At 44.5% G+C, this 536229-nt stretch overlaps 4 protein-coding genes across 5 annotated transcripts; 2 read left to right on the forward strand and 2 right to left on the reverse strand.

The window, feature by feature from the left end:
• The first annotated feature begins 21394 nt into the window (after nucleotides 1–21394).
• On the forward strand, nucleotides 21395–211512 carry DNAH6 (dynein axonemal heavy chain 6). Its single transcript, XM_043514942.1, has 77 exons — nucleotides 21395–21464; nucleotides 24478–24729; nucleotides 25934–26110; nucleotides 27003–27262; nucleotides 29401–29668; nucleotides 29917–30051; nucleotides 30140–30263; nucleotides 32272–32416; nucleotides 36983–37151; nucleotides 38236–38352; nucleotides 40414–40614; nucleotides 41098–41218; nucleotides 42230–42381; nucleotides 43006–43158; nucleotides 45867–46118; nucleotides 47501–47629; nucleotides 50041–50154; nucleotides 53489–53632; nucleotides 54210–54422; nucleotides 55346–55438; nucleotides 56246–56365; nucleotides 58474–58654; nucleotides 62972–63068; nucleotides 63299–63494; nucleotides 64086–64250; nucleotides 65575–65688; nucleotides 66927–67052; nucleotides 67156–67311; nucleotides 68098–68259; nucleotides 70453–70590; nucleotides 76564–76731; nucleotides 77505–77653; nucleotides 78429–78536; nucleotides 81441–81996; nucleotides 84526–84648; nucleotides 85180–85362; nucleotides 86015–86158; nucleotides 92162–92383; nucleotides 94841–94988; nucleotides 97970–98127; nucleotides 102302–102433; nucleotides 103879–104050; nucleotides 107419–107565; nucleotides 107656–107729; nucleotides 109754–109908; nucleotides 115818–116049; nucleotides 120183–120335; nucleotides 120872–121012; nucleotides 121966–122208; nucleotides 123062–123229; nucleotides 123896–124131; nucleotides 126166–126427; nucleotides 128547–128670; nucleotides 129276–129472; nucleotides 129902–130105; nucleotides 131631–131756; nucleotides 143962–144126; nucleotides 146554–146621; nucleotides 154730–154910; nucleotides 156490–156669; nucleotides 157753–157986; nucleotides 158504–158639; nucleotides 159677–159852; nucleotides 160652–160842; nucleotides 161607–161767; nucleotides 163672–163760; nucleotides 172141–172287; nucleotides 180438–180576; nucleotides 186691–186810; nucleotides 187774–187895; nucleotides 194137–194266; nucleotides 197526–197653; nucleotides 199067–199252; nucleotides 200966–201038; nucleotides 204687–204838; nucleotides 205956–206178; nucleotides 208899–211512. The coding sequence occupies exons 2-77, from the start codon at nucleotides 24484–24486 to the stop codon at nucleotides 209000–209002; spliced, it is 12498 nt and encodes a 4165-aa protein (XP_043370877.1). The 5' UTR covers nucleotides 21395–21464; nucleotides 24478–24483; the 3' UTR covers nucleotides 209003–211512.
• A 1016-nt stretch (nucleotides 211513–212528) lies between these two features.
• LOC119855826 (neuronal acetylcholine receptor subunit alpha-7-like) lies at nucleotides 212529–356305 on the reverse strand. Its single transcript, XM_038402610.2, is given in 13 exon segments — nucleotides 212529–214120; nucleotides 231085–231194; nucleotides 279177–279229; nucleotides 279231–279261; nucleotides 280812–280834; nucleotides 280836–281004; nucleotides 286006–286044; nucleotides 286047–286172; nucleotides 290148–290227; nucleotides 292969–293078; nucleotides 294744–294788; nucleotides 336931–337070; nucleotides 355623–356305. Coding segments are annotated over 13 exon segments (1527 nt in total). The 5' UTR covers nucleotides 355702–356305; the 3' UTR covers nucleotides 212529–213598.
• Nucleotides 356306–371157: 14852 nt separating this feature from the next.
• Nucleotides 371158–455566, forward strand: CHRNA6 (cholinergic receptor nicotinic alpha 6 subunit). Of its 2 annotated transcripts, XM_043514864.1 has the most exons (6): nucleotides 371158–371312; nucleotides 445711–445850; nucleotides 446835–446879; nucleotides 448570–448679; nucleotides 448785–449763; nucleotides 453778–455566. In XM_043514864.1, exons 3-6 carry the CDS (start codon nucleotides 446853–446855, stop codon nucleotides 453898–453900), a joined length of 1239 nt encoding a protein of 412 aa, XP_043370799.1. In that variant the 5' UTR covers nucleotides 371158–371312; nucleotides 445711–445850; nucleotides 446835–446852; the 3' UTR covers nucleotides 453901–455566. The 2 variants fall into 2 exon arrangements, with proteins under 2 accessions (XP_043370799.1, XP_043370800.1); XM_043514865.1 differs by lacking the exons at nucleotides 371158–371312; nucleotides 445711–445850; nucleotides 446835–446879 and adding an exon at nucleotides 447561–447691.
• A 14205-nt stretch (nucleotides 455567–469771) lies between these two features.
• CHRNB3 (cholinergic receptor nicotinic beta 3 subunit) lies at nucleotides 469772–480618 on the reverse strand. The gene is made up of 3 exons (XM_038402532.2): nucleotides 479647–480618; nucleotides 475006–475888; nucleotides 469772–471102 (listed from the first exon to the last, which is right to left on the reverse strand). Exons 1-3 carry the CDS (start codon nucleotides 479820–479822, stop codon nucleotides 470968–470970), a joined length of 1194 nt encoding a protein of 397 aa, XP_038258460.2. The 5' UTR covers nucleotides 479823–480618; the 3' UTR covers nucleotides 469772–470967.
• Nucleotides 480619–536229: the final 55611 nt, after the last annotated feature.

Consider the following 536229-nt stretch of genomic DNA (forward strand, 5'->3'; position numbering starts at 1 on the left):
CACGAAAGAGGGAGGACCCCGCTCTGCAAAGACTCGGCCCAGACGGTGACTAGGTCTGGGCCCAGGACGTCCCAGTACACGCGCTACAACTCCACGGTCAGCCCGTCCATGCCCGGAGATTTATTGGTGGGCATGCGACGGAGGGCTTTCGAGAACTCGGCCAGAGTGAGAGGCAGCTCTAGCTGGTTTCGGTCGCCCACGCTGACCGTCGGGAGCTCCTCCCAAAGCACTCTGCAAGCGTTAGGATCGGTGGGATCCGGGGAGAATAGGCTTGCGTAGAAGGCTCTCGCCCTCTTGCACATCTCCACCGGATCCGTGAGGGGGGTGCCATCTTCTGCCAGTAGGCAGATGATATGTTTCTTAGCCCCCCTCTTTGTTTCCAGAGTGTAGAAGAAGCGGGAGCCGCAATCCATCTCCCGAAGGAGACGGATGCGGGATCGAACAAAGGCACCCCGGGCCCTATGGTCCTCGTGGGTCCGGAGCTCCTCCCGCTTCTCCCGGCACGCTCCGCAGAGGGGTGGGTCCTCGGGGCTGGCGGCCAGACGCCTCCCCACCCCCCCCCGTCCCCACTCCAACCCTCTGGGGCTGCAGTTGGAGCAATAGCAGCACCTGAAATTGGGGGGGTCCAGCAACCAGGTAGCAGAGAATGGGGGGGGGGAGGGTGTCTGGCCCAGCCAGGGGAGCAGTTGGAGCAGCAGGGACAGCTTAGGGCCTCGCAGCAGGAGTAACAGCTTCCCATCTCCCTCCAAGATAGAAGGCCATGGAAGAGTCGTGGGAGAGAGAGAGATTTGCTCCAGGCTAAACCAATCCCTGGTACCAGGTTAAGTGAAATGGCAGCTGCTCCAGGTCAATTAAGACACCTTGGTCCAATTAAGAACTTTCCAGAAGGCAGGGAGAAGGCTAGGTTGATTGGGACACCTGAAGCTAATCGTGGTGGCTGAAACTAGTTAAAAGCCTCCCAGTTAGTCAGGTGGGTGTGCATGTCAGGAGCTGTGGGAGGAAGTTGTGCTGTTGGAGAGACTGAGTAGCACACACCATATCAGGCACAAGGAAGGAGGCCCTGAGGTAAGGGTGAGGTGGAGCTTGAGGAAGTGAGGGCTGCTGTGGGGGAAGTAGCCCAGGGAATTGTACATGTCATGTTTCTAAAAGGTCAGCTACCATAGCTGATACTATTAGGGTCCGTGGCCTGGAGCCTGGAGTAGAGGGTGGGCCTGGGGTCCCCCCCCCCACCTTTGCCCCCTGTTTAATCATTGAGACTGGGAGACAACAGAGACTGTGCAAGGAAGGATAACTTCTCCTCACCTCCCTCACTGGCTTATGATGAAAATGGCTCAGTAGACTGTGACCCTTGGCTCTAGAGAAAGAAGGGTTATGTGGAGGGTCACAGTGAGCCTCTGAGGTTTGCGAAACGCAGGATCCACGGAGGCAAGGACAGAGCTTTGTCACATAGTATACAACTTTTCTTGGTGACTGAGTTTGTTTACCTGTAGACTAACAATAATTGAACATTCTGAATAATAAAGACTTAATTCGTATGGCTCCTTTTTAACACCTGGAATAAATAGCCACAGGTGCATTTTGCTTTTACTTTCTTAGAATCATAGAATATCAGGGTTGGAAGGGACCTCAGGAGGTCATCTAGTCCAACCCCCGCTCAAAGCAGGATCAATCCCCAACTAAATCATCCAAGCCTGACCTTAAAAACTTCTAAGGAAGGAGATTCCACCATCTCCGTAGGTAATGCATTCCAGTGTTTCACCTCCCTCCTAGTGAAAAAGTTTTTCCTAATATCCAACCTAAACCTCCCACACTGCAACTTGAGACCATTACTCCTCGTTCTGTCATCAGCGACTACTGAGAACAGTCTAGATCCATCCTCTTTGGAACCCCTTTCAGGTAGTTGAAAGCAGCTATCAAATACCCCCTCATTCTTCTCTTCCGCAGACTAAACAATCCCAGTTCCCTCAGCCCCTCCTCATAAGTCGCGTGTTCCAGTCCCCTAATCATTTTTGTTGCCCTCTGTTGGACTCTTTCCAATTTTTCCACATCCTTCTTGTAGTGTGGGGCCCAAAACTGGACACAGTACTCCAGATGAGGCCTCACCAATGTCAAATAGAGGGGAACAATCACGTCCCTCCATCTGCTGGCAATGCCCCTACTTATACTTCCGAAAATGACATTGGCCTTCTTGACAACAATGGCACACTGTTGACTCATATCCAGCTTTTCGTCCACTGTAATCCCTAGGTCCTTTTCTGAAGAACTGCTGCCTAGCCATTCGGTCCCTAGTCTATAGTGGTGCATGGGATTCTTCCATCCTAAGTGCAGGACTCTGCACTTGTCCTTGTTGAACCTCATCAGATTTCTTTTGGCCCAATCCTCTAATTTGTCTAGGGTCCTCTGTATCCTATCCCTACCCTTCAGCGTATCTACCTCCCAGTTTAGTGTCATCTGCAAACTTGCTGAGGGTGCAATCCACGCCATCCTCCAGATCATTAATGAAGATAGTGAACAAAAACGGCCCCAAAACCGTCCCTTGGGGCACTCCATTTGATACCAGCTGTCAACTAGACATGGAGCCATTGATCACTACTCATTGAGCCAGACAATCTAGCCAGCTTTCTATCCACCTTATAGTCCATTCATCCAGCCCATGCTTCTTTAACTTACTAGCAAGAACACTGTGGGAGACCGTGTCAAAAGCTTTGCGATACTGCTTTCCCCTCATCCACAGAGCCAGTTATCTCATCATAGAAGGCAATTAGATTAGTCAGGCATGACTTGCCCGTGGTGGATCCATGCTGACTGTTCCTGATCACTTTCTTCTCCTCTAAGTGCTTCAGAATTGTTTCCTTGAGGACCTGCTCCATGATTTTTCTATGATTCTTTTTTAATTGCTTTCTTTTACTTTTTAATCAACTTTTACAAGTTTTTATGGCGAAAGAAAAGTAACATTTCATTTTCCTTTCAATCTGCATTCTCTCCCTAAAAAGGTGCTGCTTAGGGCACATTCTTGGTATCTCTACAGTCCAGTCTATTTTGAGGTATTGAGAGTTTTGCATGTATGCAGGAGTGGTTTTTAAGTTCTGAAAATTGCAGCAAGTTACATTTTAAAAAAGAATAGAGTGCCCAAGTGACTTAGGGCTCAGATCCTCAAAGGTATTTAGCACCTCACACCCAGTGACTTAAGAACTGAGCCTAGAACGATTGGGAAAGTAGAATTCTTTATAAAATTTAGAAAACGCCATTAATTGCACTGTTATAAAACATAAAGCCCCCAGACCCTCTCTACTACATAACATGAAAGGCAAAGCCTAAGTTTCTTAAAGCCCTCACTTCATTAATTAAAAGAATAGTACTTAGCTTTGATCAGACTTAAAGTGCCACGTTCCTCCACGTTCTGAGCTCCACTTGCACTGACTCGAATAGGAAATGCGGGGGACTCAGCACCTCAGAAAATTGGATGCTAATATTCTCACTAACTTAAAATGAGAAACAAAAAAATGCATCACCAACACCGCTATAGGCTACATTAAACATTCCTGTTGCCAATGCTTGCTTGATTATGTATTGTGCACAGTTGGTGCATGGCTTTTGAAAATGTGCCAGGTAATACATTTTGTAGTATGGCTCGTTTTAACAGACTGGAATTTTTTAACAAAAGTGAAAACTTACTGACCTTCCCCCATGTTCTCTTGTGCCTCAAGATATTCTCTGACATGTCCAGAGGGCCCAAGACCTACAGTTTACTCTGAAGGCATAAGTGAGACTGAAGTGGTGCATAGGCCTTGTCCTGAACGTCTGCATTGAGGTGAATTTCACTCCTTGTATTTAATTATTTGAAAATGTAGCCCATAGGATTAACTTGCCCTAGTAGATCAAGGTGCTAATGGCTATAAAAGGAATTAGAGCAGGAATGTTACAAGAAATCCCTCTGCTGAGCTTGAAGTGCATCTATGAAAGGGACTAGGTGGGACAGATCTTTGAACCAGAACAGACCTCCAGTTGGGGCAGTATAGCAATCCTAATGCAAAGAACTCTGAAATTCAGGCTTCTGAGCTACAAAAAGATCCCAGAGAATCTGTAATGTCCTTGGAGGACTCAATTAACCATCTCTCTACAGTAGGCCCTCATTTTCAAAGTTATCGATGTAGCAATGTATCAATGCAATGTACAATGTAACATTTAGCCCTGGTGTACACTAGGTGTTGAGGTCGAATTTAGCAGCGTTAAATTGATGTAACCCTGGACCTGTCCACATGACGAAGCCCTTTTTTTTGACTTAAAGGGCTCTTAAAATCGATTTCCTTACTCCACCCCCGACAAGGGGATTTAGCACTGAAATCGGTTTTGCTGGGTCGAATTTGGGGTACTGTGGACGCAATTAGATGGTATTGGCCTCCGGGAGCTATCTTGGGAGAAGACGGTGCAGTATGACTGCTGGCCATCGTCTTCTGCTGGCTTCAAATTAAAAGACAGTGCACTGCCGGTAGGACTCAATCGCCATGAGACGAAACAAGGGAAATGACCTGGCTGAGTCACTCCCATGTTTGCCCAGGCACCTGGTTAAAAGAGCACCCAGGACTACGTCGACGATGGCTACCAGTCGCACTGCACTGTTTGCTGCCAAAAGGCAATAAACTGCTGCTATGTAGCAATGCAGTACCATGTCCCCCAGCACCAGGAGACATACGGTGACAGTTAGCTGAGCGAGCTCCATGCTTGTCGTGGTATGGTGTCTACACAGGTAACTCAAGAAAAAAGGTGCAAAATGATTGTCTGCCCTTGCTTTTACGGAGGGAGGGAGGGAACGGGGGCCTGACGATATGTACCCAGAACCACCCGCGACAATGTTTTAGCTCCATCAGGCACTGGGATTTCTACCCAGAATTCAAATGGGCGGTGGAGACTGCGGGAACTGTGGGATAGCTACCCATAGTGCAAAGCTCCGGAAGTCGACTGTTGCCTCGGTACTGTGGACACAGTCCGCCGACTACATGCACTTAGAGCATTTGTGTGGGGACACACACACTCGACTGTATAAAAACACTTTCTACAAAACCGACTTCTATAAATTTGACCTAATTTCATAGTGTAGACATACCCTTAGTTACATATTCCCACCTTGTTCTCACAAACACCTAGAGAGTGTGCAAATAAAGTATCTGTACTCACATGATTGGTTAGGCAGCTAATTAGCTGATGTGCATGCACAGTCTACTGATTTACGTGTGTGCATTGTCTGTCTTCACTTCTGTGTTAGGCTTACGCACATGTATTTGTGCATGGTTATAAACTGTTCAGGAAGGACAGGCAGGGCAGAAAAGGTGGGGGAGTAGCACTGTATGTAAGGGAGCAGTATGACTGCTCAGAGCTCCGGTATGAAACTGTGGAAAAACCTGAGTGTCTCTGGATTAAGTTTAGAAGTGTGTGCAACAAGAGTGATGTCATGGTGGGAGTCTGCTATAGACCACCGGACCAGGGGGATGAGGTGGATGAGGCTTTCTTCCGGCAACTCACGGAAGCTACTAGATCGCATGCCCTGATTCTCATGGGTGACTTTAATTTTCCTGATATCTGCTGGGAGAGCAATACAGCGGTGCATAGACAATCCAGGAAGTTTTTGGAAAACGTAGGGGACAATTTCCTGGTGCAAGTGCTAGGGGAGCCAACTAGGGGGAGCGCTTTTCTTGACCTGCTGCTCACAAACCAGGTAGAATTAGTGGGGGAAGCAAAAGTGGATGGGAATCTGGGAGGCAGTGACCATGAGTTGGTTGAGTTCAGGATCCTGACGCAGGGAAGAAAGGTAAGCAGCAGGATACGGACCCTGGACTTCAGGAAAGCAGACTTTGACTCCCTCAGGGAACAGATGGCCAGGATCCCCTGGGGGACTAACATGAAAGGGAAGGGAGTCCAGGAGAGCTGGCTGTATTTCAAGGAATCCCTGTTGAGGTTACAGGGACAAACCATCCCGATGAGTCGAAAGAATAGTAAATATGGCAGGCGACCAGCTTGGCTTAATGGTGAAATCCTAGCGGATCTTAAACATAAAAAAGAAGCTTACAAGAAGTGGAAGGTTGGACATATGACCAGGGAAGAGTATAAAAATATTGCTCGGGCATGTAGGAAAGATATCAGGAGGGCCAAATCGCACCTGGAGCTGCAGCTAGCAAGAGATGTCAAGAGTAACAAGAAGGGTTTCTTCAGGTATGTTGGCAACAAGAAGAAAGCCAAGGAAAGTGTGGGCCCCTTACTGAATGAGGGAGGCAAGCTAGTGACAGAGGATGTGGAAAAAGCTAATGTACTCAATGCTTTTTTTGCCTCTGTTTTCACTAACAAGGTCAGCTCCCAGACTGCTGTGCTGGGCAACACAAAATGGGGAAGAGATGGCCAGCCCTCTGTAGAGATAGAGGTGGTTAGGGACTATTTAGAAAAGCTGGACGTGCACAAGTCCATGGGGCCGGACGAATTGCATCCGAGAGTGCTGAAGGAATTGGCGGCTGTGATTGCAGAGCCCTTGGCCATTATCTTTGAAAACTCGTGGCGAACGGGGGAAGTCCCGGATGACTGGAAAAAGGCTAATGTAGTGCCCATCTTTAAAAAAGGGAAGAAGGAGGATCCTGGGAACTACAGGCCGGTCAGCCTCACCTCAGTCCCTGGAAAAATCATGGAGCAGGTCCTCAAAGAATCAATCCTGAAGCACTTAGAGGAGAGGAAAGTGATCAGGAACAGTCAGCATGGATTCACCAAGGGAAGGTCATGCCTGACTAATCTAATCGCCTTTTATGATGAGATTACTGGTTCTGTGGATGAAGGGAAAGCAGTGGATGTATTGTTTCTTGACTTTAGCAAAGCTTTTGACACGGTCTCCCACAGCATTCTTGTCAGCAAGTTAAGGAAGTATGGGCTGGATGAATGCACTATAAGGTGGGTAGAAAGCTGGCTAGATTGTCGGGCTCAACGGGTAGTGATCAATGGCTCCATGTCTAGTTGGCAGCCGGTGTCAAGTGGAGTGCCCCAGGGGTCGGTCCTGGGGCCCGTTTTGTTCAATATCTTCATAAATGATCTGGAGGATGGTGTGGATTGCACTCTCAGCAAATTTGCGGATGATACTAAACTGGGAGGAGTGGTAGATACGCTGGAGGGGAGGGATAGGATACAGAAGGACCTAGACAAATTGGAGGATTGGGCCAAAAGAAATCTAATGAGGTTCAATAAGGATAAGTGCAGGGTCCTGCACTTAGGATGGAAGAATCCAATGCACCGCTACAGACTAGGGACCGAATGGCTCGGCAGCAGTTCTGCGGAAAAGGACCTAGGGGTGACAGTGGACGAGAAGCTGGATATGAGTCAGCAGTGTGCCCTTGTTGCCAAGAAGGCCAATGGCATTTTGGGATGTATAAGTAGGGGCATAGCGAGCAGATCGAGGGACGTGATCGTTCCCCTCTATTCGACACTGGTGAGGCCTCATCTGGAGTACTGTGTCCAGTTTTGGGCCCCACACTACAGGAAGGATGTGGATAAATTGGAAAGAGTACAACGAAGGGCAACGAAAATGATTAGGGGTCTAGAGCACATGACTTATGAGGAGAGGCTGAGGGAGCTGGGATTGTTTAGTCTGCAGAAGAGAAGAATGAGGGGGGATTTGATAGCTGCTTTCAACTACCTGAAAGGGGGTTTCAAAGAGGATGGCTCTAGACTGTTCTCAATGGTAGCAGATGACAGAACGAGGAGTAATGGTCTCAAGTTGCAATGGGGGAGGTTTAGATTGGATATTAGGAAAAACTTTTTCACTAAGAGGGTGGTGAAACACTGGAATGCGTTACCTAGGGAGGTGGTAGAATCTCCTTCCTTAGAGGTTTTTAAGGTCAGGCTTGACAAAGCCCTGGCTGGGATGATTTAACTGGGACTTGGTCCTGCTTTGAGCAGGGGGTTGGACTAGATGACCTTCTGGGGTCCCTTCCAACCCTGATATTCTATGATTCTATGATTCTATGATTCTATCTCTGAAACCTGGTCCCTTAGATGCCCAATTAGCTGTGTCATGCTTGCTTTTCTTTCTCTGCATTTTGGTGGGGGTGGGGTGGATGAATCTGCTTTTCCTTTTAAAAAAGAAAAGGAGTACTTGTGGCACCTTAGAGACTAACAAATTTATTAGAGCATAAGCTTTCGTGAGCTACAGCTCACTTCATCGGATGCATTTGGTGGAAAAAACAGAGTAGAGATTTATATACACACACACAGAGAACATGAAACAATGGGTTTATCATACACACTGTAAGGAGAGTGATCACTTAAGATAAGCCATCACCAACAGCAGGGGGGGGAAGGAGGAAAACCTTTCATGGTGACAAGCAGGTAGGCTAATTCCAGCAGTTAACAAGAATATCAGAGGAACAGTGGGGGGTGGGGTGGGAGGGAGAAATACCATGGGGAAATAGTTTTACTTTGTGTAATGACTCATCCATTCCCAGTCTCTATTCAAGCCTAAGTTAATTGTATCCAGTTTGCAAATTAATTCCAATTCAGCAGTCTCTCGTTGGAGTCTGTTTTTGAAGCTTTTTTGTTGAAGTATAGCCACTCTTAGGTCTGTGATCGAGTGACCAGAGAGATTGAAGTGTTCTCCAACTGGTTTTTGAATGTTATAATTCTTGACATCTGATTTGTGTCCATTCATTCTTTTACGTAGAGACTGTCCAGTTTGGCCAATGTACATGGCAGAGGGGCATTGCTGGCACATGATGGCATATATCACATTGGTAGATGCGCAGGTGAAGGAGCCTCTGATAGTGTGGCTGATGTGATTAGGCCCTATGATGGTATCCCCTGAATAGATATGTGGACAGAGTTGGCAACGGGCTTTGTTGCAAGGATAGGTTCCTGGGTTAGTGGTTCTGTTGTGTGGTGTGTGGTTGCTGGTGAGTATTTGCTTCAGATTGGGGGGCTGTCTGTAAGCAAGGACTGGTCTGTCTCCCAAGATCTGAGAGAGCGATGGCTCGTCCTTCAGGATAGGTTGTAGATCCTTGATGATGCGTTGGAGGGGTTTTAGTTGGGGGCTGAAGGTGATGGCTAGTGGCGTTCTGTTGTTTTCTTTGTTGGGCCTGTCCTGTAGTAGGTGACTTCTGGGTACTCTTCTGGCTCTGTCAATCTGTTTCTTCACTTCAGCAGGTGGGTACTGTAGTTGTAGGAATGCATGATAGAGATCTTGTAGGTGTTTGTCTCTGTCTGAGGGGTTGGAGCAAATGCGGTTATATCGTAGCGCTTGGCTGTAGACAATGGATCGAGTGGTATGATCTGGATGAAAGCTAGAGGCATGTAGGTAGGAATAGCGGTCAGTAGGTTTCCGATATAGGGTGGTGTTTATGTGACCATCGCTTATTAGCACCGTAGTGTCCAGGAAGTGGATCTCTTGTGTGGACTGGTCCAGGCTGAGGTTGATGGTGGGATGGAAATTGTTGAAATCATGGTGGAATTCCTCAAGAGCTTCTTTTCCATGGGTCCAGATGATGAAGATGTCATCAATGTAGCGCAAGTAGAGTAGGGGCATTAGGGAACGAGAGCTGAGGAAGCGTTGTTCTAAGTCAGCCATAAAAATGTTGGCATACTGTGGGGCCATGCGGGTACCCATCGCAGTGCCGCTGATTTGAAGGTATACATTGTCACCAAATGTGAAATAGTTATGGGTCAGGACAAAGTCACAAAGTTCTGCCACCAGGTTAGCCGTGACAGTATCGGGGATACTGTTCCTGACGGCTTGTAGTCCATCTTTGTGTGGAATGTTGGTGTAGAGGGCTTCTACATCCATAGTGGCTAGGATGGTGTTTTAGGAAGATCACCAATGGACTGTAGTTTCCTCAGGAAATCGGTGGTGTCTCGAAGATAGCTGGGAGTGCTGGTAACGAAGGGCCTGAGGAGGGAGTCTACATAGCCAGACAATCCTGCTGTCAGGGTGCCAATGCCTGAGATGATGGGGCGTCCAGGATTTCCAGGTTTATGGATCTTGGGTAGCAGATAGAATACCCCAGGTCCTGGCTCCAGGGGTGTGTCTGTGCGGATTTGTTCTTGTGCTTTTTCAGGGAGTTTCTTGAGCAAATGCTGTAGTTTCTTTTGGTAACTCTCAGTGGGATCAGAGGGTAATGGCTTGTAGAAAGTGGTGTTGGAGAGCTGCCTAGTAGCCTCTTGTTCATACTCTGACCTATTCATGATGACGACAGCACCTCCTTTGTCAGCCTTTTTGATTATGATGTCAGAGTTGTTTCTGAGGCTGTGGATGGCACTGTGTTCTGCATGGCTGAGGTTATGGGGTAAGCGATGCTGCTTTTCCACAATTTCAGCTCGTGCACGTCGGCGGAAGCAGTCTATGTAGAAATCCAGGCTGCTGTTTCGACCTTCAGGAGGAGTCCACCTAGAATCCTTCTTTTTGTAGTGTTGGCAGGAAGGTCTCTGTGGATTAATATGTTGGTCAGAGGTGTGTTGGAAATATTCCTTGAGTCTGAGACGTCGAAAATAGGATTCTAGGTCACCACAGAACTGTATCATGTTCGTGGGGGTGGAGGGGCAAAAGGAGAGGCCCCGAGATAGGACAGAATCTTCCGCTGGGCTAAGAGTATAGTTGGATAGATTAACAATATTGCTGGGTGGGTTACGGGAACCATTGTTGTGGCCCCTTGTGGCATATAGTAGTTTAGATAGCTTAGTGTCCTTTTTCTTTTGTAGAGAATCAAAGTGTGTTTTGTAAATGGCTTGTTTAGTTTTTGTAAAGTCCAGCCACGAGGAAGTTTGTGTGGAAGGTTGGTTCTTTATGAGAGTATCCAGTTTTGAGAGCTCATTCTTAATCTTTCCCTGTTTGCTGTAGAGGATGTTGATCAGGTGGTTCCGCAGTTTCCTTGAGAGTGTGTGGCACAAGCTGTCAGCATAGTCTGTGTGGTATGTAGATTGTAATGGATTTTTTACCTTCAGTCCTTTCGGTATGATGTCCATCTGTTTGCATTTGGAGAGGAAGATGATGTCTGTCTGTATCTGTGCGAGTTTTTTCATGAAGTTGACAGATTTCCACTCTATACGGCTAAATTCAGTGCCTTGCATAATCACAGGTTTCAGAGTAGCAGCCGTGTTAGTCTGTATTCTCAAAAAGAAAAGGAGTACTTGTGGCACCTTAGAGACTAACAAATTATTAGAGCATAAGCTTTCGTGAGCTACAGCTCACTTCATCGGATGCATTTGGTGGAAAAAACAGAGTAGAGATTTATATACACACACACAGAGAACATGAAACAATGGGTTTATCATACACACTGTAAGGAGAGTGATCACTTAAGATAAGCCATCACCAACAGCAGGGGGGGGAAGGAGGAAAACCTTTCATGGTGACAAGCAGGTAGGCTAATTCCAGCAGTTAACAAGAATATCAGAGGAACAGTGGGGGGTGGGGTGGGAGGGAGAAATACCATGGGGAAATAGTTTTACTTTGTGTAATGACTCATCCATTCCCAGTCTCTATTCAAGCCTAAGTTAATTGTATCCAGTTTGCAAATTAATTCCAATTCAGCAGTCTCTCGTTGGAGTCTGTTTTTGAAGCTTTTTTGTTGAAGTATAGCCACTCTTAGGTCTGTGATCGAGTGACCAGAGAGATTGAAGTGTTCTCCAACTGGTTTTTGAATGTTATAATTCTTGACATCTGATTTGTGTCCATTCATTCTTTTACGTAGAGACTGTCCAGTTTGGCCAATGTACATGGCAGAGGGGCATTGCTGGCACATGATGGCATATATCACATTGGTAGATGCGCAGGTGAAGGAGCCTCTGATAGTGTGGCTGATGTGATTAGGCCCTATGATGGTATCCCCTGAATAGATATGTGGACAGAGTTGGCAACGGGCTTTGTTGCAAGGATAGGTTCCTGGGTTAGTGGTTCTGTTGTGTGGTGTGTGGTTGCTGGTGAGTATTTGCTTCAGATTGCGGGGCTGTCTGTAAGCAAGGACTGGTCTGTCTCCCAAGATCTGAGAGAGCGATGGCTCGTCCTTCAGGATAGGTTGTAGATCCTTGATGATGCGTTGGAGGGGTTTTAGTTGGGGGCTGAAGGTGATGGCTAGTGGCGTTCTGTTGTTTTCTTTGTTGGGCCTGTCCTGTAGTAGGTGACCTCTGGGTACTCTTCTGGCTCTGTCAATCTGTTTCTTCACTTCAGCAGGTGGGTACTGTAGTTGTAGGAATGCATGATAGAGATCTTGTAGGTGTTTGTCTCTGTCTGAGGGGTTGGAGCAAATGCGGTTATATCGTAGCGCTTGGCTGTAGACAATGGATCGAGTGGTATGATCTGGATGAAAGCTAGAGGCATGTAGGTAGGAATAGCGGTCAGTAGGTTTCCGATATAGGGTGGTGTTTATGTGACCATCGCTTATTAGCACCGTAGTGTCCAGGAAGTGGATCTCTTGTGTGGACTGGTCCAGGCTGAGGTTGATGGTGGGATGGAAATTGTTGAAATCATGGTGGAATTCCTCAAGAGCTTCTTTTCCATGGGTCCAGATGATGAAGATGTCATCAATGTAGCGCAAGTAGAGTAGGGGCATTAGGGAACGAGAGCTGAGGAAGCGTTGTTCTAAGTCAGCCATAAAAATGTTGGCATACTGTGGGGCCATGCGGGTACCCATCGCAGTGCCGCTGATTTGAAGGTATACATTGTCACCAAATGTGAAATAGTTATGGGTCAGGACAAAGTCACAAAGTTCTGCCACCAGGTTAGCCGTGACAGTATCGGGGATACTGTTCCTGACGGCTTGTAGTCCATCTTTGTGTGGAATGTTGGTGTAGAGGGCTTCTACATCCATAGTGGCTAGGATGGTGTTTTTAGGAAGATCACCAATGGACTGTAGTTTCCTCAGGAAATCGGTGGTGTCTCGAAGATAGCTGGGAGTGCTGGTAACGAAGGGCCTGAGGAGGGAGTCTACATAGCCAGACAATCCTGCTGTCAGGGTGCCAATGCCTGAGATGATGGGGCGTCCAGGATTTCCAGGTTTATGGATCTTGGGTAGCAGATAGAATACCCCAGGTCCTGGCTCCAGGGGTGTGTCTGTGCGGATTTGTTCTTGTGCTTTTTCAGGGAGTTTCTTGAGCAAATGCTGTAGTTTCTTTTGGTAACTCTCAGTGGGATCAGAGGGTAATGGCTTGTAGAAAGTGGTGTTGGAGAGCTGCCTAGTAGCCTCTTGTTCATACTCTGACCTATTCATGATGACGACAGCACCTCCTTTGTCAGCCTTTTTGATTATGATGTCAGAGTTGTTTCTGAGGCTGTGGATGGCACTGTGTTCTGCATGGCTGAGGTTATGGGGTAAGCGATGCTGCTTTTCCACAATTTCAGCTCGTGCACGTCGGCGGAAGCAGTCTATGTAGAAATCCAGGCTGCTGTTTCGACCTTCAGGAGGAGTCCACCTAGAATCCTTCTTTTTGTAGTGTTGGCAGGAAGGTCTCTGTGGATTAATATGTTGGTCAGAGGTGTGTTGGAAATATTCCTTGAGTCTGAGACGTCGAAAATAGGATTCTAGGTCACCACAGAACTGTATCATGTTCGTGGGGGTGGAGGGGCAAAAGGAGAGGCCCCGAGATAGGACAGAATCTTCCGCTGGGCTAAGAGTATAGTTGGATAGATTAACAATATTGCTGGGTGGGTTACGGGAACCATTGTTGTGGCCCCTTGTGGCATATAGTAGTTTAGATAGCTTAGTGTCCTTTTTCTTTTGTAGAGAATCAAAGTGTGTTTTGTAAATGGCTTGTTTAGTTTTTGTAAAGTCCAGCCACGAGGAAGTTTGTGTGGAAGGTTGGTTCTTTATGAGAGTATCCAGTTTTGAGAGCTCATTCTTAATCTTTCCCTGTTTGCTGTAGAGGATGTTGATCAGGTGGTTCCGCAGTTTCCTTGAGAGTGTGTGGCACAAGCTGTCAGCATAGTCTGTGTGGTATGTAGATTGTAATGGATTTTTTACCTTCAGTCCTTTCGGTATGATGTCCATCTGTTTGCATTTGGAGAGGAAGATGATGTCTGTCTGTATCTGTGCGAGTTTTTTCATGAAGTTGACAGATTTCCACTCTATACGGCTAAATTCAGTGCCTTGCATAATCACAGGTTTCAGAGTAGCAGCCGTGTTAGTCTGTATTCTCAAAAAGAAAAGGAGTACTTGTGGCACCTTAGAGACTAACAAATTTATTAGAGCATAAGCTTTCGTGAGCTACAGCTCACTTCATCGGATGCATTTGGTGGAAAAAACAGAGTAGAGATTTATATACACACACACAGAGAACATGAAACAATGGGTTTATCATACACACTGTAAGGAGAGTGATCACTTAAGATAAGCCATCACCAACAGCAGGGGGGGGAAGGAGGAAAACCTTTCATGGTGACAAGCAGGTAGGCTAATTCCAGCAGTTAACAAGAATATCAGAGGAACAGTGGGGGGTGGGGTGGGAGGGAGAAATACCATGGGGAAGTGAGCTGTAGCTCATGAAAGCTTATGCTCTAATAAATTTGTTAGTCTCTAAGGTGCCACAAGTACTCCTTTTCTTTTTGAGAATACAGACTAACACGGCTGCTACTCTGAAACCTTTTCCTTTTACTTTCACTATTCCCCAAATACTGGGTATGACTCTCATGGGGGGTGGGCGGGGGGGAGGGGGAAAAGATCTGACACATGATTTCTGAATGGTTGAGGTTGGCAATACCTGAGACTATTTTTGTTCTTCAAGGAAGCGAACAACCAGCTACAAAGGAATATTCAGCTTCGAAGTACTTGTTTGCTCTTTGGGTGAAAACACACAATGGGCAACAGCTTTAGAGGCATGAACAGCTCATTGGGGAACCCCCCTCTCCTACAGTGCACAAACAGTGCAGTGTCCTTTGGGGCCTGCGATAGACCCCCGTGATTCTTGGGATCTGGAAGAGTCAGGGATATATTCAGAGTGGATTATGGAGCAGCATAGTTAAGGCTCCAGCTAAATTTCTGTTTAAGGTTGAATTTTGCATCCTCTGAAATCCATAAAAATGGTCAGATCAGTTTATACATTGGTAGGAAGGGGTCTGGGGTACAGTTTATGGGGAAAATCTGAAGTCTGTTGAGACAGAGCATCGTAAAAATGATGCATTTTCACAGTTGTAAATGTTTTTTAATTACGACTGTCAAATGATTAAAAAAATTAATCACGATTAAACAATAAATACCATTTATTTAAATATTTTTGGATGTTTTCTACATTTTCAAATATTGATATCAATTACTACACAGAATAAAAAGTGTATAGTGCTCACTTTATATTTCTTTTGATTGCAAGTATTTGCACTGTATAAAAACAAAAGAAATTGTACTTTTTCAAGTCACCAAATACAAGTACTGTAGTGCAGTCTCTTTATCATGAAAGTTGAACTTACAAATGTAGAATTATGTACAAAAATACCTGCATTCAAAAATAAAACAATGTAAAATTTTAGATCCTGCAAGTCCTACTTCTTCTTCAGCCAATCGCTCAGACAAACAAGCTTGTTTACATTAGGAGAAGATAATACTGCCTGCTTCTTCTTTACAATGTCACCTGAAAGTGGGACCAGGTGTTCTCATGGCATTGTTGTAGCTGGTGTTGCAAGACATTTATGTGCCAGATGTGCTAAAGATTCATATGTCCCTTCATGCCTCAATCACCATTCCAAAGGACGTGTGTCCGTGCATGATGGGTTCTGCTCAATAACAGTCCAAAGCAGTGTGGACCAACGCATGTTCATTTTCATTATCTGAGTCAGACACCACCAGCAGAAGGTTGATTTTCTTTTTTGGTGGTTTGGGCTCTGTAGTTTCTGCATCAGAGTGTTGCTCTTTTCAGATTTCCGAAAGCATGCTCCACACCCCGTCCCTCTCAGATTTTGGAAGACACTTCAGATTCTTAAACCTTGGGTTGAGTGCTGTTGCTATCTTTAGAAATCTCACATTGGTACCTTCTTTGTGTTTTGTCAAATCTGCAGTGAAAGTGTTCTTAAATCGAACAACATGTGCTGGGTCATCATCTGAGACTGCTATAACATGAAATATATGGTAGAATGTGTGAGTAAAACAGAGCAGGAGGCATACAATTCTACCCCAAGGAGTTCAGTCACAAATTTAATTAACACTTTTTTTTTTAACGAGCGTCATCAGCATGAAAGCATGTCATCTGGAATGGTGTCCGAAGCATGAAGGGGCCTATGAATGTTTAGCTTATCTGGCTTGTAAATACCTTGCAATGCTGTCTACAAAAGTGCCATGTAAATGCCTGTTCTTGCTTTCAGGTGACACGGTAAATAAGAAGTGGGTAGCATTATCTCCCATCCATGTAAACAAATTTGTTTGTCTTAGCGATTGGCTGAACAAGATGTAGGACTGAGTTGACTTGTAGGCTCTGAAGTTTTACATTGTTTTGTTTTTGAGTGCAGTTATGTAACAAAAAATCTACATTTGTAAGTTGCACTTTCAGGACAAAAAGAAAAGGAGTACTTGTGGCACCTTAGAGACTAACAAATTTATTAGAGTATAAGCTTTCGTGAGCTACAGCTCACTTCAGATTGCACTATAGTACTTGTATGAACTGAATTGAAAAATACTATTTCCTTTATCATTTTTACAGTGCAAATATTTGTAATAAAAATAATATTCACTGATTTCAGTTACAAAACAGAATACTATGTGAAAATGTAAAAAAAATCCAAAATATTTAGTAAATTTTAATTGGTATTCTATTGTTCAACAGTGCGATTAAAACTGTCGTTAATCATGATTAATTTTTTTAATTGCGACTAATGTTTTTGATTTAATTGTGTGAGTTAACTGTGATTAATCAACAGCCCTATTTTTAATTATTTGTGTGTGTGTGTGCAAAACTAAAGCCTGTGGCAGGAGACACGACATTTATGCAACCAGACTTCTTTTGCTGGGAGCTAGTGCCTGGCATGAAAAACAAGGTCTAAAATTTGAAATATGAAAAGTTATCTGACCTTCAGTTTGGAACTACAGAGTTGGCTGCCCTAGTGCAGGTGATCCAGTCATGTACTGTCAGTATCACGCACACAGAGTGCTTAGCTGATCTGAACTCCTGACACAGCTGTAGCTACCAGCACTTCCCATTGAGTCTAACTGGTAGCATGGAGTGATAGGGAATGGGGAACTGGTGCTGGTGTCTCAGGATCTCAGCTAAAAACTGGACTCCCTCTGCAACTGCTCCAGACAGCAACCAGCTGCAGTTCACTGTCTGAGGGCTGTTAGTGTAACTCCTGAGGCAGCTTCAGGGACAGGTCTCCCTTGGGGGGCAGTGAAAGAGGGCATTGGATCCCTGAGCCTTTCACAAGAGTGCCTCATACAGCTGTGGATCACCAGCAGAGGGAGTGCTGGGCTGGCGATCCACGGGCATCTCCTCAGACAAGCGCTGTCTGGGACATTTCTTAATGGAGGCCCGCACTGGGATCATGGTTGATATGGGGGCAGGGAGACATTACCCTCTGGGACCCCTCCATGCTGTGGTGGGGGTCCCTCATCTGTACAAGCCCTAGAGCGCTGAAACTGCCGTGTTTCACAGGGCAAATTCTTCAGTACTGGAGCTGCCCTCTGGTGTCGCCACCTGCTGCTTCCCCTCCTTGTCCACCACCCAACCTGCAGCTCTAGGGCATCCACACATTGGGAGATTCCCCACGCTAGCAGCTTGAGGGGCATCTATCCATAGCCCCATGCTCCCCCCTCAATCTACCTTCCCTGCTGACATCCCCAGCATCCCTATACAGTCCCTGCTCCCTGATGTCCCTTCAGGATGCCATCCCTGCCTGCCCAGTATGCCGCTGGCCTGGAGGGAAGTGATTCCTCGCCTCTTCATCAGCACCTGTCTGAGCAGCCTCCTGTTGCTCCTTAGAATCCATTCCCTTGCTGGCAAATTTGGTAGGTAGCTACTAGAAACTGCCTCCATTGGTTTGCATTGTGCACCTCCAGGGAAATGGGAAAAATAAACAGGCAGCAGAAGCGGTAAGTAGGACAAACAGGCCCCCACTATTGGTGTTTACTAATCTAAGGTGGTGTCAGGGATATGGTTAAGGCACTGTTTGTGGTTGGAGAGCTTTCCAAGTTGACACTGTCCCTTTAAATCACGTTCCAGCTATAGCTAATCAGCTTTCTGTAGCTAAACCTGAACTTGTACATGGCTACTACAACAAATAATCAGTAGTAAATTAGGGGAAAGAGGCAACAAATGGAGAGACAGCAGCAGCATACCTACACTGTGCCTCTTGAGATAAGACCTTGATTGAGCTCTCTGATATCACCTGAAAATTCAGGGGGGGGGGAGGAAGAGGGGAGAATAATTTGATAAAAACTCTTTTATGGTCACTGATAATAACTGAGTGATTCAAAACATTATGTACAACTAAACAATGTTTAACTTGGAGATAATGCATGGATCTTTCCAAGTATGCAGTGTCCCTACATTGACACTAGGTGTTGCCCATGTGCTTTAGAAGCAGAAAGCACATGACACTAGAAGAGTACCAGGCACATAGCATGCTGGCAAGAGTTTGGGGACTACCTGTATAAAAGGTATGTGGATGAGCTAGCACTCTCTCTTTTAGAAACATTCCAAGAAGCATTTCCAAAAGGCACCTTTCCTGACTCACTTTATTCGACACCTGTTTTTCTTATACTTGGCAGACTAAACTAACTCCTTCAGAAATGTAAAAAAGAAAAGGAGGGCTTGTAGCACCTTAGAGACTAACAAATTTATTTGAGCATAAGCTTTCGTGAGCTACAGCTCACTTCATCGGATGCATTCGGTAGAAAATCCATTTCAGAAATGTGAATCTTATATACAGAGAGCACTTCTAAATTGTCATCTGAAAATATTTGCTAAATTCCTTGCTATATATATTGAAAGTAATCAGGGTGAGTTACATTAAAAATCAAACTAATATGACAAACGCAAGCAAACAGAAACGTAAGAACTCAAATAGGCATTCAAGTCTCTAAACAACCCACTTAAGCCTTGCCCTTATCCTTCTTTGGGGTGTCATGATTTATTTAAGCCATAAACTCTTTAGAGCAGGGAGAAAGTTTGTAGTTATGGCATTGAAAATGGACACAGAACTAGATACAGTTCCTGGCTCTGGCACTGACTTCTTGTATGACTTTGGTCAAGTCACTTTCTCACTTTGTGTTTCAGTTTCCCTTCTTTAAAAAGGAGTTAATATTGCTTAAAGGTGTTCAGATACTAAGTTGATAGCAACCACATAAGTACCTAGATTGTGCTTAGCATATTTTAGCAGTTAAATAATAGATAAAAACCATCTGTATTTATGACAGGAAATTTCACTTAAGGTATTCAGTACTCTACTATATGCAATGGACTCAAAAGAAAATTAATTACTAATGTGCAATATTTGGCCATTGATTTCTGTTGAATGCAGGCTAGACCACTTCCCCAGATCTTGTGAGTGACATCTATACATTCCATTTATCTGCTAAAAATTCCACACATTTTCCCGCACTTCCATTTTGAAGAGAATGAAACCACATGTGCGCTAGATTCCATCCTGACCAGCAGCAGGAGTCAGGCTGGCTGTTTCCCCATGAGACTGACTTAAAGAGACCCCTGGCTTCCCACTCCCAACATGACAAGAAGATCCTTCCACTCTAATCCCTCACCACCCTATCACAGTCCTATTGATTTCTGATAAACTAAGATGTTTACAAAGGTGGCTATTTGTTTTGTTTTATATTGAGTGGTACAGGAATGCATATCAAATGGAATCACACTGTATTTATGAATCTGCATGGTGCCAAACACAGCCTGTCTGAGAACTCAAAAAGAAAAGGAGAATTTGTGGCACCTTAGAGACTAACAAATTTATTTGAGCATAAGCTTTTGTGAGCTACAGCTCACTTCATCGGATGCATTCACTGGAAAATCAATATCCCATGCATCCGATGAAGTGAGCTGTAGCTCATGAAAGCTTATGCTCAAATAAATTTGTTAGTCTCTAAGGTACCACAAATCCTCCTTTTCTTTTTGTGGATACAAACACGGCTGCTACTCTGAAACCTGTCTGAGAACTGTAATTCTATAATTACACCTATCAGGGATGCTCCAGTTCTCCTATCTTGTATTCTATAATACATGAATTTCTGCAACTAGCAGGCAAAACATCTCTAATCTCTGCTCCCTCCCACCCAGCAGCAAATTGAGGCAGAGATGTGGGGTCCATGTCTCTTGGCCTATGTTATTACCTCCTCACTATTGGTTTGGATCTCAGTTAGGAAGCCATCTGGAGGTTGGATGTCTTTTGGCCTCCTGATGCTGCAGGGCTAAAATCATCCTTTCCTTCGCAGAGCAAATGGGAAGGAATGTGATGTCTAGTCCCACTCAGGCCAGCTCCTGAATAACACAAACCTTCAGCCAAATCCCTCCCCATTAGACCGAAGAAAAAAGGAGAATGGGAAGTTTCTTTTGGGATTCTTTTGCTAAATTAATCTATTTAATGTTGACAAATCAGAATTTAAAAAAAAAACACCTTCACAAATGGCTTCACTGTGTTCATTTGGATTGGGTGAACTTCTTGGGGAGGGGGGGAAGAAATAGCTCAGTGGTTTGAGCATTGGCCTGCAAAACCCAAGGTTGTAAATTAAATCCTTGAGGTAGCCATTTAGGGATCTGGTGCAAAAATTGAGGATTGGTCTTGCTTTGAGCAGGGGGTTGGACTAGATGACCTCCTGAGGTCCCTTCCAACCCTGATATGTGAGGTTGCTTTCTTTCTTGTAGCCAGCAAAATCTCTCCCAGAAAAGCACAGGTTTTTCCTTTACAACCACATACTCTGCGCAGGCCAGGCGTTTGGGAAGAGATTAGGCTCCAGGGTCCATGCTTAGGTGCAGGGCCAGGGTTTGCAAAGCATCCAGGCACCTCCAGGGGCAGCTAGGAGCCCACAACAGCCGCTAGGCAGGTTGGGCAGCGACCTCACTCAGGCACGTCTGCAAATCCTACTGGCCTCCTGGCTCCAACTTTAAACCTTTCAAAGCTGGCCCGGCCCGGCCTGCTCCAGCAGCCCCCATGTGCTGGGGGCCGGTGAGAACTGCTGGGGGCCGGGCCCAGGGCTGCAGAGACCCCGCTGCCTGGAGCGGCCCCTGCTAGCGGTGGGGTGAGCCGGGAGCCCCAGCCTGTATGCAAATGATCTACCCGATACATGCAAATATCGCCCCGCGTTCTGCCAATACACGCCTCGGTTAGGTCAAGGAGCGGCTCGGGGGGCGGGGCGCGCGGTGGGCAGGTGGTTTGACGCGCGGCCCCCATTGGTTAAGCCGAGCGGGCTTCCGTTACCATGGAGATCATTCGCCCCGGCCTGCGCGGGGGCAGCTGGGACTAAAGCGTCGGGGCTGTTGCCAGGCGACAGGGCGCTCGCTGGGCCGGGAGCTGAGAGTCTGGGGAGAGAGAGAGTGAGTGAAATGCCGCCTCCCGGCGCGACCGGCTGGGCCCCCCCGGGGAGCCCCCCTACATCCCCCCTCGGCCGGGAAGCCCTGGGGACCCCCTGCCTCCCTCGGGGACCCCCCTACATCCCCCCGGCCGGGACCCCCCGGGCCCCCCATCCCCCCGGCCGGGACGCCCTGCCTCCCCCGGGGACCCCCCTACATCCCCCCGGCCGGGACCCTCTGCCTCCCCCGGGAATCCCCCCACATTCCCCCGGCCGGGACCCTCTGCCTCCCCCGGGAACCCCCCACATCCCTCCGGCCGGGACCCTCTGCCTCCCCCGGGGACCCCCCACATCCCCCCGGCCGGGACCCCCTGCCTCCCCTGGGGACCCCCCTACATCCCCCCGGCTGGGATCCCTTGGGGACCTCCCCGCCTCCCCCAGCCAGGACTCCCTGGGGACCCCCCCTACATCCCCCAGGCCAGGATCCCCTGGGGACCCCCCCGCCTTCCCCGGCCGGGATCCCCTGGGGACCCCCCCTACATCCCCCAGGCCGGGACCCTCTTGCATCCCTCTGGCCCCCTGCTAGGGACTCTCCCTGCAATCCCCAGAACCCTCCTTGCATTCCCTGGTGGGACCTCCCCCTGCAACCCCCACCCAGCTGGGACCTCTCGGGGACACTCCTGCATCCCCCTGGCCCCCAACCGGGACCTCCCGGGACACCCCCTGCATCCCCTGGCCGGGATCCCCAGCTGGGACCCCACCTGCATCCACCCACCCCCTGGCCAGTCCCCTCCCTCTATCCCCCCACCCGAGACCCCCCTGCATTCCCCGGGCCAAGTAGCTAAACAATATTTGGGGTCTTGCTGGGTTGTTTCCGAGAGGAGGAGAAATTGATTATCTGAAGCAGATATTGCTTAGGTGCAAACCTGTGTATTTACAAAGAATGTACATGAAGTCCAAGTTTTCTGATCACAGTAGGAAAAAACAATAGCCAGGAGTTTCCTTGCTCACAATTTCCAAGCCTGCCTCTCTAGCAAGTCCTGTGCCCCCAGGAGCTCTGTCCCTAGGCTTCCTCTGAGGGTTTCTCTCACAGCTGCTTTTCTCATTGTCTGCTGGCTTTCTGCCCCTCTCATGCACGCAGCTTGTCAAACAATCAACGTGCCTCTGTGGATTCATCATTCCCAGGGAAACCGCTCAGACCATGCAGCTTAGCCTTACTCAGCTTCTCCATGCAGCTCCTTGGGCAGTAGCTCCTATTGACTCTGGCTATTTTACACTATAAATGGGTTTAATTGCTTCTCCCATTTAGCATGAAAGGAGAATGGTTAGTACACCCATCAATTTTAACCACATCTGTGATTCATGGAAGCCATTAACACCTTCCAGCATAGCATCATTATTATTACTGTATAATGCTACAGGTGTGCATGGTGCTTCATTCTGTATAATCCCAATACCAGCTTGGTAGTAAATCCTGCTTTTCAACAGGATCATACCTTCCCTCTTCCTCCTCTGCTCTATCTGAACAAAGGGGAGAAGTTTCCAGTACTTGCAGAAGAGAAAGGTAAGGCGGAATTCCTGGATTCTGGTTTTGCTGCAGCTATTTCCAGCAGGAAATGAACAGCTGCCACTCTTAATACAGTTCTCTTTAATGAGCGCTAATATATTGGGGATGGCAGGGGAGTAAAAAAAACTTCTCACCACTACTAGAGGGGAAGAATTTGAAATTTTGCCAAGATAGGATATCTCTTGTTATAATGAAACTGATTTATAAATTGCTATGTATTTCTCTTGAAGGGTAATAGTGCAGAATTGAAATCTGACTCTTCTTCTCCCTTAGTTTTAACTTTTAAAATAAATCTGTAGAGTTGCCAGTTCTTGTGCTGTCTCCACTCTGGTAAAATCCATGGGAAACAGAACAATTTGAATTGGCGTAGTACTGGGGTTCTTAACTGTGTTACATGTGCAGTTCCAAAATCATAGACACTTTTTTTCTTTTTCCACCTCATTTCTTTTGTGTCCATATTTCAGATCTCTTGAAGCTGGTTAGGTGGAGTGCTGGAAGTGGGACAAAGGATGCAGTCTGAAGGAGTGGGAAAAAAATGCTGTTTGCTTTATGCTGTCCTCCTCACATCTCTATGGAACTGATGGGTGGGGAGGAGGGTACACCAAAAACAGTGCCCCCGAATGCATAGAGCCCTGCAAATCTGCGGATATCTGCTTTATACCTGCGGGCAATGTTTGCGGATCGCAGATCAGATTTTGTATCTGCACAGGGCTCTATGAATGCATTCCAGCTCTATTCAGTTCCCTCCGGGTCTTGGCAGCCACAGCTCCTGCCGCAAGGGAGTTTGAGTGAGTTAATACCAGTTAGTTGCCGGTGATGACTCATTAATTTATTTATGTAATCCCTGTTGAGGTTTGCGTAGGAGAGAAAGATCATGTTGCCATGTCCTTAATCTTGTTCCTCCTCTCGTCCAACACCTCCCCACCATCAGATCCTAATATCTGTGGACCTGCCGAAGGTGGTCTTCTGGTGAACCAGGAGATAAATAATGTAGGAGTGGCTGTCTGCCCTTCAACCCCCCTGCCCTTGATTTTCTTGAGGAAGAAAGGGGAGGCTCTTAATAGTTACATCATTTAATTAGAATAATTCCAAGAGTCCTATACAAGTGTATCTGACTGATAAAGAAGAGGAAAGATTTGGAGAGGAAGAAAATTGTAAATTAGAGATACATGTAGCCTCTCCACTTTCTAACAACTCTCCCTTTTCCTCCTGAAACTACTGGATATGTCTTTCAGCTAAACACATTCTAAAAATGCTTTGATGCTCACTCACTGCTGTTGTATGTTATGTAACAATCAGGTTAGTATCTGCCCTATTATTTTAATATAGTTTGTTGCAGTAATTTTTCTTTTTTCTTTCAGATAGTTGGTTAATATCTGGGCATTTTAAATTCTACAACAAAATGGATCTAGATTTGTAATACCCTCTTTTGTTTTACTTTAAAAATTAGGTTTGTTTAATTTTTAGGTAACTATGTCTAAGAAGCTGTCATTGCCTTCTTTAACTACATCATCATCCACTGTAAATGGCAGAAACAATGAATGTACAAGTGCAGAACTTCCTGCTTCAATCACTAATACTAGTAAACTGAGGGAGAGACTAGTTTGTATGGCTTCAAAACAGATAGCAGTAAATCCTCAAGGTCTTAAATTCATACACAGCACAAAATCACAAGAAAGAACAAGAAAGAGACAGCAAGCCATAAAACTGGAACCTTTGGTATGTTTAAGAGAAATATGATTTTTAAACTGATCTGTAAATGGGAGCTGTTATATTTACAGTATAATATAATTTTGTCCCACAGTCATTAACTGTAGTAAGAGGTATATGCCAATTCTTCTAAAAAACTAGAAATGCAGGGCCAGATTCTCAGCTGATGCAAACTGTTGTAGCTTAACTGAAGTCTCTGGCACTGTAGTGATTTACACCAGCTGAGGCTCTGGCCTGCAGTTTTTCATATATGTAATATTAAGTAATACATTAAATCTTTCTTTAGTCCTTTTTTTAAAAGAATATCTTCAACTAATTAAAATGCTGATTAGCAAAGGTGTTTTCAGTCCTAGTTTATATACTGAGAGGAAGAACCAGAACACCTGAAAAACCTGATTTCCACACAGTCCCCATTTGGTGTTGCAGGCAGAGGAACATTGTGATGTCATAGGTAACTCTGCCAGTTATCACTCACTCACTCCAGTTCAATTGCATACTTTAACCCCATTGTTTGAGTCAGCAAATAAAACTGCAGGTCAGGACTGGGGTGCTTGGACTGAGTTGGTGTGCACAGGGGGCTCAGGATTGGAATAGCGGGTCTGCTTCCAGTCAGGAGCTCTATAGGTTGAATAGGTATGAGGCTGCAGATTTGTTTCATGGCTCCCGCCACACTATACCTGGCTCAGGCAAGATAATTTACGTTTGCCCAGTCAACAGTTCTAGTTCATCTAAACTGTGCCCATTTGGGGTTGCAGTGAAACTCTTCTGCCTACAGCAGAAAACGGGCAGTCAAGGGGAGAGATGACCAAGACAAGCAGCAGTTTTAGGGTTAGGGTTTAAAGTTACAGTTAGGGATATTGGAGGATATGAATGCTGACTGGCTAAGTCACAGTGGTACTTCTCAGGCTCCTCTGCCTCCAGCACCAAATTGATACCATCAAGGGGAAGTTGTTATTGATATGAAGTTGATAAAACAATGAAGAGGAGGAGTGGTTTAGCCGAATTAACAATAAATTTTAGCTTTAGTGTCAGTATCCTGTAACATTGCACGTCCAGGGATAGAAACTATATTCCTGCCATTCCTACCACCTGCCAGCTCAGGAGCGAAGCATGCAACTCTCTGATATAAGACTATGCAATTTTACTTTTGTATTCCTTTCCTTCAAAGTAATCATTAACTTCCTCTATTTTTATATTTTTTTCCTCCCCCAAGCCTGTGCTAAAGGTATATCAACATCAGAAACAGCCTGAATACATATATCAAAAGAACAGAGAGCGTTTATTAGCTTGTGGATTACTACAGCCTTCTCCCTCAGCAGATAAAAGAAAATGGTCTGCTTCCATGGAACCGATGGCATCCTGTTCTCCTTTAGTTGAGCTTCCAGAGCATGTAAGAGAAAAGCAGATATTGAATAGCGACCCTAATCATTAGCTGTTATGGACCCTCATTCCTGTACTTCTCATTCTGTTGAAATCAGTGGAGTTTCTGTGTAAGGAAGGAATGCAGCCTTTTAACATGAGATAATTACATTGGTCCAGATTGATCCTTTCAGAGATATGTGTGGGAGATAGCCTCAGGGACGCTAGTTTTCCTTTGAAGAAGCTGAGACCCTGTGGAGTTTGAAAAGGTGAGGGCTACCAACCCCACAGGTCTGCAGGGAAGACACCTTTGCTCTTCCCTCCCCCATCCCACTTCCAGAACCTGCAAAAATAGGAGCTGCCTGCCTTTAGCCAGGGAAATCTGTCTGACCCACAAGGAGCAGTGTCATGGAGCTTGGCCAGTCCCATGTTATGATTCCACTGCCCTTCATTGTACTCCCAGAATTCCATGGAGTCCCAGTGATCTTTTAGGTTTTGATATTTCTTGAAAGCTCAAGAAAGGGTGATCACTTCTGGCCAGTCTTTATCAGGATGAAAAGAACTGGTATATAGAACAGTGCTAGTAAGGTAGAGGCAGCAAACTCTGAAGAAGGCTTTAACAATGAGGAAAAAATACTTGTATTTCTTCTGTTCATGGCTTTGCCCTTACAAGCATCTTTATTGAGAGCTATATCTGACAATAGCCTGTATATTCCTTTTCTTAATGGATTGCTTCCTTCTTTTCTTTCCCCCCAAATTCATTTCCCTGGGCTCTGATTTTATATTTAAATATTAATTTTGCAATTGCTAATATCCTTGAATTAAGAAAATTATAAAAGGGCATTGTCATGACATAAGGATATTTTGCCATGTCTGTTGTATTTTTTCTGTAAACTGTTATCTAATTTTGCTTTTATTTTAAGGTACAGCAACAATGCCCCAGTAAGGTACTAACTCCTAGTCCTCCCAAACAGCTACGTACTGCTCTAAAGCCAAGTGCCTGTAAATCTTCCGCCTCTCCACCTTCTTATGGTTTTAATGAAACAGAAGATGTAATTAAAGCTAACATTACAGATCCTCTGAAAATTATTAAAATAATATGTGAAAACAAAAATCTTGGATTCCTGTACATGACTCCAGCAGTTCCTAAGTCATCCATTAAATACGATACTTTTAATTTGAAGTGAGTTATTTTTTTCAAGCTGTTTATTCAGATTATGCATTGACACTTATTGTTAAAGTTTATAACGAGCAGTGTTTATGTATTATACATCTACTTAGTTATTATAGTTAAGTTTATGTATTATAGTTGTGTATATATAGTACATATAGTAATATATGTATTATGTGTTTATAGTTATGTTTATGTTTTATACATCTACTTAGTTATTATAGTTATAACTGTAATTGTCTGGCTACTTGTCTTGTGCTTAATTTTCCCCTTTATATTTTACCATTTAATTCTTTAGAAATAGTTGATATTGGAACTGTTACTTTTTAAGAAAGTTGCTTTATATTTTTAAAATAACTATAATTGGATATAAAGAGAAAGTAGAACTACATGCTATATCGATAATCTATAAAGAATAAAGTGTATTATCAGATAAAGAGATGAGCACCTGTTTCAGGAGTGTTGTCAAGCACAAGGCCAAGAAGTGCATATCTTAATGATCACCTGGCTGCGGAGTATGATGGATGTATTGGTCCAGATCCTCAGCTGCTGTAAATTGGTATATATCTGCTGAGGATCTAGTCCTTTATCTGGTACCAGTAATATGGTAGATACAAGGAAACCATTAAGGATGAGAACAGCCATCTTGCCACAAATAGTGTCTTCTGTTAATCACAGAGAGGGTACTTCCTCCAGTAAAGCTAATAAAGACCCCATGAGTTGGAAGAAATTTCAGGAGATGCCAGATCATCTGACCAAAGGCAGAAAGATTGAGACAAAAAGGCAAAAACAGAGACAGAAGGAGATAGATAAAACAATAGAGGAGAAAGTCAGGACAAACCACTGTTCTAATGGTAATATTTAATTTCTGGATTCTTTGGCTCCTTGTGCTAATGTTACTATGGACGCAGCCCGCTGAACCTCAGGTGTGATGGGAGAGCTTTGTATTACTCTGCAGAAATCCTTCTGGCTGATTTTAAAGAATGCTATTGAAAACCTTGGAAAAGGAGTCATGTGCAGTTCTTCTCAGTAGGATGGTGGCTGTGATGCTGAATCTGAACTGAAACATTGATGAATTGTCTTTTAATACGCTGGTCTGAAACTAAAAGATGCTGCAACCTCCCTAACCTCTCACCAGAAGTTGGGAATTAAAAAACCAAAGAACTCACTAACCTGTGTGCTGCCTAGAGAATTGATGCTAATTTAAGCAAACATTCTAATTCCAGTTTCAGATCACTGAATCCACAGAATTCTGAGCATGTAAGAATGTACTGAACACAATCTCCATGTGACAAAATCATCTTGGGGCCATATCAAAACATGTCCAGACCAATTGGCAACATTTGTGTAACTCTTTTGATGCCATACTCTCTGCTGGCCTAGGTCTTGGGCCATCCATCCCATAAATAAATGCATTGTGGGTCTGCATTGAACATATGGTGTTACTGTGGCATTCACAGTGTTGTTGACGCCTTTCTGTGAGGAAATGAGTGTCTCTTGAGTAATGAGTGAATGATGTTGCACTGTTAGTGGCTAAATGGTCATTGGGCTTGGGAAGAGATGAGTTAAAGCCGGAGACTACAGAGCTTGCTATACAGCCAAGCCTCTAGGGCATAATTCATCTCCCACTGCACAAGTGGGATTGTGAAGGATGAAATCAGCCTCTGTTGTCAGTCTGAAGGCGGGGTACAAGGCTGAAAACTAGACGATCTGTGGCTACTTTTCCAGGACTCAGTCCTGCAAGGTGTTGAGCATGCTTTTCCAATCCAGAAAAGCACTTTAATATATGTTTATGTTAAGCATGTGCATAGCCCCATTAAAGTAAAAGGGACTATTCATTTGATCAAAGTTAAGCACGCATGCTGATTAGTGATGTCATAAATGCTGCAGCTTAGCTGCTGCTCTCTCTTTGCCTCTTGGAGAGTTACCCCAGTTTTAAAGTGATGTTACTATGGAGAATCAGGCCCTAAAAGTGGGAGCTGAAAAGACAACTGAGAACAGATTTTTGGCTCCTGCTGCAGCTTGTGACACAATGCAGTCACAAAGCCATCTTAATGGGCCTACCTCCTTAGGTTTTTTTTAATAGATTTTACTGGAGATCAGTGAATTCACATGTATCATATTAAAATCAACTTTACATTTATTTTTAGAATTGTAAGCTATGACTGCATCAACAAAAATGACTACTACACCATTAGCCAGAAAGCAGTTATCCACACATGTGATGGAGAAGTTGAATTCATGCAGCTAGATCGCTGGGAGCAGGAATATCTGTATCACAAAACATTTACTAAGATTGCCATATTTGCTATCTTTTGCAAACTGAAGTCATTTACAGAGTGGAGGAAAAATGTCCGTGCCAAGAAAATCAGTGCGTGCCGTAAAGCTTTGCAGGAGAACTTGTTCATCGTTAATACTGTACGTATATGCTAATGATGATATTTCTGAAGGAAGTAGAAAGCTAATGTCATTGCTAAAATATGGATGCATCCTCTCAAATGGAGTTCTGGCCTAACGTATTTTCAACTAGTAGGAATCCTGTACTGTGTTACCAAACATAAAATCAGATGATGATGTCATGATTTCCAAAAAATCGTAAATCTAAGCCTTTGTTTGGATTTTAATTTGTAAATATCTCTTGATAAACTATTCTTATTATTTGGCAGTCCTTGCGGCCTGCAGTGCTTAATGTTCAAGAAATGTGTTACCAAATCAGTGACTTGGGGCTTTGTCGTCTTGAGAAAGGTTACATGTACACGCTGGAGGAATTTAGAAGCACTCAGTTCAAACAACTGGATGAGGTGAACTGTTTTCATTGGTTCCAAGTTCCTTACATGTTCTTTCAGAGATTAGGTTTACATGGTTCTTTATGTGTACTATCATTTTCAGGTGGCAAGCCGTCTAGCAGAGTTCAGAGAGCTAGCGAAAGAAGTTGTTAGAAGTGCTTGTCGAACTGCCCTGCTTGAATCTGGATTCACTCCTGATGATTATTTTTGTGGATCAGGCAGTACAGGTATGAAAAGAAACTAAACATTTAGTAACTGACTGCAGGACATGTGGATCTTTACTGTGCATTTTGTCATATATATCAGGCCACTGAACTGTTTCTTGAAAGAGTCTAGTATTTTTCCCTTAATCTGGTAGGCAGGGTGTTACAAATTTGCACATGTATTGTATTGTATTGTGGAAAAGGTTCATCTTCCATGTCAATTTATAGTCCATTGGATAATAAATAATGTCTAACAATTCCCATAAGAGGCCACCTCAAAAATTATAATGTTAGCATCCAGCTTTGACTGTTTCGGTTAGGCCTCCATAAAGAATTGAACTTGTGTTCTGCTCAAAATGAGGAGAAACACTGGCTCAGTCTGACTTCCAGTGACAAGAAGTTCGTTAGCTGAACTTTAACCCCATGAGCCCGAGTCGGCTGACTTTGGCCAGCCACGGCCGTGCCACGGGTCTTTTATTCCAGTGTAGAAATACCCTGAGTGTGCTATACCACTAAAATATGTGCTTAATTGTAACACGAGTAGTCCCATTGAAGTCATTGGGGCTATGGACATGCTTAAATACTTTACTGGATTGGGGCCTAAATCAAGAAGAGAACCTTAAAAATCAGTCATATACATAATTTCAAACGTGGCTTCCATTAGATCCACAAAGAGTGAATATAAACTGGTAAATGTGCACTCAGATTTAAAACTTATGAGTACTAATAGGCTCGTAAGTTTTAAACCCAAATGTGGGTAATTTTTTTAAAAAGCAAAAACTATTTTAAAAGGACTACTTGGTTAAATGCTATGCATATTGGGCCAGAACCTCAGCCGATGCAAATCAGTGTCGCTCCATTGGCTTCCACAGCATTGTACTGGTTTACACGAGTTAAGGATCTTGCCCATACTGTAAAATATTTTTTGTAGAAAATATTTGTTTACGTGTCTATAATTTATATATTTTAAATTATTTAATTAGAAAAGAATAAGAAGTCTGAAGTATTTGTTGAAATGCTCTGTTTGCTGCTGCTGACATTGCTACTTCAGTATGTTTAAAGGATGTTCTTTGGCTTGTCACTGTAAGGTTTTTAATTTAGTGGTGGGGTATGGCAGTTGATTGGATCGCCTTGCTATCTTCTGCTCCTCATTACTTCTGCAGCTGCTTGGGCCCAGTTGTCATAGAGCTACCTGGAAATCTGCAGTGTACATTTAAATATGTATGTTCGCTTTACCTTGTTTGTGTTACCTAAACTAACAGGGAACGGGGTAGGGTGGGGGGGGAATATAGGTTTTCAGAAGCCAGTGTAGATGTCTTTGGCCTCTAAAGGGTTGCTTGAGATCCATGTGGATATTTGAGGATCTACAGCAGGGGGTTCTCAACCTCTTTCTTTCTGAGCTCCTCCCCGCAACATGCTATGAAGACTCCATGGCCCACCTGTACCACAACAACTGATTTTCTGCATATAAAAGCCAGGGCCAGGGCCCTTGATAAGGGGTAGCAAGCAGGGTAGTTGCCCAGGGCTCCACACCACAGGGGGCACCGCAAAGCTAAGTTGCTCAGGCTTCTTCTTCTGTCCAAGGTGGAAGGGCTCAGGGCTCCGGGCTTCAGCCCCATGCGGTGTGGCTTCAGCTTTCTGCCCTGGGCCCGAGCAAGTCTAACGCTGGTCCTACTTGGCGGCCCCCCTGAAACCTGCTCGTAGCCCCCCAGATGGTCCTGGACCCGTGGGTGAGAACCACTGATCTACAGGGTTTGGGAACTGAGCTCTCTACTTTCTCTGCAGGGGTTGAGAAGAAGGGGGAATTTCCTCTGAACCCTTCCAACAGGGAATTTCTGCGCAGTTTCCAGGTGGAGTTTCTTGGGTACTGTGCTGTATTTTTCCTTTAGCCCCCACGAAAATGCTCTTTGCTTTTGACACAACTCAAACTGAATTGTTAAATGATAGTTTTATGTAACTGTAGAATTTTCAGTTACACACACTGTAGTACTTGCAATATTTTCATTAACATGTTTGCATATCTTCCATACAGAACAGGTCACTATGGCAACTGGATTAGCTGCTTCAAGTCTCTTTCTTGCTCCTCATAACGAAAGAGAACTTTATGGAGAAACAGCTGACAAAATGACCTACACAGAACAGGCCAACAAAAGGTCTCATTGTAGAAGGTTAACATGGTTAGTGTCTGGTGTTTGTAGCAAAAGTTGTTCTTATGCTTTCTCCTCACATAATCTCACAGTAGTTAAAATTATATAGTGCAGTGTTCCTTACAAACAATACATTAGTATATGTTGAACTGATCATAAGCAAATAATAACTGCATACCAGATCAGTTCATCTAATCTTAGGAAGGGCCAAGTATCAAATGCTTCAGTGCATGTTGTTGATGCTTAATAAATAACATATCAAATAATATAATCATAAGAGCCAGGTTAAAAAAAAAAAGGCAAAAAACCTCACAAGGCATCCAGCCAATATTGCAGTGCGGTAAATAGGTTTGGGAGGTGGAAATCTGCCCTGATCCCTACAGGCAATCAGCTTAGGTTTCGAAGCATAAAATCTTTTAATATTATTTTAGCTGGTGGCTACATAGTTATAAAGATTGCTTTGCTTTAGTGAATTACGTTGTGTTATGTTGTTCTATGAAACATCCTGATAGTGTATTTTATATTACATGTACAAATGTTCTCCACAACTACATTAGCTGGAATTTCCATTTTATCTAGCTGGATGAGATAATTGTATATACTTACGGTAGTATGTCTGCACATAATTATGGTATATGTGCTGAGGGTTTAATCAACTAATATGTTTCAAGGTGGACTTGCAGGATTGGTCAGCATGATCCCCTGCAGAGAACCATGAGTGGATTTTGTGCTGCAGACCTCATAGCCCTGGAATGGGATTATGGCGGCTTCAAACCATCATTGTGCCTTCCTCATCCTGGGCTCTTCTAGGGACTGTAATTGAGATATCTTTGAGGTCCTGTCTAAGTTACAGCACCTCTGTACGCAGTCCTATGGGCTTATCTTGCCAGGAGCACATTTCCCTGGCTTAGACATGTTGGAGGATGGCCATAAAGTTATCTCCCTAGGACCCTGAGATTTTATGCTTCGAAACCTAAGCTGATTGCCTGTAGGGATCAGGGCAGATTTCCACCTCCCAACCCTATTTACCGCACTGCAATATTGGCTGGATGCCTTGTGAGGTTTTTTGCCTTTTTTTTAACCTGGCTCTTATGATTATATTATTTGATATGTTATTTATTAAGCACCAACAACATGCACTGAAGCATTTGATACATGTCCCTTTGGTGGAACTTGCAACAGGGTCCTAGGGAGATAACTTTATGGCCATCCTCCAACATGCCTAAGCCAGGGAAATGTGCTCCTGGCAAGATATGGGCTTTTAGGTTCCCCCTTTACACAGTGTAAAAGAACCAGAGCAGAAGTGAGGGTCTCACCTCATATCTATCTTTCATGAGTTCTGAGATCTTAAACAAGCAGATTCAAGAGATGGAGAGGAAACTGGCTAGCCTCTAAATGTCTAAATCTAGCTGCCTAGCACTGGAGTCTCTTCTGTGATCCCACCATCTCACCACCATATCCTTTCTCCTATAGGCCCTGTAACTGACCCTCCTTCCCTTCCTCTCTCCCTTCAAGATGGCACACAGATCATGGCCCCTTCCCACTCCTTCTGGTGATGTCTTCTTTGGGGTGAGGCCTGTTAGCCCCTTCTGGGGACTGCTCTCTAGCTCAGAGTCATAATCTTCCTGGTCTGCTTGTGGGGCAGTGCAGCCATACACTACCCCATATGCAAGGTTTGATACCATACCACAATTTAGCCCTTAGTTTGTAAGTTTTTTGAGGTAGGGGACCATGGGTGAAATTCGTACTGTATTGAAGTCAACAGAAGTTTTGCCATTCACTTCAATGGTCCAGTATTGCATCACTTGTCTTTTTATCTGTCTATAAAGTATCTTGCAAATCAAATCACTACAAATGATAATAATAAATGTAATCATTTTAATTTAAACATATTTGTGTCAAAAGATTTTAGCTGGCAAGTTGATGAGTCATGATTGGCAGTAAATAGTGGAAAAACAATGATTTCTGTTATGCCTGTAAAGTCCTCTGTAGTAAAACAGCATTGACTTGGGGATCTTTGCAGAACTGGAAAAATATCCAGACTTGTGTATCAGAACATTCAGATTCTCAGGGCCACAGGGCATCAATGTGCTCTCTTCTGTCTTGCTTAAAATTAAGTGACTCTGCAGAGACTGATCTTTGAAACTTTGAAAAAAATGGTGGAAAAAACAGTTGGGCAAGTCTTTGCTGCTCTCAAGTTTCTGGGTGCATGAAGTCTGTATTTTCACAGGGATTTGGTGCAGACATATTGTCTCTAAGCCATGAAAATTATTTAGGGTGCCTGGAATATTTGAGCAACTTTGATGCTTTCGGTGTAGAGCACCTAGCAAAATTTGGTTCTTGTATAGTACTTTATGACAAATTCATAAAAATTCACACTAACTCATTAGAAAGTATAATTGGTCATTTTCAGAGTTAAAAGCTATTACCACAGTACAATGTGGCAGATCTTAATGGTCTTCTTCCCCTTGCCAGTGAAGATTAATTTACCAAGAAAGTTGATTTCAGTGATGATATCAACATGTTTTCTTGGGGGGGGGGTGGTATGGAAAACACACCAAGGAAGAGGTCCATATAGTCAGTTTAAGCCAGTAGAAAGATGTGTAGAGTGTTTCCATCTGCTCAGAAAAAGCAACACAAGGTAGGATGTTTGGAAGGGCTTGGGTGTGGCTGTATTTTAAAAAGAATAAGTTATGGAGGCTAAAATAGAGATATATAATATAAGCTTGTTTTAGCCTTAACTGTGCAGCGGCAATTGCCTGGCTATATAGTAAGGACTTGTCTACACGATGCGTTAATGTAAGCCAGTTGGGGTATAAATTCTAGTGTGCACCAGCATGTTGCGCACTAACTGGCTTGTGTGGACTCTGCTGATGCACGCTAAAAGGTCCCTAGTGTGCACTAACATAATACTGTTTGAAATGGGACTATGTAACAATGCTACATTAAGTTGCTACATTTGAGAGCCATATTAAACCAAAGGAGCTATGTCACAGGTTGCCCTCAGGGGACTACAGGATAATCATGAAGAGAGAGAGCATGCACTTCCATAGAAGAGATTTGTAAGACAGACAAGTGATTGAATACCTTTCAGTGGCATCATATGATTGATCCTTTTAGATTTCTTCTGACACCCTTCGGGTACTAGGTTCTGCACACTAATAGAGTTGGGGGGTTTTTAGATTATTTTTAATTAACATTTTCGTCCCACCCTCAGTTTTGCTCATTTTGGCCACTTTCCATTCTATTAAAATAGATGATTATGTGTTGTAAGAGAGAGAATATTAATGCTATCTTCTCATTTCTTTTATACTAGATAACATGTCCAGCAATCCATTAAAATTTCTGCCTAGGAGAGAATTATCACTATTTCAGAAAAAAATTATATGATTGACAATCTCATTTTATTGGAGAAAGTTGAGCAACTGCATTTTATGTTTTCATGCATTCATGTTGATACATGTTTATATAAATAAGTCCAGTTTTGTGTTAATTTTGCAACCTCACTAACTTAATTGGTTTCAGGGTTTCAGCTATTAAAAAAAAAAAAGGAGCAAACCAAACTATGATCTTTTAAAATATAAATAAAATGAATAAACAAACTTTTTGTTTGGCACAGTGACCAACCTGTGCAATTAGGAAGTTTAAAAAAGAAGCAATGAAATGAAATAATTAAGAACTAAAATAATCTAACACACTGAACATCAATATACTTACTGTATGGTAATTAATAATTAGTACTGTAATTTCACTTTTACAATCAAATTATATAATTGTTTGACAAAACTATCAATTTTTGTAAATGCCACTTTTAGCATTTATGTCAGTGCTACTCTGTGACTCATCTAATAAGAGGTAATCCTTAGTAAAAAGTTCAGATATCTTAAGAAGTTAATAAAAAAGCCCAGTTATACTGCCTGACTTTGAGAGATTCCTATTTCTTATTATGGCAGAACATCTCTACAGTTGAGGCTCTGCTGCTGAATTCACATAATAAAATTTGTTTCTTGAAGGAACATTCCATTTTTCTAGATGAAACCAAGTTATCACTTATGTAAATATTGCTGGACCAGATTTGCCAGTACATTCCATCAGCTTTGCACTAGTGTGGTGATACGAAACCTAAACCCAGAGCAGCACAAAGCAGCTCCAATGCACTGGTGAATCTGGCTCACCCATCTTTGTCATAAGCTGTTTCGAGTTTAATATGAAATGCGAAGTAATGCAGAGTTTGTTCTATTATTTGTTCTGTAAGTCTATCATAAAACCATCTCTCAAAGTTATTTTCTTCTGTATATGTATGCATTCTGTACATATTAGAGTAAAGGTATTTTTCTGCTTTCTGTTGGGGAATTGTTGGCCCAAATCCTGAAATCCTTACTCATTTTTTACTCTGTCTTTACACAGGCAAAAGTTCCAGTAAGGTTAATAGGAATTTTGCCTGAGTAAGGAATGAGTGAAGACTTCAGGAATCAGTCCTTTGAAAGTATAATACACAGTATACCTTTCCATAAAAATCAAACGCTCTTATCACAGAGACTTGTGGTATTCACATAAAGTGACAAAGTATTGCGCTTCCTTCTTCCGTCCCTCAAGCTTTATCCGTCTTGCTGACTACCTAATAGTGAACACTATGCATGTTCTGGCAGTAAAATCAGTCACTACTCTTTTGAGCTACCTTTCTGATAAGTTGAAAAGGACACCTGCTGCAGATGTCATACAGAAGTGGAATACAGAGGAAAAAATTGAAGTCTCTGAAAAAAAGGTAATTTTGTTTCAATGAAAACTAAGGCCAAGTTTTTAAAAAATGAGTGCATAAAATCCCTATAGTCCATAATGAGGCATATAAATAAGTGCTGTGATTTCAAAAGTTCTGAGTACTCAGCATGGCCAATGATTGCAATCTTAGCCTACATGTAGCATATTTTTCTGTTTATAGGTTGGTTTCAAAACAAAGATTAGAGGAAATTTTTGTTAGGAAAGTTTAAATTCTTGCATTAATCTCATTAATAGATGAATCTATGCCGATTATCATTTTCTTAGAAGGAGCTTCAACTTGCATTGTCTTGCAAAAGTTTCTGTTTATAATGTAGTGCACTGTTACATGTAATCTATGGCTGCTATAGTATTTACAGCACAATTAAAGAAACAAAAATTACACATTTGTAATCCTACTTTCCCTCCCATTTGCAAGCAATATGTGCCAAATGGGCCTTTGCAAATAAACTTATATTTAAATCCCTAGAACTGGAAAAATTCCTGTATAACTGAATTGAGATCTCAGACTTTATATGGGATTTCTCTTCTTCCAGACTTTTTCTTTGGTGCCCCTTTTACCCTTTAATATATTCACAAATTCTCGGCCTTTGATATGGTGCCAAGGAGCAAAAGCATGCATTTACATGCATATATGGAAGCAAATTTCTGATCTGTAGCAAGGGGTACAAAAATTGCTGCTATTTGACAACGAACTGTTCTAAGGGCTTGATTCTGATCTTACTTACCACAGTTTTACACTGATGTAATTCTATTGACTTTGACAGAGTTAATCTTTATTATACCCAATTTAATTGAGATCAGAAGAATCTGTCTTTGCAAGTTTGCTAACAAAGAGTTTAGGGCTTGGTTTGGCTCCCGTTGAAGTAACAGAAATTTTGCCATTGATTTCAGTGAATCCAGGATTGACCCCTGGCATTTATTTGTTTTATCAAACTTTTTCATTCTTCTTTTTTCTGCTTAAAAGAAATGTGCAGCATCATAGAGAAAAAGTGATGTTTATTTTTCACCCAAGATTTTTAAAAATTTCCTGATCTTTTGAAATTTGTATTGTTTTGGTTTCATTGTTTCAGGCTGTGTCAGGGACTGCAGGGCAGGATGAAGAAGAATCATTTCTGCCCATGTTTCTTACAGAGTTAATTTTGGAGATCCATGCATTGTTGTTTGCACCATCTTTGGATGACTTCCAGGTCTGTTGTAAGAAAGTATTGATTTATCTTTTAGTTGCATGTTTTAATCAGTTTCACCGAACAGAAATGTCAGGATCGTGGGCCAGATTCACTGGTATGCCCTGCTTGTTTTTATGGAGTCCAGAGACACAAAGCAGCTGCAAATCTTGTTTCGCTGCCTGGTCACTAGAGTGGTACAAAATAGCCATAGCATCCTACTGATCCCTGTATGTTTGGTAGTGATCAATGGCTCCGTGTCTAGTTGGCAGCCGGTATCAAGTTGCGTACCCCAAGGGTTGGTCCTCGGGCCAGTTTTGTTCAATATCTTCCTTAATGATCTGGAGGATGGTGTGGATTGCACCCTCAGCAAGTTTGCAGATGACACTAAACTGGGAGAAGGGGTAGATACGCTGGAAGGTAGGGATAGGATACAGAGGGCCCTAGACAAATTAGAGGATTTGGCCAAAAGAAATCTGATGAGGTTCAACAAGGACAAGTGCAGAGTCCTGCACCTAGGACGGAAGAATCCCATGCACCACTACAGACTAGGGACCAAATGGCTAGGCAGCAGTTCTTCAGAAAAGGACCTAGGGATTACAGTGGACAAAAAGCTGGATATGAGTCAACAGTGTGCCCTTATTGCCAAGAAGGTCAATGGCATTTTGGGATGTATAAATAGGGGCATTGCCAGCAGATGGAGGGACGTGATCGTTCCCCTCTATTTGACATTGGTGAGGCCTCATCTGGAGTACTGTGTCCAGTTTTGGGCCCCACACCACAAGAAGGATGTGGAAAAATTGGAAAACGTCCAGTGGAGGGCAACAAAAATGATTAGGGGACTGGAACACATGACTTATGAGGAGAAGCTGAGGGAACTGGGATTGTTTAGTCTGCGGAAGAGAAGAGTGAGGGGGGATTTGATATCTGCTTTCAACTACCTGAAAGGGTTGGATCTAGCCTGTTCTCAGTAGTCGCAGATGACTGAATGAGGAGTAATGGTCTCAAGTTGCAGTGGGCGAGGTTTAGGTTGGATATTAGGAAAAACGTTTTCACTAGGAGGATGGTGAAACACTGGCATGCGTTACCTAGGGAGGTGGTGGAATCTCCTTCCTTAGAAGTTTTTAAGGTCAGGCTTGACAAAGCCCTGGCTGGGATGATTTAGATGGGGATTGGTCCTGCTTTGAGTAGGGGGTTGGACTAGATGACCTCCTGAGGTCCCTTCCAACGCTGATATTCTATGATTTTATGGTGCTCTCACTATAAAAATGGAACTGATTATGTGCTTTGGATCTCAAAGATACTTGTATGCATTAGGGATTCACCCCACACTCTCAGGTGACATCTCACATTTATACATACCCTTTACCTGATTGTCTCCCACTGCTGCCCTTTGGAATACAGACTGTTGCCTAATACAGTAACCACTCAGGATATGTCTACACTGCAGCTGGGAGCGAGCCTCCCAGCCCAGGTAGACAGACTTGGGCTTGTGGAGCTTACAATAGCGCACTAAAAAGGAGCTGTATGAACACTGCAGCAATGGCAGAGGCTTGGACCCTGTGGGTAGGATAGGCTTGAACTTGGGTGGCTAGCCCGAGTCTCTGCAAGTGCCTCAACCTGTGCATAGCTATTTTTAAAGCAATAGCACAAGCTGGCTACTGCATCTTCTTGGGCTAACTGAGTCTGCATAGCTTTCTTCAGCTCTTCTTCCACATCCAATGGTGCAACAGTGATATTCTGCATCAGTTGTCGGTGGGAACAAGCTCTTCTCTACAAGCAGAGTGCATTCTGGCTACTACTGTATTTTTTGTTGTGGGGAGTGATGGGTTTCTCTGGGTTCTCCCTGTTTGCTCTCCGTCTGAGGCTCCATCTAGTATCTTATCTGGCAAGAGCAGTGCTTAGCATGTTGCCTCTCCACTACTCTCCATTCCTGCTGGTCTGGAAGTGAGACATATTGATAGTCTGCTGTTGACCTTTGCATACATACAAATGCACTATATTTTGGAAATGTTTCACACCTAATTTGTTTCACAATTCAGAAGGATTCAAAGGGTGTTAATGATGTTTTCTGTTGTCTAACAGGAAGGTATTGCAGATATTATTAATCAGTTTCAGGCAACTGTGTTGTCTGTTGCTAACCTTGTACCTGATCAATACTTTGATGCCTTTACTCGTCCTATTATTAATAACAAAATTGAAGAAAAGACTTGTGGTGAAGGACCAAGTTTATCAACCATGTTTAAAGATGATAAGCATTTGCAAGCTATCATCCAGCAAATAAAGGTACCAAACAGTTTCAATTTTAGATTTGATTTTTTTGTTAAACATTAATTAATCAATGCCCCTGTGTGCCAAGTCACTTCTGAAGGTACTGCCCGTAGGGATGTCTAAGGGTGATACAACACAGTAAAGTTTGCATGCCTATCCAATCTTGGATGAGACTGGGCTAATAGACGCCAGTTATGTTCATGTGCACCTGTCCACAAGGAAGTTGACTGATACTACCAAATATTTTCAACCACCAAACTGACCTTAGATGGCAATGAGTATGATTCACCATTGATCTGAGTTAGATGCAGATTGGCGACAGAGATAAAAGACCTCTATTCCATTAACAATCTACTGAACCTTACAGTTTCTCCAGAAATTTTCTTTTAAAGTACCAAAAAGAGAAGTCAATGTATCATGTAGAATTGTTTCGATTTCTTCTATTTGTTTGTGCCAAGCAAATTCTTATGTACAATGGCTTTTTTGTGTAACATTTAGGAAACTGTGTATTCAGCATTTGAGGCAGCCAGCTTATATGCAGACACTTTTGAACAGTTTCGGTTATTTTTCAAAGAAAATGAAAGTCTTGACTTGGAAGCTCTGAAGCAACAGGAACATGGTGAGTTGTCTTTTTCTCTAATTTTTAACTAAGATTCTTTGTTTGTTTTCTGTGTTATTGCAGCAAATATCTGCAGTATTTACTCTTGATTTGGTTATAAATGTTCTCTAAACCAGTTTCCAGGAGAGGAGTACATTTAGTCATGGGTTCAAACATTTATTTACTCTCCCACACAAAATAATCTGTGACAGCGTGCACACAAGATAACAATGGAATGAACTCCATTTGTATCTGCAATAGTGGAATAAGCTGTATTTAAGCCTTGATCCTGCAACTGGATCTGCATAGGTGGCACCTGTGGAATCCTTTTAAAGTCGGTGCTGTTCCATGCAGGGGTCTGTGCTCATCTGATTGTGGGATCTGAGGCTTAGTTTGCACCTTTTGACTTCTTATCTGCTTATGCCCAAATAAATCTGTTAGTCTTTAAGGCCTCATTGTTTTAAGTATTTCAGTGTTTCTCCGGTGTACTAGGCAGATATTGATGTTTACCTGCACCATGCAAGGGCCACTGCCTCCAGCAGCAGTGCACGTTTGTCCCTCCAGCAGATGATTTCTTCCCTCGGCCCTGGCACAACCTCTCCCTACCCACTGCCCTTTCATAAGCTAGAGTAGGTCCCCATTCCCTTTATGTTTATTTACTCAGTGAGGACAAGTGTCATGCCTTTAAAAAGAAAAAGCTAATCAAACTTTATAGAACTTAATTTTAAAAGGCTTGGTTTTAGCTTTGGGCAAAGGTTCAGGTTGTTTTATCCAAATTGAATGTCTGTACCTATCTCTTAAAGCTGAACCTTAGTGTTGAAAGACTGACGCATAGCTCTGTCTGTAGTTTCAGTACATGGTTCAGTTGAATAGATGTTTGCATTTGTTTCTGTTTTAGATAATCAAAGTTTTAAATACGTTTTGTTCTGTTTACAACTATCTGATACAATTGTTCATACATTTTTGATAAATCGTTTTCACACAAAGTGTCAGTTATTATTTTTAGTTTGACACTGTCATTATAACACACAGGTGTTGATTTCTTTGCGGAACGACTGGAGAAATATCACGGAGAACACAAAGATGCTTTGGCTATAAAGCAGAAAAGAAATTTAGGCTTGTTGCTTATAGATGCTAGAAAACTGAAAGAAAAATTAATACCATCACCAAAGCGCTGCTTGGAGGTAAATCTACAGGCAATATAGCAAGAATTTATTCCATTTCAATTTTACTAAGATCAATGACTGCCCAGTGGTCAACAAGCTGGCCAGTTTGTTTTGTTTGAAGTCCTACCATTATTTATATTCTGGTACAAAAAATGTTATGACATCTCCAGCAATATCATGGGTTCCTCTCGTTTTTAAACTCAGTTCATATGCTAATTTCACAGGTACTTTGCAACATCCTTTAAGATGTACTGCAAAATATTACAATGCGGCATCTTGGTTGTAAAGTGGAGTATCTTACCATGAGCACACAGTAACAGTGCTTTGGGATTGTACTGGCTGCCTGTTTGTTATAGGTTCAAGTTTAAAATGATCTGCTCTGAAAAAGGCCTAATTGGCCTTGAATCTCCCTAACTGAGAACATTCATCTCTCCCTATGACATCAGTTGAGATCAGCGGAGGCTCTCGAGCTGGAGCTCCCTTGGTTAAAAAGAAAGGAGCTGCCAGCAGAGCATTCTACACTAGGGCTCTTCATCTTTAGAACTCACTCTCATCCAGGCCAAAATAGCATGAATTTAGTGACCTTTCACCTCTAGCTTTAAGAATATTTTACACAATCTACTATTTCCCTTTGCTTTCTAGGTTATTAACGATATGCTTCCAGTTATCGGGAAGAAAAAAGTGACTGCCATTATAGCTGAGGCACAAGATGCCAAATTTAAACTTGAGTTTCTCCCATCCACAACTACAGAATATGTTAATAGCCTGATATTCCTTGATGAAATTCAGGAACGAGTAAGTACATTCCATCTTTCAGGAGATGGGGGTGAGGGGCCACTGCATATATGTATACATATTTTATATATGTCGTTTATTGAAAAAGATGGGTAAGGAAGACCATGTATTCACATGCTGCAGACTCCCACAAAAGTAAAAAACAAAGTTTGTACATTATCATTTCTTAATGGAGCATCACTAGAAATTATAAGACTGGATCAGAGTTAATATCAAACTTGTGTTATATTTTTTTGCTTATACACAGCCAGTTCATTAATCAGGAATGGACTATTGAGCTGACGACCTCCATCGCAGAGATGTGTCTCATCACATCTCAGAGACAGCACAGTGGTGAGGAGTTTTGGTGTCACATTTCTATATAAAACTGGGAACTGTGTCTCAAGCCCACTATTCTGCCTTTACTGGTAGAAGCAGCTCAAGAAGGGAAGAACTCTCTCTGCTTAGTTTGCTGTTGAAAGGCTTTTTTCACGGCTATGTCTGGAGTTCTTTTCCCTCCTCCTCACTCCTCTCCTGGCAGGCTTCTGATGCACAGAGCTCAGTGGAGGACGTGACTAGAGAAAACAAGCATAGCAGGGCCACTATCTATGAGTATCCTTCTCTTCTAGCAGTGGGGTACTATCTAGCAGCCCCTCCAGCTTCTGAGACTGATGATTTTCTGTGCTGATACTGCATAGTGGTAACACTTACATGAAGAGCCTTTTCAGATGCTCCTCTTGTCAATGGCCAAGGTCCTTGGACAACTAGTTCACCTTCCCAGGTTCAGTCCTTCTGCCTTTAAAAAGGTGGTGCAAGATCAGAAATCTGACACAGGAAAGGTCTCTAACAGAGGTCCTAGTTAGTAGGATCAAGTTGATATGCCTCCCTCTTAGGCTAGGATGCACAAATGGAATTTCACTTGTGCCATGGGAAGTATTCGTACACGGTACAGGAAGAGGAACCTAATGATATCAGCTGCTTCTGTGCAGGGTATGATCAATGGCCAGGCCAATTGGCTGAGTCATCAGACACTCTCCCCATGACAGTGGGGGGATTGAACAGCAAGTGCTTCAGTCTTCCTGGAGTGGGGGAATCCACAGATTGACTCAAATGGCAACAAAAATGGTATCTGTTCTGCTCCAGGGAATGAGAAAGCAAGGCATGGAAGATAGACGCCTTCTCATTTAGTCTGTCCTTGTTAGTGTTTATGGTCATAAATACCATAAAAGACCTCCTGGTGCCAGGATTACGTGTGCTACCATGACCAAGGCATAGTTTAATTGACAGCTTAAAACTTGGAAGAATGAATTGTGAATTTGGCCATCCCAACTAGCTGGAGAAGTTGGGATCTTCAGAACCTGATGTATTATATGCAACATGGTCTCAGTGCTAAATCAGTTTCAGGCAAGACCTATATTTGGTTTTTGTTCAATCAATACATTAAGAATCCAAGTGGCTATATTAGGAGCTCTTATGATTCCTTCAGAAAAGAGACTCTAACTTCTCATCCTCCTGTGCTCAGATTTACTCATGCGGTGACAAAAATCTGTCCTTCTATCCAAACACCCATTGGCAGTCAGAAGTTGTTCCTGGATTAGCTGATGCAGCAGTCATTTGAACTGTGGGCTACAACCCCAGTGTTTTTTTCCTCTTCATTTTAAGTAGCTTATACCAGTCACCTCTGTGAGAAGGAACAGTATTTTGAACGTCTGATTAGTCATGGCAATGTGGTCCTACAGACAATCTTGGAATTCCTTTCTAAAGTTGTCCCTTATCAACTGCACCAGGAGATTTTTTTCATCCTTTTTGTACAAATCTTTCTTACCTCAGTGAGATAAGATGGCAGCTTCTGGACATGTTAGCTGTTTCAGGGTCAGAAGCATTGGAAGTTGTCTGCTGGGCTTGTGATGCAGTTTACCAAGCATATGTAGGGGGAAGCTGTGATATCAGAAATCCTTGGCAGTGAGCTGCCACTGCATGCTCATGGGTGGTGTGGCCAAACCAATAGTCCATTCCAGACTAGAGGATTTCCTGTTATGAGGAGACAGCTTTTACAGGTAAGGACAACGCTACTTGTTTTCATTTTTAAAATGTTTCTAATTATTGCCAGCTGAAAAATGTGTACTTATTGCATTCACAGGTGGTGAATGCTGTGCTAAACATTAAACTACATTTTCAAGTTTTAACCTCCCTTTTTCAGCTGCTAATAATTTTTTCAGATTGAAATCTCACACTTTTAGTAGCAGCAAAATCCATCGTCTCCAAGTGGGAACCAGAACATCCAGAAATAGACTTACTTGCAACCAGCAAAATAAAGCAAACTGAGAGAGTAACTGTGTGTCACTGCCTAATATTTTGGTATCAAAACTCTCTATAATGGAATAAAATGGTAACATAGCATACTGTATGCTAAGGGAGGGTACATTGAAGAAGATGCCACAAGTCCAGCCAAACATTTCTGTATTCTCCAGCAGCCGGGACATACTCTATTTTCAAACAGTAGTGATATAAGAAACTAAAAAATTCAGGGACAAGATTAACCTGTTAATTTTAGTCACATAAAAAAATAATCTTTGGCTAGGATTTGTTTTCTTCTCCTTTATTAAAATTATTTTCTATAATAACCATATTTTGATACTGTCAGCAATGTAACTAAGATTAAATAATGGTAAGGATTACTTAAGAAAACATGGTTGATTCACAGTAGTTGAAGATGACTGTTTTTGCAGATTGAAAGCCTTGAAGAAGAAGGAAATGTGGTAACTCAGATGTATCAGCTTATTGAACAGTACCAAGTACCAACACCTCCTGAAGATTTTGCTCTTTTTGCAACTCTGAAACCATCCATTGTTGCGGTTCGCAATGCAATTGACAAATCAGTGGGTGAAAGAGATTCCAGCATTACCAAATTTTGTCAACATTTAGACCAAGATGTTGTAGAGCTAAGTGAGGAAGTGAAAGAAGTTAAACAGCAAGCCCAGGTTTGCAAAGAGCAGTTTACATTATTTTTATACTGTACATAATTTCTGCAATTGTGTTTTATTATAACAAGACAACTGAGCAGTAATAAGGACTATAAAGTTATCAACAGTCTATTCAACAATGTGAAGTAAGGTTTGATCTGTAATCCGATGCAAATGCTCACATTTTAAATTGTGCTGTATGAGATGAAGAGTTGCACATTATTTCTGAGGTCAGGATTTGGCCTTATGGATCTAAATATATAGGACCAAATTGTATCTTCTGCACCAAAACAGAGCTGATCTTTTCACAGTGGGTCTCTCAGGGACTGGACTTCTCCCCAACCTGTCTCAGAGCTTCAGCAATGTCCCACATACTTACTGCCTCTTCGTGTGATGGGGTTCATCTGCTTGGCACTTGCTCCTTCACCTTCCTGCCCTCACCCCAAGGTCCCTGAGCAGCAGGGTACAGTGAGTCACCATGAAGCTGGTCTCTGTGCCTTCTCAGGGGCTGTGGACCCCACATGGAGTCCCAAAATCCTCATCTTCCTACCACTAGCAAGGGAACCACACCAGTTCTATTGTAACCAGGGTGTTGTGGATAGAGGGGTAGGATTTGATCTGTAATGCTTAGACATATTTTGAAACTTACATGTTTTTAAAAGTGAGAAGCAATTCTTCTGCTGTACTCTGTGCTGATTAGGCCTCAACTGGAGTATTGTGTCCAGTTCTGGGTGCCACATTTCAGGAAAGATGTGGACAAATTGGAGTAAGTCCAGAGAAAAGCAACAAAAATTAATTCCCTTTCAGTCCTGTGATTCTATGATTCCATGAAAAGAAAAGGAGTACTTGTGGCAAGTACTCCTTTTCTTTTTGCGAATACAGAGTAACACGGCTGCTACTCTGAAACCTATGATTCCATGGTTATGGATATAAAAGGGATCATGACTTGCCCAACTGCAGGTTTTCCTCACAGATGTTGTCATAAGCAATCAGGTCCTGGAAAGATGCCCTTAATGTGTGGCTCTAACCATGGCATAGTGAGGTTCCATGATCTATTCAGTTACGGAGCTAACCTTCACCAACTGACGACAAATTGAAGATGGCGGGGGGAGAATATATTTTTCATTTATAAAGAGAAGAGATTTGATCTAGAATCTTTGAGACTTGATAACTTTTCCATACCTATTTACATTGGTCATTTAAAATAGATTAAATCTCATCACACGTATAAATATTAATAAATTTTAATATTGAAACATTGATCATATATATCACTGAGTTTAAAACTTATTTCTATTAGCCTGGAATATAGAATGTTTATAGGAATATAGGAGGTTTATCTCAACCTGAACTAAAAGCTAAATTTAACAAAGTAACAAAAAGTTGTTTTTGCTAAACAGGACCCACAGATTTTGGATATTGCAGCTAACCAAGCCAAAGTAAAACAAATTCTGACAGAATTGCAAACCATTCTGGATGAGCTACAGAAACGGGCATTCCAGTATAAATCCTACCAGAAGAATTTTAAGGTAATTTTTCCCCTCAGCTCTTTGCTGGACTTTTATGAAGCCTGAATTGAGCTGTATTTTTTTGCAGTATTAAACAAATGTTTCTGAATAGCAGAACTTTGTAAAGCCAATGCCCTGGCTAGTGTCTTTTTGGAAATAGGTATTTCTTGCCCAAACCTGCTCATGCACAAGCAAAGGCTGGATTGAGTCTCCTATGAAAAATTGTTTGTGTGATGTCCTAATTAAACCAATGGATTTTGTAATTTTTGTAAGCATTTTAAAGAGACTTTATGAAAATCACAATCCCCATCAGCTACGTATGCGGGGGGGGGGTGGGAGTTCAAGGGACTAACAAAGACCCAGCTAGAAGTCTTGGGATTGTTTGTGGCTCACTTCCGATAAGGCCCAGGTAGGCCCATGTCCTATTGCACGTTTACTGGTATATCGTTTCCTAATCAAACAGGCTCATGAGGGAGTCCAGATGTCCGCGCACTCTACCTTCTTTGATGTGTCTGCATTGAAGGAGCTAATGCACTGAAGGAAGTACCTTGATTTTATTAGAATTTTCAGATAATACATGGAACAGCCTGTGGCAGTCACCTGGACTTCCCCATTGGCCTCTTCAGCTAGGGAAAAAAATGCACAAGAAATGTGCAGTAGGGAGCAATCCTCCATTGGCAGGGAGTTGGGCTATGTCTTTTAATAGGTCTTTTTCCTCTTTAGACTGTGAATCCGTTGGGCTTTGAGATTCCTTATAGGCTTGGAAACCAGAGTTCTTCTGGAGCATAATCCTTGTAAGAGCTACATTAAAGAAATAAAAATGACAAACACTGACTTCATTTGTAATATCTATGAATCATCTGTTGTTCGAGGGCCTCATGAGCATTAGATGAGAGCTTTGCCACCACGCCTGGATGTTTGTGTGGCTAAAATTTAATGCTGATGAGAACTGCTGATGACAGGGAGTTTGTAAGCTTTGTAAGCACTCACCTTACAACTTACTTGCCTCTCAGAGGGTACCTACATTGCTGGAATGGCCACTAGAGCTCGTAACTTCAGCTGGTACAATATCTGACAGTACAACAGCTGAGACATCTTTCAAAGGTCCCACTTCTCATAGTTGAAAGCACTGGGTTACACAACTGTATGTCATAACTTCTAAGAACTATATTGGAGGAGGCTGTAATTTCCTTGGGGTTGGAAATGTGCTTTAAGTGGATACATATGTACAGCTGTATCAGTAGGTTTAGAGGGGTAAGTAGCACCAGCATGCCGCTGGAAAGAACAGACTTTTTTGGAAGATGTCCGTTTGCTGGTTACTAACCTAATGCCATCTTTGGGTAGCACCTGGATCCTAATAATATTTAGGTGGTCACAATACCATCTGAAAACATGGGCAGTTGAGTTATCATAAATTTGCTTTGGTTATGGGTGATAAATAGAATTATTGCAATCCGTTAGCGTGAGAGAACTCCTCTACCTGTAGTTAAAGGGAATGTCACTGATGCGTCTCAGGACTGGGTATACTATGGAAATCAAATAGAGCTTTTCCAGCTTCTTAAAGCATATCTTTGTTTAGTGATGAATATTCAGCACAGATGGAGAGAGCTATTTTAATGCAATGTTTGTGCCTTGGCAGTTTTTCACAGAACTGACTAAAAATTAACAGTAGACTGCAATATTTACTGACTGCTGTAAATAAAAGGAGTCAAGACAACTGAATGGAGTTCACAATAATTTTGTATCTTTTGCACAAAAATATTTAAGAAGAAATGTGGTTTAGAACAGATTATTTGCTCCTAAAGAAATATGATAAATTGATATCCCTACTCTTCCCCAATGTTAACTGTAGAATTTGTGAAATGTGAAGTGGGTATTTTAAAAAATACACATTAGATCAGAGGTGGGCAAACTACGGCCCGTGGGCCACATCTGGCCCATGGGACCGTCCTGCCCAGCCCTTGAGCTCCTGGCCAGGGAGGCTGCCTCTGGCCCCTCTCCTGATGCTCCTCCCCCCCACTGCAGTGATGCCGCTCGTAAGGGGGCAGGGAGCGGGGGCGGGGGTTGGATAAGGGGCAGGGAGTCCCGGGGGGCAGTCAGGGGACAGGGAACAGGGGACAGTTGGATGGGTCGGAGGTTGGATAAGGAGCAGGGGGTCCTGGGGGCCTCTCAGGGGGCGGGGTGTGGATAAGGGACAGGGAATGGGGGGGGTTGGATGTGTCGGGAGTTCTGAGAGGGGCGGGAAGTGGGAGGGAGCAGATAGGAGGTGGGGGGGCCAGGCTGTTTGGGGGACACAGCCTTTCCTACCCAGCCCTCCATATAGTTTTGCACCCCCATGTGGCCCTCGGGCCAAAAAGTTTGTCCATCCCTGCATTAGATTGTTTGTTTGTTTTATAAGTTTTAAAAATGACATTTTAAATTTCTCATTTGAGGTGGAAATTTCAAAATTTGATGCTTTGGAGGAAGTTAGTGCAGAACTGAAACTCAAACAACTGCTTTGGGATTCTTGTTCTGAATGGGAAATACTCCAAACAGAATGGATGGAGGTAAAATAAATGCTCTGATTCCTAAATGACCAAGTATAAAAATGATGTATAATACAGTTTATGATATAAAATTCTAGTTTATAATATGTAGAAAAAATACTTCCTTTTATTTTTCCAAAATGGCATTATAGATTTTTGAATTACAGAGCTATAAAAGATTACTATGCAGCTAATCTTTTTGTAAGTTATTCCAGGGGTTATGCTTCTTGAATTGCTCTATACTATCTTGTGAGTTTTGTGAAGCAAATTGTAAAGCTTGAATAACATGGCAGGAATTTTGTAGATAAGTAAGTTTTAGTCTAACCATTTAGAACAAACATTTGGGTTATGAAGGCTACTTAATCTTTGTGTCACTATGGATATCTGCAGTTACTAAGGCTACTAAAGTGGAAGAAGAAGAAAAAGAAAAAAGGATAAAAATAGTCTGCCCTTAGATAAAGTTTCACTTTCCTTCATTTGGCTTTCTTCAGGCTTCTCTTCAAAATATGCATGAGTTACTCCTGTGGGGAATTCTGTGCCACTGCACATGTGCAGAATTTATGTCCCTCACAGGCTTGTTTGCTTCCCCGCAGAAAAATCACTTTCTGATGGGGAAGCAAAGGGAAGCCACAAGAGCCGTCATGCGACCCTCCCCAGCAGTATGTTTCAGGTGTCCAGGGCAGCGAGCAGAGAGGTAAATGATTGTGGGGCAGGTGGCGGGACTGGGGAAGACCTGGCTGGTGTCTCCTACCCTGTGCCAGGCTCAGCTATTAGTCCCAGATGGGCTGGGGAGGATCCCGTGGCATCCGGGGCCGTGTCAGACACACCCCCAGATTTCTCCCCCAGCTGTAGGAAACGCCAGAACCCGCCCCCCACATTCACACACTTCCTGCATCCAATGCTCTTGAGCTGCAGGAGGACGGATCGCTGTACAGGGAGCTGCTTCCCCATCCAAGGACACCCAGCACCCAGACCTCCATATTCCCTCATACCCAGACCCTCCCACCAAGCCTCTGGCCCCTGCACCCAGAACCCCGCCCCGATGAGCCTCACTCCCCCTGCAACTGGACCATCCCAATGAGCCACCTGCACCTGGATCCCCACCCCCCTGAGCTCCACTCCCCCACCATCTGGACCCCTCCCCTGAAGCCCCCCACACCCAGACCCCCCCTGAGCTCTATCCACCACACCCACACCCCCCATGCTGCACCCCAACTACCTTCACCTGGACCCAATCTTCAGGGTCCCATTACCATTGCACCCAGAACCCTCCAGCAAGCCCCTGTGCATCCAGATCCCCCCCCACATCCGGATCCCCCACTGAACTGCCCACACCCAGATTGCTCCACACAGAACCCTCTCAACCCATACCTGGATCCCCCCATGCTAATCCCCTCCACACTTGGATCTTGCCGTGCTGAGCCTGCTTGCCTGCACCTGGCAAGGAGGGGCAGGCCCAGTCCTTGTGCTGTGTCAGGGTTGGGTGCAGCCTTTCTGCTGAGTCTGTGTCCCAGGTGGGAGCTCCACAGTGATTGTTCACCTCTGTGTAGCCAGTGGCCTGTGCTCCCCAATGCCATGCTAGAGCCTCCACATTTATTTGACAAATAAAATTTGCGTAGTTTTACAGAATTTTAATATATATTATGCAAAATTTTTAATTTTTTGGTGCAGAATGCTGCCAGGAGTAGTGAGTTGGATCCTGCAGTGGTCAGATGACACCCCAAAGCATGAGTTTTGGCTACTCATGTCTTGGCCAACAAAACAGCTAATATTCTTCTGGGTTGTAAAATTCTTTCACCGCCTCTTCACATCCAGCTGTAGTTTTGACATTCTGACCGCCTGCAGTAGTAATTTCCAGCATGATTTGTGAAGAAGTTTTTGTTTTATATATACCTGCCATTAACTTTACACATATCACTGATACCTTCTGTTTTCTAACCACCGATTATCTTTATAATAATATCCATAGATTGGAAGCTGTTTATGGCCAGGGCCATCTTTTCCTTACATGATGTACAGAGCCTAACACAATGGAGTCCTGAACGATGGCTCTAGCTGCTCCTTCAGTACATATAAATCCATAAATATTATTATGAGACCGCATATAACTCCTCAGTCATTATAGTAATGGCCTGTTCTTGTGTGTGGGTTCCCAGTGCTGTACTGGTGGGAACTGCCATGACTTCAGAAGTTTAGGGCGGCCAGCACCTCCCCTCCTACAGATGGGATGTTCTCTCCCTGTTGAGGAGATGGACTAGCCCTTAGTGCCTCTAACTGTCAGTTCCTGTTTCGCTGCTTACTGGAAGAGGGGCTCCCTATCACTGCTGCTGCAGCTGCATTAGTCAGAAAAATCAACATTTTATCTGCTTTGTGCTGATTTTTGTGAGTGTTTGCTCAAGGTGTAGAGTAATGTATACAACTATCTTAGATTCTGTCAGTGAAAACGAACTAACTAAATGGAGAAGGAAGGTTGATTTTTTTTGTGCTGTGCGAGGTGTCTCCTACTTCTCAATACTAGTGTTTCATAATTTTCTTCCTCCCCCACTGCTTTTAGTCTTTCCTGTTCGTTTAGATCAAATTTGGCTCCATTTGTGCCCTCCTATAAAATACTGAGGTGTGTTTCCTATTGTGTATCAGGCTGCCATACACCCTAAGTGGGAGCCTTCTTCCACCAGAGCATAGAGGGATTCCTCATCTGAAAGGTATATGGTACATCTCACCCTACCTCTTGTCATGGTATGGTAGTTGGCGTCATGGTGTATTTACTTACTGTATATTAATTACCTACTAGATGTCTGTGTGTGCTGTATAGAGATTTAGACAAGGCTTGGTCCCTGGTGAAAACAAGGCAGACAATGCTGGGACTTGAGTTGTGTGGAAACCTGTTTGTGTTTGTACTTTGTTGTTGTCCAGTTTTTTAAGAAAGACTGTGTTCATTCCATATATTGTGGCAGTGGAAGACTGCAAGCATCAAAAGTGCCAGCTTTGCCTATTATCAAACCACAGTATAGCCTTTCCTTTTTAATTTGCAAAATTCACTGAGTCTCCCTATCATTAGTGTTCTATTGTAGTACCTTTCTTTTACCTGTGTTTATTGGATTAGGTGTATATAATGCTTTGCTTTAGAATATACGGTCTTTTGAAGCCTTTGAGTGCCCAAGGATTGCAGGATCTTACCATATACTGTAACTCTTGTATGCACTGTGTGTCAGATTTTGCTACCCTTACTTATGTTGAGTAGTATCTTTCTGTATGAGTAGTGCCATTGATTGCAGTGATTTCTTTGTGGAGTAAGGTACTATACAAAATGAATGTGACCATTAATTAATATATTTTCTATGTTTGATTTCCACAGTGTAAATTTGATAGCTTGGATCCAGAATACCTGAATTCTCAGGTTTCCAAGTACGCCAAATTTGTGAATCAGTTGGAAAAAGGTTTGCCACCCAATAATATAGTGCCCCGGCTCAAGGGGAATGTGGAGAAGATGAGAGAAAAGGTAAAATGGCAACTTGAAATTCACTTTCCAAAAAGCTTTTTAGAAAAGGAGGGATAGCTCAGTGGTTTGAGGGTTGGCCTGCTAAACCAAGGGTTGTGAGTTTAATCCTCAAGGGGGCCATTTAGGGATCTGGGCCAAAAATTGAGGATTGGTCCTGCTTTGAGCAGGGGGTTGGACTAGATGACCTTCTGAGGTCTCTTCCAACCATGATATTCTATGATTCTATGAAAAACATGAAGTTAAAATGTGCTACTTAATTTTCAATAAACTTCAAAGATTCCCTCATTTTATATAACTCGTCCAGAGGCAAAATGGAAAAGGAGTGAAAAACAAAAAATTGAAAACTTCAGTTTTTGAAAACCAAACGATTTTGGTTTTTGCCAAAAATTTCAAACAAAAAGAAACTGTGGGGAAAAGGATCTTTCGTTTGTAAAAATAATTAAATAAAATGTTTGATCAAAAGTCTTTTACAAGTTCTATTTACAAGCTTTATTTAAAAGATGGTGCTTTGAGAGAGATCTAGCAATGTAAAATACATTAATGAAAAATAAATATATTGTTCGTTTTACTTTTCCAGCTTCCAGTTATCACAGACCTAAGAAACCCCTTTTTGAAACCCAGGCACTGGGCAGTTTTGGAGCAAATAGTTAATGCACACCTGGTGGATGTGGAATACCCGTTATCTTTGGCTCGACTTGTTGAGCTCAGTGCTTTTGACTTTTCTCAAGAAATTCAGGATGTTTCTGGACAAGCCTCTGGAGAAGCTTCCCTAGAGACCATTCTCAAAAAGGTAAGTTTTACAAACAAACATTTTGTCTTTGTTTTTTACAATGGGCTGAAAATCTTGATCTTTTTATGGATGATTAAGAAAGAATGTGTCTCTCAATTATGGTTCACAATATATAAGTCCCACATTAATGGTAAGTAGAATTTTTATATGAGTGAAATATAAAGCAGAAATACAGTTTGTGTCATAATTCATAGATATTAAGGTCAGAAGGGTTATGATCATCTAGTCTGACCTCCTGCACAATGCAGGCTACAGAATCTCACCCACCCGCTCCTGCAATAAACCTCTCACCCTTAATAATAGACCTCTGCCCTTCCAAGGAGCATGTTCAAGGGGGCTTACAAAGGCAGAGACTGATGCTGCAGATGCACTGCCCACAGAATTCTCCTTGGCAGAGAATGTTGAGCCCACAGAATGTTCTGTGCCTTTTCGACTGCCTCTACAGTAGCACATACCTCCTGTTGTCAGCAAGTCTGTGCTGAAGTCATGTTTTGGCTTAAAAAGTCTCTATGCAAGTTGACATTATTGTAAACAGACAAAAACCACGCTTTGTTTATTATAGTTTTATGCAAAATAAGAAAAAGGTCGATGTGTGTTAAATGGAAAAGGACAAAGTCAACAGAGATTTTTTCCCTTTTTCTTCTGAGAAGAGAGAACAAACACCGCAAAGTAAAACAATAATTTGACAGTGTCTATTTAGCCCCATGCATCTGAAGAAGTGGGTTTTTTACCCATGAAAGTTTATGCCCAAATAAATCCATTAGTCTTTAAGGTGTCACCGGCCTCCTCGTTGGGTTTTTTTAGGTGAAAGGGCAGTTTTTTCATTAGTTGGAATGAGACTGTCTACATTTTATTTACTTTGTAAAACCTAAATATTTTAGTGTTGTAAGTAGATTTACAAGGTTTATAATTTTCTCAACCAGGTGGAGGATTCTTGGAAAACAACTGAATTCATTGTTCTTCCTCATCGTGATTCTAAAGATGTTTTTATCCTTGGTGGTACAGATGACATTCAGGTAAGTCGCTGCTTGTACTTAATAGGCAGCTGAGAAAAGTTCAAATGAAGCTAGCAAAAATTCAGATGAAACTAGCAGTGGCAGATTGCATTTATAAAATTCTGGCAATGACCTGGTAATGGTCTATGTTGATGGAACATTTTATATTATTTTAAACAATGTATAAACAAAATATAAATTCACATTCCTTTTGCTTATCCATTTAATAACAAAATCTTTTCTCAAGAGTTTTTAATTTTTCATCAACATTCAGTTCTCCAAGTTAACAATTGCAGTATCTATTACAATATGTAATTATCTTAATAAATTGTAGATACTTTGGTTAATATCAAACATTAGAACTAGAAGAAGTAATATCAGCTGGATGACTGCATAAAACCTGTCTAGAGCCCCTCTCCTGCAACTGTCTTCATGCGGTGTACCCTTTTTGCAGGCGCTTGGGTCTATCTGTGCAGAGCCATTTGCAGGATCAGGGCCTAATTTCTGTGATTTAGAAAATATGTTATGAAATTATAGCATACACTTAATTTAGCCAAAGTTTGATTCAACTAAAACTTTAGGCAACAAACCATTTGTATTATAATTAGGGTGACCAGATGTCCCGATTTTATAGGGACAGTCCTGATTTTGGGGTCTTTTTCATATATTGGCTCCTATTATCTTCCACCTGCGTCCCGATTTTTCACACTTTGCTGTCTGGTCACCCTAATTGTAGTGAAATAACTTCATCCATTTTATTTTGATCATTGCTAGTGGAGAATCAGGTCCCTAGACAGTAACTGATAGACTGTGTACTTCTTATTTAAGGGTCTTCTTGATGACAGCACTATTAATGTATCCACTATAGCCTCCTCACGATATGTGGGCCCTCTCAAAGCACGTGTTGATGAATGGCAAAAGCAGCTCTCCTTATTTAGTCAAACACTGGTGAGTAGCAAACAACAAAACAGCTTCTTAGGACTTAGCTTGAGTCTCAAATAAAGCGCAAAGTGGTGGAGTTCTAGTTTATTTTAAAATACTGACTATGTTGAAATTGCTGAAAGAAGATTTTTTTTTTAACCTAATTTTATAAGGTGATGTCACAAAGTCCCCATTGACCTTATATTTGTTGGGAAACCATCATTCAGAAGGCGTGAGCGACTTACACAGTTCAAATAATGAGCTTATATTTGTTTAACTTTCACCCTGGGAATGCTATCTAACTGGCAAGTGAATGGCTTCTGCAAATTGGAAGGATGTGTTGGCTGCAAGCAGAGAAAAGTTAGGGTGCATAGTAAGAGCTTTCAGTAGTGGTGGTATCATATCTCTCCAGGTCTTGGTGTGGGTGGAGGGTGGGTCCAGCAGACTATGGAAGGCAAGGTCCAAGCCTCTTGCGAAGTGGGGTAGCTGGTGCCTTGCTGCTGGAGTGGGGATGACAAGGTCAGCTCTGAGTTCTTGACGTGAGGCACTTCTTGCAGAAAGTGTGATAGCTCGGAATGATTCTGGGTTGGGTACATGTAATTGAGGAAAAATAGTGGGCCAGTTCATCAACTGTGGGGTAGACAGGGCTAATGTTATGGGCAGATTAAGGGTTCTGCACTGAAATACTGCAGATGATCAATTGAGGATCAATATACAAGGCTCTGTTGGCCTAAATAACACTTGAAACATGTGGACCTAAATTGAAATGGGAAATTATTCAAAATATTAAAACTAAAGAAAATGTGTGTATGTGATTTTAAAATTTAGCAACAGTAAAACATTAATATTAGAAAGAGAAGCACCACTGGGCAGCTTTCTTCCTCTGACGTGGCACTGGGAGAGGCTCACACAGCGCCGGTGAGAGCTGGGGGAGTTTTTTGCAACAGGAGACAATAAGAGGTCCTAAGCATGTTCATGTACAGGCAAGGTAGCAGGGTCCCAGAGGTCGGGCTGCAGCCTGAGTCTGAATGTCTACACTGCAATTCAACAGCCCCTTAACCCGAGCACTGCGATCCCAAGTCAGCTTGGACGAGCCAACCACAGGGTCTAATTGCAGTGCAGACATATCTCCAGAGGCCAGCATCACCTGGAAGTGGGATTGTGCCTATCCTATGTCTCCTTTGAGTCAGCCTAGCTGGTGCAAAGAGGCTGGGTTAACAATGAACGGAGTCTGAGGCTTGTTTCTCTATAATTTCTCACTGTTGCTACCACCATTGCAACTCCACTGACAGCAGCAGCAGTGTAGACGTGGCACCAATAGCTACTGGTGCTGTGTAGACCTACCCTGAGCAGGGTTGGGGACATGGTGCTAAAAATGCTGGCAGCCTGGAGTTCTGTTTACACGAGCACTTCTAATGTTGCTACCTCCAGTGGAGCTGCCAGAGTAGTAGCCACAGTAGGAAGATTAGGGCAAAAAAGCCTTGTGTAGATACCACCCCATAGTATGACATCTTTGTGCTGCTGGAAAACCTGACTGGCCTGCCATATCCATCACCATCTTGTTAATCCTCATGCAAGGGAAGAAGGCAGCAGACCTGCAGTTAACCCTTTGTTTGGTGGTGGCCAAGTCAGTCTCTTGCAGTCTGTTCCATGTCGTCATAAAATAAAAGTTCTTCTCAAGCAGCATATATTTTATCCTTTATTTCCCCCTTTAAAAAAAATCACAGTTTAAGAGCGAATCTGACAAACAAATATCCAAGAAAATTTGTTAGATTTTTCAAAGCAGCCTAGCGTGTTATCAAATAGAGTTTACTTGGTGAGTACATTGGAAATGTACGTTCTTCATGACCATACAATTTGCCATGTAGAAAATTATCTTAGGAGATTTTTGGAGGGATTGGCAAAGTGCACACTGTCTCATCAAATGTCTGATAGTTGAGCCAAAGGGCTAAAATTGTGTCATGAATATTGAAGTTTTGACAGTCTAAGGGTGGATATCTGAAATATTGTGGAGGATTCATGTTTAATATTTGTGGATTTTCTTCTGCTTCCCAATTTGAAAATTCAGACTGCATTTCAATAATTCTCCTTTGTAAGGATGGGGACTAATTGGTCAAGTTTTCCTTTTTTTCTAGGAAGAATGGTTGACATGTCAGAGAAACTGGCTTTACTTAGAAAGTATTTTTAGTGCTCCTGATATACAGAGGCAGCTACCTGGAGAGGCAAAGATGTTCTTACAGGTGGATAAGTGCTGGAAGGAAATAATGAGAAAAGTTAATCGTCTGCCAAATGCTCTTCGTGCTGCTACTCAGCCCGGTATAAAATAATGGTGTATTATCCCAATCAATGTATAAGCCATTGTAGGTGATGTTAATCCTTATTCAGCACTTACTAGCCTAACATTTATGTCTGTTGGTAGGATGAAAAATACCTGTACTGCTCCACTCCTAGGCCCCTCCCTGTGCAGCATAAAGTAATAAGGAATAAGACAGTAAAGGAATAAGACAGTTGTGTCCTGTTTACTATGTACTGCATTTAATTGCATTATGTTGTCAATCAACTTTCTGTTTAATATATATTCAAAATGTAACTTTGCTATAGTTCATTTGCTCTCTTTATGCATTCTCTCCCTAGTTTCACTGTGCTTTCTATTCTCTTCCCACTCATAATGTATATTTTCCATTATTGTTTTCAGTGTCCTGTCTCCTTTTTACTTTCTCTCCTTGCAACTTTTCTCTATATTATGTTCTCTCCCTATTCCCCTATATTTTGTGTCTTTCTATCAATCAGTTTCCCTCATTGTCATCAAGTGGCCTTTCCACCTCCCAGCCACACCCTGATGGCTTCAAGGAAGCTCTGCACACAGCCGATTGCCTCAGTTTCCCCTTTCAGAGGGCTCCTTAACTAAACTCCATACAAGCTTTTTTGTCCAATAATGCTCCTGCATCCAAGTCTAGTTTATTGATATAAAACAGAAAGGAAAAAATCAGTCCGGAGGCTTCTCTCCTTCCCCAAGTCTGTTCTTTGCAGCTCTTCTCTGCCTTGGCAGGCCACTTTCAATCATACCTGGCTGGATTCTTTTCTTACTCTTGTAGAGTCTCTCTTTCCATCCAGTACTACCCTCCTTGGGATCTGGTTTTACCCACAGGTTTCATCATGCATTCCTACAACTACAATACCCACCTGCTGAAGTGAAGAAACAGATTGACAGAGCCAGAAGAGTACCCAGAAGTCACCTACTACAGGACAGGCCCAACAAAGAAAATAACAGAACGCCACTAGCCATCACCTTCAGCCCCCAACTAAAACCTCTCCAACGCATCATCGAGGATCTACAACCTATCCTGAAGGACGACCCATCACTCTCACAGATCTTGGGAGACAGGCCAGTCCTTGCTTACAGACAGCCCCCCAATCTGAAGCAAATACTCTCCAGCAACCACACACCACACAACGGAACCACTAACCCAGGAACCTATCCTTGCAACAAAGCCTGTTGCCAACTCTGTCCACATATCTATTCAGGGGATACCATCATAGGGCCTAATCACATCAGCCACACTATCAGAGGCTCGTTCACTTGCGCATCTACCAATGTGATATATGCCATCATGTGCCAGCAATGCCCCTCTGCCATGTACATTGGCCAAACTGGACAGTCTCTACGTAAAAGAATGAATGGACACAAATCAGACGTCAAGAATTATAACATTCAAAAACCAGTTGGAGAACACTTCAATCTCTCTGGTCACTCGATTACAGACCTAAGAGTGGCTATCCTTCAACAAAAAAGCTTCAAAAACAGACTCCAATGAAAGACTGCTGAATTGGAATTAATTTGCAAACTGGATACAATTAACTTAGGCTTGAATAGAGACTGGGAATGGATGAGTCATTACACAAAGTAAAACTATTTCCCCATGGTATTTCTCCCTCCCACCCCACCCCCCACTGTTCCTCTGATATTCTTGTTAACTGCTGGAATTAGCCTACCTTGCTTGTCACCATGAAAGGTTTTCCTCCTTTCCCCTCCCCTGCTGCTGGTGATGGCTTATCTTAAGTGATCACTCTCCTTACAGTGTGTATGATAAACCCATTGTTTCATGTTCTCTGTGTGAGTCTATATAAATCTCTCCTCTGTTTTTTCCACCAAATGCATCCGATGAAGTGAGCTGTAGCTCACGAAAGCTTATGCTCTAATAAATTTGTTAGTCTCTAAGGTGCCACAAGTACTCCTTTTCTTTTTGGTTTTACCCACAAAACAGTTCAAAATAAAATTGCCTCAATTCCATGCATTTAACCTCTTATTAGGGTCCTCCCAGTCCTTTCCTGCCTATAGTCTCAGGCATGATCACCACTAGACAATTAAGTTGGCTTAACTGTGTTGCTCAGGGATGTGAAAAATCCACACCCATGAGTGGTGTAGCTAAGCCGACCTAACCCCTGATGTAGATAGCACTGTCTTCTGTCAATCTAGCTACTGCTTCTCAGGGAGGTGGATTGCCTACTCCCATTGGCATAGGTAGTGACTACACTGAAGCATTACAGCAGCGCAGCTGCAGCGGTCCAGCTGTGCCACGGTAGCATTTTAAGTGTAGAGATACTGTGAGTCCCAAGTCTTTCTGTTAGAGTCCAGTGACTCCCAGCAGCCTCTGATCTCCGAGCATCCTTCACTCAGCTTCCTGTTGCTCTTTATAGCAGAACCAGGTGATCCTTGTCGCAAGCCACCATGTTACACTCATCTTTCCATCTCTCCCCTACTTCACTAATCTAACTTGTAAACCCTTCCTGAAGGGCTTGATCCTGCAAATGCACACAGGAGTGAAGTGCACAGTGGGTGAAATCATTACCATTCTGATTATATACTATTTAAAACTCACTTTGAATTGGTGTCAATGACTTCAGAAGGTGCAGGGCAATGGAAAATCAGATTCAAGGTTTTCCATATTAAGTATTAAGGTACTAAGTGGCACCGGACACTAACTCTTTCATTTGCCAGGGTAAGAGAGTTCATTTTGGATTACAGTAAAATTTGCAGCCATCAAAACATTCAGCTTTCTGCTGCTGCATTCCTTTAGAATCCACTTTATCTGTAGAATGTTAGGACCTTTTTACTGGGTTTTAGACTTCTTTGGTTGTTTGAATCACTTTCTGTCCGTTGAAATTCTTCATAGTCTACAGCATGTACAATATTTTAAGAAACAAAATGGACACTTGCTGGATTTTATGAAGTATTTTCCTGCACAAGTTATCCAAGCCACAGGTGGGGGATCTCTCGTATTCACCACTGAGTACTGCTCTATCTTGGCTTTTTCCAGGGTGGCACAGAAGGATGAGGGGCAAGGCGCACTGGAGCCATAAAATGGCACACATCCCTGGGCCTGGGCAGCTCATAGCCACTATTACAGGCCAGTGGTTGGAGTAGCGGCCAAGGAGCAGCTGATGGCTGTCCAGTGCCCTGACTGCGTTTGTGAAGGATGAGTTCTTCCACCTCTAACCCTTGGGCAGTGTCAAGGTTCCTTCCCCACTCTGAACTCTAGGGTACAGATGTGGGGACCTGCATGAAAACCTCCTAAACTTACTTTTACCAGCTTAGGTTAAAACTTCCCCAAGGTACAAACTATTTTACCTTTTGCCCTTGGACTTCCACTGCCACCACTAAACGTCCGGGTTTATTTTTTTGAGAAAGAGTTGTTTGGAAACGTCTTTCCCCCAAAAATCCTCCCCAAAACCTTGCACCCCCCTGCCTGGGGAAGGCTTGATAAAAATCCTCACCAATTTGCATAGGTGACCACAGACCCAAACCCTTGGATCTTAAGAACAATGAAAAAAGCATTCAGTTTCTTACAAGAAAAATTTTAATCTAAGAAAAGGTAAAAAGAATCACCTCTGTAAAATCAGGATGGTAAATACCTTACAGGGTAATTAGATTCAAAACATAGAGAATCCCTCTAGGCAAAATCTTAAATTACAAGAAGGACACAAAGACAAGAATATTCATTCTATTCAGCACAATCTAATTTCTCAGCCATTTAAAGAAATCCTAATCTAACGCATATCTAGCTAGATTACTTACTAAATTCTAAGACTCCATTCCTGATCTGTCCCTGGCAAAAGCATCACACAGACAGACACAGACCCTTTGTTTCTCCCTCCCTCCAGCTTTGAAAGTATCTTGTCTCCTCATTGGTCATTGTGGTCAGGTGCCAGTGAGGTTATCCTAGCTTCTTAACCCTTTACAGGTGAAAGGATTTTTCCTCTGGCCAGGAGGGATTTTAAAGATGTTTACCCTTCGCTTTATATTTATGACAGGCAGGACCCTCTGTTTGTTTACTCAGGCTTCTTGTGAGGGATAGGAATTTTGCCCATGTAGGATTAAATTAAAACGAGTTCAGTGGGTGAAGCAGTAATTGAATATGTGCTCTGGTTTCATAGGTGAATTCTTTGCAAGCCCTAAAATGTGCACTGAAGTTATTAACACATAACAATATTTAGTTTTATCTGGTGAAAGGGTTTCAGCCATAGCTTATTAAAAAGTGGAGTTTTTCCTTGCATTTTTAATCACAGTGTTTTTCTTTTGTTTTTTTATTCTCACTACACTGTTTTCTCAACTAATCTTTTTTCTCTTAATAGGCCTCTTAGAGACTTTTCAGAATAACAATGGGCTACTTGATCAAATTCAAAAATGCCTAGAGGCTTATTTGGAGTCCAAGCGAGTTATTTTCCCCAGGTTAGTAAAAAGTCATTGCAAACAATCCGTGCAGTCTGCTGATTGACATCAATCGAAGGCATATATTTGATTTAATGTTATACTGTGTGCTACTAATACAAAAGGCAAGAATCTTTAAAATTAAATATAAAATTCTTCCAGATTGTACTGGTTTTAGCTAACATGAGAATGTTTTTTTAAATTTTTCTGTAAAATATATTGCATCTAAAGTACTTTTGTTTATCAAACAGGTTTTACTTTTTATCGAACGATGAACTCCTGGAAATCTTGGCCCAGACTCGCAATCCTCAAGCAGTTCAGCCTCATTTAAGAAAATGCTTTGATTCAATTGCTAAACTAGAGTTTGCCATGATGAGTCCATCTGAGGGAGAAGAAAAAGTTTTTACTAATGATATTTTAGCAATGTTGTCACCCGAGGGAGAGAGGGTAAGTAAATATTTTTATTACTCTTTCACTCTGTTTCCAGTAAATATACATTTTCCATATATACTGTACTTGAAAGGAAAAAGTTAGAAACACAACTTTTATAGATGAATAAAATACAGAATAGGCCAGATCCATCACTGCATTACTTCAGGTTTATAAGGCTACAGCTCCTTAGATTTTAGTGGTGTTACACTGGCATAAAAATGATAGAATCACAGGATTGGAAGGGACCTCGAGAGGTCATCTAGTCCAGTCCCCTGCACTCATGACAGGACTAAGTATTATCTAGACCATCCCTGACAGGTGTTTGCTAACCTGCTCTTAAAAATCTCCAATGATGGAGATTCCACAACCTTCCTAGGCAATGTATTCCAGTGCTTAGCCACCCTGACAGTTTTCTAATGTCCAACCTTAGCCACCCTTGCTGCAATTTAAGCCTTTGGCTTCCTGTCCTGTGGAGTAATACTCTGGTGAATCGGGCCTAGTATTTTTTTTTCTGTGCCATCAATGACCCTAGAAAACACCTGCAGTATGAACTTATAAACTCAGAGAAAATAGTATCTCCATGGTTAATACAGCTTTTGATTGTAGGTTGGCTTAGGGAAAGGACTTAAGGCCAGAGGAAATGTAGAAGACTGGCTTAGTAAAGTAGAAGAAGCCATGTTCGCTTCTCTTAGACGCCTGACTAAAGCTGCTATTGCTGATTATCAAACCAGAGTGAGAATGGAATGGGTTGTTGCTGGACACCCATCTCAGGTAAGCCACACTAATTTTTGTGTGATCTTTCTTGCCTACTGTGATAGAATACACCCCTGTGTTCACACCCTACACACTGTTGCAATAATGTTTGTACAAGGTGTGCCTTATGAGGAACCATTTGAAGACTTATAACTTGCTGATCAGTAATAGCATGATAAAATGTGTCTGGCAGCTTTATGCCTAAAGTTATAAGTTTCCCTGTTTGACGTTAAAAACCCATGTTCAGAGTCACGAAGCACCAAACTGGTCAAACATACCTGACTTGAAAAAGGAGAATATGCTTGTCTTAATTTGCGTTTAAGCAATAAACAGAGTCATCAAGCAGAAAGGGGGAAGGGAGAAAATAAGGAAAGCGTGCACAGGTGAAAAAGCCACACAGGGAACATCCTTCCTCTTGTAAATTGCCCGTCTCTTGGTTCTCAGCTGGAAATGATTTTCAAAGAGGGACTAAAAAAACTATAAAAAGGAAGGGCAAACACCCCAAGACAAGCTTTTCTGTCTCCCTGCCCACCTCTTTCTCTGCATCTGAGAAGACAAAGGAAACAGCCATTGGACTCTTTGGGAGGGGTCCTGACTCCATGAGTTTTGTCAGTATTGTTACTAGAAGCATGTGTTGAGAAATTTTGTTTAAATCTAATATAGTTCATTAAATTAGGCACTAGAAAGTGTTTTATCTTTTTCTTGTAACCATTTTTTATTTTTATGCCTCTTTATTTCTACTTACTTAAAATCTCTTTGTAGTTAATAAACTTGTTTTATTATTTTGTCTAATCCAGTGTGTTTAACTTAAAGTGTCTGGGCAACTCTAAAGTAATAAGCAGTTGTGTATTTCTTCCCTTAAAGGAATAATGGACTTAATATGTTTGGACTGTCCTTGGGGAAAATCCAGGACTGGGAGCATGTTGGGGTCACCCTGCAGTATAACCCAGGCTGGTAAAAGCCAGAGCATAACCCTAGTTACACACAGACACTCTGGGTGTGGCTTGCTTGCTGGATGGCTGTTTGTGAGTGGTCCAGGAGGGAGCTACTTCAGCAAGGCATTGTAAGGCACCCAAGGTTGCAGGGCAGGGGTGACACAGTCATCCACTGGTCTGCATAGCATCCTGATATGTCACACCTATCCACTTTTTGGGCTTGATCCAGCAAACATCTAAACATATGCTTAGTTTTAAGCCCATGATTTGTCCAATTTAAGCCCGTGCATGCTTGCAGGATCACGGCAGTGCTTATTTATGTGACCCCATCATTATTGTATCTGAGTTCCTACTCTGCCAACTTCTCTAAGACATATCGATGGTATTTTTATGTTTCTTTTCTACAGGTTGTCCTGACTGTTTCTCAGCTCATGTGGTGCTGTGATCTGACTCAGTGCTTAGAAGGAGAAGATCATGATCACTTACAAGCTTTAAATGACTTTGAAAAAATAAATTTTGATGTGAGTTTTGGCATCAAATGAATTTAACGTTTTGTTGTGCCATGCTTGAAAATTAGTTTTGAATTAATTTTTAAAAAGAAAGTAAAATTCTGCTAAATGGCTAAGTCTGTGTATCCAGTCATGTTGTGAACCAGCTGATGTTCACATGCCTTAGCCACCTCAGGGCTTACTCCACCAGGGGACTAGTAGTTTTAAGGTCAAGTATAGAGATTGTGGCTTCGGCTGAAATTGGTTGGGCTTGCTGCATGGAAGTTTGTTCATGTCTTCACAAGTCACAAGTTTGCTCAACATGACATCAAGAGCAGATGCTGGTTTTAGAAATGCTGTACTGCAGTCACTGTTAAACTTGCCAGGTTCCTCACACCAGTGTCACGGGGAGGTCAGTACTAGCTAGCGTCCTGCAATAGAGCTTTACAGAAGCAAGATCATGAAGGAGAATCTTTTGTAAACAGTAACTTGTTCTCCAACTGCATTGCCTCCATCGAGCCTCACTGACCCTTCATCCTTAACTTTGCTTTGGAGCCCATCTCCAAACAAGGCTTCTGGAGGCAGAAGAACTGAGGGATGGCTTAAGGGAATGGGCATTTATACCCTGCTTCTATGAAACGATGGCTTTGAGGGAATTGTGAGTGCTCATCTCTGCCAACGTTGCTCAAAAATGGTCTTTTGGCCATGTGAGTGGGGCTCAGCGTATGATTCGGGGGCTTTGCATAGGGTTTTTTCTGTGAGGGTTAGCCACAGTGGGTAGAGGTTTCAGTGTATAGTGGTCAAATGCTAAATGTCAATACTTTCAAGTTGGTGTTTGATAATATTTGGCTCCCCAATGGAGCTGATATTTAGGAAATATGGTAGTCAGCTTCCATGTCACCAGTCTGTTTGTTTGATTTTCTGTTATATCTTAAATAATTTTATATACTTTATTTGGTCTTAGAGTTGCTAAGTTTATATATATTTTTTCTTATCTGTATTGAGAACTGTTTGAAAGCAGTCAAAAATGGGAAAAAATGAATGCAAGCTTTTTTTAATGACCCTCAGATGTAAAACAACTATATTCTAAATAAGCACAATATCTCCAGAAGTGTGCAATTTTATTTCTTAAACTTTCATATATTAGTTAGAGACATAGCCTAGAGCTGTGCTAATTTGAACCTGCTGAAGACCCGACCACCTATTTTTAAAGTTCTGATATTTTCAGTGCATTGAGAAAATACTTTAACACTTTATTTATTTATTTATAGAGGTTAAATTCACTGGCTGGATTAGTCCATGGTATTCTTCCGAAATTACACAGAAATATTATAACAGCATTGATAACTATTGATGTACATGCAAGAGATATTGTTAGTGAACTTGTGGCAGAAAAGGTAAAGCAATTGTTTTTTCCAAAATAGCATTTTGTACAAAAATATCCAAGTACACTGCTTTGAATCACATTATTCAAAAATGCATTGTGTATTATCTCTGTAGGTGGACACTGTTGACAATTTTGAATGGCAAAGACAACTACGTTATTATTGGGATCTTGATCTGGATAACTGTGTTGCTAGGATGGCTTTATCCCAGTATACTTATGGCTATGAATACCTAGGAGCATGTCCAAGATTGGTGATAACCCCACTGACTGTATGTATTTACTTATACTCTTTATCATTATTTAGCTAGAGGTTTGTTGCGTTAGAAGTATTAGTAGTGAATAACCAATAGATAGGTAGTTGATATTTAGAAATCTTTTAGTATGGGATTAACGTGTAGCACTGTACAAAACAGAGGCTTATGCTCCTTCATAGTGTTACCTCTTTGCAGCAAGATGCAACTAAAGTGCACTGGAAGGTAACAGCCTGTTACTATTACCAGTTACACCTTTGGTGAAAAGACAAAATGTTCATCTATACCTATGCAAAGGTGTCCAATTCAGCCAATATTCAACATATCAGGGCATTTTCTATTACATGGAAAATTCAGGAATATTTATGGACAGGCTTTGAACTGAGGTTTTTGGCTGCAGTGAACTATCCAAATTGACATATTGGAAAATCAGGCTCATGTGCAATAAGGAATGTAATAAAGTTGGGCAATGGAAGTTTTACCAGAATGAGGACTTCAGAATTTAGCCCACTGTATGCTAATATACTGAGCTATACTTTTTAATGGTGCATGTTGGACAGTTTGTGCTGATTTAAATATATTAGAGCAGATCTTCAGATGGTGTAAATTGTCATAGCTCCATGGGAAACTCCAAGTAAGGATCTGCTCCATACTATTTGCTATCACCTTATACATAGAGTGTTTGTAAATATGTCAGCAGGCTTATGAAGTGTTTTAAAACAAATCAGAAAAAGTGAAAAGTAGCAGAAGCTTTGGCAAATACCTACTCTTCCATATGTAACAATACTGTATGAATCTCATCAGGATCGCTGCTACCTTTGCCTTATGGGAGCTTTGCAGCTTGACCTAGGTGGAGCTCCTGCTGGACCTGCTGGAACTGGTAAAACAGAGACTACTAAAGACCTTGCCAAAGCACTTGCCATCCAGTGTGTTGTGTTTAACTGCTCTGATGGTTTGGATTACAAGGTATGAGAAGTAAATGTATTAATATGAGCAATCTCAATGCAGTCAGTGGGATTGCACAGACAAAACTCAATGCTCCATTTGTCCCTGTGAAGTTACTTTTCTGCAGTCACATAGGAAATGAACAGTAGAGCTGGGAGCAGAAACCAGAGCTCTTGGATTTGTAGTCATGTGTCTTAATCACTAAGCCAGTCTTCCTTTTGTTTAGCTATACTACAGTATAAAGAGGATCAATGTGCCCAGCCTTTATAGAATCTCCCCATAGAAATGGTGCTGTAATTTTGCCCTACCACAGAATTTTCTCTTTGCGTTATGAGAAAGGAGAGGGGAGAGTGATGAAAAGAAAAAAAGAAATGACACATTAAAATTAATAAAAAAATCTTAATTATCATTAGGAAAGAGTGAGGAAGTCAGGGAAGTTTTTAAGAAACTAGAATTATATAGATACAGAAACACATCGGCTGCAAGCATTTTGGATGTTTAAAAAGGCAAGTTTTTGGAAGATGTGTCCATAATAACAAGTTTCCCTATTCTTTTGAACTGCATTTAAAAATCTTATCTTGAGCTAGATTCTCTTTTTTGCCAAGATGCACTCAGTTTGTAGGGGCTGGTGGTATCATACTGCCCCAGCCCTGGTCCTGACATAAACCTGTTCTAACATGTTCCTTAAGGGACCATTCACTAACTGACACTTGCCATAGGGGAGTGGATTCCATTCCATCCCCTCCCTACCCATTTGCCTTATCACACCCACTGCCTCCCCTCACAAGCCCCTGTGCCAGTTTGACTAGGCTCGTGTAGGAGCTGGCTCCACCAGTTTTATACCCCTTTGGAATTGCTTTCTGCTGTGACAGGTTTCAGAGTAGCAGCCGTGTTAGTCTATATGGGCAAAAAGAAAAGGAGGACTTGTGGCACCTTAGAGACTAACAAATTTATTTGAGCATAAGCTTTCGTGAGCTACAGCTCACTTCATTGGATGCATTCAGTGGAAAATACAGTGGGGAGATTTATATACACAGAAAACATGAAACAATGGGTATTACCATACACACTGTAACGAGAGTGATCAGGTTAGGTGAGCTATTGTATGGTAACACCCATTGTTTCATGTTCTCTGTGTATATAAATCTCCCCACTGTATTTTCCACTGAATGCATCCGATGAAGTGAGCTGTAGCTCACGAAAGCTTATGCTCAAATAAATTTGTTAGTCTCTAAATTGCGACAAGTCCTCCTTTTCTTTCTGCTGTGGAAATTCTCAGCAGTGGCCAGATCATGTTTCCTTGTACCTACTGAGCAGTGTAAAGGGATGGAACTGGGACTGCAAATCTGGGCACTTTTACTGAGAATTTTGTAGGTCAGCATTTAAATTCTCAATTATGAGCTGATTTGATTGTACTAATTTTATAAGAAAACAGTGTAGAACAGAGTTCAGGGAAGGTTTTGGATTTCACAAATCATGTGACATCTTTTTAGAGACATGGACTTTTTTCATACTATTAATTGTAATAAAGACATTTTTCTAAGAAAGCATTTTAATATACAACATGTTGCAATAAAATAGTTTTTTAAGAGATTCTATTTTCTTTTCCCATGGGTGTATAATTCTCCTGTGGTGAGATCTGGTGTAGATACTCTCTGATGTCAGCTTTCCCTTGACATTTATTTCTATTTTCAAAGCCCAATTTTCTTTTTCTCTTCTATTTAAAGGATTGAGAACCCTTGTTTTAGTGCCTCTCTCTCTCTCTCTCTCTTTGCTCCTTAATCGTCTTTATTTTTTTTAGTTCAAAATTAGCCCACATGATGAAAGTATCTTGAAGTGATTTACTACATAAAGCTGATCAAAAGCAAGTATGCATAAAAATATGGCTTACAAGTTGATTGGAATCATTCTGGGGGTTTTACTATAAACATTCTATTCTGCGCCTTGTGCGTATGCATCTTTAATTACAGAATAACATGCTGTTTGTTCCCAGGACCCCTGCCTCATTCAGTGGTCAGGATGCATGTTCCAGTCAGAATGGGGGCCCCTATGGTGCTGTACACTGTATAAATAAGCCAGTTTTTCTTTCTTCCACAAAGTGACATTTCTTCTTCCTCTCCATTTCTCTCAAACTGGATTAACTAGCTTCATAGCTTTTGAAGAACTTGAGACATGTCAGTGCAGTGTTAAGCTAAGACTGTGCTATGATTTCAGATGATGGGACGATTCTTCAGTGGTTTGGCCCAGTCTGGAGCATGGTGCTGCTTTGATGAATTTAACCGAATTGATATTGAAGTTCTGTCTGTGATTGCTCAGCAGCTGATTACTATTAGGAATGCTAAAGCTGCAAAGGTAATATCTTTTTTTTTAATAGATATTAAAACAGACATAGTGTTTTATGTACATTTTTAATGAATGTCCTGCTAGTGAAGAGTTCTACACTGACAACACTGAGATCTTAAATCCTTTATTTAAAGACAGTATAGGTACAGCACGGACTGCAGCAATATAAGCTTCTCCAAAAATGTGTCATAACCCTGACCTAGTGAGGTCACTTGTAAGGGTCCGAAGGTAGTTGAGTCTCCATTCTCCACGTCCAGTCAGTCCTTATCCTTTATTATGAGATTTCCAGCACGGGTGCTAAACAATGCCAACTATGGGCCTGACCGAGCAAAGACTTGTTACTGTGCATATCTTTACTCTTGCATGTAGACCCATTGAAGTCAGTGGGATTACATACTGGAGAAAAGATACACAATAGTCACTGTTTACAGAATTGGGTCTGCGATGGCATATTTCATGATGTTGAATTAAAATCACCAACTCATATGACAACAGGAGTGGTCCTCCATTATCAATTTTATTTAATGTTCGGATATTAAACTTTTAGATTCTTCAGATTCTTATTTTTCAGGAAAATGTATTTAAATCTTTATTTTTTAGTGTTTATTAAAGTGGATTATTGTTCAAAAGCTTTTCCCAGCACAACTCTGTGGATGTTAATTAATTCTGACCTGTAACACTTACGCTATTTTCACTTAATTTCAGTGCCCAATAGAGACCATCAGATTAATTTCAGTTGAATTCTATAAAACAAATCCATCTAATTTCTTGCCTAATTTAGTGTTTGTAAGTACTTTTCTTTCATGCACACTTCTTAATCACAGAATATTAAACATTCTTGCCTTCTGCCATTTTTAAGCTCCTCTCTAAATCATAGAATCATAGAATCATAGAATATCAGGGTTGGAAGGGACCCCAGAAGGTCATCTAGTCCAACCCCCTGCTCAAAGCAGGACCAAGTCCCAGTTAAATCATCCCAGCCAGGGCTTTGTCAAGCCTGACCTTAAAAACCTCTAAGGAAGGAGATTCTACCACCTCCCTAGGTAACGCATTCCAGTGTTTCACCACCCTCTTAGTGAAAAAGTTTTTCCTAATATCCAATCTAAACCTCCCCCATTGCAACTTGAGACCATTACTCCTCGTTCTGTCATCTGCTACCATTGAGAACAGTCTAGAGCCATCCTCTTTGAAACCCCCTTTCAGGTAGTTGAAAGCAGCTATCAAATCCCCCCTCATTCTTCTCTTCTGCAGACTAAACAATCCCAGCTCCCTCAGCCTCTCCTCATAAGTCATGTGCTCTAGACCCCTAATCATTTTTGTTGCCCTTCGCTGTACTCTTTCCAATTTATCCACATCCTTCCTGTAGTGTGGGGCCCAAAACTGGACACAGTACTCCAGATGAGGCCTCACCAGTGTCGAATAGAGGGGAACGATCACGTCCCTCGATCTGCTCGCTATGCCCCTACTTATACATCCCAAAATGCCATTGGCCTTCTTGGCAACAAGGGCACACTGCTGACTCATATCCAGCTTCTCGTCCACTGTCACCCCTAGGTCCTTTTCCGCAGAACTGCTGCCGAGCCATTCGGTCCCTAGTCTGTAGCGGTGCATTGGATTCTTCCATCCTAAGTGCAGGACCCTGCACTTATCCTTATTGAACCTCATTAGATTTCTTTTGGCCCAATCCTCCAATTTGTCTAGGTCCTTCTGTATCCTATCCCTCCCCTCCAGCGTATCTACCACTCCTCCCAGTTTAGTATCATCCGCAAATTTGCTGAGAGTGCAATCCACACCATCCTCCAGGTCATTTATGAAGATATTGAACAAAACGGGCCCCAGGACCGACCCCTGGGGCACTCCACTTGACACCGGCTGCCAACTAGACATGGAGCCATTGATCACTACCCGTTGAGCCCGACAATCTAGCCAGCTTTCTACCCACCTTATAGTGCATTCATCCAGCCCATACTTCCTTAACTTGCTGACAAGAATGCTGTGGGAGACCGTGTCAAAAGCTTTGCTAAAGTCAAGAAACAATACATCCACTGCTTTCCCTTCATCCACAGAACCAGTAATCTCATCATAAAAGGCGATTAGATTAGTCAGGCATGACCTTCCCTTGGTGAATCCATGCTGACTGTTCCTGATCACTTTCCTCTCCTCTAAGTGCTTCAGGATTGATTCTTTGAGGACCTGCTCCATGATTTTTCCAGGGACTGAGGTGAGGCTGACCGGCCTGTAGTTCCCAGGATCCTCCTTCTTCCCTTTTTTAAAGATGGGCACTACATTAGCCTTTTTCCAGTCATCCGGGACTTCCCCCGTTCGCCACGAGTTTTCAAAGATAATGGCCAAGGGCTCTGCAATCACAGCCGCCAATTCCTTCAGCACTCTCGGATGCAATTCGTCCGGCCCCATGGACTTGTGCACGTCCAGCTTTTCTAAATAGTCCCTAACCACCTCTATCTCTACAGAGGGCTGGCCATCTCTTCCCCGTTTTGTGTTGCCCAGCACAGCAGTCTGGGAGCTGACCTTGTTAGTGAAAACAGAGGCAAAAAAAGCATTGAGTACATTAGCTTTTTCCACATCCTCTGTCACTAGCTTGCCTCCCTCATTCAGTAAGGGGCCCACACTTTCCTTGGCTTTCTTCTTGTTGCCAACATACCTGAAGAAACCCTTCTTGTTACTCTTGACATCTCTTGCTAGCTGCAGCTCCAGGTGCGATTTGGCCCTCCTGATATCTTTCCTACATGCCCGAGCAATATTTTTATACTCTTCCCTGGTCATATGTCCAACCTTCCACTTCTTGTAAGCTTCTTTTTTATGTTTAAGATCCGCTAGGATTTCACCATTAAGCCAAGCTGGTCGCCTGCCATATTTACTATTCTTTCGACTCATCGGGATGGTTTGTCCCTGTAACCTCAACAGGGATTCCTTGAAATACAGCCAGCTCTCCTGGACTCCCTTCCCTTTCATGTTAGTCCCCCAGGGGATCCTGGCCATCTGTTCCCTGAGGGAGTCAAAGTCTGCTTTCCTGAAGTCCAGGGTCCGTATCCTGCTGCTTACCTTTCTTCCCTGCGTCAGGATCCTGAACTCAACCAACTCATGGTCACTGCCTCCCAGATTCCCATCCACTTTTGCTTCCCCCACTAATTCTACCCGGTTTGTGAGCAGCAGGTCAAGAAAAGCGCTCCCCCTAGTTGGCTCCCCTAGCACTTGCACCAGGAAATTGTCCCCTACGCTTTCCAAAAACTTCCTGGATTGTCTATGCACCGCTGTATTGCTCTCCCAGCAGATATCAGGAAAATTAAAGTCACCCATGAGAATCAGGGCATGCGATCTAGTAGCTTCCGTGAGTTGCCGGAAGAAAGCCTCATCCACCTCATCCCCCTGGTCCGGTGGTCTATAGCAGACTCCCACCATGACATCACTCTTGTTGCACACACTTCTAAACTTAATCCAGAGACACTCAGGTTTTTCCACAGTTTCGTACCGGAGCTCTGAGCAGTCATACTGCTCCCTTACAGACAGTGCTACTCCCCCACCTTTTCTGCCCTGCCTGTCCTTCCTGAACAGTTTATAACCATCCATGACTGTACTCCAGTCATGTGAGTTATCCCACCAAGTCTCTGTTATTCCAATCACGTCATAATTCCTTGACATCACCAGGACCTCCAGTTCTCCCTGCTTGTTTCCAAGGCTTTGTGCATTTGTATATAAGCACTTGAGATAACCTGTTGATCGCCCCTCATTCCCAGTCTGAGGCAGGAGCCCTCCCCTCACAGACCTTCCTGCCTGTGCTTCCTCCTGGTATCCCGCTTTCCCACTTACCTCAGGGCTTTGGTCTCCTTCCCCCGGTGAACCTAGTTTAAAGCCCTCCTCACTAGGTAGAGTCTGATAAATTATTACTTAATTTAATTCCATTCCCGAACATTCCAGTCTGTGTCCCTCCGTGTATCATCATACCAAATGAAGGATATGTATGTACACAGCAACTAAGATAATGCCTGGCTCCATTCTGAATTATGTAAAAGTATTAGGGGAGTTGGATTTATTCACAGTGGAAAAGCGTAGATCTTGAGGTGACCTACCATTAATGGAAATTTCGAAATTCCAGAGAAATTAGCAAAATTGGGAGAGATCAATTGTTCACATTGGTGATGGATTCCAATACTAGGAGTCTGCTACACATTTGGAAACTTAATCACGACTGTTGTTGAAAGATATAATGGCTAATAACATCTTACATATCTACAGGCCTAAATCTTCTGGCTCAAACAAGAGCTGTGCACCCAGCATGATTTGATGTGTGGGGTGGGGCAGAGTACAGAGACCACACCTTCACAGTGGCCCCCACAGCAGGCCTGCAGATGAGAGAATATGGGGAAGAGGCTGTTGAATTTCATCTACCTGAATCCATTGTTGTAACCCCACTGTGTTGGGGCTGCATAGCAGATCATGGATGATATTGCAGCCCTGAAGCTGATGGATGTGATGGGGGTCTTTGTGGCTTTCCTTGCATCTTACCCCCAATTAGAAAGGCCTCCAACCCTTCACTGTTTAACTTCCCTACCTAGAGCTAAGGAAAAGACCAGGTAAATGGGCTGTAGGTTTGGCCCATCGGGCTTTTCATTTAGAGAGATCACAAAGCACTTTATTGTACCTCTCCCTGGATCCTGTCCTACACAGAAAGCATCCAATGGCATTATTACTCCACTTCCCAGGAAGCAGGAAGATAAACGCGATCCACCTCTGCTTCATCTCAGCTCTCCTAATTGAGGGCTGGCTTTTATCTTTTATTCTTATTCAGCCTTCCTCCACAGAGTGCAGATCTTCAGTTCTTAGGGTCAGGTTCACTATGCACTGAAGACTTTCAGAAACCTGATTTCGCAACAGGTCGTCCTGATTCAGATGGACAATCAGGTCACTGTGTTCTAAAGCAACAAGCAGTGAGGCAATATGCCCCCAATGTCTTGGAATTCTTAGTAGAGAAGGAGGGGGCTCTGTCTTACAAAATGTTCCTGGTCACCACTTACCTGACGGCAGAGGACTAGGAATCTCACCAGACTAATGCAACCTCTTAAAAAACTCAGTGCCTCTGTCAGCATTTTCAGTTGGTTAGAAATTGTTAGAAATTCTAGCTTTGTTTATTTTATGTATGGAAGCTGTTTCTTTTATTCATTTTTATTAGTTCCAACACCTCAGTGTGGGCTCATGGATCCTACGATGGATCCAAAGGGGAAGAGGTGAAGATTTAAGAGATGTGTCTCTTGCTCTGCTGAATTCCCCTCTTCAGATGCCCATAGGTGGTGTCTGGCTTAGCTGGGGAAAGAACACTCTCCTTCATGGTGCATGAGCAGCAGCAACTTCACCCCAGGAGCTCTCAAGGAGATCAGAGCCAGCTTCAAGTCTTGCTAATTCAGCAGGCTCTGGGGACAAACCTCTGGTTCCATAACTGCTGGTTCAGTGAGAACTGAGAGGCCTGCATTGGTCATTAGTCCCTCAGGAAATAAAAAGCAGCCTCAGATCCCACTGAAGGTACCGTCCTCAGTGTCTGAACTGAAAACAAAATGTCCAATACTGAAGGATCCTAAACCAGCAAATCCTAATTCTAGACATGTGGAACCTCAGAGGTGTCTTCCTCTGTTAGCAGAGCCAACGGTTTGTGGAAAAGCCTTGCTTTATAACCAGAAATTCCACAAAGCTTTCTGCTGTACTCATGAGAATTTCATATTTATTTCTGATTGTTTCACATTTAAAACCAGGTGTGAAGCCAGTAGTTACATTTTGGTTTTTCAAAAGCTTAGAAAGAAAAATGCATTATCCAAGTGTATTCATACTCAGATATAAATGCAAATCACAATTCACTATCTGTAATCTGTCCCTTCAAAAAAAAGTCCTAATTTTTTAAAAAAGAATGTGTGATTTTATATTTTGTAGAAATTTAGTATAAAGTATATTGATATTTCACTTTCTTTTAAACAGCTCTCTCGATTTATGTTTGAGGGACGTGAAATAAAGTTGGTTATGACCTGTGTGGCATTCATCACAATGAATCCTGGCTATGCTGGACGAACAGAGCTACCTGACAATCTAAAAGCTCTCTTCAGACCCTTTGCAATGATGGTTCCAAATTATGCCTTGATTGCTGAGGTACCTGTAAATATAGGGATTGTCATTTGACCTCTGGTATGCAGGATGTCAGACCAGATAATCACAATGATCCCTTTTGTCCTTAATCTATTAATCTATAATATATATGATAAACATGTTGCAAGTGTTTATTTGAGGGCAGTGTTACTGTTTAATAGTAATGAACCACAATATTATCATGAGTGTCTGTCTATTCTCGATCTCCCTGGAGTCTTCTCAAATATGCCATTAATGAAGGTATGCTTGTGCATAGATCTCTTTGTAAACTATTTCCTGGAAAGTTGGAGTTCCTTCATAAATCCACTTAGTTAATCCCGCACAGCATTCTTCTGTTTGGACATGAAATATATTATGTCCGTAATTTAAAATATTTGCTATACTTTATTACATAGTCTTAAGTGTGAGTCTTTTGATCCTTTAGGGCTAGACTATGCAACCCTTCCCTACACTGGTGAGTATTTACTCACACAAGTATTCCCATTAAAGTAAATGGATCTATTAGTAAATTGTCACCACTGTAAGGCTTGCAGAGCTAGCCCTTAATATTTTCCCAAAGTAAATTGATTTAATGCTTTATTTCCTGTAGACAGGAGAAGATTGCATACCCGAGAGTGTTTGTAAAAAAACTATAGTTAAAATAAATTAATGCAAAATTATATTAATATACATACATTCAGTGCCAGTTGAAGACAATGTGAGAGCAGCACCGAGTCCCTAGAAATAAAAAATTCCAGTATTTAATAAAAAATGTAGACGTATCTTGTTTACATTAGGTGATTCTGTATTCTGAAGGATTTCAATCTAGTAAAATTCTTGCAAGGAAGATGACTCAAATGTACAAACTTTGTAGCGAGCAGCTTTCTCAACAAGACCATTATGACTTTGGAATGAGAGCAGTCAAATCTGTATTAGTCATGGCTGGGTAAGTATCCTCATACTGTGTGAGCTATAACAATAGTATGAATATAATTTACTTAGAAATATTAACTGTTTTATGTTTTAAATCATGTTTGTGTTGAGAAAAATTCCTTCTGTAATTACCACTATTGTAAATGAAATGTGGATGATCACTGCATGATTTTTACACAATACGTTTATACATTAGTGTAATACATGAAAATAGAGAAATTATTTGGTTATAGGGACAATGTAGCCTGGGAGCATAAGGCAGTATATGTATTATTGCATACATTCTGACTATCTTCATCAGAAATATCTGAAAATAGCTTATTAAACATACGAATTTCAAAAGCTCTACACTTTTTTCTACATTCTAAAAGGAAGACACATTTAGAGGTCCAAAAAAACCCCCCAAAACCAAACCCTATTAGTAACCTCTGAAGATAAGTAATAAGCTTGCATGGAACTCGCTGTAGTCTTTCTGGATACACTTATTTCTGTTGGTGATGTGATTGGCTAAGATTTTTTCCAGACTCCAGTATTACTGAATACTGAGGAATAAATAATAGAAACATGGTGAGTAGTCAAAAGTTGGAGTTCAGATATAATAAGTGGATTTTTGAATTAACACAAAATTTTATCTGGACAGTGTAAGTGAAATGTACTAGAATTCTTAGGGAGTCCTTTTGTGAGAGATTATTTACACAAGTTCACCTACAGTATCCATGAATAATAGTCGGTATAAAAATAGATTGAGTGAAACTGTGACATCTTGTTTGCTTTTTATTAAAATTCAGGTCACTAAAAAGAGAGAACCCAGATCTGAATGAGGAAGTGGTATTAATAAGGGCTTTACGAGATTCTAACCTACCGAAATTTCTTGCAGATGATGCTCTTCTGTTCAGGTAATTTTCAATAATACTAGTTTGTTTTCTTCATCTAATCATATCACATTTATGTTGCCATAGTGAAACAGAAGACCCAACTTTCTAAGTGTAGTTTAATTTGTATTTTAGGTGGAGACTGTTGCACTTAATGTCTAACACAGTGGTTCTCAACCTAGTACTATTGTGTTATGTGGGCCGCATCCACACAAGATCTACCAAAAAAAAGGCTTAGTATTTGTTATAGGACAGCAATATGATTCAAATCAGTACAGTACCTTTCATTTCAACACTGGCAAACGTCTACCAAGTGCATTTTTAATTAGCAAAATAAGTCAAAACATTAACTGTTAAAATTAATTAATTTACTGTAAGGGTGGCATGGAATGGTGTATTGCCACCCTCACTTCCATACTGCTGCTGGCAGCGCAGTTGAGCACCTGGAGAGCACAGCTCTGGAGCCTGCCTGCACAGATAACGAGCCCTGCCTGGTGCGGGGCACCCCTCCCAGCCAGGGACTGCCTGCCATACACCCAATCCCCACCCAGGGACTGTTCCCCATGCACCCAACCCCCGTGGGACTGTCTACCCCAGCATCCAGACCCCCGCTCCTCCAACACTGAGCTGGCACACATGCCTGCCCTGCAGAGATAGGGTGGCCTGTCCAGGGCAGAATGCCACCCCCAGGGATTACCCCCTTCAGCATCCAGTCCCTCACCCAGGGACTGCCCTCCATATACTCAGCCCTCCCAAGGACTGCCCCACAACATCAACCTCCCCATCCAGGGACTGTGCCCCAGTATCTAGCCCCACATCCAGGGACTGCCCCCAGCTACCAGTCCCCTCACTTAGAATCTGTCCCCCATGTACTGGATGCAGCTCCCTCCCTAGCCCCCTGCACTCCTCTCCATGCCCCCTGTGGCACTAGGCCCCTGCACCCCCTTCCCCATGCCTGCTGGTCTCCTACTTCAGCTGCATGGAGCTAAGACATGCAGCCCACCCTGCCCACCTGCCACTGCGGTCCTAGTGCCAGAAGCCTACTTCAGCCGGGGTCACTGAACCCATGATCCTACGAGGTGGGGGTGGGGGCTGACGCTGGATCCGATCCTGTGCTACCCCATTTTTTCACACACACCCACCTGCTGGGTGTTTAAAGTTAAGCACCTAAATCCCTATATTGGCACCTCAATAAAGCCCCAATTCAGGAAAGCACTTAAGCATGTGCCTAAGTGCTTTGCCTAAGAGAGGCCTGGTTTGTTTGTTGGTTGGTTTGTTTGTTTGTTTGTTTAAGTGCTGAGCACCTGTAGCTTCCATTGACACCAGTGGGGGCTGCAGGTTTGCATTGACATCAGTGGGGGCTGCAGGTTCTCAGCACCTCTGAAAATTGGGTCACTAGTTCAGGTACCTAAATATAGGTTTAAGTTCTTAACTGTAGGTACCCACATTTGAAAATGTTGGTTTAGGCCCTGGATTAGTCATTGTAGCACATTAGGTGATAGCTATATACAAGAGCTGCCCAAGTGAAAACAACAACAAACTAGAATGGATATGGAGGGGAGGGATAGCTCAGTGGTTTGAGCATTGGCCTGTTAAACCCAGGGTTGTGAGTTCTCTGAGGGGGCCATTTAGGGATCTGGGGCAAAAAATTGGGGATTGGTCCTGCTTTGAGCAGGGGTTTGAACTAGATGACCTCCTGAGGTCCCTTCCAACCCTGATATTCTAGGATTCATATGGAGTACTTCAGTAAGAAAATTTGAGCAGGGGTTTGAACTAGATGACCTCCTGAGGTCCCTTCCAACCCTGATATTCTAGGATTCATATGGAGTACTTCAGTAAGAAAATGGATGTTTCTAAATATATAATCCATATAATTTTTGGTTAGTTTAATGTAATTAACAAAAATAAAAAGTGACTTTTTTTTCTTTTTGTCTCTGAGCTAAGACATGCAGCCCACCCTGCCCACCTGCCACTGCGGTCCTAGTGCCAGAAGCCTACTTCAGCCGGGGTCTATTTGAAGCTAGTATGGTTCATAAAGTCATACACCTCTATGAAACCATGTTAGTATCATATGGAGTACTTCAGTAAGAAAATGGATGTTTCTAAATATATAATCCATATAATTTTTGGTTAGTTTAATGTAGGATTCATATGGAGTACTTCAGTAAGAAAATTTGAGCAGGGGTTTGAACTAGATGGCTTGCAAAAGGATTGCAGCCTGAAGCTAGTATGGTTCATAAAGTCATACACCTCTATGAAACCATGTTAGTAAGGCATGGTGTTATGCTTGTTGGGGTTGGAAGGGACCTCAGGAGGTCATCTAGTTCAAACCCCTGCTCAAATTTTCTTACTGAAGTAAACTGTAGTTTTTCCACCTCCTGTTGGCCCAACAAGCATAACACCATGCCTTACTAACATGGTTTCATAGAGGTGTAACTCCATATGAATCCTAGAATATCAGGGTTGGAAGGGACCTCAGGAGGTCATCTAGTTCAAACCCCTGCTCAAATTTTCTTACTGAAGTACTCCATATGAATCCTAGAATATCAGGGTTTAACACCATGCCTTACTAACATGGTTTCATAGAGGTGTATGACTTTATGAACCATACTAGCTTCAGGCTGCAATCCTTTTGCAAGCATGACATCTATAATTGTTGATTGTAGTATCCCATAGTTTGTTGTGAGTTCTCTGAGGGGGCCATTTAGGGATCTGGGGCAAAAAATTGGGGATTGGTCCTGCTTTGAGCAGGGGTTTGAACTAGATGACCTCCTGAGGTCCCTTCCAACCCTGATATTCTAGGATTCATATGGAGTACTTCAGTAAGAAAATGGATGTTTCTAAATATATAATCCATATAATTTTTGGTTAGTTTAATGTAATTAACAAAAATAAAAAGTGACTTTTTTTTCTTTTTGTCTCTGACAGTGGGATTATTTCTGATCTTTTCCCAGGAGTCATAATCCCAGAACATGACTATGGGATACTACAATCAACAATTATAGATGTCATGCTTGCAAAAGGATTGCAGCCTGAAGCTAGTATGGTTCATAAAGTCATACACCTCTATGAAACCATGTTAGTAAGGCATGGTGTTATGCTTGTTGGGCCAACAGGAGGTGGAAAAACTACAGTTTACCAAATTTTGGCACAGTCTTTAGGAGTTTTACATGGGGCTGGTGAGGAAAACCCTTTTTACCAGCCTGTTAAAACCTATATTCTGAACCCCAAATCAATTACCATGGGTGAATTGTATGGTGAAGTTAATAATTTAACTCTGGAGTGGAAAGATGGCTTGATGGGTCTTAGTGTTCGAGCAGCTGTTAATGACACAACTGAAGACCACAAGTGGATCATCAGTGACGGGCCAGTGGATGCACTGTGGATTGAAAACTTGAACACTGTTTTGGATGATAACAAGATGCTTTGCTTGGCAAACAGTGAAAGAATCAAACTCACACCCTCTATCCATATGGTGTTTGAGGTACTATAATTTCTTAGAATTTAATATTCATTGTGATATTCCTGGTTTGCTTCACTTAATTTAGGGACTATATTGATCTGCAGCTGAATTTATCATAGAATATTAGGGTTGGAAGAAACCTCAGGAGGTCGTCTAGTCCAATCCCCTGCTCAAAGCAGGACCAACACCAACTAAATCATCCCAGCCAGGGCTTTGTCAAGCTGGGCCTTAAAAACCTCTAAGGATGGAGATTCCACCACCTCCCTAGGTAACCCATTCCAGTGCTTCACCACCCTCCTAGTGAAATAGTTTTTCCTAATATCCAACCTAGACCTCCTCACTGCAACTTGCTCCTTGTTCTGTCATCTGCCACCACTGAGAACAGCCTAGCTCCATCCTCTTTGGAACCCCCCTTCAGGTAATTGAAGGGTGCTATCAAATCCCCCCTCACTCTTCTCTTCTGCAGACTAAACAAGCCCAGTTCCCTCAGCCTCTACCAATAAGTCATGTGCCCCAGCCCCTAATTGTTTTCGTTGCCCTCTGCTGGACTCTCTCTCCAATTTGTCCACATCCTTTTTGTAGTGGGGGCCCCCAAAATTGGATGCAATACTCCAGATGTGGCCTCACCAGTGCCGAATAGAGGGGAATAATCATTTCCCTCGATCTGCTGGCAATGCTCCTACTAATGCAGCCCAATATGCCATTAGCTTTCTTAGCAACAAGGGCACACTGCTGACTCAGATCCAGCTTCTCATCCACTGTAATCCCCAGGTCCTTTTCTGCAGAACTGCTGCTTAGCCAGTCGGTTCCTAGCCTATAGCAGTGCATGGGATTCTTCCTTCCTAAGTGCAGGACTCTGCACTTATCCTTGTTGAACCTCATCAGATTTCTTTTGGTCCAGTCCTCCAATTTGTCTAGGTCACTCTGAACCCTATCCCTACCCTCCAGCATATCTACCTCTCCACCCAGCTTAGTGTCATCCGTGAACTTGCTGAGGGTGCAATCCATCCCATGATCCAGATCATTAATGAAGATGTTGAACAAAACCAGCCCCAGGACTGACTTCTGGGCACTCCGCTTGATACTGGCTGCCAACTAGACATGGAGCCGTTGATCACTACCTATTGACCCCGACAGTCTAGCCATATCTGTTTGTTTGTAATTTTTTTCCTGGCCTTTCTCTACTTTTCTCTGTATGGAGGATGAGAATGGGGATTTCTCCAGAATGACTTCTCTTTCACATGTTAGCAATTTAGAGTCAAAGCCAAGGAGTCTTTGCCATCAGGTAGTTACCTAGAAGCTAATATTAGACTTGAGTAACTCTTGTTATCTCATTGTATCTCTCTTGCTCACCTGATCACACAATCTTATTTTTACCCAGAAACTGAGCTGCCTTTCTGAGATTATAATATCATTCATAGATCATAAAAAAGAGAGCTAGAAAGATTCCTAGCAGATTTCACTGTTTGAAATTTTCTTCTGATATCCAGTCAGGATTAAGTTTCGCCTCATTACCTGCCACTCTAAGCAATTCTTTTCCCTCCTTTATGTTTAAACCCTCTGGTTCTTACATCCCACTTAGATATCATTTAGCCAGTCTAGATATTTTAGGCCAAATTAATCCCTACTGTACTCCATTGGAATCAGTATTTAGTTGGATGATAAGTATGCTGCTGCAGCTATTCAGACAGCCATGAAAACAACTAACCAAAGTTAATCAAATTGAAAAGCCTCATTACTGTTGAAAGTGCATGCATTCTGGTTGTTGAATATGATCACTGACATGATTATCTGGCTGATGTAACTGGGAAAATAATACATATTATTAATTATGAGTATTGCATTGGGAGCCTAGCATCAAAGTGTTCAAGAACTCTTACAGCTATGATTAAATAGAAATAACATCCGCTAAAGTTCTGGAAACAGTGAATTCTCCAAGCCAAGAGTGACCTGCACATACTCAAGAAATTGTGCATTAGCTTTCTCTCCAGAGTGGCCAAGGATTTGTGAGGTGTTCACGTTTCTAACTGTTCTAGAAAAACTCTCTTGTGTAAAGAATAAATTGAAAGGCAGTTATGAGCACTCTCATGATTTGTCATGTCAAAAACCTGATTTAGTTGCTATATTAAATTGTTGACACAGTTTTTCCATGGTTTCCAAACCACTTCACTAGCAGACCTATTTATTGATGCTTAACTAATCTGGTTTTTGGTGTAACTGGTAAATAAAGCTGTTCCCTATGTGAATATGATCATAATTTACTCTCTGGTGGATAGTGATGAATCAGTATGCCAAAAAAGAGAAATTCCTTTACCAGTTATGCATTTTTGTCTTCTGATCGGAATGAGGAAATTGCATATGGAGGGTGGAGATCAAGAAGCTAATGGGGAATAAAAATGACCACACAATAAGGTGGTAGATTGCAGTTTGTACTTGAATGCCTGTCCACAAGTTAACTCAGGGTGAAGGGAATTGGAAATATACCTTCTCTGTTACATGCATTTGAAATATACAGTATAATGTTTTACATGCAATATCCATATACTTCAGGTACAAGATCTGAGGGTTGCCTCGCCTGCAACAGTTAGCCGATGTGGAATGGTATACATTGACCCCGAGGAGCTGAAGTGGATCCCATATGTACAGACTTGGATGGCAGGTCTTGCAAATAAAGTAGGTGTCAGAAAAGTTAGTTTTATGTACTGATGTAACACTTCCAAATCTCCCCCTGAAAGAACTTGTTAGCAATAGATATTTAATAAATATCAAGGATTTACACTTTTATTTATTTATTTTAATTAATTAAATAAAATTATTAAGAGGAACATTTTAATAAACCAATAATTATAATTAACTGTAATAAAGTAGGAATCTAAATGTACAAAATATATAAAAATATGCAGAACATGCATCTAAGTGTTTTTCCACTTCATGAAACATTCCAGTTCATTATTTGTCTTCAGTGGAATAAATCATGAGAAGAAGGATTACTCACATGAGTCAGGGTTGCAGGAACACGCCTGTCAGCATAATCCTTCATTTGTATATCTATAATATATAAAAATGTGTTGAGTGTGCATGTATACAAAATGTATCAGTATATTCTGGATGTCAAGGATGCTGTACAGCTTGTTATTATGATGTGTGCTTTGTTTAAAACAATTTTTTGAAAATTGATTCATAAAAATATTGTTTTCATTTTAGTTAAATGAGGAAGCAAAACAGCATTTGTTTGATCTGTTTTGTCGCTATGTTGATGATGGTCTAAAGTTTGTCAATAAAAAATGCTCACAAGCTATTCCACAAGTGGACATCAGTAAAGTTACTACGCTTTGTTGTTTACTGGAGTCTTTGCTGTTTGGAAAAGGAGGCCCTGATCTTAAAATGGTATAAGTATTTAACATACTTGAATATAATACATTCAAGATATGCAGATAACACTTACTTACAATTCTGATATAAAATTTAAATGTGGAATAATCACATTTTATGTTAAATAACTTTTGTTTTGTAGCTTGTGTTGTTTGATTTGAAATCATGAAATCTATTAATGATCTGTACTGACTGATACTCAGAAATGATAGTTTCTTTGTTTAGACGGGAACTGGTACCTTTCTGTTTAGTGGGACGTTAGCTTTTAGACCAATGTTGAAAACTAGTTTTAACTTGAGTAAATTGGAATTTGCATTTAAAAGTACATTTTAAAATAAAATACTATCAAAATACCTCCCTCTCTGTGGCCCTAGCCCCCTGTATCCCCTTCCCCATGCCTGCTGGTCTCCTACCTCAGCTGCATGGAGCTCAGTTTGTAGACTTGTGAAGTGTATTATTCAGAATGACCAGGTGAGCTCATAAATTGAACATTTTTCATTTTTAAACTCTGTGGGCCCTTGGATTGAGAACATGCAGAGCTTACTCTCCATGAGTATTGTTATTACTGAATACTAATTCAGCTTTCATGACAGCAGGGCTTTTTTAAAGACACTGATGTAATTAAAAGTAATTTACAAAATCTATGAACTATCTTTCTTCTTTATAGGACCAATCAAAATTAAAAACCATAGTCTGCCAGACTTTTGTTTTCTGCTATTTATGGTCACTGGGTGGAAATTTAATGGAAAACTACTGGGATGTTTTTGATACATTTGTGAGACAACAGTTTGAGGACAATCCTGAAGCCAAGGTAAAGAAACAAGTTGACTCACGGCATTTATAGTAGCTTCTATACATAGGGAGGTAGGGGGATAATGTAACAAGCAGAGGTAGTAGAAAGGATCTTTCCTTCTTAAACCTAAGTTCTAACCATTTGTGGTCATTAAAGATGCTGTGGTACTTTTTTTTTAAAGACCCAGGTCCTGATTCTTCATTGCTTTGTACTTTGTGTAGTCATTTACACTGATGCAAAGTGAGGACAAAGTGCTACCAAATTAGAAAGGTAGCATTTCACACCTGCTTTGCACTCACACTATACAGGTGTAAATCATGACAGGAGGGGCTAGATTGACAAAGAAATGTAGGCGTGGTGATGTTGGGTGTCACCCTGGTAACTGGGATTCACAAAGCCTGAGTTCGGCACCTAGGCTCCCTATACAATGAATGGGAAGAGAGAGGTGCCTCTCCACGGGATTCACTGAAGCCAGCAAGCTAGGTGGCTCTTTGCCTAAACCAGCCAATGGAAGAGGCCAAGCTGAGATGTGTGTGCTAAACCCCGCCACTTTCTCGGAGATAGGTGCTTATGTCCATGTTGCAGGGAGGTGCCTCACTGTTGGGGATTCTTGGCTACCAACTCTCTTGGCGTGAGGGTCTCTGTGGTTTTTGCAAGAAGCTGGTGGTGAGGGAGAAAAGGAGGGGGAGGATTCTTTCATTGTTTTTCCACAGTGGAGCAGCTTGAACAAGAGAGACTGAGGGAGCCCCATCTCAGAGAATCCAATAGGGTACTCACCTGAAAGTTGGCAGAGCCCCATTCAAATCCCTTCTCCCTTCAGGCAGAATGGGGGTCACACATTCCAGATGAGTACCTAACCTCTGGGCTAAGGGTTATATGGGAGGTCATCCTCCTTCCCACTCCCACCCCCCGCCTTGTGTATGCTTCCTGATAGGAGCCTGATCTGGTAGGTAAAGTCTGAGCACACTTACTGGATTGGGCCATGCAGGCAAATTAGGCAGAGGAACACCAATCTTGCCCTGTTTCTTGCTCTGGGGACTTAGGTGTCTGGATGCCTGGCATGGGGTTGCAGTGCGTATGCTCATAAGAACGGCCACACTGGGTCAGACCAATGGTTCATTGAGCCCAGTATCGTGTCATCGAACAGAGGGAATGAACAGAACAGGTTATCCTAAAGTGATCCATCCCCTGTCGCCCATTCCCAGCTTCTGACAAACAGGGTAGGGACACCATCCCTGCCCATCCTGGCTAATAGCCATTGATGGACCTATCTTCCATGAACTTATCTAGTTCTTTTTTGAACTCTCTTATACTCTTGGCCTTCACAACATCCTCTGGCAAAGAGTTCCTCCGGTTGACTGTGTGTTGTGTGAAGAAATACTTCCTTTTGTTTTTTTTAAACTTGCTACCTATTAATTTCATTTGATGACCCCTAGTTCTTGTGTTTTGAGAAGAAGTAAATAACACTTCCTTATTTACTTTCTCCACACCAGTCATGATTTTATAGACCTCTATCATATCCCCCCTTGGTCATCTCTTTTCCAAGCTGAAAAGTCCAAATCTTATTAATATCTCCTCATACAGAAGCTGTTCCATACCCCTAATAATTTTTGTTGCCCTTTTCTGAACCTTTTCCAATTCCAGTATATCTTTTTTGAGATGGGGTGACCACAGGAACAGAAACATAGGTGCCTAGGGAACTTTTACTGCAAAAATTTAGGTTCTGGAGGGTTCAGGGGCAGCTGAGCAAGGGCTTTGTGAATCCCACTCGGGCCTGATTCTGGCATTTAGTCACTTAAAGTGGCAGCTAGGTGCCTAAGTTCTTTTGTGAATGGAGCCCAAGATGCATGGCTATGGAGAATCATTAATCATGTCCTAAATTCCTCCTGCAGCTTCATTTTTCTTATTTCTGTTTTGTTAGACAGCTTCCCCCTTCCACCCTAGCAGTGGTGACATCCATGATATACAGTGTATTTTTCTGGATCCTGATCTCTCCCCTAATACAAGACACTTGGGGTTGTACCTCTTCTCCAGGATATGCAGGAAGCAATTTAGGGCTTGTCTGTCTGGGGATATTAAGGAAAGTTAAGGCGAATCAACTAAAGATGTGAAGTGAATGTGCATAAATTCAAGTGTGTTAACCTCCAGATGGAGGCTCTTATTCAGGAGTAAAGTGGTTTAGTTTACTCTAACTTAATTCTCCCAACTAAGGCCATTTTGCTTCTGAAAGAGAGCAACCATACAGGAAGAGAGGTTAACATGTTTTAACTTATATGCATTGACTCCACAGCTTTAGTCGATTTGCCTTAACTTTTCTGAATGTCTCTATGTTGACATGCCTATAGACTTCTCCATGAAGTCTCCAGGGTTTGGCCATCCCCCAAGCAATCCCTTTCCAAATAATTTCGAAGCCACTTTGGGGTCATTATTGAGCAGTTCCCTTCTCATTCTGTCCATGGAGGACATTTGAAAACAAACAAAACTCAGGATTTTTCTGGGAATAGGCCTACTGGGCTGGCTCCTTGCCTGTATTTCAACTCTACCCCAAATGGTGGAGCTGGGGAAGCAGGCCAAGCAGATAGTGAGATGGTGCTTCAGCTGTAAGGAGATCTTCTCAGGAGCCACAGAAGAGGAGCTTTGCCAGATTGATACCAGTTCATGGAGCTTTACTCTGCTGAAGGAAGGGGTTCAGAGTGTTGGTGGTTTGCTGGCCTCTCTGCAGCACCCCCATCAGCTGACACTCCTCCACAGATATCTTCACAAAGGTGGGGCAGTCCTCAATGCCAGCGATCCAGCAAGCAAGGCTGCCTTTAATACTTAGAAAAAAGAAAAGGAGGACTTGTGGCACCTTAGAGACTAAAAAATTTATTTGAGCATAAGCTTTTGTGAGCTACAGCTCACTTCATCGGATGCATACAGTGGAAAATACAGTGGGGAGATTTATATACGCCGAGAACATGAAACAATGGGTGTTACCATACACACTGTAATGACAGTGATCAGGTAAGTTGAGCTATTACCAGCAGGAGAGGGGGGGGGAAACCTTTTCTGGTGATAATCAAGGTGGGCCGTTTCCAGCAGTTGACAAGAATGTCTGAGGAACAGCGGGGGGGGGGGAGGTGGGAGTGGTGGAATAAAAATGGGGAAATAGTTTTACTTTGTGTAATGACCCATCCACTCCCAGTCTTTATTCAAGCCTCAGTTAATTGTATCCAGTTTGCAAATTAATTCCAATTCAGCAGTCTCTCGTTGGAGTCTGTTTTTGAAGTTTTTTTGTTGAAGAATTGCAACTTTTAGGTCTGTAATCGAGTGACCAAAGAGATTGAAGTGTTCGCCAACTGGTTTTTGAATGTTATAATTCTGGACGTCTGATTTGTGTCCATATATTCTTTTACGTAGAGACTGTCCAGTTTGGCCAATGTACATGGCAGAGGAGCATTACTGGCACATGATGGCATATATCACATTGGTAGATGCGCAGGTGAATAAGCCTCTGATAGTGTGGCTGATGTGATTAGGCCCTATGATGGTGTCCCCTGAATAGATATGTGGACACAGTTGACAACGGGCTTTGTGGATCCTTGTGGCATGTAGTAGTTTAGATAGTTTAATGTCCTTTTTCTTTTGTAGCGAAGCAAAGTGTGTGTTGTAAATGGCTTGTCTAGTTTTTGTAAAGTCCAGCCATGAGGAAGTTTGTGTGGAAGGTTGGGTGTTTTTTTATGCAAAACTCCCTGAAAAAGCACAAGAACAAATGCACACAGACACACCCCTAGAACCCTGAACAGAGGTATTCTATCTGCTACCCAAGATCCATAAACCTGGAAATCCTGGACGCCCCATAATCTCAGACATTGGCATCCTGACAGCAGGATTGTCTGGCTATGTAGACTCCCTCCTCAGGCACTATGCTACCAGCACTCCCAGCTATCTTCGAGACACCACTGACTTCCTGAGGAAACTACAGTCCATTGGTGATCTTCCTAAAAACACCATCCTAGCCACTATGGATGTAGAAGCCCTCTACACCAACATTCCACACAAAGATGGACTACAAGCCGTCAGGAACAGTATCCCCAATAATGTCACGGCAAACCTGGTGGCTGAATTTTGTGACTTTGTCCTCACCCATAACTATTTCACAGTTGGGGACAATGTATACCTTCAAATCAGTGCACTGCTATGGATACCCGCATGACCCCACAGTATGCCAACATTTTTATGGCTGACTTAGAACAACGCTTCCTCAGCTCTTGTCCCCTAATGCCCCTATTCTATGCTACATTGATGACATCTTCATCATCTGAACCCATGGAAAAGAAGCCCTTGAGGAATTCCACCATGATTTCAACAATTTCCATCCCACCATCAACCTCAGCCTGGACCAGTCCACACAAAAGATCCACTTCCTGGACACTACAGTGCTAATAAGCGATGGTCACATAAACACCACCCTATACTGGAAACCTACTGACCGCTATGCCTACCTACATGCCTCCAGTTTTCATCCAGACCACACCACATGATCCATTGTTTACAGCCAAGCTCTACGATACAATCACATTTGCTCCAACCCCTCAGATAGAGACAAACAGCTACAAGATCTATATCAAGCATTCTAACAACTACAATACACATCTGCTGAAGTGAAGAAATAGATTGACAGAGCCAGAAGAGTACCCAGAAGTTACCTACTACAGGACAGGCCCAACAAAGAAAATAACAGAACACCACTAGCCAACACCTTCAGCCCCCAACTAAAACTTCTCCAACGCATCATCAAGAATCTACCACCTATCCTGAAGGACGACCCATCACTCTCACAGACCTTGGGAGACAGGCCAGTCCTTGCTTACAGATAGCCCCCCAACCTGAAGCAAATACTCACCAGCACACACACCACACAACAGAACCACTAACCCAGGAACCTATCCTTGCAACAAAGCCCGTTGTCAACTGTGTCCACATATCTATTCAGGGGACACCATAATAGGGCCTAATCAGCCACACTATCAGAGGCTCGTTCACTTGCGCATCTACCAATGTGATATATGCCATCATGTGCCAGCAATGCCCCTCTGCCATGTACATTGGCCAAACTGGACAGTCTCTACGTAAAAGAATATATGGACACAAATCAGACGTCCAGAATTATAACATTCAAAAACCAGTTGGCGAACACTTCAATCTCTTTGGTCACTCGATTACAGACCTAAAAGTTGCAATTCTTCAACAAAAAAACTTCAAAAACAGACTCCAACGAGAGACTGCTGAATTGGAATTAATTTGCAAACTGGATACAATTAACTTAGGCTTGAATAAAGACTGGGAGTGGATGGGTCATTACATAAAGTAAAACTTTTTCCCCATGTTTATTTCCTGCCCCCCCCACCCCCGTTGTTCCTCAGACGTTCTTGTCAACTGCTGGAAACGGCCCACCTTGATTATCACCAGAAAAGGTTTTTTCCCCCCTCACTTTCCTGCTGGTAATAGCTCACCTTACCTGATCACTATCATTACAGTGTGTATGGTAACACGCATTGTTTCATGTTCTCTGTGTATATAAATCTCCCCACTGTATTTTCCACCGTATGCATCCGATGAAGTGAGCTGTAGCTCACGAAAGCTTATGCTTAAATAAATTTGTTAGTCTCTAAGGTGCCACAAGTCCTCCTTTTCTTTTTGCGGATACAGACTAACATGGCTGCTACTCTGAAACCTTTAATACTTAGTCATTTGATCAATCAAATACTCTTCAGTTTGGTGCCATTTTTGTATGGAACCAGATGGGAATGGTGCCTGCATGCTATTCATGATAAAATATCACTAAAATATGTAAATATAAGATTCTGCAATCAGTCTGGCAATAACGGAATAGAGAACGGCATGGAAAAGATGGAAATTCAGTTACCGGTTTACTACATGTCACTGGAGAATGCAGAGAAGTAAAGGCATTTGAATTTTAAGATATAATATTTTTATTATTATTATGAAATACTGTTTAGGATTATTTTGTCCTTCTAGCTTCCAACCTCTGGAGATCTGTGGAGTGTTTACATGGATTTTGATAGTAGACGACTGGAACTCTGGGAGAGGATTATACCTACTTTCAAGTACAGCAGTCAAGTGCCATTTTTTGAAATGCTTGTTCCAACCACAGACACTGTGCGTTATGGCTACCTAATGGAAAAGTTGTTAGCCGTCAGACATTCCGTATTGCTCACAGGAATTACTGGGGTCGGCAAGGTAAGAATCCTTTGGATAGCAATAGGGTCACTTGATTAACACTGGAGGGTCACACACTTGGTTGCTTATGTAGGCTGACCTGTACACCCTGCCAGACCCTCACCCCCACTACAGCTGGATACCTCAACTCCCTCCCCCCACCCCCAACTCTGGTCAGAGACCACTGATTTGGATGAAAATTGGAAAATTTTGATGTCCACTTAAATCAAACTTTTCCAGTTTTCAGGTTGTCAGATTATCTTCCAAATCAATAGGGGTCTGACCAGAGTGGGGGTGGGGTGCAAGAGGCCGGGTTGGAGAAAGAGGTCCGGCTGGGTGGTGAGGGTGGGGAGAGGAATCTGTCCTGACTCTCACCCTAATCTTTGAAGTCACTGCCTCACCCCTGTATCCAGAGTGACACTGCTCCTTTCCCACAGGCCTCTGTAAGATCACTACCTGCATCCCTGTCCAGAGTGACTCTGCTCCCATTCTACAGGCCTCTCTGAGGTCACTGCCTGAGCCCTATATCCTGATGGGCCAAATGGTGATTTTAGTGGAAATCAGGCTTTTCACCAAAATCAATAGGGTCTTGCCTGTTGATGCCTAGAATATTCCCTGAAGTTTTAAAATTGATCTGATGTGGTTTTCAAAAGTTGTGGCATTACAGAGAGACAGAGAAAGGGCACCAAGTTGAGTGAAGGGCCTACCTTCACTCAGCCAATCAAAGGAATTACATTTAGTATTAATTAAAACAGGGCTGTTAGGGGAGTGCATTTGGGATGTGGGCAGGGGAACTTCTGAGGGAAAGGGGCAACTGGGATACAGGTTTGGGGATTTCTGAGGGAGGGGGAAAGGAGAGGTGGTTGGGCAGCTGGTTGGTGGGTGGATTCCTAAGATGCAGAAGCTAAACGATTGCTTTACTATCGGTGTTCACCACAGAAGATGTTGGGGAGATACCAAGCCCAGAACTACTCTTTTCCGGTAACACTGACAATGCGCTAATAAAGATTAAGACATCTAAAGAAAAGGGGCTGGAACAAACAGATAAATTTAAAAAGCAAAAAGTCACCTGGTCCAAGGGGTTTTAAGCCAAGAGTTCTGAAGGAATTTAAGAAAAAACTGGCTGAGCAGCTAGCTAAAATATGAAATGTCCTATTAAAATCTGCTGCTGTGCTGGATGATTGGAGGGTAGCGAATGTTGTATCTATATTCTTTAAAAGGTGCTTGGGATGATCCAAGGAACTGCAGACCAGTAACCTTTACTTTTATATCTGGTACATTATTTAAAACAACAATTACAAACAGAATTATGACATTTAGGAAATCATAATATGATAGTATCTAATCAGCAAGGCTTCTGCAAAGGAAAATTGAGCCTCACTGATCTGCTAGAATTCTTCAAAAGTGCCAAAAAACAGTGGATAAAGGAGAACTAATTGACATAATTTATTTGGTCTTTGACAAAGTAAGTCCCACAAAAGAAGTTGCTAAAGAAAATAAGGTTTAAGAGTCAAAGTATTGTCATGTATCAGAAACTTGCTAAGAGACAGAAACCAAAGAGTGGAAATAAATGGGCAATTTTTGTTATAGTAAAGGGTTAACATCAGGATGCTTCAGGGTTCCATATTAGGTCCTATGTTGTTTAATACCTGGTGAAAAGTTAGGTGTCCAACTTTGCAGATGAAGCAGAATTATTTAGACTAGTCAGAACTAGAGAAAACTAAGGAACTTCATGGGACCTGACCCAGCTCAGTGAATAGGCCACATGTTGGCAAATGAAATTCAGTGTTGACAAATGCAAAGTAGTGCTCAGTGGAGGGAATAATTTGAACTACCTTGTGGGCTTCTAAATTAACAAACAGTTTAGGTTAGGGGCCTTGGCATCATTGCATACAGCTCAATGAAGAGCTCTGCTCAGTGTGCAGTAGCAGTCAGAAAAGCAAACACGATGTTAGGATCCACAAGAAGGGAAAATGGAAACTAATAAAAATAAAAACTAGAGGGAAACTTTACCTACAGGCAAGTTATCCTGTAACTGCATACTGCAGCACATACTTTCTCTGAAGCAGCTAGTACTGACCACCATCAGAGATGGGATACTAAACTAGATGGATGATGGAGCCTGGTTTGATCTAGTATGGTGATTCCTTTGTTCCTAAGCAACAGCCAGGAAACAGTGCAGGAAACAGCAATGGCTCCTGTACTCCTATAGCTGGAGGACAGATTTCAGGAGTACTCACTCTGCTCCTATGGAGCTAGAGAGGATCATCAAGGGAGAGGCTGAGAGTGGAAGTAAGATCTGGCCCACTGTTCTACTCATTTGATTAATTTCATTATATTATTTGTTGTAGGACTGTGCAATTTACCAAAGTGATTGCATAATAGAACCATAAAGAGAGAGTGTATATGTGTGTGCGTGCATGCGTGCAACTTTCTGTATAATGCAGTTGTTATTACTTATTTTTTTTGTAATTAAAGTCTGTAGTTGCAAGGGGATTGCTAAACCGAATACAAGAAGAAGCAGGCTATGTTCCTGTTTACCTAAACTTCTCTGCTCAGACATCATCTGCTAGGACACAAGAGATTATCGAATCCAAATTAGAAAAGAAAAGAAGAAATATTTTAGGTAATGATTTTTAATTATCTATTTGCTTATCTTAATTGCAGTAGTATAAAAATTTGTGTCTGGTATTTTAGTTCAAAGTATAATATTTCTGAGGGCTAACTTCCAGGAAAATTTATTGTTAAATTGGAATACAAGAAGTGAAGCTTCATTTCTATTAAATGATGTAGTTCTTGCAGTTTTACACTTGAGGGCAGTATTGAAGTACAAAAGCTTTAAAATCTGTTAACAGCTATTATAATATTGAGTAGTGTGAAAAATTGCCATATACAATGATTTACAAGGGGATTCTTGAATGATATATTTACATTTTCCACGCTAAAAACATCCTTATCTTGAGTTAAGTTTGCTCAAGTATATTTCTTACAACACAATTACTAAAAGTAAAATAAATCAACAACATCCACACACACCTCAGTTCACACCTTTTCCAACCTCAATTCACAATAACTAAACACAATTATAGACTCTTCCACCTCTTCCACTCCACAGCAAATTCCCTTTCAGTTTTAAGATGTAACCACCACAGTGCAAACACCCCCTTCTTTGTAATTATACTCAAATGCACAACCTGAACTCTGACTGCAGATAAATTAAGATACGTATGTTTAGTGCCAACTCTGCAATGTATTATTTGTACATGAACACGAAAAAGTATGTGGTCAGATATCAGGTTGTGTGTTTGAGTGTGATTATGGGAAATATGATGTGTACATTGTGGATTCTTAAACTTAACTAAAATACATGAATATTAAAATTATTTCAGTGTAGAATAGAGTTAGAGGAGTAGGGGATGGAAGGAGGCCAGGGAACTAGGGAGCTGGGCAGAATGTTGGAAGCCATGGAACAGGTCTAGATAGAGAAGTTGGGGTGAGTGTGCAGAAGAGGCTGGGGAGTCAACTAGGAGCACCAGCCTCCCTGCAATAAACAAAAATTCATGGAGCCCATGATCTGTGTGTGACTTTACTAAAAATAACCAGGGGACAGGGCTAGGTAGAGGGGAGGAATGGAATCCCATGGAGAGACGGGGACAGACTGACAGGCTGATCCCCCTGCCATGGCAGGGGGCACAGCCCTGGTTCCAGCGGCCTCAGCGTGGGGCAGAGCCATTGGAGGTGCACATCCCCCACTCTGGAGCTGACCTCAGCTGCAGGACAGGGGTGCGCAGCCCCAGCTGCAGCAGGGGGGAGGGGGGTGTATGGTTCTGGGACGCATGGCCCCTGCTGCAGCCCCTGGCGGAAGCCACAGGACTGAGGCTTGAAGGGGCGGCGCAGCCCCAGGGTGGGGGGGGCCATAGCCCCCACTCTGGAGCTGGCCACAGCTGCAGGACGGGTGCGCAGCCATGGCCACAGCCGGTGGGGAGGACTGTGCAAGGCCCTGGGAAGCTGCGAGGGAGGCACATGGCTCCTGTTGCAGCCCAGGCCACGGGGCAGGGGCTGCAGGGTCCTGGTTCGAGCCCCAGTTGCAGGGCAGGGATGCACAGTGCTGCCTCCAGCCCTGGCTTCAATCCCTGACAGCCAAAGAAGACAGAGAGGTCCAGTAAAGTCACAGAATCTGAGACTGCCATGACCTCTGTGACTAAATTGTAATGATAATCCTTGGCTGTTGGAATGTCTGTCTGATAGATTCCCCCCAGCTAACTGCAAAAGGTTTTTCAGAGAGATGAGCTGGCTCCCTAGTGGAGCTGCAGGTTCTACTTCTCAAGCAACTTTCTTGGTAGTTCTCTCCCTTTCCCTACCCCCATGATGTTCATTTATGTGTAATATGGGTTAAGACATGGTGGCAGTAGACAAGGAGGGTGGGAGTCATGTAGCCAATGCTGTCTCAAAAGCAGAGCTTGTAGCTCCACTACAAAGGCAGATTCTCTGTCTGGCCAGTTTCCTGTGGATCACCAGACTGTAGACCTGGTCTAATGGATCTAGTTTGGTATGTCAGCCTGTGACTTCCAGTGTGGAATGTTTTCAAGTTCAAGACAGTGTAGGGCATGGATGGCACAGTGGCATCTAGGGTGAGGAGCTACCAAGGGATGAAGCCTTGGAACCAGAGAAAACACGGCAGAGAGATGTGGAGGCAATGTGTGGAAAAATAAATCCTCCATGGAGATGCAATGCTTCATTGGTCTTCATGGCAAAATATTAAACAGGTTTGTGATGAAGAAGCCCAATAACTGTGTTTTGAGTTTTCCCAATAAATTACCCTGTGTTGGGCTTTTTTGTAGGCTGAAGTCCTGTTCGAAATTTGGTATTTTTGATATTGCTACATTAGGGATCCCCAAAAATCATTAAGGTCTCTGGAAAAATTACCAACAGGAGTGATTTAATGTCTTGCAAAGTTCTACAAAGAAGGCTTTAAAGAGTGTGACAAGTACGTAGAAAAATGAAAATGTGTTCTCCTTCTTGAAATAGACCATGTTTAAAAATGATTTCTGTGCACAGTTTAAGAATTGCACAAAACAATTCAAGTGGGAAACTCAATGCAATCTTAACTGTGGAGCTGCTAAGGCACCTCCATAATGTCTTCTCAGCATTTTGGAGCAAGCCTCCCAGCCCAGATCGACAGACTTGGGCTGGTGGGGCTCAAGCTAGTGCTTTAAAAGTAGCTGTGGAGTTGGCACTTTGAAGTTGTGGCTGCTACAGCTGTGCTGCCATAGTACTTACTGAAGACTCAACTTATGCCAATGGGAGAGCTTCTCTCATTGGCAAAGGTATTCCACCTCAGAGAGAGGCGGTAGCTGTGTCGAGGGGAGAAGCCCTTCCAGCAACATAGCCCTGTCTGTCAACACCATGCATAGGTCAGTATACACATAGATCAGTATAACTAAGTCAGGGATGTGAGTGACATAGTTACACTGCCATAAATTTGTAGTGTAGACCAGGGCTCAGTGTAAATAGCCTAAGGCTTTATTTTTTGTACCTGGAATTTTTATTTCATAAATGGAAATTACCAGCACTGATTTGTCTGCCTTTTATATTTTTATTTCTTAGGAGCACCAGGAAAAAAAAGAGTTGTTATGTTTGTGGATGATCTAAACATGCCTAAATTGGATCGGTATGGTTCTCAGCCTCCAATTGAGCTACTTCGGCAGTACCAAGATTTTGGAGGATTCTATGACAGAGAGAAACTATTTTGGAAAGAAATACAGGTCATCCCAGCTTTTAGATTATCTAACTATCCTGTGAATTTAATAAAGTTAATTGTATTCTTTGTGTATGGTTAATATGCTCTAACTCTGCATTGCTTCTAAACATCACTTGGATTTTTTTAAATGTACCTTTGTATTCACACTCCAAAGCTTTGTGTGAGCTTTGTGTGTGTGTGAGATCCTCCAGAACACTTCCATTTTCATCCCTCTGCACTGCCTACCCTTTAGCCCCATTTAGCTTTGACACCCCTTCTGTTCAAGGAGGACACATTTCCCTCTGAAGCCTGTTATCGCTGCTCCTTTAGGCAATAACATGAGAACAGTGTGAAGTACATGCTGACCCTGTAGCTTTCAAGCTTCTATCAGTCCAGGGAATGAGGGTCTGAGATTTTCTTCTAACAATCCTTGAAGGTGTTGGCGTAGATGTCAGTTTCTGGATTTAGTCCCTCTCTCTGAATAATGACACTGATATTAGCCAGTAAGTCTTTCTTCTTTCCTCCCTTGCAAAATAGCGTACGTTCCTCTGCCTTCAGCCACAAGCCAAGAATTTGATGAGAGAGAATTCCATTCCTCAGCTGCCAGAAGTTGACGGTTGGACCTAGGGTTGTTTTTGCAATTGTGGCTAAGTCTTTTGATATGCCTAAACTCCAAATAAACTGAAGAAGGGATTGTCAAAAAGCAGTATTAAAACAGATGTTATTTTAACTTTTTGTTTCAAACACTATTTTCAAAAGATGAAGAGGCAGATTGCTGAGCTGAGAAGGTACTAAGGAGTCTGCAGCTTCCTGATTCTAGGGCCTTGTCTATAATGGCTGTGGTTCAGGTATAGAGTGAAGTAGTCTCAGGGCTGCTGTACTGTATTCTGATTGGCTTTTGCCTCAAGGGACTGTCCACCATAGAAGTGCTCTATGGCCATACCTCCTATACCTGGAATGTCCCTACATGGTGTGTAGTATAGAACTGGCTAGACTGGCTCTACACTTCCTGGATTCCCCCCAAGACACAGAGGATCCTTGGCTGTCAGGGCAGGTATTTAGCACCTTACTGATGCTTCAGCAGTGCAAAGGGTACATATCATAGGCTATAGGAACATGTTATAAGTAGAGCTGTGCAAAGCACAACTGTTTTGATTTGCACAGTGCTTGGCAAATCTTATCAGCAAATTTAGTTTGCAAGGATTTTCTCCTGATGTTCGCAAAAAGAAAAGGAATACCCGTGGCACCTTAGAGACTAACAAATTTATTAGAGTATAAGCTTTCGTGAGCTACAGCTCACTTATTTGTTAGTCTCCTGATGTTGTATGTTTTCCTGTGTTACGGGAGCAGAGATCAAGTTGTATGGGCGACCTTAATCTTAACTGCCTTTTGAATGCTTTCACTTTGTAAGTTTAATGATTTATTTTTCTGTTTTGGAATATAATATACTATACTCTTCTGTAGAGCATTTTATTCAAAGATCTCATAGCATTTTACAAGTGAAATGAATTAATTAAGCCTCACAATACATCTGTTGATAAATACTGTTATTGCCACTTTTGACAAGGAAAACAGGAACTCAGAGGTTGTGATTTCCCTCTTGCTCCACAGTGAGTTAAGGGCAAGGCTGGAATTAAAATGTAGAAGTCCTGATTTCCAGCTGTCCACCTTAACCATAAAACTATGTTATATGTCTAATGAAGGAGTGAAGTTTGAAATTCATTTTGAGAAAGGGAGAACCTTATAATTCTTCAAGTGACTAATCAGGCATCTCTGTTGTTCTCCCCTCCTCATCTCTTGTTTGTCTCTACCTGTGCAGCTACCCGCTTGTAGAGTTCTACTCTTAGTTTAGTAACTGAGTTGTCATTTGAAACCCAGTGTTTGTGCAGATTATCAAAGCATTTCAGAGCAAAGATTGTACTGTTAAGAAAAATCAGCCAAGACTTTTATGCCATTTTTGACCAGTATATAGACTGAAGTCAAGTGTACAGTTTGATGATTGACTGAGTTCCTTCTGATGTCCCAGTCCTAGCACCCAACCTATGTACTGTTCATAGGAGAAGGTTAGGTTGCACAGAGTGATTTTGAAATTGGGCAACCTCTTACTATCATTCAGAAAGAAATTTTTCCTTTCTTCTCACAATGTGTAGCTCCCACCAAAGGATTTCAAGTTTAAGCTGTAGTAATGTGGTAGATGTACATACTATATAGGGGTAAACGATGGTATTTAGCCACAAGGCCCCTCCCCATGTTGAATAGTGTTCCCAGGTGTCCGGTTTTCAACCAGAATGCCTGGTCAAAAAGGGACCCTGGTGTCTCCGGTCAGCACTGCTGTTAAAAGTCTGGTTGGCAGTGCAGTGGGGCTAAGGCAGGCTCCTTGGAGCTCTCGGAAGCAGTGACATGTCCTGCCTCCGACGCCGAGGCATAGGGACAGCCAGGGGGCTCCGTGTGCTGCCCAAGCACCAGCTCCGTAGCTTCCATTGTTCGGGAACTGTGGCCAATGGGAGCTGTGGAGATGGTGCCTGTGGACAGGGCAGTGTGCAGAGCTGCCTGGCCATGCCTCCACGTAGGAGCTGGAGGGGGGGACATGCTGCTGCTTCCGGGAGCTGCCTGAGGTAAGTGCTGCCAGGAGCCTGCATCCCAACCCGCTCCGACGCCCCATCCCCTTGCCCCAGCCCTGATACCCCCTTAGTCCCAGCCTGGAGCCCCCTCCCACATCCCAAACCCCTCATCCCCAGCCCCACCACAGAGCCCACACCTCCAGCTTGAGCACTCACCACCCCATGCTCCAGCGCCTTTTCCCAGCCCTGATCCCCTTCCTGCCCTCCGAACCCCTCAGTCCCAGTCCAGAGCCCCCTCCTGCACCCCAAATCCATCATCCCCAGTCCCAAACCAGAGCCTGCACCCCCAGCTGGAGCCCTCACCCCCCCTGCACTTCAACTCCTTGCCCCAGCCCAGAGCCCCGTTCCACATCCTGAACCCCTCATTTCTGGCTCCATCCTGGAACCCACATTCCCAGCCCAGAGCCCATATCCCCTCCCACACCCCAATCCCCTGCCTCAGCCTGGAACCCCCTCCCAGACTCCAAACCCTTCAGCCTCACCTCCGAGCCTGGAGCCCCCTCATGCACCGCAAACCCCTCATCCCCGCCCCACCCCAGAGCCAGCAACGTGCCCCCACCACATCCCACCCACTGCCTCAGCCCGGAGCCCCCTCCTTCACCCTGAACTCCTCATATCTGGCCCCACACCCCCAGCCGGAGCCCTCCCCTCCACCCGACTCCTACCCTAACCCCCTCCCTTTGAGCCAGCCTGGAGAAAATGAGCAAGTGAGTGAGAGTGGGGACAGCGAGTAACCGAGGGAGAGGGGGATGGAGTGAGTCGGGGGTGAGGACTCGAAGAAGGGGCAGGACCTTGGAGGAGGGATGGGGCAGGGCAAGGGTGTTTGGTTTTGTGCAAGTAGAAAGTTGACAACCATAGTTAAGTTAGTGTGGATCTGTGACACCGTGAGGGAGCATCAGGAAATATTCTGCCACAGAATGCCTCCCAAAGCTCTTTGGATATGCTGTGGGGAGCATGGTCTACTGTAGCCTTTAAGTGGCTCCAGCATACCTCACTTTGCTGCCAGCCATAGCTCTGTCTACTCTCCAGCCTTCTCCACCCCTTTTTCAGCTCATTGCTCCCAGGAGAGCAACACAGTAGCAACCCCTGTGCTCTCCTGAGTGAAGGAGCTGCAATTTTGCATGGGCCTCATATGGGCCATGCTACAGGAAGGGAGGTTCCTTATTTTCCCCTGCCCTGTGACTGTGTGGTCAGTTGGGGGCAATCAAAATGTAGCTCACAGTGAGAACGCTATAGGATGGGGGACTCCACTACTCTAGTTAATGTCTCTCTTATATGTGACTGTGTGAGACAAAATATGGGGACTGGGAAGAGTAGGGAAAGAGGAGTAATGAGTTGACCAGCCCTGACCATGTCTCTTCTGGGACATGCTATTGTGTTTGAAGGATGTGTTTCATAAATGAATTATTTTGAATACCAGTTTAAAAAAAGGGGGGGATGGGGGAAAATCACATTTGCTTTACCAGTAGCTTGCTAAAGATATGGGTACTAAATGTATAAGTAACAGTGTTTGCATAATTAAACAAATTACTGCGTATTCTGTTTGGTGCAAATTGTGCCTGAATTTCCCCTCTGTAGGATGTAACAATTGCATCAGCTTGTGCACCCCCAGGCGGTGGTCGTAATCCAGTAACTCCGCGTTTCATAAGACACTTTGCCATGTTGTGCCTTCCAACACCCTCGGAGCACAGCCTTAAACAAATTTTTCAGGTCAGTAGCAACTTCTGTATGGCCCTAAGGAATCGAAAACATATTCATCTGTGTACTGTCATACTGCAATGTGGTCCTATAGTTAAGAGTTTAGGAATATGTGTCACATTGGAACTTTTGCAAATTCTTAAGGTGAATTGAAATTTGATTTTGGAGACTGAGGCTAGATGCACAAAGAGCCTGATCCAAAGCCCTTTGAAGTCAAGAGTCATCTTTCCACTGGCTTCAGTAGACTTTGGATCAAGCCCATAGAGCCAGGAAGAAGCATATATTTAAAAGTATTAGTCATTAACCTTCTAAGGTATTTTTATTTCAGTTGTGTTCAGTGTCTTTTTCTTTATTTAAATATAACCTTAAATATTTCCTTCTTCTCTCCAGTTTCTATAAACATTTTACTTTAATTGGCTAAAAATTGTCTAACATTTGTGCATTATTCAATAGCTGCCATGCATAATTGAACATAAGGATGGATAAATATTGATATTTATTATAGTACCATGCTTCTAGGTTATTGGGAACACTCTCATAACTTAATATTTTTTTAGGAGTTTTCCTTTTTATGGGTCCAATCCTGCCACCTCTGTGCCCAAGGACAGTGGGTCTCTATGTATTCACTGGTTTCCAGTAATTCAGTCAACAGCTTTTTGACAAACAAGTGTCACTTCTCTGTTTATTTTGATAGATCAGATGTTTTTCCTTATATGTTTTTTCATGTACTTGAAGTTTGTTTTTTTGATTCACCAAAATATTTTCTTAAAAGTCACATTTGTTTGGGGTGGTTGATTTAGTTTTCCCTCAGTGCACTTCTTTTTTTATCCTCCACACTTGTTTTAACCCATCACTCAATATCCTATTTTGCATCTCTGTCCTCTGGCCAAAGAGATCCTTGGGCCAGCTTCCAAGCTGTGCCTCATAAAAGGACTCTGCAGGTGCAGTAAGAGTCGCTTTCAGCTGCCCTTGCTTCTCCCTAATTCCGGTCTGTTCTTGGGTTTGGCATGGACACCAGCATAAATTAGCATTGTACCTGGGACTGCTCCAATTTATCGCACCCTTGTGTGGCTCCAGTATGCTACCCTGCAGCCCGGAAGAGCCATAGTGCAAAGCACTCTAGCTACTCCTCTTGGCACCCCAACTAAGCCCACAATACTTGATTGACGGCCTCTGGGTGCGCTGCACTTTTGTAAATTCAGCCACTTATTAAGGTGTCTAAACATGGATTTAGGAGTCTAATTTTTGGTTACCCATTGTTTAAAGTCTTGATCAAATTAATATAGTATCTTAACTTTTCAAATTAAATACCTTGAAATTATTACAGGTTGGAATCACAGCTCATTTCAATAAAAACCAAACTTTTCAGCATTTTATGACTGCAAAGAAAATGAAAATGTCCCTTATGTTTAGTTCTAAAGTGTCTCTTATGTTTTGTGTTGTTGTTCTGGATATAGGCAATCTTAAAGGGCTTTTTGGCTGAATTCTCTCCAGCAGTAAAGCAGACTGCAACAAATATAGTGGATGCTGCTGTTGAAATATATCAAAGAATGAGCATTGATCTTCTCCCAACACCTGCAAAAGCCCATTATGTATTTAATTTACGTGATTTGTCAAAGTGTGTGCAAGGTAAAACGTGTTTGGTTTTGACATGGTATTTTTTCTAGTTTCTCTAGTGTATTTTCAGGTGTCTGTGGTCTTTCTGTCCAGTGAGGAGATTCTAAGCAGTTCACATTCTCTATTTCAGTATTATATCTTCTGAAATTTGTTATTTATTAGAGCAAAGGATATAATTTGCAATGAATAATTTCTTTGTTCAGTCTTTTTTTTCTGCTTGCAATATATCTAAGAGGAGATCATGATTTCTTCCAATTTCTACATTATGTAGAAAGAGGCAAACCTTGCCCTTGTTCAAAAGGTAGGAGAAATTACTCAGGAGCGGTGTAAGTGCCCACAAAGCCTAACTGATTTGATTCTAAGAAAGGTGGCTGAATGAGTGTATGAACTGGGTAAGTTCAGACTGCGTATTTTGCATCCACTAGCCCTAAGCAAAATATGCTCGTCTGCTGTTGGTGAAAGTGGGAGAAAGGGTCCCTGAGTCATTGTAAGTTAGAATAGTTCCTCCTCCTTATGCCCTAAGATACACAACAGCGAATGGAAAGTCCTTGTAAAACGCTCACCAGTGTATTACATAAAAACTCCTGCTGTTGGTGCTACAATGGTACAGTGGGAGATCATCCTAAAAGGTCTGTCCCCAGTGATGATGGCACAGACATCCACTTTACCTTATTTTCCTTTGAGAGAGGAGACTGTTTGGGGAACTCATAGAGTCAGTTCTGTCTCCTCATAGGAAGGCTAACGTGATTCCTAACTCAGCCGCTACCTCTTTCGTATGGCAGTGTTTTAACCAGACAGTCTACAAGGAAATGACAATAAGCCTCACGATGTCTCTTGCTATCAGGCTGAAGCTGCATATGCCTTATAACATTTGCACAACTTTAAAATTAAGTTATGCGTGCTTGTCTTCTGAGCCATGTCCCCAACCTGCCTCAGTTGAGCAAGCCCCGATTTTAGGCAAGCACATGCTTTGTTTGTGCCTAAACACATTTCTCACCGTTATGTGCACCGCCGCCTCCTGTTTGTTCACTTTCTTGTTTACATGCACATCTGTACTTGCACTTCTCAAGTCTTCAAACATTTACTCCTTCACATGCAGACTTTGATGATGGTGTGTGCATCTGGTGGCTGCTTAGAGAAGATAAATAGTGTTCTCATTTCCCTATTTGTTTCTGCCCTCCCTTTGCTTTTTCATGTAGTTGTGTTTCTGTGTTTTATTTCCCCCATAGTTGATTGTGCTGTCTCTAAAGATAAAGAGTAGAAAATGAAACAGCTCAGAGGAAGGCACCAACAACTGTGTCAAGGTTCCTTCCCCATTCTGAACTCTAGGGTTCAGATGTGGAGACCCGCAGGAAAGACCCCCTAAGATTATTTCTACCAGCTTAGGTTAAAACTTCCCCAAGGCACAGATTTCTTTCTTGCCTTGGGAACCAGCTTAGGTTAAAAATCTGGTATGCTGCCACCACCAAGCAATTTAAACTAAGAACAGGGAAAGAGCCTACTTGGAGACGTCTTCCCCCACAATATCCCCCCCAAGCCGTACACCCCCTTTCCTGGGGAAGGCTTGATAAAAATCCTCACCAGTTGGTACAGGTGAACACAGACCCAAACCTTTGGATCTTAAGAGCAATGAAAAATCAATCAGGTTCTTAAAAGAAGAATTTTATTTAAAGAAAAGGTAAAAGAAACACCTCTGTAAAATCAGGATGGTAAATACCTTACAGGGTAATCAGATTCAAAACATAGAGAATCCCTCTAGGCAAAACTTTAAGTTACAAAAAGACACAAAAACAGGAATATACATTCCCTCCAGCACAGCGAATTTACAAGCCCAAAAACAAAGAAAACCTAATGCATTTTCTAGCTAGATTACTTACTAACTTTGCAGGAGTTGGAGAGCTTGTATCCTTGATCTGTTCCTGGCAAAGGTATCACACAGACAGACAGACAAAAGCCTTCTTCCCCCCTCCCCAGATTTGAAAGTATCTTGTCCCCTCATTGGTCATTTTGGGTCAGGTGCCAGCCAGGTTAGCTGAGCTCCTTAACCCTTTACAGGTAACAGGATGTTGCCTCCGGCCAGGAGGGATTTTATAGCACTGTATACAGAAAGGTGGTTACCCTTCCCTTTATATTTATGACAGACTGCAAGAAATATGTTTGGATTTACACACTGCACAAGAGATTGTGAGGACTAGGATTATTCTAAATGAGAAAAGTTAGAGGAAGTTTAATAGACTGTTCACAATTATGAAAGACATAATAAAAGAGGAGTTGCTCTTCCTTTGTTACCTGTCCCAAAATAAAAAAAAAGAGTGGACATTTAAAGTCCCTAAAGAAATTGAAGGGTAATAAAACTCATAAGACTTAATTCAGCATATGGCCAACCTGTGAAGTTCATCGTTGTAGGACTTCTTCACTTCGGGTAGACTGCTATGGCAGGACGGTTTTATTACTTATTAGGTTATCAAAGCTAACCGAATAAGATTATCAAATCTTATGCTTCAAGGCATAAAATGGTTGATTGCTAGAGTCAAGAAGGAATTTTTTCCCTCAATGTATGATACTACACAATGGGCTTGGTGTATTTTTAAGGGGAAGTCTTAGTCTTCCTCTAAGCATCTGACACTTGTCAATACTGGAGGCAAAATACTCAATTAGATGTCTGATCCATAAAACCAATTTTATGTTCCTAGTATTTTAATCTCTGTTTGTTTCACGTCAGTGCTTGTGTGCAATATATATTCTTATAAATATTATAAGAACATTATAAATAGTTTTATGATGTTTTGTGAGAGATAGATGATGTTGGTAGATAGTGTATATGTACAATGTTATTAGAATTAATAACAATCATAATAAATTCAATATGCCCTCCACTTTTACTCTGCTGATCTCTCCTATATAGGCCATATCCTCTATTAACTTCCCAGTCGTGATTTTTTTGCCACCATCTCTGTAAAGCTAGTCAGCTCTTAGCTCTGTTTCTGTATACATAATAATAGGAGCTTGATTGCTTCATTCCTGTTCTTGTACTTTTGCTGTATTTACATAGAGATATCTTGCAATTTAATTACCTCCTTCTTTCCTTCCTGCCACAACCACCTCATCTTGTGTAAACATTCTCTCCAGATGTTCATGTGTACTTCAATTTTCAGTGTAACACGCCCCTTTTCTTCAATATGTTTCTTTCTAATTAGCATCTGATCCTGTTGAGGTCCCCAGCTGCCGCTAAGGCCTTTGCAACTGATCCAGGAAATTCTCTTCACAATCATAAATTATCTTTCCAGTGTTTTTAAATTGTTTGTTTCAACAGTGTTTAGAAAGTGAAGATCAGAATTTGTTATGTTAGTGAAAGTGTTATTCGTGTACTGTACACACAGGCATTCTCCAATGTGATCCTGGGGCAGTCAGAGACCAAACGCAGATCTTCAGACTCTTTTGCCATGAGTGTCAGAGAGTATTCCATGACCGCCTCATCAACAGTGAAGATAAACAGTATTTTCATTCTATGTTATCTGAAATGGCCAGTAAGGAAATCAATTTACTCCATTTGTATTACATTAGACATGTAAATATATGTTACACAAACCTATCTAATCTAGAATTTTAATTTGTAGGCAAACATTTTGCAGTCCCAGTTGACCCAGATTACTTTGTAAGAAAACCAATCATCTTTGGGGACTTCCTTAAAGTGAGTTTATCAGAAGCCTAAATTTTCATAGAATACTGTTTACTTTCTGTTTGCTGAGTTTGTTTAATGTAACTGCAAGGTTTATAAAGTGTAGAGGCAAAATATAAACACTATGCTTTCAGCATAAACTAATCCTAAATTCTATGGGCTTGATTCACTGACGCAATAAGCAGGAACATCTCCATGGAAGTGAATAGCATTTTGCCTGTTATACCAAAAGTGACTATGGCCCTTTATGTTATATTTAGAAGAGAAGTAGTCCTTTTGCATCTTGATAAAATGTCTGCATTAGCAAAAATGAGATTTCACACAGTTCTTCTGACTGCAGACCACTTTTCAGGGAACTAGCATACTAAAACTAAGCTGCATACAGATAGTCTGAGAACTGGCCCCCCTATATTAGGAAGAGGTGAATAGCCTGCTGCCTAAAAGTCAGACATAGTAGCTAATGTACTTTCACTGGAGGAAGTTGTTAATGTTTTCACAGCCTCTGTTACTAGTGACCAAAGAGAATCATTCAAACTGAGGAATGGCAAAATTAAGTGATCCTAATTGTAAAATAGGTGGCTGAAATAAGTCTGGTTCTCCTTCATAAAGTTGCTTCACCCCCCAAGATACGTGGGGACAAGAGGAAGTGATTTCACCAGGTACTTTCCATTACAGAGTGCACTAAGAAATGGCGATAAGGGATAGCAAATAGTCTTTCGAAACAATATGGTATTCCAGGGACAGAAGTAGATTCCAGGTAGATATTTAATCTTTGGATCCTTATGGGAATGGATAGGAAAGGAATCCATCAGTGGTACAATTTATGACTCATGGCAAGGACAAGCTAAATCTTTAAAGGATATTTTTAAAAAGCTAGAGGCAGGTATAAGTATGCAAGTAAGAGTCAGGCTAGGGATAACAAGGTTAATTCAATCAGGGAGCATGAGACCCTCTTCTAACAGTTGAGGTGTGAACACCTCCGTTGGTGTTCACATCTCAACTGCTAGAATAGGGCTTCATCCTCCCTGATTGAACTAACCTCGTTATCCCTAGCCTTATTCTTGCTTGCAAATTTATACCTGCCTCTGGAAATTTCCACTACATGCATCCGACGAAGTGGGTATTCACCCACAAAAGCTTATGCTCCAATACATCTGTTAGTCTATAAGATGCCACAGAACTCTCTGCCACTTTTACAGATCCAGACTACACGGCTACCCTTCTGATATTTAAAAAAACTAGTGGCATTTAACAAAGATTATACTAGGAAAGGATTTAAGTTCCACCATAAGCACTCAACTAGATAGATCAGATAGCAAATTGGGGGCAGTTTAAGGGACAAATGTGCATATTAGCAAATATATCCAAGACAAAGACCTCAGGGACCTGCGGAGAGAAATTATTTCTCTCACAGAGTTTACATGTTCAATTTTCATTCTTTTTCTCTCTATGCAAGGACAGCTTTTAAATTACTTTGACTCACTTCTGCAAGCAGTAACTGCTGCCTTGTGAGGAAATCTTTTGCAATTAGCCCCAGCTGAGATCTCATTATGACATTTACTGGGTAGGGAAGGATTCATGTGGAATGCAGGTTACAACTGAGTAAAAGAGGCTAGTAAGTGAGAGAAAAACACAACAGCTGAATTCTTTGAACTAAACGCTAGGGATGATTTGGTAAAAAAATGAGGCCTGGAGCATAGCTAAAGGTGTGATTAGAGGTCAGTTCCAAACTTTAGTCACAGGTATGAAAGAAGTGGAGAAGTGAGACTGCTCTTAACAGATTGCAAAGCTAAAATGAAAATGGATTTAATCCCTGAATTGTTTTTCTTAATTTCCCCAGTGAACACATTGAAGTCAATGGGAACCGCTGGGAGTTCAGTACTTAGGGTGTCATTCAAATGCCTAACTACGGATTTAGGAGCCTACCTCTAGGACCCAAGTATTGAAAATCTTGACTAATAATTTGTGGAGATTTTAAGCACTATAATTTCTGTCCATTCATTTTCTCTTATTTTCCTCAAATAATTTCCTTTCAGGTCGGTGCAGAAAAAGCTGATCGAATATATGAGGATCTGACTGATATGGAGAAGATTATATCCGTTTTACAAGACTATCTGGATGACTACAATATAACAAACTCTAAGGAGACAAAGCTGGTGTTCTTCCAGGATGCCATTGAGCATGTTTCAAGGTACAGGACTGTTTAGTTAATACCTAGGCGGTAACATTGTTTTAAGGTAAAAATCAGATCAGTGTAAACAAGTGAATTTAAGTCATTTTGAGAAGAATTTAAATTGTGTGACTAATCACAGGTTTACACAGTGAAAGGATGCATTAAAATATATAGAGAATTAACCATGGAGTCCCTAATAAGCAAACATATTAAATTCATCTTGCCTTCAAATGTAAACCGATGGTCAACCTGAGATGGAAGGAGGTAATTGTCAATCCATGAAAATGGTATAATCCCATGCTGAACCCTGAATCAAGAGTTTCAGAGTAGCAGCCGTGTTAGTCTGTATTCGCAAAAAGAAAAGGAGGACTTGTGGCACCTTAGAGACTAACAAATTTATTAGAGCATAAGCTTTCGTGAGCTACAGCTTACTTCATCGGATGCATTTGGTGGAAAAAACAGAGGAGAGATTTATATACACACACACACAGAGAACATGAAACAATGGGTTTATCATACACACTGTAAGGAGAGTGATCACTTAAGATAAGCCATCACCAACAGCAGGGGGGGGAAGGAGGAAAACCTTTCATGGTGACAAGCAGGTAGGCTAATTCCAGCAGTTAACAAGAATATCAGAGGAACAGTGGGGGGTGGGGTGGGAGGGAGAAATACCATGGGGAAATAGTTTTACTTTGTGTAATGACTCATCCATTCCCAGTCTCTATTCAAGCCTAAGTTAATTGTATCCAGTTTGCAAATTAATTCCAATTCAGCAGTCTCTCGTTGGAGTCTGTTTTTGAAGCTTTTTTGTTGAAGTATAGCCACTCTTAGGTCTGTGATCGAGTGACCAGAGAGATTGAAGTGTTCTCCAACTGGTTTTTGAATGTTATAATTCTTGACGTCTGATTTGTGTCCATTCATTCTTTTACGTAGAGACTGTCCAGTTTGGCCAATGTACATGGCAGAGGGGCATTGCTGGCACATGATGGCATATATCACATTGGTAGATGCGCAGGTGAACGAGCCTCTGATAGTGTGGCTGATGTGATTAGGCCCTATGATGGTATCCCCTGAATAGATATGTGGACAGAGTTGGCACCTATCCTTGCAACAAAGCCCGTTGCCTTTCCAGTTTTTTCACATTCTTCTTGTAGTGTGGGGCCAAAAACTGGACACAGTACTCCAGATGAGGCCTCACCAATGTCCAATAGAGGGGAACGATCACGTCCCTTGATCTACTGGCAATGCCCCTGCTTATACTGCCCAAAATGCCATTTGCCTTCTTGGCAACAAGGGCACACTGTTGACTCATGTCCAACTTCTCATCCACTGTAACCTCTAGGTCCTTTTCTGCAGAACTGCTGCCTAGCCATTCGGTCCCTAGTCTGTAGCGGTGCATGGGATTCTTCCGTCCTAAGTGCAGGACTCTGCACTTGTCCTTGTTGAACCTCATCAGATTTCTTTTGGCCCAATCCTCTAATCTGTCTAGGTCCCTCTGTATCCTATTCCTACCCTCCAGCATATCTACCTCTCCTCCCAGTCTAGTGTCAAATGCAAACTTGCTGAGGGTGCCATCCATGCCATCCTCCAGATCATTAATGAAGTTATTGAATAAAACCGGCCCCAGGACCGACCCTTGGGGCACTCCGCTTGATACCGGCTGCCAACTAGACATGGAGCCATTGATCACTACCTGTTGAGCCCATCAATCTAGCCAGCTTTCTATCCACCTTATAGTCCATTCATCCAGTCCATATTTCTTTAACTTGCTGGCAAGAATACTGTGGGAGACTGTGTCAAAAGTTTTGCTAAAGTCAAGGAATAACACGTCCACTTCTTTCCCCTCATCCACAGAGCCAGTTATCTCATCATAGAAGGCAATTAGATTAGTCAGGCATGACTTGCCCTTGGTGAATTCATGCTGACTGTTCTTGACCACTTTCTTCTCCTCTGAGTGCTTCAGAATTGATTCCTTGAGGACCTGCTCCATGATTTTTCCAGGGACTGAGAAGAGGCTGACGGGCCTGTAGTTTCCAGGATCCTCCTCCTTCCCTTTTTTAAAGAGGGGCACTACATTAGCCTTTTTCCAGTCATCTGGGACCTCCCCCGATCACCATGACTTTTCAAAGATAATGGCCAAGGGCTCTGCAATCACAGCCGCCAATTCCTTCAGCACTCTCGGATGCAATTCGTCCGGCCCCATGGACTTGTGCACGTCCAGCTTTTCTAAATAGTCCCTAACCACCTCTATCTCTACAGAGGGCTGGCCATCTCTTCCCCGTTTTGTGTTGCCCAGCACAGCAGTCTGGGAGCTGACCTTGTTAGTGAAAACAGAGGCAAAAAAAGCATTGAGTACATTAGCTTTTTCCACATCCTCTGTCACTAGGTTGCCTCACTCATTCAGTAAGGGGCCCACACTTTCCTTCACCTTTCTTTTTGTTGCTAACATACCTGAAGAAACCCTTCTTGTTACTCTTAACATCTCTTGCTAACTGCAACTCCAGGTGTGATTTGGCCTTCCTGATTTCACTTGCTCAAGCAATATTTTTATACTCCTCCCTGGTCATTTGTCCAGTCTTTCACTTCTTGTAAGCTTCTTTTTTGTGTTTAAGATCAGCAAGGATTTCACTGTAAGCCAAGCTGGTCGCCTGCCATAATTGCTATTCTTTCTACACATCAGGATGGTTTGTCCCTGTAACCTCAATAAGGATTCTTTAAAATACAGCCAGCTCTCTGGACTCTTTTCCCCCTCATGTTGTTCTTCCAGGGAATCCTGCCCATCAGTTCCCTGAGGGAGTCAAAGTCTGCTTTTCTGAAGTCCCGGGTCCATATTCTGCTGCTCTCCTTTCTTCCATATGTCAGGATCCTGAACTCGACCATCTCATGGTCACTCCCTTCCAGGTTCCCATTCACTTTTGCTTCCCCTACTAATTCTTCACAGTTTGTGAGCAGCAGGTCAAGAAGAGCTCTGCCCCTAGTTGGTTCCTCCAGCACTTGCACCTGGAAATTGTCCCCTACACTTCCTGGATTTTCTGTGCACCGCTGTATTGATTTCCCAGCAGATATCAGGGTGATTGAAGTCTCCCATAAGAACCAGGGCCTGCGACCTAGTAACTTCTGTTCGTTGCCGGAAGAAAGCCTCGTCCACCTCACCCCCCTGGTCCGGTGGTCTATAGCAGACTCCCACCACGAAATCACCCTTGTTGCTCACACTTCTAAACTTAATCCAGAGACTCTTAGGTTTTTCTGCAGTTTCATACCTGAGCTCTGAGCAGTCATACTGCTCTCTCACATACAATGCAACTCTCCCACCTTTTCTCCCCCACCTGTCCTTCCTGAACAGTTTATATCCATCCATGACAGTAATTCAGTCATGTGAGTTATCCCACCAAGTTTCTGTTATTCCAATCACATCATAATTCCTTGACTGTGCCAGGAATTCCAGTTCTCCCTGCTTGTTTCCCAGGCTTCTTGCATTTGTATATAGGCACTTAAGATAATCGGTGATTGTCCCTCTTTGTCAGTATGAGGCAGGAGCCCTCCCCTCTCGCACTTTCCTGCTCGTGCTTCCTCCCGGTATCCCACTTCCCCACTTACCTGAGGGCCTTGGTCTCCTTCCCCCGGTAAACCTAGTTTAAAGCCCTCCTCACTAGGTTAGCCAGCCTACTTGCGAAGATGATCTTCCCTCTCTTCGTTAGGTGGAGCCCGTCTCTGCTGAGCACTCCTCCTTCTTGGAACACCATCTCATGGTCAAAGAATCCAAAGCCTTCTCTCTGACACCACCTGCGTAGCCATTTGTTGACTTCCACGATTTGACAGTCTCTACCCAGGCCTTTTCTTTCCACGGGGAGGATGGACGAGAACACCACTTGTGCCTCAAACTCCTTTATCCTTCTTCCCAGAGACACATAATCTGCAGTGATCCACTCAAGGTCATTCTTGGCAGTATCATTGGTGCCCACGTGGAGAAGCAGGAAGAGGTAGCGATCTGAGGGCTTGATGAGTCTCGGCAGTCTCTCCGTCACATTGTGAATCCTAGCTCCTGGCAAGCAGCAGACTTCTCCGTTTCCCGGTCGGGGTAGCAGATAGATGACTCAATCCCCCTGAGGAGAGAGTCCCCGACCACCACCACCACCACCCACCTCCGTCTCTTGGGAGCGGTGGTCATGGAACCCCCATCTCTAGGACAGTACATCTCATGCCTTCCAATCAGCGGAGTCTCCTTCTGTTCCCTTCCCTCAGATGTATCATCTAGTCCACTCTCCGCATTAGTACCTGTGGAGGGAACATGAAAACAGTTGTTTCCTGTATCTGCGTTGCTGGTACATGGACGCTCCCCTTTCTTCTTCTGGAGGTCACATGCTGCCAAATTTTTTCACCGTCCTTCTGTCCCTGCTGCACAACCTCCTCTGAATCTTCAGAATGTTATGTCCGTAGAAGCATATCCTGACGTCTGTCCAGGAAATCTTCAGTTTCTCTTATGCAACGCAGGGTCGATACTTGTTTCTCCAGAGCTTGAACCTTCTTTTCCAATATGGAGACCAGCTTATGCAGTCAAACCGAACCAAATTAAGTGCAAATCTTTTGGCATGTATAAATTCTGTCATTTTAAAAGTACACAAAAATTGTGTGCTAATAGTGTGAACATGCATAAATAGAGGCCAGATTGAAGAGCCTTCTTTGAAAATTTGGCCAACAAATTAATTTGTAATGATGTGGCACAATTGGTAAAGGATTTAATCTAAAAGGGAGGTTTAATGTTCATGAGAGAAAGCTTCTAGAAAGCTGAAGTCCTTCCAAAATGGAAATCAACGATGGGGTTCATCAATATGAAACTTGGTTAAGTGGCATGTTCTTAAAGACTACGGAACGTATCTTGAAGTCCCTGTTCAGTCCAAACTCAACCTGTGCTGTTTATTTTCTCTACCCAGGTATACAATTATATATTTATGTATTAATATAATTCATAAATATTTAATAAATATATGGCACATATTTACACTAAGACTCACTTAAACCTCTCTACAATACAGAGCAACTTGAAGTAAGAGTAAATATAATTTATGCCCACTTTGTGTCCCGTTTATGCTTCCAGAGCAGTGTAAATGAGAATAATGCCCTGAATGTGCTTGGTAAAGTAAGCAATTAAAAAGAGAATTTTCCCAGCAGCCTGTCCTGTAAATTCCTCCTGCAAAAAGCCAAACAGGATTCTCCAGAAGTGTTTTTCTTGGAAATTATCCATAGTAACCAACTTACTGAAGTCAGAATGTGTCAAAAGCGATTTTGAGTTAAAGATTCCCTCTGTTTGATAGCCTGGCTGGGATGGGGGATCCAGAGTACGCTGAGTGGGTTTTGATTGCGGTGTGGGGATCCCAAAAGGAGATTGAGTTTTGGGTGGGGTGAATTTATCCTGAATTAATGCAGCTAGGTCAGTCTCTGAAATGTCCCTCTGAGCTTAGCTTGTGTGAGTCTGCATAGTATCTATGAATCTATGTGTTCTGCCTAAGCCCCTGGGCAGAGCAGGTAATGTTCTTTTCCATTGGGACCCTGGCATTGTGCAGGGGAGGCTTCCATTGTTTGGATTGCAGAATTATAGGATTTTCACTGTGGTATCATGCCTGGGTGATGCTCCTGTGCCATAATGAGATAATGTGCCATAATGAGACTCCAAGAAAAGTTGGAAAATTCTGTCATTTTTACTACACCTCTACCCCGTTATAACACTGTCCTTGGGAGCCAAAAAATCTTACCACGTTATAGGTGAAACCACGTTATATCGAACTTGCTTTGATCCACCAGAGCACACAGCCACGCCCCCCCCAGAGAGCTGCTTTACCACGTTATATCCGAATTCATGTTATATTGGGTCATGTTATTATTGGGGTAGAGGTGTACTTTAAATTCTATGCTTGATTTTCCTATAGAATTGCTCGGATGATCCGTCAGGAAAGAGGAAATGCCCTGCTTGTTGGAGTAGGAGGTACTGGCAAACAGTCTCTTACTAGACTTGCCTCTCATATTTGTGGGTACAAATGCTTTCAGATAGAACTTAGCCGTGGTTATAATTACGACAGTTTTCATGACGATCTGAGGAAGCTGTATAAGATGGCTGGAGTAGAAGACAAAGATATGGTTTTCCTCTTCACAGACACGCAGGTATGTTTAAATGGGTCAACCAGAAAAGCAGTTGGCTTTATCATTAAAATGTTGTGGCATACACAATAAAAAGTTATTTATTTTTATATGGTGTTGTTGTTTATATGGAGTAAGAAAATGCTTTAGAGTGAGGATCATAAGCTTTAAATCAATAAATACAATCTTATAGTAATATATAAAAGGAGGAAGTGACTCAGAGGAAGGAAGAGGAGAGTTCTTGGTAACTGAGGTAGTGTACATAAAAGAGCTACCTTCAGCTTTAGAAAATTATGAGAAAGGGGCACAGGAAGAAGGAAGAGCAGGCTTGAGACTGCAGGTGAATATGGTGTCTGACAAGAAGAGTGGGCCAAGATCTTGACAGGACCAAGGACAGAGTTTCAATCTTGTGCAGTGGAAAGGATGAGTGGAAGGTAAAAATCTTCCCCCAGCAGTGAAAAATGAGGTCAGTAGAGCTGTTTTGATTTACACCAGTTGAGGATCTACCCCATTGACTTCTTGTTCAAGGCACTCAAGAAGTATAAAATGATTGATATTAGTGAAAACCAACAATGTGATCAAGTAGGATGAAAAAAGGACAGGTCATGATCAGAAGCCAGAAGTAAATAATTAACTATACAAAGGAAGGTATTCTTAGTACCGAAAAAAGATACAATATTAATAATGTATGTAAGCTGTTGTATCTGTTTACTTACCATAGAAAAGTGTTATACTTTTCATACTGGAAAAAGATCAGGGCATCTAAAAAATACATCTGAATCTTATGATTTATTCCCAGAGCTCAGACAATATCATTTCTATGAATAAGCTGTGATCTGGAAGAGTGTGCTAGGTAGTGACTCACAAAATACACATTGCAAATATTCCTACCTTCACAGTTTCTGTATCCTAGAATGTATCTGATTCCAGGTATCCCTGCTGTGTTTTCATTAACTTCTGAGAATTGAATATGCTTTTCCACATTACAGCTAATTTACAGGCATGTTTTTGTGTGAGCTCTGCTATGAAACAAGCAAAATTGCTTCAAGATTCTATCATTCTTTTGGATACACTAATTTCTTCTGTGTATACTTTCAAAACCATAATTGCAAAAGGAGTTTTTCACATTTAGCCTTCAGAAGATTATTTTGCTTGGCTCATGTTTGTTAATAGGAACTGCTTCAACTTTGTGCTATAAAGCTTAGAAGTAGCCTCCTCTGAAGTTGTGATCAGTTCAGCTATTGTAAACAGCTTTTGATCTTTCTTTGGGAGCTGAAGGCCAGATTGTGAACATTTTACTTCCATTAAGGAGCAGGTAATGATAAGTATTCCCAGTAATGGTAGTGGAACGCCTCGAGTGAGTAACTGCTCACCAATGAGAGTGAGGGGTTCACTTTCTGGCCCTGAGAAACTGTTCTTTGATTAGTGCTGTAACAACTACAAATCAATTACTTAGGGCCAGGTTGGGGCTAGTCTCTGCACAAAAGAGAGGGAAGAGTTAAATTTACTGCTGTGCTCTCATTCAGTACCCACAAGGTGGGCTGAGCAGCACAGGCCCTGTTCCTAGCTAGCATCTCCACAAGCTGTTTGAATGGGGTTGGGGAGAGGGCAGGGTTGTACCCAACTCGCACCTGCAACCAGTGTTGGCTGTGCATAGCATGGTACATATATTGTACCCTCTCCAACAGTGGCAGAGCCTACTGCTTTGGCGAGTGATTCCCAGGAACCCCCTGGAGGAATTCTGGCTAAGAGGGACACCAGCTGCAGCAGAGCTCGCTGGACATGCTCCCATGTGCTTCTGTCTGCTGAAGGCAGAGCCTAGCCCTTATCTGAATGAACAATTCCCTGAATTCCCTGAACTACATCAGGCAGCTTACTACTTGCTGGAAACTTTTCATTTCCTGTCTATTAAACCTGTATAGAATTTATTTGACTGACTGTATGCTTTTCTTGACTCTTAAGATGAATAATAGAAAATAATTTTAATATATTGATTTACTTTTAAGGCTTGTAGTTTTCACAAGTATATTAATATTAACTTGTACACTGCATGAAAGCTTGTTATATTTGTGTGAATGAAGTCTCTCACAAGTCCTTAGCATAATCAATAGCTCTGTTTGACAAGGGGAGAAAATAGGTTGCACATAGAGAAACACAAAAAAACTACCACAAAGTTAGACAGCATTTGAAGAAGTGGATGGCGTACAACAAAATGAACTGCACAGGATTACTACTAGTGTAGGGAAAGCCAAACTAAATGAAGAACCAAGATTCTGTACTATTCTCAAAATGCAATAGAATTCAGTGAAAATGAAGGCATACAATGTGAAAACCTTGAATCTACTGCAAAGAGAGATTTTGTTTCTGTGGAAAAAGAGAAAAACCTCTGTTGCTCTTTACTGATTTCACAGGAGTTTAGCTTCTGAACAGAGATTCTATTGCCATTATAACCTGTTGACATGATTGATAGTTTATTTTTAAGTAATAGCAATAAAGTCTCAATGGCTGGATGAAAATTAGAAAAATGACAGAAAATTTTAGGGATATGTTGCAAACTGACTGATTCCACACTCTGTAGAGATATGAAATTTCATCTACCTGTTGTTATGCTGTCTGCATGAGAGATCAGAGTATACACAAAACCAGCAATAGTGGCAATCAGAGAGACCTGAACATGTTAGGTTCCTGATATGTGCACCATATAAAAACTAGAAACCTGATTAAGAAGTAGAGTTTGCACAGGGTTTCTGGGTTTCTGGTAATTACCTGAATATTTCCAATAATTATTAAAAGTCTCTCTTAGTTAATTTGAAAAGTGGCAGGTTAACAACATCCAATTGTCATAACATGATACACAGACGTAGCAAGGTTCGGCCTTTGTGCTGGTTACTCCAGTGTTTAATTATGCTCAGTGTTAAAAATTTGTACCTTATTTCCAATTTGAACTTTGCTAGCTTCATCTTCCAGACATTGAAAGTTATTATGTCATTGTCTGCTAGATTACAGAGCTCTGAACCATCAATAGCAGCTGGAAGCACCATTAATGCCTGCTCCTCCTTCCTGCTCTGCTCCAGCTCCAGCTCCTCCTCCTCGGTGCTGTGTGGAGCTTGCCCAGAGCAGGGAGTAAATTTGCCAGATGGGAGGTGGTTCTTGGCCACCGGGATGCCACGGGTCATTCCTCCCCCAGCTGCACTGAGCCGGGAGCCCTGCCATTACTCCTCTCTGCAGGGCAGCTGCTTGTTCCTCACTCTGATCTCTGGCTCTTGTTCCCAGGCCCTACCCCCACCCTCCCGAGGTCTGCGAGTGCAGAAACACCCAGTCTGCATGCTGTTAATTCAGTTAATTCCTCCTGTGGCAGTAGCTCTGGCTCCAGCTCCTTATTGCAGAAAAGTTTGGGGGCTGACTCGGACTCGGTGGCCTCAGAGTGCACGGAGTCTGGGTGCTCATGCATATGCAGCCTGAGGGAAGGCAAGGGGGTCCTGGGAACAAGGGACAGAGAACAGAGTGGGGACCAAGCAGCTTCCCCCATTGAGGGCTGTCCTTTAGGAGGTAGGCCATGTCCGGAGATCAGGCTGCGGGTGAGAAGAAAGAAGTAGGAGCACTGATTAACCGTAAAACAGGAAGGGCTGTGTTGTGAGGTACAGAGGGAGAAAAAGGCTATTTACATGTTCAGAAGCAGCTTCTTCTGGTGGTTGGGTTGGCAGATGAAAATATTGGCCCTCAGTTTGAAGAGTTAACACAAAACTGACTAATATCAAAGTGACCATGAGCACAATAAACTTGACCAAATGACAAGATCCTACAGATAATATCGGGAACTTTGAAAGACTGCCATCAATGATCACACTGAACAGTGTGTGTGAATCAGATTAGAGGCCACACATTTGTAAAAACTTCTGGACATAGGGGAGAAAACGAATGGGGAAGACCTGTTTTGTTTTCCTAGGTAATATTTTAATGGTATCTTTTGAAAACCTTACCTTTTAAATATTTGAAATACATTTTTCAGTTAAAAACAGTTTTTTCTTACAATTTTTATAGCTTATGAATACAGCACTGTTATTTTTATTTTCCTGATTGTTTTCTTCATACTTGCACTTACAGAGGTCACACATTAATTCATTTGACATCTAATATTTATAAAATCTTATCTGTAGATTGTTGTGGAGGAGTTCTTAGAAGACATCAACAATATTCTCAATTCTGGGGAAGTACCTAATTTATTTGAAAAAGATGAATTGGAACAGGTTCTGGCATCTACAAGACCCAAAGCTAAAGAGGCAGGCATAGCAGAGGGGAACAGAGATGAGGTAGGAGAAGTATTGCAAATATTAGTTTATTGTATCAGATAACATTGTAAATAGATGTTACTAAAATTCTTATTTTCAAAGAATTAAGTATAGACATGCTAACACATGCCTTTTATCTGTCTCTTATTTATCTAATGTATCTAATGTGAAAAGAGGAGAACATTACATTTTGTTTACACTCAGGAAGATCAATTTCCAGGACTTTTAATAAGTACTTCTGCTCTGTCACGTGTGGACAAAATATTCATATTCCACCCTTGGAGAAAAGAATTCAGCTGTTCATAGAGAATTTCTGAGACTAGCTATAGAGGTTAGAGATGGAAATGGCCCGTTAGATCATTCAGCGAAAGCAGGATTGTTCCCTGGAGTACATGACTGTACTAAGAAAAGGAGTACTTGTGGCACCTTAGAGACTAACAAATTTATTTGAGCATAAGCTTTCGTGAGCTACAGCTCACTTCGTCCGATGCCTTGGAGTAAACAGCCTCATTGTCATCTCCTTTATTTTTCCTGTACGCTGTGTTCTTTTTAAACAGGTATTTCAATACTTCATTAACCGAGTTCGTCAGAAGCTGCATATCGTTCTCTGTATGAGTCCTGTAGGTGAAGCTTTCCGAGCGCGATGTCGGATGTTTCCATCCCTTGTGAATTGCTGTACTACTGATTGGTTTGTGCAGGTCGTACTAACTAAGATCAACAGAGTAATAACTTTGAGATGTCTCAGTAATAAACATTGCTATTATATATTCTATGTTATAAAAAATCAAGTAAAAATCTAGCCTCCTGAATTTCATCTGGGATTATGTAGCCTTTGTGTTATTTTTCAATGATAGGTAATTCCAAGATTCTTATTAACTAGAATATCTCGAATAATTGATTGTGGTTTCTACTCAGCTGATGATAACATATTGGATCCTGGCCTCTCCTTCAGTGTGAGACATTTGACAAAACCAGAGGCAGCTCAGACTTGTCCACAGGCTCCAAGAATTGACATCCTTTCGTTCGTTGACCAGATTCTCTGCCTCCAGTGATGCAGACAAAGCAGTTCAGCAATCCTGCTTTATTCTTTGCAGTCCTCACTTTAAAAGCAGATATGGGAGCAGAAGCCAACAATCACCCTCCGCCCCCCCGACTCTTTATTGTCCTTTAGGGGACTCAGATTTCCAGGGCTTTGCTCCCTAAACGAGACAAGATGCTGATCTCAGTTTGGTCCCCTCTCCTCAGTCCTGGTGCAGCAGGCCAAACAGAGAAAGCTGAGGATCTAGGTGACCTTCTGAGGAGACACACAAGAGGATCACTGACATGATTTCTGTCAGCTTGCAGACCTTTGCTTTGCCATGTGATGGGGTTCAACATCTACATGGCTTGTAGGAACCATTAAATCCACCCTAGCCCCCAAGTCTTATCCAGAAACGTCTCATCAAGGGCTGGACAGTTTCAATAGCAGTGGGCTTGTGGAATTCATAAGGCCATTTGATAAGGTTTTTTAACTATAATGTACTCTTTCTGCAATGGTCCAGAGAAAACATCTAGTTTGTATTGAGAATTTACCATATTTCACCACAAATGTTGACTTTGACCGTGATGAAGTGAATGACTGTTGTTCAGATAATCTTTTTCCCTTTTGCAGTGGCCCAGAGAAGCACTTCTTTCTGTATCAAGGACATTTTTCTTGAATGTTGATCTTGGAAGTGACGAGTTGAAAGAGAAAGTTTCAGTAATGTGTGTAGATATCCATATGAGTGCGACTGAAATGGCAGATCGATATTATGCTGAGCTGCGGCGACGATATTACACAACACCCACTTCGTATTTAGAATTAATCAATCTCTACTTGTCCATGCTGGGGGAAAAAAGGAAGCAGTTCGTTTCAGTAGGTTTAATTTTATTAAACAAAAATCTCTGCTTATTGTGTCTGAGAAGTTTCAGAGTAGCAGCCATGTTAGTCTGTATTCGCAAAAAGAAAAGGAGTACTTAAAAGTGTGTCTTCCTTCCCTTCAGATTTTTGTATTGCTTTTCCTTCATAGTGCAGCAGCTTCAGGTTTTACCATATGTCAAATGGCTTGTAATTCTTTTGTAGTAAACCAGTCCAATTTTCCTTTTCCAAGTACTGAGTATTAAAACAAGGAATTTTTAAAGTCCAATTTACTTTGTACTGTTGGTGCTTTTTGTTACCATTTTGCACTTCATTCACATGGATAATGAAAAAATATGAGTCATTTCACTTCCCCCATCTCTTGTCCTAAGACAAGACACTTGGGGTACAAACATTGCAGCACAATGATTAAAGCAAAACCAAAGAAAAACAAACATTGCATCAAAAGGTTGCAATAATATTCAGATTTTTAAAATGTTTTATTTAACAAAAATCAATGTTGAGCCTAAATATCTGGCAGCTTCTGTTTGATAAGCCTTATCATGTATGCCAATTTAGATGGTTTTTCTTTTATATCTGTATAAATATTATTACATCCATAATAACATAAATTTTTTATTACAGCCACCCTTAAAATAAATGTATTATACAAATTATTTATAACATAATTTACAACTGGTATAAAACTTACATTACAGCGTGTTAAAATATATTTGTGCATAAGTTTATATTTTTATCATGTTAGAACTTTTTGGAAGTACAGTGTTTGGAAAAAGTACAGTTGTACTTTTTGGAGTCAGAGTTTGGGAAAAAGTAATTAGATATGTGAAATGTTTTTATTATGCTTCAGGCTCGGGATCGCGTGAAGAATGGCTTATCCAAACTATTAGAGACGAACCTGCTTGTAGATAAAATGAAATTAGATCTCTCCGCTTTAGAGCCTGTCCTTGTAGAGAAATCGGTGGATGTTGAGGCTTTGATGGAAAAATTAGCAGTGGATCAAGAAAATGCTGATCAGGTACAAAGAATTATCTTGTAATATTTATGAGATAACGTGTTACTGCTCAATAATTCATAGATGAAGTGATGGGCTCTATGCTCTCCTCCTTTATGTGACATACTGGGGAGCACAAGGGCCTAAAAGCGCAGAACTGAGCCTTGACAGGGATTGCCAGAAGATAAAGGCAGTTAGACTGTGTCCTGCTTTTCTATAGTGTAGTTTCTACCAGTACAAACGTTTCCTCTGTGGATGCAGCAGAGTTTATGCAGACATTTTCCACTTTAGTTAATGCTGCTCCAAGAAGCGTTAACATCGCTTGTGCACTCTGTGACACACATTTTAGGGGTTACAGCTGCTGAGGTGAGGCCAATAGTGTAGCCAGCTACGCTGCCAGTGATAGGACAGAGCCTGAGGCCTACAGGATTTGATCTGTCCTTGCAGATCCTTGGCCATTGCTCTTCAAAAGTGAAGGGATTTTAGTATCTTTCACCAATTAATAACTTTCTGTGTGTGTCAGGACTGGTGAAGCTCCTCTATAATTCTATTTTGCATACTTTATGTATAAAACCAAAAATGCAGACGTGAGTGTTAAGCAAACCCCTTAAAGAAATAAGACAGAACAAGTTAACCCATTTAAATCTCTGTTGTGTTTTGAAAATATTTCACTGCATGTTTAATTTTGAGGTTCGCCGTGTTGTTCAAGAAGATGAAGCTATTGCAAAAGTGAAAGCGGAAGAGACTCAGGCAATTGCGGATGATGCTCAGCGGGATCTGAATGAAGCTCTCCCAGCTTTAGAGGCTGCAAACAAAGCTCTTGACTCTTTGGATAAAGCAGATATATCTGAAATTAGAGTTTTTACCAAGCCTCCGGATCTTGTCATGACTGTAATGGAAGCTATCTCCATTCTTTTAAATGCAAAGTAAGCCATTCAGAGCTATATAGTATTTTGTTTTAATTTATTTTAATCCATTATTTGTTCATCTTTTTCTTTGTTTTTTCTTTTATTCTCCCCCATTCCCCCCCAGCTCTTCATTAGTGAAATGTTTTGTATAATGATACCTACTTCTACAGTAAATTCACATTTTAATAGGAAGAGTACACTAATGTGGAGAATATCTTTGGTTGAATCAAACTGTCTCTTTGACAGCTGTAGTCACAACTGCTTAGCTTTGCTTTGTGGGTCTCTCACGCAAAACACCTTCTACGCTTTTCTCAGAAAAATGGTATCATCGTCCACCATGATGTGGTGATAATATAATAAAAATACCCCTGAACTTTGAGGAAGTTCACATCTACATTGGCATCTGTAGTTCATAACTGGTCTCATTCTCTATAGTGGGCTGGACTAAAACCGCATGTCAAACTTCTTGAACTTTTTCAAAGTTTCAGAAGCCGTTCCAGATGTTGTGTCTTAGGTCCATCGCTAATTTATAGTAACAGACTACTTATATTCTCTGAAACCAGTTCTTAATGAGGGGAAGAAAGGAAGACTAAATTATAGGATTACATTTAATTTTGCATGACATACTTTGTGTCTTTGATAAATGCAATTATTTTGAGTTTCCAAAATCCCTAATGATAAAACTTGTCAGCTTTGATGTGCTTAGGTCAAATTCTATTTTCTTGAAGCATAAAGTTGTGGTATGCTTCAAGCAATGGAGCAATTAACATCCAAAGAGGATGTAGAGATTTATTACATCAATAAGATATAACAAAACAAAACAATGAAAAGCCATATTTTAGATAATGATGCTAAAATATCTGTTATGGTAAACAAGCAACATTTTAAGAACTGAACATTCCACAAGTCAAATTCTCCCTTTTTACAGAATATTGGAGTATTTTTTACTTAAAGCATAAGTACCATTGAGTTTTTTACTCTCAACTATATGGATTTTTAAATTTTGACTATAAATGAAGTAGTTTTTCTTTAAATAAACCAAATGTGTTGTTTAATTTGAGATTGAGTTACTTTTTACTAAGCCTCCTCTCACTTCTACTTTGAGAATTTCTCACTGAGCTCTTGGAGGCTGCTTTTTTTAACCATTAAGAGACTGGTCTTCTTATCATCTTTTGCTGATGAGTGTTTCCTAACGGATATATTAGTACAAAAGTCTCTTGGCCAGATCTTCAGTTGGTGTAAATTGGCATAGGTCCAGTGACCTCAAAGAAGCTACATTGATTCTCACCAGCTGAGGATCTGGTTCTCTGAACTCCAAGTTGGTTGTGGATTCTCCATAAGGACCACATCCAAAATTTTTGACTAAGGTAGCTTTGGATTTTCATGTGAGCCAATCCAGTTTTTTACAAGCTTGTGTACCAGAGAAGACTAGCTTCCATGATTTCAATGTGAAAACAGTTTATTACTTTGACAGGACTAAACCATATAGGAAATTCACATAGTTGCTGGAGAGAGAACAAAGGCCCAACTCTTTGGTTAAAAGATTGTCTCAGGAGATTAAAGTACAGATTCATACCTGTTGTGACTTGGCTGGAATTTCAGAGTCAGAAAGCCTAATAGGGCCCATTCTACTTGAAAAGTAGCAGGTTTAGCAGCCTATCTTTGTCTCTGGATTATTTGAAATCCACAGAGGTGCTACCTGTAGTTCAATTCACACTTTCACAAAGCATTAGTCTCTCAAGTGCCAATTTGGAGGAGCAGAGCTATAGTCTACTTGTAATAGCACTTCTTAGCCTTCATTCGGAGGCCTAGCCCTTTGCTTAGATGTGTCCTACAGAGGAGATCTAGTCTATAGCACTTTTATATTAATTACATGTGATATAGAAATGTAAATGCTGTTGCTATGTTTTTATTAAGCACTGGTTTTGGTCAAGCTCTTCAAAACACTGTATAAAGCAAGAGAAAGTGGTCTGAAAAGTGCAAATTTGTTATTTAAGATCATGTTCTCAGGGCATGTCTGTCTCAAATTCTGTTACTGTTATTTTCTTTCAGGCCTGACTGGGCAGCAGCAAAACAGCTCCTTGGAGATTCCAATTTCCTCAAAAAACTTTTGGAATATGATAAAGAAAATATAAAGCCTCAAATATTGTTAAAGCTTCAGAAATATATAAATAACCCAGATTTTGTGCCTGAAAAAGTAGAGAAGGTGTCCAGGGCCTGTAGGTCTATGTGCATGTGGGTTAGAGCCATGGATTTATATTCTAGAGTCGTCAAAGAAGTTGAGCCAAAGAGGCAAAAGTTAAATGCTGCACAGGTGTGTGTTTATGTCTCTAATGTCTTTTATTTGTTAGAATGGTAACTTTGATGATATTGTTAATTTTTTTTTTACCATGGTAACACCTAGAAGTCCCAGTCATGGATCAGGACCCACAGTGCTGGGTGTTGTACACAGACGAAAAATCAGTTCCTGCTTCAAGAAGCTTCTGATCTAAGTAATAGAATTTTTTTCATCCAGAATTGTTCTTTTAATTCTTTGGGTCAAATCCAGCAGAAAGTAGCCTCCTGGGCTGCTGTCCTGCCCTGCTACAGAAGCTACTTCTAGTTCCAAGGATGACGTATCCTCTCCCTAATCATAGAATCATAGAATATCAGGGTTGGAAGGGACCTCAGGAGGTCATCTAGTCCAATCCACTGCTCAAAGCAGGACCTAATCCCCAACTAAATCTTTTTCAAGCCTGACCTTAAAAACTTCAAAGGAAGGAGATTGTACCATCTCCCTAGGTAACACATTCCAGTGCTTCACCACCCTCCTAGTGAAAATTTTTTTCCTAATATCCAACCTAAACCTTTCCCACTGCAACTTGAGACCATCACTCCTCGTTCTGTCATCTGCTACCACTGAGAACAGTCTAGATCCATCCTCTTTGGAACCCCCTTTCAGGTAGTTGAAAGCAGTTATCAAATCTCCCCTCATTCTTCTTTTCCGCAGACTAAACAATCCCAGTTCCTCAGCCTCTCCTCATAAGTCATGAGCTCCAGTCTCCTAATCATTTTTGTTGCCCTCTGCTGGATACTTTCCAATTTTTCCACATCCTTCTTGTAGTGTGGGGCCCAAAACTGGACACAGTACTCCAGATGAGGCCTCACCAACGTCGAATAGAGGGGAACAATCACGTCCCTCGATCTGCTGGCAATGCCCCTACTTATACATCCCAAAATGCCATTGGCCTTCTTGGCAACAACGGCACACTGTTGACTCATATCCAACTTCTCGTCCACTGTAACCCCTAGGTCCTTTTCTACAGAACTGCTGCCTAGCTATTAGGTCCCTAGTCTGTAGCAGTGCATGGGATTCTTCCGTCCTAAGTGCAGGACTCTGCACTTGTCCTTGTTGAACCTCATCAGATTTCTTTTGGCCCAATCCTCTAATTCGTCTAGGTCCCTCTGTATCTTATCCCTACCCTCCAGCTTATCTGCCTCTCCTCCCAGTTTAGTGTCATCTGCAGACTTGCAGACATCCTCCAGATCATTAATGAAGATATTGAACAAAACCAGCCTGAGGACCGACCCTTGGGGCACTCCACTTGATACCGGCTGCCAATGTCTAAAGTGCTGAATTAAGCATCATATGGGCACTCCATTTGTGGGTTAGAATCAGCACATGGGGCAATCAGGTATTGTACATCAGTGGTTCTCAAAGCCGGTCCGCTGCTTGTTCAGGGAAAGTCCCTGGCAGGCCGGACCGATTTGTTTACCTGCAGCCTCCGCAGGTTCCGCCGATCGCGGCTCTGACTGGCCGCGGTTCACCTCCCCAGGCCAATGGGGGCTTCAGGAAGCAGCACGGGCCAAGGGACATGCTGGCCACCCTTCCCGCAGCCCCCATTGGCCTGGAGCAGCGAACCGCGGCCAGTGGGACTCGTGATCGGCCGAACCTGCAGACATGGCAGGTAAATAAACTGGTCCGGCCCGCCAGGGGCTTTCCCTGAACAAGCGGCTGACCAGCTTTGAGAACCACTGTTGTACATGACATTCTCACCTAGTTCTTCCAAGACTGACTAAACCCAAGTCATCTAGGGATGAATTTTCAAAGAGCTGTGGCCCAAAGGAGACTTTCCCCAGCCATTGGTCCTGTGTCAATGTTCAGCCAAGCTGGTTACAGCAGAGACTAGAGTGTCTGACGGTTTCATACCCTACTCCCTAGAAAAATGATGGAGGCACTCATTATGAAAATGCCATTTTATTAATAGGACAAAAATGTTCTGGTTTAAAGCTACTTTTTCAAAAAAACTCCTTATTCATATGTAGGCACCTGAATAAATGAACTGATTTTTCTCAAGTCCCCTGTACCTGCTACTTCCATTGGCTTCAGCTCTTCTAAAAATCAGGCTACCAGGTTTGAAAGCCATGGCCTAAATGTTTCCTCACATTCTTAGGCTGAGCTTGATGCTACTATGATTACCCTACGCGACAAGCAAAGGAAATTAAAACAGGTGGAGGATCAGATACAGGCATTACAAGACCAGTATGAAAGAAGCCTTGAAGAAAAAGAGAGCCTTGGTAAGTGATTTCTCTTGAAGTCGTTAAACAGTTAAATTAGTCTTTCACTTTCATTCCTGCATTATACAGCTAGCTGGACCAGGGAAAACTAGCTAAACCTGACCCAGTCAGTCTCATACTATATACAATATAAACACAGTGGTATGCAAATTAATATGCACATCGGTAGGACTCCATTGAAGGGGTCAAACACATGATTTAGCAGCACTCTGTCTCCCCAGTGCTTCTTTGGTCACACAGTACTGTGGTAAGGAGACGCTACATCTGCTGACAACAGTTAGGCTTGTGACTATTCCTTCAGGCAGCTTCAACTGGAGCAACCGGATTCCAATAGTAGGTGATGATGATATCACAGCAGGATGATTTGAAGAGGGTGTGCTGGGAGTTTAGTGAGGTCAGGACATGTTTTTCATGGACCATAGTCTGTCCTGAAGTACCCAATCAATAGGCCAAAAAGAAGTTTGCTCAGAAGCCGCTGTGGAAGTTAAGGCTAGAAGAAAGGGTAGGGGCAGAGGGAGACTAAAATAGAAAGTAAGGGAAAAGATTATTAGGAAAAATTTACTTTTTAATACTAATCACAGTCCAATAATTTTATAACTGTTTAGCAAAGACCATGGCACTTACCCAAGCTCGCCTCACTAGAGCTGGAAAGCTGACAGCTGCATTAGGAGATGAACAAGTTCGGTGGGAAGAGAGCATCAGGAATTTTGAAGATGAGATTTCAAACATCATAGGGAATGTTTTCATAGCAGCTGCCTGTGTTGCCTATTATGGGGCTTTTACAGCACTTTATAGGCAACTGGTGAGTAAAAATAATCTCCCTTTTCTTTTTTTCCTCCATAATGTGGTGCTTGTGAAAAATACCAAACTGGCATCACTGTAGAATTGCTTTAGCCTCTGAACAGGTACAATATTGACAGTGTCATCTAAGCATTCCCCCACAACTGCATTAATGATCCTCAGGCTTGCTGTCCAGAGTTCAGTTTTAATACATATTCAGCCATTAGTGAGAATTGTGAAGGGTGTAGGATTATTATTAGTACAAGACTAGGACCCCTGTGTATTTGAAATGAACTAAAGACTCTCACTTGTCACCTCCTAAGCAATCAAGCAGCCATCCAATGATGATAACTTTTAATTACTACCAACTAGTGTCCAACAGTTACAATTCCCATTAAGTAATATAATCTCCTATGAATCTCTTTTTACAACTAATCTCTCTCTATCCCAGCTGATAGATTGCTGGATCAAGAAATGTCAGAATCTAGAGATTCCTATCAATCCAGACTTCAGTCTTATAAACATTTTGGGAGATCCCTATGAAATTCGCCAGTGGAACACAGATGGGTTACCACGTGACTATGTGTCTACCGAGAATGGGATTCTTGTGACTCGAGGGCGACGCTGGCCACTGATGATTGACCCTCAGGATCAGGTGAGCACTGATTGTAAACTGTACTGATGCCGCTCCCTTTCCAAAAATTCAGCTCCTCCGTAAGTTTTTGTACCAGACATTTCTAACACTGACACCTTTTTCTTTGTTGGCTTGGGGCCAGATCCTCATATTGTGCAAATCAACATACTTCAGTAGTGGTATGGTGACTAATGCCAGCTGAGGATCTGGCCCATACATTTTCAATGAGACCTGTGATGAAAAATAAAAAACACAATAGTGTTTCAGGTATTGCATGGATTCTAGTTTAACATTCTCATTCCAATCAAAATTGGAATAGGTTTAAAATAATGAATAGAGGTTTCTAACTATAAATAACTTGGAAATGATTGTGAAAAATGTGTGATATAAAAACCCTCCACAATACGAAAACTATAAACTGTATTGATAACAAAGGAAAAAAAGGATTATGTCCAGTTTTCCTTAAAGCCCAGGGATGACTCTCAAAGATGGTTAAAGCTATGAAAGGAGTTTTGTAAAATGAAAGACTGTGAAGACTATTATTATTATTTAACTTAAAAAAGAGGAAAGAAAAACTGCATATATCTGCCTCACAACTGGTGTTTATTTTGTGCTATAACTTTCACCACACATTTTTGTGGTTTTCTGAATCCCCTTAATTGACCTAGTGCTAAATGACCACTGAACAACAGCCAATTTTGTTAGAACAATTCCCTGCATTGTTCACTCCTTTTCCCTAAAGTGTGATTATTGGAAGAGGTAGGTGAACACAATGAAAGAATTTAGAATGAAAAAACTTTTTCAATTTAATTTTTTACATTTAAACCATTACAAGTATAAATCTACTATTAATTATTTTAGGGTCCAATTATGTCTGTGTGGGTATTCCTTCCTTCTTCACTCAACCCTGCACTCAATCCTTTCTTCTTCCCAAGACGACATACAGGTCTCTCTTCATGGTTTGGTATCCTTGTTGGAGGAGAGGGGCAGCTGACTGAATGGGCCAGGAGAAGTATGGGTGGGTCAGATGAGCACAAGAATTGCTCCTTCCTAGTGCACAACTCATCCTAAAGGGGATGAATGGGAGGCCAAACCCCTTCTTCACACCAGCCTTGGGTGCACCAGGAAGAGTAATCTGCACCACACAGTGTGTATAATCCCACTGGAAGCTGGCCCTCTGATATACAGTCGCTCTTAGAGTTTCTCTTGGTGTGGTGCTGCCTTATACTACTCCCCAAAATGATTCTATGCCTTGAATGGCACAATCTGGACCTATAAAGGCCAATAAAATACTAGCAGTACCAGCATAGTTGAATATCACACTGTGCAGTGTAAAAGCCATAGATATTACAGAGACAAGCAAAAACCTTATTTTCTGGTGATGCTTCTCAGGAATAAAGAGTTAGTACAATTAATTTACTTTTCCTGATCAAAGCAGTGGTATTAAGAATTGCACTTCTGAATATTGAGGGAAATGTGCTAATTAACCTTTTGGTCAAATATGAAATGTAGCCAACCTTAGTGATTACTCTGATTTCCTATACAGGCAAATCGGTGGATAAGAAACAAAGAAACAAAATCTGGTTTAAAGATAATTAAGCTTACAGACTTTGGTTTCTTGCGTACTCTTGAGAATGCTATTAGATTGGGTTTACCTGTTCTTCTAGAAGAGGTATGTATCTTTTATCGATAAACTTAAATTACTAACATTGTATTTCTATCTCTTTACATATGTTGGAATTAGTAGGAACATCGTAATCAAAATTTTTGTCTACGAACTTCAGTTTTTTCTGGCGACAAAATCCCAGAACATTTCCTACATTTTAGGTATATTATTTTTTCCAGAGAAATGTTAGCTAAAATAAAGATATAAAGGCCTGTTCAGTAAATATGGTTATTCATAAAGCAAAACAAAAGCTCTCTTTAATTAACAAAAAAGCTCCAGGAGAAATTCATTCTATAATCTAAAATATACATTATAGAGTCACAGGTTTTTGCTTTGTTTTTTTTCTTGAGAAACCTGCCTCCCGTTTGAATTTTCATGTGGGTGGTACGTAGCCAGAGGAGACTTTTTAATCGGACAATATGTTTTTGAAACATTTGAAAAAAGTGTTCTTACTTTCTGAAAAATCTACTAACACTTTTTGTAATTTCGTATTTCTAAATGGCTTGGTGTACAAACATCACATCAATGAAACAGACCAATGGCATTTTGGGCTGTATAAGTAGGGGCATTGCCAGTAGATCGAGGGACATAATCGTTCCCCTCTATTCGACATTGGTGAGGCCTCATCTGGAGTACTGTGTCCAGTTTTGGGCCCCACACTACAAGAAGGATGTGAAAAAACTGGAAAGCATCCAGCGGAGGGCAACAAAAATGATTAGGGGACTGGAACGCATGACTTATGAGGAGAGGCTGAGGGAACTGGGATTGTTTAGTCCGTGGAAGAGAAGAATGTGGGGGGATTTGATAGCTGCTTTCAACTACCTGAAAGTGGGTTCCAAAGAGGATGGATCTAGACTGTTCTCAGTGGTAGCAGATGACAGAACGAGGAGTAATGGTCTCAAGTTGCAGTGGGGGAAGTTTAGGTTGGATATTAGGAAAACCTTTTTCACTAGGAGGATGGTGAAGCACTGGAATGCGTTACCTAGGGAGGTGGTGGAATCTCCTTCCTTAGAAGTTTTTAAGGTCAGGCTTGACAAAGCTCTGGCTGGGATGATTTAATTGGGGATTGATCCTGCTTTGAGCAGGGGGTTGGACTAGATGACCTCCTGAGGTCCCTTCCAATGCTGATATTCTATGATTCTATGTTATTTGTTATCCCTGGAAGAGAGAGAGAGGGCCAGATTTTCCATCCTATTGTGCTCTTGCAGTGCAAAGCAGTCTTAAATTTGGCCTAAGAGAAATGGTCTGAAGTAAATAGGATAAAATTCAATGAGGACAAATGCAAAGTACTCCACTTAAGAAGGAAGAATCAGTTGCACACATACAAAATGGGAAATGACTGCCTAGGAAGGAGTACTGCAGAAAGGGATCTGGGGGTCATAGTGGACCACAAGCTAAATATGAGTCAACACTGTAACACCGTTGCAAAAAAAAAAGCAAACATCCTTCTGGGATGTATTAGCAGGAGTGTTGTAAGCAAGAAGTAATTCTTTTGCTCTACTTCATCCTGATTAGGCCTCAACTGGAGTATTGTGACCAGTTCTGAGTGCCACATTTCAGGAAGGGTGTGGAGAAATTGGAGAAAGTCCAGAGAAGAGCGACAAAAATGATGAGAGGTCTAGAAAACATGACCGATGAGGGAAGATTGAAAAAATTGAGTTTGCTTAGTCTAGAAAAGAGAAGACTGAGAGGGGACATAACAGTTTTCAAGCACATAAAAGGTTGTTACAAGGAGAAGGGAGAAAAAAATGTTCTTCTTAACCTCTGAGGACAGGACAAGAAGCAATGGGCTTAAATTGCAGCAAGGGAAGTTTAGGTTGGACATTAGGCAAAATTTCCTAACTGTCAGGGTGGTTAAGCACTGGAATAAGTTGCATAGGGAGATTGTGGAATCTCCATCATTGGAGATTTTTAAGAGCAGGTTAGACAAACACCTGTCAGGGATGGTCTAGATAATACTTAGTCCTGCCATGAGGCAGGGGACTGGACTAGATGACCTCTCAAGGGCCCTTCCAGTCCTATGATTCTAAGTGGCCAAATTGGGATTCCCTTGGCAGAGGGGAATTCCTGAGGTTGCTTTAATATATGTTTGGGGTGAGCACAGTAGTTCCTGGGGTCATGGGATCCCCAGAGTTTCACACAACTCCTTTTTCTAGGGTTCTGTGTAGCTGAGCCAGGCTTCAGGATTATGGATGTAGTACAAGTCTGTTGTTCAATAGGCTGAATGCAAAATTTTTAAGTCATTCCCTATGGAAATTTGAATCTGAGGGTTTTAAGGAGAAATTTGAAGGAGGATAAATGAGGTGGCTCTATGGATATTTAAGGGGAACTCCTCCCAAGGCATCATGAGAGAAAGCATGAAGGTGCTTTTTTAAGAATTTAACAAGTGGGCAATGGAGGCTGGTAACATGAGCCAATCGGAGGTGTGAGTCAACATCTTGACAGAGAATGAGTGATAAGTCAGGTGGGGATAGGCTGTAAAGGCCCTCGAAAGTGAAAGCAAACAGCTTGTGTTTGATGTGATAGAGAGAGAAGCCAGTGGAGGAATACAAAGAGTGGGGTGACATAGGCAAAGTGACACGCTAGGAAAATGATATTTGTGGCATCCTTCTGAATAGATATGAGCAGGACAAGATTTGCATTTGTCAAGGCCAAAGAAAAGGATGTTGCAGTAATCAAGATGTGAGATGATGAGAGCCTGAATGAGGGTCTTAGTTGTATGGATGCATAGGAAAGGCCATATCTTAGAGATGTGCTGCAGAAAGAATCTGAAAGATTGAAATATAACCTGTATATATAACCTGTATATGATGACATAGAGAGAGGACCATTTGAAGATGGCGGCCAGGTTATGGGCCTGAGTGACAGGAGGATGGTGTTGCCCACAGTGAACAAAAAAGGAGATAGGGCAGAGGGCTTGTGGAAAAAGATTCAGAAAGATGGTTTTAGCCACCATGTTGAGCTTGACTTGATGGTTAGACAGACATGAGATGTCAGAAACACACTTCTTCGAGTGATGGTCCCTATATGCATGGATACATGTGTGCCCCATGCACCTGAGTTTGTAATTTTTTAGTCAGCAGAGTCCGTTGATCCTCACATGCGCCATAACTGTCCTCATGCTCCGAACTGAGTGTGTAAGGGATGGTGTGGACCAACACCTCTCCAGTTCTTTCTTATCACCACATGGTATAAGTCAGAGTTCATACAGGTGGTCATATGGCACAAGGCAACTGGACCCTTTGGTAGTCCAGAATGCATATCAATTTACTAGATCTGAGGGTAGTCCATCACGTCTGTAATGCATTCCTTCCACTCATCCAATCCCAATGTTGAAATAATATCAACATAACTATAAGGACAACATAACAACTGTCTTCTGTATAAACAAGTAGTGGGGAATGAGATCCCTTCCTTTTTGTATAGCGTCAGTTAACATCTGTAACTGGTGCAACCACCATCACATAACCCTTTCAGCAGCATGTTTACTAGGGGTGCAGAACTCCCTAGTGGACAGTTTCAGCAGATTTTTCCATGGACCACAAATGGGAGATTCACAATTCAGTTCTAAACAAGGTCTACACCCAATGGGCAATGCTGTCCTGGGACCTTTTTGCCTCACATGTGAACAAGAAACTTCCTCTATACTGCCTCAGAGCAGCCATAGGCAATGGCTCAAAGGGAGATACACTCCAGCTATCACAGAAGGATCACCTGAGGTATGCTTTCCCTCCCATTCCATTAATACTACAGGCCCCATGGAAAATCCATTAAGACAGAGCTCAAGTCATCCTCATTGTGCCTAACTGGCCAAGACAGTTAAGGTTTACAGATCATAGAATCATAGAATATCAGGGTTGGAAGGGATCTCAGGAGGTCGTCATCTAGTCCAACCCCCTGCTCAAAGTAGGACCAATCCCCAACTAAATCATCCCAGCCAGGGCTTAGTCAAGCCTGACCTTAAAAACCTCAACGGAAGGAGATTCTACCACCTCCCTAGGTAACACATTCCAGTGCTTCTCCACCCTCATAGTGAAAAAGATTTTCCTAATATCCAACCTAAACCTTCCCCACTACAACTTGAGACCATTACTCCTTGTTCTGTCAAAAGATCTACTGAAGCTCTCAGCTCAGCTGCCCATAAATGTCTGCCCATTTCTGGACCTTCTAACACAACATAAGGGCACTTTCAAGCACGCAATCTGGAACCACTGCAGCCTGGTATTTGGATGGTCACTGGATGTAAGAGCGCTTGTGTTCCAGGAGTGATGCAATCCATCCTTAACCACAGAAGGAAAGACTCTACTAGGATATGTTATTCAGCTAAAAGGAGGTGTTTCTCCTCTTGGGCTCAACAATGCGTTATCGCCAGAATCTGCTGGGTTCTCTGCTATCCTGAAATATTTACCCATAAGTCTTTGGATGTCTCATTTAGTTCTCTTCAGGTTCATTTAGCAACAATCAGCGCTTTTCATCCTCCTGTTGATAACCACACGATCTTCATTCATCCTGTCAAACTAGATTTTTGAAGGGGCTTTCTTAGACCGTTTCCACCACTGGTGAAGTTTGCACCCCAGTGGGACCTCAGTTTTGTTCTTTCATCTCTCAGCAGACCTCCCTTTGAACCTCAAGCCACATGCTCTGTGGCCCATCTGACTATGAAAGTGGCCTTTCTAGCTGAAAGCATGCATGGTGGACCCAAGTTCCATAAGAGTCAAAGCATCCATTTACTGGTATTGTTTCCAAAACCACATGCCTCAGATGAAGAGACAAGACCGCATTCTCTGGATGTCTGAAGGGCACTGGCCACTTGATCTTTATTTCATCCTTCTGTGAAAGTGGCCTTCTCAGTGGCAATAACATCAGCCAGGAGAGCTGTTGAATTACAAGCATTGTTAGCCAAACCACCTTATACTGTCTTTCATAAGGATAAAATTTCTATGAAATCTCAACCTAAGTTTTTACCAAAGGTGGCTCCAGAATTTCAATTAAATCTATTCACATTGCTGTTGTTTTCCCTAAGCCACATGCAGAGCATGTAAAGCAGAGCAAAAGCTGCATTCATTGGATGTAAACAGAGTTCTTTGTTCTATCTTGACAGAAATGCGCACTTCAGAAAGTCTCCTAAACTGTTTGTAGCATATAGAGAAAAGGAGCAAAGGTGAAGCTGTCTCAGCACAAACAGTCTTTAACTGGATTTCCACATGTATCAAACTTTGTTATCAAGTGATTGGAAAGACTCTAACTGACAAAATAATGGTTCATTTGATGAGAGCTTGGTCCACTGTGATGGCCGCTCTCAGGACATTTGTAAGGCAGCAGCCTGGTCCTTCATCCACACGTTCACTGAGCAGTACACAATTGTACAGACTTTCAGACACCATGCAAAATTTGGCAGAATTGCGCTGCAATCACACGACTCCTGGTACCCACCTCCAGCAAGGGTCACTGCTTGTGGAGGGTGGGGGGAAGGTCATCAGCAATAAAATATATGTATACAGCTCATCATTAGAAGTAGAAATGGTTACTTGCCTGCACAGTAACTGGTGTTATTCCAGATGTGTTGTCTGTATACATATTCTATGACCCAACCCCCACCCCCGCTACTCAGAGTCTTTGACATCCGGCTCTGTAAGTGGCAAAAGAACTGGTTTTTGGTTGAGGTAGCCCCCCCCACACACACACACACTTTATGCCCTCAGTTGCTAGTGTGAGGATGCGCAGTGGATGTGCTCACACCAACAGTGGAATATGTATGCAAACGACACATCTTGAAGAACACCATTTACTATATAAGTAAGTAACTAGGGCTATCAATCGCAGTTAACTCACGCTCAAAAAAATTAATCTCAATTAAAAAAATTAATCGCACTTATAACAAAAGAATACCAATTGAAATTTATTAAATATTTTTCGATATTTTTCTACATTTTCAATATTGATTTCAATTACAATGCAGAACACAGTGCACAGTGCTCACTTTTATATTATTATTTTTATTACAAATATATGTACTGTAAAAACAATAAAAGAAATACACCTCTTCCCCAATATAACACGGTCTTACCCCAATATAATGCGGGTAGGGAAGGCAGTGCCTCCCAAAACAGCCTGGCCCCGCCCCCATCCGATCCCCACCTATTTCCTGCCCCCTGACTGACCCTTCAGAACCCCCGACCCATCCAACCCCCCTGCTCCCTGTCCCCTGACTGCACCCCAAGACCCTCTGCCCCTTATCCAATCCCCCAAACCCATCCCGTCCCCCTTAACACACCACTCAGAGCAGTGTGTCAGAGCCAGACATGCTGCCACCATAGGCGCCTACTCTGTGGGTGCTCTGGGGCTGGAGCAACCTCGGAGAAAAATTGGTGGGTGGCAGAGCACCCAGTGCAGCTCCCCGCCCAGCCCCCCTGTCCCAGCTCACCTCCACTCTGCCTCTTCCCCTGAGTGTACCACCGCCGCTCCGCTTCTTTTCCCCCCGCCCCCCAAGTCTTGCGGCGAATTAGCTGTTTGGCACGGCAAGCCTGGGAGGGATGTGTGAGAAGCGGAGCGGCGGCGTGCTCGGGGGAGGAGGCAGAGTGGAGGTGAGCTGAGGCAGGGATCGGTTCCTCTGCACCCCCCTCCCCACCCCGGTTACTTGCTGCGGCCCTCCCCACGCTCCCCACCCAGCTCACCTCCGCTCCACCTCCTCCCCTGAGCACACCGCCGCTCCGCTTCTCCCCCCTCCCTCCCAGGCTTGCGCAAGCCTGGGAGGGAGGGGGGAGGAGGGGAAATGCTTTACTGTATTATATCCGAATTCGCGTTATATCAGATCGCATTATAGCGGGGTAGAGGTGTCGTATTTTTCAGTTCATCTCATACAAGTACTGAAGTGCAATCTCTTTATCATGAAAGCGTAACTTACAAATGCAGATTTTTTTGGTTACATAACTCCACTTAAAAACAAAACAGCATAAAACTTTAGAGCCTACAAGTCCAATCGCTAAGACAAATGAGTTTGTTTGCATTGATGGGAGATACTGCTGCCTGCTTCTTATTTACAGTTTTCAGAGTAGCAGCCATTAGTCTGTATTCGCAAAAAAGAAAAGGAGTACTTGTGGCACCTTAGAGACTAACAAATTTATTTGAACATAAGCTTTCATAAGCTACAGCTCACTTCATCGGATGCATCTGAGAATCTTACTACTTGCCACATTCCTGAGTAAAGGTCCAGTATACATGTTAGGATGCAGGATGGGAAAATTGTTACCTTTTAAAATTATTTTCCTTGATTAACATCTTCACTAGCCTGTCACACAACAAAAAATACATACGTAACTGAATGGCATGTTTTATCTGGGTGCATGTTTCAAAATTCATTCAGACCTAAGTGAAGTTGAAGTTAGAATTTTACTGCCAATTAACCTTGTTTGAGAAATTATTTGTATAGATTTGGGAGTACATGACCGGGGCATGACCGAGTGAATAGGTTGCTAGGCAATGAGCTCAGCTGCCTAAGGTGCCATTGCAGAGGGATTAGTACTGAATAAAGGACTAATGGAAATTATTAATAACAGAAAGGAAATGATCATATAATACTGCCATTCTGCCCACTCAGAGTTGATTATGCCCTAGCAGGATTCAGTGAGTTTAAACTCAGAACTTTTTGAGTAAAATATCCCTCCCGTAAGTGTAAGATTTTATTGTGCTTGAATAATTCAATACTGAGTTAATTTTTAAACTTCAGACTTGCTATAGATTTGTTACTAGGCCTGGCTCAAACACACTTTTTTTCCCCCTTTCACAAGCACTGAAATCACCCATGACAAAGTGTCTGTGGCGATAGCCCATGTATCATGACAGTGGTGTCACAGAACTGTAGTTTATTTAGCAAGAATAACTGTCCAATTTGTGAGTTACCCAGCAATTTCTTTGAAAGTGACAGCAGCACATACAATTATTGTTCATGGATATATTAAGCCTCAAGTATCAAGGGGTAGCCGTGTTCGTCTGTATCCACAAAAACAACAAGGAGTCCAGTGGTCCAAATTAATCATGTTAAATTTGCAAATTAATTTTAGTTCTGCAGTTTCTCTTTGAAGTCTGTTTCTGAAGTTTTTTTGTTCAAGTATAGCTACGTTTAAATCTGGTATAGAATGTCCAGGAAGATTGAAGTGTTCTCCCACTGGCTTTTGTATGTTACCATTCCTGATGTCTGATTTGTGTCCATTTATTCTTTTACGTAGAGAATAAAAGAATAACTAAAATAAAAGAACTAAAATTCATTTGCAAATTTAACACCCTTAATTTGGGCTTGAATAGGGACTGGGAGTGGCTGGCTGACTACAAAAGCAATTTTGCCTCTCCTGGAATTGACACCTCCTCATCAATTATTAGGAGTGGACTCCATCCACCCTGACTGAATTGGCCCTGTCAACACTGGTTCTCCACTTATAGATTCATAGATACTAAGATCAGAAGGGAACATTCTGATCATCTAGTCCGACTTCCTGCACAACGCAGGCCACAGAATCTCACCCACCCACTCCTACGAAGAACCTCACCTATGTCTGAGCTATTGAAGTCCTCAAATCATGGTTTAAAGACTTCAGGGAGCAGAGAATCCTCCCTCAAGTGACCCATGCCCCATGCTACAGAGGAAGGCGAAAAACCTCCAGGGTCTCTTCCAATCTGCCCTGGAGGAAAATTCCTTCCTGACCCCAAATATGGCGATCAGCTAAACCCTGAGCATATGGGCAAGATTCACCAGCCAGATACTACAGAAAATTCTTTCCTGGGTAACTCAGATCCCATCCATCTAATATCCCATCTCAGGAGATTCGGCCTATTTACCCTGAATATTTAAAGATCAATTACTTACCAAAATCCCATTATCCCATCATACCATCTCCTCCATAAACTTATTGAGTAGAATCTTAAAGCCAGATAGATCTTTTGCCCCCACTGCTTCCCTTGGAAGGCTATTCCAAAACTTCACTCCTCTGATGGTTAGAAACCTTCGTGTAATTTCAAGTCTAAACTTCCTGGTGGCCAGTTTATACCCATTTGTTCTTGTGTCCACATTGGTGCTGAGCTTAAATAAATCCTCTTCATCTCCGGTATTTATCCCTCTGATATATTTATAGAGAGCCATCATATCTCCCCTCAACCTTCTTTTAGTTAGGCTAAACAAGCCAAGCTCCTTAAGTCTCCTTTCATAAGACAAGTTTTCCATTCCTCGGATCATCCTAGTACATTCTCTGTACCTGCTCCAGTTTGAATTCATCCTTTTTAAACATGAGAGACCAGAACTGCACACGGTATTCCAGGTGAGGTCTCACCAGTGCCTTGTATAAATGGTACTAAAACCTCCTTATCCCTACTGGAAATACCTCTCCTGATGCATCCCAAAACCGCATTAGCTTTTTTCACAGCCGTATCACATTGGCAGCTAATAGTCATCCTATGATCAACCAATACTCCAAGGTCCTTCTCCTCTTCTGTTACTTCTAATTGATGCGTCCCCAGCTTATAACTAAAATTCTTGTTATTAATCCTTAAATGCATAACCTTGCACTTCTCACTATTCAATTTCATCCTATTACTATTACTCCAGTTTACAAGGTCATCCAGATCCTCATGTATAACCTCCCGATCCTTCTCTAAATTAGCAATTCCTCCCAGCTTTGTATCATCCGCAAATTTTATTAGCACACTCCCACTTTTGGTGCCAAGGTCAGTAATAAAAAGATTCAATAAGATTGGTCCCAAAACTGATCCCTGAGGAAGTCCACTGGTAACCTCCCTCCAACCTGACAGTTTGCCTTTCAGTAGGACCCGTTGTAGTCTCCCCTTTAACCAATTCCTTATCCATCTTTTGATGTTCATATTGATCCCCAACTTTTCCAATTTAACTAATAATTCCTCATGGGACACGGTATCAAACGCTTGTAAGGTAACTCCCTTCTCTTCATGTGTCAGTATTTTTATGCCTGCATCTGTAATCGTCACTCCATGCATCTGAAGTGAGGTTTTTACCCACGAAAGCTTATGCCCAAATAAATCTGTTAGTCTTTAAGGTGCCATCAGACTTCATGTTATATTAAGCCTCAGTTATAATATTTTCATTTGGCCCACAGACAGATATTTCTTGAATCCCATAGGCATGTCCAAGAAGCTATTCCTAGTTCCTCTGGCCCAAAGCTGTGACTTTAAGCAGTCAGTACACGTTGACTCGAGACCAAGGTTCTGATTTGAGTAGCCATCAGGATCAGTAACTGCAGGAAAGAAAAAGATATGCATACGTGAATTTCCACCAGTGTATTGTACGTTTGTCAGTTTTCAATAGCTGAGGTAAAAATTCAATGTTGTATTCATTGGCATGATATATATGGCACTAGGATCTGATGTTTCATGACTCACTCGAAAATTCAAATGTATTTCTTTATTTTGATTTATTTTCTTACTTTTTATAAATGTGCCTCTTAAAAATCTGTATGCTCGTTTTAAAAAAAAAAAAAAAAAAAAAAAAAAAGAATCAGCAACACCATAATATGTCCAGTAGCTAATGGATAATAGAAAACATGGCTTTGTTTGCATATAAACAAATGTAAACAAAAAGTCCCATACCCAATCCAAGAATTCCCGAGATACACTCAACCATTCCTTTCAGAAAAGTGCAAGGTGAACACATAGGCGCCCTGCACCTTGCTCTGAAAGTCAGCAGATCTGGAAGTGACAAAGGCGTGAATAAATGTACTGAGATCCATGTCCAAAAAAAAAAGTCTTATTCTTCTCAGTGAGTCTACATGAAAAAAGCACTCTTGCCCATCCTTGCTATCTGATCATCCAGAAACAAACACTGATCCAATGGAACCCCCATATCTTCATGTCAACTACGAAAAAATAGTCATATCCTCTAAATTAAGGGACAGATGTCATCCTTGCATTTTCCTGTGACTGAATGCTATATGCATCTCAGCAGAGAATTTGATTATGTGCTTAACTATTTTGCTAAATAGAATAGTAAGCACACTTTGAAGTCTTCTGTTGAATTAGGACAATAATTCTGCCCAGTTTACTGTTTCTGGTTCCCATAGTATGATGATTTTCTGTCTTGACTGTAACCACTCAGAGATATAGGAAGAATGGGGCACCTGGGCCCATAATACAGATAATAAAGGGTAGTGAGAGTTGGCAAGAGAATCCAATTATTGGACACAACCCTGTCAGGTGCTGAGCACTCTCCAGCAAAACACTTAAAGCATGTGCCTACAGTTAAACTTAAGTGTAATACAGGATTGGTTTAGAGTGCTCAGCATTCTCCAGGATTGAGCCCATTAAGTCTTAGGAAGCGGGGGTATATGGGTCCTTCCCATATTTTGATCAAGTTTTGAAAATAATGTTTTCATTACCATTCTGTTTCTAAAGAGACATGACTATTTTTTAAATGTCTCGTGCTTTTTTTTTTCCTAATGTACCATAATGAAACGTGGTGAACATATGCAAATTATGTACAGTGAGTTTGGAATTTTGCGACCCGAAAAAAAAATTAGGCCCAAATCCTACAGAGACCTTCACATGTACATAACTGTATGTACCTGAGTAGCCCATTGACTTCAGTGTGACTATTCATGTGCATGAAGTTATGCATGTGTTTAAATCGTGGTAGGATCAGGGCCTACTTTTGTACTTTCAGTTCTCATGTAAGTAAAGAATATTTTCTTCTATCTCTGTGTGTTTGCTTTAACACTGTCTAAATTCTGTTACATCACTGATTTGTGCTCTTAGATAGTTCTGCAGTAAAACATGTAGGCTTTCTCTGGTTTAAAAAACAACACATAATTTGAAGTGTGTTTAATATCCATGGGATTTGGGCACATAACTCTGTTAGGCTCCTTTGAAAATCCAGCCATATCTTATAACAAAAACTAGGAAGGCAGAGAGTAATAAGTGAACAGAAGAATATCATTGGGACCATCTTTTTGTTCAGCACCTATCACAATGGAGTCCTGGTCCAACTATGCTCCTAGCCACTACAAAAACAATGAGGCATCCTTGAGGCACCTCAGAGACTAACAAATTTATTTAGCCAATACAGTAATACAAATAATTAATTATTCTTCTCCTTGCATAGAGTGGAGAGTGTTAATTTAATTTTGCATTTTAGTAATGAAGTATTTCAGTTACCAGTTACATGTACAAAATACCTTAATCTGTTTTTTTTCTAAAGCTGAAGGAAATCTTGGACCCTGCACTGGAGCCTGTTCTTTTGAAGCAGACCTTTGTTTCTGGTGGAAGAATGCTTATTCGCCTTGGAGATTCTGACATTGATTATGACAGAAACTTTAGGTTGTACATGACAACTAAACTACCAAATCCACACTACCTTCCAGAGGTATGATGCAGCATTCTAAATTCACGTTATACAAAACATAATCAATATTACTAGAAGGACATTATCAAATTCTGTTGGCCCACATTATTACAGACCTTCCCAACTCTCAGCTGGTATCTTTTATAATTAAAGTATTAAAACAGGTGAAAAGAAATAAAACCCATGTCCTTTCATTCCATGAGTGAATGTAGCACAGTAGAGTCCAACATGGCCATGCTACTGTATGTGAAAACATTCATGGACTTATCGACGGTTCTGACAAAGAGAGGTTGGCTCCTGCTGCACAGCATCACCAGGACTGAGTCATGCCTCAGGGCTCAACCATTTTGTTGTGTCCCATATTGGAGGTTCAGAATACCAAAGAAGCTAAAGAAAAGACAGCATTCTCCACCCCGGATGGGCTATTCCAGTACACCGTCCTCCCTTTTGGGCTACATGGGGCCCCAGCCACATTCCAGCGCCTCATGGATAAGCTGCTGTGCCCCCATACTAGTTATGCAGCTGCATACCTAGATGATGTCGTCATCCATATGCCAGACTGGGGAACGCACTTGGAGGAAGTTGAGGCAGTACTGCGCACCTTAAGGCGGGCTGGCCTCACTGCTAATCCCGCTAAATGCGCCATAGGGCTAGCAGAGGCTAAGTACCTATAGGATATATTGTGGGAAGGGGCATAGTGAAGCCCCAAACGAATAAGCTAGAGGCAATTCAAAACTGGCCCCGGCTGACCCGAAAGAAGCAGGTCCGTGCGTTCCTAGGCATGGTAGGCTACTACCGACGGTTTATTCCCCACTTTGCCACTAGGGCAAGTCCCCTAACGGACCTGGTGAAGGCCCGAGATCCAGACATGGTAAAGTGGACAGACGCAGCAGGGGAGGCATTTACAGACCTTCGGTCGGCCCTCTGTAATGAGCCCGTACTCATAGCCCCGGACTTCAACAGGGAATTTGTTTTACAAACAGACGCTTCCAAGGTGGGGTTTGGAACAGTTCTGTCGCAAATAGTGGGAGAAGAGGAACACCCAGTCCTCTACCTAAGCAGAAAGCTTTTCCCAAGAGAACAGAAATATGCAGTAGTCAAGAGAGAATGCCTTGCTGTCAAATGGGCTATGGAGATACTGCGTTATTACCTCTTAGGCCGGCGATTTACTCTTATGACGGACCATGCACCTCTCCAGTGGATGCAGCGGAATAAGGAAAAGAATGCAAGGGTCACCAGGTGGTTCTTATCCCTCCAACCATTCCAGTTGTGCATACGGCACGGATGGATGCCACTATGGCTACGCTGATGGTCTGTCACGAATATACTGTCTGGCGTCCCAAGTTACCCAACTCTATGGTGTTGAGCAGAGGGGGCGGATATGTGACGCGGCAAGGCCAGATGGCTATGGAAGAGTAGTGGGAGATAGATATATTAGCTCCAGGCTAAACAAATCCCTGGTACCAGGATAAGTGAAATGGCAGCTGCTCCAGGTCAATTAAGACACCTGGGGCCAATTAAGAACTTTCCAGAAGGCAGGGAGAAGGCTAGGTTGATTGGGACACCTGAAGCCAATCGGGGTGGCTGAAACTAGTTAAAAGCCTCCCAGTTAGTCAGGTGGGTGTGCATGTCAGGAGCTGTGGGAGGAAGTTGCACTGTTGGAGAGGCTGAGTCGTAAACACCGTATCAGGCACAAGGAAGGAGTCCCTGAGGTAAGGGTGAAGTGGAGCTTGAGGAAGTGAGGGCTACTGTGGGGGAAGTAGCCCAGGGAATTGTACATGTCATGTTTCTAAAAGATCAGCTACCATAGCTGATACTATTAGGGTCCCTGGGCTGGAGCCCAGAGTAGAGGGAAGGCCCGGGCCCCCCCTCCACCTTTGCCCCCTGTTTAATCACTGAGACTGGGAGACAACAGAGACTGTGCAAGGAAGGATAACTTCTCCTCACCTCCCTTGCTGGCTTATGATGAAAATGGCTCAGTAGACTGTGACCCTTGTCTCTAGAGAAAGAAGGGTTACGTGGAAGGTCACAGTGAGGCTACCAAAATCTGCCAGGAAACGCGGGACCCACGGAGGCAAGCTTTGTCGAGCTTTGTCACAATAGTTTCAGCCTTTTGTGAGTTATGCCACTGGAAATAATTATAAGAACAGTTATTGTGCAAAGTGAAAAACATACTTTTATTTCATCCTCTCATCCCTCCAAAAGTATGATCAAATTCCCCAAAAATCACTTTTAGACATAAACCAACCATGTGAAAATTTCAGCCCAAATGGAAATTTTTGAGTAAGTTGTGAACAGCTGTAAATTAAAGTTTAGATTGGAAAAGACTTCTCAGCCATACCTCTACCTTCACTGTGGGTGCCATTATTATTCTTAACGAAACCCCTGATTTTATTGTCTTAACCTACGTAGAAATAATTTTTGTCATTTGTTGTGTTTATTCTACAGGTGTGTATTAAAGTTACTATAATCAATTTCACTGTAACCAGATCTGGCCTGGAGGATCAGTTGCTAAGGTTTATAACTTTTATTCCCATTATTTATTTCACAGTAGTTGCTTTTAAATGTTTAAGGTGACATCAGGATAAAATGAATGAGGGAAAACAATAAAGAAAATGTTTTTCCACATAGTTATATAAAGTATCAAGTCACAATCACCAATAACTTAAGGACAACCTATTTCTTGCCTTAGTATGCATGTTTTCTAAAGTGTCTTATGCTGGGATAGTTATATCTAATTTTTGAAGTATTGTAATAGGAATCAGCTATTTGTTACTCAGGATACATAATTACTTATATTTTTCTAATACTGTGTCTAATAGGCTAGATTTAAAAATCATGACCCACTATTTGACTTTAGGGAGAGCTGAATCAAGCCCTATAATGAGCATGGAACATGCAGATGTGACATATTTGATATTGTTTATATTAATACCAAATGAAAATATCCTAAATATACTCTGGGTTACAAGACAAGATCAGACCTACATTGATTTTTCAAGTGAGAAATATACCCAGAACAAGGGGTTCTTCTTTGAGTGGGTGAAGACATGTATTTCATTCAAGCCCAGTACACTGAAACCAGAGAACTTTGCTTAGGAGTACCCATTGGAGCAGCGCTCATGCCCTCTTTCCCTTGTAGCCCCTTCCCAAGCTATATAAGGGCGATGCTGCCCTGACCCCCGTCAGTTCCTTCTCGCCACCTGTGGCTTGAGTCAGAGTGGTATCTCACTTCATGTTCTTCATCACAGTGTTCCTCTATTTTTTTCTGTAAATACTTAGTTAAGTTAGGGGACAATTTCCTGGTGCAAGTACTAGGGGAGCCAACTAGGGGGAGCGCTTTTCTCGACCTGCTGCTCACAAACCGGGTAGAATTAGTGGGGGAAGCAAAAGTGGATGGGAATCTGGGAGGCAGTGACCATGAGTTGGTTGAGTTCAGGATCCTGACGCAGGGAAGAAAGGTAAGCAGCAGGATACGGACCCTGGACTTCAGGAAAGCAGACTTTGACTCCCTCAGGGAACAGATGGCCAGGATCCCCTGGGGGACTAACATGAAAGGGAAGGGAGTCCAGGAGAGCTGGCTGTATTTCAAGGAATCCCTGTTGAGGTTACAGGGACAAACCATCCCGATGAGTCGAAAGAATAGTAAATATGGCAGGCGACCAGCTTGGCTTAATGGTGAAATCCTAGCGGATCTTAAACATAAAAAAGAAGCTTACAAGAAGTGGAAGGTTGGACATATGACCAGGGAAGAGTATAAAAATATTGCTCGGGCATGTAGGAAAGATATCAGGAGGGCCAAATCGCACCTGGAGCTGCAGCTAGCAAGAGATGTCAAGAGTAACAAGAAGGGTTTCTTCAGGTATGTTGGCAACAAGAAGAAAGCCAAGGAAAGTGTGGGCCCCTTACTGAATGAGGGAGGCAAGCTAGTGACAGAGGATGTGGAAAAAGCTAATGTACTCAATGCTTTTTTTGCCTCTGTTTTCACTAACAAGGTCAGCTCCCAGACTGCTGTGCTGGGCAACACAAAACGGGGAAGAGATGGCCAGCCCTCTGTAGAGATAGAGGTGGTTAGGGACTATTTAGAAAAGCTGGACGTGCACAAGTCCATGGGGCCGGACGAATTGCATCCGAGAGTGCTGAAGGAATTGGCGGCTGTGATTGCAGAGCCCTTGGCCATTATCTTTGAAAACTCGTGGCGAACGGGGGAAGTCCCGGATGACTGGAAAAAGGCTAATGTAGTGCCCATCTTTAAAAAAGGGAAGAAGGAGGATCCTGGGAACTACAGGCCGGTCAGCCTCACCTCAGTCCCTGGAAAAATCATGGAGCAGGTCCTCAAAGAATCAATCCTGAAGCACTTAGAGGAGAGGAAAGTGATCAGGAACAGTCAGCATGGATTCACCAAGGGAAGGTCATGCCTGACTAATCTAATCGCCTTTTATGATGAGATTACTGGTTCTGTGGATGAAGGGAAAGCAGTGGATGTATTGTTTCTTGACTTTAGCAAAGCTTTTGACACGGTCTCCCACAGCATTCTTGTCAGCAAGTTAAGGAAGTATGGGCTGGATGAATGCACTATAAGGTGGGTAGAAAGCTGGCTAGATTGTCGGGCTCAACGGGTAGTGATCAATGGCTCCATGTCTAGTTGGCAGCCGGTGTCAAGTGGAGTGCCCCAGGGGTCGGTCCTGGGGCCCGTTTTGTTCAATATCTTCATAAATGATCTGGAGGATGGTGTGGATTGCACTCTCAGCAAATTTGCGGATGATACTAAACTGGGAGGAGTGGTAGATACGCTGGAGGGGAGGGATAGGATACAGAAGGACCTAGACAAATTGGAGGATTGGGCCAAAAGAAATCTAATGAGGTTCAATAAGGATAAGTGCAGGGTCCTGCACTTAGGATGGAAGAATCCAATGCACCGCTACAGACTAGGGACCGAATGGCTCGGCAGCAGTTCTGCGGAAAAGGACCTAGGGGTGACAGTGGACGAGAAGCTGGATATGAGTCAGCAGTGTGCCCTTGTTGCCAAGAAGGCCAATGGCATTTTGGGATGTATAAGTAGGGGCATAGCGAGCAGATCGAGGGACGTGATCGTTCCCCTCTATTCGACACTGGTGAGGCCTCATCTGGAGTACTGTGTCCAGTTTTGGGCCCCACACTACAGGAAGGATGTGGATAAATTGGAAAGAGTACAACGAAGGGCAACGAAAATGATTAGGGGTCTAGAGCACATGACTTATGAGGAGAGGCTGAGGGAGCTGGGATTGTTTAGTCTGCAGAAGAGAAGAATGAGGGGGGATTTGATAGCTGCTTTCAACTACCTGAAAGGGGGTTTCAAAGAGGATGGCTCTAGACTGTTCTCAATGGTAGCAGATGACAGAACGAGGAGTAATGGTCTCAAGTTGCAATGGGGGAGGTTTAGATTGGATATTAGGAAAAACTTTTTCACTAAGAGGGTGGTGAAACACTGGAATGCGTTACCTAGGGAGGTGGTAGAATCTCCTTCCTTAGAGGTTTTTAAGGTCAGGCTTGACGAAGCCCTGGCTGGGATGATTTAACTGGGACTTGGTCCTGCTTTGAGCAGGGGGTTGGACTAGATGACCTTCTGGGGTCCCTTCCAACCCTGATATTCTATGATTCTATGATTCTATAAGTTTAGTAGTACCTTAGAATTTAGTTTAGCTTAGTGTAGTTAGTAGAGTTTTTTAACCCAGGGTGCTGCCTCCTCCAGGTTTTAAACATTGTCCCTCACGTGGCGTTGCTATCCCTAGTCATGACCCCCACACACCCAGTGTGGTTTGTTCCTTGTGCAAAGGCCCATTAAGAAAGGACGCTCCATCAGTAAGTCATTTAAGAGAACGCAGGTGGCAAGGGACTTGTGTTTGAAGCAGCACATAATGAGGCCTGCTGCGAAGCCGCGGACTGCTGCATACCATCAGGCCTCCCCCCCCCCCCCCCGAGAGCTCCTGAGCTGTTACAGATGGGGCTGCACCTACGGACTTGGATTCTTTTCCCAGAAGGAAGAGGGACCATTCTTTTCCTCTGGGGACCAGAAGAAGGAGAACCCAAAAAACGGACCTTGTCCACTCCAGAGTTCGGAGAAATTTCTCCTCCCTATCTAGGAGTGCAGACCAGCAGCGTTAGTCTTTTGGTACGTGGGACAGAGCTGGGCTGTCAACCCTCTGTCCAGTACCAATGCCTGATTTATTAGACTCCACACTGTCAACTCCGGTACCATCCAGGGGAGGGGATTGTCCATTAAGTCCAGTACTGATGACAGTGGTGTCTGCACAGACAGTCTCCACAACACCAATGTATCAGGCAGCAGTGGAATTGCTGTGCCTGTCTGTTCCTGATTTGCCACTTAGTCTAGAAAATTCGACGGCTGTGGCTTCATCTTGGGTGTCCTCAGCACCTCCTGGATTGGTGGCCAACTTAGTGTTATTGCCAGCACAGTCATCTGCAGTGCCTCATACACAGGACTCTGGGTTACAGGGGCCTGGACCCTGTTTGGTACCGAGGGCAGATGCTATCTTCAGTACCGACAACAATTCTGGCGCAGTCTACATCGTTTTTTTGTTTTGTACTGATGCCTGCTTTGGTACTGCATGTGTGTGTGATACATTTACCGCTACTCAAAGTGCCTTTGACTGTACTATCATCAATGCCAATTAGGCCAGTGTGTTGGACTGCAGATGATTTGGGATGTTTATTGGCTCCCTCTGGAGTGGCTCCTCCATTACTGGCAGACGGCTTGGAAGGAACTTCAGGATCGAGTGCAGAAATGCCTTCCTCTCCTTTGCCTTTGCAGTACCACTCAGAGATTTTCAAGACCTCCTGGGATCACCATTGGTACTGGGATTTGTTCCACTCCTACAGTAGGGACAAAGCTTCCAGGCCTATCTCCTACTGGTCACTAATGTTGTATCCCTATCTACTGTAGCCTCTTAGGAATCTGTGGGTGGTTCTTCATTCAGTGAGGTCCTGATCATGTGCTCAGTCCAGGGCTAGATCACTTGTTCCTCAGATGGTCTCTCCAGGTGAGCCACCTGTGCTACAGCCACAGACTAAGGAGGCTTCCTCTGACCTGGTGCAACCTGATCCATTGATACAGTCAAATGTGTTACCACAAGAGATTCCAGTGATTCCATTTCTCTCTTCACCAGATGATTCTACAGTGCCTGAGTCCTCATCTCCAGAACTGGAAGATTTTAAATCTTATCAAGAGCTCCTGAGATGAACGACATCATCATTGGGTATTCAGGCTCATCATTGTTCAGGAAAACTCTCATAAGTTAGTGGATATTCTTCAATCCTCAGCTCCTGAATGAAGTGATATTGGAGCTTGCCAATCTCTGTGGAATACCTCAGCATCTATAACACCCATGACTAAGCATACCGATGGGAGATATTGTGTCGCCATGCAAGGTTTCAAGTATTTTTTCTCTCATCCACCTCCTAATTCCCTGGTTGTGACAGAGGCAAATGAGAGGGTACAGGAGGGGAGATGTAAATTTACACCTAAATACAAAGAGTCTAAAAGGTTAGATTTGATGCGGAGAAAAGTGTTTTCAACTTCCTTATTGCAAATGTGAATTGCCAGCCAGCAAGCGTGATTGTCTAAATATGACTTTGCAGATTGGGATGCCAAGTTACCAGAATTCTCCATGGAAGAGTTTAAGGCATTTATTGCAGAGGGCTGTTTGGTGGCCAAGACGTCTTCACAGTCAGCACTGGATGTAGCAGATATTCCGTGCAGATATGTGACTTCAGCTATGATGATGAGGATGGCCTCATGGCTACAGATCTCTGGTCTAGCTCCTAAAGCTCAACAGACCATAGAGGACTTACCATTTGATGGTCTGTTTTTGTTTTCTGAGAGAACTGATGAGACTTTACATTATTTTAAGAACTTTTGAGCTACTTTATAGTCTTCTGGGGGTTTCTAGCTACACCACAAAGGAATGTCATTTTGTAGGTCAGCAATAACACTTGCAATGTTGTGCTGAGTGATACATTCACCAGTCATCCTACTCTGCTAGGCTGCAAGACTTCCCCAGAAAAGGACATCACAGAAGAGAAGATCTTCTGAATCTAGTTTTAGCCAACCAGCCTATCCTCCTTCACCTTCAGGGAGGCAGCCTATTTGAGTTTAAGATCAAGAGCAGCATACAAGTTGTGGACCTCCCACATTTCTTCATCTGCTTCCTGACCTGCTGACTCGGCACCATGGTCAGGTTGTTCATCCAGTGCTGAAAAGTCTACACTTCATGGCATAGATGGTACATGGCTAGATGTGTAGGTAGGGCAATGCTTGGAAGCAGTTCAGAGGATCCTGCTTAATAGTAGAAAACCATCTACTTAGTTGGCTTGGTCAAGATCTAAGGGAATTCAATCCATGTGAGCTTGTGTTCAGGACGTTTTGGACTACCTCTTATATTTGAAGTCCTTGGGTCTAGGTCTTAGCTCATTGAGGGTTCATTTGTTGGCGATCTCAACATTCCATCCTCTGATCCAAGGAAAGTCAATTTCCTGAAAGATATTTTCCATCTGTTTCCACTTATGAAGGAAATCGTCCCATTCTGGGACATTAATACTATGCTGGCTGCCCTCGTGGGTCCTCTGTTTGAGCCGATAGCAACCTGCTTGTTGTCTCTCCTCTTGTGGCTATAACATCCACAATAAGAGTCAGAGAATTACAAGCCTTACTGGCATAACGTCCATATACTGAACTCTTCAGAAACAAAGTTTCCTTAAGATCAGAGCCAAAGATTTTGTCCATGGTGGTTTCAGTTTTACCTTAACCAGGTTATTTACTTGCCATATTCTTTCCGAAGCCACACTCAAATGCAAATGAGCAGCATATCCAGATGTTAAATGTGAGGCTGAGTTTGGCGTTCTATTTGGAAAGAACTAAACTATTTCATTCAACACCTTGACTTTTTGTCAGATGAAAGGTCAGCTGGTCTCTGCACAGAGGATGTCCAGGTGTGTAACTTACTGGCTCACTCAATGAGAGCCCAACGGACATCTATCTCATTTCTCAACGATGTTTCAGTATTGTACATTTGCAGGGCTGCTACATAATCTTCCATGCATATTTTTTATCAAATATTGTGTTATTACCATGGCATCTAAGTCAGATGCAAACTTTGGGCTGGCAGTTCTGCAGTCGCTGTTTAAGTAGACGCTGAGTCCCTTGTCTCACAAGTACTGCTTGTGAGTCACCTGAATGGAATACACATCTGTAACCACTTAAAGAAGAAAAGATGGTTTCTTACCTGCATTGTACTTGTTGTCTTTGAGATGTGGGTGAAGACGTATATTGCACCACCTATTCTCCAACCCCACTGCATCGGAGTCTCCAGTCTGGGATTTGAGGAACTGAGCCCAGTCGGGGTGATGCTGCTGTTAGATAGCCTGGGCAGGGGTTACTTGGGTCAGAAGGTGTGAGCACTGCACGTACAGGTACTGCTAAGCAAAGTTCTCTGGCTTCAGTGCGCTGGGCACGCACACACGAGTGGAATACATATCTGCACTCACATCTCAAAGAACAAGAGTAATAATACAGGTAAGTAACTGTCTTGTTTGGGTCGATGGGGTCAGATATATTTTGCTGTTCTGAATAACTGATTAACAGTTATGTTTAAAATAATTATTACTATTTAATATTCTATCAGTTATATCTAGTTTCTTTACATATAGCTGTAAGTAAATGCATTTTTAAATTATAAAGAGTGATTTACATAAATATTTATCTTGTGGATGTTTTCTATAAAGTCCCATTTCATCACATATCTTAAGCTTGTGCTTAACTGTAAGCATGTGAATACAGTAATTCCTTTAAAGACTATGGAATTACTTGTGCACTTAGATTTAAGCACATGTTTAAGTGCTTTGCTGGTTGTGGGCCTCAATTTCTGTTCTGTTCAGATCCTTAAACAGTGCCTATCACCTTGTACCAATAATTACTTTACAGAGCTAGTCAAGATGACAACAGTTTACCATGTTTTTAGAATAGGAAGTACCTGTGGTGACCCTGCAGTCAGACTTAGCAAATACAGCAGTGACTTTTTAACGTCTTCTGCAGTATTTTCCTATACAGTCAGTTAAAGAAGGTTATTGATCTTACACCTTGGCTAGGCAGTAACTTTGTGTTCCCCTGGGAACTTCATGGAGCTGCATATTCCATGGCAGAGGGCCAAATCCCCTAACTTACACTGCTGGACTTAGGGTGGGAGGGAAGCTTCTGCTCCCTCCCTGATCCTCAGCTTGGCCAGGAGCTGAATGGCCCTGATGTAATTTAGAGTAGCCTAAGAACTGCTGGAAGTTACGTTGGCTCGTTTGACTTGGACTGCCAGAGGACATTACACTCTGGTTTCACTTCTAGACTGCTTAGTAACATCCCCTATGCCATATGGGGATTCCCCCTATGTTGGGGGAATCCATAATTGTTCTGCATTCCCATTATGCCACTGGAGAAGCACAGAAGGGATGGAGTAAGGGACCAGGAGTGTTTTGGAAAATTTGTTGGAATGAACTGGATCACTAAACAAAAAGGCAGTGAGGGCAAGAGAGAACAGATGATAAAGCTATTAACCAGATATTCAAACTTCTTTTCTAGTGATGTTGTGCGACTGGAGAAACCTGAGCTTGAGGAACAAAGAACCCAGCTCATTGTGAGAATCAATGCTGATAAAAATCAGTTGAAAGCTATTGAAGACAAAATTCTAAAAATGTTGTTTACTTCTGAAGGAAACATCCTAGACAAAGAAGAACTCATCAACACACTCCAGGAATCAAAGGCAGGAGACTCACTTTTACAATACCTTGTTTTAATTAGAAATAAGTGATCGATCTAGGGCTGTATGAAATGTTACACAGGGAAAGAATTCTCAGATTTGTTTCTCCTTTATAAATTTAATCTTACAGATCCACAGTCCTAAAATAATAGGCTAAGCTTTCAAAACCCAGACCCATGTAATGCAGTTAGTCTGACTTAGGGGTCATGTGTCCCAATATAAAACCATTTTAAAAATCTAAATGAATTATATCCAGTATTTTCCTATCTGTTGTTTCGTTAATATTTTAATATTGTAGATTAGAATTTTAATATTGTAGATTAGCTAGGCAATATTTAACTCTACAAAATTCATGCTTGTTTGTTACTATCATAAAAATATTCTGCTAATGTGGTTGCCATTAAAAAGTCAGCATTTGATAATAGTTACCACACTATGTATGAGATACCACAATCTCCCTTTACACTTACAATAGGGAATAGCTGTTAACTGTGTGGAATCTGTTGGCAAATGCTAACTTGATTGGTTGTCACTCTAAGTATATTTGACTCGAGATTTTTTCTTTATGAAAAGATAGTTTTCTTATTTAAAGAATTCATGTGAGATAATTATGCAGTGGTTTCACTTTGCTTATCAAGGCTAGGTTCAGCTACACTTGTTCATATTGAATTGTATCTTACTCCACAAGTAATCCCACTTAAGTAAATGGGACTCTGCCTAATTGCTCCCAAATGTGAATAAGGACTATACAGTCTTACCAAATGGGACTGTTTGCAAAGTAAGATTCTACTCAGTGTGAAAGCCGTAGTAAAGATCTAGCTGTGAATTGTATAATTCCTGAGATTGGCCTAGTTCTTAATGGACAAAAGTCTGCATTTCAAAAAACACAGTCCCCGTTGGTCAAAGCTGGCCATCTAATTGATGGTCTCATGTATTGAACAAGTCATGAAGAATGAACTACCATTTCACTCTGAAAAGTGGTCTTTTCAGGTCAGGCCTGAGACCCACCAGATGGGTAGTGTGGGGAAGCTCACATTACTGTTACCTTGTAGTATCAGTACAGTGCATAATTTGCGTTAGGGAAAATGTAACCTATCATTCTAAACTCTTTCTGGCTGATTTTGGCCCATAACATTCATATTCTCAAAAGAGTAATACATTAAACTAATACCATGGCAAGCTGGAAAATCAGACCCATCCATTATACATTTATTTGCAGGTAGAGTTTTGGTGTAGTCATCTACATGTAGGGGCAGAGCTTCAGATGGAGTAAATTGGCATCGCTTCATTGAGGCTTAGGAGCTGGCCCGTAATTTCCAGCAGAGCTGGCCCGTAATATCCAGCAGAGATAACCAAACCTGAATCTTGAGTTTCTGGCTTGTGACAGCCAAAAGTTCTCTGTAGATCTTGGAATAGAATAATTCCTCCCTCAGTATGAGATGGCGCTTACATGTCTTTGGCGAGTGATGCATAAAATTACACCAGTGCCATCAACATCAAATGAAGAGCTTGCTCCTCGTGCTCCGAGCTCTGTCTATCATGAAATGTTTTCTAAAATGCTACTAAAACTAGTTTCTTTTAGGTTACATCTGGTGCCATTAAAACAAGGCTAAAAGAAGCAGAATCTACTGAAGAGAAGATAAACGCTGCTCGTGAAAAGTACCGCCCTGTTGCTACTCGAGGGTCTGTCATGTACTTCGTAATTGCAAGTCTGTCAGAAATTGATCCTATGTATCAGTTTTCCTTAAAATATTTTAAGCAGGTTAGTTTCATTTTTCTTTGAAGTAAATAGCATTTAGTATAATGAAGATATGAATAGAAATAGTTTTATAAATATAAAAATAAATAAAAAACAGGCAACAAAATTTAAGCCTTTAAGAAGTGTTTTTTCATTACATCAAAAAGAATTCATTCTGTTTCTAATTTTATGATACATTTTGGAAAATTAGTAATGTTATAAAACTTCCAAGTATGATTCCAAGTACTGTTTCCAAATTTAGACATACATTTAGGTGTCTGGAGATAAGTTGTCTGGTTTTCAAAACTGCAGAATGCCCAGAGACTCTACTAAAGTCAAGTTTCAGAATAGCAGCTGTGTTAGTTTATATTCGCAAAAAGAAAAGGAGTACTTGTGGCACCTTAGAGACTAACAAATTTATTTGAGCATAAGCTGTAGCTCACGAAAGCTTATGCTCAAATAAATTTGTTAGTCTCTAAGGTGCCACAAGTACTCCTTTTCTTTTTACTAAAGTCAAGAAATTTAACATGATGGTCAGCACCTCTTAAAATCACTCTTGTTTAGGTGCCTGAATTTAAATAACTGAGTTTTATAATATTTAATGTAAGCAATTTTTCCAGCAGCTCACAAGAAGTCTGCACCCTGAAGAGTACTTGACTCTTCAAAGTTAGCTTATTTTTCTAGTTCAGTGGTTCTGAAATTTTGGTCCATGGAACAGTGATGCTTGTTAGAGCATTTCCCTGTAGTCCACAGAGCTTTCTGTGTCAAAATGGTGAATAATCTCTATCAAACAAAACGAGAGGATTTAAGACACACCCATCATATTAAACAAGTTTATTTTATCATCTTATCTTCTTAGTTTTCTCTTAATATTACTTCTTCAAAATTCCATGCACTATAGTGATTGCAGAAAAAAATGGAAATCATTACTGAGAGGTTGGGAGGAGACATGCTCTGTGTATGAGAGGATCTCTCGCTTAAGAAGTGTTGTACAATATGACATAGTTTGAGAATCATTGTTCTAGTCCAGTGAATTAATCTAGAAGTATGCTATTATTAACAATTAGAAATAAACTCATCAAAACTATGTTTGTTTTTTTCTTGCAGTTATTTAATACAACTATTGAGACTTCTGAAAAGAATAATAATCTGCAGCAGCGCCTGGCAATACTTCTTAGTCAGACTCTCTATGCAACTTATACCAATGTTTCCCGCGGTCTTTTTGAACAACACAAACTCATCTACAGTTTTATGCTGTGTATTGAGATCATGCGGCAGAGAGAAGAACTTACAGATACAGAATGGAATTTTTTCCTCCGTGGTTCTGCTGGCTTAGATAAGGTGCACTTGGAGTAGATTGATGACAAACAAAATAGTAAATGATTATATATATTTTTGGTTTTGCAAAGCGATTTGTAGATAGTGAAATGAGGTTGGTGTCTAAATTTGTCTTTACAGTAGAGACTTTGGTGACTTCTAATTATGATTTTCCATCAAGTGATATTATACATTTTGAGGCCTGAAACATTTGAACAGTTATTTTAGATATTTGTAACTTATTGGTTCCAATCAAATAAAGCATCATTATTCAGGACAGCATTTAAATACATACTTAATTTTAAGTGTAATGGGACTTAAACACATACTTAAAGTTGAGCATGTGCTTAAGTGACGTTCTGAATAAGAATGAATTTAAGATCATGCTTAAATGCTTTTCTGAATTGGGGCCACTATTAATAAACTTGTTTCTTGTGCAACTTTCACATTTTGACTATTAAAAATAGTCATATATTTGTTGAGCTTTTATTTACCTTCTTCTTCTTTCATATTTTCACTGATTCTTTCATCTTTCCAACAGCAACGTCCTGCTAAGCCTGATGTTCCATGGCTTGAAGACACCACATGGTTTATGTGTTGTGACTTGGAGGAAACTCTCCCGAGTTTTCAAGGAATTCAGAATGAAATACTGTCCACACACATTTTCATTAAATTAGGTAACATGATAAATAAGGAAGTGGATTGGAAAAGCCATTTTGCTTCTACCAAACCTCTGCTTCAAGGGGGTTTTTCTACACTGATTCTACTTATATTTGATCAAACCTATTTTTGAATAGCTTCAGAAACAGTAACTCAGCCAATGCAGCAGGCAGTTTATTCAAAGCCTTAAGACATTCGTTATGAGTATGATGCACTTTTCTATTTTCCCTTTGACATAATGATGCCTTTTCCTTTTACTCTCATTTATACTCTCTGCTGGGGGACTTGGCAGCGATCTTCTATCAACAGTCTGGAGCTATCTCTGCCAAGGCCTCAAAGTGGCAGCAGGAGCTCCCTTCTCTGCCCCACGAAGGGCTCCCCCTGACTACCTGGGAAAAGCAGGGCAACAGTGTGATCTTTTCTCTCAGAACCAACAATGCCCCCCTCTTTCTCCCTGTGTTGCAGAGGTAATAGCCAGGAGGTCCCCCAGTACTCTACCGCAATAGCTGAAATGCATCTGTTATATTGGAAGAGTGGACTGGGCTGGCTGCACTACTCTCCTGCTGCACACACAATCTTCTGCAGCAGTGATGTTGACAGGGGCCCCCAAATCAGTGATACTGCAGGCAACGCCTGATTAAGATGAATGGGCAGCTTACCCCTCTCAGAGCTATTGTTTTAGGCTCTGTGCAAGTTCTGGCAGACATATTAGTTATACCTGGGTCACCTTTTCAAGCTTTTCTTTGAAACCATGAGAGATAGAAAGCCACTTAAAAAAATTGAAGCTCAGATTCTGACATAATTATGTGACAGCAGAAGCCTATCGTGCCTATGCCTTAATCCAACATTGTCTGTCCCCAAGATACAATCTTATAGCTGGTCACACAGTCACCATGATTGCATGCAAAGAGCCAGTTAGACCTCTAACTCATGTACAGAAGAGAGCCTTTGCCGTATTGAAAATGTGATCTTAAATATCACCTTACCATTGTGAATGATTTCTGCTTTGCAAATTCTAACTTTAAGACACTGCTAATGCCAATGTCATTTGTAGGGTGCCTTGAAATTCGTGTCAACCCAGAAACTTCGGAAACATATGATTCTGAACCCTCCCCTTCTGCAGAGCAAACCGAAGAATTAAAAAAGGAAGGCCCATTGAAAGCTTCCTGGGACACAAGACTAAGCATGTTTCAGAAATTAATTATTGTGAAAAGTTTTATGGAAGAAAAGGTAAAATCCAATTGTACAGAAATTTGCATCCACATCAAAACTACAAGAAGTTGCAAAATTGTTTGCTTTGGGCCATATTGTGTCATTTGAATGTTGGCTTGAGAAGGGGATGATGCAAAGATGGACCTTCCCAATGGAAGCTTGGATCTCTATGGAGAAGAGGACTAGACCCTTTCTCTATCTTCTTTGGGACTATGTGAATCTGCTGCAGGAGTGGTCCCTGTACTCTTACAAGCAGAGGGACTGAGATTTATGACTGGCCCATGGGTGGCAGGATGGAGAGAGGGTCCTTGTACCAGTCACAATCTCTCCCTTTTTAATTAGTTTATATTTACTCTGGGTCTGCTGCAAAGTCTGTGAATTTTAGAGTGCAGTGGGAAGTTAGATTTCATAGAGGCTACTCACATGCCTTTGTGGACCATGGTCAGTTCTAGTTTGCCAATTCTTATGATATTATCCAAACTTTTTGGATGTTGAATCAAACTTTTTGAAATGCTCCTAGTACTAACTGTGGCGTGTTTTAGTTAATACAATGCAGTGAATGTTTTCTGTTTATGGGTTTCAGGAGGTGGTTGGTTGAAGGGATCGTAATGATTTTGAACTTGGAAGATTGATGATTTTCACCACTGATTAATTAGTCTTTATTATTTGTATTTGCCCCAGTGAGGACTGGGTCTTATGGTGCTCTACAAAGACATACAAAGATACAGACCTGGCCTGAAAGGGTATACAGTCAAATGTTAATACTGTTCTCTGTGCCTCTTTCTGTTTGTAAATTGGTATGTTTTCATATCTTCAGGTCGTCTCTGCACTTACTGAGTTTGTAATAGAGAACCTTGGAAAACAATTCATAGAGAATCCCCCAGTTGACTTGGGGACTCTTTATCAAGACATGTCCTCTTCAACTCCTCTGGTGTTTATCCTAAGCACAGGCTCTGACCCCATGGGAGCTTTCCAGAGGTTCGCAAAAGAACGAGGATATTCAGAAAGGTACAAATTACTTCGTTTTATTAGACATGGTATTCAGCTGGGATGTTCAAAGGATCCTATGGAGTTTAAGGAAACTGGTATCGGGTATCAAAGAACCCTAGGGATTTTAAGGGAACTGGGTACCTAATTCATCTAGTCTTCTTTGAAAATCCCACCCTCTTATACTTGTACATTTATTCCATTGAGTTATACTGTAACATGTACTGTCTGTGGGTGAAATGCTGGCCCCACTGACTTTTACCATTGACTTTAATGGGTCAGGATTTCACCCTCTCTATACATTAATGTATGTTAAAATAATTTTTTTAGTTCTCCTCCAAACTATATACTATAGCTATGCTTCAGAGCTCTCTATATTTGTAATAATAGCCAAAGCTGTCAAATCAGACTCTTAAAACCATATTGGGCACCTAAATATCATTGGTACAGTTTTCAGAGATTATGAGCACTTTCAGCTCCCATAGACTTCAGTGGATTTGTAGGTGCCCAGCATCTCTGAAAATTTAGAGTCTAAATATGGATTGAGGCGCCTAAATTTCAGCACCCAAGTTAGGAAATATTGGCCACTATCTTTAAAAGCTACAAATCCTAAAAAAACCTACCATTTCAAAAGTCACTGTATGTTCAGGTTTCAGAGTAGCAGCCGTGTTAGTCTGTATTCGCAAAAAGAAAAGGAGTACTTGTGGCATCTTAGAGACTAACAAATTTATGTATGTTCAGATATTTGCATCATGAACATTGACAAAATTTTATTTCTGTTTCAGATTACGGTCAATTTCACTAGGGCAAGGGCAAGGACCTATTGCAGAAAAGCTGATAAAGGATGCAATGAAAACAGGAAATTGGGTTTTTCTGCAAAACTGTCACCTAGCAGTTTCATGGATGTTAGCTATGGAAGAGCTTATAAAAAGCCTTACCGAGCCAAGTATGTAGTTTTCCTTCTACGATACAATATACTTCCCTAAAGGTAGTGCCAAATCAGAAGTGTGCTTTTCCACTTTTTGCTTGTCTTGCTGATGAGATGGGAAAGAGCCAAAGAAATGGTCATCTGTAGGATTAAGAAGTTGCTCATCCTATTAGAGAGTATTACCTGTATTCTACGTGCTATAGTGCTCATTTATGTATTATTTTCATTTGCTTGTTTATAGGCTTTCACCATTGTATCTGTTCACCTCATGTATATTAAAGAATGTATTTGCATTAATGAATTTATCCTCACAATGCCAACACTCTGTGAGACAGAGATATATTATTCCTATCCATAGATTGGGAACTGAAGCACAGAGCGATATACATATGATTCATCACAGTCCTCACTGATCTACTCCACCCAACACACCAAACTACTTTGCCAAATGTCCACTACTAATGGTGTTTGGAAGCAGGTAGTTTGGTAAAAGGGGATATGCAGACAGGAAGGCTGTGAAGGGGCAGAGTTCAAGTTGTGGTCTGTTGTAGTGACCAGTTGTGTGCTTGTAGGTGACTTCCTGTGTGTTAGATGGCTTACGCTGAAATTTCCTTGCTTTTAGTGGTTTTGTTCCATGTATGTAATGTCAGTCACAACTTTAACAGCTTCACAGTGAAGTTTTTTGTACATTATAAAAATTAAAGTCTGGGTTGCTTCAGCCAACTCCAATGGGAAAACTCCAGCCACTAACCAGAGGCTCTTATTTCTTGCTAGGCCTTTTCCAAGTACATTCACAAACTCTCAGAGAGCTGAAATCTTCTCTTTGAGAGCTTCCTTCTCCCCAGCAGCCTCAAGTCCTCTGAAAACCAATCCTTCTATAGCAGCAGCTGCAATTGAACCCAGCTGGTCTGCTTTTTGCCTCTCTTTGAGTCCCTGTTAATCCTTTCTCTACCATCATAATGCACAGTTTGTTTATTCTCCTTCACTGTCCCTGTAACTTAGTGCTTAGCCAAACTATGCATATTGGGGTTGATTTTGAAGCCATAAAGATTATTTAGAAATTCAACTCCCATTGAAGGTCAATGGAAGTTGGCCACCTGATTTCTTTAGACTCCTTTGAAAATTCCAGCCATTTAGTTCTTTTACTATTCTTCATATGTCAGCACTTCCATTCCCTTAATTATTGTGTTGCTTTTCTCTGTACTCCATTCAATTTTTCTGTAACTTTCTATTACTTAGGTGCCTAGAATGGAACACAGTATTCCAGGTTTGGTAGCAATATAGTCATGTACCGAGGGAGTGTTATTTACGACATGATACTTCTGCATATACAGCTCAAAATTATTTCTTGCTGCCATATCCCATTGCAATCTCATATCTAGCTGTCTGCTATCATCCTTCAATCTCTTTCAGCATTATTGCTTTTCAGGTTTTTCTTTCTGAGTAATATCTGTATTTCTTATTATTTTTCTCCATATGCAATTTCTTGAGTCTCGCTTTATCTCCTGACTCCCCTCTAGTCCTTACTCTCCAAACTCTCCATGTTTCTTTTTACTAACTGTTTATGTCCACTGGGGTTTGAAACACTTCCCAAATTATCCCCTGTAATTTAAATATAATGCTGTTTACTCCCTCTTCCAGATCATAAATGAACATTAGATAGTATATGTAGTTCCAGGTTTCAGAGTAGCAGCCGTGTTAGTCTGTATTCGCAAAAAGAAAAGGAGTACTTGTGGCACCTTAGAGACTAACAAATAATGTTAGTCTCTAAGGTGCCACAAGTACTCCTTTTATATGTAGTTCCAGTACTCCAGTCATTGGAAAGATAGATCTTATAGCAAATTGTTTAAGATTTGTGTATGAATTTTAACTAAACTCTTTCATAGGAGTGTAGTGAATGTACTCATTATTTTGATTTTCAGATGTTTCTATTCAGGAGAGCTTTCGACTTTATTTAAGTTCCATGCCCAGTGAAACCTTTCCTGTCACTGTCCTTCAGAACTCTGTCAAGGTAATATATCTGGAAATAACCCTAAGCAAAATGAACAATTCAAGGACGAAATAAATTATTTACGGCGTATCTCAAATCAAATGTCTAATGTGTATTTTCTAATGAATCAAAATCCAAAAAGCATATTCTACAAGTTGGAATGTTTGTATCTTTTGCTCTTATGTTTAGGATGGCCAGACACATCATTTTCTTTAAAAACACTGGTTTCGGAGTAGCAGCCATGTTAGTCTGTATTCGCAAAAAGAAAAGGAGTACTTGTGACACCTTAGAGACTAAGAAATTTATTTGAGCATAAGCTTTTGTAAGCTACAGCTCACTTCATCGGATGTAGCTCACGAAAGCTTATGCTCAAATAAATTTGTTAGTCTCTAAGGTGCCACAAGTACTCCTTTTTTAAAAAAAAACACTAAATGGGATCAGATGACAATCAGCAATCCTGCCAGTACAAACTCAAGGTGTCCAAAGTTCTGACGAGCCAAAATGAGTCCAAAATCCATAGTCTCTTCTCCATTGTGGTACCTGTAAATATAACATATTTATATTCAGCAACCACCATCACCAAAACCATGTCATCAGAGGGAGCATGACATTTCAAGAGAATGCAGAATGAATCAGGAAAGGACCCACCTCTGCCCTACAGAGCTCTTTATAGACAAAGGTGCCACAAGTACTCCTTTTCTTTTTGCAAATACAGACTAACACGGCTGCTACTCTGAAACCTGAAATTTATAGACAATGTTGATCCTGCATGCACCAATCCTGTTGCCAAGTGGCTTCTTTCTTTATCAGCTCTTTTAACTAAGTCCTGTGTCCTCACCCCAATTTTGTGGCTCAAGAGGTCTCCCAATCTGTCTATTAACCCACCTGTATATTACTCAGCTTCATTTACATCCAGGGAAGTCATGCTCCATGCCTTAGACATCCAGAGGGCCTGAAGTTATTATCTATATAGGACCTTATTTATCTCCAAGTCCTTCAAACTTTTTGTGGCATATGGGGATTAGGCCTGGGATCAGTCCATTTCAGTTTACAGGCTGTCCAAATGGATCATAGTATATATACATGACTTTATGACCTGACAGGTGTTCAGACACCTGGGAATATCAGAGCACACTCAACTAGGTCCAGAACAGCTTCTAAAGCATCTTTTTGCATGGTCTTCACCATCAAAATATAAAAGGCTTCTCCTTGGAGTTCTAAATGGACTTTTCACAGCATTACTTCCTCAACTTGATCTCTAGAACAAATTTGGCGATAACTTTTATCTCCTTTGACCGCCTGCTGGACAATTACTGCTGCTGGCTAATCTACCAAGAGAGGGGAGCTATCTATTCTTTTTCAAGTGCTTCCTCATGTCCATTCCATGTTAGCGTGTGTGCTCACCACATGTACTGGTGCTGGAAGTTTTTCCCTTAGTGGTATCTGTAGGGGACCGGCTCTGGCACCCTCTGGAGTGGCGCACACATGCCGTGGTATAAGGTGCACCGCTGCCTCCTCCCCCAAAGTTCCTTCTCATTGCCAGTGATGGTGCTGGAATGTTCCTGTGCTTCGGCAAACTTTTCCTTCTCTAGAACTGTTTGTTGCAAACTTTCTTTTGTAAATAGTTATAACAATTAGTGTTTAAGTTAGTTTATAGTTGTCCCAGATGGGACTTAGTCTCGGGATGGGGCATGCCCCGGCCTTTAAGAACTGCAACTGCTGTAGGAAGCCTAAGCCAGTCAGTGACCCCCACACCCAGTTGTTTAAGTTTTTGGGGAATCTCACTTCAGCGACAGGTGTCGCATCTGCAGGAGGTTTAAGCCTCGCACTAAGAAAGAGCAAGACATCCAACTTAAAGTGTTCCTTATGGAGTTGGCGCTGAGCAGGTAAGATTGGACTCCATAGCTTTGGTGCAGAGCAATCTGCTGGTGCTGTCGTCAGACAGGCGAAATTCCACTTCCACATCTTGTTCCTCCTGGGGCCGTCCACACTGGTGACAGCAGCTCCCAAATGTAGGGGTCAGCCTGCCTTTAGACCATTCCTTCGGTACCTGTCAGTGCAGCTTTGCTCACCGCCTCAGGGAGCGTCCCGCCAGTGCTCACCCACACAGAGCCACTGCACCGTGGACATAGGGCTGCCTACCAGTCAGAGCCCTTGGCACCAGTCTCCGGATTCTGGTCCTTGTTTTGCGGGCTCGAAGCGTTGGTCACCGGTAGTATGGCGTAGACCTACTGAGGCACACTCAACCCCACGACCCCAGTACTGGGAGGGTTGTAGCCACTCCCCTTCAGTTAGATGCCACTCCAGCAAAAGCCTCCATCAAGACTCTCAGTACCAGTCACTGGCCGACCAACATAGGTTGCTGTACCAGCATCGATGCTCAACATCGCAGCATCAGTCACGCTCTTGCTCCTGCTCCATGGATCAGCACCTGTCAGGAAGCGTTCGGCAAAGATCACAGGGGTACCATTTCAGATCTGCCAGACATCGGAATCTCGGTGTGGTGAGTCATTGCCCGCGTACAGATCCCACTCGAAGCATGGCAATGGACACTGCTGGGACCGCAACACCTGGTCAACCTCAATACGGTCCTGGTATCCAGAGCAGGGCCCTTCATCCTAGAGCTTGGAATCGGACCAAGAGCCCCTGCAGGTGGGTCAAGGTCCTCCATTGGCGGCACTGGTCCTTCCCGCCGCACCGACAGGACTATCATGGCCTCAGGGTCAATGGCCCATGCCAAGGCACCCTTGGAACCCGTGGGCATCAGTTGGTGTCGGGAGTCTCCAAAAAGCCCTCTGCCATGGTCTCCCGCCTGTGTGAGATGGAGGCCATGCTGCTTGGGACCCCCCATGTACAACAGATGGGGGAAGAAGGTCCTGCTGAGCAGGTCATAGAGGTGGCGGCACCTGCTGCAGCCACATCCTCTTCCTCATCCCCTGATGAGGCCAACATGGGGCCCCCACCTGCGGTCTCCCTGGACGATGCCAAAGCTCATCAGGAACTTTTGAGGAGAGTAGCCTCGAACTTGGGGCTAGAAACTGAGAGCTGGAGGAGCTCTCTGACACCCTCTTCGACATCCTCAGGTCGGCAGCTCCCTCTAGAGTCATGCTGCCAGTTCATGAGGGGGTGGCCAAAATTACCAAAGCCCTTTGGCAGACCCCTCATTGCTACCCCCAATTTCCAAGCAGGCGGAGCACAAGTACTATGTGCCTGCAAGAGGGTATGAGTACTTGTAAACCCACTCTGCCCTGAACTCGTTAGTAATGCATGCAGTCAACGAGCAGGAAAGTCAGGGACAACCTGGGGCTACTCTCAAAAATAAAGAGGTGAAGAAGCTGGACTCTTTTGGGAGAAAGGTTTATTTGTCATCAAGCCTACAGCTGAGAGTGGTGAACCATCAGGCCCTATTGGACTGTTATGATTTTAGTGTTTGGCAGTCGATGGCCAAATTTGTTGACTCCCTCCCAGAGGACCCCAGGAAAGGGTTCCAGGCCATCCTGGAAGAGGGGCAGGGAGTGGTGAGGGTGGCACTTCAGGCAGCTTCACACGCGGCTGATTCTGCAGCGCGGACCGTGGCCTCAGCCATAGTAATGAGGAGAGTGGCTTGGCTGCAGTCCTTGGGCTTGTCGGTTGAGGTCCAACAGTTCATCCAAGACCTCTCATTTGATGGCCAGGCCCTGTTTGCAGAGAAAACAGACAATAAGCTGCACTAACTAAAGGACTCGCGCACCACACTCAAGACCTTGGGCCTGTACACCCCAGGGCAGCAAAGAAACAGACTTAAGCTGCAGCCTCCCCATCAGTAGCACAGCCAGCCTAGACAGGAGCCCTTCCATAGGAAGGGCAAGGGTTACAAGTGCTGTCAGGGCCAGCAGCCATCTGCCTTGACACAGGCTGGCTTTTCCCGCTCCCAGCAGGGATCAAAGTAGACATTTTGAGGGTGTACCCGAGGGTGACATTCCAGCCACTGTCCTGAATCCTGCCCCCCTCCATTTCTCCAGCCGCCTTTCTTTTTTCCTCCCAGCCTGGGCGTCTATAACTTCAGACCGTTGGGTCCTCAATTCTGTGGTGCAGGGCTATACCCTCCATTTTGTTTCAAACCCCACATCCCACTCTCTCTCCCCATTCCTCTTCAGGGACCCCTCTCATAAGAGTCTACTGCATCAGGAAGTACAAGGCCTGCTGCCGGCAGGGGTTGTGGAAGAAGTCCTCCTAGACCTCTGGGGCAAGGGGTTCTACTCCCATTACTTTCTGATCCCAAAGGCTTATGGGGGCCTAAGGCCCATCCTGGACCTGCGACTCCTCAACAAGTTTCTCAAGAGGGTGAAGTTCCGCATGGTCTCCCTAGCCTCCATCATCACCTCCCTGGATCCAGGAGACTAATACGCCGCCCTTGACTTGAAGAATGCGTACTTTCATATAGCGATCTCTCAAGGACACAGTCGCTTCCTCCGCTTCCAGGTGGGATCTGCATACAACCAGTTTGCAGTGCTCCCCTTCGACCTGGCAATGGCACCAAGGGTGTTCACAAAGTGCATGCTGGTGGTGGCGGCTCACCTCAGGTGTCAGGGTATCCTGATCTACCCGTACCTTGATGACTGGCTGGTCAAGGGTCACTCCAGGTCCAGGACACCATCGCAATGCTGCTGACAACGTGCAGGAGGCTAGGCCTGTGGATAAATGAGGAAAAATCAATGTTTGTCCCTGTACAAAGGATAGAGTTTATCAGGGCGGTCCTCGACTCCACCAGGGAAAAGGCATTTCAGCTGCATGACAGGTTCCAGATGATGGGGGACCTCATCACTGGAGTCTCCGCATTTCCTTTCACAACAGCTAGGGTCTGTCTGCGGCCCCTGGGCCACATGGCAGTGTGCACATACATAGTCCACCATGCGAAGCTCCAGATGCGACCCCTCCAGCAGTGGTTGGCTACGGTCTATGTCCCATCCACGGATCACCTTGACAAGGTAGTCACCATCCTACCAAAGGTACTCACCATGTTGCAGTGGTGGACTGACCGTGGAACTGTCCTCGTCGGGGTCCCGTTCGACAGTCCACTACCTTTGGTGTAGCTGATATCGGATGCCTTGCCCCTTGGCTGGGGAGTGCACCTCGGTGTGACTTGGATGCAAAGTACATGGTCCGCAGAGGAGATGACGTTGCATATAAACATCAAAGTACTCAGGGTGGTTCGCCTAGCCTGAGGGGTTTTCCTCCTGCAGTTATCCGGCTGAGTGGTTCGAGTGCTTACGGAAAACACAGCCTTGATGTTTTACATCAACAGGCAAGGGGGAGCGTGCTCATCGGCACTCTGTCAAGAAGCTCCCCGCCTAAGGGATTTCTGCATCCAGCATGCAATCCATCTGGAGGCCTGTCACCTTCCCTGTGTCAAGAACATTCTGGCAGATCGCCTCAGCAGGTCCTTCTTTTCTGACCACCAGTGGTCGCACCACTCAGAAGCGGTCCAGATGCTCTTCCAGAGGTGGGGAACTCCCCAAGTAGACCTGTTCACTACCAGACAGAACAGGAAATGTCATCAGTTTTGCTCCTTGTAAGGCCTCGGCAAGGCTCTCTGACACATTTCCCCTGTCCTGGTCGGGAGATCTGATGTATGCATTCCCACCCATCCCACTCGTCAGCAGACTCCCGTCAAAAATCAAGAGTGATAAGGCTTGAGTCTTTATGATTGCCCTGGCGTGGCTGTGCCAGCATTGCTTTTGCATGCTGTTGGATCTGGCAGTAGCCCTGCCATGGCCATTGCCCGACCTCCCAGACCTTCTCTCGCAAGACCACGGTCGCCTCCTGCATCCCAACCTCACCTCCCTCTACCTCATGGCATGAATGCTACAAGATTGAACACGGAGAGCAAGCCTGCCCCAGGGAGGTGAAGCAGGTCTTTTTGGGAAGTAGAAAACCCTCCACTAAAGCGACTTACCTGGCCAAGTAGACAAGGTTCTCCCACTGGGCATTTGAGTGTAGCATCTCCCCAACACATTCTTCCCTGCAGTCAATCTTGGAATACCTGCTTCTCTCAAAGAATCAGGGCCTGGCCCTCTCTTCTATCAAGGTTCATCTAGCTGCCATCTTGGCTTTTCATCCACCAATCTGGTGTTCTCACACAAGATGTCCATCAGGTTCCTGAAAGGCCTTGAAAGGCTCTTCCTGCCCGTTAGGGATCCTGTCCCACAATGGGACGTCAATCTGGTTCTCTCCAGACTCACGGGTATGCCCTTTGAACTCTTCGGCTCTTGTTTCCTTTCCCACCTATTGTGGAAGGTCGCCTTCCTTGTGGCAGTGACGTCGACTAGGTGAGTGTCAAAGATTAAAGCCCTGACCTTGGAACCACCATATACGGTCTTCAACAAAGATAAAGTACAGTTGCTACCACATCCGGCCTTCCTGCCGAAGGTGGTGTCTTCCTTCCATATCAACCAGGACATCTTTCTCCCAGTGTTCTGTCCTAAGCTGCACAAGATCAATGAGGAGAGGCAGCTGCACGCCTTGGACATGCAACCTGCCTTGGTGTTTTACCTGGATCGTACCAAGCCCTTTCACAGGTCGACACAGCTCTTCATTGCAACAGTGAACAGGATGAAGGGTCTTCCACTGACCTCTCAGAGGATCTCCAACTGGATCACTTCCTGGATCACAGACCTGTTATGAGCTGGCGCAGGTCCAACCACCGCCTCTGGTGAAGCCCGTCCAACAAGAGTGCAGGTGTCCTCGGCAGCCTTCCTGGCACACGTCCCCATCCAGGACATTTGCAGAGTCGCGACGTGGTCCTCGGTTCACATGTTCACAGCACACTAGGCCATCACACAACAGGCCAGAGACAATGCTGGATTCAGCAGAGCTGTGTTACAAGCTACACGTCCGTGAACTTCTACCCGCCTCCATTGGTATTGCTTGGGGGTCAGCAAACATGGAATGGATATGAACAAGCACTCGAATAAGAAAAGACAGTTACCTTTTTCTATAACTGGTGTTCTTCAAGATGTGTTGCTCATGTACATTCCATGACCCACTCTCCTTCCCCACTGTTGGAGTTCCAGCAAGAAGGAACTAAGAGTGGGGGGGACCGACGGTGCCCCTTATACCGCGGCATACACACGCTGCTCCAGAGATAACTGTCTTTTCTGTTCTTAAAGAAGGAAAAAATGGTTACTTTCTGTGGTTCTCCAGGATGACTGCCTACACAACGTCCATACTTCTGCCAAGTCTTGAGTTAAAGATTCCTGAATTAATGGCAGAACTGAAAGGAGTTATGGGGAACCCTTCAGATGGTAGGAGGGGTGAGTGTACCCATCTGACACCGTTTTCTTCAAGGCTACAAGTTTCTATGCCAGGGCATAGACAGTGTGGTCCCTATGAGTTGTCATCTCAGAGAACCGCTGTTGAAACCAACAGTTTTATACATCCCTTGTGTATACCAGGTGGTTGTTCTCTCCCTCTGCTTTCTTGTTTATTTTTTAGCTTGGTATAACTTTACTAGTTAACTCGGTTAAGCATTATGGGATATATTATATGTGAAAGATATTATAGAAAATGTAGTTGTAACATATTGTGCTCATTAGAATGTGGGAGGCACATGCCCTTCCCTTTAATAAAACTCCAGGAATGTTCTACCTTCCCCAGTGGAACATACGTTGAGAAAAAACGGAAAAATCAGAAAGGTTCCCCACTCACACCTTCTTTGTTGAAGCCAACACATTGATTCTATCATAGTCTAGTCCATTCGATTCTGTTCTATATAGGTTCTTGTACTATACTCATCACCACAGGATCTGAGCACTTTCCAGTAGTTCCGTAAGTAACTTTCACTCTAATCCAGACACTCAAGATCTAGCTCCTTACAAAGGTAGCCTGGGACAGTAGCAAATGGAATACTCTGCTGAATGAAAGAGCTTACCCTGGCATGAACTCTGCTGTCCCTCCTGATCTTTGTAACCCTAATCCATTTAAATCAAGATACTGACTACTGCTGGCTGGACAGTCTTTCTGCCCAGTAGGACAGCCTTCTGCTAAACCAAGATCTGGAAGCTGGAAGCTGTTGTCTAAATAAAGCAGATAAATTGCAATAGTGTGTACTTGAATCACCCTTTTTGCGATTTTTATTTATTTATTCTAATTTGTGCCTACACATTTTTTTTCCAATTTCTTTCTGCTCCAATTTTCCTTATTTTCATAACATAGCTTTTCATTTCCATATATTCTCTAGGGGAAATAGTCAATGTGTTCATTTGGTTAAAACCTAAAGCTTAATGTAGATGAGTCTCCTCAATGTAAAAAATACAATTTACATGCAGATAGCCATTCAAGTGATAACTTGACAGCTCTGCAGTAAAAAAATGGAGAGCAGACTTGTGTATAAAACAAGAATTGGTTATTTTTCCCAATTCAGGTAACCAATGAGCCTCCAAAAGGACTTCGTGCAAACATCAGGCGAGCATTCACAGAGATGACGACTACGTTTTTTGAAGACAATATCCTTGGCGTAAATTGGAGGAGAATGATTTTTGGCATTTGCTTCTTCCATGCTATCATTCAGGTATACCTGATGCTGTTAATTCAGATAGCAGAGGTACTAAGATGCCATTACAAAATTAGTTCAATAAATCTGATATATTCAGAATACATCTGATGTAATCATAACTGAAATAGCAGTATATAGAATGTAGCAGAATACAAAGTGCACAGTGCTCACTTTATATTATTTTTTTTACAAATATATGCATGGTAGAAATGATAAAAGAAATAGTATTTTTCAGTTCACCTCATACAAGTACTGAAGTGCAATCTCTTTATCATGAAAGTGTAACTTGCAAATGCAGATTTTTTGGTTACATAACTGCACTCAAAAACAAAACAATGTAAAACTTTAGAGCCTACAAGTCCACTCAGTCTTACTTCTTTTTCTGCCAATTGCTAAGACAAACAAGTTTGTTTACATTAACGGGAGATACTGCTGCCTGCTTCTTATTTACAATGTCACCTGAAAGTGAGAACAGGCATTCGTATGACACTTTTGTAGCTGGCATTGCAAGGTATTTACATGCCAGATCTGCTGAACATTCATATGCCCCTTCATTCTTTGGCCACCATTCCAGAGGACATGCTTCCATGCTGATGATGCTCATTAAAAACATAATACATCAATTAAATTTGTGACTGTACTCCTTGGGGTAAGAATTGTATGTCTTCTGCTCTGTTTTACCCGCATTCTGCATATATTTCATGTTATAGCAGTCTCGGATGATGACCAAGCACATGTTCATTTTAATAACACTTTCACAGCAGATTTGACAAAACGCAAAGAGATACTGATGTGAGATTTCTAAAAATAGCTACAAGCACTCGACCCAAGATTTAAAAATCTGACGTGCCATCCAAAAGCTGAGAGGGACAAGGCGTGGAGCATGCTTTTAGAAGTCTTAAAAGAGCAACACTCTGATGCGGAAACTATAGAACCGAAACCACCAAAAAGAAGATCTACTTTCTGCTGGTGGCATCTGACTCAGATGATGAAAATGAACATGCATCAGTCCACACTGTTTTGGATCGTTATCAAGCAGAACCCGTCATCAGAATGGAGGCATTTGCTCTAGAATGGTGGTTGAAGCATGAAGGGACATGTGAATCGTTAGCGCATCTGGCACGTAAATATATTGCAACGCCAGCTACAACAGTGCCATGCAAACATCTGTTCTCACTTTCAGGTGACAGTGCAAACAAGAAGCAGGTTGCAGTATCTCCTGCAAATTGTAACCAACCTTGTTTGTCTGAATGAATGGCTGACCAAGAAATAGGACTGCTTGGACTTGTAGGCTCTAAAGTTTTACACTGTTTTATTTTTGAATGCAGTTTTTTTTACATAATTCTACATTTGTAAGTTCAACTTTCATGATAAAGATATGACACTACAGTACTTGTATGAGGTGAATTGAAATATAATTTTTTTGTTTTTTACAGTGCAAATATTTGTAGTAAAAAATAAATATAAAGTGAGCACTGTTTAAAATAAATGGTATTCTATTGTTGTTTAACAGCACAATTAATCGTGATTAATTTTTTTAATTGCGCAATTAATCACAATTTATTCTTTTAATCTCTTGATAGCCTATTACTAATGCAAAGCATCTCTCATCAGCTAAGCTAATTATAATTTAAGAGGAAAGGTCCATACAAAGCACAAGACTTCTTTTCTCCTAAAAGATTACATTTAAATCCTGTGCCATATTAATTATATCAAATGTAAGTATGTCTCCTGAGATTTCTTATGGGTAAATATGATCAAACATTTCATTTAAGGGAAACTGTAGTTCCTCTTTACTGTGTTAGCAAACAATCCATCAAAACAATTCTGCATGTTTTAAATTAAATGAACTCCTAGATTACAGGGGGACACATGGCAGTAAGAGGAAGGGAACATGCTGCTTTAATTATTCTGTTTTCATGATGGTTATTGAAATACTAGACAATCCTTTGTTTAAATAGGTAGAGAACCAGTCCTTACTCAGTTTTCAATCAGTCCTTACTTGAGCACATTTCCATTAAAGTCAATAGATGTTTGCTTGAGAAAGGACTGATGAAAGCCTGAGTAAGGACTTCAGGGTTTGTCCCATAATGACAGGAATTTCTGATTGGATTAAACTCATAACTGAAACATTAGATTTCTTTATAGTTAATCCACTAGCTACCTGCAATTGAATTGGAGGTGGGAAGACAGAAAATGGAAATTCGCAAAATTTAGATACAGCTTAAATTTTGTTCCTCTTCCTAAACAGTTCAGTGTGTTTTTACTCACTCTCTACTAAAACCTCTTGGAAGCATGAAGTGAAATCTGTTTACATAGAATCATAGAATATCAGGGTTGGAAGGGACCTCAGGAGGTCATCTAGTCCAATCCCCTGCTCAAAGCAGAACCAATCCCCAACAAAATCATCCCAGCCAGGGCTTTATCAAGCCTGACCTTAAAAACTTCAAAGGAAGGAGATTCCACCACCTCTCTAGGTAACCCATTCCATTGCTTCACCACCCTCCTAGTGAAAAAGTTTTTCCTAATATCCAACCTAAACCTCCCCCACTGACACTTGAGACCATTACTCCTTGTTCTGTCATCTGCTACCACTGAGAACAGTCTAGGTTCATCCTCTTTGGAACCCGCTTTCAGGTAGCTGAAAGCAGCTATCAAATCCCCCCTCATTCTTCTTTTCCGCAGACTAAACAATCCCAGTTCCCTCAGCCTCTCCCCATAAGTCATGTGTTCCAGTCCCCTAATCATTTTTGTTGCCCTCTGCTGGACGTTTTCCAATTTTTCCACATCCTTCTTGTAGTGTGGGGCCCAAAACTAGACACAGTAGTCCAGATGAGGCATCACCAATGTCGAATAGAGGGGAACGATCACGTCCCTTGATCTGCTGGCAATGCCCCTACTTGTACAGCACAAAATGCCATTTGCCTTCTTGGCAACAAGGGCACACTGTTGACTCATATCCAGCTTCTCATCCACTGTAACCCCTAGGTCCTTTTCTGAAGAACTGCTGCCTAGCCATTTGGTCACTAGTCTGTAGCGGTGCATGGGATTCTTCCGTCCTAAGTGCAGGACTCTGCACTTGTCCTTGTTGAACCACATCGGATTTCTTTTGGCCCAATCCTCCAATTTGTCTAGGTCACTCTGGACCCTATCCCTACCCTCCAGCGTATCTACCTCTCCCCTCGGTTTAGTGTCATCTGTGAAGTTGCTGAGGGTGCAATCCACGCCATCCTCCAGATTATTAATGAAGATATTGAACAAAACTCACCCCAGGACAGACCCCTGGGACACTCTGCTTGATACCGGCTGCGAACTAGACATGGAGCCATTGATCACTACCCATTGAGCCCAACGATCTAACCAGCTTTCTATCCACCTTATAGTCCATTCATCCAGCTCATACTACTTTAACTTACTGGCAAGAATACTGTGGGAGACCGTGTCAAAAGCTTTGCTAAAGTCAAGGAACAACATGTCCACTGCTTTCCCCTCATCCACAGAGCCAGTTATCTCATCACAGAAGGCAGTTAGATTAGTCAGGCATAACTTGTCCTTGGTGAATCCATGCTGACTGTTCCTGATCACTTTCCTCTCCTTTAAGTGCTTCAGAATTGATTCCTTGAGGACCTGCTTCATGATTTTTCCAGGTACTGAGGTAAGGCTGACTGGCCTGTAGTTTCCAGGATCCTCCTTCTTCCCTTTTTTAAAGATGGGCACTACATTAGCCTTTTTCCAGTCGTCCGGGACCTCCCCCGATCACCGTGAGTTTTCAAAGATAATGGCCAATGGCTCTGCAATCCCATCCGCCAACTCCTTTAGCACTCTCGGATGCAGCACATCTGGCCCCATGGACTTGTGCTCATCCAGCTTTTCTAAATTGTCCCAAACCACTTCTTTCTTCACAGAGGGCTGGTCACCTCCTCCCCATGCTGTGCTGCCCAGTGAGTAGTCTGGGAGCTGACCTTGTTCATGAAGACAGAGGCAAAAAAGCATTGAGTACATTTCTGTATTCTTCCCTAGTCATTTGTCCAATCTTCCACTTCTTGTAAGCTTCTTTTTTTTTTGTTTAAGGTCAGCAAGGATTTCACTGTAAGCCAAGCTGGTCGCCTGCCATATTTACTATTCTTTCTACACATCGGGATGGTTTGTCCCTGTAACTTCAATAAGGGTTCTTTAAAATACAGCCAGCTCTCCTGGACTCCTTTCCCCCTCATGTTATTCTCCCAGGGGATCCTGCGCATCAGTTCTCTGAGGTTGTCAAAGTCTGCTTTTCTGAAGTCCAGGGTCCGTATTGTGCTGCTCTCCTTTCTTCCATGTGTCAAGATCCTGAACTCAACCATCTCATGGTCTCTGCCTCCCAGGTTCCCATCCACTTTTGCTTCCCCTACTAATTCTTCCCAGTTTGTGAGCAGCAGATCAAGAAGAGCTCTACCCCTAGTTGGTTCCTCCAGCACTTGCACCAGGAAATTGTCCCCTACACTTTCCAAAAACTTCCTGGATTGTCTGTTCACCGCTGTATTGCTCTTCCAGCAGATATCAGGGTGATTGAAGTCTTCCATAAGAACCAGGGCCTGCGACCTAGTAACTTCTGTTCGTTGCCGGAAGAAAGCCTCGTCCACCTCACCCCCCTGGTCCGGTGGTCTATAGCAGACTCCCAGCACGACATCACCCGTGTTGCTCACGCTTCTAAACTTAATCCAGAGACACTCGGGTTTTTCTGCAGTTTCATACCGGAGCTCTGAGCAGTCATACTGCTCTCTTACATACCATGCAACTCACCCACCTTTTCTGCCATGCCTGTCCTTCCTGAACAGTTTATATCCATCCATGAGAGTACTCCAGTCATGTGAGTTATCTCACCAAGTCTCTGTTATTCCAATCACATCATAATTCCTTGACTGTGCCAGGACTTCCAGTTCTCCCTGCTTGTTTCCCAGGCTTCTTGCATTTGTGTATAGGCGCTTAAGGTAACTTGCTGTTTGTCCTGCTTTCTTAGTATGAGGCAGGAGCCCTCCCCTTTCACGCTCTCCTTCTCGTGCTTCCTCCCGGTATTCCACATCCCCACTTATCTCAGGGCTTTGGTCTCCTTCCCCCGGTGAACCTAGTTTAAAGCCCTCCTCACTAGGTTAGCCAGCCTACTTATGAAGATGCTCTTCCTTCTCTTCGTTAGGTGGAGCCTGTCTCTGCCTAGCACTCCTCCTTCTTGGTACACAGTCCCATGGTCAAAGATTCCAAAGCCTTCTCTCCTACACCACCTGCGTAGCCATTCGACAGTCTCTACCCAGGCCTTTTCCTTCCACAGGGAGGATGGACGAGAACACCACTTGTGCCTCAAACTCCTTTATCCTTCTTCCCCGAGAAACGTAGTCTGCAGTGATCCACTCAAGGTCATTCTTGGCAGTATCATTGGTGCCCACATGGAGAAGCCGGAAGGGGTAGCGATCCGAGGGTTTGATGAGTCTCGGCAGTCTCTCCGTCACATCGTGAATCCTAGCTCCTGGCTAGCAGCAGACTTCTCGGGGTGGCATATAGATGACTCAATCCCCCTGAGGAGACAGTCCCCGACCAGCACCACCCGCCTCCTTCTCTTGGGAGCGGTGGTCATGGAACCCCCATCTCTAGGACAGTACATCTCATGCCTTCCAATCAGCGGAGTCTCCTTCTGTTCCCTTCCCTCAGATGTATCATCTAGTCCACTCTCCGCATTAGTACCTGTGGAGAGAACATGAAAACGGTTGCTTACCTGTATCTGCATTTCTGGTACATGGACGCTCCCCTTTCTTCTTCTGGAGGTCACATGCTGCCAAATTTCTTCACCGTCCTCCTGTCCCCGCTGCACAGCCTGCTCTGAATCTTCAGAACATTGTGTCCATAGAAGCATATCCTGACGTCTGTCCAGGAAATCTTCAGTTTCTCTTATGCAACGCAGGGTCGATACTTGTTTCTCCAGAGCTTGAATCTTCTCTTCCAGTATGGACATCAGCTTGCACTTTGTACAGACAAAGTCGCTTCTGTCCTGTGGAAGAAAGACAAACATGGCACATCCAGTGCAGGTCACAACAGCTGAACGTTCACCATCCATATTACCTTCCTTCTATGAGCTTCCTCAGAGTTGTAGTGACTACTCAGAGAAGTCAGCAAGATGTAAGCCTCAGTGGGCCCTCCCCAGGTGAACTCCCTCTGTTGGCCTCTCTGCTGTTCATCGCTCAACTGGTTCGCAGCTGACTGGCTTTTTATAACAGGTCCACTCAAGGCTCTCCTGGAACAAAGCACTCCCAATTCACACTTTTCATACAACCAATCAAGCACACGGTCAAACTGTCCCCACAACAGACACTCAGATACTCACCAACACAGCCTCCTTAATGCAGCCCTTAGCATACCTCCTCTCAGGCAGATCCCAGGCAAACTCCCTCTGTTAGCTTCTCTGCTGTTCGCCGCTCAGTTGGTTCGCAATGTTATCCTTGCTTAGCGTACTAGGTTGCTGTTGTCAGATTATTCATGAATGTTGCATCATTTGCATTCATCTCACTTCAAGAAAAAATCACAGAATTATTTATTTTGAAAAATAATGCAATATTTCAAATTAAATGAATTAGGCAGATGGAGAGCTGTAAGATTAGACATGTAAGATTAGAAAATAGGTTGAATTCTGAAACAACCTTTCCCATCTGTAATAGGGAGATTTATCTCCTAAGTGACCAAAAGCTAATACTTTGCTTTTAATCGTACAGTAAGGGTTGGGGAATAGATAGAACTAAAGTTCAGCTGATCCGTTGCTGGGGGGGTTGCAATGTGCTCATGGCATAAGACAACTGGAAATTACTACCCTCTCCTGTCCCAAGAGCCAGGAGGAAAATATGACTTGGGGGGAGCGTCCCTGAGGACCAGTGCCTTCAGGTGCTATTCATGGGTAAGGCTGCGATTTAGTCACGGAGGTCACGGAAGTCACAGAATCTGTGACTTCCAAAGATCTCTGTGACTTCAGCCAGCGCCGGCTGGGAGCTGCAGGGTCCCCGACTGCCGCGGGAGGTAGGGAGGACCCCCGCAGCTCAGAGCTGTCAGCAGAAGGGGGCCCTGGAGTTCCGAGACCCCCTGGGTGGTGCGGGCCCCTGAAGTTCCCAGCCCACCGGCAGCTACCCAGGCTCCCCATTTTGTCAGGGATATTTTTAATAAAAATCAGGGGTAGGTCACGGGTTTCTGTGAATTTTTCATTGTTGCCTGTTACCTGTCTGTGACTTTTACTAAAAATATCCTTGACCAAATCTTAGCCTTAGTCATGGAGCAAAAAGCTTACACATTGCCCCTTTCTAAGGTCTGTGCTAATCTATCACTTTATCATTTCTCTTACAAAATTTGAAATTGCTATCAAAAGACAACCCCACATTAAGATATGATTGCTCTCTATAAATATATCAGAGGGATAAATAACAGAGAGGGAGAGGAATTATTTAAGATCAGTACCAATGTGGACACAAGAACAAGTGGATATAAACTGGTCATTGGGAAGTTTAGACTTTAAATTAGATGAAGGTTTCTAACCATCAGAGGAGTAAAGTTTTGGAATAGCCTTCCAAGGGAAGCAGTGGGGGCAAAAGACCTATCTGGCTTTAAGATTAGACTCGATAAGTTTATGTAGGAGATGGTATGATGGGATAACATGATTTTGGCAATTAATTGATCTTTAAATATTCATGGTAAATAGGCCCAATGGCCTGTGATGGGATGTTAGATGGGGTGGGATCTGAGTTATTACAGAAAATTCTTTCCTGGGTATCTGGCTGGTGAATCTTACCCATATGCTCAGGGCTGATTGCCATATTTGGGGTCGGGGAAGGAATTTTCCTTCAGGACAGATTGGAAGAGGCCCTGGATGTTTTTCGCCTTCCTCTGTAGCATGGGGCACGGGTCACTTGATGGAGGATTCTCTGCTCCTTGAAGTCTTTAAACCATGATTTGAGGACTTCAATAGCTCAGACATAGGTGAGAGATTTTTCGCAGGAGTGGGTGCTTGAGATTCTGTGGCCTGCGTTGTGCAGGAGGTCGGACTAGATGATCATAATGGTCCCTTTTGACCTTAATATCTATGAATTAACAGTACAATTGTTCTGAGTATCCTGAACAAACTAATCTTACTCAGTTTTGCTTTTAATTTAATATTCAAGGAGAGGAAAAAGTTTGGACCTCTTGGGTGGAATATCTGCTATGAATTTAATGACAGCGATAGAGAATGTGCTTTACTGAACCTAAATCTTTACTGCCAAGAAGGAAAGATACCCTGGGATGCCCTAACTTACATAACAGGTACAGTGCTCAGATATTTTATTTTAACTGCTCCGGTATTAGTAGTTATCTACTTCTAGCATTCCTCAATAAACACAAGATATTACTAAGCTATATAGCTACGTGCAACAACTTAGCAGGTCTAAGTTGATTATTTGTATAGGGTCATATTATGCTTTTACTTATAACTGTGGAATCCTACTGAAATCAATACAATTATATGGGTTCTGTAATCAATCTTCACCTTTTGTGGCATTTTAAAGTTGGAGTCAGGGTAAGGAAGTAGCTAAGTGCATGTCTACACTGGAATGGGTGGTGTAATTTCTGTCTTGGGTGGTCATAGCCACGCTAACTCTGATTGAGTTAGTGCACTAAAAATAGAAGTGTAGACACAACAGTGTGAGCAGTGGCATAGGCTAGCTGTCCTGCATATGGTCTAGTCTAAAATCCTAGGTACCCTCGCCCATCCCACTGCTTGTTCTGCTACATCCACACTTCTATTTTTAGCATACCAGCTCGATCAGCATGGGTATGTCTCCCTGAGGTGGAAATTACACCTCCAGCTCCAGGTTAGACATACCCATTCAAATGCTATCTAACACACTGGCATCAAGGGCATGGGCCAAACAGCAAAGACCTGTATGGTTTTGAAAAGTCCTAAACTATGTCCATCCTGCAAAGTTTCTGTTTGGAAGGATCTCCTGACGGGAGAAAATTAGCAACCTTCTAACTTGATGACCCGAGCATATAAGTCTCAGCATTCAGAGCTATTGTGGACACGTAGGAGCATCAAGTTATGACCCCTGCAATGGAAACCTGCTATCAAAGAGGCAATATCCAAACAGCTGCTTCATTACCAATAGCAACAAGATAATCATCCTGCAGATTATATCTAGTTTACTCCTTGGGCAAGAAGAAAAGAAAAGCTCTCACTTTACAGAGTCAAATACAAGTGATTTAAAAATTCTTCAGCAACTGTGGAGAGACTGATAAATCTAATCTAACCATTAGTAATCACGATTGTATAGGATAGCAAACCAAAGCCTTTGTTCAAAAGCAGTTTTTTATACTTTAATAAATCTTTTCAGGAACACACAGGGGCCTGATTCATCACAGTGTAACTCCAGCTTTTGAGTGTAACTACATTGATTTCAGTGCAGTAACAACAGTGTAAAACTGGAGTAAAATAGTAATGGGTAGGCACTTCCTTCTGAAAGTAAAACAGCTTGGAACGCCGAGCTCATTGCATTCTGTACTGGTACCATGCAGTCAGCACTGACCCAAGAATAGAGATTATTATAATTTCTGGGTTTTGACAGCAAGAATTTAAGGTAATTTTTCTTCACAATTTCAGTAATGTTCCTCTTTGCTTTGCTGCTTAGCTGTGCTAAGTAGATTTTAGTTTGCATAATTAGTTAGTCAGGAAACAAAAATGGGAGTTTTATGATAAAAGTAATTAAAGTGACTTATGAAGGAATAAAAACCATCTTCCAAAGAGTACAGTAAAAGAAATAGAAACACATTCACAGTGGTTTAGGCAAAACGTATCTGATCCCTTATTCTAAGATGTCCTTCTAAATTATCCCTGAAATGTGAAAATGCTTTTCACATATCTATTTCATGGTGGTTTATAATTTTTTACTTAATATTGCCTTTATCACAAACCCTGTAATTCGGTTATAGTATTCCACAGTGTTAGAATTGCTTTTATAGTAGTTACTTCACAAGATAGGTATGTGAATATAACAGTTAAGCGTCTCTCTTTGCCTAGTTTCAGAGTGGTAGCCATGTTAGTCTGTATCAGCAAAAACAACGAGGAGTCCTTGTGGAACCTTAGAGACTAACAAATTTATTTCGGTTTAACCCATGAAAGCTTATGCCCAAATAAATTTGTTAGTCTGTAAAGTACCACAAGGACTCCTTGTTCTCTTTTCCTAGTTTTACATTTTTCCCATTAGTTACCTGTACTATACAGCAAAAAATCCTTTTCCAATGTAAATGAAAAATAGGCCCCATTATTCTGTTCTGTGTTTTGTCAAACTGAAGATTAAAACTACTATAAATTCTCTAAAAATGAAAAGGAGTACTTGTGGCACCTTAGAGATTAACAAATTTATTTGAGCATAAGCTTTCATGGGCTACAGATCTCTTCATCCACTAAATGATCATCATAACGAAAGCTTATGCTCAAATAGTTTTGCTACAGTCTCTAAGGTGCCACAAGTACTCCTTTTCTTTTTGCAAATACAGACTAACACAGCTGCTACTCTGAAACCTGTAAATTCTCTGAGATGAATACAAGAGCTTTCAAGCTTGCCTGCTAAGTGAAGCCCTTTCTGTGGCACAAATTGCATCTGAAAGTATTCTATCAGTTTGCGTTGTAAAGATTTGTTCATTCATCCTTGTATATTAAATGCTTGTTTACAGCTAATTGATTTTACTTCAGCATCAGCCTCATTGACGTTACTTCAAAGTTGTATTGGACCCAATTCCCATTATCTTAAAATTACCTTTGGTTCAGTTTGTGAACATTTATTTAGTATGTTTTTAAGGAGGATATATGCAGTGTAGTTGTAGCTGTGTCAGTCCCAGGATATTAGAGGGACAAGGTAGGTTAGGTAATATCGTTTATTGGACCAACTTCTGTTTAAGGAGGATGGATATTTGAACTCTGGTTCTTCTGTTTTTTGTTTGTTTGTTTCCTTGTTTCCTGCATGAAGAATGAAATGCTGCCGGAGTTCAAGTTTCAGACCTATGAGTAAAGTCTCTCCTACTCCATTTCTCCTCCCCCTTACTCTGCCCCTTCCTTTTTCTTTTTTTTTTATCAAGCATAACTTAACTTTAAATGGCCAGGTTTCCTAGTACTTCTGTGTTATTTTTTTTTTAAAGCCCGTCTCCTAAAACGCCTGAAGAAAAAGCATGGTACATGCTGTTAAATGTCTGAAGAGCTGTTCAGATTTGTTTTAGGAGAACTGATCAATTCAGAAACACATCATCCCTCTTTATCTCCCTTCACCATAACTGTCTGGTTCTGGAAGCCTCAAATTCAACTATTGCTAGGGGAATCAAATGAATTGCCAGTGCATATACAGCTGTGGATAACTGACTGCACAAGGTATTCTGAGCAGAAAAGGCCTAGGACACTGAAAATAAAGTCTGCAAAGCTGCCTCTTGCTCATTCATCAACACCCCTATAAAGCTCTCCATGCTTGGTCTTCATTCCTTTGCAGCACAGTCCTTCAGCAGGAAGCTGCTCCAAGCACTGCTCCTAAAATAGATTAATTCTATCAAATTTCTGAAAGGGGAACCTTCTTTTTGTCCTCCTTATCTCTTCCTCCCTGAGAACTTTTCCTTATTTCTTGCTGTGTCTCCAGTGTCTCAATTTAAGGTAAAGGCCAGGTTGCAGGATGGAATATTGTTTACAGTGCCAATGCAAGCCCATACGGGGCCATAAGCAGGAATATTTTCGTGGGCCCTTCACCCATGCTCAACACATACTAATAATTAATAGGAGCTGCTCAGGGCCCTAAGCAATTGCTTAGTCTGCTTATGCCTAGCGCCAGCTCTGCCTGATGACTCCTCCCCTAATTTGCCCCACAACATGAAAGTTCTTCCGATCTCCCTATGATGGCCTCTTTTCAGATCCCTGTATGTAGTTAGATCCTGTTGAATATATTATTCTTATGAGATTATATATAGAAGGCAGTGTTTATGTATAGCTTTGAAAGTACTAAGATGGTGTGAGTGTAGTGTCCCAGCTGTCTAGCTCCATGGACAAGTCTGAGCTGCCATTCAAATGTCTGAGATTAGGGCAGAAGTCAGTCCCAGAAAGGAGATCGTCAGACAACACATTTTCTGTTACCACATTAAGGGCCAGAGTTTCCTGGTTCAAAATGGATCATGAAAATTGTGACAGGTTTCATAGTAGCAGCTGTGTTAGTCTGTATTCGCAAAAAGAAAAGGAGTACTTGTGGCACCTTAGAGACTAACAAATTTATTTGAGCATAAGCTTTCGTGAGCTACATCCAGGCATCCGATGAAGTGAGCTGTAGCTCACGAAAGCTTATGCTCATGAAAATTGTGTGTACCATTGTATGTGTATTTTGCATATGTAGTTACTCCAGTTACACAGCAAATTGAGTGACTATGCATGCAGATGGCATTAGGCACATGAGATGCAGCTACCCAGTTTACATAGAATCATAGAACTAGAAGGGACCTCAAGAGGTCATCTCATGGCAGGATTAAGTATTATCTAGACCATTCCTGACAGGTGTTTGTCTAACCTGCTCTTAAAAATCTCCAGTTATGGAGATTCTACAACCTCCCTAGGCAATTTATTCCAGTGCTTAACCACCCTGACAGTTAGGAAGTTTTTCCTAATGTCCAACCTAAGTCTCCCTTGCTGCAATTAAAGCACATTTGCTTCTTGTCCTATCCTCAGAGGTTAAGAAAAATAATTTTTCTTCCTCCTCCTTGTAACAACCTTTTACATACCTGAAAACTGTTTTCATGACCCCTTCAGTCTTCTCCTTTTCAGACTAAACAAACCCAACTTTTTTAATCTTCCCTCATAGGTCATGTTTTCCAAACCTTTAATCATTTTTGTCGCTTTTTTCTGGACTCTCTGCAATTTGTCAACATCCTTCCTGAAATATGATGCCCAGAACTGGTCACAATTTTCCAGTTGAGTCCAAATCAGTTCGGAGTAGAGAGGAAGAATTACTTCTCATGTCTTGCTTACAACACTCCTGCTAATACATCTCAGAAGGATGTTTGCTTTTTTTGCAACAGCATTATTGTTGACTCTTATTAGCTTGTGGTCCACTATGACCCCCAGATCCCTTTCCGCAGTATTCCTTCCTAGGCAGTCATTTCCCATTTTGTATGTGTGCAACTGATTGTTCCTTCCTAAATGGAGTACTTTGCATTTGTCGTTATTGAATTTCATCCTGTATACTTAAGACCATTTCTCCAGTTTTTCCAGATCATTTTCATTGTAATCCTATCCTCCAAAGCACTTGCAACCCCTCCCAGCTTGGTATTGTCTGCAAACTTTGTAAGTGTACTCTCTATGCCATTATCTAAATCATTGATGAAGATATTGAGCAGAACTGATCCCTGCAGGACCCCATTCATTATGCCCTTCCAGCATGACTGTGAACCACAGATAACTACTCTCTGGGAATGGTTTTCCAACCAGTTTTTCACCCACCTTATAGTAGCTGCATCTAGGTTGCATTTCCCTAGTTTGTTTATGAGATGATCATGAGAGACAGTATCAAAAGCTTTACTAAAGTCAAGATATACCACGTCTACTGCTTCCCCCCATCCACAAGGCTTGTTACCCTGTCAAAGAAAGCTATCAGATTGGTTTGACATGATTTATTCTTGACAAACCCATGTTGACTGTTACTTATCACCTTATTATCTTCTAGATGTTTGCAAATTGATTGCTTAATTATTTGCTCCATTATCTTTCTGGGTACAGAAGCTAAGCTGACTGGTCTGGCTCAGATATCTCAGATATCTCCTCAGTCAGGTCCTTTAGTATTCTAGGATGCATTTCATCAGGCCCTGGTGACTTGAAGACATCTAATTTTTCCAAGTAATTTTTAACTTGTTCTTTCCCTATTTTAGTCTCTTCTGATCCTAAGTCATTTTCACTGGCATTCACTGTGTTAGACGTCCAATCACCACCAACCTTCTTGGTGAAAACCGAAACAAAGAAGTCATTATGCACCTTTCCGATGTCCACATTTTCTGTTGTTATTCCCCTTCCCCCCCAATTGAGTAACGGGCCTACCCTGTCCTTGGTCTTCCTCTTGCTTCTAATGTATTTGTAGAATGTTTTCTTGTTACCCTTTATATCTCTCGCTAGTTTACATATACAGCTGCAGTAATTACATGCTCAAATTAGGCACATAATTGTGTGTGCAACTTGTTTGAAAATCTGATTTTTTTTATTAGTTGACTTAGATGTATTGCAGTGTCAGATTTTATCAGTTATCACTTTAATGAGTAAAAAAAAATGAAGAAAAGAAGATGAAAGTTAAAATTTTAAAAAGTAAAAGCTTTTTTATATGTGAATTGTTATATGAAATTGGAATCTGTAAAAATCAAACACTGTTTCAGGTGAAATTACTTACGGAGGGCGAGTTACAGACACCTGGGATCAGAGATGCCTGCGTACAGTCTTAAAGAGGTTTTTTTCTCCTGAAACATTAGAATATGATTACAAATATTCCGAATCAGGTAAATACAATTAGAATTGTAGAGGATTTACATTTAGGTTAATTCAAACTGTTTGTCTATCACATTTTTTATGATTTTGTATATTTAATTCTGTATTTGTGTTGTAGAAAAACTCTGGTCTTTCTGTGATGGATCTTGCATCAGTCAATGGGGTCTGGTTCACTCTGTGTGTCTAAGAACTGGATAACAAGCTTAGTCAAAGTCTCCCTAGTTTTTTATTGGTTTCAGAGTAGCAGCCGTGTTAGTCTGTATTCGCAAACAGAAAAGGAGTACTTGTGGCACCTTAGAGACTAACAAATTTATTAGAGCATAAGCTTTCGTGAGCGACAGCTCACTTCATCAGATGCATTTGGTGGAAAAAACAGAGGGGCGATTTATATACACACACAGAGAACATGAAACAATGGGTTTATCATACACACTGTAAGGAGAGTGATCACTTAAGATAAGCCATCACCAGCAGCAGGGGGGGGAAAGGAGGAAAATCTTTCATGGTGACAAGCAAGGTAGGCTAATTCCAGCAGTTAACAAGAATATCTGAGGAACAGTGGGGGGTGGGGTGGGGGGGAGAAATAACAAGGTCTCTGTGTGTGTCTATATAAATCTCTCCTCTGTTTTTTCCACCAAATGTATCCGATGAAGTGAGCTGTATCTCACGAAAGCTTATGCTCTAATAAATTTGTTAGTCTCTAAGGTGCCACCAGTACTCCTTTTCTTTTTGATATATTCCTGTCACTCATCATTAAAAATGTTACCATCCAAATGTATTTTAAAGCATATTCATATAGATGTTTTGTTGCTTACGTGGTGAATTCCTTTACTTCTTTGAATGTGCTTTCAATAATTTAAGTTTTTCACTAATAATATACAATATATACATTTTGACATTTCCATATATTTTTGTTCATTTATTTCACAATAAAACATTTTAACGTGGAGTCTGTATGTGCATTTCTGTAACAGGTATATATTTTGCCCCTATGGCTGATAGTTTGCAAGATTATAAAGACTATATTGAAAATTTTCCATTGATTGACGACCCAGAAATATTTGGAATGCATGAGAACGCCAATTTGGCTTTCGAGGTTTGTAGGCTTTTCTTAAATACATGTTCTAAATTAATGATATTAAATGAATTATACTATGTAGCTTAAAGGGAGAATTTGATTTAATAATTATAGTTTGTTAAGCAGAAATAACAAGTAGGAATTGCTAGGCAATCCACCCTAATCATTAGATTTATTTTTTCCCATATGTAACTCCCGAATGTTTTCTTTAACCTGTTTCCTGTCAAGCTGCGTTTTAATGAAGTGCACCATGATTTATGCTGGACAGTTGTTTATTGACATTGATTCTATCCTTAGTTTTACACAAATCAGCCTCTTCTCATGGGACATTTTAATTCCCGATTAGACTGATGAGAAATGTGAAGGAATACTGACAACCTGTTCAGAACACACACATTTATATTTATTAAAATGTATGCATTTTCCCTGGAGGGACCCAAACAATCTTCCAGAATCCTTAAATACCACCCTCATAGTAGTCTAGGAAAAACAGCATTACACACATACAAACACTCATTTAAAAATAGCTAGATAATGTGGTTGAGATTTTGAAAGCAGACTAGGGGGTTTAGACACAGATGGGTGGGACTCAAGTGATCTGGGTTCAGTTTCTGGCTCCACCAAAGAATTGGTGGCTTTAGCAAGTCACTTAAACTCCGTGTGTCTTTGTTCCCTATCTGTAAAATGGGGATAGTGATACTTCCTTTCTCCCACCCTTAGAATTATCTATTTAATTTAAGAGCTGTCCAGGAGAGAGACTGTCTCTTACGATACCTTAGAGACTAACAAATTTATTAGCGCATAAGCTTTCGTGAGCTACAGCTCACTTCATCGGATGCATTTGGTGGAAAAAACAGAGGAGAGATTTATATACACACACACAGAGAACATGAAACAATGGGTTTATCATACACACTGTAAGGAGAGTGATCACTTAAGATAAGTCATCACCAACAGCGGGGGGGGGGGAAGGAGGAAAACCTTTCATGGTGACAAGCAGGTAGGCTAATTCCAGCAGTTAACAAGAATATCAGAGGAACAGTGGGGGGTGGGGTGGGAGGGAGAAATACCATGGGGAAATAGTTTTACTTTGTGTAATGACTCATCCATTCCCAGTCTCTATTCAAGCCTAAGTTAATTGTATCCAGTTTGCAAATTAATTCCAATTCAGCAGTCTCTCGTTGGAGTCTGTTTTTGAAGCTTTTTTGTTGAAGTATAGCCACTCTTAGGTCTGTGATCGAGTGACCAGAGAGATTGAAGTGTTCTCCAACTGGTTTTTGAATGTTATAATTCTTGACGTCTCATTTGTGTCCATTCATTCTTTTACGTAGAGACTGTCCAGTTTGGCCAATGTACATGGCAGAGGGGCATTGCTGGCACATGATGGCATGTATCACATTGGTAGATGCGCAGGTGAACGAGCCTCTGATAGTGTGGCTGATGTGATTAGGCCCTATGATGGTATCCCCTGAATAGATGTGTGGACAGAGTTGGCAACGGGCTTTGTTGCAAGGATAGGTTCCTGGGTTAGTGGTTCTGTTGTGTGGTGTGTGGTTGCTGGTGAGTATTTGCTTCAGATTGGGGGGCTGTCTGTAAGCAAGGACTGGTCTGTCTCCCAAGATCTGAGAGAGCGATGGCTCGTCCTTCAGGATAGGTTGTAGATCCTTGATGATGCGTTGGAGAGGTTTTAGTTGGGGGCTGAAGGTGATGGCTAGTGGCGTTCTGTTGTTTTCTTTGTTGGGCCTGTCCTGTAGTAGGTGACTTCTGGGTACTCTTCTGGCTCTGTCAATCTGTTTCTTCACTTCAGCAGGTGGGTATTGTAGTTGTAGGAATGCATGATAGAGATCTTGTAGGTGTTTGTCTCTGTCTGAGGGGTTGGAGCAAATGCGGTTATATCGTAGCGCTTGGCTGTAGACAATGGATCGAGTGGTATGATCTGGATGAAAGCTAGAGGCATGTAGGTAGGAATAGCGGTCAGTAGGTTTCCGATATAGGGTGGTGTTTATGTGACCATCGCTTATTAGCACTGTAGTGTCCAGGAAGTGGATCTCTTGTGTGGACTGGTCCAGGCTGAGGTTGATGGTGGGATGGAAATTGTTGAAATCATGGTGGAATTCCTCAAGAGCTTCTTTTCCATGGGTCCAGATGATGAAGATGTCATCAATGTAGCGCAAGTAGAGTAGGGGCATTAGGGGACGAGAGCTGAGGAAGCGTTGTTCTAAGTCAGCCATAAAAATGTTGGCATACTGTGGGGCCATGCGGGTACCCATCGCAGTGCCGCTGATTTGAAGGTATACATTGTCACCAAATGTGAAATAGTTATGGGTCAGGACAAAGTCACAAAGTTCTGCCACCAGGTTAGCCGTGACAGTAATCGGGGATACTGTTCCTGACGGCTTGTAGTCCATCTTTGTGTGGAATGTTGGTGTAGAGGGCTTCTACATCCATAGTGGCTAGGATGGTGTTTTTAGGAAGATCACCAATGGACTGTAGTTTCCTCAGGAAATCGGTGGTGTCTCGAAGATAGCTGGGAGTGCTGGTAACGAAGGGCCTGAGGAGGGAGTCTACATAGCCAGACAATCCTGCTGTCAGGGTGCCAATGCCTGAGATGATGGGGCGTCCAGGATTTCCAGGTTTATGGATCTTGGGTAGCAGATAGATACAATGGTTCCCGTTACCCACCCAGCAATATTGTTAATCTATCCAACTATACTGTTAGCCCAGTGGAAGAATCTGTCCTATCTCGGGGCCTCTCCTTTTGCCCCTCCACCCCCACGAACATGATATAGTTCTGTGGTGACCTAGAATCCTATTTTCGACGTCTCAGACTCAAGGAATATTTCCAACACACCTCTGACCAACATATTAACCCACAGAGACCTTCCTGCCAACACTACAAAAAGAAGGATTCTGGGTGGACTCCTCCTGAAGGTCGAAACAGCAGCCTGGATTTCTAGATAGACTGCTTCCGCCGACGTGCACGAGCTGAAATTGTGGAAAAGCAGCATCGCTTACCCCATAACCTCAGCCATGCAGAACACAGTGCCATCCACAGCCTCAGAAACAACTCTGACATCATAATCAAAAAGGCTGACAAAGGAGATGCTATCGTCATCATGAATAGGTCGGAGTATGAACAAGAGGCTACTAGGCAGCTCTCCAACACCACTTTCTACAAGCCATTACCCTCTGATCCCACTGAGAGTTACCAAAAGAAACTACAGCATTTGCTCAAGAAACTCCCTGAAAAAGCACAAGAACAAATCCGCACAGACACACCCCTGGAGCCCCGACCTGGGGTATTCTATCTGCTACCCAAGATCCATAAACCTGGAAATCCTGGACGCCCCATCATCTCAGGCATTGGCACCCTGACAGCAGGATTGTCTGGCTATGTAGACTCCCTCCTCAGGCCCTTCGTTACCAGCACTCCCAGCTATCTTCGAGACACCACCGATTTCCTGAGGAAACTACAGTCCATTGGTGATCTTCCTAAAAACACCATCCTAGCCACTATGGATGTAGAAGCCCTCTACACCAACATTCCACACAAAGATGGACTACAAGCCGTCAGGAACAGTATCCCCGATTACTGTCACGGCTAACCTGGTGGCAGAACTTTGTGACTTTGTCCTGACCCATAACTATTTCACATTTGGTGACAATGTATACCTTCAAATCAGCGGCACTGCGATGGGTACCCGCATGGCCCCACAGTATGCCAACATTTTTATGGCTGACTTAGAACAACGCTTCCTCAGCTCTCGTCCCCTAATGCCCCTACTCTACTTGCGCTACATTGATGACATCTTCATCATCTGGACCCATGGAAAAGAAGCTCTTGAGGAATTCCACCATGATTTCAACAATTTCCATCCCACCATCAACCTCAGCCTGGACCAGTCCACACAAGAGATCCACTTCCTGGACACTACAGTGCTAATAAGCGATGGTCACATAAACACCACCCTATATCGGAAACCTACTGACCGCTATTCCTACCTACATGCCTCTAGCTTTCATCCAGATCATACCACTCGATCCATTGTCTACAGCCAAGCGCTACGATATAACCGCATTTGCTCCAACCCCTCAGACAGAGACAAACACCTACAAGATCTCTATCATGCATTCCTACAACTACAATACCCACCTGCTGAAGTGAAGAAACAGATTGACAGAGCCAGAAGAGTACCCAGAAGTCACCTACTACAGGACAGGCCCAACAAAGAAAACAACAGAACGCCACTAGCCATCACCTTCAGCCCCCAACTAAAACCTCTCCAACGCATCATCAAGGATCTACAACCTATCCTGAAGGACGAGCCATCGCTCTCTCAGATCTTGGGAGACAGACCAGTCCTTGCTTACAGACAGCCCCCCAATCTGAAGCAAATACTCACCAGCAACCACACACCACACAACAGAACCACTAACCCAGGAACCTATCCTTGCAACAAAGCCCGTTGCCAACTCTGTCCACACATCTATTCAGGGGATACCATCATAGGGCCTAATCACATCAGCCACACTATCAGAGGCTCGTTCACCTGCGCATCTACCAATGTGATATATGCCATCATGTGCCAGCAATGCCCCTCTGCCATGTACATTGGCCAAACTGGACAGTCTCTACGTAAAAGAATGAATGGACACAAATCAGACGTCAAGAATTATAACATTCAAAAACCAGTTGGAGAACACTTCAATCTCTCTGGTCACTCGATCACAGACCTAAGAGTGGCTATACTTCAACAAAAAAGCTTCAAAAACAGACTCCAACGAGAGACTGCTGAATTGGAATTAATTTGCAAACTGGATACAATTAACTTAGGCTTGAATAGAGACTGGGAATGGATGAGTCATTACACAAAGTAAAACTATTTCCCCATGGTATTTCTCCCTCCCACCCCACCCCCCACTGTTCCTCTGATATTCTTGTTAACTGCTGGAATTAGCCTACCTGCTTGTCACCATGAAAGGTTTTCCTCCTTCCCCCCCCCCCCCCCCCCCCGCTGTTGGTGATGACTTATCTTAAGTGATCACTCTCCTTACAGTGTGTATGATAAACCCATTGTTTCATGTTCTCTGTGTGTGTGTATATAAATCTCTCCTCTGTTTTTTCCACCAAATGCATCCGATGAAGTGAGCTGTAGCTCACGAAAGCTTATGCTCTAATAAATTTGTTAGTCTCTAAGGTGCCACAAGTACTCCTTTTCTTTTTGCAAATGCAGACTAACACGGCTGCTACTCTGAAACCTGTCTCTTACGATGTGTATGTACAGCACCTACCACAATAGGGCTTTGATCTTGATGGGTAACTTCAAGATGCTACTATAACATAATGATCTTTCATTAATTTAGTGGAAGTTAAGTGTCTAAGTCCCCTAGACTGCTTTGAAAATCTCAACTATGCACTCTCTCTTCCACACACAATACACCATTGAAAAGCAATATCTTTTGTCTGTCATAAGCACTGAATTAGAAAAACATCCACTTTTGCTTGTAGTATAATATTAATTCTAAAAACTAGACTAATGTACGACCCAGCACCATAAAAGCAAAAGACTGTCATACCACCTAAAAAACCAGAAGATAAACTGCACATTATCTAATAAACTTTGGTCCTAGGGGTTTGAAGCAGGGATTTTAAAACTTCCAATACTAAGTTAATTAAAAACATTAAAATTTTAACTCAACTCCCTTAACTTTATAGTCTCGTTCAGTATATACTGCAGTAAGTTTAATGAACTAAGTTAGAAACGTACTGAGAAAAAAATGCCCATTTCACACTTTTCTGTAGAAAGCAGCAAAAATTAATGTTACTTTTAGATAAGTCAGTGGGGAAAATATTAACCAATCTTTTTTATCTAATTTTAAATGTTTATACTGAATTCCAGCAGCATCAAGGGTCTGGAATTCAGTGCAGTGGAATGGATGCATTTTATAAGAGAGAGGTTGAGAAAAATGATACCCATTATGATAAATATATAACACACTCAATGATCATGGGGACTTATTCCTTATGGTAACAATAGCTGGTCAAAAAAGCCACCTAAAAACAGAGCAAGGTTCAATTACTTTTTCAAGTAAATTCAAGAATGAAAATATCATGAACAAATTTATAAAATTTTCCTTGGAAGTAATTGGTTCTGAATATAAACACCTAAAAAAAGAGAGAGAGATTAAAATATTTAAATAATAACTTGTGATGGCAAACTTTTAAAGGTACACGGCTTTTTTGTTTTTCTCTTTGCAGCGTAAAGAGACTAGCACTTTAATCACAACAATACTTGAAGTTCAGCCAAGATCAACTGCACAAGGATCAGGAAAAAGCAATGATGAAATTGTTCAAGAGCTTGCTAGCACTATCTTGACAAAACTGTCTGGTAGGATAGTGTTGTTAATGTGTTTTTGTCAATATTACTGCATATATATATATATATATATATATAATGGTATTTGGGAAAAATGTTTGTTTGTTGATGAAGAACCTTTCACTTAATTCCTTATCTAGGAAAAGTGTTATCACTGGAGGTATATGGTGGTATCAGACATGAATGTATCTCCACACTGAAACAATAAACATACATGTAACTACATGTAAACAGAACTTGTTAAAATGAATCAAAAATATACTGTACTTTAAATGATAAAAGGGGAAAAAACCAACAATTCATAATTAACCTATAGCACTTGCTTCATGTGGGGGAGATTTTCACAGGGTCAAGGCATGGTTAGGCACCTAATAATCATTTGTGCCTTTGAAAATCGTGCCCCAAAGTGTTTACTGAGACAGAAAACATACTAGAATTCAAAACATTTTGTATGGATAATCAAAATATCCAGATTTACACTAGCTAGAATATACATTTATAGAGGATAACTTTTATGCTTCAGAATGTAAAACGATCAACAGCTGTGTGGGGTTAAGACTACACTGTCATCATAGCTATGTTATTGCACAGTGATAATGGTTTATGCCTTCCTTTAAAGCATCTGATACTATCCATTATTGGAGACAGGATATTTGACTAGATAGATCAGATGAGAGAGACCAGTGGTCTGATCCAGTATGGCATAACCTGCTAGTTGTGTGTGGCATATAGACACAGTGGGGAAGACATCCCCAGAGAAGGGTGGTGATTCAGGTGCTTAAATCCTGTAAAAGTCAATGGAATTTAAGTACGTGCTTTAAAGTAAAGCACACGCTTACTTTTTTTCCTGATTTTTCTTAGTCAAAAAGATCTCTTCCTTAATGTCTATTTGTGAGTGTGAGAGGGCGGCCTATAAAATGAGAACAGAAACAGAAAATATTCTCAGCTTGGGGCTAAACCCAGTGCTGTATGGCCTGGCTGTGGAGACCTGCCTTCCCAAAGGCATTCTCCCTTTTCCATCTTCTAAACAGCCACTCTTAAATGTTTTCCCTCCGGCACCTATTCAAGAAGAGGGGCAAGCTTAACTGGCGCTAACAACCTGTGCAGTGGAGAACAAAGGGGAGCCTTTGCACATTGGGACAGGAAGTTTTAAGATGTGCAACTAAAGGCACCAGTCCAGCAATCAAACCTGCACAGGGAGTCATCATTTACCCTCACAGAAAATCCTGCGCAAGTCAATGGGAGTCCATGCTGCCAGGCTCTTATGCATACACAGAACCCCATTAACTGCAGTGGGATTCCAAGCAGGCAGAAGGGTCCACCCATGTGGTTCTGACTGCAGTGTTAGGGCATAAATTATGTTGTGAAATTTAGCTATTTCATATAAATGCAGTGTTAAGAGATCCTTCCATAAAATAATGTGCCTAAGAGCTGGGGAAATGTGTCATTAAAACTGTTCACCAGAAAACAATGAAGATTCCTGTAGCAGAACAAAGGCTGAATCTTGTTGCTATGATATCCTGTTAGACCAATTAGTTTGTCAGAACATAAGATTTTCTAAACAGTTGTGACTGTTAAATCCTTGTACAATAATTACAGTTTTTTTAAATTATGCACCACTGTGCTGTTAATATGCAAACACGTCAGGTGCAATTATCTGCATGTTGTGTTTTTTTCTAAACTCTTGCCCCAGCTAGCAAAATATCACTGAAATTCTCTGCTCCGTAATCATTATGAAGATGTTTAATTTGTTCCCATTTTAAAAAAAATGTGTTTCAAGATGTTTTTAATGTCAAATGGTTTAATGGTTTCTCTTTGGAGAGAGGTGGAACTTCTTGATTTTCAAACATACATTTTGGAAATTTTTCTCACTAAAGTGTACATTTTATTTTCAAGGGAAAATTTTGTTTGTAGACTATGTATTTGGTGAACTGTTTTCATGCTCACAGTTCTGCATGTTAAACAGCAGCACCATGAGAAGAATCAAATTTAATCTAACAACAAGAGGCCAGATCTTCAACTGGGGGAAACTGGCACCACTCCATTGACTTCAGTTCAGCTGATTTGTACCAGCTGAGTCTCTGGGCTTTCTTGTCCAAATATGTATATCGTTAGGGACAAATTCTGCCCCTCCTGTGAGGGTACAGAGGACACTGGGTCCTGCTGCCTCTCTGCTACATGGAAGATTTTGCATCCCTGTGGGACACAGATCATAGCTCTACCCAGGCTTCCCTGCACATCGTTACCCAGAAGGGATTCAGAAGAGGAGTGGGACTGGTGGGTGCACCACTCAATGATCCATCACTAAGGCTAAGATTTTGTCCTGGATATTTTTAGTAAAAGTCATGGACAGATCACGTGCAATAAAGAAAAATTCACAGAAGCCCGTGACCTGTCCCTGACTTTTACTAAAAATACCCATGACAAAGTGGATGGGACTGGGCAGCTACGGGGTGGCTGGGAGCTCTGGGGACCCCACCACCTGTGGGACCTCAGAGCTCCAGGGTCCCCCTGCCCCCTCACCAGTGGCGGGGAGCACTGTGGGAATCCCCCTGCCACCACCACAATGGGGAGCTGCCGGGGTCCCCCTGCCCCGCAGCAGCGGCCGGGGAGCTGTGGGGTTCCCCCTTCCCTGCGGCAGCAGTGGGGAGCAACAGGGGTCCCCCATCCTGTGGCGGTGGCTGGGGACCTGCGGGGCTCCCCCTGCCCTGTGGCAGTAGCAGGGACCTGTGGGGATCCCCCGTCCCACTGCAGCAGCCGGGAGCTGCAGGGTACCCCCTCTGTCTGCAGCAGCTGGGAGCTGCGGGATATCTCCACTGCCCATGGCCGTTGAGAGCTTGGGGGCCCACTGCCTCAGGCAGCGGGGGTACCTTACAGCTCCCTGCCGCTCCAGGGCTGAAGTCACGGGGGTCTTTGGAAGTCATGGATTCCGTATCTTCCGCGACCTCCATGAGAAAACCACAGCCTTATCCATTGCTCAGTCTCCCTGTGTGGGGGAAGGTGGGCATGGTGGAGGCGATTCCAGATCCGAGGCTGCTGTAGCAAACACAGAGCAATTCTGCAGCTACTCCAAAAATTGGGTGGGAGCAAGCAGGGGGGTTATTTCCCACCAGTCCCTGAGGAGCTCCCCAGCAAAAGTGAACTTGGAGATAGCTCATCAGGAAGGAAACTGGCAGTTTTCTGATCGAAGGATAACATTGTTCCTCTCCTTCTTCCCTCGCTGTAGTGACACCAGATCTTCCTGAGTGATAAACAAGGGTTTCTATTGCAGGAAAACTGGAGATAGACACTGCTTCAGAAAGCCTTTTTGTCAAGGATGACAAAGGATGTGTGGACTCTTTAACTACTGTACTTGGACAAGAAGTGGATCGGTTCAACAATCTGCTTGACTTGTTAAGAGTATGACACTCAATTGAATCATTTTACATTGGGTGGCAGTGTTACTGGAAGATCTATAGCTAGATTGTACTCCTGCCCTGTGCTCTGTGGGGATGTAAGGGCTCCCTCCCCTTCATGGTGCAGTGCCTCTAAGGGTTACCCACAATCACAACTCCTGCAGGGGCTCTTCCTGAGATGTTCTTCCCATGGCAGATGAAGGAGCAGACAAAGCTGGCTGTCTGCAAGAGGGCAAGTATTCTACACCCCTTAAAGAGGAGTAGTAAATTACTCCCTTCCTCCCTAGTGAAACTGACTAGACGTCGCTGGATATAGAGTCATAGTGTTTAAGGCCAGAGGGAACCACTAGCTCATCACGGGCCACCAGCAACTGAAATGAGACCAAAGCATGTCAGCCCACAGGAGACTAGGCTGTTATGTGCCACAGGCAGAGAAGAGGAGGGACCAAGGTGTGTGTAATGAATAATCTAGCCCTAAATAGCTGTTTCAGTTATGGTGTGGGATCACTTGTTTAAATGTTTGCAACCATTGCATACTTCTCCACATTGTAGTTTTGCTAGGTGGATTTCATCATTAGCATCTGGAGAAATTATTTAAACTCCTTACCTAAGAAGGGCTGCACAGATTGTTATGGGTGCAAGGAATTATGCTTACTCTTGCTGTCAAAATGTTGTAGAAGAGAGTATGCTTTCAACAGTACTAATGTTGGGTGGAAAAACATTTGACCAGAATACAAGGAAAATAAAAGGCTCAGGCTAGTGGTTTGTGACCGTAAATCATATGAAAATCCACAATCTGATTATGTGAGTAGGGAAGCGTACAGTGCGAAAAGTCACTGTATACATTATTTTAATCAAAATATCCTTTATTTTTGCAGTAAAACCTATCTAAAATTATTTAAAAATATTCCAGCCAGTTAAAATAACCATTGCTTCCATTCCTCAGCAGCCAGAGTTCAGGAAGGTGGGTTGAGGAGAGAGATACTGTCTCTTCTTCTGCACTGCTTTCCTGTCTCTGACAGTTCTGTAAACTCAGTGATCCCAGAGAAAACACAGAATCTGAGACCCACCCACAAGGGTCATGTGACAGGCCACTATATCCAATGAGGAGACTTCCTGTTCTCTCAATGGCCAACTCTGACTGGGACTTGAGAATGTTCATGGCTATGCAGGAGGTGGTCATGATCAGGCACTTAGCTTCTCATGCAGCCCCAGATTTTAACTTGGCCGTTCTCAGTGTTCCGTGAAATTGGTTCAAATGTTTATTATCGTGTCCACACAGCTGCATTTAAAAGCCGTGAGTGTTATTTTAGATGAAGTTCATGAGATCCACAACTCCTGTAACAGCCATTGCAAAAATGCAGCTTCAGTAAAGGTGTTTATGGTTTGGTACACTATAACATTTTTTATTTTTCAGAGCTCTTTAGAAACCCTCACTAAAGCTATTGCTGGTTTTGTGGTGATGTCAGAAGAGATGGAGAAAGTATACAACAGTTTTCTTAACAACCAAGTTCCCACACTCTGGGCCAATGCAGCATACCCTTCTCTGAAGCCATTAGGAGGATGGGTAAAAGACCTTGTACTAAGGACAACCTTTGTAGATGTAAGTAAATTGCCTTATGATGAGGTAGTGTGCTAGGTCCTTGCTCAAGGACTGAATTTGGTCATGCCAGAAGCTTGAAAGAGGTGCTCGGCCCAAACCCAACGTACCCAAACTTCCCACCTAATCCTCTCCCCAGAATTTTAAAATGAAACCTGTACAACATGTAGCCCTCTCGGAAATCCTGGATAAAGGGGCAAGAGTAACCCAGATCCAAATACTGGCCTTATCCATTTCTGGAGACATGGTTTCAATCTGCCTTCGGTCACAAATGCCATTGTGCTTCATAGGAAAGGCATAATGCCATCGGGGCACTGGGAGGAGTGAACTGGGGAGCTGCTCTTGCTATTCTCTTGAAAAGGAGCTACTTGCACTCCCCACAACTCAGCTATCTCCGCATTTTCCTGTGTGCCACGGTGGGTGAGATCATGCCCCATCTGGGACTGGTAGCCATGCCAGTCATGGTAGGTTTTCCTTTTTCCTTCCCCTTCAGTAAGACACGTACTGATATTTATTAATGGTTTCCGGATCTCCACCATAAGTTTGTTGCTGTTACTAGTACCAGCATGGACTCACTGGTACTGTAGGCATTACCAGTGCCTGTAGGTTCATAGAATATCAGGGTTGGAATGGACCTCAGGAGGTCATATAGTCCAACCCCTGCTCAAAGCAGCACCAATCCCCAATTTTTGTCCCAGATCCCTAGATGGCCCCCTCAAGGATTGAACCACAGCCCTGGGTTTAGCAGGCCAGTGCTCAAACCACTGAACTATCCCTCCCCCCTCACAGCCCTTAGCTTTCCCTTCCCACAACTCCTTCCACCTTCAAACATCCCATTTTCAAAGTCTCTTTGGGGTGATCAGTGGGCCGTGAGAGGATTACATGATGGATTTTCAAAAGGTTTGGCTAGGAACTGGACAAGCATTTGAGATTGTGGTTGCTTCGCAGACCTAACCTCCGGAGTTTTTCCTTTTGAGATGTGCCCCTCCCTGCCATTAATGTAGAAATATCACTTTTTCCACTTTAGTGTTCACCATGCTCATTGTAGTGTGCCCACGCCCACTAGAATGTAGCATGCCTATTGGCCGTGTTCTGTATGGCTGCCTAGCATTCTGTAATTACCACTTTGGGAGCTTTGAGATCTGAATCCAAATGTTTTGGCTTAGGCTTATCTCTGATTCGACTGCAAAGTCAAGGGGTGTTAGGATCAGGGGACTTGGGGCAACCTGCTATGGAGATACATTGGTCACTGTCCATTTTGCCCTAGATAAACAGATGTGGTTAACTCAGTGTTTGCAGTGTTCCCTGTATTTCTCTCTGTTTGCCACAGGGAATATCTAAGGAACAGTACAAATACTATGATACATTATTTCTTAAGGCAGTTTGACAAGATTTTAATGATAACCTGGATAGCCAGCTGTAGCATGCGTACTTTATAAATGTAAAGTACTGGTAAAATGGACGTGTCTGTTATATAAGATCCTTTTTTCTATACTACAATGAAGTATAAAATCAACCGTACATGACTTGAATTTTGAGTGGGGTTTCGATCTTGGGACTAAACTCAGCTCTCCTGTATGTGGGTGCAGTTGAAGTCAGTGAGGTTGTGCCAATTTACAGCAAGTTGAATATGGCCCTTAATTTAATGAGACTATGCAGTAAAATAGGAAATGTGAAACTTCATAAATAACATCCACTAAAATGTTCTGGTTTTAGTCCTGGCTCAGAAGGGGTCAACCGAAGTCGTTCTGGATCTCTGGTTTCTTTTTTCCACAAGGATTTCTGACAGGTAAAAAAAAGTCAATAAAAATAATCATAGAATATCAGGGTTGGAAGGGACCCCAGAAGGTCATCTAGTCCAACCCCCTGCTCAAAGCAGGACCAAGTCCCAGTTAAATCATCAGTTAAATGTACATGCATAAAAGCTTGTCTTTCCTGTTGCCTGCTCTACAAAACAAAATGTCCTGGGACACAAAGTTGCCAGGTCCATGGGGCTCTGAAGCCCTGCATATGTTTTCCACGACTTTTGGGGCTTTCTTCTTTGCACATAGCTGAAAATGGCCTGGGTTTTGAGCAAACAGTAGCTCTTTTTGGCTGCCATCTGCTGAGCTCTAATCAGGATTGCCAGTCCTTGTAGTACACCCTCCCTAGTGAGACATGCAGAGTGTCCTGTTTTGCCCCATCCCACCAAAGAAGAAGAGAAATAGAGAGAATTTCCTACAGCCCAGTAACTCCCACTAAAGGCAAGTAGAGCCTTTGTATGAAAAATAGAAGCAGAAGAGTGTGCAGCCCTCTCTGGTTCTGTCCTTTCACTTCTACACCTATACGGAGAAACTGGAGGGGATGGTCTTTCCAAGCCTTAGCCCTGCAAGAAAAGTATGTATAGGAGGAAAGCCTTTGCTAATTCTCTCCTCGCTGAAGCAGAAACCAAAGGTTGGAGACAGCATCACTCAACCTGATTCTTTTCCTCTCCTGAAAGAGAGAGGTCTCATAGCGCTGTCTCCAGCCGAATCCCAGAAAGCTGAAAGACTAGTATTTCATCAGAATACAAGTAAAGAAAGAACATGTAAATGAACACAGTTTGATTTGTTGTAGATAGACTGTATTCAAGTAGGCAGAAAAGCATCCAGATCGTTGTCACATACTATAAATAGTTATTACTGAGTGCTCTGCTTCCTTGATTGCAGAGTAGAGTTAATAATTGCAATACTTAGATTATAAAACTCCCACTTGTCTGTTACTAAGATATAGGGTTCCATGTGTCTGTGTGCAAGTTTGTATGTTTCCAACATTTTTCATGCATTAGTCATAGCTTGAGGAATGTTCTCTTAGCTTGCAGTTTTCCAGTTCAGGTGCAGAGTAGAGCCGAGTAAAAATCGGAATTTCCATCCCAGGGGAAATTCAGATGTTTCAACATTTGTTTTCATCACAAATCAGGATGAAAAGTTAAAATATCATTGTCACAGAACAAGGTGTTCCAAAAACTTTCTATGCAGCTATGGCAAAACATTCTGATATTTCCAAATGCAAATGTTTCGTTTTGATTTCTTGCATGCTCAAAACATTTGGTCTTGGGTCAGTTCAACATTAAATTACGTCTCCTTATGCTAGGTTTCATAGAAGCAGCCGTGTTAGTCTGTATTCGCAAAAAGAAAAAAGAAAAGAAGTACTTGTGGCACCTTAGAGACTAACAAATTTGTTTGAGCATAAGCTTGTGAGCTACAGATCACTTCATCGGATGCATGCAGTGGAAAATACAGTGGGGAGATTTTATATACACAGAGAACATGAAACAATGGGCGTTACCATACACACTGTAACGAGTGATCAGGTAAGATGAGCTATTACCAGCAGGAAAGAAAAAAAAAACACCTTTTGTAGTGATAATCAAGGTAGGCCATTTCCAGCAGTTGACAAGAACCAGTGAGGAAATGGGGGGGAAATAAACATGGGGAAATTGTTTTACTTTGTGTAATGACACATCCACTCCCAGTCTTTATTCAAGCCTAATGTAATGGTGTCCGGTTTGCAAATTAATTCCAATTCAGCAGTCTCTCGTTGGAGTCCGTTTCTGAAGTTTTTTTGTTGAAGGATTGTGACTTTTAGGTCTGTAATCGAGTGACCAGAGAAATTGAAGTGTTCTCCGACTAGTTTTTGAATGTTATAATTCTTGACATCGGATTTGGGTCCTTTTATTCTTTTACGTAGAGACTGTAGAGACTGTGCAGTTTGGCCAATCATGGTGGAATTGTTGAAATTATGGTGGAATTTCAACAATTTCCATCCCACCATCAACCTCAGCCTGGACCAGTCCACACAAGAGATCCACTTCCTGGACACTACAGTGCTAATAAGCGATGGTCACATAAACACAACCCTATACTGGAAACCTGCCAACCACTATGCCTACCTACATGCCTCCAGCTTTTATCCAGACCACACCACACGATCCACTGTCTACAGCCAAGCTATATGATAGAACTGCATTTGCTCCAACCCCTCAGACAGAGGCAAACACCTACAAGATCTCTATCAAGCATTCTTACAACTTCAATACCCACCTGCTGAAGTGAAAAAACAGATTGACAGAGCCAGAAGAGTACCCAGAAGTCACCTACTACAGGACAGACCCAACAAAGAAAATAGCAGAACGCCACTAGCCATCACCTTCAGCCCCCAACTAAAACCTCTCCAGCGCATCATCAAGGATCTACAACCTATCCTGAAGGACGACCAGTCACTCTCACAGATCTTGGGAGACAGGCCAGTCCTTGCTTACAGACAGCCCCCCAATCTGAAGCAAATACTCACCAGCAACCACACCACACAACAAAAATACTAACCCAGGAACCTATCCTTGCAACAAAGCCCATTACCAACTGTGTCCGCATATCTATTCAGGGGACACCATCATAGGGCCTAATCACATCAGCCACACTATCAGAGGCTCATTCACCTGCGCATCATGTGCCAGCAATGCCCCTCTGCCATGTACATTGGCCAAACTGGACAGTCTCTATGTAAAAAAATAAATGGACACAAATCAGATGTCAAGAATTATAACATTCAAAAACCAGTCGGAGAACACTTCAATCTCTCTGGTCACTTGATTAGACCTAAAAGTGGCAATTCTTCAACAAAAAAACTTCAAAAACAGACTCCAATGAGAGACTGCTGAATTGGAATTAATTTGCAAACTGGACACCATTACATTAGGCTTGAATAAAGACTGGGAGTGGATGGGTCATTACACAAAGTAAAACTATTTCCCCATGTTTATTCCCTCCTCTACAGTTCCTCACACATTCTTGTCAACTGCTGGAAATGGCCCACCTTGATTATCACTACAAAAGGGTTTTTTTTTTCCTTTTTTCTTTTTTTTTTTTCCTATCCTGCTGGTAATAGCTCACCTGACCTGATCACTCTCATTACAGTGTGTATGGGAACATCCATTGTTTCATGTTCTCTGTGTATATAAATCTCCCCACTGTACTTTCCACTGCATGCATCCGATGAAGTGATCTTAGCTCACGAAAGCTTACGCTCAAATGAATTTGTTAGTCTCTAAGGTGCCACGAGTACTCCTTTTCTTTTTGCGGATACAGACCAACACGGCCGCTACTCTGAAACCTATCTTTTGTTTAGATTTTCCAAATGAAAATTTGAAAAGTTTCAGCAAAATAAAAATATTCCTACAAAACATTTCAGTTTTGCAGAAACTACATTTTCCACCAAAGAGTGATTTTGATTGAAAATTCCCAATCATTTCTAATGGATATCAAGATAGTAGCTTTTAGCATTTTTATTCTCAGTAATAAACGTGCAGGCAGCTCTGCTGCATGGGTGAAATGTCTTGTTCCCATTTACAGTAGGTCAAGTGAGCAACTGACCCCTCTCCCAATTTTATTTAAAAAATACTTTTTTTTCAATTTGCCAGGCACTCTTCAAAATCATGCTCGTAAATATAATTTACCAATAGATGAGCTTAGTTTCAGCTATAATGTCATCCCTGTTTATCGAGATCAAGCACAAGTTACAGAAGCATTAAAAGTGTGCCAATTTGGACAAGAATTACCTATGGATATGCAGGTATTTTGGATGTTTATTATCAGTACCGAAGTAAAAATAAAAATCCTTCCTATCATCTCTTTTGAGCAAAAATCGACATTGACTCTGCATAATCTAAGATTAATACTGTTGTTCAATAACACATAAAGCTTTGAACGTCAGGACTTTATGTTGTGTTTTCCTTGTGTTTTGTCACAAAAAAATTTCATCCAAAATTTGAAAATTAGATAATTTTCAGGCAGCTGTAGTGGTAGAGGTTTCTAGGTACTGTGACAAAGCTCTGTCCTTGTCTCCATGGGTCCTGCATTTCCTGGCGGATTTCGCTAACCTCAGAGGCTTACTGTGACCCTCCATGTAACTCTTCTCTCTCTAGAGCCAAGGGTCACAGTCTACTGAGCCATTTTCATCATAAGCCAGCGAGGGAGGTGAGGAGAAGTTATCCTTCCTTGCACAGTCTCTGTTGTCTCCCGGTCTCAGTGATTAATCAGGGGGCAAAGGTGTGGGGGGGGAGCCCGGGCCCACCCTCTACTCCGGGCTCCTGCCCAGGGACCCTAATAGTATCAACTATGGTAGCTGACCTTTTAGAAACATGACATGTACAATTCCCTGGGCTACTTCCCCCACAGCAGCCCTCACTTCCTCAAGCTCCACTTCACCCTTACCTCAGGGCCTCCTTCCTTGTGCCTGATATGGTGTGTACTACTCAGTCTCTCCAACAGCGCAACTTCCTCCCGCAGCTCCTGAAATGCACACCCACCTGACTAACTGGGAGGCTTTTAACTAGTTTCAGCCAGCCCCTGATTGGCTTCAGGTGTCCCAATCACCTAGCCTTTTCCCTGCCTTCTGGAAAGTTCTTAATTGGCCCCAGGTGTCTTAATTGACCTGGAACAGCTGCCATTTCACTTATCCTGATACCAGGGATTTGTTGAGTCTAGAGCTAATATATCTATCTCCCACTACTCTTCCATAGCCATCTGGCCTTGCCCCGTCACAGTACGTGTTCTGTCCTCTTCCCCCAGGAATCTAGAACTTCTTGTGGTGATGTGAACATGTCATCCAACTTTGATCATTCCGTTCATTTTTGTTTGTTCATAAACTTGGGAGATTTTGCTTTCTTGTCATTTGCTGTTTATTTCAGTTACCCTCTCCAGAAGATGGTGTATTGGTACATGGGATGTTCATGGATGCCAGTCGTTGGGATGATGAAGAGATGGTTATAGAAGATGCCTTACATAGACAAATGAATCCAATGTTGCCAGTGGTGCATTTTGAGCCCCATCGAAATTATGAACCAAATCCCTCTTTGTATCAGTCACCACTTTATAAAACTGGAGCCAGAGCTGGGACACTCTCTACCACAGGTTTCTTTAAAATCATAGTTCTTATCAAAATCAGAAATGTATAATGTGGAGATTCTGAATAGGAGAGTACTCAGACATCTGAACTTTTAAATGAAAGTCTTGTGTATAAGTCATTCAAAAGGAATTTTTCCTAAGTTTGCAATAAGAGCTCAAATTTGGCCTTTGGACTCTTTGTCTAAACAATTCCACCTTTTTCTGTATGTTATTTATTTGCTGTGTAATAATCTAAGAAGACTGAGAAGGAAGAGAGACACAGGTTCTGCGGGAATGGCTGAGAGCTATTGAGGCTTTCCTGGCTCTGAGGGAACGCTCTCAGGTTAAGCCTTAGAGAAAGACAAGCAAGCATGTAGACTGTTGATTGTTTTCATCTCTGTTGTCTCTGAAAAGCTTTTGTTCTAAATAAATAATACTTAGCTTTTTGAAAAAGCTATTGCAATATGGAGTTATTAATGCAATAGTATAACTCTGCAAAAAATAACTCTCCAAATACAAGTAGATTTTATTAGCTCCACATTGCTAAGTTTCAGCTTCAGATGCGAGATTCAGAAGCTGACTAGTCAGCTAAAAGAACTTAGTAATATCAGGAGATACAGATGTCACATGAAATAAGTGTGCCTTCTGAAAACCACAACCACTGACAATTCCTTTTCCCTGTACGTGCAGCTCTTTCACAGTTTCCCCTTAGAGATATTGCCTGATTTTCCTTCCTATTGTTTGTATCTTCCATGTACAGTGTGATTTTATTTCTATTGTCTTTGTTTAGACAGTGTTGTTCTCAACACTTGCAGAGAGAATGTCCAGCCTCTTTTATAAAATGACAGTTAGCAAGGCCTTCATTCACTTCTTACTTGTAATGGAAAATGTGCAGGAGCAGAATGCTGGGAATCTGCTCCAAGGAATCAGGTGCCTCTGTTCACAACAGCAATAAAGGGAGGGGTGATGAGGCACCATGAAAACTTGGCTGCTAATTGTTTGCTCAGACGTTGTCAAGGTGCTAGAGATGCTAAAGTGACTGTGTGACATGATGCTAATGAGATTTTGCATATGTCATGATGATCATGGTTGTGTCAGTGCAGAAGTATGTCATTGAGCTGATGTTGATTAAGCTAATGATGCTGAAGCTTAATGTCTTTTCATTAAAAAGGTGTGGTTAAGTGTTTTTGAATCTACTGCCATCATTCACATGCCAGAGATGCAGAAGGAGCAGTAGTACATGGATGGCACTGATGCATTTCACAGTCTTAACCAAAGGTGTCAAGATCACTTGAACAGTGCATGAGCATATTTGTAATAAAGCCTGTCTTCAAAAGATAGCAAACCAGGAGTAGCTAAAAATCAGTGAAGTAACAGCTGCGTATGTGAGATCCAAAGTATCCTGTGTTCTGTTCAAGAGCAGAGACAGCCTGGTTCCTTGACAGATGCCTTCCTATTAACTTGAAGTCAGGGATTCTTTTGTATGTTTCCTGCTCTCCCTCTTGTTCCTTATGCAATCAGCAAGGTAAACAGGAGAGAGCCCATTTTTTTCTAGTAGCTCCTGACTGGGCTTGTTGCTTATGGGCTTTCCTGAGCAGGTCATTGGAACCTCTGTTTCCATTGCTGCTCGTTCCAGACCTCTTAACCCAGATTCATGGTCAGATTTCATCAAAACCAGACATCTCCTCTTAGATCTAGACACTGAATGTTCCACAGAGATGGAAAAGGTCCTTCTACAGACTCACTAGATGTCACCAAGAAGGATATGTCTCAGAATGGAAGAGAGAGATTATTTGGGCTTCAAGCAAAACTTTTTATTGCCTTTTTTTACTTTGACTCAATATTTTGAACTGTCTCTTTCCCATATCAAGAAATCGGGACTAGTCCTGGACTTGATCAGAGTGCTTCTGGTAGCTATGTATACATACTGTCCTCAATCTGTAGCTCACAAAAGCTTATGCTCTTATAAATTTGTTAGTCTCTAAGGTGCCACAAGTACTCCTTTTCTTTTTGCGAATACAGACTAACACGGCTGCTACTCTGAAACATATCTATTTGTGAAAGGCAGAACAGTAGAATTTTGAAAGAGACTACTGGAGTCCTGATAAAATTAATGGATTAAATTCCTCCAAATGTATGTTGATATTGCAATTAAGATAACAAAAATAATACTTAAAACCCCAGCAATCCATCGGGCCATGTTGAGGTTGTTATTGTTTTGATGAAATCTACATTTCTTTATATTTGAGAAAACAAATGGGACAGATTCTGATATGCTTACATTGAATAGCACCTTACCTGAAATCAATGGGACCACTTGTGGAGTAGGTGCTACTCAGCGTGACTAAGGATATCAGAATCTGGCCCAGTGTACTTGCTTATTATGTGGATAGAGTGAGATTTCTGAGGCCCTTGACTATTCATTTATTTGTTTTTAGTGCTTAGGTTTTGTAAATGTTGTTATAGGTAAGTACCCTGATGTCATTTAGCAATTTTGAAAGTAATCGGTTTGCTTGTGAAATTATGTAATGCTTTGCCTGATAGTATTTGACGCTGATAGTGATGCTGCCCACTGATATGTGATGAGAGATGTATTGTAATGCAATAGGCATGGGATGTTGTAGCAATCTTGATTCTGAATGTGCTTATTGTGGAGGTTAAATTCTCCACCATAATGTTGCGTTGACATACTGATTTGCATTGCTTAGGTAAATGGTAATAGTTTTTCTCTTTGCTTTTTTAACTAGGTCATTCTACCAATTTTGTGGTAACAGTCTTATTACCCTCCAAAAGACCAAGTGACTACTGGATATCGAAAGGATCGGCCTTGCTCTGCCAGCTGAATGAGTAAGCAGGGTGCTGTTACATTCCAGCAGTATGTGTAAATCACATTCACAATGTATACCAGCAGAATGGTTTTAGCATTATCACAATCCTAGACTCCTGAGAGTATAATAATACTGACTACTAATTTATAGTTTACTTTTTCATTTGTATTAGATTTTATAAAATAAAATGTTGCCTGATATTCATTTTCCATTGTTATTTTTAGGCTAGTTCTTATCCTGTTACTGCTCCTAAGATTTATGCACCAGGGTGCTCCAGTTAAAAATACTTTTCCACAGTATCTGTATGTTTCATGTAAAGAAACATGCTTTGCATGGGGATGCTAAATTACTATGTCTGCTGTGCTTTACTTTCAGCTTTTATGCCTTGTTTTCTGTCTCTGGAGATTGCTTATGACAAAAGGCTTTAAGCAAAAATATGAAGAGTTCTTGATTGACTGATTCTAAAGGTCATTCACTGTCCTGCCTGCTATATTTTTGCCAGAAAAGCTGCAGAAAGAAATTGATATATAACTATTTTAGAAATACTCCGTCTCCATCACTGAAGCAACTGGGTAACTCACAAGAATTAAAAGAATCCATTACAATTATAAACTATAAGCCTTTCAACTTAGTATCAGTAGCAGGGCCCACTGGTCACTAACACCAAGCCCCATTCCACTTTATTTCTGCAAATTAGCCAAAGACTTGTGCAAGACAAATAGCTCTTGCACTGTGGCCTGCAGGTCACCAAGCTGAAGCTCCAAAGGAGCAGTAGCAAAGGGCACTGAGAACTTCATGCTGCTGGCTCAGGAATGTTCAGAAAATTCAGCTCTGGAGCGTATGATGGAACAGTAGAATCTCTCAGAGCTTTATATAGTATAGGTCGTGATCAACACCTTGAACTACACCTAGAAGTGCAACTAGTCCAGATCATGGAGCACTGCTGTTATAGCAGATAGAAGATCTTCTTACACAAGTCAAACCACTGTCATCAGCCACTTCTGGGTGCTTCTCCAGCATAGTCCCAGGTAGAGCACATGGCTATAATGATCTGGCCTTCAGGGTACAAAGGTATGGAACAGTGTGTATCCTAGGGGAGAGGTAACTTTCCTAGCCAATCATAGATGTTAAAAGGCACTATATACTATAGTCACATGCAAATCCAGGGGAGCAAAGAATCCCTATGACCCAAAAACTATGGGTGAGGTTGAACATACACCTGCAGCGAAAGGTGCACTAATGACTCCAAGCTGTTCTTTTAGATATTTCAGTTTTATGTCCATTTATCTAGGAGGAACTTAAGCCAGTTTAGTCCCATCCACTTGCCTGCCTCTTTTAATACTAGGAGATCAGACACCATAATATATGGGATAACAATGATAAGATATAGATCTGAGTGTCATCCTCACATTTATGGTACTGCGGGGAAAAACTTCTTGTTGCCCTATCAGCGATGCATAGACACACAAGAGGAGAGGTGACAACTTTGTCACACCTCACATATAAAGGCCTGCACAGAGGATGAGTGAATGTTCTCTGCCATCATTTGGGACCTCTCAAAGAATAAGGAGAGAATCCACAAAAGGCCTTCCTGTTAACTCCTGCAAGATTTAAAAGGTATTCAGCAAAGGTTCATGGTCAAATCAGCATGGACCCTTTACCCATGTCCATTCTCAAAAGCAAACCATCAGCAATAGCTAGTGTGACATTACACTCCATATTCTTTATGAAAATATGCTTATGATATGGATATGACATAACTGAGATGTACTTTATGCAAGATGGCTCATGTAAGATATCATTGGAAGGTTATGATTTACTGAATGTGATTATCCAATTTGTATGCCTGTATCATTTCTATATCTGAAGTTAGGAATATTGACCATGTATCTGTATTTCAAATGGGTTACTTTGGGTGTCACCCACAACTAACCCTTCAGGTACAACCATGAGAAAGCCAGACAGTGCTAATGGCCCATAAACTAAGACAATGGACTGTAAGAAAGCTTAGTCTTCCTCTGGATGCTCGAGACAACTTACAAGCAATGGCTGCCACAGCCATGCAAGAGACATGGGTCCAAGTCACCTGTTACTGGATATCCTTCTTCCCCTTTTGGAATGCCAGACAAAGGGTTCCCGCCTTACACAAGAGCTATATAAGGCAGGGGAGTGACATCATCATGATTCTCCTCTGTCTCCCCACCCAAAGAGACACTGAAAAACACCTTGAAGCAAGAACTGAACTGGAGGGAGAAGGGTTGAGCCTAAGCTGGAAGGACATCTAGCTTGTGAGTAATAATACCTGAGGTCTCAAGCTGCAGACCAGTGCAGGTGCCTTTCAAGACTTTCTGCAATCTGCCTTTAACGATATCTAGCATGAGAAATTACTATTTGTAACCAACTTCTTTAGTGAAACAAGCTTGGTTTGCGTATTTTGTTATATTTGCTTAGTAATCTGCTTTGTTCTGTTTGCTCTCTCTTTAACCGCTTAAAATTCACCTTTTGTAGTTAATAAACATATGTCTCGTTTATAATATAATCCTATTTGTACAATTTGTAATTGGGGATGGTGAAGAAGCTGTCCATACATTCCTTCACACTGAGGGAGGAGGCAGATTTCATAATGTGTCTTTGGATCTGCACTCCAAGGGAGGTGGACATCTGAGTGCTGGGGCAAGTCCCTTAAGCTGAGTTTTCCCAGAGCTGATTTCAGTGTCTGTGTCATTCTGCAGTTGGGTGTGGCCCTGCCTGTGTGTGTGCCGGCAGAGGATTAATAGCCTGGTTCAAAAAGACAGGTGAAAAGGGTGCCCAAGATGGCAGAACAGGTGGGCTCAGTGGTATCCCGGCAGAACAGCTGGCATCTTAAAAGGGGGCAACCCATGACAGATAGTAATACCTTTCTCTACTAAAAACATGCCCAAAAGCAGCCCACTAGAGATCAAGGACACTGAAATATACAGAAACCACAGGAACTGCTTCAGCTTTACTTTACCAGTTATCTTCTCCAAAAACAACTGGTTATATACTGAATAGGAATAAGTAAAGCTTTAAGGTCAAAAGATGGTTCCTTTGGCAAGCAGCCTCACCATTATTTGATTGGAAGTATTTGAAGTTCTTCTTCAGTAATGGGCCCAAGATCTCCCTGTTGCTCCAGCAGCAATTATGGGAAAGGGCTCACCATTGTGGGAAACAACTCTTGTCAAATCCTCTAAAACCTCTTTTGAGCAAAACAGGTTAGAAATCAGCCAGGGAAGGAACTCTGTTATCATTGATCAAATACCCAAGAATGTGCTAGGTTCCTCGCAGACATACAAAGAGTTTGTAACACCGCAGTAGAAGTTTTACTCATATTGTGAAGACTACATCTTCTGGTAAACACTTTGGGGATAGGGGCCCCCTGTTAGCCCAGATGGCCAGTTATAATCTGCTGGCAGATTAAAATCACACCAGAAGAGATGGGCAAGTATTCTGATGAGGGGTTCATTTTACAGTGGACAGAAGACACCTATGATAAGGAGGCTTTTTTACCATCATCTTCCAACTGAGTGACATAAGAGTTATTGTTTATTGATATTTAAGCACTACAGTAGTTAACAGCAGCAACATGGTTACAAGTAAAGACAAAAGTCTTCCATGTTAAACTTTAGCTAAACAAAAATAAGTTGTCTTTAATCAACATAATTCCTTAAACAAGACCACATTGGCCAAGTTTGAAAGTAGATCACACCAACAGAGCCCAACAAAGAAGACTAGACCGTGACATCTAACATCTGACTTAGATGGGGCCAGGAATCCTCCGAAAAATTTTGGGATTAGCAGGTATTAGATTGGCAGTTGTGATTCAAGATGTATTCAAATTAAGCACATAGACGACAGTAGCAACACAACAGTGTCATTGAGAATCTGTACAGTTCTCTGAATGCTGACTGAGTTTTCTGTTCCCTTTCAACAAACAACATTTCCTCCATTTAAAAAAAATATTTCTGTAAAGTTTTAGCAAAAATACATTCTGTTAACATCTTGATTGGAAAAATGTTTCAGATAATCACAGCAATAGTACAAGCGAACACCAGTAATTTGTTTAGCTAATTGCAGTATAAACAGTGCAGAGTGATACGTTGTCAAAAATGAGAAATGTATGTCACAGCCATACTAATATAATAATATAATAAGATATATATAATATATAATATAATATAATAAGATACTGAATGATAAAGATATTGAAAATGACAATATACTAAAGAACATGTTAGTCAGAATGACTTATCAATCTAGCTTTTACTTATTAAACAATAGCTAATTGTTCACTAGTGCTTTCTCAGTAGTACACATACACTAGTGCTTACTTGTAACAAAGATTTGAATTCTTGCCTACCACTTGTCACAGACCATAACATCATTACAGGCAGACACAATCTAAGAAATAAATAACAGGGTCCGGTATTTATATTATTCAGTCATTACAATCACTAACACTGAAGATAATCAGCTCTCAAAACTAATTTCAGCTCCTTCATTCTATGTAAGATTTAAATTACATTATTTAGCAAAGTTAATGGCGACATTTTTTATTTTGAAATGACATTTTTCGTACTGAGTGCTCCTCTTTGAGAGCCTTATGCAAAATCCTTTGAAACAGCTTCTATAAAATTTGGAGCAGACATCAGTATTGTAAACGTACAGATAATTGCAAAGAGTGAAAATGCAACCAGGCATAATCTGTCTATGACAGCTGCTGCAAACTTCCACTCACTACAAACTTCTTCACCCTCATCTTGTTTTCTGAAACGCATTGCAATGAACTGAACTTCTTCCAGGATTTTAACAATCACTGGGATAGTATCCATTATAGCTTTCTTTTGAACTAGCTCAATATCTTCTGTAGAGGCGCAAGTGACCTTTCCACACTTACCACCTGAGTCACTGTTTTGTGGGCAGCATGGGTTTTCCATGGCATGGTAGCTATAGATCACGTTCCCATTGCTAGATTGGTATCCAGGTAACACATTCATTTCAACGCTACTGATGCTTGAATGGTGCTTGGGATAGTTGTATTTGCAAGAAAGGGGCCTTATGTTCTCTCCAGGCTTTTTCAATCTTAAAAACCAAGCACACCAATTCAGCAGGAAAACACGGACCTGAAAAACAGGAGGAAGTGATCAAAATATTTTAGAGACCTTTATCTTATTTTCACTGGTTGAACGGTGCACCTAGAAATCTTTGCAGGATCTGTATTTCACAAAGTGATTTTGCCATCTCCATGTGAACAGCTGTAAACTATTGTAAGGGAAAACTGTTTCATTATCACTAATTTATATTGGCTTGTGATGGGGTGTACCAGGCCCTTTGAGGACCTCCGGAAGGCCCTGTGGTCCTACCACATGCCGCTTTGTGAGAAAGAACCCTGAGAGAACAGGGCAGAGACTATTACAGACTCTCCAGGCAAGGAGGCCTGGGAGAGACTCTGCTTAAACAGGGAACAGGCTGAGGACCCTAGAAACAGACTGGACAGGTGGGAAGCAGCCCAGGAAATGCAACAATAGACACTAGTGATGGAAGCGGCAGTTGGCTGCTAGTACTAGGGTCCATGGGTTGAGACCCGGACTCATGGGCAGGCCTGGGTCCCCCCACTGGTCACAGACAGAGTGGCCAAGGGCCAAGGAGGCAAAAAGTTTTGTTTGGAAACCAAGAAGGGGGGTGCTTAAACAAGCCCAGAGACAGGACTGAGAACCTAAAGGAGGGGCCAACTGTTTGATTGTGTTACTCCGGTAGGGGTTTGTTTTCCATCCATTTCACATACAGACTGTGTGTGACTCAGTTGCAGGGCTGAGTCACTGAAAACCCATCTGAAAAGAGAAACTACCAGCAGAAAGTACCGCAAAAGCAGAGAGTGTAGGCCCATTCCCAGCCAGCAGGAGGTGCTTGCGGGAGGTGAGTAGCCACACTTTTACTCAGCTCTATTTAGTGAAAAACAGAAACAGGAAAATGGACTTTTCTTCTGTTTCAGGCTCTGCCATGTAACTGCTCCATGTCTTTGTTTGCCCATCTGTAAAATGGGAATAAGGCTACCACACAAGCTGGTTATATGGCTTATTTCTAAGGGGATCAGTTGTAAGGTAGAACTTTACTCCACACATGGTCCCAATGCATTATTGGATAGCTGAATCATGTGGTGACAGCAAGAGTTAAGATTGCCTTAGCATTACATTAAAAGAGCCTTGTGGTGGGGTATTTACCCCACTCTGACATTAAAGGGGCTAACTAGAGCAAGGGAGCTCAATTAACGCACCTGGCTGCAGCTGGAGGGTTGCCAGTCCAAATTAAAGATGAATCCCAGCTGTGGGGAGGAGCTGAGTGGTTTGTATCAGGAGAGGAAGGCTGAGTGGAAAGAAGCTGCAGAGAGGGAAGAACTCAGCAGCAACTCTCTTGGTGGTAGAGGCAAAGAGAGCGGAGCAGCAGGAGCTGTCAGAGAAGTTTGTGATGTGGCTGGGCAGAGCTAGGGAACCCTGCAGGGTAGAAGACTCATGTGGGTCCCTGAGATAACAAGGGAAGAACCAGCTCAAGAGACTGAACCAGAGAGCAGAAGTAGGGTGTTTGGGAACAGTGCAGGGAGCTCTGACGTGAGGGACATGGTAGGATGTGAACACAGACCAGGGGAGGAATCCAACCTCCAGTGAGAAGACGTGAGCAGTGTTGCTCATTACAAGAACCCAGGAAGGCGCTAAGGAAAAAGACTATGGTAGGAAGGAGGCAGCTAGGTGGAGCATGCCTTATAGAAGGGTGTGAGGATCACTAGGCCCAGAGTCATGAGCCGGAGACCTGACGAGGACTTGGAATTATTATTTGGACTCTGTTATCGCAAAAGCAGTGGGAACAAATTGTGGCCGGGCTGGAAAGCCATGTGAGAAGAGGCTGACCACCGTGAGACCAGAATGGCCATCGGCAAGGAGTGCAAGACAGAGAGCTGCTACCCTGCGCCTTGCCAGGAGGGGGCACCCCAGAGGTGAGTGCACCCTTCCACAGGCCATTTTTCAGTTGCTTGTTACTTTCTCAGACTTCCCCTTTCAAAGTGAAATTTTCCCAAGCCAGGTCTCGTCCCACATATGACTTCTTTAGGGTAGTCTGAGCAAAAAGTTCAGTCAGTTTTGAGACCACAAGAAGTGAAGAAAATGTACTTTTCACATTACAAAGCAATTCTTGCGCCCTTTTGTTTGTAAACGTTCCAGGGTCTCTGTTAAGAGGAGAAAGCTGATGGTAGTGCCTTTCCATAGATTTCATGACTTGGTTATACCTGAAAGATTTGAGGTGATTGTTCTGATTCTGTTGTAGCAGGATTATGAGTCAGAGTGCTGAGAGTTTGTTTCGGAGCGGTAATTTTTCCACTATTGTTTAAATTTCAATAAATAAACTTAACTGAAAGTCATTTTCAATCTATTGCGAGGAGCTCAGCAAAACTGCAGAGCAGGCCTTTTAAAAAATGGTCAATCAGTTCAATGGTTCAAAGTCTGAACCTTTTTGCAGAGGGAATGGCTCAAACACACCTGTTGTTTCCTCATTCTTTGGTGTGTAAACTCCTCCTCTGGTCTAGCCTGCCTATGGAAGCCTATTGGACAAATGCTTCTTGTCAAGGCTATTGAGTGAGGTAATTGCATGAGGGTGCATCCTGCTTTTCCTTCTCTAGTTGACGTTTAGAGCTCTTCTCTGAACTCCTGGCAGGCTGGGATTCTGTGTGTTTGTATAGATTGCTAGGAAAGGAGAAGAGCAACAACAGGAAACTAAATTAACTTATGTATTTGTCAAATTGTGTGTGTGTGTGTGTGTGTGTTCAAGAATGAATTGACTTTTGCAGGTAACCTGTGAGCCACTCTTAAAAGATAAGAGCCTATTTGCATTTTTATTATAGCTGCAGACAACCAGTCCTCAAATGACAGACAACTTAACTCTCACAGCCCTACCTGAATTTACACAATTCTCAGGATATGAGAGGTTACAATATTTGTTACAATCGCATGAAATAGAAGTGTCAGAAGTCAGCAGTGATGTAGGTTTCCCCCTTTGTTTTATTTTAATAAGAGGAAAAGCTTATAAAGTTTATGGGTTTCTTGATCTGACTGCTCCCTCCCATGAAGCTGATGAATGGTAACCATGGACCCCAATCCTGGAAACACCTACACACAAGTCATCTTGTAGAACTCAGTGGGGTTACTCACACATCTAAGAGCATGTGTAACTTGGGGCTCATCCATTTAGACATTTCCGCAAAGAAACCCCTTAGAGTTGTGTTATCGTCTCCACTGCTATCACTTTCAAAGTGTTGCTAAGCCATTTGTCCAGTGAAAGGACTTTTGGACTGCATCAGTTGTTAGCCTTCCAGCTAATAATTGGAGACTTTAAAGTTGCCAATATTTACATTGACACTGATTTTACTAGGAACTGCTGAGTGATCAGCATATTTGAAATTCAGGTACTTATTTAGCGACCTAAATATGGACTTAGGTGATGAACTTTAGGTCCCCATTTGAAAATCTTGTCCCACCTTTGTAAGGATGTTTGCTGTCTTCTAGGGAGGCACTAAAGGTCCGTGGCTATTAAAGCTATCTTGTCAGACTTCAGTGTGGGTGGATTTGGAGACTGACTGGCCTCGCTTGCACAATGCTCAGTTCTGTGGCAATGCCACTCCAAGGCCATGTCTTCCCTGGAAAAACAGCTGGGTTCTTAACTCACATTAGTTAACCTGAGTTAACATCCTAGTGAGAAAAGAGTTCGTAGTTTTCACATTAGTTAGCAGGTTGAGTTAGTCTAACTCCACTGCTTCCTCAAGCACTCCTTCCCCTGCCCAAACGTGGAGAACTGCACAGAGCAGGTTCGGGTGTGTCTGTGATTAGCGAGTGGGTAGAAGGGGACAGGGCATGGATGGATCGCAGCAGCAGAGGAAGGGAGCAAGCTGCTTCTTCCATCCTCTACCTTGGTCTTCTGCTGGGTTGTAAAGACTTGAGGACTTGTCGGCTATCCAAAGGACTCTTGTCCTATGCTGCTGAAACCTGCAGAAAGGGGAATCCATATGATGCCATCTGTACTGAGCATGGAACTTCATGAAGGAAAGCACCTCTCTTTAAAAGACTGAAGCACTTTTATATATGAAAAAGTGCAAGTGACATTGAAAAAGAAATAGAAAGGACACAGTCTGTGGTTACATAAGCCTCATTTCTGAATGATGACGATGTCAGACTTTTATTAACCTGGATGTCCATCAACCCTACTAGTAAGAGAAGGAGGTAAGGCACTGGAGTGGGACGCAGGAAAGCTGGGTTCATAGAATCATAGAATCATAGAATATCAGGGTTGGAAGGGACCCCAGAAGGTCATCTAGTCCAACCCCCTGCTCAAAGCAGGACCAAGTCCCAGTTAAATCATCCCAGCTAGGGCTTTGTCAAGCCTGACCTTAAAAACCTCTAAGGAAGGAGATTCTACCACCTCCCTAGGTAACGCATTCCAGTGTTTCACCACCCTCTTAGTGAAAAAGTTTTTCCTAATATCCAATCTAAACCTCCCCCATTGCAACTTGAGACCATTACTCCTCGTTCTGTCATCTGCTACCATTGAGAACAGTCTAGAGCCATCCTCTTTGAAACCCCCTTTCAGGTAGTTGAAAGCAGCTATCAAATCCCCCCTCATTCTTCTCTTCTGCAGACTAAACAATCCCAGCTCCCTCAGCCTCTCCTCATAAGTCATGTGCTCTAGACCCCTAATCATTTTCGTTGCCCTTCGTTGTACTCTTTCCAATTTATCCACATCCTTCCTGTAGTGTGGGGCCCAAAACTGGACACAGTACTCCAGATGAGGCCTCACCAGTGTCGAATAGAGGGGAACGATCACGTCCCTCGATCTGCTCGCTATGCCCCTACTTATACAACCCAAAATGCCATTGGCCTTCTTGGCAACAAGGGCACACTGCTGACTCATATCCAGCTTCTCGTCCACTGTCACCCCTAGGTCCTTTTCCGCAGAACTGCTGCCGAGCCATTCGGTCCCTAGTCTGTAGCGGTGCATTGGATTCTTCCATCCTAAGTGCAGGACCCTGCATTTATCCTTATTGAACCTCATTAGATTTCTTTTGGCCCAATCCTCCAATTTGTCTAGGTCCTTCTGTATCCCATCCCTCCCCTCCAGCGTATCTACCACTCCTCCCAGTTTAGTATCATCCGCAAATTTGCTGAGAGTGCAATCCACACCATCCTCCAGATCATTTATGAAGATATTGAACAAAACGGGCCCCAGGACCGACCCCTGGGGCACTCCACTTGACACCGGCTGCCAACTAGACATGGAGCCATTGATCACTACCCGTTGAGCCCGACAATCTAGCCAGCTTTCTACCCACCTTATAGTGCATTCATCCAGCCCATACTTCCTTAACTTGCTGACAAGAATGCTGTGGGAGACCGTGTCAAAAGCTTTGCTAAAGTCAAGAAACAATACATCCACTGCTTTCCCTTCATCCACAGAACCAGTAATCTCATCATAAAAGGCGATTAGATTAGTCAGGCATGACCTTCCCTTGGTGAATCCATGCTGACTGTTCCTGATCACTTTCCTCTCCTCTAAGTGCTTCAGGATTGATTCTTTGAGGACCTGCTCCATGATTTTTCCAGGGACTGAGGTTAGGCTGACCGGCCTGTAGTTCCCAGGATCCTCCTTCTTCCCTTTTTTAAAGATGGGCACTACATTAGCCTTTTTCCAGTCATCCGGGACTTCCCCCGTTCGCCACGAGTTTTCAAAGATAATGGCCAAGGGCTCTGCAATCACAGCCGCCAATTCCTTCAGCACTCTCGGATGCAATTCGTCCGGCCCCATGGACTTGTGCACGTCCAGCTTTTCTAAATAGTCCCTAACCACCTCTATCTCTACAGAGGGCTGGCCATCTCTTCCCCATTTTGTGTTGCCCAGCACAGCAGTCTGGGAGCTGACCTTGTTAGTGAAAACAGAGGCAAAAAAAGCATTGAGTACATTAGCTTTTTCCACATCCTCTGTCACTAGCTTGCCTCCCTCATTCAGTAAGGGGCCCACACTTTCCTTGGCTTTCTTCTTGTTGCCAACATACCTGAAGAAACCCTTCTTGTTACTCTTGACATCTCTTGCTAGCTGCAGCTCCAGGTGCGATTTGGCCCTCCTGATATCTTTCCTACATGCCCGAGCAATATTTTTATACTCTTCCCTGGTCATATGTCCAAGCTTCCACTTCTTGTAAGCTTCTTTTTTATGTTTAAGATCCGCTAGGATTTCACCATTAAGCCAAGCTGGTCGCCTGCCATATTTACTATTCTTTCGACTCATCGGGATGGTTTGTCCCTGTAACCTCAACAGGGATTCCTTGAAATACAGCCAGCTCTCCTGGACTCCCTTCCCTTTCATGTTAGTCCCCCAGGGGATCCTGGCCATCTGTTCCCTGAGGGAGTCAAAGTCTGCTTTCCTGAAGTCCAGGGTCCGTATCCTGCTGCTTACCTTTCTTCCCTGCGTCAGGATCCTGAACTCAACCAACTCATGGTCACTGCCTCCCAGATTCCCATCCACTTTTGCTTCCCCCACTAATTCTACCCGGTTTGTGAGCAGCAGGTCAAGAAAAGCGCTCCCCCTAGTTGGCTCCCCTAGCACTTGCACCAGGAAATTGTCCCCTACGCTTTCCAAAAACTTCCTGGATTGTCTATGCACCGCTGTATTGCTCTCCCAGCAGATATCAGGAAAATTAAAGTCACCCATGAGAATCAGGGCATGCGATCTAGTAGCTTCCGTGAGTTGCCGGAAGAAAGCCTCATCCACCTCATCCCCCTGGTCCGGTGGTCTATAGCAGACTCCCACCATGACATCACTCTTGTTGCACACACTTCTAAACACTTCAGTTCCTGGCTGTGCCACAAATTTCCGGTGTGACCTTTGGCGATCACGTAATCTCTCTGTGCCTCAATTCTCCCTCTGAACAATGGGGACACCAACCCTTCCTTTCTCCTCCATGTGTCTGTCTTGTCTGTTTAGATCACAAGTTTTTTCCCAATGTGTTTGGGACCCCATTGTGCTAAGTGCTTGATGATCTTAGCTGAGACCTCTAGATGCTACTTGAATGCTACTACTAATAATGATAACTTTAAGGCCGCTAACTCCAAAGGGGAATAATCCCCAAGAGACAAGAAGAAAATGGTTGTCACTGAATCCATTTTGTGTCTTGCAATCAGGGTCGCCTCAGTCACCCCTCCACAGGGCCCTTCCAACCCACTTCTTCTAAAGGATATTTTAATCCTCTAACTGGAAACTTCCTTAGGGCTCAAACTATGCTAATTTCATGTATGGTTTTAAATAGCCAATTATTTCCTTCATACTCGCCAGGGAAGAAAACAACAACCTAGTGAAAAGGACAATCCCTCCTTCGTTTCACTGAACTGTTTCCTCTGACTAATTATTGACACTGACTTTAAAGAGCCACAAGACCAAATGAATGCCTTCAATTGCTAAAAATATTTCAACAAGGTCATTGAGAGAGAGTCACTCTTGAGCAATGTGAAATATGACATATTATACTGGGCTTCTAGTTTGAAGATGTTAATAGATCTTGGATAGGCTAAGAGACATCAGGTCAATACCTTTGTTCCGTGAAAACGATGCTTTTCCTTCAAGCCAAAGTGCTGACTGCGTGGAGAATCTGCATCTGTAACTTCTGCGACAGGGAAGCCTATTTGGGGGCATTTCTAGTGCATGAATAAATGCACCAGAAATGGGGGGGTGGCTCTTGTTTTTTTCAGTCTACTGCCATTAGCCTGAAAAAACACATTGAAATCCAGTAATTAATCCATTCTCACATCACTGTTAATTGGGATGACACCTGTGACAGTGTGGCAGGCTGTAAGCAGTCTCGGCATAAAAGTTCTAGGTTCTTGTGTACCCGTGTATGCTTTTTTTAACATCGCTGGCTTGCCCAAGGGCAATCTGCTGGCACAGCAGTCTGCTCCAGGCAACAGACTTTCCCAGCAGTGTAACAGACCATCCACACAGTAGGCTGCTGCTCTCAGTCAGAGTCCCACATAACTACTTGGGGCTAGATCCACAAAGGGATTTAGCCACCTTAACTGGCACTTTAAATCCTCAAACCCCATGCTCAGCTGCCACCTAACCCTGTAAGGCCCTAAATTCCCACCAGTCATGTCACTTAAGCACCTACGTTTCTGCCAGGGGGCATGTACAAAGCCACTTAAGTTCTGATGCCTGGTGCCTAGCTCATGCCTATGCCCTGCTGGAGTTCTCAAGCTAGGTGTTCCCCCACCTGTCTCCGGCAGGTTCTCAGAAGCTGCCTCTACCTGCTCCTCCGTTCTTTGCAAGGAAGTGCTGACCTGGCTTAGGTGCCCAGCTCCAGGAGCAGGGGCACAGTTGTGACTCCCGAGTGATGATAGGCACCTCCCTCCAGCCCCGCTCTCACTGAGGAATGGAGCATAGGCGCCTCTCGTCTCCTCGGCATTTCTTATTGGCTTCTGTGAATCCCATTCTTAGGTGTCCAACTCTCCCCACACATTGTATCTGGAGCCTGGATGCTGCCTAACTTAGGGCTTTGGATTGCCCTGGGTCGTGGAGCGCTAAGGTTAGGTGCTAGGCTCAGTTTTGTATGTTCTCTTTGTGGCTTTAGTCTGAGGTGGCTTCTCACCAAGAGCAGGAATGTTCCTGAGTCCTACAAACTCAGCCTCCCCTCACTGGTGCAGTTCCATCCCTAGCCCTCTTGCTGCCCAGTCAGTAGTGCAGGGCTTGCCTGTCACATCTGGGTAGTTGGGAACCCTGTCCCAGGTGATTAACCCTTGTAGCAGGAGTTACACAAGGGCTTTTGCATGTCAGATCAGTGGTCAGCTTTCAAAGATGCTAAGCACCCAACAGCCCCTGCTTTTTAATCACCTGAATACCAGCTGAGGAGCCTGACTTTAGGCTCCCACATTTGAAAATCTTGGCCTTGGCAAAAACCCTCGGTTCAGTGGCCATATAGCACCCTGCAGTCCAGTGGAAGAGAGAGAGCACCAGTTGTTCTAGGCTCTATTGCATGCTTGGTGCTTATAGAACCCACCACCTTATCAGGCTAGATTCAGTACTAACCCTCAGGCCCTCTCCTCTTCTGTCTCCTAATGAAACACACAGGAGTACTATGGATGGAGTGATCACTTTCAGGAGAGGATAGGAATTTGCACAATTGTGAAAGTTAATTATTGGCTCAGGAAAGCAGGGAGCTAGTGACATTACTGCAGCTAATTAAGCCATGTGTCTTTTGTGCTGCCCCTATGCAGGTCATTAGCCTGCCACTGGTTCACCAGCTGTCAAGGAGGTGACAGAAGACAAGAAGCAAAAGGTGGAAATAACCCCACAATGAACAGAGAGGAGTTAAAATATGCAGAATCCTCGATGCAGTGGGGAGGAAGATGAATGAGCAGTAGGGAATCCAATGAGATTCGCCTTGCAGAGAACAACAGTTTCAGGTAAGCAATTTCCTCTTCTCTGCAGAAAACCATCTTAATAGATTCACATTCTTACTGAGAAAAAAGGCTGCAGGGCTATCTCTGGAAGAAAAATGTAACACAGACTGCAACAGGCATGGAGAAAAAACAGGCCAGGAATCACAATGGCCAAAACTTTTGTATTTGTATGCAGAGAGTTAAACTCCTATTCATTCTCCTAGTAACATCCTCCTCAGGACAACTGCAGCACTCCTGCCTTTTCACTCTAGGTCTAGCCCTGTCCCTCCCACCCTATTTCTTATTACGTGGGTCTCCCTCTTTCCTGGCCTGGCACATATCCATTCAAATGATATTTTCTGCAATAGTCACGTAGGCTCTACTGCAAGGCAAATAATCATTACGGGCCTTAGTTTGCTAGGTGCTGTACATAGACAGAGACAGTGCCTGTCCTAAAGAACTTAGTCTAAATAGATAAAACAGAGAGGTGACATGACTTGCTCAAGGGCACACAGCAGAGCAGTGGCAGAGCTGGGAGCAGAACCCAGACTTGCCGGGTCTCCAGCTAGTGCCCAATCCACAAGCCAGTCTCTCACTTTATGAATAGCCGACCCAGGAACCTCAGTCACACACACCTTCCTAGTACACTGCTGGAAGGAAACAGATTCTTCATGCACTGCTCCAGCAGGGGGCGAGGAGCACTGCCTCCTTAGATGTGGGAGGAGGGGCTTGCTCCAGGTATCCTGAAAGCTCTGCCCTTAGCATATTCCTAGGCTGTCTTCAAATCAAAAGGGGTCTGTTACAGGGTTGGGACTCACCACCGCAGCGCCCCCTGCTGACTCGTCAGGGAATTAGCTCAGTCCAGTGTGGAGCGCCCTCCACTGGTGGTATCCCATCTGTCTCTCACCCTCTCTTGGCACCTGGACCCATGTTGCTCCCTTCTTGCGGCGTCCTCTTCAAGACGCTGCCCTCCGGCAGTGCCCCCTAGTCCTTGTTCACCCCCTTACAGGGGAGGGGGAGTGGTTATCAGCAGTCTTTCACTTTGCCCAGCCCCACCGGCCAACTACATCCCAAAGTCTAACCCCTTTTGCCAGGGGTCTGGTGCAGTCCACTATCGCAGCGTCAAACGGCTGGGTGTATGTGCACCCAGGGACCCTTTGGCGGCAGCCTTCCTGCCCTCTTTCTCTCCCCTTGTCCGCCTCTCTCTCTGGGTCGCTTCTCCTTCATCCCCTTTGCACTGGCCCGGCCCTTCCCTTCCCTCGGGGCCTGCAGCCTGGCAGATACCAGGCTGGAGTTCCTTCTGTTCCCCTCGCCTGCGCTGCGCTGCGCTGCGCTGTCCCTGGTGCTAGTCCTCTCACACAGGAGACAGACCTTCACCCTCTGAAGGCCTGGGAGAGACTCCTGCTCCCTTCCTGGGCAGCCTTTATATAGGGCTGAGCCTGGCCCTGATTGGCTATCTCTTACTCAGCCTCTGATTGGCTCCCTAGCAGGCCTTCTCTGATTGGCCACCCACCCGCACAGCCCCTCTGGCCTGCTGGGAGCCCCCTCTAGTATAGGAGTGGGGAAGCCACCCCACTACACACCCTCCCCCTTAAGAATACTCGGGGGGGGGGAGAAATTCCCTATCGCCCTTGTGCTCCTCGCAGCTGGGCCCTCAGGGAATCTCTTTGCTATCACAGGCTCTCCTCCAACTGGAGCAATCTGCTTCCCTCTTCCATGGTCTAGATCCCCACTGTAGACTGCTCCAGGCCTACGTGGGTTTCCTCCTCAGTTTGGGCCCCCCCCCATGGCCCTCCTGTCATTAGGTGGGTTCCCTGGTTAAGGTGGGGCCTCTCTGCCCCAGCCCCCTTCTCTCTGGGGCCTCGGGCTGCAGTACCCCTTTCTGTCGGCTAGTCCCAGACTGAGCCAGTTTTTCTGGCACTCCCTCTTTCTACCTCAGGGGGGCCATGTCTCCTTAATGTGGCCCCTGGTGTGGCAGGGGAAGCACTCATGGTGCCTTCCTGCTGCCCCAGCCCTAAGACTGCTTGTTTTCGGCCTAGTCCTTCATTAAGGGTTAACCCAGGCCATGTGAGCCTTATCAGGGCACTCCCTCTAAATCTTCTTCCCCTTATAGGATAGATGAACTCCGGCCACTGGGCCGCACTTCATCTATCTCCTTTGAGGTAAGAGAGGGGTCAGTGAACTATGCCATCACAAAAAAAAAAAAAAAGGGGGGGGGTGGTTAGAGACCCCTGGTAGGGGAGCCCGGACCCACCCTCCTTCACCGGGTTCCAACCCAGGGCCCTGTCATTGAGGGCGTGATCCACCCCTGGTCAGTGGGGAATCCTCCCGCAACATGCTGCCCTCAGAGTGGTGGCAGATACCACTCCCTTCCCTTTCCTGGGTCACTTCCTACCAGTTCTCCCGACATAGCACTCCCTGTGGCATCAGGGCCATAAGGTTCCTCAGTCCCTGGGGCTCCCCAGGGTTCCCACAGCTGCCAGTCTCTAGTCCCACTTCCTGGCCCATCAGCTCCCTCCTGTACAAGTTGCCACTGCTCCTGGGCTGGAGCCTCCGCTGGGTGTCCTCCTTCCTCAGCCGCGCACCCTGACTGAGCAGCTCTGTAGGCTTTTGTACTTGACTCTCTGTTGGAGCATGCCCAGCAGAGCCTCAGGGGGCATGGATTCTTCTGCCAGCAGGGAAGGGTTGACTGTCTCCTTCCCAGTGCTGGGCCTGTCCGCCTCGTCACACACCCTCCCCCTGAGAATGATGGTAGGGGTTTCCCCTGCCCTGTCCCCTTCCTCGTCCTTCTCTTCTCCCATCCAGGAGGGAAAGTCTGCATTTTTGTGGGCCTTACCTAGCCTGTGTAGTACTTGAAAGGAATAGGGCTGGAGGCACAAATACCACCTCATAATTCGGTCATTCATTTCTTTCATGCTGTTGATCCAGTGGAGTGGGGCGTGATCAGTCACTAAGAAGAAGTGGTTCCCCAGCAAGTAGTACCGCAGTGCGTTGACTGACCACTTAACTGCAAGGGCCTCTCACTCTATGGTAGAGTAGTGCGTCTCACGTGGAAAGAGCTTCCGACTGAGGTATAAAATGGGGTGGTCTTCCCCCTCTATCTCTTGCAACAGTACAGCTCCTATCCTTACTCCAGACACATCCGTCTGGAGAATGAAAGGCTTTGTAAAGTCAGGTTGGGTTAACACAGGCTCCCTGGTTAATTGTTCTTGGAGCGCGTGGAAGGAGTTCTCGCCTTCCTCCATCCATTGGATCTTCTAGGGCTGGGTTTTCTTTGTTAGGTCCATCAAGGGGGCAGCCAGTGTTGAGAAATTAGGGACAAACCGCTGATAATACCCCACCAACCCTAAGAATTGTTGTACCTGTTTTTTGGATTGACGGGTGGGGTAGTCCCTCAAAGCCCGTACCTTATCTACCATGGGGTGTAATTTCCCTTACCCTACCATATAGCCTAAATAAGTCACCTCCCGCTGTCCTAAATGGCATTTGGCCGGATTCGCCGTGAGGCCTGCATCACCCAGGGCTTGTAGTACCTTGGCTAGGTGCTGAATATGGTCTCACCAGTTGGAGCTATAAACGACAATATCATCAATGTATGCTGTGGCGTACGAACTGTGGGGGCTCAGTACCTAGTTTAGGAGCTGCTGGAAGGTAGCCGTGGCACCATGCAACCCGAAGAGCATCACTGTAAACTGAAAAAGGCCGAATGGCATAGGAAAGGCTTTGCTTGTGAGGTAGGAGTCAGAGGGATCTGCCAATACCCCTTGGTTAAATCCAGGGTGGAGATAAATTCTGCCTATCCTAGTCTCTCCAGTAACTCGTCCACCTGTGACATGGGGTAGGCGTCAAAGTGAGAGATGGCTACGGCCCGTGGTCTGGCCCCAGATGGATATTTCTCTTGACGCAACCTCTGTCGGTACGTCTCCGGACTGATGCCCGTCTGGTCTAGGATGGCAGCCTTAACCTTCTCATATTGCAGTGCCTCCTGTGGGTCTAGATTGTGGTAAGAGGCCTGCGCGGGTCCAGTTAAATACGGGGCGAGAATAGTGGCCCAGTGCTCGAGGGGCCACTGAGTGGCCATAGCTACCCGTTCAAAAGTTACTAAGAAGGCTTCAGGGTCATCTCCCAGCCCCAATCTTTATCAGCTGCACTGGTAGTCCCCCGCAGCCCTCCCCTGGCCCTCCTCCGGCTGGGTTGGGGGAAGGACTGGCTGCCGTTTTCAACAAGGTCGCCACCCGTTGAAAGAGTCCATCTTGACTCACTTGCTGCTGGGTGGCTAACTCCTGAACCAGCTGTTGCTGGGATTCTTGTTGCTTTGCTCCCTGCAGTTGCTGCTGCGCTGCCAGTTGCTGTAACAGCTGTGTCTGCTGTTGCTGCTGGTTTACCAGCAGCCATTTTTTGAGCCTGATCATCTCCATCTTGTACATGTGGCTCCTTCTAGCAGGCCCTGGTCATTGCCCACATTCTCCACCACTTGTGACAGGTTGGAACTCACCACCACAGCGCCTCCTGCTGACTTGTCAGGGAATTAGCTCAGTCCAGTGTGAAGCGCCCTCCACTGGTGGTGTCCTATCCGTCTCTCGCCCTCTCTTGGCGCCTGGACCCATGTTGCTCCCTTCTTGTGACGTCCTCTTCAAGATACTGCCCTCTGGCAGTGCCCCCTCGTCCTTGTTCACACCCTCATTTCACCCAGCCCCAGCAGCCAATCACACCCCAAAGTCTAACCCCTTTTGCCAGGGGTCTGGTACAGTCTACTATCACCACGTCCAAAGGCTGGGTGTATGTGCAAAGGGGAAGTGGGGGGGACCTAGGCTCGCCCTCTACTCTGGGTCCCGACCCAGGGACCCTTTGGCGGCAGCCTTCCTGCCCTCCTTCTCTCCCCTTGCCCGCCTCTCTCCCTGGGTCACTTCTCCTTCATCCCCTTTGCACCGGCCCAGCCCTTCCCTCGGGGCCTGCAGCTTGGCAGATACCACGCTGGAGTTCCTTCTGCTGCCCTGCCCTGCCCTGCCCTGCCCTGCATGCTAGTCCCCTCACACAGGAGACAGACCTTCACCCTCTGAAGGCCTGGGAGAGACTCCTGCTCCCTTCCTGGGCAGCCTTTATATATGGCTGAGCCTGGCCCTGATTAGCTATCTCTTACTCAGCCTCTGATTGGCTCCCTAGCAGGCCTTCTCTGATTGGCTGCCCACCCACACAGCCCCTCTGGCCTGCTGGAGCCCCCTCTAGTATAGAAATGGGGCAGCCACCCCTCTACAGGGTCTTTTAACACCCTTCTAATAACTGGGAAAAGGTCGGTCATCTCAGGGGGATGGGAGGGGGTTCAGATGGTTTGTTCATTTTTTCCATATCCCTTATAAGTAGTTGACTTTCCTGTAACTAGGTAGGGCCTTCATTGCAACCAGCACTGCTGTGTCAATGGGTGACTGCACTGGTGTGAGCACTGGAAGTGTCAGTGCTGCTAGAACAAGCCTAAATGCAGGTTGCCCTGAGATACTGGTGCAAGGTCAGCCCTGTGTCTATTGGAAGCTCTGCAGCAGAGGGGGTGGGTCCCAGCTCTGATTTACCCAGAACTTTCACGATGCTGAGAGTTCTGATTAGCTCTGGCTGGGGCTTCGTTGCTCCAAGGCCGATGCAGGGATAGAAGATTCCAACACAGCAATCTGCTGGAAGGAGAACCTCATTCTATGATGTCCTGCAGCCTCCAAATATTCCCTCTCTGCACTTTGGGTGTGGGACTCCCAGAGCTGAGTGACCAGAAGCCATGTCTGATCACTTCCACTGAGGGAAGAGTTCTCCATGAGTTGCCTGGTCCCCACAAAGATAATGCCTCAGTTGAGAGGCTGGTTTCATGCACCACTAGTTAAGGCTTATGATAAGGCTTGCTAAGTTATTAAAGCTTCACAGTGTGCCAACCATGCCAACACAGGAAATTTAGCTAACCAAAATAGGGTTTCCACTCTGGCTCCTCAGTGGCTAAAACTGCTGTAGCTTTGCTGGGTAGCTTCATCCCACACTTAGCAGAATGATCAGAGGGTGTCTTGATGGGACTGATGAGTGATTAGAACCCCTGGAGGGTCAGGAGGGTCCAGAGACTGGTGAGCACATTCAACAAGGCACCCATCCAAAGTTTTTATTAAGGCAGAATATGCAGGAGTCACACCTGGGCTGCTAGGGCCATGGTACAACTGCTCTCGGCACATGGATTCATGGGTGGGATGGTTATTTTTAAAGCTCTCTTAGAGCATTGTGACTGGATGATGATGATCATTCAGAATTCATTGGCTGTGCTTTCTGGAAGGTAAAACAATGATTTTAAATGTCATGAAAGTTGCACTAAGAAGTCATTACTAGCATGCCCAGCTACTGGATTTTTCATTGTTTGTTTTAAACTTGCATTAACACCCTGGAATATTTTTAGAGCATATGATGGATGGCCATCTTGGCCAATGCCAGGAGGAGGTTGCAAGGGACTGGTCTTAAGACTGTGACATGCCTGCAGGCTTAAATCCTTCATATAGCCACAAAACAAACCCAGGAAACCAGCCATACAATCACCAAGCCCTGACCTGCTCTAGCAGTGGGGGCGGGGAAGAGGTAGCTCAGGCTTCCGCATCCATTCAGTGCAGAGAGGCATCACCAGAGACGTCACAATGCTGATGAGCTCATCTCTCCAGCATGCTGTGTCAGGACTACCCTCAATCCCAAGCTGCGGCAGGGAGAGCGTTCCTCAACTGCGCCAGGGCAGTTCTCACGCTACGCACAACATGGGGCCTGCCTCCGCAGCTCAGACCAGGATTTAGGCTCCCAGCTACTAAAGAAGCTCTCCCGATGAAGACTGGCTGAGTTGAACCTGAGGCATTGGGTTGGTCCAGGACAGATCTCCCAGCAGGTGAGTCTAGGAGTGTCCTGAATGTACTTAGATGGTGTCAATGGAAGTGGCTTTTCTGGTTGTAGGTCTCCTCTGCTCTCTCACCCTATTGGGTGAGTGGGGGTGGGCTGAGAGAAATATGATCATGGTCGAGCTGGGCTCACTCCAACTGCCGTGTCCGAATAAGAGAGTAATGGGGGTTCCAGTTGGTAAGCTGGCCCAGTTCATACCGTGCCAGAAACCAACGGGAAAATTCAGGAGGCAGATCCAGGTTCAGATTCGGAACCTCTGCACTGCCACTTGCTGTGTGCTCTGTGCTGACTGAAATGGGGCTCCTGGAGAGTAAACACCTCAAAAAAAGGATCCGTGGTGGCTGAGACATGTTTGTGTTTTGTGCTTTGAAAATCATAAAGCTTTTCTGTGCCAGTGTGTAAGAGACCAGTATGGGTCCTTGGGGCTGGCAATAGCAAAGTGGGCACCATTAAGAAGAGCAAGATTGGTTTGCCAGGCTGTTTGACTTTCCCATGTTATCAGAACAGTAAATGGTACGAACTCCAACGGGAAGCCTAATAACCAGGGTGCCTTTTTGCCTTTTGTGGGGGGGTTTTCTACGTGAGACGGCCAGCGTGGCGATATCACACCTGTTTTGTTCAATCACAATTATTTAGCTGATTACAACAAGTTGTGGTCCCATCAGTTCAATATCAAGAAGAATCATTTATTTCCTGTTACTGAATATGTCCATGTGGAAGCCACTTACCCAGTGGGGCATTTTTCCCGCTTGTGGATCATGATGATGAAACTGAAGAACCAGGACCGTTACCACCACCGAGACACCAACAATGACCATGATACTAGCGAAATATTGAGCTGCAATTAAAAAATAACAAAGGAGAGGTGGGTTTGATTAGAAATGACAGGGTGAAATCTGCAGTCCTGATTGTGGTCCTGTGCTGCCCCCCGTGTGAGAGAGTGAGCTTCCCCTCCAGACTGAAAAACACTGTCAAGCCCCTGCAAAGAAATGCCAGGCATGGCCTAAGTTAGCAACTCATCGTCAGAAAAAGGGGCCCTCTGAATGCAGGCATTCCTGCACCCCCGTCTAATTAAATTGTAATGGCACTTATGCAAAGGACAAGGGCTATACATTTCTAGAATTCTATCAAATACAGTATGTCTTTGCATAAGAAAACTATATTAAGGGCTAGATTTGCAACAAGCCCTGAAACGAGGCAGCATGTAGTTGCACTGCTACAGGAGCAGGGGCCAGGTTGTGCCTGAGATGTCATCTGGTCTCCCCCCAGCCCTCTCTCCACTGGCAGCTGCGAGCTCCCTTTCCCTCATGGCAGCATTGCCCAATGCTTTGGGGGAGGAGCCAAGATTCTGCCCAGCTGTGCAGGAGGGGGGGTGGCAGCCCTGTGGTACAGGAAGTCTATGCAGGGGAATAATAATGAGACACCTTGTGCCCACTCATTCCTCTACACTGGTCATTAAGCAGGTCACAGTCAAGCCCTAAAATAAGCAAAGTACCTGACTCCAGCAAAGTACCTGGAGGAACTTCAGCTTTGAGGCTCTCTGTCCACTGCTGTCTGTGTCAGGGTATTGCAAACCAGCTCAGCAATGTATGAATGCTTTGATATCCTATGCACTAACCCATGATAGATGGGAGCTGGGGAGTTTATGGATGGGTGAAACTTGTGCCAGTCAGGACTTCAGAGAGTTAATGTTGTTTCATACACTGGGCTGGAAAGTGAGCAATATGATTGTGCATAAAGCAGACTAGTTGACTGGTAAAAGGAGATATGCACAGCCTACTCACGCTGCACTCTGAATGCATAGCTTTTGTCTTTGTATATGATCAAAAGGACACAGACCAACAGCCTTCTCAGTAGGGTTACCATACATCCGTATTTTCCTGCACATGTCCGGCTTTTTGGTTCTTAAATCACCGTCCAGGAAAAATTTTTAAATATCTAAAAACATCCGGGATTTTGTCATTATTATTTTTCCCCAAAGAAGAATTAATCATTCAAGAAAGAAAGTGAACGTTGATTACTCGAGAGAGTGCCAGCTTTTTCCCCCCAGCTCTCAGTGCTTGTGCCATGAAACAGCTATTTTGCACGGCTGGGAGGGAGTGGGGAAGAGGGGGAATGCGGCGCACTAAGGGGAGGAGGGGGGGCCGGGGTGGGGATTTGGGGAAGGAGTCCAATGGGGCAGGGAGGGGGAGGAGTTGGGGCGGGGATTTTAGGAAAGGGGTTGGAATTGGGGTGGGGAAGGGGTGGAAGGGGTGGAGTTGGGGCGGGGCCAGGGGTGCGAGCAAATTCCCCCTGCTCCATGGAGTGTCCTCTTTTTTGAATGTTCAAATATGGTAACCCTATTCTCAGCAGTGTAGTCATTGTCAATGCAAGATAACAGCCAATAGGGATGCCTGATTTGGCAGCCATTAGTAGTGGAGGAAGTATGACTCATTCAGTCATGTCGAGCATAGTGCTGAAAGCAGAAACTGCATGCCAACCCTGCTGCACACCATGATCATTTCTGTGCAGCTTTCACCTCAGAATCAAGCTCCCATGTCCACTGATTAAAGGAGGTCTCTGGTGTCTCTCCATAACCAACACACTAGCCAGATAGGAAACATATAACAAAGAAGCAAGGTGACAAGAGAGGAAGGATGATACAGTAGTTAGGGTAACAGAGTAGGACTAGAGACTCTGGTTCAATTCTTTGCTCCACCACTGACCCCTGTGGGAAATTGAGCCTAAGTTCCCCATCTGTAAAATGGGGATAATAGCACTGTCCCACCTGACAGGTATGTTGTTAGGATAAATATATTAAAGACTGTGTGGCATTCAGATACAACAGTAATGGAGGCCTTATTAAAGGTGGAAGAACTCGATGGAATATTTTGTGATATTGGACTTTTGAAAGGAGATCCAATACAACTAACCTTAAGAGACAATGCTGCGGCTAGCCAAGGGAAAATGCATTTTCCGCCTACCCCAAATCAAGTTTTAGGGCAGACAATAAACAGAGATGGAATTAGTCCTAGCTCTGAGAAAGCCAAAGCAATTCGAGAAGACCTGGATCAAGTACCACTAAGGCCTGGTCTACAGTATGTGGTTATTTCGGAAATAGCCAAGTTATCTTTAAATAAAACTGGTTCCATCCACACGACCAAACCAGTTTTTTCAATTTAAAGGGCTCTTTACTCCAATTTCTGTACTCCACCTTGGCAAGTGGAGTAGCGCTAAAATCGAGATCGCAGTTCCGGTTACAGGTACTGTGGACGCAATTCAACGATATTGGCTTCCGGGAGCTATCCTAGAATGCTCCCTTGTGACCACTCTGGACAACGCTCTGAACTCCAATGCACTAGCCAGGTAGGCAGTGAAAGCCCCGGGAACTTTTGAATTTCCTGTTTGATCACCATCAGCACAGGTGACCATCAGCACAGTCCACCATCACAGGCAATCATGCAGAGTCCACCATCGCAAGAGACCACACAGTCCCGGATTCACAGACGAGCTCCAGCATGGTCTGAACAGGAGGTACTGGATCTCATTGCATGTTGGGAAGATGAATCTGTTATGGCAGAACTACGTTCCAGCAGAACTACATTCCAGCAAATACATACGTAGAAGTCTCCAGGGCCATGATGGAAAGAGGCTACTCCAGGGACACAGAACAGTGTCGTACAAAAATCAAGGAGCTCAGGCAAGTGTACCAAACTGCAAGGGAGGCAAACAGGTGCTCTGGGTCACAGCCCCATACATGCTGTTTCTACCATGAGCTGCATGCAATTATGGGGGGTGACGACACTGCTACCCCACCACTGTCCATGGACACCTGCAAGGGGGGAGTAGCATGGAGCGAGGAGGATGAGTTTTTGGAGGACGAAGAGGAGGAGGAGAAGGAGGACAGTGTACAAGCGGCAAGTGGGGAATCTGTTTTCCCCCCCCAGCCAAGAACTATTCTTAATGCTGGAGCCAATAGCCTCCCCCTACTTCCAAAGCATGCTCCCGGACCATGACCCTGGAGAAGGCACTTCTGGTGAGTGAGAGTTTGATCGGAGCCACGCGGTGAGGGGTGGGGGGAACCGAGCCATGCTGGGCTGTTCACGTTTAGTTTAAAGGGCTCATCACTGCTCCGAGCCTCATCAAAGCCCCGCGGTGTTTGTGTGTGGGGGGGCACAGGGGAGGGTGTTTTGTGAAGCGATCATCCCAGAGAGCCCACAGGCTGCCTGCAAGCTGAATTCTGTTGCCTGGCCGCGTGTGATGACTTACTCACACCAAAGTGGCAGGCACTTCAGTATAAGAGGCAAAATGAGACCTTGGACAGAAAAAACATGTGCTGTGTACTATGAATTGCCTGTTTCACTGAGAAACAGTGTCCCCTTTGTTCTCTAAAATATATCTTTTAAAATACTAACCTCCCTTTTTCTCTTCCCAATGCAGGTGCAAATGTTTCAACGCGGCCCCTATCTACTCCATCCCAGAGGCTGGTCCAGATTAGAAGGTGGAAAAAACAAATTCGGGACGACATGTTCGCCGAGCTCATACAGTCCTCTCGCACTGATAGGGTCCAGCTGAATGTGTGGAGGCAAACAATTGCGGAGTCCCGTAAAATGTTAAATGAACATGAAGAGAGGAGGGACACGTGCAATGAGAGCAGGCAGGATGCTATGGTCAAGCTCATGGGGGAGCAAACTGACATGCTCCGCTGTATGGTGGATCTAATGCGGGAAAGACAGCAAGACCATAGACTGCTGCTGCAGCCCCTGTATAACTGCCCTCCCTCCTCCCCAAGTTCCATATCCTCCTCACCCAGATGCCCAAGAACATGGGGGAGGAGGAAGCTATGGGGACCCACACAGTCAACCCCAGAGGATTGCACAAGCAGCAGAAAGCTGGCATATCCAAAATTTTGATTTGGTTTCTGGACTTGTCCTTCCCTCCTCCTCCACTCCCCTAACCCAATACCCCCCCCTCCTCCATCTAGGTTCTGATTTCTCTCAGTGTTTTGTGCAACAAATAATAAAGAATGGTTTTTAAACAATTGTGATTTTATTTCCTTTCATATATATATAGGGTGCGGGTAACTTTAAGAGAAACAAACACAACTGTCATACCGTGCCCTGGCCAGTCATGAACCTGGCTTTCAAAGCTTCTCTGATGTGCAGTGCGCCCTGTTGCACTTTTCTAATCACCCTGTTGTCTGGCTGTGTGAAACTGGCCACCAGGTGAGTTGCCTCAACCTCCCATCCCACCATAAACATCTCCCCCTTACTCTCACAGATATTGTGGCGCACACAACAAGCAGCAATTACAGTTGGAATATTGGTTGTGCTGAGATCTAACCGAGTCAGTAAATTGCGCCAGCGCGCTTTCAAATGTCCAAATGCACATTCTACCACCATTCTGCACTTGCTCAGCCTATAGTTGAACTGCTCCTTACTACTGTCCAGGGTGCCTGTGTATGGCTTCATGAGCCAGGGCATTAAGGAGTAGGCTGGGTCCCAGAGGATAACTATAGGCATTTCAACATCCGCAACAGTAATTTTCTGGACTGGGAAGTAAGTTCCTTCCTGCAGCTGTTCAAACAGACCAGAGTTCCTGAAGATAAGAGTGTGATGCACTTTTCCTGGCCATCCCACGTTGATGTCGGTGAAACATCCCTTGTGATCTACCAATGCTTGCAGCACCATGGAAAAGTACCCCTTGTGGTTTATGTACTGGCCGCCCCAGTGTTCCAGGGCCAAGATAGGGATATGTGTTCCATCTATCGCCCCGACACAGTTAGGGAACACCAGTGCATTAAAGCCATCCACAATGGTCTGCACATTTCCCAAAGTCGCTACCGTTGATAGCAGCTGGTCAATGATTACATTGGCTACTTGCAGCACAGCAGCCCCCACAGTAGATTTGCCCACTCCAAACCGATTCCCGACTGACCGTAGCTGTCGGGCGTTGCAAGCTTCCACAGGACTATGGCCACTCGCTTCTCAGCTGTGAGGGCTGCTCTCATTTTGGTGTCTTTGCGCTTCAGGGCAGGGGACAGCAAGTCATAAAGTTCCATGAAAGTGGTCCTACGCATTTCTCAGCCACTGGGAATCATCCCATACCTGCAACACTATGCGGTCCCACCAGTCTGTGCTTGTTTCCTGGGCCCAGAATCGGCGTTCCATGGCATGAACCTGGCCCAACAGCACCATGATCTCCCAATCGCCACATGCCACGCCATCTGTGTCCATGTCCTCATCAGTATAGTAATGGCGCTGTCGTCGATTCCTCGCCCGGTTTTGCAGGTACTGCACATAATGCTGGATAATGCATGAGGTATTTACAATGGTCAAAACTGCAGCAGAGATCTGATTGGGCTTAGGAACATAGGAAACATAGGAAAGCAGAGTGGCAGCGGAAGCTGTGCTGTTTGGTTCACAGTAGTCAAACAAAGGCTGAAAATGGTTGTCTTCTGTAGCTTTCACTGAGGTGGGAGCCCAGGACAGACAACATGGAGAAGCTCGGAAGCAAGGCAATAGCGGGAGAGCAGAGTTGGTGGCAGAAGCTGTGCTGCTCAGTTCACGATGGCCGAGCACAGTTGAGTTGGAGAGGTGGATTCATAGTAGCAGGAGAGCAGCGGTGCACCATCTGCTGAAAGCAGTATGGTGTCTGCACACCAAAAAGGTGTGAAACGATTGTCTGACATAGCTTTCTGACGGCACACACCCAGAAACACCCTCGAGAATGTTTGTTTTTTCCCCATCATGTACTGGGAGCTTAACCCAGAATTCCAATGGGTGGCGGGGACTGCGGGAACTGTCGGATAGCTACCCACAGTGCACCGTTCCGACATTCGATGCTAGCCTTGGTACTGTGGACGCAATCCACCGAATTCACACGCTTTAGTGAGGACACAGAAGACCGAATGTATAAAATAGCTTCCGAAAATTCGAATAGAATAATTTTGAAATAATTTTGTACTGTAGAAGTACCCTAAGATGTCAATATCTATTGCTAAGGTTAATGTGATTTAACCCAATTACTAAATACATTCCTGAGAAAAATCTGGTAGTAGCAAACACTCTGTCACTGTGGCAGCCAGGGCTGGCTCTACAGTTTTTGCCATCCCAAGCAGTGAAAAAAACTGTCGCCGTGGCCAGCAAAGGCGAGAAGTTGCCGCCGATTTGCCGCCGCGGCCGGCAAAGGGGAGAAGTTGCTGCCAATTTACCGCCGCGGTGGGCGGAACAGAGAGGCTGCTACCGAATTGCCACTGTGGCCGGAGGAACTGCCGCCCCTTTCTACCTGCTGCCCCAGGCACGTGCTTGGAACACTGGTGCCTAGAGCCGGCCCTGGTGGCAGCATTGCACTCACATACCCATGAACTTGAAAATGATGTAAAGGAGCATGCAGATGCTGTGGACACATACAGACAAGTGTCAGAAAAGCTACAGAAAGCAATCTTGACAGAGACCGAACTTCCTGAAGTTTCAAGTGATTTTAGGGGTGGATGGCCCACATATCTAAGGACACTAAAGAAGTGACAAGAGACAACTTTGCGGGTACAATTAAGCAAGTCTAATGGACTCATGATTAAAGGCAGTTGCATCATAATTCCAAATGAAATGAGTGGCGATATCTAAACGTCTTCCTTGGAGGACATCAGGGATTAACTAAGTGATGTGACTGTGTCTATCTGGCTGGAAAGGAAACAGAATGAAGAGACTGACATTTCTCAGTGATGGGAACACCTTCTTCAATGGAAAGGTGCAGCTAGGCTCTACAACTACAGGAAGTCTTTGGGACAAAGCACTGGGCAGGGATTCATGAGCACCTGATTCAGTTCTTGATTTGCCACAGGCCAGCTATGGGACCCTGGACAAGGTACCTAAAGAAGAGAAGCATTCAACTTCTATGAAGTTTAAGGCAAGGAAGATGCCCAACTCCCTCAAACACCAGCCTTCATCTCTTTGGGTCTCAGTCCCTCATGTGTAAAATGGGGATCAAACCACATCCTGTCTGTCGAGTGTAAGCTCTTGAGTCAGCTCTGCCCGTGTGCTGCCATATACTGGCTGAGCAGAGCAGGTAGAAGGCACAACAGGATCATGCCATGGACCATTAACTGTAATAAAGACTAGCCTCCACACCAGCAATATCTGGTACTTAAATCCTTGCTAAGGGACAGATAAGCAGGCCTAGCAGTGTAAAAAAGACAAGGAATGTGGGAGTCTAGGTCTGTGTCCAGTGGTGCCAAAATGCCAGGGAGCATTATAGCTAAAGTTGCCACAGAGGGATGGGAAAGCATGTGCTGAAGCCAGAAATCCTGTTTTCCCCCACCACACACACACACACACACACACACACACACACACACACACACACCCCTCTCCCGAGCAGGAGCTTGGAGCAGTAGTCAAAATTTTAATAATCTCTCGGAGGCGTTTTGTCTCATACTCTCCTAATGCAACTTCCCATAGCCTCAGAGAAGAGCACGGCACTGATAAGGAGCCTCCAAGGTCTCCATTAAAACTATGGTATAGTTCTGTGAGGCAGTCCCAGTGTCCCAGGACAAAATGAATTATGCAGATAGGCTAATAGAATAATCTTGACAGCTAGAGGAATAGAAAAACCTCTCTATTACAGAGCAAAGAACTAGGGGAACTCATTGTGAGGGGAACAGGCAGGATTAACCACTGAAAGGAACTACCCAGCGAAGTAGTGGATTTTCCAGCTCTCCATGTGTTCACATCAAGACTGGTTGCTGGGAGGACAGGACTAGCTGCAATGCACCTCTCTGATCGCAGGCCTTGTCTCTTCACTGCTCTCGGGATGAAATGCTACCACTTCCCCACTCTCCGGACAGGCCTGGCTGCAGTACCCTGGGTACCAACCCTGCGTACCCTGTAGGCAGAACAGGCCCCAGCATGCCCAGTGAATTAGAAACATAATAGACATGTCACAAGAACCATCACTGCCCTGAAATACTATGCACTTTGGTGAATATTGCACATTTAAAGGGGCACTGTAAGGTTACTAAGCCTCACAGGAAATGACTTTAAAATGGTTTTAGACTGTGATGCAAAGGAACCCTAAGGAATTAGGTACCCATCAAATTTCAGTGGGATTTTGGGGACCTAACAATCCGAATGTTCGGGGTTAGGTTTTGGTTTGGGCTGACATGATGTGAGGGGAAAAAGTCATTGGAAGGCATAGGCCAGCAGGGACCTCTGTGATCATCTGTCTGACCTCCTGCATAACACCAGCACTACACTGCAATCCAGGGTGTGACTGCCACACTTGTAGACATACCCAGTCTAGCTGGCTGTACAGCCCCATCCGTGGTCTGCTAGCCCAAGCTGCTACAGTTTCACTGCCTTTGCTATTAAAGCAAAGTGCGATCAAAGATAGCTCTGTGTGTGCTGCAGTCCCACCTCTGGTGGCAGGGCAGACAGGCCCTAGGACAGTTAAGCTCACTGAAAGAAAACAACATGCCAACAATGGATACCTGTACAGGAATTAAAGCCACTCCCTCTTCCATTTACTGCAAATGGAGACCCCCAGCACCACGTGACCTGGCTACTTAGCCCCCTCCTCAACATGGCACATCCCACTGGCAAATGGAGCTGAACGGAATGACATACCCTTTGCATCTGACTTCTAGGATCTGCTCCTTTGACCTTTCCTGGGGTCCAGTCCTGCGCCCATGGAAACCATTGGTAGTAGGCTCAAGCTAAGACTCTGTGTCACTAAACAAAGCTTGCATGACCAGGCATGGGTAACGGGGTGGCCTGTGTTAGCAAGAGACACACGGATTTGCCTCTGTAACTCCTCGTGCAGCCTGCATTCTCATGGGCCTGGAGACTCTCAGGGCATGAGTGATGTCGAAGGCAATGCTGTTTGCGGTGGTGGTGACCATTTCTCTGCGTGTGCTGAGCTGTTCCCGGGGCCCAACGAGCTGGGGTGGTGCTAAAGTCTCCAGGCCATGGGGCTGAGCTCTGCACTGACCAGCAGCAGATGGAGCCCCCTTCAGGCAGCCTCAGTGGCACAAGTGCTTAATGAAATATGAAGTGAGCTTGATTCATGAAAGAAATTACATTCTTTTCACTGCCCCTCCCCTGGGTGGCTGCCATGGGACAGGAATGGGAAGGATGTCAGAGGAGCCAGGAGACCTTGCTTCAACCCCTGCTTCTATTGCTGACTTGCTCTGTGGCCTTTTGACTTTCCTGTGACTCATTCTGCACCTAAGTGTGGATGTGGGAAATGCTTTGAAATCTCTATAAAACATGAAGAGATCGATGGGATATTGGTGACTATTAGCCAGTCTTCCTATAGTCTCCAAACCATGCTGTTCCTTAGCATCTTTGTAACACTTGAATAAGTGTTTCCAAGGCACAGAAGCACAGGCAATCTCTTCCAGAGTGAAGTACTAGCTTTCCTAGGGCTGATTTATTTTTTTTTGGTCTTTTTATTGCTAGAAGAGGCATAATGTGTAGCGTAGTACCTAGGCAGCTGCTTCAGCATCTGGGGGTTGTAGGCATGAGTCCCTGGGCCTTTAGAAATGAATCACAGACTGAATTACCAGCAGACACCTAGCAAATATAGTGGCTGATGCTATCCAATGGGGAGGGGCTGTAAATAATCAGTAATACAGCTATTCATTCTTGCAGTGGTGCTTAACTTTGCTGATGACATTGCTTTCCCAAGGACGATGTGGAATGGAATGATTCATCAGAGAGACATCAGAAAGAGAGAGAGAGAACATCAGAGAGAGAACAGAAAGCAACAAAAATTGGATGAAAGCAAATGCAGAGAAGTCCAAGATTACAAAGGGAGGAAACTGGACAACAGATATGAAGGTGCACGTGGATGGAAAAGAAATCAAACAGGTAGAGTTCTGCCACTTGGGGAGTGTGATGACATTGGAAGGTGGCTGTGAGAGAGAGATTCATATGAGATTATGAAAAGAAACACTGCTTTTGGAAGGATGAACAACCTGTGGTCAAACAGGTCACCACACCAAACTACAGGTTAGGGTATACCATGTGATTATACAGAGCACTCAACTGTACCGAGCAGAGACTTGGCCAATGACAGTGGCTAACCAAAAGAGATTGGAGGCTGCTCATCGCAGATGGCTGAGGAAGATATTATACATTTCATAGAAAGACAAAGTAACTAAAGGGAGAGTCAGGGAGCCGACAGAGCAGGAGTTTAGAAAAGGTCATCACAGAGAGAAGGCTCAGGTGGTTGGACATATGCACTGTTTGGAAGATGGGCAACACGCTAAGCAAGCAGTGAATGGCGTACTCAAGGAGGAAAGAGAAAGTGTGGAAGGCCAAGGAAGAAGAGGCAGAAGACAGTGAAGAGGACTGAATGCACTGGCATCACCTGGGAAGAGGTCCCACACTAGCGAATGGACCTCAAATCAATAGAGGGTGTGTCAGCGGCCCAGGAGAAACTAAGCTCTAAGGTAAGGTGATGGTCCTCCTAGATGATGTGGGAAATTCTATAAAAGAGATGGAAATAGTTTGCAAATTAGAATAGCTGCTGTGGGGTGGGTATGGTAGTATAGTATGACATCCTGCCTCACTAAACGGGTTTGTTGCAGGACTACAGTAAAATATCAAGGTTTGTTTGGAGACGTCAGGGCATGTCCTCAGCTTCAGTGTAACTCTGCCAGTGCCCAGCAGTTGAGGATCTGCCCCATCATGTGTATTTAGGGCAGTGTAAGAAAAACTAAAACCACGCAGGGAGCAAGAGTGGGGGCTGGCTGTGCGGGAAATGGAGCAGAAATGAATTGGAGACTCTTTCTCTGTCATCTCTAGGACTTATTTCTCTTGAGTAATTTCACTCCATGCTGCAAGGAGGAAGGGAAGGCTCAAGGGGCATGAGGGAAGTAAAGAGGTCCCCATGGAAGTCTGGTCTAAGGCTCTCAACAAGACCAACAAACATGGCCAGGATGCTGAGGCAGAGTTGCAGTATCTGAGCTAGCCAATCACTGTCTGAAGATCCTGGATGAAATCCTGACCTCTCCCCCCCACCCCTACCCCCCCGTAAAGTCACAGGCAAAACACCTGTTGGCTTCAGTGGAGCCAGGATTACACCCTCTGCATTTTTTCCCTATAAAAGTCAGCAGGCTTTAGGGATGTCTCTGGGCAGCCCACTAACTGGTAAACCCTGGGTTTAGAATATAAGTTCTTCACTGGCAAAAGGGAAAACGGGCCCAAGGATCTTGGAGTCACTCAGAACACTTGCAGCATATGCAGAGAGCGCTCAATTCCACCTTGAAGTCACTAGGACCTTCAAAGGGCCCAATCCTGCTAGGTTTCCAGTGCGCTCTCAGCTCCTGCTGACTTCATTGGGAATGCAAAGCCACTCACACAAGTATGGGACTCAGCACTTTGCTGGACTGTGCCATTGGACCCAAGGGGGAATGGAAAGTCAAGGGGTCAGTCCTGCTTGTTCTGATCTATTGTGGGAAGATGAGATAGGGACAGCGAGGAGTCAAGAGAAGGGGTACTTGTAGGAAAGAAATGTCAGTCTACATTGTCCTGGCTGGAAACTCTTGCACTGTCCTTTGCCTCCATTTGGCTTCAGAACCAGAACTTTGCAGTGTTGCCAACCCCAAATGTTCCCAAACCATAAGATTGCCTTAAAAATCATGTGATTTTTAAAAAATAATTAAATTTAAAGTTCTTTTTATTTACCTGCTGGTTGCACTTGAGTCATGTTTTCAAACTTTTCCTGCAACCATAAGGAGTTGATTTTTTTACTTATTATTATTTATTAATTTATTATTGTATTTTATTATATGAACACTGAGATTCTGATAAAGAAAAGGAGTACTTGTGGCACCTTAGAGACTAACAAATTTATTAGAGCATAAGCTTTCGTGAGCTACAGCTCACTTCATCGGATGCATTTGGTGGAAAAAACAGAGGAGAGATTTATATACACACACAGAGAACATGAAACAATGGGTTTATCATACACACTGTAAGGAGAGTGATCACTTAAAATAAGCCATCACCAGCAGCGGAAAGGGGGGGAAAGGAGGAAAACCTTTCATGGTGACAAGCAAGGTAGGCTAATTCCAGCAGTTAACAAGAATATCAGTGATCACTCTCCTTACAGTGTGTATGATAAACCCATTGTTTCATGTTCTCTGTGTGTGTGTGTGTGTGTGTGTGTGTGTGTGTGTGTGTGTGTGTGTGGTGTGTGTGTGTGTGTGTGTATATAAATCTCTCCTCTGCTTTTTCCACCAAATGCATCCGATGAAGTGAGCTGTAGCTCACGAAGCTTATGCTCTAATAAATCTGTTAGTCTCTAAGGTGCCACAGGTACTCCTTTTCTTTTTAAGAATATCAGAGGAACAGTGGGGGGTGGGGTGGGGGGGAGAAATACCATGGGGAAATAGTTTTACTTTGTGTAATGACTCATCCATTCCCAGTCTCTATTCAAGCCTAGTTAATTGTATCCAGTTTGCAAATTAATTCCAATTCAGCAGTCTCTCGTTGGAGTCTGTTTTTGAAGCTTTTTTGTTGAAGGATAGCCACTCTTAGGTCTGTGATCGAGTGACCAGAGAGATTGAAGTGTTCTCCAACTGGTTTTTGAATGTTATAATTCTTGACGTCTGATTTGTGTCCATTCATTCTTTTACGTAGAGACTGTCCAGTTTGGCCAATGTACATGGCAGAGGGGCATTGCTGGCACATGATGGCATATATCACATTGGTAGATGCGCAGGTGAAGGAGCTTCTGATAGTGTGGCTGATGTGATTAGGCCCTATGATGGTATCCCCTGAATAGATATGTGGACAGAGTTGGCAACGGGCTTTGTTGCAAGGATAGGTTCCTGGGTTAGTGGTTCTGTTGTGTGGTTGCTGGTGAGTATTTGCTTCAGATTGGGGGGCTGTCTGTAAGCAAGGACTGGCCTGTCTCCCAAGATCTGTGAGAGTGATGGGTCGTCCTTCAGGATAGGTTGTAGATCCTTGATGATGCGTTGGAGAGGTTTTAGTTGGGGGCTGAAGGTGATGGCTAGTGGCGTTCTGTTATTTTCTTTGTTGGGCCTGTCCTGTAGTAGGTGACTTCTGGATACTCTTCTGGCTCTGTCAATCTGTTTCTTCACTTCAGCAGGTGGGTATTGTAGTTGTAAGAACGCTTGATAGAGATCTTGTAGGTGTTGTCTCTGTCTGAGGGGTTGGAGCAAATGCGGTTATATCGTAGAGCTTGGCTGTAGACAATGGATCGAGTGGTATGATTTGGATGAAAGCTAGAGGCATGTAGGTAAGAATAAAGCACAAGAACAAATCCGCCCAGACACACCCCTAGAACCCCGACCTGGGGTATTCTATCTGCTACCCAAGATCCATAAACCTGGAAATCCTGGACGCCCCATCATCTCAGGCATTGGCACCCTGACAGCAGGATTGTCTGGCTATGTAGACTCCCTCCTCAGGCCCTTCGTTACCAGCACTCCCAGCTATCTTCGAGACACCACTGACTTCCTGAGGAAACTACAGTCCATTGGTGATCTTCCTAAAAACACCATCCTAGCCACTATGGATGTAGAAGCCTCTACACCGACATTCCACACAAAGATGGACTACAAGCCGTCAGGAACAGTATCCCCGATAATGTCACGGCTAACCTGGTGGCTGAACTTTGTGACTTTGTCCTCACCCATAACTATTTCACATTTGGGGACAATGTATACCTTCAAATCAGCGGCACTGCGATGGGTACCCGCATGGCCCCACACTATGCCAATATTTTTATGGCTGACTTAGAACAACGCTTCCTCAGCTCTCGTCCCCTAATGCCCCTACTCTACTTGCGCTACATTGATGACATCTTCATCATCTGGACCCATGGAAAAGAAGCTCTTGAGGAATTCCACCATGATTTCAACAATTTCCATCCCACCATCAACCTCAGCCTGGACCAGTCCACACAAGAGATCCACTTCCTGGACACTACAGTGCTAATAAGCGATGGTCACATAAACACCACCCTATATCGGAAACCTACTGACCGCTATTCCTACCTATATGCCTCTAGCTTTCATCCAGATCATACCACTCGATCCATTGTCTACAGCCAAGCTCTACGATATAACCGCATTTGCTCCAACCCCTCAGACAGAGACAAATACCTACAAGATCTCTATCATGCATTCCTACAACTACAATACCCACCTGCTGAAATGAAGCAACAGATTGACAGAGCCAGAAGAGTACCCAGAAGTCACCTACTACAGGACAGGCCCAACAAAGAAAATAACAGAACGCCACTAGCCATCACCTTCAGCCCCCAACTAAAACCTCTCCAATGCATCATCAAGGATCTACAACCTATCCTGAAGGACGACCCATCACTCTCACAGATCTTGGGAGACAGGCCAGTCCTTGCTTACAGACAGCCCCCCAATCTGAAGCAAATACTCACCAGCAACCACACACCACACAACAGAACCACTAACCCAGGAACCTATCCTTGCAACAAAGCCCGTTGCCAACTCTGTCCACATATCTATTCAGGGGATACCATCATAGGGCCTAATCACATCAGCCACACTATCAGAGGCTCCTTCACCTGCGCATCTACCAATGTGATATATGCCATCATGTGTCAGCAATGCCCCTCTGCCATGTACATTGGCCAAACTGGACAGTCTCTACGTAAAAGAATGAATGGACACAAATCAGAAGTCAAGAATTATAACATTCAAAAACCAGTTGGAGACACTTCAATCTCTCTGGTCACTCGATTACAGACCTAAGAGTGGCTATCCTTCAACAAAAAAGCTTCAAAACAGACTCCAACGAGAGACTGCTGAATTGGAATTAATTTGCAAACTGGATACAATTAACTTAGGCTTGAATAGAGACTGGGAATGGATGAGTCATTACACAAAGTAAAACTATTTCCCCATGGTTTTTCTCCCCCCCACCCCACCCCCCCCCCACTGTTCCTCTGATATTCTTGTTAACTGCTGGAATTAGCCTACCTTGCTTGTTGCCATGAAAGGTTTTTCTCCTTTCCCCCTCCCGCTGCTGGTGATGGCTTATCTTAAGTGATCACTCTCCTTACAGTGTGTATGATAAACCCATTGTTTCTTGTTCTCTGTGTGTGTATATAAATCTCTCCTCTGTTTTTTCCACCAAATGCATCCGATGAAGTGAGCTGTAGCTCACGAAAGCTTATGCTCTAATAAATTTGTTAGTCTCTAAGGTGCCACAAGTACTCCTTTTCTTTTTGCGAATACAGACTAACACGGCTGCTACTCTGAAACCTGAGATTCTGAGGTAATCCCATGACTCCAGGAACTGGTGCATTAGGAAGAACACAAAATAGTGTGAGATTCATGATAAAATTGTGACAGCTGGCCACACTAGAGAAGTTTGGTTGTATCGAGGGAGAGTCGGGAGAGACCTGGGACAGGAATGTCAGGGACACTCCTCCCTATACAGATGCTTCCTCCTCACCGACCAAGGAGGAAATTGATCAAAAAAGAGACAGAAAGATGAAGGGGCAGATGCTAAAATGGCAGCAGCAGAAGGGATATGGGCTGAAGACCGCAGTGGTAATAGGATCCTAATCTCATTTTCCTCCCTCTAGCCAGAACCACTGGTGCCTTTTATGTTCTTATCTCTTAAAATCTATAATTCCAGTAGTCAGCAAGACACAGCTCTGTTTTCCCCCCCAATAATTTATAGCATTGTGTTCCAATGGTTGAATTGTAGAAATCACCCAAAGTGTCCACTGAGGTCATGTTTATCCACAGCTTTTAATTTCAATCCCTGGTAAAATAATGGTCCAAATGTTCAGGGAGCGGTGGGGGAGAGAACAAGCGACTAATGATAACAGAGCTGTGAGCACTAAGCACACATCACAGATTAGAAAAAGCAAGTGGTGCCAGATTAACTCTGTCGTAAGTGGAAGAGGGGAATGCTGTGGCTATAACATCTGGCTGCGATAATAGCTCTTGATTTTAGTGCAACATTCAACATCGTGTCTGACAATCTTTACTTTGCAAGTTTCAGAGCAGCAGCCGTGTTAGTCTGTATTCGCAAAAAGAAAAGGAGTACTTGTTGCACCTTAGAGACTAACAAATTTATTTGACCATAAGCTTTTGAGAGCTACAGCTCACTTCATCAGAATGCTCAAATAAATTTGTTAGTCTCTAAGGTGCCACAAGTACTCCTTTTCTTTTTACTTTGCAAGTAACTCTAACTGGTAAGGTTATAACTAGAATTACTAATTTACCATATAGTGAGCAGGCAGCAATTTATTATATTCCGATGAATGGGTTCCAACTTCCAGGTGAAACATTCCCCGCCACCCACACACACACTGTTTTAGATGCTTGTAACCGTAATAAAATGCCTTTTCAGAGTGAGATATTGACTCCCATCCCAAAAGCAACACTCTGATTTTGGAGAAAGTTGAGGGGGAAATAGTTAAGCTCTTTTGGAGTTATTTGAACATTAAAAACCCTTGGTTTGCCTGTACTCACTGTGAGTTGGATTACTGCAGGAGGAGAACTCCAAAAATGATTGAAGACTTGGTTTATTTAGTAGAACTCATGGAGATGTAAGGTTCAAAGCATGCTTGTGGGGAGGAGGAGAATCAGTGCAGCAATATCAAAGTTCTGATCATTTCAATTTGGTTCATGAGCAGACGGATTCCTATATCCAGTTTGCTGAAGTGCTCTGAAAGCAAGAGTGTCTCAGAACACTGGCTGGAGGTGAGAGGAAGCAGTCAGCTGAAAGCTTCATTTAGCAGCGTCCCTAAGCTGAAATCTTGTTTAATGGTGCTCTTAAGGTAAGTGTTCTGTTGTGTCACTACCGCTTTCTCCTCTATCTTAATACCCACAGGGGACTGATCCAAGGCCCCTTGCTGTCAATGGAGAGACTCCCATTGACTGACTGCAGTGGGCATTGGATCAGAGCCAGAGTGAAGGAGATGATCAGGCTGAGATGCAGAGGGCCTGATCCATCCAGTTTTACAGCAGTGTGCCTGCAATGAAGTGGATGGAGTCACAGCAGCATCAGTAGTGGAGCTAATGGGGGACGGGGTGGTGATCACCCCTCCTGGTGGTTTGTATGTGTACATGTGGCTCCCTGTCTCATGGCGTTGGAGATCAAGCCACATCAGTGTGGGATGGGCAGCAGCAGCTCCTGTCATTCCAGGCATTGTCACATGGCGTGCACGATTGGGTGGTGCTGCGACCTCATGTGCTATGCTACTCACACAAATTTGGTCTGGCTGTCCCCCCATCATGATGGAGGGGTGGCCGGGCCAAGCCTGAAAGGCACTGTGACCCCAGTGTTTGGAGTTGGTAGTCAGGTCCAGCCCTATGGGACAGGAGCTGCCACTGCCAGGTGAGGGCAGGGTAGGTTCGCTCTCCAGCCCACCATCAATGATCCATCACCCTTCCTGGTGTAGCTCCACCACTGAGCAACATTAAACTGGTTCAGCGGGGTGGAAGATCAAACCCAGGATCTGCATTACCCTACAGTGCAGAATGGTACATGTAGTCCAGTCTGTGACAAATAATTTAAAAACTAAGGGCCTAAAGTTAGCCTGTGTCATGTTCATATTTAGGGAACTAAATTACTTCCCTGATTTTCAAAAGTGCTGGCATTCATGACTTCAACGGGAGTTGCTGGTGATTCACAGTTCTGAAAATAAAGCCATATATTAATTGCCCAAATACAGATTTAGGAGCCTGACTTTTAAGGCATTGACTTTTTAAAATCTGTGTATAGTTGTGTCTGGATATCATATGCAATGTTTATGAAATTGCAGTTTGTATTCTATTCTAATTGTTATTCTGTGTCCATTTGGGAGGCTGAAACCTATGGAGAAAAGCCCACTGACATCAATTGTGCCTCTAGATACTAGATGTAAGCCAAATGATAAGCAATGTTTATAATTATGTAGGGCTTTATTTGCTTACCATGTTTTAATCAGGCAGTAGTTATTCATTTAAATCCTTTGTGCTTCACTATATACACAATATAGGAACATTTTCAGTTCTGAACTTATTTTTAAAGGAATAATGTACCTTGTTCTTTGAATAGCTGTATGATGCCACAAGTTTGGATGGAAGTACAACATCATGATTCAAAGTTATTTGTTTTTTCTTTATGCATTGTGTGTGTGTGTGTGTGTGTGTGTGTGTGTGTGTGTGGTCGTATTCCATAAGCAAAATCTTTGTTTAAAAGATACTGAGGTTAAGTCTGATATACCCCTGCCCCCAGGGCAAACTCTTATAAACAAGGAAGTAGTAAGTCAGAGGACACCTCTGAACTGTATAATTCTAATATAGCACAGTTTGACTGATGGTAGTAGGTTCCACATCGTCACTAAAAAGCCTTCCTTCTTCTGAAAGATCGGTTGCATAACACATTAATTGCCTTCCTAGTACAATGCAAAACCTCAGTTACATCCTCAGCAAATATTCAGGACTGATCTCTGTGCACAGGTTAGGTGTACCATGCATGATGTGTTTGTGGGGGGAAGTGTGACATCACCATTAAGTTTTTGCATTCTCTAGTGAGGAAGAGTTAATGTGTGCAAAAATTCATATCCATATAGTCTGGTCTCTTGCAGAGCACGGCCATAGGATGTCACCCAGTGATTATCCATCAAGCCCAATGATTTGTGTAGTGAGTTTGGAGTTTCTTGGCTTTATACATGCCCCCTACTCCCATGCACTGTTCTATCCATCTGTATAGATGGCATCATTTAAAAAAAAAGAAATTAAAAATAGGCCAAGTCACAAGTGCAGCCAGGAAGGCTGCCCTAGGGAGGAATCAGCTGTTCTAGGGATGGATAAGTTTAGGCCTCAGTGGTTGCTGTATAATCATGCTCCAAAGGTCTTGACAACGGTTGCACTCCACAGCTTTCAGGGCTTGCAGGGACTCCCAGGGCTCAGCAATAAAGCCTTGCTGTTATAGTTGACTGAGTTTGATTCTAACTCAGCTATTGTCTTTTATACACCATAGCGTTCAACTGCTTTTTATCCACGTCACTGGGTTTGTTGGCTCTGTTAAGATTTTAAATGTAAATCAATGCAATTAATCTCAGTGGTTCCCTGACTTCTCTGTTCCTTAGTTCAATGCCTCATGTGAGTCCTCAGAAACTCAGCCTTCATTTTTGTCAGTGAGCTTCAGGGCAGGCTTTGAATATACCACACTCCTGAAACTCAGACCCTCTGACAACTGTGGGGGTCTCTTGTGCTAACAGCAGAGCAGGACTCCTCCATAGCATGCTGCAAGGCACACAGCGAACAGCTAGCATGCTGACCTGTATGCTCTTTCCCTGGTGGGGTGCAAGCAAGGGCAGTCATCTGTGATACCAAGCAGTATACTCACCAGCAGAGGGAGGGTGTGGTCATTGCTTCTGCTTGGAGAAAAAACTGAAATGCAGCACCCCAGAAGTGCATTGGGGGGCAGTGTCATGTTTCTCTGTACCAGATATGGACTGGCTACAGAGCTTGCTTATACACACACCAATTGTGTTCATCATAAGATCCTTTAATGCTCTGCCACATATGGCTGAGGTTCTTTTAAATATGGTATTTGACACACAGTGCCAACAAGTGGCTGAACAGTATAATACAGTTTAGCATTCCATCATATCTCCCCCTTTATGTTCTGCATTCCTGACATTTACAGTATTTACATTATCACACTGTCTTTGAAGCTCTGAACATGTCAGTCTGTCTCTAAATTGTACTGGTTTTCTAAGTACATGACCCAAACGCATAACGACTTGTTCATCAGGCTGTCCACCAGTGGCAACATCTGACTGTGGTTGATTTGGAATCCTTGACTCATCATCTTGTTCTGCATCTGCTGTCTGTAGGGTTTGCTTTGTTGATCACTCTCGCTGAGGAATAAACTGTAGGTGTTGACAGTTTCTGTTAAACTCTCTACTGTCAGTCTCAATCACATCTGATTTGGGCACTGAATACTTTTTCTTCATGACAGCTGGAGTTGTCCATCCTTCCTTCTCCATTCAATCTGACATGAACACAGTCACCAGGTTCTAGACCCAGCCGTTCTCTAACTGAGCGTCTGTTGCAAAAGTGTTCATAAGCACCTTTAGCCTTTTATCCAATGTCACCACTCTCTCCATCTCTGGCCACCTTGGAAACAGGTTCTTTTCCAAAACTGGAACAGTAGTTCTGAGTTGTGCTGGACTAAATCCAATGGAACCACAGAAGATTAGGGTTGGAAGAGACCTCAGGCAGTCATCTAGTCCAACCCCCTGCTCAAAGCAGGACCAACCCCCAATTAAATCATCCCAGCCAGGGCTTTGTCAAGCCTGACCTTAAAAACATCAAAGGAAGGAGATTCCACCACCTCCCTTGGTAATGCATTCCAGTGCTTCACCACCCTCCTAGTGAAATAGTGTTTCCTAATATCCAGCCTAGACCTCCCGCACTGCAACTTGAGACCATTACTCCTTGTTCTGTTATCTGACACCACTGAGAACAGCCGAACACCATCCTCTTTGGAACCCCCTTCAGGTAGTTGAAGGCTACTATCAAATCCCCCCTCATCCTTCTCTTCCGCAGACTAAATAAACCCAGTTCCCTCAGCCTCTTCTCATAAGTCATGTGCTCCACCCCCTAATCATTTTCGTTGTCCTCTGCTGGACTCTCTCCAATTTGTCCACATCCTTCCTGTAGGGGGGGCCCAAAACTGGACACAATATTCCAGATGTGGCCTCACCAGTGCCGCATAGAGGGGAATAATCACTTCCCTCGATCTGCTGGCAATGCTCCTACTAATGCAGCCCAATATGCTGTTAGCCTTCTTGGCAACAAGGGCACACTGCTGACTCATATCCAGCTTCTCATCCGCTGTTATCCCCAGGTCCTTTGCTGCAGAACTGCCGCTTAGCCAGTTAATCCCCAGCCTGCAGCAGTGCATGGGATTCTTCTGTCCTAAGTGCAGAACTTTGCACTTATCCTTGTTGAACCTCATCAGATTTCTTTTGGCCCAATCCTCCAATTTGTCTAGGTCACTCTGGACCCTATCCCTACCCTCCAGCATATCTACCTCTCCCCTCAGCTTAGTGTCATCTGTGAAGTTGCTGAGGATGCAATCCATCCCATCATCCAGATCATTAATGAAGATGTTGAACAAAACCGGCCCCAGGTCAGACTCCTGGGGCACTCTGCTTGATACTGGCTGCCAACTAGACATCGAGCCATTGATCACTATCCATTGAGCCCGACAATCTAACCAGCCTTCTATCCACCTTATAGTCCATTCATCCAGTCCATACTTTTTTACTTGCTGGCAAGAATACTGAGGGAGACCGTATCAAAAGCTTTGCTAAAGTCAAGATATATTTTGTCCACCGCTTTCCCCATATCCACAGAGCCAGTTATCTCATCATAGAAGGCAATCAGGTTGGGCAGGCATGACTTGCCCTTGTTGAATCCATGTTGACTGTTCCTGATCACCTTCCTCTCCTCCAATAGCAGCTTCAAATAGCTGCTATTGGTGTTGATCTGTAACTCAGAAGAGCAAAGAACGGATCTTCCTGCTGTCGGATTTTCTTGGCTGTCTGCACAGCTCTTTCAGCCTCTTCATTTGCTTGTGGGTAATGTGTGCTGCTAGTAATATGATCAAAATCATATTTCAGTTGGAGTGACTTAAGTTCTGCTGCAGTGAATTTTTGTCCGTTCTCCATCACTCGTTGTTCTGGAATACCGAAATGAGCAAAAGTGCACTTCAGTTTCTTGATAATACTGCAACATATTATATCTTTCAAGTACGTTATTTTTATATACCTGGAAAAATAATCCATGACAACCAGGTAATGATGTCCTCTAAATTTGCATAAATCTGCAGCTCGTCTCTTCCATGGTCCATTGGATCGAGCTGTTGTATGCAGTGTAGTTGTAGCCACAGCAGTCTCAAGTTATTAGAGAAATAAGGTATGTGACAGAGGCAACACATGGGGGGGGGCATACAAAGTCTTCCCCCCCCTCCAATTTCTGCAAGAGCAATAACACAATGCTACGCACCAATTATGTCACTGCACGGTTGAAGGTATTTTTTTTTAAAAAGTAAGAACCAGCATTCTTAAAAGCAAAAGAATTTGGGCCAGATTTTCAGAAGTGTTTAGTAGCCACACCTGGGCCCAGATTTTCAAAAGAGCTGTGCTTCCATATAGGCATTTAATTAGGGCCTGTGACAGAGTGTACTTTGGCCCAGAGGCCCCCTGCTGGAGGCCCTGTGGTCCTACCACATCCCACCCAGCAAAAGAGCAGAAGAGGTGAGTCCTCCAGGCTGCCAGGAGAGGCTGCAGGGAGCAGCCAATCAGTGCATAGCAGGCTCATATAAGGAGCCGCTAGAGAGAACAGATCAGTTTGTTGGCTGGAGCCAGAGGTGCAAGGATGGTGTTCCTGGATGGCTGCAGGAGCTTCAGGGTTTGGACAGATCAGTGCTTACTGAAGCCAGGTGAGCAAGGAAGGTACTGGGGCTAAAAAGGGAAGTGGCCCAGGATGGCACAAAGGCAAGAAGTTAAAGGGAAGCAGCAGGTGGCTGCTCCTTATTGCAGGGGCGGGCAAACTTTTTGGCCTGAGAGCCACATCAGGTTTTGGAAATTGTATGGAGGGTTGGTTAGGGGAGGCTGTGCCTCCCAAACAGCCAGGCATGGTCTGGCCCCCACTCCCTATCCCCTGCTTCTTGCCCCATGATGGCCCCCCCCCAGGACTCCTGCCCTATCCAACCCCTCTGTTCTCTGATGGGCCCCTCGAGGATACCTGCCCCATCCATCCCCCTGCTCCCTATCTCCTGACTGCCCCCAGACCCCTGCCACCCTATTCAACCTCTCCTCTCATTCCTGACTGCCCACCCCCCTGGGATCCCTGCCCCCTCCAACCACCCCTTCTCCCTGTCCCCTGACCATCCCCAGAACCTGTGCCCCTGACTGTTCCCTGCTGCCCCATCCAACCCCTCCTCTCATTCCTGACTGCCCCGCCGGGACCCCAGCCCCCTCCCACCCCCCCTTCTCCCTGTCCCCAGACTGCCCCCATTCAACCCACCTGTTCCCCACCCTCTGACTGCCCTGACCCCATCCACACCCCTGACCACCACCCCAAACTCCCCTGCCCGCTATACAACCACCCATTCCCCGTCCCCTTACCACGCTGCTAGAACAGGCAGCCGTGCCACCCGGCTGGAGCCAGCCACGCACCACGCAGTACAGAGACCGGGTCAGGCTGGGCTCTGCAGCTACGCTGCCGCAGGAGCTCGCAGCCCCCGCCCAGAGCATTGCGATGGTGTCGCAGTGAGCTGAGGCTGCAGGGGAGGGGGAACAGCAGGGGAGGGGCCGGGGGCGAGCCTCCCAGGCCAGGAGCTCAGGAGTGGACAGGAGAGCCCCGCGGGCCATAGTTTGCCCACCTCTGCCTTATAGGGTCCCTGGGTTGGGACCCAGAGTAGTGCGTGGTCCCAGGTCTCCACCCCACCAGCTACTAGGGAAGTGGCTTAAGCACTGAGCAAGAGAGTAGCAGAGCAAATGGCAGCAACTGTGAGCCAATTGCTGCGGCCGCTGCAGTTGATGTGTTTCTTGACGCCTTCCTCCCCTAGGGGTGGGAAGTGAACTCACATGAACACACCTCTGAACACTGGATCGTCACTGATTTAGGAGAGCAACTGTGATTGGGGTGCAGTTGAGGGAGAGGCTTGTTAAGGGAATATTTGGTTGTTGGACTTTCACATCGTAAAGTGAGAAACTTAGGCCAAGGACACTGCCCAGTGTACTCTGGGGAGTGGCATGTTTGCTTATGGTCATATGCTTTTGAATCACGGTTGTGGTGTTTTTCCCACATTAATGCTGGGTTGCTTTTCTCTTTTTATTAAAGGTTTTCTTTGATATACACAGCCTCAGTGCTTGTGAGAGGGGATGTATTGCCTCTCAGAGGTGCCCAGGGCTGGGGGCGAGGCAGTTAATTTTCCCAGAGTACTGGCTGGGAGCTCGAGTCCCTAAATACTGAACCTAGCCTTATTGCTGCTGATGCCACTGGGTCATGCATCCGATGAGCCTGGGCTCTGCCTGAGAGGAGGTATGCTAAGGGCTGCATTAAGGAGGCTGTGTTCGTGAGTATCCGAGTGTCTGTTGTGGGGACACTTTGACAATTTGACCATCTGCTTGATTGGTTCTTCGAAAAGTATGAATTGGGAGTGCTTTGTTCCAGGTGAGCCTTGAGTGGGGCCTGACTGTTAGAAAAAGCCAGTCAGCTGCGAACCAGCTGAGCAGCGAACAGCGGAGAGGCTAACAGAGGGAGTTTGCCTGGGAATTCGCCCGGGGAGAGCCCACTGAGGCTTACATCTTGCCAGCTTCTTTGAGTAGTTACTACAATTCCTGAGAAGCTTGTAGAAGGAAGGTAATATGGATGGGAAGTGTTCAGCTGTTGTGACCTGCACTGGATGTGCCATGTTTGTCTTTCTTCCACAGGACAAAAGCGACTTTGTCTATACAAAGTGCAAGCTGGTCTCCATATTGGAAGAGAAGGTTCAAGGTCTGGAGCAAAACCAGGTATCGACCCTGCGTTGCATAAGAGAAACTGAAGATTTCCTGGACAGACATCAGGATATGCTTCTACGGACACAATGTTTTGAAGATTCAGAGCAGGCTGCACTGCAGGAAAAGGAAGATGGTGAAGAAATTTGGTAGCATGTGACCTCCAGAAGAAGAAAGGGGAGCGTCCATGTACCAGCAACGCAGATAAAGGTAAGCAACTGTTTTCATGTTCTCTCCACAGGTACTAATGCAGAGAGTGGACCAGACGATACATCTGAGGGGAGGGGAGGGAAGGGAAGGGAACAGAAGGAGACTCCGCTGATTGGAAGGCATGAGATGCACTGCCCTAGGGTTGGGGTTTCCACAACCACCGCTACCAAGAGAAGGAGGCGGGTGGTGGTGATCGGGGACTCTCTCCTCAGGGGGACTGAGTCATCTATCTGCCGCCCCGACTGGGAAAACTGAGTCTGCTTGCCAGGAGCTAGGATTCACGATGTGACGGAGAGACTGCCGAGACTCATCAAGCTCTCAGAACGCTACCCCTTCCTGCTTCTCCACATGGGCACCAATGATACTGCCAAGAATGACCATGAGTGGATCACTGCCGATTACGTGGCTCTGGGAAGAAGGATAAAGGAATTTGAAGTGCAAGTGGTGTTTTCGTCCATCCTCCCCGTGGAAGGAAAAGGCCTGGGTAGAGACTGTCAAATCGTGGAAGTCAATGAATGGCTACGCAGGTGGTGTTGGAGAGAAGGCTTTGGATTCTTTGACCATGGGATGGTGTTCCATAAAGGAGGAGTGCTAGGCAGAGATGGGCTCCACCTAATGAAGAGAGGGAAGAGCATCTTCGCAAGCAGGCTGGCTAACCTAGTGAGGAGGGCTTTAAACTAGGTTCACCGGGAGAAGGAGACCAAAGCCCTGAGGTAAGTGGGGAAGTGGGATACCAGGAGGAAACACAAGCAGGAGTGCGTGAGAGGGGAGGGCTCCTGCCTCATACTGAGACAGAAGGATGATCAGTGAGTTATCTCAAGTGCCTATACACAAATGTAAGAAGCCTGGGAAACAAGCAGGGAGAACTGGAAGTCCTGGCACAGTCAAGGAATTATGACGTGATTGGAATAACAGAGACTTGGTGGGATAATTCACATGACTGGAGTACTGTCATGGATGGATATAAATTGTTCAGGAAGGACAGGCAGGGCAGAAAAGGTGGGGGAGTTGCATTGTATGTAACAGAGCAGTATGACTGCTCAGAGCTCAAGTATGAAACTGCAGAAAAACCTGAGAGGCTCTGGATTAAGTTTAGAAGTGTGAGCAACAAGGGTGATGTCATGGTGGGAGTCTGCTATAGACCACCAGACCAGGGGGATGAGGTGGACGAGGCTTTCTTCTGGCAACTCACAGAAGTTACTAGATCACAGGCCCTGGTTCTCATGGGAGACTTCAATCACCCTGATATCTGCTGGGAGAGCAAAAAAGCAGTGCACAGACAATCCAGGAAATTTTTGGAAAGTGTAGGGGACAATTTCCTGGTGCAAGTGCTGGAGGAACCAACTAGGGGCAGAGCTCTTCTTGACCTGCTTCTCAAAAACCAGGAAGAATTAGCAGGGGAAGCAAAAGTGGATGGGAACCTGGGAGGCAGTGACCATGAGATGGTCGAGTTCAGGATCCTGACACAGGGAAGAAAGGAGAGCAGCAAAATACGGACCCTGGACTTCAGAAAAGCAGACTTTGACAACCTCAGAGAACTGATGGGCAGGATCCCCTGGGAGAATAACATGAAGGGGAAAGGAGTCCAGGAGAGCTGGTTGTATTTTAAAGAATCCTTATTGAGGTTACAGGGACAAACCATCCCGATGTGTAGAAAGAATAGTAAATATGGCAGGCGACCAGCTTGGCTTACAGTGAAATCCTTGCTGATCTTAAACACAAAAAAGAAGCTTACAAGAAGTGGAAGATTGGACAAATGACCAGGGAAGAGTATAAAAATATAGCTCAGGCATGCAGGAGTGAAATCAGGAAGGCCAAATAACACCTGGAGTTGCAGTTAGCAAGAGATAAGAGTAACAAGAGGGGTTTCTTCAGGTATGTTAGCAACAAGAAGAAAGTTGAAGGAATGTGTGGGCCCCTTACTGAATGAGTGAGGCAACCTAGTGACAGAGGATGTGGAAAAAGCTAATGTACTCAATGCTTTTTTTTGCCTCTGTCTTCACGAACAAGGTCAGCTCCCAGACTGCTGCACTGGGCAGCACAGCATGGGGAGGAGGTGGTTCGGGACTATTTAGAAAAGCTGGACAAGCACAAGTCCATGGGGCCGGATGCACTGCATCTGAGAGTGCTAAAGGAGTTGGCGGATGTGATTGCAGAGCCATTGGCCATTATCTTTGAAAACTCATGGCGATCGGGGGAAGTCCCAGATGACTGGAAAAAGGCTAATGTCGTTCCCATCTTTAAAAAAGGGAAGGAGGAGGATCCTGGGAATTACAGGCCAGTCAGCCTCACCTCAGTCCCTGGAAAAATCATGGAGCAGGTCCTCAAGGAATCAATTCTGAAGCACTTAGAGGAGAGCAAAGTGATCAGGAACAGTCAGCATGGATTCATCAAGGGCAAGTCATGCCTGACTAATCTAATTGCCTTCTATGATGAGATAACCGGCTCTGTGGATGAGGGGAAAGCAGTGGACGTGTTGTTCCTTGACTTTAGCAAAGCTTTTGACACGGTCTCCCACAGTATTCTTGCCAGCAAGTTAAAGAAGTATGGGCTGGATGAATGCACTATAAGGTGGATAGAAAGTTGGCCAGATTATCGGACTCAACGGGTAGTGATCAATGGCTCCATGTCTTGTTGGCAGCTGGTATCAAGTGGAGTGCCCCAAGGGTTGGGCCTCAGGCCAGTTTTGTTCAATATCTTCATAAATGATCTGGAGGATGGTGTGAATTGCACCCTCACCAAATTTGCAGATGACACTAAACTGGGAGGAGAGGTAGATGCGCTGGAGGGTAGGGATAGGATACAGAGGGCCCTAGACAAATTAGAGCATTGGGCCAAAAGAAATCTGATGAGGTTCAACAAGGACAAGTGCAGAGTCCTGCACTTAGGACGGAAGAATCCCATGCACCGCTACAGACTAGGGACCGAATGGCTAGGCAGCAGTTCTTCAGAAAAGGACCTAGGGGTTACAGTGGACGAGAAGCTGGATGTGAGTCAACAGTGTGCCCTTGTTGCCAAGAAGGCCAATGGCATTTTGGGCTGTATAAGTAGGGGCATTGCCAGCAGATGGAAGGATGTGATTGTTCCCCTCTATTCGACATTGGTGAGGCCTCATCTGGAGTACTGTGTCCAGTTTTGGGCCCCACACTACAAGAAGGATGTGGAAAAATTGGAAAACGTCCAGCAGAGGGCAACAAAAATGATTAGGGGACTTGAACACATGACTTATGAGGAGAGGCTGAGGGAACTGGGATTGTTTAGTCTGCGGAAGAGAAGAATGAGGGGGGATTTGATAGCTGCTTTTTTGGGGGGTCCAAAGAGGATGGATCTACAGTGTTCTCAGTAGTAGCAAATGACAGAATGAGGAGTAATGGTCTCAAGTTTCAGTGGGGGAGGTTTAGGTTAGATATTAGGAAAAACTTTTTCACTAGGAGGATGGTGAAGCACTGGAATGGGTTACCTAGGGCGGTGGTGGAATCTCCTTCCTTAGAAGTTTTTAAGGTGAGGCTTGACAAAGCTCTGGCTGGGATGATTTAGTTGGGGATTGGTCCTGCTTTGAGCAGGGGATTGGACTAGATGACCTCCTGAGGTCCCTTCCAACCCTGATATTCTATGATTCTATGAAGTGAGCTGAAGCTCACAAAAGCTTATGCTCAGATAAATTTGTTAGTCTCTAAGGTGCTACAAGTCCTCCTTTTCTTTTCACTGGCGGAAGGGTTACAATTCTAACAAACACCAAGGAGGTATATTCCCGAATGGGACAATGTGCATCCTAGGGAAATCCTAGTCCTTCCTACATGGCAACTGGGTGGGGAGAGGGCTTCTTGCCATGGGAGCAAGGGGGGTGGGAATGAATATTCAGACCCCACACCCTCTCTATGCTACAAAGCCCATTTCCATGAGGGCTCCCTGAGCAAATGTTTCACAGACCTAGCAAGTCCCTGAATAATCTCTCCATAGTGGCCTGGCTGTTGAGTTTGTGCTGGCATTTGACCCATAGGCCAATATTATATTCTTCTGGTTGTTCTATCCTAAGGTTAGTTATGCTCCACGGCATGCAGACAGTCTACACCTAGAGATGGCCCAGTATGGACAGACTTGATTTGCTGTGACAGGTGAACAGCAGATGACAGTAACTGAGGATCCATGGGAATGTTTTAACCATTCATTTTCCAGATAGCTAACGTCAGCCTGCAGGGGCTTACAGTTCTGGGGCATGGAGGCTTTATCCTTTTACAGAATTTCACAGGGGGAAATGACTGTAATGAACTGATGAAAGGAACAAAGCGTGTTTGACTTACATGGCAGCTTTGAAAGGTGCTTTTCCAAATACATTGGACATGCTCTAATTGGTTAGGCATTGAGGAAAATACTGCACAATATGAGGTGCTAACACAGCATATTTTAGTCTCAATGGGTCGCATCAGCTCCTTGACTTCTTGCTCTGCAAGAGATGAAAGGATGTGAAGAATCTATTCCTCTGGCCAGTATTGAGGTGGAGAGAAGGAGCTGGAACCACTGTGGTTATTCTGTTTTCTTTCACATACAGTCTATACCGGGGCCAGGCAAACTTTTTGGCCCGAGAACCACATCTGGGTATAGAAATTGTATGGTGGGCCATGAATGTTCACAAAATTGTGGGTTGGGGTGCAGGGGGATCATAGAATCATAGAATCATAGAATATCAGGGTTGGAAGGGACCCCAGAAGGTCATCTAGTCCAACCCCCTGCTCAAAGCAGGACCAAGTCCCAGTTAAATCATCCTAGCCAGGGCTTTGTCAAGCCTGACCTTAAAAACCTCTAAGGAAGGAGATTCTACCACCTCCCTAGGTAACACATTCCAGTGTTTCACCACCCTCTTAGTGAAAAAGTTTTTCCTAATATCCAATCTAAACCTCCCCCATTGCAACTTGAGACCATTACTCCTCGTTCTGTCATCTGCTACCATTGAGAACAGTCTAGAGCCATCCTCTTTGAAACCCCCTTTCAGGTAGTTGAAAGCAGCTATCAAATCCCCCCTCATTCTTCTCTTCTGCAGACTAAACAATCCCAGCTCCCTCAGCCTCTCCTCATAAGTCATGTGCTCTAGACCCCTAATCATTTTTGTTGCCCTTCGCTGTACTCTTTCCAATTTATCCACATCCTTCTTGTAGTGTGGGGCCCAAAACTGGACACAGTACTCCAGATGAGGCCTCACCAGTGTCGAATAGAGGGGAACGATCACGTCCCTCGATCTGCTCGCTATGCCCCTACTTATACATCCCAAAATGCCATTGGCCTTCTTGGCAACAAGGGCACACTGCTGACTCATATCCAGCTTCTCGTCCACTGTCACCCCTAGGTCCTTTTCCGCAGAACTGCTGCCGAGCCATTCGGTCCCTAGTCTGTAGCGGTGCATTGGATTCTTCCATCCTAAGTGCAGGACCCTGCACTTATCCTTATTGAACCTCATTAGATTTCTTTTGGCCCAATCTTCCAATTTGTCTAGGTCCTTCTGTATCCTATCCCTCCCCTCCAGCGTATCTACCACTCCTCCCAGTTTAGTATCATCCGCAAATTTGCTGAGAGTGCAATCCACACCATCCTCCAGATCATTTATGAAGATATTGAACAAAACGGGCCCCAGGACCGACCCCTGGGGCACTCCACTTGACACCGGCTGCCAACTAGACATGGAGCCATTGATCACTACCCGTTGAGCCCGACAATCTAGCCAGCTTTCTACCCACCTTATAGTGCATTCATCCAGCCCATACTTCCTTAACTTGCTGACAAGAATGCTGTGGGAGACCGTGTCAAAAGCTTTGCTAAAGTCAAGAAACAATACATCCACTGCTTTCCCTTCATCCACAGAACCAGTAATCTCATCATAAAAGGCGATTAGATTAGTCAGGCATGACCTTCCCTTGGTGAATCCATGCTGACTGTTCCTGATCACTTTCCTCTCCTCTAAGTGCTTCAGGATTGATTCTTTGAGGACCTGCTCCATGATTTTTCCAGGGACTGAGGTGAGGCTGACTGGCCTGTAATTCCCAGGATCCTCCTTCTTCCCTTTTTTAAAGATGGGCACTACATTAGCCTTTTTCCAGTCATCCGGGACTTCCCCCGTTCGCCACGAGTTTTCAAAGATAATGGCCAAGGGCTCTGCAATCACAGCCGCCAATTCCTTCAGCACTCTCGGATGCAATTCGTCCGGCCCCATGGACTTGTGCACGTCCAGCTTTTCTAAATAGTCCCTAACCACCTCTATCTCTACAGAGGGCTGGCCATCTCTTCCCCATTTTGTGATGCCCAGCACAGCAGTCTGGGAGCTGACCTTGTTAGTGAAAACAGAGGCAAAAAAAGCATTGAGTACATTAGCTTTTTCCACATCCTCTGTCACTAGCTTGCCTCCCTCATTCAGTAAGGGGCCCACACTTTCCTTGGCTTTCTTCTTGTTGCCAACATACCTGAAGAAACCCTTCTTGTTACTCTTGACATCTCTTGCTAGCTGCAGCTCCAGGTGCGATTTGGCCCTCCTGATATCTTTCCTACATGCCCGAGCAATATTTTTATACTCTTCCCTGGTCATATGTCCAACCTTCCACTTCTTGTAAGCTTCTTTTTTATGTTTAAGATCCGCTAGGATTTCACCATTAAGCCAAGCTGGTCGCCTGCCATATTTACTATTCTTTCGACTCATCGGGATGGTTTGTCCCTGTAACCTCAACAGGGATTCCTTGAAATACAGCCAGCTCTCCTGGACTCCCTTCCCTTTCATGTTAGTCCCCCAGGGGATCCTGGCCATCTGTTCCCTGAGGGAGTCAAAGTCTGCTTTCCTGAAGTCCAGGGTCCGTATCCTGCTGCTTACCTTTCTTCCCTGCGTCAGGATCCTGAACTCAACCAACTCATGGTCACTGCCTCCCAGATTCCCATCCACTTTTGCTTCCCCCACTAATTCTACCCGGTTTGTGAGCAGCAGGTCAAGAAAAGCGCTCCCCCTAGTTGGCTCCCCTAGCACTTGCACCAGGAAATTGTCCCCTACGCTTTCCAAAAACTTCCTGGATTGTCTATGCACCGCTGTATTGCTCTCCCAGCAGATATCAGGAAAATTAAAGTCACCCATGAGAATCAGGGCATGCGATCTAGTAGCTTCCGTGAGTTGCCGGAAGAAAGCCTCATCCACCTCATCCCCCTGGTCCGGTGGTCTATAGCAGACTCCCACCATGACATCACTCTTGTTGCACACACTTCTAAACTTAATCCAGAGACACTCAGGTTTTTCCACAGTTTCGTACCGGAGCTCTGAGCAGTCATACTGCTCCCTTACATACAGTGCTACTCCCCCACCTTTTCTGCCCTGCCTGTCCTTCCTGAACAGTTTATAACCATCCATGACTGTACTCCAGTCATGTGAGTTATCCCACCAAGTCTCTGTTATTCCAATCACGTCATAATTCCTTGACATCACCAGGACCTCCAGTTCTCCCTGCTTGTTTCCAAGGCTTTGTGCATTTGTATATAAGCACTTGAGATAACCTGTTGATCGCCCCTCATTCCCAGTATGAGGCAGGAGCCCTCCCCTCACAGACATTCCTGCCTGTGCTTCCTCCCGGTATCCCGCTTTCCCACTTACCTCAGGGCTTTGGTCTCCTTCCCCTGGTGAACCTAGTTTAAAGCCCTCCTCACTAGGTTAGCCAGCCTGCTGGCAAAGATGTTCTTCCCTCTCTTCGTAAGATGGAGCCCGTCTCTGCCCAGCACTCCTCCTTCATGGAACACCATCCCATGGTCAAAGAATCCAAAGCCTTCTCTCCGACACCACCTGCGTAGCCATTCGTTGACCTCCACGATTCGACGGTCCCTACCCAGGCCTTTTCCTTCCACGGGGAGGATGGACGAGAACACCACTTGCGCCTCCAACTCCTTTATCCTTCTTCCCAGAGCCACGTAGTCCGCAGTGATCCGCTCAAGGTCATTCTTGGCAGTATCATTGGTGCCCACGTGGAGAAGCAGGAAGGGGTAGCGATCCGAGGGCTTGATGAGTCTCGGCAGTCTCTCCGTCACATCACGAATCTTAGCCCCTGGCAAGCAGCAGACTTCTCGGTTTTCCTGGTTTAGAACCAGGGCCTGCGACCTAGTAACTTCTGTTCGTTGCCGGAAGAAAGCCTCGTCCACCTCACCCCCCTGGTCCGGTGGTCTATAGCAGACTCCCACCACGACATCCCCCGTGTTGCTCACGCTTCTAAACTTAATCCAGAGACACTCGGGTTTTTCTGCAGTTTCATACCGGAGCTCTGAGCAGTCATACTGCTCTGTTACATACAATGCAACTCCCCCACCTTTTCTGCCCTGCCTGTCCTTCCTGAACAATTTATATCCATCCATGACAGTACTCCAGTCATGTGAATTATCCCACCAAGTCTCTGTTATTCCAATCACGTCATAATTCCTTGACTGTGCCAGGACTTCCAGTTCTCCCTGCTTGTTTCCCAGGCTTCTTACATTTGTGTATAGGCACTTGAGATAACTCACTGATCATCCTTCTGTCTCAGTATGAGGCAGGAGCCCTCCCCTCTCACGCACTCCTGCTTGTGTTTCCTCCTGGTATCCCACTTCCCCACTTACCTCAGGGCTTTGGTCTCCTTCTCCCGGTGAACCTAGTTTAAAGCCCTCCTCACTAGGTTAGCCAGCCTGCTTGCGAAGATGCTCTTCCCTCTCTTCATTAGGTGGAGCCCATCTCTGCCTAGCACTCCTCCTTTATGGAACACCATCCCATGGTCAAAGAATCCAAAGCCTTCTCTCCAACACCACCTGCGTAGCCATTCATTGACTTCCACGATTTGACAGTCTCTACCCAGGCCTTTTCCTTCCACGGGGAGGATGGACGAAAACACCACTTGCACTTCAAATTCCTTTATCCTTCTTCCCAGAGCCACGTAATCGGCAGTGATCCACTCATGGTCATTCTTGGCAGTATCATTGGTGCCCATGTGGAGAAGCAGGAAGGGGTAGCGTTCTGAGAGCTTGATGAGTCTCGGCAGTCTCTCCGTCACATCGTGAATCCTAGCTCCTGGCAAGCAGACTCAGTTTTCCCAGTCGGGGCGGCAGATAGATGACTCAGTCCCCCTGAGGAGAGAGTCCCCGATCACCACCACCCGCCTCCTTCTCTTGGTAGCGGTGGTTGTGGAAACCCAACCCTAGGGCAGTGCATCTCATGCCTTCCAATCAGCGGAGTCTCCTTCTGTTCCCTTCCCTTCCCTCCCCTCCCCTCCCCTCAGATGTATCGTCTGGTCCACTCTCTGCATTAGTACCTGTGGAGAGAACATGAAAACAGTTGCTTACCTTATCTGCGTTGCTGGTACATGGACGCTCCCCTTTCTTCTTCTGGAGGTCACATGCTACCAAATTTCTTCACCATCCTCCTTTTCCTGCAGTGCAGCCTGCTCTGAATCTTCAAAACATTGTGTCCGTAGAAGCATATCCTGATGTCTGTCCAGGAAATCTTCAGTTTCTCTTATGCAACGCAGGGTCGCTACCTGTTTTTGCTCCAGACCTTGAACCTTCTCTTCCAATATGGAGACCAGCTTGCACTTTGTATAGACAAAGTCGCTTTTGTCCTGTGGAAGAAAGACAAACATGGCACATCCAGTGCAGGTCACAACAGCTGAACACTTCCCATCCATATTACCTTCCTTCTACAAGCTTTCTCAGGAATTGTAGTAACTACTCAAAGAAGCTGGCAAGATGTAAGCCTCAGTGGGCTCTCCCCGGGCGAATTCCCAGGCAAACTCCCTCTGTTAGCCTCTCCGCTGTTCGCTGCTCAGCTGGTTCGCAGCTGACTGGCTTTTTCTAACAGTCAGGCCCCACTCAAGGCTCACCTGGAACAAAGCACTCCCAATTCATACTTTTCGAAGAACCAATCAAGCAGATGGTCAAATTGTCAAAGTGTCCCCACAACAGACACTCGGATACTCACGAACACAGCCTCCTTAATGCAGCCCTTAGCATACCTCCTCTCAGGCAGAGCCCAGGCTCATCGGATGCATGACCCAGTGGCATCAGCAGCAATAAGGCTAGGTTCAGTATTTAGGGACTCGAGCTCCCAGCCAGTACTCTGGGAAAATTAACTGCCTCGCCCCCAGCCCTGGGCACCTCTGAGAGGCAATACATCCCCTCTCACAAGCACTGAGGCTGTGTATATCAAAGAAAACCTTTAATAAAAAGAGAAAAGCAACCCAGCATTAATGTGGGAAAACACCACAACCGTGATTCAAAAGCATATGACCATAAGCAAATATGCCACTCCCCAGAGTACACTGGGCAGTGTCCTTGGCCTAAGTTTCTCACTTTACGATGTGAAAGTCCAACAACCAAATATTCCCTTAACAAGCCTCTCCCTCAACTGCACCCCAATCACAGTTGCTCTCCTAAATCAGTGACGATCCAGTGTTCAGAGGTGTGTTCATGTGAGTTCACTTCCCACCCCTAGGGGAGGAAGGCGTCAAGAAACACATCAACTGCAGCGGCCGCAGCAATTGGCTCACAGTTGCTGCCATTTGCTCTGCTACTCTCTTGCTCAGTGCTTAAGCCACTTCCCTAGTAGCTGGTGGGGTGGAGACCTGGGACCACGCACTACTCTGGGTCCCAACCCAGGACCCTATAAGGCAGAGGTGGGCAAACTATGGCCCGCGGGGCTCTCCTGTCCACTCCTGAGCTCCTGGCCTGGGAGGCTCGCCCCCGGCCCCTCCCCTGCTGTTCCCCCTCCCCTGCAGTCTCAGCTCACTGCGACACCATCGCAATGCTCTGGGCGGGGGCTGCGAGCTCCTGCGGCAGCGTAGCTGCAGAGCCCAGCCTGACCCGGTCTCTGTACTGCGTGGTGCGTGGCTGGCTCCAGCCGGGTGGCACGGCTGCCTGTTCTAGCAGCGTGGTAAGGGGACGGGGAATGGGTGGTTGTATAGCGGGCAGGGGAGTTTGGGGTGGTGGTCAGGGTGTGGATGGGGTCAGGGCAGTCAGAGGGTGGGGAACAGGTGGGTTGAATGGGGGCAGTCAGGGGACAGGGAGAAGGGGGGGTTGGATGGGGCAGGGGTCCCGGCAGGGCAGTCAGGAATGAGAGGAGGGGTTGGATGGGGCAGCAGGGAACAGTCAGGGGCACAGGTTCTGGGGATGGTCAGGGGACAGGGAGAAGGGGTGGTTGGAGGGGCAGGGATCCCAGGGGGTGGGCAGTCAGGAATGAGAGGAGAGGTTGAATAGGGTGGCAGGGGTCTGGGGGCAGTCAGGAGATAGGGAGCAGGGGGATGGATGGGGCAGGTATCCTCGAGGGGCCCATCAGAGAACAGAGGGGTTGGATAGGGCAGGAGTCCTGGGGGGGGCCATCATGGGGCAAGAAGCAGGGGATAGGGAGCGGGGGCCAGACCATGCCTGGCTGTTTGGGAGGCACAGCCTCCCCTAACCAACCCTCCATACAATTTACAAAACCTGATGTGGCTCTCAGGCCAAAAAGTTTGCCCGCCCCTGCAATAAGGAGCAGCCACCTGCTGCTTCCCTTTAACTTCTTGCCTTTGTGCCATCCTGGGCCACTTCCCTTTTTAGCCCCAGTACCTTCCTTGCTCACCTGGCTTCAGTAAGCACTGATCTGTCCAACCCTGAAGCTCCTGCAGCCATCCAGGAACACCATCCTTGCACCTCTGGCTCCAGCCAACAAACTGATCTGTTCTCTCTAGCGGCTCCTTATATGAGCCTGCTATGCACTGATTGGCTGCTCCCTGCAGCCTCTCCTGGCAGCCTGGAGGACTCACCTCTTCTGCTCTTTTGCTGGGTGGGATGTGGTAGGACCACAGGGCCTCCAGCAGGGGGCCTCTGGGCCAAAGTACACTCTGTCACAGGCCCTAATTAAATGCCTATATGGAAGCACAGCTCTTTTGAAAATCTGGGCCCAGGTGTGGCTACTAAACACTTCTGAAAATCTGGCCCAAATTCTTTTGCTTTTAAGAATGCTGGTTCTTACTTTTTAAAAAAAAATACCTTCAACCGTGCAGTGACATAATTGGTGCGTAGCATTGTGTTATTGCTCTTGCAGAAATTGGAGGGGGGGGAAGACTTTGTATGCCCCCCCCCATGTGTTGCCTCTGTCACATACCTTATTTCTCTAATAACTTGAGACTGCTGTGGCTACAACTACACTGCATACAACAGCTCGATCCAATGGACCATGGAAGAGACGAGCTGCAGATTTATGCAAATTTAGAGGACATCATTACCTGGTTGTCATGGATTATTTTTCCAGGTATATAAAAATAACGTACTTGAAAGATATAATATGTTGCAGTATTATCAAGAAACTGAAGTGCACTTTTGCTCATTTCGGTATTCCAGAACAACGAGTGATGGAGAACGGACAAAAATTCACTGCAGCAGAACTTAAGTCACTCCAACTGAAATATGATTTTGATCATATTACTAGCAGCACACATTATCCACAAGCAAATGGATCGCATGCCCTGATTCTCATGGGTGACTTTAATTTTCCTGATATCTGCTGGGAGAGCAATACAGCGGTGCATAGACAATCCAGGAAGTTTTTGGAAAGCGTAGGGGACAATTTCCTGGTGCAAGTGCTAGGGGAGCCAACTAGGGGGAGCGCTTTTCTTGACCTGCTGCTCACAAACCGGGTAGAATTAGTGGGGGAAGCAAAAGTGGATGGGAATCTGGGAGGCAGTGACCATGAGTTGGTTGAGTTCAGGATCCTGACGCAGGGAAGAAAGGTAAGCAGCAGGATACGGACCCTGGACTTCAGGAAAGCAGACTTTGACTCCCTCAGGGAACAGATGGCCAGGATCCCCTGGGGGACTAACATGAAAGGGAAGGGAGTCCAGGAGAGCTGGCTGTATTTCAAGGAATCCCTGTTGAGGTTACAGGGACAAACCATCCCGATGAGTCGAAAGAATAGTAAATATGGCAGGCGACCAGCTTGGCTTAATGGTGAAATCCTAGCGGATCTTAAACATAAAAAAAGAAGCTTACAAGAAGTGGAAGGTTGGACATATGACCAGGGAAGAGTATAAAAATATTGCTCGGGCATGTAGGAAAGATATCAGGAGGGCCAAATCGCACCTGGAGCTGCAGCTAGCAAGAGATGTCAAGAGTAACAAGAAGGGTTTCTTCAGGTATGTTGGCAACAAGAAGAAAGCCAAGGAAAGTGTGGGCCCCTTACTGAATGAGGGAGGCAAGCTAGTGACAGAGGATGTGGAAAAAGCTAATGTACTCAATGCTTTTTTTGCCTCTGTTTTCACTAACAAGGTCAGCTCCCAGACTGCTGTGCTGGGCAACACAAAACGGGGAAGAGATGGCCAGCCCTCTGTAGAGATAGAGGTGGTTAGGGACTATTTAGAAAAGCTGGACGTGCACAAGTCCATGGGGCCGGACGAATTGCATCCGAGAGTGCTGAAGGAATTGGCGGCTGTGATTGCAGAGCCCTTGGCCATTATCTTTGAAAACTCGTGGCGAACGGGGGAAGTCCCGATGACTGGAAAAAGGCTAATGTAGTGCCCATCTTTAAAAAAGGGAAGAAGGAGGATCCTGGGAACTACAGGCCGGTCAGCCTCACCTCAGTCCCTGGAAAAATCATGGAGCAGGTCCTCAAAGAATCAATCCTGAAGCACTTAGAGGAGAGGAAAGTGATCAGGAACAGTCAGCATGGATTCACCAAGGGAAGGTCATGCCTGACTAATCTAATCGCCTTTTATGATGAGATTACTGGTTCTGTGGATGAAGGGAAAGCAGTGGATGTATTGTTTCTTGACTTTAGCAAAGCTTTTGACACGGTCTCCCACAGCATTCTTGTCAGCAAGTTAAGGAAGTATGGGCTGGATGAATGCACTATAAGGTGGGTAGAAAGCTGGCTAGATTGTCGGGCTCAACGGGTAGTGATCAATGGCTCCATGTCTAGTTGGCAGCCGGTGTCAAGTGGAGTGCCCCAGGGGTCGGTCCTGGGGCCCGTTTTGTTCAATATCTTCATAAATGACCTGGAGGATGGTGTGGATTGCACTCTCAGCAAATTTGCGGATGATACTAAACTGGGAGGAGTGGTAGATACGCTGGAGGGGAGGGATAGGATACAGAAGGACCTAGACAAATTGGAGGATTGGGCCAAAAGAAATCTAATGAGGTTCAATAAGGATAAATGCAGGGTCCTGCACTTAGGATGGAAGAATCCAATGCACCGCTACAGACTAGGGACCGAATGGCTCGGCAGCAGTTCTGCGGAAAAGGACCTAGGGGTGACAGTGGACGAGAAGCTGGATATGAGTCAGCAGTGTGCCCTTGTTGCCAAGAAGGCCAATGGCATTTTGGGATGTATAAGTAGGGGCATAGCGAGCAGATCGAGGGACGTGATCGTTCCCCTCTATTCGACACTGGTGAGGCCTCATCTGGAGTACTGTGTCCAGTTTTGGGCCCCACACTACAGGAAGGATGTGGATAAATTGGAAAGAGTACAACGAAGGGCAACAAAAATGATTAGGGGTCTAGAGCACATGACTTATGAGGAGAGGCTGAGGGAGCTGGGATTGTTTAGTCTGCAGAAGAGAAGAATGAGGGGGGATTTGATAGCTGCTTTCAACTACCTGAAGGGGGGTTTCAAAGAGGATGGCTCTAGACTGTTCTCAATGGTAGCAGATGACAGAACGAGGAGTAATGGTCTCAAGTTGCAATGGGGGAGGTTTAGATTGGATATTAGGAAAAACTTTTCACTAAGAGGGTGGTGAAACACTGGAATGCGTTACCTAGGGAGGTGGTAGAATCTCCTTCCTTAGAGGTTTTTAAGGTCAGGCTTGACAAAGCCCTGGCTGGGATGATTTAACTGGGACTTGGTCCTGCTTTGAGCAGGGGTTGGACTAGATGACCTTCTGGGGTCCCTTCCAACCCTGATATTCTATGATTCTATGATTCTATGAAATGAAGAGGCTGAAAGAGCTGTGCAGACAGCCAAGAAAATCCGACAGCAGGAAGATCCGTTCTTTGCTCTTCTGAGTTACAGATCAACACCAATAGCAGCTATTTTGAAGCTGCTATTGGAGGAGAGGAAGGTGATCAGGAACAGTCAACATGGATTCAACAAGGGCAAGTCATGCCTGCCCAACCTGATTGCCTTCTATGATGAGATAACTGGCTCTGTGGATATGGGGAAAGCGGTGGACAAAATATATCTTGACTTTAGCAAAGCTTTTGATACGGTCTCCCTCAGTATTCTTGCCAGCAAGTAAAAAAGTATGGACTGGATGAATGGACTATAAGGTGGATAGAAGGCTGGTTAGATTGTCGGGCTCAATGGATAGTGATCAATGGCTCGATGTCTAGTTGGCAGCCAGTATCAAGCAGAGTGCCCAGGAGTCTGACCTGGGGCCGGTTTTGTTCAACATCTTCATTAATGATCTGGATGATGGGATGGATTGCATCCTCAGCAACTTCACAGATGACACTAAGCTGAGGGGAGAGGTAGATATGCTGGAGGGTAGGGATAGGGTCCAGAGTGACCTAGACAAATTGGAGGATTGGGCCAAAGAAATCTGATGAGGTTCAACAAGGATAAGTGCAAAGTTCTGCACTTAGGACAGAAGAATCCCATGCACTGCTGCAGGCTGGGGATTAACTGGCTAAGCGGCAGTTCTGCAGCAAAGGACCTGGGGATAACAGCGGATGAGAAGCTGGATATGAGTCAGCAGTGTGCCCTTGTTGCCAAGAAGGCTAACAGCATATTGGGCTGCATTAGTAGGAGCATTGCCAGCAGATCGAGGGAAGTGATTATTCCCCTCTATGCGGCACTGGTGAGGCCACATCTGGAATATTGTGTCCAGTTTTGGGCCCCCCCTACAGGAAGGATGTGGACAAATTGGAGAGAGTCCAGCAGAGGACAACGAAAAATGATTAGGGGGTGGAGCACATGACTTATGAGAAGAGGCTGAGGGAACTGGGTTTATTTAGTCTGCGGAAGAGAAGGATGAGGGGGGATTTGATAGTAGCCTTCAACTACCTGAAGGGGGGTTCCAAAGAGGATGGTGTTCGGCTGTTCTCAGTGGTGTCAGATAACAGAACAAGGAGTAATGGGTCTCAAGTTGCAGTGCGGGAGGTCTAGGCTGGATATTAGGAAACACTATTTCACTAGGAGGGTGGTGAAGCACTGGAATGCATTACCAAGGGAGGTGGTGGAATCTCCTTCCTTTGATGTTTTTAAGGTCAGGCTTGACAAAGCCCTGGCTGGGATGATTTAATTGGGGTTGGTCCTGCTTTGAGCAGGGGGTTGGACTAGATGACTGCCTGAGGTCTCTTCCAACCCTAATCTTCTGTGGTTCCATTGGATTTAGTCCAGCACAACTCAGAACTACTGTTCCAGTTTTGGAAAAGAACCTGTTTCCAAGGTGGCCAGAGATGGAGAGAGTGGTGACATTGGATAAAAAGGCTAAAGGTGCTTATGAACACTTTTGCAACAGACGCTCAGTTAGAGAACGGCTGGGTCTAGAACCTGGTGACTGTGTTCATGTCAGATTGAATGGAGAAGGAAGGATGGACAACTCCAGCTGTCATGAAGAAAAAGTATTCAGTGCCCAAATCAGATGTGATTGAGACTGACAGTAGAGAGTTTAACAGAAACTGTCAACACCTACAGTTTATTCCTCAGCGAGAGTGATCAACAAAGCAAACCCTACAGACAGCAGATGCAGAACAAGATGATGAGTCAAGGATTCCAAATCAACCACAGTCAGATGTTGCCACTGGTGGACAGCCTGATGAACAAGTCGTTATGCGTTTGGGTCATGTACTTAGAAAACCAGTACAATTTAGAGACAGACTGACATGTTCAGAGCTTCAAAGACAGTGTGATAATGTAAATACTGTAAATGTCAGGAATGCAGAACATAAAGGGGGAGATATGATGGAATGCTAAACTGTATTATACTGTTCAGCCACTTGTTGGCACTGTGTGTCAAATACCATATTTAAAAGAACCTCAGCCATATGTGGTAGAGCACTAAAGGATCTTACGATGAACACATTTGGTGTGTGTATAAGCAACCTCTGTGGCCAGTCCATATCTGGTACAGAGAAACATGACACTGCCCCCAATGCACTTCTGGGGTGCTGCATTTCAGTTTTTTCTCCAAGCAGAAGCAATGACCACACCCTCCCTCTGCTGGTGAGTATACTGCTTGGTATCACAGATGACTGCCCTTGCTTGCACCCCACCAGGGAAAGAGCATACAGGTCAGCATGCTAGCTGTTCGCTGTGTGCCTTGCAGCATGCTATGGAGGAGTCCTGCTCTGCTGTTAGCACAAGAGACCCCCACAGTTGTCAGAGGGTCTGAGTTTCAGGAGTGTGGTATATTCAAGCCTGCCCTGAAGCTCACTGACAAAATGAAGGCTGAGTTTCTGAGGACTCACATGAGGCATTGAACTAAGGAACAGAGAAGTCAGGGAACCACTGAGATTAATTGCATTGATTACATTTAAAATCTTAACAGAGCCAACAAACCCAGTGACGTGGATAAAAAGCAGTTGAACGCTATGGTGTATAAAGACAATAGCTGAGTTAGAATCAAACTCAGTCAACTATAACAGCAAGGCTTTATTGCTGAGCCCTGGGAGTCCCTGCAAGCCCTGAAAGCTGTGGAGTGCAACCGTTGTCAAGACCTTTGGAGCATGATTATACAGCAACCACTGAGGCCTAACTTATCCATCCCTAGAACAGCTGATTCCTCCTAGGGCAGCCTTCCTGGCTGCACTTGTGACTTGGCCTATTTTTAATTTCTTTTTTTAAATGATGCCATCTATACAGATGATAGAACAGTGCATGGGAGTAGGGGGCATGTATAAAGCCAAGAAACTCCAAACTCACTACACAAATCATTGGGCTTGATGGATAATCACTGGGTGACATCCTATGGCCGTGCTCTGCAAGAGACCAGACTATATGGATATGAATTTTTGCACACATTAACTCTTCCTCACTAGAGAATGCAAAAACTTAATGGTGATGTCACACTTCCACCCCACAAACACATCATGCATGGTACACCTAACCTGTGCACAGAGATCAGTCCTGAATATTTGCTGAGGATGTACTGAGGTTTTGCATTGTACTAGGAAGGCCAATTAATGTGTTATGCAACCGATCTTTCAGAAGAAGGAAGGCTTTTAGTGACGATGTGGAACCTACTACCATCAGTCAAACTGTGCTATATTAGAATTATACAGTTCAGAGGTGTCCTCTGACTTACTACTTCCTTGTTTATAAGAGTTTGCCTGGGGGCAGGGGTATATCAGACTTAACCTCAGTATCTTTTAAACAAGATTTTGCTTATGGAATACGACCACACACACACACACACACACACACACCACAATGCATAAAGAAAAAAACAAATAACTTGAATCATGATGTTGTACTTCCATCCAAACTTGTGGCATCATACAGCTATTCAAAGAACAAGGTACATTATTCCTTTAAAAATAAGTTCAGAACTGAAAATGTTCCTATATTGTGTATATAGTGAAGCACAAAGGATTTAAATGAATAACTACTGCCTGATTAAAACATGGTAAGCAAATAAAGCCTACATAATTATAAACAGTGCTTATCATTTGGCTTACATCTAGTATCTAGAGGCACAATTGATGTCAGTGGGCTTTTCTCCATAGGTTTCAGCCTCCCAAATGGACACAGAATAACAATTAGAATAGAATACAAACTGCAAATTTCATAACATTGCATATGATATCCAGACACAACTATACACAGATTTTAAAAAGTCATGCCTTAAAAGTCAGGCTCCTAAATCTGTATTTGGGCAATTAATATATGGCTTTATTTTCAGAACTGTGAATCACCAGCAACTCCCGTTGAAGTCATGAATGCCAGCACTTTTGAAAATCAGGGAAGTAATTTAGTTCCCTAAATATGAACATGACACAGGCTAACTTTAGGCCCTTAGTTTTTAAATTATTTGTCACAGACTGGACTACATGTACCATTCTGCACTGTAGGGTAATGCGGATCCTGGGTTTGATCTTCCACCCCCGCTGAACCAGTTTAATGTTGCTCAGTGGTGGAGCTACACCAGGAAGGGTGATGGATCATTGATGGTGGGCTGGAGAGCGAACCTACCCTGCCCTCACCTGGCAGTGGCAGCTCCTGTCCCATAGGGCTGGACCTGACTACCAACTCCAACACTGGGGTCACAGTGCCTTTCAGGCTTGGCCCGGCCACCCCTCCATCATGATGGGGGGACAGCCAGACCAAATTTGTGTGAGTAGCATAGCACATGAGGTCGCAGCACCACCCAATCGTGCACGCCATGTGACAATGCCTGGAATGACAGGAGCTGCTGCTGCCCATCCCACACTGATGTGGCTTGATCTCCAACGCCATGAGACAGGGAGCCACATGTACACATACAACCACCAGGAGGGGTGATCACCACCCCGTCCCCCATTAGCTCCACTACTGATGCTGCTGTGACTCCATCCACTTCATTGCAGGCACACTGCTGTAAACTGGATGGATCAGGCCTCTGCATCTCAGCCTGATCATCTCCTTCACTCTGGCTCTGATCCAATGCCCACTGCAGTCAGTCAATGGGAGTCTCTCCATTGACAGCAAGGGGCCTTGGATCAGTCCCCTGTGGGTATTAAGATAGAGGAGAAAGCGGTAGTGACACAACAGAACACTTACCTTAAGAGCACCATTAAACAAGATTTCAGCTTAGGGACGCTGCTAAATGAAGCTTTCAGCTGACTGCTTCCTCTCACCTCCAGCCAGTGTTCTGAGACACTCTTGCTTTCAGAGCACTTCAGCAAACTGGATATAGGAATCCGTCTGCTCATGAACCAAATTGAAATGATCAGAACTTTGATATTGCTGCACTGATTCTCCTCCTCCCCACAAGCATGCTTTGAACCTTACATCTCCATGAGTTCTACTAAATAAACCAAGTCTTCAATCATTTTTGGAGTTCTCCTCCTGCAGTAATCCAACTCACAGTGAGTACAGGCAAACCAAGGGTTTTTAATGTTCAAATAACTCCAAAAGAGCTTAACTATTTCCCCCTCAACTTTCTCCAAAATCAGAGTGTTGCTTTTGGGATGGGAGTCAATATCTCACTCTGAAAAGGCATTTTATTACGGTTACAAGCATCTAAAACAGTGTGTGTGTGGGTGGCGGGGAATGTTTCACCTGGAAGTTGGAACCCATTCATCGGAATATAATAAATTGCTGCCTGCTCACTATATGGTAAATTAGTAATTCTAGTTATAACCTTACCAGTTAGAGTTACTTGCAAAGTAAAAAGAAAAGGAGTACTTGTGGCACCTTAGAGACTAACAAATTTATTTGAGCATTCTGATGAAGTGAGCTGTAGCTCTCAAAAGCTTATGGTCAAATAAATTTGTTAGTCTCTAAGGTGCAACAAGTACTCCTTTTCTTTTTGCGAATACAGACTAACACGGCTGCTGCTCTGAAACTTGCAAAGTAAAGATTGTCAGACACGATGTTGAATGTTGCACTAAAATCAAGAGCTATTATCGCAGCCAGATGTTATAGCCACAGCATTCCCCTCTTCCACTTACGACAGAGTTAATCTGGCACCACTTGCTTTTTCTAATCTGTGATGTGTGCTTAGTGCTCACAGCTCTGTTATCATTAGTCGCTTGTTCTCTCCCCCACCGCTCCCTGAACATTTGGACCATTATTTTACCAGGGATTGAAATTAAAAGCTGTGGATAAACATGACCTCAGTGGACACTTTGGGTGATTTCTACAATTCAACCATTTGGAACACAATGCTATAAATTATTGGGGGGAAAACAGAGCTGTGTCTTGCTGACTACTGGAATTATAGATTTTAAGAGATAAGAACATAAAAGGCACCAGTGGTTCTGGCTAGAGGGAGGAAAATGAGATTAGGATCCTATTACCACTGCGGTCTTCAGCCCATATCCCTTCTGCTGCTGCCATTTTAGCATCTGCCCCTTCATCTTTCTGTCTCTTTTTTGATCAATTTCCTCCTTGGTCGGTGAGGAGGAAGCATCTGTATAGAGGAGTGTCCCTGACATTCCTGTCCCAGGTCTCTCCCGACTCTCCCTCGATACAACCAAACTTCTCTAGTGTGGCCAGCTGTCACAATTTTATCATGAATCTCACACTATTTTGTGTTCTTCCTAATGCACCAGTTCCTGGAGTCATGGGATTACCTCAGAATCTCAGGTTTCAGAGTAGCAGCCGTGTTAGTCTGTATTCGCAAAAAGAAAAGGAGTACTTGTGGCACCTTAGAGACTAACAAATTTATTAGAGCATAAGCTTTCGTGAGCTACAGCTCACTTCATCGGATGCATTTGGTGGAAAAAACAGAGGAGAGATTTATATACACACACAGAGAACATGAAACAATGGGTTTATCATACACACTGTAAGGAGAGTGATCACTTAAGATAAGCCATCACCAGCAGCGGGAGGGGAAAGGAGAAAAACCTTTCATGGCAACAAGCAAGGTAGGCTAATTCCAGCAGTTAACAAGAATATCAGAGGAACAGTGGGGGTGGGGTGGGGTGGGGTGGGGGGGAGAAAAACCATGGGGAAATAGTTTTACTTTGTGTAATGACTCATCCATTCCCAGTCTCTATTCAAGCCTAAGTTAATTGTTGTCATGTTGGTATTACTACCAATGTGCCCAAGAGCAATCAGTCTCTCCTGACAACTCATTCTCTGGAGGAAAGAATGACTCCTTCACCTTCTGTCTCATTTGAGTCTCCCAAAAGAATATGTTAGAAAGGAAGGTGATGAAAGCGCTGGGTTGAGATTTAGATGTTCTGGGTTCAGGTCTCAGCTCTGCTGCAGCCTTCCTGTGTGACCTTGGGCAAATCACTTAGCCCTCCTGTGCCTCAGTTCTCTTGGGGTAAAATAGCAGGGAAGATATCCGCTCAGGTTAGCTGCTCAAGGTAATGCCTGTAGGGCTGCCTGAAGAGGAACTTGACCTACTAAGTTAAAAGTGGAGCTGCAGTGTGTTCACTACCATCTTAACCCGAGTTAAGAACACACCTTTTTTTCCCTCAGTGTAGATGTACACTTAGATACAGTACTTTGTGTAGTGCATGAATGAAGAGAAATGCAAAGTATTGCACTTTGGAAGGAATAATCAATTGCCCAAATACAAAATGGGAAATGACTGCCTAGGAAGAAATACTGCAGAAAAGGATCTGGGGGTTACAGTGGATCACAAATTAAATCAGAGTCAACAATGTAACACTGTTGCAAAACTAACATTCTGGGATGGATTAGCAGGAGTGGTGTAAGCAAGACCCAAGAAGTAATTCTTCCACTCTGCTCCATGCTGATAAGGCCTAAGATGGAGTATTGTGCCCAGTTCTGGGTACTACGTTTCAGGAAAGTTGAGGATAAATTGGAGAAAGTCCAGAGGAGAGCAACCAAGCAACTAATTTGGCCCATTCACTCGGTGTGTTGAAAATGCATCAGTAATGCAGTTGGGTTTTCCCAGTATTCCTTTTAATTGTAATTGGCATCTTTAGGAGAAGGGCAAAGGAAAGCAGAAGGGGAAGGTGGGTAGGGAGGGGCGAGTGACGGGTGCTGAGTGAAAGCTGGAGGGCTGCTCACTGGGAGGAGGAGAAGGAATTGTCACTCAGTGACATTTTGAGACAGGTGTCTGGGGATGGGATTTTCACAAGTGCTCAGTGCTGGCCAACTCTGTTCCCACTGAAGGCAATGAGGGTTTTCCCTCTGGTTCACTAGCACTGAGTTAGGCCTAGTCTGAATGCATCTGAAAATCCCACCCTATACCTGTATCTTGGGTTCTGGGAATATCATAAAGCCCTTGTTCTTTACCTCCCCAAACCCCAAGACTAAGTGTTAACCCCCTTTTGCTCCCCTCACACAAACCTTTACATGTGAAGCTGGTTTTCCATGTGTGCATTGCTTGTATGGCCTGAACAAGTGCCTTGCCCCCTGCACTACTGATCAGGGAGTCTCCAGGCGTGACATGGAGCCATTCCAAAACAGTCTGGGAAGCAAGGTCACAGCCCTGGGTGCAGGTAGCATGGAAAACGCACGTACCTATTAGAGGGACAGAATCCGAGGTGGCAGGCATGATCTCCGCCACAAGCAATGAACACTGTCAGGGACAGCAGGACAGTGATGCCTGGGATGGAAAGAAAGGATGAGTGTGACCTTTGCTGAACTGGTGTGGCCATTCCACTAACATCTTGGCCATGAAATAAAACCCTGTCCTGGTCACTAGCTAAGCAAGCCCATGGCTTCATCTCCGCTTCCTTGTCTCCAAGAGAAGAGCTTCTACTAGGAAAGATGCATCCTCTCGTGCATCTTCATCTCCTCTCTGTTTCCCTTCTCCCCAGTTTCCCTATTTGCCTTGGCTGCCAATAACCCTTGACCCAGAGCTCTCTCCCTCCTGCACTGCAAAGCTGCTGAACACAATCGCTGCAACCTTGCCTGTGTACCTTGTGGCCTTGACTCTTCCACTCTGAACTCCACCATTTCCTCTTGCCCTGCCTACTCTAGCTCTTTCACTCTGGCCTCCTCAAATTCCAGCTCTCCACCATGCAGGTAACCATGCTTTCTAGCTTCTCACCAGTACACCCCAGGGAGACAAATTCAGACTCCCTCCTCCAACAAACTGCAGTCTCAAAGTGGTCTCAGAGTTCCACCTGGTCTGTCATTGCCCCAGGACTCATTGTGTTTCATAGATGAGACTGGTTTTAAGGCCAGAAGAATCCATTAGGAGCACCTAGTGTGAGCTTCTGCAAAACGCAGGCCAGAGAAAGTCCATTTACTAACTACAGGTGGGATTCTGAACAGCACTCTGCGGTGGCCCATCTCTGCTCCCATTAACGTCAATGGGTTTTGACCATGGATGTCAATAGTGGCGGAGAATGCTGAGCACTTTTGAAACTCCCACCCTAATCTGGATTCTGACCCCTTACTCGTATTGTCCTATGTCCCTCCATGAATAACCCCCAAGACCAAGTGGGTCTCCTTGTAGAGTGAGGCACTACTCACCATGAGCAAAGTATCACAGTTGGGTCCTTAGAGCTCTGGAACTTTGTTCAAATACTCCTTTAACCTCCCATAGACAGACCCAGATGTCCCAACCTTTGTTTCCTAGCTTGGTGGCTCAGTCCCTTTTAGCTTTGTGTAAGCTGTTCATCCTGTTCATCTCAGGAGGCCTTTGTTGCTTTCATGCATGTGCCCAGGCCTACCCCCTGAGACCTGCTTTTTCTGTCCTTGTGACTTGGCTATGAACTCCAGGCTTCAGAAGAAAGAGACGATTGCCCTAACCCACTGTTCCACCTAGTCCAGTGGAGATGTCTAACTCTATCCTGCAGAACTGGTAAATTGCATTCATTTTTCAAAGCACGGACCAAGAGAATAATCCAAATCAAGGCCAGCCACTTATTAATACCTAATATCAGCAGGAAGCTATATCACCACCTTGCTCAGATTAATACAAATGTCTGAGCTTACATAGTGGTGAATCAATAGGGCTACCTGCAGTAAGCGCTCACTAATGTGAGTGACGATTCCTCAAGCTGGCCCAAAGAAAGCCGTCTTTCTACAGTGTCTGCAGCTTTCAGTGGGAAATCCCTACTAGCCAAGGGCCATAGCAGGCTGAACTTTTTACCCTCCCTTTTATGCCAAACTTTTAGCAAGAGCTAAGGAATTAATTTTCCTTACCTAAAGAGATCTTCTCTCCCGAGTGCAGGCAATAGGAAAACAAGCAATGCCAAGCCAGATATAAGGACACAGGGAATCAGTAAGTTCAAGCCATAGTAGAGGGTGCGCCGGCGCATGGTTACAGTGTATGTCACATCTGGATACGGTTCTTTACAGCACTCGTAGTACAGCTCGTTCCTCTTCCCTGGGACACCTGCACAGAAGAAAATCAGAGGTGGAAAGATCTGCAGTTGGCCTGATACCTGGCCTGATATCTGGAGCTGTGTAGCACTCAACTCTGAGTCAACACTTTATGCCTCTGAGCATTGGACCCAACGTTCAAAGGCATTCTGTTTAGATCATTGTTAGTACATGCACTACTGTAACACCTAGTGGCTTTAGCGAGATGGGCCCCCTTGTGCTAGAAGCTGTACATATAGTAAGAGACAGCCCCTGCCCCAAAGAGCTTACAGTCTAAATAGACAAAGGATGGGACGGGGAAAGAGGTGAAGTGACTTGCCCAGGGTCACACAAAAGGTCAGGGGCAGAGTCAAGAATAGAACCTGGGTGCCCGACACCCATCACTAGGCCACGCTGTCTCTCAAAGAGCCACTTTCCCATCAGTGGAACTAGTTCAATAGTGTAACCCTCTAGGTTGCCAGCTGCCCAAACCCTCAAACTGGAGGTTCAAATCTCAACAGGCATCTTTATTTTGTTAAAGTAAAGGAATTTATTAGAATGGGGTTTGCACTCTCTCTTTGTGTGTGTGTGTGTGTGTGTGCGCGCGCGCATGCGCAAAACAGAGAGACAGACATTAAAACATAGGTATCTTCTGTGCTGTGTAGATATTAAAGATCCCACGACTCTTTGGTTTGCTCTAAGGTTCTTGGTCAAAACTTCCCTTCTTCCACTGCTGTGCAGTCCTAAACCACTCTGAGATTAAAGGAGCTATAGAAATATAAAAAGATTGTTTCCCTCTTACTTTGCTCACTGTAATATGTAGTGATTGCAGGATTTAGAAATACAATAATTATTTCGAGCTGGCATATTGGTTGTCAATTTTTATTTTTTGAAACTATAACTGTAACAGGGCGAGGCAGGCCCTCGCCCCCATCTGGCCTCTGCACCGAAATTTCGGAAACCTTCTGGCTCAGCAGTCACCGGTGTCGTTTATTTACACAGTGCAATCCCACCACCTTTCCACCATGTACAGCATGGGGGTTTCACTCTGAAGGACTTCCCAGCCTCTACAGCCAGGAGAGACGAACTTCCGCTCTCTGGCTTCCCCCTTTCCATCTGCTGCTCTTGGCTTCCGTCTTCTGAGGCTTTTTTGCAGCCCCAGGCTAATTAGGCTGGCAGCTGTCTCCCCTTTGTCTATAAGGTACAGGTGTCTCTAGCCAGCTCCAATTTACCACCCTTAGTTGGAGCTGGAGTGACAGAGGGCTGGTTTAGCAGTCCCTGCCCAGCACCTTGTCAGAATAACTCATTAATGGAGAAACATATTGCAGCTGAATTACAGCAGACTCATCCTTTGAATATTCAGCCAGTTTTTCACAGTTGAGTTCTCTTCAGCAAGAAGAACCAAATGTTAGACAGATGGTAGTTTTTGCAGTTAAGGTCGTAACTCACTGTCTTTTATAAGTTCCTTTCCCCCAGCGTTGGCAAAACTCAAGCAATCCAGCTGAAATTTCTTCTGTGCAACCCTGACAGATAGGGGGATATTTTAGGAAGGTTTGGTAGCCCTCAGACAGGCATTCAGATATGGCGGTGTGGAAGATCAGAGCTGGAAAGCTGTCTGCACACTTTCTGAAAATTCATCTGGAAAACAGCTTGGCTTAGGAACCCAATGAGAAGTGGTGGCTTTGTTTTTTGGAAAGGTGACATGGTTAATTTTAATGTAACCTGATCTGGTCTGTGTGAAAATGAGAGCACCATGAGATTTCACACACACTCTGTATCATCTTTGAAGTCTGATCCACATATTAGCATGCTAATACACCCCCACAAGTGCTCTCATTGTGGTTTACGAGGCCTTAATGTGTTGCCTATGTGGAAGGCCATGCAGCCCACTTATTAAAATGATAATGGCCACAATTTCAGAAGGGTGTGCGGGGACTCTCCATTGTTCCCAATGGAACCTGCTGGCCCCCTTTTGAAAACGGGACCTATAATATGCACTGAAATGTCACAGTGACTCTTGTAAGAGAGAACTGAAAATTCCAAGGCGATTCTCAGACACACCCATTTCGTGACACCACAGCTAAAGTCGTAAGGTAAGGTAAGTTGAAGGGAAGATGGAGAGAGCCTTAGTTGATGTGTCTATGTTTTGGTTTTAGAAAACAGACTTCAGAAAGTCAGGAAATTCAAAGGGGTTGTTTTTAATTAAGGAAAACTGGAAAAGTCAAAGGATGAAAATGCAGAGTTAAGGTAATCCAGGCCACAGCAACATCACCTCCATGGCTGTGTTTTCAGTACCATGGAGACGGGAACGTAAAGTTCCTGCTACCCCCAACCCCTCAGTAGCCTTCTCTCTCTTTTTTTTTTTAATCTCTTCTCACTTTCTATTTAATAAGAAGCCTGCTTAGCCAGCCAGTGAATCTAACCTTGCAACATTTTGCTGTGAAAAGCTCCAAGCAGTCCTGAGCATCCCAGCCTTGGTAAGAGGAGACTTACCCACAGACTGGCTGCAGGACGATTAGAGTAACCTAGTCACTAACTGTGTCATGGGCTGTAGACTGTGCCTCCAATTTTCTAGCAACTGAACTGCAAATGTGACAGATGCTGCTGTGTCCTAGCATTTGCTGTTCTTTCTCTCTTTCCCCTGTTCTGTGTTTGTCTGGTTTGGTCATAAGAAGAACCCAGGGCAGACTTTTGACAGAACTGGAAAGATGCCAGCTTTAACCTGGTGGCTTGCCTATGGGCAGGGAGCCCGGGGCTAAGCCAATTCGGATTATGAGCTGAGCCCCACCTGAGAGGAATTAGATAATTTCCAGTCTGAAAAATAGCAGGAAGCTGCAGGCGAGGGTGTTTTGGAGACTAGCTGAGACTATTAGAGACAGGAAACTGGGGGAAAGAGGAGACTGTGGAGCTGGTGCTGGTGGAAGGGGCAACTCTGAGGAGTAAGTTTGGCTCCTGTAGCACCTTAGCCAGGGAAAGCCTGCAAGGGAGAATTAAAGAAGGGAGTTCTTAAATGGCCTTGGATGAAGGAGAAACAAAGGTGTGACTTCCACAGAGACCACCCTAGCTCCAAGGGAGTGCTGGGGGCAGGGAACAGAAATGGGTATCTACAGTTAGCCTTCCCCACCCTTAGTGACTGTGATGTCTGGAGACACTATGGCAGGCTGGCTTTCGATAGTTGTCCATCGCAGCCGGTGTGCAGAAGACTGTTTACGGCCTGATCCTGCAGTTGACAATGTCCACAGTAGCAGCACAGACACAGCACCCATCACCTTTTTCTCCTCTGGTTGTATCTTCTGGATAGTCTCTTCCTTCACTATTCACTGTTTTGCTTTGGTGTTTAAGGGTCAACAAGTCTGACCAACCATAATGTGTAGCATCAGTACATCAGGCTGACACAGAGAAGGGGCTTCTTTAGAAGAGAAGGCCATGGTAGTGTTAGGCCAGCTGCTTATCTAACCCCATTATTGCATTGGCCACCGTCGGAGTGATGTGAGAGCTGACACAATTCCATCCTGGCCTGCAGGAAGAAGCGCAGGCAACTCAAAGACCAAATATGTTCCTCAGTGACGCTTGTTGAAGGCAGGATTTCAAGCCAGAAATAACCAAATGGGGCACTCTCCTGAACCGATAAACGTGCAGAGGAGTATTTGAAAACCAGTGCAGCGCTGAGTGGGACGGACCTTCGAGGTTTTCCCCTCTCCGTGGAGTCCTTTACCCTTCCTGAAAATAGAATCCTGATGGTTCCCATTAGTTTATCGGGTACCCTGCCATAAGACTTCACATTGCAGCTGCCAGCCTTCAGGGAAGGGCCACATGTAACCAAGCTTACAATGTAACAAGCTAAGCAAGTTCTATATGTGGCCCACCCACCCCTTGATGCAGACAGAGCAACACAGAATGGATGCGGGTTATATACAAACTTTTTCTGCGCTGCTCCCTGAAATGGCTGGTAGAAACTCTGTAAAGTAGTTGAGGACTTTCCTCCCCTGGGGTTGAACTTGGCATCACTACTGGGCATAAAGCTAATACACCTTAGAGATGAAAGAGCTTGGTTCTGATCTCACTTAGCCTGGTTTTATAGTGGCATTACGCTGACCTCAGTAGCTTTCCTCCTAATTTACACCTGTATAAGTGAGATCAAATCAGGTCTGAAGAGGCCATGTCTAAGGACAGAATCTGTGAGAAGCATCAGATTTTTAAAAGTACAGTTTTCTTCTGGAACAGTAGAAAGAATGGAATGCATTGACCTGATGTAGTGGAGGGGAGGCTACTGACTAGATTGAATTGAAACTTTGCTGTTCTGTGCCATGTCTACACTGATGGCACTAAAGCTACTACAGCATCACAGCTGTGCTTCTCTAACCCCATAGTGTAGACTCATACTACAATGACGAAAGGGTGTTTCCTGTTGCTGTAGGAACTCCACCTCCACAAGCGAGGGTAGCTAGGTCAACAGAAACATTCTTCTGTCGACATAGCTGCATCTACACTGGGGGTTGGTGTAGCCAGGGCCCTCGGGTGTAGAATTTTCAGACCCATGAGTGTTGTAGGGATGTTGACCCAAGTTTGAAGTGTAGACCAGGCCCTGAGTATATGGTTTTGGGGTTTGTTTGTTTGGGGGTTTTGCAAGAGTTCCTTCTGAATTTTGCTGAGATCAGACTTTCTAACCTAATCACCTTTAGGGTAAATAAGTTGCAGAAGCGTGATTTGATGTTCACTATGCGTGTAGAAGACACAGAGATCCAAATTCTGTGCTGATCCCCTGCACTTATTGATGTCAGTAGAATTTCATAGGTTATCAGACCCCACAGCAATATACCCACAGGCTCCCTAATGTAGCTTTAGTTAACTTGGCAGGACAAGAAAGAAAACACTTGAAACATTGTCTGCAGTCCAATTGTGAGATTTCTATTGCTTTTCAAATAGGAGCTTTTAATACCTGTACTTCAAATGTCCAGATAAGAGCCGTCATTTCCATGTATTCATTTTGCCTTAAAGTTTCAACTCATTTAGATTTCTAAGCGAGCCAACTTACCCACTAAATCCCATTCTCCATTCGATATGTAATTGGAATATCTGCTTCAAGCATCTGCAGGTCAAGCAGCCAGCCATTGTGGGTCCATGAACCAAATTTCAAATCGCATTTTTGCACATCAAAAGGGAACCAGCGGACGTCAATGTAACACGTGCTCTTCAGAATGCCTGAGAATAGAAGTTAGAGGGGGAAACAGTCATCTGAGGTCTGAAGGGCAAATGCAAAACGAAATGACATTGTGCTGAGATCCCATGGAATTGTCAGGCCTCTCTCTACAATTAGATTGAATCCATCTGAGCAGACTCTGATTAGAATTTCTAATTCAACTAACAGCACTTAGGATTTCCTGAGCCAAATTACTTTCCTTTTTCAGTTACGTTCTTGAGAGACCCATCTGATGAAGTGTTTCAAAAGAAATAGGGGCCAAATTCTCTCCAGATGTAAATGGGTGTGTTGAGTTCAGTGGCACTGCACCCACATACACCAGCGCAGAAACCAGCTCTTGGGCTATCAACAAACATACAAATTCCTGACCTTTTACCTCTTGGTTTTCTTTCCCATGCTTATTCTCCTTGGGCCATATTTCCAGGTCTTCTCTCATGTATTTCCGCTAGGGGTAGGTCTGCACTGTATCTGGTGCAAGCCTTCCACCCTAGGTCATGGAGTGCACTGAAAAATTGCTGTGGGTCAGACTGGGGCTCTCAAGCCTGGGGTGGGGTTGGATGTGGAGGGTCGGACTGGCAGCCCAAGTTGCAGCGTCAGAGCATTATCTACACAGCTATTTTTAGTGCACTAGTGCGAGTCCCATGTACACTAGTTTGTGAACCCAGGCTGGGGGACTCACTTCCAGACACGGTGTGGAGATATCCGGGGAAGCCTGCTGGGCGATCCTACCCTGTTCTACCAATCTGTGCGTGTCTACACAATGGCCTTGCAGTTAAGCTGACCTCATCCCATGTGTCCCTGCTCTGGGACTGAGAACCATTACATGTCAGTTGGCTGCAGGGAAGTTCTTCTTCCCAGTGGTCAGGGCACCAGCCTGGGACTCATAGATTCATAGATAGATACTAAGGTCAGAAGGGACCATTATGATCATCTAGTCTGACCTCTTGCACAACGCAGGCCACAGAATCTCACCCACCCACTCCTGCGAAAAACCTCACCTATGTCTGAGCTATTGAAGTCCTCAAATCATGGTTTAAAGTCTTCAAGGAGCAGAGAATCCTCCAGCAAGTGTCCTGTGCCCCATGCTACAGAGGAAGGCGAAAAACTTCCAGGGCCTCTTCCAATCTGCCCTGGAGGAAAATTCCTTCCCGACCCCAAATATGGCGATCAGCTAAACCCTGAGGATACGGGTGAGATTCACCAGCCAGATACTACAGAAAATTCTTTCCTGGGTAACTCAGATCCCACCCATCTAATATCCCATCATAGGCCATTAGGCCTATTTACCATGAATATTTAAAGATCAATTAATTACCAAAATCACGTTAGCTCATCATACCATCTCCTCCATAAACTTATCGAGTAGAATCTTAAAGCCAGATAGATCTTTTGCACCCACTGCTTCCCTTGGAAGGCTATTCCAAAACTTCACTCCTCTGATGGTTAGAAACCTTCATCTAATTTAAAGTCTAAACTTCCCAATGACCAGTTTATATCCACTTGTTCTTGTGTCCACATTGGTACTGAGTTTAAATAATTCCTCTCCCTCTCCGGTATTTATCCCTCTGATATATTTATAGAGAGCAATCATATCTCCCCTCAACCTTCTTTTAGTTAGGCTAAACAAGCCAAGCTCCTTGAGTCTCCTTTCATAAGACAAGTTTTCCATTCCTCGGATCCTCCTAGTAGCCCTTCTCTGTACCTGTTCCAGTTTGAATTCATCCTTCTTAAACATGGGAGACCAGAACTGCACACAGTATTCTAGGTGAGGTCTCACCAGTGCCTTGTATAATGGTACTCAAACCTCCTTATTCCTACTGGAAATACCTCTCCTGATGCATCCCAAGACCGCGTTAGCTTTTTTCACAGCCACATCACATTGGCAGCTCATAGTCATCCTATGATCAACCAATACTCCAAGGTCCTTCTCCTCCTCCGTTACTTCTAATTGATGCATCCCCACAGACTTCCTGTGTGACATTGGGCAAGTCACTTCGTCATTCTGTGCTTCGGTTCCTCATCTCTAAAACTGGGATAACAGCACTGCCCTGCCTCACAGGGGGCTGTGAGGATAAGCCCACTAACGGCTGTGAGGCACTCAGATGCCACAAGAATGGTGCCGTAGAAGTGACATAAGCAGATAGACCGAGATTCACAAAGAGACTTAGATGCTTGATGGCCACTTTAAGCACCTAAATCCCAGAATTGGAGCCTGGTGAGATTCATACAACCCCTGCTCAGCTGCTGCAGAACCCGATAGTCCCATAAACTTGTTGCCACCTAAGTTTTTTAGTAAAAGTTCCTTAGGTGCCTGTGTTTCTGCTTCTGCTTCTGGGAATGTGCAGAGTTGCCTCACTCCAGGGGTCTGAATGACTAAGCCCCAGCGCGATAAGTGAACTTGGGGAAGAGAGGCGTTCCTCTGCGTCACTTGCCCGCCGGTGACCTGGTAAGCAAGTGCAGACCTCACCTACCGTATCAGTCCCCACATAAGACCTCACACGCAACCCCTGGAAGGGAGAGGCACTTCCTCATAACTTTTAGCCCTTGGTTAGGGGATGGGAGAGAACTGGTTCAAGTCCCCACTCCCTTGATGGGGGAGATGGGATCTGGAGAGGGCTCTGAGGAGAATGTCCTAACTACTGGGCGATGGGAGGTTCTGATGGGGGAGTGCCCTCACTCTCTCTCCTGTGGAAGCTGTTCCATTGTGGGTAATCAGTGGAGTGGCAGGGTGGGGGCCCTGTCTGGTCTCCCCAGTCTTGGGTGAGTGCTCTGCACACCAGACTACAGAGTAATTCTTAGAGTTGCTTGTGATCTCTCTTTCTCACCCAGCATTATTATTTCATTATTTCATCTCATTATTTCTCCACAGTGGAATGGCTCTGACAGGGGAGACTGAGGGAATAGCCTAGTAACTGCAGCACTCCCCTAAGATGGACAGATCCCAGTTCAGATCCCGCCTTGTCATGTGGCAGATGGAGGACTTGAGGTCTCTCACATCCCAGGTGAGTGCTCTAACCACTGGGCTAAAAATTATGAGGGAGGTCCTGTGTCTTCTCCATTCTCCTTCCCACCCCGGCTTCTTCAAAAAATGGCAGAGATGCCTAATGCCAACAGAGGCTTTTCAGCTGAGAATCCCAAGCAGAGGGAGGCGTCTCTCTGCAGCCCAGACGTAGGTGCCTATCTCTCTGAGAGGGATGGGGCTAAGTACTTACCCCTCACCTTAGTATCTCCCATGGTCTAGCTTTTTTAGGGAGCTGCCTAAGGTGCTGGCTTTTGTGAATCCCATTCTAAGGCACCTAGCTCTGTCCCATTGTACTGGAGGCTTGAGCACCTCACCCAGGCTTTGTGAATCCCAGTAGTTTTCTAGGCGCCTAAGTTCCTTTGTGAATCTTGCCCCTAGGGCAGTGGTTCTCAACTCCTTTATCATTATGGGCTGTGTGCTAACTGGGCCGCATGCCGGCCGCAGGTTGAGAACTGCTGGTATAAGCTATAGCAGCATCACTGTACCCTGCATTTTCACTTGTGTACTGAACAGTTAATAATATAAATTCATCATCTGAGTCATGACAACCTTAAAGGTTTTAAAATAATAGATTTCAGAAAAAAAGCTATAGGCTTAAAATGTTTAGCCCTTGAAATCTTGGCCTCTTAGTTCTAATTCCATCTAAAATGTCATTCATTATATGACCTAATATTTTGCAATATGAATAGCTGGCCAGATCATCAAAAGGTTCAGCATTGTATGATGCTAAACTTTTTTGTCACAGATGCTGAGCACTTTTCAATATCTGGCCTGTATTTAGGGGCCCAAAATAAAAGCTGAATTCTTTTGAAAGTCTGTCCCACAGCATAGAGCGCACAAAACTTCTTATCCAGATCTGCTTTTAAGTTGATACAATTAATCCTCTAAATAGGAGAATTGACCTACGCTATTAAAGTAAATTGATTTAAATCAACAAATAAAATCAGTCTCCTACCTGGAGGAATGTACTGACAAGATCCAGAATAATTCACCAACACGTTCGTGTGAAACGTGGCATCAAATCTTTCATCCGCACTAAAACATAACACAAAAAAACCCCACAGGCACTTGAATTCAAAATGTGGTGAACAGTAAGGTAATGAGAAAAGGAGTACTTGTGGCACCTTAGAGACTAACAAATTTATTAGAGCATAAGCTTTCGTGAGCTACAGCTCACTTCATCGGATGCATTTGGTGGAAAAAGCAGAGGAGAGATTTATATACACACACACACAGAGAACATGAAACAATGGGTTTATCATACACACTGTAAGGAGAGTGATCACTTAAGATAAGCCATCACCAGCAGCAGGGCGGGGAAAGGAGGAAAACCTTTCATGGTGACAAGCAAGGTAGGCTAATTCCAGCAGTTAACAAGAATATCAGAGGAACAGGGGGGTGGGGGGGGCGGGAGAAATACCATGAGGAAATAGTTTTACTTTGTGTAATGACTCATCCATTCCCAGTCTCTATTCAAGCCTAAGTTAATTGTATCCAGTTTGCAAATTAATTCCAATTCAGCAGTCTCGTTGGAGTCTGTTTTTGAAGCTTTTTTGTTGAAGTATAGCCACTCTTAGGTCTGTGATCGAGTGACCAGAGAGATTGAAGTGTTCTCCAACTGGTTTTTGAATGTTATAATTCTTGACGTCTGATTTGTGTCCATTCATTCTTTTACGTAGAGACTGTCCAGTTTGGCCAATGTACATGGCAGAGGGGCATTGCTGGCACATGATGGCATATATCACATTGGTAGATGCGCAGGTGAAGGAGCCTCTGATAGTGTGGCTGATGTGATTAGGCCCTATGATGGTATCCCCTGAATAGATATGTGGACAGAGTTGGCAACGGGCTTTGTTGCAAGGATAGGTTCCTGGGTTAGTGGTTCTGTTGTGTGTGTGTGGTTGCTGGTGAGTATTTGCTTCAGATTGGGGGGCTGTCTGTAAGCAAGGACTGGTCTGTCTCCCAAGATCTGTGAGAGTGATGGGTCGTCCTTCAGGATAGGTTGTAGATCCTTGATGATGCGTTGGAGAGGTTTTAGTTGGGGCCTGAAGGTGATGGCTAGTGGCGTTCTGTTGTTTTCTTTGTTGGGCCTGTCCTGTAGTAAGTGACTTCTGGGTACTCTTCTGGCTCTGTCAATCTGTTTCTTCACTTCAGCAGGTGGGTATTGTAGTTGTAGGAATGCATGATAGAGATCTTGTAGGTGTTTGTCTCTGTCTGAGGGGTTGGAGCAAATGCGGTTATATCGTAGCGCTTGGCTGTAGACAATGGATCGAGTGGTATGATCTGGATGAAAGCTAGAGGCATGTAGGTAGGAATAGCGGTCAGTAGGTTTCCGATATAGGGTGGTGTTTATGTGACCATCGCTTATTAGCACCGTAGTGTCCAGGAAGTGGATCTCTTGTGTGGACTCATTAATTTCTGAATAGCGGGTGTATGGATTAAGGTCAGGAGGGTAAACTTTGTAAAATATCATTAGTTGGAATGTCTAGCTCACGCCAAACTGATTTTGGATCTTCTTTCAAGATTTAGATCAGTTGGATAAAGGATCCATCTCTCAACAGTGGCTGAACCCCCAGATGGCCCCAGTCCCTGAGGGAAAGCTGCTGCAAGGAGTTCCGCTCCATTTAGGCAACTAAGTGAAATGGCCTGATTTTCAGAAGAGTTCAGTGCCTTTGATGCCAAAGTTGTGACAATGGAGATGATGATGGGGGTCCTGGGCCCTTTGTAACTTCTGGCCCAGTGGCACCTTACTCAAGGTGAAGGTACTAGATGCTAGCATAGCAGTTGCTTGGAACCGCAGCTCCTCTTCAAAGAGAGCAAGAAGTCGTAGGCCAGGAGTGAAGTGGCTGGAGAAGGAAGGAACTGTCAGGGGCTCAGATGGCATAGTGGCAAGCCTGGCGGGTCTTTGTGGGTGCTCAGTGAGCGATCAGGGATCTGGATTGTAAGCTCTTAGGGGCTTTCTTTTTGTTCTGTGTTTGTACAGTACCTAGCACAGTGGGGTCCTGGTCAATGGCTGGGTTCCTAGGTGCTACAGAGATACCGATAGTAATAATTGGCACAACGTTGTATGCAGACCTTGTGGGTTAGAGTTCTATAATTTCAGGAGTTAGTTGAGGTTTGGGGAAGCTTCCAGACTGCTTGATACTTATCTAAACTGAATCAAACAATCCAGCCCTTCGGATCTTGATATTTTATACAACTTGCATTCAAAACGGCTAATGGCTATTTCCCGTGCTGGCATCATCCTGCACTCCCTTTGAACTGAATAATTATTCATAATTATTTTACAATCTTAGGGCCTGATTCAACTCCCAGTGAAGCTAATAGGACTATTTCTATCGAGTTTCATGGGCTTTCTCGGTCCCTATATGTAGTCTTTTAGCTATATAGAATTGTGATATTTTTAAGTGCGATCATCTAATTTTCCATAAGGCTGTACCAGAAGACTACGAAAGCACAAACAACAAATGAAACCGGCATAATTATTTACAGAAGCACAAGATAGGTAATCATAACTTAATCTTTCATTATAAAGACCATGGCCAAGGGCCTCAAGCCATTTCTATTTTACGAGCATCGTTAAGATAACTCTGTGCTTCCATCTAGACTTTTCACTGTACTGCAGCACTTGTCTGGGTTTGTTTCCATTGTTTGGAGGCCATAAACCTGATCCTTAGCTGTCATAATCTTTGTTTGAAGTCAATGGAGCTACGCTGATTTACACCAGCAGAGGAACTGACTCAGTGTTTGTCTCAGTACTTATAAACCTTCCGTACCTGTTATACAGAAGAATGTCTGGCACCCATATCTGGTCAGAGGGAAATCGTAAGTTCTGGACTCCTGGGTATGCGTACTGATCCCAAGACAAGTAAACGTCAATCCAGTACTATAGGAAAATATAGACACAAACGTTATTGATCATTTCTACAATGTAGGATCATAGGGGAAAGGAATGTCTCTCTGTATGCCTGCCACATTTGGATGCTCTGGAAATATAATAATATTAGCAATAGCAATGATAACATAATAATTACTGTTCTAGGGTTAATAACAAGTGACGACAATGAAAAAGACAGGTGTATGCACTGAGGAGCTCACAGTGTAATGACTTAACATTTGGACTATTACATTTTAACATGTTTGTTGTTTAGAAAAATCTCTAAGGAAATATTTATTTCCTGTGTTACATCAGTGGATGCCGACTTATACCAGCTGAGGGCCTGGCCTGGAAAGCATACAATTGCACTCTGTATTCCAAAATGATTTGTTTATGATCTTTTCCTCTCTCCCACCCAAAATACCAGATTTGGATTTTTGCTGAACTTTGGGATCAATACAAATTCTTTATTGAAGACTACAGAGTATCTAGGTTCTCCTGTCCAAAGTCTATGCACACAAGAGGGTATGAAAATGATAACATGGTAGCAGTATAAAAGTATAGGCTGGAATAGTTTAGGTTATTCTTCTTTTATAACCAAGATCACTCAGACCATAAACTACAATGTAGTTGGGGGACAAGCAGAAGGATCATTTGCTCCATTCAGATAATATATGGTTTCTAATGTAACATTAAAGTTAGTTCAATCATTCGTCTCCTGTGATCTCTTAGCTTTGAAGAGGCAGCTCCAATGAATCAGAAGCTCAGCTTTATGTTGCGTAAGAATAAATGATCCCTCCTACCACACAGCAATGCTTAATACTACGCTGGAACATTAATTCAGGATTAATAGTGCACAGGGACAACAACTCTCTGAGCTTTCCTTGTACGCATTTCATTGCAGATCAGACTTACTTACTTATCCAATGGATCTGTGCAGACCACAACCTTGGGCGCCATAGCTTGTTATATAGGGCAGATAAGAATTAAGGGATTTTTTTTAAAAAAAAATGGGAGAGAAGGAGATTTCCAAAAGCGCCTAAGTGGTTTATGAGTCTGTCCCATTGATTTGCAATGGCCTATTCTTTTAAGTTGCTTAGGCATTCTTGGAAATTTCCCCTGGGTCCTACAGTCAGGCCTTTAAGTCCATATTTAGACACTATCTGGAATTCTCAAAGGAGTTTAAGAAAGCAATATGTGCAGCTTCATTAGGATTTGAGGCACCTTTAGAAATCCCAGTCATTGGCTTCAGTGGAAACTGAAGGATGCCCACAGCTTTGAAAACCAGCCCTCCAATTTCAATGCCTAAACATGTTTATATCCTCATTTATTAACATCTGTGCCTTAAGGCTCATTGGACCAACTCCACTGAGCTCATCAGAGTTACAACAAGAATTATATGGCCGATCATTTCATTTTCAGATCTGAAAGGAAGTAATAACTGGGATTTTTAGAGGACCCAGCTCCCACTGAAAGCCGATCAGAGTCAGGCACCTTCCACCTGTGCGCTTCTTTGGAAATCCTGCCCCATTCCTCCTTCAGCAATATTTCCAAGAGCTCAATTCACTTGTGTCCCAGAATAGAGGATGACAGACAGTTCTTCTGCCAAAGGATCATATTCAATAAGTTCCTGTTACAACAATTTCTGTTCAGTGCTGATGCAAAGTTACTCACCATCTGTAGCCAAGCATTCGTTATCAGCACCTGGTTCTTCTCATCCTTCAAAAGAGAGAAGAAAACCTAATTAGCCGAAGAAAATATTGTGGGTTTTTTCCCGACAAAATCAAACCCAAACCCAACTTGCAGGGTAAATGAATGCAAATATTGCAGTCAACAAATTATGGACTCGGTGCTGGAGTAATTGGATGAAATCTCTGACCTGTGTGGTGATGAAGATCAGACTAAATGATCGTAATAGTTCATTCTGGCCTTAAAAACAAATTTTGAAAATTCCACACTCATTATAATTCATCAGCAATGAAAATAATTTGCCATGGCCATTATTTACTTGAAGACATTTATTCTCTACAAAAGCTATCAGAGATTTTCATTTTAATTAGATGGCTGTGACTACAGCTGCCTGTGACATGCAGTAACGGAGAGGATTAACGCTGTCACTATTGTTGCTACAGACTAATCAAATACTGGTCTTGAGCAGAAGTTAGGGCACGTCAGCAAACTGTGAAAATGATGTTTATCGAGAGGACACTATGCAGAACAGATGTGGTGCTCTGTGTGTCTAAACACAACTCTAAGCAGGTTGCAGAGCACACTGAAATCCAATTCTCTATCCATACTAACAATACCTAGTGCTTTTCAGCTATAGATCTCAAAATGCTTTGCAAAAGAGATAAGTGCCATGACCGCCATTTTACAGATGGTGAGGCTTAGGCACAGAGAGGTCAAGTGGATTGCCCAATAGGCCAAGAACATGGCTGCACAACTACCAATTTATGGGTTCATATCATAGAGAGGAACATAGCACCTCGTTTGCGTGGGGGTGACACGCAAGCCCATACCCTCTCAGACACACACACTTTTCCCCATTTTAGCTTTGCATGTAAGGAGGCAAGGGCCCCATTGGTTTCAGTCTTAATACTCCCAGGGCTTAAGCATATCTGTGGCCATGCACTGCCTCTGCTGGCACTTGTGCAGGCATGTGACATCTTTTCAAACTCTACTGTGGACTACACAGAGTTTGCAAGATCGAGGAGTGGCTGCTAAGAGGCTACATTGTCACTTAGTGCCTCTCCCTATGCAAGGAGCAGTGGGTAGCTGGGATGCTCCAAAAGCAGTGCAGGGAAGGATTGGGACTCATCCCTACGCTCTAGGCCGTAGCAGAACCAGGTGACTCCCCACTGTGCCTTAGCTCAGCTCTGCTGGCCATGCATTGAGGGAGAGTGTGGCAGATCCACGGCCCCGCCCATTTCTCATCATTCTCAGCCAACCAGCACAGGATGGAGACCTGCAGAACCTGCTTGTCCCCCTGCCATCTGCACAGGAACTGGCAATGTGGGCAGCATGCTTTCTATTCCCCTGTGCTGATGGGCTGGGCAAATGATCATTTTGACCTAAAAACTCCTTCTTTTGTACTAGGAATGAATCGGTTTTGTTGTGTGCCCTTTGCTCTCGTTTGTTGCTAGCAGAGGAGAAGCAGTAAGCACAAAGCTAGCTGAGAGAACAGACGGATTAGCTACAATGCGAGGGAGATGGAGAGAGTCATGGGCCTGAAATGACTGCATTTCAGTAAGTGGCGTTGAACAAAGCTACTGTGGAATATCATGGTGAGTCTTGTGAGCTATAGCACATTGGACTGGGACTGCAATGATCAAAGAGACACAGGATCCAGCATAAAACCCATCAGGCTTGTAAGATCTGGGGACAAACAGGCTATGATAGCTAATGCTTTGAATGGAAATTTATGAATAATTCCCAGACGCAACTTCATTAAGACAAAGAGTGACATTTTGGCTCCATTGAATTTGGTGGGGCCAGGATTTCACTCTGTCGATTAACTTCCTTTGCAGACATTAATGACAGAGATAAGATGCCAGATTTTCAAAAGAGTTCAGCTCCCAGTGCCAGGGCCGGGTGGGGGCAGCCGTGAAGCAGGGCGTGGGGGGCAGGGCTGACAGGCGACATAAGTAATGCAGTGTCTATGTAGATGCTGCATTGCCCTAACTACACCAACATAAGCCCTGCACCTCTTGTGGAGGTGAGGTTATTGTTTTGGTGTACAGGGACACTCACTTCGACAGAAGCACCATTCGAGTGTAGACGCTGACGTAATTAAGTCAATGTAAGCTGCCTGGTGTTGACCTAATCTTGTAGTGTGGACCAGGCCTAAGTGACAGACACCTTGTCCAACTGCCAGCAGATTTTCAGGCAAACAATCCCCCCACAGCTGTTCTCCCTGGCAAGCAGGCTGCACATGAGAAATTCCTGGTCCATGGATTTGTTTGGCCAACTTGGAAGGAGCTTTGGAAGCTGAGGTTATATTGGCCAGCTGGCCCCCACTTGGCTTGTGAATGCCCGTCTGCCGTGATGGGCAGAACTGCAGTCTGAGCCCATCTTGCTAATGCCATCTGCATGCACTACCCCAGCCTGTTCTAGCTTCACTGCCATCACTGTCTTTATTGCTACTAGTGCTTTCTCTGGGTCTTCGACTGAGAGTAAAAGGGAGCAAGCCTTTCCCGTCCATGACCACACCTAACATCGCTGCCAATGACACAGCTATGTGCAGATAACAAGAGAGCCTCTGAATCCAAGTCCCTGAAGGAGCTGAGGATAAAAAGAATACATGTCTGCCAGCATCCTCAAAGCAAAGCTACTTGTCACATCCTCAGCTCTCCTGCTCCCCCACATGAAAATGAATCCATCGTCTTTTCCTGTCCATAGTCCCACTATGTCCAAAACCAACTGGCACTGAAAGCACAAGCAAACTGGAAGTGGTATGGACATGTTGCAATGTTTTGTGTCTCACAAAGAGAACGAGGCTGCAGCTGTAGTCGCATTCCTACAATGCAAATATTAGCTATGGAAAATGACCAGTTGCGCTACCTCAGGCTGCAGTCTCTCTGCAGTCACCTTCACAGTAGATGTGCAAATTTGCACATGAAGAGTCAGCAAAATATGAGCAGCTTAAGCCAAGCGCATCTGTCGCACTGCCTGGAGTGGCTCACAACCATGAGTGCCGACCTCAGGGCAGACACCGCAAACTGGTGATGTGTTCTATAATTAGATTTCACCATGTCAGTAACAAATGTGCACTCCTGGATCACTATACCAGTCTTACCATGGAGTCACAGACAGTCCCCTTGGGCATTCCAATTTCTCTTCCCACCCAGGTAAGCTGGACTAAGTGATAAATGGTCACTTACACCAAAGATCACAAAATATCCAGGTTGCTGCCAGTCTCAAGAGATCAGTCACCTTCCCCAGGTCAATTTGTACTTTAGATCTCACACCAAAGTCAACGCTTACAACCAATCCTATAATTAACTAAATGAGGCTTTATTAACTAAGAAAAATAAATGAGAATGTTATTTACAGGTTAAAGCAGGCAACATACAGACACAAATGAGTGACAGTCTATGGTTCCAAAAGGTGATAGAGTTGTAGTAATCTGTCAGCATTGAATGTCTTGTAGGGCTAACCCAGCCTGACCCTGGGATCTCTTTTCCTGTTTCCCAGCTCCAGCCCTGTGAGAGTCCAAACAGCAATGAGAGAAAGATATGAAAAATATTCTTGTCATCTAGTTTTATTTCCTTCTTTCAGAATTCAAGGAGATGGGATGAGCTTTTTTGCACAAGGGCTCTTTATGGGTGCGATAGGGCACGTGACAAAGCCTTTGTGTTGTGATGTCCCACAATGGCCCATTTGGATTCAGTAGCCCTTTCTGATGGGCAGGAGAGAACACCTTTTGTAAGAAGTCAGCTTTTTTCATTAGGTGAAGTTTTGCCCTGTTTGGTGAGTCACATCGTTCAGAACAAACATTTTACAGTTTGGGGATTTGGGCCAGGGGTTTTGGTGTGTTCCTCCTTTCTGTGGGGCTCCTGAGGTGCACAGGAGGGAAACTTCCCTACCTCCCCCGCACTGAGTTTGTTGGCATCAGCAAGCCCTTGGGGCAGGGAGCTTTGGAGGAGGAAATCCGGAGGCATCTGTCCCTTCCTGTGGGCCTCTTGAGGTCTGAAAGAGCAGAGAACCCCAGAGAGATTTAGGTGGCTCATGAGCACCTATTGTTAGACAAGGCACTTTGTGTGCAATAGAAGTTTCTGCACAGGGAGCTCGTGCGCTGTAAATTCACACCCTAGCTTGCTGTGCAATAACTTCCCCAGTTAGTCAAGCTCTTAGGCAGTGCAGGCGGGGGCATTGTCCCTCATGAACGTTTTTGGCAGGAAATGTTTTCCCACTGGTGAGTTTCCCCAGTGATTGGTTTACACCTTGGGCTTCAGCACTGCAAAGAAAAAGGCTCAGGAGTTACTTTAGTATTTAATGAAACAATCATAGCAGTCATATGAAAGGAAGCTATAGAGAACTCATCAGCAGAGACTTTCCATGGCAGGCCTACAAGTTTGGAATTTAATGGCTATAGACAGGTGCCATCCCAGGCCTGTAAACTCTCCTCTCAAGTCCAGGATCTTTAGCATCCTCCTTCTTAGGGCTGTAAGCTTTACTTTCAGTCGTGGCCCCCTGGGTCTGTAGCCCCCATCACAATAACCTCTGAAATTAGGCTTTAAACAACACAGGTTTGGTGCCAGACTCTAGGTTTCTGGTAGGGGAGTCCCGTGAACTGAGTGTTCTTTCTCTCTTGCTTTTTAGTAACAGTAAGCCAGAATTTTGACCAACACCCAGCTGCTTGGGTCTCTGGCAGCCTTGGAAAAACATTTCCCTGTAGGCCCCCCCGATGGCTATCCACAGTCTATTCTCAACCTTGCCTCAGGGCAGTGGTGAGTTGCCAAAATCTTAACAAGCAGTTCCCTCCTCACCCCATGAGGGGGTCGTGGCCCATCCCTGCTCCCTGGGACTTCTGCCCCATCCAACCCCCCGCGTTCCTTGATGCCACCCCAGACCTCTGCCTCATCCACCCCCTTCCCCTGCCCCTGACTGCCCCCAGAACTGGGCAGGAGGGTCTCGTGGGCTACCGTAGTGGGTGCCCACTGCGCCCCACCCCTAAGAGCCAGAGGAACCTGCTGGGGGGCGAGGTGGGGAGTCCTGGCAGTACTTACCTGGGGCAGCTCCCAGAAAGCATCCGGCAGGTACCTCTGGCTCCTAGAGGCGGGGTAGCATGGCTGGGGGGGGGAGCAGGAGGAGCAGCCGCTCCCCCCACTGATCACATCAAAGGTGGCGCCTTAGGCGCCGACTCCCTGGGTGCTCCAGGGCTGGAGACCACATGGGGAAAATTTAATGGGTGCAGAGCCCCCACCGGCAGCTCCCCGCCCCGCGCCTGGCCCCAGCTCACCTCCGCTCCACCTCCGCCCCTGAACGCGCCGCCCCGCCCTGCTTCTCCGCCCCCCCCGGCTTCCCGCGAATCAGCTGTTCGGTGGGAAGCCGGGGAGGGCCGGAGAAGCAGGCGGCAGCTTCGCGCTCAGGCCCAGGGAGGCGGAGGTGAGCTGGGGCGGGGAGCGGTTCCCCTGCGCCCCTGCCCCCTGGGTTAGCTGCTGCGGGGCGGGCGGCCCTTCCCTCCAGTCCGCCTCCCTGGGCCTGAGCGCGAAGCCGCCGCCTGCTTCTCAGCCGTCCCCGGCTTCCTGCCGAACAGCTGATTCGCGGGGAGCGGGGGGGAGAAGCAGGGCGGGGCGGCGTGTTCAGGGGAGGAGCCGGAGCGGACGTGAGCTGGGGCTGGGCACGGGGTGGGGAGCTGCCGGTGGGGGCTCTGCACCCATCAAATATTACCCTTGAGTGCTCCAGCCCCGGAACACCCACGGAGTCGGTGCCTAAGGCGCCACTTTTGGCAGGTTAAATTTAGAAGCCCTTTTAGAACCGGTTCTCCCTCATGGAACAACCGGTTCTAGCGAACCGGTGCAAACCGGCTCCAGCTCACCACTGCCTCAGGGCCTGTGAGCTCGCAGAGTGATTCTGCTTCGTGGAGAGCAAGACAGGGAAAGTGCTGTTTGTGGGATTTATACCCATTCATGGCTGGGAATGATGCCGGGAAGCAACACAGTAACCCCTTCCAGTTGTCAAATGGGGATGTAAGGGTTTCCCGCATTGGCAGGATGTGATTTTCCAAAGTCTTTGAAACTTTTTCCAATTTGTCCAAACTGCCCAGTTTGCAACTGTAAATGGAATAATTTCAGCTGCAAGTTAGGACTGCTGCTGTACACCTGCATTTGTTGAAAACCAGGCCCCTACATAAATATTGTTCACAGCACACACACAGAGACGTTAGATAAAAACATGAATATTCTTGCTGGAAGGTTGCAAAGTAACATGATTTTATTTCTTAGGATTCAGAATAATAACTCCAAAGAAACTGAAAACCAGAAAGAGAGAAACAGGCTGCTGAAAGAGAGAGGCACAACTCCCCCCAGCTTGGCATAGGCTGGCTGCAGACTGACTGCTGCTTGACCCAGCTCACATGCTTCCCTGCAGAGCCTCCTAGTCTTCAAGCAGGACCGGTAAACCCCTTACAAGTGCAAGAGAGAGCTGTTCATTTTAACACAGGTTTTGATACATCCCAGTATATATCTAGCTCTCTTGCCAAATTCCTTCTGAGAAGGGCCCTGAGACAGCAGGCTGGGGAAAAAGCCAAACCTCTGAATTGTCTGGAGATGAAGGCATCTCCCTTTTCCATCAGGCTAGCAGTGGCATTGCTACAGGAAGGTTCTAGGAGACTGATGCAAAGCTTCTCAATCACAAAGTAATCTTTCCATTCTTTTCATAGCAAAATAATGGGGACAGACCATCTGCTCTTAAAGCAATGCCAGCAGGGGATGGTTTGGGGGCATGGCCAGCAATCCAAAGAAATGGGTATGGAGGGGAATTAGGGCTAACTGAAGAAATCAGAGGGAGGTAGGACTTCATACTGCTACCTCAGGAGACAGTCCCCAGTCAAATGAGAATCCAGCCTGTTGGTGGATGGGATTCAGGGGCTCAGAATGTGGGTGGGAAAGGTGGAGTGCTTTTCAGAAACACGGCCAAGTTCCTTTATCTCCTGTGACGGGGCAAGGCCGGATGGCTATGGAAGAGTAGTGGGAGATAGATATATTAGCTCCAGGCTCAACAAATCCCTGGTACCAGGATAAGTGAAATGGCAGCTGTTCCAGGTCAATTAAGACACCTGGGGCCAATTAAGAACTTTCCAGAAGGCAGGGAGAAGGCTAGGTTGATTGGGACACCTGAAGCCAATCAGGGGCTGGCTGAAACTCGTTAAAAGCCTCCCAGTCAGTCAGGTGGGTGGGCATGTCAGGAGCTGTGGGAGGAAGTTGCGCGGTTGGAGAGGCTGAGTAGTACACACCATATCAGGCACAAGGAAGGAGGCCCTGAAGTAAGGGTGAAGTGGAGCTTGAGGAAGTAAGGGCTGCTGTGGGGGAAGTAGCCCAGGGAATTGTACATGTCATGTTTCTAAAAGGTCAGCTACCATAGCTGATACTATTAGGGTCCCTGGGCTGGAGTCCAGAGTAAAGAGTGGGCCCGGGCTCCCACCGCCACCTTTGCCCCCTGATTAATCACTGAAACTGGGAGACAACAGAGACTGTGCAAGGAAGGATAACTTCTCCTCACCTCCCTCGCTGGCTTATGATGAAAATGACTCAGTAGACTGTGACCCTTGTCTCTAGAGAAAGAAGGGTTACGTGGAGGGTCACAGTGAGCCTCTGAGGCTAGCGAAATCCGCCAGGAAATGCGGGACTCACAGAGGCAAGGACAGAGCTTTGTCACACTCCGTATACCTTGTTACCTTTAAGAAATAGCATTTGGTCTGGAAGTGAGACCACTCGAAGCCTGACCTTTCAGAGCTGCTGAGTAATGTTCAGTGCCCATTGGCTGCAGCGGGAGATGGCTCTCAGCACCTCTGAAAACTGGAGCTTTAGCATCTTGAACTATCCTAGGATGCCTGAACTCCTACAGGCAATCATGAAAGAGCATCTGCACTATTCTGTTCCAAAGAGGCTTTATATGAAATTGGTACTGAGCTGCTGAGGAAAAGATTTGCTTTCTGCTAGTGTTGGGTCCCTAGATCATAAGAAAGGATTAATGGTCAATTATCAGGGTTTCTTTTCTCCTTCCTCAATACTCGTGTGATCTCCTTTATCCATGTGTCATACCTCTTCCTCATTCTGTATTTGTCAGAGAGTGGGATACATCTGCAATGAGCTGCTCATTGCCTTTTGGCAAACTACGTGAGTTTGCAGCTCCCATTCCAACAGAGCAGTCGTCACAGCTCTGGCCTTCCAAGATCCCAGTTGAAGCAGGAGTGTGCCAATGACCGTGTTCATGCAGCTATTTCTATCCATTCCTATGACCAGTTGTTACCAAGTGGTAAGTGTTGAGTCAGGGAGGGGTTTTCTTTACCAGCTCAGGCAAACAAGAAATCAGTTCACCACCATAGTTTACGAATGCCATGGAAAATCCAGCTTGGTGCGATTACCGGGTACCATTACCAGGTGTGATGAAGTGGGAATTTTCTGTCATATTTTTATGAATCCTGTTTGTTTCCCTCTGAAGTTTGCATTGCTACCCAGTGAGAAAAAAACGCGTTAAGTCTGCTCTCGCGGTGATAGGTGTCTTGATAGTGCGCTCTGGGCCAAAATGAATGGGGTTCTCAAGGAACTGGTTGAAACTGACCCAGACCAACAGAGGGTCCAGAGGGACCATGGGAATGACTGAACAATCAACAGTCAGCAGTGGGAGGCTCCAACGGGTGAGGTGGTGAACTCAGCATGGCCCTGCCGGAGATAATGGACTGGGAGGTGACCAGCAGCGGGTAAAGAGTGGGCATCTGGAAGAGGATGGCTGCTCTCTCCTGGGATCAGAGAGAGACAGAACTTGAGATGGAATCCGCTAACAGCTTGGCTGGCGGATGGCTCTGGCTTGGCCAGAGGGACTACGTTCACCTTTCATCAATCCTACTCTGTGTGTTTTGGAAAATGCTGCCTGGTGTCACTGGGAATGCTGGCTGAGGTGCATTAGTCCCTGAAGAGTGTAGAAGTCTCTGACCAGGAGTCTCCTTCAGTTGGACTTGCTGAGCAGAGCTCATGGTGTGAACACGAGTGCTGAAGCCCAGAGGCTCAGTCTTGGAGGCGGTGAGGCTACAAGGCCTGCTCTGTAGGAAGAGTGAGACCTCTTGGGGATCTGGCACACTGAAAGGGGTCCTCCAAGAGACTGTGTAAAAGCTGGGGCATAGCATCAGTCCTGTGGATCCATGAATGAGGGTATTGATGCTAGTTCTCTGTACTCCTGCGTTTGCTTAACTGGCTGAACAGGCCCAAGTTGCAATGTTCAGATCTGGATCCAGTTCAGAACATACCCAAAGTTCAGATACAAGGTTCTGGCTTGGGCCCTTTTTCCAGTGAATTCCTGCAACATCAGTTTTGTGTCCTAAACACCCTAGGCCAGACCCCCATTTGTGTAAATCAGCATAGTCCTATTGAAGTCCATCTCCATCCTTAGAGGTTTTTAAGGCCCGGCTTGACAAAGTCCTGGCTGGGATGATTTAGTTGGTGGTTAGTTCTGCTTTGAGCAGGGGGTTGGACTAGATGACCTCCTGAGGTCTCTTCCAACCCTAATCTTCTATGATTCTATGAAGTCAACAGAGCTATGTTGATTTACTCCAGCTAAGAATCTGGTCCATGAGTTTGAAAATATGAAAGTTTAGTTTTCTTTGCAAGGTGGTGGGTTGACAGTAATCTGTGTTATACCAGTGCACTTCTGTGGTTTCTACCATAGTGAGGATACCATCTAGATAATATCCGACTCCTTTAGCTCTAGAATTATCTAGGTCATAATATGTCAAAAATGCTGTTGTTCACTGTCACACCATATGTTAACTCGTCAGCTTTATAATACAGACACTTGGAACAGGTAACTGACTGTCATAATTAACATGCCCCGTCCCACTGAACTGTACTCTTGAAAGCTGATGCACTCACTCGTTATAAGATGTTGAGTAATGGAAGAAGTCCCAGATTTGAAACGTGATCATCAGAGGCTAGCAAAGGGCTATCTGTTATTTTTTTTGGATTTCTGCCTACATGTGTCCTTACATGTGTATGAGGAGTATTATATTAGGTTCTTCTGTGAGACAATCAGGCAGAGTATGAAGCTTCCAGCTAGGAAATTAAGATCAGCCAATGTCATCAGTTCCATGTACTGGATTTAAGTCACAAAAATTTCCATAAGTATATTTATTGAGTTAGAGATTTAAAATATGAGTAGGATTTTCAAAACTGTTCAGTGACCAGGATTGCCTCCTTATACTCCCTGATCAGTTACCTAATTGAGGTCAGAAGATGTAGGGATAAAGTGAGAGAGGCTAAAAATCGAGTAGAGTTGGACCTTGCAAAGGGAATTAAAACCAATAGTAAAAGGTTCTATAGCCATATAAATAAGAAGAAAACTAAGAAGGAAGAAGTGGGGCCGCTTAACACTGAGGATGGAGCGGAGGTTAAAGATAATCTAGGCATGGCCCAATATCTAAACAAATACTTTGCCTCAGTCTTTAATAAGGCTAAAGAGGATTGGGGATAATGGTAGCCTCACAAATGGGAAGGAGGATATAGAGGTAGATATTACCATATCAGAGGTAGAAGCGAAACTGAAACAGCTTAATGGGACTAAATCGGGGGGCCCAGATAATCTTCATCCAAGAATATTAAAGGAATTGGCACCTGAAATTGCAAGCCCATTAGCAAGAATTTTAATGAATCTGTAAACTCAGGAATAGTACCGAATGATTGGAGAATTGCTAATATAGTTCCTATTTTTAAGAAAGGAAAAAAAAGTGGTCCGGGTAACTACAGGCCAGTTAGTTTGACATCTGTAGTATGCAAGGTCCTGGAAAAAATTTTGAAAGAAATTAGTAAGGACATTGAAGTCAATGGTAAATGGGACAAAATACAACATGGTTTTACAAAAGGTAGATCGTGCCAAACCAATCTAATCTCCTTTTTTGAAAAAGTAACAGATTTTTTAGATAAAGGAAATGCAGTGGATCTAATTTACCTAGATTTCAGTAAGGCATTTGATACCGTGCCACATGGAGAATTATTAGTTAAATTGGAGAAGATGGGGATCAATATGAACATCAGAAGGTGGATAAGGAATTGGTTAAAGGGAGACTGCAACGGGTCCTACTGAAAGGCGAACTGTCAGGTTGGAGGGAGGTTACCAGTGGAGTTCCTCAGGGATCGGTTTTGGGACCAATCTTATTTAATCTTTTTGTTACTGACCTTGGCACAAAAGTGGGAGTGTGCTAATAAAGTTTGCAGATGATACAAAGCTGGAGGTATTGCCAATTTGGAGAAGGATCGGGATATTATACAGGAGGATCTGGATTACCTTGTAAACTGGAGTAATAGTAATAGGATGAAATTTAATAGTGAGAAGTGTAAGGTTATGCATTTAGGGATTAATAACAAGAGTTATAGTTTTAGTTTTAGTTATAAGTTGGGGACACATCAATTAGAAGTAACGGAAGAGGAGAAGGACCTTGGAGTATTGGTTGATCATAGGATGACTATGAGCTGCCAATGTGATATGGCTGTGAAAAAAGCTAATGCGGTTTTGGGATGCATCAGGAGAGGCATTTCCAGTTGGGATAAGGAGGTTTTAGTACCGTTATACAAGGCACTGGTGAGACCTCACCTAATACTGTGTGCAGTTCTGGTCTCCCATGTTTAAAAAGGATGAATTCAAACTGGAGCAGGTACAGAGAAGGGCTACTAGGATGATCCGAGGAATGGAAAACTTGTCTTATGAAAGGAGACTTAAGGAGCTTGGCTTGTTTAGCCTAACTAAAAGAAGGTTGAGGGGAGATATGATTGCTCTCTATAAATATATCAGAGGGATAAATACAGGAGAGGGAGAGGAATTATTTAAGCTCAGCACCAATGTGGACACAAGACAAATGGGTATAAACTGGCCACCAGGAAGTTTAGACTTGAAATCAGACGAAGGTTTTTAACCATCAGAGGAGTGAAGTTTTGGAATAACCTTCCAAGGGAAGCAGTGGGGGCAAAAGATCTATCTGGTTTTAAGATTCTACTCGATAAGTTTATGGAGGAGATGGTATGATGGGATAATGGGATTTTGGTAAGTAATTGATCTTTAACTATTCAGGGTAAATAGGCCAAATCCCCTGAGATGGGATATTAGATGGATGGGATCTGATTTACGATAGAAAACTCTTTCCTGGGTATCTGGCTGGTGAATCTTGCCCATGTGCTCCGGGTTTGGCTGATTGCCATGTTTGGGGCCGGGAGGGAGTCTTCCTCCAGGGCAGATTGGAGAGGCCCTAGAGGTTTTTTTTGCCTTCCTCTGTAGCATGGGGCATGGTTGACTGGAGGGAGGCTTCTCTGCTCCTTGAAGTTTTGAACCATGATTTGAGGACTTCAATAGCTCAGACATGGGTGAGGTTTTTCATAGGAGTGGTGGGTGACATTCTGTGGCCTGCGCTGTGCAGGAGGTCGGACTAGATGATCAGAGTGGTCCCTTCTGACCTTAGTATCTATGAATCTATGAATCAGTCTGTCTGTATCTATCTATTGTCTCTAGTTTATACTTAGGGTATAAGCTCCTAGGGGCAAGGTCTGGCCTTTTGTTCCATGTTTGTACATCATCTAGCCACTGGCTCCTAGGTGCCATGGTAGTACAAATAATTAATTAATATTGGTTTAGCTCTGAGCCTACTGATGTCCATGGGAGAACTGGTATGTGCTTTTTGAAAATCCCACCTTTGCTCTTCTACTGTTTTTCATTCCTTGGGACCTGTTTCCATTGTGATCTTCACCCATTTGCATTTCGGTATTACCTGATACAGTGCTGCATGCTCACTAGCCATATGGATTACTGTCAGTCCTGTGATGCGGCAGACAAGCCCCACGCTGGCAAGGAGGGGGTTAATAAGAGCTTGTGGACCTGTTTGGCCCTATCCTGCTACAGCTGGAACAGAAGCCAGGCATGGAATTAACAAGACGAGACCTCGCCCAGTTCAGGGCTGACCAGGTAGCTTGCTGGCCGAATCTCTTGGGTGCATCTACACAGCCTGCAGCAGCCAACCTCCTGGCCTGGATTGACAGACTTTGGTAACAGGGCTCGTGCTAGCACTCTAAAAATAGCTGTGCAGAAGTGCTTTGAAGTTGTGGCTTGGGTTGGAGCTCGGAGCCCCAGACACAACTTCAAAGCTTTCTCTCTGCAGCTATTTTTAGAGTGCTAGAGTGAGCCTCGCTAGCCCCAAGTCTGTCATCCTAGGCTGGGAAGCTTGCTGCCGTGGGCTGTGTAGACATGGCCCTGGAGGAAGGGATGATCAGCCCCTGGGAGACCAGCCAAAGTACTGACTTTGTGAAGACAAGCCCTGAATAGACGGGTGGGGTCCTGCCGTGAGCACATGGGACAACCCTGGTGAGTTTTTTTTTTCTCTCCTTATTTCTTTTGGCCTTCAACACCCTGGAAGGGGTAGGACTGAAGTGTACCTTGGCTGGAGGGCTAAACTGCTGCTATGGCGGACAGTGACGGGGCGGACTAGGCCCAGAGGCCCTCTGCCGGAGGCCTCAGGCTCCTGCCACACCTGTCCCTGGAAAGGCGCAGTAGAGTCCTTCAAGCCACTTAGAGTGCCTGCAGCAGAGGCAGCCAAGCACAGCCCAGGAAGGCCACATAAAAAGGAGCTGCAGGGCAGACCAGAGGTAGCTCTTTGCTGGAGCTAGAGTTCAGGTGATGTTCCCAGCACCATGGACAGCTCAGTGCTGGCAGGGACTACAGTGAAAACAAGCTCCTGGGTGTCTGCTGGGACTGAACATAGAAGAGCCCTGAGGTAAGGGTGAAGCATCAGTGAAGACTGGGGCCATGGGGAAGTGGCCCAGGGAAATGAAGGCAGTTTCATTAAAGGGACATGGTAGCATGTGGCTGCTATTCTTAAGGGTCCTGGGCCAGGACCTGGAGTAGGGGGCAGACCTGGGTCCTCCCCATCCCCCATAGGCCACTAGCGAAGGACAGTGATAAACTCCTGGCAGGGGATCTGAACTACTTAGTGGCCCAGCTGGAGAGCTGGGGCCAGAGGAGCCCAGAGATGGTGAAATTGTTGCCTCTAGGGAGGAAGCCCTGGAGGTATGGCCTGATACCAGGGCCAGGACTATTTAAAGACTGCAGACACGTTACCAGAAGGGGCTGCTCATGAGAGGTATGTGCCACACCATTACATGGACCTTGCAGGAGATGGTGAACCTAGCAGTCGAGATCTGTGCTGGGTGAGTTATGCCCTGATGGTCCACAAAAAGGTACTGCAGAGGTAAACCCAATCAGTCTGTCAGATGGTGGCTGGCCCCTTTCAATGAAGCAGGTCCAGCTCCCCTGTACCAGAACCAGTGCTCCTGGTGGTGAATCAAGAGGGTGGGGCAGCATCTGGAGCTGTAAAGAATCAGGGAGACTCTGAGAGGGAGGAGACCCCCTGAAGAAGCTATAGGAGGTTTCTGGAGGAATGCTGAAGAACAACAGAGGGGTTTGCTAGCTGCCTAATCTCCTCCCCCCCCAAGCCAAAAAGCCAGGTCCAGAGGGCACTGAAGGCAGCAGAAGAGCAGAGGAGGTTGCCTTCTGACTTCCAAGACAGAAGTAAGGGCTGTAGGCCAGGCAACAGTGGTGGGGCTTACCCACTGATACCTCCATGCTGGTGAGCTGGAAGAGGAATGGGGAGATGATGGAGGCTCCCTTGGTGAGGGTGAACTCCCAGCAGTGGGTGTTCCTGCTATGCCAATGGACTAGATGTCATGGGATGTTAAGGGTTGTATGCCCTGGGGGTGATAAATGGACTATATTTTGGGGAATTTATTATGGATTATTGTCACTATGGTTTTGTAATAAACTGGCCCCCAGGAGGGATATTATTGAGGCAAGGCAGTCTGTTGTGGAGTCCTTAGGGGCCTGAAAGGGGTGTGGGATGGTAACCCTGGCATTAGAGTGCCCAGCCACAAGGGATGCATGGGGACAAGCCGGGGAATCGATCAGACCATTCCCCACTAGAAGTCACCATCTGAGTTCTTGGGAATGTGGCACTCTAGCAAAAATAGTCCATCCCCTGGCACTGCCTCTGGTAGGTATGATGTGCCAAATCCTCAGCTGGCATAAATCATTGAAGCCCCATCATCTTCCCTGGTGCTATGCCAATTGACCCCAGCTGAGGGTCTGGTCCGTTGACTTGTTAGTGTCTTTGCAGAGTGAGATCAGTATGTTTACTGGGGTTTTTTTCACCAAAAGCCCCATCTTTTCACGTGGTTTGTGCAATGTCCACATTCACATCAGGCCAAACTTTCAAATGTCTTAAATATGCAGCTCTTAAACCATTTCAGCATCCAGTCCCAAACGCTGACCTCTATTCATTTCAGATTCCTTCTACCTGACCACTATGATGCAATGGCTTGTTTTCTAGGAGTGGTCTGTAATGTAGGAAGGCATGTGCAGTTTTGCATCCTGTGCAAATGGCTTTAAAAATAAGACACACTAGCCACATAGCTTACCAAAAGCACACTTTTCACACAGACCAATCTAAGTATCTTGCATTGCAGCTTACTGTGGCTGATTCCATACACACATTGCTCTTCTAACTGTTCTTCCTTTCAGCTGGGTAGTTTCTAAACTGACATCAAGCTAAGACACTTTCTTAGAGGAATAAAATCACTTAACAGTTTACCAAGCACGGTTTCCTTGATACAACCAGGCTTTAGCAAAGGGAAAAGTCCAGATTCTGGTCTCTTGTACTCCAGGTCTGGACAGGGTGGGCAGCAGCATAATACAGACCTTGGACTTCAGAAAAGCAGACTTTGACTCCCTCAGGGAACTGATGGGCAGGATCCCCTGGGAGGCTAATTGAGGGGGAAAGGAGTCCAGGAGAGCTGGCTGTATTTTAAAAAATCCTTATTGAAGGCACAGGAACAAACATCCCAATGTGCAGAAGAATAGCAAATATGGCAGGCCACCAGCTTGGCTTAACAGAGAAATCTTCGGTGAGCTTAAACACAAAAAAGAAGCTTACAAGAAGTGGAAACTTGGACAGATGACTAGGGAGGAGTATAAAGATATTGCTTGAGCATGCAGGGGTGTAATCAGGAAGGCCAAAGCACAATTGGAGTTGCAGCTAGCGAGGGATGTAAAGGGTAACAAGAAGGGTTTCTACAGGTATGTTAGCAACAAGAAGAAGGTCAGGGAAAGTGTGGGCCCCTTACGGAATGGGGGAGGCAACCTAGTGACAGATGTGGAAAAAGCTGAAGTACTCAATGCTTTTTTTGCCTCGGTCTTCACAGACTAGGTCAGCTCCCAGACTGCTGTCCTGGGCAGCACAATATGGGGAGGAGGTGAGCAGCCTTCAGTGGTGAAAGAACAGGTTAAGGACTATTTAGAAAAGCTGGACATGCACAAGTCCATAGGTCCAGATCTAATGCATCTGAGGGTGCTGAGGGAGTTGGCTGATGTGATTTTCTGAGCCATTGGCCATTATCTTTGAAAACTCGTGGTGATTGGGGGAGGTTCTGGATGATTGGAAAAAGGCAAATATAGTGCCCATATTTTTTTTTAAAAAAGGAAGACAGAGCATCTGAGGAAATACAAACCAGTCAGCCTCACCTCAATCCCCAGAAAAATCATGGAGCAGGTCCCCAAGGAATCCATTTTGAAGCACCTGGAGGAAAGGAAGGTGATCAGGAAGTCAACATGGATTCATCAAGGGCAAGTCATGCCTGACCAACTTGATTGCCTTCTATGATGAGATAACTGGCTCTGTGGATATGGGGAAAGCGGTGGATGTGATATACCTTGACTTTAGCAAAACTTTTGATACTGTCTCCCACTGTATTTTTGCCAGCACAGTAAAGAAGTATGGATTGGATGAATGGACTATAAGGTGGATAGAAAGCTGGTTAGATCATCAGGTAGTGATCAATGGCTCAATGTCTAGTTGGCAACTAGTATCAAGCGGAGTGCCCCAGGGGTTGGTCCTGGGGCCCTTTTTGTTCAACATCTTCATTAATGATCTGGATGATGGGATGGATTGCACCCTCAGCAACTTCACAGATGACACTAAGCTGGGAAGAGAGGTAGATATGCTGCAAAGTAGGGATAGGGCCCACAGTAACCTAGACAAATTGGAGGATTGGGCCAAAAGAAATCTGATGAGGTTCAACAAAGACAAGTGCAGAGTCCTGCATTTAGGACGGAGAATCTCATGTACCACTACAGACTGGGACCGACTGGCTAAGCGGCAGTTCTGCAGAAAAGGACCTGGGGCCTACAGTGGATGAGAAGTTGGATCTGAGTCAACAGTGTGCCCCTGTTGCCAAGAAGGCTAACAGCATATTGGGTTGCATTAGTAGGAGCATTGCCAGCAGATCAAGGGAAGTGATTATTCCCCTCTATTCGGCACAGATGAGGCTACATCTGGAGTATTGCACTCAGTTTTGGGGGCCCCACTATAGAAAGGATGTGAATAAATTGGACAGAATCCAGCGGAGGGCAACAAAAATGATTAGAGGACTGGGGCACATGACTTACGAGGAGAGGCTGAGGGCACTGGGCTTATTTAGTCTGCAGAAGAGAAGCGTGAGTGCGGGGGAGGGGATTTGATAGCAGCCTTCACTACCTGAAGAGGGGTTCCAAAGAGGATGGAGCTCGGCTGTTCTCAGTGGCAGATGACAGAACAAGGAGTAATGGTCTCAAGTTGCAGTGGGGGAGGTCTAGGTTGGATATTAGGAAACACTATTTCACTAGGGGGTGGTGAAGCACTGGAATGGGTTATCTAGGGAGGTGGTGGAATCTCCTTCCTTTGACTTTTTTAAGGTCAGGATTGACAAAGCCCTGGCTGGGATTTATTTGGGGGTTCGTCCTGCTTTGAGCAGGGGGTTGGAATAGATGACCTTCTGGGGTCTCTTCCAACCCTAATCTTCTATGATTCCATGGGTCTGCAAAGTCAATGCATCTCCTCTACCAGGAAATAGCCTTTGTATAATGGTAGTTGCTTGGTGATGTAGGGCTAGCAGAACGGGTGTATCACTGGGCAGTTTGGAGGAAGCATAGCCGAAACACACTGTGCTCTTGCTATTCTAAGTGTAACATGCTGGTGTTGTGTATTTTTGTCTCCATCTAGTGGCTGGATTGTGGATTGCGGTTTATGAGTTTGTAACTTTTGATACACTACTACAGTTAATCCATTGGATCAATGAAGAGCAACTCATGTCTTTTAACCAGAGCTCCCTGGTTCAATCCGTACAGATGACCTAATGAAGGGGCATCATGTTTACTACTTACCAGACAGTCCCATAAAGAACTATTGCAGCATAGATTAAATTAGAACAGTCCACTAACTTCTGAAATAGGACACTTGGTTTTTTTCCCCTGCCTTTTTGTGTTTTTTCAGGTACTCCATTTCTAAAACTCCTGTTTTCCTAGATGCTGATTACCAACAGTGTCTCACTGGCCTCATAAAGCCTACTAGGAATTTAGCATAGTGCAAATGCTGGTTTCCCTCCACCCCCATTTAATGTTGCAAGAAGTTCTAAGAGCCAGAGTTTCCCTGGCAACATTCACTTAGCTCTGCTGGACAGACAGCCTGGATGCTTTAGAGTTTTAATTAAAAATAGAAATATATTTATACCGAAATCCTGCATCTTGACGGGGGTGAGACAAGGAGACCCTTGGGAGTCCCATCTAGCTCTGAGGTTCTCAGTTTGAAAGGGGGTTGTTTAAAAAGGCTGAATGGATGTTGCCACGGTGACTAACTTTTGGAAATTCCTGACATGACATTGAAGTGTTTGATCGTAGAACCTTAACATTGCACTCAGTCCCATTTTGGGCATTTAATCTGTTGTGGGCTCTTTCTATTGGAAACAGTCCATGACTCCCACTAGCTGAGGCCAGCCCTAAAAAGGGGTTGGGATTTCATTGGAGGGTAATTTATCTTCATTTCTACTGCCACTCATTACTCATTTGGGGCTCAGTTGTGCCTCAAAAACACAGTCCCCCACAATTCCTCTCTGAGACCCCCGCCATGCAGAGGGAGTGGGCATGCAGCTATGCCCTGGCAGGCTGCTCTCCTGGCCAGTGCATCATGAGGATGGGGTCCATGGCCCTGTCTCCTCACCCACTTTGGAGCCTCTTGCTCTCTAAGGGCCATAGGACAGAGCTGTTCCAGTGGGATGAAACTACAACCCCACTGCTGCATGGAGGGTGCATACATACACCTTTGTGCCTGGCGAGCGCCACATTCAACTGCAATTACCAAGACCAGAGAACAGTCTGCTCAGATCCACTTTCTCGCATCGCAAATATGTAGCACGTCCATGCCAGCAGGTTGTTGTCAGATCAATCTCTCCTCCTGTTATCCCCCAGAGCGCGGGAGTGGGATTAAAAAGACAGTTATTACTACAAACCATGTAAACAAGAGATGTATTAAAATTGTATCTGAGGTCAAGAACATCATTTACACTAATATAAGGGCCATTGACAATACATCTAATGGGCCTGATTCTAACATTGGTGTAAATGAGGAGGTCCAGTCTTGTATGCATGATACCTACACTTCCTTATTGGCAACTGCCCTGCTGTAAAAAGCCATGTAAGAAATACACTCGTCATTCTCATGCCACACAAAGGCCAGGAGTTTCAATAGTGCCTCCATTTTGGGGTGACCCTGTAGATGGCAGCCACATGCTGCATCCCCTCCAACTTCTCAGTACATTTCTCTGGGCCACCTCCCCACAGCCCCAGCACCTTCTTCACCCTATTCCTTGCAGCGTCTCTTATTGGCTGCATCTCCTGCACAGCCTCAATAGGGCTCTATTAACCCCTCATATGCCAGTGTGGTGATGGGGTGTCCACCCGAGGTCCTACTGACAACAGCCTCTTTCACTGCACAACTCAGATTCATACCCAAAGTACTTCGTCTCATTTTCCCTCCTATTCTAGCCTCCACCCTCTCAGGCTCCTTGTCCCACCTTTCCCCACCCCAAGGCCCAGCTCTTGGCCTCTCTGCATTGGAATCAGGCAGTTTCCTCCTCCACTCTTAGCTCAGCAATGGGGGTTTTGAGAGCTCAGGAGGGACAGGCTCCTTGCTCTCAGTTCTGGTGTCCAGGCCCTGCACTGTTACTACAACTGCAGCCAAAAGCCCTGCTCAGCCCTCTGCAGCCTCAGCCCGTAGCATGTTCAGTGGGGACAGAATCTTTAGGGAATGAAGTGGAGAAGCCCTAGCAAGTCTCTACTGAGCACATGCCAACTGCCATTTTGCAAAGGCTTATAACACAGCCAAATTTAGGTGGATTTTCATGGGGATGGAAAAAGGCACATTGGAAGATACAAACCTACCCCCCTGTTTCAGAGTAGCAGCCGTGTTAGTCTGTATTCGCAAAAAGAAAAGGAGTACTTGTGGCACCTTAGAGACTAACAAATTTATTAGAGCATAAGCTTTCGTGAGCTACACGATCGGATCGGATGAAGTGAGCTGTAGCTCACGAAAGCTTATGCTCTAATAAATTTGTTAGTCTCTAAGGTGCCACAAGTACTCCTTTTCTTTCTACCCCCCTGTGAAATTTCAAGTGTCTGCTCCAAATCATGGGTGCGTTAAACCTTCTCAAAGAAAAAAAGTCACCAGGATTTTTTTTTAAACATGGGCAAAACCTATTTCTAGCCTTGTTCTTGGTAATGGCTCATCTGTATGGGCTGAAATTTTTCAAGCAAATTCAGCCTGAGGCAAACACCTGGCATGGAAAGTTTCAGCCCAAACTGTTAAAGTTTGGCAAAGTTAGAAGCAACTGAAAACTGGGTTTTATGATGAAACACATTGACCAATCTTAACAGGCCTGCATATAATATCTCTCTATCGCCATATATACTCCTCTGTCTATTGAGACACTTGTACATCCCTCACCATTGTATCTGAATGCCTCCCAGGGATTGAAAAAAAAGGGGTCATGCTCTCTTTTTCTCCTTTCCCAGCCACCCAGAAACAGGCTCCAGAGTTCTTGTGGGTTTTTTTAATGACTGTGAGAATGAGGGTACTATTATGGGAAAGCCATGGCAGAGATGTGGGCTCTGTATTCACCTTGGAATGCAGCCAAGTGAGCAGTTGTTCTGGCAGCTCCCATGATGCTCCTGCTCTTGCATGCACCAGTCTCCTCCCTGTTGATTGACAGTACCATTGTTCCAGTGGAACAAAGCAATCACAGCTCCTAGTTTGTGGCACATAGCCAAGTATTCCCAGGGATGCCAGGAGGAGTTCTGGATGCACCAAGAAAGTAGGACCAAGCCCATGCTAGTAGAATAGATTTAAAAACCCAGCATTGGTATCAGTTCAGGTAACTACAGGCAAAGAACTATTACATGAAAAGGGCTCAGAAGTGTTGGATGGGAGCCCAGAGAGAGACTTTGCAAAAACATTATATCCATTGCCTGTCTGGAATCTAGGCTATTCTACATTGCACATGCTTAATTCCATTTACCACAGCCCTTGAAACATGTTTATCTTTAAGTACATGCATGAGTGCTTTGCTGAATTGATGCTGTAATGCCCAAAACCAGGAAAAAGAAATGGAGACATCCCTTGCAACTGGGTACGTGAGATGAATCTTTGATACATATTCAATGTAGATGTGAATTTTTTATTTATATTTGGCTAGCATTTGCTAGAGGTTTAGCAGAATGCTGAGAAAAAGGCGATGAATAATGCATAGCTAGGAACAATGATTCATGTCTAGTCCCGTTTATCGCAGCGTCTGCTAGCTAACTATCTGTAAAACATACAACAGACTATTTAGAGATGACACACTCAGACTAGAGAATATATAAAACAGCCAGACACCATGTATAAAATGCAATGGGATTTTAGTCAGGGACTTGGTGATGCTGGATGGTGATATAACAGCTTCTTCTGGAAGCCAAGGATGCAGGTTAAATACATCTGTGTTGTATCAACCAGGCAAGGTACTAACAAGCTTCAACAGGACTTTATTTTCAAAGTGGAAACCTCTTTACCAAGCTGCTGCTGCACCCTCTGTAGCTTTCTCCCAGCCTCTCAACTCCTCCCCCCTCCTTCCTGTTTCCTGACCTTTCAGACTCCCAACAGCCAGTGCTCCCAATTCTAATAATTACAAGCAATATCTAACACCACAATCTGTACGGAACTCAATCGACCAATCAGTTGGAGAATAGCATCATATGAGGCCATGTGCTTCGATTTAGCCAGAGCGTGTGGGAAGGACTTAGGACCTCCTAAAAACTTCCATGAACAGAGAAGTGGAATTGCTGGCTGCACAGATGCTCATGGATGCCACGCAACAGGGGGACTTGCCTTCCCCGGGGCAGATCAGCTGAGCAAATCCATCACTGGGAGTTGATCACTGGAGTTTGTAGGTCACCGGTGGAGGGCTGAAGGCTGACATTTTCAGAAGTAAGTGGGGATTTGCAGTGCTCAGTTTGAGATCCATGATTTTCAGAAAGTGCCGAGTACCTGCCCTCAGGAAATCAGCTCTGTAAGAGGTCTCAAATTGAGTAGTGGGTGGACCCGGGTCTCCTCCCACCACCACCAGCAGTGGGGAAGTGGCTGGACAGCTGGACTGCCATACAAACCCCAGAAGGGGGGAACACACTTTCCACCATCTGCATCTCAGAAGAGGCAGGACACTAAAGGAAGAAACAGGAGGGTATCATGGTGATGGCAGTTGCATGCTGCTCTGAGGAACTGGATTCTATCCTTGCCACTAATTTCCTGAGTGATGTTGGGCAAGTCACCCACACCAAATTCTTCACAATGGTCACTAATTGGGTGTTCCTCATTTTCTGGGGGCCTGACTTGAGACCCTGGGGTCTGATGTGCAGAAGTGCTGAGCACTCACAGCTATAACTGCACTCTCTGGAAGCTGTGCTGTGAACATATTAAATGCTACTATGTGTTGCTAAGCACTCTGAAAAATCAGGTCCTAGGGGTCTCAAATTGAGCACTCAAAATTAGTGGATACTTTTGACCTTAATCTCTCTGTGCCTCAGCTCCCTGTCTGTAAAAGGGGCATAATAATATTCTCTCGGCTCACAGGGGAGTTCTGCAAATACATTCAGTCCTATTTGTGAAGCAATCAAATACTACAGTGATGAGCTCCATGGAAAAGCCCCTGAGGAAACTAATAATTCTGTCTTCAGAGCAGGGTGTGACTAGTGTTCAGTAAACAAGGCCTGGGGCTATACATTGAACCATGTGTAGAAAACAACATTTTGAATAGCTGCTCATTAAGTGAGCACCATCCATCTTGTGCACTGACTGAGGCAAGGTCCTGAGGAAAAAAATAGTATGTGATAATGTAATTAAAGAGGGAGTATAATGTATATGGACCAGAGGGCCAAATTAAGGTTATACAGACAACCTTAATTCTGGCATTTCCTAACTTTGAAGTTGTTTCACATTTATATCATGATGCAGTTAGTTGGCTTATGTAAAATGGGCATTTTAATAATGCCTGACACTCAGAACTTAGTTGAAACAATAATTCATTACTCTTTGACATTAGCATCACCAGTTCTCAAGCAGTTTCAACATTGATGTAGGAACCAATTGTTTGTTTTTTCAGAGTTCAGAATTGGTCAGAATAGGTTGGCCTCACAAGAGAGCATATTAGGTTTAATTTTAGTGAAGATACTGGTCTAGCAGCCATATGCATGATTTTTTCTGCCTTGGCATTTTAATGCCTACTCTTCATGATTATTAATCAGAGATTTTTCAGCATTTATAGTGATGCAGGGCCTAATTCTCATCTCACTCACACCAGTTTTATATCTGTAATTACACCTACTTCAGTGAAGTTACTCTTGATTTACAATGGTGTCAGTAGAGAAATTGGGCCCCTGGTAATAAATGGCATGAATGAGATGCACAGTTTGCTGGGGATTTTTCTACAATTAAAGAGTAAATATCACACAGGTTACTCGGTAAAATCACAAGTAAATGCAGAAGATATTAATGAAAAATGATTCTCTTAGTCCGTAGGGGCTGAAAGTCATTTTTTCATTAATACTTTGTATATTCGAAATACCTACTGAATAATCCTTTCATTATTATGGCTTTGTTTCATGTTCTCTGTCTGTTTCAGTCTTGACTGGTCAAGTTTACACAGTGAAAGTTATCTGGCTGGAAAAGATTTGTACAGGATGTACTCTAAGGATTATGGTTTAATCTAGTGAATCCAGATGCTAAACTAGGAATAATGTCAACGGGTGCATATTACTGGCATATTTATATTTGTCTGTATCCCTCACTTTTTTATTTTCGTTTCTCACATGCTGCAAAATGCAGAGCTCAGTGGAGACCGGGGCCAGCATCTCCACTGGTGTAAATAGATGTAACCCATACTGCTAGGCTGAGTCATGAAATGCAAAGTAGGGAAGTGCAATAATTTAACCCCTTCCACCCTGCAGTCTCTCCTACCACATTCAAAACAGTACATGGCCTCTAAAGTGCATCTGTCCTAGAGAACAGGATCATTTCAAGGCTAAATGTTACCGTTCATACAGCTTGGTCCTCAAGCAATTGATGTATCTGTGCTCAGCAATCTGGTTTCTTCAGATCAGTTGTACATAGAAGACCCGCTTTAGCTGTAGCAGCACCTATGTTGAAGCACTTTCCCAGAATTACCTGAATGCCTCCATCCAGACCAAGAGCATACTAGCAGCTGAATAGTTGACAGTAGAATAATACTGTTGTCTTGTTTTCAGCAACAGTTTATACAGTAAAAAAATCTGTATATTAATATAAATCATTCACTTTTCTAATAAAAACACTTCCTAGAAAAATTAATTAAACTTTTTGTTTGTGAAGCCACCTACTTAAAATGAACAGCTAAGGGCTTTAAAATATTATAATGCCCCCATAATGCACAAATTTTTCTGAGCAAGCCATTCATGGCTTATTAAAACACAACAAGCTTATCTCTATAAAACCAGCATTAATCTGGGTCAAAGTTAATGTCTTTGTGTGTTGATGGAATGTGTATTTTACACAGGAACAGCCCCTTTTTGGGCTTTTGAAAGAGCAGTGTAAACAATTGTGCCTTGTACCACACCCGTCCCCATCCCTTTGCTCTCTGCTCCCCCCTGGGTATGCAGGGCCCCCCTGGGCATACACACCCTTTCTGAAAATGCTGGATGAAGGCAGAAAAATCATCCTTTTGGCCACCTAAACTGCCATTTTCTTCCACACAAGCTTCCGGTTTGCTAATCCTGGGATTGCTCAGTGGACGAATGGCTGAGCGGAGAGAGCACTGAGGAGGAACAGCATTATGGGGAGGCTCTACCAATGTAGCTGCAGCGCCTGGGCTCTAGTACTGAAACACTTCAGCCGGAGCAGATTCACTGAAGGCTTATGCAAAGATGCCCCTGGCTGGGTTGGCTGCAGAGCCTGAACCTGAGACCTCTCGATCGAAAAGCCTGAGATGCTATTGCTTGAGCAAAGGAACAACTACGTCGCCAGGAACAGACTCATAAACTTCTTTACCTTGGCTGGCTATTAGAGGGGGCCAAAGACCAACACTCCCCCAGCCTGGGTCGCCCTGCCTCAGAGTGGTGCAACCAGACCTCTCCACTTGTGAAATAACAGAAGCACTTTTGTGTGTGGAGACAAAGCTTTATTCGGCCCAGTAGCATTCTCCCACATAAGTAGTTCCATGAAGTCAGCAGAGCGCATGAGCAAGGACCACAGGGTAGGGCCCAAAGTGTTTTGGCAGCATTCCAGGCCCTCGAACAAGTCGTGGCGCTCTCCACTTTCCTGAGAAGAGATGAGATTGCAAGGGCTGATGAGGCTAAGAGATAGCCAGGCCCTTATTTTGGAACTAGGCAGGAGCTGGGGCCAAGAGCCGAATGAAGTTTTCCAAGCTCGCACTCAGCAATGTGTAATCTGTAGTGGAATGGCATGCAGTAATTACAGGGAGCCGCGGAGACGTCTCTTGTCTAGGAAGAGTTTTAAATGAAGTTATTAACTCTGTGATGCAGCAAGGGCATTATGAGGTGGGAGTTTTAACAAATCTTTTTTTTTTTGTTCAAAACATTCAGACGTAGCCCAGACCCGGGCATCTTTATCTGTTAAAGTTCTTGTCCAGACAATGGAATCAACAATTTTTATTCCAGGACTGGTGAACTTCAGAAAGTTCACAGCTTGGTATAACAACCTTACCGCAGAAACTTTCTCATGAAACTTGCCATACTGCCTGCTTCCAGTCATGGCCCCACTCCCCATGAGAACAGGGCACAAGCCCTCAGCTCTTCCTCACATGAGTAGTTCTTACTCCTTTGTGTAGCACCATTGGACATGGGTCTAATAAAAGACTGAATAACCAAAGGCGTGGCTACACATACAGTGGTGCAGCTGTATCCATGCATCTGCGGTGCTGTAGCACTTCGTGAAGACGCTATCTATTCCAATGAGAGCTTCTCCTGTCAGCGTAGGTATTCCAATTGTTGTAGCTACATCAGTGCGAGAAGCCCTCCAGTTGATATAGCATTATGCACATTGGGAGTGAGGTCTGTATAACTGCATCGCTCAGGGGTATGGATTTTCCATACCCCTGAGCGACTTAGTTATACTGCCATAAGTCTGTAGTGTAGACCAAGCCTGAGAGACCAGTCAGGATTGGGATCCGGAGAGTAGCAGGATCAGGCCCCGCACTGCCCTTGCAGAATTTTGGTGCTTCCAATCAAAACCAGTCAGATTGTCCATTCCATTGCAACCTGGCATACAGGGGAGCAAACTGACCGGATTGACCCCCATCCTAGGGGATCTCATGCTGCCTATCTCACAGCTCCCAATGTAGGGTTGTGCCAGAGCTGGGAGCTGACTGGAGCATGTTGTGCTCTTGCTATTCTCAGCAGCAGCATGGCCCATAGAAAGCCACAGTAATCTAGAGCAACCCTGCTCCAAATTGCACTGGGGCCTCTGGGAGACCCTTGGCAAAGCCTAGAATTTGAGAGGTGCAAAGCCTAGTGCAGGAAAACTAATGCAGTTTGACCCAGGAAGTGCAGGAGGCAGCTGCTGGCATGGTATTCTCAGTGACAGGAACCCATGTGTGGAATTGATTTTCCCATCGTTGGTGCAACAAAGCTGGAGTCAGTTGATGTTCAGCACATGCTGCAAGGCCCATCTGTTTTTCCCAGGCTGTCAGGAAAAGGGTAGGTTACTGGGAGTTTCATTAAAGGGGAGTGGAACGTTTTATTCTTAATAGGCAGAATTGAAAGCAGAGCACATAATCTGTTGCTGAGATTTGTGCTTGGACAAAGTTAGATGTCTTCATGTTGCCAAGGCCTGATGAAATCCATCCTAGAATACTCAAGGAGATATCTGAGCCATTAGCAATTATTTTCAAAAACTCATGGGAGATGGAAGAGGACTGGAAGAGGGAAAATATAGTGCTACTCTATAAAATCTGGGGAATTACAGACCAGTCAACTTAACTTCAATACCTGGAAAGATAATGGAGCTAATAATTGAGCAATCAATTTGTAGACACCTAGAAGATAAATAACAGTCGGCATGGATTTGTCAAGAACAAATCATGTCAAGCCAACCTGATAGCTTTCTTTGACAGAGTAACAAGTTTTATGGATAAAGGGGAAGTGGTAGATGTGGTATATCTTGACTTTAGTAAAGCTTTTGATACTGTTTCACATGACCTTCTCATAAACAAACTGAAATACAACCTCGATGGAGATATTATAAGGTGGCATAACTGATGGGAAAAACATTTCCAGAGAGTAGTTATCAGTGGTTCAAAGTCAAGCTGGAAGGGCATAACAAGTCGGGTCCTGTAGGGGTTGGTCCTGGGTCTGGTTCTGTTAAATGTCTTCAGTGATTTTTATAATGGCATAGAGAGTACACTTATAAAGTTTGCAGACGATACCAAAGTCGGAGGGAGGATTAAAATTCAGAATGATCTGGACAAACTGGAGAAATGGTCTGAAGTAAATAGGATGAAATTCAATAAGGACAAATGCAAAGTACTCCACTTAGGAAGGAACAATCAGTTTCACACATACAAAATGGAAATGATTGCCTAGGAAGGAGTACTGCAGAAAGGGATCTGGGGCTTGTATTGGATCACAAGCTAAATATGAGTCAACAGTGTAACGCTGTTGTGCAAAAAAAAAACCAAAAAAACCAAAACCAAAAAAAAACCCCAAACATCATTCTGGGATGTGTTAGCAGGAGTATTGTAAGCAAGACACGAGAAGTAATTCTTCCGCTCTACTCTGTGCTGATAAGGCCTCAGCTGGAGCATAGTGCCCAGTTCTGGGTGTCATGTTTCAGGAAAGATGTGGACACATTGGAGAAAGTCCAGAGAAGAGCAACAAAAATAATTAAAGGTCTAGAAAACATGACCTATGAGGGAAGGTTGAAAAAAAGGGTTTGTTTAGTCTGGAGAAGAGAAGACTGAGGCGGGGACATAAAAGGTTTTACAAGGAGGAGGGTGGAAAAATTGTTCTTGTTAACCTCCGAGGATAGGACAAGAAGCAATGGGCTTAAATTGCAGCAAGGGAGGTTTAGGTTGGACATTAGGAAAAACTTCTTAACTGTCAGGGTGGTTAAGCACTGGAATAAATTGCCTAGGGAGGTTGTAGAATCTCCATCATTGGAGATTTTTAAAGAACAAGTTAGACAAACACCTGTCAAGGATGGTCTAGCTATTACGTAGTCCTGCCTTGAGTGCCAGGACTGGACCAGATGACCTCTCAAGGTCCCTTCCTGTCCTACACTTCTGTGATTCTAATGTACATCACTGGTGAGTGCACATTACAGGTCCCCCTCTATGCCCACCTCACAAAGGATGTAAGTCTCTTTACAACCCCAGCTAGAAAGCTTTAGTTCAAGCTATAGCTGCTCATGCTTTTAGCTTTCGAGTTCCCCATTTTAATTCCCTGGTGGGTCCGCCAAGATGGCAGCTCTCACACTGGTACCTATGAAACAAAGATACGTTTATTACTTAGAAATCTAATACCAAGATTTTCAAAAGGAATGAGGATTTTCAAAAATGGCCAATTTGAGACACCTTAAAGCAGCCTGCTTCCCCACCCCTCCTCCCGAAACTGCTGAGTACCTACTTTTGAAAATCATGTCCTTTTAAGGTATCCAGTTGAGCATTGAAAAGTACTGGTCACTTTTGAAAATCTTTCCCTAAATAAATAAAGATGTAGGTATCTTTTAGTAAGAACAGGCAAGTCCAGGCTGTCCATGGGGTATTCCTCCAATACTATCCAGGTTTGGGTTTTATTTACTCTTTCAAAATGCAGCAAAAAAAAACCTGGGTAGGAAATAAAGGTTTGGCTGAAAATTTCCCATCACTTTTTTTAATGGAAAATGGTCAGAATACAAAAAATAAAATCAGAGGGGAAAGTCAAGAAGTTGAAGAGAGACAATGTAAGGAACACAAGTGTGGTGGGGGAATTGAAAAATGAGGGAACGCAGCAGCTCAGTGGCAGAACTGGTAATAGACCACAGGTTTCTGAGACCCAGTCTGGAGCCTGATCCACTGGACCATGCAGCCTGCCTATTAGGATAATAAAAATACATTTATGATGTCCTTCTCCCTCCCCCACCCCGCCACTTCAGAAAATAAACCAACAGTGGGAGGAGAAAGCAGTGGGAAAAGGAGCTACTCAGCAACAAGGGTTAAGAGGCCAAAGAACAAAGGAAATGTCCATATGGCTGCTCCCTATCCCCACTACAGACACACACCAGAAAGGGGGCATTGTACCAGGAGAGGGGCTACTTTTCTGTTTTTGTTTGTTTGTTTTGTTTTAAACCTTCCAACAGTAACCCTCATGGGTGTCCATTGCTCCTTTCTCTATTCAGAAATGGAAGGGAAAATAGTGCCACAAATCTGCCAGTTGGCCAGCATTATAGTTAGGACTGTAAGCTCTTTGGGGCAGTGACTGTGTTTTTTGTTGTGTGACAGACAAAGTGGGTGAGGTAATATCTCTGCTTGGACCAACTTTTGAATAGAAAATGACTTCTATGGGTTGGTTGCCATTGAACTTAATAGGAGCAAATTCCAGGATTATTTTTCTTTTCTTTCAGTCAAATAAACTTTCCAGTATGTTGTTTATGCACAGAACTCTTTCATTCATACTGCATGTTGAATGGGACCCAGATTCTCTTCTCACACACACAGTGCATCCACTTACATCCCCATAGAGACACTGCGTGTGTCATTACAACAATCTGCAGGCCACTAACTTTCCTTTGTCCTATGACTGCAGAGGTGTTAATTGCCTACTGCATGCATGGCTTCTTGCAATATGTTTAACTCCTTATGCTAAACCCAGGGGTGTGAGTTCAATCCTTGAGGGGACCATTTAGAGACCTGGGGCAAAAATTAGGGATTGGTCCTGCTTTGAGCAGGGGATTGGACTAGATGACCTCCTGAGGTACCTTCCAACCCTGATATTCTATGATTCTCTGCTGAGCACTTTGGAAAATGCAGTACCCTCTCTGAGTGCTGAGCTCATAAGAGGGGGGAAGGGATAGCTCAGTGGTTTGAGCTTTGGCCTGCTAAACCCAGGGTTGTGAGTTCAATCCTCAAGGGGGCCATTTAGGGATCTGGGCCAAAAATTGGGGATTGGTCCTGCTTTAAACAAGGGGTTGGACTAGATGACCTTCTATCTTATTCCAGGCTCCAAGTATCCCATTTCCCCTACAATGGCAGGTTAATCTAGGCACCAGAATTCCCAAGCTGCCTGCCACTCACACAGCCATGCCCCCACAGAGCTCTTCAGGTCTGGGATAGGCATTCAGAGTGTCACAGCTAAATACAAGGTGGAACAGATTGTTAAGCATAAGGAGTTAACGCATGTTGCAAGAAACCCTGCATGCAGTGGGCAATTAGCAACTCTGCAGTCATAGGACAAAGGAAAGTTAGTGGGCTACAGATTGTTGTAATGACACACACACTGTCTGTATTCAGTCCACGATCTTTGGTGTCTAACAGAGTTATGAATTTAAGCTGCCAGGCTCATCTTTTGAAGATATTGTGGAGGTTTCCTTTGACAAAGACTGTGAGGTCAGATATGTAGTGATCGCTTTGTGAGAAGTGTTCACCCACAGGTGATAGGGGGCTTTTGTCTCATCATTTTTCTGTGTGAAATCATTTGAGAGTATGCTGATTCTCTAGTTTTACCCACATAGTAGTTTGTTGGGGCTTTTGATGCACTGCATGAGGTACACCACATGCTGTGATATGTGCATGTCGGATCCAGGCATCTTGAAAGGTGTGAGGAATATTGATCATAATAGCAGTGGAGGTAGGGCTGCAGATTTTGCATTTGTTATGGCAGGGTCTGGTGCCACTTTGAGTTGGTGTGTTGTGGTCTGTGGGGAGCTTGTTTCTGATGATGATCTGGATGAGGTTGGTGAATTATTTGAAGGCCAGAGAGAGGGAGGTTGGGAATATCTTTCAGGATGTGGTCCCCACCAAATATGGGTTGAAATTGTTTGGTTCCAATGTGGAGTTGTAGGCAACAACTAATAGTGTGCAGTTAGTTGGATTTTTCCTGTATTAAAACAGGTTCTCTTGCGGAATTAGGGGTCCATTACATGATGTGATCTACTTCTCTAGTACAGTGTCCTTGTTTGGTGAAGGCTGTTTTAAGTATCTTAAGGTGTATATCCCAGACCTTCTCTTGAAAAAAGAAAAGGAGTATTTGTGGCATTCAGAGTATCACAGCTAAATTTGTTAGTCTCTCAGGTGCCACAAGTACTCCTTTTCTTTTTGCGAATACAGACTAACACGGCTGCTACTCTGAAACTTCTCCTGAAAGTTTATCCTGTGTTATCTGAGGCCATGGCTGTAGATAACCAGTTTCTTGGTGTTTGGCATGGTTGCTGGATCTATGAAGGTAGGTGTGGTGATCTGTGCATTTATTGTATATAAGTTGTCTGTAGGGCCATTGTTGAAGCTGATTGTGGTGTCCAGGAAGTTGATGCTGGTGCAGGGGTGAATGGTGGTAGTTGAAGTTGTAGTGGAAATCTGAGGAAGTTTGGATCATCTGTCCAGAGGATGAAAATAATGCATCTCAGATACATAATCAGTTTCTAGTTGCATTTTTCCAGAAGAGGTTCGCATATTGGAGAACCTTCCTAGTACCCATGGCTGTTTCCACAGTTTGGACAAAGTGTTTGAATGCAAATGTTTTGGATAAGGATGAAATGGATGAGTTTGGTGATGTCAGATGTCCACCTCAAACAGTTGTTCATTGTCTTGTGGATATTTGAGGCAAGCAGCAATGCTGACGTGAGGAATATTGGTGTATAGGGAGGTGACTTCCTGATAGCAAGTATGGTGAGAAAGGCGGTTGATGCAGTTTCTGGAGCAAGTCAATTGTCCTGGAGGAAATTTGCCCTTTGTCTGGCGAGTGGTTTCTATGAGTCCCAATAGTCCTTCTGTAAGAATGCCATGGTCAGATATGATGGGGAATGTTGAGACAAAGCTGAGAATTTGCAAGTTTTCTGAAGCCATAATCTAACACTCGGCTTTTTCCCTGTCTTCAGAGTCTATGAATAAACATTTTTTGTTTATTCTGACTATGCTACAATAAAAAAGTGCATAACAAAAGAGCCCGGTGCTCACAGTATTGGGTACATGGCAATTTCCAAAATAATAATTTGTCAGGATTCTCACTCTTCTTCTTCTTCACACTTTGCTCCCTCTTACATTAGTGGGGCTTTGGGCAACTTGGAACAGTTCCTTGTAACTGGCCCTCCATCCATCGAAGCCCCCTCCCTCATCAGCTGGATCCACTGAGTTCTGCTACAGAGCTGGAGGGTAACAGCACTGTGAAGGAGACCATGCATACGAATGAGGTATATTGTAAATGGCGCATATGTAGTGTAATTCATTGGAGAGGTCACATAGTGAACTGAGATTTAGGAGACCTATGTTCTGTTCCCCAGTTCTGACAGTGACCTGCTGTGCGACCCTGGGAAGTCGTTTCCCCTCTCTGTGCCTCTATTTCCCCTCCCATTCTTTATGTCTAGGTAGGCAGCCAACTCTTTGGGGGCAGGGGCGGTCTCTCACTGTGTGTATATGCAGCATCTAGCACAGATGGGGCCTCAGTCTCAGTTATGGCCAGTAGGGGTGACTCCAAAAGAAATAATAGTGTATGACTGTGCACAACAAATACACATCTCTGCAGCTGACAGTGCAGGGAAGTGCCTAGAAAGTATCAGTTTTCTGGGCAGGACTAGAAGGGCTAATCAATTCTGCAGTACACCGACTCCCATGCAAACATGGGCTGTGTCAGCTTTAGCTGTGATTTAGGTCTGTATCTGGAAACCTTAGCTCTAATGATGGAGAGCCTTGCACTGGCGTCCATGTGCCATATCTTTGATATATGGAAAATACATTCTCAAGGGCTTTGGTTTGCTACAACTGGCTTCTAAGTAAAAGCTAAATTAATCCCAGAGACAACCTCCTGGTGCCAGTAGCACCAAGTCTAATCCAAGCAATTTATGCTTTTAAATTTTTATTTGTGTAACCCACACCTCCTGGGTGTGGTGTTCTGTCCCATCTAGTGGCACTGAGACCATGTAGAGAGAGATTAATGAGTTTGCTCTGCAGCCTTAGCTAAAAGCCATATGGCTTTTAGCTCATGCAGTAGAAGCTCATGCACTAAACTCCAAAAGTCCCAGGTTCAATCCCACCTGCCGACGACCGGGTCTGTTGGCATTACATTTGTGAAGGGGGGAGGATGTGGATTTCTCCATGTGACGTGGCATTCATCGTTATGGAGAGCAAATTATGGAGCCTTGAGAGGCAACTTGCCTTTCCATGTTGCAGAAGGGAGTCTGTATGCCATAGAACCTGTTTTTCTCCATGTTAGTTGAGTTTAGACCTGACTTGGTTCAAGAGAGCCAGTGTGGAAGCAGATTCCTCCAGCCGCTGTATAATGTTTTATAGATGTGATGTCAAGCCAAGTCCTTGTCTAAAAGAAGGAGAGAGGTGAACTGGGCTAACCAGTGGGATAATCCCCTAATCCTGTCATGCAATTTTAAAACAGCGCTGGTAAATTCTGGTCTGTTTTTTTTTTCTTTTCATGTTCCCTTCCTGGACAGGGAAAGCAGTAAACAATTCCAGTCAGTTGTGCAAGGCTTACTCCTGTTGGTGAACTCCTGTGTGTGGTTCCATTCGGGCCAGTAAGGTGACTTATGCGAGTGAGTGATCCCTGAAGCGAGTAAGATTTGCACAATGGTGAACGCAGCACTGCAAATACATAGGCACACTATCCTACAGACTGCACAGGCACCTAAGATAGCCAGGACATGTGGGATTTCTATGATTTCTGGGTATCTCCTAGTCACTGACAGCCCGGTCTGGTAACTTCACTGTGTGAGGAGCTCTGGTGACCTTCCTTGGGAGTTCAGCAGGTGGAGTGTGTGAGGGTTGGGGCTTTGCCTAGCAATCTGGGCAAGTACCAGTACAGTGAGATGATGCAACGTGCTCTAATTCTGTGACTCCGCTACAGAACGGTGCTGTTTGAACTGTGTTATCTGCTGAGCCTGAGATTATGACTCCAAATCCTTGGTTCTCACCATTCTCTGGTATAGGAAGTGAACTGCACCACCCCATGCCTGGCACTGAATCCTTCCCCAGCCCGCTAGCCAGTGCACCGTGGGGCAGAGCTAAGGATCTTCCCAAACACCTGAATGGGAGAGGCAGTAGCAGGCCATTGGAAGTGGGTTTTAGTGAGGGTCCCGTAGGGGTCTGCTCTTGGCCTGACACTATTAGTATTTTTATCAGTGACCTGGAAGAACATATATAATCATGGCTGGAAAACGTCCAGCTGAGACAAAAATTGATGGAGTGATAAATAATTATGGGGACAGGCACAGACGACTCGTGCCTCCTGATGCTGGGGGCAGGGCACATGACCACCCCACATGTCTCCTCTGCCCAGTGGATCCTGTGCCCAGCCCGGGTCCACCGCGCTTTCCCACCAGAGTCACTTGATGAGGAGGGTTGGTTGTGTCCTTCTCCCACTGCACCTCCCCTGGTGCGTTTGGCTGCTCTCCCTGGCACCTGGGCCCAGGTGGGAAGTGAGATGGAGCTGCTTCTCATGTGACTGAAGCTGGCTGCTCCAGGTCACTGACTCTGTGCAGCGCAGCAGCTGCCTGAGAGAGCCTGGCTGGGGCAGTGGCTCCCTCTGCTCCCCGCCTGAGCCCAGCTGGCAGGGACAGGGGCCGAACCAAGTGATCACGAGCTTCTGATGCAGGGCTGTAGCTAGAAGAGCTAACATGGTTCTGTAAGCAGGAGGATATCAAGTAGGGGCAGAGCAATGATAATACCTCCATATATGGCATCAGTGACACTATTTCTGAAATTCTGTGTCAACTTCTGGCATACACACTTTAATTCCTAAAACATCTTCCAGTTCTTCCTGCCAAACACCTCTAAGATCAAGCCTTTCTTCTCCAGCCACATGGCTAAAACTCTTACCCAGGCTCTCCTCTTGTGTCTCATCTGCTTGCTTCCTCTGTGGCCTTAACCTATTCCGTCCTACCGCTTTCATATCCATTCACGATACTGCAAAGATAAATTCCCTAGTTCACTGCTTTGAGTATGTCACTCTTCTTGTAGTTCCTCCCCTGGCTCCCTCTTCTTTGTTGCGTCAATGTGCCTGGCTTCACTTTTAAGGTCCTTCATGGCCAATCCCTGCCCTTCCTGTCATCCCTCATATGCTGTTGAGATGCCAAATGCCTGACTCCCCTCTGGTAATGATCCCAACCATCCCATCAACACCCATTGATTCAATTTTCAAATGAGCACCTCTGCACTCTGTCCTCATGCCACTCCCTATCCCTGGAGGAGCTCCCCATAATCATCTGTGCGGTCACCACATTGCCCTGATTCATCTCGCTCCTTAGAACTCTCTGAGGTGATCCCTACAAAGGGGCTGTTGCTTGTCATGCTGACCTTTGTCTCATTGTTACCTGGTGCTTCCACCTATCTTCTCTCATCTTATGCTTAGGTTGTCCACTCTCTGTGGCACAGGCTGTCTCTTATTCTGTTTTGTACATCACCCAGCACCATGGAGCGCTGGTCCTTGGCTGCAAATACTACGCCCTCACTGCAGCTCTATCTGCATAGTTTAGCCAACAGATGGTTAACAGGTGACTAGATGACAGTCTATAAATAGGGGAGAAGATTTCTGAAGGTAGAAAGCTTTTTAATCTCATGGCGAAAGGCGTAACATCCAATTGTTGGAAGCTGAGGCTAGATAAATTCAGACTAGAAATATGGCCCAAATGTTAAACAGGGAGGGTTATTAACCTTTGGAACAATTTATTCAGGCACCTAATAAATTCTCCATTATTTGAAGTCTTTTTAAATCAAGCCTGATGGCTCTCTAAAAGGGAATGGCTGGGTAAAATGATACATGCTGGTAGTATTCAGGAGATTAGCCCACATGATCACAATGATCCCTTCTGGCCTGATGTGGCTACCTGGAAATGCAGAGGGTAAGAGGGCCCTTTGTGCATCTGTGGACCTGGGGAGATCATAGAATCATAGAATATCAGGGTTGGAAGGGACCTCAGGAGGTCATCTAGTCCAACCCCCTGCTCAAAGCAAGACCAATCCCCAACTAAATCATCCCAGCCAGGGCTTTGTCAAGCCTGACTTTAAAAACTTCTAAGGAAGGAGATTCCACCACCTCCTTAGGGAACCCATTCCAGTGCTTCACCACCCTCCTAGTGAAAAATTTTTCCTAATATCCACCTAAACCTCCCCACTGACACTTGAGACCATTACTCCTCGTTCTGTCATCTGCTACCACTGAGAACAGTCTAGATCCGTCCTCTTTGGAACCCCCTTTAAGGTAGTTGAAAGCAGCTATCAAATCCCCCCCTCGATCTTCTCTTCCGCAGACTAAACAATCCCAGTTCCCTCAGCCTCTCCTCCTAAGTCATGTGTTCCAGTCCCCTAATCATTTTGTTGCCCTCCGCTGGACTCTTCCAAATTTTTCCACATCCTTCTTGTAGCGTGGGGCCAAAAACTGGACACAGTACTCCAGATGAGGCCTCACCAATGTCAAATAGAGGGGAACGATCACGTCCCTCCATCTGCTGGCAATGCCCCTACTTATACAGCCCAAATACCATTGGCCTTCTTGGCAACAAGGGCACACTGTTGACTCATATCCAGCTTCTCGTCCACTGTAACCCCTCGGTCCTTTTCTGCTGAACTGCTGCCTAGCTATTCGGTCCCTAGTCAGTAGCGGTGCATGGGATTCTTCTGTCCTAAGTGCAGGACTCTGCACTTGTCCTTGTTGAACCTCATCAGATTTCTTTTGGCCCAGTCCTCTAATTTGTCTTGGTCCCTCTGTATCCTATCCCTATCCCTCCAGTGTATCTACTTCTCCTCCCAGTTTAGTGTCATCTGCAAACTTGCTGAGGGTGCAATCCACACCATCCTCCAGATCATTAATGAATATTGAACAAAACTGGCCCAAGGACCAACCCTTGGGGCACTCTGCTTGATACTGGCTACCAACTAGACATGGAGCCATTGATCACTATCCATTGAGCCCGACAATCTAGCCAGCTTTCTATTCACCTTATAGTCCATTCATCTAGCCCATACTTCTTTAACTTACTGGCAAGAATACTGTGGGAGACCATGTCAAAAGATTTGCTAAAGTCACTGCTTTCCCCTCATCCACAGAGCCAATTATCTCATCATAGAAGGCAATTAGGTTAGTCAGGCATGACTTGCCCTTGGTGAATTCATGCTGACTGTTCCTGATCACTTTCCTCTCCTCTAAATGCTTCAGAATTGATTCCTTGAGGACCTGCTCCATGATTTTTCCAGGGACTGAGGTGAGGCTGACTGGCCTGTAGTTCCCCAGATCCTACTTCTCCCCTTTTTTAAAGATGGGCACTACATTAGCCTTTTTCCAGTCGTCCGGGACCTCCCCCGATCGCCATGAGTTTTCAAAGATAATGGCCAATGGCTCTGCAATCACATCCACCAACTCCTTTAGCACTCTTGGATGCAGAACATCTGGCCCCATGGACTTGTGCTCATCCAGCTTTTCTAAATAGTCCCGAACCACTATGCAGCAGAGGGCAATGAAAATGATTAGGGGGCTGGGGCACATGACTTATGAGAGAGACTGAGGAAACTGGGGTTATTTAGTCTGCAGAAGAGAAGTGCAGGGGGATTTCATAAAAGCCTTCAACTACCTGAAGTGGGGGGATTCCAAAGAGGATGGAGCTGGGCTGTTCTCAATGGTGGCAGATGACAGAACAAGGAGCAATACTCTCAATTTGCAGTGGGGGAGGTCTACGTTGGATATTAGGACACATTATTTCACTAGGAGGGTGGTGAAGCACTGGAATGGGTTACCTTGGGAGGTGGTGGAATCTCCATCCTTAGAGGTTTTTAAGGCCCGGCTTGACAAAGCCCTAGCTGGGATGATTTAGTGGGGATTGGTCCTGCTTTGAGCAGGGGGCTGAACTAGATGACCTCTTGAGGTCTTTTCCAACCCTAATCTTCTATCATTCTTCTATGAATCACTATGTTCTCAAATGATCTCACACAGGAAGATAAGACAAAAAACACCTATCCTCTGTGACTGAACTCTTTTAACAAAGCAATCACTCTGTCTGACTTCTCCATCTTCATCCTCAAAGGAAACCTGCACAACCCTTTCAAAAGACAAGCCTGGAAGTTTAAATTCATAACTCTGCTAGGCACTAAAAATCAGGGACTGAACAGAGACCCTGGATTTATGGCTTTACAACAATTTGTAACCCATTAACCCCCTCGTCCTATGACTGCAGAGGTACTAACAAGCCACTCTACCTTGAATGGTCCATTTACAATATGTGCTAACTACTTATACTATGGTTTCAGAATAGCTGCCATGTTAGTCTGTATCCGCAAAAAGAAAAGGAGTACTTGTGGCAACTTAGAGACTGACAGATTTATTTGAGCATAAGCATCTGATGAAGTGAGCTGTAGCTCACGAAAGCTTATGCTCAAATAAATTTGTTAGTCTCTAAGGTGCCACAAGTACTCCTTTTCTTTTTACTTATACACAATCCGTTCTACCTTGTATTTAGCTGTGATGCATGGAGTATCTTTCCCAGACCAGAAGAGCTCTGTGTAAGCTCAACAGCTTGTGTCTCACCAAAAGAAGTTGGTCCAATAAAAGATATTACCTCACCCACCTTGCATCTTTAATAATATGAGAGTCTGGCAACAAGAGATGGTTTCGAAAAGATATTTGAGAAAAGTGGTGAGCTACTCATGCCCTTCAACTTGAAAGCAGCTGCTCTCTAGGCAGAAAATAGCCTGATTCAGCTAAGCACTTCGGCCATGCCTACGCTACCGCTTATATTGGCAAAACTTACATTGTTCAGGGGTGTGAAAAAACACATCTTACAGCAGCAGAGCTGCATCCGTACAGCTGTGCCGCTGTAAGCTCTCTAGTGTAGACATAGCCTTAGACACATGCTTTAGGTGCTGTGCTTAAAAAAGGCTGGACACAAGTGCTTTACTAAATCGGATCCTAAGCAATGTGGATGGACAGCTTCTCCTCCTATGAAGCAGATAAGGGGAAGCAAGCAACTTTAATGGCACCCTCTATACAAAATAATTTCTCTAATTTGCACAGGTGGCAAGGTTGCATCCCTGGGAATGGATACTTAGAAAGAGAAGATAAATGGTTTCATTCAATGCTAGTCTGTCAATCAACCGGAACTGAGGCTAAAAACATGGTACAATTGGTGACCTTTTTTGGATCTCAAGACGTAACCCTCATGTCCATGTGCAAAAGCAGGGATACTAATATTCTCCAGACCCTGTCTCTTGCTGCCATCATGCCAGGCTAGAATTGTTTTTATTTTAATTGAATGGATGCTGTATGGATGTCTTAGGGTCTGAACATCCCCCAGGTTTGGATTTGTTTGGATCTGGGACCCTTTTCTAATGATCAATGCTGCAAAGGGGACTTATAGCATGCTTGTCTGGGAAGAGGTCATTCCTGATCAGAGCTAATGCCCCCACAACATCTGGAGCATTAGACAAAGAGCAAAAGCGTTGTTTCTAAAGCATATAACTGCTTAGTTGACCTCCTTTTATAAAGTAAATCTTTCCTACTTTGGCTCTTGCGCAAGAGATATAGAAATTTAAATTCACTGGAACAGCCAGGACGACATCCGGGAGATAAAATGCTTAAAAAAATGCTCTCAAAGGAAGTTTTCATCTAGGTATTTTAAAAACCTTCCCCCAAAAGGGGCCTTGTTTTTGGGGCATGCCAGAAAATCTGTTTATGTAATTCCCCCTCTCCCCAAGTTATCCTTGGGCTAGAGGACAAGATAGATGATTTTTGAAGATAGTAAAGCCATTCCTCAGGTTGGTAGAAAACCAAGAAACTCTATCATTATTGTGTTTAAAAAAAAAAAAAGACTGCCAATAACAATAAATAGAAGGTGGTGGTGTCAGTACATGCAGAAGACAAGACTAAGATGCACATCATAGTTCCAGGGGCTGGAATGTAGTGGGTAGATACTACATATGCAGTCAGTTGTCTAGGGAATATATTGTATTTAGAAGGCGAGGGTCAGACTTTCTGGGAGGGTTAGCTGCTGTGCTATACAATGAAACCCTCCTCACTCTGGAGGGGAGATTTTGACTTGGATTATTTTGCATGTTAAAGTTCACTGTGGGGCATATCTTCCCCCCGCCCCCCAACTCTGCCAGGCCTTGACTAACACAGAAAGGGCCTCTAGCACTTGCAGTAGCAGCTCATGCTTTAAGATTCTCTAGGTCCTAGGTTTGACCCTTGCTTCTAGTGACTCACAGGGTTCTTCATGTTACATCTACACCCACTCTGCTGCAGCTAGCCCCTTACCCGCTCACATTCTCTGCATCTTGCACTAGCTGACTAACAGCACTCTGCACTCCCCCACCCTCATTTGCATGCTCAGAAGCCAGCAAGCAGGGCTGGCTCTAGGCACCAGCAAAACAAGCAGGTGCTTGGGGCGGCACATTTCTTGGGGTGGCATTCTGGCGCTGGCCATGCCACCCCCTAGAAATGTGCCCCCCCGCCCCAGCTGGCCTCCACCTCCTCCCCTGAGCGTGCCACCGTTGCTCTCCCCTCCCTCCCAGGCTTGCCACGTGCCAAACAGCTGTTTGGAGCAGCAAGCCTGAGAGGGAAGAGGAGAAGCGGAGCGACGGCGTGTTCAGGGGAGCAGGCGGAGCGGAGGTTCTAGGGCAGTGGGGGGGGAGCTGCAGGAAGTGGGGGGGAATGCGGCACGCCCGGGGGGAGGCGGGGCCGGGGATTTGGGAAAGGGGTTGAGAAGGGGCGGGGGCGGAGGCGGGGGCGGGTGGTCATGAAAAAAAGCGGGGGCGGCCAAAATTTTTTTTTGCTTGGGGCAGCAAAAATCCTAGAGCCAGCCCTGCCAGCAAGAAGCAGCTGCTGCTGCCACCTGGCTGTTTGGCAGAGGGGTTGGAGTGCCAGCCATACCGGTTTTTGTAGACAGGCACTGCTGTCTCTGCAAACTAGTGCCATTGTGTACGGGGGTACTGGAGTTAGAGGTGCTGGGGGTGCAGCTGCAGTCCCTGGCTTGGAGTGCTTTTCCTCATATTCGGGGTTTATAGTTTGGGCCAATGGCATTCAGCTCTCCCACTATACAAATTGTTCCAGTGCCCCTGTTGTGTATTGCCTCATATAGCCGTTCAGGCCAGCCCATGTACAATTGCCCAGCACACACATACTCAGAGTAGCTCCAGAAATAGCACAGGATCCATAACTACAGCTTGGAGGCTGGCTCTGGGAATAGCACATGCTTATTAATGTGTAGTAACACATGGTTCATAAGCTGTTTAGATGTACAGTGTTGTAATTACATAATTACATAATGTAAAGATTATGTAATATCATTAAAAAGCTACATAATTAATCAACATGTTCCTCATGTTGTCAGGGACATCTGTGCATTTAGAGTGGTATTAGTATTTCGAAGTGACAAACCCATATGTTAGCATTCAGCAAAATCCAAAATCCAAACCATTCTGTTCTCAAATTCCATTCTATAGCAGTCTGATTAAGAGGCAACATGCAGTCCCTACACCATTTACAATAGCAGCTGAATTCGTTACCTTGATGAGGTTATGCCCAAGAAGCAGAATTGCTGCTGACTTACCACATCGATTATCTGCAGCAAAGAAAGTTGTAGCTCAACAATAAGCGGTTGGGAATCATTCACTACGGGGCGTTCAAGGCGATTGTAGTTCCTCAACAGTTCTCTGTACAGACGCCTTTGGTTTTCACCCTGCTGGGAAACTTTTGGAGGGGGAAAAAAAGATGGTGACATAAATCATCTGGCCCAATCAGAAAGTCCATTTTATTTCTGAATCCTCCGTAGTTTATTTTGATCTTCTAAAACAGAGAAGCAGATTCCCAGAAAGTAAAGACCTCCTCAAGTTTGCCCATATCTAACACATCTTCCATTCTATGGTTTCATAAAACATCGTGCACTGCATGTGTTTGTATCACGGAGCAGCCAAAGAGCTAGAGGTATATAAGCTGGCTAGGAATCTTTAGTGCCACATGACAAAACACGCAGCTGAAGCTCTCTAAGGCAGGAAAGCCCAAACTACAAAGTGTTTTTAGATTTGGCCGTTTCCAGGTGTTTCCGCTTTTGTGGGGGTGCGGGAGTTGCAACCATATTTGTGTTTCGAAACGAAACATTTAAAAAAAAATTTAAAAAATTTCCTGGCTGAAACTATTAATAGAATTCTGCCTGAATACGTAAATAGTTCTAGAGCACTGAAAAATGAATTTTTGTTGTTTTTAAGGCAAAAACCAGGAGTCAAAAAAACTTGGCCCAGCTCTGAGTGGCTGCATTGTGTCCTGAAGCCCGAGAGCTGGCATTACATTGACATTTGTATGTGTGTTTATCCTATCTAAGATAACTGTGGTGTCCTTGTTATCAATGGATCTGATTGGGCCAGGCCCTCTGTGACCATGCACGTCTGGGGGAGGCAGAAAAGAGCCTCCTCCTTGCCCTTGGCAGTGCTCACGGGGGCTGGGCAGAATTGCAGCCTTTGTTCAGGGGAGGTGCAGGCTTGCTATCCAGATGTTCCTGTAGGGGTGCTGCAGGGGGGTGGGAAATAGACAGAGCTGTGACTTCACGTCCCCATGTGCTAACCAGCACACCTGGCTTCCCTGAAGTCAATGCCCAAATTCCCACTGATTTTCACTGGGGCCAGAATTTACCAAGGGTATAGCAGCGAAAGGAGTAGAGTTGTGGGAGGTGTTATTTCAGTCAGTGCCTCCCTGCTGCCCCTCAGCACAGGCCTGTGCCAAACAAGCACAGTCTAGCCCCATATAAATGTCTCATCCTTCTTAAAACCCTACCACTCTTTGCTTTGATAATCTGCATAGCCTCAACTGCCATGCTGTGGAATGAAGTGGGGTTTTTAAAGTCCTTCTTTCCTGGGGTGCTCCTCATTCGTAAGTTATGAGACGGCGTAAATGGAAGCACCAGTCTACCTTCTGTGAGTCATTCATGGTTTTGTATACCTCCACCATATCCCTTCTCCCAATTACATTTGTTTCTAATCTGTGAAGTCTTTCCAGACCTCTAATTTCCTTTGAGGTTTTTCATTCTGGATCTTTTCTCTTTGCTAGCAGTGCAATTTTTTTTTTTTTGAGTTAGTATGACCAGAATGAAGCATAGCATTCAAGGGGAGTGCTCCATTGATTTATACAATGGCATTACAATAATTTCAGTATTGTACTTACACCCTGATCCTGCAAAGACTGAGCCATGGGTGTAAATTAGTTTCACTGGGATTATTCATAGGCATAAGGGTACATCAGTACATTAAAGATTATGAGGCCTTTGGACACTAAGATAATGGGAGCCACCTAAGTCCCTAAGATAAATCTTTGCAGGGCTGATGTCATAGAACACTAGCTCTTTGGGACAGAGACTGAATTTTCATTCAATGAGGGTTCAGTGCCTAGCACAATAGGGGCTCAACCCCAGATTGGGGCCTCTGGACTCTATTGCACTGCAAATTAACAAATGATTATCATGATAATTCTCTGTTCTTAGTCTAGTGTAACTCCTGGGCTGCTTTTTTGAAGCTCACTGCACATTGAGCAGATCTTTTCATTGAGCTGTCCACAACGAGACTAGGGCTTGTTCCTGAGCAATTACAGTTAATGTCTTTTTTTGGCAATCCAAATAAATTATATCAGCCTGTGATCCTTTATCCAATCCTTTGTTAACATGCTCAAAGAACCTTAGTAGACTGGAATCACAGCTTTATTTACAAATGTCATGCCTGTTTAAGCCAGCAATATCATGTACTCTTATACATCTTTAATTATTGTTCCAATTAATTTCTCAGAGGCTGAGGTAAGGGAATCATAACAGAGTCACTGCTCTGTATTTCCCATCATCACCCCTAAGGTGTTTGGTTTTTTTTTAAAGAGAGGCACATTTGCTGCATTCCACTGTAGTAGCTGATTAAGATAGTGTATAATTTTGTTACCAGCTCAGCCGCTTCATTCAAGAGTTCTGAAGGCACATAAGTGGAGGGGTAGGAATAGTTCAGTGGTTTGAGCAGTAGCTTGCTAAACGTAGGGTTGTGAGTTCAATCCCTGAGGGGATCTGGGCCAAAAATTGGAGATTGGTCCTGCTTTAAGCAGGGGGTTAGACTCGATGGACCTCCTGAGGTCCCTTCCAACCCTGATATTCTCTGGGCCTGGTGAACTGTTGTAATTTAAATTGTCAGATTGCATCTTTATTGTTGCCACCTCAGTCTTGAACAATACCACAGCTTCATTGCCTGAAAAGACTAGCTCAGAGTTAGATGTCTTCACCAACACCTGCTGTGGCGAACAGCTGTGCAAAGAGATTGTTTGTTTAGCTTCTGTGTCATGTCTGGAATATTGATTCTCTGACTCATAGCTCAGCAAACCCACTGACTTTCTTGCAAGTTGTCATCTTCTGATATGCTTGAAAAATATCTTATTTGGTTCACATGTCTTTGTTTGTTTTCTTCTCAAATTCACTCTTAATTGCCTAATTTACATTTTATCCGCTGTTATGTAAATTCCCTTTTATTCTACCTGAGCTGTATTTTCATTTTTTGAAAGTTCCTCTAAGGTTTCAATAAACTCTTGGGCCTTACCGTGTGCTTATCCCATTCTATCTTGTTTCCATTGTTTAGGGGTAAACATGACTCTGTTTATGCTTGCATAAGTGCTTACAATCAGAGTGGAAGATCCTTATGTTTTTTGTCATAGAATCATAGAATATCAGGGTTGGAAGGGACCTCAGGAGGTCGTCATCTAGTCCAACCCCCTGCTCAAAGCAGGACCAATCCCCAACTAAATCATCCCAGCCAGGGCTTTGTCAAGTCTGACCTTAAAACTTCTAAGGAAGGAGATTCCACCACCTCCCTAGGTAACGCATTCCAGTGCTTCACCACCCTCTTAGTGAAAAAGTTTTTCCTAATATCCAACCTAAACCTCCCCCACTGCAACTTGAGACCATTACTCCTTGTTTTGCCTCTTTAGCTTTGTTTAAATTGGCTTGTGTTTTTTCCCCTCCAGAAGCCACCCTATGCTAGTGTTTGAAAATCCCTCTATCCACAACAGTGTAGACTGTACTACCATTGTGGTCTGATAGCTTCATTAAACCAAGCTCTCCTGTGTATTGCTTAGGACAGAGTCAAACATATCCTCTCCTCCTGCATCCTCTGTTCCAAGAAGCAATTCTTTATGGGGTTGAGAATTTTCTTCTCAAAATGGTACCTTCATGGGCCTGTTAATATTTTGGCAGCTGAAGTCCTCCATTATCATCCGATGTTGTGCCCTCTCTCAGGGTGGCACAATTGCTGGCGCCCGCTCAACTTGGAGACCAACAACATATCCCAGCGATTATATAGCCCATTGTGTTGGGATTTGTAGCCATATGTTTGTGCGCATTTCATTTTTTATCGATGAAATCATATAAATCTCCATGCAATTTGGAGCCTGGAGGTTCTTGGCGAATTGCCAAGGCAGCTGTTGGTGTCACAAATGGTTGGCCTGTCTAATCAGGCTGTCATCTCGTTTTGTTGCAGCAGCCTCTGAGCAGGAAGAGAGGTGAGATTGGGGACACATTAAAATAATATTTTTAGAAAAATTAGACCAGCACAGTTTTAAAATACTCAGTGCTTCGGTTACCAGGGAGGTGATTGGTTTTCTCTCTAAAGCCCCGAAAACTCCATGATGTGAAGTTGGAATGAACTAAATTGTGGCATTTTTCTGTAACAGGAGGTTGTAATTTCTGGGTCTGGGGACTGGTAGTGAGATGCACAAATCTGGCCCCCTGTCTTTGGGACTGAATCTTTTTTTCGGTGGCCAGTATGAAATTGCATCCAAAATAACTATTGGAAGAATGGTAAAGTTGAAAAGTCAATTGCTCAAAAGTGATACCAGACATGAGGAGAAACCATCATTCACTTCCCTTGTGCAGATGCATTGTGGTACAGTCCTGCCCCACATGACACAGGAAGTGTGTAGCAGAACCAGGAATAGAACCCAGAGCTCTTGCCTTTAAGCACAAGAGAATGGCCTCTTTCACTATCCACTAATGCACTATGTATGTACTAATGTATGCACTAATCAGGCAGGGGTGCTATGGAAATGTGATTATGTAATTAAAGACTGTATCGTAATGCATACTCACAAGGGGGCTGATTTCAAGTTGTACAGTCAACCTTAAATCTGGCACCTCCTGGCATTAGAATGCTTGACTTTGCAACCTTAATGGCCTTTAACATAGGGTTTTTTTTAAAATGCAATTTCCTATATCTCTCTCTCTCTCTTTTTTTTTTTAATGAAGAAAGCTGTAAAATAGTAATATCATTATTTAGAACCACATTGACACCTGCCTGGGTTATCATCAGGATCTGAATGCAGGACCTTTAGATCTACAACACAGGCTGCTACCATTTGAGACAAAGGAGTAACTGGTAGCAGTAGTAGGTTGTTATCCTATATGTGGACTAGCCTTTGTGCGGTGGGGAATGCAGAACACGTTTTGCTAGTGCTTTACTTAGCCATTCCCCAGTCAGCAGTAGAAGAGCCTGAATCAGAATTTCTGGGTACTAATCTTGGCCTTTTCTGTGCCCTGTGGTTACAAAGCACACAGATTTGCCCTATTCATTCTAAAAGGTTGTGTGGGTGTGACTATAGTCTTTCATATTAGATGTGCATGTGTTCCAGCTCTGCCAGAAGTGATAATGCACGACCTTGCCATTACCTCATTGTGGGAACAATAATTGTCTCCCTTCTATAGTGGAGGCATTAGGCCTGGCTCAAGAAAAAGGCCTGGATACCCAGAAATATTACTACTAGTCAGTAGAAATGCTGAGATATTTTGGTCTGTTGCTGGCTTCCAACCAAACACACCTTCCTCTAGGCTACAGAGGCGGCTGCTGCTGTTGTTCCCCATGTGGAGCCAAGCACTGTGGGGCCTATGAGCATGCTCAGAGAGGATGAAAGGTGGTGGGAGCTGGGAAGTACCCTCGGTGCATATGAAGGCAGTGAGGCTGGAGTGTGCCCAGTGCAGTTGGAACATTCCAAGATTTTAAAAGCAAGACGAACCATATCTGATCATGTGCAAAGGCTTCTAACTTTGCCAGATCTGGGTGGATTTTCTTTGAGGAGCACAATGCACCCCTCTGACCCCAGGACCACCCTCCTGCCACATTTCTAGTTTTTGCTCCAAAGCACAGAGGCACTGGAGCTCTTCAAAGAAATAGATTGGAAAAAAGTTAAATGCTGGCAACACAATGTATTGTCCCTTAACTTTCTTCATGGAAATGACCCATGTTTGTGAATTTTTTTTAATTCAGAGAACAAGCTTGGGGGCGGAAAGTCTGGCAAAGTTATAAGCAACTGAAATCAGTCTTATAACAGAAAGTGTAAGGCAACCTTAACTATAGGCAGTGCTGCAGATAAAATAAACAATCCCAAAGGGCTCTAGGGGGAAAATACTGGGTGTAATGGGCTCTTATTCTAATGGCTGGAAGATGTCGCTGGACAAATTCAAATTAGAACGAAGGCACAAACGTTTAACAGTGAAAATGATTAACCATGGGAACAAACTCCCAAGGGGAGTGGTGGATTCTCCATCTCTTCATGTCTTCAAATCAAGCCTTGGAAGAAATGTTTGAACCAAACACAAGTGACAGGGGTAACTAGGTAAAATGTAAACATCTGTGATATACTGGAGATCAGATTCGATCAGCTAATGGTCCCCTCTGGCCTTAAACTCTATGACGTTAGTAAGCAAGTGTGACAGAGTGCAGGGAGTGAGTAGGTGAGCCTGCACTCTGATCCCTTAGAGGCCAATTAGTGCCCCAGGAGAAGCTGACTGGGAGTAAGGAACTCAATTGGCCCATCAGTCCATGGCTGATAAGAGATACAGGAAAGAAATGCAAAAGAGAGAGAGGGAACAAGGCTAGCTTTAATTAACTGGACTCCTAAGCTCAAAGGTTGTGGACCCAAACCTCTATAAGTGTCTAGCCACTAGAGGGAAACAGAGCCAAACTGTGCTAGTGTGGGTTGTACAGATAATACTTACTTACTGTCCTACTCTCAAATGGTGGCTGTGAGGCTTAATTCATTGGCGTTTGCAAAGTGCTTTGAAGGCCTGGAGGAGACAGTGCAGGAGAAGCGCTCAGTGGTGCTACTGGCTCAGGTGCCGTTTAGTCTAGTATGAGTTGGCAGCAGCATGCGTCCCGGGAAGAGCTGCCCATTTGTGGTACTGCACGTTGCATAGTCTCCTTAGGCCTCCGGGGCTCTGTACCCCTTGGGTAGCTGCTTTGATTGTAAAGTTATTCAAAGTGTAACCTGACGCTGATTTTTAAAGCCCTTAAAGGTGCAGGACCTGGCTGTATATGAGAACCTCTTGCTGGAGCCTTGTGCTCAGACAGCAGGCACTATTTATGTATTGTACCACTGAGCATTCCTCTCCCGTCCGTCCGTGCCCCTTGTCTGTTGTACAGCCCATTGGATAGGGCCCTGGACTGGGATCCAGTAGAGCTGGGTTCTACTTCTGGCTCTGCCTCTGACTTAACGCGTGACTTAAGGTAAGTCACTTTTTCTCTTGTGTCTCTATCTCCCCTCCCACCCATTGTCTTGTCTATGTAGAAATAAGCTCTTTGGGGAAGGCACTCTCTCCCTCTATGGGTACTTCTGCACTGCATGCTTCTGTTGGCCGCATGTAGACTACATACAGCATGGCGATAAATAGCCGGGGCTGGTGAGGTGCGGCGCAGGGGAGTAGAGACATGCCTGAAGGGTGTGGGTGTGTAGGCGAGTACACACTCTGCTCACCCAAGGTGTGCTCCCCCTTTAGGCTGCTATTGTTAGCCATGTAGTGTCTCCCTGCCTCCCCTCTGCCAGATCCTTTCACTGACACAGGTAGCTACACACCACAGTGTGGACCCACCCAGTGTGTAGCTACACGTACACTATGTGCCACCACCAGTGGTGTGTAGTGTAGATGCAGCCTGTAGATGGGACCCTGATCTTGGGTAGGCTCTTGATGTGCTACTGTAATCTGACTTACATCTGAATTTGGTAGGTGATTGGGCTTTTGTTTTGTTGGGTCCTAGTGGGTCTGGAATTTGCTCCTCCTTGAAATCCATCTCGGCACATCCCTTCCCACTCCTAAATAACATCTTTTGGATTTAAAAAAAAAAGTTAGGGAGTTTTAATCTGAGTTCTGATGGCCACATTTATTGCTTCCTCCCATTCTTCCCCATTTTTTTTTTAATTCTTTTGGCAGGTCTTATGTGTTCAAGCTTTTAGAGGGTGATTTTATCTCAATTATTTTAATTGTTTCTACTTCCCTCTTTTTGCTTTAGCAGAGGAACTTTACACAGACAGTTACTTGATTCATATTATTATTGTCCAGGCCTTTGTCCAGTCCTCCCTGACGATTCCAAAAATATTCCTTTTCCTTCATTATATACACCGCTGTTACCAGGTCTCCACCAATTCCTAATTCTCCAGGCATCTTTATTACATTGCTTTTGTTTGAGCGACGTTTAGATCTTAAAGCAGTTCCGTAGCTCAGCATTCTGAATTCTCATTAACTTCATTCCTCTTCCTATCACACTTCTGCTTCTCTAGTATTTTGTCTCCTGATCTATTTGTAAAAGTCCTTAATCCCTTAGGCTATCATTAACTCATTCTACTTATTTGCTGCCCTTACCTTTTCTGAATCTGAACCTTTAACTGAATCTGCATATTCCTGTTGGATCCCTTCTCTCTTGCCCAAACTCTTTTTTTTCTTTTTCTTTGTTTAAAAAAAAATCATATATTCTTAATTCCCCAGATTTTCCTTTCTTGAACATCAATCTCATTATACCAGCATGTAGGATTTATTTGTATAGTGAATTCAGACATCACTCAGTCTGATAGGAAAGCTTATACAGCAAGACGGTATTAAGAAAACTAAAGAAGAATCTGTTTAGCATTATGGAAATATCCTTGTCATAAATATAAAGGGAAGGGTAACCACCTTTCTGTATACTGTGCTATAAAATCCCTCCTGGCCAGAGGCAACATCCTGTTATCTGTAAAGGGTTAAGAAGCTCAGCTAACCTGGCTGGCACCTGACCCAAAGAACCAATAAGGGGACAAGATACTTTCAAATCTTGGGGGGGAAGGCTTTTGTTTGTGCTCTTTGTTTAAGTGGTTGTTCTCTCTTGGGACTGAGAGAGACCAGACAGAAATCCATCTTCTCCAACACATCCTAATCCAAGTCTCCAATATTGCAACCAGTATAGGCAAGGCGGATTAGTTTATCTTTTGTTTTATGTGAATTTTCCCTGTGTTAAGAGGAAGGTTTATTCCTGTTTTCTGTAACTTTAAGGTTTTGCCCAGAGGGGGATCCTCTGTGTTTTGAATCTGAATACCCTGTAAAGTATTTTCCATCCTGATTTTTAGAGATGATATTTACCTTTCTTTCTTTTTTCTTTAATAAAATCCTTCTTTTAAGAACCTAACTGATTTTTCCCTTGTTCCAAGATCCAGGGGTTTGGGTCTTTGATGATTTTGTAACCAATTGTTTAGGATAATATTCTCAAGCCTCCCCAGGAAAGGGGGTGTTTAGGGCTTGGGGGATATTTTGGGGGGAAGACATCTCCAAGTGGTCTCTTTCCCTGTTCTTTATTTAAAACGCTTGGTGGCGGCAGTATACCGTTCAAGGACAAGGCAAAGTTTTAACCTAAGCTGGTAAGAATAATCATAGGGGGTCTTCCATGCGGGTCCGCACATCTGTACTCTAGAATTCAGAGTGGGGAAGGAACTTGACAATCCTAAAAGCCCTTCTAGAATCGTATGGGATATTTGCACTTACATGTTTATCTTTCAGGTGGTTTCTCCATAGATTCTTATAGGGTTTTTAGTTTCCACTGTGAAGTTTTCATATGGAATAAACAAATGTAAGGATTTTTTTTCAAGGATGTGAAATAAAGAATAATGAAACAGATAATGGGGATGATGCAGGCAAAATTTGAATGTGTGGATCATAAAATATGTTTTCAGGTGTGTCTGTTTTAGAATATTCACTAGGAATCTAACCAGCTTTGAAGAAATGCAGCATATTCAATCCACTTTGGCAGACATGTGCATGCATAAATTTACTTAGTGTATTCTGCAGATTTCTGGGAACGTAAAGCATGCCACTGCCATATGTCATTTAATCCCTCAAAATACCAATATTCCTATCCGCTTTTTTCTTATGTGTAGTCAGTGTCATGGCATTTTCCCACAATTGCAAGCCCTTCCTTTTTTTAAGTCCTTTTTCCTTTGGATTTTAGTCCATATTATATTTAAGACAAAGTACTCTTAAAATTGTATCCTTGTTTAGAATGAAAATTGTAATTCTCTCGCATCAATTGCCTCATAACATGTATGCGCTGTACTTGAATATTTCTTGTCTTTGGTTAAACTATCTTTCATCTAGTTCCCTTTTGTACAGTCTTTGATTCTAACCTTCAGATCTCATAAAAATACAGAATTGTCACAGCACACTCTTACTGAAACATTGCTGACTTTCTCATTTTTACCATATAATTATAAATCCATTGAAATATAAATATTGTTTACATTTCAGTGTGTAGTATACAGAGCAGTATAAACAAGTCATTGTCTATCAGATTTTAGTTTGTACTGACTTTGCTAGTGCTTTTATATAGCCTGTTGTAAAACTAGGCAAATATTTAGATGAGTTGATATACCTCCTGGAAGACCCCTGAGTACCCCCAGGGGTACACATTCCCCTGGTTGAGAACCATTAGTACAGAACATAGGGCTGGGAATTAGGAGACCTTAGTTCTCTTCTTGATGTGGCCTTGGGCAAGATATTTCACCTCACTGTGCCTCAGTTTTCCTATGTATAAAATGGAAATCCTGATGCTTTTGTAAAGCAATCTGAGATCCACCAATGAAAAATGCTATAGACAAGCTAGGTATTATTTTATTTTCAGTTTCAAGCTGGCTGCAGAAAGCCAGTGGGGTTGTCTGAGAATAGGAGTGATGTATTGTCAGTGTGAAAAGCCTACTCGGCACCAGGTTCATTGTGAACATGTTGGAGATTTGGGAAGACCATTGAGAACTGGGTCAGTATAGAGTCAGAATAAGGATTTCAGCGAAGGAACAGCTGGGGAGTGTAGATGTGAGCAGAATTTCAGAGATGGTGATAGTAAGATATCCAGGTACAAATATGACTGACGATTCTTTCATTATTTTTCTTTATTCTTTTTGTGCAGCGCCAGGGGTCCTGGTCCATTCTTGGGGCTCTTACACACTATAGTCATACAAACAATGTTTCTATTACAGTAGGACCTACAGACCCCAACTCGGATCAGGGCCCCATTGCGCTAGGGGCTGTACAAACACACATTGAGAGACATTCCCTGACACAAAGAGCCTACAGCTGAAATAGACAAGACAGACCAGGGTGAAAGAAACAAAGTATTATCCTCCTTTTACAGAGGGAAAACTTAAGTTATTTGTCCAAAGTTGCACAGGATGCAGAGCCAGGAATTGAACCCAGATTTCCTGAGTCCCAGGCCAGTGGTAAAGGGTATGTGTCTACACTGCAATTAGACACTCACAGCTGGCCAGCCTCGCAGAGTCCTAGAGCCCAGGCTCCAGCCCACACCTGAACATCTACACTGTAATTAAACAGCCCCTAAGGCGAAGCCACATGAGCCCAAGTCAGCTGGCACAGGGTTTTTCATTGCAGTGTAGATGTAACCTACTCACAAAATCACCCTTCCTATATTGAAAGCACCAATGCAGAACTCCTTTCCTGGGGGGCTGAGGGTAGCTAGAGTTAGGCTCTGTGGAAGGAGGTGTGGGACGCTGTGCATGGGACTTGACAAGCCCTGGGTTAAGACCCTTAGGCAGCCAAAAGTCTCACAGCTTGAAGCTTGGAAACACTGCAGACCTCAAGGGTTATGGCCGGGGAGCCGAAGTTTAGAGGGCGTTCACTGATGCAGTCCTTAACAGAATCCATTAATGTAATGGGAGCTGCAGGAAACTCATCCCTACTGACTGTGAGCCACTGACATACCCATGGCCAGGACCCAGCAGCCACCATGGTTCCCACTGGGGGGAATGGAATGTGGGAAGGGGATGCTGTTGTTCTCAATGGGGGGGGAATGAATCGGGAGGGGGTCTCTATTCTCGATGGGAGCTCATGTGTGTTGAACTGTTTTGAAAAAATCTCGCCCTAGACCTTGTTTCTGTTTGAACCCAGAATGATTAAGGGTTTTTTAATATTAGGGATAGAAGTGGGTGCTGTAAATCCCTTTTCCCTCAGAGCATTAACTGACCTCTCATAACTATATTGACTTTTAAAGGCTCTTAGAAAGTTATGAAGGTTCTAATAAGCCCTGCCAAGTGTAAGGGGACTGTTGCCCCCTTACTAACATTCAGTGGGGGTGTTTTAGTTGCTAGCTCCCAGTACTAAAAAGGGGGAAGGGTCGATGGGGAATCAGGACCCTGAGACTGACAGCCCCCAGGAACAATGGGGAGAGGCTAATGCTCCAGGTCAGCCTGAATGACAGGGCGGGCAGGCTAATCAGGGAGGCAGGAGGCCAGGGAGATCCTGTCCTCCATGTGAGCTGGATTTGCCTGGGTCAAACAGAGTGGGGCTGAGCTAAGGAGAAAGCAGGGGCCCAAGCTAAGCTGGGGGGCAGAGCTGTGCCAGATCCAGAAGGACCAGAAAAGCAGCCCAGAGAGAGCAGACCCTGTCCTGGGAGCAGAGCTGCAGCCCCCCAGCCAGAGGCACAGCCCAGAGAGAGCAGACTTGCCCTGGGAGCAGAGCTGCAGCAACCAGAGCCAGAGGCGCCAAAGATGCAGCCCATGAAGCAGGTCAGTGCTGGGAGCAGAGTCACAGAAGCAGCCTGCAGAGCAGACCTGTCCTGGGAGCAGAGCTGCAGCAACCAGAGCCAGAGGGCCAGAGAAGCAGCCCAGGGAGCTGGAGGCAGAGCAGCAGCGCAGAGACCGAGTGGTGCAGCTGGGGCTGGAGCAGTCCAGAGCTGGGTGTGGTGAGCAGCTAGGGAGAGCGAGGGGGACCCTGGGCAGCAGGCCCAGCACAGGGAAGACACCTCAGCCAGGAGGCTCTGCAGGCCAGGCTTGGATCGTAATCCCCACAGGGCGGGGGCGACACTGGGAAGAAGGGTCCTGCCACTTAGAGCCTGAGAGCGTGTGGCCACCACATCCAACCCACAGCATCCCTACAGCACAGCCAGGGCCTGAGAAGGGGCCTGGGACTTAAAAGAAACAGACTGTGAACTGCCCTGACGTTCAGAGACACAGTTTGTGATGTTCCCTGCCACAGAGCGGGCTGACGTGTTTCCTTTAACCTTTCCCATTTTCCCCTATTCTTTTGAAATTAATTGTTGATTAAATAACTTGTATTTGCTTTAACTTGTATGTAAGGGTCAGAGAAGTGCCCAGTGCAGAGAGAGTATCCCGGAGCGGGGACACCCTAGCCCCTGTCCTAGGTGACCACAGCAGGGTTGGGGGTCGAGCCTCCCAGAAATCCTGGGCCCAGCCTTGTTGGGGTTACGAGGACTCTGCCAGACAGGAGAGGGGAAGGGGAGTCCTTAAGGGCAGGGAGGCCACTGAGTAAAGGAAGTGGAAGCTAGGACTCAGATCCTTTCGCTAGCCCACTTCACCGGGGTAGTGCAGAAACCAGGAAAGTTCCCCACAATAACGGGACTATTCCCCGCTTACACAAGCGGAATATCCTCTGCACTCTGTATTGCTGTGCTCCCTATTTGACAGCTTGCCCACCGGAGACAGGCAAGATCTTAGCCACGCATAAATCTGACCACTGACATGTGGACAAGTGGCCATGCAAACAACTGATTATATCTCTTCCTGACATACTGGCTTAGCTGTAAGCCTGGGATAGGCAGTGTGTGTTATTTCCAGCATAGCATCTGGGTCTGGTTTCTGCAGCATTGCTCAGTGCAGAAGATGCTGACCAAATATCATATTCCCTGGACATAGTACATACCAGTGAGACCACTCTAAGCAGCAAAGTCTTGTCAATGTATGGCTTATTGCATAGGGCCTAACATAGGGCTACGTTTTGCAGCAGACAAGCTAGTGACAACGCCTCATGTCCATGGCTTTGCCCATTTATTTCAATTCTATCATGCAGGATTTCTGGGTACTGAACACCATGTGACAACCATGCTAGGTGCAATATGACCACTTACAGGAGATGGTACATTACCTCAAATCCTGCAATACAATTTTTTTTCCCCCACTATAACAGCTCATTCAGGGTATAGATGCAGAATATCCATTGAAATGAAATGGGATTTGAGCACATGACGCCCTTCAGGTGATTTGAAAATCTCAGCCATAACCAGGTGGAAATCTCCTTTCTGCCTTGATTGCTAGATTGCTTTCTAAACATGGATCCATCCAATCATTTACAGCACTACATCACACAGAGAGATACCAAAGGTGCAGTTACTGATTCTCTCCACGGTGGCATTAGTCTCGACTCTCATAAGAGCCTAAGAATGGCCATACTGGTCAGACTAATGGTCTACCTAACCAAGTATCCTGTCTTCTGACAGTGGCCAATGCCAGGTGCCCCAGAGGCAAGGAACAGAACAGGTAATCATCACGTGATCCATTCCCAGCTTCTGGCAAATAGAAGCTAGGGACACCATTCCTGCCCATCAGCCATTGAGGGACCTATCCTTCATTAATTTATCTAGTTCTTTTTTGACTCCTCTTATAGCCTTAGCCTTCACAACATCCTCTAGCAGGGAGTTCCACAGATTCATGAACAGAAACCAAATACTCCTTTTACAATGGTTTTACAGGGTCAAACTGAACCTGCCTCCCTAGTCCTATAAGTCTCAAGTCAGCTTTCCTTGTGAAAGGAAACTAGTTTAAGGCACAGGTTTAAAAAGTCTTTTCTGCTAACACAGTTGTTCTGGTCAGGTGAAGCCAAGGCACAACTTCATTAAGGCCCAGATAAAATAAAGCCACTAAGCGTATGTGTAACTTTAAAGTCTTAAGCATGTGCTTAAGTGCTTTGCCAAATTAGGGCCAACAGCAGGTTTTAAAATCCATTCTCAAGATTACATCACTGTTTGCAAACACAGCTCCTAGCCAAATCTATTTCTCAGCCCTTTGACAGTCTGCGTGCAAGGGTCACATTAGAGGAGTCTTCTCCAAAATTCATTGATTTTTCAAATATAAATAGGATAAAATTAAAGATACAGGACAAATGATCAAATAATATTGATTTGTAACAAAATCTGGCATAACTCATGGGAGGGATGTACGATAGGTCTGGAAATAGCCTCCTGGGTCCTTTCTTCCAAACCCTGCATAGAGCAGGATTTTCCTCTCCACACGTCCATCAGATGTTTAATTCATCCTACACTGAAACACCTCTTGTGAAAGTGCCTAAGTGAGCTCCCTAAGGTAGCTCAGTCTGCTGGCTAATTTCCTCACTGTTCAGCCTTTGTTGTATAATAGCTAATTTCCTTGGATAAAGTAGTCAAAGGTGCCTAAGTTCCATTTTCACAAGGGATTTAGGCTCCTAGGCCCTGATCCTCAAAGGTACTGAGGTGCTGAATTCCCTTGGAAGCAGAAGTCTCATTGAAAGTCAGTGGAACTTAGGGTAAAATCTTTGCTCCATGGAAATCAATGACAAAACTTCCACTGATTTCAGTGGAGCCAAGATTTCTCCCTCAAGGTATATCTACACTGCCATTAAAAACCCAGAGCCAGCTTGGGCCCATGATTCAAGCTCGTGGGGCTGGGGCTAAGGGGCTGTTTAATTGTGGTGTAGATGTTCAGAGGGGGCTGGAGCCTTCGAGGTGGGAGGGTCCCAGAGCTCAAGCTTCAGCCTGAGCCTCAATGGCTACGCCACAATTAAACAGCCCCTTAGCCCAAGCCAACTGGTGCAGGACAGCCACCAGTGTTTAATTACAGTACAGACATACCCTAAGTGTCTAAGGCCCAGATTCTCAAACTATATAGGCTCCTAACTTCTATTGATTTCAGTGAAGCCTAAGTCACTCTGGAAAATCAATTTTCAAAAATTGAATCCATTGTCCCTTCTGTTTAGTTTCAAGGTCTGGTGGTTGTTCTTTCTTAATCACTGTAAATGATTTCTCCCCCTATTTAACTGCTGAATAGCGGTAGGCACAGATCATTTCCCACAACAATGGTGTTTTCTGTAAGTTGTAGTCCAAATCGAAGGTGCAAGTAAATGACATCTTTCTAAGAAGGAAAATTTTTTTTTTTTTTTTTTTTTTTTTTTTTACCACACACAGCCTTGACATTTAGGGCTGAATTGATAGTCATATTACAGTAGCGCCTAGAAGTCAGAGCCCTGTTCAGGACTCTGTTGTGCTAGTCACCGTACAAAACAAGGTAAGAGGCTTACAAGCCCAAAGAGTTTACAATCGAACATAAAATGAGACAAAGGATGGGAGGAAAACAGAGGCAGGAAGTGACTTGTCCAAGGATACACAGCAAGTTAGCGGCAGAGTTAGGACTGGAAGCCAGATTTCCTAATTCTCACTCCAGTACCCTACCCACTGGGTCACTCTGCCTCTAATTCAGGAGTGAGGCAGGAGGTGGAATAAGTTGGATGTTGGCAAGTGGTACAAGTTAGTCTGAGTGCATGGAAACGTAAGGGAAGTAATTTACATGACAAGAGGCCAGAATAATATATTAGTGAATTGCGGGTGGCCTGTTTTAACTTAGCTGCTTTTCCTGCAGTACCTTCTTCTGCATCCTCCTTCATATGTAAGTGACTTCAATGTCATAGAATATCAGGGTTGGAAGGAACCTCAGGATGTCATCTAGTCCAAACCCCTGCTCAAAGCAGGGCCAATCCCAATTTTTGCCCCAGATCCCTAAATAGTCCCCTCAAGGATTGAATTCACAACCCTGGATTAGCAAGCCAATGCTCAAACCACTGAGCTATCCCTCCCCCCTTCCCTTTGACTGGTATGTATTTACCTCAGCTACCCATCACCTACCTATGAGGTTTATGAAAGAGCTCCCCATACTTCTCAGAAGCAGACTGCAGAATTGTTTGCAATGATAGCAGAGAGCTACACCTGATATCTAAAAACAGGAAAATGAGGCTAGATGTTCAAAAAATGCCTTAACAGTCAAAGCAATTACACATCAGAAGGGTCTTGCCTGAGGGAGTTCAGAGGTGCTTTCACAGGAGGTGTTTAAGTGTAGATGGCATAAAACTTTTGAAGGAGTAGGTCATTCCATGCCCTCTATATAATAGCCCGTGAATGATTTGCAATAAGCAAGAAGTTACATGAATTCCTTTTTTGGTGTGTTGGTACCCTGTTATAGTGATGCTAAGTACGATTAACTTTTTGACTTTCATGTGGGGTGCAGCATGTAACACTTGAGGAACTCAGTTGAAGTGTAATGTCAAAAAGGCTCCAGCATTCGTAAAGAGCTAGAAGACACATGCTTCATTTTTCTCAAAATCTAAAGAGAATCATAGGGCTAATAATAATATTTCTCTGTCTATACAGTTTGGACAGCTTGGATCCTCTAGCTTGCAGGCCATTGTGTGTTCACGCCTCTGAGCTCAGGAGCGGGCTATAAATATGCTGGTGTGACTTTATAACAACATTTAATAAAAGGAAAATCATACCTTATTGAAATAGAAGCACTCTATTTGCAAATTCCTCATTAAAATCAGATAGCTCTTTCATGAATTAGTATTATCTCAGTATTTAAAATAGTGTTTCAATGCAAAAAATGTAATTAAGTACCATACAGGTGTCTTGCGAACAAAATTCCCAGGTATTAACAGCTCTCAGCTCCCCCATCTGGCTATCACTTCAGTGCTTAAGTACATGTAGGTATCTGCAACAAAAGTAGCAGGACTCCTCTTTAGCTGGGTAATAGAGCATTTACCTGGGATACTTATTACCACATTACCCTAACCCCACTTCTCAGCCCTCCAGTGAAACTAATGCATGTTTTCGCAAAAAGAAAAAAGGAGGACTTGTGGCACCTTAGAGACTAAAATTTATTAGAGCATAAGCTTTCGTGAGCTACAGCTCACTTCATCGGATGCATCCGATGAAGTGAGCTGTAGCTCACGAAAGCTTATGCTCTTATAAATTGTTAGTCTCTAAGGTGCCACAAGTCCTCCTTTTCTTTTTGCGAAAACAGACTAACACAGCTGCTACTCTGAAACCTGTCATAATGCATGTTTGTAAGGCTAAATAGATACACCTGAATAATTTCTCATCAGTTAAAGAGCATGGCTAAATAGTGCTACGTAGTTGAGAAATTAGTTCACTATATGCCTCATTCTAAAAAAGCAACAACCGCTAGGCTTTTTGCATAGATATGGCACTAAATGGCCAAAGCAATCTACCATGGGGAAAGCTAAATTTTGCAAATGTTCAGAGCAAGAACAATGGTTGAAAAATAATTAAGACAAACAGAGGTTTTTACATGAAACATTCATTAGAAATGGATGAGAACTTCAGCTGTGGATACTGGATATTTTTAGGGCAGATGCAATTTCAACTTCCCTCCGTTTTTAGCTTTTCTCATGAGTCTTACAAGCTCATTACATTGCTCGAAGAAGCATACAACTCCTAGGTAATTTGATAACACAGGGTAGTTATTTTACAAAGTCTGTTAAAGCACTGACTTCATCTTAGATTAAAATTCTCCCATTCTAGCAAGACTAGTGGGAATTTGCATTAAATTTTATAGATTCTTGCAACTTTGTACCCCTCACTGGCTTAAAACACTGATATTTTAAAAGGCAAAAGATCCAATAGAGGAAAATATTGAACCAGAAATAGGTTAATCTATTGGTCTATATAGGTGACCAAGCCATTATAAAATTATGCATAAGTAGTAAATAGTTCTGAAAACCCTTCTAATCTTAATTTTGTACTATGAAAATGCAATTATAAATGTCCAGAAGACAGAGAGATATACGATTCCCTTCATCATGCTATCTAGCCACTAGTTAAAATGTCTCATTCCTGTAAAGTGTGGATAGCATAGTTTATAAGACCGCAGAAATAGTGTATTTTGAAACAACAGTGCACTATAGCATTCCTAGGATGATACTGTTTCTCTTCATAAAATTGTTCCTGCTTTCCCTAATGAATCAATGCAAACCTCACATTGACCTCCATGGGTCTAGGATTAGCCCTGAGAAAGTTGAATCCAAAGAAAGACACAGCGGATTTCTTGGGGGAAATTAAATAGTTCCTGTGAAAACAAAGCAGGTGAAACAGAACTTACCTTTAAAGGAGGACAGAAACAAAGATGCCCATAGATACCATCCGGAGTAAACAAATCCCAAACACTTGACAGTGAGCATTGTCCAAACAGAATCGGAGTGCCACTTCTAAGCAGGCAGCAAAGCAGAATGCTGTCTTTGTGACAGCACCAATGCTTGATAGATTCAAATGATTAACAGTGCTAATAAGCCCTTCAACCAATTTCCCACCATGGGAGGAAGTACATGTGCCCAGCTGTCCTTTCAGTCTAAGGAAGCCAAGTTCAGTGCAGCTTAAGTAAATCCAAGTGCATGCCAGGGCTTGCTAGGTTCCCCCCCCCCCTTCTGGCGCTCTGCACCTTTTCTAGTGCAGAAACAAAATGCCAGCGAGACAGCACAAGAGGGGTGTGGGTAAAGGGGAGGGGCAGCAAAGGGCTAGTGCTGCCTGGAGAGATTTTCCAACGTCCCCACTCTCTGTAACTAACTTCGGAAAGGCAGCACGTCAGCTTTGGTTCCCAGGCTAGTACTAGAGTGCCTCTAGAGCTACTTCTCAGGCAAGGCGAGCTGCAGCCCCCTGTTCCCTTTACCTGCCAGTGAGATTTCTAGCAGGGAACTGGAGCCTGCCACTGTGTGGAATTGAATGCAGAGAAAACCTCTGCTGTGTGGAAGTTCAGATTTTAGCAGCACAGAAGTCAGAAAGTGGAGGCCTCAGACTGTCTTCACTCTGCCCCTTTGCATGTGTGCATGACAGTGCAGCCTTTCAGTCCTGGCTCCAACCAGAAACAACAGCTGTCTTACAATGCTCCTCCCTCCTGCTCCAGCTTGCTCTCAGCCAGGAGATTTTTGCACGCCTTCTGGTCCCTTTCCCTTTTTCTCAGCTCCACTTTAATGGCCAAGCACCAGCAATAAAATGTTAGATGTGAATAACGTGCATTTCAAACCTGGCATTTTCCTTGATTCTTCCCCCAGCCTCCATCTTCCGCTTTCTCAGAGATGCGGTCGGGATGGATTGGCACGCTCCTGCATTGCCACCCACAAGGCAACTTCACACAGTCAGACTCTGTGCTGTGATTCCAGCAGGGGGCATCTCAGGCCAGCCCCTCAAGGGGTCCTCCAGACCCCCTCCCCCAAGAACCATCCCACAGCTGTTCTCTTTCTGACCAGGGCTGGTGAGGACATCCCCTGGGTTGGAGCAATTTGCTCTTCAGCTCATTGCTGCCCAACTCTCTTTCAGCACCTGTTGACTTCATCCATCTCCAGGGAATACCCTCCCTCAGACCTAGTGCTTTGACTGTCACTAAAACAGAAGGGCTGTGTGTGACATGGGGAGGCAGCCTGGTCTAGTGAGTAGGGTTTTGGATTTGGATTCAAGAGACCTGCTCTGCCACTGACCTACTGTGTGACCTTGGGCAAGGCCCTTCTGCTCTGTGCCTCAGTTTCCCTTCCCCACATTTTTTCCCATCTCCTCTAAGTTCTTGGGGGAGGGGGAGCAGAAAACTGTCTCTCACTGTGTTAGTATAGCACCTAGCACAATAGGGCCCTGAGCTTAGTGGGGACCTCTAGGGGCTACCGTAATCTATGTAATAAAATTCCAGGATTGTCACTGTGTGTGTCACTCAGCCTAAAATGTCTGTTGAGTCAGGGTGAAGCTATGGAAACAGCTACAGGCAGGGTTGAGTGCTCTTTTTGTTCAGAATATCTCCAGGTTAATCATCACTGGGATTTGCAGTCTGTTACTGTTCATTTTTTAATATCTCAGCCATTTTCTTTACAATTACACCCAGGACAGTATGGCACATGTCTATGCCATGTCAAGAGTCTAGACCCCTGAGATATTAGAGGTAACTCAAACCAATTACCACCCTTACTCTACAACTAATTTGAATATAACCATTTCATGGTTATATGAGGGGAGACTGCACACACAGTGTTACTTGGCCCTGCTGCTGCAGATCTTCAAAATCACCTACACTACAAACACAAACAGCCCCCTCCTGCAGCACGCACCCTTTATTTGCCACCCACAACTGTCTAAGCACAACACAACACCCACATAACTCCAAGCATCACTCTGAAGTTTCAAATGTCTGTTGAACCAGTGTGAAGTGGTGGAGACAGCTATAAGCATGGCTGAAAACTTGTTTTTGCTTTGGCTAGCTCCAGGTTCAAGCATCACTGGGATTTGCTGTCATTTACTGTCCAGTTTTAAGCTGTTAGCCTTTTTTTTTTTTTTAAAAACAAACACACGAGAGCATGGGCTTTCAGCTACTGGTATAAACAATAATCTCGTGACACAGCCCTACATCCGACCTAATCACACTCTAACTTCTATTCCAGTCTGGCCAGGATGGGTGAAGAATCTCCCCCGGTTAGTGCAATCAGTTGCATATTACCCAGCTCTCTTTCAGTGGCTCCTGGCCTTCTCCCGCTTCATGGAATATCCTCAGTGAAACTGTAGTGCATGTAGTGAAGTGGTTCAAACCACGGTCAGCGTTAGGCACATTAGGGCTCTGTGCCTTGTCTCAGATTTGGGGTGTGTGGAAGGAGGTGTTCCATTTCCTGCGGAGCTCATTGCTAGGGTGGGAAGAATTCAGGCATTCATATTTAGTGTTTTTTCCTCTTCACCCCTTTTTCTGACTTCAATCGCATGTCATCCCTCCCCCGCTGCTTTGTCCTGCACCTCTGAGAGGATCCTGGCTAGCTCCAACATAGCTCAGTCACAACCAAGTTAGAGCACCTAAAAGCGTTTCAGGGCTTCTTCCGGCGATTCCCATCAATCCAGCTTCCAGGGCAGTGGGGAAGGCCTCAAAGGTTTCTCTTGCTCGGGATCCAGAGTCAAGAGACCCAGCTGGGCGGCAAGGCTCTTCACTGGCACTGCCCAGCTCATGCCAAGTCCAGCAAGATGGATGGCACCTCTTGCCTGACTCTGAAAAGGATGTAGAGGTCCTGGTGCTAACCAACTGACTGTGAGCTCCCAGTGAGATGCTGTGACTAAAAATGGCTAATGTTATCCAGGGGGAAATTGAGCAAGAGTAGGAGGTGGCATTACCTCTGGATATAGCATTGGATGAGACCCTGAAGTGTTGTGTCCAGTTCTAGTGCCCACATATAGGGGCCATACCTAGGAGAGGCCTGGGCAAGCATGAGAATAGGTGGCCAGTCCAGAGTGCCCTGTGCTCCAGCCATCCCTTCCTGATTAATTGCCCCTTGGGGGCTATTGCAACCAGGGTATAATTTAGAGCAATCACAAAGCAGCTCTATACTACCCTGGGGGCCAAGTTCTCTGATCCTGTGACCAAGCACACTTGACACCTCTGTGGCTCCCTGGCCCTGCTGGGCACAGCAGAATATTGAGCCCCAAGGGAGAGCTCAACAATGCATAATGGGGACTATCCTCTTTCCAAAGCCCATCCATACTGTGGATAGTACACTAAGGGATACAGTGGCATGTATTAGATGTGATTGTTTATTGCAGGAAGATGTTGCTAATGGAATTACCTCCATCACCTTCTACAATCAGACATTGCTTTCACCGGTTTGTTGTTTTTTTTAAATAGCTTACTATTGTCACCAGCACACATTAGGAAAGAAGTGTTGCAGAAACAGCAGCTGTTTCTGATGCTGTGCTGGGACTTCAGTCCACCCCTACAGTCATCATAATTAAAGATTGTTATTCTCTTTTTCTGTAGAGACATTCTAGCAATTAAATTGACTCAGAATAATTCCTTTTATAAACACAATGGTGGGTTTTCTTCTGTTTCTAAAATACGATGTGGGCTAAAGCACTTCAGACAGCTAAAGCCTCCCGCTGAAGTGCTCCTTTGTTCATACCATTGACCTACAGGCTTGTTGTAACCAGTCTCCATCTGCCTTTCTTCAAAGTTTGATGATAGTATCAAAACAATAGCCAGTAAATATGGAAAACCAGTCTCCCCCATAAATATAGGCATGTCTGAGCTTCCAGGATTCTGGAGCCCAGGGAATGACAGTGAAGGGGTTAAAGAAAAGGGTCACTATGGAGGGGAGGTCTATTGGTGCTAAAACTAGGGATGCAGGAGGTGCTGCCACACCCCCTGGCTTGAAGTGGTTTCCATGATATACAGGGTTTACATTTCGGTTCAGTGTTCTCAGCACCCCCATTACAGCAATTATTCCAGTGCCCCGGGAAGGTCTGAGATTAATATGCTTTGTTTTACTAAAAGGATCCAAGAGAGATCACAGCCCGTTGCTCTAGGCATTATATAGGTGTGGGAACTAGGGGTATGCTGCCGTAAGGATACTGCCTTTTCCTGAAGCCATGTTGTAAGGCCTGAGGCCTTTGTCTATGGCCATATTAGGAGGGCAGCCGCCATTAGCCAAGAAACAGGAAGTCATCCTCACATTCCATCTAAATTACACTAAAACAAAATGTAATATTAGACTTAAGAAGGCAATCCTGTCCTAATAGTACCCACCATCACCAGATAAAGAAACAGATCTTAAGGAGGTTAAAGAAAACTTAGTTTGATAGCATTCTGTGTGGCAAGAAAGCACTTAATAGTGCTGGCTGTGAAATCCTCATTTCTTTATTGTTTTGTCTTTGGTACCCACTTCCCTATTGTTTGTCTGTATGGTCTGATTCTTTGATTATGTAAGAGAAAGTTAATTTTGCTAGGTGTAAATCAATTAAGGTGGTGGGGTAGGATTGGTTAGAGAATTGTTACAATATTTGAGGATTGGTTAGTAAAACGATTGATTAAGATACAGTTAAAGAGGACTCAAGTTTCACTATATAAACTGGGGTCCAAGAAGACCAGCAGAAGAATGAGGATAGCTAATGTAATACCAATTTTTAAAAAGGGCTCCAGAGGTGATCCTGGCAGTTACATGCCGATCCCCCTGACTTCTGGACTGGGCAAACTGGTTGAAACAAGATTGTCAGACACAAAGATGAACATAATTTGTTGGGGGAAGAGCTAACATGGTTTTTGTAAAGGAAAAATCATGCCTCACCTATCTACTAGAATTCTTTGAGGGGGCAAACAAGCATGTGGCGCAGGGGGATCCAGGGGATATAGCATACTTAGATTTTCATAAAGCCTTTCAAAAAAGGTCCCTCACAAAACACTCTTGAGCAAAGTAAGCTGTCATGGGATAAGAGGGAAGGTCCTCTTATAGATAGAAAACAGTTACCAATCTTTTAACTAAAGGGTAGGAATAAATGGTCAGTTTTCAGAATGGAGAAAAGTAAATAGAACCCAGGAGACTATATTGGGACCAGTCCTATTGACCATTCATAAATGATCTGAAAAAAGGGGTAAACAGTGATGTGGCAACATTTGCAGACGATAAAAACTATTCAGGATCTGCAGAGGATTTAGGTACTGCCACACTCAGCATTATAATGCCCAACTTTTAAGCATCTTGAAAGCCTGAATTCCTGCACAGGGGGAGAGAATTGCCTACAAATAGAATCACAGGCTCCAACTTTCCAAAGTGCTGGGGGACGTCAACCCCTGGCTCTACCCCAGGCCCTGCCTCCACCCAACCCCTTCCCTCAAAACCCCACCCCTGCCCTGCCTCTTCCTGCCCACTTCCACTCCCTCCATGGAGCATGCCATGTCCTTGCTCCTCCTTAGCAGTCTCCTGTACACTGCGAAACAGCTGATCATGGTGGGCACTGATCTGCAGGGCCCACCAGTGGGTGGGAGGTGCTGAGGGAGGGTGGGAGGATCTGAAAGGGGGGCTGCCAGTGGGTGCTCAGCACCCACCATTTATTCCCTGTGGGTGCTCCAGTCCCTATACCTCTCAGCCACACTGGCCACTGCAGAAGTTGTGGAAAGTCCAGTCACAAGCCCGATCTCAGTCGTTTGCTCTCTTAGCACATAATGTCTCTGGCACATGCTGCATGGCTAGCAGCTCCATAAGGAGAGAGGTGGAGTGAAAGTGATGGAGTGACCACCGGCCACCAAAGTTGCTCTGTGTAGCCAATGCCACTGCTGGATGTGCTTGGCAGGGGATGCTGTACTCACCTCAGTACGACGACGCCTCCAGCAGCACTGTAACCCAACAGCACTAAAAAAATAGAAGGTTCTGCAGCAAATCCCTGGCCATGGGAAAAGGAGAGATTTGTTTTTCCAATGGACACAGCTATTCCTATTGCCAGAGGTGGCACTGGGGACCCTCTGGTTGGCTAAAGCAAACAAGAGCTGAGCTTAGCTGGGAGCAGGCTACTCAAGGAGCCTTGGAGGAGGCAGGCAGTCATATTGGCTCTGGGACAAGTTGGAGGGCAAATGTTTAAGACCTGAGTTTTGAAAGCCACCTCATGGATCTGGATGTCCAGTTCCTGTTAAGATGAACGGGGATTTGACACCTAACCCCCCTGGATGGCTTTGAAAGCGTCATCACTTAAGAGCCCTGTCTCCATTTAGAGCATATTCCAGAGGGTGGGCACAATAGCAGGGATTTCCCTGAAGAGCTTGACTGTACTCTGAGATTACACCCATGGTCCACACTTGGCACAACAGATAGGAGTAATGATGCGCCCAGGGTTAATAGGCAGAAGACAATGATTCATGATGTCTTAGTATGATCTGCAGAGCCAGGCCTTTGTCAGATTGCCTCACTTGCTCCGTTACACCAAGCATATTTTATGAATTAGAGAACAAATTCTAGAGCCAAGAAAATTTCACAATCTCCCTATCACGTAAAGGCATGCGGTCATCCAAAATATGATGAGTTTTCCCCTTTATAGGAGGAACGTAGCCAGTTAGATCAATCATTTATGAAAACTTCCGATGAGCAATCTGGTTGCTAGGATCCAGGTAATATTGCAGTCTCAACTACTGCTGAAATCCCAGGGTCACTGGCTGCCAGGTTTGTGATTCAGCAAGTACTTACGCAGGTGCTTAAATCCCATTGACTTCAATGAGACTCTGAATGGGACCTTCAGTCCTGTCATAGAATAAAGCTGAAAATTCAGGTGAGCAAAATCATAGAATTGGATCCAGTTCACCAATGAAGGTTCAGATGGACTCAGATAAAGGCAACCACCACTGGTTTTCAGAGAATGCTAACATTACTTAGGGTTGGAAACCATGACCTATGAGGAAAGTATGGAAGAACTGGGCATGTTTCCTCAAGGGAAGACCGAGGAGGAATACAGTCTTCAAATATGTAAGAGGTTGTTCTAAGGTGCCACAAGTACTCATTTTCTTTGTGAATACAGACTAACACGGCTGCTACTCTGAAACCTAAAAAAGGGTGGTGATCAATTGTTCTCCATGTCCACAGAGGGTAGGACAAGAAGTAATCCGCTTAGTCTGCGGTGAGAGATTTAGGTTAGATATTCAAGAAAACTTTATAACTCTAAAGGGCAGTGAATCTTGGAACCACCACCACTGGGGGATTTTAAGAACAGGTTGAACAAACATCTGTCAGGGAAGGTCTAGGTTTACTTGGCCAAGTCTCAGCACAGGGGGCTAGTCTAGGTGACCTCTCGAGGTCCCTTCCAGCTTACATTTCTATGACAGGCCATGTCAGCAGTGGTGGACGCTGTCTAGTGCAAAGTCCTAGTTCAAGCCACCTGAGTTTGTCCTTGACTGGGGAGGCAGTTGCTTAAATCACATCTTAAAAACCCCCAGAGTCTAGAAACAAATGAGTCAAAAAAAAAAAAACCCTTTAGCCCTCAGGGCTTCCATCTACAGCTCCCTCCTTTGTAAGGCAGGAAGTTCTAAGGTGCTAGCTAGCAGTTGAGCAGAAGGCTATCACCCCATTTGAAGTCCCAAGCTCTTCTGTTCCCTCTCTTCCTCTTTCAGCTTGGCTTGCCTTCATTAGCTGCAGCAGCTGGGCATGGGGGGGGTGTGTCTCTCCAGAAGTGGGATTTTTCACAGCTGAGCTGGGATGAGAGCTGACCTTGCTGTCTGCTGGCAGGAAGGGTTCTTAACCCCTTTTGCCTGTGTTGTGTGAGGTGTGTTGACTCAACAACAGGTCCTACCTTGAGAAACCAGCCAAAATCTGCTGAGCAGTCTGTTAAGACTGAAAAAAATCTGTTTTAAGTAAAGAGACAAAGAAGCTGGTCAGATTAACAGAGCAGGGGTCTGCAACCTTTCAGAAGTGGTGTGCCGAGTCTTCATTTATTCACTAATTTAAGGTTGAGTACCAGTATTTTTAGAAGGTCTTTCTATGAGTTCATAATATATAACTAAACTATTGTTATATATAAAGTAAATAAGGTTTTTAAAGTGTTTAAGAAACTTCATTTAAAATTAAATTAAAATGTAGAGGCCCCTTGGACCGGTGGTCAGGACCTGGGTAGTGTGAGTGCCACTGAAAGTCAGTTCACATGCTGCCTTCGGTACGCATGCCATAGGTTGTCTACCCTGACAGAAAAGCCATTTCTAATGACAGACAAATAGTCATAGTTTGTGCATCATCCTCTGATAAGTAGATCAAATACATATAGAGAGGAACTGATAAAATAAGTAATTTGATTCTCTCACCAGAGTTGAGAAGAAGTTGCTCTGAAACAAGGGTCAGGGTGTATTTACCACAGAACAGTCTGTATGGGAGGAAAAGCTCAAATAACTCAATCTGATCAAAAAACAGAACATTGACTTTTGTAAAAACAAGGGGAAGGCATGGAGTCTGTTCCAATTAGTATTTAGAAATTACACAAAACACATTCCAGTGGGAAACCATTTCCCATGTAAAACCAAGGGGAAAGATGGTTGCACATCAGTATATAGAAAGAGGCGTTCTCCTCAAATTCATTATTTCAGGCACTGGGATAGTTAAGGGCACACATGCAAAAGTAGCTGTTACTGAAAGGAGAAATACCCAAATCAAAAGACATAAAAATTACTGTTATGGAAGAGGCAGCATGAAGTGTCAGTTCTTGTAATATATCTAGTGCTACTTCTATAGTAGAAGACAGAATGTGATATGAAAAGCATGCTGGAAAGAGAAAATACGAATGTCAACATTTGGAAAATGCACCCAAATGTGAAAAGGGAAACAAAAACTGTCTCCAAAAGTCGTCATGGATGTACAGTGATTGCTACAAAGGCAATCAGAAGCCACAGTGAGGGAGTCATGTAAGACTAGATGGATACAAAGCAAGTGCTGGTATTTAGATAGCAGTGCACCCAGTGAAACAGATAAAACTGAGACAAGAAGCCCACATATGGTGTTTATGACAGAGGAATCAGACAAAACAAGGACACAAAAAGATTAACAGAAGAGAAATTACACAGGAGACATCATGCAGTTGACAGGTTTCAGAGTAGCAGCTGTGTTAGTCTGCATTCGCAAAAAGAAAAGGAGTACTTGTGGCACCTTAGAGACTAACAAATTTATTAGAGCATAAGCTTTCGTGAGCTACAGCTCACTTCATCGGATGCATTTCGATGAAGTGAGCTGTAGCTCACGAAAGCTTATGCTCTAATAAATTTGTTAGTCTCTAAGGTGCCACAAGTACTCCTTTTCATCATGCAGTTGACACATTCTTCTCCAATTGGGAATACTTCATGGTAGAGAAAAGGCCCAGTTTTCAAACTTGGAGCAAACATTTGTGGAGTACTGTGCTAGTGTAACCCTTCTGTCTGGTGGAGCCAGTTTTAGAGGGCTTTCCCTTCCCTCTCTCCCCGATTCTTGTCACAAAGACCAGAAGCCCAAAGCGCAAGCTATGCAATGTTTATTGGGGTTAGTTTCCAAGCAAGTATATTCCAAAGCCCTTCACACCCGTCAGGCTTATCTCTATATACTGATAAAGCATGTCCCCCTTCCCAGCTGACTCTGCAGAGCATTTAACCCACATCCCTGTTCCCCATTCCTGTTCCCCCTACTTAGCAAATGATTCCAATTTCCATTCCCTTCCCCCCCCCTTCCTGTTTGACCCCAGTTTATATGGTAATATTCTCAGCTGTACCTTAACCTCATCATTTTACTTAAATTTAACTAACCAATCCTAACATTGTAACAATTCTCTAACCAATTATATCTCACTACCCTAATTAATTTACACTTAGCAAAATTAATTATACAGCAGACGAACAATTAGAGAACCAGACAGATTAATAGAAAAGTGGGGGCCATAAAGATAAAATACAGAAATGAGGGTTTCACAACCATAGGTAAGTGATTTCTTGCCAGACAGGATGCTGTCAAACTAAGTTTTCTTCAACCATCTTAAGATCTTTATCTGGTGGCAATAGGAAGATGATCCTGTCCTGATAATGCCCAATAGCACCTTATTTCAGTGTGACTAGTTTGGAATGCGAGGATGTGACCAGCTTATGGCTGCCCCTGCTGCTTAGCCAAAGGCCTTAGCCTAACAACAAGGCCGCAGATTATCCTGCGGAGAGAAGGCCCATATACAGGCAGGCTGTGATTTGGATTCTTTGTTTTTATACCCCTGTAACTAGCTAAGTGATAAAAAAATACACCTAAAGTATAGGCCTTTACAGGCAGGCCTGAACATCTATATTTTAACAGCCAGCAGTAACAAGGGCTGGTTTCAGTATCTAGGGATTCCTTTACAACAAAGCACAAAACCAACTTCAGCCCCCACCCAGTGACCTCAGACAATTACACACCACTCCCGGACACCTCAGAGGCGATACTTCTCCTCTCGCTAGCACAGACCCTGAGTGTAGCAAAAAAACAAAAAAAAACAAAAAACAAAAAAAAAACTTTATTACAAAGGAGGGAAGTAACTCAGCATTAATTTGGGAAAACACTGCAACTAAGGTTCATAAACACAAACCATGAGCAAAAGACCCACCCCCGAGTAAGTTGGGCAGTGCCCATTCCCCCTCAGATTCTTAAATCCAGCAACCCAAAAGTCCCTTTAATGTGCCCATCCCTTCTTTGCACCCCACTCACAGTTGCTGTCCTTGGCCAGTGCAGTCCCAGAGTTCAGAGGTTCATCTGCAGAGTTCACCTCCCATCCTGTGTGGAAGGATGAGATAAGGAGGCACCTTACACAATCTGCTGCTCAGGCACTCGCTTCCCACCCCAATGGCCAATTGCCACACCTCTCTGCAGGGCTCTGCTCTGGCCCTCTCTGCCAGCCACCTGCCACACCTCTGTGAGCTACCCTGCTAGCTACACCAAGATGTCTTCAGGGTCCCCCATTTAACACAGTTCTCAGTGATTTCAGCTGATAGTGGGGGAAGCTTCACTGCTGGTACACAGTGAGCAATCTCTTGCAATAGAGACTGTCCCAAATTAGGTCTAATACTTAGACATTAGTGATTTCAGCTCTGCAGTATATAAAACTCTTAAGTCTAAATTAGCTCTTATTACATCATGTAGAGAGGAAGAGTCAAATGGTGTCTATGACCCTTAAACAGCACCCACCAGGTACAACTACCTTTCTACACCCTCTCTTAACTCATTAGGCTTTGGAACCCATGTCCCCTGCCTAACAAGTGCCATTCAGTTGAGGGTGAGTCCCTCCATTGGGGTCAACCAGGTACAGTTCCGCTGCCCTCAGTTCACATAAGATAACAACCCTTTATTACTCCTGCCCCAATAACAAGGAGACTGGGGATCCAACACCAGCCACACGTGATCATTTGGGCAAGCTATCCCATCATGCTGAGCACCTAGGCAGGGTGGGTGTGTCCATGCAAACGAGATCAGCTCTGAAGTCTTTTTCCACAACTCGCCACTAGATGTCAGGGGAGAGCTCAGACTCTTCTTACACTAGCATTGGCAAGTGAGTTAATTGTCACTCATCTAACTCTAGTAACACAACCAAAACCTCTGCTCTAGCAATCAGGTTTCACACTAAGGCCTGACAAGCAGACAGCACTAGTTGCACTTGAAGATGTCATAGAATATCAGGATTGGAAGGGACCTCAGGAGGTCATCTAGTCCAACCCCCTGCTCAAAGCAGGGCCAATACCTATATGGCCCCCTCAAGGATTGAACTCACAACCCTGGGTTTAGCAGGCCAATGTTCAAACTACTGGGCTATCCTTCCCCCCCCCCCATCCCTCTCCTCCTCATTGAGCACATCTAGCCCCTCCACTCACTGCCAGTCCTAGAGCAGGTCCTAGGTACCTTCAAGAATGCATGTCCATCTGTGAGCCACCAAGAGAATTTTGCTCCTCTTGGTGGATCAGAAAGCCCAGGGCAAAGCACAGTAAACCAGGGAAAGGATTTCAGTCTTGGACTAGGTGGTGGAATAAAATTCCAGATGAGATTAGATCTAGCCATAGTCTGACCACCTTTAGGAAGCACTGCAGAACCTTCCTCACTGGGAGAGCTTTTGCACCCTGGCATGCCTCAGGAGCTGCTGTAGCTCTGGTCCACAAATATCCTGACCAGATGCCAAGTGGTCCTGACACGTGCGTGTTCTCAGGTTAAAACCTTTCACTGTTCCCATGGTGAGACTCCTCTTAGGAGCACAAGTCAACACAGGGAATTTGGAGGTGGGGGCCTTGCTTGATTTATCTCTTCATAATTTACTGGGCAAGGACACAGATGGGTCAAAAAGGGTCTAACCTGAATTTCCCAGTAACAAGCTCTTCTGTGGGAAGCAACTATATAAATGTAGATGGGGGAGAGGGAGAAGAGTAAAACACCCCATTCTCTTTCAAGCCTTTTGTCTGGGAGCAGCCAGCAAAGAAGGGGTGGGGAGAAATTTCACATAACCAGGTTGTCAGCTGCAGTGGAGATGAGGGCTTGTTACACCTCACCAAGAGAAGGGACATAACTCATCAGAAAATCCACAGGTCAGAAATAAGGGAGGGGAGTCTACTGGGGCTACTTCTCTAGCTACTGGGCAAGGACGAAGGATACCCCAATGCTTAAACTAAGGCCAGCTGGCTAATACAAAGGAAAACACCCCCATCTGCACTGACAGGAAGCTGGGAGGGATTCACAGCCCCTCATTGCAAGGAGGAAGTAGCTGGAATAACACAAACAGTGGGTGGAGAAGGAAGGTCACCTACTGAAACAACCCAGATGCAGATAGGATGAACAGTGACAAAGTATGGGTCTTTGAATTCCTTGACAGCCTGCAGATAACCACCTCACTGGGGGAGTGCCAGGCCATAGCGAGCATTACAGATCCTCCCAGGCACATGGCACCTACTTCCCATTGATTTCAGATGGAGGGAGACATGCCCTGAGGTGCCCATAATTGGGGGCTCCTCTGTACAAGGTAAGACCTAGGATGATAGGCTTGGAGAGGAAGTGGCAGGAAGAGAGCAAGCAGAGTGGAAGGAAATAACTGTCAAACAGCAGGTCACTCAAGGATGTAAAGATACTTCCCAGAGGGCATGAATTTCCAATCCGATTGTTCAGAGGAGGACGAAAGCAACAGATTGGATGCCATCTGTCCAAAAAAAAAACCACAGCTCAGAGCACATGGAAGCTGAGGGTAAATGTGGTCAGCATAGCCACAATTTTCAAAACTGATCAGTCATTTTTGGGTGCCCAACTTGAAACACCTTGAAGGGGGCTGATTTGCAGAGGCCAGAGTCTCAGCTAAACATCATCTCTCTACTCCTCTTCACTCATAAGAGCAGAACGGCCATATTGGGTCAGACCAAAGGTCCATCTAGCCCAGTATCCTGTCTTCTGACCGTGGCCAGTGCCAGAGGCCCCAGAGGGAATGAACAGAACAGGAAATCATCAAGTGATCCATCACCTGTCACTCATTCCCAGCTTCTGGCAAACAGAGGCTAGGGCAGGAGTCTCAAACTCAAAATGACTACAAGGGCCACATGGGGACTAGTGCATTGGCCTAAGGGCCGCATTACTGACACATGCCCACCCTGGTCGCTGCCTCCAGCCCCACCCTCACTCCACCCCTTCCACTCCCTGCGCCACTCTGGGAAGCGGCCGGAACCATGTCCCTGCAGCCGGGGGGGGGCACAGCACAGGGCTCCACCTGCTGGCCTTGCCGCTCCTCCAGGTACCTCCCCTGAAGCTCCCATTGGCCACAGTTCCCCCTTCCCAGCCAATGGGAGCTGCAGGGGGCAGTGCCTGGAAGCCATGGCAATGCACAGAGCTCTCTACCCCCCTCCCCCACATCCCCAGGGACTTTGTGCTGGCCGCTTCAGGGAGTGGCCCAGGTCTGGCAGGGGGCAATCCTGCCAGCCAGATCTGGCCCACAGGCTGTAGTTTGCCAACCCCTGGCTGCAGGAAATAGCCCTGCAGGCCACTTGTTTGAGACCCCTGGGCTAGGGACACCATTCCTGCCTGTAAAGGTTCAGACTCACCCCTGTAGTGCCTCCTACTGGTCATTAGGAATTAGCTCTTTTCCAGCCTGGAGCACCCTCTGCAGGCTGGTGATCCACACAGCTCTGGCCCCCGTGCCCCTCACAGACACTGGTGCCCCTTTCTCTGTGGTTCTGCCCCCTAACAGCACCCCCACATTCTGCCTCTGGGTCTCCCCTTCCTGGAGAACCCTCAACCCACTAGCCCCACCTTGCCTCAGTCTGAGCTACTGCCAGTCATCACCAAGGCCCCCACTCCCTAGGGCAGACTGCAGTGTAAAGGCCACTCATCATAGGCAAGGGGGTTCAGACCTGCTGCCTTCTAGTACCTCTATGGGCCTTGGACCAGGCCTTACCATCTGGGGAGCTGCCAGCCTGAAGCACCCCTGCTCTTTTCCTAGCACTGCACCACACTCAGTACCCTAGCTAGCCTTGCTTTTTCCTAGCCTAGAGAGAGACTCCTTAGGCTTCTGGCCCACAGCCTTTTTATACAGGCCAGCTGGGGCCTGATTAGGGTTTGGCCCAGCTGCAGCTGCTTCCCCAATCAGCCAGCCACAGCCCTCTCCAGGGCTGCTTTTAACCCCTTCTATTTTAGGAGCTGGGGTAGCCAGCCTGCTACACTGCCCATCTTGGCTCATAGCCATTGATGGACCTATCTTCCATGAATTGATCCAGTTCTTTTATTAACCTTGTTATAGTTTTGGCCTTTACAACATCCTCTAGCAAAGAGTTCCACAGGTTGACTGTGCATTGTGTGAAATACTTCCTTTTGTTTGTTTTAACCTGGGCCTATTAATTGCATTTGGTGACCCCTAGTTCTTGTGTTCTGAGAAGGAGTAAATAACACTTCCTTATTTACTTTCTCCACGCCAGTCATGATTTTATAGACCTCAATCATATCCCCCCAATCATCTCTTTTCCAAGCTGAAAAGTCCCAGTCTTATTAATCTCTCCTCATGCGGAAGCTGTTCCATACCCCTAATAATTTTTGTTGCCCTTTTTGAACCTTTTCCAATTCCAATACATCTTTTTTGAGATGGGGTGACCACATCTGCATGCAGTATTCAAGGTGTGGGTGTACCATAGATTTATAGAGAGGCAATATGATATTTTCTGTCTTATTATCTATCCCTTTCTTAATGATTCCTAACATTCTGATTGCTTTTTGAGTGCCACTGCACATTGAGTGGATGTTTTCAGAGAACTATCCCCAGTGACTCCAAGATCTCTATCTTGAGTGGTAAGAGCTAATTTCAACCCCATGGTATTCTTTGCAGATGGGCTCGTTCTCCTTAAGTAATTAATGACCTAGCTGCCTGGTTGGCAGCTAATAGGCAATAGAATAGAGCTCCCTAGCCTGCCCCGAGAGAGAAGTGCTCCTAAGGAAACAGAGTAGGGGGTCTCCCTAGGCAATAAGCTTAGGAAGGGACTACCAAGTCTGCAAGGAGCTGTGCCCTGCCTGGAACTGAGCTGCAGTTGGCAGGAAGGCCCTGACTCTAGGTAAGGAATCAAGGTTGTACCTTGCCTGTAAACGGCCTTGTTGTGGGATGAATAACGTAGACGGAGGCTGCCTCCCTGCTGAGAAGCCAGAGTGAAGGTCTTTTTTGTGTATTCTGTTAAGTTTTGGTTCAGTCAAGAAGACCCTCAGAAAGTTGGTGGGGGGTGTTGTTTGACACATAAAAGCTGTGCTGAACTGAAGCTGGGGGGAGTGATTGCAGCAGGTGTAGACACAGCTGAGCAAGCCTTAATCTAAGTAGCTCATGTACCGCTATCAGTGAAGCAACAGTACATACTGGAGCATGGGCTAACCATCTGAGTATGGACCCTGAGTATAGCCCATACTGAAGCCCATGCTGCTACAGCCTAACTGCTATTGCTGATTTTGCTAGCTAGATTAAAACTAGCTCAGGGGTGTCCACGTGTGTTGCAATCACACATGCTTACTCTGAGTAAACAGACACATAGGTCTAAAATGGGTTGCTGGATTCACTTCTGATTTTTCTGGACAAATTCTTCTCCAGTCATCTCACCTCTGGTTCAAATCCTGCTTTGCTTTTTAAGGAATTTGGGCAGAAGGTGATCAAAGCTTGGTGATTAATAGAAACTGCCTTTGAGCCTTGCCTATAGAGTTACTGCATATAGAGAAATCCTACCAGGGTTTCAGAACCAACCAGGTTAGGATTTTAGGCAGCTTTATCTTTGGGAATCTAATGTTACTTCCTGCTCTTGGCATCATGTTTGTAAATAGTCTATGATAATCAAAGAGGTGATCTACAACTGTTGCAATCAAATGATCCATCTTGGAGTTTTCATGACAGTGTATAGAAAGTCCAATATAGCAGAATTCTGCTGCCATCTTCTGGCCCAACAGCTGTTTGCAGAAAAATCATGTCTGTAAATCTCTTCCTTACACACACACACACACACACACACACACACTATATACAAGAAATCAAAATTACTGCTGTTTAGTTCTGGATAGTAACAAAGGAGATGCTGCAGAATGGGACACAGAGAAGCCTATTCATAACCTCATTCTTCCAAAACACACTCAATGATTCTCAAGTCTAGATGAGAAATTCCAAATGGTGATGAATCTTAAGATTTATCTAGTGGTTAGAGCAAGGGAGTGGCCTCAGATTTTCCCAGTTCTGTTGCCATCTATGTCTCTGCCTTGTTCTGGAACCCCTAGGCATGTCACTTATTCTCTCTCTGCTTCAGTTTCCTATCTCTAAAATGGGTATAACTACTTGCTCGTTTTAAGAGCAGGTGAGAAGTGGTTGGCACTGATAGTAAACTTGAGGCCCAGGTTTAGGTAGCTGAGATCATGAGCGGCTCAGAAAACAATTTCTGCCCAATGGGAAATTCTGCTATCTTGAAATTTCTTTTCATCCCAAATTGGGGCAAAAAGTCAAAATCTTGCGGAATGAAAATTAGAAAATATTTTAATTCAGAAACATTGAAATGATTTTATAGGAACAATGTTTCATAATGTCAAAATATTGTAGTACCACATTAACAAATATATAAACATTATATAAGTAGTCACGTTGTCTAGAATGGCTCATGACCGTGACTGCCTACCTCAGGGCAGACTGTCAGAAAACAGGCAGACACCCCCAACTGGTGGTGTGTTCTATAATTAGATTTCATCAAGCCAGTAGCAAATGTGAACTCCTGGATCAATACAACAGTCTTGCCATGGCGTCACGGACAGTCCCCTTATATTCTCCAGTCTATCTTGCCATCCAGATAAACTGGACTTAGTGATAAAAGGTCACATATACCAAAAATCACACCATATTTCGGTTGCTTCCAGTCCCTAGAGACCAGTCACTTACCCCAGATCAATATGTACTCTCGCTCTTACACCAAAGATAATGCTGGCAGCCAATTCTATAGTAAACTAACTAAAGGTTTATTAGCTAAGAAAAGGAAATGAGAGTTATTGAGAGGTTAAAGCAGGTAAAAAATATGCACAGGTGAATCACAGTTTGTAATTCCAAATAGTGGCAGTGATGTAATAAACTACCAATTTCCCAGAAATTTTTTCAGGGTATCCAAATTGTCTGTAGGGATCTCTGCTTTGCATCTTGTATACTTCCATGTAAGAGTCCAGAGATGAAGGATCTTTCCTTGAATCCACACTTGTAGCTTCTTTTCACATAAAACAAGCTGACAGGGTCACTACCCATGTGGGTTTTTCCTTTGATGAGAGCATGAGGCATGCATTTTGAGTCTTTGACCTCCAATCATCACACACAATGATCATTTGCTTTGAAATTAGCAGTTTTCTCTTAGTTCTTCATTTGCATTCTACAAGGCTTCTTTCTCCTTTGGCAGGTTATTTCGTTACCAGGGTATACATAATGTAAATGTTTGCTACTGCATTATAACGGGATACAGATAAGTGAAAACAATGGAAGTAATATCCCACTAGTTTTCCTGAAGTGTTAACAATCATTTTGATCTATACTAATATACAAGTGAATTGGCCTGGGGCTCTGGCATGATCTGGCACCTGGTCAACCAGCATCACAAGTTATAAATCTTTATAAGCTTAAATTGAAATTAAACTAAATGTCAGAATGAAACTAAATAAGAAAGTTGAATCAAAAATACTCCATTTTGATTTTGAATTGTTTCAAAAATCTTCTGTCAAATTTCCTCAAAACTGACATGTTCTTATGAAACACTTCGATTTTGACAAAACTGCAATTTCCAGTGTAAAACTGTTTCCACTGGAAATTTTTGGACCATCTCTACTTAGCTCAATCAGCTCCCTTTAGTGGCTAAAAGAAAAGGAGTACTTGTGGCACCTTAGAGACTAACAAATTTATTTGAGCATACTGAGAGTTTTGTATTGTAGAGAGACACCTATGACAAATAACAGAGCCAAGACTATTTCTGCTGAAGTCAATGGAAAAACTCCCACTAACTCCACTAACAGCAACAACCATCTTTACAAAAGTCTCAGATCCTCTAGCACTAAGCTTTCAGCCTTTGACCCAACTCACTACAAGTGGGACAGCTAAAGAAAAATACCCTCATTGGAATGCTGGTTTGGGTGAGTGCTTCCTCATTTCTGCTCATTGTTCTTGCTCAGGAAGTCAGTACTAATTAATTATTATTATCATGGTACCTAGGAGCCTAATCATGGCCCTGGACCCCATTGTGCTGGGTGCTACACAAACACAGAGAAGAGAGACAGTCCCTGCCCCAAAGGGTTGGGTTTTTCCCCTTACAAAATTGCAGCCTGGCTATAAGGATTGTGTGGAGACTATCACCAATCCACAGGATGAAGAAGTCTGCAATTATTCCTGGTTTTGCCACACATTCCCTGCATGACCTTAGATTTGTCATTTCACATCTCTGTGGCTCATCCTCGCTGTCCGTAATGTGGCCATAACCATTCTGATCAGCCTCACAGTATTATTATATCCAACATAGTATTGGTTATTAGTGGATAGTATTACATAGTATTATTATATCCAACCTGATGTGAGTTCCTACAACCAAATATGGAGAACGTATGAGAGAGGACTGGTTTCTAGCCTATAGACAGAGTGGCTGTCATCAGTTGGGATCTCTGGTTCACAGGGATGGCATATGGAGGAGGGTGTCCTTTCTGTGTTGTGTGTGGGTTAGAGGTAACGTGTCCGTGTCTTATGCTGTGCAGTGGTGGGTGACCTGGAGCAGGATTTGTGACTGTGGTGAAATTCATAGGAGTTGGCACTCAGACTACTATGTGCCCTCCTTGCTTTGCATGTTTGGATGACAATGCCCTCATTGGGTTGCCTGCAGAGATTGAAAACAGGCCTTTAGATTTAAAGGGAAGAAAGTCTCTATTGTTTGAGCTGTAGGACTAGGGTTGGCAGATAGGAGGCAGCCTCATAAACCTTTTACTTGGTCCAGTCCGCGGACAGAAACAGACTCACTCAGCTAGTACATTATAGCTGGCTGGGAAACATGTTTGTCACAGGGCTTGTGAAACTCACAGATTCTTGTGTTTTTAATTGGAGCCTCATGGCTCAGCCCTGAAGGGAAGGGCAGATTGTGCTCCTACCTACCCCCTCCCCTCTGAAAAGGAAGGCTGCAGGTGAAGAAGCTGCTGGTGAAAGCATAGCAACATCCCCTCCATCTCCCTCAGGAGCTGTGGCGGAAAGCAGCAGAGGCTCAAAGGAGTGGGGACCTGGCAACTTCTCTTCAGGGGAAAAAGAAAAGGAGTACTTGTGGCACCTTAGAGACTAACAAATTTATTAGAGCATAAGCTTTCGTGAGCTACAGCTCACTTCATCGGATGCATTACTCTTCAGGGGGTTGCTGGGGGAGTAGGCAATCTGAGGGGAGTATGGGCAGCAAGGATGCACTCTCTCCTGGCGTGTTTGTGAGCATGCCGGCAGGAGCCGAAGGTCCGAACTCTGGCTGTCAGTGTCAGCAACTGCAAGGGGAAAAGTCACCAGGACAAACTTCCAGCCCTTGTGGTCGGTTTGCAACTTCAGGCCTATCTGCAAAATACCAAAGGTCACAACTTCCTCTAAAATAAAAGAGAACTCAGGATTCAAAAACAGGCAGGATAAAAATGAATGACTGCTGCAAATGACTTAATTAACCACATGGCCTTCCCAAAAATGCCTGGATGAAAGCAATAAAATAAACCTAGCCTGGAGTTTCTGAGGCCAGACACTCTTGAGAGATGGCACACACACACACACCCAACATTTGAATAAATTGGCATGTGATGGAGTATAGTGCACACAGGCCCTGAATGGGTTAATAAGGGCTTGAAAGACCAGTTATGTTATCTGGCTGCAATTGAAGAGAGAGGAGCTGTGTAGTGATTATAAAGACAGAAAGTCTGGAGCAGAAGGGGGCTGCAGGGAGAGGTGAGTTTGCCGTTGCTCTGGGAGTAGAAGTGGTGAGGATGAAACACCAAGGGAGGACGAACAAGCCTGAGTACAGGAGGCTGGCAAGACATAAAGCAGCAGCTGGGTAGTGCTCTAGTGGGGCACCCTGAAAGATGGGTGGGCTTTGGACTGCCAGGTAGGGAGCTCTGGGAAGGGCTCATGGAAGAACAGAGTAAGGGGACCTTAAGAGGCTGAAAAGGACAAGCCTGAGGAGGGCAGAAGCTGGTCTGAGTTTATATTTTTATGCTTGACTTCCCTGGGAGTCCTGCCCCTGAAAGAAGGAGTAACCCTGAAACAGGCTAGGTAGGAGCAAGGAGCTGCACACAGCAGACCTTGGCTGCTAGTTGTAAGGTCCTGGGCTGGAACCCGATGTAGTGGGAAGGCCTGGCTTCCCCTATAAGCCACTGGAGAAGGTGGCAGGAAGCCCCCTTCCCTCTCTCCCCGTGTGCCTGTGTGAGGGATAAGGACATTGGAAAGCCCCAAGGCAAAGGTGTGATGGCCAAAGACCCTCTGGTAGCACATAAGACTGATTTATGTTGGACTTTCTGTTACCCACAGAAGGGGTGGATTAAATTGTGATCTGGCCGGAGGGCTGAGTTAGGGGATAAAAAATTGCCAGTGAGATAGTCAGTGGGAGTGTGGGGGGCCAGATGAGGACAGTGAGAGCAGGTGCTCTAGCCACGGGCGAACTCCTTCACCGTGCAAGACATCTGAGTTCACAGCCTTCCAAGGCCAGATGGGACCATTATGATCTCGGTCTGACCTCATCTATGTCATGGGCCACAGATTTTTTTTTTATAACCCTCTCACATAAGCAAACTCTTGGTGCTAAGTCAGAGCTTCTCTTTCTCAGACGACATCCGAGCTTGACTGAAAGAATCCAGGGAGTGATGATAAACCATTTACCACAGCCCTTGGGAAGCTGCTTCACTGGTTAAACAAGGGCACATCCTTCTCAAGGGCCAGTGGGGTGGGTAAACCGAGGTCAGGAGTTTCAAAGGAACATTTGCCGGGAAGGAGGAGACTGGCAGCTTAGTGCTGACTGTTCCACCAGGGCTAGAAATGAGAGGACACTTACACCGATGTACTGCTAAGCAATTTGCACACAGCTTGTGACCTGCAACATAGGCAGAACAGTGGACTGATGCCTGATGAAGCTATTCTAGAACAAGGATGGTGTGCTTAGTCAGCAGACATTTGGCTTTCTCATTTGCTGGAGGGCTCTGGAGTTCAGGGGGTAATAAGACTGGCCTTGCAAGCTAGGAGTTATGACTCACATTTGACTATTAGCAGGACTTATTACAGTCTTGAGCATTTCCCTTCAGAGGAACACATCTGAGCAGGAGATGTTCTGGGCCAGATTATTCTCAACTGGTGTAAACAGGCGTAGCCCTCTGAGAAGATGGCCCTCTGTCTTTAAACTTTTCCATGATTAAGGTTGCATGGTCTTGCAGGAGGCATTAGTTATGGGGGACAACTAATGAACAACATGGACGGCGGTGCGGTTAAAGGGTCAAACAAAGGGAACCGGACGGGGACACCGAGCAGAGAACCCCGGACAGCACCCACTGCTCCTTGAAGGTGTCAAGGGAGTCAGCAGACGCCGCCCAGAGGAACTCTGTCGGAGACGTGAACGGACGGAGGATCGGAAATAGGCCCCACAGTCACAGGAGACTCCGTCGGCCAACCTCCTCACCCTGGTTTTATAGATGGCCACTTTAGCCAGGGCCAGGAGGAGGTTGAGCAGGAGGTCCCATGACTTGGTGGGGCCACGGACAGGGAGTGCATAGATAAGAAGGTGAGGGGAAAAGCGCAACCAGAATCTTAACAAAATATTCGTGAGGAGCCGGAATAGGGGCTGCAGCCTGGCGCACTCTAGGTAGACATGCACCAGGGTTTCCCTCACGCCGCAAAAGGGGCAGGTGTCCGGGATTGGGGTAAACCGCGCCAAGTACACGCCCATGCTCACGGTCCCGTGAAGGAGCCGCCAACTGATATCCCCAGCGGGTCTCGGGACCAATGTGAAATAGAGGCTGGCCCACCGGGGCTCCTCACCCTCTAAGGGTGGCAGGAGGTCTCGCCACTTTGTGTCAGGGCGGGACACGAGGGTGAGGACGTGAAGGGTGTGGAGCATGAGCGTGTATAGATGTTTCCTTGGCGCTGTCTGAAAACGGACTGGCTGCAGCTTGTGTAGCTGACTCACGGTGAAGGGGCAGGGGGGCCGGTCAGGTCCAGGAGGCATTAGGGAAGGTACCTAGAACAGAACAGCTACCAGAATTAGGTATCAAACTCAAATGATCTCTCACATGCTTATTGTTAATTAATCATTAGTAAGTAATAACTTGGTGATGATCTGTAGCTGATAACTTTAACTGTGATCTTATGTTTAGTCTTGAGTCTGGATTATTCCAAACCTTAGATAAATCAGCTTTGATTGGATTTAGTGATTAACAGTAAAGACAGCCCATATACAGAGAAGCATTTGCAACAGCTGTGGAAGATCTCCCCTGTATCTGTCTGACAGCCTGCATCCAGTCTGTAGATGGCCTCACCTCCCCATGATGTCCCAGGGTAACTACACCCCTTATTGCCCCCTGTCCATCACTATTACCCTCAGCTGCCTTCCTCCTCCCCTTTCCTCACCTTATCCAGTCTTTCTGCCACACAGCCTGCAATCAGCACTGCCAAAATATGTGCAACAGCAGTTCTCACACACCCTGTGGCCAACACTGCCAAATTCCCCACAGCCTCAAACCTGAAAACATGCAAAAACCCACTGCCCAGCAAAATTCAAAGCCATCTCCTGTTACATAGCAGAGCGTCATGGGAGTCTTGCTGCCAGCCCAGCATCAAAATTCTCCTACCCTATCACAAGTGTCAACACACTAGAAGAAGAGCCACATCTTGATCATTCAGCCACAAAACACCTCCTTTATATAAAAAGAGGCAAATCACTGTCCCCTAATCTCAGCACTCTCTGATTTGTGGTTTATTGCAGCTATCTGTAATCTTCTCACCTCCTCTTTTTGTCCTATGACTGCACAGGTGTTAATGGGCCACTCTACCATGAATGGTCCCTTACAACATGTGCTAACTATCTACTCATGCTAAACTATCTATTCCACCCCCCGTTTAGCAGTGACACTGGGAGTACCTTTCCCAGCCAGGAAGAAGTGCTCTGTGTGGCTTGAAAGCTTGTCTCTCTCACCAACAGAAGCTGGCCCAATAAAAGAGATTACTTCACCCACCTTGTCTCTCTGTTATGAGTATAGGCAGATTGAGGTAATAAAATGTGATTGGTATGTTTTCTTTCTCCAGTAGATGGCATCTAGACACCAGGACTGATTAAAGTTGCATATTAATGTTGGCTTTGAGGATTCAGTCTAAAACTTCTTCCTTAAATCTTTAGTTTAATCAGAACTTTATTTTAAAAAGCAAATCATAGAAACTGGAAATACTTTGATTGTTTTTTCAGTCTTTTCCACTTAACTATAAATAGCAGTCTTCTATATTCCAATGGCAAAGCAGGTGCTTTGGGAAGACCAGGACTCAGAGTCACTACTCAAAAATTCTGTTCCCAGATCTATGAGAAAGTGTGACCTAAAACTAAGTTGTTTGCACTTTGTATTGTGGGTGGATTTATAAGTAGTGCAGAGAGAGTTAATAAATGATGGATAGATGTCTTCATAAATGGTTAAGGGATATTATACCTCGTACTGCAAGGTGTAACCCAGTCTCTAACGGTTAGATCAGAATGAGACCTAATGTCATGTGGGGAGGGAGGGGTCAAGATTACCCCACCTCTGCCTACTGTGGGGTTCTTACTCCTTCCTCTGAAGTATTTGGTCCAGGTCACTGGTGTCTGGCAATACCTATGGTCCTAAAATGGCAGCTGTTTCCCATGATTAACAAAGAGATTGTTTGTTAGAGAGTCCAATAAGTTGCTTATAACCATCTATATTGCTTGCTGCTGTGCTCCAAACCATCTATAACACACAGCTCTTGCCTGTAATTTACTGATTTATCACCCCTTTTGTGAAGGGTGGCTGTAAGTTTTTGCAGTTGCGTGTTTATGAAGTGTGCTCTGCTTTTTAAGTCCCGCTTCTAATTTTCCTGAGACTAGTCTGTGGTTTTCCTCAAAAACTCTTAGCTGTGCCTGTATTTTGTCAAGACTCCTTAACTAAGTCTGGTGGCTTTAATTTTTATTCCCACCATTTAGATTTGTGCTTTGAACCAGACTTGCCTCACAAGGGGTTGGCTAGGTTCACTTCAGAATTAATGTGAATGCCCCTGGCCTTAGCTTGCTTCCATTTCACATTGTGTAACAGGACTAACAGCATTAAAAGGGGGAATAATGTTACAAACGTCTACAACCAGCCTGGGCAGAATGTGTCCCCCATTTGGTCTCATCTTTGCATATTTCAGGTCAGCAGGACAGTCAGTCTTGGGAGGTGTGCAGGCAGTGGGGACTGGGTAAGAGCCAAGGGATTATGGGAAGCATCTGTAGGTTCCACGCAAGAGACTCAGAATAAAGAGTCCCTGTACCTAGCCACCTACTGGCTTGTAGTAATTGGAGCTCCGTATGAACTAAATATAAGCATCTGGAGCTGCCAGGCCAGAGTGACCCTATTTCAAAAGTTCATAAGTTTTAAATTGACTCTTCTGTAGGGCTGTTCTGGCTCTCAGCGAAGGGTATCTAGTAAATGAAGTTTTATCTCTGCCCTTCTTTGTGCATTTCTTGACTTTGGCTTGGCTACAAAGTGGCCAAAAACCCCACCAATGTATATGGCTTTGGGAGTCTACTAATCACCTCTCCATCTCTGCTTCCTTCAAACTTGGTGTGATGTTATTGACTTGAACTGGGACCATATAGATCATTGTTGCAACCAAGGTCCTGTAGTAGCACCAAATCTTATATAAAGAGGTCAAATGAGGTGTCTAAGACAAGGTTATGGTTTGCTGATTATGATTATGCTGTCTATGTGTGTATCATTTTGTAGTTGAAGTTCTGAATATTGGCTCTATACTGTCTGTATTTCAAACTTATGCTATGCTTCTGGGTGACACCCCAGACAAGTTGGTGTCAGCTCTGCCTAGCCTGCTTGATGGCCCATTAAGGACCATCAGCTATACAATTGCCCCATTGAGAGAAGGCAGATTCAGCAAGGTATGCAGGGACATGCCTATGGACTGAACTCTGAGGTTTTTCCAGGCAATGTGATGGACAGCTTGTCTTTGGAACAAAGAAAGAAAGACCACATGGCAAAAGAATATAAAAAGCTGCTGCAGCTCCTCCATCTGGTCTTCAGTCCTGCTTCAGACCTCTGGAGGAATTTTGCTACACTGAAGCTTTGAACCAAGGACTGAAAGACCCATCCCAGTTGTGGATGTACTCCAGAGACTTGATTTGAACCTGGAGTTTATTCCATCACTGCTACAAGCCTGAACCAAGAACTTTGCTGTTACTGTATATAATTGATTCCATTTAATCAATTCTAGCTCTCATCTACATCTTTTTCCTTTTATGAATAAACCTTTCGATTTTAGATTCTAAAGGATTGGCCACAGTGTGATTTGTGGGCAAGATCTGATTTGTATATTGACCTGGGTCTGGGTCTGGGGCTTGGTCCTTTGGGATCGAGAGAACCTTTTTTCTTTTACTGGGGTATCGGTTTTCATAACCATTTGTCCCCATAATGAGTGGCACTGGTGGTGATACTGGGAAACTGGAGTGTCTAAGGGAATTGCTTGTGTGACTTATGATTAGCCAATGGGGTGAAACCAAAGTCTTCTCTGTTTGGCTGGTTTGGTTTGCCTTGGTGTGCATAGAAACCCCAGCCTTGGGCTGTAACTGCCCCGCTTTAAGCAATTTGTCCTGAATTGGCACTCTCAGTTGGGTCTCGCCAGAACCAGCATCGTTACACTTAGTAGAACTTTTCTACCTTCTGACTTACCATTTCTGAAGCCAGTCTGGTATGATTTTTAAGGGGGAGGGGGCAGAAATTTGACTTTTATAAAGGAAGCTCCCTTGCAAACTGCTCAGGTCCATAACACTGATATGGCTGCTCGCGTTTTCAAAATGCTGTACACGTGATCCCTGTGGTAGAGAGAATTATCCTTCACTGCTATGTAAGTGAAAACTCTTGAGTCCAAAAACTTGTGGTGGACAAGAGCTTCTCTTTTGGGAAGATGTCATATTTCCCTAAGAACACTGCAAGTGACAAATTCAGCACGTCTCTTCTCTACATACCGAACAAGGCCTGGTTTGGGTTCAGTTTTGGAAGATGGGTAAAGATTCCAGAAAGGCATGTGGAGTGGGTGGCTGTGTATATATACTTATGATCCAATTCACCGCTCCGCGATCATGGTGCCTATTAAACAGAAATACACAGATACTGTCATTTGGAAAGTGCGAGGGGAAAATACCGTCAATCTCAATTTATAATTTTAATCTCAAACTTGTAACAATGGTTAGATTAGAACTAGGAATGGCTGAACTGGTCCAGAATTCCAGTCTGGGCTGGATAACGCTAAACAATCCAGTAAAAGCATATTTTCAAAGATGACTAATGGACTTGAATGTTCAATTTCCACTCAAAATTAATGGGAATTGAGGGTTCAAATCCCCATCCATCCACCCCAATTTACATGTACTGCAATTGATGTTTTGTTTAGGATACGCAGGAACAAGCGTAAATCATGTAAACAATACATTACAATGAAAATTCTCCAAAAATGCTGGTTTGGCTTTTGATTACTCAGCAAAAGCTTTGGTTTGTTCTTATTCCATCTGAACCGGCCTGCCCAGCCCTAATCAATTAATTAGAAATGTATAATGGTTACAAAGCAGTTTACATCACTTCAGTGCCAAGTACAACATTAATTCCTTATTAAAGCCTCTGTGACCATCACATGACTTCTCAATGCCGCATAGCAGAAGCTCTTCTAGCCAGAGTCCTTGTTAATAATTGAGATTAAGTGCTTTTCCTGCATTATTGTTTGTGAAGGGAATGGAGAGGGTATTGATGTTCTTCACTTAAGAAGGGACAGCAATGTTTTCTTCTCAATTTATTGTCCAACATGCACTTTTATATTGCATATAATCAAATAAGAGGCCAAAGTCAGAAACTGATAGCAGTGTCCTTTTGCTTCATCTCCCCCATAGCAAACCTACAATGTGGTGTTCATGTTTTTATATTCCTATTCTGTACGCCCTAATTAATTCTTAATACCTTTCCGCAGACTTCCATTATGGCTCTGCTTTATTTCTGGAAGGCTTGGGGCCATCAAAACTAACATGTCTCATTTATTTGACAGTTTTATGGTTCGCTTGTAACAATTTCCAGAGCTGTCCATCACTCTCCTCTGAGAAACTTTTGTAGCTTTTCTATTTTAATCCCATGCTGGGGAACGGAACAGAGTAACAGTCCCTTAAGTGATACTTTCAACTTAAAAGGATGAAATTCCTCTGAAGTATGCAATGTTTGCTATAATAGTTTATTAGGGTGTGTTTGGTTTTTTATTGGGCCTGACATTAGTACACTTTGGGCTAAATTATGCCTCTGTGTGTGCAGGTTTATAACTAACCGTAGATGGGGTTTGAACTTTGGCCCTCCAGAACTACAAGCATAAGCCACTCTTCCTTGAGCGCAAGGAGTTGCTCTGCTAGCAATAGTAGATATTTATCTTCTTTATGTGGGGTTGCCACCAGAGGAAGACAGGCCCACAGTGTGTTAAGTTACAATGCAGCAGAGGTACATGGAACCCTCTTGCACCCTCAGCAGTTCCACTCAGTGGTCAGGCATAGTCTAGAAATGGAAAAAGGCAACTAGCACAGCTCTAGCCACCCTAGAGAGGGCATTTCCATGCAAGGTAGACATGGGGACATGCCCTCCACTCCTACATGTGCTAGAAGGATCACTGCCTACCTGTGAAAGAGGTGTAGCAAGGGGCACTCTTCCCTAAAGGCCTAGAGAAGGATTGTCACCTGCATAATACCCTCAGACCCTGCCATTCAGGCAGTGTCCTTCCCTCACTGTGCGCTGTGTTATTTTAACTGTTTTAATTACTGTCATATTACTGATGTACAGCCACCATTGTCAAAATGAGGCAGTAATTTAACAGCAATCGTTTAAAGTAACCTCTCCATTTCATTACCATTCCTTTTGACATTCATCTTAATACAAATCAGGATAAAATAAAGCATGGAGTATTAATCCAGAGTGTTTCCTACAGGACTTGCACTGTGATTCAGCCGAAAGCCACGCTACCAGTCAAAGAACAAGGGCATGAACTCGCTAGGCATACAGATCTCAGAATCACTTGCTAGCTTGCATCATCAATTTAAACCAGGCTTTTCACAGAATTGCTGTACTTGCTATCAGCTGGCACCCAAATATTTCCTGAAATACCATGTTTCCAAGGCTGCACTGTGAAATCATTCCAGGAAGAAATGTTCTTAAAGAATAGTGCTCCTCTCAAATGTGGCTATGTAAAAATGTACCAATTCTCTCCTCTGCACTCCATGTGCATGCAGTGTCATGTTTTTGCTCTCACAGAGCCAGCTCAATGAAGGCAGAGTATGGGCTGTATTCTGTTTTCTTCAAGGATGTCATGTGTTACTAAATTCCATGGGGCCAGATTTTGCAACCCTTTTTCATCATACTCCACAGATCTTGTCATTGACTGTACTTTCTCGAGCAAGTAGCACCAGCAGAATCAATGTGAGTAAGGTTTACTGAAGTGTTTACAAAGTCCCATTCAGCCACATCTGTATGAATCCATGGAAGACCATGGGGGTTATACATGTAACTGTGGACCTAATTTTGTCTACAGAAGCTCATGGTTGGACCTTATGATGCATGAGTAGAAAAGTATCCAACCTGACTCTTGGAGTCCAGGTTGAATTTGAAGTATTGGCAGCTCGGTAAAGCATCTTTTACTTGCTTACGGAGATAGTTTTGATCTGGAACACTGAAAGGAAAGCATCAACCCTCGCAGAGCAGAGCTGCACATTCTCGATACATGAGGGGATAGGAGTGAACAGTTCACTAATCTATGTTAAATGGTGGAACTCAAGGGTGAAATCCTGGTTCCATTAAGAGAATAGCAAAGCCCCCGCTGACTTCAGTGGAGCAGGATTTCACCCCAGGAATGCAGTGTTAAGGGTATATTGCTGAAATTAACCCAAGTCAGAAAGTGCACACGCTCGGGTTTTAGCAGCAACTCTGACTGAGCTGCACTGCACTTTGTCTTCTATTGAGTATGTCTGATTATAAAGGTAACACAAGATTATACGGCTACAATTTTTAGTCACCCAAGTGACTTAGGAGCTTTTCCACTTAGACTCCCAAGTCACTTGGGTACTTTTGAAAACTTATTTCAGATATAGGGCTAAACTGTGGTTCTCAGCCACAGCACTGCTCCTGGCATGGGCAGCATTGCCCCAGGAGCAGCAAGAGGATGAGGGCACCTCAGGCAGTGCCAGTGCTGCCTTTGCTTGTTAGGATGGAGCCGAACCTCCCCCAAGGTGCAGGGTGAAGTGGAGGGGGTGGGGCCAAGGCCTTGCCTCCTCCTCCAGTCGTGTGTCTCCTCCTGGGGTGGGTAGGGGGAGCAGGAAGGAGAGATCCATACCCACCACAGAAGACAGGATTCCTTGACCAGAGAACCGGGATTCAAAAGGGTATGTATGTGCAGTAATACTCGGACACAGTCGGGCTGTGGTTAGAAGCTTCATTGTTGAATTTTCTGATGATCGGACATGTTACACAGGCAGCGCTGAGTTTGCATTAGCAATGTTACCCCTCTTGACATCAGTGGTGAGTCAGAATTTGAGTTCTTGCAGGTTGTTTCCATTAGGAGGAGGAGAGTGATGATGGAGTTAGGTATTTCTTTGGTGTAATCCTCTCTATTTACAAAGAGTTATAGAAAACTCTTCCTGAACACAATAGAAATGAAACAGTAGGAGACGGCTTCCTTGCTTGCAATTCCAAGCCTCTTTCCAACTAGCACTCTACCCCAAAAGTCTCTCAGCTTTTACTCAGGGCTTGTCTACACTACGCAGCTTTTAGTGACAAGGCTGTGTCAACACAGCCTTGTTGCTAAAAGTCAGTGCATGTGAACTCTCTATCAGTATTTCGTTGGCACTTTTGCCAACAAAATACTTCCAGCCCCGCAAGGGGCAGTAGCTTTGTCAGCAAGAGAGTGCTACACTGCCACTTGTGTCAGCAAAACTTTTGTCTTTCACGGGGGAGCTTTTTAAAGTACCCATGAAAGACAAAAGTTTTGCCGACAACATCGCTGTGTAGACAAGCGCTCTGCCTTGTGCTACAAATCTTCTCCCTCTGTCCTTGGCTTTCTGCTGCTTTCTCTGTTTCTGGGCTGTTTCTCTATCTCTCTCACACAAACTCCCAGCTGCAATCTGATCGATCACCAGCCCTTTGGGCTGCATGGCTTAACTCTTACTCCAGTCTTGCATGTGACTTGTGTTTTGGGTGGGGTCTCCTATCTATCCTGGAAGACTGCTCAATTGCTTCTGACATTTGTCCTGAATGAAGGAAAACTGTAATACCCACCAGCTTCACTGATGTTTTGCCCAACTCCCACCGTGACATTAATATTTTGCAATTAATGTCCTATGTCGGTAGAGAAAAAACATTACAATTAATTTAAAAACCCCCAAAGCTATCCAACCTGTGAAGTTTACACACTCTGCCAGCTTCTCAAGTAGAGTTTAATCACTCATTACTCTCAGTCTAATTAGCTTGCAGAGCTCACAAACTCTGCCACTTTCCCAAAGAGATGTAAACTCCTTGAACTGGAGTGCAATTGCATTCCTCCAAAGCTAGGAGCTGTTCAGGAGCAGGATTTGCAGCCTTACAGAGACTGAAGCTCTGTGGAAGATAAGTTAGAGCCTTAGGCTATGTCTACATTACTGCGGTAAACTGATCTTCACTACGCAATTCCAGCTTATGTGAATAACGTAGTTGGAGTCGATGTACCTTAGGTCGAGTTACCACAGGGGGAGAAACTCTCCCATCGACTTACCTTACTCTTCTCTTTGGGGGTAGAGTACAGGGAGTCAACTGGAGAGCGATCTGCTGTCGATTTGGTGGGTCTTCACTAGACCTACTAAATCGACTGCTGGTGAATCGATCTCAGAGCATCGATCCCAGCTGTAGTGTAGACGTAGCCTTACAGAATGTAGGAACTCTGCTGCTAAAGGTAGCAGGAATTGAAGCTCCTGGGAGTGGCCTGGGCACAGTTAACCAGCTGGGCATGCTTGAACAAGGTGGGCCAGATCCTCAGCTAAGCTCTGTCAGGGCACACTCTATGCAGCTCTGCTGATGCCACTGGAGTTCTATAGGGTGTCCATTAGACTATAGTTTGGCTCCAGATTCTGAGTTAAGTGAAAGTTGGTCTACTTATCTGAGATGCACACATCTCAGTAACTGTAATGCTGGGTGATTTAAAACACGTTAAGTTGTCTATATGAGGAACATCTAGCTACTCCACCCTGTAGGAAAGCAAATAGGGAGGACCTGGTTGAGATTTTGAATGTGGAAGGCAGCTTGGGTGAAAGTGATCATGAAATGGTAGAGATCATGATTCTAAGGAATGGTAGGAGGGAGAACAGCACAATAAAGACAAAGGATTTTGAGAAGGCAGGCTTTAGCAACTCAGGGAGTTGGTAGGTAAGATCCCATGGAAAGCAAGTCTACAGGGAAAAACAACTGAAGACAGTTGTCAGTTTTTCAAAGAGACATTATTAAGGGCACGAACAAACTATCCCACTGCATAAGAAAGATAGAAAGTATGGCAAGAGACCACCCTGGCTTAACCAGGAGATCTTCAATGATCTGAAACTCACAAAAGAGTCCTACAAAAAGTGGAAATTTGGTCAAAATAAAAAGGATGAATGTAAACAAATAACACAAGTATGTAGGGACAAAATTAGAAAGGCCAAGGCACAAAATGAGATCAAACTAGCTAGAGACATAAAGGGTAACAACAACACTTTCTATAAATACATTAGAAGCAAGAAGAAGACCAAGGACAGGGTAGGACCATTACTCAAAGTGGGAAGGAAAACAATAACAGAAAATGTGGAAATGGCAGAGGTGCTTAATGTCTTCTTTGTTTCAGTTTTCACCACAAAAGTTGGTGGTGACTGGACATTTAACATAGTGAAAGCCAGTGAAAATGAGGTAGAATCAGAGGCTAAAATAGGGAAAGAACAAATTAAAAATTACTTAGACAAGTTAGATGTCTTCAAGTCACCAGGGCCTGATGAAATGCATCCTAGAATACTCAAGGAGTTGACTGAGGAGATATCTGAGCCATTAGCGATTATCTTTGAAAAGTCATGGAAGACAGGAGAGATTCCAGAAGACTGGAAAAGGGCAAATATAGTACTCATCTATAAAAAGGTAAATAAAGACAACCCAGTGAATTGCAGACCAGTCAGCTTAACTTCTGCACCCGGAAAGATAATGGAGCAAATAATTAAGCAATCAATTTGCAAACATCTAGAAGATAATAAGATGATAAGTAACAGTCAACATGGATTTGTCAAGAACAAATCATGTCAAACCAACCTGATAGCCTTCTTTGACAGGGTAACAAGCCTTGTGGACAGGGGGGAAGTGGTAGACGTGGTATATCTTGACTTTAGTAAAGCTTTTGATACTGTCTTGCATGACCTTCTCATAAACAAAATAGGAAAATGCAACTTAGATGCAGCTACTATAAAATGGGTGCATAATTGGTTGGAAAACCATTCCCAGAGAGAAGTTATCCATACTTCACAGTGAAGCTGTAAGGACATATCAAGTGAATGGTTCTGGGATCAGGTTTCTGTTCAATATCTTCATCAATGATTTAGATAATGGCATAGAGAATGCACTTATAAAGTTTGCAGACGATGCCAAGCTGGGAGGGGTTGCAAGTGCTTTGGAGGATAGGATTATAATTCAAAATGATCTGGACAAACTGGAGAAATGGTCTGAAGTAAATAGGATGAAATTCAATAAGGACAAATGCAAAGTACTTCATTTAGGAAGGAACAATCAGTTGCACACATACAAAATGGAAAATGACTGCCTAGGAAGGAGTACTGCAGAAAGGGATCTGGGGGTCATAATGAACCACAAGCTAAATATGAGTCAACAGTGTAACACTGTTGCAAAAAAAGCAAACATTCTGAGATGTATTAGCAGGAGTATTGTAAGCAAGACACGAAGTAATTCTTCCAGTTCTGGGCACCCCATTTCAGGAAAGATGTGAACAAATTGGAGAAAGTCCAGAGAATAGCAACAAAAATGATGAAAGGTCTAGCAAACATGACCTATGAGGGAAGATTGAAACAATTGAGTTTGTTTAGTCTGGAAAAGAGAAGACTGAGGGGGGACATAACAGTTTTCAAGTACATAAAAGGTTGTTACAAGGAGGAGGGAGAAAATTGTTCTTCTTAACCTCTGAGGACAGGACAAGAAGCAATGGGCTTAAATTGCGGCAAGGGCGGTTTAGGTTGGACATGAAGAAAAACTTCCTAACTGTCAGGGTGTTAAGCACTGGAATAAATTACCAAGGGAGGTTGTGGAATCTCTGTCATTGGAGATTTGTAAGAGCAGGTTAGACAAACACCTGTCAGGGATGGTCTAGATAATACTTAGTCCTGCCGGGACTGGACTAGATGACCTCTCGAGGTCCCTTCCAGTCCTATGATTCCATGAAATGATTCATCATTTGCACTGGAGAGTAACTAGATGGGGGAAATTTATGCACAGCAGGACAAAATAAACAATTCACCAAGTTGTGTACTAGTTTGTTTCTAGATGCTCTGTGTGTAACTGCCTGCTGCAGTAGTGTACTCTTAAGGTGGCAAAAACATGAGTTAACCGTGCGGCAAGGCCTACATGTGAAAGAAATGACTGTACTCATCTAACCAGGCATGTGTATACCAGATTGTAGCACCTATACCAAAAGCTCCATGGCATGGGAAGCTACTAAAGGACTCTTGAGCACTCTCTCTAAAACAATGGTCCCCAAACTATGAGATGCACCCCCTAAGGGGGTGTGGAGGAATGTTTGGGGGGCACAAACCAGCTCCCCCAGGGGTGGGGAGGGAGCACCCCTCCAACCTGCCTCTGCCCCCAGCTCTGCTCCAGCCCCTGGCTTCGGTCTCTGACTGCGGCTCCACTTCCAGCCCTGGCCCCAGATCCACCCCGAGCCTCGGCCCCCTTACCCCGTCAATGTCCTGTCCCGCCCCGAGTCACGGTCCCACTTCCAGCTCTGGTGTGGGGAGAGGGGGAAGGCGCAGTCAGGGAGAAGGGGGGGTGACCCTGAAAAGTTTGGGGACCTGCTCTAGAGGCCTGCAGAGGAATTACAATACTTTCATCACCTCAGCACTGCCAGCAGGCACCATCTCGTGGAAGGGTTGGTAAATACTTCAGCTATTTGTGTAACAATGTGCAAATGTTTGTGCTTATTTGCATTACAGATTTCCCCCCCCATTGTGCTAGGTGCTGTACAAACACATAACAAGAGACAGTCTCTGTCCTGACGAGCTCACCATCTAAACAGACAAGACAAAGAGGAAGCTGTACTATACTGTGTTGCAGATGGGGAACTGAGGCACAGAGCGGTAAGGGACTTGCCCAAGGTCACACAAGAAGTCCTGCAGCAGAGATGGGAACTGAGTGTGCATCTCCTGAGTGCTAAGCCAGTGCCTTAACTGCAAGAGCATCAATCCTGTCGGAAGAGGCAGTGACATGGGTCCTGTTCATAGCATACAGGAGAAACTGGGCTCGCTCTAGCTGTCACATGTTAAGTTTGTGCCGTTAAAGGTGAATCCCCCTGAGTTAATTGCTCATTTAACAGTCAGTGGAGACATTAGTCATGGTTCTATAATGTCTGTTATTTCCTGATGTCCCCCCTGCCCTCCCTTTTGTCACAATGTACATTATGATATTTCAGTTTAAATCTTCTTCCTTCCATATGCTCTTTCAAAGCAAAACAAAGGCAAAGAGATTGTCTTCTGGCCATGATGACCTCAGAATTTCTCCTTATATTTTTGCCTGGAGGCCATAGGAGGTATTGATGGCTCTGTCTGTCCCAGAAACGTCTAACCCGATGATGCTCACAGAGCCGTACATTAAATGAAGTATGCATAATTCCTCCTGCAGATCTCTCTAGCCATCACACAGTCACGCTTCACACTCCAGCACTGCCTTGTAAATACAAAAATCTACTGGCTAGTTTCATAGCTCCTCAGCTTTCCCTTAAATACAGAGAAGTGCCCACCAGCAATGTCTCAAATTCCCACAGGCCATGCTCTCTGCATAGGTGTGGTCCTGCCATATTTCTCTATTTAATCTGCTTACAGATGGTAGCTCTCCAGCAGTTTGTTTTTAAATTGCAGGGTTATTGCTTTTCCATTAGGAATGTTTTTAGAAAATACAGAGATTTTTTTTTTTCTTCAGAGCCATTTAGGGAGTGGAGTTTTAATCACCATTTACCATCCATTTGAATGGCAATTGGGCTTCTGCATTCCCCAGGAAGCTTTGGAATTGTTGTTCCGGGTGTATGTGAATTTGAGTCCCAGATTGAAATGCTTTAAAGGGTCCTGACTTTTGGCGTGGGTGCGGAGGAAGGAGGTGTTCATCTCTTCCTGCAAATCCAGCCTTCTTGAGGTGTGCCAGGTTGGGAAACAAAATTTGAGGCACCTCAAATCATTAGTCACTCTTGAAAATGTAGGCTGTAGTTCTAGCAAATGGGTGGGGGGCATATTGACAGGTGTCCTTGATTTATCCACGCAACAGGCAGTACAAACTTCCCCACTTTGCCCTGAGCTCAGTAAACTTTTTTTATCCAGAGGGGAGGGGAGGCGGTAGACAGGGCTGAGGGCAAAAAGTTTACAGGCTTAGCAAAACGTGCTATGGCTGGCCCTACAGCACAGGTCAACTGGGCCAGGGAGTGGCTCTGCCCATGTCCCAAGTACAGAGAGGCCTTTGACTTTCTAGTCCTACGACCTCCCAGGAAACTACCCCAGGGCCTGTCAGCTGGTCTGAGGCTGCTGGGTAGGTGAAAGGCTTGGGCCCGAAGGGATGTAGGAGTTGATGAAAGTTGGTGATGCAGAGGCTGGAAGGTGAGGGAAATGCGTAGTTTGAAACTTATGCAGAAGGTAGGAAAGAGTGGAGCCATATAAGGCCCTTATGTTTGGCTCCAACTAAGTCACCTTGTAGACTAACAGATGTATTGGAGCATAAGCTTTCATAGGTGAATACCCACTTTGTCAGATGCATGTAGTGGAAATTTCCAGAGGCAGGTATAAATATACAAGCAAGAATCAGGCTAGGGATAACGAGGTTAGTGCAATCAGGGAGGATGAGGCCCTATTCTAGCAGTCCCTACATAAAAGGATAAATGGACACAAATCAGATATTAGGAATGGCAATATACAAAAACCTGTAGGAGAACACTTCAACCTCCCTGGACACATAATAGCAGATTTAAAGGTAGCCATCCTGCAGCAAAAAACTTCAGGACCAAACTTCAGAGAGGAAACTGCTGAGCTTCAGCTCCTTTGCAAATTTGACACCATCAGCTCAGGATTAAACAAAGACTGTGAATGGCTCGCCAACTACAAAAGCAGTTTCTCCTCCCTTGGTGTTCACACCTCATCTGCTAGAATAGGGCCTCATCCTCCCTGATTGCACTAACCTCGTTATCCCTAGCCTGATTCTTGCTTGTGTTACCCGGGGTTTCCCCTCCTTAAAGGTCACCTTTCACACAAGGGGACCTTTACATGACCACTATGCCTTTTCTGGATGCACCTGAGTTGAGATCCAATGAAAGCTCAAGGCTCTCAACAGAATCATAGAATCATAGAATCATAGAATATCAGGGTTGGAAGGGACCCCAGAAGGTCATCTAGTCCAACCCCCTGCTCAAAGCAGGACCAAGTCCCAGTTAAATCATCCTAGCCAGGGCTTTGTCAAGCCTGACCTTAAAAACCTCTAAGGAAGGAGATTCTACCACCTCCCTAGGTAACGCATTCCAGTGTTTCACCACCCTCTTAGTGAAAAAGTTTTTCCTAATATCCAATCTAAACCTCCCCCATTGCAACTTGAGACCATTACTCCTCGTTCTGTCATCTGCTACCATTGAGAACAGTCTAGAGCCATCCTCTTTGAAACCCCCTTTCAGGTAGTTGAAAGCAGCTATCAAATCCCCCCTCATTCTTCTCTTCTGCAGACTAAACAATCCCAGCTCCCTCAGCCTCTCCTCATAAGTCATGTGCTCTAGACCCCTAATCATTTTTGTTGCCCTTCTCTGTACTCTTTCCAATTTATCCACATCCTTCTTGTAGTGTGGGGCCCAAAACTGGACACAGTACTCCAGATGAGGCCTCACCAGTGTCGAATAGAGGGGAACGATCACGTCCCTCGATCTGCTCGCTATGCCCCTACTTATACATCCCAAAATGCCATTGGCCTTCTTGGCAACAAGGGCACACTGCTGACTCATATCCAGCTTCTCGTCCACTGTCACCCCTAGGTCCTTTTCCGCAGAACTGCTGCCGAGCCATTCGGTCCCTAGTCTGTAGCGGTGCATTGGATTCTTCCATCCTAAGTGCAGGACCCTGCACTTATCCTTATTGAACCTCATTAGATTTCTTTTGGCCCAATCTTCCAATTTGTCTAGGTCCTTCTGTATCCTATCCCTCCCTCCAGCGTATCTACCACTCCTCCCAGTTTAGTATCATCCGCAAATTTGCTGAGAGTGCAATCCACACCATCCTCCAGATCATTTATGAAGATATTGAACAAAACGGGCCCCAGGACCGACCCCTGGGGCACTCCACTTGACACCGGCTGCCAACTAGACATGGAGCCATTGATCACTACCCGTTGAGCCCGACAATCTAGCCAGCTTTCTACCCACCTTATAGTGCATTCATCCAGCCCATACTTCCTTAACTTGCTGACAAGAATGCTGTGGGAGACCGTGTCAAAAGCTTTGCTAAAGTCAAGAAACAATACATCCACTGCTTTCCCTTCATCCACAGAACCAGTAATCTCATCATAAAAGGCGATTAGATTAGTCAGGCATGACCTTCCCTTGGTGAATCCATGCTGACTGTTCCTGATCACTTTCCTCTCCTCTAAGTGCTTCAGGATTGATTCTTTGAGGACCTGCTCCATGATTTTTCCAGGGACTGAGGTGAGGCTGACCGGCCTGTAGTTCCCAGGATCCTCCTTCTTCCCTTTTTTAAAGATGGGCACTACATTAGCCTTTTTCCAGTCATCCGGGACTTCCCCCGTTCGCCACGAGTTTTCAAAGATAATGGCCAAGGGCTCTGCAATCACAGCCGCCAATTCCCTCAGCACTCTCGGATGCAATTCGTCCGGCCCCATGGACTTGTGCACGTCCAGCTTTTCTAAATAGTCCCTAACCACCTCTATCTCTACAGAGGGCTGGCCATCTCTTCCCCATTTTGTGATGCCCAGCACAGCAGTCTGGGAGCTGACCTTGTTAGTGAAAACAGAGGCAAAAAAAGCATTGAGTACATTAGCTTTTTCCACATCCTCTGTCACTAGCTTGCCTCCCTCATTCAGTAAGGGGCCCACACTTTCCTTGGCTTTCTTCTTGTTGCCAACATACCTGAAGAAACCCTTCTTGTTACTCTTGACATCTCTTGCTAGACTGTTGTCTCTGCCAAACTTGGGATTGCAGAGAGCTTAATTGCTTGAATGAGACCCTAATGGGTATAGTCAAATCTTTTATGTGAGCTCCCATTGCATTCATCTTCTTTGCAAGCACCTCCTCATTAATGCTGTTAAGGACTGCTCCTCCCTTTCCAATTGCTCCCCATAAGTCTCTTTTTACCCTTCTGTGTTCCCTGATAGAACTTTCTGGTTTGGGAATATTGTGTGTTTCCATCCAATTTTTCTAACCTTCAAATAAGGGCAGAACAAAATGCTTACACTGGGGCTCTATCACTGAGACCTTTGTCAAACTTAGGTCTAGAATGACCTTTTTGAGGGAAAGGAGTACTTGTGGCACCTTAGAGACTAACAAATTTATTTGAACATAAGCTTTTGTGAGTTACAGCTCACTTAATCGGATGCATGCAGTGGAAAATACAGTGGGGAGATTTATATACCCTGAGAACATGAAACACTGGGTATTACCATACACACTGTAACAAGAGTGATCAGGTAAGGTGAGCTATTACCAGCAGGAGAGCGGGGGGAGGCAACCTTTTGTAGTGATAATCAAGGTGGGCCATTTCCAGCAGTTGACAAGAACGTGTGAGGAACAGTAGGGGGGAAGGGAAGGGGAGATTACAGTATGCATGAGGATAGTGATGTTTCCACCAATCATTGTGGGATTTTTAGCCGCCAAAGTGGACTATCATTTGCAGTCCAAACCATTATACATGTTGCTTCCCCACTCATTCCGACAGTGATGTTTACTTTGTTCAAACCTTTTAACCTCATGGAAGTGGGGTTGTATCCATCTGTGGATCCAAAAAGATGGAGGCTTTCCCCTGAGACATATGCGGAACTTGGAGCAATGTCAAGGGTATTGTTTACTTCACACTCCAGTGTCTTCCATGCGTGGGTCTCCCATGTCTCGATCACGGCACCTTTTGGTGTACCAACATCAGAAGAGTAGACTCACAAACACAAGAGTCCAGATAGCAACATACAAAGCCAGGACCACATTGCATGCAGGGCTGTAGGACATCTCTCTGAGAGAGGACTCTGCAACAAAAAGCACACACAGACTGTTCCTCCCCCCGCTTCAAGAGGGAGGGAGTTGTGAAATGTCTTAGAGCTAGTATTAGTCAGACTCACTGATGTCTGAATCATGTTTCTCCCAAGCTGGGAGGACCTGGGCTTCATCTAAGACTGACTGGGATGGTTTCCCTTCCATCATTTTAGCTGTGAGGAGTGAAACCACTTCAGTATGTTTTTCTTTCCTGAACAGATTTCTAGCTGATAGACAGTGGGGCTAGCCTTGTTACAGATTCTAACAGGTCCTGCCCAAATAGGACTGAGATTATGTGCTTTTTCCCTTACTTGTCGATACATAACCATGTCTCCTACCTGTCATTCTTGGAGATTTAAGATGGGACCCATTATTTTGTCGATTTTCCGAATGTTAGTTCCCAAGGCTATGGCAACCTGCCGATGGGTGTCAGCAACAACTTTTAACAGCTGCTGCATCCATTGGTCTGTGAGGATGCGGGGTTGTCAGGTGGCGTTCCATTCACCCACCACTATTCTGGGAGACACATACCTCTCCCAATCATTGCCTCGAATGGAGTTACTCCATGCGATAGCCATCAGGATAAATGGCAGTTTTTGGTCCCAATCTTTCCCTTGCTGGTTTACTACTTTTCTGAGAGCAGTTTTGAGAGTATGGTTAGTTTGCTCCACTTGGGGGCTGTCCAGCTATATGTAGCCTTTGTTTAATCCCAAACACTTGGCAGATTCCTTTTGTGATTTCCCCAATAGAGTGGGGCCCTTGATCTGAATTAATTTCCCTTGGGGTGCCCCTTCTGGTTATTACTTGTTCAGTGAGCACCTGAGCTGTGGTTTAAGCTGTGTTATTTTGAGTAGGGGTAGCCTCAGTCCATTTAGAAAAGGGATCAACAATGACCAGACAATACTGATTACCCCTTGTGGTCCTTGGTAGGGGCCCAATAAAATCAATTTGCAGTTGGGCCCCTAGTCCCTCTATTCTCTGATATCTCAGAGATCCTTTGATTATTTTGGGATCAGCATTATTGGCTGCACCTGGTAAACAGTTATTTACAAACTCCTCCACGTCGCTGCTTAGGGGTGGCCACCAGCCGGCAGCCTGCAATCGGGTTAAGATTTTCTCTACTCCTAGGTGTCCCCCATCGTGAGCTAGGGAAATCTTTTCTGTTCTTAAGGCTGTAGGAACCACCCAGACTGCTTCTGGTTCCCCTTCTTTAGTTGCTAGAATTAACTTCTATACATTCTGCCACGCTTTCCACTTCCCTTTTTCACTAACTCTGTCGGGCTGGGATCCTGACTTTGGAGGGTTATTAAATCTATGTAAACTGAGTCTCTTTTTCTGGCTGCTGCTATAGGAGCTATACCTTTCCCATTTCTTGGCTGCCACAATTTCCCTTCTCTGACCCCCCTTCTTGCTTCCTCATTTGCCCGATTATTCCATTTTGACTCCTCAGTCCCCTTCTTGTGTGCTCAGACTTTTCCCATGTGTACCACAATATCCCAGGTCTCCTCCAATGCCCACACATATGTCAGTGTGTCGGCATGGGTTATGGCTTTCCCATCTGCAGACCTCATTCCTCTCTTTTTCCATTCTAGTACCCAATCCACTAGGGACCAAAGGACGCAATCTGAGTCTGTGAAAATGGCTACCTCCTGAGTGGTGGGGGTATTTTCCAGTGCTACTGGTATAGCCACAATTTCAGCTGCCTGGGCAGAATATGGTGTACATTGTCCCCTCAGCACCTCACCCACAGGCACTTTTACAGCAGCAAAGACCACATGTGGATGGCCATTTTCATAAAAACAAGAGCTGTGCACAAACCAAACAATGTCTGCTATTCCCAGCATCTCACTCAGCACGGCCTCTCCCTTGAAGAGGGACGGCTCTCGAGGCAGTGGCTCAGATAATGGACATTTGTGCTCTTCCCTCTCTATCAGGAGGCCATAAGGTATTGGGGACAGTTCTGTGGTTTTTTCCATATCTACATTTTTGTTTAACAAAGCAAGGGTCCATTTTGCCAATCGAGGGCTAGCTACCTGGCCATTGTTGATTTTACAGTGAGTACATACTTCACTGGGGAGTGGGTTGTTTTCAGTAACACAGGAGACAAACCCACCAGGTATCCCCAATGTGTAGTGCCCAAACAAGTGCCAAGACCTCCTTTTCACATGGGATGAATCCCCTCTCTATCTCATTCAGGGTCTTGGAGGCATAAGCTACAGGTCGGAGACCTGTTCCATGGTTCTGTCTTAGCACAGCTCCCATTCCCTTGTCTGTAGTTGCTAGTTGTAATACAAATGGTTCTCCTACCCAGGGGCATGATAGGGCTGGGGCTTGGGCCAAAGCTTGTTTTAACTGGGCCATGGCTTCCTGCTGCTATGGGCCCCAGTTCCATTCTGCCCCTTTCTTTAACAATTCATGCAGCAGGGCTGCTTTTTCTGCAAACCCTTCTATAAAATCTCGGGAAAGGTTAACCATGCCCAGGAAGGATCTCAGAGCAGTTACGTCTGTGGGGGTTGGGAGTTTGAGAATCAGTTCAACCCTGTGTTGGTCAGGGGATCACCCTTCTTGTCCCAGGGTTACCCCCAAGACAGTGTACCTGCTGGGAGCACAGTCAGGCCTTCTTTGGGCTTATTTTAAAGCCTGTTTCCTGAATCTTTTGCATCACTCTGTCTAACACCTTTACATTTTCCTCCTTGGTCTGTGTACAGACCAGGACATCCACATAAGAAATCACACTATCCCTTTCAGGCATTCCCACCCACATTTTTGCTACATGGACATGGCAGATAACAGGTGCGTTATTCCATCCCATGGGGACCCGGGCAAAACACAATTGTTTTTCCTGAAAGGTGAAAGCAAATTTATAGTAGCTGTCCCGGTGTAAGGGGATAGCAAAGAAAGCGTTAGCCAAACCTAAGACTGAAAACCACTGGGCCCCTCCTACAATAGAAGCCATTACCTCCTGATATTTAGCCCTATGGGGGCCATAGGCGGAGTCACCTGGTTAAGGGGGCAAAAATCCACTACAAGCCTGTAGGTTTTGCCATCACTCTTAAGGATGGGCCATAGGGCAGCATTGTTAGTGCTGGGCTTTTCCACTAAAACTCCTTGGCTCAAAAGCCCAGCAGTTGTTTCCTTTAGGATAGCTTCTGCCTCCTTTGGCTATCAATGCTGCTTCTGGGGCGGAGGATCAGGGCCTGTGACTAGGATTTCTGGATCAATTTTACCACATTCTATTTTATTCTTGGCCCACACCTCCTGGTATTTCTCTAAAAGAAAAGGAGTACTTGTGGCACCTTAGAGACTAACAAATTTATTAGAGCATAAGCTTTCGTGAGCTACAGCTCACTTCATCGGATGCATTTGGTGGAAAAAACAGAGGAGAGATTTATATACACACACACAGAGAACATGAAACAATGGGTTTATCGTACACACTGTAAGGAGAGTGATCACTTAAGATAAGCCATCACCAGCAGCGGGGGGGGGGGGGGGGGGGAAGGAGGAAAACCTTTCATGGTGACAAGCAAGGTAGGCTAATTCCAGCAGTTAACAAGAATATCAGAAAAGGAGTACCCGTGGCACCTTAGAGACTAACAAATTTATTAGAGCATAAGCTTTCGTGAGCTACAGCTCCCTTAATCAGATGCAATGCATCCGATGAAGTGAACTGTATCTCACGAAAGCTTATGCTCTAATAAATTTGTTAGTCTCTAAGGTGCCACGGGTACTCCTTTTCTTTTTGCGAATACAGACTAACAGGGCTGCTACTCTGAAAAGAATATCAGAGGAACAGTGGGGGGTGGGGTGGGAGGGAGAAATACCATGGGGAAATAGTTTTACTTTGTGTAATGACTCATCCATTCCCAGTCTCTATTCAAGCCTAAGTTAATTGTATCCAGTTTGCAAATTAATTCCAATTCAGCAGTCTCTCGTTGGAGTCTGTTTCTGAAGCTTTTTTGTTGAAGTATAGCCACTCTTAGGTCTGTGATCGAGTGACCAGAGAGATTGAAGTGTTCTCCAACTGGTTTTTGAATGTTATAATTCTTGACGTCTGATTTGTGTCCATTCATTCTTTTACGTAGAGACTGTCCAGTTTGGCCAATGTACATGGCAGAGGGGCATTGCTGGCACATGATGACATATATCACATTGGTAGATGCGCAGGTGAACGAGCCTCTGATAGTGTGGCTGATGTGATTAGGCCCTATGATGGTATCCCCTGAATAGATATGTGGACAGAGTTGGCAACAGGCTTTGTTGCAAGGATAGGTTCCTGGGTTAGTGGTTCTGTTGTGTGGTGTGTGGTTGCTGGTGAGTATTTGCTTCAGATTGAGGGGCTGTCTGTAACCAAGGACTGGTCTGTCTCCCAAGATCTGCGAGAGCGATGGCTCGTCCTTCAGGATAGGTTGTAGATCCTTGATGATGCGTTGGAGAGGTTTTAGTTGGGGGCTGAAGGTGATGGCTAGTGGCGTTCTGTTGTTTTCTTTGTTGGGCCTGTCCTGTAGTAGGTGACTTCTGGGTACTCTTCTGGCTCTGTCAATCTGTTTCTTCACTTCAGCAGGTGGGTACAGATTGACAGAGCCAGAAGAGTACCCAGAAGTCACCTACTACAGGACAGGCCCAACAAAGAAAACAACAGAACGCCACTAGCCATCACCTTCAGCCCCCAACTAAAACCTCTCCAACGCATCATCAAGGATCTACAACCTATCCTGAAGGACGAGCCATCACTCTCGCAGATCTTGGGAGACAGACCAGTCCTTGCTTACAGACAGCCCCCCAATCTGAAGCAAATACTCACCAGCAACCACACACCACACAACAGAACCACTAACCCAGGAACCTATCCTTGCAACAAAGCCTGTTGCCAACTCTGTCCACATATCTATTCAGGGATACCATCATAGGGCCTAATCACATCAGCCACACTATCAGAGGCTCGTTCACCTGCGCATCTACCAATGTGATATATGCCATCATGTGCCAGCAATGCCCCTCTGCCATGTACATTGGCCAAACTGGACAGTCTCTACGTAAAAGAATGAATGGACACAAATCAGACGTCAAGAATTATAACATTCAAAAACCAGTTGGAGAACACTTCAATCTCTCTGGTCACTCGATCACAGACCTAAGAGTGGCTATACTTCAACAAAAAAGCTTCAAAAACAGACTCCAACGAGAGACTGCTGAATTGGAATTAATTTGCAAACTGGATACAATTAACTTAGGCTTGAATAGAGACTGGGAATGGATGAGTCATTACACAAAGTAAAACTATTTCCCCATGGTATTTCTCCCTCCCACCCCACCCCCCACTGTTCCTCTGATATTCTTGTTAACTGCTGGAATTAGCCTACCTTGCTTGTCACCATGAAAGGTTTTCCTCCTTTTCCCCCCCCTGCTGCTCCTTACAGTGTGTATGATAAACCCATTGTTTCATGTTCTCTGTGTGTGTATATAAATCTCTCCTCTGTTTTTTCCACCAAATGCATCCGATGAAGTGAGCTGTCGCTCACGAAAGCTTATGCTCTAATAAATTTGTTAGTCTCTAAGGTGCCACAAGTACTCCTTTTCTTTTTGCGAATACAGACTAACACGGCTGCTACTCTGAAACCTGGTATTTCTCTGCAATTGCTAAAACTGCTGGGGGCCAAGCAGGCCATTCCAATTCCTTAGATGCCTTAAGGGCTGCTATTCGATAGCTGGCTGAAATCTCCACAGGCTCCCATGGGGTGCAAGGAGGCATTTCCCACAAAACCCTGTTAGCACAATCAACCAGCACTCTCAATTCCCTCAGAGCATCTATTCCTAGAATACCTTCTCCCCCCAAATCCATCAAGCCAAATTGCCTTTGGCTCTTCTTTGTCCCCACACTATATGGGATTTTTTTTACAGAAGGGGACAATACTTTGTGCCTCATTAAATCCCTGTAAGGTTTTGACTCCTGCCGGAGGTCCAAACAGGTGTTTATTTTGGGTACTAATTAGGGAGTAGGTGGCACCTGAGTCCACTAGTAAATTCTGTCTGAACGCCCCTCCTGCAAACTTCACATAAATCGTGAACCTCCCTACTCATTGGTGTTTAATTGTGCCACAATTGGGGGATCCTGGGGCATCCCTATAGGGCAGCAATCAGTGGTGCACTGGCGCTTTTTCCTCGATGCTCAGCCAGTTCATGTTCTGCCAATTTCGCTAGAAGTTCAGCAGTAGGCAGCCAGTCTATCATTTCCTTTTGCTCATATTTTAAAAGCCGCTTCCAAATTTCCCCATGCCATGGGTCGGAGGTTCTTCCTCGACCCTTATGTGATCTGTCTCCTTTTTCTTTTCCCTGTGTGCTATTTGGAGGGGCTATAGCAGCCATCTTATCAGGTTTCCTTTTAGGAGGATGCATATCCTTTTGGACCTCATAGGGTTGCTTTGCTCTATCCTCAATAACTCTTGTTCGAACTGCTGCCAGATCCATATCCACTAAGGCCATACAAATTAAAGGGAGAAATCCTTGGATTAAAGCTTGTTTGAAAGGGAGGGCTGCAAAGTCTGGGTTAATGACATTTGTCAGCCCAGAATGTCTCCATGCCAATTTCTTTCTGGCTATATAACTTTCTACTCTCTCCCCGGCCAGTTGCTTCTCCTGGTGAAATATAACTGTGGGGATTTCTTTTGGGAAGACGTTGTGTATTACTTCCCTCTGCACATTTGTATGCTTCTCTGTATCATCTGCTCCAGGGGGTGGGGTGGGGGGACGCATCTGGATATCATAAGAGAGCCCTGCAAAATCCTCAGGGATCGTACACTCCCTGCATATAGCTGCCACATCAGGTGGAGTGAATCCAGCCATGCCAGACTCTTACCATCCACCCCTCGGCTGTGCTCCTATTCAGCGGGCCAACTGATTTCCCTACTGCCCTAAGCTGGTCAGGGGTAAAGAATCTAGTGTCCACCCGCTCCTCTGTTCCTCCCTGACCTCCTTGAGGTCCCCTTTTTGTGACAGAGGTTCTGACTATGGGGGCCATTGGAGGAGGCCTTTGCAGATCTTCCAATGATTCCCGTAGGGGGCTATACGGAGACTGCTGGATGGGATCCAGGTGAACTCACCAGGGTCCGTCAGCTCATAGTTGTAATAAGGGGGGCATGCATTGGGATCTTCCTCTGATTCTATGTCTTTCTCCCAGCTACGATTCCCTCTGATCACTGCTACGATCCCTCTTTGCTCTCCCAACTGAACCTTAAGGGCACAAATCTGTCTCCGGCATTCCCCATGGTCTGCCTGGGTTCTGCTTTGTGAATCCTTCCGAAGAGCTCTGACTGCAGCTTTGCTCTCCATGGTCAGCTGTTTCAACTGAGACACTTCCCGCTGCAACTTACTACTGACCCACTCACGGTCACATACCTGCTTCTGCATTCCTACAATCTGTGCTGCTTGTGTCAGAGACGTAGCTCTGAGAGCATCAGTTTCTGCCTTCAAATCACTTCACTTTTCTTTTTCACTCTGATTCTTTTAATTCCTGCACATGGTCTTTTAACCAATCTATCTCCTGATCCAGTGTTTTCGCAACCATCCACAACCCCTGCAAAGCGGCCTTTTTTCTTTGCCCTAGCATTCGGACCTCCCCACCTTCCTGCACTAACCCACTGGGCTTCCAAGGCCAATTACCCCCATACTCTTGTACAAAATCTGTCAGGCTATTTCCCAACATCATGTTCAACTGTTCATTCTTTCCAGTTGTTTCCCTGTCTCTGGACATAATTTCTCCACTCGAGCAGGCAATCAGACTGCATTCTGAGTCCTAGTAATGGAATGTATCTGTAAATTAACTCGCAAACTGCAACACAGGAACTTGTAGGGAGCGACCCCACCCCACTGTCTTTTACCTCCTTTTGCAATGGACAAACTACAAACTGTGTGTACCATCTGTTTCCTTCCTCTCTACCACTCCTCTATGGGACATCCAAATTCTGTTACCTGGGGTTCTTCCAACCCAAAGTTCTTGGTAACTTTTACTCTGTGCGAGGTGGGGTCAGGAAATAAAACAGGGGAGACACGGCCATCCAACCGATAGGTGGCTGGAACAGACAGGACAACACAAGAGTGCTTTCACTTAAAGCTAAACTTTACTTAGTCTCAAGCACTTTTATACACACATCTGCAACAGGTTAGTAAAAGGCCCCCAACCCTTGATAATTACCAAAGCTGAGTGTGGCTCTCAAGTGGCACAGCGGCAGGCTTCTGGTGGCCAAATCTTCTGTCTGCCGGTGGGGATGGCAAGATGTATCCAGAGGGAGAGTCCAAAAGGAGTCCAACTACCTTAAACGTTTCCCCCTTATTTATACATTAGTAATAGAATGACGTGTCCCTTAAAGAAAACTTGTTAAGTAAGCAGTTTCAATAGTCAAGCAAAAGGTTCCTTCTGATTATCAATTAACCAGATGTGGGTTTTTCCAGAGTTTGCAGCCTTGAGGCCCCCAACAGACATTCCTGGGGCGCAGTCCTGCTCTTCTAAAATGCAGCCACTTCAACACAATTCTTATCAGGAAGCATGTGGGGTCAAGCTGCCCTCTCTGTGGCACCCAAAGACAACCCCCCCCCCCCCCGCCTTGGTTAAGCTAAGCCTGCTGACTTGGCCAATTTACAGCCTGCTGACTTGGCTGCTTTTAGCAATAAGCCATAGTGGTTTCAGGCACTTTACTGGTTGTCAAAGTGTCCCCATACACTTGCATATTTATACCTGCCTCTGGAAATTTCCACTACATGCAGCAGACGAAGTGGGTATTCACCCATCAAAGCTTATGCTCCAATACGTCCGTTAGTCTATAAGGTGCCACAGGACTCTTTGCTGCTTTTGTATGTTTGTGTCTAATTTTGTAAGCAAGTAGTTTATAAGTGAAGTGAAACTTGTGGGGTATCCAAGAGAAATCAGACTTCTGAAAGGGGTACAATAGTCAGGAAAGGTTGAACCGTTGTTCTAAGGGACCAGTCAAGGCCTGTTAACATCCCTGTAGTCATAGGACAAAAATGGGGGAATAGGGCATTCACCACTCTGAACTACCAGAGGAGAATCAAAGCCCTAAGACCCTGTGGGGTGGAAGAGACCCAGAGCTCAGGCTCCAGTCTGACCCCAGCGGTCTACACAGCACTGAAACAGCCCGTTAGCCCCAGCCCCGGGACCTCGAGTCAGCTGGCATGGGCCAGCAATGCGTATTTCTTTGCTGTATAGACATACACTCTACCATGGCATTACAGCTTCTTTATTAAGGGTAAGTCAAAGCATGCAGAATATTAAGAGCAATATTACTAAATCATCTGATTACAGAAGCGGAAGCAGCTGCTGTGGCTTTCAGCAAAGTTTATGGCCTCTTCAGGATCTATGAAGAATGACTTAATCACATCTCTGCCAAAAAAAGTATTCCACATTTTGTGATGAGATGCCCCTGGTGTTTTTGGCCTCTGAACTCCAAATATCTCCTGTGATTGAGAGAGAGAACAGCTAGGTTTCTGCACCAATTTCCCTATTTTTTAAAAAAATATTTAAATGTCTTATATGAAATGCTAAGATGTGTTCTAATTGCAAGACATTATAAATCAGCCAAACAGGATGAAATAATTTTTCCTTCCAAAGATAAAGCCATCATCAAGATATAGATGAGGGAATAATTCCCAATTGAGAATTTATTCAATGATTTTATCTTCTTCTCTGCTCAGGAGCTAGCCCTGGCCAGAATGATTCCAGAGTTTCTTCAGCAGACAAGCCTGAGCATGGAGGTTGTTCAACCTGCAAATTGCCACTGTTACAATGGAATATACCATTAGATATGCCTCTTGTCATTTATGTAACTAATTTATATTATGAAGGCCCCAATTCCACAATATGACGCATGCAGGCAAACTCCTGTGCCGGGGTATGTCTACACAGCATTTTGGAGCAAGTCTCCAAACCTGGATTGACAGACTTGAGATAGCATGGCTTGTGCTAGTGCTCTCAAAATATCTGTATAGACAGCACTTTGAAGTTGCAGGTCAGGCTGGAGCCTGGGCTCTGACGCTTAGGGAAGCGGGTAAGGAACTGGTGAAAGGGGAGATTACCATGGATCACTGACAAGTGAACTCTCAGGCTGGAGGGAAGTTAATAGTGGAGTTGCTCATTTAACATTTTCATTAATGCCCTTGGCACAAAAAGTGGGAATGTGCTAATAAAATCTGTGGATGACACAAAGTTTGGAGGTATTGCCAAGACAGAGGAGAACCAGAATATCGTGCAAGAAGATCTGGACAACCTTGAAAACTGGAGTAATAGAAAAGGGGTGACATTTAATAGTGCAAAGTCATGCACTTAGGGACTAACAACAAGAATGTTTTATATAAACTGGGCATGTATCAATGGGAAGTGACCGAGGAGGAGAAAGACCTGGCTGTATTGGTTGATCACAGGATGACTGAACTGCCAATGCAATGCAGCTGTGAAAAAGGCTAATACAGTCCTAGGGATGCATCAGGCGAGGTATTTCCAGCAAAGATAAGGAAGTGTTAGTACCAGTATACAAGGCATTAGTGAGAGCTCATCTGGAATACTATGTGCAATTCTGGTCTTCCGTGTTTAAAAAAGGTGAATTAAAACTGGAACAGGTGCAGAATTGGGCAATTAGGATGATCAGAGGAATAAAGAACTGACTTTGTGAGAGGAGACTTAGGGTATGTCTGCACTGCAATGTAAAGCCAGGGTTAATGGGACTCAAGTCAGCCGACCCATGTCAGGGACCCCTGGGCTTGAGCATCTGTCACGGAGTCCCTGGGCGATGCTCTGGAACTGCTCTGTATGAAGTCAGCCAGGACTCTGGGGGAGCCTCCTGTCTCTGAGCAGACTGTCGCCAGGGCAAGAAGCTCACACAGCTTCGGTCTTCCTGGGTCTGACCTCGGAGCATTCAGCATCCCCTTCCACACCATGAGTTCCCGCAGTAAGTCCTCCCGGGCGGGGCTCCTGGGAAAGCCCGAGGGCCCTGCACCGCAACTCCGCAGTCAGCAGCAACTCAGCCAGCATAGTAAAACAGAAGGTTTATTAGTCAACAGGTACACAGCATAGAGCAGAGCTTGTTAGCCCAGAAATCAGTGACTTTCAGCCAAATCCAGCTTGAGGACCCCGGGTCAGATGCCTCCTCTTCTAATCCCACGCAGCAGACTGCCCTGGACCCCGCTGCCTGGCCTCCAAACTGCCCATTGCTCCTGCTCCGCTCTTCGTCCTGCTTAGCGGGCACAGTGTCACCTAGTCGCCTCCCCCTCCTGGTTGTCTGGTTACGAAGGGCATTGGCCATCACCTACGTACAGGCAGCTGGAGCAGTCTCCCCTGCCCCGATGGCCTCAGCAAAAGTCTCACACACAGTTCCCATCACCTAGGCATTGGTGCAGTACACAGGGAAACTGAGGTACACACGGTATTAGTATAGGGCAGTAAGACTCACATGCAACATAACAAGGTAAAAAGAAACCCATTTCGTCACAGCATCTACATTGTATTTTAACTTTACATTAAGACTTTTCTAACCTGTACTCGAAGCTAGGACTCTGGCATCCACACTGCAGGGTGTAGATCTAAGTCAAAGTAACCATATCCCAGAGTCCCTAGTTCCCCCCTTCCCATCCTGAAGTGTGGCCATTCAAGCCCTAGGGCCATGGTGCACTGTGGGAAAAGTTTGGTGCCCGCCCTGAACATTATAGGAAATTGAAAGCAGCTTGCTTTGCAGAAGGCGTGATTGGTTCATTCCACATTGCAAAGCCACGAGGCTCTCTGCCAGTGTGCCAGCCAACCGGTGATCAGAGCAGAATGGGTTAATGTGGACCTGAGCTTCTGCTATTTACAAAGGTAGGGTGGTTTCCATTTTCAATAGAGTGGATTGCAGATTGTTGGGATAGAGGACTAAGGAGGTTGTCCCATGGAATTGTGGGATACTTCTGGCTGACTTCAGGGACCCAAGGTAAGCGAAGCTGTATCTACACTGCAAAGCAATAGGGCTTGGACCCTGGGTCCTGGCTTAACTCAAGCTCAGACTCTCCCCCCCTGCAAGGTCCTGGGACTCTGGGTCTGAGCTCTGGGTTAGCACAATCACAGTGTAGACAAAATGGGGGTTAGGCTTGAGCCTAGGTTCAAGCATAGGCTTATGTTGCAGTATAGACACCCCCTTAAGGAGTTCGGCTGTTTTAGTCTAACAAAATGAAGGCTGAGTGGGAGTTACAATTGCTCTCCATAAATACATCAGAGGGATCAATACCAGGGAGGGAGAGGAGTTATTTAAGTTAGCACCAATGTTGGCACCAGAACAAACGGATATAAACTGGCCACCAACAAATTTAGGCTTGAAATTAGACAAAGGTTTCTAACCATCAGAGGAGTAAAGTTCTGGAACAGCCTTCCAAGGGGAGCAGTGGGGGCAAAAAACCTACCTGGCTTCAAGACTGAGCTTGATAAATTTAATTTGGGGAAAGGTGGTATAATTTGGTTGCCTACAGTGGCATAGGGACCATCCACGATTGCTAGTGGCAAATATCTCCAAGAGCCAGTGATGGGACACTAGATGGGGAGGACTCTGAGTTTTTACAGTGAATTCTTTCCCAGGTGTCTGGTTGATGGGTGTTGCCGACATGTTCAGATTCTAACTGATCACCATATTTGGGGTAGGAAGGAATTTTCCCCTCAGGTCAGATTGGCAGAGACCCTGGGGGAGGGAGGGAGAGTTCGTCTTCCTCTGCAGTGTGGGGCCTGGGTCACTTGCTGGTTTAAGCTAGTGTAAATAGTGTATTCTCTGTAACTTGAAGTCTTAAATCAAGATTTAAGTAGCTCAGCCAGAGGTTATGGGTCTATTACAGGAGTGGGTGGGTGAGGTTCTGTTGCCTGCAACGTGCAGGAGGTCAGACTGGCTAGATACTCATAATGGTCTTTTCTGGCCTGAAAGTCTCTCTGAGTGTAGTAATTACTACAGAGAGCCCCGGTTCTAGAATTCCAGAGCAGATGCTGTGACTTGCTTCTAAGAGCTCAAGATATCGCTAGCCCACGTAATCTCTGCAGTGACCTCCTGCTGTAGAGTCATGCTTTAAAGCTCCATGATATCATTTCTAGATCACCAAAGCTTAGGGTTGCCAACTTTATAATCACACAAAGCCAAACACCCTAGCCCTGCCCCTTCCCCAAGGCCCCTCCCTCCCTCACTACATTCCCCCTCCCTCGGTGGCTCGCTCTCCCAAACCCTCAGTCACTTTCACTGGGCTGGGGCAGGGGGTTGGGGTGTGGGAGGGGGCGAGGGCTCTGGCTGGGAGTGTGGGCTCTGGGGTAGGGCTGAGGATGAGGGGTTCAGGGTGTGAGAGGGAGCTCTGAGCTGGGGCAGGGGGTTGGGGTGCAGGGGGTGAGGGCTCTGCGGTTCGCAGCGAATGGGAGTGTGGAGCCAGTGCTCAGGGCAGGGGCAGCAGACAGAGTCCTGTAGCCCCCCACCTAGGAGCCAGACCTGCTGGCCACTTCCGGGGCACAGCGCGGTGCCAGGACAGGCAGGGACTAACCTGCCTTAGCCCTGCAGCACCGCTGACCAGACTTTTAACAACCCAGCCAGCGGTGCTGACCAGAGTCACCAGGGTCCCTTTTCCACCGGGCGTTCCGCTAGAAAACCAGACACCTGGCATGGCATCCCTACAGACGCTCCACAGCAGGCACTGAAGACCGTCCATCTGGAGCCCTTTGGGATATGAACACTCCAAATGGGGCCTGGAATAGAAGCTTTTTCATCCTTGAATATGGAGCCACCGTCATGGAGTCTCTGAGCTTTAATAAGAAAAGAGCTGCAAATAAAGTCAGTGAGTGAAATCCTGGCCTTGTTGAGGTCAAAGGCAAAATCAGTGATGCCAGGATTTCACCTTGTCCATTTACAGAGTTCCTCTCAAGTGTGCTGTTTCTGATGCTGCATAAGATGTGAGCTCTGAGTGAAGGTTTTAGCACATTCAGGGCATTAACAGAGATTTTCTCCAGTGGGAGTTCCTTGATGTTCATAATGAGCGAGCTCCATCAGAAGCTTTTCCTGCAATCGGTGAGTGTATTCAATTCCTCTCCTCTGTGCAGCTCTTGTATCAGATAAATGCTGAGCAGTGACTGATGCTCTTGCCACATTGAGGACATTGCTGTTCTATATGGAATCTGATATTCAGTGAGACTTGACATGAGTGAAACGTCTCTCCCCATCTGGACACAGGTTGGTCTCTCTCATGCGTGTGTGTAGTGTCTCTCTAAGTTCCCTGGGGACTGATATGGTAGAAAGATTAATTCCATGTTTTTCTATGCTGCTTTTCCAACCTCCTTCTGGTCTTCTCACTCTGGACCTTGGGAGACAGTCAGATTAGATGAAAAGGAGTACTTGTGGCACCTTAGAGACTAACAAATTTATTGGAGCATAAGCTTTCATGGGCTAAAACCCACTTCATCAGATGCATGGAGTGGAAAATACAGTAGCAGATATATATATATATATATATATATATATATATATATATATACACAGTACATGAAAACATGGGAGTTGCCTTACCAAGTGGGGGGTCAGTGCTAATGAGACAGTTCAATTAAACTGGAAGTAGTCTATTCTCAACAGTAGAATATCAAGGAAGGGAAAATCACTTTTGTAGTGGTAATGAGGGTGGCCCTTTCAAACAGCTGACAAAAAAGTATGCGTAACGGTAGGGGGAAATTAGGTTTTGTAATGACCCATCCACTCCCAGTCTTTATTCAGGCCTAATTTGATGGTGTCCAGTTTGCAAATTAATTCCAGTTCTGCAGTTTCTCGTTGGGGTTTGTTTTTAACATTTTTTTGTTGAAGAATTGTCACTTTTAAGTCTGGTTTCAGAGTACCAGCTGTGTTAGTCTGTATTCACAAAAAGAAAAAGAGTACTTGTGGCACCTTAGAGACTAACAAATTTATTTGAGCATAAGCTTTCATGAGTTACAGCTCACTTCATCGGATGCATTCAGTGGAAAATACAGTTGGGAGATTTATATACACAGAGAACATGAAACAATGGGTGTTACCATACACACTGTAATGAGAGTGATCAGGTAAGGTGAGCTACTACCAGCAGGAGGGGGGGAGAACCTTTTGTAGTGATAATCAAGGTGGGCCATTTCCAGCAGTTGACAAGAACGTGTGAGGAACAGTGGAGAGTGGGAGGGGGGATAAACATGGGGAAATAGTTTTACTTTGTGTAATGACCCATCCACTCCCAGTCTCTATTCAAGCCTAAGTTAATTGTATCCAGTTTGCAAATTAATTCCAATTCAGCAGTCTCTCGTTGGAGTCTGTTTTTGAAGCTTTTTTGTTGAAGTATTGCCACTTTTAGGTCTGTAATCGAGTGACCAAAGAGATTGAAGTGTTCCCCAACTGGTTTTTTAATGTTATAATTCTTGACGTCTGATTTGTGTCCATTTATTCTTTTACATAGAGACTGTCCAGTTTTGCCAATGTACATAGCAGCGGGGCATTTCTGGCACATGATGGCATATATCACATTGGTAGATGTGCAGGTGAACGAGCCTCTGATATTGTGGCTGATGTGATTAGGCGCTATGATGGTGTCCCCTGAAGAGATATGTTGACACAGTTGGCAACGGGCTTTGTTGCAAGGATAGGTTCCTGGGTTAGTGGTTCTGTTGTGTGGTGTGTGGTTGCTGGTGAGTATTTGCTTCAGGTTGGGGGGCTGACATTCTTGTCAACTGCTGGAAAAGGCCCACCTTTTTGTCAACTGTTTGAAATGGGCCACCCTCATTACCACTACAAAAGTGATTTTTCCCTTCCTTAATATTTTACTGTTGAGAATAGACTACTTCCACTTTAATTGAACTGTCTCATTAGCACTGATCCCCCACATGGTAAGGCAACTCCCATCTTTTCATGTACTGTGTATACCTGCTACTGTATTTTCCACTCCATGCATCTGATGAAGTGGGTTTTAGCCCACAAAAGCTTATGCTCAAATAAATTTGTTTAGTCTCTAAGGTGCCACAAGTACTCCTTTTTGCGAATACAGACTAACATGGCTGCTACTCTGTTTCACTAATCAGTGTCTCTTGTTTGAAGTAGAGTTAGTCAAAAAATAGGGGGAGGGATTCCTAATGATAATTTTGACGAAAACAACAGCATTTTTTTTTTTTTTGGTCACAGCTGAAAATGGAAGTTTTCAGGTTTTGGCCAAAAGATTTTTTCAATGACAATTCAAAATTTTTCCCTGGAAAGCAGACATTTTTGGTGAAAACTTTAGTTGAGTTGAAAACCCAATATTCCATTGAAAAATGGTTTGAAGGGAAAAATTTCATCCAGTCCTAGTTTTAAAGTCTCATCAGCAGCTTTTAGTTTCTTTGTCCTCATGTCATTTGCATATCCACTTTCAGGACTGTCTTACTGCATTTCTCCTTCCCAGTTCACCCGTGATGATCTCCTATCAAGGTTTTCTTTTCCTTCAAGCTTCCTTCCCATCAGGAGAACCTCTCCACTTTCAGAACTGGGAGTGGTTGGTAAAGTCACAATTCCCATAATTCTCTTGCATCATCTCCCTATAGATGTCCCTCTGCTTTTCCTCTGAAAGAAATACAATTGCTCATTATACTCATTGCTATAAACCTCAGATGCTTTGTCTAAATAGAGTATTTCTCTCTCAGCTACTTTGGTTATATACTTTTGATTGTTTTCTGTTTAGGAAATATTAGATGTCTCTAAAGTTAAATGATAGTCATATTAAAATTCCTGGGGATATTGCACAATGCCAATGTAAAAGTGAGTATTGGCTTAAAAAAAACATAGTCCGGTATGTGTGGTCTTTAAATTATTGATGTTTTCATAGCCAGGTGTATGAATAATGCATCACTTTATGCTGTGCATAGTTGGCGATTTATTTCCATTACATTCCTCGTGGGATGTGTATTTGTTTTTTTAAAGCTTTGGTTTCACTTTTGAGATTAAGGAGAGCTGATGTTTATGGAAAGACAGTCAACAAATGTTCATGCAGAAGAAACATAGACTTCCTACCAAGAAAGTGTGATCACATCAAATAAAGACTCATATCACAGCAGGCCAATCCATAGATTTTATATAACTGAAAAGCCTTTTTAGTCGTTTTTCTCTAGTACAGACGTAAAGATGTTAAGAGATGATTTATCTTTAGTTACATGTAATGGATCAGAAGGGTAATTGTTAGTGTTCCCGTGTCCCTGTGGTTTCCAGAACCCCTGGAAGCCAGTGGGCGTCTTGCGGTTGACCCAATACTTATATTGTTAATTGTTCTTGCACATGTTGCATGTATTCTCTCAGTGTAGTGTAGTTTAAAGAGAGAGTCAGGTCTGTGTGTAGCATTCCCAGAGCTGTCGTCCTTAAGCAGCAATAATTCCCAGAGAGGGAGCTGACTTTAATTAACTCTCCCACTTGGTGTGGTGGCAGGGACAGGAATACAGCCAGGACGGGCAGTGCCTGAGGAGGAAGGGAGGCTGGGGATGCTGGATCGAGGGAGGCTGGACAAAGGAAGGGGAGCATGGAAGGATAAGGTGTGTCTGAGGGGATGGAAATTGCTGGGCTGAGGTGATGGGAGGAAAGATGGGAGAGTTTGTGGAGGGGAGATGGGATGTAAAGAGGTGGGGGAGCATGAGCGAGAGAGAGATGGAAACGAGGAGACATCGGACAAGCGTCTGGTTACTCAAAGTCCCAGAGCGGGTCAGTGGCAGCACCAGGGACAGCACCCAGCATGCTTACACTACCTACTAACCTTGTAGCTTCCTCCTCCCTGGCCGTGACTCCTCCCTCTCTTTCACTCACTCCTGGCAGCTCCCACTTGCACACAAGGGCTCTCTGCTGAAAGGAACTGCTTGCTGCTCTGATCTGAGCTGCAGGAAACGAGGTGATCATAGAATCATAGAATATCAGGGATGGAAGGGACCTCAGGAGGTCATCTAGTCCAAACCTCTGCTCAAAGCAGGACCAATCCCCAACTAAACCATCCCAGCCAGGGCTTTGTCAAGCCTGACCTTAAAAACTTCTAAGGAAGGAGATTCCACCACCTCCTTAGGTAACGCATTCCAGTGCTTCACCCCCCCTCCTAGTGAAAAAGTTTTTCCTAATATCCAACCTAAACCTCCCTCACTGAAACTTGAGACCATTACTCCTCATTCTATCTGCTACCACTGAGAACAATCTATATCCGTCCTCCTTGGAATCCCCTTTCAGGTAGTTGAAAGCAGCTATCAAATCCCCTCTCATTCTTTTCTTCCGCAGACTAAACAATCCCAGTTCCCTCAGCCTCTCCTCATAAGTCGTGTTCCAGTCCCCTAATCATTTTTGTTGCCCTCTGCTGGACGCTTTCCAATTTTTCCACATCCTTCTTGTAGTCTGGGGACCAAAACTGGACACAGTACTCCAGATGAGGCGTCATCAATGTCAAATAGAGGGGAACGATCACATCCCTCCATCTGCTGGCAATACCCCTACTTATACAGCCCAAAATGCCATTGGCCTTCTTGGCAACAAGGGCACACTGTTGACTCGTATCCAGTTTCTCATCCACTGTAACCCCTAGGTGCTTTTCTGAAGAACTGCTGCCTAGCCATTCAGTCCCTAGTCTGTAGCGGTGCATGGGATTATTCCTTCCTAAGTGCAGGACTCTGCACTTGTCCTTGTTGAACCTCATCAGATTTCTTTTGGCCCAATACTCTAATTTGTCTAGGTCCCTCTGTATCCTATCCCTACCCTCCAGCATATCTACCTCTCCTTCCAGTTCAGTGTCATCTGCAATCTTGCTGAGGGTGCAATCCACGCCATCCTCCAGATCATTAATGAAGATATTGAACAAAACCGGCCCCAGGACCTACCCTTGATACCGGCTGCCAACTAGACATGGAGCCATTGATCGCTACCCATTGAGCCCGATAATCTGGTCAATTTTCTATCCACTTTATAATCCATTCATCCAGCCCATACTTCTTTTACTTGCTGGCAAGAATACTGTGGGAGACCGTGTCAAAAGCTTTGCTAAAGTCAAGGAACAACATGTCCACTGCTTTCCCCTCATCCACAGAGCCGGTTATCTCATCACAGAAGGCAATTAGATTAGTCAGGCATGACTTGCCTTTGGTGAATCCATGCTGACTGTTCCTGATCACTTTCCTCTCCTTTAAGTGCTTCAGAATTGATTCCTTGAGGACCTGCTCCATGATTTTTCCAGGGACTGAGGTGAGGCTGACTGACCTGTAGTTCCCAGGATCCTCCTCCTTCCCTTTTTTAAAGATGGGCACTACATTAGCCTTTTTCCAGTCGTCCGGGACCTCCCCCAATCGCCATGAGTTTTCTAAGATAATGGCCAATGGCTCTGCAATCACATCCGCCAACTCCTTTAGCACTCTCGGATGCAGTGCATCCGGCCCCATGGACTTGTGCTTGTCCAGCTTTTCTAAATAGTCCCGAACCAATTCTTTCTCCACAGAGGGCTGGTTACCTCCTCCCCATGCAGTGCTGCCCAGTGCAGCAGTCTGGGAGCTGACCTTGTTCGTGAAGACAGAGGCAAAAAAAGCATTGAGTACATTAGCTTTTTCCACATCCTCTGTCACTAGGTTGCCTCCCTCATTCAGTAAGGGGCCCACACTTTCCTTGACTTTCTTCTTGTTACTAACATACCTGAAGAAACCCTTCTTGTTACTCTTAACATCTCTTGCTAGCTGCAACTCCAACTGTGATTTGGCCTTCCTGATTTCACTCCTGTATGCCTGAGCAATATTTTTATACTCCTCCCTGGTCATTTGTCCAATCTTCCACTTCTTGTAAGCTTTTTTGTGTGTTTAAGATCAGCAAGGATTTCACTGTTAAGCCAAACTGGTCGCCTGCCATATTTACTATTCTTTCTACACAGCGGGATGGTTTGTCCCTGTAACCTCAATAAGGATTCTTTAAAATACAGCCAGCTCTCCTGGACTCCTTTCCCTCTCATGTTATTCTCCCAGGGGATCCTGCCCATCAGTTCTCTGAGGTTGTCAAAGTCTGCTTTTCTGAATTCCAAGGTCCGTATTTTCCTGCTCTCCTTTCTTCCGTGTGTCAGGATCCTGAACTCGACCATCTCATGGTCACTGCCTCCCAGGTTCCCATCCACTTTTGCTTCCCCTACTAATTCTTCACAGTTTGTGAGCAGCAGGTCAAGAAGAGCTCTGCCCCTAGTTGGTTCCTCCAGCACTTGCACCAGGAAATTGTCCCCTACACTTTCCAAAAACTTCCTGGATTGTCTGTGCACTGCTGTATTGCTCTCTCAGCAGATAACAGGGTGATTGAAGTCTCCCATGAGAACCAGGGCCTGCGATCTTGTAACTTCTGTGAGTTGCCTGAAGAAAGCCTCGTCCATCTCATCCCCCTGGGCCGGTGGTCTACAGCAGACTCCCACCACGACATCACCCTTGTTGCTCATGCTTCTAAACTTAATCCAGAGACTCACAGGTTTTTCTGCAATTTATACCGGAGCTCTGAGCAGTCATACTGCTCCCTTACATACAGTGCAACTTTTCTGCCCTGCCTGTCCTTCCTGAACAGTTTATGTCCATCCATGACAGTACTCCAGTCATGTGAGTTATCCCACCAAGTCTCTGTTATTCCAATCACATCATAATTCCTTTACTGTGCCAGGACTTCCAGTTCTCCCTGCTTGTTTCCCAGGCTTCTTGCATTTGTATATAGGCACTTGAGATAACTTGCTGTATGTCCTGCTTTCTTAGTATGAGGCAGGAGCCCTCCCCTCTCGCCCTCTTCTGCTCGTGCTTTCTCCCGGTATCCCACTTCCCCATTTACCTCAGGGCTTTGTCTCCTTCCCCTGGTAAATCTAATTTAAAGCCCTCCTCACTAGGTTAGCCAGCCTGCTTGCGAAGATGCTCTTCCCTCTCTTCATTAGGTGAAGCCCGTCTCTGCCTAGCACTCCTCCTTCTTGGAACACCATCCCATGGTCAAAGAATCCAAAGCCTTCTCTTTGACACCAGCTGCATAGCCATTTGTTGACTTCCACGTTTCGACGGTCTCTACCCAGGCCTTTTCCTTCCACGGGGAGGATGGACGAGAACATTACTTGTGCCTCAAACTCCTTTATCCTTCTTCCCAGAGCCACATAGTCTGCAGTGATCCGCTCAAGGTCATTCTTGGCAGTATCATTGGTGCCCACGTGGAGAGGCAGGAAGGGGTAGCGATCCAAGCGCTTCATGAGTCTCGGCACTCTCTCCACCACATCGTGAATCCTAGCTCCTGGCAAGCAGCAGACTTTTCGGTTTTCCCCGTCGGGGCGGCAGATAGATGACTCAGTCCCCCTGAGAATAGACTCCCCAACCACCACCACCCACCTCCTTCTCTTGGTAGCGGTGGTCATGAAACCCCCATCCCTAGGACACTGCATCTGATTCCTTCTAATCAGCGGAGTCTCCTTCTATTCCCTTCCCTCAGTTGTATCGTCTGGTCCACTCTCTGCATTAGTACCTGTGGAGAGAACATGAAAACAGTTGCTTACCTTTATCTGCGTTGCTGGTACATGGACGCTCCCCTTTCTTCTTCTGGAGGTCACATGCTGCCAAATTTCTTCACCATCCTCCTGTCCCCGCTGCACAGCCTGCTCTGAATCTTCAGCACATTGTGTCCGTAGAAGCATTACCTGATGTCAGACCAGGAAATCTTCAGTTTCTCTTATGCAATGCAGGGTCGATACTTGTTTCTCCAGACCTTGAACCTTCTCTTCCAGTATGGACATCAGCTTGCACTTTGTACAGACAAAGTCGCTTCTGTCCTGTGGAAGAAAGACAAACATGGCACATCCAGTGCAGGTCACAACAGCTGAACGTTCACCATCCATATTACCTTCCTTCTATGAGCTTCCTCAGGAGTTGTAGTGACTACTCAGAGAAGTCAGCAAGATGTAAGCCTCAGTGGGCCCTCCCCAGGTGAGCTCCCTTTGTTAGCCTCTCTGCTCTTCACCGCTCAGCTGGTTCGCAGCTGACTGGCTTTTTATAACAGTCAGGCCCACTCAAGGCTCTCCTGGAACAAAGCACTCCCAATTCTCACTTTTCAAACAACCAATCAAGCACACGGTCAAACTGTCCCCACAACAGACACTCAGATACTCACCAACACAGCCTTCTTAATGCAGCCCTTAACATACCTCTTATCAGACAGATCCCAGGCAAACTCCCTCTGTTGGCCTCTCTGCTGTTTGCTGTGATGAGTTGAGTTTGGCTGCTGGCTGAGCCTGCAATGCACATGGGAACTACCCCTGAGACCAGCTGTGGGGGAGCATGGAAGGTATCAGAGAGACACCACTTCTGAGGAGGCACCTGTTGCATTTTTCTCTCCTGTGGTCCCTAGAGCAGCCGCCACAGTGTTTTTGGTTTTGAAAGAGACTTAGGGTTTTGCAGCTTCCCATTTGTGCGCCTCATTCTCCTCAACTGTCCCACCATCACTCTGCTGTGTCTTCAGCCACCTCCTACAGGGAGCAGCTGGGGCAGGGAGCTGAGAAAGTGACCTTGGTCAGCTTCAGCCACACCCAGAGCAACGCAGGAAGGAGGCAAGAGAAAAAATGTTTGGTGCAGCATCCCAGCCCGCTAGCCCTGCAGCCCGAAATTTTACAGCATGGCCAGATCCCTGCTGACACATCTAGCTCCCTGGCAATGGCATCCTCCAGAGAGGGCACAAAAACCTGATCACTCTGGTTACAATGTGTGTGGTAACACCCATTGTTTCATGTTCTCTGTGTATATAAATCTCCCCAGTGTATTTTCCACTGAATGCATCCGATGAAGTGAGCTGTAGCTCACGAAAGCTTATGGTCAAATAAATTCCTTAGTCTCTAGGGTGCCACAAGTCCACCTTTTCTTTTTCTTGGTATTAGGGAGCAGCTGCTGCGCTCTCCCCAGCTGTAAGGCTTTCTGACATTGTCAAAATGCACATTAGTTTTTGCATGAGCCATCTCGTCTTTTGAAATGAGTTCAACGCACAGCACTGAGTCAGCTCATTAACGCTGGATGAAAGCACATCGAAGCTTCTGAGTCAACGTTCCCTCTGCAGCAATTACGGCCATGGGGAATGAGAAGTGACTAAACCTAGGACAAGCCATGTATTCTTAAAGCTTGTATCTGGCAACCGGATACTCCAATGATGGGTACATTAGACATGCCACAGGCAAGTGATCGATTTACTTTGGTTCCCCACGGCTTCATCTGCGCTTTGTTATACCAATGACTCAACGTTAGATCTGTGCTCAATGCTCAGTTAGAGCTGTGCTCAATAACTGATTTTTCAGTTCACTGCATGCAGGGTTGTAGCCATGTCGGTACCAAGATATTAGAGAGAACAGGGGGGTGAGGTCATATCAAAAGTTGGTCCACTAAAAGATATTCCTTCACCCACTTGGTTTTTTCAGTTCACTGGCAGTACCAAAAGTGTGGAAGGGAAATCCGTTTTGGGTTAACCAAAACATTTTTTGAACCAAAAAGTTGAAGAAAAATTCATTTTGTTTTTTAATTCACCCACTTTGATGGTTGTTCCTCCTCCTCCTCCTCCTCCTCTCTCTGGACCTGATTCAAATCCCACTGAAAGTCTCCTGGACTTCAATGGACTTTGGATGGGGCCCTCTTTCAGTATTCCTCAGCTTTGTCATCTCTTCCCTCTTTCCCTTATCCCTGGGTGACCCCTTCAAACATAACCTTATAAGCTAATGTTCCAGACCTCTTTCTCTTTTTTCACCCCAACCTCTACATTTCTGTCTATTTATTAGCAACTGAAAAGAGGTGTTTAGAACAGAAATACTTTCTCACCCTTAACTATAGCATTTGCTTCTGTACTACAAAGGCATTTTCTTCTGTTTCTGTCGTCAGTGCATGTCGTGTGTAAACAAAAACAGAAATAATGGACTGGAAATTAATAGTATAAGCCAGGGGTCGGCAGCCTTTCAGAAGTGGAGTGCCGAGTCTTCATTTATTCACTCTAATTTAAGGTTTTGCATGCCAGTAATACATGTTAACGTTTTTAGAAAGTCTCTTTCTATAAGTCTATAATACATAACTAAACTATTGTTGTATGTAAAGTAAATGAGGTTTTTAAAATGTTTAAGAAACTTCATTTAAAATTAAATTAAAATGCAGACCTTATCAGTTTAGTGTGATGCAGCTGCTTTTCCTTGCTGAGTTTTCCAACATCTGACATGTATTTGGATACTTTAAGCTGCACACAGTCTTCTGAGTGATCAGTTGTTAACCGGCTCTGAGAGGGACAGAGGACAGATTTCATGTGTGAAAATACATGTTCACACAGGTATGTGGATTGAAATGCTGAAAGCATTGCAAACGCAATTTTCTTCAAACAGTTAAATTTCACTGGCAGCAAGTCAGAATAGATGCCCCATGAACTCTCGGTAGCTTTAAGTGCACTTCGCAGATCTTCAAACTTTGATGCCCACAATTCTGAGCTTTTTAACTGAATGAGCTGCATTTCGAAATCTTCAACACCCATCCACTGAAATACAGATGAATCCAAGTTGCTTTCGTTGAACTTTTCAGGTTTAATTAGAAAAGAAAGCACTGGGCCAAATCGCTGGAACTCTTGAAATCTGTCAGAAAATTCTGATTCCAGTTCTTGCATGTACATTCAAATCTCAACGTCAAATGCAGTGCGCTGTTCCACGTGGCATGAAAGTGATGTAAGCAGCAAATCAGGACTTTAAAATATCCCAGTCCAGTGGTGCTGGAACAATTTTTAAGGTGGGGTGCTGAGCTGTGCACCCTCTTGCCCCAGTCTGCACCCCTCACTGCCCCAGGCTGGGGCCAGTGGGCCACAGCTGGGGGTGTCTGCAGAGCCCCGAGCTGGTGGCCAGGACCCCAGGCCAGCAGCAGGCTGAGCAGGGCCGGCAGACGGAACCCCAGCTGCCAGGGAGCCATCGGCTGGTACCCCAGGCCAGCAGCAGAGCCCCCGGACCGGTGGCCAGGACCCGGGCAGTGTGAGTGCCACTGAAAATCAGCACGCGTGTCGCCTTTGGCATGTATACCATAGGTTGCCTACCCCTGTAATAATTGCTTATTTCACTTTTTTGGAAAGTGTTTTGAGTTCCTCAGATGGGGCCTGATCAAAACTTGCTGAAGTCAATGGAAAGATTCCCCCTGCCTTCAATCAGCCCTGGATCTGACCTGTGTAAAGCACGTCTAGAGAGAAAACTGTATTCAGTTCCCAGTGTTGCCACAGATGCCTTGTGTGACCTCAAGCAAATTGTTTACTTCCTCTGCATTTCAGTGCCTCGTAACAATCCTTCCTCCCACCCTTCATCTGTCTTGTCTCTTCAGAGTGTAAGCAGTTTGGGGCAGGGACTGCCTCTCACTGCCTGCATATACAGAACGTAGCACAAGGAGGCCCTGATCTCTTTTGGCAACTCTAGACACTACTGTAATAGAAAGAAATAACAGTAACTTAAAGGTTTGATGAGCCCCCTTTAGATCATTCACTAACCCCTGTCTCTTCCTCCATCATATTCTCATCTGACAGAAAAAGACTTTCCTATTTGGTCTTTGAACTGTATTTAAAAGAAGTGCAACCAGTGGAGACACTTCATTGCAAATGAGCAAAGAGATGTTTGGCACTGATTCACAACTGCAGCGATTTTAGCGGCAGGTTGACCTCCACACCATTTGCTGAAAGACTCACGCCAGGCCTGCTGATTGCTGGCGCCAGAGGGCAGGTAATTTTGTGACAGGGAAGAAGGCTATGGGAAAGAGAACAGAATTCCCAGAATACCCTTCACTTTTTCTTCTTTTTACACAGAGTTGTTTATATAAAGTGGAAGCAGATTAATGGTGTTCTCTAGCTAATATGATGACTGCCAAGAATGAAAACCAAGGTTTAGAAACAGGCAGTGTTAGAACCTGCAGGGCTGAAAGCAGGATTCAGGGGGGTTCTGGGCTGCTGACACTTCCGCATCATCACCGGAGGCTTAGGCTGGGCTCCCATGGGAGGACATTGTGAGGCTGGGCTTGGCAGGAAGTTCTGCCCAGCAGGACCAGAGTGGCAGCCCCTCACAGCCACCTGATTGGCTGATACCAGTATATAAACCAGGAAGCCATGAAGGGGAGCTGTCTGATCAAGAACACAGACTGCCTGTCTGTCTCCGCTCTAGACTCTGCTTGTGATAGACCTTAGACTCTGGTTTCTGACCCTCGTTTGTCCTCAGCTTTGTTATTCAGTTGCTGTCTGTATATTGTGCCTGTCCCCAATCTCCTGGTAACCTGCCTCTGCCTGCCTCCTGACGCCTAACTTCAATTCACCCAAAAGGCACCTCTCAGACTCTGACCCCAATACCTGACTCAGCCCGACTCCTGCTACGATCACTAGGTCTGACTGCTCTTGTCCCTGTCATGACAGTTTTCTCAGACTATCTGCATCCTCCTCAATCCATCCAACCCCTCCACAGATGATGGAAGGGACGGGCTGTCCTCCAACCAGTGGCTCCCTAAGGTCACCTGTCTGCAGGCAGAGAATCATGCTACACAGTGTGGACCCAAAGCACAGGTCCTGCGCGAACAAATAGACCGGTTCAGATGTCACAGGCCACTGCCGAGGCCCAGCCCCTATGCAGGAGAAGCAGCGACACTACATGTCCAAATAGACTGTGCATCACCTGCACTACCCCCTGCAGTGCCACTGCCCAACTGGATGATTGGAAATTCTGAGGTTTCCTGAACCAATGCCAGCCGCTCTTCCTGCTCCGCCCCTTAGTGTACCCCACAGACCAGACTGAGGTGGGACTAGCACCCAGCCTGCTTTCCAGCAAAGCGTTCCATTGGGCCCTGTGCTCTCCAACTGGGGTGCCTTCATGACAATCTTCAATGACCCACACCGCATCCACTCGGCAGAGGCTGCCTTCTGGAAGCTTTGCCAGGGGCAAGAGCCAGCCACCTCCTACGCCACACGTTTCCGATGGCTCGTGGCTGATGCTGAATGGAATGAGGCAGCCCATCTTTACCCGTTCTGGTGGGGGCTCAATGTTGAGCTACAAGACGAACTAGCCCGGGTCAAAACCCCACCCATCTAGCCATATTTATTGACCTCGCCCTGCACACTGACTCTTGTTTTCATGAACAGCCGGAGGAAAGGAGAGTTGGCTCAACGCCCCTATGCCCACCCTCCACATTGAGACCTGTACAACTGAGTCCTGAACCCATGCAGGTCAGGCTGGGTCACCGACGTCAGAACCCGGAGGAGAGAGCATGTCAACAACAGCTGAACCTGCAAGGGACCAGGACACACCTCCTGCCCAGCTCAGAAGAACTCAGGAAACAGACCAGACCAGCCCCAGGACAGCCCAGACTCTTAGGAACTACACTGCTGCATGTACATGAAAGAACCAGACAATGACATTGATGGAATGTCCTACAGGAGCTATTATCTGCAAGGTCCCTACCTCTTACTTGGTCACCAGATGGCAAGCAAAGTATGCACACTCACCGCCTCCACTAACAAGCACTTTGCGTATTTTAAGGATGAACTGGCCAGTTGAATCACAACAAAACAGTACAATGTCTAACTGCAGCTGAACAGTGTCTTCTCTGGCGTAGTGTACTTGAAAAAGAATTGCACTGGAAAAAGGCCTCGTATCTCTTAATTCTACAATGCCCTTCACATGCAGGCTTCCAACAGCTGCACTTAACTATTTTGTACCTTGGATATTTTCTGTTGTACAAATATAAACTAATGGTGAAGTGTGTGTGTAACTTTAAGCATGGCACTCGTCTCATCCCATTGAAGTCAATGGGACAACTTGTGCTTTAACATTACATATGTGCTTCAGTGCTTTGCTGGATAGAGGTATTACTATAGGTACTACTGGTTATAATAACTGAACTTCTACTATAGAAGTTTCTTCATAGTTTATTGGTGGTGGGTGAATATTTTCAAAAGGATTCAGACACTCTGGGTGGTTCAGAAAAGCCTACGGAGAACTCTTTGGTCTAGATATTGCAGAAGAATAGATTCTGCCATAAGATTCCCATTATTTCCTTTGGCCAGTTCAGATAATCTTTAGGAAAGGCCCCTCTCTTTGGTCTTCAGTGTTAGTTCTTCAGGGGTAGGATAAGTCAAAATGGACAAAAGGAAATATTTCACCGAACAACATATAATTAGCTGGTGGAACTCATTGCCACAGGATATTGAGGCTACACACTTAGGAGGATTCAAATATCCAAAGACATTTAGATGGAGAACAAGAATTACCAGAGTTGTTAGATGAAATCCTTTAAAAGTGGTGGAAGGCTATAAGCAGTCATGCTTCAGAACTGAATTTTCTGCAGGAACAGTCTTCCATTGGGAAATCCTGATTCAACAAAATAAAAATGTAGCAATTTTGTCAAAGTTTTCAACAGGAAATGACCAAAACTTTTCGTTTTGATACGGCCAAAATGTTTTGTTTGGACTTTATCATTTTGACTTTTATGTTATGTTATATTGTAATATAAAGGTAAAAAAATTATAATTTCAGGATATTTTGTTTCATGAAAAATTCCAACATTAACTTCATCCTGATTTGGGACTAAATGAAATTTCAAAAGCTACGTGCATGAAATATTATTCTCTCTTAGTTTGATGAAACTGGAAAGCAACTTTATTTTTTGTTTGATAATAAAAGGAAACTGCTTACTCAAATAAATCATGATCATCAACTTATATGGCATCCCCATTACTGGACGTTTGCAACCATGGCAGTCCATTCTGTATGATCCTCTGCTGACATTATACAAACTTGTCTCACTCCTTCTCTCTTGATCTCTGTTCTGTATTTTCATTTCCCATTATAATCTCCTTCTGATTTCAGTATAATTGTTTTATTACTAGGAGTTCATATCCATCAATCCCTACAGTTTATAATATGTTGAGCAATTTCAAGTGGTAGTGCTTGTCAAATAATTTTTGGGAGTCAATAAAACACAAGTATACTGTTTTCTCTATTTCAATTGATGTTTGTAATATAAACTTCAAGTTCATGGTGACTATCATGCCCTTTCCACATTTGAAGCTGTATTGTTGTTTGCTTATTTCCTTATCAATCCTTCCTTGTATTTGGTCTTGCACAACTTGCAAAAGTATCTTACAGGCATGGGATAGTAGGCTGTTTGTTTGTAATCTTGACAATCCATAGTGTTGTTCTTTTTGGAGATTTGGAAACACAATGAACTTTGTAAAGTCTTCTGGCAATTCTCCTGGCTCAAACTGATTCCTCATTACCTCTCAAAGGGCTTTTAAGCCTTTGGCCCCTATTTTTTTTTAACAATTCTGCTGGTATTTCCTGACATCCCAGTGCTTCTCCATTCAAAAGTCTTTTTATTGCTGCCATGATTCTTCATCCATTATTGGTGGGCTGACTTGATTGATCTCTAGTTGAGGTTTATCAGGCCTTTTACTAATTAGTATATTCTTGTCATCGCTTGTTCTTCTTGTCTTTAGGGTCTGCCACATATTGTCCATTTTTGTCCTTAAGGGTTACCCTTCTATAATTTATGGCACTTACCTTTTGATACATCTCACTTTGTTTGTTTGCTTTATCCAATTGCTTTGCATTTCTGATCCAGTCATTCATTCAGACTTTACTAATCTGCATTTATTCTTTATCATTTTTAATCTTCAGTATTCCTTTTTTTCTGTTGTTGATCTTTGTGCTTTTACTTTCCTTCTTTTGTCCATTACAGCAATGACATTATCCATGGGACTTTCTTAGCTATTAACTTCTTCCATACATATTTATCTGCAGCTTCTTTGATAGCATCTTTCAGACATTCCCAAGTGACTTGGTCTTTGTTCGCATTAATGTAATTCAATGAGACTTGTGCTCCCAAATCCGCTAGGCACCTTTAAAAAAAAGCCCTCCCCTTATATTAGTTACATACAAAGAACATTTTTTCAATTAGCAATTAAAAAAAACATTTTAGAGAAAAGATCCACTTTTAGCCTGGAGTAAGGTTGCATATGCAGACTTAAAAAGCCATTGCAGTGTGCTTGTGTGTTAGGCCTAGTATTTTGTTATAGTAGAAATAAAAAGTTTTTTGGTGGGATGCACCTTCATATTAATGAAGGTGTGATACTAATCTATGGTGAAAAAAGCAATGGAAGTATAAACAAGTCTTTGTTGGCTTAGGAAAGGTGCTGTATTAACTGAAAACATCAGTTTTCCCCATCACCTTCATCTTCGTACCTAAAGTGACCTTATTAACATGTGATGTTTTTTCTGCGAAGATACTTTTGTGTCAAGTTACTAGTTCTATAAAAAGAATTGAGCACGGAGAGAGATGCAGAGCTCTTTTAACACTGAAGCTCCTGCTGATCTTCTCAGGGTTGGAAATGAAAACTACACAATGCCAGAGGGCTTCCTCCCCTCCACCACTGCAAATAAGTTTAAAGAAGAGTTATTTATTGAACACAGGATGATATGTTAACAACAGGTGTGACCCTGAAAACAGACATGAGAAGCTCTTGACTATTGAAAATGTATTGGAAGCCATTTTTTCTTACTGTTTAGGGTTCTCCTCTTTAAAAAGAGAAGAAACATAAAATGAAATAAGCTGTGCAAACAGCCAGTCTGTGCTAAAACTTCCAATTATTTTTTTATTACCACTCCTTCCCTGCCCATTTGTATGCCTGGCCATCTGTTATGTTGTATCTTTTAGACTGTAGGCTCTTTGGGGCAGGGAGCACTATTTACAATGAAGGAGATTTTCAAAGGAACTGAACAGAGATAGGCGCCCAGAGGAACATCAGTAGAACTTATGCCTCTATTTCCCTTCGACGCTTCTGAAACTTCTCCCCTACATATGCTTGTACAGAATGTAGCACAATGTGGCCCTGGACTGGTTGGCCCCTGCGAACTATTGTAATATACATTTTCAGTAATAACTAGGAAATTAAAGCCAAAATAGCTACAAAACGGGAAGCAGCATGACACACAAAACAATGCAGCGTTGTAGCGCACGTGGTGGAGGCAGATTGCATCTGGCACAGCTTATTTTCTCTGTAGTGCACATTGAAATGGAGAGAGGCAGCTGTCCTGCTGCAGAAGCAGCTGTCATTTCGTGCTCAGATGCAGCCTGCTACAGAGAGACACACACAGTTTGTACTCGCTTGTGCAGAATTTCCTTTCTGGATTTTGCAGCCTTATTAATCTAAACCAGAGGTCAATCTGCCTGAAAGTGGTAGGGCTTTGTGCGTGGAAATATGTAGCAGGACATAAACTAGTCCTCCCACCACACATCTATGCCTGCTAACGCCTATCCATAAAAATACAAATCCTTTATAGAGGCTCCCTGTGGCTGGATTTTCTGTTGACTGCAGTCATGCTTGAGCAGGCAGGAACTTCCTCTCATAGTAAGCTGACGTCATTGTGCTAAAGCTACTCAGTGGAGTTCACTGAGACCCTTTTGTGCGGACAAGTAACAGCAAGTTCAGATGAGCAGCTTGGGAAGTGATGCTCAAGTTCAGCGTGGCTTCCTGAAGCAGGGTACGCATGCCCCAAAGAGGCAGTTTCAGCATGTGGGCGTCAGATGAAATCCGAAGTATACAGTGGATTATGGACTCCCATATTGTTAGTTTTACAAATCTGCGTTTGGATAACTGGGTGACCCAAATGCGAGGCCAGCTGTTCCCAAGCTTCACTTTCAGTTTCTTCCTCCTACTTTCTACTTAAAAAAAAATTAGTGCAAAATCCCTTGATGCCTGTCATCATCAGATGCTTCCCAATTGCAATTGTGTTTTGTTTGATAAAATGTGAGGAGTGCTGCTCAACAGCAAACAAGTGACTAAATGCTAATTGCCTTGATTGCGTGAAAAGCACACAGAGACTTCTTCTTGCCACAGCATTGGAGTTCCATTGTCCAGTGGACAGGATGGTGGTATGGAGAGCACATGCTAGAAGGAGCATGTCAAGATGGGGTGGATACACTGTTTGATAAGTTTAAAGAAGGAGGATATCTTAGTTTACTCACCACAAAATCCTGCTGGGGTCTACCATCCACACAGTGCGCCTCCTTCCTATACCAGCATGAAGTTTTTGGTTCAGCCATTGTTATTGATACGGGTCTAGTTCTGACTCAATGCCGGAAAATAATGAATACTCAACTTGATTGGTTTTCTGCTTCTGTGGTCATCTATCCTTCTCTTCATCCACTTCCCACTTTATGAACACTTTGCCTCCTGTTTGCTTTGATCCTCATCCATTGTCTTCCCACTGCCCTGTGTTTCCCTGCCTCACAGGTTATCTCACTGATGCCACCTAAATAAAGGGCTATCTAAGCACTCAGTGTTTCCGCAACAACAAAAGGTAGGCTTGCATGCTTCATTTCACCCGGAAAGAAGGGAAGAGTCATCAATCTTGCTGGATACTGGAGAGCTCAGAGTGTTTAGTCAGCTGTCCAATCAATTATCCACTTGAACAGACCATGAGTTTTAGAAAGAGTACTACATGCTATTCTGTCTGACATCATGTATTTATGACAGATTTAAGGGACTTGGGGAGACCAATGCAACCATGTAGAATGTACCTTGAAAGCAAAGCAAGTCTCGTTTTAATGGTCAAACATGGGAAATATTTTGGAGGTTAAAATATTAAAAATATTATATTTTTTGTTAAAACTTAAAAAAATCAAACTCCCTTAAAATACACCACACAACATCATGCCCATTCACTCACTACGTTTCTCAGTTACCTTATCCATCATTCTACAACAGGGGTCGGCAACCTTTCAGAAGTGGCGTGTCAAGCACCATTTTTATTCATTTATTCACTTTAATTTAAGGTTTTGCGTGCCAGTAATACATGTTAACGTTTTTTAGAAGGTCTCTCTCTCTATGTCTATATATTATGTAACTAAACTATTGTCATATGTAAAGTAAACAAGGTTTTCAAAATGTTTAAGAAGCTTCATTTAAAATTAAATTAAAATGCTGCTCTTACACCACCAGCCCGCTGAGCCTGCTGCCAGCCTGGGGTTCCATTCACCTAGGCCGGCAGCAGGTTGAGCGGGGCCTGCGGCCGGGACCCCAGCTGGCAAGGGGCCGGCAGCCAGAACCCCAGACTGGCAGTGGGCTGAGTGGGGCCTGCGGCTGGGACCCCAGACCGAAAGAGGGCTGAGCGTGTCAGCCCACTGCCACTCAGCCCGCTGCCGTTCTGGGGTTCTGTCCGCCAGCTCCTGCCAGCCAGGGTCCTGGCTGCCGGCCCCGCTCAGCCCGCTGCCAGTCTGGGATCCTGGCCGTGCCCACACAGAGCGGGTACCTACCTTCTCCCTGGTTCTAGCCCATTCTCTTCCTCTCTCTATGCACTGAGCTGAGGGTGGGAGTGCACTGAGCACAGAGCTGGGGGTGAAGGAGCAAGCTGGGGGTTGGGGTGTAGGGTCTGGCCAGGAGCTAGAATGAGGGAGGGGGCTCAGGGTTGGAGCAGGAGTTTTGGGTGTGGAGTGCTTACCTGGGTAGCTCCCATTTGGTGTGAGGGGTGCAGGTGGGAATGTGTGGGGGGGTGGAGGAGCTCCCGTTTGGTGCTCAGGCTGGGGGTGGGAATGTGGGGGGGTGCAAGAGTCAGGGTATGGGGTCTGGGGGGGTGCAGGAGTCAGGGAAGGGGGCTGCGGGTGGGTGAGGAGGGTGCAGGAGTCAGGACATAAGGTGGGGGGGCTGGGTATGTGTGGGGGTGCTGGAGTCAGGGCTGGGGTTGTGGGGGTACAGGGGTCAGGGCAGAGGGCTGTGCGGGGTGTAGGGGTCAGGGCAGGGGGCCGGGGGTGTGGGCTAAGGTCGTGGGGGTGCTCCCAGCTCCTTGCGCAGAGCAGCTCATGGCAGGGGGCTGGAGGGGATATGCCCTGATTCCACCCCCCCTTCCCCAAGACCTCGTCCCCATCTCTTCTCCACCTCCTCCCCGGAGCAGCGAGCGAGCTGCGGCTCCACTTCTCCCCTTCCCTCGCAAGGGCCGTCAGCTGATGGGCAGCAGGGAGGAAGAGGAGGAGGGGCAGGAACCCAGGACACCGGGGGAAGAGGCAGGGGAGGGAGGAGCTCACCTGCCCTGCAGCAGCAGCTGTCAGGAGCAAGCTTCTTCACCCTGCCCCCGCTAGGAGGTGGGTGGAGAAGAGCGGGCCGGGGCGGGCAGGATCTTGAATGGCTCACTGCTGCCGGCCGGGGTCCTGGCCTGGGTTCGGCAGCGGGCTGAGCGGTGCGGGTGCCTGGGACCCGGCAGGCAGCAGCATGCCATTAAAAATCGGCTCGAGTGCTGTCTTTGGCACATGTGCCACAGGTTGCCGACCCCCTGGTATAGGCTAAAGTCCCAGACCTCTGTTCTCTTTTTTCACTCCAACCTCTACATTTCTGTCTATTTATTAGCAAATGAAAAGAGGTGTTTAGAACAGAAATACTTTCTCACCCTTAACTATAGCATTTGCTTCTGTACTACAAAGGCATTTTCTTCTGTTTCTGTCATCAGTGCATGTCACATGTGTAAACAACAATAAAAATAACGGACTGGAAATTAATTGTATTTGTTTCATCCAGTAGTTTATATTGGATTGATCTCACACAACAGGGATTCTTTTTTAGAACAACGGTCTAGATAGGAAATTATTATGCAGAGGTTTCTTTAACCATATTTGGTGCCTCTGTTCCCCATTTGTAAAATAAGGTGATTGTTTTCTCTTTTACTTGGCCTGTCTCTGTAAAGCTTTATCCTGCAGAGTCATACGTGCTTAATATGCTGTAGGTGGGTGAAATCAATGGCATTACACAGTGTGCATAAAGTCATACGTGTGTCTGTCATTGCAGGATTGGGTCCTGGGGCAAGGCGCTGTCTCCTACTCTGTATAAATACGATGTATACTGGAATGGAGCCCTGCTTTCAGTTGATACTGCTAGGCACTCCTGCCAAATTAATAATTGATGATTTTTCAATACTCTGTGAATCCTCCAGTACCAGTGGTTTAGTGATACATGAACCACACTGTAGAAAACTATAGCAGGGCATTGAAACCGTGAGCTGCTGGGGTAGGGACCATCTTTCTCGAATGTCTGGAAAACACCTAGCACATTGTGGGCTCTGCTGGACAATAATAACGATGCTATAATGAGCCGTTATAGCATGTGTTGCAAATCTGTCTCAATGTTATGATTATTGAACCTAGAGAATGTCAGTTCTCCCTCTGCAGAAAAGCTCCCCATCTAGAAAAGTGTGTGGGGGGGGGGGTTTCACCTGCATATACTAGTAGTTTAACATGCAGGAGCTGTGTAGAAGCCACACCAAAGAACAGACAGAGCTGCTGCTGCTTGTGGGCAAACGTAGTCAACTTAGTGGGAGTGCTGTCAGGCTTTCCTAAGGGCTGGTGGTGTCGACCCCCTCCCACAAACACAGCTCCCCTGCAACTCTTCCTCTGTCACACACAGCCTGGAAGGGGTGGAGGATGGCTGGAAATGTGGTGATTCACCTGACACTAATCAGCTTTGTTCCCTTTTCTGCACACAGCATGAGCTCTCTTCTCCTGGCAGTAGTAAGAGTGACAGTGATCCTCTGGCTGCAGATTTTGCTTTGAATGCAGAACTGAAATACGTCTTTACATAACCGAGACCGTTCAAGAACTGAGGGTCTCACGCACCTTTTGTCCTGTTCCTTTGCTTTTCCAAACCTCTCGTCTCAAAAGGGAGTTGTAGTACTGTTTGGATAATGCTTTCGGAGAAGAGTCTAGGATTTCTTTACTCCAGCTTCTGTCTGTGGGCATATGTGTTCATGTCCTTGATTAAAGGTAGGTTTCTTTTTATCTTGTCTCTGAGAAATTTATTTAGTTTCCTGCTCCTATTTTCCTGGATTCAGCTTGATTGAAAGTTTTAACCAATTGTTTAATTTAAAATAACCTTGTTGTGTAAAAGTCCAGTATACTAAACGTGATTGTTTATCAAACCAAATTTTAAGAATGTTTTTAATTAAAACATTTCATTCTGGTTTGATTCAATGAGAAAATACCTCTAGACTATCATGGAAAAAAGGATATAAAGTGATTTAGTGTTAAGCCACTGCTTAATTAACAAGGGCTAAAGATGAAGGGTTCTCTGAATGTTTTGTATTAAAATTTATGAAAGTTAGAGGTTTCTCACTAAATATTTATTTAGCTTCATTTGTGTGATGATGCATTTTGCAAAAGCACTTGCATGACCTCGGACCAGATGCCATCAGTGAGTTTCAAAGGGATGTGTGCTCCCAAGTGACTTGGAAACTTTGGAAAATCCCACCCTTCATAGTTACCAGGACTCCATTATTGTGAATTACTGTATCGCTTTATATGGTACAAATAAAATGGGTTTTAACATTGACACAAATGTGAAAATAAATGAAACTACTGGAACTGGGGAAGCTCGGAACACTTACCTGCTGAATAACATCTTGTTTCAAAATGTTACTTTAGCTTTTAGATCTAGGGCCAGGACCATTAAAAAGCCAATAGATATTGTACTTTATTCAGAATATTTCAATCTGCTCTTCTTGATCTCATTCATACCTCACTCCTCTTTAATCTCTGTCACTCTGGCTGGCATGTGTCGCTTTTGCTCACTCTTCCTTATAGGCAAATGAAATAGTGTGGGGAAACATTGAGTTTTGTCCCGAGAGTCTTTGAGGAGCAGCTCAGTCTCCCACTTGCAAAATACATAGAGCATGGTTTCACAGGACACTAACCAAAGAGACAGGAGAGCTGAAAAAGAGATTGCATTTCGTTTGTAGTGGGTGCAATAACTATGTAAACATAAATAATATATAATCAATGATTTGAACCATCTTTTTTAGAATTTGCAGATTAGACATAACAAAATATAAGGTCATAGATGGAATGTTAAAAATGTCTGTCCATAAATGGAAGAAAAAATCCTACTTACCAACATTTCAAATTCTAATATCTGTATAAAAATATGGGCTGATTTTATTTCACCCTCGAGGAAGAAATGTCATTTTAAAAGTGTAGCAACAATGGTCCTACAAATGATATGTCTCCTTTGACAATGTCATGGTGTGTAGCTCAGTTTGAGTTATACCTGGAGTCTGAAGTCAGCAAAGATCTCATTGAAAGTAATACGCAAATATTTAGATGAGGCTACTTAAAAGTTGGTAACAGTTTGCCAATGAATGAGGTAAATTCTCTATCAGTTGCAGTCTTGAAATCAAGTGTGGGAGTCTTTCATTCAGATGTGCTTCAGTTCAACAGTGACTCAGTGGGCTTGCTGCAGGGCTACTGGGTGAAATTCTGGCTTTAATGGTTGCAATCTATTGGGTGGATAAGATGCACCCTTGAAATAAATCAACAAGTGTATGAGATCTTCTTAGGAGCTGAGCAATGGAATGCCTTGTGGTGAGCTGCTTTAGGATAATATAATATATATATATTGCATATAATATTTGTCCTTGTTCACCTCATTTACATGTCTGGCTATGGCGTGACCTGTTGAAGATGGAAATGTTACCTACTCCTAAGATGGAACATTTTCACTGACTTAAAGAACACTTCCCGCTATTCTTAGGATCTGTTCAGTGCTGATGGGAGCCGTAGTGTAGACAAGGCTCTAGTGACCTGTTTTTACCACCATGTTATTTAAACCTGCTGGCAGTAAGTACAGTCGAATCAGGGGTAAAACTGCAGGTCCAACTGGGCTGGGCTGAACTATCTATTCAGTTTAGTTACTTGTATATTCCCTATTTCCACAGTAATGGGATCTCATCCTCTGCAAGCTTTTTATCCTCACAACACCCCTGTGAGGAAGGGCAGTGCTATTATATCCACTTCACAGATTGGAAACTGAGGCACAGAGAGGCTAAACACCTTGGCCCAGGTCACACAGGAAGTCAAGCACAGCCCGCACCCATTTAGTACCCTAACCACTGGACCAGTCTTTCTCTCCAGAGCTAGGGCTCCAGTGGGTTCTAACGTTGGTGTAGAAGAACTGGTGATAACAGTAATGAGAATTCCTTTTGTATATATCCAATGTGTAGACAAGACTTTAGAGAAAAGGACCGAGATTGTCTCTCACAGGTTTCCAAAAAGATTTGTAACGCTTAGATTTTACTGGCTTAGTCACGGCTCCTAGACACTCACACACCAGCCGTAGCTCTTGGTGCCTGTTATAGTTCTGACCTTTTCTCCTTGTATCAGTTATCCACACTGTCTGGCTCAGGGCAGACACCCCCAACTGTGTGAAATTAGATTTCACCAACCTACTAACAAATGTGAACTCCCAAAGTACTACAATAGTCTTCTAATGGGTCACAGATTGTCCTCTTAGACTGGAGTGTCTATTTTGCCACCCAGGCCAACTGGACTATGTGATAAATGGTCACAAAATATTCTAGTTACTTCCAGTCCCAAGAGACGGGAAACTTACCCCACATCAATTGGTTCCTTATATCTCACACCAAAGACAATGCCTGTGTCCAATCCTGCAATAAATTATATAAAGGTTTATTAGAGAGGGAAAAGAATGTTATTTAAAGCGGACTAAAGATAGACTAGTGACTTCAGTGTATGGTTTCAAAACGTGATCGAGACTTGCAATAAACTCTGATGTGAGGAATTCAGGCGTCTGTGTCTCTTCCTGGAGAGAGTTAGCAAAGCAATCAACAAAGTCTTTGTACACAATACATTATTTGCCTTCATTAGGCCATCTAGGGTGCTAGAAAAGCACTTTACCTTAATCAGTGCTGCTTTTCCTATTTGGTGAGTTACACAATTACAGAGAATTACAATGCAAATGCTCCGTATAACTTTATACTGTGGTTATAGGTGAGATTAATACAGGCAGCATCCTACAAGCACTTTTCTAATGTGTAGACACATTCTTATGAACTGAATATCTAGTACCTATTTTGATAATTATAACGCACAGGGAGCCAGACTGGTTCCCAGCTATGTATTTGTCAGCATTCAGTGAGGCCTGGGGCCTTGGCACGGGCTGGCACCTGGTCTGCAAGCGTCACACAGGCCTTTAGCACTTCTGGGCTAGCCTGCTGCCATACCCTCTACCTGGGGCTACTCTGCAGTCTTCTTCCACACTGTCTCCCTCCTGAGGGGCCTTTGAGAGCATAGAACTTCAGCAGTCATGCCTGCGCTGGCTTCCCAGCCCCACCCTTCATTTCCAAAGCAATTCAGCCCTTGGTGTTACTCTTTTTAGTTCATGTCGCTATTGTGGTGGTGCGCAGAGGCACCAGTCCTACATGCAGTACAGCCACTGAGGCAGCAAGTCCCCTCTCTGGCTGAGCAGCACTCGGTTCAAATTGCGGGGCAGGGAAAGCAAAGGTTATTTTAAGCCCCTTTTGTGGTTTTCCAGTTCTGAAACCATCCTCTCCAGTGTGAACTAGAGAAGCCTAAAGGCTTATCTGGTCTACATCAGTTGTCAGCAACTCCCAGGGGCCATTACAGCCGACAGGGATCAGCAAGATGCAGGAATATCTTAGCTATGCCTCCTTGTACCTGACCACATGCAGTCCTGCATACCATTGGCCAGAAGAAGGGCCTTGTGGTAGGAAGCAGTACACCAGTTCTAAACCACTTGAGGATCCTCTAGGCAGAGATCACAGCTGTACGACCTTTTCTCAGAGAGTCATCCGGTGCCGACTTACAATGGATTTAGGGCTGCTTGGCTCCACCGAAGAGATGCATCCCAAAAGCACTGGAGATTTGGGCCTAGAGACTGCATCTCCCAAAGAGCTCAGAAATAATGGGCGAGGCAAACAGAAAAGCAAACTGGCCAAAGTACGTCTTGTGAATTGCTTTTAAAAAAAATCAAATTGAACCAAACAAGAGGCAAACAGAAAAGCAAACTGGCCAAAGTACGTCTTGTGAATTGCTTTTAAAAAAAATCAACTTGAACCAAACAATTGGCTTCCTCCCTCTTCCCTGTTGTCCAGCAGGCCGAGCCAGCCTGGGAACTTGGGGTGGGGGCAAGAGTTAGGTGCCTCACCCGTCCCCCTACACACACCCACACTCTTTCTCTCTTACCCCCCCCCCCATCCTCCAACTGGTGTGGCTCCTGCCACCTTCCCTCAAGGAGGGGTTGGATTGGGAGGTTTCCCATCTCAGTGTTCAGGAGATGGAGTCAGGGGGTTGGCTGCCCCCTCCCCTTGCAATGCCCCGAATAGTCTCACCCACAGTGCCGTTCAAGCAACAGCTGCTGAGAACAATTCCAGAGTGCTTGCTGTCAATTCTGGCCCGTTATACATCTACACGCTTGCCCTGCATCAACCTGGTATCTGAGCCCAGTCCTATTGCCAAGCTTTAAGGTACCACGTTTATATGTGACGGGCAGAGAGTATGATGATAGCTTCAGGAAAACCAGAATCAAGGATGGGACAGCCAGCACTGCTGCTGGACTAGAGGGACTGATGTTATAAGAAAAGAGGGCGGTGAGATTGGTGGCACAGAGCTCCGAAATGCCTTGACTGTGAGAAATAGAAGCTTGAGCTTGATGAGGGGACAGAGAGGACAGCTTGTGCAGAGATTCACAGAAGTGGCAGCACGCTCATTCATATTTTTACAGACCATTTGAAGAGCATCATGGGAGCAGCTGCTGAAAATACCTTTTCTGAATGGGGCTCCAAAGAAGCCTTGCAGCCAAGGAGACATAGGGTCTCCAGAGCCAAAGACCGTGATGTTCCCTGGAGCTCGGCATGGAATCGCTCCCAGTCCAGGCCTAAGAAACGGAGTAGCCTATGTACTATGCTGTAGTAACTAGTCCTATAATATTAGCAATAGGCTCCTAAAGCGGATGTGTGTTAAAGAGACTTTTAGATTCACAGATACTAAGGTCAGAAGGGACCATTATGATCATCTAGTTCGACCTCCTGCACAGCGCAGGCCACAGAATGTCACCCACCACTCCTATGAAAAACCTCGCCCATGTATGAGGTATTGAAGTCCTCAAATCATGGTTCAAAACTTCAAGGAGCAGAGAAGCCTCCCTCCAGTCAACCATGCCCCATGCTACAGAGGAAGGCGAAAAACCTGCAGGGCCTCTCCAATCTGCCCTGGAGGAAAATTCCTTCCCGACCCCATGTATGACAATCAGCTAAACCCTGAGCATATGGGCAAGATTCACAAGTCCAGATACTACAGAAAATTCTTACCTGGGTAACTCAGATCCCATCCATCTAATATCCGATCTCAGGGGATTAGGCCTATTTACCCTGAATATTCAAAGATCAATTACTTACCAAAATCACATTATCCCATCATACCATCTCCTCCATAAACTTATCGAGTAGAATCTTAAAACCAGATAGATATTTTGCCCCCACTAGTTCCCTTGGATAGCTATTCCAAAACTTCACTCCTCTGTTGCTTAGAAACCTTCATGTAATTTCAAGTCTAAATTACCCATTTATACACATTTGTTATTGTATCCATATTGGTGCTGAGCTGAAATAATTCCTCTCCCTCTCCTGTATATATCCCTCTGATATATTTATAGAGAGCAATCATATCTCCCCTCAACTTTCTTTTATTTAGGTTAAACAAGCCAAGCTCCTTAAGACTCCTTTCATAAGACAACTTTTCCATACCTCTGATCATCCTAGTTGCCCTTCTCTGTATCTGCTCCAGTTTGAATTCATCGTTTTTAAACATGGGAGACCAGAACTGCACACAGTATTCTAGGTGAGGTCTCACCAGTGCTTGTATAACTGTACTAAAACCTCCTTATCCCTACTGGAAATGCCTCTCCTGATGCATCCCAAAACCGCATTAGCTTTTTTCACAGCCATATCACATTGGCAGCTCATAGTCATCCTATGATCAACCAATACTCCAAGGTCCTTCTCCTCTTCCGTTACTTCTAATTGATGTGTCCCCAACTTATAACTAAAACTAAAACTATAACTCTTGTTATTAATCCCTAAATGCATAACCTTACACTTCTCACTATTAAATTTCATCCTATTACTATTACTCCAGTTTACAAGGTCATCCAGATCCTCCTGTATAATATCCCGATCCTTCTCCGAATTGGCAATACCACCCAGCTTTGTATCATCTGCAAACTTTATTAGCACACTCCCACTTTTTGTGCCAAGGTCAGTAAGAAAAAGATTAAATAAGATTGGTCCCAAAGCCGATCCCTGAGGAACTCCACTGGTAACCTCCCTCCAACCTGACAGTTCGCCTTTCAGTAGGACCCGTTGCAGTCTCCCCTTTAACCAATTCCTTATCCACCTTTTGATGTTCCTATTGATCCTCTTCTTCTCCAGTTTAACTAATAATTCCTCATGTGGCACGGTATGAAATGCCATACTGAAATCTAGGTAGATTAGACCAATGCCTTTCCTTTATCTAAAAAATCTGTTACTTTTTCAAAAAAGGAGATTAGGTTCGTTTGGCACGAGCTACCTTTTGTAAAACCATGTTGTATTATTTCCCATTTACCGTTGACTTCAAAGTCCTTAACTACTTTCTACTTCAAAATTTTTTCCAGGACCTTGTATACAACAGATGTCAAACTAAGTGGCCTGTAGTTAACCGGATCACTTTTTTTCCTTTCTTAAAAATAGGAACTATATTAGCAATTCTCCAATCATTCGGTACTACTACGGAGTTTACTACGGAGTTTACAGATACATTAAAAATTCTTGCTAATGGGCTTGCTATTTCAGGTGCCAAGTCCTTTAATATTCTTGGATGAATATTATCTCGGCCCCCCGATTTACTCCCATTAAGCTGTATCAGTTTCGCTTCTACCTCAGATATGGTAATATCTGCCTCCAAATCCTCATTCCCATTTGTCAGGCTACCATTATCCCTAAGATCCTCTTTAGCCTTATTAAAGACTGAGGCAAAGTATTTCTTTATATATTGGGCCATGCCTAGATTATCTTTAACCTCTACTCCATCCTCAGGGTTTAGCGGCCCCACTTCTTCTTTCTTAGTTTTCTTCTTCTTTATATGGCTATAGAACCTTTTACTATTGGTTTTAATTCCCTTTGCAAGGTCCAACTCTACTTGACCTTTAGCCTGTCTCACTTTATCACTACATGTTCAGACCTCAATAAGGCAGGTTTTCTTGCTGATCCCTCCCATCTTCCACTCCCTGTATGCTTTCTGCTTCTTCTTTATCACCTCTCTAAGATGCTTGCTCATCCAGCTTGGTCTACAACTCCTTCCTATGAATTTTTTCCCCTTTCTTGGGATACAGGCTTCCGATAGCTTCTCCAGCTTTGATTTAAAGTAATCCAAGGCCTCCTCTACGTTTAGATCCATAAATTCTTTAGTCCAATCCACTTCCCTAACTAATTTCCTTAATTTTTGAAAGTCAGCCCTTTTGAAATCAAAAACTCTAGTTGCAGATTTATTTTTGTTAATCCTTCCATTTAATTTGAACTGAATTAGCTTATGATCAGTTGAACCAAGATTGTCCCCTACAACCATTTCTTCTATGAGGGCCTTGCTACTTACCATAATTAAATCTAAAATGGCATCCCCTCTAGTCGGTTCAGCAACTACTTGATGAAGGAATCCATCATCTATCGCATCTAGGAAAATCTGAGCCCTATTATTATTACTAGAAGTGGTCCTGCAGTCTATATCTGGGAAATTAAAGTCTCCCATGATCACGCAGTTTCCATTAGTATTTACATTATTAAAAATATTAAAAAGTGCTCTATCCATATCCAAATGAGATCCCGGAGGTCTATAGCACGCCCAAGCACTATCGTAGGAGATGCTTTACTAGTTTTCTTCCCCAATGTAATTTTTGCCCAGAGGGACTCCGTCTTATCCATTGCATCGCTTCTTATTTCTTTACATTCTACATCAGCATTGATATACAATGCTACTCCACCACATTTGTTTCTGTCTTTCCTAAACAGCACATACCCTTCAATACCTGTAGTCCAGTCATGACTACTATTCCACCATGTTTCTGTTATCCCTATAATATCTAGTTTCACTTCCTGCACGAGTAGCTCTAGTTCCTCCATTTTGTTACCTAAGCTCCTCGCATTGGTATACAAACATCTTAATTTTTGCTGTTTGGCCTCGCTCACATTTTGTACCCTATTAGGCACAGTCATTCTACAGCCTGTATAACTTATATCCACACTACCCTCGCTCCTTATATACATTCTCCTACCCACGGCTGTATCCTTTCTTACTTCGTCTTCTTCCCTCTCAACGCTAAAATCTGGCGTGGAGATTACCTGGACATCTCCCAACCATCTCTCCCAGATTCCTAGTTTAAAGCTTTCTTTATCCGTTGTGCTAGCCTTGATCCTAGAAGTCTATTTCCTTCCCTACTCAGATGAAGTCCATCCCAAGACAACTGTCCTCTGTCCGTGAATGCCTCCCAGTGGCCATACATCCCAAAGCCCTCCTTATAGCACCACTGCCTAAGCCATCTGTTGACTGTCATAATCTTGTCACACCTTTGTTGCCCTTCTCTAGGAACAGGAAGGATCCCACTAAAGATCATCTGAGCCTCAATTTCCTTAAGCGTCTTCCCCAGCCTAGCATAGTCTCCCTTAATACTTTCCAGCGAGAATCTAGCCGTATCATTTTTCCCACATGAAGGATAATTAGGGGATTCTTTCCCGCTCCCTTTAGGATCCTTTTCAACCTCAGGTCTACATCCCGTATCTTAGCACCCGGAAGACAGCACACCCTTCTATTCTCAGGATCACCTCTAGTTACAGGCCTGTCTATTCTTCTCAGTAAAGAGTCCCCGATCACATAGACCTGCCTTTTCCTGGTGACAGTGCTATTCTCCAGTCTCTCCCCATTCCCTCTGGCTGCAAGTTCTTTCCATTCCTATTTTCCCTTATAATCTTCTTCAACCCATCCTAAATCTTTCTGGGGCTCATATTTGGTGTAGTCTCCCTTGACTCTTCCGCTTTTCCTATAGGACTAGCCTCTCTTATCTTCTTGCTTGCCCTTCCACCTTCAACAAGTACCTGCTGAGCGCCTTCTTCATTTTCCAACTCTGCAAACCTGTTCCTAAGCTCTAGTTCTCCTTCACTAGCTCTTCTTTTCCTCTGCATGGTCCTTTTACTCACATGCTTCCACAGACCACTTTCCTCACCCAGTCTCCCCTCAGAATTTCCCTGCCCTGCTTCCATCTGTGAGTCTGAGCTTTTCCCTTCAGATACCTCATATCTTTGCTCCATCATCTGCTCAAACCCCTTCCTAAACTCAACGAGACTTTCCACTTGCATCTCCAAACCTCGAATCTTTTCCTCCATCAGCTCAATCAGACGGCATTTCATGCAGAAAAAACTCTTACCAGGTCCCCTCTCCAGGATCATGTACATACCACAGCTTCCACATCCAGTCAACTTCAATGTGTCTTCCACCACATGAGTCACTCCCACAGCTGCCTCCGTATCTCTCATCGGCTTTCCACATAAGTCCTATTAATCTGGGAAACAACGGCCACACAAAAAAGACCCCCCCCCACAGCAAAAACAAACCCCAAACAAGCACCGCAATTCAAACTCCCACTCAAACTCCCCTGTTTAGAGTTTAGTGCTGTGCTTACTGCTTGCATTTGGCTGGATATCCAAAGGGTACATTGGATGTATTCATTTTCACCTCCGCAGACCTAAATCCAACCCCTGCTGACCAGGACTTGGTGTCCACTGAATTATTTACTATTTCAATATTTTTGTAAAAAGGTATACAACCTATTTTTGGAAAGGAGTGCTCCTAATGTGACAGTTTAATAGCATTTAAAAAATGCACGACAAGGTCGATTGAGATGGATGCCCGGCCAGTGCAGGCTGGCTACAACAGGAGGGGAGGAGGTGTGCTTTATTTCTCTGTGTAGTTATCAGTGCTCTAAGAATTGCAATAGATCCATGGCTGTTGATGTCCCAGGTGATGTGAAATCCAGCCTTGCCAGCTTGGATTTGCTAAGTGTGAGGAGCAAGCTCTGACACATTATGAAACATATTATGTTTGGGTATTACATTATAGGAATCACTTAAAAGACCCATTCACCCAAGCAGGATATTTTCCTAGGCAAGTGAATGCCAACACAATCTAAACTTTCATTTTAAAACTAATATTAAATCTTGTTGTAAGGATACGCTTTCAAATGTGACCTGAGTGTAATTGATATAGTACTGCCTTTCTGAGTCTGCAGGCACGCAGTGCCTCAGGTGCAGTTTACAGTGTCTCCAAGCTGTCGCAGACTGAAAACTGACCAGAGTCTGTCAATTTTCACTGTTGCTGGTGAGAACCCTGTGGGCAGAAGTAAAATTGACAAATCATTTTATTTTCACTTTGCAGCTGCTGCTTTGGAAAGCTTGTGAACATCACCAAATCAGGTGCTGGAGCTATTCACTAGGAAGGGGGGGGGCTCAAAAATAAAGACTAGGGGATAGAAATATTTCCTGCCCAGTTTTTGAGACTAATTGGTATCAATAAAAATCTTGAACTTGAACAGCTTATCAATACAGACTCGCTGAACCTTTTGGGATTTGTTCATTGTTTGTGGAGTCTCTGTAAAGACTCCCATGCTTTGAGATGCTATAAGGAAGGGACTATATACTGTAAGTGCATATTGTGACTTTTAATGCATATTCTTCATAAAATAGGATTAAGTATATGGCATAAATGTGATATATTTTATGCAAAATTTGTCTTGTAAGGTATCATTTGAAAGGTATATGTTATGAATATAATTATTCAATTTGTAGGCATGTATCATTTCTGTATATAAAGTTAGGAATATGGACTATGTAAATAATAATTACAACTGGGTGTGAACTTGGGGAACACCCTCCCAGACAAGAGGCCCTCAGCCTTTGTGGGCTGTTAGGAAGAAACAACAAGACAGTGAATATACTAATCTCTCTCCTTCCTAAGAGTCATCCTGGGATGTAGCTGTGACACTACTAGGTCAGGTGGTCCTGTCACCTGGTACTAAAAACCATCTTGGACTTCTAGTAATTTTCCACTAACAGGAGTGGGAGATCAAGTTTGGGGAAATAAAATATTCCTGCCTCATGTAAACTGTATTTAAGGCTGGGGAGGCAGGCAAACAGCACTCTCCTCCATTGCCAAGCCAAGAAGAAAGACTGCTGAAAATACTTGAATAGACAAAGGAACTAACCTGAGGGGAAAGGTTTTGAGTCCAGAATCAGACAGGAGTCTAGTCTGTAAAGACAAATACCTGGAACTGAAAGCTATGGAAATTCTGTAACTAACATAAAAGAACATTTAGGGTAAGAAATAACTCCTTGAAACCAAGTATCAGTGGCCATGTTAGTCTGTATCCACAGAAACAACAAGGCGTCTGGTGGCACCTTAAAGACTAAAAGTCTTTTTTAGACTTGTTATTTTCTTGAAACTAGTCTCTTTAAGATCTTAAGCTTAGTTTGCGTGTTTTGTTCTATTTCCTCAGTAATCTGCTGTGTTCTGTTCTCTTATAATCACTTAAAATCTGCCTTTTATAGTTAATAAAGTTGTTTTGTTTATTATTAAACCCAATTTGTGCAATTTCTAACTGGCGGGGGGCAAGAAGTTGTGCATATGTCTCTTCACATTGAGGGAGGGAGCAAATTCTTATGAGCTTGCGCTGTGCAAATCTTTCTATGTGGCGCAAAACCTTTGGATCTGCACTCCAAGGGAGGTGGGCACCTGAGTGCTGGCGTAAGTTCCTTAAGCTGAGTCTTCCCATAGCTGATGTCAGTCTCTGTCTTTCTGCAGCTGGGTGGGGCCCTGCCTGTGCATGTGCTAAAGGAGATTTAAGAGCGGGGAGTGGGGCCACAGAGAAGGGGCGCGGCAGTGGTGTTCGGATTTGTGCAATTAGAAACTTGGCAACGCTAGATGGAACAGTTTTTCTGTTGGAAAAAGCAGTTTCATCAAAATCAAAAAGATTCATAGGCATACTTTTCGTTGTAAGATTTTGACAAAATTTTCAACCGGAAAAAAAGTCAAAATAGATTATTTTGAGTTTCTTGGTTTCAATAATGTTAAAATATTTCATTTTGTCTATCTTTTCCATTCCTTTTTGTTTTGACTTTATATTAAAATAGTTTAATATAAAATAAATGTGATCTATAATGTTTTGCCCTTATCAAAATGAAATGTTTCAGTCGTTCCAAATTTAAAAATTTTGATAGTTCTGAACTGAAATTTTTGAGGGATTTTAATGCTACAGGAAATTATGAAAATACAACTTTTTCTTCCAATTAAGAACGAAAAAAAAAACATTCAAAACTTCAGGCTTTCTTACTGAAGGAAATTCCATTCTCCGACCAGCTATAATAATAATCCTAATTGTACCAAACATCCAATATTAATTTAAAGACTTCAAATGATGGTGTGACAGAATGCACCCCTGCATTCACACCCTACACACTATTGTAATAATCTTTGTACAAATATACCTCATAAGGTAGCATTGGAAAACTCATAACTTGCTGATAAGTATCATCCTGGTAAAATATGAGTGTCAACATTATAAGTGAGGTTGTAAGATTCCATTGTGTGGTATTAACACATGTTCCAAACTGAGGTTGGCAAACAAGTCTGTTCTAAACAAAGGAATGTGTGCTCTGCTTAATTTGCATTTAAGCAGTAAACAGTCATCAGGTAGGAAGGGAAACAAAGGAAGTTCAAACAGGTGAGGAAAAAAAGCAGCAGGGACCATCCTTCCACGTAGACTCTCTATCCTAGTGCCCAGGTGAAAATGTTTTTCAAGAGAGGGACTGTAACTATACAAAGGAGGGACAAACACCCCAAGGGGCCATTTTCTCTCTTCCTGCCCTCCATGGCACCTTAAGTGACAAAGGAAGGCTTTGTTAGACTCTGAGGGAAGGGGTCCTGACGTAAGAATTTTCTTCAGTAAGACTGCTGAAAGTATGTGGTGAGAAAACTTTGCTTTGAATTTAATATAGTTTGTTAAATTAGGCATCAGTAAGCATTTTATCTTTATTTTTCTTGTAACCATTTCTGACTTTTATGCCTCATTACTTATACTCACTTAAAATCTGTCTTTGTAGTTAATAAACATGTTTTATTGGTTTATCTAATCTAGTGTCTTGGAAATTCCGTTTGGTATGGCATATTTTGTTCATATTATTCTTTTAAAGAAATAACAGAACTGAAATAACTTGTATTCTCCAGGAGAGGGCTGGGGATGTGTTGGGGTCATCTTGCAATATAACCCTCGCTCGTGAGAACCAGCGTGTAACCCGTGTGGCTGGCAGGCTGCAGTTACACACACACACTCCAGGTGTGGCTTGCATGCTGGAAGGCTGTGAGTGGCACAGGTGGAAGCTACTTCAGCAAGGCATTGTAAGGCATCCAAGGTTGCAGCCCAGAGGTGACACAGACGCTTATTAGTCTAGATTGTACCCTGGTTTGTCACAACTGGTTAATCCACCACATCCCTAGGTAAGTTGTTCCAAAGGTTATTTACACTCTCTGCTAATAAATTGCACCTTACGTCTATTCAGAATTTGTCTAGCTTCAGCATCTGGCCAGTGGAACTTGCTATGCCTTTATCTGCTAGCTTAATAAGCCATCTTCTATCAAAATTGTACATTCACGTGTTAGTGCACCAAAAGTCTCCATTAACAACTGGAGGATGGGTTGAGGATCCAGTGAAAATCAGGCCTGAAATGTTCTCTCTCTTTTTCCTGCCTCTTCAGCAACTGCTTTCTGTTAATCTTTGTCAGTACAGGTTGCTCGGCGTGTGAACGAGAAGAACGGTTATTTCAAAAACTTTTCTCCCATTACAACCACTTCATCAGACCGGTGGAAAATGTATCTGATCCTGTGACAGTACATTTTGAAGTGGCAATTACACAGCTTGCAAATGTGGTAAGATTAATTACAGAATGGTTAATAGATACATGGGTGCTGATTTTAGAAGTTTAGAGGCACAATTGCATACACATAATTTACACGCACAATTGCATGTGCCATCAGAATGGTCACACATGTAAATAGCCATTTACACGTCTTGTGTGTGAAGACTTAACCATTTTCTAATGCACGTTGTATAGACAGTTCTGTAATATTCAAGGCTCAGATGATCAGAAGTTTCTTGAATTAATGGCTCAAGATGTACTTAATACTTAACTTTTATTACCCACCCAAAGTAAGGCTTGGTCTACACCTAAAACTTAGGTCAATAAAAAATGTTACACCCTGAGTGCTGTAGTTAGGTCGACCAGTGAAGAATTCTCTCATCCATTCATCTCATTCCTTTCTTGGAGAGGTGAACACCGATGGGAAAAATCCCTTCTGTCAATGCAGGAAGCCACTATACTGTACTCCTACCTGGCATAGCGGCCGCTCCGTAGTTGTGCCACTGTAGCAGCTGTAGTGTAGAAAGAGCCTAAGCGTCTCACAGATAGGCTGCTATTTGCAATTAACACATGTTCCCAAGCCTCTGCAATATCTCTCTCTCTCTCTAGGGCCCCAATCCAATACCCATTATATTCAGTACTAGACTGAGTACGTTTGCGTTACAGAGTTTCATTGGCATGACTGCATCGATGTAGTTATACTGGTGCAGTTTTCCTTAATGTTGACATTGCATTGTATATTGTATTGTGTAGACAGAGCACATTAAACCTTCAGGCCAGCAAAGCACTTAAACACCAGTGTAACTTTCTGTCTGAATAGTCCTCCTGACTACAATGGGACCACTTGTGTGTTTAAATTTAGGCATGTACTTCAGTACTTTACTGGATCAAGACCTATACGTGTTTTGTTTTCAGTCTGTATTGGACTAACCTGTAACTGTCTCAGGATTGATTTGTGGGATTTAAAAGTTTACACATATTTATTTATCTCTAGGATGAAGTCAATCAGATTATGGAAACCAACCTGTGGCTGCGGCATGTAAGTGTCAGAATTGTGCATCAGTATGTGTTTTGCATCATTCCTGGGCTTTGAATGTGTGTGTTGGCATGAATTCGATCTAAAGAATAAACATTTCTTTTGTAATAGTGTCTTCAGAGATACATGCTAGGTCTACTTTGGAAAGGTTGCAGCAGCAACACTGCCGCTGCAGTACTGGCGGAATTCGTTCGTCGACGTAGCAATGTTTACGCTGAGGCTTAGATTATCTTAATTACATTGCATGGAGCATGACATTTTAACTACCTAACTTTGTAGTGTAGACTAGCCCACAGAGCAAGAGAATTCAGTCTAACCAAGGGCACATTTGAAATGTTTTATAACTAAAGTACCATAATATTTAAAATTATTAAAATTAAAAATACACCTTTCTATTGTGTATTATTTTCCACCAAGTGTGTTACCGTGCATTTCATCTGCTACATTTCATGTCATTGGGCTTGGCCTAGCACAGTGGGGACAATTAAATAAGCAGATCTGCATAGAGAGATGAATAATTTCCTAAGAGCAATTTAAATGCCCGATTAATCCAGAAGCCAATAATTTTGGGTGCTTCACAGAGCAACCGTATTTTCTCAGATTTTTCCAAACATTCAGAGAGATATTAGCTTGTGCTCTCAATTATGCAAACAGGTAAAGATTGTGATGTTGCTCAACAGCATACACGTTCCTTCCTTTGTAAACCCACTTTTGCACTGCCTGCGTAGGTTCCTGCTGCCTCTTTGCCCTTTTTTCCAACAAAAAGAACTGTGGCCACCAAGAGAGATATTTGTTACACTGAAAGAAGTCAGGATGTAACGTTTACTTGTATGCTTTCCTAGGAGGGTAGAAACATTGCTTATCTCTCCTGTGTGTGTGTGTCTGTACAGAGGGACTGTGATATTTCAGAAGAGAAGTTAAGGTGCCCAACTCCCATTTAAATTCAGTAGCGTTTGGGTTCCTAACTCCTTTAGGTTGTTTGAAAAGCTTAGCCATTCCGTTTAATGGCACTCTTTGTGTGGCCCAGACAATGCGCTCTCCACCGCTAAGTAGGACTAAAGGAATGGCCGTGAGCTCCACGGGAAGGTGGTGTGCTCCAGTGAAAGGCACTAGTCTGGAACTCGATAGACCTGGGTTCTATTCTTTGCTCAGCCATTGACGTGGTGGGTGACTTTGGATAGATTACTTCCCCTCTCTGTACCTTTGTTTCCCCTTCCTTGCTTTGTCTGCCTTGTCTATATAGACTGTAAATCCTCCAAGACAGGGACTGTTCTGTATGTGTATGTACAACCCTGACCTTGGTTGGGTCTCTAGGCAATACTGTAATCATAAGGACAGCAGGCCCCGTGTCTCCTGCCAGTATGACAGAAGGACCTCCACACAAGACTTGCATAGATCAACGTGGCTGCTGGCTATGGAGAAGCAGCAAGCCCGAAGACAGGCCACAGCAATGATCCACAGGAGTTGGAACGTCAACCCGATGCAAGTGAGGATGGCGTAAACATGAGCAGTACTCTTGTGTACTGTACACACGACTGTTAAGTTAATTAACTTAAGAGGCTGCATTGCGTCCCAAAGCTCTCAAAGTGCTGGGCCTTAGCTTCCCTAGGGATGCACTGCACCTTTTCCAGGAAAATCATTAAGCCCGAGTTGAAAACACTAGGCTTAAAATAATTATTTTTCCTTCCTTTAGATTTGGAATGACTATAAATTGCGATGGGATCCAATGGAATATGGTGGAATTGAATTTGTCCGGGTGCCAGCGGATAAAATTTGGAAACCTGATATCGTCTTGTATAACAAGTATAATGCTTTTTATGTTTGCCATCTTTCAAAGGTCACCGTTTTATATAAGATGCTGTTTCACTTCCATGTTCGTATTGTTTATATTGTCGTTTGTATTTCTAGTGCTGTTGGGGATTTTCAAGTCGAAAGCAAGACCAAAGCTCTTCTTAAATATGATGGGGTGATCACTTGGACTCCACCTGCTATTTTTAAAAGCTCCTGTCCTATGGATATCACATTTTTCCCCTTTGATCACCAGAATTGTTCACTGAAGTTTGGCTCTTGGACATATGATAAAGCCAAAATTGACCTCCTGATTATTGGATCCAAAGTGGATATGAATGATCTTTGGGAAAACAGTGAATGGGAAATAGTTGATGCTTCTGGCTATAAACACGATATAAAATATAATTGTTGTGAAGAGATCTATACAGATATAACATACTCCTTTTATATACGAAGGCTACCCATGTTTTACACCATTAATCTGATCATTCCCTGTCTCTTCATTTCATTCCTAACTCTGTTAGTCTTTTACCTTCCATCTGACTGTGGGGAGAAGGTTACCCTCTGCATCTCAGTACTACTTTCTCTGACTGTATTCTTGTTGGTGATCACAGAGATAATCCCATCAACCTCTCTTGTAATTCCACTGGTTGGCGAATACCTGCTCTTCACTATGATATTTGTGACCCTATCAATTGTCATCACAGTGTTTGTGCTGAACATCCATTACAGGACTCCAACCACACATAACATGCCCAATTGGGTAAAAGGCGTCTTTCTCAAGCTTCTCCCCAAAGTCCTGATGATGACGAGACCTCTAGACCAACAGAAGGAAGCCAGCTCTAAAAAGAGTAAAAAATGGCTTGCCACTAAATCTGGCAAAATTAAGCAATATGGAGATGTTAAATTATACAAGGAGCAGAGATGCTACCACTGTGACAAGGTGAACGAACTTGCTACCGACAAAAGAAGATTGAGCCCTCAGCCAATTGAATGGGGGACGGAGCACGTCGAGTACTCTGCTGAAGTCAGCGAGGTAATCAGCAGTGTTCAGTTCATCGCTGAAAATATGAGGAGACAAAATGAAACTAAAGAGGTAAGAGAGTTATTCGCACTGCCTGTGAACCTGCACTGCATTGTGAATCTTCCACTCCTGGCAGGGAGCGGTTGCGTGCATGAGATGTCCCACTGAAGTCACCGGTGCTGTTCTGTACCTTTCCAAAAAGTTACCAGATTTGTTTGGAGTGGTTTTTTAGTGTTGCTGCTTACTGTTCAGGGTTCTGCAGTTGTCTCTATGTTTACAGACTTCACTCCTAGAATGGACCCATCATCTGGAGCCACCCGTGTACATAGGTTCAGATTTCCCAAGTAGTACCTTACCAGCACTTTCACAGGCCTAAATTTTCCTCGGTGGAAAGTGATTTTGGGAGCCTCCATTTTTGGGGGCCCAACTTGAAACGCCTTAAAAGGGGCCTGATTTTCAGAGGGTGGGTGCTGGTCACTTTCTGAAAATAAGGCCCCTTTAAGGGGTTTCAAATTGGGATCCCAAAAACTGAGGTACCAAAATCACTAATGGCTGTTTGAAAATTGTGGCTGCAGAGGTCTCAGTTTCTTCATGGCTGTCCAATCCTTTCTCTTTAGTTAAGGTATCATAGACTTCGCCCCCCACATCCGTTACTAGCACCTCTCTTCCTTCCCATTTATTTGTAGAAGCGCTTCTTCTTCCCTAGAATCCCAGCGCAGTATCGCCTCAGTCTACATTTGGGGCCTGTGTCTTTCCCGGTAAGCTTTAACTGATGCCCTAATCTTGTGTAGCAGACTCAGGACTCCTCTGCTGGGAGTTAAAGGGGCTTTTCTTTCTTGAATGCTCCTTTCTCACAGCAGTTATAATGGGTTCTAATGCTTCCTTCCTCCCCCCCGCTCACAAGAGGCTCAGTCTTAAAAAAATGCTGAGAGGAGGGTTGGCAATTAAGGTGCAGAATCTGGATTCAGTTTGTTCTTCTGCGACAGACGTCCTGTGTGTCTTCGGGCAAGTCACTTAGGGGTCGAGTCACCAAGAAGTGTAGGTGTAGTGATGCTGAGCGTCACGTTTAGGCCCTTAGATGATCACTGGGATAAACAAAGCATGGGTTATGTGCCTAAGCTCCGTATGCAACGAATAGGGAGAAGCAAGCGCCTTAGAATGGAATAGGATTCACAAAAGCCCTCACGCTAGGTGGCTGCTCACCAGAGGCCAAGCCGAGGGCTGAGTGCTAAGCCCCGCCTCCCTCTGCCTGGGATTCTTAGCAGGCTTCGAGGTGGAGGGATTAAGTAGCCAAAAATAAGAAGGGTTTTAAAAACAAGCCTCGGTGTTCGACTAATGAGTTTGCTTGTGCAGAATAATGAATTTTTATCCCAACTGAGACAGATGTCGTAGGATGTGAGGCTCTGAGGGCAGTTTAGAATTCTAGGAACTCAAGGGCAGGATCCTCAGCAGGTGTAAATAAGGGCAGCTCCACTGAACTTAATTCAGCTTCGTTGGTTTATACCAGCTGGCCGTCTGACCGCCAGCGCTGGCAGAGAAGGTGAGCAGAGGCCAGATTGTGGGTCTGAAGGAGCTGGATCCCCGAAAGGGTAGGGGCTTTTGAGCAGGGCTAGATCAAGGAAGAGGCACAACCGGACATACCTAAGGCTCCTGGAGTCACATGAGCTCGGAGTCCCAACTGTCATTTAAAAAAATGGTTTCAAGCCTTGATGGATGCCAAGAAAAACCTGGCAATATGACCTATTGTCACTGATGCCTGACTGAGTCTGCAGGCAGCCTGAAATGATAGTTCTCAGGGGTGTGAGCTGTACCAGACAGCTCAGCTCTGAAAGCTGCTGCCAGCTCAAGAAGGGTCATGGCCGTGGTGTGGGGCTGGGACCATCGCTGTCCCATGTGAGGTACGACTCTGGCCCTGGATTGTCACTCTGCAGCAGGACCCCCAGGAATTCTGGCACACTAGGCCAGAGTGTGGCCTGGAGCCTGAGGAAGTGAACGCTGGATCGGGGCTTTGCCACCCTTTGAAAGGGCATAGAATGCATGTCTTTCCCTCCAGAGTGTAACATTGCATTACCAAACTCTGTAACCAGTGCTTGTGGACTATGGTAGGGCAGGTTCACTGGTGCATTTCAGCTAACTCAAGATGACAGCAGCTTTGCATTCCGAGGACTTTTGCTTCTGTTCAAATGGGGGGCATTCTTTGGCAAGCTTTGACTTAATCCTTCGTACGCATCAGAACAACTCTTGCTGCTTAGGCCCAGCAAGGAGAGAAGGCTGGAAGGTGTCAAAAACCGGTGTCAAAAGAACAGCAGCACTTTGAAATGTGGACAAAGTGTTACAGAAATTGAGGCTGTAAAAGTGGCTGTATTTGCATTCACACAGAGCACAGCAGCAAGCTTTGGAAGTAGCAAAAGTGCCGTAAATATAAGAAACGAGGTAGTTGAGATACTGTAGTGTATTGGGCCAACTAGTTTTCGTGAGAGAGACAAGCATCTTAGCTTACACTTATCTCTTCTTCCGGGCTGGGAAGGGAACCTCACAGCTAAAAGCAAGGTGGAGCACATTGCTTATCATGAGGAGGTCCAGCTGGTCCACCTTGCATTTAGCAGCAACATTCAGAGTTAGTTTGCCAAGTCTGAAGAAGAGCTCTGGGTAACTTGAAAGCTTGTCTCTCCCCGAACTGATCTTGGTCCACTGAAAGATATTGCATCACCCGCCTTGTCTCTCTGCAATCCTGGGACGGACCCGGCTACCACAACCCTGCATATAAAACTGAGAAGGCTGCTGAAAAGGGAAGGAGACATAAAAGGGACAATGTCAGCTCAGAGTTAGCCACAAAAAAAATAATATTCCAGGGCTAAGTACCAGTGAAAACGAGCCTCAGAAGGCCTAGGTGGGTCAGTTTTGTTTGGATACAGCTTCTCTATGTTTTATATTTACTTTCTGAACTTGCTGAGTCAGCAAAATGGAGCTAGAAATCTTGCAGAAACAGCCTCTCTCATGTGAATGCCAGTAGATCCTGCTGATATGCTGGCCAGAAATATCATAAGCACAGGGCAGAGGCCAAATATATTCACCGTGCCAGTCTTAGGCCTGACATACGTGCTGCTGGTGCTTTGTTTTCACTTTTAATTTGATGGTTTTGCTAATAATAGATGGCGACGGTTTAAGGCTTAAGACGGTTTAAGATTTTAATGGACAATAGCATCCTGTTTGGTTTGTAGTCCATTGATTGTCCTGAAAGCACTTAGGCCCCAATTAAGAAAAGCACTTGAGCACATGCTTGGCTCAATCATTTAAGAACTTTGCTATATATTACAGGTCTGATTCCCCATTTTGGACTGACATTGGTGGAGTTTGACCAGGACAATTGCGGAATATCACAGTGGTGAATTAGGCCGCAGATGTGAACAGTCTCTTGAATAAGCTGTTCGGCCAAATTCTTCCGTTACACCAGTAGAAATCTGGAGGAACAAACTCCATTTGCTTCACTGGATTTCCAACAGTGTAACTGAGAGCAGGGTTTGACTAATTTCCTCTATTTTCTTATTTGTTGCAACATTTTTTCTCTTTCCTTTTGTAGGTTTTTGAGCTTTTTGGTTTTTATCCTAACCGTGAACTAATGAGATTGATTCTTATAGCCCATATTTTTTCCCTGCCTTAAAGTCTTAGAGTCAAATTCTGCTCTCCAATTCATCAGTTAATCTGGATTTACATGGGTATACCTGAATCTAATCCTACGGCTATCATCTACCGTGGTTCTGTTGTTTGCAGCTGATGCAACAAACTTAGCCAAGGGTTTGCAGTTGTGTCCAAGGTTTTTCAAAAGTCATTTGTGATTTTTGAGTGCCCAACTTTAGGCACATTGAAGGGCTGAGTATTCACTCTCAGGAAATCAGGCCCCTTTGAACATCCAAAAATTGAGGCAAGCATTAGTCACTTTTGTAAATTTCATAGCTCATGTGTATTCTTCTTCCCGACTCTCACAACTCCCTTACTCAATATAATTATTTCTAGCAGGGGATCAAATGAACCCATGACATGTATAGTATGTTTAATGTGGTTAATCCTTTTTTTTCTGCATTGCAGGTGGAGGATGACTGGAAATACGTGGCTATGGTGATAGACAGGATGTTCCTTTGGGTATTCATCGTTCTCTGTGTGTTTGGAACAGGAGGGTTATTTCTGCAGCCACTGATAGCAGACACATAATGCTGGCTGGCTTTTGTTTAGTCCGATTCCATACTTTTTTGAAGATTCAGACATCTCCTCCACTTTCTGTTGTTACACTCGGCTCATCCTCCAAGGGTCTGCAAAGCACTGCTGTTAAGATGATGTTCCCTCTGGCTAAGAGATCAGGGTGTGGCTTCCTCTTGCAACAGTCAAAGGGCGAGAGAAGGCATTTCATCCTGCATTCAGTTTCAGACTGTAGCATATCACCGTCGAATGCCACTGACTGACTTCAAGGGTTGTCTGCCGGCTCTCCACCGGGCTGATGACACCATAAAATGACTGGGCATGTTGCACATACACTGATGATCCCTTTGGGGATGTCTGTGGCAACACCTGCTCCCCTAGGAGGAGATTTTCAAAATCCATCGGCCTAACTTTGCTCCAACAGAAGCAGAGCTAGGCTAGTGGGAATTTTACCATTGCCTCAATTGAACTCAGAGTTAGGCCAGCGCTGGACCCCTGGAAAATCCCCTGCCTAAATGTATTCTAGATCTCTTGCTTCTGCCAACAAGCACACCCTAAACATTGTATGTGTTTATTTTGCTGTCTTTATATCCATTTAGTACTCTTCACTTACAGCACTCGGATTACGCATGACAATAGAGCTGAATGTGTTGATGTTTTGTTGTATTATTACAGTGAAGCCATCAATGTGAAAAAAAGTACTATAAAAACCAAAATATGACCAGAGTGGTCAACAGGTGGACCACGAGCCAAATCCGACCCGCCAGATGCTTTTGAATGGACCCTGAAATATTTTTATTTACTTATCATTATTATTATTATGATTATAATTATTGTTAATTTTTTTATTATTTTCTCTGGAATTTGGACCTTGACTATACTTTAAACAAGAAATTTGGACCTTGGCAAAAAATAATTGACTAACTCTGAAACAGACCAATGGGGACCCAATTCAAGAAAAAAGCTCTCCATCTTCTGCATTGTGACCAACTTAAGGTCCTGATTCAGCGAAGCTGTTAATCACAGGGCTTAATTTTAAGTTTATGAATACATTCCATGGAAGTCAACCAGACGTAAGCAAATGCTTCAGTCCTGCAAAGACATGTGGTTAACTTTTTGCACTACACATAGGCCCATTGACTTCAATTATACCATTCACAGTGGATAAAATTAAACATGTGTGTAAATTAAGTGTGGAGATATTTTTACACCTTTTCCTGGTTTAACACAGGGTCTCTGCCTGGACATGTTCCTTAGGACTCAAGCCTGCATCCCTTATTAAGAGACAAAATGTCCATTGAAGTCAGTGGATGTTTTTAGTGATATAAGCAATGGAAGAGCCTGTCTCTTTCATGGGAAAAGATTTCTGACTATGACCTGGGTACAGTGGCCATGTGCTGTCCTTGATGCATGCAATATGTAGATAAAAGTTCTGATTGTCAGAGTTTCCTGGACTGATGCAATTTCTTATAACAAAAGAACATTTTTTAAAATAATATAACACAGTTAGCAGGTACTTAAGAACTCGGATTACTTAAAAGATTGTTTATTTCAAATGAGTATAGATCACTGAGTAGAGGGGTTTGATTTATGCCATAAATCAACACGGGCATGAAAAAAAATATCATTTTCCTATTACAGTATTTGAAGTGTATAGCAGGAAAATTATATTCCTTAAATATAATAATACAACCAGTGTTGTTTGTGACATAGTAGCATGCTGCTCAGTCATGTACCATGACTGCTATGCAGATGTTTGACCACGCATGCTTTATCTCATTAGCCATTACTTAAAAAAGCCTCTGGAGCACGCCTATTTGAGGAATATTTGTGGTTTTTTTAATGAGGACTTGAAGGGATACTGTCAAGTAGAATTATTTTTTTGAATTCACTGAATTGTGGATGGAAAGGGCAGTTGGGGCCTGAATTCTGATATTGGTGCATGGGCAGTGCCTGCTCTCTACCATTTACATTACTGTTATTTGCAAACAAACAGAAGCCAGATAAGGAAAGAGTTGCAGTTGAAAGTGTAAAGCAGTACTTGTGGCAGCTTAGAGACTAACAAATTTATTAGAGAATAAGCTTTCGTGAGCTACAGCTCACTTCATCGGATGCATTTCGATGAAGTGAGCTGTCGCTCACGAAAGCTTAAGCTCTAATAAATTTGTTAGTCTGTAAGGGGCCACAAGTACTGCTTTTCTTTTTGCGAATACAGAATAACCCGGCTGCTACTGTGAACCTGTCGATTGAAAGTGTGTTTCAGTGGAGGCCAGGGCCCAGAAGCTAACACCTCAGAAACAATAGGATACTTTCTTTAACACAAATTTTAGAGAATAGTGTTAAAAATTTCTGAAAATGTGTAGTTAAGGCATCCAGCCACTTATCAGCCCTCAGTGTCACCCCACCTAACTTACACCTCCACTTCTCCATCAAACACCCTTCCTCACTATAGATCCAGGGGACTAAGGGACCCCTCTGTACGCAGCTGGCAATCCAGCTTGTTGAACTCTAGCTCAGGTGAAAGGCGTGAGTTTGGTGTTTCACGGTGGCAAGTATTTTGTTGCAGTAAGTGCAACTTGTCCAATATTGGTGGCCACGTGATGACATTGACATTGGTGATGTTAAACGGCTTAAAAGCTGGCTACCTGATAGGTCCCAAAAAGTAATTGCAAAGGGGAATCATCACTGAGCAGGTGTGTTATTAATGGGGTCCCACACGCACCAGTTCTTCGTATTTTTATCAATGACCTAGAGGAAAACAAAAAATCACGAATAAAGTTTGCAGAGGATACAGAAATGGAAGGGGATGGTAATGATTATGAAGAGAGATCAGTGATCCAGAACCATCTTCATTCCTTGGTAACTCGGCACAGCCAAGTAATATGGACATTTAATACAGCTAACTATAAAGGTATACATATAAAGTGGATAGAAAGCTGGCTAGATCATCAGGCTCAATGGGCAGTGATCAATGGCTCCATGTCTAGTTGGCAGCCGGCATCAAGCGGAGTGGTCCAGGGGTCAGTCCTGCGACTAGTTTTGTTCAACATCGTCATTAATGATGTGGATGATGAGCTGGATTTCACCCTCAGCAAGTTCGCGGATGACACTAAGCTGGGGGGAGAGGTAGAAAGGATGGAATCTAGGGATAGGGTCCAGAGTGACCTATACAAATTGGAGGAGGTCTAACTTGAATATTAGGAAAATCTATTTCACTAGGAGGGTGGTGAAGCACTGGAATGGGTTCCCTAGGGTAGTGGTGGAATCTTGACCTTAGAGGTTTTAAGGCCCAGCTTGACAGAATGATTTAGTTGGGAATTGGTCCTGCTTTGAGCAGGGGGTTGGACTAGATGACCTCCAGAGATCTCTTCCAACCCTGATATTCTATGATTCTACATCTAGGAAGAAAGAACATAGGCCGTACAGATAAGATGGCGCTCTATCCTAGGAAGCAGTGTCTGTGAACAAGATTTGGGGATTGTGGTGGAAAAGCAGTTGAACAGTTGAACATAGTGGTCAAAAGAGCTAATGTGATTCTGAGAGGCATAAACATGGGACTCTCAATTAGGCATAGAGAGATTCTTTTACCTCCGAATTTGTCTCTGCTGTGGTTGTTAGTGGAATATTGTGTCCTGTTCTGGTATCCACAATTCAAGAAGGATATTGGCAAATTGGTGAGGGGTCAGTGAAAAGCAATGAGATTGTTATGCTAAATAGGTTCATTGAGTCTTTCAGTACAGGACATATTTTCTAATCCTTCAGTCAAAGAGAAGCTTAAGTGGTGCAGACAGCTACAGCGGCACAGGAGCTAGCAAACAGAGCTCTAAATAGGGGAGTTTGAGTGGGAGTTTGAAAGGGGAGTTTGTGTTGCGGTGCCTGTTTGGGGTTTGTTTTGCTGTGGGGGGGGGTGGTCTTTTTGTGTGGCTTGGATTTCCCAGATTAATAGGACTTATGTGGGAAGGCGATGACAGATATGGAGGCAGCTGTGGGAGTGACTCATGTGGTGGAAGACACATTGAAGATGACTGGATGTGGAAGCTGTGGTATGTACATGATCCTGGAGAGGGGACCTGGTAAGAGTTTTTTCTCCATGAAATGCCATCTGACAGAGCTGTTGGAGGAAAAGATCCGAGCTTTGGAGCTGCAGGTGGAAAGTCTCGTTGAGTTTAGGAAGGGGTTTGGGCAGATGATAGAGCAAAAATATGACGTATCTGAAGGGAAAAGCTCAGACTCACAGATGGAAGCAGGGCAGGGGAATTCTTAGGGGAGACTGGGTGAGGAAAGTGGTCAGTGGAAATATGTGACTCAAAGAACCAGGCAGAGAAAAAGACGGGCTAGTGAAGGAGAAATAGAGCTTACGAACAGGTTTGCAGAGTTGGAAAATGAAGAAGGGGCTCAGCAGGTACTTGTTGAAGGTGGAAGGGCAAGCAAGAAGATAAGAGAGGCTAGTCCTATAGGAAAAGCGGAAGAGTCAAGGGAGACTACACCAAATATGAGCCCCAGAAAGATAAAGGATGGGTTGAAGAAGAATATAAGGGAAAATAGGAATGGAAAGAACTTGCAGCCAGAGGGAATGGGGAGAGACTGGAGAATAGCACTGTCACCAGGAAAAGGCAGGTCTATGTGATCGGGGACTCTTTATTGAGAAGAATAGACAGGCCTGTAACTAGAGCTGATCCAGAGAATAGAAGGGTGTGCTGACTTCCGGGTGCTAAGATACGGGATGTAGACCTGAGGTTGAAAAGGATCCTAAAGGGAGCGGGAAAGAATCCCCTAATTATCCTTCATGTGGGAACAAATGATACGGCTAGATTCTCGCTGGAAAGTATTAAGGGAGACTATGCTAGGCTGGGGAAGACGCTTAAGGAAATTGAGGCTCAGGTGATCTTTAGCGGGATCCATCCTGTTCCTAGAGAAGGGCAACAAAGGTGTGACAAGATTATGACTGTCAACAGATGGCTTAGGCAGTGGTGCTATAAGGAGGGCTTTGGGATGTATGACCACTGGGAGGCATTCACGGACAGAGGTCAGTTCTCTCGGGATGGACTTCATCTCAGTAGGGAAGGAAATAGACTTCTAGGATCGAGGCTGGCACAACTGATAAAGAGAGCTTTAAAATAGGAATCTGGGGGAGATGGATGGGAGATTTCCAGAAAATCTCCACGCCAGATTTTAGCATTGAGAGGGAAGAAGATGAAGTAAGAAAGGATACAGCCGTGGGTAGGAAAAAGTACATAAGGAGTGAGGGCGGTGTGGATACTAGTCTAATAGTATAAACTGGCTGTAGAATGACTGTGCCTAATAGGGTACAAAATGTGAGCGAGGCGAAACAGCAAAAATTAAGATGTTTGTACACTAATGCGAGGAGTCTAGGTAACAAAATGGAGGAACTAGAGCTACTGGTGCAGGAAGTGAAACCAGATATTATAGGGATAACAGAAATATCGTGGAGTAGTAGTCAAGACTGGACTACAGGTATTGAAGGGTATGTGCTGTTTAGGAAAGACAGAAACAACGGTAAAGGATGTTGAGTAGCATTGTATATAAATGCTGAGGTAGAATGTAAAGAAATAAGAAGCGATGCAATGGATAAGACAGAGTCCGTCTGGGCAAAAATTACATTGGGGAAAAAAGTATTAAAGCCTCTCCTACGACAGTGTTTGGGGTGTGCTATAGACCTCCGGGATCTAATTTGGATATGGATAGAGCCCTTTTTAATGTCTTTAATAAAGTAAATACTAATGGAAACTGCGTGATCATGGGAGACTTTAATTTCCCAGATATAGACTGGAGGCCAAAGTGCTAGTATTAAAAATTGGGCTCAGATTTTCCTAGATGCTATAGCTGATGGATTCCTTCATCAAGTACTTCCTGAACCGACTAGAGGGGATGCCATTTTACATTTAATTTGGTGAGTAGCGAGGATCTCATAGAAGAAATGGTTGTAGGGGACAATCTTGGCTCAAGTGATCATGAGCTAATTCAGTTCAAACTAAATGGAAGGATTAACAAAAATAAATCTGCAACTAGGGTTTTTGATTTCAAAAGGGCTGACTTTCAAAAATTAAGGAAATTAGTTAGGGAAGTGGAATGGACTGAAAAACTTATGGATCTAAAGGTAGAGGAGGCCTAGGATTACTTTAAATCAAAGCTGCAGAAGCTATCGGAAGCCTGTATCCCAAGAAAGGGGAAAAAATTCATAGGAAGGAGCTGTAGACCAAGCTGGATGAGCAAGATTCTTAGAGAGGTGATTAAGAAGAAGCAGAAAGTATACAGGGAGTGGAAGATGGGCGGGATCAGCAAGGAAAGCTACCTAATTGAGGTCAGAACATGTAAGGACAAAGTGAGACGGGCTAAAAGTCGAGTAGAGTTGGACCTTGAAAAGCGAATTAAAACCAATAGTAAAAGGTTCTATAGCAATATAAATAAGAAGAAAACTAAGAAGGATGAAGTAGGGCCGCTTAACACTGAGGATGGAGTGGAGGTTAAAGATAATCTAGGCATTGACCAATATCTAAACAAATACTTTCCCTCAGTCTTTAATAAGGCTAAAGAGGATATTAGGGATAATGGTAGCCTCACAAATTGTAAGGAGGATATAGAGGTAGATATTACCATATCAGAGGTAAAAGCGAAACTGAAACAGCTTAATGGGACTAAATCCGGGGGCCCAGATAATCTTTATCCAAGAATATTAAAGGAATTGGCAATTTTTAATGAATTTTTAAGGAATTTTTAAAGAATTTTTAATGAATCTGTAAACTCAGGAATAGTACCGAGTGATTGGAGAATTGCTAATATAGTTCCTATTTTTGAGAAAGGAATGAAAAATGATCCGGCTAACTATAGACCAGTTATTTTGACATATGTAGTTTGCAAGGTCCTGGAAAAAATTTTGAAGGAGAAATTAGTTAAGGACATTAATTGGGACAAAATACAATATTGTATTACGAAACTTAGATCGTGCCAAACCAACCTAATCTCCTTTTTTGAAAAAGTAACAGATTTTTTAGATAAAGGAAATGCAGTGGATCTAATCTACCTAGATTTCAGTAAGGCATTTGATACCGTGTCACATGGGGAATTATTAGTTAAACTGGAGAAGATGGGGATCAATATGAACATCAAAAGGTGGATAAGGAATTGGTTAAAGGGGAGACTGCAACGGGTCCTACTGAAAGGCGAACTGTCAGGTTGGAGGGAGGTTACCAGTGGAGTTCCTCAGGGATCGGTTTTGGGACCAATCTTATTTAATCTTTTTATTACTGACCTTGTCACAAAAAGTGGGAATGTGCTAATAAAGTTTGCAGATGATACAAACCTGGGAGGTATTGCCAATTCGGAGAAGGATCGGGATATTATACAGGAGGATCTGGATGACCTTGTAAACTGGAGTAATAGTAATTGGATGAAATTTAATAGTGAGAAGTGTAAGGTTATGCATTTCGGGATTAATAACAAGTATTTTAGTTATAAGTTGGGGACGGATCAATTAGAAGTAAAGGAAGAGGAGAAGGACCTTCATAGGATGACTATGAGCTGCCAATGTGATATCGCTGTGAAAAAAGCTAATGCGGTTTTGGGATGTATCAGGAGAGGCTTTTCCAGTAGGGATAAGGAGGTTTTAGTACCGTTATACAAGGCACTGGTAAGACCTCACCTAGAATACTGTGTGCAGTTCTGATCTCCCATGTTTAAAAAGGATGAAGTCAAACTGGAGCAGGTACAGAGAAGGGCTACTAGGATGATCCGAGGAATGGAAAACTTGTCTTATGAAAGGAGACTTAAGGAGCTTGGCTTGTTTAGCCTAACTAAAAGAAGGTTGAGGGGAGATATGATTGCTCTCTATAAATATATCAGAGGAATAAATACAGGAGAGGGAGAGGAATTATTTACGCTCAGCACCAATGTGGACACAGGAACAAATGGGTATAAACTGGCCACCAGGAAGTTTAGACTTGAAATCAGACGAAGGTTTTTAACCGTCAGATGAGTGAAGTTTGGAATAGCCTTCCAAGGGAAGCAGTGGGGGCAAAAAATCTATCTGGTTTTAAGACTCTACTCGATAAGTTTATGGAGGAGATGGTATGATGGGATAATGGCATTTTGGTAAGTAATTGATCTTGAAATATTCAGGGCATATAGGCCAAATCCCCTGAGATGGGGGTATTTCCTGGGTATCAGGCTGGGGACCTTAGTTTCTGTGAAGCTATGAGTCTATGGTGACTTGGTTAATGGCTATACATAGCTCTAGAGGTAACAAATTTTTGCTAATGGGCTCTTCAATCTAGCAGAGAAATGGCTAACAATCGCCAATGGCTGGAAGTTGAAGTTATACCAGTGAAGACAAGTAATATAGCTTACATTTTTATTAATAATGAGAATAATTACTCAGAAGATCAATATATTGTGATTCATGGTGGATTCTTGATCACTGGCAATTTTTAAATCCAGACAGGCTGTCTTTCTGAACTATTACCTTCAGACATGATTTTTGGGAGGTTCTCTTGCCTGTTCTGTTGACACATGGCGTTTTCTGAGCAGTGGCATTCCAGCTACAGTTTCAGAAACAAGCTGCACTTTCCATTGATCCTCACCTTGGCCAGCAGGGTCATGCTCTGACTTTGGTGTGCTCTAAATGTCCTTGCCAATGACGATAATCACAGGTTTCAGAGTAGCAGCCGTGTTAGTCTGTATTCGCAAAAAGAAAAGGTGCCACAAGTACTCCTTTCCTAATGACGATAATGTCACTGATCTGCGCTCACTGTTGCATCTTGGGCATAGAAAACTCCAGCCTCAGCAGTTTCTCTCCTGTGATGGATTTCATGTTGTGGTTCAATTACCATTTTGGCTAAACCCAGTGGGTCTGGGGCAATTTATCGCCGCTGGGGCCCAGTTAAGTCTCTTCTCCATTTTTTTACCAGCTGTGTTGTGAACAGAGCTCAGCAAGAAACAATTGTTCTGTCCCACAAACATTGCTGAGATTGCAAATTTTTTTCTCCATGCTGCACTGGCACAAATCCTTGCAAAAAAATTTTCAACCAAAGAGAAGCCTGCTTCACCCTAGAACAGCCAATAGCCTGGTGCATAGGGCCCTCCCCGGGTATGTGAAAGACCAACATTCCGAGCCCTACTCTGCGTGATTGGGAGCAGGAAGCTGGAGCTGGTGCACCTACTCACCAGCTGAATGCGCCAGGCTCACGGCTCTTCTGAGGCAGAGATGCCCAGATCATCCAGCCTGGACTGGAGGGTGGCTTTGTTGACATTGCAAAAATAAGGGTCAAACTTTCCATTTCAATGACTGCATTTTTCAACATAAAACGTGAGAAGTCCAGCCCAGCACTGGCTGAAAACTATGAGGAAAGCTTGCGGTGCGTCTTTCTAGGTGACAGATGATCAGGTCACACTGTGTCTTGGAGCAGGGAATTGACAATGAAAGACCTTTTACTCATCTGGTATGCTGAGAGCATCATATACTCTTCTTCTGGGCACTTTTCTTGGGGTGAAGTCAGCCTAAACCATCCTAAGGGACAGTTATACCAAATCTATAGTGCCATAAAGGCAAAAATGCAATGTGATAGCTAGCTTTGGGAAGCTGATGAATAAAGCACTGACAGCGTTCTCAAACTCATATCCATCATTAACAGCAGTGAATTAAGCCACTGGTAATTGCTGAAGAGTTTAATTTAAAACAAACCGCACCCCCCAAGACGACAGGCAAACAGTGTAACAAGTTGTAGTATTACATATCCTTGCTAACCACGCTGTAAATCGGCATCGATCCATCAGCCTCAGTGGTGCGCTGCCAGTTTAACCATTGGAGGGCAGGGCAACAAGACTGCGATGCTGTGGTCTCGGTCACCCTTTTTGATGGCAAGGCAGATGCGCCCACTTCTAAGAGCCTGAGCGAGGAAAGTGCTTATGCATGTGCTTTAGTTCAGGAGTTCTCAACCTTCTGAGCCCCCCCCCCCCACGCTATAAAAATGCCAGGGCCCAGCGGGGGACTCAGGGCTCTGAGGGGAGGGGGAGGGAAGAGAACCTTGGGCATAGGCGTAGTTTGACTTCTATTTTGGGGCAGGAAAGGGCCAGTGGGGCTCAGGTCAGCTCTTCAGGGCAGGGGCTAGGGAGGGAGCGCCATGTCCACCCCCTGACTCACCTCAGCAAGCCACCCACCTGTCTGGTTGGGGTGGGGAACGAAAAGTTATCACTCAAAGAGGTGAAGTGCTCATCTCAAACATTTGGAAAACAGCTCAGGGTGCAGCGGGGAGATAGGGGCTGTGTGCAGTCAGGGGGGGGTTAGAGCCTTGGTGGAGACAGGTAGCAAGGTGCAGGGAGGAATGTCAAGGAGTTGTGTGCTTGGAAGGGGGTAGCTGAGCATGCAGGGAAGGGTACTTAGGGTTTGTATGCAGTCAAGGGGGGTAACTCAGGGTGCAGGGAGAGGTAACTAGGTGCTTTGTGTGGACAGGGGGTAGCTCAGGGTTTAATGGTGGGGTTAGCTAGGGTCTATGTTCAGTCAGGGGGTTAGCTCAGGGCACAGAGAGGGGGAAGCTAGGGGCCATGTGTGGGCAGGGGGTACCTCAGGCTGCAGTGAGGAGGTAATTTGGGTGCAGACAGGGAGTATCTAGCAACTGTGGGCGGGTAGGGTTAGCTCAGGCAGGTGGTAGCTAGAGGCTGTGTGCTAATAGGGAGTGTAGCTCAGAGTGTAGAGAGGGAGGACTATGTACAGGCAGGGGTAACTAGGGGCTGTGTGCAGGCAGGGGTATAGCTCAGGGTGCCGGGAGGGGATAGCTAGGGGCTGTGTGCAGATAGGGTCATGTTATGTACCCCTCCCTTTTATGCTTGCTTCCCTCATGTTTTTGTGCCCCCTCACATTCAGAGTCAGGTGAGCATTACCTAATCAGAGTCCCAAACTGACCAAAGGAATGGGGGTGACTCACTCGAGAGACCAACAGCTCCTTCGTTGTTACCTAGGCCAGTGTGGGCTGGGTTTGTCCCATACATCCCCTGATGAGGTATGAACTGCCCCTCTGCTTCTAGAGAATTTCTGCCTGGGCTTGCTTTAAGCCATGGGGATACATTTTTCAGCCTCATAACTATATACATGAAATTACAACCTATAACATTACTATAAAAATGATTACTATAACATTACCATAACAACAATGCTCAGTACATCAGGAGCCTTCTGAAGACATCCAACTTGACAAACTTTGCATTAGATTAGATTACATTCATATTACAAGGATGAACATGAGGTTGCTGGGTGTTCCCCTGAGGTACAGAACATCACAGGAGGGTAGCTCAGACTGATGGGAGGGAGTAGTTAGGGGTTGTGTACAGACAGGGAGTACCTCAAGGTGCAGCGACGGGGTAGCTGGGGGGGGGGGGCAGAGTGGTTACTCAGGAGGCAGGGAAGGGATAGCTCAGGGCCTGTGTGCAGGCGGGGGCTGGCTCAGGGGCAGAAAGGAGTAGCTAGGGGCTAATTTCAGGCAGGGGTAGCTCAGAGTGCAGGGAGGGGGTAGTTCAGGATGCAGAGAGGGGTAGCTGGGGGCTGTGAGCAGGCAGGCGCTAACTCGGAGTGAGGGGAGGGGGTAGCTGGGGGCTGTGTGCAGATAGGGAGGGTAGCTCTGGGTGCAGACAGGGAGTAGCTCAGGATGCAGAGTGGGGATAGATAGGGGCTGTGCACTGGTGGGAGGTAGTTTAGGGCAAATGAAAACCAACTTGGCAGAGCACCAGCGTCTTCTACGCTCGATGTCCCCCGTTGGCTTGTCTAGAAGAGAAATCCTTGAGGCAAATCCCATAATATAAATCGTCCTACTGTACACTTACGCCCCATGCCATAGATGTCTATTAGGGACATGGAGCATCTCTGTAATAGTTTATAAATATTGTGTGGTGACCTGGTGGTTGGGATGCTCACTGTGTGAATACATTGGTTTAATTTAATGCGGAGTGATGGAAAAGTAAGCAGCAAGGCAAACTGATGACTGGAGTGACAGAAGGGTCCTAAAAGTGGAACAGGGCTACTGGTACCCGAACCATGGCTCTGCCCTCCACACACCACCCGCTCCTCCCAAGACTCCATCCCCCACTTGCTCCTCTCTGCCCCCTCCACCTCGTCACTCGCCCTTACCCCCAGTAAAATGTGGGAGGGCATAGGCCTCTGTTCCAGCGCCCCTGACCAGAGATAAAATCTTTACAGGCCAACAGGAGAGCTCATGGTCCTGAGAAGACTGGCTCAACTGCCTGGTGTCCCAGCCAACTCTATTGGACCACAAGGCAGTAAATTCCAGGAGCTGAAGGGACAAAGCAACTGGAATGAGGAGTGGGGGAGCTGTTGAGAAGCAGGTCAGGAGAACAGAGTGACAGAGACCGACCTCCATGGGGGAAAGCCAAATAAGTTAGGTCTGGTGGTGTCACCTGTCACCACCACAGAGGGCCAGGTGTGCCATACCTACGGTACAATCTAGACTGACAAATAGCTGTGGCCCTCTGTGGCTTGCACTCACTGGACAGCTGGGCTTGCTCAAAAGCATCAGCCAATGTAGCCATCTCTACTACAGCTTTTAAAGATTTATTCCAGACTGGTTTTCACATAATCAGTGCATATACTCAAGAAATGTTCTTGACCAATGAGCATCTACAACCCCTTTTTCCTTGAACCCACTTTCTTATTAGGTTACACAAGTTATAAATAGGACTCATGTCAGCTCCCCTTTTAAGATTTTAAGATTTAAGATTTTAAGATTGCTAAATTTCAACCCATACACTTCAGGAATCATTTGAAAATTTTGTAAAATGTATTTCAGAAATTCAGAATATATTAAACGTCCCTGAATTGGTGGTCCATTAAATACAGTCAAAGCTTTACTAGTTTTGCAACTAGTGTGGTGACTTTCTTGTGCTCAGGACTCATCAAATTCACGTCACTTTTCAAAAGCAATGAGGTAGTCCTCAATGCAGGCTGTCTCTTTGCATGCAGGACACAACTTGTCTAAGCTGAGGGTCCCTTGGGTGTGGGGAGATGTTGTTGACTCTGGGATCTTCCCATGTTTTTCTATCAGGGTCTCATATTTCCTCTCTTTTTCCTTGTCTAAATGGCTTTTCTATGGGCAGCTTCCCCAACTTCCTGTGCAGTGGTTGTTTCTTTCAGTCTCATTTCCACCTGTCATTTCTGGAATTCACATTCTTTCTCTCTTTCTTCTGCTTCTAAGCTGGCTAACTGTAGTTTTGCAGCTGTTCTGCTGGCGCTTATTTTTGTGCTTTACTGTTTCTAGTTCCTTCACCCGAAATATGCAAACAGAAAACAATAAACTGGAACTACTTTTTGACTGTTTCCAGCCACCACACTTGAGACTCACTTAAAATAGCTAGGCCAGTGCTTAGAGTGTAAACTTCATTTAAAATAACAAGCTGTGCATGTATCCTGCTGACTATCCCACTGTAATATACCCAGGTACAATCTGGACTGATGGACAGCTGTGTCCCCTCAGTTCTCCACTTCTGGTCTGCTCACACACAGCCTCCAGCATGTAAGTTACTCCCAGCTTTACAGTATGAGTGGTACGGGCAGCCACTCTTGAATTACACTGCAGGGTAACACCAGCCAATTCCCAGTCCCAGACTGTCCCCCAGAAATGTGCGTCTTGCACTGCCCAGCCCTCTCCTGGACAACACAAGTTCATATAAAGGTCCGTCATTTTATTAATAAAAAATAATATGCACAAATCCTGTTATCTCAAATGGAGTTTCCCAAACACTTCAGTCCAAGCACACTGGTTTAGATAAAACAACTTTATTAACTACAAAAGCTAGACATAAAGTGAATACAAGTAATGGGGTATGCAAGTCAGAATTGGTTAAAAAAATAAAATGCAGCTAAGGCCTAAATTAACAACCTCGTTTGAATTCAAAGCAAAGGTCTCTCTCACCACATGTTTCAACAGTCTTACTAGCTGAATTTCTTCCAGTCAGGATCCCTCCCCCTGGTTGCTTCCTTTGTTCTTCAGGTGTCGTGGATGCCATGAGTAGCAAGAAAGAGGAATAATTTGTGGTGTCTGCTCTCCCTTCTTATGCTTTGCATTCTTATAGTTCTTTGTCTTATTCAGGAAGCATTTCCAGCTGAGATTCAGGAGACAGAAAGTCTGTGTGGATGGAAACTCCAAGCTGTTTATTTGTCAAGATGTAGATTTTTCGCCCATGCACTCTTTTCTGCTGAAGAGTGCCCATTTAACCAGGTGATAGTCCATTTGATTTTGATGATATCTGGTTGAGACATCAGCTTGCCTTTTGTTTCTGAATAACTGGTTCATGGCTGCTCCCCAGACTTGGAACATGTCTTAGTATTATCCTACAGAGGAATCTTATATCTTTACACAATGTTGCCACACATATTTTACCAGTACGATAATGATCAGCAAATTATGAATTTTCAAATGATTCCTCACAAGGCATACTTTGTACAAAATGTATTGTAGTCCTGTAAAAGGTGTGAATACAGGGCTACAGACCATCACAGGCGGGCCTTAGGTAAGACAGACTAGACTGTAGACTGTTATTTCAAAGTCCTTTTTCTCTTAGGTTATGCTTGGTACAGTTAGGGTTAAACAATACTATGGCTGTCTGGTCCCCAGATGAGGACGGGTCAGGTCCCGGAAGAATGGAGAAGGGAAAGCACAGTACCTATCTTTAAAAAGGGGAACAAAGAGGATCCAGGGAGTTATAAACCAGTCAGCCTAACTTCAATATCTGGAAAGCTACTGGAACAAATTATTAAACAATCAATTTGTAAAAACCTAGAGAATTATAGGGTTTTAAGGAATAGCCAGCATGGATATGTCAAGAACAAGTCATGCCAAATCAACCTAATTTTCTTCTTTGACAGAGTTACTGGCTAGTGGATAGGAGGGAAGCTGTAGATGTGATGGATCTTGATTTTAGTAAGGCTTTTGACATAATCCCACATGATAGTCTCATAAACTAAGCTGGGAAATGTGGTGCACAACTGATTGAAACACCATACTCAAAAAGTAGCTATCAGTGCTTTGCTGTCAAACTGTGAGGATGTACCTAGAAGAGTCCTGCCAGGGTCAGTCCTGAGTCCAGCACTATTCAATATTTTCATTAATGTCTTGGATAACAGAGTGGAGAATGTTTATAAAATTTGAAGGCGACACCAAACTGGGAGGGATTGCAAGCACTTTGGAGGACAGGATTAGAATTCAAAATGACCTTGAGAAATTGGATAATTGGTCTGAAATCAACAAGATGAAATTCAATAAAGAGAAGTGCAGAGTACTTCATTTAGGAAGGAAAAATCAAATGCATCGCTACAAATTAGGGAATAACTAGCTAGGTGGCAGTACTGCAGAAAAGCATCTGGGGGTTACAATGGATCACAAATTGAATATGAGACTACAATGAGATGCAGTGCAAAAAAAGTGAATATAATTCTGGGGTGTATTTATAGGAGTATCGTGAATAAGACTTGGGAGCTAATTGTCCCATTCTATTCGGCACTGGTGAGGCCTCAGCTGGAGAACTGTGTCCAGTTCTGGGAACCACACTTTAGGAAAGATGTGGATAAACTGGATTCCAAAGGACAGCAACAAAAATGATAAAAGATTTAGAAAACGTGACCTATGGGGAAAGATTTAAAAAACTGGGCATGTTTAGTCTTGAGAAAAGAAGAGTGTGGGGGGAACCTGATAATAGTCTTCAAATATGTTAAGAACTGGTACAAAGAGGGTGGTGACCAATTGTTCTCCATGCCCACTGAAGGTAGGACAATAAGTAATAGTCTTAATCTGCAGCAAGGGAGATTTAGGTTGAATATTAGGAAAACCTTTCTAACTATAAGGACAGTTAAGTTCTGGAATAGGCTTCCAAAGGAGGTTGTGGAATCTCCATAATTAGAGGTTTTTAAGAACAGGCTAGACAAACACCTGTCAGTGATGGTTTACTTGGTCCTGTCTCAGAGCAGCAGGATGAACTAGATAACCTCTCATGGTCCCTTACAGCCCCACATTTCTATGATTCAGATGAGAATGGCCCATTTTCCCCACTGGACAATCCACATGTCTTGTTACACTTAACCCTTACTTTCATGTACCTGAAATTACCCAGAAAATGTATCAGTTTGTAAATCTGGAACATGAGCAAATTCAGATTGCACAGCTTTGGGAATGCCTCCTGACATAAATGCAAATTATACCTGCCAGCCACTACAGGCTCACAGTTTTCCTCATTTACCAATGGGGGAGACAGAAAGCAATGTATGCAAATAATCTGGAAGGAAGTAGGAGTATGCCCTCAATTCTTCTAGCGGGAGTTAAGACATTCTGTCCCTACAAGCCTGCTAATCCTAGGGTTTTCTATTCCAGTGACTTCAATGGGAGCAGAGTTATGCTAAAGCAGAGCACTTTGGAAAATCCCACTTGTAACTTGTTTATATTTTCTAATGCACAAACACACACCTTGTAATATCTGGTTATGATACACCTATTTAGGTATATAAAATAGCTGTGCTTATTACACTTAAAGATAACAAGATGGACTGACAAAACCTTAGCGCGTCAGTGCCCTCTGTATTACTAGACTATTTAATTTTTCTTTGAATGTAACATATTTAATACATGAGAATCCCATTTGTTAACAGACTATTTGGATCAAAAAGAAACAGTCACCTTTCAAAAAAAATCATGAAATCATATTGTAATATAATGAGCCTTTATAGGATTAATTAATTAGGGCTCAGTTGTGCAAACCTTGCTCACGTTAGTGAATAATTACACACACAAGTAGTTTCATTGATTTCAATGGGCAAGTAAATATCCAGCAACTTAAGGGTTACACAATTGAGTCCTCAAGTTGTACAGCAATTTGCAGATATAAAGCACTATTCAAGTGAAAGCATAATTATTATTATCAATATCATTTACTATAGCCAGAAGGCAATGTTTTTTCATTTCCATCTCAATTTGGTTTTGTCGACCTGCACTCATTGAAAACTAAAAGACCCATCAGTCTCAAGGGGCAACTGTATCTTTCAGCCATTCTCCACATTAACACATGAATTTATTCCTATAAACTGCTGCTTAACCATGCCTGTAAAGCGGGGGTAAATATTAAAACAGAACCTGTCACTGAAACCACCAAAAATAACCACAGAAAGATCCGATCGAGGACTTGAGCTACAAATTTCCAGTCTTGGACTACCTAGAAGAAAAAATAAGAACAATATTAGCTTGGTTTTTTTTTTTTACAAGTTTCAATATAATTTAGCTGCAAAAAATGCAATTAAAGATATGGTCTGTGCTAGTTATAATTTTAAACAAATGTTGCCAATGCCGTAAATATTGTTCCCTTGGGCCCCAATCCGTCAAACACTTATGCACGAGCTTACCTGAGTAGTCCCATTGACTCCAATGAGTGTACTGCAGTGATTAAAGTTAAGCACATGTATAAGTGTTTACAGGATTGGGGCCTTAAAATGGTTTGATAAAGATTTTTTAAAAGATTCGCCCTCAAGTACTTTGCCATCGATCCATCAAAGCCTCAGCCAGAGCTTTCCGAACGTGAGCTGTCCCATTTACTTCACTAGGTTTGAGTGCTTTACTGGGTCAGAGCCTAAAACACACAGTGCATTGAGGAAGAAATGGGAGTTTACATTCCCAGCTGTAAGTTCTGGCACATCACAGCATGCCTAACGTAAAACAAACCGGGAGAAAGTTTTTATCCTACCAATTTCACACGGAGAGACTATGACCATGGACTCAGAGATCACAATACAAATATTGTTTTTCCTGTAGATCCCCTTTTAACTCATTGCAGATATTGGGCCAGAGTCACCGAGAGGCTCCAGCTCTTCTAAATGTACCTTAATTGGCAGGGTTATGGCTCCTTTGTGTTTCAGTAGTGGTACAGAGGTGCTAAAGAGTACTGGTGACTCTGGTCCATTATGACAGGTTTCAGAGTAGCAGCCGTGTTAGTCTGTATCCGCAAAAGGAAAAGGAGTAATTGTGGCACCTTAGAGACTAACAAATTTATTTGAGCATACGCTAGCTCACAAAAGCTTATGCTCAAATAAATTTGTTAGTCTCTTAGGTGCCACAAGAACAACTTTTCTTTTTTCTGGTCCATTAGGTACCATTTGTTTGTCCAACCTAGTCACTCTGAAACTTCTCAGTAACCAGAAAGAATCATGCACACCCAAAACTGATCCTTTTCTGAAAATTACCTATCCTGCTGCCCTTAGCTAGAATAAGTAATTCAAGATATATCTACACTAGGGTGACCAGTTGTCCCAATTTTATAGGGACAGTACTGATTTTTGCGTCTTTTTCTCACATAGGTACCTATTACCCCCACCTCCTATCCCAATTTTTGACACTTGCTATCTGGTCAGGCTAGTCTATGCTGTATTGTAACCAGGTCTGTGAGACCCAGGCTTGTGGACTGAGTGTTTCCAAACCTGCGTTTGAATAGCCACACTGCATTGTAAACCTGAGTTTACAGTTGCTGGACCCAGGTCTCAGAGCCATGCTAAAAGGGCCATATGGCACTATGCAGACTGACTGACACAGGCCTGTGGCTGGAGCTGTGCCCTGCTGCAAAATGACAGGGCTTGGACCCAAGTCACAGCAGCACTCGGGCTCTAACCCACGCTGCAGCAGGGTCCACTCAGGGCGTGTGTGCTTGCTGACCTGAATCAGACTGATTGGTGTGTGAATGGAAGGGGGGCTTGGGCTCAAACCTGAGCCAGAGCCCCAGCTTAATGTGTCATGTAGCCATATCCTAAGTGGTCCAATGGCTTACACCCATACCAGGAGTACAAAAGAAGAGACATCTTTTAAGAATGTCTGCTAGCAGGCTGCCTAAACAGCCTTTTTGACCTCCAGGCAAGAGATAGAGAGGCCAAAATGGAGCCACGCTTTGCAGCAAAATAGTGGCTGCTGTGGCATTTTTACATCTGAATGGAAAACTGAGTGCAGGACAGGGTTGATTGGTGCCTGGTTCATGTAGCAAGGCAGAAAGAATTATGGTGATGCCCTCAGAGAAAGTCCCCTCCCTCTCTGAATGAGGTATGCTGGCAAGGCTGTTTGTGGGAAGTTTGTCCTGCTATTGCCCAGCAGCTAAAGAGAGGACTTCAATCACCAGGGCCCCTTTAACAAGCTTAACTGCTATGTACATTTCATTTACAGCTATGCAGATTAGCTTGGGGGTGGGGGGAACTGACACTATAGAAAGAGAGATTTCAGTAAAATGAGGCTGCTCACGTGGTAGAGGTTGGCAATAAAAGGCTGAGGTTCTAGCCTGACTCTGGGGAAGGAGCAGGTATGGTTGTGTGATTTCTATAAAATGAGGCAGCTAGCCAAGAGGGTCCCACAGTCAGAAGAAAAGGAAGTAAAACCCTTAGGTACCACAGAGATGCCACGTATGGAAGCAGGACTAGAGTGCTAGAAGGGGTGAGTGCCCTGAACAAAAGGGAATCAGGAAAGAAAGAAGTTGATTGCCGTGGCTAACTAGCAGGGCTTGGGAGCCTATTTGAGCCAAAAGAAATCCTTCTGAATTTGGAAATCTGAACCTTGTAAAGCCAATCAAACTTGAGGCTAAGCATGGAATATGTGAAAGGGAAATTAGAAAGGCTAAAAGGGATTGTGAAGAACAAAAAGCTACATGTATGAAAACAAACAAGATATTATTTATGTATATCAAAAGCAAGATGCTTGAAAAAGAATCAGTAGGTCTACTGGGTCACCATGGACTAAAGGGAGCAGTTAAAGTAGACAAGGTTGTTGCTGAGATACTAAGGGTATGTCTACACTGCAATCCGCGGCTGGCCCAGATCAGCTGACTGGGGCTTGCATGGCTCAGGCTGCAGGGCTATAAAATGTCAGTGTATATGTTCCCGTCCGGCTGGGGCTTGGAATCCCATGAGCCAAAGTCCAGTTTGAGCCCTGTGAGCCAGAGTCAGCAGACATGGTTGCAGTGTAGACATACCCACTATGATTTCTTTGCATCAGTCTTCACTGAAAAGGATACTGGGGAGAGAGACTTACCCAAACCTGCTCTTTTCTTGTACATTAGAGACTGTCAGATACTGAAGTGGCACAATGAAGTGGCTAAGCTGCAAGCATATATATAAGATTCCCAGACAATTTTGTACGGCTTTAGAGGAACAGTCATACATGGATTTTCTCTACCGGGCCCTTTCATTAACACAGCACATCTGGTGTGGGACCAGAGCATTGGTTCCACCCACTCCCACCCTTGCCCATCCACTTCCCGCTCATATATGCAGGGAAGTAGCCGGTGCTTAATACATAAAGAAGCTCATGACTGAGTCCTCAGAATTTTTGTGGTAACTAATGACCTGAGCATGCAACGTGTATGCTGGCAGAGCCCACATTCGCTTAGAGGGGAGCTTTCCCTGAGTAAGTTCCCCTTAATACTATTCAGATGAATTGAATAGCTTTCTCCAGGCTAAGGGTAGCCATTGTAGCTATCTGGCGGGGTATCTGTGAGCTTTTTCTCATGCCCTTCCTAGGTTGGCCAAGGAGCAAACAAATACAAATTCATAAACATCTCAGAAACATTTTGATTTGAAGTTTTTTTTAAAACAACAGACTCTCAGAACTGAAGCCTCAGAACAAAGGATACAATTAATTATTTACCACTGATTGGAAGTAGCTACAACAAACAGCTCCTTTCAGCATGGTACTAACAAAATATCTATTTCTTTTTCATAACTTGTCTCTATACATCACCCCACAAAATCATATCTTTTGGAAATTCCATGTGATTTCTACTTCTATGTTCATTTTTTAAAATGAACATCATAACAGACAGCTAGATAATTGGGGCAAAAAAGTTTGGAGAGCCAAACATACTTAATATTTAGTGTGTGATTCTGATATGACACACTAGTGTAAATCAAAAATACCTTCACTGAAATCAGTGGAGCTATGCTGATATAAAACAGATATAAGGCATTTAGATGGCTAAAGAACCTATTTGTAGGAATTAGAAAAGACAAGTTATTTAACTATGCTGGCTGTAGATGAAAAAAAATCTTCATTCTTTAAGAACAACCATGTACTCTTCACATGTTAACATTACCTGCCTGATGAAATGCTCCTTTTTTACATGGCCAGAGATGTATCTAATAGAATCAGCAGCTTTTTCCAAAAAAGCAATCACAATTTTTTCTCCATCGTTGACTTGTTTCTGTTTCTTTTTGCCTGAGAGCTTTGATTTTGACACTGGGATAGTTCCTCCAGCCTCTGAAAAGGAATAGCGGTCCACATGGCCCTTCATGCATAATAGCCTAGGAAGCTTTTGAAGGAAGAGTCTTTTAACCCAGGGAGCCATTGGATGGTAGGTTGCTGAGGACCGATGGTGCACGTTAATAACGAAAACAGTAACAATAATTGATAGGGTTACAAAAATCATAATAAACAATAAATACTCGCCAATCAGAGGAATGACTTTGGAAGAAGATGGTATTATTTCTTCAATTACTAAAAGAAAAACAGTAAGGGAGACTAAAACGGATGTAGATAATGAAAGTTTTTCCCCTTCATCAGAAGGCAAATAGAACACCAGCACAGTTAGAAAAGATAATCCAAGGCAAGGGACGATTAGGAAAAGAGTGTAAAAGAGTGGGAGGCGTCTTAAAACGAAGGAGTAAGTGATGAATGGGTAGGAATGCAACCCATCCTTTCTGCTGCCTTTCATGCCTTTGGCATTTAGGATTTCCCACTCTCCATTATCAAAGAAGTCTTTCCTATCAACATTTTCATCTACTAAAATCAAGTCAACCATGTTGCCATCATAGGTCCAGGATCCAAATTTCATGGAGCAATTCTGTCTATCGAATGGGAAAAATGTCACATCCATAGTGCAGGAACTCTTATAACTGGCTGGTGGAGTCCAGGTAACAAGCCCATTGTATTTCACTGTGGCTTTGGTCATCAGGGAGCCTTCAAAACGTCCATCGGCACTGGGGAGAGGAGAAACGGGATCAATTTCAGTTTTTCACCAGACCCAGCTCAGTCATTTGGATTTTCTGATTCCAGTTCTGTTTTCTATTCCTTTGAGATGTGCGAGCATTGACACAGTACAAGCACTGGGCAAAGAATTCCATAAATCCCAGCCGCTTTAGAAATCTGGGAGGAATCCCTCAGATGATGATGGTCATGGTGGCCTTGGGCTTTATAAAATGCTACTCTTTTCCTTGTTTAGCAGATCTCAACTTCTAGACTCCCCACGTCTCTCTCCATGTGATGCCCCCACCTGAACTATGGCCCAGTGGTCAGTGGAACTATTCAGGTGCAGGATGCTGGGGGGCAGCATGAACTAGTGGATAAAGCATGGGACAGGAAGTCAGGAGACATTGATTCTACTGCCAGCTCTGGTGACCAGCATCAGATGTCTGTAACTACGCAAGCTCTTCACAGCAAGGACTGTCTCTCACTGTGTTCACACAGCACTCAGCACAATGGGGCTCTGAACTTAGTTGGGATCAGTAATTCCAGACCTCCCAATAGTCCTAGGGTTTGTGGGACTTTGAGATCCTTCACAGATTCATAGAGTTTAAAACCAGAAGGAAAAATTAGATCACCTAATCTGACCTCCTGTATATCACAGACCATTACATTTCACCCCATTATCCCTACACTGAGCCCAGTAACTTGTGTTTGGCTAAAGTATATCTTCCAGAAAGGCACCCAGTCTTGATTAGATGACATCAAATGATGGAGACTCTACCTCTTCCCTTGGTAGTTGGTTCCTATGGTTAATTACCATCTTACCGTCTCTGGTAAAACACTGTGCTTCAAACTAATTTGAATTTGTCTGGCTTTAGCTTTCAGCAACTGGTTCTTGTTATGCCTCTCTTTTCTAGATTAAAGAGCCCTGTAGTACCTGAGATTTTCTCCCCTTGCAGGTACTGTGTATACTGTAATCAAGTCCTCAATATTATTTTCTGATAAGCAAAACAGATGGAGTTCTTTAAATCTGTTAGGCATTTTCTCCAGCCTTCAGATCATTTTTGTGGCTTCTCGGTACTCTCTCCCATTTTACAATATCCTTTTAAAAACTTTGCCACCAGAACCAGATGCAGTGTTCTCACACAGGTCTCACCAGTGCTGCATGAAGTGGTAAAATCACCTCCCTACCGAGTACTCTCCTGTTTATACTGTCCCACTTTGACCTCCAAAGCCCCATGTACCGGTTGAACAATTTCTGTCCTCCTGAGGATGGCTGCGCTTGGCTCCCCACTTCAGACATTGCAACCTGGTGCACAGGATCACAGCATCACTCCCTCAAATTTGGCCCAGCCATACCCCTCATTGGAGGGCTGGGCCAAAGCTGAGTGGTTCTGTGCCCTTGTGCACCAGGGACTAGGTTGCAATGCTTAGAGAGAGTAGCCAAGCCAACCAGCCCCACAGAACAGGAGCCAGAGGAGCTGCTGTTGTGAGGTGAGTGTGAGGCGGGCTCACTCTCCTACTTCCCCTCGTCAGGCCTCCCACTTCCCGGGGAAGGATTCATCCCATTTCAGACACTTGATATGTTGGCAGGTAAGTAGTTCTATGGTAATATTATAGGCAGAGCTGGTAGGGCTTCCTATTATTAAGGTTGCTTGATACTTCCCATTGTAAGACCCTGTTTTCAGTTGCTTATAACTTTGCCAAACTTTGACCATTCAGGTCCTCTCCTCCAGAACCTGATTGGAACTAATTATTCCTGAGTCTCAATATTCCTCAACTGTCAACAAATAGCTGTGAAAACCACTGAGAAAATGTCTGTCTCACACCTGCCTCCCCCAGTGGCTGCTCCTCACAGAGAATGACAACCTACTGCTGCAATCAGTTCATCTGTTATCTCAAGTGGCAGAGGTCCATGCATTGGAACTAAAGATTCACCTGTTGATGTTCCTGTGGGTGTCAATTATGGTTCCATGTGATGGATTTTCTGTTTTTTTTCGATTTGTTTTTTAAAAACAGGAAATTACAACGCAAAACTATATAAAGAATGTTAAAGTTGCAAAGTCATTGACGGAAGCAGGGGTCCTGTGGGGGAAAAAATAGTTTGTGTGATCATGTAATTAATGACTATCAAAAAGCAGACTTACAATAGGGCCCTGTTACAGTAGCATGGACAACCTTCATTCTGGCAATTTCTAACTGAAGGGTTTGACTTTGCAGCCTGAGTGTTTTTAATGTCTTTTTTGTGTGCAATAAATAATAATAATAGAAAAGTTGAGCCAATGTTTAAGTGCTTTGCTGGATCAGGGCCTACGCTAGTGCATGATGCACTACTCAGCTCTACTGCACACTGGAGATGGTCAATAGAGTATAACAGAATGTGCTAATCTCATCTGCACCTGTCTCCTTTGTGTACTTAGTTTGCTCTCTTCAGAACCGCTCCCTACTATGGAGATTTCCTCTGTGCAAGTTTCAGGGTACATGGTAGCTGGAATGCAGAGAAGGAACAAAAACATGCTCCAAACAAACAGCCCAGTAATTCTACTGTCTGTCTACAGAAGGCACCTAGGAGGCCAGGGAAACACTGTGAAGTTTTGTAGCACTTTAAGTAACATGAACCAAATTCTGCCTGGTGTTTTGCCCCTGTGCACTTGCAAGACAAGACATGGGCAAAGTGGGAGTAAGGGGAGAGTCCTGCCTCACACAGCAGCTGATCCAGAGAGTGGGGATGGGCAATTGCTCCTTTTCTCCAAAACCCTCCCTGGCAGAGTACCACTGGGATCATCTATTCTATCTCCCCTCTGCCACACAAGGCCAACTGGGAGTAGTGGAGAGATGCTACAGACTCTGCTCCTAGCAACAGGCTGGTGGCACCCAGCTGCACCCTGTGTTCTCCACAGATGCAAGTAATGTCAAATTCCCAGAGTTCAGATTTGGATCTGAATGTTCCCCAGGGTCAGGTGTGACTGGATTAACAATGACACATCAGGCCCAGGCTGGAACCACAAAGTGCAGATCTGAATCCAAACTGCCCCAGAGTTTCATTCTTTTATTTCTTTGAATTTGTAAAACACAATTCTAGGCATGCCTATCCAATGCGTAATATGGGCATAGACAAAGGATTGTGTCCCTAGACAAATGCATCTCAGCACACTCCCTGTTCACCAACCTTAGAGAAGAGAAGGGAAAGACAGGCTGTGCAGCCTGCCTGGAAAGTTAACAAATCTGAGCTCTGGCAGGCCAATGCGGGGAGCAAGTTCTGAAATGGAGGACCCCCTCAGAGAGAATGCCCGGCCAGCAGCTCCCTCTTGCTTACACTGTGGGAGCTCCATCCAGCTCAAGTGCCTCCGCTGATCTCAGCGGGGGCAGTATATCACAAGGGGAGGAGCTCTCTCCGGCAATCCTGTCCCAAGCTATTCAGGCCTGTGAATCCGACCCCAAACCTTACTGGAATCCAGTGCAGATCATGGAGCATTGATCTAATGCGCTCCCAGTGTCCAGTTCCACTCTGCACCAGCTTCAGTTCCTGAGCGGTCCCAACATGTAGCCCCAGGCAGAGTATATGACATTATATGGAGCAATCTAAGCCAGCCAGCATTCTAGTCCAGACACATTTCTGGATAGTTGCTATCTAACGAGATCCATGGTTAAGCACGGTGCTAGCCAGCATGGCTGGAACTCAATGTTAGTGATTCACTGAATAAGTCTAAACAACTATCTGAAACCCTGAGCGATGAGCCTTGCTTCAAAATGTGACGATCCTTATACTCACTTTTCAAACAAAACAATGTCCGGCAGCCACAGCGACTCTGACGGAACCCGGATCACCGTGATCCCACCATAGTCCTCAGGATTCCAGCACAACTTATGGTCAGTCCATTCCTGCAACGAGCCAACAACATCCTCTTTCCATTCATACACAAGAGGCTCCCACGCCAGATGTGTCATTGGGCCATCTCAGAGGGATTGTAATAAACAGATGTAAACCCAGCACAATGGGACCCCAAGTCCTTATTGGAATCTATGTATCACAACAACTGTTATTATTAATTTATTAATTATTAATTATTAATTATTATTATTATTATTGAAGTTGGTGGCGACCCCTATATTTAGGTTATAACACTTTCCATTATAAAAGGATTCTTGTAATCTTTTCTTTGAGAAGCTCTCTCACCTCCACTGTCTGCAAGAGGCCTGTGATATTTGGCAGGGAAAATCCCTTCAGGATAGAGAAGTTCCTTTTCTTTATCCTGTGAAATTCTATTCAGATTTGGTCAAGACATGAAAGGTTAAAAATCACCATTTTTTCCTTCTCTCCCTTGCGTTTTTCAGGAAAATGTTGGCAGGCTGTCAAAATCACTGAACATTCCCCGGCTGGGCTCACACCACCACCAAAACAGCAGCAGTAACGTGCATGGAGAACACCAGTCAGCTGCCAGGGTGGAGAGAACCAGGCTGATCCCCTGAGCCTCTTTCCTGCCCCCTCCAACCTGGCACATGGGACCCAGCATCCCAGCCCCCGTCTGGGGGAATTGTATGGGGCAGAAGCTCCCTCAGCTTCCAGAGCTGGCAAGAGAATGCAAAGCCAGGCTCCACCCATAAACCTCCGGACCTAGTACATGTCCCAAACAACTCTCCCTCTCCTTGGGGGCCCACACAGGGTAGGACCCCCCACCTCCCTGGGTGGGAAAGAGAGTGAGTGGCATCAGACTGCCTGTGACCATCCTATGAACCCAGCACATGCTGTCAATGGCCCATACTTCCTCCTTCTGCCATGTACTGTAGTTAGTTCTGCAGCTCAAGTGGTAACAGGCTGTGTTGCAGAACTGAAGTCTTGGGGTTCAAATCCTGTAAATGATGGAGGGGTGGGGTATTACAGGCATGCAATAGAAATGGATTTTTACCTTTGTCCTTAATAAAAAAATTAAGAAATTACATACAAGAATGACATTAAAAGAAAGTTCTTTATCCAAGCACACCAAAGTTAGGAAATGCCAGATTTATGGTTGCCATGCCACCCTCATTCTCTTGCCTGTGCAACCCACATACATTACCATAAAGTCTTCAATTACATTATCACATACTGTGTTATCCACAAGACCCCCCTCATTCAGTGCACAGGATAGATGACCAAGGGGGCTGAAGGGGATGCTGGTGAGTTCATATTTTAGGAGCAAATCAGGTGTAGGCCTTGCTTTCAGCACTGAGCTTTGGCATGATTTTCCACCTCCTTGCTTTGTTTCTTTGGTTAGCTTTGTTAACTTTGGATCATGTGGTGCCCAGTCTGAAGAGCTGGGGATATGAGCAATTCTCACTGTGAAAGAGATTTTTGCTGCTGTATTCATTATTTATGGGGGTTTTTAGGTTGCCCTGGGAGATTGCAAAGAGAGAAGAGAGAACTAAAATCAATACCAATAATAACGGCAGCTTTCGGTAAAAGCTCAGGAGACAGGGCCTAAATAGCTCCTGGGTTTTCCCAGAAACATCCTGCCTGGTACTTGCTGATTGGTTATGGATATCCAAGAATGCAACATTCTTTGGCACCTCACATACTATGGATATGCAGCATTTGCAATGAGTCTGCCATTAGGGATGATGCCCCACTGATATCCATTGATATTGCTGCTACACAGCTCATTCTCCTACCCTGCGGCTTTGACCATGTCACCCCTCTCTTGGTGTAAGGGACTGTTGTCCCCTTACTAAAACGCAGTGGGGATTTTTGGTTGGTTAGCTCCCAGTACCAAAAGGAAGGGGAAGGGTCGACGGGAAATCAGGACCTTGAGATTGACAGTCCCCAGGAACAATGGAGAGAGACCAATGCTCCAGGTCAGCCTGATTGACAGGGCAGGCAGGCTAATGATGGAGTCGCAGGGGTTCTGAATTGCCTGGAACAGAGTGGGGCTGAGCTAAGGAGAGAGCAGGGGCCCGAGCTGAGTGGGGAAGAAGGGCTGCGCCAACCAGAGAGAACCAGAGAAGCAGCCCAGGGAGCAGACCTCTGCTAGGAGCAGAGCCACAGAAGCAGCACAGAGAGCAGATCTGTGCTGGGAGCAGAGCTGCGGCAACCAGAACCAGAGGGGTGAGAGAAGCAGCCCATGGAGCTGGAGGCAGAGCAGCAGCAGTGCTAGGGCTGGAGTTGGGGCTGGAGCTGGAGTAGTCCGAAGCCAGGTGCAGTGAGCAGCTGGGGAGAACAAGGGGGGGACCCTGGGTAGCAGGCCCAGCACAAGGAGATGCCCCCAGCCAAGAGGCCTTGCAAGCGAGACTGGGAGGGGGCCTGTAATCCCTAACTGGGGGGGGCTGATGCTGGGAAGAAGGGTCCTGCTACCTAGAGCCTGAGGGCGTGTGGCCACTGCCAGAGCAAGTGTCCGACCCGCGGCATCCCTGCAGCACAGCCAGGGTCTGGGCAGGAGGCCTGGGACTTGTGAGGAACAGACTGTGAATTGCCCTGACATCCCAGAGACACTGGTTGTGATGTTCCCTGCCACAGGGCAGGGTGGCAGGTTTTCCTTTAACCTTTCCCATTTTTTCCTTATTTTTTTAATTGATTGCTGTTTAATAAATTGTATTTGCTTGAACTGTATGTAATGATCAGTGGGACAGGGAAGTCCCCAGTGCAGAGAGAGTACCCCGGAATGGGGACACCCTAGCCCCTGCCCTAAGTGACCAGAAAAGGCTGGGGGTTGAGCCCCCCAGGAATCCTGGGCCCAGCCTTGTTTGGGTTACGAGGACTCTGTCACACAGGAGAGTGGAAGGGGAGCCCTCAACGTCAGGCAGGCCTCTGAGTAAAGGAAGTCGGAGCGAGGACTCAGATCCTTTCACTAGCCCATTTCCCCAGGGTAGTGTATAAGCCAGGAAAGTTTCCCACAATAGCAGTACATTCCTATACTATACATACTTATAGTGGCATCCCTCCATGGGCTTGCTCTTCTCTACTGCACAAATATAAGCTGCTTGTCTTCGCTCTCAAGGTCCTTCACAGTCAATCCCCACCCTACCTATCATCTCTCATTCACCATCAAAATCTCAACTCCCGTCACCAATTGTCCTGTGATGCCAGCCTCCTTTGCTCATTTGTTAAATTTCCAAACAAGCTCCTGCGTCCTTTCTCCCATGCTGCCCCACACAGTAGGGAGAAGCATCCCCAAAACTAACTCATCTGCCTCCTTCAAACCACTCTTTCAAACGCTGCTTTGCTGTGTTGTCTAAAAAAAACTTGACAGTGGTTAAGCGATTAGGGTGCTGATACCACCTTGTACTCCCCAGTCTGTCTGCATCCACCTGTTGTCTCTTGTCTTATAGACTGTAAATTCCTTGGGGCAGAGACTGTATTTTTGCTCTGGGTTTGTAAAGCGCCTAGTGCAACAGATCCATGAGTGGGGCTCAGAGGCACTACAATAACGCAAATAACTTTCTGGGATGACTCTAGTGCTAAGAGGATCTCAGAGAGGAACAAAAATTAAAATTAAGTTACAACTTATTTCAGTGCCTAATATGTCACCAGTCCTTCCACAAGCCAGGACTCCCTCACCACCAAGGGGTGCAGGACTCAAGGTGCAGGTTACAATGATTCTGCTACAAACCTTAACTTTAGTCTCCTTCCCCAGCGCTCAGACACACTCCCAGCAGGTGGCGGCCCTGGCCATGTGGTGGCTGATTTTACCTGGGGAGCTGGGGGGCTAACTCAGCCAGGCTGGCGGAGGGAGGTTCCCCAATAAAACTCTACAAACTGGGAGCCACCTTGAAGAAGGAAAGGGCCAAGCTGAGGGATGTTGCTTCCAGGTCCCTAGAGGCCAGTTCTCAGGGGGACCCTGCATGCAGGCCTGGGACATACCAGCTCTCACTACTCCCAAAATGGCTTTTCCCCTCTCCAATGCTCCCAGGGACAGGCATTTCACTTCCTATTGGCCAGGCAAGCTCTTCTTCCCAGGCTTTCCCCTGTCTATCATTTGACTCTACCCCGCCCGCTTCTCTCAGACAGTGCCCCTCCTCTGTGCTGGCATGCTGGCAGCCATCCGGGCACCTGCTGTCCTCCCCCATGCCAACACAAGTCCTCTCGCTTGAAAAAGTGTCTCTCCTCTCCCTCTGGGTGGCCTAGCAGACTCTGAGTCTGCCCTTGGCCCTGCTTCCTCCCAGGGACAGCACCCCTCCCTGAGTCATATGCACACAGAGCCACTGGATAATTAGATAAATTCTACTACTGTCTTTGTGCTCCCCCGTCTATTTGTCTGTCTGCACATGTTGTCTCTTGTCTTAGGGCAGGTGCACACTTAAAACACTGTGCTGGGCCACTGTAGCGCCTAAGTGAAAGTGCTCCTACGCCGACGGAGAGCTTCTCTTATCGGCATAATTAATCCACCTCCCCGAGAGGCAGTAGCTCTGTTGACAGGAGAAGCTCTCCTGTCGATCTAGTGCTGTCCACATACGGGGTTAGTTCAGTATAACTACGTCACTCAGGGTGTGTGTAATTTTCACAGCCCAGCCTAAGCACTGTAGTTATCCTGATATAGGACTGTACTGTGACCCTGGCCTTACATTTAGATGATAAGATCTTCTGGGCAGGGACGGTCTCTTTGGTCTGTGCCTGTACCACACCTAGCACAATGTGGTCTGCAACTGGGGTCTCTGGATGCTACCACAATACAAATCATAACTACTAATGATGGCTGAAAGGGGCTAATGGCTGCCATCAGGTGGGTCTAGGATCTAAGACAATCACTGACCTTGTTAATGCCAGTGGGTGCCAAGCACCCTCTTCAGGATCAACAGAAGGCACAGCTGCATGCAGCTGCAGACAATGTGGGCTTCTGCCGAAAGCAATAGGTCTCAGGGCAAGCTAGAGCTAACCCAGGTAGATTAACAAGGGTTTCCCTGGTCGCCAGCGCAGGGACTAGGCTGTGTGTGCTGGAAAGAGAAAGCCAGCAGGAGTCATGATTGTGACCCTGAGAGGAAGCAGAAACAGAGCTTGAGCACAGGGCTCCCTGGAGTGTCAGTCTTGGGGATTTCTGAGCAAGGAACCTGCCTACCGTCTGCTTCTACTGCGTTTGGGGAAATGGGACTTTGTGGACACTCTGTGAATAAACAAGATTACACCAAGAATATACATAAATTATGTCACCGATTTTGCCTCCTAAGAAAAACAACCCTACAAGGCCCTGAATTTTGGCTAACCACTCAGGGCAAAAGGGCAACACAAATAATAATCAACTAGGATTGCAAATAGGAGGATGTTGTGCTGTCTACTTTTTCCTTTATTTTATTTGGGGGGGGGTGGAATGGGGAGCCTGGAAGGATTTACTGATTTCATTCCTTGGGAAATGCTTCCAAGATGTTTGAGTGAATTTTTCCATGCCATAATACAGCAGCAGTACTTCAGTAATTCAGAAAGGGCTACCTGGTACCCACAGCAGTAGCAGTCGGCAGCCTCTGCATTACGGGGAGTATCAATGCTGGGGTCACTAAAGTGAGGACACCTAACATATTGCTTTAAATAAAACTACGCGCTTTAATACCTTCAAGATTGTTTTACTGATGCAAAGGAGAATTAGCCAACACATTAAAAAAGGCAATGGTCATGCAACTGCATTGAATTAGTTTCCTAGTGCTTTCTTGTTAAGGCTATATCCATTCTCATGCACTGTAATTAGAATTATCATTTATATTACCATAGCACCTAGATGCTCCAATGGAGATCAGCACCGCATTGTGCTAGGTGCTGTACAGACACACAGTGAGAAAGAGTCTCTAGCCCAAAGAGCTTACAGCCTAAGTGGACAAGAGGCAGGAGGGGAAACAGAGATTTGCTATGGTCTCACCACAGGTCTGTGGAAGAGCCAGGACTAGAATCCAGGTTTCCTGATTTTCACTCCAGTGTCTTAGCCACTTCAGTGAAATCAACTCATGCTGGTGCCTGTAATTCTCACCTCTGATAGCTGCTCCCTGTGGATGGACAGGCATTGCCTGACGTTCTGCCAAATCCACCTAGACTGAGCCCTGCTCTACACTGGGGCGTGGGATTGATCTAAGTTATGCAACTTCAGCTATGTGAATGACATAGCTGAAGTTGATGTACTTAGATCAACTTACCGTGGTGTCTTCACTGCAGTGAGTTGAGTGCTACCGCTCCCCCATCGACTCTGCCTGCACCTCTCACAGCGCTGGAGTACAGGAGTCAACAGGAGAGCACTCGGGGGTCAATTTATCACGTCTAGACTAAACGTGATAAATCGATCCCTGCTGGATCCATCGCTGCCCACCGATCCGGTGGGTAGTGAAGACATACCCTGAGTATCCACCACTTAAGACTAGGGAGAATAACGTACAGCCTAATACTGACAGATAGCTCTTCTTGCTTTTCAGCCTCAATACTCCATTTCTTAGTTTCATCTCATTACTCCTAGTTACAGCCCTGGGTATTGCACTAATAATTCCTCCTCCTCCTCCTTGCTGGTTACACACACCAGAGATTTGTAGTCTGTTGTGTCCTCCTTCAGTTATGGCTTAGCCAAGCTGTACATATTTACCCCTTCTAAGCCCGCTTCGTATATTAGTCCCTCCAGGACTCAGATTGTTTTTCTTGTTCTTCTCTGAACTCCCTCCAGTCTGTCACTATCTTGGGGCTAATAAGGACCCACAGCTGAATGCAGGGTTACAGATGGGGATCTATCAGAGTAATAGAGGGGGACTGCTACCTCCCTGCTCTGGGATATGATGCCATTGCATATGCAGCCCAGATCACACTGGCCTTTGTTTTGCTTGCATCCATATTATATGGCCAACCCATGTCCATACTTTGTTGCCCATCATTACTATTAATAATAATTTGTATTATGGTGTAACATTAGCACCAAAGGGCCCTACGCTGGAGCCAGTCTCGCTTCGTTAATCACTGTACAAACATAGATTCACTGGTTTTGTGGCCAGAAGGGACCATGATGACCTGCTGCACAGCACAAGCCAAAGAACCTCCCCCAATGGTTCTTGCACCAAGCCCACTGACCAAGTGCTTTATTTTGGAAGGACATACAATCTTGATGTAAAGACTCCAAGTGACGTTGAATCCACCCTTGGGGATCTGTTGGGAGGGGACAGGAGGAGCTGCTCACCCAATACCCCTCCCGATGAGCAAGTGGGCAGGGAAGGGAATGGAAAGGGGCAGGGAATGAGAGGAGACCTGGCTCTATTTTCCTACTGGTTGGCCAGAGAACCTGGTCGGGTACATGGGATGAGTGAGCTGCTCCACAAAAAGGAGTGATGTAATTCACTCCTCCCCAGAGCAAGGGGGAAGCAGGGAATTGTGATCGGAGTCCCAGTTTATGCTCTTGTGTGCTCCTGCAGCTACATATGTGCCATCTCTTATGCTGAGCAGGTGCCTGCATGATGCCAATCCTCAAGTGATATTTAGCCGCACAGAGAACACTGCCAGCTGGCATAAATTAGAGCAGTCCCTAGCCTGCTCTAATTCACACCAGTGGGCTGGGACCTGTGCCAATGTACCATCAGAATCCAGGAGACATAACTTGCTCCCAAACCATCCTTGATGCAGGAGGGAACCTGGGCCAGTCCCTGTAGTAAAACAGGCTTCCGCACAAGTGCAGTCTGTGACATCGCACTCCCCGACCTGCACTGATATCTCCCTGTGCTAAGGTGCCATTTTGTGTCTGCAAGGTGAACAGTCATGGGTGGCAGATGAACCGTGGGCTTGGGGAGGCTAACCCCCACCGGCCTGCCCCTTCTGCCAGAGGCCCCACCCATCCAGCCCCCCTCCTGCGGCCACCAGCCTTCCCCTTACCCTGCCCCTGCCCCAGCCCCAGGCCCAGGCTGCCTAAGCACCTCCAGCCCTGGAGCCAGGCCTGCCGACAGCAATTCCAGACCCCAGGGCAGAACAGTCAATAAACCCTGTAGCGGGGTGGTCACCCACTCCAGCCTTAAAGGGCTTAAAACAGCCCAGGAGAGGGCTGTGACTGGGATCAAGCAGTTCCCGGGCTGATTGGGAGAAGCAGACTCAGCTGTGGCCATGCCCCAATCAGGTCTCAGCTGGCCCTTATAAAAGGGCAGTGGGCCAGGAGCAGACTCTCTTCCTGCTTTTAGAGGGAGTGTACCTGGGTACCTAAGGTGAAGCAGGGCTGGGGAAGGCCAGAGGAGCTGGGAGGCTCCAGACTGGAAAAGCCCCAGGCTGCAGGCCTGGCAGATGGCCTAAGACAGGGTACTGGGATTGCAGGGGGAAGCTCACTGGTAGGCAGAGGCAGCAGGTCCAAACCCCTCCTTGTCTGTGATGATTGGTTTATATACTGCAGTCTGCCCCAGTGAATGGGGGCTAGATGGTGACTGGGCAGTAGCCATATACTGAGGTGAGGTGGAGGTTGGGGGTTCCCCTGGAAGGGGGAGACCCAGAGACTGTGGGGCACTGCCAGGGGGCAGCACCCCAAAGAAAGGGGCACTGAGGTCCAGGAGGGACATGGGGGGGGCAGCGGCAAGTGGGATACTGGCCTGCAGAGGTTGCTCCAGAGGCTGGAAGAGCTAATTCCTTGAGACCCCAGCAGGAGGTGCCACAGGGGGAGAGTCCCACACCGTGACAGGCCCCCTAGAAAGGATGGGCCTGGCATCTCTTACAGATGGGCCAAGGGGAACCCTTGCTTCTTTCCAGTCTCCTACTGTCTGTGTTTCTGTGGATCATTTTCTCTAATACACATTTACCAACCACAGAGATCCTAACTTTCAGCTCTTCCCCATGGGTATCCATCTAGCTGCCTTTCCCATCCACCTGGGACTGGTGCAAGCTCCAGAGCTGCTTCAGAATTTGTTTCTCAGATACCACCCAGCCCCTTCCCCATTATATCACCAAACGAGTTTCTTCTCATTGGCCTTTGGGAGGATCAGGCAGAATAAACTGCAGTTTCTGTAACTGTAACTTCACTACCTGAAGGATGCATCTGGAACTTGTAGTGCAATGTCTCAACACTGAAGAATTCCCTCTCCCCTTCCTTCCCCAGGCCAGGGGTAATCTGATGCCCTAGTAACCAGCCAAGATCTGTTGTGTTTTTTTTTTTAAGGTATTTCCAGACAACCTGTCAAAAAACTAGGCACGTATCCAAAGGTATTTGAGCATGCCAACACCATAACTCAGATCCCAGTGGGGAACCATTACAGCGGTTATTCTTTATGCATTTTTATTACAGTAGCACCTATTAGTCCCAACTGAGATCAGGGCCCTAGTGTGCTGGGTGGTGTACATAGAGACAGTTCCCTGCCCTACAGAGACTACAATCTTAAACTCAACATTAACCAGTGACCTAAATAATGATTACATGGTTTACTGTGTGCTCATGGGCTTTATAAACCCACAGCTGTGGATATATGAAAATTCTCACGATAATCCGCCAAGGCTTGTATGTTCCTCTTTCACATGTTACTCATGCACGAGTTGAAGCTCTTTTTGGAGCCTTACCTTCTTATCCATAGACTCCAAGGTCAGAAGGGACCATTGTGATCATCTAGTGAGTCTGACCTCCTGCATAACACAAAATAATTCCCACAGCAGATCTTTTAGATCTTGATTTAAAAATGGTCAGTGATGGAGCATAGAATATCAGGGTTGGAAGAGACCTGAGGAGGTCACCTAGTCCAATCCCCTGCTCAAAGCAGACCAACACCAACCAAATCATCCCAGCCGGGTCTTTGTCAAGCCGGGCCTTAAAAACCTCTAAGGATGGAGATTCCACCACCTCCCTCGGGAACCATTCCAGTGCTTCACCAGCCTCCTAATGAAATAGTGTTTCCTAATATCCCACCTAGACCACCCACACTGCAACTTAAGACCACTGCTTCTTGTTCTGTCATCTGCCATCACTGAGAACAGCCTAGCTCCATCCTCTTTGGAACCCCCTTTAGGTAGCAGAAGGCTGCTATCAAATCCCCCCTCACTCTTCTCTTCTGCAGACTAAATAACCCCAGTTCCCTCAGCCTCTCCTCATAAATCATGTGCTCCAGCCTCTTAATCATTTTCGTTGCCCTCCAATTTGTCCACATCCCTTCTGTAGTGCGGGGACCAAAACTGGACAGAATACTCCAGGTGTGGCCTCAACAGTGCCGAATAGAGGAGAATAATCATTTCCCTCAAGCTGCTGGCAATGCTCCTACTAATACAGTCCAATATGCCATTGACCTTCTTGGCAACAAGGGCTCACTGCTGACTCATATCCAGCTTCTCATCCACTGTAATCCCCAGGTCCTTTTCTGCAGAACTGCTGCGTAGCCAGTCGGTCCCCAGCCTGTAGAGGTGCATGGGATTCTTCCGTCCTAAGTACAGAAGTCTGCACTTATCCTTGTTGAATCTCATCAGATTTCTTTTTGCCCGATTCTCTAATTTGTCTAGGTCACTCTGGACCCTATCCCTACCCTCCATCATATCTACCTCTCTCCCCAGTTTAGTGTCATCTGCAAACTTGCTGAGGGTGCAATTTATCCCATCATGATTAATGAAGATGTTGAACAAAACTGGTCCCAGGACTGACCCCTGGGGCACTCCGCTTGATACTGGCTGCCAACTAGACATTGAGCTGTTGATCACTACCTGTTGAGCCCAACAATCTGGCCAGCTTTCTATCCACCTTATAGTCCATTCATCCAATCCATACATTTTTACCTTGCTGTCAAGAATACTGTGGAAGACCATATCAAAAGCTTTGCTAAAGTCATGATATATCATATCCACCACTTTCCCTATATCCACAAAGCCAGTTATCTCATCATAGAAGGCAATCAGGTTGGTCAGGCATGACTTGCCCTTGGTGAATCCATGCTGACTGTAACTGATCACCTTCCTCTCCTCCAAGTGCTTCAAAATGGATTCCTTGAGGACCTGCTCCATGATTTTGCTGGGGAATGAAGTGAGGCTGAATGGTCTGTAGTTCCCCAGGTTCTCTTTCTTCCCTTTTTTTAAATATTTGCCTTTTTCCAATCGTCCAGGACCTCCCCCAGTTTCCATGAATTTTCAAAGATAATGGCCAATGGCTCAGAAAATCACATCAGCCAACTCTCTCAGCACCCTCGGATGCATTCGATCGGATCCATGGACTTGTGCGTGTCCAGCTTTTCTAAATAGTCCTGAACCTGTTCTTTCACCACTGAGGGCTGCTCACCTGCGCCCCATTCTGTGTTGCCCAGTGCAGCAGTCTGGGAGCTGATCTTGTCTGTGACGACCAAGGCAAAAAAAGCATTGAGTACTTCAGCTTTTTCCATATCATCTGTCACTAGGTTGCCTCCCCCATTCAGTAAGGGGCCCACACTTTCCCTGATCACCTTCTTGTTGCTAACATACCTGTAGAAACCCTTCTTGTTACCCTTCACATCCCTTGCTAGCTGTAACTCCAGTTCTGTTTTGGCCTTCCTGATTACACCCCTGCATGCTCGAGCAATATTTTTATGCTCCTCCTTAGTCATCTGTCCAAATTTCCACTTCTTGTAAGCTTCCTTTTTGAGTTTAAGCTCACCGAAGATTTCACTGTTAAGCCAGGTTGGTTGCCTGATATATTTGCTGTTCTTTCTGCACTTCGGGATGGTTTGTTCCTGCGCTCTCAATAAGGCTTCTTTAAAATACAGCCAGCTCTCCTGGACTCCTTGCCCTCTCATATTAGCCTCCCAGGGGATCCTGCCCATCAGTTCTTTAAGGGAGACTAAGTCTGCTTTTCTGAAGTCCGGGATCCATATTTTGCTACTCTCCTTTCTTCAGGATCCTTTTCTCAACCATCTCATGGTCACTGCTGCCTAGGTTGCCACTCACTTCTACTTCCCCTACCTATTCTTCACTGTTTTTAAGCAGCAGGTCAAGGATTATTATTAGTGAACATAAATAAATCCTCTGGTGAGACTCCATCACTATTCCCTGTACAACAGTCCCAACGGCAAAACATCCGCACCCCACAACTACTAGCCTACAATCATCCCATCACCCCCAAACCATCTTCAAATACCAGTGAGAATCCCCTAATGAGATCAGCCACATAACCCCTAAGAACAGCTACCAGCCTCAAATCAAATGTAAGCAGAATCAGAATGAGCTCTACCCTGACATCTGGTGGTGGGCTGTGAAAAAGGACTTCAGGTGCTGATCTCGTTTGCATGGGCACTCATGTTTGCATGGGCACACCCACCCTGCCTAGGATGATGGACTGCTTGCCCAAATGGTCACTTTGGCTGCTGTGGGATGCCCAGTCTCTCTATTATTGGGGCAGGAGTAATAAAGGGTTGTTATCCTGGTTATCTGAATCAAGGACAGTAGAACTGTACTTTGTATTTTATGACAGAGGGACTCGCCCTCAACTAAGTAACACTCGCTAGGCAAAGGACATGGGTCCCAGTGAATTGAGAGAGGCTGGGGATAGGTATGTGGGTCCCCTTCTGAGGGTCCTAAACACCATTTTGATGCCTCTCCATGGTGTAACAACAGAGCTAGCTTTGGCTCCATTAGGAGTCTTGTTACATGCTGCAGAGCTGAAATCGCTGATACCTAGGTCTAAGTATTAGATCTACTTTGGGCTAGTGGTGCACCAGCACTGGGGCTCCCCTACTACCAGCTAAAAATCACTGAAAGCTGAATTCACTAAAGAGCTGAAGTTGTTGAGAGCTGTATTAAGGGGGGGAGCCTGAAGATAAGTTGGTGAGCGGACAGCAGGATGGCTAGCATGGAGAGCGGAGCAGATAGCCAGGCGGCTAGCGGAGAGGCACGGCTGGTGGTGAAGACTGCAGCAGAACCCCATAGAGAGGCGTGGCACTCGGCCGTAGACCCGAGCAGCGGAGCATGTAAGATGCCCCCCATACCTCCCTCCACTTCCACCCAGGCTGGGAGGTAAACTCTGCAGATGAACTTCTGAACTCTGGGGGGCTGCACTGACCAAGGACAGAAACTGTGCGGGAATGACTATTGGGTTGCTGGATTCAAGACCCCGAGGAGAAAAGGACACTGCCAAACTTACTTGGGTGTGGGTCTTTTGCTCATGGTTGGTGTTATGAATCCTGTTTGTGGTGTTTCCCCAACATAATGCTGCATAGTTTCCTTCCTTTATTAAAAGGCTTTTGCTACACTCTGACTCTGTGCTTGCGAGAGGGGTAGTATCGCCTCTTAGAGGCGCCCAGCGGGGTGGTATGTAATTGTCCCAGGTCATTGGGTGGGGGCTTGAGCCGGTTTGCATTGTTATTGAAACGGAATCCCTAGATACTGAACCCAGTCCTTGTTGCTGCCAACTCTGATGGGCAAGAGGGTTACATAAAATAGCCTAAAATATGCCCCCACCAGGCCAGTGCTGTCACCAAAACACCCTCCCTTCCCCCAGATCTACCCTGCCCTTCTCCCTGGCAGACCCCAACGAAGCCTGGCTGGCACCCAGCAGGGGCTGCCAGTGCCTTTGCTGCAGATGTTGGACCAGCGGTGGCTGGATCCTGAGTCCAATCTCGAGTCTTCCCCACAGCGGGCCTGTGCCCAGCTCTGTGCCCCCACCGCCCCACTTGGCTCCTTCCCCCCCAAGCTGTCCTTGCCTACCTCTGCCTGCCCCCCATTTTCCCTTCCCAGCCCGGCTTCCCGCAGTCATCCCCAACCCAGTTCCCCCACCCCCACATGGATGCAAAAAGTTTTGCTCCTGGATACAAAGTTGCAGCGATTGTTGCCGCAGCCCGACTATCTTCTCCCCCAGGTTCTGCCCCACCCCTCCTCCTGGCGCAGCTGGGAGGCTGCTGCCCCAACTCACCCTCCAGCCATCCAGGGCCCCCTCCTGCTTCCCTGGGGATGGAGCCTCCCCAAACACAGAGCTGTTTGGGGAGGCTCAGCCTCCCCTGGCCTTTAATACCTGCTGCCCATGTGAACAGTTGTGCATCATGTTACAAGTGCTAATACACACAGCCTGGGGACTTGCATGACGAACAGCTCGCATGAACACCAGGGATTTTTCAGTGGTATGGACTCTCCTGGCACCTGCTGCAAACACCTAGGATAAATGCGATATAGGAGGCCCATTGCTCTTTGCCACTGTCATTTTAAAGCCCCTCTGTGACCCCAGATACATTGTCTTCCCTTTGATCTATCAGAGGGCTGTGTCTGACCCTTACTTCTAGGGGTTGTATTTTGCTTGTTACGTCATGTGTATGATTCTCTGGAGGCAGCACCTCACACTCAGAAAGTTAGCCCAAGCACACAATAGCTATAAATGCTATTGTCATTGCCCATTGGACCTAGGCCTGATACAAATGAAGGTTACAGACAAGATGATCTGTTGGCCTTTTCCAGCTCTAACTTCTATAATTTTATCAAAAAGTGCCTGACTTTCATCCTCTTTCCTGAATCCTGGTTCTTCTGACAGATAGTTTTCTGGCAGTCAACTAAAAGTCACAGAATGTCCTTGCAGTGTTTAACCAGACAGACCATGTCAGAATCCATATCTTCTTATGTCACAATTTTCAACAAGAAGTCTAAGCAACTCCCCTGATACACCCAAGAACTAGCTTGGCAAAGAAGAGTCAAAACTGACCAGAAATGGTGCCTTTATAATAACCCTTTGCCCCAACGTCTAATGTGTTGGCCAGAACTACCTATCCACTTGTCTGAAGTCCCTGTAACCTCAGCAGTATAATATCTGATTGATTTTTTTTTCCACTTTCCACCATCCCAATTGATCATTTAATTTACCTTAATGTTATCAACATTTGCCCTGTTAAAATTTGTGATCTCATTTTGCCCTTTTTAAAACTAATAGCATCAGCCACGGATCACATGACATGTGAATCCCAATCTTTCAAACCTTAATGGGATATCCAAATCCCAACATTGGATGCTCACATCAGACTAGGCATCTAAATGTCTAGTTTGTGCACCTATGTGCCAACCTGAGCATCCAACTGTTGGAATGAGATGCCCAAAGTATCCATGTGTGAAAACTCGACTGCGTTTCCCACTTATTTTCTGTTCACATAGGAACATACGACATAGGCCAGGAAGGGACTTCCTGGGTCATTAAGTCCAGACCAATGCTATTGCAGGCAACCCTATCATATAATCCTGTTCATAAATTTATCAAGTTCTGTTTTAAAACTAATTAGGTTGTTTGCCCCCACTCATCCTATTTGAAGGCTGTTACTTGATCTTTATTGTTTTCAGTCTCAACATTAGTACTTAGAAATTCTTCAGCCATCGAATAGTCCTGAACAAGCAAATCAAACAACTGAAAGTTATATAGTTTCTGTCTGAAACTCTATGCCAGTTGCTTAAATTACACTAATCACACAGCTGCTTTAACTCTCACTGGAGCCAGGTGCTACTTACGTTTACAGGATGCTTTAATGGATTGGATACTCGTTATAATTGTCATGATGTCTATGAACCAATAAAATTGACTAAACAAAACACTAAGTTCTTTGGGAGTTAGGGAGAAGGTGGGTAAATAATGGTTAAATGTATAGCTCTTTGGTTCAGTTTGTATAAGATATGTCATTCCAGTGAACAATGTCCCCCAGGACAAGCACATTATAAAAGGATGATGAATTTAAATACCAGGCATTGTAATTACTTTGGAAATCTGTCGACTGTTTTTTGCACCTCAGTTTGATCTTGCTGAGAAAGGGACCCCATGGCTAGAGGATAGTGCCAACCACTCTAATGCCTTCTAAGAGTGAGACATAATAGTCCCTCAGGGCTGCTACACTGCGCACCAAATCCAGAGGCCTGGCTTAGTTCTCTGCAGCGGAGTAAGAGGTTGTTCTAACAGACAGCTGGCATAAGTGCAGGACGGAAAAGGAAGATCACGTGATTGTGTTTGCCAGCTTGTAGTCAAATGCTGGAAAACAGGTAGGCACGTGGTCCAGAATCTCCATTCCTCAGAAGCCCCTTTGGGATGATTTGAGTATCAGAGTAGGGAAACAAAAACTTCATGAAGGGCCACGCTGGCCTTATTCAGTCCTGGAGGGTAAGAACCCCATTACTCTCCTGATCAAATGGTGACTCCAACCACAGAGAGGGGGGAACGAGGTCTGCTTGCCTGGTATTTCCCCCGCCACCAAACAACTCAACATGTAATGTAATGGTCTGTTTTACCTGTTTCAGCCACACATTTGTTGTCATCAGCTGATTCTTTTCATCCTAGGGAGATAAGAGAATTGAAATTAAAAATATCCAAATAAATGGTTCCCATACTAATGTCTGACTGAATGGATTTCAGTTCCTTTAGAAATCTGAGGATTGGCCTATAGCATTAGGGTCTGATTTTCCAAAGAGCTCAGCACCCAGGTCATATCAGGAGCCCCTGGATTGACTCCAACGAGAGACTGCTGAATTGGAATTAATTTGCAAACTGGATACAATTAACTTAGGCTTGAATAGAGACTGGGAGTGGATGGGTCATTACACAAAGTAAAACTATTTCCCCATGTTATTTCTCCCCCCCACCCCACCCCCCACTGTTCATCAGACATTCTTGTTAACTGCTGGCCCACCTTGATTATCACCACAGAAGGTTCCCCCCCCCCCTTCCTGCTGGTAATAGCTCATCTTAAGTGCTCACTCTCCTTACAGTGTGTATGATAAAACCCATTGTTTCACGTTCTCTGTGTGTGTATATAAATCTCCCCACTGTATTTTCCACTGAATGCATCTGATGAAGTGAGCTGTAGCTCACGAAAGCTTATGCTCAAATAAATTTGTTAGTCTCTAAGGTGCCACAAGTACTCCTTTTCTTTTTGAGCAATTTTAAAAACCTCAGCTGGGGTTTTCAAAAAGGTTCCCAGGAATCAGATGCCCAACTCATTGAATTTCAATGGGATTGCAGCCCAAGCACTTAGCGCCCAGTCCTGCCACCTGTTAGCCCACACAACTCCCACTGAAGTCAATGAAAGCACTGTCTGGAGGCTCCTAGTAACATATGAATGCAACTCTGGGAAAGAATTTTCTTCTACAGAAATTAAAGCAAAATGTGCATGAACACCAGCTTTAGAAAGCAAAGGATTTTGTGGACTGTGCTGCTTACTTTGAAATAGAGGGAGAGGAAAAAATTAGCCACAGTCTGAACTACTTTTATTTTAGACTCTAGTACAAGCAAGTGGGCCTAGGCGTTAAGGGTTAAGTTAGGAGTTAAGTACTAGTGCAGCGCTCCGTGCTGAAAGGGAATAAATCAGAGAACTCCCTTGCACAACTGCACCTTACCATAGGAGCGTGGGGGTGTATGTGGAGAATGAGGGTGTCTGAGAAGATGTGGGCATAAATGTGATCCAGTGGGCTCATTTCTTGGACTTTCCAGCAGCTACTATGCAGAAGTAGTTCTGGGACCATGCTCCCATACATGTTGAGGTTCTCCAGCATGCTGCAAACTCACTCGTGCATTACAGTGTTTTATGGATGAGCAGAAAAATAATTTGTAGGGTGAAAAAATAGTTTCTGCTTCACATCTGGCTTCTTATTTTGGTTGCCAGCTGTGTCCAGACATGAGTTGTGCCCAACATTTATATTACAAACATTTGAGGGTTGCTGATGGTGATATTTCATTAAACTGGTTGAAAAAGAGGGGGGATTTTTTTTAATTCACTTTCCCCTTTTTTTAGAGTTTCAAAATGTTGAAATTTTGAAAACTGAAAAACAATCAGCTGCAGGAGAGTTGGAAAATGGCAGGAGGAAATTAGGAAAAGTTTGATGAAATTTTTCCTAATTTCTTTTTAATTTCAAAATTTAGATGTTAGAAATTTTATTTAAATTCAAAAAATGCTAAGATTCAGCATTTCAAATTTTGAAAACTGAAAAACATCAGCCTGCAGGAGAGTTGGAAAATGGGCAGGAGGAAATTAGGAAAAGTTTGATGAAATTTTTCCTAATTTCTTTTTAATTTCAAAATTTAGATGTTAGAAATTTCATTTAAATTCAAAAAATGCTAAGATTCAGCGCTCAGATTCACTTCATAACATGAAGAGCAACCTCATCTGTAAGCTCTATTCCATTCTCCTCCCCTTGGGTGTCTTTCTATTAGATGGTAAACTCATCAGAGCATGGACTATCTATTACTCTCTGCTTGTGAAAAGAAAAGGAGTATTTGTGCCACCTTAAAGACTAACAAATTTGTTAGAGCATAAGCTTTCGTGAGCTACAGCTCACTTCATCTAGCACACTTTATTACTATTTATTATTTGTACAACCCATAGTATCTAAGAGCCCCAATCACGGACTAGAGCCTCATTACACTAAGTGATATACAAGCACAGAATAAAAAAATGTTCCCTTGGCCCAAGGAGTTTACAATCTGTGCACAAGACAAGAGATAGATACAGACAGACCAAAGGGGAAATACAAAGAAACAGTGAGACAATATTGGAGGAGAGTCTTTCATGCTTGTTACAGAGTAGCAAGATGCAATATCATCCTAGGAGCAGAAATTGGGTAGACCGGGATCGCAAGGGGTGAGTTGTCATATCTCTATCCAACAATTGACATGCAACTGTCTGACAACTCCATTATGCATCCCATAACATAAGATGAAAGGTCAATGAACTAAGCTCTTCCAGATCCTAGTCCCCTAAAATTTGCCATGAAAAATGATACAAACATTAAAAAATTGTTTACCACAACGTGAGTTTGCAGGTGTAGGTTTTCTCTTTGTTAAAGGTCCTACAGCTTACTTACCACATCCACAAGCTGAGATATCTTTAAGCCAAAAAGGACTTTTATTGTATCGTTGGAGTTTTCAACAGGTCGGACCCATTTCTGGTACCCACGAAATAAGTGCCTCAGGAGGGCATCTTCGTTTTCAGCAATCAAACTGAGCCCAGCAACAGCTAAAAGGAGACAAAGAGAATGTGGGTTTATGTGAAAGTGCAACGCGAGGTGTCCTCTGAGTTGAAAAGAGTAAGAGAAAAGACAATCATCACCAATGAAAACAGGAAAATCTGCCTCAGGCAAAACCTTGCCAGATAGGGATTAAATTTACAGTCTCTCAATAGAACCACAGAAGGAGGGAAGTACGATTAGTCAGTTCAAATGAGAATTTTGTTATATTTAGTCTGTCATTGGGTAATCCTGATTTGATTAGGTGTTTATTGTTTATTAGTATATTTTTAAAAGATCATCAAGGGTGCCAGAACCTCAGATGGGCCTCTCACTGTAAAGCAGTGAAAATCCAAATCAATACGTCACCTCGGGAAGAAATCACACTTTTTTGTAATACATGACTTGGGGGCTCCCTGGTCACTTTGTACTCCAGGTAGACTGATCTATGTCATAGAGGCATTTGATCAGCTATAAGTAGGACTTGCTGTTTACAGAGCCTCCGTCTCATTTTGCTCACATGGACCTTTTGAAACTGAGTGCATACATGGAGTGATGTATTGCACGCAATGTTCCCTCTAATTTTTGACAGGACTTGTGCGCAACAAATTTCTTCTGTGCAAATTTTTGACAGGCCGTGTGTGCAAAAAATTTCTTCTGTGCAAATTGTTGTGCTTCTGTGTAAATTTTTGTGAGCGCGGTATTAGGATATAGATATTCAGGCCTGTCTGTAAAGGCCTATATTCTAAGAATGTAGGTGTATGTTTATCATTTAGCTAGTAATAGAGATATACAAGAAAGAATCTGTGTAAGGGCCTTCTCTCACTGTGACAGTCTGAGGCCTTGTGCTTAGGCCAAGGCCTTTGGCTAAGCTGCAGAGGCAGCCATAAGCTGGGAAGCGACCGTCACCTCCTCACATTCCAACCTAGTCAATATGGGGCTGTTAGGAAGGTGATTAGATCTATCACCTCCAGAGAAAGGGAAGAGCGTAGAAGATGTAAAAGGAAATTTAGGTTGATAGTTTTCTGTCTGGTAAGAACTCACTTATCAATAGACACAGCTGGGAAACCCGTATGTCTTTATAGATGTAGTTGTGAAATCCTCACTTCTGTATTGTTTTGTCATTATAGTTCCCACTTTGCTATTGTTTATTGACATGGTCTCTGTCTGGTTCTGTGATTGTTTCTGTCGGCTGTATAATTAATTTTGCTGGGTGTAAACTAATTAAGGTGGTGGGATATAATTGGTTAGCTAATCATGTTACAATATGTTAGGATTGGTTAGTTAAATTTCAGTAGAATGATTGGTTAAGGTATAGCTAAGAATATTACTATATAAAATAGGGGCAAACACGAAGTAAGTTGGGATTCGAAAATAAGGAAAAAGGAACTTGGATTTAAGCTTGCTGGAAGTTCACCCCAATAAACATTGAATTGTTTGCACCTTCGTACTTTGGGTATTGTTACTCTCTGTTCATGCGAGAAGGACCAGGGAAGTGGGAGAGTGAAGGAATAAGCTCTTTAACACACGGTGTTTCACCATGTGCACAGGGTTTAGGATCTGTGTGCATGCGCAAACGTCCACAGCTTAGAGGGAACAGTGATTGCATGGTTGTGTTTTGTGATGAACCTGCTATGCAGGAAGCTACCATTACCATCACCTCCTCCCCACCATGTTCTGATCCCCAGTGTGGACATACTTCTCCTGGCCAGGGGGCAGAAACTCTGTGAAGGACCCTGACCCAGGAAGTAACCATGCTCTGGGGAAGGTTAGATCCATCCATTCTACACGGCGCTTGGAAGTTTGGGCTCTCCACTACTTCGCATCCCTCTGCCAGCTGTGTCTCCAGCCCCTTGAGCTGCCATCTGCCTTCCAGCCCCAGGCCACCCCCTATTTCTCCAGGAGAAGTTGGTAGTCACACAGACAGCACTTGAAGGAGAGACTGAAGTTTCCTTTTCCTCTTGAAGACCCATGTGGTAAAATCCCACCCTGAACTCATGTTGCACCAGCCCTCTGGCTGGTGTTGCTGGATCTCCCCGCTCATGTCAGTCCAGGTCTGTGGGCTGCAGAGAGGAGCAGGGCTTTGCTTTGCCTGCTCCCTTCCTGCTTTGGGGGCCCACAAGGCATTGGGAAGGAGCAGTCACTGGGTGACCCTGAGTACAGGTGTAATGCAGCACCCGGAACTGAACCTGGACAGGGTGGCAGGTTTGTAGAAATTTTAGTGGTGCCCAGAACCTGTCCCTGCCTAAACTCTGCCCCCCCAACTCCTCCCCCCACCTGCCCAAGGCTCTGGGAGGAAGTTTGGGTGGGGGATGAGGTCTGGGGTGCAGGCCCTAGGCTGGGGCAGGGGATTGGGATGCAAGTTCTGGGAGGGAGTTTGGGGATGGGAGGGGGTGCAGAGGGAGCAGGTGCAGAATGAGGGCTGTAGGGTGTGGCTGCAGATGAGAGGTTTGGGGGATGGAAGGAGCTCAGGGCAAGAGTAGGGGTGTAAGGCTTTGTCTGGGGCTGGGAATGAGAGGTTTGGGATGTGGGAAGGGCTCAGGGTGAGAGTAGGAGTGTGGGGGGTGAGGGCTCTGTCTGGGGCTGGGGGGTTTTGGAGGTTAGAGAGGCTCAGGGCTGGGGGAGAGGGTTGGAGTGCAGGGGGATGAGGGCTTTGTCTGGGGCTGGAGATGAGGGGTTTGGGGTGTTGGAGGGGGCTCAGGGTTGGAGTGCAGGGGATGAGGGCTCTGGCTGGGGCTAGAGATGAGGGGTTTGTGGTGTTGGAGGGGGCTCAGGGTTGGAGTGTGGGGATGAGGGCTCTGGCTGGGGCTAGAGATGACGGGTTTGTGGTGTTGGAGGGGGCTCAGGGTTGGAGTGGGGGATAAGGGCTCTGGCTGGGCTGGAGATGAGGGGTTTGTGGTGTTGGAAGGGGCTCAGGGTTGGAGTCAGGGGATGAGGGCTCTGGCTGGGGCTAGAGATGAGGGGTTTGTGGTGTTGGAGGGGGCTCAGGGTTGGAGTGTGGGGATAAGGGCTCTGGCTGGGGCTGGAGATGAGGGGTTTGTGGTGTTGGAGGGGGCTCAGGGTTGGAGTGCAGGGGATGAGGGCTCTGGCTGGGGCTGGAGATGAGGGGTTTGTGGTGTTGGGGGGCTCAGGGTTGGAGTGCAGGGGATGAGGGCTCTGGCTGCGGCTGGAGATGAGGGGTTTGTGGTGTTGGAGGGGGCTCAGGGTTGGAGTGCAGGGGATGAGGGCTCTGGCTGCGGCTGGAGATGAGGGGTTTGTGGTGTTGGAGGGGGCTCAGGGCTGAGGCAGAGGATTGGAGTGCAGGGGGATGAGGGCTCTGGCTGGGGCTGGGGATAAGGGGGTTGGGGTGTGGGAGGGGCTCAAGGCTAGGGTAGAGAGTGCTGTGGGGGGGTGAAAGCTCTGGCTGGGGGTGTGGGCTCTAGGGTGGGGCAGGGCTGGGGATGAGTTTGGGGTGCAGGCAGGCTGCTCCGGGACAGGGGCCAGAGAGGAGGACTCCCCCCAGCCCTTTCCCTGCCACCAGCAGTGATCTCTGGGGGAGGAGCCCTCTTCCCCCCCCAGCAGCACACTCACCCCCACCAATGTCACTGCATGTGCTCCTAGGGCCCCTCTCAGGTCCAGGAATCTCCCTCGCCTCTCCCTTGGTGGGTGCCGGGGGTGCTACATGCGCCTCCTTCCCTGCTGTTGCCCCTGCCTGTAGCCTCACTGGGGGTGAGGGATGGGGCTGCCCCTTGCCCAGCATGGGGCAGGAGCGGGGACTGCGGGCGGGGGTCCCTGTGCTGGTGGAGGGTCCCCCCGGAAAAGGGAAGGGTGTGAGGGGGAAGGGCAGGCTCAGGGTCGGTCTGCCCTGGCAGTGGAGATGGGGGCACTAGGTCCCTGCAGCAGCAGTTGCTGCAGGGAGTCAGCCTGGAGCTGCGGGGCAGGGGCAGGGACGCTCTGCTCCAGGGCCTGGGGAGGCACGTGGGGGCCAGCAGGTGAGGTCAGGGGGGACACCTGGCCCCAAATATGGGTGGGGTTGGGCCCCTGGGCTCTGAATAGTGCTGGTGCTAAGGCACCACGTGGAGATATAACTCGCCGCCCCTGCCTGGAGCCTTCAGATCTTAGCACTTGAGCCTCTACTGCCTGAGCTAAAAGATCTAGCTCTGTTCGCCAGGGGTGCAGCAGGCTCATCCACCTTTCAGGGGGACAGGGCGTGACATTGAGTGGGTGGGGGCTGCAGAGGCATTGCTATAGTGCCTGGCCTCCTATAAGGTGCACAAGACTGGGAGGAGGCTCCACCCTGAGAATTCATGCTGCAGCCAGGCCCATTTGGGCTGCGATTGTCAGGAAATATTCACTAGATATCAGAGACATTTAAGCAGGGGAATGTCCATACCCCCATGGCTGATACAGAAAAGGGAGTCCTTTCATGGTGGTTAGACAATGGTCAATGAATTAAAGGTGCTGATTACACAACACCTTCCACTGACAAGCAGACGGTGTGGCAGTCTCCTGAGTTTGACCTGTCAGCATTCGTTAGGTAGCATCTAAACAAAGGGAGAGGGAGGGGATTCCCTTCCATCCCAGAGCCTGGCAATGCATTCAGAGTTCAATCTGGAGGCCAAAGATAGTAACGCCCTGCAGCAAACACATATGAATAGACTGGTGTCTCTGTTTATACATGTGTTTGAGGCCAATGGACAGGGTGTGCTGGGAGTAATGCTACAGTGAGGGCAAGTAAGGCCTAGGAACCAGCTGCAGCAGAAACATGCTCCCGGATCTGAGCTTTCACATAAACAAATCCATTTAACCCCTGTGATTACTCCCAGCCTGGAACTGGACATATACTCATGTAACACTCATCCTACATCTACAACCTCAGAGCCTGTGAGGATGGGAAATGCCCCATTCATCTCAGGTAGGTTCTTGACTCTGGAGCCCAACCATAACACTGCACACGGTAACGCTGTTGACTGTTTCACTGCTGATTCTGAGCAGAAACTTCCCAACTCCTGTGCCTGTCCTTCATTATTGGATATGGAGCTGGAGTGGAGAAGCTGGTACAGGTGACAGAGCACAGTTGACGGGGCGATGGGGACAACAATACGTGGACCAGGTGGCCTTTGGCCACTTTTCCACCTTCTCTGCACTGAGACAAAGGAGCCAGTTTGGTGCACGCGTGCGCGCGCACACACTCACACACAGAGGTACAATTTAGAGCAGCTTCTGGACTGCTCTAAGTTTTGCCAGTTTGTAACCGCCCATAGGGGCTGTTACACCAGCTAGGAAGTTCTGGAACACATCAGTCTCTCCCTCCCCATACGGCTCTCTCCGTCCTGATCACTGCACTCCCTGCTGCCCCTGGCATAACCCCCCTGTTGAGGAGGAGAAAGTGGTATTTAGCTGGTGTAGCTGTCTCTATGCTACCAGGGCATTTCATCCTGCTCATCCCCAGCTGGCTGGCCCCACCATCACACGCTGGAGTAGGGACTAGACTCTGCCTCTACAATGTCAAGCTTTCTCCTCCAAATGCCTGCCCACTCCCTTTCCCATGCCCACTGCCAAAAGCCTCATTGAATCTGCGTGCCCCAAACCCAAACTGCTTCCCACTGTTCCTAGGGACCAGAATCTCTAGCTGCCCAGCCCTCCAGCTTTCCCCTGACAAATGCTGCAGTGGTGCATTGCCAGCAAAATCTCCCAGCAGAGGGACAACCTGGGGGAGGCCGTAAACCAGAAAACATCCCAAACCTGGGAAATGTGCTGGATTTAACTGGAAAATAATGAACAACATCCCTTATCCCTTTCCTGATTTAATGTAATACAACTCGGCCCTGAAGCTGGCTCAGAAATGTCTCTATGCCACAGAATCAGTAGAGAAGAGGAAGCAGTTTTCATAGAACCTATGTCACAGAATACATGAGCCCTGACTCCGATCTGGGGGCATAATGGAAACTTGGTGGGATGATTCTTACAGTTGGATTATGATGAGCCTTGAAGAGCATGATCAATAGAGGAGATGCAGAAAGGAAAGAAGTGGGGTCCCCAGAAACAGAGCCACGAAAGATCGATCGGGCCAAATGCAGCTGTGGTGTAAATGGTGACATCAGTTATCCACTGGGAATAAATTGGTCCCCAAATGCAGGAGAGTGGGGCAAGGAAGAGGCAATGCTATGGCCCTGCCCCCTCCATAGGCATGGGATGAGCAGGCTGCATCCCATAAAATCACAGGCATGCTCCTTCTGGTGCAAGGGCTACTTTCCACACAATGTCTCCAGGTATTACGGGGGCCCCCTTCCTCCAGGCTGTGCCTAACAGGAATCCCTAAAGCCCTGAAGAAGGAAAAAAGCTGTTTAGGGAACTAAGAGGAATGGGGTAAAACTGAGTACAGAAAACACGTAGGCTGAATAGCTGGGAAAAAGTCCTTCCAGTGAGGTCTGTTCTTCCGTGATCTCGTCCTCCCAAAGAAATGTGAGAAGACCTTAGGCTAGGATCTTTTACAATAAGACTAGATGAAGCAGTGGGGAATACACTGAAAGAAGCAATGTTGCCCTTGAAGAAAGATGAACAAGATTATCACAAGCTGTAGGTAAGACCCATCTCCAATGTCATTGATTCGAGTGTTTGTGTAAGTTTCAGTGCTCATCACCACATTTATTGTGTGTACGATGAATTCATCACGCTTGCCATACCACTTAATATCTCCCCTCGTTAACTTTTCCTCATTTATTTGGTTTGTGGTTTCTGATCCTACTGGCAAAGGAGTTGATAAATGAATAGAAAAAGCTCTGGCAAGGATGGTGGCAGGAGCTTTCTACACATGATGTGCACTGGAAGAAATACACAAACGGTACCTTTTGCCTTTCATCTTTTCACTTGAGCGGCTAGATGCTCATCTCGATGCTGGGGATTGTCTCTTCTTTAGCATCACACTCTCTCTCTCTCTCACACACACTCATAAAAACACTACTTTTCTTCTCAACTGTCAAATATTTTGTGGGATTGGGCACTAAACCGAAGATGCACTTTTCTGAGTAGAAAGTGGCTTTGCTATTTTAGTTACTCTTCATTTCTCCTCTGCTCCGATAATATCTACCAGTAACTTCATTGCCTCATGTCTAAAAGGCTTTTAAATGTAGAAACAAATATAACCATGTTTTACAAGTCAGAGTTGTTTTAAAAGAAAGTAGAATAAATATTAGAACAATGAATGCTAATGTCTAACTTCAGCAAGCAGACACCGAACTGTGTTACAGAAAGAAATCTGCATTTCTGATGTTTACAGTGGAAAAGGAAGAAATTGCACTTACCTGAGTTGCAAAGAATGAGGGGCACTATAGTAAGATCTAGCAGCAGCATGGCAGCTTTTGTTTTCTCAAGCAAACAAATTCCAGCCTAGAAATGGGTTAACATGAACTAATTAGAAAGCATGAAGGATAAGAGTGTCTGCAAAGAAGGATAGTGCATTCCAAGCCTAATCTTGCATCACTAGAAAGCTTTTTAAAGTACGCTTCATTGATTTTCAGTCAACTGTCACAGCCTGTAAGTCTAAAAAATATCTCCGGGTCCTAAACTCTGACACATTTACTCTTTATATTTTAACCAGTGCTAGCCTGCTATAAATCAGAGATAGCATGAAGTCAGAAAAAATGTAAGTGGTAGACAGCCAAGACAGACCATAATACAAATATTCCACAAATATATCTTTTACCACTAAATCATAAACATCAGGGATGGAAAAGTTCTCACTTTCCCAGTGCAGGAAAGGTTGAAAGAAGGGCATGTTTAATCTAGAGAAAAGAAGGCTGTGGTTGGACATGCTAATTGTCTTTTAATTCATAATAAATTGTTAGAAAGAGGACAGTGATCAATTGTTCTCCATGTCCATTGAAGGTAGGACAATTTATACTGGGCTTAATCTGCAGCAAGGGAGATTTAGGTCAGATATTAGGAAAAACTTTCTAAGGGTAGTTAAGCACTGGAACAGGCTTCCAAAGGAGGCTGGGGAATCTCCATGATTGGATGTTTGTAAAAACAGGTTAGGCAAATACCTGTCAGGAATGGTCTAGGTCAGTGGTTTTCAAACTGTGGGTCGCGACCCAGTACTGGGTCATGGAATGGAAGGGACTGGGTGGTGGCGGCTCTGATCTGCACCACCGACTGGGCCATTAAAAGTCCCATTGGCGGTGCTGCCTGGCTAAAGCAGGCTAGTCCCTACCTGTTCTGACACCGCGCTGCACCCTGGAAATGGCCAGCAGCAGGTCTAGCTCCTAGGCGGGGGGCCTCCACCCAGGTCCACACTCCCACCGGCTGGGAACCAGCCAATGGGAGCTGGGGGGAGGTGCCTGTGGACAAGAGCCATGGGGAGCTGCTTGCACGCCTCCGCCTAGAAGCTGGACCTGCTTCTGGCTGCTTCCGGGGCACAGGACAGGCACCCCAAATTCCTCATCCCCAGCCCCACCCCAGAGCCTGCACCCCCAGCCCAGAGCCCTGATCCCCTCCTGCACTCCTGCCCCAGCCCAGAGCCCCCTCCCACACCCTGAACCCCTCATTTCCAGCCCCACCCCGCAGCCCTCACCCTCACACCCAAACCCTCTGCCCTAGCCCAGAGCTCCTCCCACATTCCAAACCCATCATCCCCAGCTCCACTTTAGGATGGGTCGCAGGCATCAACAATTTTCTTCAACTGGGTTGCCAGAAAAAGAAGTTTGGAAACCACTGGTCTAGGTTTACTTGGAACTACCTCAGTGCAGGGGGCTGGACCAGATGACCTCTTGAGGTCCCTGCCAGACCAACATTACTGTGAGTATAGGATTGTTTCCCCCAGTGTCCTCAGGGTCTGGTGTTAAATAACTAAACTGATGGGGCTTTTAGCAGTTCCACGGGGAGCCTATTGAACAAGTTTCTAAATCTCATTCTTCCTGGTATTGGACCAAATCTAATGGAAATCAATTACTTCAAATGGGCTTTGGATCAGACCCATTCATCCTCAGTGTTCATTTTCCCACCCCATTCCTCCCTCAGGCACCCCGAATGGAAGTCACTTAAACATATATCTAGAAAAAGGGGAGTTTAAAGTGCAGAGTTTTGCCATTGCTATAGCAAGATGGACCGGCCAAAACACTTGGCTTGCATCCAAATTTGAAAATACATTTCCAGTTTGAAATCTAGATATGACCTCCTCAGCTGTTCTCGTGGGATACTGATCGTCTTTGATGGCCATATTAAAATCTTTTGGAGCTATTCAGATCCTTGACTGATTTAGTTGTACAGAATCACAGAATATTAGGGTTGGAAGAGACTTAAGAAGGTCATCTAGTCCAATCCCCTATTCAAAGCAGGACCAGCACCAACTAAATCATCCCAGCGAAGGCTTTGTCAAGCCGGGCCTTAAAAACCTCTAAGGATGGAGATTCCACCACCTCCCTAGGTAACCCATTCTAGTGCTTCACCACCCTCCTAGTGAAAGTGTTTCCTAATATCCAACCTAGACCTCCCCCACTGCAATTTGAGACTATTGATTAGCCTGGTAACCCTATAACATCTTAATTTACCATCTGGCCAAGCTCATCTTTTTACTTCTTGATGCTAATGGGGCTTTTCATGGTGTCTGTCTTTTTGGCAGCATGCTCAGATTTATATCAGTGAGGTGGGTTATATCCTCTTTGTATCCCAGTCTGTTAAACAGCTTACCAAGTTCTTTAATAACATTCGTTTATAACATTCAAAAACCAGTTGGAGAACACTTCAATCTCTCTGGTCACTCGATCACAGACCTAAGAGTGGCTATACTTCAACAAAAAAGCTTCAAAAACAGACTCCAACGAGAGACTGCTGAATTGGAATTAATTTGCAAACTGGATACAATTAACTTAGGCTTGAATAGAGACTGGGAATGGATGAGTCATTACACAAAGTAAAACTATTTCCCCATGTTTCAGAGTAGCAGCCGTGTTAGTCTGTATTCGCAAAAAGAAAAGGAGTACCCACCAAATGCATCCGATGAAGTGAGCTGTAGCTCACGAAAGCTTATGCTCTAATAAATTTGTTAGTCTCTAAGGTGCCACAAGTACTCCTTTTCTATTTCCCCATGGTATTTCTCCCTCCCACCCCCCACTGTTCCTGATATTCTTGTTAACTGCTGGAATTAGCCTACCTTGCTTGTCACCATGAAAGGTTTTCCTCCTTTTCCCCCCCTGCTGCTGGTGATGGCTTATCTTAAGTGATCACTCTCCTTACAGTGTGCATGATAAACCCATTGTTTCATGTTCTCTGTGTGTGTGTATATAAATCTCTCCTCTGCTTTTTCCACCAAATGCATCCGATGAAGTGAGCTGTAGCTCACGAAAGCTTATGCTCTAATAAATTTGTTAGTCTCTAAGGTGCCACGGGTACTCCTTTTCTTTTTGCAAGTTCTTTAAGAACATCTTTTGCATCCCGTTCAACAGGCAAGTTATAACCCCATTTGATTATCTGCATTTTGCAGGTTGCTTTTCAACTCAAGCATTCCTTGGACTCCCTGTTTCATTATTTCAAACTGGTATCTGTAACAGACTTGCCAGTGTGGCTTCGACACATGGAATGGCGTGGTCACTGCTTTATGGGAGAACCTTAGATTTGGACTTTAACATTGGGCAGTCACTAACCCTTTTGTACATGCCTACTGTGATTATTTTGCAGTCCGCTCCAGTATGTATTCTGAAATGCATTTTTTGTTGATTTATTGCCAAAGCCACAAGCCCATCTGTTGTGAACCTGGCTTTGTAGTGGTATTAGAAGAACCAGCAATCTTCTGCATCCTTGTCAGAGCTTTGTTCTCCAGTCTTATATTTGGGCACTGCTTCCGTATTTCTTTGCAACTTGTGCACCAAGAGATGCACTTTTGCTAAATGGTTGCTTTCACTGCACGTTTATCACACCCTTTTTGCTAGCTGTCTCTGGGTTGTTTTGCAATTGCCTCCACCTGTGTTGCACACATATTTGATTTTTGTTATTTGCTTACCCTTGCAGTCTGTCTTTAGCGGACTGCACTTATAATTAGATGCACTTCAGTTCTCTTTCCCTCTTGGTTAACTTGAAGTTGGGAAGCTTGGTTTTCACAAGTATCAAACCTTTGCAAATTCAAGTCAATTTCTTGCAATGACTTTGCTTTGAACTGGTTATCAATTATACCAGAAATAATCTGGGATCTCATTACCCTGTTAATTGTTCACGATTTAGCCTTATTACACAGGTTTAAAACATAATAATCTATTATCTTATCTAGTTAGTAACCCTTTAAAGAAAATATGTCTTTCTCAAGTAACATTTCTGTTGGTTCTGTGTTCTTGACATTTTTAATGACCTTTGTCTAGCAGTTTGTAGCCCCATTCATGCTTTCGCTGATTTATACTGTGCATCCCCCATGCCCCTGGGCTTGCCACATACAGTAGTGTGAAGGATCTTGCTCTCTCTGGTTTCTCTGTTCTGTTCCTGGTCCAAAAATATTTGCAAGTGCTGCAACTTCCTCCTCCAGTTCTCTGCTGCAGTCTTCCATATAGAATAGAGATCGGGAAGCATTAATATAATTGTACATGGCACAAGTAAGACCTCATCTGGAATACTGCTTACAGTTCTGGTCACTCATGTTCAAGAAAGATTCATTCAAACTGAGACAGGTTCAAAGAAGGGCTACTAGGATGATCAGGAGAATGGAGAGCCTACCTTACAAGAGGAGACTGGGAGATCTTGGCTTGTGTAGTGTAGCAAAAGCAGGCTCAGAGGGCATATGATTGCACTCTAAAAATCATAGGGGTAAGCTAAGGGACGATGTTGTCACAGGAACAAATAGGTATAAAGTGGTCATGAATAGATTTAGATGGGATATCAAAGAAGGTTTCTAACCATCAGAGGAGTGTGTTTCTGGAACAGCCTCCCCCTAGGAAAAGTGGGTGCAAACAACCTAACTAGTATTAAGTTGGAGTTTGGTACATTTATGAAGGGGATTATATGATGGGGTTGCCTGCCATAGCAGAGGATTGGACTTGATGACCCAGGAGGTCCCTTCCATCCCTATGTTCCTTAATCATCACGGATGAAGTTGAGAAGCTTTGAGGACCGGAAATGAGAGACTCATTTGGAGAAGAAGCTAGACAGGGAGGAGCCTGAAGGACGGTAGTTGATAGATACAGGAAGAGGGAGAGAGGAGTTGGCTGCAATATGCTCTGGCAGAAGGGGGATAAGCACAGCAGGTCCAGGTCTAGATAACACAGGAACAGAGTTATTCAGGTCTAACACTCAGAGCAGGAGACTCCCTGCCTCACTTACCTAGGGAAGGGACTCCCTGTAGGATCAGAGCCAGAGAGAGGAGCCCTCGGAGTGGCGTTTGGGATCAGCTGCCATTTCAGAATAGTGTTTGACTCCCCAGGGCTTTTGATGCAATTTGATCATGACATTGTTTTGGGAACAATCTCAGGATGGTCATAGTGAAATGGGTAAACGTAACAGAGTTTTGGGCCTTGCTGCTCTCCCATACCATGCAGGGACCACTTAGAGGAAGAGCCATTAAGAGAGTGGCAGCTCCTGTAATGAAGTTTGGGGGTTGAAGTTTGATCCCCCTGCCAATGCCCACTCATCACCAGAAGAGCCACAGAAGAATCCAGTTCAACAGACTCCCCTTTGTCCCAACACCTGCCCCAGGGACATCCATGATAGCCCCTCAGAATCAGGGCTGCTCTGGGCCATTACCAGTCAGCAAAGGACTGTAAGACACCTCTAGACCACGTGCAGCTTCCTGGAACCGATCTCAATTCCACAGCAGTATTTCCAGCTGCCCCCCATCAGCTCCTGTAGAGACAATGAGGTGAGAGTAGCTTTCCCACTCCACAGCACACACAGTATTTTCAAAGAAGGGGCTCCCTCCTCCCTCAACTACCTTCCATAGCATGAAGACACTGTGGGCTACTGTTTGATATTATCCAACCCATGAGAACCACTTCACTTCTGGAGAGAAGGTTTCTTTCGGCAGGACTTGATCTGAACTGCAGCTGTTCCAAAACCCATCCTATAGGGTCTGTGGGTGCTAGGAAACGGGTATTTTAAGCAGCCCCTGCTGCAGACCTGAGGACCCCACTACTTGTATTTCTGGGGAGCTAAGAATTTGATTTTAATGTAAAAGGGGTGATTGGGGGCATAGAGTGAGAGGCGCAAGGGATGGGATGTTGGGGGTGGGTTTAGGGTACTGAGTATTCTCAGCTGTCATTGTTGAGATATTGACTGGGGGAACCTGTTGGGATGGGGGTTACATTCTAAAAGCTATCCTGTAATTTCCTTCCATGTAGTTCAGACTCACTAGCCCCACCCCCTCAGGTAGGGGCTGGGGGTCAGTCTCCATTCAGCCAGGGAACTCGTAGGGATGTTTGTGTCTACCATAGGCTGGGTGGTTGTCTGTTGTCTGGAAGGCTTTCTGGGATTTTTCACATCCTGCCCTGGAGACCCCCAGATGGTTACTTAGGTATCAGAGCTGTGCCCTTCAGTAGCTGGTGAAAAATGGATCAGAGCAGAGTACCACTACTGTGAATTTAGGGACTGGAAGTCTGAGATGCAATGTGGAGGACAGTTTCGGGAGCTGTTGGGACTGCCAGGGGGTGAGATAGAAAGAAGCCTTTTCCATCTTTAGAGCAGATTATTGACATTTGTTATTAGTGCCAGGCTATTGGAAAGACTGTCTCAGCAATGGGCTCCTACCTTTCCGACTTATTCCTGGCATTGGTCTGGCAGATCCCAAGTCTGTTAGTCTTCGGGGCATAGTGTGAGGTGCATTCAATTATGCCAGACTTTATCTGCAGAAAGAGGTGTGGGTAAAGAGCTGTACCCTTGGTTAAGTAGCTCACTATTAATTAATTATTATTATTATTATTATGAAATACACTTTGTTATTGGCATTGCTGTGAATGTGCCCAGCGACCAGGTGATGGGCCAAGGTACACAGACAGAGTGAAAGAGCAACAACCACAAATAAGTATCATAGGTACTAACATCCCCCACATCATGATCAGAAGCAGGACACCACACTACAGCAGGGTACCATTTAAGATATAATGCTGTGCAGGGCTGGACTGCCATTCCCACCTTCCCCCACTGACGTGCTCTACGCTTCTACACCTTCCCTACATGTCTCCCCCCCCATCTTCCATATACCCTCTCCCCTCCTCTTCCCCCCATACACCCTCTTCCCTCCCCCATGCCCTCTCCCCTCCCCCAACTTCCATACACCCTCTCCCCTCCCCCATACACCCTCTCCTGCCACCCCCACATCCTCCATACACACTCCACAATCCCCCTTACATGCCCCCTCCCTCTCTCTCTCTGCTTCTCCCCTCCCCTATCCTCACACACTGCCCCTCCTTCCCATACACACTATCTGTTCCTTTTTCCACATGCACTCACCCAAACCCCCAGCTCTGCCTTCTTGTCCCTTCCCAGAGACATCCCATGATCACCACCATCCCTCTCCTTTTTTCTTTCTCTCCTGACACTGCCTTTCTTGCTTCCTGTTATTTTCTGTCTCCTTTTCTATTCTCTCTTTAAGAAAAGGAGTACTTGTGGCACCTTAGAGACGAACAGATTTATTTGAGCATAAGCTTTCGTGAGCTACAGCTCAAATGCATCCGATGAAGTGAGCTGTAGCTCACGAAAGCTTATGCTCAAATAAATTTGTTAGTCTCTAAGGTGCCACAAGTACTCCTTTTCTTTTTGCGAATACAGACTAACACGGCTGCTACTCTGAAACCTATTCTCTCTTTCTGTGCCTTCCCTCCCTCCCCATCTATTTGCTTCTTTGGTGCAGCTGCACTACCATCTGATGGCAGGGTTGGGACACTGCTGGCAGCAGCTCCTGGAATCCAACTGTAGTAGCTTTGGGACACATCTACACTACAAAATTATGTCAACCTAAGTTACGTCTGCATACAGTAATTCAATCACTTTCGTGTGTCTACGCTGCTTGTGTCAGCAGTGCCCATCCTCATTAGCAGCACATGCATTGATGAAGAATGCCATGCATCATGGGTAGCTATCCCACTGTTCAACTTGCTACCATCTAGCTCAGGGTGTTTTGGGAAGGTTTTGCAGTGCCTCATGGGGCCAAAATGAGTCAACGGCCCATCATGCAGTGTTCTCCATTCCATAATTTCACCTGCATTCCACAATGTTTCGCGTCTCTTTTCAAAATCCCCGCAAACCTGTGCGTCCCCCCTCAGTGTCTGCAATCTGTGTCAGAAGCCTGGATCCTGCACATCTCACAAATATTGTGATGAGTGTTGCAAGCCTGGGGGGGGGCGGATCCTAGAGTATTTGCAGAGCCACAAGAGGAGCCATGGGGAACATGATGATTCCTTGGAGGCTAGATTGCTGTGGGACACAGAAACAATTCAAAGTTATTGGCAGCATTCACAGAACAGCTGCAGATGGTAGAGTGCCGGTTCTGGGCCAAGAAACGAGCACTGACTGGTGGGGTCGCATTGTCATGCGGGTTCAGGAGGACGAGCAGTGGCTGCAGAACTTTTGGATGTGCAAGGCCACATCCTGGATCTGTGTACAGAGCTCGCACCAGCCTTCCAGTGCAGCAACATCAAAATGAGCTCTGCACTGACAGTGGAGAAGAGAATGGTGATTGCTCTGTGTAAACTGGCAACGCCTGATTGTTACCAATGGGGGCTACTGTGATACAAGTGTGCAGGGCTGTGACTCTGGGCCATGTGCAGGACAATTTTGTAGCATGTGGGTTCCCAACTGCAGTGGAGCGATAGATGGCACGCGGATCCCTATTTTGGCACCAGACCACCTTGCCACAGAGTACATCAACAGAAAGGGATACTTTTCTATGGTAATGCAAATGCTGATGGATCACTGGGGATGCTTTACCAGCATCAGTGTGGGTTGGTCTGGGAAGGTGCATGATGTGCGCATGTTTAACAACACAGGCCTGTTCAGAAAAGCTGCAAGCAGGAACTTTCTTTCCAGACCAGTGGATTACCGTTGGGGATGCTGAAATACCAAGAGTGATCCTGGGAGACCAAGCCTACTCCTTGCTCCCCCTCAACAACACTAAGGAGCCCTTCAACTACAGGCTCAGCAGATGCAGAATGACAGATGAATGTGCCTTTGGTCATTTGAAAGGTCGCTGGCACTGTCTGCTCTTGAGATTGGACCTCCGTGAGAAAAATATCCCAATGGTTACAGCTCCTGCTGTGTCTTATATAATGGCTGAGAAGCAAAGAGGGGAAAGTTTCCCCCTGGGTGGACAGGGGAGGTGGAACAGCTGTCTGCTGATTTTGAGCAGCCTGAGCTATAAGAAAAGCTCAGTAGAGAGCTATTCAGCTCAGGGAGGCTTTGAAAGAGCATTTCAATAGTGAGTCACAGTAATGTATGTTGCTGGTGTGTTCTACCCGGCATTGCTCTTTTCCACTCCAGGATGAAGCTTGTAATGAGTGGTGTGTGTAGTAGTAATATCACAATGCAAATGCACCTCTAACTATTATCTGTGAATGATGTCTGGCCCAGCCAGCACATGTTGTGAACTAGTAAAGATGAATTAAGTTTCCACAACTAGTCTTTTCTTCCATATCCATGGGAAAAAATAGTTACTCACTTCTCATAACTATTGTTCTTCTTCGAGTGCTTGTTCATGTCCATTCCAATCAGGTGCGTGCATCCGCACGTGAACAGTAGCTGGAAGATTTTTCCCATAGGCGGTTATTTTTCCCATCTGTCAGGTCAGTCTGGGCGCCCCCTGGAATCGCGCCATGCCGACCCACCACCCCCTCAGTTCCTTCTTGCCGGCTACTCCAACAGGGGATGGAGGGTGGATATTGGAATGGACATGAACAACACATCTCAAAGAACAAACAGTTACAAGAAGGTTTCAGAGTAGCAGCCGTGTAGTCTGTATTCGCAAAAAGAAAAGGAGTACTTGTGGCACCTTAGAGACTAACAAATTTATTAGAGCATAAGCTTTCGTGAGCTACAGCTCACTTCATCGGATGCATTTGATGGAAAAAACAGAGGAGAGATTTATATACACACGCACAGAGAACATGAAACAATGGGTTTATCATACACACTGTAAGGAGAGTGATCACTTAAGATAAGCCATCACCAGCCAGCAGGGGGGGGAAAGGAGGAAACCTTTCATGGTGACAAGCAAGGTAGGCTATTTCCAGCAGTTAACAAGAATATCAGAGGAACAGTGGGGGGTGGGGTGGGGGGGAGAAATACCATGGGGCAATAGTTTTACTTTGTGTAATGACTCATCCATTCCCAGTCTCTATTCAAGCCTAAGTTAATTGTATCCAGTTTGCAAATTAATTCCAGTTCAGCAGTCTCTCATTGGAGTCTGTTTTTGAAGCTTTTTTGTTGAAGGATAGCCACTCTTAGGTCTGTGATCAAGTGACCAGAGAGATTGAAGTGTTCTCCAACTGGACACTACAACTACAATACCCACCTGCTGAAGTGAAGAAACAGATTGACAGAGCCAGAAGAGTACCCAGAAGTCACCTACTACAGGACAGGCCCAACAAAGAAAACAACAGAACGCCACTAGCCATCACCTTCAGCCCCCAACTAAAACCTCTCCAACGCATCATCAAGGATCTACAACCTATCCTGAAGGACGACCCATCACTCTCACAGATCTTGGGAGACAGGCCAGTCCTTGCTTACAGACAGCCCCCCAATCTTAAGCAAATACTCACCAGCAACCACACACCACACAACAAAACCACTAACCCAGGAACCTATCCTTGCAACAAAGCCCGTTGCCAACTCTGTCCACATATCTATTCAGGGGATACCATCATAGGGCCTAATCACATCAGCAACACTATCAGAGGCTCGTTCACCTGCGCATCTACCAATGTGATATATGCCATCATGTGCCAGCAATGCCCCTCTGCCATGTACATTGGCCAAACTGGACAGTCTCTACGTAAAAGAATGAATGGACACAAATCAGACGTCAAGAATATAACATTCAAAAAACCAGTTGGAGAACACTTCAATCTCTCTGGTCACTCGATCACAGACCTAAGAGTGGCTATCCTTCAACAAAAAGCTTCAAAACAGACTCCAACGAGAGACTGCTGAATTGGAATTAATTTGCAAACTGGATACAATTAACTTAGGCTTGAATAGAGACTGGGAATTGATGAGTCATTACACAAAGTAAAAACTATTTCCCCATGGTTTTTCTCCCCCCACCCCATCCCCCACTGTTCCTCCGATATTCTTGTTAACTGCTGGAAATAGCCTACCTTGCTTGTCACCATGAAAGGTTTTCCTCCTTTCCCCCCCCTGCTGCTGGTGATGGCTTATCTTAGTGATCACTCTCCTTACAGTGTGTATGATAAACCCATTGTTTCATGTTCTCTGTGTGTGTGTATATAAATCTCTCCTCTGTTTTTTCCACCAATGCATCTGATGAAGGGAGCTGTAGCCACGAAAGCTTATGCTCTAATAAATTGTTAGTCTCTAAGGTGCCACAAGTACTCCTTTTCTAGTTACAAGAAGGTGAGTAACTGTTTTTTCTTCTTCGCATGCTTGTTCATGTTGACTCCAATCAGGTGACTCACAAGCCCAAGTTTAGGTGGTGGGGCTGGAGTTGTCCACTGATTGGAGCACTGCTTGTCCAAAGGCCGCATTATCTCTGGCCTGTTGGGTAATCGCATAGTGCGAGGCGAAAGTATGGATGGAGGACCACGTCGCTGCCCTGCAGATTTCCTGAGGGGAAACCTGAGCCAGGAATGATGTTAATGAAGCCTGCGCTCTGGTGGAATGCACAGTAATTGGAGGTGCAGGAACACCTGCCAGGTTGTAACACTTGCATATGGAGGATGTGATCTTTGATGAGATGCATTGTGAGGACACGGTAGGCCCTTCATTCTGTTTGCACTGCCACGAACAGCTGGACCAATTTTCTAAATGGCTTTGTTCTTTCGATGTAGAAAGTTAGCACCCTGTGGACATCCAGAGAGTGGAGCCTCTGCTCCCTGCCGCTGGAATGCTATTTAGGGTAGGATACCAGGAGAAAGACGTCCTGGTTGATGTGAAACTGCAACACAACCTTCAGGAGGAAAGCAGGATGAGGCCTGAGCTGCACCTTGTCCTTACAGAACACGGTATAGGGAGAGTCTGACAGGGCCCTGAGCTCAGACACCCTCCCGGCCAAGGTTATCACCACCTTGTAAGAGAGGTAGAGCAGGGAGCACGTCGCTAACGGTTCAAAGGGGGGTCCCATGAGCCTAGAAAGAACCAGGTTGAGGTTCCCAGGCAGGGACAGGCTGATGCACATTATGGTATAGCCTGTCGAGCCCTTTTAAGAACTGTCTGACCATAGGGTTAGCAAACACAGAGTGGCCCTCTGCGCCCGGGTGGAAGGCCAAGATGGCAGCTAAGTGCACCCTTATTGATGACAACGAAAGCCCCTTCTGCTTCAGATGGAGGAGATAGTCCAGAATAAGCAGCACTGAGGCTAGCGTTGGGGACGAATGGCACTGCACTGACCAGGTTTAAAATCTCTTCCACTTGGCAAGGTATGTGACTCTCGTAGAAGGTTTTCTGCTGCCAAGGATGACCTGTCTAATCTGGTCTGAACAGGAAAGCTCCACTGGGTTCAACCATGGAGCTTCCATGCTGTGAGGCAAAGTGACTCAAGTTTCGGATGTTGAAGACAACAGTGATCTTGTGTCAGAAGGTCCAGGAAGAGCAGCAGGGTGACAAGGGCTTCCACTGACATGTCTAGGAGAGAAGTGTACCAGTGCTGATAGCACCAGCCTGGCCCTATCAATAGGACCTGAGCTCGTTCTCTCCGGATCTTGAGGAGCACCTTGTGAACCGGCGGCATGGGCGGAAAGGCGTATAGGAGAGAACCTCCACAATGGAGGAGGAAAGTGTCCGCACTGGAGCCCGGGCTGTGATTCTGGAAGGAGCAGAACTGCAGGCACTTCCTGTTGTGTTGCGTGGTGAATACGTCTGTCTGGGGAAAGTCCCACCTCTGGAAGATTGAAATCACAACATCTGGGCGAAGGGACCACTTGTGGCTGTGAAACGACTTGCTGAGGTGGTCAGCCAGCTCGTTCAGCACCCCAGGGAAGTATGACACCTGCAGGTGAATTGAATGTTCTACACAGAAGTCTCACAGCATGAGGGCTTCCTGGCACAGGGGAGAGGAGCGTGCACCCCCCTGTTTGTTGATATAGAACATTGCTATTGTATTGTCCATCATGACTGATATACATTGTCCCATTAAGTATGCCCAGAAGGTCTGATATGCCACGCACTCTGCTCTGAGCTCTCTGACATTGATGTGGAGACCTAGATCCACCTGATACCAGAGGCCTTGAGTCCTGCAGTCTCCCAGATGTGCTCCCCTGCCCAAGTCTGATCACTAGCGACAGAGACGGCTGTGGAGTGGCGAAGGAGACCTCTGACAATATCTCTTGAGGGTCAAGCCACCACAGGAGGGAATTGAGGACCAGGTGAGGCAGGGTCACTATCCTGTCCAAGCTGTCCTGGGCTGGGCGATACACTGATGCAAGCCACAACTGAAGAGGTTGAAGCCTGAGTCTGGCACGCTGCACCACGTAGATATAGGCAACCATGTGTCTGAGAAGCTTCAGGCAGTTCCTTGCTGTGGTGGTGGGAAACTATCTGAGGCCTCAAGTAATATTGGTCAGGGCCTGAAACCTCGCTTCCAGCAGGTATGCCCCAGCTTGGGTCAAGTCCAGTACTGCCCCTATAAACTCTATCCTCTGGATCGGGGACAGAGTCAATTTTGCTTTGTTTAGAAGGAGACCCAGGTTGTCGAAGGTGGCTCTGATGAATCTGACCTGAGCTTCCACTTGGGTCCTGGAGCGGCCCCTGATCATCCAGTCGTCGAGGTACGGAAACACTTGTACCTGGTGCCTATGCAGAAACACAGCGATGACTGCCATGCACTTGGTGAATACTGGAGGTGTTGCTGACAGGCCGAAAGACGGTAAATTGGTAGTCGGTACTGTTGACCACAAACCTCAGGTACTTCCTGTGGGGCTGAGTAATTGCGATATGAAAACATGCATCCTTCAAGTCGAGGGTGGCATACCAGTCCCCTGGATCCAAGGAAGGGATGATGGAAGCCAAAGAGACCATGCGGAACTTGAGTTTCTTCACGAACTTGCTAATTCTCGCAGGTCGAAGATAGGCCTGAGGCCGCCTTTGGCTTTCGGTATTAGGAAATACCGGGAATAAAAGCCCTCGCCCCTGTGCTCCTGAGGAACCTCCTCCACTGCCCATAGAGATAGGAGGGACTGTACCTCCTGGAGTTGCTCATAAGAAGCGTCCCTGAAGAGGGATGGGGAAGGAGGGTGGACGGGCAGAAGGGCACAGAATTGGATGGAGGATCCCCTCTCTACGGTGCAGAGCACTCAGCGGTCCGAGGTGATATGGGACCATGCACGGTAGAAAGGGAACAGTCGGGAGGAAAAGGTAAGGCGAGTTAGATCCAGTTTTTGTTCTGGTGCACTGTCCTCAACCGCACCTTCAAAAGGCCAGTTTGGGGCCGGAAGGTGGTTTGGGTTGGCCAGAGCCCTGGTCTGAGGATGGATGTTGTCTTTTCCTGCCACTCCTGTTCCTCTTCCGAGAACTGTCCTGGCGGTTCTGCTGATAGAACCTCAGAGGAGGTTGCGGCCTAGTGTTTCCGCTGCGTGGCAGGAGGGTGCAGGCCCAAAGACCTGAGGTGAGTCTTTCAGGCTATGCAGCCTCTTGTCTGTCTTTTCAGAGAAAAGAGTTACACCCTCAAATGGGAGGTTCTGAATAGTCTGTTGGACCTTGTAAGGGAGCCCCAAGACTTGGAGCCAGGACCCCTTTCTGATGGCCAACCCAGTCGCCATGACCCTAGTGGCGGCATCAGCACCATCCAAGCAGCCTGCAGGGAAACCCAGGAGACTAGCTTCCCCTCCTCCACCAAGGCCAAGAACTTGGCTTAGGAGTCTGATGGGAGGAGTTCCGAAAATTTAGCCATTGCCGTACAGGTGTTATACGAGTACCTGCTGATGATGACCTACTGGTTCGAAATACGGTGCTGGGGACTCTCTGTAGAATAGACCTTTCTCCCAACAAGGTCTAGGCACTTAGCCTCCCTGTTTTTAGGGGAAGGCCCCTGGAAACCCTGCAGCTCATGCTGATTAACAGCGGCCATGACAAGAGAGTTGGAAGGTGGGTGGGAGTACAAATGTTCATACCCCTTGGAGGGCATGAAATAACGCCTCTCGTTGCACTTGGCAGTGGATGGCAAGGAAGCTGGGATCTGCCACAGGGTCTTGGTGGTGTCTACAATAGTCTTAATCAGTGGTAGGTAGGGCAATAGGAGAAGCTCCTGAGGGGGTGAGGGTATCCACCATGGGATCAGCCTCCTCAACCACCTCCTTAGCCTTAATGCCCAGATCCTGAGCAGGCCTTTGCAGCAACTGTTGTAACACCCTGTTGTCCTCAAGCACTGGAGCTATAGCTGTGCCTGCCAATGCCTCATCCAGAGATGACGAGGAGGAAGTGGCTATAAACAGCAGATGCTCCTTGCCATCAGCTCCCAAGGGGTCCCACTACTCTCGGGGGGAATGTCGGTGCCGATGAAGTGACAGTCAGTGCCGGGGCTGTCAAGGTTGAAATCGGCATTGCTACACGCACCGGAGACACTGATGGTACCACCGGTGGAGCCGGTGCCAAACCAGCTGCCTGAGCTGACGAAGGTGGCGGGGCCATTGTCTGTGCCGCTGTCAGTGCTGCGATGCCAAAAATGCTGTTGGCACCGGCACAGCAGTCGGTGCCAAGAACGCTGTTGGTGCCAAGGTTGAAAGAGTTGTCAGTGCCGAGGCCGGTGCCAGTGATGGTGCCGCAGCCAATGGATTTGGCATGTGGGTAGGCACCAAGGCAGACTGCATGGTTGATGGCAGGACGCATATGGCTGATGCCACCAAAGACGCTGCGGAGCAATGCCCTTGGATCCCTCCCTGACTTTGGTGAAAGGATCAGGGGGTCCAGAATGGCCACTGTGGTGAATTCTGCCATTGCGGTGGCCACGGCTGGGGCTCTCGCCTGTTTCGCCTTGACCTTGATTGTCAGCTCCTACTCCCCCGAGAGCGGTAGGAGTCAGACTCTGACTCCGAGGTCTCCAAGACCGAAGGCCACGGAGGAGCAGAGCTTCACTGCCTCAAATGTCAAGAGCTTGAGGAGTGACTAGGCTCTCTGTCCAAGTGGGCCAGTGCCAAAGGACGTGGAGAGGGGGAATGTCTGGACATCTTTACTAGCTTCACTCTTGACTGCACCTGGGGGCGGGGTGGAATCGCCAACGCCAGAGATTCCTCCCTCCTAGGGAGCGAGAACGGTGCTGTAAGGTGCAGCAGTTCCTGAGCAACTTCGAAAACTTCCGGCGTCGAAGGAAGTGGCAGCTGCTGGCCCGCAGGGACCGGTGAATGTGGAGAGCAACTGCCTTGCCTGGGCAGGAGTCGATGCGGCCCTAACGGGGGATCTCAAGCTGTGGCCCACCTGGGGTCTCCCTACCTTAGATTTAGCCAGAGGTGACCGACTGTCCGGCTTCTCTTTCTTCTGCGGCACCGGTGAGTGAGAGCGATACCTGCTCTCCACTGGGCCTCGGGAGGTGCCATACTGGTGCCGAGCGTCCGGGGACAAGTCCTTTCTCGGCACCGAACTCGATGACGGCGCCGGGGCACTCCGCGTTGACAAGGACGTGCCCCTGAGCTCGGGGCCGAATGAGGGCATAGAGCTGCCTCCATGAGCATCACTTTTAGCCGCTGCTCCCTTTCTTTAAGAGTTCTAGGGCGGAACTCACGGCAGATTTTACAGTGATCCTTTTGGTAACCCTCCCCTAGGCACCATGAACATGAGGAGAGTGGATCGCTCTTTGGCATGCACTTCAAGCAGACAACACAGTTTTTAAACACCGGGGACCGTGGCATACCACGGCTCCGGGGAGTCGGAAGGGGGTAGAGACCCCCCAACTCTAACTACCAAGATAAACTAACTATGTACAAACAACTGGAGTTGAATACGCTTGCTAAAGTAAGGCTACAGGAAGTTCCAGCCACCGTCGGTAAGAAGAAACTATCGGTAAGAAGGAACTGAGGGGGTGGTGGGTTGGCAGAGCTTTATATTGAGTGCCATGAAGGCTCAACTCCAGGGGGCACTGGGAACAACCCGACAGATGCGGCTATGAGAAAAATCTTCTGGATACTGTGCACATGCGCACACACCTGATTAGAATCAACATGATCAAACACTCGAAGAACAACAGATACTTTTGTAACTTAATAAAATGTAATAAATACAGGGAAAAGAACTTTTAAAGGGCAAAGAACAGTCATTTCCATTTCAGAAACACACCAAGCGTGTCTTTCACAGGTTAGGTTTCAGAGTAGCAGCCGTGTTAGTCTGTATTCGCAAAAAGAAAAGGAGTACTTGTGGCACCTTAGAGACTAACAAATTTATTAGAGCATAAGCTTTCGTGAGCTACAGCTCACTTCATCGAATGCATTTGCAAATGCATTCGATGAAGTGAGCTGTAGCTCACGAAAGCTTATGCTCTAATAAATTTGTTAGTCTCTAAGGTGCCACAAGTACTCCTTTTCTTTTCACAGGTTAGTGTCTGAGCAGCTGTGATTGCCTGACTCTCCCTTGGGGAGGAGAGGTAGGGGTAATGCAGTAGCCCCAGATGCCACATGGAATGTGTGTGGGGGGGGAGGTAGGGAGGTCCCAGAAGGCAGTTCTTTATGGGCTGCAGAGGGAGGCGAGCAGGGAATTGTTGAACCTGAAGTTCAGCAAGAGTCTCCAGCGTGTCTGTTTGCTGCCTGAGAAGTGCTAGCATCTCCTGCAGCACGTCCCTCTCCTTTTCCTGCGCCTTTTTCCTCTCTGCTCTATCCTTGGCCAGGCTGTCTGCGAGGGTGATCCTCCAAGCCCTCTGCTCAGTATCCGAAGCAGCAGAGGCTTGCAGGATCTCTTGGAACATGTCATCCCGCATCCTCTTCCTTCTCCTCCTTATCTGGCTGAGCCGCTCTGCTGGTGTAGGTCACATTTCCAGCTGCAAAAGATGCAATGCACAGAGGTACTATAGTGAGTGTATTAAAAATATAAAAGGAAATTTGGTATACTGAACTCACTCCCTTTGATCCACACAAGTTACCAGAACTACATTCTCACTTCTCCTTGGGACTTATAGATCACAGTGGTAATCCCAGCCATGGTGAATATGGCCCAGAGGGGAGGAGGCGAGTTGGGACAATAAGGCAGGGGGTACCTCATAGGCATGAGTATATGCAGATAGGGCAACTGAACTAAATACTGGCACTGTTTTCCACAGGCAGTGCTGATTTTAGCCAATATTTCACTCCTGAGGGTAATGGAGGCTGAAAGGGAACAGCTTCTTCAGGTGCATCCGATGAAGTGAGCTGTAGCTCACGAAAGCTTATGCTCTAATAAATTTGTTAGTCTCTAAGGTGCCACAAGTACTCCTTTTCTTTTAGCTTCTTCAGGCATCAGGTTGCCGCCCGGGACCTTATGCTGCTAGCCTGTGTGCTGCAGTGGTGCCTGCTGAATTGCTGAGTGGTATGAGGAAGTGTCCCAATGTGGCAGAAGAAATAAGGCAGCCCTCTCCAGAAACCTTTGGCAGAGGATTGCAGAAAACCTGCAGGGAAGTTTCCTCAAGATCTCTATGGAGGACGCACAGGACATCCCTGGGCACATAAATAGTGTTCTCTGAGCCCCCCGCTGCCTAACCCTAGAGCAGGATGAGCTGCAGATAGCAACTCTACCTTTACCGGTTGTTTCATTACCTCATCTAGCATAAGTAAAAAAGGGTAAATCATCAGATGCGTCCTGCTACTTTGGGGGCTCCGTCCCTGTCATTTCAAAGCAAACAGCATAAGGTTCCTTCCCCTCCTTCAGGCTCACTCGAGCTTGACTGTCGGGACTGGCTGGACTGCCTCCACTCAGGTTCCTCCGAAGTATCCAGGGAGCTTTTGGGGTGGTGGTGAGGTCTCCGCAAGGATGACATGCAGCTCTTTGTAAAAGAAGCCGGTCTGCAGCTCTGCACCTGAATGCTTCTTAGCTTGCCCTTCTGGTATGCCTGCTGAAGCTCCTGGGTTTTCAAGCAGCATTGCTGCTGGTCCCTAGTCTTGTAGCCCTTCTTCCCCATGCCCTGAGCAATCTGCTTGTAGATGTCAATGTTTCTACAGCTGGACTGGAGCTGTGTGTGCATGGCACAGCCTCTTCTCCCCATAGACCCAGGAGAGCCAACATATCCTCTGCTCTCCAAGTAGAAGCGCGTTTGCCGCACGGAGCTAGCATGGTCAGCTGGGCAGTTGCTAGATGTGCTCAAGAGTTGCTAGGTGAACTCTCCAAGCCGGACAAACAGGAAATGCAATTTCATAAATTCACAGGGTGGCTTCCTGTGTACCTGGCCGCTGGGCAGCAGAGTTCAAAACATTGACCAGAGCGGTCAAGGTGGGGCATTGGTGGACATCTCCTGGATGCCACTAACAGCCGATGTAAATAACGCAGTATCTACGCTGATACTGCATCAACCTAATTACATCAGTCTAAACCCTATGCCGCCCATGGAGATGGAGTATTTATATCGGCATAGCAGGTGAGTTACATCAGTGAGAGTGAAATTTTAGTGTAGACACTCTTGCATCGACCTAACTCTGCAGTATAGACCAGGCCTTGATCCTTAAAAGATCAGGACACTTTTACTTAGGAGACTAAGGCCCTGCTTCTGCAAACCTGGATGTGTTTAACTTCCTGCACATGATAGGTCCCATCAACTCAGTGTGAATATTCACATGAAGTGTAATTTAGGAATCTAACTTTAGGCACTTAGGTTTGAAAATCTGGGCCTAAGATGATCATTTTGTGCAACTTTTCCATGTTGCTGATGGATGCCACAAAACCTGCTAAAAATTTATTCCGCAGGTACCCTCGATTTTGTCAAAGCTTGAGAATTTTGCACAAATGTATGGCCCTGGTTATGTCAGCAATTCCAGCTCTCATGAACAGATTTATCATGTCTTGTATATTGGTGAGAAAAGCAAAGTACTGGACTCTGCAGGGAGGTGAACATGTAGATTAGCTCAGCAAGTTCTGCAAGGGGAAATGGGGACACCTAGTGGATTTGAGATGAAATTACAGTGACTGTCAAATTATCACGAATGCACATTTAAAATGGGATACTCCAAGTTGCTCTATTTTTTGCCACACATATAGTATATGAACTGGCCTATGTTATATTAATTATTAATTATTATTAAATGAAAGGCCACATTATAAGGCAGACATATAGAAGCACAAATAACTCAAAATTAGTTGACTTCTTGGTGATCAAAAATGTAAGGTTGCAGTAGCATTATTTTTACATGGATTATTAAATAATGTACCCCAAAATTACATATAAATCATGACTAACATTTTCAAACAGGAGTGCCCAAATCTAGGCACCTATGCTGGGATTTGGAATGAAATTCAATGATATTTCGCTGCCTTACTCCCTTAATCTCCTTTGAAAATCCCATCCCCAAAATGCTTATTTTGGAAGTTACAAAAAAGTGGCCTGATTTTCAGAAGTCCTGAGCATGCACAGTTCCCGGGACCTCTGAAAATCAGGCCACTTTTATGTAGGTGCTTAACTTTAGGCCCCCAGGTTTGAAAATTGAGCTTAAATCCTATATTCTCTTTTTAAATTCTGATGACATTAGTAAATCACTCAAAGTTCATGTTGATTGAATTATAGCCATAAGACCTGATTCAAAGGCCTTCCATTGTCTTCAGCTGACTTTGGATCAGGCCTGTATGCCCTTCCCCTCTGAAAAGGTTTACATTTTTAAAATGTAATTCAATTTTCCTCAAAAATGGTTGAAATCTGGAAAGACGCTGCAAAGATTTGTGTGAGTGGCAAGTCACCCAAAAATCACTTATGTTAAGGAAATTTTTAAGAGCAGGTTAGACCAACATCTGTCAGGGATGGTCTAGATTAGCAGTTCTCAAACTTTAACAACCCGAGGACCCCCATTTTGACTTAAAACTTTCCACAAACCCCCAAGCCTACACTCAGCCCCAGGCCCTGCCCCCACTCCACCCCTTCATCCGAGGCCTCATCCCCACCCCACCTCTTCTTATCCCTGTGCCCCTCTTCTTCTCTGCCTCTTTCCACCCCCTCCCCCAAGCACACCCCTTCCACACTCCTCCCTCTCCCTCCCAGCGCCTCCTGCATGCCTATGAACCAAGGGTACTCCAGAGGGTCCACCGGCCCCGCTAATCAACTCCTCCCTCCCAGCACCTCCTGAATAGCTGTTCCCCAGCAGGCAGGAGACACTGGGAGGGAGGGGGAGGAGTTGATCAGCCAGGCCGGAGGATCCCCTGGAGTACCCTCATGGACTCCCAGGTGTCCGCGGACCCCAGTTTGAGAAACGCTGCTCTAAATAATACTTAGTCTTGCCCTTAGTACAGCGCACTGGACTAAATGACCTCTCAAGGTCCCTTCCAGTCCTACAATTCTATGATTCTGTTTGTTTATTAAAGGGTTTTACTCCAAAAATCTGTTTTAAATTTTAAAATACTATTTGTTAGAGAAACGTGGGCCTGGGACTCAGGTGACCTGGATTCACTCCTCAGCTCTGCTACAGACTTACTGAGTGACCTTGATCAAATCACTTAATCTTTCTGTGCCTTAATTCCCCATCTGTAAATGGTGATTCTAGTATTTCCTTTTTTCCACCTTTATTCTGTTTCAAGTGTAAGCTCTTTGGAACAGGGACTGTCTCTTATCATATGTATGTATAGTACTGCCCAACAGGGCTCCAGTCTCAGGTGGGACCTATAGGTATTACTGTAATACAAATAATAACATCAATGAGATAACCCATTTGGGGTAACAGTGGGGCTTGAGCCCACAGACCTTGGAGCTAAAACCATGAGATGCTCTCACTTAAGCTAAAGCACATAGCTAATTAGCTAGAAGCAATAATAGATTCATAAACCTCTGATGTGGGCCAGCCACTAGTTGGGGTTACAGTAGCAGCTAGGAAGAGGAAGCAGACATTTGTCTTGGGATTAATGGGAGGGTTCGACAGCTGGGAGTGTCTGAGATGGAGCAGAGGAATTAGAGAGGGATGCCTTCCTATGATGAAGTGAGCAGGTATTTGTCAGGCAATGTAGCAGGAGGGTTCAGCAGCTGGGATGCTGGTGGGGACAACTGGTAGAGGAAATTAGCAGAAGGGAATGGTAGTTTCCCAGAAGTCATTCAACAAACAGATCTTCTCATTCAGATAAACCCTTGCACAGTGTGAATCAGGTGCAGCTTTTATTTCCTCTTTACCATTATTAAGGAGGAGTGCTTGGATTATTTTCCTTCTCCACCATGTGTATTTGAACGAGTTGAGAAGGCCTGGGATCACAGTGATTTTTGACAGGGTAGAGCCCCTGCGTCCATCTGCTCACGTCTCTGTGCTATCCCTGCACTATTGCATTAGGACTGGACACTCGTATGGCGATGGGGGGTCTTCTGGAAGCTTGCAAACCCTTCACAATGGTGTATATGTTAATATTTCTAACAGATGGCACACTGTCCTCTGTATTAGTACCTTTGCTTTCCTTACTAGGTTCCTCTCTTACGGAGGAGAAGTCCTGTTCAGGTTCCTGCACTGGGGCTTTTTGGTCAGGAGTTGAAGACTGAATTTCTGCAACAGCAGCTGCTCCTGACATAGGCTGTTCCTCACAGCTCTCAGGACTGTTTTTACAGCCATTAGAACAGGGCTGGCTCTCCTCTGCCTTTATCTTAGCTTGCCTTTCTATTTCCCTCATCTTCTTTCTGCCCTGATACCCGCTCCATGCAGCTTGGATTTGAAGTGCAGCATGAGAGATCCCGTGCTGCTGTGTCCTGCTTTCAAAGACATTTAGTGTAGGTAAGTCACTAGGCAACACAAAATCTTTCCTCTTGAGTGAAGATTCTACTTTTGGGAAGATTGCTATGGGGGTAAAGAAGGGGCCTTCTCTTTCGTTAGTCTTGTGCTGGCTTCTTAAACTGTCACTTTTAGTGATGTTACATGTTGTCCTGGAGTCCTAATCCCACTGTTGATCAAACCTTAGAATGAGTGGAAATAGCTTTTTCTTGCTTTCTGCTCTCCTTTTCTTTTTTAATTGTAGGCCTTCATCCTTGCCATATGTGTTAAATCCAAGAGGCAATTCCTGTCGTGTCCTGTAGCCTCGAAAAACTGCCTGAATTTTGGCAGCGACTTTATTCATCCCATCTATCTCCCTTCTGACCTGACAACCTCGCCAGGTGGACTGAATGATTGTTGCTGACTGGTTTTCTTTTTGAAGTTGCTGTTGTGTTTTTCTTTGATTCTGTGCTTCCGGGATGGCACCTCATATTGGAACACAGGAGTGGAATGGAAAAGCTTGGCATAGCTTAGAAACTCTTGCTTATGAACAGTATGGCTAGTTTTACGATCTTCACTTCTCCCTATTGTAAATAGCCTGTGCCTGGCAGCATCTTTATCCGCTTTCTCAAAGATAGCTGAGCTGTGTATGTGCATTTGCACAGTACACCTGCCTGGCAGTGTTGTGTTAATTCCTTGTATCCCAGCTGCTTTTGGAACATTTGCTGTTGTGTATGGAACATATTGCTCACCTTGTCTGTAATGTGAAAATGTAACATATTTGTTAGAGATGTCTGAAGGCTCATATTCGGGTGTCTCATCCCTCATCACACAACTGGATGTTTTGTTGGTCTTTAGGACTTTTTTCATGATCTTTTAGCAACAAGAAATCCAATTGTTGTTATATCTTTTCCTTTCATGTTCCATGCCCCCTTGCAACCTGCTTGGATTATAGAAAGAGAATCATGTTCAGCAACTCGCTTTACCTCTATAGAGGAATCTCTCCATTAAGTGCAGTGTGCTCTCCAATGAGTGTATCAGTAACCACAGCACTTGTGGCTGGCTACAGGTCTGGAATAGCAATATTTCTGTGCTCAAATCCACATGCATAGCCTAACCCCAAACAGTTCTGCTTTCTGACTGCTACCACCGTCTGTTTCTTTTGCTAATGTTGCAGTCAATGTGGGCTTCCTTCTCCTGCTACTTAAAAATAACTTTGCCAACAAACTATCTTCTACTTAAGCAAGCAATGAGTATACCTGAACCAGAGTGCATGCCTCAGGTACATTCAACATTATGGGCTGATGGTGGGATTTGCTATAGCCCTCAGGGGGAAATCTTGGGAGTTTTGTTATTGACTTCAATGGTGTCACAATTTCACCCTTAAAAAGAAAAGGAGTACTTGTGGCACCTTAGAGACTAACAAATTTAAATGTCACCCTTGGTGTTGGCTTAACTCAGCTGCCCAGGAAGTCAAGAGGAGTTTTAATCATTGACAGAATTCTGCTTCCATGTAAGTCTATTTTGAAAATTCCACCCTGAGTGCCCTCAATAACCCTTAGATTCCCAATGGGAAGTGAGAGTGCTCAGAACCTGACAAGACCCGGCTCTTAATCTGTGCCATTATTTTATACATAAGAAAAGCAGGATGCAAGTAGGATACAGAGACCCAAAACCTGTCTTATAATGTTTAGTTACAAAATAAATAACCCTGCATTCCCTAAATAGTTATTTCCATTTGTGAAAACAGCAGAGGGTATTCTTCTTTACAAGTCTACACAGATAATGAAAATATTTCTGTTTTCTTACACAAACACAAGACCAATATGGTAGGAGTAATTATATTGAAATTATAAACAACTTTCTCACCTAGAGTACAATCCTTCAGCATGGTCTGATTATGTCTGTATGGTCTAAGAAATAGAGTATTCTCTGGTAAAATCTACATTTTATTTTGTTTCTATGTTTCACAGTATTTTTTCCCCACCACCTCTGCCACATTTAAAAACGAATGATGCAGCATTAATAGTCATCAGAATACAGCAGATGAAAATTAGCAAATGTGAATTGACCCTGCATGCACCTCCAAGAGCCAGTACATCTGAAGCAAATGCAATGAACAGTGTGCTGTTTTGTTTTTAAGTACAGAAGAACAGAGAGGGAAATAAACAGAAAGTTTAAGGAGGGGAAAAGGGTAGATAATTCGGGAGCTTAAACCCTGACAAATGATTAAGTCAATGGGTGAAGAGAATTGTGAGGGAAATAGAGGAAAGTCAGGGTATTTTAAAAGGACAAGGCTAAGCACAAAAGGGAAAAGAGAAGAGATCAGAAGCAGCATTTAAGCCTAGAAAGGCTATTTGAATAAGCAGAGAAGTCCCACCATATCTTGTTACATAGAAGATGGCTTCAGTAGATAGCATGTGTTGGAGACTGAATTCTGAACTGAGCACATCATCATCATCTGCTGCAAGTGTAAACTGACTGTTCTTCTTCTGGACTGATAAGAGCACTAGATGCAGAGATTTTTGTTTTGTACATGAATACAGCTTGTCAGAAGGTATTTGGAGTAACTTGGGAAAAGCACCAATTACAGACAATATAAATGTTCTTATGTATTATCGTTTATATACTGATGTCAATTACCTGACAGCTGTTATTTGGTATATGATGGATCCAAAACGTGAAGTCATCACTTCCTTAATACCAAGGCCATCTGATGAGGGTTCAAGTCATCAGGGAAGCGGAAAAGCCCTACAAGAGTTCTCAGCAAAGAACCAAACCAGAATGTCAATAACCATGTCAAATTTTAGCTCGCTTGCAAATGAAACGTGTGATGGTGAAATTCTTTGGATAAGAATTAGAAATTGGACAAAACTAAAATCTCAGATCCACACAACTTCCTGACTTTCCTCCTCCCACACCAGTTAAAAGTGAAAAAGAAAAGGAGTACTTGTGGCACCTTAGAGACTAACAAATTTATTTGAGCATAAGCTTTCATGAGCTACAGCTCACTTCATTGGATGCATTTGATGACGTGAGCTGTAGCTCACGAAAGCTTATGCTCAAATAAATTTGTTAGTCTCTAAGGTGCCACAAGTACTCCTTTTCTTTTTTGCGAATACAGACTAACACAGCTGCTACTCCGAAACCAATTAAAAGTGAGTTTCACTTAGCCTTAGATACAACCAATGTCATTCAAAGCCAAAACTGCTGGAGTGGGGAGGCATCGTTACTTGTGTGGGTTTGGACGGAGACAGATGAAATCCCAGCAAGGGATCTTGGCTTATTGAAGTCTTCTATGATGACAGAAAGGGCTATGCTAGTGGCAGCATCATGAGAGGACGGCAGACTGAGAGGACTGGTCAGGAAAGCAGAGTAAAGCTAGAGGATTCCCTTCATTCAATGGGACAGTGACCCAGCATTTATCTTATTTTAAAAAGTCCTGTTGTGATAACTGGGCCGACAAATTTACCCTAATTGTAAGCTCAACTGTGAAAGCTCAGGAGTGAAAGCTCCTAAGATGTCACAGTAACCTATAACAACAAATGTTGATGGGAAAAAACGCAAAAAGAGACAGAAAGACTGAATTGGTCCAAACAAAAAAAACTTACTGATATAATTCAAGGACTTTATTACGATCATGCCTGCTAAACAAGAACATTGTGAGACCGGAAATCAATGAACCAAAATGGGTGTCAGAAATTAGGCCTAATTGAAGAGGAAAAAAGACCCATCACTCCTTTTGGGGTTCTTAAAAAACAAAGACTTTATGGAAGAAACGGATAGAGGCAACTGTGACACTGGCCATAGGCGCTGACTCCATAGGCACCGACAGCCCTGGAGCACCACGGGGAAAAATTGGTGGGTGCTCTTCCCCAGCTCACCTCGCCTCCCCTCTGAACACGCTGTGTCCCCGCTTCTCCTCCCAAGTGCTTGCTGCCGCAAAACAGCTGTTTTGTGGTGTAACAAGCTCTGGGAGGGAGTGGGAAGGAGCGGGAATGTGGCACGCTGAGAGGAGGAGGCAGGGAAGAGGCAGGGCTGGGTCAGGGATTTGGGGAAAGGGTTGGAATAGGGCAGGGAGGGGGCAGAGTTGGGGTGGGGACTTTGGAGAAGGGGTTGGAATGGGGGTGGGGCAGGTCAGGGGCAGGGGTGGAGTCAGGGCAGGGTCGAGCACCCACTAGCGCCAGCAGAAGTTGGCGCCTATGACACTGGCTGACTGAAAGAAGGGGAAGGAGTGAGCTTCACCATCATGGCAGACATCCCCTCTGTCTTCTAGGACCCCAGACCTTCTTCATCCTAATCCTGAGATGTCCTGACCAGATCAGGCCACAAAAAAGGAGCAGATCACACCACTTATCTCCACAGGCTCCAGCTAAATGTCGATCATCACACAGGATGAGACATGGTCCTCACCACCCGCCATGGGTCCTTTTCCTTCCCCGTGTTATTTCTTTTCTTTCTCCTTCCATCTAATAAGAGTCTGGCTAGCTGTCCAAAACTGCATATTTTATAGCACTACTATGACCAGAAAGGCAGCTAAATACAATGCCCTAAACAGCCTGATGGTGGTACAAGTTTGTCAGGTCTCTGAGTGGCTGATAAGACTGTGTGTTGTATCTGTGTTTTTCCAGCAGCAAGACTGCAAGTGAAAATCAACACCCTAGAGAGAAACTGCATTTTCTATCTTTGCTGTTCTTTTCCCTTTTGTATATGTGTTTGTTCTGTCTTCTAAGAAACGGGATCGGATTTAACAGCAGCAGATCCAGGCCATCTCAACTAACTTTTTCTCTCTTCCCCCGGACAGACAGTTATTTCCCTCTGTAATACCATCTAAGAGACTGTCAAACAAGAAGGGTAGGTAGGAATTTTCTTCTTAAAACTCTCTCCAGCTGAAAGGAAAAAGGGGTGTTGTTACAATGAAAGCCTTCTTTAATACCTTACATTTCAAATGCTTTAACTGTTTTCCCTTCTTTTCTGTATCTTTAATAAAAGGTTAAAGGATTTTGAATGATGTGTTTGCTATGTTACTAAGCAGGCTAAGGTCTCTGATACCAAACCTTGTTTAAAACAGTTTAATGCTGGATGGTTTCAGGAAAGCTTATGCTCAAATAAATTTGTTAGTCTCTAAGGTGCCACAAGTACTCCTTTTCTTTTTGCGAATACAGACTAACACGGCTGCTACTCTAAAACCTGTTATTATGCAAGGCACTGAATTTAGCCGTATGGAGTGGAAATCTATCAACTTCAGAAGTGAGCTGTAGCTCACGAAAGCTTATGCTCAAATAAATTTGTTAGGTTTCAGAGTAGCAGCCGTGTTAGTCTGTCTTCACAAAAAGAAAAGGAGTACTTGTGGCACCTTAGAGACTAACAAATTTATTAGAGCATAAGCTTTCTGATTGAAGTGAGCTGTAGCTCACGAAAGCTTATGCTCTAATAAATTTGTTAGTCTCTAAGGTGCCACAAGTACTCCTTTTCTTTTTATAAATTTGTTAGTCTCTAAGATGCCATAAGTACTCTTATTTTTTGTTAACACCTTTGACTCTTTGAGCCCATATATTCTACCTTGTTAATACAATATTCCCCACCTTCACGGAATATTTGCTACTGAGGTAGAAATTCCTCTTTATTAAGCCACTACATACCCCAGTAACATATGGACTCCTAATACTTCACAGAGCTCTAAGAAGAAGTGGGAATTAGCCATTTACATAGGGAATCCTGCACTGAAGTAGAACCTCCTACACTAGCAAAAGGGAAATTGGGGACAGTGGGAAGACAGTTTTTGTTTAAAGGGGGTGACAGTACAACAAGCAGAGCAGTGAAGCCAACTGTAAAAAGAAAGTGTTACAAAGTGATCTACGAGTCCAGATTCTCAGCTTTTTATTTTCACTCATTTTTGCCTATTTTAACAACTCGTAATTTCCCTGAATTGTTTTCTTTGTCAAGGTTTTGAATTGGAGCTATGTGTATTTGAGCAGAAATCACTTGTTTCATTAGCAATCAGATAAACACCACTATTAAAAGCCTTCTCTCAGAGCCTACATTCCACACTTTTTCAGCCCCAAACATTTTTCCAAGAAGTGTTTGAGGCTGCTGCTACGTGCTACACAGGAGATCTGCAGCCAGTAAAAACAGGAAGTCACACAGGCTGTTATTTACAGCAGACCGTGTGAACGGTATGTGCATTCCAGTGAAAGCCCCTTTAAAGGAACTTTCCCAGTTTGTTTACTCAGGTTTTCTTTTTTTTAAATGAAGAGATGCTTGGGAAACTAGTCCATATGTTGACTGGTTTTACTTCAAGGTCCAGTAATGGCCAGCCTCCACCTCTTCTTCACATACTGCATTGACTGCAGCATGCAAGTACCTCGGCTGTGGAGGAGATTCCAGTGGGGCAAGAATCACCTCTAGAAGGATGAGCTATGGTTTGAATGTTAGTTTTACTAAAAGGCTTGCCATAGACGTCAGTGCTGCATGGTAAAGTTAGAGTTGCTAGGGGCCTGGCAAAGATCATCATCTATTGTGATAGCTGCTGTAAGGAAGGAATCAAAGCAGGGAGTGAAGAGAAGCTTCCACTGGGAATAAAAATGCTTCAGCAGCATGACAGGCTGCCTCTCCTGTCTGTTGCCATCAGAAAACTCATTACCCATTGTGGTATGAGAGGAAGTGAAAGCAGTTGGGGGCACAGTTCCTACTCTACCTCAGTACTGGAGGTCAAATTGCATAAGGCAGCACACACACAATAGCAGTCACTGTGTTCTGGATCCAAAAATCACAGTATTCATTTGGGCCCCAAGTCAGCAAGGTACTTGCATGTTTAAGATTAGACACGTGCTTGAGTACTTTGCTGAGTTGGGGGCCTGAAGAGCAGGAATCTACAGAAACATTCTTGTAAAAGGAAGAAGAACAAGCTGATGTACTGTACCTCACATCACCATGCATGGTATCAGTAGGTGAACATTAACAATTCTTTAGAACTGACTATGCTTTTGTATTAGCCATTTTTGAACCTAAATATTTCCCAGTTTATTTTAAGTACTTAAGGGTAATAGCAAAAAAACTTGAGTATTGGTTTGCACATTTTTGTTTTATATTTTCCAATGCTTATTTCCCTGCATCTGAAACCACAAAAACATCCCTTATAAAACTATTAAAATGACAAACAATTTGACAAGAGCGGGGGGGGGGAGAGAATAGAAGTACTCCAAAGCTAAACCACACTGTTTGCTAAGTTTCCACGGGGAATGCATACTGAACGTACACAATTAAGCTGAGACCTTAAAAAACTGAGTTTAACAAAAATGCTCTCAGATACTTAAATACAGAAACACTACCAAACAGTAATGAAAGCAGACACAGAATGGTTGATGCCAGAGTATCAAACGGTTTCTAAATTCTATTTCTCATTCTGAAATGCCATGTTCAAAAGAGCAGCGCTAAGGAGAAAATGAAACAGGTATTTTTAAAACCCATCTTGAATTAGAACTGCTAATCAGAGCTAGAATTCACACTGCATAAATTCACAGAAAATCACTCTCCTACTTTCTAATAGATTTGAGCCAAGGGGGTGTGTGTGTATTTCACTTGTAGTGACTAAATCAAGGTCAGCACCGCTGCTTCTCATTAAAAACTAAGATGATAA

Source organism: Dermochelys coriacea, chromosome 5 (assembly GCF_009764565.3).
Source record: "Dermochelys coriacea isolate rDerCor1 chromosome 5, rDerCor1.pri.v4, whole genome shotgun sequence".
Taxonomy (NCBI): Eukaryota; Metazoa; Chordata; order Testudines; family Dermochelyidae; genus Dermochelys; species Dermochelys coriacea.

Excerpts from the sequence above, each read along its gene's own strand:
- CHRNB3 (XM_038402532.2), bottom strand. The coding sequence starts at position 479,822 with ATGACACATCTGGCGTGGGAGCCTCTTGTGTATGAATGGAAAGAGGAT. Across the intron at positions 475,889-479,646 it reads GACATTGTTTTGTTTGAAAA|TGCCGATGGACGTTTTGAAG; the intron begins GTGAGTATAAGG and ends TCCTCTCCCCAG. Across the intron at positions 471,103-475,005 it reads AGGAGCATTTCATCAGGCAG|GTAGTCCAAGACTGGAAATT; the intron begins GTAATGTTAACA and ends TTTTTCTTCTAG.
- DNAH6 (XM_043514942.1), top strand. The coding sequence starts at position 24,484 with ATGTCTAAGAAGCTGTCATTGCCTTCTTTAACTACATCATCATCCACT. Across the intron at positions 86,159-92,161 it reads AGGACAATCCTGAAGCCAAG|CTTCCAACCTCTGGAGATCT; the intron begins GTAAAGAAACAA and ends TTGTCCTTCTAG. Across the intron at positions 102,434-103,878 it reads GCCTTAAACAAATTTTTCAG|GCAATCTTAAAGGGCTTTTT; the intron begins GTCAGTAGCAAC and ends TTCTGGATATAG.
- CHRNA6 (XM_043514864.1), top strand. The coding sequence starts at position 446,853 with ATGGAAACCAACCTGTGGCTGCGGCAT. Across the intron at positions 448,680-448,784 it reads GATATCGTCTTGTATAACAA|TGCTGTTGGGGATTTTCAAG; the intron begins GTATAATGCTTT and ends TTGTATTTCTAG. Across the intron at positions 449,764-453,777 it reads GACAAAATGAAACTAAAGAG|GTGGAGGATGACTGGAAATA; the intron begins GTAAGAGAGTTA and ends TCTGCATTGCAG.